The sequence below is a fragment of the Ambystoma mexicanum genome, chromosome 5p (assembly GCF_040938575.1).
Source record: "Ambystoma mexicanum isolate Mex_15411 chromosome 5p, UKY_AmexF1_1, whole genome shotgun sequence".
NCBI classification, from domain to species: domain Eukaryota; kingdom Metazoa; phylum Chordata; class Amphibia; order Caudata; family Ambystomatidae; genus Ambystoma; species Ambystoma mexicanum.
Window position 1 is genome coordinate 852,567,939 of NC_090930.1, and position 576,716 is coordinate 853,144,654.

The window sequence follows — 576,716 nt, forward strand, 5'->3', positions numbered from 1 at the left end:
ACTGACGTTGCCCCTTCCAACATCACACTTCAGCCAATGCCTGCACCAAGACCTATGGTCATTGTGAATTTGCACACTCCCAGTACCCAGTCCACCTGCGCTTCTGCCCCTACTGACCAGAGCGGCGCAAGCCACTCAGGCTCTGCTCCACCTTTGAAGAAGAGGAAGAAGAGGAAGAAGGGTGCTCTGCAACTACAGGCTGAGACCCCAGACACGGCTACACAGTCCGGCACGTCAAGGAAGCCTAGCTTTAATGACCCGAACTTGATGCACTTGTGACCTATGTGTCGGCACATAGCCGTGAAATGTTGGTGACTGCAGGGTGCAAGACCACACCTGGTCAATGTAGAGCACACTGGCAGACCATCGCGGACCGCATAAGTGCCCTTGGATTTGTGAGGCGCACAGCTGATGATTGCTACAAGCGGTGGAATGACCTGAAACGCAGAGAAAAGAACAAGCTGGCCTCAAATCATGCCGCTACTCTGGTGACTGGCGGTGGGTCTCCACAAGAGGACAACAAACTCACTGAACATGAGTCTGTTGCTGGGACCTTCGTCACAGAGGAACAGATCCAAGGTGTGGGAGATCTACCTGATTACGACGCATTGTCCGGTGAGTGCCCATGCGTGTGTGTGTAATCTATGTGTATTTTGTTTGGGTGACGGGTTCTGATTGAGTGCCAGGTGAGGGCGTGTACTCCTGAGTGTTATGGGTCACCCATTTGTTTCCTCCCATACATTCACGTGTCTTGGATTTGGGTATGACTGTATCCCTTCTGCCCACAGTTGCCAATTAGGCCCACATTAGTGCACTTTACCTTGAACTGTCATCTTGCAACTACATTGTTCAGATTTTGTAAGTGTTCATTCAGGCTGATTGTTTCCACTCTCCCATTTTTACTACGCATTTTTCTGCCCTATTGCAACATATGTGATATGCTTCGGTCATTGTTTACAGCCCACACTGGGCCACTATTTTTACCTGGTTATGTTAATGATTACACCATTCATGCCTATCAAGTATTGGGCTGCAGACATTTTTTATTAGGGCCTGTTTGCATGTGGAACATGACAGATGTTTCCTGTAATGTTAAAGTGACCAACCATTGATCAGCCCACAATGACTGTATTATTGGACACTGGATGTGTTTCAGTGTGTGGCACATGCATATTTAGCAACACTATTCAGCATTTATCTTCGCATCATGTCGATGTGACATGGATGCGTGACAGTACTGATTCACTGACATGTTGCTGTAGTTTTGTAATTTAATGTGGCTATGCTACATAACATCTGTGTGGTGGCATGTGTCATGTATGTGTATTGGACATGCCACTCACAGCCTGATGTGTGATGCCAGTGCTACCCAACATGCTGCAAATGTGTTGCTTTTCCATCTTGCTCTCCCCAGTGTCTGCCTTTTTGACTCCACTTCCAACTCTTTGACAGTGCATGCATGGCAGGGTTATAGTCATGTGGGACATGTGTAAATCATGTACTGGATCTCTGGCTTGTCACTCACAGCCTATGTGTGTGCTATGGTGCTCATGCCTGTTTCCATTTGTTGTCTTTCATGTTTTTGCAGGTGATGACGCACTTGATGCTGTTGAGGTTGAGGAGATGGTGCAGACCCAGGAGGAATCTCAGGCACGACCGGGCACTAGTGGGGGACGTGGTGTGGTGGTGGGTGAAAACCCAATGTTACTGCAGACCATACTGTCCAAGGGTGTCTCTGGGTGCACCTCCCCAGACCTCTATTCAGGTGCTGAATCGGATGATGAGACTTATGTGCAGTCGTAGGTAAGTGTTTCTGGCAGGGATTCTGTTCTGTCCAACCCACCTGCACCAGGGGTAGAACCCTCTATGGGGATGTCAGTGTTGGTAGGTCTGCCTTTGGTGGTTACGGATGCAGGGTCACACTCCACACAGCATCTGATCCTGTTCCTGGGCCAGCAGATCAGAGGGGGAATGCAGTCATGCAGCCTCAGGCAGTGCCAGTACAGCAAGGTGCAGATCGCCTTGCCCCAAACAGGTGTGGTGCCCGTTGACGCCAGGCAATACTGTATGGGAAAACTCCATGTACGGTATGGCAACCCAACAGGCAGCATCAGCAGAAATGATGGCTCGGGCAATGGAGAGGGTGGCCACTTCCATCATCCCCCCTGAAAGGCAGATGGAGCAACAACAGCAGGCAACAGACTCCATTTGCCAATCACACAGGGAAGACATGTTGGCGTCCAACAGGGACCGACGGGCGGCACTGGAGACTCTGCGCGAATCCATATCAATAGAGTCCCAGGGCCACAGGGAAGCCCTGAGGGTAGAACTACATAACCTCAGGCAGACTCTGGTTGAACCTGAGGCTTCCGGTAATTTCAGGGCAGAACAGCAGCTGGAGCAACTCACACGTTCGCTCTCAGCTGAGCTGCATGCAACACGTGAGGAGATCCGGGCATCATGCGAGGTCATGCGTGCAGAAATGCAGGCAACCTGTGATGTGCTGCATGGGGATCTCCGCACTTTAATCCTCCAGAATCAGACCTTCCAGACATGCATGCTTGCTGCCATGGAGGACCATACCAGGGCTTTGTGTGGGCTGCCTCCCATAGTGCCACCACCTCCTGATGCAGCAGCAGAGGATAAGCAGAGCGACAGCAGTTCTCCCACAATGGCATAGCCGTGCAGGCCATGAGCCCAAGGAGGTATATTTTTTTTGCAACATCCACGCAGGTGGGTGTTGGTGTGCACCCTGTCCTCGAACCTCCTGGGTGGCCTCCCCCACACCCCTGGCCCTCACATGGCCATTTTTTGATTTTTTTTTTTTTTTTTTACAGTGTGTTGCCTTGGGTGGCTCCCGTGGGCATCGACTGTATTCCGGCTGGGCACATGCAGGCTTAGGGTTAGATGCTTGGGTTCGTGAGACACACACTCCTCCTGCTTCCCGTTTCCATGGGCTTGCAAAGGGTGTGACCAAGTGACAGTGAATTACACAGTGACGTTAGGCTCCCATGAGCTGTGTGGGCAGTCTGTAGTCAATACTGTGTAGACTTCCCTAGTGGATATTGTTGTTGTATTGTACACTGCATGGTGTATTGATATGTGCTTGTGCATCCATGTCTTCCTCCTAATTTGCAGATTCCTTCCTCATGTCTTCACAAGGCCGTCTACTTTGCAGATGCAGTTCATGTTGTATGCAGTACACTGAGACATTTGCGTGGCAGCAACACTCTACAGTTGGAAGGGGTCGATGTGCTGGCATATTCAGGTTGTAAGACTACCACTACTTGAACTTAGTACTGTCATGGTTTTGCATTTTTCCATGGTGTGTTGCAGCAGTGTGTTGGTGGTAAGTATTTCATAATGTGTGCTGTTAGTTATACATTACTGGGAGCATATTGTGTGTGGGCAGTTTCTATTAGGGACAGTGTACTTTGTGACGCTTGTGTCAGGTCTTGTGCATTGCTTTGTTTGCTTTCACATTGCATGACATGCCATGGTGTGTTTGGTGGTGGAGCTGGGGAGGGGTTGGGTGACATGGCGCTGTTCTCATGTTGTATTTAGCAAAGGGGTAATGAATTAAGCAGCATAGATGTATGTCTTTTGATGACACAGCATTGGTGGTGTTTGGGTAGGTAGGGATGCACACAATGTAACACTTCCAGGTGACCAATCTCAGGCTTGTATGGTTGTGACAGTTGACTGTCCCTTATGTCATCATCATTGATTGTCAGCTGGTATATGCCAGGGCTGTGTGCACTCCACAGGTGTGTGATTTTATGTGAAGTAATTAGCCACCAGCTGCATACAGGCTGCCTCACCACGTGCCCTTTCTCCTCCCATGCGCAGCGGGCGTACATGTGGTTGGGGATGTGGGGGCACCACCATGTCCACCGGCATGCCCCGGCGTGTTGCAACGTTGTGCAGGACACATACTGCCACAATGATCCTGCACACTACTGGGGGAGCGTATAATAGCTGCCCACCAGAACGGTCAAGGGAGCGAAAGCGTGACTTCAGCACTCCGAATGTGCGCTCCACTATGCCCCGATATGGGCTGTGTTGTATCTTACCACGGGTGGTGTGGTGGGGTTCCGAATTGGTGTCATCATGTGGGTGCTCAGAGGGTAGGCACTGTCCCCTGGAGAGGTGGTGATGGGTATCATTAGTGGAGTTGTGACATTACTCAGTATCTGGCATGCATGCATGTGCAGTGGCATTTATACTCACCAAGCAGCCATGTATCGCCATGCCGCCCAGCTTCTTGGTCCCGGTTTAGGGTTGACATTCTGTAAATGAAACTGTCATGGGTGGACCCTGGATAGTTGCCATAAACTGAGGTGATGATTCCCTTGGCATCACATACTACCTGCATGTTGATGGAATGCCAGTGCTTGCGGTTTCTATAGATGTGCTTAGATGCCCTGGAGGAGACGTAGAGCCACATGGGTGCAATGAATGACACCTAGCACTTTGGGGAATTGTGCCACCCCGTAGAAATCCTGGAAGGCAGCCTGCCTTTCTGCAGGTGTTCTGGGCAGGTATATGTGCCTGCGGACTGATGGGCGTGCACTCATGATGGCCAACACCCCCCCACTAAAGCACTTGTCCGCTGAAATGATCCAGTGGCCAAGAAGTGCAGTAAATTGAGGACCTTCTCCAGGGGGCTGAGTGCTTAGGAGCACAGGGTGGGTGATGTGAGGTCATCCTCCCACTCACTCACCGGGTCGAGTATTATGTGAGGTAGAAACCTGTACCTCCCATATACCTGGTCATCAGGCATCCCAAAAAGGCTGGTTCTGGGTGTAAAAATGTTGGGCCTGACTATCCTCTTCCTCCTCCTGCGGTATCCCACAACCACTGCTGCTAGGAACGGTATGTTCATCTTGGCATCTGAGCTTCTTTGTTGTTTGCTTGCACTTTTATGCTGCGCGGGTCCACGTACGCCTGCTTCCTGCTGGCGTACGTGTTTCCGGATTAGCGCGTCTTTTTTGGCGCATGCATTAGCCCTGTTCGATTCCATGAATACGTGTTGTAGACGCGCGTGTGGGCGTTCTGCGCATTTGCCTCCTGTACTTCCCCGTGACGCCTACATTTTCACACGTTGTTCCCCATTCCGCGTGTTACGCCCCCTGTTCCGCCTACTTTTGTTGTGTGCGCTGCGCTATGTGCGCTTTCGCTGAGCGCTTAGCGCACGCTGTTTGGAGACGTGTGCGCCAGCATGCGCCACGCAGTATTTTAGCGCACATCCAGGGATTTACACGCGCACGGACTTCCATGAATCGCTGTGCGTGGGTTTCGCCCGGATTTTTGCACTTGCGCTGCGATTCGCACGCTTTCACACGCTTGCGCCGAAAATTTCAGCGCACATTAATTTCATGAATCGGCCTGTAAGACTTCCTGATTTCAACTATAATCTTTCTCTGCAAACGCATATTTTGGTGAGATTTCTATTTCTCAATATAGAGCACCCCTTTAAGGTCTGAATAAATGCAGTGTCTTACCAGACATCATTTGTCTTACAGTGTAAAACCTATCATGCCATAAATCACGTCCAAACCGAGATAATTAAGGACAAATATGGTGAGCATATCATATTAAAACCTTTACGCACGACTTTCCCTGCTACACTAAATTAAAGAGTGATTACAATGAACATTATATATTTTTAAGCAACCACTTGCAACAACTCTATTATTAAAACACCCAAAAACATTAGGAGCTCAATGTGCACCTTATTGTCAGGATTAACACCAACTCCAACTGGTTAATTATAAGACGTAGAAGCTCAGTTTAGAATCTATGTCCATCCTCAAAGTAATGGACAATCAGGCTATTTCTGCCACTTTAGTCACGATATTACAAACAGCATGTTTAAACTATGCCTACTCGTTCAGTCATGGTAGGAACCCGCTGGAACTTTCCCAACACCCAAAGAAGACGCTTATTATCTCTCACTGACACTGTAGAGTGTAGAACGATCCGCAATCAGTTACATGTCTTTATAACAAAACATTTTATGAAGAATGCACTTATAACAAAATTTTTACAACGTCCCCCGCACACACCCATGTCCCACCCCTAAAAACCAACACAAACCGTTTCCCCACAAGATTTAATCCTTTACCCCACCCCCACATGCATTTACGTTATATTTTTGTTATAAAAGATTCAATATATGTGCATTCTTCATAACATTTTTGTTATAAAGACTCTATACCTCTGCAATGTCACCATGAATCAGATAGGCACTTACTCTATGGTGTATTGGCAGCAGGGCGCTGATCGCTTTGGCATATGTTTGTTCATCACAAGTTACACAATTGTGTTGTTTGCCAATAATTCTGTGTACCCATGCAATCTGACTAACCTTACCATGTTTTATTTTCCTCCATTTTATTCCTTTCTTCCCCCATTATGATTTTTTGATATTTACTCAAATGATGTTCTTCAGTTTTGATTGTGATATACCGAACTTTGATTCGAGCACTATTGTTTGAAACCAACAGTTAACTATGCTTTTATTAATGTTAAGCCTTGAAAAAGACTGCTTGGTCGAAACACATGTTGGCTTAATCATGACATTCTATGATTTTGAAAGCACTCGAAAACTGTATTGATACCTAAATATTAAATTCTAAAAAAGCAAATTGGGCTCAGCGCAGTATGATTGGTGTTGATATAAACCTTGCACTATTTCTTTAAGCGGTCGGTGCATTCCCTCTTGAACACCACAATACGTAGCAGCCAACATTACGACTTTAATATCACAATGGCACCTCAGTGCCTAAGACAATTGGTTGCCCTAGAAATTGTTGAATCCTGAAATTTACTAAACTTAGCAATAGGGCCGCCAAACCCTCAGTAGCAACCTCAGAATCCACCAGGTTTGATTTGTTCAGCAGCCACGATCTTGTTATAAACCCAGTGGAATGACAAGTAATATCTACAGGTCTAGTCCTGGCAGCCCCCAAGGGAACATATATTAGGTTAACTTCCAAATCAGGCTTAGCATGGAAGTATGGTTTGGATGTTTTAGCTGGGGTAGTGGACCCTGATTATAGAGGAGATGTTAAGGTCCTTTTACAGAACAACGGGAAACAACCCTTCCACTTTAGGGTAAGTGATAACATTGTGCAAGGGATATTAGAAAAAACGGTATTCCCTGACCTGCTAGAAGTCCCTGAACAAGACCAAACTGATAGAGGTGAGAAAGGCTTTGGAGAAGCCGACATAAGCGAAGAACCCAAAACAGGAATATCCACCCCAAGAGCAGAGGCTGAGAAAATTGAGATCATGGCAGAGTTCACCTTTGCTCAACGCAATGATCCCATCTTAACTGTGACTTTCCAGAAAAATTATGTTAGAGGAAGAGGGGGGAAAAGGAGAGTTTCCCTTCTTTTTCCTCAAACGGGGGTTACTGTATAGAAGAGATACCACACCGGAAGGTGTTATACGCTCACAAATAGTAGTTCCAAAAAGCTATCGTAGAATAGTCTTACAAAATGCACATGCACCTTACCTAGGTAAACCTAGGGCCAGCTAAGACCCAGGCACGGGCAGTGAGTAGGTTCTCCTGGCCAGGAATCTTTGACGAGATAAATAATTTTGTGGTGACATGCGCACTATGTCAGAAAACCACTCAACATCTTCCCGATCCATCCCCTCATTATCCCCTACCCAATATAGAGGTACTCTTTTACCAGATAGGGGTAGGTGTTGTGGATCCTCTTGAATCATCCTGGCTTGTCAATAAATACATACTAGTCATTCTTGACTATGCAACCCACTACCCCAAAGCTTTTTCAATGCAAAACAGCTCAACCCAGCAAATTCTGAAACACCTCATGCCTTTCCTATCACGCATGGGGTTCCCTAAAGAATTTCTCACTGACAGGGGACCAACTTCATGAGTAAACTGATGGCTGAAGTGAAAGAGATCCTTCAAATTAAAATGATTGGTACGTCAGTGTACCTTCCCCAAACATACAGACTTGTTGAACTTTTTAATAAAACCTTCAAGACGTTCCTTAGAAAACCTGCAGAGACTGATGGAAGAGACTGGGATATAATGATTCGCTGGGCTTTCCTCTCTTTGCTGTGAGAAAGATCCCCCAGGCATTCATGGGATTTTCACCTTTTGAACAATTATACGGATGTAAACCCAGAGATATATTGGATATGCTCAGAGAGTCCTGGGAAGAAAGGGAAGACGCTCCTCTAGCTTCATCCCAGACAACTCACAAAATAAAAGAGCAAGAATTGTCAGACACCTAGTACATTCCCAAGAACCCAAGAACATCAAAAAGGGTTACTCTTTCCTATGTCTGAGAATGATATGCTCTCTCAATGGCATGGGCCAAACAAAGTTTTAGCACAGACTGGCCCATCTAATTATAGGATAATACAACCAGATAAAAGACTCAAGCCCCAGATCTACCATATTAACATCTTAAAAGAGTGGAAGGAGGACCCGGTAGAGTCTTCTTCAGTGGTGATGGCCAGTTTGTTAACTGACGAGAGGGAGAGACATTATTTAACACCACCAGATCTACCTGTAGCACAGCAGCATAACATTGAAGATCTATTGCCCCAATTGCCAGATGTCTTCAATGAAGAACCAGGGAGGGTTAAAGGTTTTTATCATTACATCCGTACCCCCCTGGCAAAGGTCGTAAACCTGAAGCCATATATGATCCCAGAAGCTAGAAAAGAGGTAATCCTCCAGGAAGTGGAAAAAATGCTTTTGGCTGACATAATAGAACCCTCTCAGAGGTCCTCGCCAGTTTTCCTGGTGGCAAAACCAGAGAGGTCTTGGAGATTTTGCATTGACTTTCGAAAATTAAACACTGTGTCCCAAATTGACAGTTATCCTATGCCTTAGATAGATTACTTGATTGATCGATTGGCCGCAGCTGCTTATATCTCCACGATCGTTCTTACCAAACACTATTGGCAGGTCCCTCTGAATCCTGATGATAAGGGAAAACTGCATTCTCCACCCCTGGAGGACTATTTCAATTGAAGGTACTCCCCTTTGGCCTTCATGTTGCTCCAGCAACCTTTCAAAGGCTAATGGATCGAGTACTAAGACCTTACCCTAGTTTCTGTGGGGCCTATATAGATGACATCATCATCCATAGTAAAACTTGGGAGGAGCATATGAGCCATCTACAAAAGGTCACTAAAGCCCTGTAGCAGGTCGGACTCGCTGCCAACCCAAAGAAGTATCACCTGGCCCAATCTACAGTAAAGTATTTGGGATTCTTTGCTGGTAGTGGATTGGTCCAACCCCAGGTAGAGAAAGTAAGAGCGGTAAAAGAGACCCCCAAACCAAAGAGAAATATAGACCTAAGGGCTTTCGTGGGGCTGGTAGGGTACTAATGACATTTCATACCTAATTTCTCATCCATCACGGCCTGTTTAACTGATAAACAGAGAAATGCAGAGCCTCAGAAAATCAAGTGGGGAAAAGAAGAACAAAGCTGCTTGGACACCCTCAAAAGTATATTGTGCTACGAACCCATACTTAAAGTCCCTAACTTTAACAAATATTTTCTGCTTCAGACTCACACGTCCAGGGTGGGCCTGGGAGCAGTTATTTCACAGACATGTTCTAGGGAACAAAACAATGCCATGATAGAGCTTGAGGCCCTAGCGATAAGGCGGGCAGTGGGACATTTAAAATATTACCTCACTGAATGAAAATTCATGTTAGTCACAGATTACTCACCCCTCATGTGGTTAAGTTTACGCAAACACGCAAATCCCCAAATCATGCGCTGGTTTCTCAATCTGCAACCTTTTTGCTTTAGGGTACATCAATGCTAAGTTAAAGAACAGAGGAATGTTGATTTCTTATGCCGATTTCCTTTACCAGATTGAGAAGAATCCAACTGCATGAGGGAAAGGGCATGTGACGAATCCCAGGGTATTGTCACTGCTTCCATGGGGATGCACCTTTTCATGGGGGCAGGGAAGGGAGGCCGCTACCCGATATTCCACCTGGGGGTGGTTCTCAGTGGGTGGATCCCATGGGTAGGGAAATCCTTTATGGGACCGGTGGCAATGGCCCTGGGAGAATGCAGTATCCAATTTCCCAATTTGCGTCCCCACTCACCTTATCCCACATTCAGGTCCCCCTGTTCCCCCATACTACTATATGTTATAGTAAAGTAGAGGGTGTTGGAAGAAACTCATGGCGGCAACAGTAAAGATAGACACAAGTGATCACAGTTCAAGGGTTTTTATTAAACTGTATAAATGGGTAGGAAAAACGCCTAATCTAAACCTAAATCTAATATGGGAGAAAGCTACAACCATCAAATAAAATTGAGGCCGCCCTAGTGGCGTCTTGTCAAATAAAAGGGTCTATAACCTGATAAACCTTTTGCCAATCCTTACAACTAAATACAAAAGAGTGTGGGATAGGATTCACAAGAAAGAAACAAGTGTTCACAAATGATAAGTCAGGATGTAGTATCCGGGGGTCTCCCTTCCGCACGTTTTTAGCACGGGACAAGGTGAGACAGGTATCAGGACCTTCTGCGGTTAAGTCTCTTTTCCATAAAAAAGTCTCTGGCCTCTGAGGACCTGCTGCATTCAAAATAATAAACAAAAGTTCCTTCCTGCTTGTTCGTTGGGTGAGGCCTTTTTCACCCCTGGATCGTCCTCTTTCGGGTTTAGATCCACAAACAGTTCCTATCTACAAAAATCATAACCAAAATGTCTTTTCTGATTGCACTTGGATGATGACTCTTCACCCCTGGGTCCCCCTCTTCCGGGCTCAGACCCCTCTCGAATATCAGCCTCCCTCCGTCAGGTTCACTCTGGCTTGTATGCTAAAGATCTATTCCGTTGCATTCATATCTCAGTGGGGTGATGGTTTTTCACCCTTGGATCCCCTTCTTCCAGGCTCAGACCCTTCTTGCATGTGTGCTTCCCTCCGCCGGGTTCACTATGGCTTTCCTCAAATCACCTTCACTTATGGCATTCACAAATCTCAATGGGCCTCATTATGACCCTGCCGGTCCGGAAACAACAGTGCCGGTAAGCTTACCGGCACCGTTGTTTTCGTGCAGCATATTAAAGGTCTGCCTGCTGGAGCCACTCTGCCCGACAGGTCTGACCCTGCCGGGCACAGCGGCCACGGTAAGCAGACCGGCCACAGAAGCACCAGCACTGTTAGCAACGGTGCCGGTGCTTCCGTGTCCCCACTCCCACTCGACTCTATGGGAATGGGGACTTACATTTTACTGGCGCTTGACTTTCCGGGCCACCAGGGTTGTAATCTCCCGGTGGCACCAGGAACTCAGGCACCGGTAAATATTTACGGGTCTGGCGGCAACCCGCCGGTAGCACCGGCACAGTTACCACCAGACCATTAATGAGACTTAATGTCTTTTTGAACAGTACACTGTGGTCATCCCTCTGTTGGGTTCACCTTTGTCAACACACTGTTCATCTGGACTTTAGGCTTCGCCCCTTCCCATCGGCATCCCTCTGTCGGGTTCACTCTTGCCAACTTTTGCCAATCACACAATTTCTTTTTCTTTCTTACGATGCGGGATTCACTTCCCTAAGTTTTCCATTACTTGCTGATCAAACACTTTATATTGTACATTGGATTTTACAAGACCTCTGTATAGCCACTTTGACACTCTTCTCACAGCCCTCGCACAGCCTTCTGATATTGGTAGTTTCACAAAAATGGGGAACCAACTAGTGCGTCTCGCCGTACAACCACGTGGTGCCGGACCCTTTCAGTTGGTTTTCCCCTACGACCGTCACAGTACGTTGAACTTTCTTTACCTCGCAATTTTCATTCAACAAAGTTCGATTTCTTATTGGTTCTGGCTGTGATGCAATGCTTGGCTTTCCTTGTATCTGGAGTCAAGACCGGTGCGACGGTAGCAAGCACCTTCTGTTCTCCTGCTTATCAGCATAGGCGCATTCTATGTACCGTTGACATCTGCTGCAACACATGTTAGCTTTTGTTCGTGGTCTTACGATTTCTTCCACAGAGAAATCACAGGTCTGCGTCAGAAAGGGCAAGGTCGCTTCTCTCCTTCTAACCCCTTCGGTTCTCGCTGCTTTTCTCCACCTCTTGAACTGCCGCCCTGGGATAGCTGTCTCGTCTTGCTGTCTGCCTTGCTCGTATTGTGCTCCACCTTTTATCCCTCTGGGGAAGAGAAAGGGCTATCAGGTATGTGTGATTCTGATTAATTGCCTGACTCTGCCTGATCCTTGTGTCGGGACATTTCAGGTAAATGGCTCTAGGGTTAGACTGTGGTTTTCCACGGTGTGTGAAACTGTTTGTGTCGGATAATGGGGGGAGGGGAGGTGGGTTGTCATGAGGAATTATATTCTTGATCCTAGGTGGATTGGTAAATTCAGAATGGTGAGATTGGTAGGGTTTGTGAAACAAACGTGAATGACCGGGATTATTATCATGAAATGAACAGGGGGATTGTGGGAATGGTAGTGTTTAGTCTGAGCAGATTGGGAGTGCAGGAAATAATAATCAGATAGACGGGGAGGAGAATGACTGGGAGTATTTGGGTAGGACACTGGAAAGCAGGGATTCTGAGATATGTAGTTTCTGAATGCAACAGAGTTTGGGATACTAGGGGATTTGTTATATACAAAGGGGTTGTTGGATTTGGGCAAGAGAGATGTGATGAGAGGAAGGGTGGCAGATGTGGTAAAGCATCAGGGACTCTGTCCTCACCTTCTTCTTCGGTATTATACCACGTCTCACCTGGGGTATTTCCCCAAGCACAACTCCGGGCTCCCCTACCCAGGTGATCCTCCCTCGCTCATCCGTCCCCAGGGTTGAGATATGAGAACACGAGCCCTTCCCTGGCCCCCTGAATAAGTGAGTTGAAATGATGTACTAATGATTACTGACAATGAATGTTTGATACCATTATGATGAATAGTTGTACTTATTAAGAAATGGTTCAAGTACAGAGTAGGATACCAGACGGGAACTAACACAGCAACATTTAATAATAATATTGCTGTCATTATCAGAAACCTAGAACACAAGCCTAGAGAAAGCCATTGGATTGGCGAAACAGAAATGCATGTGCACCAAAGGTTAATGTTGGCTATTGCCCACTAATTGTATGTCACTTTTAAAGAATGTCACACAAGTCACATACTTGAATGTCTTTTTTACACGGTATTATGATGCAAATATTCCTGGCCATAGATAAATAAAAAAGACATTGACAACACACAATCCAAAGTGTAACTAATCCTTGCAGACAAATCCAGGCGCTGAGAGCACAATTGTGGAGGGATTAACTTTCTTGTACATTGGTTCTATCTGACTGGTAAGGTGTTACAGTCCCCCCAAACCTCCACCTGTTGCAGACACTGCAGCCCAAACACTAAGATACTTAGAATTTTTGGAAATTTTACCCCAATAGGGTCGACACAACTACACTTCGCAACACTTACACAAGAAACCCAAATCACTGATAAAAGACTGGAAAGGTTTAGTTTGTTTAAACAAATAGAGGGAAATGATTCCTCCAGAAGATCTGAGGAACTGTATTACGTTCATAAGAGGAAGCAAAATCCAAGAAACGGGTTCCTCCCAGGAGCTTGAGGAACAGTGTTTCTTTTGTTGGATTGAACATGCAGGCAGTCAACATGTAACCATATATTCTTTGTACTCTGCCTTTGAATCTACATCCTGAGTGGGAGGAGCCTCCTTCTGGGTGAATAAGACATCCAGTTTTCGTTAGTTAGTTGAAAGTGTAAGGGACGGAAATAGGTTTAGACACAGGATGGTGGACATTTTACTTTACAGACATCCTGATTTGGTTCTTAGCATTTTTGTTGAGGTAGGGCAACCCCTAATGTCAAGTAGGGCAAGATAGTCTTTTCCTTTCCTTATGGTGTTGTAAATAAAGGTTTATAACAACCAATATTCCACTTCTTTGTCAGACTCATACTTCTGCACCCTTACAGATGCAATGCAAATGTAACAGCTTCCCGTCAGCAAATTGCACATTTTCATAACATGAGCTCCATAGTAATCAGAGGAGACATTTGGATCAAACACAAGAGGCTGAACTAGAAAAGAGACAGGCCTACAATCACTAAGGTCCTGGGAGCAATTAGTGCTAGCACTGTGCTATTGAAGGGGGCTGAACCAAAATATCTTTCTTCGCGGGATGCAGGACAGCATTCCTGAGTAGTGAGGTGTACCGAGTTGGAGGAGAAGACAGTGAGCGGTCTCTTCTGACTTCCATGCGGAACAAGCAATGCTTTCAAAGGGTATTAAAGCAGTCCATACCTGCCTGTGAAGGGGAAAATAAAGAGGATCCTTATTTTACAGAGAGGTATGGCCAATTGTACCAGGCAAAAAACAATGAGAGACAGAACTGGATTACATGATGCCAACTACTAATACCTGCAACATTATAACACACAGTGCTTGAAATAGCCCACTTCCACCTCCTTGCTGCCAGACATTTGTGGATAGCAAGGCCCAACACTATGTTTTATGCTGATTCTATTGACCTGGAATATATACTGATATACTTTTTTGAGAACAGGAATGGCCATAACGGCCCCTTGCATCACTCCCGATTGGGGAGTACCTATATTCTTGTCATTTGCTACCTGGTGTAATGCTACTCAGCAGATCCTTAACATATTGTTGCCTTCTTTACTGGGCCAGGGTTTCCCAAAAAAAGATCCTTACGGTTCAAGGGTTGAGCTTCATGTTAAAGTTCATGGTGGATTTGAGGTCTTACTGCATATCCAATCTATTTCCTCCCCAATAAACAGATCTCAAACATATGGGTTGGGGAACTTTAATAAAACCATGAACGACATCCTAAGAAAATTGGTATCTGAAGGTGGAAATAATTAGTATGAACTACAACCACGGGCACTGTTTGCTGTGAGGAAGACCTACCATGCGTTGACTGGGTTCACCTCCTTCAAATTGGTCTATAGGAGGGAGCCCTGAGACATGCTATGGAAAGGTTTGGAACAGCAGAATGACCAAGTACAGAACACCTTCCAATTTTTCCAAAGAACAAATTACCTAATGACCATTGTCTGTGTACTGGTTAACCTTCAAGTCAAGCAAGACCTACAAGATGCAAAAGAGAATATACAACCAGAAATCCCACTTACAAAAGTTTTGAAAATGAGTCAAGGTGATGGTACCCTTTCCAACCTCCAAAAGCAAACTTCTGGCACAGTGGCACAGACCCTTTCTGTTGAACAAAAGATTTAAGTCACCATATTCACTGAAACAAGCAACCGGATCAGAAAAAAGAAAGATCGTATGTACACCTCATAAACTGGTTAGAGGAATGGAAGGAAGACAGAGATGGGACCCTCGTCACTGTCACTGGGGTCAAGATGGAAGAAGATAGTGTCCAATGGCTAGCCTGATTCCAGATGGATTGGAGGCCACTCAGAAGCAAGACCTAAAGGACTTCTAAGATCATTTCTCTCATATATTTTCGGAGCTAACAGGGCCACTACAAGGCATTTTGCATCATATTCATTGAACGTATGAACTTATCGGGCAATTTGGAATGCTGCCAAATTATGCAGCAAGAAATCCTGAAGGTGCTTGACCTCCAGGTCATTGGGAAGTCTCAATGCCAGTGGCCCAATCATCCTAGTTGGGACAGCGATCTTGGCTTGGAACAAACAATGAGAAATGCACACTGTTTGATCCAGCAGTTTGTGAATCACACAACAGGACAGCTTGTCCAGGCACTCAATAAATAATTTGGCAGCAAGGATGCTACTAACAGTGGCGGGGGCTTGCAGGGAGCCTGGAGCCAGCATGGGCTATGGAGGGAAAGCCATGGTGGGATTAAGTGGCTGCCATAACAGTGGCACCTGATTACAAGTCGGTGGAAGTCCCCTTTATGTATTTGGCCTACAGAGCTGCAGGAATCAAAGGAGAAATTAGGCGGGTCAACTAAATAAACACACACTAACAAAGAGACTGGTATACCAATGATAAGGCCCTGGTAGCAGTTTGCATCTGCTATCTGCTATACAAGGGGACAGGGCCAAACCCGCCTTGAGTACATGAGAATGGTGTTCCAGAGTGATGAGGTGTTTTGAGAGAGAGAAGAGAAGACAGTGAAGGTAGAGGAGGAGAGAGGATTGAGGGACAGCTTGGAGTAGGAGCAGGGACAGTGAAAGGAGGAGAGAGCAGCAAGGGAAATATTTGACGGGGAGAAGAGAAAGGGAGAGGACGATCAGAAGAAGTTTGGAAACGTGGGGTGGAGAGGGAAGTTATTGCTTTTTGGGACTTGCAAGGGAAAGACCTTCCCCACGGCATGTGGGGTCAGTAGCCCAGATGCTTGAATAACCCAGACCCAATTGGGAAATACACATATTGCACCTTCTTGGGGAAGGTGTAGCCCATGAAGCTGGATTTTGGCAGCAGAGCTGTAAAGGGCTCCTGTGATTCTGAACCGCCCTTGCCTGGAGGGCCAGAAGAATTGCTTCTTCCCATGACAGGAGGGTCTGAAAAGCATGTCACCACCTACACCCGTAGGACACAGAAGGTGGCTGTGTTCCCTCTTTAGTTTGCTACACATCCAACCCAAGAGGGTACTTCTACAGTTGTAGCCTTAAAAACATTTGGTGGAACTCTCTAAGCCACCCTGAAATTGTGAGTAAATTACAGGGTCCTAAAAGCTCTAATATAGACGATTAGCGGAGAGAAACCTGGACTCAGTACACCATGTCCTATTTAGAGTAGGACAGAAACAGGATAGGTACAGCGCTCCCAGTTGCATGTTCCTCTTATAACATTGGCAGTGTTGTGTTTAGATGCATCGCTCTTGTTTTCACCCCCATGATTCTCAAAGACCTTTTCCAACCCTTGCATTTGTTACCAGTAGAGAAAGACAAAACATAATTGTTTTGTGTCCCAAGTCTTCCATTGATCCTGTCACACTGTGACAGTCTTGAGGGAACCGAAAATCAGTGACTAGGTGCAGGTTAGTACCATGATTCTATCCGGAGGAAACAGAAAATCAGTAATGGCTTCATAGCGAGGAGTTTCCCGGTCCGGAATCCGTTCATTCTGTGACGGCGCTGACACCATTTCCACGACTGCAAGCATGCGGAAACTACGGCCGATTACGGCCTGTCGGTCGCGCGCACCAGACCGATGCGGAAACGGTGTCACCTCTGGCATGGAAACACACACGGACACGGATATACCTCAAAAAAAAGCAGTGGAATATCTGTGACTGCCCCGCCGTCACGTACACGGAATTTCCGGATCCGGAAACACTGTGATCGCGAAAACCGGAGAGAGAGAGGTGGCCATTATTTAAATCACAATCCACTGCCATCCTCAGTGACCACAGGGCACTTCACCTCCTGGAGCTGAAAAAACCCACCACCACCACCATGGCATCCCTTATCCCAGCCACAAGACAGCACAAGCAAAGTTTCAGTGAGCATGAGCTCACGGTGCTCGTTGAGCACATTGTCCAAAATGCTGCAGTGCTCATCAGCACCGACCAGGGGTGCGGCACCCAGCAGCACCATAAGGAGGTATGGGCAGAAGCTGCACATAAGTGCACTGCCGTTGGGGTGACAGTGCGTACTGTCAAAGACTGCCATAAGAGGTGGGATGAACCGTGGCTGCAAACCTCATTGCTGCACACCAGCAGCACAGCAGTGGCACAGGAGGAGGCCCAGCATAGTCACTAAAGCTCCAGTCATGGGAGGAAATGTGCAGCAGTGTCCTGCACCTCGAGGGGATAGATGGCATCGGCCATTGAGAGACTGGAGTAAGCCCAACTGGTGTTGCTGGTAAGTGCACAGAGTACAAAGCTATGAGTGTGAATCCCCCTGGCAGGGCAGGAGTGACCCAATGCAACCACCAATGACCCAGACAACAAGCAACATGCACATTATACATGCCCCCTTGGACATGCATACAGCGCGTGACTGAGTACAAGCTGAGACACACAAACATGAGTGCATCACCCGTCAAATGTGTGTACATGCAAGTGGGCAGTGATCGTGCAATGTGATGCATGTGAGGTACCCATTCTCATCCCAGCACACAACTAACAGCATGCCCTCTATTCCCCCACAGGCACATCATCTGACAGCGACACAGCACAAGAGCCCACGCCGTGTCCTCCTGCACGTGGCCGATGCCACTGTCCTGCTCAGGATGCCGATGCCAGCACCTTAGGGACACAGCCACCAGCAGCATCAACCTTGGCCTCTGCTGCCATAATCCCTGCGGCCAACCCTGTGCAGCCTGTAGCCACACAGGCAACACCCGTCACCAGCTAGGGCACAGAAGCCAGTGCGCGTCTGCAAGCGCTACGGAGGAGGCCAGTGGGAACAGTGGCCCAGTGGAGGCATCCGGAGATGCAGGACAGAACCATGAGGACTGGGGTGATCTCTTACCACTCCCCCCCTGGAGTTCAGCCCCCCAGGACTACACAGCCCCATGAGGTCACCAACACCCTCAATGGCAGAGTTGAGTGCACTCCTGCAGCGCATGGAGGAACAACAGGCCAGCCTTGCACAGCTGGTGGAAAGGCAGTTGGATGAGGCAAAGCTGCAGCGGGAGGAGGCGAGACTGCAGCGGGAGGAGGCGAGGCTGCAGCGCAAAACCAATGCCACCTCTGTACGCCACCTGTCGTGGTCAATCGGCCGTTTTGCGACCACAAGCGTGACCATGTCACGTCATGTGAGGGAGGGGAACAGTATCATGTCCACGATAGCTGAGTCAATGTTGGTGGCCCAGCATGCCTATTTTGGCGAGCTGCCTCCTGCCACGCCACCAGTGCCGTCCACCAGCACCACCCCCTCAAGTTCCATAGCAAGCAGCCCACAGAGGCGCTCAGGCCGGCTGGCTGCACCCACCGGAAAGGAAGCTACTGCACGCAAGCACGGGCGTAAATAGTGGGAGGCACATGAGACTGTTGCAAAGACATTCTGGATTGTTTGGGTATATGGGGGTGGGTACGTTGGGGAGGTGGGGGAGGTCCATTATGGGGTAATTGGGTTGGGGCCTGGTTGGGGGTGGGTACGTTGGGGTGGTGGGTGGGCATGGGTGTACAGCTTTCCCTTACAAATCCCCTACATCCCTGCATAGTTTAGAATAAATCACTGTTGAACATGAAGTGACGAGTGTACATCCTTGATTTGATTTGATTTTCACCATTTATTGTCGTGCTACATGATTTTATACCATGCTGTGCATGTACAGTCTCTCAGAAGTAAATGCGAATGAGTGCATCCTTGCACGTTGTCCATCCTGTGCACCCCTCCCAGGGAGTGCAGCCATCCCAACCCCATCGTCCTCATCATCATCCTCATCCACTTCATCATCATCCTCTGTGTCTGGGGGCAGAGAAATGTTCCTGCGCATGCACAGATTGTGCAGTATGGCACACACAAGCACTATTTTACCCGTCTTCACTGGCTTGTACAGCAATGATCCACCAGATCTGCTCAAGCAGCGGAACCTGGCCTTGAGTAATCCAAATGTCCTCTCTATCATGACGTGTGCCCTGTTGTAGGCCTCCTCATGCCTGTTCCTTGTCCTTCGTATGGGCGTCATCAGCCATGGTTTGAGTGCATAGCCTGCATCACCTACATGGAATTGGAAGGAAGGGTACATGTCAGTGTTTGTGGTTCCCCTGTCTGGATGAGATGCAGTACAATCATGTTTTGTCAGTGATGCAGTCATATGGGCCATACAATGATCTGCTAGTGGTTGACTCCCATTCCAGGGCCATTGGTGTACACATTGGCACTTTGACATTGGGCAACGACTTGATGTGCACAAGTAGATGGCCATGACCTGATGTGTGGCAGGTAAGTATGGCATTGTGCAGTGATGTTCACACAGATGCAGTCAGTCAATGGCCACAGCAATAACGTTGTGAATTCACTATTCTGAGTATGCACCCGTCATGTGCACTGTGGGGGCACAGGGGCAATGGGCGGATGGGGGACTCGCTCCATCATGTCATCCTTGCTTGTGGTGCTACGACTTGTTTTGGGAGTGCATATCCTTTGGCAGGGTGGGTAGGGGTGCACTGTGGCCAAATGTATTGTGAAGCGATGCAATGTGTGGGGTGTGGTGACTGACCATTCCATTGGCCAGGGGGTCATGCATTGTCAGTTGTACTTACCCAGACACACAGGACATTGCCTTGCCCACCCCCCCACTTGCACAGGGGTCATGCATTGTCGGTTGTACTCATCCAATAGCTATGTGCTTTGACCAGCATAGCGTTCTTTATACCATGGCAATGTCAAATTGCGCAGGACCATTGAGTCATGTGTTGACCCCGGGAAACGTGCACAGCAATGGGTTATCACATGTCCAGCATCACATACCATCTGTACATTCAGTGAGTGGTATAGTTTCCTATTGCGGTACACCAACTCAATTGCGCGTGGTGCTGTCAGCTCTATGTGGGTGCAGTCTAATGCACCAATGCAATTTGGCATGCCAGCGATAGCATGGAAGGCCATCTTGGTGGCAATGACCTGGGCAGGGGTACGGGGGAGGGCGATATGTTCCGACACATGCCGCAGCAGGGCATCCAGTACCTGGTCAAGTATTTTTGAGAGGCAGGGTTGCGACAGCCCGTGCAGCTCACCAAAAGTGTGCTGATACTTTCCAGTTCCAAGGAAATGCAGCACGGAGACCACCTTCAGCAGGGGTGGCATTGCCGTCCGGATGCCGATGTGGCTGCTGATGTCTTCCTCAATCATGGTGACGATGGACATGATTTTTGGACGGTCAAGCCGGTATAATGTGTCCTGGGTCCTGGGGTCAGGTTCCAGGGTGAGTCCCTGATGCAGGGTATTGCAGACTGCCTGCGGGGTCGTGCCGGCTGCACTTTTGGTTTTGGTATGGGTGCTGGGTTCACTATCTGCAAGCTGCGCCTCCTCTGCCTCCTCCTCCTCTGCTGCACTGCTGCCACAATGTGCACTGCTGCCTGTAGGTTCAATAGCCCAAATGCTGCTACAGCGCCTGCCTGCATGGTTGTGTTTGGAGTTGGCCTGGGTGTGGGTGTGGGCCTTTTGTAGGCTCCCTGTTGCCTGCAGGGTGCAGCTGGGCTCATTTGGTGCACCTGTGGCCTGATTCAGCTCACCTGCCACTGTTTAATGCCACGTTGTTCACGGTATTTCCGTTGGTATTTTGGCAGTTATTCCCTGTCCGTGCTACTCGTAATGCGCACAGTGTTACGTATTGCCGGTAACTGGGGGTATGTCGGTGTGTCGAGGCGCTCTTTCTGATGACACAGTTTCTGGGTGCATTGGCTATGCGGGTGTGGCTCTGGGGCGATGGTGTCTCCGGGATCGCAGATCGGAATTTTCCGGCCCGGTAAATGGTGACGGTATGGTTTTACCGGTTACGTTAAATCCGGACCGGCATACTCATAATGAGGACCAGTGTCTTTGTTCAGAGTGACACACATGCGCTGTTTCTGGAGAGCAGAAACTCACAATGACTGGGTTAAAGTGACACAGTTATCTCCCCTGGAGCACAAAACAATCACACTGAGCCGTAAGGGAATAAAAAATCATGGGGTCCTGTTTTGTGATGAGTTAGAGTTAAAGAAAGAAAGAACACCGACAAAACCTTTATACTTTTTTCTTAATTTTGCATCCAGAATTTGATGGAACTCGTTAAATGTTTATAGAAAGAAGTGTCTGTGATTTGTGCGGTAGTGCAGCGAAATAACACATTTGTGTGACTCCAGCTAAAGATATTCTTTATTTTTCCCGAAAATGCTCCAGCTCTCCTCCTTTTTCTGAAAATAAAGAAAATGTACAGAAGATATGTCAGTGCTCCCCCATTTCGACAGTCTAGTAAAAATACATGAGAGCAAAAGCGACAGGCCTCCTTCCTGTGCAGCTCCAGATCTTTCTTCTGTATACATGAAGAAGTGTTCTTAAGCAAACATGTGTCTGTTTTGTAGTAGAAGTGCCGGGGTACTGCCTACTGGCTTGTTCCTGAATAGAGAGAGTTATTTAGTGTGACAAATAACCCTTTGAAGGTGACTCAGGAACCCTGGGGGTCAGTGGATGTCACGAGCTGTGTGATACGACCCACAAGGTGATACACCCTGGATCTCCCTGCCTTCCCCAGTTCTTTCTCTGAAGCATCAGTAGGTTGCAGACAGTCTCCCTTTCAGCATCAGGTCAACAGACTGTCCCCTCTACTATAGTCCTCATGAAAAGGGATGAACGGTGCCCAGTCTTATATCCAGACAAGGATCAATGAGTGGGGAAGGAATCCCCAAGGAAATCAGCCCCAGAAAGCGTTTAATATTCATGTAGCACAAGCAGGCTATTTGCCAAGTGTTTCGGGCCCTGTTCTTGGTTCCATACCCAAAATAGGAATTCATAAACAGTGCACAAGTCCTGGCATGGAACACAAACCGGAGCCCAGTGCGAAACGCATGGCAACAAGGGAAAACACAGACACCTCGCATCCACACTCCAATCATGGACAAGCTCGCCTATGGGTTAACTGACCACCAACCAGCATACTCACTGAGACACTAATTGCCCAACCCTAAGTAAAAAAAGAAGCAAGTGCCTCTTAACTTTGAGGGTGGTGAGGAGGCATTCCTGATTGTCAGGTTTCAGTGAGAGAAGGGACAGAGCTAGAGTGACCGAACTTGCATTGGCCAAACCAAATAGGCCATATAGTGAGGAAATTGCAGAAGAGGCAATAGCTAAGCGAACTGAGCCGCATTGTAGAGCAGACCAGTGTAAGAGAATTTGCTAGACTAGAGACTAAGGGTGGGTGAAATGGCAAAAATGCGCTGTGCAGAGAAGTTGACGAATTATGAGCAAACTCTGCCCACTTTGCCAATTTCACCCACAGAGCCACATTTCCCATTTTGGGCATTTTTTTTGCTGGTTTTGCTGAAAATGAATGGTCCCCTCATTGGCTGGAATTTCAGCCAAAACTGGCCAAAAATGAAAATTTCACGAAATTGGTAAATCAGGCACACAATACCCTCCGCATGCAAAGAGAAATTAGAGTCCAGGCCGAAAGGCCTGTGAGAGCCAGGCCGTGAGAGGAGAAGCTGGAGAATAAATAGCCTGCAGCGGGCAGTAACTCAGAGACTAGCGGTACGTGCAAAGATACAACATCCAAGTGAAGAGGTTTGTATCTTTAGAGTAGCCCTTGTCTGCAGGGGTGGTGGTCATAAATATGGTAGCCTGACAAAAACTTAGGTGTGGAAAGCAAAGAAACAACAATCTAACAATGTGTCAGGCAGGAGCACTCACAAAAACAGATTCTCTTGAACCACTGTTTACAATTTTGAAATTTACGCCCACAACCTATTTGGAAACATGTTGGTTATTCATGTTCCATAAACCATCTGCCTGGATTACAATTGTGGTACCTTGAATTTTTCCGATCTTAACTGTCTCAATAGTGATTGGTTGCTTCAAAAACACATTCTGTATGCACATCACTTACTATTTATTACTTGCTCTTAAAGAAGGCCCCATACTACAAATGGAGTGAGCCCTGTAGGGCTTTTCACACTACACTCAATCTTTACAAGAGTGTTTTTCTAATTTCAACATTTGGTTTGTTACCCAATAGCTACTTGTTTGCATTTTGTGTTTTAGTGGTGTTTTGTCTTATTTTTGGGACCCTAAACATAATATTACCATCATTATTTATTGTGTGGGGATGATTCTTTTCACTATTTTGTGCAATCATATGATTTGTGAGAAATTTGGATGTTTCCTTTCTCATTGCTACATTTTTCACACACAGTCAAAGAGAGTTCCTTGTTGTTCTGATTTTGGCAATTGTTATTGTAGGGTTACCTTCCCAGTTGCTCTTCCAAAAGACAATCCCAGCCAAAAGAGAAGAACCCATACGGCAAGACTAAGAAGTCCTCTATCACTTCTGCAGAAAGTTAAAATTGCATAAACACTTTCTGCATACTACCAAATCCAAACAACCTTCAAGCGCAAATTTGTCATCAGACTTAACAGTCTGACATGTGGAACAAACAGTAGATCTTTTAAATTTACCAGAAATTGAAGTCATCCACTGCATTGAGACATTTGCGGAAGAACAAAATATCCTCGTGGGTCTCTCCAAAGAAACATCACTTAAACCCAAATCAACATTTGTCCCAATCCTGGCACCGGACAACACAAATGACCTTTTTTTTAAAGCAATGCAATCAGATCTTAGAACCATGTACCACAAAGGACCACATAAATGTACCCATCACAATCTTAGTTTACTTCAGTATCAAGCACTTAAAGAACTAAAACCAGACACAGACATTACAGTGAAAGTAGCAGATAAAGGTGGCAATATAGTACTATTACGTACAGAGGACTTTGTCAAAATAGCCACTGAACATCTAGACAACACAAAATGTTCTAAAAAACTTACCCTATACCAACATTACAGGCAGACTGGCACCTAATGAGTAAAACCTGGCTAGAAAACGGACTACGTACTGAGGAAGAATACCAGTATATGAACATTTCATCTCCAATTATCTCCACAATTTACGTCATTCCCAAAATCCATAAACCCTACATAGATTTGCCATCATGTCGGCCAATTATCAATAGCATTGGATCAATGACCGAAAGGATAGCAGAATATATTGATCATCAACTCCAATCCTTCACAGCCAGTCTAGCATCTTTCATAAAAGACACAAAGCACATCATCCAACAATTAAAATATATACAGTGAGAACCCAGCTATTGGTTGTTAACTCTTGATGTCACAGCACTCTACATGAGTATCCTTCATGATAAAGGTTTGGACACAACTAACTATTTCCTGAAAACCCGATCTGTGTCCTATTATCAACAAAACATGATGATCTTGGAAATGCTACATTATACTCTCAATAACAATATCTTCATCTTCAATCAGCAGCTCTTTAAACAGAAACAAGGTACCACAATGGGCGCTAAGTTCGCCCCAACTTACGCAAACCTATATATGGCTCACTTTAAGTTAGAACATGCGTGGTAACACCAAGCCTCCACCCACCACAGTAATGTGGTATTTTGGGGAAGATACATTGACGACATTATCATGATCTGAACGGGTACCCAAGAAGAACTTTTGGAGTACTACAATCACCTAAATCAAAATATGTACAATTTGAAATGAACGATCATATCTAGTCAAACGCAAATCAATTTCTTGGACCTTCAACTATATGTTAAAGACAATACCATCCATACCACATTATACATCAAACCAACATCAGTTAGCAGCATATTGCATACAACAAATAACCATCCAACCCACATCATTCATAATATCCCGTACAGAGAAATGTTACGAGTCAAAAGGAATTGTACTACCAAAGAGGAATTCAAAAAACATGCAACCAATTCCCTTTTGAAGCATTTGAAAAAATCATATGCCAAAAGCACAAACCGTACGAGACAAGACCTTCCACTTGATAAATCACTGGCTCGACAAACCTCAGCTAAACCAAGGTTCATCACTCCATATAGCAGCAATAGTCAACAAATTAAACGCATTCTCAAGAAGAATTGCAATATATTAAAATTGGACCAAGAACTTGACAACATACTGGGTGACCAGCCAACTATCACATTTCACAAGTGCAAAAATCTCAGAGACATACTGAGTCCTTCACATTTCAATCCAAAGAAATGTACACAAATCACAACACCAGCCTCATGGTTACAACCACCGACAACAGGCCATTTCAAATGTGGACAGTGCCAAATGTGCCAGTTTTCAGAAAACGCTAAAAGCTCAATTCTCAAGCCCAATGGCATTGAAGCACCTATCAAACAACTCATTAACTGCAACAGCAAGTTTGTAATCTACCGGATCAAATGCCTATGCAATCGACTTTATATTGGAAGTACCATCAGAGCACTCAAAATACGTATAGGAGAGCACATCAGAAAACCCAACATTATCTAGTAGCAACTTCAAAATAAACATTTTTTTAAAAACGAGGGATGCATCCAGCAAAACATGCTCACATTCACTAAAATTATGAATTGAAATAAAGGCAAATGTAATTTTTTCTTGTAACTAATACAAGCAGCAGCTTTACGAACCAATTCCAAACCAGTCCAAAATGGCGCATTACGTGCGCATGACGTCACAGCATATCGTAATGCGATGACGTCATCACGCACTATTAAAAACAGCAGCGAAATTGCCAAACAAACAAGGCAATCGGACCGCAGCAACCTGCATGGGCAAATCTGCAGAAACTAGGTAAAACTCTTGAATTGTTCTTTCTTCATTAATTAGATACCCCACGATTTTTTGTTAACTAACTATACCTCTGATATTGCAACAGCATGGGGAAGAAATAGAACAAACAAAACCTTATTTTTCCTGACAGGAAGTAAATTCTGAACAAAAAGGTTTGAAGCAAGACACCCTAACATACACAATCCTCATTACCAGAAGCACTGAGAACTACCAAAACCAGTAGACAGCATAAGCATGAGATCATATGAGCATTTCAGGTAAAACTCAAGACCCAGAATGTTACAAGTATGTTTAATAGCATATGAGGATATTTGTAGTTTAATGTGCAAACTTAACCAATGAAATGTTGCCCCACAGGCTAAAGTCTGAAAGTTAAAAAACTGTTCTAGTTATACCCACAACATGATCTGAGGATTATGACAAAAGTCATGCAACAAATGGAAACTTAACTGGAAAATATCTGAAATAATATTCTTTATTGACACACAGCAAGAAAACATACGTAGTAAGTAACAAAACTGATTTTTCTTTTAAAAAAAACATATAGCCTCAAACCTATGTAGCACACACTTGTGACATTTGCATTCCCGTTTTACTTTTCATTTCTTTTCCATTTTTAAGGGCATCACTAAATTATGAACCAAATAACATGCACCTCCTGATGAACCGCCATATCATAAGGCGGGGAAACACGTGTTGAGGAGCAAACCACAAAGGAAACAGGGGGAACTATTATACCCATCAACAAATCACCATTTAGGAATGTCAATCAAAACAAGGAGGGATCTTGATTAAACAAAAACAAAGCTTGCAAAAAAAGAAGAAAAATCATGACAGTATAATCTCAACAACGAAATAGTAAGAGAAAGACCGTAAAGTCAACTAAATCAACAACCAAGGAAATCAGCATTTGCTTCATATCCAATCCAATCATCTACTAAACTAAGGACCTACAAACTTTAAGAACCAAAGAGAAAACGACTAAGGGGGAACTATTATACCCAACAACAAATTGAAGGGAACAATTGAAAGACATTTAGTTCAATTATGTACTGAACCAAAGATCTACAAACCCTATGAACTAAATAAGGGAACAAGACCGACAAGTAGCTCAAATATGAGGAAACACTCCATTATCAACCGATTGAATGACTATTAATTCAATCACCTACCCTACAACAGGATCCATCAAACTTTATAAACGTAATAAAGACAAGGATCTACAAAACTTGGAAGGTAAAAGTGAAACTAAGGAGGAAAACACTATTTTTGATCTAAATCATAATCAAGTAAGGCAGCAATTGAATGATTACCAATTCAATTATCTACCTAACATTGGATCCATCAACCTAATGAACTCAATATAGGATAGGATTCAAACAACTGCCAATGGTATAAGTACAAACAATAAAAGACATCATAATAAAGAAAAAGGCTTGAAGAACTCAAATTGTGAATACTGTCATCATTTATACCTACTATCTAATTAAGGCAATTACATTCAGTGAAAGCGCAACTGGATTCTCAATTTTTGATTTCTCAGTTATCGAGCCCTGGACAGCTTCAGGGCATATGAATCATAGTTTCCAACTGCTCGCTCCTTTCCACTGGAACCACCTCTCTCTCTCCATCCGCTCTACTCCCTCCTTCCCTACCTTCTGCACCTATCTAAAATCTTCTCTTCCATTCACCTCCCAAACACCCTTTGCTTTGTCTCTTACTTCTGCTACCACTTCTACCCACACATCCTACTCCCTTTCCTACTTCTGTACCACCTCACCCTCTCCTTTCACTCTACTCCCTCCTACCCCACTTCCTGCACTTCTCTAATTCTCATCTCTTCCATTCTTCTCCCTTATACCCTCTGCTTCCTCTCTTACTGCTGCTTTCACCACTACTCATACCTCCTATTCCCTCTCACACCGTGGTCCCTCTCTACTATCACCAATCCTCTTCTATACCGTAAATTGTTTTTTGTACTGTCTTTTGGTTTAATTCAGTTTTTATTTAATGCTTGTTGTATCTTGCTTGTTCCTCTTGTAATGCGTTTTGGATTAAAACGCTATATAAATTCAATAAAATACAAATACAAATACAAATAGTTAGCAGCTCACTATCCACACAAACCAATTTTCTAACCTAAGCTCTGCTCTTGAAATTAGTAAGGTGTAGCGCCAAGTGCTGAGGCTAAGCTGGTGTCACGTTAAGACTAAGAAGTGTGCTGGTGCACTTAAAACTACCCTGAGATTACGGCCTCATTACGAGTATGACATTAAGTGGAAAAAGTGGCGTTAATTCAGTTTCCTCCACTTTTATAACTCTGCCGAATTAAGCGTGCCAGCAAATGGGCACTAATTCCGCTGGGGAATTAGCAGCGGCGGAATTACTACCAGCGGAATTACCACTGCAACACAGCAGAAATTCTGTCATTGCTAATTCCTCTGATGGAATTAGCGCCAAAAATAAAAACGATCATTTCATTGCATTACAATGATATGATATGACATTTATAACGCGCCTGTACACAAGAGTTTCTAGGCTCAGCAAGTGCCGGGGAAGGGGAAGTCCAATCAGGACAGCAATGCTCTGAGTGAGTGCAGACAGGGCAGTGCAGCTCTGGGTAAGTGCAAGGAGGCAGGGGGCTGTAGAGGTTACAGTTATAGCCCCTAAGTGCGCATTAGGCCCAGAGGCAGTGCAGCGGACACTGATCACGGTGGAGCCTGGTGCCCAGCGAGACTCTGAGGGTAGCCAAGCAACCAGTCGGCAGAGCAGGGAGTTAGGTTAACAAGCGAGCGTGAGAGAGAAAGCAGAGGAGAAAAGGAAGGTCTTGAGCAGCTTCTGGAACTTCAGGTAGTCCGGCTCAAGTTTGAGAGGGGCATACAAGATGAAATACTGCTGAAATAACATCAAAATGGGCAGTAATTCCGTCAAACGAAGGGCGCAGTTGCCTCCCCCAAAGAAAATGAACCCACCCTCGTTTTGCCCTTGTCTCCTGGCATGATTCCACGAAGTTTGGTAGCTGGATGGCAAAGGGAAATGGTGGATTTCAAATGGATTCTGTTTTAAAAAATGTCCGCTTCTGAGCTTCCCATTTGCGAAATGACGCTATTTCCACTCAGCAGCAGTATTCCCACTGGCGGAAATACCACTCAGTAATTCCACTTTTCCGGCGGTAACGGTAAATCCACTGAAATGTGGCAGATTTACTGTTCGAAGTTGATTTTCCAACGGATGGAATAACTGTTACCGCCAATGGTTTGTGCATGCTCCCGTTAACCTGTACTATGGCGGTAATTCCACCAGACACCATGGCAGTAATGGTAATGGCGTGCTCCCATCAACATGTAATATGGCGGCAATTCCGCAAGACACCATTGCAGTAACCGTAATTCCTTCTGGCAAAATTAACGCTCAACTTGTAATTAGGCCCAATGAGTGAGAACTGAGGCCCAAGGACCTTGTGATTTAGTTTAGAAACTGGTCAAAGGACTGAAGAGATTAGGGGCCTCATCACAAGTTGGGCAGAGCGGTAAGAATGCAGTGGTAATGCTATTACTGCTGCATTACCACTCTGCCCAACTATCAGTTGGGTGGAAAGTCGGCAGCTTGAGCTGGAGGTTAATCTGCCGACTTTCCACCCATTTTCCGGCCAATTACCATGGTGCCACGGTAATTGCGCCGTAAATGCTCCATTGGGTCCAATGGACCCAATATAAATAGGGACTTATCGCTGTATCACAACGCGGGATATGATGTGTTGCAGTAACGCTATTTGCGCTGGGCGGTATCCCAGCGGATTTACCTGTGGGATACCGCCCACTCGTGATAAGGCCGTAGGTCCTTTAGAATAGGTCCTTCACTGGATTTAAATTGAACCTCCATATCTGTCACATTTTTCCTAGCAAAAAACACCCTATTGAGTTGTTTTGCTCTTGTGCTAAGTCTTATGGGATTTTGTCTCCCCTTGCTCTGACCACAGTACTTGTGAGGGAGAACATGAGATTCTGGGGTAATTTTTCATGAGTTACCAATATTCAATGAATGAGAAGTGAGGGTGAAAACTATCCTTTAGAGATGTGAGCTTGGCTCTCCATATCCTAGATACTGAATAGTATGGTCCCTTTGGGTGTGGAGTACCTTCTATTTGTTGACACCCGGGTCGGATTGGCCCCTCGCCCTTTCGGCCAGTGGGTGGGCCGAAATCGTTTCTGGGGTGTGGGGGCCGGTTTCTGGCCATGCGTGGGCCGGTTTGGTAGAAACAAAAATGGAAAAAAAATATCTTTTTATTCCAATTATTATTTTTATTTTTTTAAAAAGCCTTTCATCCTTCTTAGGTCGATAAATGAGTACTAACACAGGTTGGGTGATATTTTATGCATATTTGTTCTATAAAAAAGAGCTTAAGCGTAAGTGCTATACAATAACATATTATCATTTGGCCATGGACGTCTGCTTGGATTCCCAGTAATTTAGTGTACTTAGGAGACAATGCTATTTGATGCCACTTTCTGTTTTGTCAAGGGGTATCATGGTGATGTCATCAGAGGTCAAGGGCCGTGAGGCGAGGGGTGGACCACTTTTTGAGGCGAGGGGGGGCCACTTTTTTTTTGGGTGACCGGGTCTATTTCTTGTCCCAGTCCGACCCTGGCACACTGACACTCAACCCCTGATATAGACCAGTTGTTTTCATATTAAACAATGTTTCCCTGCCACCCTCATCCACTGTTATTTTCCTTCAGAATAAAACTAATTCTGCTCTATTTGTGTACGAGTCTTGTGTTCCTCTCTGCTCTTGACGTTATCATGTGGTGTAATTGAAGATAGCTGCATTGCAGATATTTCCATATACCTTCCCCAAATCTCTACACCAATTGGTGCAATCCTTCATTTGGAAAAGGGTTTATTTGCAACCACAACCCTTTCCATAAAGTAGAAAGCTCCATCTTTATCCAAGCACCACCACCACCCTAAAAACAAAATAACAATCCATTGATAACATAAAATGCCTCCAAAATATGTGTATTAAAGTGTTCACACTCATTATAATCAAAAACAATCTGTTACCTAAGGACCCTTGTCTGTAGAAGTAGATAAAAAGAGACAGTCTGCGTGTCAATGACTGATCTAACCTCGTGGGAAACCACACATTTACTTCGCATTCTTCCTTCATCAAAATCAAACGCAAATAACCAAAACCTCCACAGAACCACACTCAAGACCTTAAAGGCATTGAAGTGAAGAAAAAGTGTTAACTTTCTAGTTTACACAAAATCTGGCTCATAGGGTCACGCGTTTGTTTTTATGAGGTGCCAGATATCCAATCACTGGGCTCAGAGTGACAAATGATTTCATTTGGAGATGCAAAAATCAGTGACAGGCTACATGAGAGAGGAGGAGGCTTCATGAATACACCTGCGTGTTAACACATGTTTATTCGTGAGGGAACAGAAAAGCAAAGTTGTTGGCTTTTAGCGAGACACTTTGCCGATGTGGCAGAAAATAATGTTCAGTGAATTTACATCAACGCAGAGGCAGCAGAAACACACAAGAAATGGTTCAGGAGTGGCTCAAACGATCAGAAAAAAGCTGACTGGATTACGATGGCTCAAATGGTCTGTCTTGGGTTACATTTAAAAGAAAATCAGTGACTTAATTCAGAGTGAAAGGTGAGTTGTATTCCCAGAGATACAGAAAGTTTGTGAATGGTGTCAGTGTGACAAGCATATTTTTACTAGAGGGGAAACAAAATCACTAACTAGATTCCGAGTTGCACACTTGTTCTTTTCCTGAAGAAGATGGAAATCATTAGACTGGTTTCTGAGGGAACAAAAAAAACAACATCCTTCTATTTCAGACAACAGGGGTCCAGTCTCCTTGAACACCACAGTTAATAGCAGAGAGTGACAGAGATGCTTTTTTCTTTAGAGTGCAGACCATGACAGTGATTTGTTTCACAGATTGGTTTCACAGTGACACACGTGATTTGTTTCCGAGGGAGCAATAATAACTTTTCGTAGACTTAATGTTTTTTTTAAGAGGCAGCATAAAATGAAACTGACTGATTTCATATTAATAAAAGTGTTATTTTAATTTGGAAGCAGATAATTATGCTGATTGGTTTCAGAGTACAAAACTGAAGGTTGATGGCTGGAATGTTTCGAGTTAATCAAAAAACCGCTGGCTTTGCTTTGGGCAAACCTCCAAAACATTGTTTTTCAGCCTGCAATGTCATTACAGAAGAGGAAGGGAAATGTGCAACTACGGCGTTGGTCCCACGTCAAGAAAGCCTAACTACCCCAAACTGCTTGCTATGTCCTGTCCCTTCTTCAGAAAAACATAAGCAGCCCAGACATGTTTCAGCCTGAATGGGTGTCATCAGTAAGGTGTAACTTGGAACAACAGGTTCAGCGCATACCTATCTTGCTCAGAGTTATCTTTTAAAAGCTGAAGGTTGATGGATGGAAGGTTTTGATTTAATCATAACCACTGGTGTTGCTGTAGGTAACCTTCCTTCCACAACTTTGCATCCATTGATTAACAGTCTACCTTGCTGTTACAAAGGGGAATAACATATGTAAATCAGGCTTGGTCACACCACAAAGGGAGCAGCCCAGACAAAACTGCTTGGTCACATGCCTTTTGCAGGAGACCACAAGTAGGTCCAGGCATGTTTTGTTCTCATTGGGAATCATCGATGAGGTATAGCTCGGGTCTCTTGGCACAGCAGGCTTGGGACCCATGTCTAGACATACCCCTACCACTTGGGGGTGACATTTGTAAAACGGAATGTTGATGGCGTGGACAGTTTTGAAGCAATTATAACCACTGGCTTTGCTCAGGGCAACCTGCTACACCATTATTGTTCAGCATGTCATGCCGTTATAGAAGGTGAACAACCATATGCAAATCAGGCTTGTTCTCATCCCAAAAAGGAGCAGACCAGGACAACTTGCTAAGTCACAACCCTTCTGCATGAGATCTTAGGTAATACAGGACATGTTTTAATCTCATTTGGCATGTCATAAGGTCCTCTGCCTAACTTTGGTGACTATAAGGAGGTTGGCCAAAAGGCCCAGGTACCACACCATAGCTCAAGCCAACGTCCTTTTCTGTAAACAAAAACACATATGAAAAACTGCTCTGCAGATACAGTATTGCAGATCATCAGCTCCCCAAATGCAGATAGAAAGCTACGGGAAACAAAGTTATTGAGGCCTTGTTCCCTGGACCAAGATGCATACACCGCAGATACAATGCAGCAAGGCTTGACAACCAAACCAAAAGGTAGCATTATGTACTTACTAAAGATTTCCTAGATTTCCGACTTATATTCTGGAGCAACAGGGGACTAATTTTCAGAGCAGGCTGCATCGGGGAGGGTACCTGGGGGGAACATTAAATCCAAGGTGGTAGCAGGCACTAAATTAGAAAAAAACTCTGTCAGCTCACCTGACCTGTGCCACATCAACCAATCCAGCTTAGCCCAAACTAACACAGGTGCAAACCATCACCCAGAGTCCCACCTGGAGAAGGGGAACTCACACTATATAAACCAAGCAGCTCAATCGAACAGTGTGGGCCCCTGGAAAATGAGACAGAGGGTGGGGTTTTGTAGCAGCTGGCCAGTAGAGAGACGTTAGGGAGGAGATTCTGGAGAAATGTGGGGAGAAGACAGGGAGATGGAGACACAGAGAGTTTGAAGGTTGGAGGTCGAACGTCAGGAGTGGAAGCAGGTGATACAGGAGAGAAGGGAGGTGGTGAAGGAATCTTGGCGTATGGAGGGTAAGCATCAGGAGAGGAAGGAGTTGGCGAAGGAGGATTTGGAGATGGAAGTTGAGTATAGGGAGAGGAAGGAGGTGGTGTAGAAGGACTAGCAGTTAGAGAACAAATATCAAGGGGTGAGAAGGATGTACAATAAGATCCAGAGGTGGAGGAGGATGAAAGAGGGAGACCTGCATGTTAGTCCCAAATATAGGCTACTGCAAATAAATGAAGACACACCAGTTACAAACAAATATATAACAACAGTGTATTATCACTTAAGCAGACCCAAATTCATCAATGCATGTGTACAGGCATAGAGAAGGTCAGCAAAGGCATGGGGGAGTGAGCGTGCTTTATACATATCTAACCGCATGATGAATTTGTTCTAGTCTATCATGTGATGACGGTTCATGACCTGTGAACGTGGGTATTTCACTATGGCAACACATGTTGCAGCGCTCTGCGTCATCCCTCAGACAATTTACTGGGAACATAGCAGAGTGGGGTGTAGAAGTATATCTTGTTCCTAACACAAGGAAACATTCCTCGTGCTTCATTATCTGTTATTCCTAGACAAAAAGGTCAGTCTGCATTTCAACTCAGTAGCTCGGTCTTTCAGAAGTACATATGCCATGAACTGTGCTTCCATTATTCAGCTAGACGCACATTCATAATTAACTGCAGAAAGTCAAGAGATCAGGAAGACAGGAAGGCACCTAATTTACAGATTAGCTACTTTCGTGCCAGTTCTTCAAGGCTCTAAGTTAAAGACAAACAACCTACTCCACATATTTAGCATTCCTGTGCAGGGGAATGTTTGAAGAGTTTTCGGAGTGGTGACTTTTACAGCTTTTGGAATGAAAACCCGTGCAAGTGAGCAAAACGACCAAGATGGAGTTCGGGAAGCACGATGGCGAGATTCAATGTGCGCGCGCTTAGGCCAATATGACATAATACAGAATGGATGTATTTTTACACATTGCTAGTATTATGTGACCATGTATCATCGTCATCAGAACAACCAGAGTCATCACTGTCATATACATTGATAGCCATAAACTGTTTGATAGCAACATCTTACATGAGCAAGGCATTAGTCATATTTACAGGACGATGAGGACCAGGTTTTAGTCTCGTCAGAGATCTAGAACAACAATTACTTAATGCAGAACCTAGAACAGGCAAGCATTGTATGCAGCAGCAGCAGAACAAGATTGCCCCAATGATAATAGCGAGTGCTGAGAAGATTTTCCAACCCCAAGTTCTAAGCATGTTCCAAGCCCATGTTTCAATGTCCCAATCCCCTTCAGGGACGTGAACTTCAGAGCTCAGTATATGTAACCTTTTTATTGCTTGGAACACAGTAGGGGAGGAGTCAGGTACGTACACGCAATACAAGGGTTTGGCATTTCTATCAGAACTTTTAGTGGAGGCAGTATTGGTCACACTTTTATTTGCAAAGACAGAACACCCTAGAGGTAACAGAACTAGTTGGTCAAATTCATTGATGTTAGTTCCATCAAAGTTACCAGTGGCACTATTGTTCCATTTCCCAAACAATAGACCTCTAAATGATGCATAACAAGAAGCTGAAAGTGGGAGTGGATAAATGTACCATCCAAGACCTTTCTCATCATGTTGTGATAGGTGAGAACATACCCAACAGTTAGTTTTGTTCAAAATTGCATAAGTGGCGTTCATGATGTGTATGAGTGTATTATTATGATATCCTTCTCTGTGTTTGAGATCAAGTCGACGAAGATTGTGAGAGAGTACATATAGAGGAGATAAAGTGGTGCTGACAGTAGGCAGTAGTACACTATTCCGATGTGAACTCTCCAAGTACCATAGTGCAGGTATCAATGTGATTACAACACATGCTACAATCGATATTATTATTAACTTCTCCCTTGTGGACCATAGCCCTCTAGATAGGAGCTTTCCAGTGGCAAAGCTTTCCATGTCCTTGATTCTACGCGCCCCAAATATAGGCATAGTTTTCAGTGTCCGTTTAGAAGCCTCACTGAAACAGGCTTTATAAGTTCATCCGTAGGTGGCACCTGACCACATGGCCAATCTTGCTTGTAGTCTCCTGCTTACCCTGCCCCCCTCTGGAACTCCTTGAACCATCTGTAGGGAGATTGGAGGGAATGTCGTTGGTTTCTTGTGGGTGCAGTATATATACTACACTTTCCTAGTCTACAGAAATTCCCTTCCCTGACTATTTCCGTGGTCGAAGATTATACCTTGTGACCCCAGGTACACAGTGGTCCATAAACAAGGGATCAAAATCTGAAAAAAAGTGTTGAATTCTCAAGTTGTTTGGGTTCAAAACTATGCTCCGGATCAGAATGGGTGCCCTCATTCAAAGGCACAAACTTGGTTTCAGGATCATCAACCCACTTGTCATAGGGTAAAGGCAAGGGCACTTGTTTCAGGTGTGCTGCATGGATCCAGTGCTTCTTGCCCTCGACGCATACAGCCGTCTGAGTAGCCAGCAGCACCTGGTACGGTCCTTTCCAACAAGCTGCAAGAAAGGACTTTCTTTCGAAGTCCTTAATTAGCACGAAGTCTCCAGGTCGAATGCGATGAGCAGGTCCTTCATATTTCTCAGGCAAAGCTGCTCGAACCTGTTGGTGAATCAAACGCAGGTTTTGAGTGAATAGGTCACAATAATCAGGTAATAACGGGTGCTCTATCTCTGACAGTTTTCTAGGCTTAGGTGTATTCCATATATTAGCAGATCTTCCCATAACAATCTCTTAGTGAGAAAGTCCCGTTCTTGTCTGAGCCGTTGTTCTCATAGACAGCAAGGCTAACGGTAAAGCGTCTGGCCATTTCAGTTTACTATGTGCACACACCTTTGCTAGTTTGTTCTTAAGGATACCGTTATGAGGTTCTGCCAAACCGATACTCTGAGGATGCCTCGCGGAATGAAACAGTCTATCAATTTGTAGCGCCTCGCATACCTGTAGTATGATAGCTCTATAAAGTGTGGTCCATTATCGGACCAAATTACTCTGGTTAACCCAAATCTACGGAAATACTCTTTCAACATTACTTTTGCAGTAGATATGGCAGTGTTATCTCTCAAATGGAAAGCCTCAACCCATTTACTGAAGGCGCATATCACTACTAACACAGACTTGTAGTTTTGGCATCGTTCCATCTCGATGAAGTCAAAATGAATCACTTCAAATAGCATAGAGGGAGGTCCAAAACTACCCTTGGGTGCTGGTGTTCCCTTACCAATGTTGTGTTGTAGACAAATCATACAGTTCTGAACTAATCATTCTGCAATTTTGGGAATGTTGTCATTGTACCATACTGGGTCTAGATGTTTACAAATACTCTTTGCACTGACGTGGGCTGGCCCATGTGCAGGGGAGTTGCTAGGTCTGGAAAAGACCTGGGGCTAGGCTAATGTCGGAACTGTTGGGACTGGGGGCTAGCTAGACTTTTGGCTGTAGCTCCTGAGATTCTATCCGGGGCTACAACCAAAAGATCAGGGGCTATAGCCCCCTTAGCCCCCCCCTAGCAACGCCCCTGCCCATGTGCCATAGTAAATATAGCTGTTAGATATGCATTGGGCAGCATCCACCTCTGTTTCTCATGGTCTACCCAAAATCTCTCATTATCCAACCCTGCATGTCCAGAACCCCACGACTCAATCTCTTCCTTTGTGGCTTCAGCCTGAATCTCCTTTACATTACTAACGCCCTCCTCCATCATCCTAGTTTCTGCAACCCACCTAGCGGAATCTAACACATACATTCTTAAGTGTGGGTCGGTGGCAGTTGGTTTTTCTATTTTGTCTGCAAACGCATTTCCTTTTCCAATGTTGTCAGTCCTCCTCTGGTGTGCTGCATATTTCATTATCGCTAGCTGTTTGGGAAGGGCCAATGTGGATAACAATTGCACTATCAAAGGACCATGCTGAATCATTGTACCATGAGATGTTAAAAATACCCATTCAGCCCATAATCTTCCAAAGTTGTGAGCTAATTCAAAGGCATACTGACTATCAGTATAAACATTTACACTAAGCCCTTGGGATATATCACAAGCTCTAGTCAAGGCAACTATCTCCGCAGCCTGGGCAGAATTGTGCGGAATTCTCTTGCTTTCGATAATGTTGTCTAACGTGGTGATTGCATAGGCAGCAGTGGAAGTGCCATCAGGCAGTTTAAAACAAGAACCATTGCAGAATAGCTCTCCATCAGGAGATATCAATGGTGTATCATTCAAATCGATCCTGCCTTTAGTGTCCTGTTCAGTAATGTACAGGCAGTCATGGGATGCAATATTAGTGCAATCCTCATCCAGAGGAGACAAAAGTTAGCAGGATTCAAAGAACAGCATCTTTTAATTTTGATGTGCGGTGCAAATAGGATCAACTCATACCTAGTGAGTCGGGCAGATATGAGATGCTGAATTTGTGTTCTATTCAATAGAACATCTACAGGGTGAGGTATCATTATGGTTAAGGAGTGATCCAAAAACATACCCTCACTTTGTTTCACTGAGGAGGCAGCTGCAGCCCTCAGACATTTCAGCAAAGCGCATGCAACAGAGTCTAACGTGGAGGAAAAATAGTTGCATGGTCTGATTCTTCCTCCAAGTTCCTGTGTCAAAACAGCCAAAGCGCATCCATTCCTTTCATGCACAAATAAAACACATTATTTTTTATAATTTGGTGTGACCAATACTGGCTCTGAACATAATGCCCTTTTGAGCAGATCAAAAGCCTCTTGACAATCTGTATCCCAAAGTAACGGTAAAGCTACATCCTTCCTTGTCAATGCCAACATTGGCTTAATCAAAAGTGAAAAATTCGGAATCCATTGAGTACAATATGAAGCCATGCCAATAAAGGCCCTAACTACTTTCTGCGTATTTGGAACAGTCATGCCAGAGATGCTTTGCATGCGTTCAGGCGCAAGGCACCTACTCTCTTTCGACAGGAGATAGCCTAGATAGGCGACCTCATGTTGACAATATTGAAACTTTTCCAAAGATGCTTTATGGCCATGCACAGCTAGATGCTTCAATGATAAAACAGTGCCCTCCTTGCAAGCATTCTCTGAATCTGCAGCAATAAGTAGGTCATCAATGTACTGTATTAATGTGCAAGTGGAAGGCAATTCAAGCATATCGAGTTGTTCCTTAAGGACTCTGCTGTAAATGCTGTGACTTTCAGTATATCCTTGTGGTATGCGTGTGATAGTAAAAGAGCGTCTGCCAAGGGAAAATCCAAACCAGTATCTACTGTTCGGGTGAATGGGTATGCTAAAAAATGCATTCTTCAAGTCGATGACAGAAGAATGCGTAGCCATAGCAGGAATCATAGTCAAGATGGTGGTGATGTCAGGGACAATTGGAAACTGTGGTGCTACTACCTTGTTAATTGCGCGAAGATCAATAACAAAATGGTATGGTAATTCATTGTCACCTTTCTTATAAACAGGCAAAACCGGGCTATTGCATGTACTACCAGAAATCTCTTCGATAACACCTTGATGCATTAAATCAGAAACAATACTTTTAAGTGCTTGTTCACCTTCAACAGATACTTTATACTGTGGTATGCGTGGTACCGTAATACCAGACTTTAATACTATTCGTACAGGTTTGACATTCAGTACACCTACATCATTGTCGTTTACTGCCCATAAGTGTGTAGGCACTTGTTGTAATTCTCTCGGTAAGGCCAAAGCCATAAATTGTGAAGTGGAATTCAGCTGGGGTGAAATGGTCAGATACACTCCATCTGGCGAGCAGTAAATCACTGCATGCAATTTCTTTAACAGATTTAATCTCAGTATATGCTCACCACAATTCGTAGTCAGTAAAAATGGACATGAGTCAGTGAATGGACCCAAAGCTATTGGCACGGGTCGAGAGACCAGACTTACTACCGGAGTACCAGAAAACCCTACGGAAACATTATTCTGAACTGACAGTGGGATATCTGGAACCCGCAGATGGTGCTCCTGTGTCCACTAGAAAAATGTGCGCCCTATTCCCGACTTTCATTTCTATGTAGGGTCCTTTCTGATCTACAGGAATAGGAATAGGTTCCAGACTTTGCTTCCTAGCAAAACAAAACATTGTCAGATGTAAAGTCTTCGGTGAAATAGGAATGTGTATTGTTGTCTGAAGTGTTCGTATTCTCAGTGTTTTGTTGCTGTACCCCCTGATTACCTGTATTATTATCATGTTGTTGGTTCTGAGCAAATTGATTCCTATTTGGTCCTGGCATGCCATTGCATGCTCTTGATCTTCTACCGATCGTACCATTCGTACCATTCGCTCTCTGCTGGAGGACCGGACATTGTGCCCTCCAGTGACCTTCTTGCTTACAATATGCACATTGATTCATATGAACAGGCCCTGTTTGCGGTATGAACTGGCCTCTTGGTTGTACATTCCCACCCTGCGATCCTCTCGCAATTTGTTGCAAAAGTACTCGAGTTTTCAAATCTCCCTTTTTTTTCTCGATTTTCTCTTTCTCATTGTTAACTCTGTTCTCGTAATACTGAGGCATATGTAGAACCTCAGATTGCAACTTAGCCTGCCATGCACTTTCAGAGGCAGTGATCTGCGACTGAATGTCAGGCAATAACCCTCACACAAATCTGTCAACAAACAATCTCTTTCCTGGTTCTGTACTCAACTCCTGCCCACTGAAATCTGAAAATACCTGTTCAAACCTGTTGGAAAATTCGGTTCCTACCTCTGTCTTCCCTTGCATGCACGCAGTTTATTTATCCCAAATAATTCTCTTTTGAGGTACTAAAGTTTTGAGTTTAGTTACAATGTGGTTCGTTAACATTAATATGTTCTGATGCAGTTTTTCCCTATCCTTCTTAGACCCACCAGCTAGTTCCAGTGCAACCCAAGTATCGCCCATAGCAGGTTGATCATCTACAGTCCTGATTAGCTTGCATAAGTCTGCTGGCAAAATTACAGGGAATAATAAGTCGATGTCACCTAAAGTGAAAACCGACAAATTCAGAACAGATTCTATTTCTTTGTAGAATCCTGTAGGATTCTTCCGAATGTCTGGAATAGATTGCTTAAGAGTGTTTACTTCCTGCCGTGAGAACGGAACATGAACAAACTGTGAAATATAATGTGCTGGAATAGTGGGGAAAGCTGCTCCATTAACACCAGGTATCCGTACTTTCGGTACAAGAGTCGGAGGAACATCTCTCATAGGCATCTGTACAGTGAGAAATTCTGAACGTTTATTGAGGAGTAAGGCCAAATCGAGTGACAATGAGGTTAGCGTGGTGTCAGCAGAAAATGTGCGTTTGTAAATTACCATAATATCAGCGGGACAACACAATTTTCTCCTCAAGCAATCATCCTGTAAATAATCTACCATAACTTGTAATACCTTTCTTTGCATAGGTGGAGAATATTGGCTAATCGTGTCATGAACCTCGATGGATGAAATGGAGGCATCTGAGATCCATCTAAGAGCGTCTCTCGTGCATATGCTCATTTCTTCACTAACTAGTTTCGGTGGAGGAAAAAACCTTTTCTGTACATACAATGTCTGTCGTGTACCTTGGTCCAATTCTATTTGGTGTAAGAGATCAAGTTCATGTTTAAAGAAAAATAATTTCGATAAATGTTCGCAAACTTTCATTGTGGTATCTCTAGTACAGGACACACATTTTTAATCCTGCAATCCCTGTGGAACATCTGTATCAGTTAAATCACCCCAAACCTCAGCTAGCTATAATCCCATTTGTTCTATCAATATTTTCTGTTCAAGGATACCCCCATGGTCTGCTAGAGAACCCGAAGTGGCTGCTTCGTCACCCCCTTCTATATACCTTTATGTCCAATCCAGCGACTCCCTTTTATGTGCTGGAGGTATCGTGCTACATGTTACAATTCTCTGATCGCTAGCAGTATTGTCAGGTGTCAAAAGTGGAATAGCAGAAGTAGTCAGTAACGAAAGTAGTAGTAAGTCGTGTGCACTAGGCGGCAACGGAAAGTCATCAGAGTGTGTGACTGGCGCAGGTAATGGTGGCTGTGCTTGCTGTGCTTGTGGCAGGACATATGGAGGCGGTGCAGTAGAGGATGTTCCTCTTTCATTTAATAACTTATTTATCAATTCATCAGATGCATGCAATTCTTTCGCTGGGTATATTTTCTGCACTTCTAATCGAAACCCCCTATCCATACTCCTAATGGCTTCTTCTTGTTTTTGCTGATCATGTGCTAAAGCCTTTCCAGCTTGTGTAATGTGTCTACGTGCGTGTTTCTCTCTGCTTTTGAGGCGTTGGGTGGCTTCCTTTCGCCAATCCCCAACGGCATCAAATGCAGCAGGCCTTGCTTTCTTGCGCAACAATACTGACTCTAAATGCTGAATTCTAGCCAACTCAAAACTTCCCAATTCTGGCCATTGAAGTTCTGGTTCATGTCTGGTTTGACGATGCCAAATGCTATTGAACACTATAGCTCCTAAACCAAACTTTACGTACACGTCATATGCCGGCAACCCTGCGGGTGGTGCCCGTTGACTATGTTCCAAACCATTTGGTTGTCTTCTTCTGCAACAAAGTGTTGCCCAACAAAATGATAACTTACTGAAACCAGGCATTTCCAAAAAAGACAGTTTTACCTGGCTAATATGTTACATGTAATATATTTACCAAAACAAAACAAATAGCAAGTACTCTCAGTTTGAAACAAACTCACCTGATTACAAATAAAAGCAAAGTTCCCCCATCAAATCGAACAAACCCCCGTCGTGGCTGGCGGTCTACCCAAAAAGCCTCTAGTCCGGGAATCTCGCAGTGACAACCTCTGGGCGAAGCGTGGCGAACAGAGATTGCAAGTAGCAGTCTGCTGAGGAAGCACGTCTCTAGGTGCAGGGGCCCCCGATACTTACTGATCTCGGTCCGTCAACTCCGTCCTCGCAAATCGCGATGGGTCGTTATCGGGAGAGCCTCACATTGGGTGCCATCTGTAAGTCCCAAATATAGGCTACTGGAAATAAATGAAGACACACCAGTCACAAACAAATATATAACAACAGTTTATTATCGCTTAAGCTGACCCAAATTCATCAATGCATGTGTACAGGCATAGAGAAGGTGAGCAAAGGCATGGGGGAGTGTTAAGAAGGATTTCTGAACTCTGACCTGGTGGGCAGAGGTTCAGAAGGTAAGCCTAGTTTCTTGGAACAGGGTAACCTCTGGACAAGCCAGACCAATCAAGGTAGCTTTGGCAGGCGGTCAAGACTAAGTCTCAGGAGGGGTGAGGGTGACTGAAAGACCTCAATGAGCACACAAAGCAAGGACACTTACAAATTACTCCAGACAGGTGTTATATAAAAAATATAGACACATTTTTTACAAGGCCTTTGTAACATAAACCATAGCAAAAGAATCACAGTATCACTCAGTAAACCAATACATCACATTCAATACAATATATATACAAGAACATTGGGGTCTAAAGGGGTGACTGCATGAAATATGTCGACAACCTAGAGGGGAAGGAAACAGGCAGTGCAGATAGTCTTTAGGCCCAGTTCAACATCAACAATACACCTAACTAAGAGGCAGTCCAAGCCCTACGAAGAGAGGAGCCTTGTGCTCAATAGTTCATGCTATGCAGGTGCACGGGCTTGTGCCAATGGGCAGAATAGGGTTTCTTTAATGGTCTCTAGCCGCTTAGGAAGGGGGATGAGGCGATGCAGAACAAGTTCCCACTATTCAAGAAGGACCTCCACTTGAAGGCAGAGGCAGTTCGAGAGTGCGGGATGGAGTCGCTATTTTGCAATAGCGGTGTAAAGGAAAGGGACCCTCAGGGGCCACTGTATGTAAAAATGGGTTCTTGTGCTAGGGGCCACCAGTTGGGGTATGGAGAACTCACCGGGGTCCGACGCAAGCAGACCCAAACTTCGCCAGTTCAGTCCACTTCACTGGCAGGTTCGAATGCGGCAAAAAGGACGTCTCAGCACTTTTCAGTTCCTGATATACAGCGATGATTCGCAAATGGGACAGAAGTGATTTCTCCGCTCCGGGTGGATGAATCGACCCAGTTTCACTTCAGCAGGCTTCAGGGGCAAGAGGGTCACAAATGCAGCGAACTTGCAACGGACGTTGCCACGGCAGGGCAACACGATAACCGCATTTACTCCGGTCCTGGCACACTCGTCTCATTTCAGACCTGGGAATGCCAAGTGTACGAAATTCAGTGTGAGGGTGCCGGGGACACAGAGCTAGCGGTATACCAAGTTTCAAGGGCCTCCTCAAAACGGCGGCGGTGACAGAGCAAAGCAACTGGGTAACCTGGTCAGTGCACTGGTTGGCCCAGGGACACTTCTGAGAAAGCTTACTTGCAGGGTTTGGTGAAGGTGCCGAGATTAGTTGGTCCCATTATTCCAATGGGTCAAAGCATCTTCGCAGACCTTCTAGGACGACCAGATGCAGAGGAGTCCCACGGGACGACAGTGGGCTCAGGGTGCCAAACCTTCCAGCGGGTCACCAGTGGTTCCTCGACTCGGCTTCGTGCTGCAGGATACTTGGATCCTATCCTTTGTTTGTGGTGAACTCAGGAGATCGACCTGGTAGTGGTGTTTTCAGCCTCCTCTTATCAAAAGTTCCCTTCGCGCCAAAACGGAGAGGACCCAATGGGAGATCTGCTCACAAACACACACTCAATACATGGACCAATCATGGATCACAGTGGTCCCAGTCATTCATGGCACTCCAGACTCTCTGGCACCCAGGATGTGTATTGGAATCAGACATTCCAGCCCACATCCTGGAGGCACGCACACAGGGCATGCAGAAGCCCGCGAAAGCATTGGGATTCGCGGGAAGGTGCATGACCAAATAAGGACTGACCCGGGTCGACTCGACCTGGGAAAAGTCAAGGGGCAAGATGACCAAAGGGCAGGACAAAGAACCTTGTGGCATGGCCATTATGGAGCCAGGCCACCTATCCGTGCCAAGCGCGGTTAACGCGGCTAACATGGCAGGAAAGGGTTAAAAATAATGCGAAAAGACAGCTGCCACCAGTCGTGTCCATGACACATCTGCACAGTTCATAAAAAGTCCAGCGAGAGTATCTAGGGCCTTTGGAAATGACTATAGAACCAAGTGTGCTGTATGGTAAGATACATTGCACACTTGTTACATGTTGCACAAAAGCTGCAACATGAGGAAAGAACTAAGGGAAACAAAGTCTCCCAGTACTGACTGTCTTAAGAGCATGTCAGTTCCCCCATAAAAAGTGAGCGAAAGCCCAGAATGCAGCTGAAGGTTGTGCTTCTCTGGCAAAAGTCAGTCAATGGTGTTTAAACAGCAGCAAAAAGTTTGGGTTTGACGCATGGAGGAAAAATTACATACAATTATGAAATCTTTCCTAACAGGGAGTTAGCGTGCTTTATACATATCTAACAGCATGATGAATTTGTTCTAGTCTATCATTGATGACGGTTCATGACCTGTGAACGTGGGTATTTCATTATGGCAACACATGTTGCAGCGCTCTGCGTCATCCCTCAGACAATTTACTGGCTGGGAACAGAGCAGAGTGGGGGTGTAGGAGTATATCTTGTTCCTAACACAAGGTAACATTCCTCGTGCTTCATTATCTATGTTGTTCCTAGACTAAAAGGTCAGTCTGGATTTCGACTCAGTAGCTCAGTCTTTCAGAACTACATTTGCCATGAACTGTGCTACCTTTATTCAGCTAGACACACATTCATAATTAGCTGCGGAAAATGAAGGGAGCCAGGAAGACAGGAAGTCACCTAATTTACAGATTAGCTAAGTTCGTGCCAGTTCTTCAAGGCTCTAAGTTAAAGACAAACAACATACTCAGCAGATTTAGCATTCCTGTGAAGGGGCACGTTTGAAGAGTTTTCGGAGTGGTGACTTTGTGAATGTTTACCGTGTTCGGAATGAAAACCTGGGCAAGTGAGCAAAATGACCAAGATGGAGTTCGGGAAGCATGATGGCGCGATTCAATATGTGTGCGCTTAGGCCAATATAACATAATGCAGAATGGATGTATTTTTACAAGCAAGTCAACCTAGAAAGGTTCCGGTGGACCACAGTGCTAATAGTTAGGGATTAGAAGGAGGAGGAGGTACGCGTCTGTGTGGTAACATAGGGGGCAAGGAAGATTTCTGCAGGATCCTTAGAGTTACTGAGGGACCAAGAATGAGGACTCTAGAAGCAGGTGAGATCAGGTTTGGAACCTCAGAGAAGAACCTGATGACTAGTGAAGAATGTGTAAGGTTTATAAGAAGCTGAAACTTATCTGTGCCCTGCTAAATGAGATCCACTGTCTGAGAGAGCTACTTGGGACGAGAGCCCCTACCTTGAATTTTGTGCTTCTAGATAGTCGAGGGATGTGGAACCCAGAGCAGCCTGGAAATAGGTGGATTGCCACCAGGAGAAAGATGAAAGGACTGAATCTTGGTGATAGTAACTCTTAATCACTATTTGAAGACAATAAACTACATTTGAGAACTGAAGTCCCATTGTCTGCCCCTTTGTGTCCCACTCACCTTCATGACAGACGTCATCAGTGAAGTGTAGCTTGGCTCTCTAAGCAAAGCAGGCTCATGATCCCAACCCAAAAGGGGCAGTTTAGTAAGGGCTGGTAGGTGTCATCCCTTTTGCAAAAGACCACAAGAAACCCATGCATCCAAATGGCACATGTGTTTTTTCCCTGCAGAAACAGAAAATCAGTGAATTGATTAAAATGGATGCAGGTTAATTTCTGTAGTGAACAGAAAGTCAATGACTAGTCAGTTGAGGCAAGATGAGTCCTAGTGAATAAAACTATTATTACACATGTGAAACAATACAAAATCACAGGCCCTGAATGACACGACGTGTGATTTTTTTCCTAGAGGAAACTTATCATAAAGTTTACTGGTTTTAGTGCAACATCTTTTTTTGAACACTCTTTTTATTAGCACTTTGTGTTAAGAACATGCCGTCAACATATCACTGTGATGGTACAAAAAACAGAACAACACAACAGTGACTCGCAGTACAGTGATTGAAACCATACCCCCACTTCCCCCTCACGTAGTAATGTATCTTTAGGTGTTAATCATGCGCGTGTTGTTGACCTGATTGTTTATGCCATAACTCGGTCTGGTGCAGGGTCAGTTCATGGGTTCGTCTCCGTCGTTTCCCTCGGGTTGATGAGCCTGTTTAATGAGGAACTGCTTATATGGACCCCAGATGTCTTTGGGTTTGGGTTGGTGGTGCGTTAGTCGTAGATATTCCGTGTCCATTTCGTTGCAATACAGATTATCTGCCTGCCATTGCTTTATGCTTGGGACTTGAGTGCTACCCCACACTAGTGCTACCTGTCGTTTGGCCAGCAGTAATAGTAGCCCCAATAGCTTCCTTGTATGCCTTGGGATGTGTCTAGTGTGTCCCAGGAGCGCTATCAGTGGTGTCTGTACTACGTTTACCCCCACTATCTCACTCAGTGTCTCGAAGACTTGCGTCCAGTACTGTCGTACTCTTGGGTGTTTCAAGGAATCCCTTTGTCAAAAATATAAAAGCAGATCTAGTGGTGTAAGTTAACCCATGATTTTTATTTCCTCGGTTGTCAAGAATCACCCACCTCCCCCGGAAAAAGACATCTAACGCAGGATATATGCAGCCGTTTCATAAGGCTTACGTATCCCTTCTCACAGGTCAATGGCACCCTGGGTATATATATGACCGGGAGATTCGGGGAGTAGATGACTTCCCCCTTCGCCTTGTGTTCGAGGCAGGCCCATGATTGGCAGGTCAATTCTACCATGTCTGGCATCATCGGGGTCCTTTTGGTTGATGTCAGTATGGTCGCGCTTAAGAGGTACAGGGCCCCTAGGGCCCTTTCCACCTCTACGTGCCTTCTATCTGCTTGAACCTCAAACCAGTGTAGTAGGAATCCCGCTTGGGCTGCCACATAATATGTTTTGAAGTCGGGTAGTTCCAGGCCCCTCCCCTCTCTAAGGGAATGATTAGTTTCTCCCAGGACACCCATGCCTGCTTCCCGGCCCATATGAACCACAGTATCTCGGAGTGTACATAGCGGAAGTACTCTCTAGGGAGCAAAATCGGCACGTTTAGGAACACGTATAGGAAGCGGAGGAGTAGGACCATTTTAACCAGCGATATCCTTCTATATAGGTTAAGTGGTAGTTCCATCGACTTATTCACTGATGCCTTGGTTTGTTCCAGCACTCTACGATAATTCCAGTTCTATAATTCTTCCGCCCAGCAGCCCATATATATTCCCAAATACCTGGTGTAGGTGTCGTGCCATTGAAATCCATACTTGTCATTAAAACATTTAGTGCCCGCTGTGAGTGGAAACAGTACTGATTTTGTCGGGTTAATCTTCAACCCGGAGTATTCTCCAAAGGTTACTACATCCGTCATTACAGGGCCAAGGTTGTATTACGGGTCCTTTATGTAAAGCACCATATTGTCTGCGTATAGATAGATGACCACTTTGTGTTTGTATAATTGTATCCCCCCGTGAATATGATTTGATATGATATGGCATTTATAACATGCCTATACACAAGCGTTTCAAGGCGCTCCCTGATCTCCTCCGCTAGTAGTTCAATCGCCAGCGCGAATAGTAGCGGCGAGAGCGGACACCCCTGTCGTGTGCCTCTCTCCAAGGGTATGGCCGGCGTCAGTAGACCATTCACCCAAAATTTAGCACTGTGTGAGGTGTAGATAAGTTGGACCAGTGTGATCAATTCTTCCCCCAGACCCAGTCTGTGGCGTACAGTGAACAGAAAGGGCCATTCTATGGAGTCGAAAGCTTTTGTGGCTTCTAATAGTGTCACCACTATAGATTCATCTTGTTGGACAGCTGATATCAAGCCGAACATTCTGCGGAGCCCATAGGAGCTGGATCATCCCGGAATAAACCCTGATTGGTATGCCTTGACACATCTGTGCATCAGCAGGGCTAGCCTGGATGCCAGTATTTTTTCCAGGACTTTATTGTTCATGTTTATGAGGGATATGGGGCGATAGGAGGAGCATTCATCTGCTGCTTTGTGTGGCTTCAGGAGAACCACTACCACTGCTTCTCACAGCGACTCCGGTAATTCAGCTCTCAAATTTTACCGGTACACTTCTAGTAGATGCAGGGCGATTTTGGTGGTGAAACATTTGCGAAGTTCGGCTGTGTAGCCATCTGGGTCCGGAGCGTTCTCGGATGGTAATTATTTAATCGTTGATAAAACCTCTTCCAGAGACAGGGGGCGGCCTAGCCATTCCGTTTCTTCTGTTGTGCACCAGTAAAGTGCCACCCTATTCAGGTATTGACTCAGTCCCTGCTGTGTTATTTGAACGTCTGAGGAATACAGCTGGCTGTGGAAGGTTTCGAATTCTCGGCCGATGTCTGCATCTCCGAACTTTACTTCCCCCTGTGCATTTTTGATAGATAAAACCCATCCCGCCTGCGTTTCTAATTTGGCTGTTCTCGCTAGTACCCTACCTGGGCGTTGTCCCTCCCTGTATTGTCGCACTGCTAGCATGCCCCAGAGATACTTCTCTTTGAGCCAGCTTGTTGAATAATTGCAGTTGTTGCTTGATCTCAGCGTGTGTGTTTGTGCCCGCCATTGCCGTTTCTGCTTGTAATCGCTTAATCAAGTCTCTGTCTCTGCTAGCTGTTGTCTAATTCACTTGAGTATTCCCATCTACCTGGATATACAATCTCCCCTGACTGCACATTTAAAACTTTCCCACAGAATCACATAATATCCCACGGACCCCATAATTAGTCCAAAAAAGTTGTTGATGGTTCTGGATAGTCCCTCCCGAAATATCCCATCCATCAAACTTTTGCTTTTAAATGATCACTTTGTTCACCCCTCATTCTGTCAGGTATTGCCAAAGCAAGAAGTACTGGTGCGTGGGCCGATAATGTGCGTGCAAGAATAGTAACATCCATTACCCAGCCAGCTAGTGTGCGAGAAATCAGAAAATAGTCTAATTGTGACGCTGAGCCGTGAACCGAAGAGTGAAATGTGTATACCCCTCACCAAGGGTGTCTTACTCTCCAGATGTCTTCCACCTCCCATGACCAGCACATGTCCCGCAGCTTACTCATCAATTTAGCCACTGACCCGAGGGTCCCACCCGATATGTTCTCGTCAGGGTTCATAACTGCGTTAAAGATGCCCACCTAAATAATTTCCCTGGGGGGCGGGGGTTGCCTGTAGTTGCTTAGTCATCCACCCCAAGGTTTCTACCGAGTCCTGGTTTGGCCCATAGAAATTGATCAGGGTGTACACCCAGCCATGTATTGTCCCTCATATCATTAAAGCCCACCCCTCCCGATCTCTATTCTGAGCAATCAGTCGGAAACGCACTGTGTTCCACAGCAGTATGCCTACCCCCCTTGAGTACGCGGAGTATGAAGAGAAGTAGTGATGGCAGCCCCATCTTTTCCCAAATTGTGCTTCCTTTCCGGGGGTCAGGTGGGTCTCCTGAAGGAACACTATGTCCACTTGGTGAAGCTGCATAAATAGAATAACCTTGCAGTTCTTAGATAGGCAGTTCAGGGCCCTGACATTCCATGTTATGCTCCTAAGTGAGTTCGTCATTTCGTGGTGATAGAATCTCTGTCATCCCCGCCATTCCCCAGCTCATTGGTTGCACTGGTGAACTGTCCCTGTGACCTAGGAGAGGAGGTAGTCTCAAAAACCAACTAATCCCAGGATACCCCAACCACACCAGCAACCCCCACCTGCCAGTTACCTCCTTCCCTCCTCCCCCTCATAACAAACAGAGGCTCACGCATGAGGTTGCGCTAGGGGACCAGCCACACAGATAGCCCCAGTTGATGTACATAGCTCTGACTGCCAATACTGGGTTACCATCTTGATTGTTAGCCACGGTTGCCACGTGTTATTGTGCCCTAAGGGGGTCTCCACCTCATCCATTGTTCTCCCCTGGGCGTGATACCCTGGGCAGTGACTCCAAAAACATAATCGCCTCCTCTGGGTGTGGAAGAATAGTGCACGACCATTATGCTCCACTCTGAGTTTGGCCAGGAATAAACACCATTGCGTACTTGATGTCCCTTTCTCGCCCGCCATAAAGGTTCTCCTGGATGACTGCATTTTGTCAGAGAAATCCGTGAAGAAACAGATTGATGTGTCTTGGTATGTCAGGATTCTCAATTCCCTAGCCCTGCTAAGGGCCCGGTCCCTTTCTCAATAGTTCAATAAGCGGGCTGTTATGGGCCTGGCTGGAGCTCCTTGCAACGGGCGTTTCCCACTGGGGATACGGTGGGTACTTTCTACAATGAATACTGCAGAGAAGCCATCAGGTTCAAGGGTGTCTCTCAGCAGGTCCTCCACTATCGTCTTCATGTTGCTTTAGTCCCCAGCCTTGGGTACCCCAATGATTCTCAGATAGATCCTACAGGACCGGGATTCAAGGTCATCCTGTTTGTCTGACAGTTCTTTGGAGGCTCTCTTAACCAAAGCCATTTCTCTCATGGTGGTGTGAGATTCATCCTCGACGGTAGACACTCTGTCCTCCACTTCGTCCAAGCGGTCCCCTTGTTTGTCCAGGCGTACCTGCATATGGTCCACTTTGCATGTCAGGGTGTCCAATTTCCCATCCAGGGAGCATATGTTTGTCTGCACTTGCGCCAACATATTCTTGATGTCCATGAGTGCACCCCCTTGGTCAAGTGCCGGGGATTGAGTGGCGCCACCCGGGGATCCTTCTTCAAGGCTCAGTTGTTTGGACGTGGCAGGGTGCTCAAAATGCAGCTTTTATTGTTGTTTGCTGGACATTTGAGATTTCGACATGGTTGTTAGCCGGTCCAGGGGTGTTCTCTCTCAGTGGTCGTCCTACGGTCAATGTCTCAAGGGATACTCGCTGGGCCCTGCTCCGCACTGCTTCTGTTCCTCTGCAGCATTCCCACAAATGCTGCTACAACTGACTGTGTCCCTCTGGGTTGCGGGGGTGCTGGAGAGGGTTGCTTTGTCTCTCCTCTCACCTCTTGTTGGGATCCTGTGCGCCGCACTCCTCGCTGTTCCCTCCTCTCACAGGGTGGGTGTCAGGCAAGAGGGGTCCCAGACCTCTTATGCACACCCACAACTTGTGCCTATTGTCACTGCGCTGATGTAGGGGCCAATGCTCCAGTGGGCCAAAGTGTGGGCTGTTCCGGGGTGCATGCCCCATCTGAATTGGTGCGGTTTGTCCTCTGGTGCGCTTTCCCTTCTTTTTAAATGTGTCCCAAGGGCTGCGCACGTCCCTTCAGGAGTGTGGCTTGTGTTGACCCTATAAGTTGACGCTGATGGCACCGGAGTTCAGACCCCCCCCCCCGGCGTGTGCCCAGGGTTAGATGACTGATGTCTCTCAGGTCTGAGAGCGTGCCCCCTGGGTCCTCACAGTGTCGCATACGGGGGGAAGGGAGAGGGGAGCAGGTGAAGGGCGATGGATGCAGGCCCCTCACAATGGACTTTCCCGGTCTGTCGGTCCCCTAGGGCTTCCACTCGCTGGGGTTTCCCCACTTTCTCCTCACTTCCGGTCTGGATCGTTTCACCAGCGCTGATCTTCCCCGCTGCAGTGGGTGCTGCTCGGGACCTTTGATATTGAGCGCTCGGGCTCATCTGAAAGGTTCTCTTCTCCGGCACACGTTACTTCTTGGTTCTGGATCTTTGGCGGCTTTAACTGATCTCCCGGCCCTCGCCTGGTTTCTCATGGTGGGTGTGGGCTCTGGGTTGTGATACGAGCCTGCACCGGGATCCACGCGCTCTTCTATGTAGGTTAGCGTGCAGGGCCTCCCCCAGCTGTTAAATGTCCGTCCCTCGCCAGGGGTGGTCTTTATACTTGGCGTGCTCCACGGCAGCAGGTCCACTCCCTTCTTGTCTTTGCTGTGGCACCCTTGGCTCTCAGATTTTTTGTGGCTGTTCCCCACGGGATCAGGCGACTCCAAAGGTGTTTTCGGCAGTTGTGGCAGTCCGAGTTCGGCAGGATGTTTCCCGGATGTCTGGAGCTGAACGGCAGCTCACAGGCCTGTGGCCATCTTGGCTGGACTCACTGGGTCCCTCCAAAAATTCATAGTTATTGGCTCTAGAGTGACACACACTTTGTTCCTTATGGTTCTGTGGCGAATCAAGTAAATTTGTCCTTTCTCCACAGGGGGAGAAACACCCACCCTAGGGGTCGAGGCACGTGGGACCTCACTGGGAGAGACACATATGGAAATATCTAATACACCAAATCAGTATTAGTTCCATGGCTGGAATGAAGATAAAGTGAACGTATACCGTTACCAACCAGAAGATGAAACTGTCCCTTTAAATCAAAGTCTCCAATGGTCTGTGCTGAGTTTGTTGAAAAGGGATGACACACCAGAGAGAAGGCGAGAGAGAGTGGGAGACAGCGACAGAAAGGGGAAGCCGCCTGTGAGTAGAATATCTGAAGGAGGCGGAGCTGACATAAGAGCACAGAGCCCACGAAGGTGAGGAAGGCTCCGAGAAGGAGCGGGAAACACTTTAAGTTATGAGGAGCAGAAAGCCCGGAATGCTGGAGCAGAGAGCTCCATGGTGGCATGACCACGGAGGAATTGTGGTGGGACAGACTTGCATCTCAACAATGCCAACACCACCAGAGGGAGGAAGCAACTCCCGACTCGATTACCCGTAATGGTGTTGAAAAACCGAGGAGACAGGAACGCGTATGAAGCAGACATCATGGAAAGCAAACCGAGAAGCAAATGGAAGGAAGAAGCAGGTTCCCAGTACCTGCAGGCACCAAAGACATTCCACTACCACTCAGAAGGCAATAGGGAGAACAGGATTACCAGTAAGCCAAAAGGGAATCGTTATAGCCTCAGAGAAACTCATCCCACTCTCCATGATGAAAATGTAAAAAGCAAGCTGATAACTTCAAACTGTGTTAATGTGTTGAAACGAAGCACAGCGATCACAGAGAGTGAGATGAATAGAATTGGAGTATTACTATCCTGGGAAAAGGAGAAAATCACCCAAACAGCCAAGAAACAAAGAGTGGAACCTAGCAGGGAGAGACGCTTGTGTAGTAAAGCCCAAAGGGGTCTCTAGGATACATCCTGTACAAGAGCATTAAGAGCCTTCTACGAATGAGAGAAGGAGACCTACAAGAGGAAGGAACAACCTATTCAAGAGGAGAGGAAGACTATCAATCCCCTAAGGGAGTTACACAAGTTAATACAGAGGACAAGAAGAAACTATTTACAGATTGTCTATTAATCAGAACTTTCACATATGAGAACATCAGTACAAATGCACAACCACCAGGAGAAGGGAGTCATTCTCCTGAGCTTAATTGATTTTGATAGTGGTAGGGTTGGTTAGGTTAGTTGGACAGCAGACTGATGCTTTTGGACATTGATTCACAACTGACGAGCACCTTAGTTAGTATTCTAGGTGGCACCTCATAGTGACAGGGAGAGATCGGCCTTCTTTTCTCCTTAATAAACATATAGGGCCTCATTACAAGTTTGGAGGTAAGGTAAAAACGAAGCCTGTAAAGTATTACCGGCATCGTCTACCGCTACGGGCTATTCTGACCAACCAGACCGCTATTAACGGCATCGTAAAGTACGATGCCGTAAATAGCAGTCTGGGCGCGCGCACGTGCCACACCATGCCGGCATTAGCGGCATGCCGTAAACCGGAGAAGATCACAAGTGAGGTAGACATGCAAATAACGGCCTCATGAAGGCGGAAAAAGTGCATACCGGCATGGTGTAAATACCGGCATCGCCGACCAGGCGTAAAGAGCCCTGAGCAGTGTTTCCAAGTGCCACAGGTGCACCCAATCAGCACAGGTGTAGGCAATGGAGTCAGGGCCAGTACAAAAGGAGCACACCCACAGACCACACCCCCTCCCACACCAAGATGATACCAATAGTAGTAGCATTACTGGAGCTGGGGGCCCTGCTTGCAATGCCTCAACATCAACAACAACAACAGCCGCCACCACAGAGGAGACGCAGGAGGAGAAGGAGGGTGAGACAGGCCCAGCATGCCCAACCAGTGCAGCCACCTTTACCACCCCATCAGCCCACAATCCCTCGCATCAAAGCCATTCCATTCAATCTAACCCCTGAGCAGAGCCACACCCTGTACCGGCTTGACTGGGACACCATCACCACCATAGTGGACCTGATACACAACGACATAGTGAGCCTCATAGAAATACGTACCGCCATCCCCCCTCTACTGAAGGTAGTGTCTGTGCTCCACTTCCTTGCAACAGGCACCTACCAGCACACAGTGGGGCACATGCATGGCATATCACAACCCTTATTTTCCCGGATTCTGACCAAGTGCTGGATGCCCTCCTCAAGCACACAAAGCACTACATATCCCTACCATGGACTCCCCAGGAGATATTCGATACAAAAGTTGCCTTCCATGCACTGGACTGCACCCACATGGAGTTGGTGGTCCCGCATGCCATGGAGTTGGTGTATCGCAACTGCAAGCAATACCATTCCATCAATGTGCAGATGGTATGCGATGCCAGCAAGATCATCACACATTGCTGTTCCCGATATCCCGGATCAACTCATGACTCTATGGTCCTGTGGAACGTCACGCTACCACGCTTCATGGAGCGACATGCTGGACGACGTGCCTGGATGCTTGGTGAGTTGCCTGACTGGGCCATGGGAGTGCATCAGGGTTGTGAGGTGGGTGGATGCATACTCCACCTGGGTGGGAAGGGGGGGATGCATACTCCACCTGGGTCGGAAGGGAGGGATGCATACTCCACCTGGCTGGGAATGTTGATGTCAGTGCACGATGTGCACATCACCGAACACTGTGCCCCAAAGCATCAGAAACGGTACATGACACCCAAATCCCATAGTGATGAAGTAAGGCCGACACCTATCACTACATGACTAACAGATAACCAGCCCACATCCCACAACACATGCACCACTCATCAACGGCCCTCACACACCGTAGGGACATCCTGCACCATGCAGTGCATATGCATTATGTTGCTGTCTCCAGCATATAACCACACAGGACAATCATCCCTGTGTGTGCAATGAACTGAGCCAACCAGGGATTCAACAGTGTGTCACTGGTTCGGCACACCCATAGGAGTGCTGCATGTCACCATGGAAATTATCAGTGCAGAATGCCCAATATTGTACAGACTACAGCCAACGCTCCCTACTACTAAATCTCACAGAACACAACACATCACTAATTTTACTCCAACACTGCTGTATGCATATACGATGCACGTGCAACAAGATGTCAGTGCACACCATGAATCATCTAGAAGATGCAACCCACACCATTAGTCCATTGCACCGGACACATAGCGGGACCTGAAATGGGGTCAATGCATCCAGGGACATGTGCACGTGGGCACCAATTACCTGCAGCCATGTGAGACTAGTACAGTTGTCCAACATGAATGTGCAAACATTTACCTTAATTCCCCTCTCATGCAGGTGATGGTGGCTATCCCTTGAAGCTGTGGCTCCTGACCCCTGTTCGAAACCCACAGAACAGGCACGAGGAGGACTACAATCGTTCCCATACCCGTACACGTGTGGTAATTGAGCAGACCTTTGGCCTGTTGAAGGCACGATTTTGCTGCCTCCGCCGGTCGGGTAGGGCACTCCTCTACAGACATGAGAAGGTGGCCAAGATCACCATGACATGTGTAATGCTGCACAATATGTACATCCACCGGAACGTGCCCCTGCCCCCTGACATGGAACACCTACCACCTGATGAAGAAGAAGGGGATGATGAAGATGTGGTAGGACCTCATCACGGTGGCGATGCACAGGAGGGATGTGCTGTGCGCCAGTCAGTGATTGCACAATATTTCTGACTTACATGTCAGCAGAGGGTGACATAATGGTAGGACATAGGGCACTGGGTGTGGGGGTACATGTACACTATGCACTGTGCAAGATTAAATGACACATGCGCAATGATAAATGTCCACTCTGGTTCTTTTTTTTAACACAACCGGTGTATTGGAAGTAATTGTATCAACGTGAATAACAAACCCTCCACCACCCTCACCCCCTCCCCATACAACTCCCCCACACAAGTCCCATAGGGTCCACCGAGCCCACATGAGGCTGCCAGTACAGTCACTCTGCACTACCAGTGCCAGGGGGAGGCATGTTCCATCGGCGCAGCGCACGGACCGACCGGCGGAGCGGGCTGGACTGTGTAGAGCTGCTTGTGGACGGTGTGGCCTCATGCTGAGGCTGTTTGGCGGGAAGAGCGGCCTCCATAGCATCAGCGATGCGCCCAAGCACCTCGCAGAGGTGGTTTATGTTGTCAGTGATGGACTCCGCGCGCCACTCCTCCCTGGCCTGCCGGTTGTCCTGCACGAATTCCTGGATTAGGGCAGTGAGGTGGTCAGCCCGCTGTGCTCCTGCGGCTGCGCCAGTGGCCCTGCTGGGGATCTGGCTGGCATGCCCAGCCTGCTCATTTTCCCCGGGACTGAATACGGGACTGATATGTCCCTGGGTCTGTTCTTGCCCAGACTGCTCCGGTGTGTTGGCATCTACAGTGTCACTCATGGATACCTGGGGGGATGACAATTGTGCTGGGGTGTGGACAACATCCACTGAGTCGTCCTCAATTGTGCCCCAGATGTCATTGGGGCTGTCTTCGACTGCGAGGGGGGCCATGGCTGCCACCTCCCCAGCCACACTGAACTCCTCTGAACATGGCGTTGGACAGGTGTCTGCAGGCAGGGCACTCAGGGGTGGGGGTGGTGTGCCCTCCACGGACCTTGGTGTTGCTGGTGGAATGTGTCCCAGTGGTGGCTTCCTTGCTGGCACACGGCAGTCCCTGGCTTGGCCCCCGGATGTGGAGGGATGGTTGCTGTCCTGTGCAGGGGTGGTGTCCTGCTCCTCACTGTGATGCTCACTGCCTGTGGGGTTACCAGTCATTTGGTCGAAAAAAATTGGTCGACTGGACAAATGGTCGAACCAATTTGGTCGAAAACCAAATGGTCGAATTTTTTTTTTTATTTTCACCCTTTTTTTGGAGGGGGGGTCCCCCCAACCCCCTTTTTTTTCCAAAAAACCCTTTTTTTTAAAAACGAAAACCCGAAAAATAAATATATAATTAAAAAAAAAATTCGACCATTTGGTTTTCGACCAAATTGCGTCGACCAAATGTCATTCGACCAGTTTTCAGTCGACCAAATGACTGAACACCGCCTGTGGGGGTGAAAGAGAGGGACTGCATGAGTGATGTTTGGATAGGCATCATACATACATTGGTACGATTGCACATCCACACAATTGTGGGTAATAGGCATTTGGGTTGGGGAAGCACGTCATTCCATACATGGGTGGTAAATGCAGCCATATGTCTGTGTCACTCATGTTGGCCAGGTACTGTGCTGTCTGACATGCGCACAATTTTGGTCATGCACTGTGTGTGCCTCATGGGATTTGTGTGGTATGTGTCATGTGCATTACGGCCTTGCACCAGGCATCGGCATGTGTCTCACTTGCTTCAGCATACTTTACAGGGAGTGTGCGTGTGGCCGACCATGGCGTCACTCTTTGGACAGACATTGGTATTGACTGTCATCAGATTTGGCTTCGCTGTTTTTACTTTGGACACTCACCTCCATCAGCAGAAGACGTGGCGCCACACTCCATCTCTCCTACGCCTTCTATGGATTCTGGGCCAATCATGCTCGCACATGTTTCCTCCCACGGTGTGAGCTTAATTGGAGAACTTGGTCCTCCTCCGGTCGCCAAGGCCTGGGCACGGTTTTCCGAAAGAATGTTCTGCAGCCTCAGCGGCAGGTCATCCCACCTTTTGCGGCAATCCTTGACCATGCGGGGGGTGTTGCCCACTGCACAGACCTTCTGGCCGACTAGTGCCCAAATTTCCTTTTTCTGCAACACTGCCTCCCTTCGCATGCTGCTGTTGAACACAGTCCCTGCATGCTCATGTAGGGTGTCTACGAGCATCTGTAGTTCATCCTGGCTGAAGCGCTCCTTTCGGAGGCGGGCAGATCCATTATTGGGTGCTTCAGGCATTCCTGCGAGGTAGGTTGTGCTTTTCCGTGGATCACCAGTGTCCCAGGGGTCCTGTGTGGTGAGGATGGCAATGGATTGTGTTTTTAAAGCTGGCCGCCGTGCTCCTTCCCGTTCCTGTGCGATGACGCTATTTCCGGTTCCGCTATTTAACGGTGACTGTAAATAGCGGTGACCGCTAATTACAGTCACCGCTATTTACGTTCACCGCTAATGCCGCTTTGGACTATGACGGTAGTGTTATCTACGGTGCGCTTCATGCCGGTAAGGGCTTTTTGGGGCCCTTTTGCGGCATGGTGCTAGGTACCTTACCGACTTGGCGCAAAGCTCGTGCCCGCGAAGTCGTAATACTCCTCTATTAGCAGGCTGTTGCCAGCTCGGACACGCTATTTGCGCCATGGCGGTAAGGGACAGTACTTACCTCCAAACTCGGAATGAGGGCTATAGTCAAAATGTATATGTACAGGGGGGTCTTAAAATATCGACCATTGGTGTCCTGCGCTACAGGGTGAGTGTCGGCTGCCCAGTGGAGTAACGGAGAGAATCCCCCTACTCCGGTAAAATATGAAACGTGTTCAGGGCTCTGAGAACCCTTGTCCACCTAGAATGCAGCGCCAAAAATCAATGATACTCCACACATAGTGATTGTGTAAAATAAGAATATATTCAAAGTGCCCTTTATGAGACACGTGTTTCGGCGAAAGACTCGCCTTTTTCAATCAGGGCTGGAAGAGGTGACCATAAGTATAAATCAAATTTCGAAATACAATAGTGACAAAAGTGACAAAGTTATCACAGAGATTGAACAAACAGTTGGACAAAAATACAAATTGTTCTAACGTACATTGTTTCACATAGAGAGAAGGGAGGGGGTGAGGGAAGGATTGTAATGGGTAAGCAAACAAAAAGGCGGGGGCAAGAAAAGGGAAAAGAAAAATATATTTACATTAGTTGAAAACATCTAGCAAAACTGGGCTTGCTGCGTGGTGCAGTGCCTGGCATTGTCAGTGCATTTTGCCTCATCATTGAGGGTAAGGTCTTACCTACGAGGTAAGCCCTAAGCCCCTCACAGCACTCGCACACTCACCATAGACTGATTCTCACTCACGGCACCCGCCGCACTGTAAACAGCGCCGCGCGAGTAACTATGGCATTTTATTGAAAATCTGGTAAATACGCCCACGAGAGTGTGAGGATACAAACGTATATGGACACTTTGCATGGGACCTTTCTAATATACGCATACTATAGTAACATGAACCACAGATAACTCTGAACCACGGGATGCAGGACAGACGCTCACCCCGTGATTCGGCTTGCCTAGCAATTTGGATTACCGGTTTTACAAACAAAATGTCCCAATGCTCCACTAAGGACGTATGGTTTCTTTCTGATTAATTTATGGCCATTTAAGTTATAGTGAAGGGTTTGCAACCCCCAACACATACTTACATAGACAAACCATGATACCCCTGTCTAGCAACCATTTTCACTGATCTGGGACGCTTTCAGCTAATGCAACCATCCTTTTCACAGGTGGGATTTATCCCTTGAACAGGGCAACCGAGGAATTGCAAATCTGACCAATACTCATTTTTATTAGGTAAGACTTTATCCTCAATGATTAGGCAAAATGCACTGACAATGCCAGGCACTGCACCACGCAGCAAGCCCAGTTTTGCTAGATGTTTTCAAATAATGTAAATATATTTTTCCATAGTCAAAATGTCCTCAGAGTTTCTATGTCCTCCTTCTGATCTGCCACATGTCCAACAATAACCCTGCTTAGTTTCATGGTGGCACAATGTGATTTATTTCTGAGGGAACAGACAATCAGTGACTGGATAGTTGAACTAAAAGGAGGCACAGTGATTAAAGGAATGCACACATGATCTTTTTGAACGGGAACAGAAAACATTATTTTCTGGCTGAAAGCAGCACACATGATTATGTTCCTGAGGAAAAATAAAATAAAAAGGTTTAATTTTCACAGTAGCACATGTGATGGAGCAGAGAATCATACTGATATGTTTTAAAGTTTCATGTGTAACGTTTCTTGCTACTAATTTTCAGTCTAGGTGAGAAATGATTGGGCTCAGTGAATATAAATTACACACCTAATTGGATTGGTGAAGCAACAGAAAAGTACTGTGACTGCAGTGATTTGCACTCATGATTTATCCAGCTGGAGCAAAAAATAAAAGTGACTTGTTTCAGAGCGGTCTCTGGTGCTTCTTACCGTGCCCATATTTCCTCCGTTTTACGTGGTCTTCATTGACTTCCTGTGGCTGCCAGAATTCAATTTAAAACTCTCTGTATTGTCCACCACGCATTCTATGAGCACGGTGCGGAGCTTCTTCGGGATGAATTCCAATCTTATGCTCCTGCCAGACTGCTACGCTCTGCGAATGCCCTATCTATTCAGGTGCCTAGGTTCTATCGCACTAGTGTGGTGGTGGGGGGGGCGTGCCTTAGCTATTGCTGCTTCTACTCTTTGGAACACTCTGCCTTCATCTATTCGTTCCATCAAAAGTCACTGTATGTTCCGACACCAACTTAAAACATTTATTTTCTAGTTCTTCGGCCTGACTTACACTTGCGTTTCTGTGGTTGTCCTTCTGCCAGCACCACAATGCCTTCAGGCGACCAATGCACTATACAAAAGTTGATAACAAAACATAACAAAGTGGCACACAATTATTTTCCTGAGGGAGAAGAAAATCACATTGACGTGAATGACAGATTATGGTCCTCAAGCAATGTGGAATTGCTCTTTTAATTTCCTTTGAAAAGCTCCCAACATTTAGAACTGAGTGATTACTGTTAAAAAGGTGGATCCACAGAACTGTAGACAACCATAGATAGTGTAAAACCTTTATTATCAAAGTCATCAGGTCAGGGTTGGGTGAATGAGGGAATGTCTTCACAAACAGAGCAGAATGGCCAATCTGATTTATATAGTACAGACATTGGCTGTGATAGTATTGCATAATAAGCTATGGTGGTTTATTAGTTATCCTGCATTTCCCTGGTTCACCATGGTTAAATGTTCAATCGCCAAACTAAGCTCCGCCCAGTCCTTACTGCCCCCTGTTTCTTTTGAGTTATGGGATGGGATGAAGTACACAGGGGTGCCAGCTACAACTCAAAAGAAGAACAATATAGTGAAAGTCTCTGGAGGGAACAACTAATCTGGTGTAAATGACAATCTAAAAGAAACAGTGTCCTTATCAGAATTCCCTGAAGGGTCAATGTTTTTATTAGTAACAACAGAACATTTGAGTTAGGTTTAATTTAGTCACTGGGTGTGGTTCTCAAAGCAAACACATCTGGGTCAGGCTCAGTAGGATCATAGACCTCAGTACTTTCCTCTCTCCCCCTGTAAACTGAGGCCCTCCCTGCAGTAAAACAGTTACTCACAATCCCTCTTAATCACTGTTGTTAAAAATGCCCCATACTTCTTTCCTTCTTTATTGGCTTTCATGTTGAGTCTTTTTGGGGTCTCTTGATGGTTCTGCTGTCTTCCACGGTATCTGCCAGCAGCACCCAAGGTGTTCTTGTTGATCTATATGGGAAATGGGCATCAGGCTTGTAAGCAAATGTTCAACTGCAGGTTCTCAAGCTTAACCTCCCATGCAGGTGTTGTTTATGCATTATTAATTGCATTTAATTGCACTGGATTTCAGATGGAAACGGAAAATGCTGCTGTTTCCAGATTCATATTCAATGCACTGTATTGCATTAAAATTGCTTTCATCCCCTTCCTATTGCCTTGATGATTTGTAAAGGTGATAGATTGACCTATTAAAGCACCTGTTACCCACCACTCCATAGTGTACTCCTACACCACCTTATGTGCCTCTCCAACACCTTCAGTGTTTGCCTGGTCTCTCTCTCTCTGATCACTCCTGTTCTCAGATCAATCTCCTTCCTTTCAGCTACTTCACCCTTCCTCCTCTCTGACCTCCCTTGTCATACCCACCTCCTCTCTTCTTTCAACCTCCTTCACTCTCTTAATTCCCTCCTCAATGTTCCACCATTCTCTAAACTATTTTTCCTTGCATCTTTTTTCTTTCTTTCTCACTCACTTCTGCTCTTGATTCTCTCTACCTTCTTCCTCCACTCTTAATTCTACCTCATTCAGTTCTGTACTCTGTTCTCTCTCCTCTTAACTCCCTTGTATGCACCCCTGCTCTCCTTACCCTCTCCTCTGCTCATAACTCACTCTCGTTCACCTCATTGCTTTTTTCCAAAATAAGTTCATCCTTCCTGCTCCTTCACCTCCACTTTCATGTCTTTCCCCTTTTCTGACTTGCAACACCGCCATGCACAAACCTCTGCCTCACTATCCATACTACTAACTCCAATACCATTAGACAGTCCCACTCCCATTTTATCCTTCTCCCAATCCGGGCCTGAATTTAGTAATTGTTTAAGGGAGCTTTGGTATGATGAAAGGCTGGTGATTGGGGGCCAGGGGGTACTTTCCTCGTCTACAGATTTGGAAGATGCCAGTGTTTGGCTGGCATCCTGTATCCTGACCCCACCAGCTCACAGAATAAAACACCCCCTTCTATCTTGATTTAGTTTTAGGGTGTGTGGCACTACTATTGGCAGTGAGGTCCTGACTTCCATACATTCTATTTTCATGTAACAGTTTAGATTTTTGATATAACTGGGGCCACATGGATGCTCGATCAGTGTTCCTGGACAGTTACCTTGTTTTGTATAGTGTGAGGAATTGAGGGACTTAATCCCTTTTCCCCCAGGGGGAGCCCCTTCCTCCGAGGCTAGGGAGGTGAGCTCGCTCTGCAACACTATCCCTAAGGATAGCGACAAGTGGGACCTCACCGGTTCATCTAAAGCTATTCACACTATGGCCTACGTGGGAGGCTCTCAACTATTAGAAACATTTTCACCTCAAGACTCGGACAAAGAAACTCTGCAGAGATGCCATTATCTTACTGAACAAGAATATGTCTCTTTAAATGAGAATAACCAATCCACTGGGACAAGTACTTTGATTAACGTAACCTTGATGAGCCAGAGAGAGAGAGAGGAGAGAGAGGAATGCAGACGTTAGCTGAGGAAGGCCCCAGACAGCGTAACACCTGTAGGGCGCATAAATCAAGAAACCCACGAGTTTTAAACTTACTCAAGATTGCCAGATCAGAGGCCAGTGAACCCGAAGCGTGAGAAGCCAGCAGGGCAGGAGCCCGCAAATAGGTGGTGGTGAGACCACGGAGGAGGATCTGTGGTGGACCATGGGGTCCACAGAGCTTCACCACTACCACTGACAGCATAGAGCCACAGGGTGTACAGTTACTTATCCAAACACACTGTGACACCACCAAGAGATAAGAAGCTACTAGGAGAACAGAGACCTCGAGTAAACAGATGCCAAAGGCGAGAAGGTGCCCGAGGTCCAGGACGAACAAGAAGGATTCAGAGGAACCCGACTCCAGAACACCCCCCACTTCAAAAGCAAAGGTAACCGGGAGGGCAGGAGTCACGGGAGGCCTCGAAGAGGGAATCATTATACCATACAGTCACCTTCTCTCAGTGATAATTATGAGACAAAGTTAACCTTGAAACAAGTTAACTTAAAATGGGATAATACCAAAGAATACCAAAGAATGTGTTATTGAAAAGCAGAATAAAGAGAGAGAAGAACCAGTGAGCACAATACCCTGGGAAAAGGGAAAGGAGACTAAGATCCACTGGAACCTGATCAACTTAGAACATAATAACACAAAAGAGCAAATTATTGAAAAGCTGAGTAAAGAGAGAGAAAATCCAGTGACAGCAATATCCTGGGAAAAGGGAAAAGTAGTACAGCAGATACAGCGTCAAAGAGACCAGAATGAACTCAGGTATAATAAACCAGGGGTATTAGCCACCCCAAACAACAAACGTATTCAAAGGTATACTGAGAACCCTAATCAGAAGTGTAAAACTGGTATGAGATCCATAAGGGAGATTCCTAAAGAAGGCAGAAAATTCACAAGCCCATTTGAAGATTTACAGCAATTGATGAAAGAAGTCATGAGGCGCTATTTAAGTATCCTATACTAATCTACAGACTGATACTAGAAGTGTCCTAAGGAGAAGGGAGACATTCTCCGAACCTAAGTTAGTTAGTTTATACAGTGGTAGGGTCAGTTAGGATAGTTTTGGACAGCAGGCTTCTTTATTTGGATTTCGATGACGGACTGACGAGTATCTTAGTTAGTGAAGTAGGCAGGGTCCACCCTCAGTGATAGGTAAAGTTCTGCCTTGTAATTCTTACTTTAATAAACCATCCATGCCCTTCTTCTGACTCGCCACAATAAGGATCCCTCTGGATAGAAATGTTCGCAGATTCCCAGTCTTTTTCTAGAACCGTGTGATCCTTCTTCAAAACTCTACTGCACTTCTCATGAAAAGTCAAACTCATTTGCCTCCAGGGAGACTGATGTCTAGTAGGGTATGGTACATCACTGTTCTCTCCATGAGGTGACCACTACCTACAAGTCCCAGAAGAGTTAGGGAAACCCACACTTTCTAGGGATGGAATGGAAAGCCAGGGAGATCCACCAGACACCTTCTGTGGGACATGGATCATGGTGTGGCTGGTGGTATACAGTCCCTATGTCACCCCAGTCCTATAGTCTAGCCTCGGACATGGGACTTGGGCACAACAGTCCGAAGGTTACAGCTCCCCAGTTGCTTCTTGATTCTCTCACAGTTTCAGGGCTTTGATGTTATGTTGTTACGATAGTTTATTTATAACGCGCTTAATACCCAGAGATTTCTAAGCACCGACCCGGGGATCGAACCTGTGCTGCTTTGTGTCGCCTTGCTTCCAAGGCGAGCACTTTGCCCCTGAGCTATCCTCCTGAGGATATAGCACCCACCTAGATTCTTTGTTCACTCACCATCTCTGGAATATAATGCTCAGCTCACTTCTATGAATCCTTGTGAGTGTAGAATTTTCCTTGGTGCAGATAGTGCCAACTTCTGGCCATTGGTCACTTTGCTAAGCTTCTTTTTGATTACACCCTTTGCTTGACTGGTATCTTTCTCCACTCTCTGGGGTTTACCTTCCAAGCTGTTTTTTTCTCCCCCCCATGCCAGTGTTCACCTCAGTAGCAAGCATTTTCTACTACTTTGACAGATTTCGCATTATTCACCCTTGTCCAGTGTATTGTCATATGTAGTTCTTCCCACTTGCCAGGGTTGTTGTGAGACCATGTTATCACCAACTAGCATGTGGTCACCTCCTGAGGTTGAGGCCTCAGTAGGCTCTGGCTTTCTCCTTCTGGTCTCTTGTTCCTGGCAGTGTCTGAGATAGAGCCCTCAGTAGGCTTGTAACAATGTGCTCGCCTTTTCCTCTGGCCTCCACCCGTACACTACTGCTTTTCTTCCTTCATTATATTCTGGTTCTCCATAGCAGCAGCATCGTCAGCATGTTTATTTATTCGTCCTCTGCTCATCTGGGGTTAAACTGTCACCTGCTGGAACCACCACCCTAGTTGTGACATCTCCTGCTCTTCCCTGATCTCTTATATAGGGCTTATGAAGAGCTTTAAATTGTTCTGATGAACTAATAATCCCTTAAATTGGTTCAACTCTACCTCTGTTTCACTATAGTGATGCCCATACCTTTTGGTGCTTCGTATGTCAAAGAATCCATGTGGGCAATTGGACTCAAATCATGCACCTCATTCATGTTAGTCCTGTCTAGGCAAGCTGTTATTTTAACTCCCACTACCTTTTTGGTTACAGTTCGTACATTAAAAAAATCCCGAATGGTCTTACCGGCTATAGCACCAGGACAAAGGTGAGGGGACGATCTCCGTCCACGAAACCGTCCCGAGTTCGTTAGTAACACTTTTTTTTTTGGGTCAGTCCCCCGACTTGCCCGTTCTGGCTTTTCCGGTGTTTGGGGTGGTTTTAATGGTAGCTTGGACATGATGTCTTCTGGTGGAAGCTGTTCACTCACTGTCAGACCAGCAGCGGGCAGTTCAAATTGGAGGGCAGCTGTCATCTCTTCTTGCTTTGGTTTCCTTAGCGCACTTCCATTTTTAAGAATATCTGAATCAGTCGGGTTTCCCTCTAAAGTCGAGGTTGTCTCGACTAACACTCCTATTTGGCTGCGTAGTCTGGTCCGCGTCGCCATTTGGTATTCGCAGTGCACTCCAATGAACTCGAAAGCTTGATAGAGTTAACTGTAGATCACCATTTTTTCACTTTTTCAATTTCAAAGGCAAATGTTCCTAGGGGACTCGCCCGCTGCTGCCATATGATTGGGCACGTTTCGCTCACTGCAATTCTTCCAGCACTATGGTACTGTATGCGTCAGGAGACTTCTTTCACGTCAATTGTAGCAGCTAGCCAACACTCTGGTCTTTATACGTCAGGGGGTAGCTGTTGTAACACTCATATCTACAAGTATTAAATTAGAGGCTCAAAGGGCACTGCCCCACAGTCACCTCAATATTCACGATTTTGTTAGGAATGAATATCTTCACAGATGAGAGATTTGAGGCTCAAAAGGCTCAGCCCCGCAGTCGCCTCTATGCGGATGTTACTTAACAATAAAAAGCAACCCCGTGCTGGCGAGCAAGTTGTTCCTTTAAGGATTTTCCCTTAGTGGTGGGTTTTTGTCGCAGGCACAGTTTGGGTCCGCTCCTCCACTGACTCCTACAGACCATGACAGACCACTTTGCCACCACTTAGGCGTGCCACGGTTTCAATGCTGTCATGAGACCTTGCAGGCAGCTTCCCAGGAAACAGCCACGCCTCCAAGGATAGTCGGAAACAAAGTATTGCCACGACAGACCACTTTGCCATCACTTAGGCGTGCCACGGTTTCAATGCTGTCATGAGACCTTGCAGGCAGCTTCGCAGCAAACAGCCACGCCTCCAAGGATAAACAGAAACAAAGTATTGCCACGGCAGACCGCTTTGCCACAACTTAGCCGCTCCACATGCGCAGTCTCAATGCTGTTATGGGTCCTTGCAGGCAGCTTCCCAGCAAACAGCCACGCCTCCAAGGGGTTCCATGTAATAATGTCCCCACAAAAATATCGCCGGGGACACCCCGGTAACCCCCAAACCCTTTTTTTTAATTTTTCTTTTTTTTTTTTTTTTTGGCTGCCCCTATCCCCATATATATGGTCTCCCATATAATATCGCCACAACCTTTTCCCGGCGATATTATGTACTGCGACCAAATATATGGGGATAATATTACCTGATACCCTCCAAGGATAGACATAAACAAAGTATTGCATGACAGTCCACTTTGCCACCACGTAGCCGCTCCATGTGTCACAGTCTCAATATACCTGTATTCTCTACTTGCTCTGGGTTTGTACCTGTGCGAGTTTCCCTACTCTCTCTCAGGTGTAACTCTTAGTATTGAGGTACTTAGTTGTTGGGCCATACTCTCCCCAACTTCCCTACTTCCCTGTACTTTAGCCTCAGAACGAACTGTTTTTATACAATTTTACCAAACAATGCAGTTATGAGAAGACGCTCCATGGATTCCAACTTTATATACTTGTTAAAGAATATGGGGGTTATTACAGGTTCGGCAGTGTGGGAAAAGTGCTGGGAAAAGTGGCAGTAATTTTGTTAACATCACTTTTCCTTCGCTGCCAAACTACAGGTTTGCTGGTGGGGGTAACTTGATTTACCTCCGCCAAGAGGAGTTAAATCAGCCCCCCACTGGCAAAAAACACCTGGGATTACATATTTGACTCCATGGAATGGGGATTTAACACCCTTCCTGCCACCTGTAATAGCCCAGTAATTCTGGGATATCAGACAGCGGGAATGGTAATACCATTGGCCGGTATTCTGTCAAATTTACTGCCGGAATACCGGCAAACTCCTAATAACCCCCTATGTCTATCATCAACGGTACCCATGTCATATATATGAATGCCCAGATGTAGCAAGTAGCTCTATATAAACAGAAGAACAAATCAGAAAAGGAAACATAAACATAATCCATCTACATACAACATTACCCCATAGGCGCTTCTCCTAGGAATGTGACAGGCAAAGAGGGGCGGGGAGTGCAGGGTCAATCTGGGGGTTTGACCACGGCTGTCGTTCAGTGCTGGAGTTGTCTGAAATGTACTACACAATATGTTCTGTGGGGCTTTCTTTCACAGTGGTTTCTCGTCTGTTGCTCTTGTCAATTTTATGAGCACCTCTCAGCAATGCGTCTTGTTAAGTGCGAGAATATCTATGTGCATTCTCTCTCATTATGGTCACCTCAGCTCTAGCCCAACACTGTAAGTCTGTCACCCGCAACTTAGTGGACGGGGGTTTACAGATGTCCAATTGACAAATCCGATTTCCCTGAAGAAGCTACAGGTATGGCACACGTCTAGACATGATGGTGGCTAAATTACCAAGACTAAGAAATATTAGTAACACAAAATGAACTAGTTTCAATATTCTAAGGAATGCCATCATAAGTATAGCACTGCCCTCTTTATACAGGTTGATGTTGACCTTATTATGGTGAATTTATGAACATGATATAGCTGCTGCATAGTGTAGTATTGAACCTCTAATTCCTTGGCCAGTGCAGACTGCATCTCAGAACATCCCAAACAAGTATGATACTGCTGAATCTTTGTTTTTATTTCTTGAAAATTAATATCCTAATTTGTATCCCATGCAATAATGAAGTTAAATAAAAAAGAAAAAATACCCTTCAACAGTGTATTAGGAGAAAACAGACATATTGAAATAATGGGGTGGTTTGCCTAATTCAGGCATATGTTGGAGAAAAGCTTGGCTGCATGTGAGGACCGTAATTATAGAAGAAGTACATATACAGAAACAGAGTCAGGAAGAGAAATTATGAAAGATAACTGTTAGCATCGGCACTCATTAGGAATGAGAAGTTATAAACATTCAACTGATCCTTCTGCAAGATAACATTTAAAACAGAAATGTTGACACATAATCCGTCCACTCCAGACGGTTTCCCATGTCTGCTGAGGGAAGGAGTCTATGATGAGACATGGGTTGAGGCATGACATGATCTCGTTTCAATACGTAGTGGGGGAACCTGGAGTGAGCAGTCCTGTGTAGGCAATCCAAGGGTTCAGGCCAGAAATCCCGGCAGGATAGCTCAGCGGCAACGTGCTCACAAAACAACACAGGTTCGATCCCGGGTCCGCGCTTAGAAACCTCCTGGTATTTAAGCGCGTTATACATATGCAACTAAGACACACAAAAAAAAATTATGCAACTAAACAAAAAAAATCTATTCATGTAACAGCGCCTCGATGCCCATTGTCTGTGTGAGCGCTTTAAAAATGCTAAATGAATAAAATAAATTGAGACCACAGTCTCCTTTCATAAGAAGCAGGTAGCCACAATCAGACCTGGTGCTGTGGCCAAGGGGATGGCGAGAGTTTACTGTGTCCCTCTGCCACCAAACCTCGCTCTTGTATTTTCCCATGCTCATCTGCCCAGATCTTATGTTAATTTAAATACATTTCTCATCGTCAGAGATTGGAGCAAGTCCTCTGCTCATGTTTTATGAATAAAGAAGCAGACTTGAAAGGGGCTGTTCGCATAATTTTCATTGTCCATGACTTGCCGTTCCCATTTTGCATTTAGAAACTGGATCCTATGCCTTTTTGGCCCCTTCATTTCCCACACTCGTGCAAGCATGACACATTTGCACGTCCCACGCTTTTTCATGCACAGCGCGCTCGACATGGGCTTGGTTTTGCTTAAAAAATTATAATGTACTGCTTTAGTCCAAGAAGCTCATACAACGTTTCTCCACTGTATTCCCTTAACAATGCATGTGTAAAACAGCTAAAGCCTTGTAACATCTGTTTTTGTTCTCTTACCAGTCAGCCATTTCATGAAAAGAATTCAATTTTCATCGTCATCATATCACTTTATTTAGATCCGACAGATCATAAAAGTCACATACAGATTTCATCAATTAAAAGGGCCGGTGTTAATAACATAAATAATGTTTACAGATAATCGGTGACACTTAAAATATAGTGATAACAATTCATAAAGGCCAAAATTCAGACAATTAAACATCCAATGCTGGGACGACATTCTTCGGGTGAGCTGCACAGATAGATATTTTTCTCCAGGTCTGGTACACATAGTTCCCCATGCAGTGGGCTGCTACGTCATGCCCCCTCGCCAGACATAAATATATAGAGCCTTATTTACAGTTCTTCTGCATGATTGTTTAAAAAGCAATATCAGACATTTCTGTTATAAGAATACTCCGGACAGAAAAAATAAAGTGCACTGTGCTTTCAATTACATTGGGACAGAATGGGTAATCTACAGGGTTGCTTGAGTTCCACTTGGGCTTCAAACTGGCCAGAGACAAAATGCCAATGCGCAACTTCACATGAAGGGCTCTCATCATTTTAGGGTGCATCCTGTCCAAATACTGTTCAAAGCCAGGATGTACCTTTCTTAACACATATGGCTCCAACCTGGCTGAGTTTGTTATTTTCATGCGGGTTCCACTCTCCCATTTTCTTGCATACCCCCTTTTCAAGTGTGTCTAGAAACTTCTTTGGATTGATTCAGGATCATGCCAATAACTTTCCCACCCCATCATGATCAGCTCTTTTCTTACAGCGGCCAACCAGGGTAAATCTGAGCCTCCAGGCTGGGATAAAATATCTTTGACCACCTTTCTGCAATTGCCCAGGTTGTAATTAGACCTAAGGCGGGCCCAGAGACAGACTTTTCTCGCACCACAAATGAAACCAATGCTCTCCAGCTCAAGATCTCAAAATACCAGGATATTGAGAGTATTAGCAAGCAGGCCCAAAATGGATTTAAAGAATGTTTGTTTCACTACCGGATCATACCAGTATTACACATGCCCCACAACTCAGCCCCATACAGAGCTGCTTGTCTGGCTTGGCTCTTATAAATCTGTAGTGTAACACTCAATGGGCTGGCCCCATGGTCCTGAGTAAATCTGGCCGCAGCCCCACAGTCAATTTAAGTGCCACCCAGTTTACCTGGTTAGTCCATTGGCAGTTGACCTTCAATCTAACCCTGAAGTAATCGTATTGGACGACCTGCTCAATCAAACCGTCTCTCAGTCTGGTTATAAGCCAGTGGTTTTTCTCTGCCCTACTTCTGCTGAACTCCATGGACTGCGTTTTCTGCACATTAATTACCAGACCATTCCCATCACAGACATTTTCCAAAATAGCCAATTGTCTACGAAGACCCTTTGGGGTGAGGGAGAGCAGGACGGCATCATCAGCGAACAAGAGAACTGGAATTCTCTCGCTCGCCATTGATGGTGCATCAGTGGGTTCGCCCAGGAGTGAATAAATAACCACGTTAATAAACAAGCAAAATAGACTGCGTCCAAGGACACAGCCTTGCCTAACTCTAGCTTCAATTTTTACTTTAACTGTCGTTTGACCATCCAATGAATGCCTAATTACTGCTCCATTGTTAGAATTGCTCTTAGAATTCCCAATGGCATGCCCACGTTTGTCAAAGTCTGCCACAATCTTGCTCTGGGAACAGTGTCAAAAGCAGTTTTAAGGTCGATAAAAACTCTGTAGATGTTCATGTTCCTCAGTGTTACGTGTTTTTCCAGAATCAGATGAAGCCTTGTTACTTGATCTATGGTGTATCTTAATTTGCCACTGAACTGGAGGCTTCCAGCCCTTTAAAATGAGTAGCAATACCCTGGAGATGGATGGGGATGCAGATTTTAATCAAACATCAATAATTCAGACGACACAAATAGCTTGGCAAACGTTTGATTGGTCATAGCTGACGTGTTGACCTGCGTCATTATCAACGTCATCCTACTTAGCAACTAACTAAACTTATAAGGAAGCGGGATTGGTTCTAAGTGAATAACTAAGTATAGGTGTTATATCTGTATGAAGTAACGGAAAGAAATAATTGGATACGTAACATAAGGTGGGGAAACTAAGCCCTCCCTTTAAAATGGCCACAATGAACGTCACTAAATATACGACGTCTCATTGGCTACACAAACTATGGGACCCCCTACTACGTGGTCCCCTACAATTGGTTGACTTCTAACCCCCATCAGTAACTTTCCACCTACGTGAGCAGCACGCAGACCGAACAACCAGGTGCGGGTAAGCTTGTCTTGATACCAGCTTCCCACCAATTAAAAATACACTCCATCATCACCTCAATGGTTCAGTGTCAAGTGTTTTGAAGTTGGCCTTGAGTCAGTACTGTTCTCTGGGATTTTTTAAGGAGTATGGGGACTGTCTGGCTTCCGTGCATAGGTGTGATCTTCTCATGCATCCAACTTTCTTCCATCACGTGACTGGACACCACGAATTGAGCCTTTTCGTGTATTTGATTTTATTCTCCAATAGTCCTCTGACGTCTTCTGTTTTCACTTGGCCTTCTTGAATAGGAGCTTCTGTTCTTTCACGTTAATTGTATCTAATGTCAGCCAATTCTAGTTCTGATAAGACCTTGGCTTTCTTGGCTCAGCCAACTCTTTAGCTGTACTATATTCTGTTTAATTCAATTTGCTTTTGTAACTGCGACAATTAATTGAGGCATTCCTCATTGTTCAAGGCTACTTTATACGTAGTGGAAACATTCATTCTTATTTAAACCGTATGTATCTATGAGGTATATATATATATGTATATGTTGGCGCTTGCAGCTGTCTATTTACTATTAAAACAATGTGGCTAGCTTCATGATTGCTTTGCTGCTTGCGTTTCATTGCATCTGTACACGTTTAAACTAAGTATCTTCATTATGCTTATGGCATAAGTCTCTTCATCTTGATCCCAAGACGTCACTTATCCTTGGTGCTTCTTTGTGCTTCATAAATCATCTGCCTCTCTGGTCTGGTTATCTTCTATATGGAGTTGATTCAGCTTTGTATGATGTCACCATTTATCCTGGTCATTCAGTTTCTTTGTTTCATCAGGAATCGCGTTCAAATGGCAATCCTATTGTCTTGGATGTAGGTATGGTTTCCTCAATGGGTGCTTCACTTCCCATATTCTCTTAGGTATAGGTATTCTTATGGGTACTGCACAGAGTTGTTGCTCTTCTTCTTGGTACAGTATACGTCACATACTTTGGTACATACTTTTCAGGTAATGTAGGCGGGGCAGGTGGAGTGGGGTACTTGGCTCCTCCTCCACGCTACGCTTTTTAAACATACCCATAAATGTCTTAGTAAGATATTTGAAGGTATTGCATGGGTTCGACTCGCTGGTATAGTTTTGGGAAAATCTGAAGAATTGCTAATCTGTGTTTAAAATGCCCTTTTGTGAAATTGTCTCCTTAAAAATGTGCTCCTCAATTACACTCCACACACTTAGCAAAATCTATTCTGGATGAGATGAAATATTTGTTCTAATTTCAGTGTTCCATTTCTCAGCATGATTCTGCCTCTAAAATGACCATCAAAACTTTCTCTTTTTTTATACATATCATATTTACAGAGGATGACATTTTAACAAAAAGCCCAGAGTCAATTGTGCCCTCGTCACTTATCAGCAATCTTAGGTAAAACTATTACATAAAAAACACTTTCCTGTAACCGGCAGAAGACAATTGACGTTTGTTGTTCTTGGCGATTTATACTTCGGCTCTTAAAGTAAAAAGCGAAAGGGTTAGCATGACAGTTCAGATCCATTTAAACTGTGTAAAGTCTTTCAGTGTTCTGACCTGGTGCAGATTGTTGACAAAAAGCATCTTCTAGAAGCAAAGACATGAGGTTCGTCATAGGCGTGGCCATTTTAACAGTGGTCGAAGCGGGTGAGAGAAGTTGGGAGACCTGCTCCTCTATATCTACTTTTCTTTATTACTTTTACTTCCTATACTTTCATTTTAAAAATAAGCCATTACGGAATGGTTTCGTTTTAAAATAAAAGTGTAGGAAGAAGTTGAAACTGGCACTTCAGTACATTGCACTGAACGTTCCCTTAAAACAGCAGGCGCATGTGTTTGAGGGTTTGTATTGAGTGTTGGAGGGGGTGTGGCTATGCGGTTTGTTAGGAGTGGAGGCAGGCCAGCAGGGAACATAGTTCCACTACTTCTCTTCATACACTTCGACCACTGCATCTTAAACAAAAGAGTATATTTTCGAGGCTTTGTTTAGGTGCTGAAAATGGCCAAGAGCGTTACCAGGCTTATGGGTTGTCTTTGCCACGATTCACAAACCAAATTCTACACCTGGCATTTATCAGCTCTGGATGGATCCAGTGGCGTAACACAAAATGTGGGGGCCCAACTGCGAGCCATGCTGAGGGTTGCCCCCCAACTCGGCAACAAATCATGGGTCGTGCCACAATCTGGGCCGGCCTAGATTATCATGCTTGTACAATATGCACGAACGTGCTGCTGAAGGGGTATGTCGCACACTGTAATAGGAGAAAGATATAAATATGTGTTTTAATGCAATATACACAGCATGCTTTCTGCGAAAAATTGTCTAAAAAGTCAGAGTGTTTGCAATTGTGTTGTAGGGTAACACCAATCCAATCCAATACATGCAAGTCACCAACAGTGCACAGGAACATTAATGCTTTGCTATTAAAAATGCCACGCCACATTGAAAACATGTCCCACTGGCTGCACAATGTAGACCAGTGTAGACACGTAATAACATTACAGAAAAGCATGCCAGGCCACATTTAGACATACCTAGACTGGTTGCACCAAAATGCTAGTTGAATAACACTCATCAAGAAGAGAGCACACATTCAAACCCGAGTCTCTGCAGCCTCTAACAACAAGGCCAAACTCTTCGGCAAGGAACTGGTCAATCCTGTTGCGGTCTCTACCTCTCCTGTTACCTCTCAGGTCCTCTGTATGGCTCTGGCCTCTCACTTCTCTGCTAAAACTCAGGACATCCTGGCCACTATCTCCTCTTCCTCTCCCCCTTCCTCTCTGGCCCCCCCTTTGGACATCTCTACCTCTCCTCCTTTCTCCTCTTTCTCTCTTACAACACCTGACAAGGTTTCTAGACAAGTCCGATCTATGAAAGTGTCATCCAAACAGGTGCTCCCGTGCTCCTCCAGAACCATCAAGGACCATATTGACACCCTCTCTGTAATCACTCTTTCTCCACTGGAATGTTCCCCTCTCCCCTTAAGCACTCCCTTGTGCACCCACTCCTCAAGAAGCTGCTGCCGATCCTGCCTGCCCGGCAATCTATCGCCCAATCTCCATCACCCCTTTCCTGGGCAAACACTTGGAAAAGCTAGCCATATCCCAGTTTACTCTCCACAATGAATCTGTTGGTTGTCTCCATGACCATCAGTCTGGCTTTATTGCTGCCAGAGGCACGAAAACTGCTCTCCTGAACACCCGTGAAGATCTGCTCTCTAACCTTGATTCCAGCATTCCTTCTGTCCTCATCCTCCTTGATCTTTCCTCTACTTTCAACAGAGTCAACCACGCCATCCTGATGAATCGACTACGTGAGAACCTGGGCATCACGGATCAGGCCCTGGAGTGGCTGACCTCCTTCCTCTTGGACTGCCCCTCCCAGGTCCAACTTGGTCCCTTTCTCCCTGCCACTTCTCTCTCTAACTGTGGCGTTCCCCAGGGCTCTATCCTCTCACCCTGTTTTTCCAACCTCTACTTGGACCCTTTGGCCCATCTGATCTCGACCTTCTCCTCTAAGTTTCAGTGTTATGCGGGTGACACTCAGCTTTCTTTCAGGCTCCTCTCCTCTCTCACTCATTCCTTTCTGTCTATCCGTGATTCAGGATTGGTGCACCTCCAACAATCTCTGCCTTAAGATGTAAGTAAGATGGAGCTCCTTCTCATTGGTACTCTGCCCCTGCTTTCCCTCTCTCACTCTGGCCACCCACCTTGGGCCCTCTTCCTTCGCCTTTCTGCGAAGCAAACAACCTTGGTGTCATCTTTGACTCCACTCTCTCGTTCTTTCCTCACATCTCGGACGTCGCCAAGAGGTTCCACTACCAGCTGCTTTTCCTTCCTCAAAGGGACTCTTCCCTTTCTCACTTTCCCCCAGATGCTCAGTGTCTCCAGAGCCCTGTTTGTCTCTAGGTTGGACTACTGCAACAACCTCTTTCTCAATCTGCCTTCCTCTACTCTCCGCCTTCTGCAACTAATCCAGAACAGTACTGCAAGACTTATCCTTGGCCTCAAGCCCAGGGATCGTATCTCTTCAGCCCTGAAATCTCTCCACTCGCTCCCGGTCGCTGCAAGGACCAAGTTCAAGACCCTTTGCATTGTCCACAAGGCTTTCTGGGGTAGGGCCCACACTACATCCAATGATCTCTTCCAAAATACCTTCCTTCCCGAGCCCTTCCCCCAGCTACCTCCAACTCTCTGAGGGTTAGACACTTCTCATGGCAGAGAGTGGGGGGTAGATCTTTCTCCTCTGCAGGTGCCTCCCTCTGGAATGGCCTCCCTGCCCCTCTCAAACTTGAGCGGACCACCAAAAGTTCCAGAAGCAGCTCACAACTTTCCTCTTCTCCTCTGCTTTCTCTTTCTCCCTCCCCTGCTGACCTACCTGACTGACCTACCTGACTGCTGTACCGACTGGTTGCTTGGCTACCCTCAGAGTCTCACTGAGTCCAGACTCTTTCTTGATCAGTCACCTTTGCACTGCCTCCGGGCCTACCACGCACTTACGGGCTTTAACTCTAACCCCACAGTCCCTTATTCTCCTTGCACTACCAAGAGCCGTGCTGCCCTGGCTGCACTAACTCAGAGCATTACTGCCCTGATTTCCCCTCCCCTTGTACTTCCCCCACCCTTTCCTCTTGCATTTCTCATTCTCGCACTTGCACGATCTGAATGATACTAGTAAGATCGTTTTCTTTGTCCTCCCTCTACCTTCCCTCCTTTTTCTTGTCACGCCTAGAAACACTTGTGTACAGGCGTGTTATAAATGACGTATATCATATCATATAATTTTATCACAGATGCCCAGAAAAATATACAATGCCGCAGGAAGAAATGGCTAGACTGGCAGCACCCAACTGCCAATCTAGGTAATTACACTTAGCAAGACTGCTTTATCAGAAATGTGTAGTTAAAACAAAAATCATACCAAACTGAGGAATGACTAGACTGGCTTCACCAAAATGCCCCTCTAGCCACTAATACCACATATCATGCCTGCTTAGCCTGGACATGGACAACCATTATGATTTATCACACGATCCCACCCCCACACATCCCCTCTCCCTCCCACTCTCTACCCCAACCTCCAAAATCAGCTCCTTGGCCCAGAATTACCTTTACGTCCCTCTTCCTTGTCCCAGAGCTTACGTATGTGGCTCCTTACCTCATAGGTAAGTACTGGAATGAGGAAGAGGGGGACTAGGAGTATTGAAGATTACAGCTAGCTAAATCAGGCATTACCACCATGTAGCTCTACCTCATCCCAGTACTTGTCTATGAGTATGGCCTCATACACAAGTGCAGGGACGAGGAAGAATAGGGCTAGGAGGAATGACAATAACCAATAATTAATCAAGGCATTAAACACAAGTAGTGGGGTAACACAATTGAGTTGACTGGGCTTCAGCACTCCCCCCCTGAAATTTTGAACTATGTTGACTCAACCTGGCTGACCTTCAGAGCAGTTGCCGGACAGAACAGGACACAGATGTTAAATGGCACCTGGGGTTCGCTGTTAACAAGGGCCCAGCAATTACTGATGTAAAGCATTTCATTGTTAGTACCTGCATTCAAATGCCACATTTGTTAGGCAATTTAAATTGCAATGTGGGTTTAGTACTAGCATGTCAGGGGAGTGATTGGAAGGGTAGAGTGGGAACAGCAGACCGCTCATTCTCACAGCAGTCCATAAGTGGGTACTTTCAGACTTAAAGGAGAGAGTTAACGGCTTGTAACATTGAAGCTGCACTGGAATAGTCTTATTAAAATGCGGAAAGAAGTTAGATGCCCCCACACAAATGTGTTTGCCCCTACCCCACCGCCCGTGAAGTCAGCGCCTCGCCCAACATTTGAAGGATTAGCCCCCCGAAGTGTAGGTTTTGTTGAGCCCCTGAACACAGTACACGCACATACTCCACACAGTCACCCATAGATTTCTGTGCACCCTTTCACCATACTCTCACACAGGCAGCCACCTACATATTTAAGTGTACACCCTTTCAAAATAATGTGTTTATGAATGCAGAGTGAATTCAAAAAGTAAAATTAAAAAATACATTTTTTTCATTTTTTTTTCCTCACGTGGTCCCCAGGTCATGTGCTAGCGCAGCCACCGCACCGCAGCGGCTGCGGGGGCACGTTACACCACTGCAAACTATTCCCCTGGCGCATGCGCGGTAGAGCTGCAGTCCTGCTGGGAGCTGGCTCGCGAAACCTACTCTCCCGCCATGGCTCAGGCCCTCTCCATCACCCAGGTGACTTTCCTCACTGCTGTAACTGTCGCACATTGCGACACTCAGAAGCAGGTCGCGCTGCAGTCAGTGCTGCTTGTTCAGGATTGCAATGGTACGAAGGCTGGACCATGATATGATGTGGCATTTATAACGCGCCTGTATCCAAGTGTTTCCAGGCGCCACAAGACAAGGGAGAGAACACGTAGGGAGGACAAGGCAAACGATCCTATTTGGCTGTGTGTCATTCGGTTCGTGCAAGAAGTGCAAGGGGGTTAGAGAGAGGAGTGCAAGTGCAGAGACCCAGAACGAATTACTGCACTACACCAAGACTTTGGGTCCCCGGCCTGTTGCCTGCGCATCAAACAGGGGCCATTGGTTAAAACGTGCTGGATAGAAAAAAAACGGTCAGATTAGTAACTTTCTTTAAAAAAAAAAAATCAAATCAGCAACAAGGGAGTTCATTCTGATTGGTTGCCTTAAAACGTTATCCCTGAAAGTGAGCTACGCGCTGTATCTCTGTAATTGTGCTGGGGATGATACCCCTTGGCAATGCGCTGGCCACTATATTAATGAGAATGTAAAATAAGTAAACTGACCACTTATTACATCAGACTTTACAAAGACTCCAAAAGATTTAAAACTCTGGAGTACGCATTGTCTTTCTGATGAAGCGCTTAGAGCCCACATCCGCAGCTAGGAGGAGTCTCCATTGGCTGCCAGTTTCAGCTAGAATACAATTTAAGCTCCTGACAACCTGCCATAAATGTATTTATGGTGATGCGCCCATATATCTCAAGAATAGGTTGAAGATATACATACCTAGCAGATCTCTTCGCTCAGCTAAAACCTGCTCTCTACACGTAGATCGAGTGAAAAGAGCTTGTGGCAATGGCCGCGCCTTTCATGTACAGGCCGCACAGGCGTGGAATGCCCTTCCGGTGTCTCTCCGTAATACAAACAATCTTATGATGTTTCGGAAACAGTTAAAGACTTTCCTCTTCTCATAATATTCTGAACCAGCTATCTATGTGTATTAGATAGGGCCTACTTTCTTTTCTTCCGGCGCCTCGATGCCTTCGGGCTTTGGCGCCTTACAAATGAAATAACATAACATAACAGAGCTAAGCTTGGGCACTAGATTGCTGAAGGTTTCAAGAAGCATGCTGGACACGATAAACCTGAAACTGTGTTTAAATTATGGAAAAGTCTGCTGGGCCCTCTCAACCTGAGTGTTGGAGGGCTGCTCTGGGTCACCGGGCAGCCCCGTACTCAGGTCGGGGGACACCCGACGGGACACACTGGTGCAGCGCTCATGCCACGGACTCATGGGTGGGGGTCACCTCACCCGCTCCGGATCACCGGAGCTCCTCACGTGGCTGGGGGCACCTGGCGCACAGCGGCCCCGGCTCTGGGGGCACCCAGGCCAGGGCCATCTCACTGGCCATCTTGGGCCCAGCGAACATGGTGCAGCACCAGCATGGTGCTCCCCAAAGAACGACACCAGAGCCTCAGGATGGAGTGACTGACGAGCTGGAAGCGGCTCGCTTCTTTTATTATGTTGGTCACGTGGCTACTGCCACGTGACCCATTACAACATCCTGGGAGCTACCATGCTCCCAGGAGCGGTTACCATGCAACACCACTCCATTTTTTAATAACAACAAAAACGAACTTCCAACCACTACACACCACTACTCCTAGAACCACTCTACTAATTGTTCACCACTTTATTAACCTGGGTGAGTGGTTCAGCTAACACACCAAACACCAGTGCGAGCCACTGGCACCACATAAAGCATTCTAGGCGTGCGGATGTACACCACATAACATTGTCCACCAGCTGGGCCATTTTGAGCGAGGCTGTGTCGGCAGGCTTTCGACCTCATGGGGGCGACGATCATGAAGTCCATCTTCTGCACTGGTGGAGCCGCAGGAGACCAGTTACGGTCTTCACCACCGTTCACCCTAGACACTCACCAAAGTCAAACGAGGGCCGGCAAAGCCACACCTGGGGAGGCCCAGGGGCCACGTCGGCCTAGTCTATAGTCTAGGGGCGTCTGTGATGGCATCCTGGCACCCTGACGACAGGCATCTTGTTTCCCCTCCCTCGTAGGGCCGGTGTGAGGACACTCCCGGTGGCAGGTTATCCGAGCCGCAAGACTGGGAAGGCTCCCAAAACCCCCACAAAAGCAGCCATCCCTCCCTTCTCCGCTAGGGGCTGGTCCCTGGATTCTTCGTCCCGGCCGGATGGTCATTCTGCCCCTTTCCTGGTTGCTTGGGCTGTATTTTCCGCCATCTATCCACACATTATCATGACAAATTCTGCGGGCCCAGTGGGAATTGGGCCCGTGACCGATGGAGGCGCCTCAGCTGCACGGCTTGTAGGTGGGGAGTGACAGCTCACCTCTTCACTGGCTGGGGGACCACTTATGGCAGGATGGCGCTTGCAGCGAGCACACACGCACATATTTTCTCAAGCGGCGACAGCCGCGCTTATCACTGATGTGCAGCGCGTTGTGCTGTTTTCTTTTTCACTGCCGCGGGCTGGGTTGTTTAGGCCACGCCCCTTCCCTTTGTCCTGTTCGGGCCCGACGGGGGTCGCGACGGGGGTCGCAGCGCTGTGGTGCGAGGCCAGCGGGCATGCTGGGGGAGGGGCAGCCCACCTCTCAATGCGGCTGACGCCGCTGGCATTCCCCCTCCACACGGGGGAAAACAGCGGCTCCTCCTTACTGTCTTTGCGGGCCCAGATGGATTTGGGCCTGCATCATTGTTTGTTCCTGTTTCTTTTCCTTGCTCCGCTCCGGAGCACATCTCTCTAGTGGCGGGCCCAGGTGGTGATGGGTCCGCCTCCTTTCAGTTTCGCTGTGGCCCAGAGCTCACCTCTGCCCTCGCCGGCTAAGGTGACGGTGGGCCCACTGCATGTTTGGGGGGAGGGGCAGGTCCACTTCGTGGAGGCGCCGGGCAACATGACGCGGTCGGTGCCGCCTATTCCTCCATTCACTGCAGCCGAAGCTGCAGGGCATTCATCCACCCAGGCGAGAAAGGGGGCAACTCACCCAACACGTATGCGGCCGACGCTGCAGATCATCCACACGGACAGGGAAGCGACTCTCCCCCTCCTTATGTCCATGCGGGCCCAGTTGGAGTTGGGCCCGCCCTTTTCTTTGTCTCGCCGCATGACCGGCTGCTCGGGGCGCACCTCTCTCCCCACCGCGGGTGACACCCGCATTCTCCATGCTGCGGCGGTGGCCGCAGCTTCCTCCTCACAGTGGGGAGTTTGGCGGGGCCCGCATCTTTTCCAATCCGTTGGGGGAGCAGCAGCCCACACGGCCGGCTCCACTTCTTCGTGTTCGTGGCCGATGCCACTTCCTCCTTTGTTGCGGCCAATGCCGCCTGGGGCATCTCCATGCGGCACGGGTCGCCTGAGCCTTCTTTCTTCTGGATGGGGAACCTCCTCCATCATTGCGGCGAGCACGCCACAATAGGTACGGACACGGGGGCTCACATACCTTGTCGCCATTGTTGGGGGGCTGCTCCGAGTCACCGGGCAGCCCCATACTCAGGTCGGGGGACACCCGACAGGACACACTGGTGCGGCGCTCATGCCGTGGACTCATGGGTGGGGGTCCCCTCACCCGCTCCGGATCACCAGAGCTCCTCACGTGGCCGGGGGCACCCGGCACACAGCGGTCCCGGCTCTGGGGGCACCCAGGCTGGGGCCATCTTGCTGGCCATGGTCACATGGCAGGGGGATCATCCCTGGATGGCGTTGCCCGGCAGGGGCGCCATCCGGACGGCGTTGCCCGGCAGGGGTACCGTCCTCGAGCTGGGCCCGTCCTTGGGCCCAGCGAAAACGGTGCAGCACCAGCATGGTGCTCCCCAAAGAACGACACTGGAGCCTCAGGATGGAGTGACTGACGAGCCGGACGTGGTTCGCTTCTTTTATATTGTTGGTCACGTGGCTACTGCCACATGACCCATTACAACATCCTGGGAGCTACCGTGCTCCCAGGAGGGGTTACCATGCAACACAGAGACAGTGCTTATAGACTGTCTAAACGTGGGCTGGGTACAATTACCTTAAGACTGTCAAGCATGTAGTGTGCCGGATACCCTGTAAAAGAGAAAGACAATTAGACAATGAACCAGTATAGGGTTTGTAACATCACTACTCCTTGTGATTAGGTTGCTCAAAGTGAGGAACAGTCTTTACTCTTGTAGAGGGAAACCTAGGTGCGATAGGCATTGATCTTATTATCAGTCCGGATATGAATGAAGTCTTTTTGGAACATAAATGGGCCCTGTGTTATGCTGACCGCCACAGGGCGCTAAAACGGATGCACCCCCATTGGCAAATGAAGCTCTTGGCACCTCCCCCACTCTGTCTCTCGCAATATTGGGGAGCGATCAGAACAGTAGCCCCACTCCAACCTGTGCAGAAGCTGGGAGAGGATGGTGTGAAGGGAGTTATCCGTAGAGATTTTCATAATGGTATATTTGTTCACATTTCGGCTGTACAAAAATGTCATACAGTTGAACATTTCGAACATGTATACCATTCGGTGCCATTTAGTGAACAAGGGAAGCAGTGGTTGCGGGGGTGTCCCCCGCACCTTTGTTCACTATAGTAACTCGGGGTTGCAGGGGTGTCCGCCGCTCCCAATTCGATAAAGTTTTTAAAAAAAGAGGACCTTGCGGTGCCGGTTCACATCCACGTAAGTGAAGGGAACCGGTGTCGCAGAGAGATGGGGGAGTTGGTGGCACACAACGAGTTGTGCCGCCAACAGGTAAATAGGGGGGCTGGTGTGGGATCATGATTTTACTGCGCCGTGCATTTTGAATTCAGCATTTCCGAATTCAGCAATGTCAAATTCGAAATTTCGAGCTTCGATTAAATTACGGATATCTGTGAAGGGAGGCACCCTGTGATAGGCCACTCCCTTCTAAAAAGGGTGGGATTCCAACCCTTCCAAGATGGGGAGGGGCTTAGAGCTATGTATCTGGGCATGTTAGCCCGCCATTATAAAGAGAGCTTTAGTGAGGTAGATACCACTACTAGTGCATGCAGGTAAGTGTATTTATTGGTCATGTGTGAAAGCAGGTACATGTATGTGATACCAGATGTGTGTGCTTGAGAGCGGTTGTATATTTCTGGGAGCAAGTGCATGTGTGTGACAGCAGCTGCATGTGTTTTTGTGTCAGTGTGAGTGAGAGTACATGTGTAGGAGAGTGGGTGGATGGCTTTCAGGGCTGTGGTGTGTGTTCGAGCTGGTGCATTTTTTTATATAGGTTTATGTTTGGAGGGTGTGTCAATATGGTTATGGATGTGTGCGTGAGAGCTATAGGCACCATGAAAATGTGTTTTACTTTGGAAATGCTGGTATATGTTGTGGCAGAGGCACCACAAAAGCACGTTTTACATTGGTAGTGCAGGCATGTACTCTGGGGACCAGCATCATGAAAATGTGCTTTATGTTGTAGTGCTGGCATGTATTGTGGGTACAAGCATTATGAACACAGACATCTTGAGAATCTGCTTTATAGTGGAAATGATGGTGGCCACAGGCATCATGCAAGTGTTCTACATTGGCAAAGCTGGCATATATTGTGGGTATAGGCATCTTCCTCTACCATTGGTGACCTGAAATTCATGAAGTTAACTTGCCATCTTGGTGATTACTCGTGAAAAAGCATTTGAATGTGTGCAGTACTTTGAGTTGTTTTCTTTCATAACAATCCAACATTTTATTTTCTATTCTTTAGGACAAATAGATAATCACACGAGATGACATTATGAAACAATGTATTTGTGTGTTCATTTACTGTAGAAGATCATTTGGTTTATTGTTCGTGCTCTTGATCTCTGTTTGTTATTAAGTAATGCATCATGTATGCCCAGGATACATGCATACGATAATGTGTTATTTGATTTTCATATATCAAATTAAGAAAACATAAGATGGTGAGTTTTGCAGTGAAAAGATGAACGTTTTTGATAATTCAAGTTGTTAGTTGGTAGAAAAATGTATCAATACCAATGAGAAAAGAGTCCAGATTGTTGACTTGAATGCCTTTATTTACATTATACTGTTGATGACCTGGCATCTACTCCATCTGCTTACATCTTAGCTAGAGAACCGAATGAAAATGGCATGGATTCAAACAATGTTTCAGGGGTGGCGAGAGACCCAACCCAAATTGACCGTGGTTAGTTTCAGCTCAATAAGTAGGCCTCGGCCAATTCAAAGAAAACATGTACATCCCTTCACTTCTAAAATTCACCAGCAGCCACTGACAGTCTGTAGGGCATACATCATGATATTATAGATGGACTCATGCATATTTAGACCTACAAGAATGTACAAAGTAAAAAAATGCTTTAGCTTCTGAAAGCAAAACTAATGAAAGAAAAACAGTCGTAAAGAATTTAGCTGGATTTGCCTTTATTAAAAACAGCAGTCCAAACTATACTACAATATAACTTTCCCTTTTAGTTTGTGTAGTTTATGACAGATTGAGCATCATTCCTGGTTTCCTGGTACAGATGGTTATTACAGGACACTTATTTCAGTCCAAGATCTCATTCCCATAAAATAGGAGCACGGCATGAAGAGAGTCAGGCATGAAAATGAATATCTAACAACAACACAGATCTAATGCTCCGAGCTGCGTTCCTTGCATTCTTAAACTAAATCCTGAGGTACTTTACCCGCCATGGGAAGTGAAGTGCTTCCTGGATTTAGCAGACAAATTGCATTCTCCAGAAAATGGGCCTTAGAACATCATTTTCAAGAACATAGATGGGCTATAGAAAGTTATTAGACACGGTTAAGAGCGCACACCCAAGCTTGAATATGTTCTTCTGTATTTGACTGTTATTAAATGTGTATCTTCTGAAGGGAAATACCCATTCATTTTTTGCTCTATTGTTAAAAATGAGTTAAAATGACAAAAATTTACATTTTGTTTAAATACATATGCTTTCTTTAGCATATACGAGCTACCCCTGATCAATATTCACATTCTCATCTCTATGGGGTTGCTTTCCAAAAATGGTTTTGTTGCTTTTTTCAACATGGCATTATCTTATCTGCTTATTAAACCAGTGGCCATTGATGAAGCCAGATGACTTTAGACATAGGGTCAAATTCATCAAGTCTGGAAAAACCCTTTCCATTTTACCCAGATATTGTTTGCACCATTCAAGGGGAAACAGACAACAGTAAAAACAGGGGCGTGTCTTAGTCCTGAATATTGGCGGGTTGGTTCTGCGATATCCTCAAAAAGCCTACGCTCTGCCGATTAAAAACGAGAACGCAATGCCCGACTTTTCCATGATTGATCTGATATACTTAATCACATCCTTTCTTGCCTCAAACCCGGAATTCGGCAAGGCAATGTCCAAGCACCCTTTGCTCATCCGACACACAACATGAATCATTTATTTTACTCTTTTATAAGGAGTGAACATTGTGATGTAACCAGGAGTGAAACAAGAGACAATTCACCCTTTTACATGCACCCCATAAATGGGCAATATAATTATTACTATACATGGATGGAGCACATTTATAGTAACGCTATATCCATTCTGCATTTTGTACACCAAAAAGAATCCTCTCTAGGGGGTAAAAAGTTTGGAAGTGGAGGAAAGTAAACCACAGTCATGTAAAGTGTGTTGTCCAGGTACACATAGCTTGGTTAAATCGAACATGTCAGGTTATAACCCAGATTTTATGGGTCTTCCAATATAATTTAGGCAGTAGAATACATCTCTGCCCAACTTTACACCATCCACCTCTGATCTTCACCCAGTTTTACACCAACGTACAATGCTTTGAGTTTAGCTATACTAGAATGCTCTTCAGTAAAGTTGACTTGCAAAGTACCAAACCACGAGGCAAACTAACCTGACAAAATATAAGCAATCTTAACAGAAACGTGTTAAGCAAAATAAGTATATTTCACTCTAAAAGGCAAAGGATCACACCAAGCGATACATATCTATAAAATATTCTCGGATTTAAAAATGAGGCTATGTCGATTCCACAGTAACATCTCTAATGCAAAGAAGGGGAAAAGTGTGTATGTTATAATCAGTGCATTTTTTTGAATGATCATAATTGAAACATTGACAACCCTGGTGAAAAAAATATGCTTCAACATATCATTTATCCATTGATTAGTATGCCTTCTTGGATATATGCCAACGCATTTAGTTTAACACGGAAAACAACTATGGCAATGTAGCTTAGTGGGTTAAGGAAACACTCCTGAGATGTGTGTGATCTCTAACTCACATGTCTGAACCTTAGTAAGCCCATCATTGTGTTTCATTCTTCCAAGGTCAATAAAACAAATATCATTATTTAAATAATCAAAGGCGGATATTAATAACATTCCTGGTGCCCATTTATAATAGGATCAACTTCCCTCACTATACACTGGCAAAAGGGTTATTTGCCACAAACCAACAGGAACTAGTTCCAATGCAAGGGTAGGTACCATACTACTGCCAGAGGTATATTTTAGCCAGACATTTAACATGAAACTTCCAATGCTGTGTACTTTAAAGCATTTTATTTGATTTGTCATTATGGTTTCAGAGTGTCCCCATACAGTACACATGTCTCTGTAATACATCTTGTCTTCTCTCTGATTTAGTCCCCAGGCAGTTCTTCCCACTGGCTTAGTATCCAGTTGACAGTCCTCTGTAGATTAGTCTCCAGGTGACTCTTCTGGCGAGGTTTCCCCTCTTCCTTGGAGAGGGAGCCCACCCTTTATTTCACTGCCTCCGTCTTGATCTAGGCCTCAGCCATCTATGTATTCACTGTTCCCTATATCAGAATCTTATGGCCTCATTCCGAGTTTGGAGGTAGCCATGGCTCCCGCTTAGGGACCTCGGAATTGGGCAGTAAGGGTTTAACGGCACCGGTCTCCGTACCGGTGACCGTTATCCCTTACCACCCAAGTCGGAATGAGGCCCTTAGTCTTCTCTGGCTTCTCTTCTGGCCTTTTCATGGCCGGGGTATCGACCTCCCCTTTCTGGGTCCTCTTGTTGAACCAAACTGCTGTCTTCTCCTTCTCATGGCCAATGCTTCCAACAACTCTTTTTCAAGCTAAAATACGATGACTTGCCTGAGCTTATACAGAAGAAGCTCATGGCTTAAGTTGATATGAGAAATCTGTAAAGAAATTAGACAAACACTATACAATTAAAGTGAGCACCATTCAACAGAGATACCACTTTGGCAAAAGATCCCAGGGGGAGGGGTAGTCAGTTGAAGAATTCTCAGAGGAATTGCTAGGAAATGTTGGCTAGCAAATTGATGAGAGGTTGAGAGATCAGTTCATGTTGGAATGCAGAAACAGTAAGGTGATGAAAAAATGATGGTCCAGGGGTGATCCAACACTTGATGAACGACTATGAATTTCCGAAGAAGTGGAACACACCTCCAAATGCCTGAAAGCTCTAGCAGGGAAGAAACCAGAAGCACTGGCCCCAATCAGCGAAACTACAAGAGTAGAAACCATATCCTCAGATGTACAACTTGCCAGAGGTCCCCTTACCAGAAATAAAATCCCTGTCTCTGTATCAAAGATGTGGTACAAAACCTAGTGGATATCTCCAGGAGCCTGCAACACAGCGCAGGTGCTACTGGTTTGATGATGTCATGCACCTTACCAACAGCCCTTCATGCACAGCCATACATATAGTCTGCAACCTTTGCAAGCATAGGGGCCATATAGGTAAGTGCTGGAAGACTCCCTCGCATATGAAGCACACATTATGTGAAGATTTGGAAGAGGTCATTGTTGTCAGAGAAAAGAAAGAACAAGATCCTAGATAGGCACTGGGATGTTGCACACAATAACACCAAAGCAGTGGAAATGATGAATGAAGTCAGGTTTGGCTAAAGACCGCTCAATAAAGTATACATCTACAAGGTGGCTCATGCGGGACTGACAATAGACATATTACATTGGTTTCAAGCTGGAATTTAAAGGAAAAATGTATGTCACAAGCAGAGAGTCCACACCCCTCCTCAGCTAGCTCCACCAAAAGAATTAAGATAACAGTAAATCCTTATATGATATGATAAGTCATTTATAACGCACCTGTACACATGTGTTTCTAGGCGGGTCAAGACAAGTGAGGGAGGACAAGACAAACGATCTTGCTAAGCCTTGTGTCATTCAGATCGTGCAAGTACAGGGGGAGGGGATGGGAAATTGCAAGGGGGGGGGAAAGCGGAAGTGCGTTCAGGCAGCATTGCTCTGAGTAATTTCAGCCAGGGAAGTGTGGCTCTGGGTAAGTGCAAGGAGGCTGAGAGTTCTAGGGGTTACAGTTACAGCCCCTAGTGCATGACAGGCCGGGAAGCAGTGTGGGTGGACTGGTCAAAGAGGAGCCTGGTAGCCAGTGAGACTATGAGGGTATCCAAGCAGCCAGTCGGCGTAGAAGGTAGGTAGGCCAGCAGGGGATGGAGGGAGAGAAAGCAGAGGAGAAAATGAATGTCTTGAGCTGCTTCTGAAACATCAGGTGGTCCGGCTCAAGTTTGAGAGGGGCAGGGAGGCCATTCTTGAGGAGGCAACTGCAGAGGAAAGTGATCTAACCCCTACTCTCTGCCTTCAGAAGCGTCTGACCCTCAGAGAGTTGGAGGCTGCAGAGCGAAGGGCTTGAAAAGGAAGGTATTTAGGAAGAGAGTGTCGAATGAAGTGCAGTTCCGGCCCCAGAAAGCCTTGTGGACAATGTAGAGGGTCTTGAATTTAATACATGCAGCCACCGGGAGCCAGTGCAGAGATTTCAGAGCTGGAGAGATACAGTCCCTGGGATTGAAGCCAAGGATAAGTCTCGCAGTCCTGTTCTGGATTAGTTGCAGAGTGCAGAAAGTAGAGGCAGGCCGATTGTGAAAGAGGCTGTTGCAGTAGTCCAACCTAGAATGAACCAGGGCTCTGGAGACAATGGGCCTCATTACGGGTTGGGCGGTCTGGAAATAACAGTGGTGGTAAACCCGCCGCCACTGTTAATTCCGGACCGCCCGATCTCGAGTCCTGCAGGCGGGAGGTGGCGTTCCCATCAGGTCTCACCTGGCGGGTTTAACACCGCCCGCCTGCAGGTGGACGTGGAAACACCAGCACCATCACGAGATCGTGCCGGTGTTTCCACTTCCCCATTCCCATTTATTCCACTTTTATTCTGGTGCACATTCCCTGTGCCTCCAGGTCGGGCGTGGCCATAGGAGTTAATTGGGCTGCATGTGCAGCATCCTCTAGGAGTGGCTGGGTGGGGCCACGAATCAGAACAAATGGGCGTGGCCGGGACCAGGCTATTTAAGCCTGCCCCGCCCACATGCAACCGCTTCGCGTTAGTCTGCTTATAGCAGCGTAATGCTCACCGCCACCTGAAGCGCATCCTTACCTGATTCCAGCAGCAACCGCAGTCAGGGCGCATCCTTACCTGATTCCAGCAGCAACCGCAGTCGGAGCACATCCTTACCTGATTCCAGCAGCAACTGCAGTCAGAGTGCATCCTTACCTGATTCCAGCAGCAACCGCAGTCGGAGCGCATCCATACCTGATTCCGGCTCCCAGCCACAACACTTACTCGGGAGTCCACCTTCGGCCAGCTGTCGGGGTGATTATCCCGCGGTCGGCTGAGCCGTCCGCGGACCTCTGGGCTGGGAGGCCCTAACTCCTCCCGTGTTCCCCACAAATGAGTATGAGACACACACAAGAAGCAAGGCGGTTCTGTGGTTTATTAAAACAACAGCAGGGATGGGTCTAGGATCATACGCGTCCGTCCAGACTCTCAAAATTTGTGGGGCTCGCAGGCCCTTTTTGCCGCAGTATGACGCGCTACTTGCGTCACCTGGGAAAGTTAGCGAAAAACCTATTGCCACTCCGGATTGGTTCCTCGAGTGGTAGGGTTAGTATAGCATACATATAGAGAGCAATATTAGTGGTTGAAGATGAGTCAGGTGGTATACTTGGGTTGTCCCTTCAATTAGATAGTTGAAAATTGTTACACGCAGACCCCTGATGATTGGCTAATGTTAGTGGCGTCAGTGATGAGTGCCCCCATGTTCTGATTGGTCCTCCCGCAAGCCCCCCAGTCTGGGACCATCCTTGTTCCCAGCTCGCGGTGTACCTGTCACTAGCAACAATGTGTAACTATGTATTCGTGCAGACAATGTGCAGATTTGCTCATAGGCTTGAGAGCAGACCATTCCCTTCGCTGTAGGTGTCCATCGGGTCATTTCATTGTTGCAACCTGTGTCCCAGACGTGGGACCCAGGCGACTTCTTCCACGTGGGTGTGGCACCTTGTCAGGTTGGCTTGGTCACGTGTGGAGAGACCATGGCTGGGGCAGAATTCTGCACATTTAAAGTTGTATTTTGCTTCTGTGTGCTTGGCTTTGCTTACAGGTGTGACCTTGGCGCCGGCTGGTAGCATACGAGTTGCAACATCGCCCCCTTGGCTGTGAGCTCTCACTGGGCTCGTTCTGCGTGATCAGCACTTGTACTCTCGCTCATTCAGTGTTCATGGCGGTTCTTGCTTGCGGCCTATTTGGGCCTGGTTCATGGGTGGGGATGTGCAATGCACGGCACCTGTGTTGCGGCTTGACATGGCTTCATAGGCAGCATTACGTCTTCGTTATATTCTCATCACGATGCGAGGGGTGGGAGAAGCGTCAGCAAGCATATACGCGAGTGCTTTATGCGTCTTGCGTTTCTGCATTACGGAAAAACCTATGTGAATAATAATAAAGATGCGCGTCAGTGGGTGTATCCGTCACCTACGTCATAGCACTGAATATATTCTTCGGGTGGGTTGGTGCATGAGTGACCAGTGTGCATGGTGGCACGTGTGTTCTTGGCAGTTGGCTAGGTCGTTATGGCACCTCTAACGATGTGGGTGCTTGTTGTTGAGGTCTTAGTCGAGTTCATCCATGCCGCAGGTGTCGGCTTGAGTAGGGCAGGCTGGTGGGCATATCCTTATGTTCTTGAACCAGGGTATTTGGTCGTCTGGTAGATAGACAAATTCATCTCGTGGTGGGTGTCTGGGCCGCGACCCTCTAGGCCATGGTCGCGAGGAGATTGGGGGGAGCTTTTTCTCCCATTCTCCCACTTCACAGCATAATCGCGGATCCAGGCATCCTTCACCCACCCAGAGATCTTCGGATAACAGCATTCCAGTCCGACATCGCCAGACGATCCCTGCAAGAGAAAAAGACAAAAGAAGGTTAGAAAAGTGATAAAGACATTACACTAAGGTTGCACTTAGACCAATCCTCGCGCTTCACCTTAAAACCAAACTTACCACCTATTGGGACATCGTGCACTCCCTTTTCTTCCATTGGGGCTTGCTTCTTGCAACGCAACTACCGCTGGGCCTCATATCACCTATTGGGAAAAGGAAAAGACATTATATACGGACAATAATCAAGGAAAGACATTACAAAAGGATACAGACAATAATCATTATTGAAAGGATACTTACTTTTGGAGTGGTTCAGCCACAGCTGGTCTGGGCTGCCACGCACATGGACCAGTGAAGAAACTCAGTCTGTCTAAGGCGCCCCTGCAGTGAGAAGCAGGACAGAGAGCTTGCCATTATAATTAAACAGGTGAGACTATATGGGTCGGCGCATGCTCACCACATTCTGGGAAGAAGGGTTCGAGGGGAACCACAGTCATATCACAGCAGTCTCACAGCCTCTCATATTCTCGCAGGGGCAGTGCCAACAACCAGCGCAGTCCACGACACAAAAGCAGGGAAAGAAGCCTGACCAAGGGGAGCCAGTTCCAGGGAGGGCTGCAAAGGTGCCCCATTGTCCCGGCAGAGACCAGGTAAGCATAACAGACATGGGAGGAAACAGGAGAGGTGGAGACTGCAAAAGGATTGGCCAACTCCATGCAGATTTTAAAGAGTTCAGCCGTGTTGTTAGAGAGTGCAGAGACACATGCCTCGGATGTGGGCTCTCTTCTTGGGCAGGACAGAGAGTTTGCATTGCATTTGGAGCAAGTGGGAGGCCAGTTTGTCAGAGGATTCACCCGAAACCCTCCACTTCCTCTCAGCCACCCTGCACTTGTGTTTCATGGCAGCAAGGTCAAAGTCATACCAAGAGTTGCACTTGGAGGTAGGCTTTAGACGGATTCTCATGGCAGGGGCAAGGATGTATTGGAAATGGCAAGATGCAGGTTAGATAGGGCTGTGTCAGGGTGTGACTCAGCTGCAGGAGTAGGAGGAGCAGAGAAAGTATAGGCAAAGGCATCCACTAACACATGCTTCATGGGCCGAATAACCGAGAAGGTACGTGGCAGTGCTAGGGTGGGCTTTGCTTGGGGGACAGAGAGTGTCAGGTGAGTGGAAAGAAAAAAGTGGTCAGTCCAAGAGAGAGGAGTAGTGAGAGGGTTAGGGAGAGGGATGTCTGAGGAGATGAGAACATCCAGGGTGTGTCTGGGACAATATGTTAAACGGTTAGGATGGGCAAGACTGAGAGGTTTCCAGAGAAGAGGTTGATTGCCCAAGAGGGTTTGTTCACCAGATCAGGCTTAGGATAGGATCCAACCCAATTTTTGACACATTTCAGAACATTCCTATATCTCTTAAGAGTGATGTAAAAATAGAACTCGACTTTCTAGAATATTAAGGCATCATTGAAAGGACTGAGGTTCCTGAATGGGTTTTGCCTTTAGTGGTAGTAGTGATACACACCAGCAACCGGCACCCTCTCCCCAATCTTTTGGAACTGCTTCCAACTATAAGGGATATCCAAGTCTTTTTAACACTTGATCAAATAACGGCATATCACCAGCTAAGACTCCACCCAAGTTCATGTAGGCTGATGGCTTTCATTACACCAGAAGGGATGTCATTTGGCCTGGTGTCTGCCACCTAATTCTTTCAACGTGTAATGTGTAATCTGTTGAAATTAGAGGCAGGTGTCCTCTGTTTACAGAATGACATCCTAGTATACATGAGTGCCCTAGTGACCATGATTGGAGGGTGTCAGTCAAGAGTGATATACAAACTAAAAGAGTTTGGCATGCGCCTGATGAAAGAAAAATGAAAATTCAACAGAGACAACATCGAATATTTCAGTCATGTGATATCGGCCAGAGGCATTCAGCCTTGGAAATATTTGATTGATGCAATGTAAAACACTCCCAGACACAGGGACAAAGAAGAAACGTGTTAATTTTTACGAATGGCAGAGTATTCTTTATGCTTTATACCTAATTCTGTGAATGATGCAATCAACATGAGATTCCGATTAAAGAAAGATGCCCTATTCGAATGAACAGACTAATGTGACTCAGAATTCAAAACAATTAAGCAATTAAGCAATTGCTAATTCAATAACAACTGCTTCACTAATAACATTCAAAATAAGAAGTAGAACCATATTGTCAATGGATGCTGGCAAGGTAGGACTAGGAGCCATCCAACCACAAATGGATGGGGGGAGGAATTGATAATTGAATTTGCCTCCCACCTCCTCAAGTGAGCAGAATCTGCATACTCCAATAAAAGAAAAGGAATTCCTGCCAGTCAAGTGGACTACTGGTACATTTAGAACGTTCTTGTGGGACACCGAATTCAAAATCTCTACAGACCACAAACCACTGGAAGACGCTCTTGTGACCAAGGGTGTTAGACAGAGTCATCTCCAGAATCAAGAAATGGGTCAAATCGCTCCAAGAATATACCCAGTGTAGTGTACATCCCGGGAGCGTAAAATTGCCTGTTGGATTGCCTATTACTGCTCTCCTCTAACAATGAAGTCACTGGTTGATGTGATGAGTATGTACTGACAGTGGAACAGGATGCTGTATGTTTGGAAGTCTGGAACAAGAGCATGGAGGAAGAAGAAGGTGCCAGTAATGTCAGAAGGGTATTAAGGGAAAAGGGTTGCTCAACAAAACAAACCTGAAAAGAGAGGGATAGGAGGATCTTACCCAAAAAGAGATTAAATTAATGTCGAAGGAGAATACATTTTTTAAGGGGTGATCACATGAGGCTAGCATGCGTGGGCCAACAGGGCATAAGGAAGAACAAACAACATATTACAATGGACTACTGGTTGCCTAGATGTGCTACCTAATTTGAGAGGGCATTCAGGAGCTATGTTCTATGCGCCAACCGTGAAATGGGGCCTCCACGCCCGCTGGCCTCACATGACAGACATATCTGTTCCAAAACTACCCAGAGAAAGGGTGGAAATGGATCTGCTGGCTCCCATTTAAGCCAGTAGGTGCCACATTAATACACAATTCTAATCAAGCTTTTGACAAGATATCAAGATGAGTGGAGCTCTCCTCTACCAGGGGCATCTCCACCAAATCTTTTATCTAATATTTAGATGAGATCTTTAAGAGAGAAAACGTCTCCAGTACCCTCTTAACAGACAACAGGTTCCATTTAGTTCTGCTGAGATGTGCAAGTATCACATAGAAAATGGTATCGAACACCGTTTTAGCTCAGTGTACCATCCACAAACCGATGGGATGGTTGAGAGTATCCATAAATTAGTCAACGATTGCATATGCTGGGTATGGGCCAACAATAGAGACTGGAAATAGACTGTTACTGAAAGAGGCATTGTTCACTCTTTTCCCCCACATTACACTGCAGCAATGTCCCCCTTTGAGTTAATCAGAGGCAGGAAACCCAAAAGGACACTGTGACCACTCTGGCAGCAGAGGGTGTGCAGGATGTACCTTGACCCAGAATATCTACCATACAGGCACAGGAAGCACCAAAGTTATAATAAAACTTGTTATGATTTTAAGAAGGCTCGGGGGTTCAACAGACCACAAAAGAGTAATCTAGGAAGAGTGTACTTGCCTGTTGCCCTGCATGAAGTGCCGATGCAATTATCCAAAACCTTGAGGTTTGAAAGGGTCTTCCATAACTCTTCCTGGTCAAGTAATGGACTGGTGTGGAATTTAGATTGGGTTGCCCTGGCCACATTTGGGGTGCCCTCATTGGAAGCAAATGCACTGGGAGGTAGGATGTGTAATAGGTTTGAGCTTCCCACCCCTCCACAGAGTCAGTAGATGGTCCCTAAATTGCTATCTTGCAGGGCCCGCAGACCTCCACAACATATTAGAGACTATATTCTTCAAGGCCCTCACTCGCTACCATCTGAAGGTACAGGCAGGGTGACTTCCCGCAGAGGATCTTCTAACAGGTTCTGTAAGAGGATTCAATTCAACACTACAGCTAAGTCAATGCCTAGTCTGGGATACTGAATGGAAACCCTTATTGATATATCTTTATGTCCAGTTCATGAGTTCTGGATGACTACCCCTATATAACACCCCTCTCTTAGAATCCCCCTGACCCCACTGAGCCAAGAAGTAGTTCTGTTTTGCAAGTTTAAAAGGTTTATTTGAGAAATAAAACAAAATATAGATACCACTCTTTTATAATAAATTAATAATCGATATCGCCCTTATAAATATAATGTTAATCAACAATGGGTAATCTGGCACTAGCACACTTCTTTATAATCAATGAGGAGTTAGTATAGGATGGATAAAGTAGCAAAAATACTTTTATGATTTCAAGGGAAAAGCAATGAGGAATAAAATGCAGTACAGAAATACTTGATATGATTTTAGCAAAAGATAAGATAATCACTTTTTCTCTGGCAATTCACCCCCCTCCCCTATGCAATGTAAGAAATGGAAGGAGATGGAAGTAACACACACAGTTCTCAGGAATGCAATCAAATACAATACGGAATTCAATTCCCACCCCAGCAAGCTTAGAGAAAACCGGTATGAGTTTTAAAACACAGGCCCAAGTGCTTTGAATGTGGTGGCAATGAAGTGAGAAATATGCTGAAAATGCTTTTAATTCCCTTTAGGAGGTTCAGGGAGAGTGAGAGATACTTGGGATGAGCTCAGGCTCACTTTAGCAATGATTCAGGGATGGTTATTAAGAGGCAAACAAATTTTTAGCAGAGGAAAGCAAAAAGCTGCTATCTTTTTACAGGTAAAGAAATCAGGCCAAATTGCAAATCGTGGCAATATTCGCGAGTGCGTGAATCGTGATTACGGCAAAAGTATAAGGAGTAGCAAATTTCGTTCCTAGCCCAAACCGTTCCAGAGATACGGACGATTAAATAAAGGTAGTTTTTCAGATTTAAAGTAAACTCAAAATGACAGGTGACAGCTTGCAGCTTCAGAATTGACAGGTGACAGTTGTGCAGCTTTACAAATGACAGATGACACGATTTCTAGGAGGCTGTTCTACTTAGGTTAAAATAGTTTGGATTAGATTATTTTAACTAAGAGATTGGTTCTGCACAGTTCTGCTAGGTACTCACAATATAAATTTGAAATAGGCCTCGCCACAGATCTGGTCAGGTTTTGGACTGGACTCCGGTTCTGGTCTCGGCACTTCACAGTGATCTGGGTCAGCTCTCTGGTTCTGCTCACAGCAGTCTGGGTCAATCTGGATCTCTGGTCTGGTCTCTGGCAATTGTTCTTGGCAAAAGAATTCAAACAGCTCGCCCGGCTGTGGAATAGTTCGCAAATGATTTTAAGGTTGCTGAGGCCTGCTGAGAAGAGTTCTCAGTTTGTGGGTTTAGGCCCTTGCTTTAAGTTCTGAAGTAAAGCTCTGGTCTTTGGAGATTGATGGATTTGAAGTCTGGATCTCTGGATGTGAAGTCGTCGGTCAGCATGCTCCGCAGCAAATGGAATTGAATGTCTCTACCTGTCCCAGCAGTCTCTTTTTATGTGTTTTGAAAATGGGTGTGTGCCTGGGCCTAGCTAAGACTGCCCCTCTCTACTTGTCATTGGCCCAATTCTCCCCTCTCCCATGATTGGGGGAAGGAAATGGATTGTCAGCATGATGAAGTCTGTTTATGGGTCAGAGGATCCTCCCCTGGTCAGTTTGCCCACAAATCTATATTTGATTCAAATACATCCTTCCCAGATATACAATTTGTTGAAATTACATGTGCACATTATATATTCCTTATGGTCCATGCTTGTCCGCCTCTGATCTTCCTGGGAGCTTGCATTCAAAAATGACAACATTTTGCGCTTTTTAACTGGTTTTGCAAATATCGGACATTTACCCAAAATTACACACATGTGCGCAATGAGTATGGACATTAATTGATGAAGTGTCAGATTTTTAACATGCAGACATTTGGAGTGAGACCCTATTTTCCGCTAGCAACCTCCGAGAATACACCACAGGATCCTAACGCCTCTCAAAATGTTCACAGAAAAATCACAAAAATAATGATATTACTTATATAATTCTGACAAGTCTGCACTATGAGTTATCTATCTTTTTAAAATTATGCCCTGGTCAAAAAGGGGTGTGACTTCCCACATCACAGGGTGGAATAACTGGTTTATCCACTTCCCCCAAGCTCAGCTGCTAGCAGAGGCACTGCCCCTCCCAGTTTCCCCTAAGAGGAAGCCACTTTACGGCCCCCCCAATATAACATTTGCCTGAGTCCAGGACAGGCCTTTGTTCAACTCCCTGTAGTCCCCAGCTGCTCCACCCCTAATCTAATCAGAGAGGTGACAACTCCTTTTGGCAAGGGGAGTGGCTGAGCAGTTTTCAACTCCTGTCGGGGTAGTTGTCAGGCAGAATCCAGTTTCATTAAGCCAGGTTTCAGCTAAATGTCACTTTTTGTTCCCAGCTTTCTACATTCAAATCAAACTGACAATTTGTACATATACATTAAATAATTACTTCCTTCAAGTCATTTCAGAATATAGTTTTACATTGTATCCACCTCTTAGCAAGTCTTTCCTTGGTCTGGTTTTGTTTCATTTGTTCAGTTTTCCACAAAAGTCTGGTGGTTTTAAAAAGCCGGCTTTCTCATAGTGGTGAGTACTGGTAATGCAACCATTTTTGGGATTAAGAAAATTAATTCCCCACAGTTCTGAGTTGCTTTTTTGGCAATCAGCATTGCCATTCCCAATGGTTTCAGGCTGCTGTGTGTGTAGCCCACTGGTGGTTTTAGGCAGTGCACTCCTGTGCTCACAACATAGGCAAAAATGGGTGGCAGCCTATTCTTCATGTTTTCCCTGTGCACTCTCTGGGGAGTTCTGGCCATCATGATGTTTTCCATGCCAGTACTGCACAGTTTTATTGTAGGGCTTGGATGCATGGGTAAAAACATCCCACAGCTCATCAAGCGTCAAAGTCATCTCAGAGCCTACGGTAATACCACCAGGATACCGTCAAACAGAATTGCCGTTTCAGGAACTTGGTCTGCCGGAATTACCGGAAGATTACAAGTGCCGGTAAGGTTGTTAAATCCCCATTCCATGTAGTTCCATAGGACTCCATGGGGGGATTTGCCGGTATCACTGGCACCAGTAGTCCCATGCCGGTAATACATCAATGTTTTGCTGGTAGGGTGTAGGATTTTTCTCCAGCTAGTAGCTGGAGGTAAATCCTCCATCCCTACCGGCAAACTTGTAGTTTGCCAGTCCAGTAAAGTGCCAATAAACGTTATTACCTTCACTTTTACCATGTAACAGCCAACTTATCACTCAAGTTTAAGGGGGGAGTGGGTGGCATGGCTCTGGCTCCTGCTGTAAATCCTTAGGTCTGGCAACGCCTCTGGTGGGGGCATGAGCCGCGAGGAGGTTGGCTCCGAGAAGGGAGATCCTTTATGCATGCCTGACAGCAGTCATTGTTCTTGAAATAAAACAGTTACACTTACTGCAGTGTTCCGTTGCATCGCAAGGAGTATAGGTCCCTGTACATTCTGGCATATGGGAGAGTCTATCCGTCGTCAGACATACTTGGCAATTACTGGTGGCGATAACATACTGCCATAGCTCTCAACTCACACGCTTTTGGCGGGTCTCACCCGCCTTGTAAAGGGCTGAGTCACCCGCCAAGCCCCCTGCACGCCCATTAATTCCAATGGGCCTCTCACCCGCCAAAAATAAATCGGGTGATTTCACCCGCCTTTGCAACACAAATGGTTGAGAGCTATGTACTGCACAGAGAATTGAATATTCTGACTGGCTGTATTATCTACTCTGCAGGGTTACCTCTATTGATAAAATGACTCCCTAGATAATTCCCATTAAAGAACAAAATACCACACAGCAATGGTTTACATTACTGCACAAAATAGGATAATTCAATGCTTCTCTTAAAAAGGTCCACTGGCTGCTGCAGTGTCGCATGTAAACAGTACACACCATGATAATAATGGCGGATTAGTTTCAACTGCAGCCACACTGTGCCTGAAGCTAAAACGTTCAGATATTACGAATGGATTTTGTTTGCCTTTGGCATTGATAGTATTACCCCAGATTTATTAATTTAGCTACTTCAAAAGCAGGAAAATATATGCTCCATTGGCTGCAGTTTTACAGGCGTTAATTCCGTACTACTGATGGGACATACTACCAGTAATCTAAGGAATAACTTTTGCCTAACTGGTATTTCCATGTACTATGGAAGCACGTGATATAGTCACGTGATTATGATCACTATTTCGAATAAAATGTATAGTGGCATGTCACATTGTTTAGTGTGTTTATGTAACATTGAGTCTTCTCATGAGGACCAAGTAGAGCTTGATATTACCAATTCCAACTAATGTTAAAATGTGATTACACTGCATTATCACGTGACCGCACTGAGGTCACATGATACTACCAGGAATAAAACTTTGTAACAATGTGACCATGCGATCGTGATTATTAGGCGATTACTAACTCTAATTTTTGTCACAATGTGACCGCACTGCCTCATCAGGTGACTGCATTGAGGTCACATGATACGATTAGAACTGGACCTCGAAACAATGGGACCATGTGGTCTCGCAGCGATCTGCGTGACCCAATTGTGGTCACATGACACTGACAGGAAGCATATTTAACAGGATGCGGGACGGGAGGCTGTTTTCATTCAACCAGTCCCGTTTCCCGCTACTAACTACGAAGGTAAACTGTGGATTATATGTTTATGCAATCTCTAGAGAGCACTGCGAGGGGATCAGAGCCTAACTTGATCCCATCTTTTGGAATTTCTTTGTAGACTGAGATACCACAAGCTATTATGAAGATAGCTTCCAGACTAATGCACTTGAAGAATTAAGTGCACAACTTTGGGCTTTCAAGGTAGGCTATACTGTGGATTTTGGGTCATTAGAATTATATTTTTAGAAACAATATATCATGACATGGCAGCATAATTGCCATAGTTCCCAACCTTTTTTGTCACCAAGGCGGGTGCAAACACCCGATTTTCTTTTTGGCAGGTGAGAGGCCCATAGAAATGAATGGGCATATGAGGGACTTGGCGGGTTATTCGTCTGCTTTCAAGGCGGGTGACACCCGCCAAAAGCGGGTGAGTTGAGAGCTATGAATTGTTGAGGGTGACACTCAATGGGCCTCATTACGAGTTTGCCGGTCCGGATACAACGGTACCGGTAAGCTTACCGGTACCGTTGTATCCGGACCGGCAAACTCTGAGTTGTGCTTGCGGGTGCCTTTCATTCCGTCAGGTCTGACTTGGCGGAATGAAAGGCACCTGCGAGCACAGTATTTCGGATGCACAAGCACCGATGATAACAGTGCCTGTGCATCCGGCTTTCCCATTCCCATTGAGCCCTATGGGGCTCAAATGGGAATGGGGAAATATTTTTTCCGGCGCCCAGGAATGGGCAAATACCAGGTCCGGCAAGGCCGTAATGACCTGGTAATTGCCCATTTCTGGGCGCAGCAAAAAATGCAACTCAGGCGGCAGCCATGTCTGTTTTACAGGCACGGCTACCGCTAGGGTTGTAATGAGGCCTAATGTCTTTCAGCTTTTTAGTGAGAATAACGGATCCATTCAAAATAAAAGGGATATAGTGGGAAAAAGTTAAGACTAAGGTCAGTGTAACTTTCCTCCATATAGTAATTAACGCTGCACAATATTTGATATTATTTAAGATATTCTGATGTAGATGTAATTTTTGCAGGTTACTCAGTGGTAACAGCTACACCTGAAGAAGGGGCAGGTAGCCCCGAAACGCATAGTGAGGGGTCACGCACCAGCATCACACAGAAGGAACTCGGGTCTCATCAGTGTGTTATTACTTGGAGTGTGATACCAAGCTGCAAACAGTACCGAATTGTGGTTATTTATCAACTATGTTGATGTTTTCCTCCTGTGGAGCATGCAATGTTGAGAACTGTTGTCAGATGATGTATTTATTTGAAAGAGAGGGATGTGAAAATTATTTGTGTATTAATATTCATAAAGTATGCAGGTTAATTATCAAAATATATTTTTTATATAATAAAGCATAAAGGAAGAGGTTCCTACCTCGTTTGGAGGGAACAGGTCTTTCATCAATAATTTTTCGTTTGATGAATGTGAGGGCCCTTAACACCCTGAATAAACAAATTCAATTGCTGAGGGAATTGAGGTGAGAGAGGGCCGATGTGGTAGCACTGCAGGAGGCTCATTTGGTAAGTCAGGATCAAGCTAGATTGCGATGTAAGGAAGCGGGCAGGAGTAGCAATCTTAATACATAAGATCTCAGCTGTACAGTGAAGGGGACCACTAAAGATAAAGCGATATGTAATATATGCACCAAACAAGGGACAGGAGCAGTTCCTTTTGAATTATTTACAAAAACTGGAGAGGGTTAGGGATGTAAGTGATTTAAATCTGGCACTTCAGCTAAGTCAATGCCTAGCATGGGATGCACAACTGAAACCCTTAATTATTTATGTGTGTCTATAAGTTCTTTTATTCTGAATGATGTACCACTTATATCACGCCCCTCTCTTTGAATCCCTCCGGTCACACTGACCCAGGAATCAGGCTGGATTGCAAAATTAAAATATTTATTTATATACATTCACAATATAATCACACTATTTTTAATGGTTATGCGATAATCTCCAATGGGGTGATGTCACACTAAGCAATCTCTTTAATCATAAGGAGTAATAATGAGCAAAAACACTGCAGCACAGAAATGATACTTTTGGGTGTATATTCAAAGCAAATAGTGTGGTTACTATTTGTTTACTTGTGAAAGGCTTCTTTTGAGTTGTCCTACTGTCTCGGCTTGTTCTGGACCCCACTCCCACTTGACCCCCCTCTTCAAAAGATGGATCAGGGGTCTTGTGATCTCCACGTAGTCCTCAATGAACTTTCTACTGTAATTGGTTAGTCCAAGGAGGCTCCTTAGTTCCCGCAGAGTTGTGGGGTCTTTTAATTTCTGAAGTGCTTCCACTTTCTTTTCCTGGGGACAGAGACCCTGAGGAGTAATCTCATGCCCCAAGAAATTGACACGGGTTCTGCACCACTGTGCCATTTGAAACGAGAGTTTTGCTCCGGCAGCCCTCAACTGTGTCAGAACATAACGGATCTCCGCTATGTGTTCCTCCACACATTTGAGCTTTTGACTAAAACATCATCTACATAGGCCAGGTTACCCCTTTCACCCAGGTCGGGCATGGCCTTGTGTAGAAAAATGTTGAATTCATTGCCAGAGTTGATGTATCCAAAGGGAGTCCGGGTCCATGTGTACTGCTGCCCCCCCGAAGGTGAAAGCCTGCTTGTATTGGTTCTCCCTACTGACAGGTACAGTCCAGTACTGATTGGTCAGGTCTATTGCAATGAATACTTGTGACTCCTGGATCTGGGCCAGCCCTTGGTCAATGTAGGGAAGAGGCCATCGGGAAATATGGACCCGTTTATTGAGCTCCCTTAGGTCGGCACAGAGTCTCCACTGGCCGTTTGACTTCAAAATCCACAGCACCGGATTATTGAAGGTGCTGTGGACTGGACGAATTATCCCACGGGACTCAAGGTTTTTAATTATTTCAGTAAGGGACTCCATTGATGCGAGAGGCAAGCAGTATTTCTTGACAAACACTGGAGTCATGCCAGGGTCCATGGGAATTGTTGTTGTGTGGATGTCGGTGCGACCACAGTCATATGAGTCCACCGCAAAGAGATCTTGAAATCTAAGAAAACTTTCCCTACGCCGGCCACAATTTCAATTGTTGCTTTTGCTCCATGGCTTCACAGGCATCAGCTAGGTTGACTCTCTCTTCAACCATCTGCCTGAAGCTTGGAAAGACTTCTGGTTTTGCTATCTCAGCGGCCTCCTCCAGCTCGGTGGAGACGTCCCTGGTCAAAGTGCTGATTTGGACTGGTGGCTTCAGGTGGGGAAGGCAGTCCTCATGGACCTGGAGAATCACCTCATCCCTCCTGAAGTCACAGGTCACATCTTCCTTACCATAAGAGCAGGAAGTGTACACCAGTAAATTCCCTCCATGCCGGGTGAAGATCCTGTCTGGTGTTGTCATCGTCACTATCACTGTCAAAACAGTCCTTGGGGATTGGTCCTAACAGTTCATTACTTAAATCTATGGAAAAATGACGGTCATCAACCGCCATTCCAATAATGGTGCCTGCGGCTAGAGTGATACTCTTTAAGTCGCTGTTATCCGCCTCTATTGGGATGGTGTCATGTTCTATGTTGATTAGTGGTGTTGGTTTTAACCCCAACCCTTGCTGTTGGAAATGAGCATTAAGATGAATGTAGGCGTCAGGGTTTTTCAATTTCTGTCCTTTTAACTTTCACTTCCAGTGTGACTTGTCGGGTCCGTTCTGGGATGGTGACTTCCTCTCCAATCTGAATTTCAACTGCATAAAACAGCAGTTGAGCTGACCTAAATGCTTTCTCGGGGTCATCAAAGCCCATGGGATTACCCGCTAATTGGGACCAAGCTTTGAAGTTTATTAGGTCCAAGTAAAATGCGGCAGGGACATCTCGGACAACCCAACAATTATGGACTATGCTCTTGTTGCCTATGGAAATTCTGAGCATACACCTGCTAGGCAGGAGATGTTTGGAATTGGGTGCTTCCAGGTCCATTTCCCATGTGTCTAACAGTTTAAATGTGGGAATGGCTGGATCTTTTGGGAGTTTGCGGAACATCGCTTCGCTGATGAAGCTCTTACCGTTGGTCACACACACTCGGGTGAGAACAGAGTCCTTCCCTTCATTTAACAGAATAGGGATGAACAACTGCTCTCCAATTTTCTGAATATCAGCCAGGCTTTGAGCTGATTTCTCATCTTTCTGGACTATAGGAGTGGGATTTTGTTATTGTGAATTTGTAAAGAATTTCAGAGAAGGTTGATTTTCAGAAATAGAGGACCCCCCCATCACCAGTCTGTTGTCCTACTGCAATTACTGTCACGTCTGGGATTTCATTATTCTGGAAGTGAAATTCTATTTGGTCAGGTTTTTGTTGAACCATGTGGCATGTGCCGTTTAAACTAACATGGTTGACACTGTTTCAATTTTATTGGTCGGCTAGTTTGTGTCCAGAGGACCTTGTTTACACAATCTATGAGGGGTGACAACCTTCGCAGGATGTCATTCCCTAGTAAACAAGGGGTGGCCTCTGGAGTCACAATTATGACCGGGTGCTTCACCTTGTGTCGCCCTATTTTAATGTCCAAATCCGCAGTCCCCTAGATGGGCATTTCCTTCCTGTCGAAGTTCTGAAGTTGTCCAGGAAGAGGGGTGAGAGGAATTTGGTATTTCTCCCCCCTTCCCGCATTCAGTTGATCAAAGACGCTTTTTGACAGAAGGGTAGCTTGGGATCCAGTGTCCAGCAGTGCCAAAATTGTACATTGCACCTGTATTTGGACCGGGGCATAAAATCTTCCCTCTTTTTCCTCAAGGGGGCAAAGATAATGTACATTTTTGGACAACTGGTGGGTTAGTTTCTTGGTTTTGGACACTGACGGGAAGGTGATTTGGGCAGGATTCTGTGTGGAGTCTTGGGAATCTGAAAGAAAAAGGTGACGGCTAGATATGGGGAAGTTTTAGGTTCCCCTGGTTCTGGGCCACCACCCAACCCCCTTTTTGGAGGTAGTCACCAGGATGGGTTTGAACCAGGGGATTTTCCTGCTGATGATTCTGGGGTTTCATGAGGAGCGGTGCTAACTCAGTCCCCACATCTACCCAGTCTGGATATGGATCCTTTGGGACCCATTTTTCTTTGTGAGGATGTCATGGCTAAGTATTCTGTACATCCCATACGTTCACGTAAGCCTGGTTTTGTCAGCAGAAACCCATCTGGTATTTCAAATTACAAACATGGCGCATGAAAGGTATTGCCATTTCATAGACTTTACATAGGTTTTTTCCCGGAAACTGGAGGTTGCCATGGAAGCTCAGTACTCTGTTGCCAAGGTGGAGGATTCAACGTTCAGCACGTCCACAGCAGGGTCATGTGATCACTCCTACTTCGTACCGCCTCTCCTAATGCTCTTTGCTTCTGATTAGCGTTTTGGCTTTCGCTTTTGAAGTTACATACTACCTTGTCTCCTGTCCTCCCTTGGCCTCATTCTTGGATTGCCCTTGTCATTGCGCCTTGTCTTGGTTTTCTTTCTGCCTTTATTTACTTCTGTTCCCCCCATGAACTGATATTCAAGCTACGACTCGGACTGTTACCTGGTTTGCTTCTATCTTTTCCACGGCTATGCTTCCACACTGGCACAGCATCGACTCGGACCGCACATCGGATTGCTTCTGCTTCTTCCATGGTTAGGTCTCTGGAGCTGCACAGCAAGTCGCCTTATTATTGCCTGAACATTTGAACTGCTAGCTCCCTCATCGACATCAGGCGTTTTTGGAATTCACCCATGGACTAGACTTCCTTGCAAGTGTGTGTCTTAGGAGTCCGCGTTTCATCGGGGCAGCCTTTTGAGACTCTTAAGGCGTACGCGTGTCGTCAGGAATAGCCTTGTTGGAATTGTGGTATTTTTCACAAACTTCACGTCAAACTATGGACTTCCTTAACAGCAAAAAACCCTCTTGGTAAGACTAACTCTTTTACTTCTGCATACTTACTTTTGCTATTATTCTTGTTAGTAAATCCTCTCTCATATTTTGTTAGAGTAGTCTCAGTGACTGTGTACTTAGCAGATGTAAGGAAGTATTGGGCTTAACAGATATCAGTGCACAGGTTAGTGGGTTTTCGACTTAGTCCTTGTTTGAGCCTATAGTTATCAATTACACTAACCTGAAATATTTTCTTTACAGCCATCAAAACGTCTCGGAGGTATTCCATATTTCGATTAATTGATCCTTCAGCATTTTATTATTTATATTCAGAGGTTTACATTAGTAGGAAGAATTCTTCTTCACTACGAGGTCAAGTTTTGGAAGGAGATTTCTGACAAAATCAGAAGCCTTACAAAATGGACCCTAATGAGACATTGGCTAGCATATTGAAACTGGTGGCAGACCTCCGTTCTGACATGGCCTCTTCTCATGCCGCTACTCAGCAACAGATAGTTGCTTTACAAAATACAGTGCAAATCCCTGCTGCACAGCCAGTCCCTAGCACTTTGGCTACCGGACCACCCCAAGCTGATGCAGGCCCCATATATGTTGCATCCCAATTTCCACTGGCACCTCCAGAGAGGTTCCATGGGGATCCTAAACATTATAGGACTTTTCTGAATCAATGTCGCCTACACTTCTTGTGTCGACCAGGCTCTTTCCCTGATTCTACTACTAAAGCTGCATTCCTATTTTCCCATCTTGGAGGAACAGCAGCAGCTTGGGCCAACCCTCTACTTGAAGGGGGTAGTCCTTTATTGTTTGACTGCAACACCCTAATTGAGGCTATGAGTAAAGTATTTGATACCCGTTATAAGAGTCAAGCTATGGAACTTGAGTTATTGAACATACACCAGGGCGACTTATCCTTTTTAGCTTATTTGGCTAAATTTAATCAGTTTACTGCTGAAACTCGGTGGCCTGATGATAAGGCCTCTCTCTTCTACAAGGGATTGTCCAATTCATTGAAAGATACCCTGGCTATGCTTCCTGTTGTCCCAAGCACATTTCCAGAATTGTTGGACCTAGTCTTGCAGATATATGCCTGGAAAGCTGCCAGAACGGGAGAGAAGAGAGGATCTCCTCTTACCTCTTCTTTAATACCTGCGCCAGCATTGGGAACCCCGGAACCCATGCAGGTGGGGGCAGCCACATGGGGTCCTTTGTCTCCAGAGGAGCGTGAACACAGAAAAAAGAACAATCTGTGCTTCTATTGTGGTTTCCAAGAACATTTATTGAAAGCTTGTCCAATGAAACCCACTAAGGAGTTGGGAAACTTGAAAGCTCAGCAATAAGAGGAGTCCAATTGCCGGGCTACACTTCTCCCATGGACTCACAGATGGTCTTACCATTCACAGTTGATGTGGCCTTTCTTCTTCCTACTGGAGGTTCCATCTCAGCCATGGCGGTATTAGACTCCGGGGCCACTGGGAACTACATTGATATCACGTATGCTAAAGAACTGTCACTATCTATCATTCAGAAGAAGGAACCCGTGCTGGTTAATGCTGTGGTTGGCACTACTCTAGTATCAGGTTTAGTGACCGAACAGACAATAGACCTGCTCATGGAGTCTATGCAAGGGCACACTGAGACAATCTCTTTCGATCTCATTTCAGCCCCTCACTTTAGACTCATCCTCAGAATTCCATGGCTCAAGTTACACAATCCATTTATTGACTGGCGTTCTGGTAACATCGAGTTTTTGTCCGAATATTGTGAAGGGAATTGTGGTATTGTTTTGAATCAGACCAACAATCCTTGTCGTCCACTATTGGATTCAGCACCCACTATTGGGGCAGTAATTTCGGGTATTCTGCCCAAGGAGTTATCTGAGTATTATGATGTCTTTGACAAAGGGGGAAGTGAGGTTCTTCCTCCTCATCGCCCATTCGATTGTCCCATTGACCTCATTCCTGGAGCCAAGATCCCGTCTGGTAGGATTTATTCTCTTAACCAGAAAGAAGATGGGATTCTTAAGGAATACATTGATAAGGCCTTAGCATCTGGTTTTATTCGCCCATCACGATCTCCAGCAGCCTCTCCATTATTTTTTATCCCTAAAAAAGAAGAGGATCTTCGTCCATGTATCGATTGTAGGGCTCTTAATGCTGTTACTAAATGTGACCAATATCACATACCTCTTGTTTCAGTTTTGCTGGACCAATTGGGGTCTTCTGTTATATTCGCAAAACTCGATTTAAGAGGAGCCTATAATCTGGTTAGGATTCGTGATGGTGATGAATAGAAAACTGCCTTCAAGACTAAATATGGTTTGTTTGAATATTTAGCAATGCCATTCGGTTTATGTAATGCACCTGCGACGTTTCAGTTTTTTATAAACAATGTTTTTCATGATATGATGGATCAATTTTTGGTCGTCTATTTGGATGACATATTGATTTACTCTCCTTCCTATGAATCACATGTGCAGCATGTTTCCCAGGTTTTACAAAGGTTACTAGAAAACAAACTCTTTGCTAAATTAGAAAAGTGTGTCTTTCATACCAGCGAAGTAGAATTTCTTGGATATGATATTACAAGCAAAGGTGTACAAATGAGTCAGTCCAAGGTAAAGGCAGTTTTAGACTGGCCCATAGCCAATTCTTTGAAGTCCCTCCAGTCATTTCTGGGTTTCTCAAACTTTTATAGAAGATTCATTAAAGACTTCTCCGCCATTGTTGCCCCATTGACTGCCCTCACGAGTAACAAAAGAAGCTTTCAATGGGACGAAGAGGCTACTCAGGCGTTTGCCACACTGAAAATCGCTTTTACCTCCGCTCCGGTTCTTCAACACCAGAATCCCTCTCTTCCATTTATTGTGGAAGCTGATGCTTCGGATGTCGCTCTTGGAGCAATTTTGTCAAAGGAATGTCCAGAGGCTAGTGGTCTGCACCAGGTTGCTTTTCATTCTAGGAAACTGACCCCGTATGAAAAGAATTATATAATCACAGAAAAGGAACTGTTAGAAGTTAGGGACGCTTTTAAAACATAGTGTCATCATCTATTAGGTACTGTTCTTCCGGTCCAAGTAATCACAGATCATAGGAACTTGTTGGCGTTGCAATCAGTAAAGTGCACCACAGCACGTCACGCCCGATGGCATGAATTCTTTTCAATGTTAAATTTCACTATCACCTACCGGCCAGGTCCCCTTCACACTAAAGCAGATGCATTATCATGGATACATGGGACTTCACCACCCAAAGACATAGGGGGTCCGCTGTTGTTACCTCATCAGGTGTTTTGCAGCTGTACTTTACAGCCCACTTTAAGATCAGCCTTGCAAAACTGGGTAGCCAAGAATCCACAAGAGATTGAGCAGTTAAGTTTGGAAGTCATACACTCTCTGCCTTATGCTCATGGCTTGCTCTATATACCGGATGGTGCATCACGTCACAAAGCTATGCAGTGGTGCCACGACTCCAGGATAGCAGCACATCCCGGTGTTAAGAAGACTCTGGACCTTCTACATCGCTGGTGTTGGTGGTCTTCCATGCAAAAGGACGTCACTGACTTTATTGCAGCTTGCTCCGTCTGTGCACAATGCAAACACACTCCTGCTAAACCAGTCGGGTTACTTCAGTCTATGCCAATACCAGATCAACCCTGGGATATGATTTCTATGGATTTTGTTGTGGAATTGCCATTTGGTTATGACACCATTTGGGTGGTCATTGACTATCTGACCAAAGTAGCCCTGTTTGTCCCTTGTCAGGGCTTACCTTCTTCTCCCGTTCTGGCGGATTTGTTCTCCAAACATGTGTTTCGCTTTTTTGGTCTCCCCTCTATTATTATGACTGACAGGGGGTTGCAATTTACATCGCGATTCTGGAGATCTCTTACATCTTCGTTTGATATCGATGATAGGTACTCTAGTTCATATCACCCTCAGACTGATGGGCAGACTGAACGCTTAAATGCAACCATGGAACAATATTTGAGGTGTCTGACCCATCAGTATCAAGAAACCTGGCTTTCAGTTTTCAATTTGCCTATAACAACTCCCTTCATTCCTCTACTAAAGTTTCTCTGTTCTTTGCCCTTTACGGACCCATTCCTAAGTCCTTGCCAATTTCCCCAGTATTACCGGCTAGGAGTCCGGCTGCGGCCTCTTGTCTCTCTCGTTTGATGTCCACCCAGAAAGGGGTTAGAGCACATCTGGAGCAGGCTCAAGAACGTGCCAAGCATTATGCTGACGGTCATCGCTCTGCTGCCCTTGCTTACACTGTGGGCATGAAGGCGTGGTTGTCCAATAAGAACCTGCACATTCTTGGTTGGAAAGCTTTGTTGCCTAGAAACATCGGTCATTATGAGATTTCCGCAGTAATCAACCCAGTGGCAGTACGTTTGTTTCTTCCCGTGAAATGGAGAGTGCATCCGGTCTTCTACGTGTCATTGCTCAAACCTTTCCATCCTGACACTAGAATGTCTACACGACCTCTTCCTGTTCAGATTCAAGGAGAGGAAGAGTTTGAAGTACAAGATATTTTGGACACCAAGGTCTCACGGGGGGTACGAATGTATCTGGTGGATTGGAAAGGGTATGGACCCGAGGATCGTACGTGGAGCCTACTGTTAACATACACGCCCCTCGATTGATAGCAGGTTTCTGGGCCTCTTGCAAGGGGAGTCCATCTTTGGGATAGGGTACTGTCATGGCTAAGTATTCAGTACATCCCGTACGTTCATGTAAGCCTGGTTTTGTCAGCAGAAACCCATCTGGTATTTCAAATTACAAACATGGCGCACGAAAGGTATTGCCATTTCATAGACGTACTGTACAATTTAGGGGTTGTCGGAGGAGGTTTTTTCCCGGGAACTGGCGGTTGCCATGGAAGCTCAGTACTCTGTTGCCAAGGGGGAGGATTCAACGTTCAGCACGTCCACAGCAGGGTCATGTGATCACTCCTTAGTACCACCTCTCCTAACGCTCTTTGCTTCTGATTAGCGTTTTGGCTTTTGCTTTTGAAGTTACGTACTACCTTGTCTCCTGTCCACCCTTGCCCTCATTCTTGGATTGCCCTTGTCATTGCGCCTTGCCTTGGTTTCCTTTCTGCCTTTATTTACTTCTGTCCCCCCCCCCATGAACTGATATTCAAGCTACGACTCGGACTGTTACCTGGATTGCTTCTGTTTTTCCACGGCTACATTTCTACACCTGCACGGCATCGACTTGGACCGCACTTGGGATTGCTTTTGTCTTTTCCACGGCTATGTTTCTACACCGGCACGCCATCGACTCGGACTGCACATCGGATTGCTTCTGCTTCTTCCATGGTTACGTCTCTGGAGCTGTACAGCAAGTCGCCTTATTGTTGCCTGAACATTTGAACTGCTAGCTCCATCATCGACATCAGGCGTTTTTGGAATTCACACACGGACTAGAGACTTCTTTGCAAGTGTGTGTCTTAGGTGTCCGCGTTTCGTTGGGGCAGCCTTTTGAGACTCTTAAGGCGTACACGTGTCGTCGGGAATAGCTTTGTTGGGATTGTGCTTTTTTTCAAGAACTTCACGTCAAACTATGGACTTCCTTAACAGCAAAAAACCCTCTTGGTAAGACTAACTCTTTTACTTCTGCATACTTACTTTTGTTATTGTTCTTGTTAGTAAATCCTCTCTCGTATTTTGTTAGAGTAGTCTCAGTGACTGTGTACTTAGCAGATGTAAGGAAGTATTGGGCTTAACAGATATCAGTGCACAGGTTAGTGGGTATCGACTTAGTCCTTGTTTGAGCCTATAGTTATCAATTACAATAACCTGAAGTATTTTCTTTGCAGCCATCAAAACGTCTCGGAGGTATTCCATCTTTCGATTAATTGATCCTTCTGCATGTTATTTACATTCAGAGGGTTACATTAGTAGGAAGAATATTCTTATTCACTACGAGGTCAAGTTTTGGAAGGAGATTTCTGACAGAGGAGTTCCCCCATTCCCCCATCTCCGAAGGAGAAGATCCCTTTCCCAGGATCCTCTGAGGATCCCTCTCCTTCAAACTGGAAGACTTGTACCTCCTCCACAAAATGGGTCTTTTTGTGCTCTTTATTTCTCCTACCCCCCCTCTGCTCCTTGGGTGGCATATTGTCGGGGGCAGGAGATGTTGGTTCCGGTTCCTGGGTTTCCAGGGGCTTTTTACAAGTGGGGAAGGAAGCTTCATCCCAGGCTTTACACCGCCTTCCCGCTGTACCTCCTCCCTGGGAACTGGTGGGTTATCGGGGTTCTTCCCCAGTCATTGCTCTGGAGCACCAGATCCTGGATTTGAGGCATTCTGCGCCGCCATGCTCATCTGAGGGTTCTGTTGAGCCCTCAGCATGCGACCCACATCCTGTGCCATGTTTTGGACCTGGCGCTCTATTTGGGACACCCGCTCTGGCTGGTACGGGGTCCTCATGTCTTCGCTGGGTTGATCCCAGAGAGAGTAGCTATCCCTTCTACCAAAATACCCTGGGTTAGGAAAGTTTGGGTACCCCTCCACCCTTGGCCTCCCCTCTCCCGGATTGGGCTGTCTGTGCTCAGGAAAGTGGGGAAAGAAGGATGGATTGTTTTGGGGGTTAAAGTTTGGCGGGTACAGTGAGAAGAAATTATGTCCAGTATTTGGGGAATTACTGCCATCCTAGGGGAAGTGAGGAGGGAAGTACCCTGGGTTAGCTGCTGTCTGGTTGGATCCCCCCCTTGAGCTGGAGGAGTCCACACATAACCCAGGATGGGTCTATTGCCCTTGTAGCGTGGGCTGATATAGTCAGGGGAGTTAGGGGTCCCATTTGTGGGGTTGCCTGCCTGGCTCCCTGTTTGTGATTGGCCTTCTGGGTTTGGGGTTGTTTTGATTCTGTGCGGGCAGGTTTTTAGGCCCCCCCCATCTCTAAATCTAAAATGGGACAACCTTCACCTCCGCCACTTTAGCAGCAGCAGGGGTGTTGGTTGTTTTAGGGCTTTTGGGATTATTTTTGTTTTCCACTAGCTTTTGCACCTCATAAATGCACGTGGCTTGTTCAATGACCCAGTCTAGTGATCTTTTCTCATGAAAGTCCCTCACTAGCTGGGTCATGATATACTTGGGGAGAGCGTGGAAGAAAGTATTTACAGACTCTTTGCTGTCAGTGCTCACCCTTCTAGTGGTCTGCGCAAAGGCACATTTGAGCTCTTGAACAAATTCTTGTGGGGCCTGATCTTCCCCACATTGCAAGTTGTAGGCTGCCTTGCGAGCCTCCTGAGGATTCCTGTGAATAGAAAAGTGTTTCAAGATGGCCACCCTATAGGTGGACCATCTGGAACGATTCTGATCCTCCAGCCCGCAAAGAAGCTGGAGTACTCGGGAGAAAAGGTCCATTTTACATATCGAATACAGCTTTGGCTGTCCTTCAAATGGAAAGTGCCCATCATTTGTTCAAATAGCTCAATGTGCTCCCAAACCGAATACTTTGCATTCTTATGATAGGGCGTGATGACGCTCCTAATGGCTTTGATTTATTTTAGGGGATCCTTGAGCAAGGCCCTCTTGACCTTGTTGGCTTTTTTGGTTCTGGTGACTCTGGTCCACTCATCCTCTGACTCAGAGGCACTGCTGCCAGAGGTGCCTGTCTGGTCTTCTAGGCTCCCGGATTATGCGAGCTTGGGAATGGCTGGTAGAATGTGGGGGCCTAGTTTCTTGGGTCCTGTGGCGCTCGGAAGAGTCTTCTGATTCTTCCTTGCTCCCAGAATTGGCTGAGTACCCCCCCACCCCCACTGTCCTAGCTGGGAAGAGGTTTTCAGGATGCCCTTAGTGGGCCTACTCTCATGGAGTTCCCCACTAAATGTTTACCGTCTGGTCTCTGGGTGAATTGTGTTTTTGAGGATCCATTTCTCTGACCCTCCCCTCATTGGAGTCTCCCTGATCAGAGAAGTTGGCCCTAGCACTTGGGAACCCACACACAGATGCCCCTCCATCCATTCCTGGGAGGTGCTGGTCTATGAGCCCTATCCTCATTGGATTGAAGTCTGCCATCCCTGTTGTCCTTGGCTCATGTGCGCCAGTGGACATGGGGGTGGCAGAGACAATGGAGTTGAAGAGATGAAAGCCTCTGGTAGTAGGGTTCCTGAGGTTATGCTCGGGTTCTCTTTCCCAGCAGACCTCATCTCCCTCAGCTCCTGCTCCCTGTTGCCATGCAAGAACCTGACCTTTTTGTTCTTCTATCAATGCCTTGCTAGTCTCTATGAGTAGTTCCTGCATTAGCCGGTCAAGTGGCACAATGAGTAGAGTGCTCGCTTTGACATCTGTGCAGAGCCTGCTAAGACAGCTTCGAATCCCGGCAGGGCCAAACTCAGCCTTTCATCCTTCTGAGGTGAATAAATGAGCACCACACACCATGGGTAATAATAAGCAGCGCTCAGATACCTGAGGGTTCCTAGCGCTATATAAATGCCAAATTATTATTATTATTATTATTATTATTATTATAGCTACCTGTCTGTGGAGCCTGTCATTTTTCTCACAGAGAGCCTCATTGTCTCTCTGTGCTTCATGGGTAATTCTAGAATATTGGGCCAATCTTTGCTGCAGGAGGGTTACCCCCTGAGTCCTGTCCTGACTTGTCTGGTCCTTCTTGACTAGAGCATATTCCACCCTCCTGGCGTGCTCTGACAGTTTTCTATGTTTTTTTTTGGAGTTTTGGAGTTCACCTAGTCCCTGAAGGGCCAGGTGATTTTCTTCCATTTTAACTTTTAAATAACTGACCTCCTGGCCTAAGGTGTCCCTTTCCTGAATGAGAGTACCCCTCTGTGCAGCCAGGTCGTCTTTGTTTTTGGAGTGCACCAGCTTTCTGGCACTCTTCATCGAATTCCGTCTGGGTGTCAAGGTCTTTGAGAATTAATTTATTATTTTATTCTTCTTCTTGGTCTAGACGGTTTTGCAGGGTGACTACCTGCTCTGCGCATGCTCTATTAAAATCTATTTGCTGTTAAAGCTTTTGTTGGCTCTGCAGTAGAGAGTCCAAACTTTCTTGGCACTCTTTCTGCATCGCCAGTACTTTGGTATGCTGCTCTACCTTCTCCTGCTGCAGGATATCCATGTCTCCTTTTATTTTTATCAGGTACTGCCTGGTTTCATTTTCTGATTCTAGACTCTTTTGTAGCCTTTGCTCTGCAGAGTCCAGATCAGTTTGGGCCTTTTCTAGTGATTGTACACGCCTATTTGCCAGATCTAGGTTTTCGGCATATTTCTCCTGTATTGCTCCAATGTGGAGGTACAGATGTGCCGCTATTTTGGCAATTTTACTTTGCTCTTCTTTTACCTTAGGGGCCATGTACAATTCACTAAGTGCCATGTGTAATGGACCCTGATCCTTCCATATGTCTAATCCTGTGGCAGTGGCCTGTTCTTTAATTTCCTGCAACCAAACATTCTGATCCTGTTCTGTCCATTCACCCCTGACAAATAATTTGTGCAGTAGGTGTTCCCTTATGCCATATTAATTTCTACTATGGTCGCCATTCCGGAAATATGAATTTCCTTCCTGACTTACAGAAGTTATTTTATTTTTGCAAACAGACCAAATTCCTCATTGTTCGTATATAAGGGTGCTTTTCACAGTGTAACACAGTGTGGTAGCCTAAAAGGGTTTATGTACCCCGTCAGTTAGCACGCTGTATTAGACTGTCACAAGTGGTATGTCTTATTTGGAAATCCCAGCACGAGCCCCCAGTCTTGTAAGTGATTTCAATCCGGCACTTCACTTAAGTCAATGTCTAGCGTGGGATGCACAACTGAAACCCTTAATTATTTATTTGTGTCTAAGTTCTCTTATTCTGAACGATGTACCACTTATATCACACCCCCCTCTTTGAATCCCCCCGGTCACACTGACCCAGGAATCAGGCTGGTTTGCAAAGTTAAAATATTTATTTAATTATATTTACAATATAATCACACTATTTTTAATGGTTATTCAATAATCGCCAATGCAGTGATGTCACACTAAGCAATCTCATTAATCATAAGGAGTAATAATGAGCAAAAACACTCAGCACAGAAATTATACTTTTGGGTGTATATTCAAATCAAATATGAGTGTGGATACTATTTCCCCCTGCACACCCCTCAACCCCCCAATATACAATATAAAGAGATAGGAGGAGAGAGAACAGGTTTCGGGAATGCAGAATTCAAATACAATGGATCAATCCCAAATTCTCCCCTGGAAACAGAACTAATTGGCAAACTGTCTAAATGGTTTTAAAATTGTCTTTGAATGGAATAGGTAAAACACTAAATAAGGGCTAAATCACTGAAATTGTTGAAATACTACTGGGAGCCGATTTGTATGGTTGCAAACACTAGCAATGATTTGAGAGTAAACAGCAATGGAAAAACGTACATTTGAGGTCGGGTGCAATGAAAAGATATTTTACACATTATAGATTTTGCCAAAACGAAAAATTCACGGCAAACATTTCCACGTGCAGTAATCACGATTGCGGGAAAACTATAAGGATTTGGGATGCATTTTTGGGTTCTCTGGAAAGCGTAGGATGTTGGCTACAAGCAGTCACTTTTTTCACGTTTTTAGCATGAAAATTGAAGAAGTTATGGATGTTTTCGTAGAGGTCGTTTTTTCAGATAGAGGCAAATTGTAAAATAAAGATGTGCTTTTAAAAAGACAAACAGGATTCTTTACACTAGGGATGGACTATGAAGATGCAAACTACATGACAGCATAGCCACCAGCCCAGGACGTCTCTGGATGGTTTTTGCCTGCCGAGACGCTTGCCTTCTTCAGATGAAATATATATCAGCACAAAGATCGGTTTAACACTACTAGTACAGAAGATAATGGGGATGAGATGGAGAGTTCAGGCAGTTCAAAAATATTCTAACAATGCAGTTCTGACTATAATAGAGGATGGGTTTGGATAGGGATGACTATGGACAGTACATGGCTAGTGACAGTCCTATACTAAGGATACTTACTACATAGGTTTGGACAGAACCGTCAGGGATTTAGGTCAGTCAAGATTTCTGGACAGGAATTCTGCTGGGCACACCAGACTAGACAGGCTGCTGGGCGCACCAGACTGGACAGCAAGGCGCTCTGGTTTGCAATCAGCAAGGCGCTCTGGTCACCACATGGTAGGACTGGACTGGATCTGCAATGGCTCTGTGGTCACAGCACGGCTCTACTGGGTTGGGTCTTTGGCTTCTGGCAATAATTCTTAGCAGGAAAGCAGTTACAGCACAGCCAGGCTGTTCTTTGGTTCCCCTTAGAAGTCTGGGGTAAATTCTGGTTTCTGGAATTTTTAAGGCCAAGCTGAGAATGGTTCAGCTCTGGAAATGGGCCTTTCTGCTTGCCAAGTTTCTGGAGTCTGGAGCAAGGGAGATGTCATGTCCTCTGGCAGGGTGCTGCACCAGCAATCGGTTGGTCGGTGAATCTGTGTGTGTCTAAGCCCTCAGCTGTCTATATTTATGCATTTAATTAAGGGGCGTGTATGCTGAATGATCCTAAGCGCACCCCCTAGTTAGGCTATTGGCTGGAATCCGCTCTCTCCCATGATTGGAGGGGAAAACAGTGTGTCACCATGATGATGTGGTTTTATGAGGCAAAACCTCCTCCCCTTTTCCCTTTGAACATGAAATCTACTTTTGGTATAATACATCTTCACATGTGTACAATCTTTATACCAATAACCTACATAGATCACATATTTTGTGGAGCAAATATTCTTCCAAGCCCCATTGCTGTGGGATCTTGGATCTGGATTTGACAGACTTTTGCACTTTATGTCCGGAACACAATATCTAGTTTGTCCAAAAATTGGTACATATGTGCGCATTGTCTATGGGCATAAATGTGTGAAATTTCATGCTTCTGACATAAATACATTTGCTGCAAAACCAGAATTTTTACTGTGCCTTCCCAGAACATCGCAGAGTTCTGGCATCTTTTAAAATGTGCACCCAAAAATCACATTTACAATGCTATTCTATAATTTTTACAAATTTGCACAGTCCTTTATCAGTCTTTTTCAAAAATATGCTTTCTGTGCTTTGTGAATCCACAAGTGACTGTCTGTCCCCGCCTCCTTTTCCTGCTGGCAGGTCTGAAGCAATCTGCCCCCTTCCTTCTGGAAGAGGCCACTTTTGACGCTTGACACTTGACATATCCTTTCAGCCAAGGAAGGTCCATTGTTTTTTGCTGGTGTAGCCCAAGATCTCCTCCCCTGATTTAATTCTCACAAAGGTATGACTTCCTGGCCTTGGTGGGAAGCAGGAGAGAGATGCCTTTTGTTGGGGGGAGGCTGTGGAACTTGTTGGTTGGCTTTGAGTCAGCTTAAATTCAGTGTCATTTTCTTACATTTTTCTTGGTTTAAAACAAAACTTGCAATTTTCACACAAGCAGCTAGAACTCTTATTCCAGCTTCTAAACCATGGAAATTAAATAGTTACAACCTAGGTTCCTCATAATAACAGGTTACTTAATTTCCAGACATTTGATTTCAATTGCACAAGTTTAAACTTCTGATGCAAACTAATGGCAGCTGTCATACAGGCGGCCGCTGGTAGTGCACCCATATTTTGACAGATTTATTGTGGATATTTTGATGACTGATTCCACTTTCCATGACATTCTAGGTTCGTAATGATTTCTTAAAGGAGGTGACGGGTAACAGCCAGCAAGCATATTGGATGTTTTGTGGTGTTTTAGACCGGTATTTGTATTTTCAGCAACCAAGAAAAAGGGATTTAAGAAAAATGGCTGGGTTTTCTTCAGTAAATCACTGCCTTTCATGCAGTTTCCATTTTTACTTGGTGGGCAGCCCAGTGGCATGTTTCAGCAGTGAGGTCTCTGTTCCACCACTGACACAGGCAAGGTAGATTTGGCAGCCATCTTTTTGTGTTTGGTAGAGCGCAATTCCCTTAGGTGTTGGCGCGCATGGGGTTTTCACAGCCATTTTGCTGATTCTGGTGCCACCAGCACACAGTGATGCCGCAGGGCAGAGCCGAGTGGGTTAAAACATCCCACAGGGAAGGGCAGTGCCTTGTAGCGTGGGATTGCAATTAATTTATGGATCATCTTCATCCAAGTCCCAAAGATGGGGGAGATAACAGGGAGAGTTAAGGGGGCATTCCGGCAGCTGTGGTTGGTTGATGCATGGTGACTTGAACACCCGAGTGACCGAATTTACACTCCCTACTCTGGACAAACAACAAAGGGCCAAAGGGTTATATATACATTTGATGTCTAGGGGCACCATAGTAGCATGGGACATGGTGCATACAATGATGGCATTTTACATCACCCTTCACACCTATACAAGACAATAATGATTTCAGACCAGTCCATAAGGATGGAAGCTTTGAGGAATGGGAGAGGAATGGCTGTAGGAAGATTGGGGAGCTGGCTAAAGGAGAGGATATAAGTCATTTGATGAGTACAAGGAACCCTTTGGACTTGAGGAGGGAGAAAGGTCCACATACCAACAGCTGAGACACTGGCTGCATGGCCCCATCATGAAAAGGGGGGGCTACAAGCCAACTCACAACTTTCGAGAAAACCCTCATGGAGGCATGTATTATGGAGGTCTAATAGGGAATCTAGTTGGTTGTATTTCAAACCCCCACTGGAATGAGGAATGACCTTATAACCAGGAATGGAAAGAAGAACTAGGGAGGCCCATTAGCCAAAGAATTGGGAAGGGAATTTCCGTAACACTTGGAAAAGCTCCACATACACGCAACACAAAGCGCTGCAGATCATAATTCTACATAGATGGCACTATACCCCCCTTACACTACACAGGTTTAAGCCGGGAACAGAGAAAACATGCTGGATGGAATGTAGCCACGATGGCTCACTGGCACACGTTATGGGAACTTGTCTGAAGCTGGCTGAACTATGGAGCACAATTGAAGATACAATATACCAGGTTGGGGTGTGTGTCAAATGCAAGCTCACTCTGAGGTTCATATTATTCGGGCCTCAGCAGGACGAAGAGTGGGCTACAAATGCAACTCAGTCTGATTACGGCTATGGTGCTGGCTGCAAAGCTGGTGACAACAGAAATGTGGGCGAGAAAGTAGCCTCCTCCTTCACTGGGCTAGTGGCTAAAAAGACTTTGGGAAACCGTGGCTATGACAGGGGCAACGCAATGCAATTTGAAACATTATGTGGCCCCCTAATTCAGTGTCTGAGCTCTGCGTGACTGAACTGTTTCAAACTAAGTACTGCAGGAGATCTTTTTGAGAGGCAACTGGTGGGTCTGAGTGAGGAGTGACTATTGACATACACTACAGGAGGAAAAGGCCCTGGACTCTATCAATCCTGGCTTGGGGGGAGGAGAGGAATGGCAATGGGATGTTTGCAGGAAATAAACACATCCAAGACAAGAGGACATCTTGATAGGCGCAACAATAGTTAAGAGCAGGCCATTCCCCTCCTGTCCGGTCAGAGGCTCGCCAACTTCCTGGACCTAGAACATGTTGAGGGAGAGCCTGGCCCTGCTGCAACAGACACCTCACAAGTAGGAGAAGGAAAGAGGGAAAGGGGGTCAGTGGAGGATAGGAGTCTCGTGCAGATACAGGCAAAGGCATTTATCTATAAACTCTTGAGTTGGGATAGGATGGGATGTGATGGGAGAGTTGCGATTGCAGAATGGAAGAATGAAAATTATATTTATCATAGCTTTTAAATAAATGCTGGGTAGGGGTGCCTCTGAAGCAGTGCAGAAGGCAGCTTTTGAGGTCGCGGCACAAGCAACTCCAGGGGGCATCTGGACTAGAAATCAGAGGAGTTGCTAGGGGAGGGTCGGGAGGGATATAGCCGTGGGTCTTTTGGTTGTACCCCTGGATGCTAGCCCCGAGTCCCAACAGTCCCAACATTAGCTTAGCCCTGGATTTTCTGTAAACCTACCAACACCCCTGCTAGAAACTATTCACAGCCAATCATGGTTGGTGAACATTTCAATTGAAAGGGGTCTAAATATTTCCCAAATTAGCACTAGTTGTTCCCCCTCTCTCCCCAAGAATAGTACATCATTGAATACCAGAAAGTCCTGGAGAAGACAAGCAAGCAGTACACTACACATCATGCCCTCTGCTCAAAACTATTCCTGCGCTAATTTCTTTTTCAATCAACCTACGTTTAAAAATAGTTTGTAAAAGATAATGTGGAACTGAGTGTAGAGGATGGAAGAAAGCAGCGAACAAGGACTGCACTAGTGGACTTTGGGGTACAATAAAGGATTCGCCAAATTTGTATTATTAGGGTATTTATTGAGGGAGTACCTTGGTTCGGGAAGCAACAGAGCACTTTACAATCATAGGGTGAAGAACAAGGTTGGGGAGCAGAGAAACAAAGGAGTGGGGATCTAACAGGGGAGGGAGGGCAATTGTCAGAAATGTATCTACAAGTAATCAGGGGGGACAACATGATCCTCTGCAATTGTCAGTTGGCAGAGTGTGCCAAATGTGGCAGTGTGTCAGACAACCAGAGAACAAAAGTCCACATATAGTTTTGTTTCATCATGCCATGTTTTATTCCACCAATTGAGCACAACCTCGTGCTGAAGGTGTCCCATGTGCAGTGGACATGCAGCTTTGCCCATTCTGAAGTCCCTTCCTGAACGTTCAAATGCACATGGGTCATCCTATATCATTCAGTCTATTTTCCTATGCACAATTCTGTTACATTGCTTGCTCTCTTGCATTTGGTGGTGCTGTGACAACATAACTGCATTGACATCAACATTATACGTTATATTCATTTGTTCAACAATGATGATAGCTGTATCTCTGTCACACAGATTGACATTCAAGTTCCTTTTGTAGTAATCCAATGCAAGCACGTACTGCTCTCATCCACATGTATGACACTTTCAGAGAGTAATACTAGGAAGTATATAAGCAAAGGGTCTGCTCGAGGTTATTGTATTGTCTTCATGTCCAATTCATCATTCAGTGCGCTGGTGTAAAGGTCCCCACTTTTGAGATCTATTTTGCCGTCTGTGTAGCAGTTGCTCTTTGTCTCCTTAATTTCAGATGTCTCAGTTGCCTAGCATCATAGCCCACAACCACATGATTCATAGTTGTCCCAATGTCATAGCATCATCTTCCCATCTGATCTCACTTTTGTGTTCCATGATTCTACTTTTAAAGTTCTGATTTATTTATCGAATAAAGTTCAGGTCCTTTGAGCATTGAAACAAGTTGTTTTGACAGTGCTTCTCAAAAACCCCAACTCTTGACCCGGAGACTGAAATTAATTACAGACCTATTGCTGCCTCCTTTCGATTTCCAAGGTGCTTGAAAAAGGTGGTTCCCACCCTGGGAATGGCATAGAGACAGCTCCTGTCTGTGTTGGATGATATTCTTGCTTAGGCAGATAAAGGTGCAGTTTCACTATTAATAATGATAGGTCTGCAGGCAGCTTTGACACTGTGGCCCAATCCCTCCTTATGTAGTGGTTGGCCACAGTAGCACATGTCCCTGAAAATATCTTCGACTGACATACTTTCTGGCAGTTTGCATACCAAGGGTTACTTTTGGCCCCTATCTCTACACTCCCTGGGGAAGGACTGCAGTGTTCCTTAAGGTTCCCCACTCTCCTCTGCTTTTGAACATTTATGTTCATACCAATATGAGTCTTATACACTCTTTAGACCTGAGCTTTCATTCTTATACAGAAGATGTGCAGATCTATTTGAAGGTCAGAGAACATAATGAGAACCATGCCACTCTCAAAACTGAGGTTCGTCTTCTTGGCCCTCATCTGCTTGAGACTCCCGAATATATTCAGCCCAACATTTTTGTCCTTCATTCTTCTTTCGCCAACAAAGATAAGAACCTAAGTTTATTCGGAGTTCAGGCTTAACAGGGATACTCAGATTGACTCAGTGGTTAAAGACTACTTTTTCAAACTCCCCAGCTATATAGAATTCTCCCCTACATTCCAATGCAACTATATCCCTCAATAGTTTGCTCACTTACCAACTCAAAAGTAGACTGTGCCATTTCTCTTCTTGCAGGGCTTCCAGCCTAACAAATCCAAAGCCTGCAGCAAGTACAAAATGCATTTATTTGAATGATTGTCAGTCTTAGAAAAAGGGATTCCATCTCCTGCCCTTCCTAGGTCACTTAATGGTTGCCAGTACACCAACAGTGTAATTACCTACTGTCCTCCTGGCCCATTCGCTTTTTTTCTCAATGATCTCAATTCACTTCTTAGCCCCTCCTTCCCCCTTCTTTCTTCTGGTTGACTTCACCCTTCACCTGAACTCCACACATGCCTGCTTGCCCTTTCTTTATCTTCTTTTTTTTTGTTTGAAAAGATTTTATTTGAGAAATGTAATACATAGCAATACATAATAACAGTGGATCCAGTAAATGATGATATAACAATTGATACAGATGTGTCCACATAATGGTATTTCTTTCTCTTCTTGACACCTACCATCTCATCCAATATCCCTCCCCTTCCCATCTCCCTGGTTTCTCTCTTAATCTTATTATTTTCTCCATCTCCCCATCCTTCACTGTCATTTCTTTCTTTTACCTCCTCGAACCAACTTCTGCTGTCCTTTGCCTTCCTTCCCCCTTCCTATCGTCCCACTTCTACCTCCCCCATACATTCTCTCAGATCCTTCAACCTTTCTGTTTTCCTTCCTGCCTTATGTTCATCCCTACCTTCTCTCACGGATGTCATACAGCTTCCTATTGACTCTGCTCTTGCTGCTGTCAATTCTGGCATCACTTCTACACTTGATTCTTGGCATGATGTTGTTTTCCTAATATTTATCTCATCCTGTCATATCCCTGTTTTTAGTTACATTCTCCTGTTGCATTGTTAATTTCTTCCAGGATAAGAATAGTTGACATCACTGCCTTCCATTCCTGGAAATGTTGTGCTTTGAGTGGAGAGAATGTTGGGAGAGCAGTTGACAGGGAAAAGTGAAAAGAGTAGCTGCAGCCAATCTTATATGCCATTTTCTTCAAATTAAACCTATCTTACCTTCCACATCTTTACCAGATTTGGCATAATTGTATTGCCGACGCACCAGTCTTGGCTGCAGCAGAGGAGGACGGGGGAGAGGGCCTGCAGATTGGAACAGGTCGTTCTGCATTCTCTCTGCCCACACACCGAGTGCTGGGCAATCCACAGGAAACTGGAGAACAGAAATTGCTTGTGAAATACTCCCACAGTGAGTCCCTGCATTCCTGACCACTTACGGAATGCAGTTGCAGTCCGCTGAAGTATTGGTGCTGGCAGTCCGCTGCCCTGAGGTGAGGAAGACTCTGCAGTGTTTGCAGGGATTGTGCAACCATTGTTGGATATGGGAGTGCCCCTGTGTCCGGCGACTGAGGCAGGAGCCTTGCGTGATGTCCCTGCCAAGGCAGGAGCAAGCCAGAATCTTGCCCGTTATCTTGCATCTCGCTTGGTCGCTGCAGCGAGCAAATCGAATCTAAAGAACCCTATGATGAAGCTCTGCGTGCAGCCATCTTTATGGTTGTCATTGGTTGCTGTGACAATGCCGCTCAGCATCTGCATGCCCATCATACCGGCACTTGGGTGAGGAGGAAAGGACTTCACTCTATCACCCAACGTGCTGCCATCTTCGTATAGTTAGGTTGCAGCAATTGGACAGGAGCCAAAAACACTTTGATTGTTCAAGCGCACAGCACGCCACATCCAGGTACTTTGGGGCAATTGTTTTCAGTGGGGGTTGGAGCTTGATATTTGGTGACAGAGCATATTGAAGTAACCTACATTGAGCATATTGAGCTTATTATAACCTGTTTTACCACCCCACATTGTTGACAGTTGAATTGCTTTTCTGCACTGAGGCAATTGTTTTTTTGGAGCAGAGTTTAGTGTTTGGAGACAATACAATCTATCAGCCTATCTACCAGCTTGCGTTATTGACTGTGGAATTACTCAGGAGACGGTGAATATTCCTGGGCCAGTCCTGTTTTTGGCTTAACCTGGCGAGCCTCTAATTAAATGGAAAGAGTGTTTTCTCAGGTTTGTTTTGGCAGTCTGACACAAATTATGCAGTAGAGAGGAAAGATGCCCTACTCCATGACTGCCTGGGCAATGCCAGGCAGGAAGTGTTCAAAAGACTTCTGGAACCCGTACTACCCCCAGATACCACATCCTGGAACTGCTTTGACGTAAGCATTGTTAAAGCTAGATGGACATTATGAAGTCAGTAAGACAGAGATCCTTCTCATTGGGACGCCTGTTCCTCGTTCCCCCCCACTCTCTGGCCAGACTCCTAGGGTACTCGCCCCTCACCCACCTGTGAGGCAAAAAACCTTGGGATCATCATTGACTCCTCTCTCTTTTTCTCTCCGCACATCACTGACCTTGCCAAGAAGTCACATTTTTAGCTTCATCTCCTTATGTGCATTCTACCTTTCCTCACCATCCCCAGAAGCTCAATGTCTCCAGCGACCTGGTTCTCTCTAGGCTTTACTACTGGAAAAGCTTCTTCCTCAACCTGCCTCTTTCCTCCCTTTGCCCCCTTCAACTAATCCAGAATAGGGCTGCAAGACTTCTCCTTCTCCTTAAGCCCAGGGACCGCATCTCTCTAGCCCTAAAATCTCTTCACTGGTTCCCAGTGACTGGAAGGATCAAATTCAAGACCCTTTGCATCATTCACAAGGCTGTCTGGGGCCTGGGACCTCTCTACATCCATCTTTCTTTCCTGAAATGCCTCCCGGGCAGGGTCCTTCAGTCTTCTGGCTCCAACTCTCTGCAGGTCAAACATTTGTCCAAGCAGAGAGTGGACGGCAGATCCCTTTCCCCAGCTGGCGCCTCCCTCTGTAACAGCCTCTCTTCCCCCTTAGACTTGAGACAGACCTTCTTAGGTTCAGAAACTTCTCAAGATTTTCCTCTTCTCCTCTTCTTCCCTCTCCCTCTGCCATGCTAAACTCTCCATCTCTTGCCGCAACTGGGGCCTGCAAAATTTCCTCCTGTCCCTAAAATTGATGAGTTGATTTCGGACTCTCTGGAGCTTAAGTGTTTTTGTTGCTTGACTTAAATTCTGTGTACCATCAAATTATTTTACATCCCTACTCATGTGAAATGACTGCATTCAATACCCACGTTGGGATGTTCAGGGACGTGTGCATGCCTTTCTGTCTCGTGTTAGCAGCAAGTGTATTTCAAAGGGTAATGCATACACTGCTTGGTGGGGTACCAGGTGTCTAGTTGTACCATGATGACATACTGATATGGGGGTGCGACTTGGCATTTCATGATAACAGATTGTGTCTGGTTCTTGTGAGGATATGTGAGGCTGAACCCACATTGACATTGGAGAAGTGTCACTTCAGGAAGAGAGAAGTTGGATAGCTCAGTTACAATTTGTCAGGTGAAGGGATAAGGCCCAAGGCTAGCGCTGTGAAGGCGATTGTGGATATGCCAGCTCCCGAAATCAAGGTGGAGGTTTAATCATTTCTAGGTCTGGTTAAATATTATGCCTGGTGAGCAGAACCAGTGAGCTCAGGAAACTTACAAGGAAGGGAGTTAAATATCTTTGGTCTCAAGAATGTGACGAGGAGTTCCGGTGCATCAAAAAAATGTATATTGGCGGCACCAGTTATCTGGGCCATTGGAAAGTTCAGGGTGTACATGTATGGGAGAACTTTTGTTGTGAGGACAGATCACAAGCCACATTTTAACATATTTAAGAAAGGAGGATTAGATGGCATCCCCCGGAGCATTATGAAGTGGGTGACGGTGGTTCAAAGATTGAACTTTGTAGTAAAACATATGGAGGGCAAGAGGAATGTGATTGCCGGTGTGCTTTTGTGCAATGCTGTTATGGAAGAGGATTATACTGTGGAGGATGACTTGGAGAATGATGTCAAGGACATTTTTGGTGTGGATCAGTGCTTACCGGAAGAAAAGTGGGTGAAGGATAGTGAAGAAGATCACGTATATTAGTATGTCAAGCGTCATGTTTTGGAACAGTGGTGTGGTGAGGGTGATGATTTACCTGATGGCAAGTTGTCCATGATAAAAAGATTTAGGCTTGTTGAAAATGAGCTGACAGTGCAAGGAGGATGGATACGCAGAGGAGACAGTTTGCTGGTGCTTAGAATGCATGAGAACTGCTGTGATCGAGTTAGGCCACAAAGGTCACAAGGGCATTTCAGGGACCAAGTCGGTCATTAAAACTGATTTCAAGTGGCCGCAGATGCATGTAGACATCGAACAACAGATCAAAGATTGTAGTAGTTGTAAAGAAAGTGACAAGGTTTGGAAACCAAGAGTAACCCCCATGGTAGTGCTGGATGTTCCGCGTGTTCCTTGGGAAGTTATAGACTTGCTGGGGCCTTTTAATGTTCCCAGAATGAGGGACAGCTATGTCATTGTGGTTGTGGACATGCTATTTAAATAGCCTGAAGTTGGAATATTGAAGGAGATCACCACCGCCAATGTTGTGACGTTTCTAGAGTGGGTATTTTTGAGGGAAGGGTTTCCTTCTACGATCATCAGTGACAATGGTCCTCAATTCACGTCCCTAGAGTTTGAGAGTGGTTGAAATCTCTGGTGATTGAACATAGGAAGACCGCTGGATATCATTCCAAAAGCAATGGGTGTGTTGAGAGGTTCAACAGAACGATCATGTATGGTATCAGGATTGCTGTTGCCAATAATGAGAGTTGGAAAGATGCTCTGTTGCAGAGGGTGTTCAAATATCGTGTTACTGCGCATGCCAAGACAGGTGTGTCTCCATTTAAACTCTTCAGGGGATGGAAACACACACATTTTTGATACCTTTTTGGCTGAGGAAGTCAGGTTTGGTGCAGTTTGACTGTGAAAATAAGAGATTGCATTGTCAGGCAAGGAGAGATGGCGAAAGAGAGGTATGACAGGAGGCGTGGTTGTTTGCGTGCAGATTTTGTGAGAGGAGACATGGTGAAAGTGTTGTTGTCAAGGAAGGGAAGGAAGTGTGATGCAAGATTTTCCACAGAGAAGGTGGTGCAGAACTATTACGCCAATGCTGTCAATGAGTGTTCAGAGTGGAGGTGTGGAATAAGGAAAGGGTGGCATCTTTTAAATTATTGTGTTCATTCATATTCTTTTTTTCATTGTTTACTCTTCCTTCTTAATTACATCTTGCTGTTGTGATGTTTGTGAGGGACGTAGGTGTTATGATGTTGTTTTCCTAATGTTATCTCATCCTTTCATATCCCTTTCATAGTGACATCATCTTGCTGCATTGTTAATTTCTTCCAGGATTAGAATAGTTGAAATCACTGCCTTACATCCCTGGAATTGTTTTGGTTTGACTGGAGAGAATGTTGGGAGAGCAGTTTTCAGGTAGAACTGGAAGGAGTAGCTGCAACCAATGCTATGTGCAATTTTTCGTCAAATAAAACTTATTTTACCTTCCATGTCTTTACGGGGGTTGGCACCATTATACTTATCTTCTTCCTTCCTGTCCTTTTTACCGTTCTCACAAACCTCTTCAACCATGGCTTACTCCAGATCTTCTCTCCCGACGCTCGCTATTACGACATGCCGAGACACATTTGTAAAAATCTCACTCTCCTGCTGACCTTCTTATCTTCTTCTTCATTCTACCTATGAATCCAATCTTACAGCCAACAAAAAAACATGCTTTTCTGAACTCATCCTCTCTCACTCCCTTCATCCTTGTCATCTTGTCCAACCTTAAATACTCCCTCCCACCCCATGGCCTTGCCTTATCCTCCTCACTCTTTCCCACTGACTTTGCAAGCTTTTTTTACCAACAAAATTAATCTATTTAGGTCCTCTCTCTCGGCTACTCCCCGCTCCACCTGACTATCCTCGCCCTCTAATTACATCCTCCATTGGCTGCTTCACCCCCCTCTCTGACTCTGATACTGCCTGCTTTCTTGCTAATGCCCAACCTACTGCCTCTGCACTCAATCCTCTTCCATCGCCTCTCATTCCCAAAGTCTTTCCCCATCTTCTTCCCTAGCTCACTACATGCATTAATCTTTCCCTGTCCTCAGCTACCTATCCTTCTAGTTTCAAACATGCTTTTATCCTCCCCATTCTCAAAAAACCTCTCGATCCCTGGCTTACTACCAAGCCCATCTCTTTACTTCCCTTCTTTCTAAAATCCTTCAGTGGGTTGTCTACTCAACATTTCATCCTATCTTGATCATCATTCCCTCTTTCTGAAAAACCCATCAGGCTTTTACCCCTTCACTCTACTGAAACTGCCCTTCTCTCGGTCTCAAACTCACTTCTTTCCACTCGCCATTCTAAAGGATCCTCTATTCTCAACCTGTTAGATATTTCCTCTGCCTTTGACAACGTTGACCACTCTACCCTCATTTGCACCCTCTCCTTGCTTGGTATTTCCTAACTCTTCTAAAATAGTTTGAATCCTATTTGACAAACCGTTCCTTCTCGATCTGTTGGGCTGGAAAATGTTCCTCTATCTTCCCAATTCTTCATGGTGTTCCTCAGTTCTCTGTTCTTGGCTGCCTACTCTTCTCACTCTACACATTTCCTTTAACTACTTTTGTCTCATTCTTTGATCTTTCCTCACATTTTTATTCTGATGACTCACAAATCTTTGTTTTGTACTCCTCTTTCTCTGACACATTTCAGTCTACTATTTCTTCCGGCCTTTTGGCAATTAAATCTTGGATGCAGGCCAACTTCCCTCACCTCAACCCACCTAAAATGGAGATCATTTTCATTCCATTCTTCCCCCCCACTCTCGCTGCTTCCATCTTCTCCCCCTCCCACTTTTCCTTCTCCACTACAGTCTGCAACCTTGGTGTTAATTTGATTTGTCCCTTTCCTTTAAATCTCACATCTCTTACAAAGCCCATTCTTGCCGATTTCATCTCTTTAATATCTGCAAAGCTTGACCCTTTCCCTCATTTCAAGCTACACAATTACAAATTTCCACTTTTGTCTTTTCTTGTCTTGATTACTGTTCAGCTTTGCTTAGTGGTATGCCTTATCAGTTTTCTCCCATCCACGCTATCTTTAACTCTTCCATTCAGACCCTCTGTGCGCTCTCGCTCTTTCTCGCTCTTTCTCGCTCTCCTTCAAATCCCATGGAAAACACCAGGTTACCCCGATTCACCAGGAGAGCAGCGGATGCATTGCTTCTGTCTTTCTGACGCTGTTTAACTTTGTTATTTCCTCCCTGCTCCCTATGTCTTCCCTTTTTGCTGAGTTTTCCAGGTTTCAGCACAATACATTGTCCTTGTTTGATCCATGGCACTGCATTAGCGGGTCTTCGTCTCCGAAGCCCATTCCATTACCTGAAAGCCTCGGTTCTATTCTTTCTTCTCCATTCCCCTCGAGTCACCGACTGGCTGCTCATTGTCCCCATTGCTTATCGCAGCATTGTTTCCTTGAAATGTGACGAATCGGTCTCTCCTGGCCGCCCGTTACCATAGCTCTGCTCCGGCTGGGCTTTTGACTTCCCATTTCCTGTGCTTGCTCCTTCTATTCCATCTTCTTGCTACGGATCCTACAAGCTGAAACTGTTCCTTTGCCTGCCTTGAAGGCTGTGCCACTTTCTACTGAAGCCACTGACTACTCCGATCTGATCCATTCCACCCCATCAGCAACAACTGCAAGAGAGTTTTACTCCCTTCGAGGGTTTTTCCCTTACCAGTGTCCCGGGATTCCCTTGAGTCCCTGTAACATTCAGTAACTCAAGGGTTCCCTGGGCTGCTGGCGCACTCCTCGCACATTGTAAAGAAGACAAGGTCAGTGCGACTTACTTATCTGATAGTAAGCGATGCCCGAAGATATGATGGCACAAGTCCAGCAGCTTACAGCCACGGTACAGTCACTGACCTTGGAAGTGCAAAGTTTAAAGACAGAAAACAACAACTTCAGACATTTATTCATGCAGGGTGCACCCCATACCGATATACCTCCAGGACCGTTAGCGGGAGGGAAGTTCGAAGGAAAACCCAGAAAAGTGAAAGAGTTCATCAACGTATGTGTGGTCCAATTTACATTTAAATCTGCATATTTCCCTACCAATTCGTCCAAAGTCAGTTGCATGATTTTAAATACGTCTGGAAGCTCTTTGGTTTGGGCAACACCACTCGTGACAACTAATAACCCTTATTGGATTCTTTTCCGGGTTTTGTACAGAGTGTTTGGACGATGTTCGCTAGTACTAAAATAGTATTTTCAGCACAAGAAAACTTGCTGGATTTTAAGCAAGGGTCTATGGAACCATTGACGTACATAACACAGTTCAAACAAAGGACAAACGAGACAGTCTGGCCCGATGCTGCTCTAATCACCATAATGCGGAGGATCCTGTCAGAAGAACTAAAATATGAGCTCGCTAGGGTACCACATTCCCCTAATCTGGCAGAGCTAATTGCTCTAGTAATGCAACTCGAATACTGAACCCAAAAGAACGACATAGTGAAAGAAGAAGAGCAAAGACAGGTCGCTTTCTAGAAAATAACAGAGGTGTAACCAGGACAACACATGAAGAGGAACCAATGCAAGTAGGTGCAGCCTGAGGACCTCTATTAACCAAAGAAAGAAACCATAGAAGAGAAAAAGGGCTCTGTATATATTGCTGTTCACACAGCCATTTGGTTCGTGGATGCCCAGTGGCCCCCCTCGCCACCAGGGAAACGCCAGATCCCGACCTTAGAGGGAACAAAGGATCGGGAAGAAAGAAGGTGTTCCCTGACGAATTCCGCCTCCATCCAAGAAACGCTTATGGTAGTAGTAAAGGTGTCCATACACTACCGGGAACTCTCAATTATGGACATACCTGCCCTAGTTGATTGTGGTGCAGCCGGCAATTTCATAGATAATAAACGGGCTCCAACTGATGGGATCGCTAGACAATCGAAAATGCTATATGTTCCTGCAGAATGAGTAGATGGAAGCTCCTATCATCAGGTATGATAGAGGAACAGACAGGTCCTGTTTCCTTATATCTGGCTTCACAACAGGAGAAGATTCAATTTGACCTGATCACGGTGGTACATTTTTACATAATATTGGAATTACCATGGCTCAGACTCCATAACCCTTTCATAAAATGGTCTGCCGTTACCATTTGTCTCGGTTCTGAACATTGTGTGCCAAGGTGTCTCCAAGAAGGATCAGTGGGCATCCATTCCCTGTTAGAAACCAATGAAGACATAACACAGTCTTCCAGAAATTACATGATCCATGTGATACCTTCTTACTATCAGAAATTTCATACAGTATTTGCCAACGAAGAAACCAAAGAACTCCCCCTCAAAGAGGGGGTTATTGCGTGATAGAATTACTCCCAAACCAGGAGGTTCCATTCAGCCATATGTCTGCCCTGTCAGCTCCTGGAAGAGAAGTATTAAAGGAATATCTAGCTTAGATAAAAACAGCAAGGTCTCATCACTGAGTCCAAATCTGCAGCCGGAGCCTCCCTCTTTTTTAATACCCAAGAAAGACTTGAAAGAATTAAGGCCTTGCATAGATTACTGTGGGTTGAATGAAATAACTATCAAGGATAAATATCCCTTACCGTTAATCGCAGACATTCGTGAAGCAGTATAGGGTGCTAAGATCTTTTCTAAACTGGATCTCTGTGGTGCGTATCATCTAGTACGTATCTGCGAGGGGAACGAATGGAAGACAGCTTTCCGTACTCCTCTGGGGGACTTTGAATACAGGGTAATGCCCTTTGGATTGTCTAATGCCCCTGTCATCTTCCGGCACTTCATTGACCATGTGTTTTCGGACATCCTCCTGCACTATGTGATTGTATACCTTGACGATATCCTGGTATTCACTGACACCCTTGAACAGCATATACAGTACGTCTCAGAATTGTATGCAGACTTAAGAAACATCATCTTTACGCCAAAGCAGAAAAGTGTATTTTTCACCAGGTCCATGTCCCATTCTTTGGGTTCATATTATCTGAAAACGGAACGGCAATGGATCCTTCAAAAGTGAAAGCCATCCTGCAGTGGAATAAACCAAGGACTGCAAAAGAAATGCATCCTTTCTAGGCTTTTCAAAGTTTTACAGGAAGTTTATCTCCAACTTTTCATACAGAATAAAACTTATGGAATTACTAAAGAAGGGGAAGAAGTTTGAATGGAAGGATAGACAGCATATAGCTTTCCGTGAGATAAAGGAAGCATTCACATCGCTCCTATACTGAAACTACCGGATCAGAACATGCCATTAAATCTGGAAACTGATGCTTCCATACTGCTATAGGAGAAGTGCTAAAGCCAAAACATGCAGACGGCTTTGAGTACCCTGTAGCTTATTTCTCTAAATCATTAACATCATCAGAAGTCAACTGCACTGTTTTAGAGAAGCAGCTTTTGGCCATAAAACGAGCATGCCAAGTAACTACATCTCTCATAATTAACTCTCTTGACAGCCCAGAGTGAATTTGGCAGACAGTTACAGATCCAGCAGCAGGAAGACTATGAGGAGGGCCCGCTCTGAGGATACCACAAAAGGGCTTCCCACACCAAAATGGGGACAGTCATGGAAAACTCACGCTTCTCTCCAATGTTTTACAAGAAGTGACAGGGAAAAGCACTCTTCTCCCTGGCACAACAATCGGGTTCCCAAAAGTGATGCCCACTTCTTCCCCATATCAAGGAAAGACCTGGAAAGGGGAACGCTTGTGTTTCCCTCACAGCTGCAAGCATAATGAGCAGAGAGAGACCCCTGTAGCCTCTCTCTTCATGGAATCACTGTTTTTCCAGAGGGACTGCAGAGGGAGTTCACAGTACACACACACTGGCCTGCTGACCACAGATAATAGCCATAACGAATCTCAGAGGAGTGGGTCCTCCAGCAAGAGGCAGAGAACAGCCAAACGAAGGGCAGCCACATGCAACACCTCACAGTGAATGGATTCAAAATGGTGTCTGGCCTATTTCAAGACTTTACCCATAGGGCAAGAACTACACAGTATCCCTGCCACTGATCATGCCCATATAGGTTATGTGATTTATCCAGCCATCAGAGAGAAGCTATTCAGTAAACGCTCTATATATGGGCCAGATCTCAGGCAATATGCAGTGTTGGAGCCCTGGAGACCTGGAAAAAGAGGAAAGGACTGCATAAAATAAAAATGCTGATGGCCAGCGAATTGAGGAGGGGCAGTCTGTAAGTTCAGAGGAAGAAGGCAAGTACTCTGGTGAAGAGACAGTGACCACTGCAGGTGAAGTAAGGAGGAAACCCCAGAGACCATTGGAAGTTGAAATTTGAAGGCAGGGGAAAGATGAAATTCGAAGCCAGAAGGAATGTGAAGTGAGGAATAAAACCTAGATACTGGAGGAAGGGGAAATCTAGAGACTATTAGAGGTGTGACATGCAGATACTGGAAGAAGGTGAAAGTAGAGAAAAAACCAGAGAGGAAACAAAGGAGGGAGAAGTAGACATTCCCAAGACTAAGAAGAGGGCAAGAGGGTGGGATCCTGTCCCAAAAGAAGAAGGTGGTCAAGCACATTTTTCCACTTAAAAAGAGACTAAGGCAAGACCATAGAAACAGCCAGGAGTTGTGGCCCCATGCAAGAATACAGAAGTAAAGGCAGAGGGCTGTGAGAGAAAAGACAAAGTCCTGGTCAAAGAGAGAGCAGAGAAATATAAGATAGGTCCCCCGGGCCAATATTGGAGTTTGCAAGGAAGTCCACAAGTCTGAGTCCACAAGAGGATAAAGAAAGTGGAGGCACAAGCGCTGGACCTGGAATAGGCCAGATAAGGAAAGGTCATGCATAAGACAAAGGCCAAGGAAAAGGAAGAGAAAAGGACAGGGCTCTTGAGTAAGGGGAGAAGAGAATCAGAAGAGCTAACTTGAGATAAACCAAGAGAGAAGAATCACAGGGAGATGATTTGCTTGAGGACTAGCTCAGGGAGATCAGTTGCCTAGCTACTAGCTTAGGCAGAACATAAGTCAGAAGTGCAACTTGGGGATGAACCCAGGACAAAGACGAGAGCCATTGTTCAGTGTGGGGGTGGGGGGAGACACTGTAAAAAACACCAACCATACTGAAAAAGGAAATATAACTACTTAAACTATACCTCTGTCTTTGTGTCATATGTAGAATTTGGTAAAGGGTCAACAGTTATGTTTTTCTGCCTTTTAACCTGTTTTGCAGATGTACAGCACATAATTGATTTCCATCCTCAGAATGTGTGTAAAGGTGTATTTAAAAATATGTGCACATTTTCAGAAATACAGCATCCACATCATTAATTGCCAACCAGGCAGATTACTCCTAATTAGGCTGATTCTTAGAATTTAGACAGACAATACCATTTTTATAGATAACGATGAACTCTAATCTTAGTGTCATCTCTGGTCATAGTATGTGTTTCCTCCTTACTGGAGTTTTCCTGTATGTGCTTCAGATTTGTATGCATTGATGCGCTCCATATATATTTTTTGCTCGAACACGTGTGTAGTAATTCTTGAATTGTTAGCTGTTGATTCCAAGTTTAACATTAGCCAAGATTCTGATAGCATTGGATTTATGATTCTACTGGCCAAACATACCATATAAAAAATTCTTCTATGGTCAATTCTGCAGCCATTGCCTATGTGTATGTATTATAAGATTTCTACATTAACAACAAAACTTCAGTAGAACTTTTAAGTTTCAATAAGTACATTTTGTGATGCGTGGAGTAGTTCATGAGAGGCCTCCCAATCATCCTTCATATGATGCTAGCAACTCTCTAAACAGAACCTCTGGTAGGGACTTTGCATCATGATTGTTAGAGAGGAGTGGTGTCATATATGATGATATCAGTGATGTCATCAATGATGCCATTTGTGATGTTATCTTTGATGTCCTGAATGTTAGTCTTAGCTGTGCATGATGGTGGCGCGAGTTATGGTTGTCATAAATGGTCAATTTCTTGGGTTTTTTGATTTTACTGTGCAACCATAACGTCCCTTTAACAAAGTCCTTTTCCAATGAATTTCATAGGTTTTGATTAGTGCAACTTAACCATAACATACCTTTAACAAAGGGTGTTCACTGAATTTCAATGGTTTTATAAATGAAAATGTTTTACCATGTTACAGCACTGCATATACATCATTAATAATTCCTCTTTTAACATAGATAAAAGGACTATAAACCTCCTTTAACAGCCTTATTTTTTGCAGCAAATACTGATGTGTGTTGTAAGTCATGGTTGAATTGCCTAGTGCATAAGGCTCGACCATAACCTCAGCTTCACAAAACTACCCTTGCTATTCACTGCACCTAGCCTGCATCCTGAGCCAGTGTCCACTATACCCCCATAATGTGACCAATGGCTAGTGTTCATGGCTTGCATTCATGGACAGTGTCACGATTCATTGGTCATGGGGCTTTGGCCATGCCACAGGTCACAATAAGCAATCAGAGAACATATTTGTTCTTGCTGGCGGCCCGGCCCACTACCCATGCACCACTGTTATATCACTATTTTTGTATCTACATTTTGACACTTTGGAAAAATAAAACACAGGACAGATTTGCAAAAGCGTGCCTTCAGGTTCTTGCTGCTCCTTGTGCAAGTTTGCTGTAAACCCGTCCAGCACGTCAAGCTGTTGCGACAAGCAGAAGATTGTTTCCCATTGAAGCCTATTCCGACTTTGAAAATGTTACCACATCGCCCTGGTGACGATGCCCACTTTAACCTCATTGCCAGCCCGTGGTGGCCATGGCTAGTGGCCAGTTTTTCTGGGGCATGGCTCAGTCACCAAAGTTATATCACTATTTGTTGCACCTGTCCTTGCTGGGGGCCCGGCCACCTCCCTACTTTCATCACCAGTCCCTGGTGGCCATTCCCACTTTAACCCCATAGAGAGCACTGTGGGACATGGGCAGTGGCCACATTGTCTGGGGCAAGGCCTTTGGCCGTGCCCTGGACAATCTGACCTCTGGCCACGGCCACAGGCTATGCCTCAGGCACCAAAATTATTCCTATTTTTTTTGTACCTACATTTTGATGCTTTTCAAAAAATGAAGCACAGGACAGATTTGCAAAAGCGTGCTTTCAGGTCCTTGCCAATGCTCCTCGCACAAGCTTGCTGGAAATCCATCCAGCACTTCGGGATTTAGGCGCAAGCAGAATTCTGTTCCCATTCAAGTCTATCCCAATTTCTAAATTTGTGGGACCACCTACAATTGTGCCCGTGCTAGACAAGATCCCTTCAAACTTTGCACGATCATTCAAAGTTGGGTGTAAAATATGTCTGCAAGTTTTTGTGCTAATTCATCAAATGGCACCAAAGTTATAACCCATCCAAAAACCTTACGACCCCCTCTATATTTGTCCCCCGCCTTGATGAAATGGCACCAAACTTTGCAACAGCATTGAAAGTTGGGCCTCTATCATAATTGCAAAATTATGTGCAGTTTCGTTGAACGGCACAAATGTTATAAGCCGTTAAATAACTGCTCTTCACCAACCCTGTAATGCACACATGCATGGATGTCCATGGAATTTGTCATGTTCGCGAACATCACAGCTATGTCCCTGGACATCTAAGATGTTCGCGGACATCCGAGAAGGAAAAACATGCATTTTGGCTTTTCTGGACATATCCCATCCCATCCTCATCACTCCACACCTCCCCAGAGATTGTTTTATTAGTTTTGACAAATGTAATGTTGTGTTTTTATATATATATGTTTTACTGCAATGTCTGCAGACTATGGGCGCAGTTCGCAAATCCAACATGGCGTCCATTTCCAACACTTTGACGCACCTCACGTTTCTCAACTGACCAGAGGCAACGTAGGATATCTGTCCATTACGCGGCTCCCTGATTGGTCTAGAGGCGTCCGCGGACACCAAACCAGGAGTTGAGTGCATGGACCGGACGGAGATATCACTCATTTTTGTTTACCTTGTTTTTGGCCATTTAAAAAAAATCTACTGGATGGATTAGCACCAAATTGGCAAGAGCACGTTTTACGGACCTGGCCGCCGCTCATCGCACAAGTTTGTCACAAATCAGTCCAGCGGCTGTAGCGGCAAGCAAAATTGGTTTCCATTCGTGCCTATCTGAATTTCAAAGGTTTTGGGACCAACCCTACAACTTGGCCCCTTCTTGACGAAAGCGCACCAAACTTTGCAAAAGAATTCAGTCAGGTCTACAATTTTTATTTTGCAAAATATTGTGTGGATTCGTCAAACGGTGCCAAATGTATAAGCTGCCCAAAAGCTGCTCTCCTATGGGAATTATTAACTTAATTATAACTACAGGGTTGCTACCGCAGACACTGTAATATATATATATATATATATATACACACACACACACACACACACACACACACACACACACACACACACACACACATACGTATGCGTATCTATCTATATACTTGAGTTTGTATATATGTACAGTATTTGATTTTTATTTTATTTATAAAGTATTTTATTGGTTTTTTCAAGAAAGTGAGAAACATTACAAAGTTACAAGTGTGGTAATAAAAAAAAACGATACAACAAAAAAAAGAAAAAAAAAGTGACGTGAGAACAACCAAAACAACAGCAGTCTACGTGTAGCGTTAATTATGAGATGTTTGGTGGCAAGTAAAAATTATAGTTCCGATGTTACAGGAAGCGAGGGGAACAGATTCAGGTAATTCCATCTCTGTATCAGTATGAAAAATCGGGTGTTGTAGGACGCTACAGTCCCTCAGGGAGGCTTATAGTTTGCCTTGAAGCGCATGTCACTCAGGAGGGCTTTCCAGGAGTCCAGGGTCCCACTTGTGGCTTCTCCGCTGGTTGTGATCCCGTCTTGCCAGGCCCTGGTTTCAGCAGTCGTCCATCTCGCCAGTTCGCTCAGCCACCGAGCATGGCTGGGGCCCGCTGGAGTCTTCCAGGCCATCGCTATTGTTCTCTTGACCAAAATGCATGAGATGTCCATTAGTTTCACCAAATGTTTAAATTTGCCCGGTCTAGGATATATACCTAGTAGGCACTCACCGGGCGTCCAGTCGTATCTTACCATGCCAGCTTCTGCACAGGATTGTTTGGCTTTGGACCAGAGTGATTTCACTTTGATGCAGGACCAGAACATGTGGATCATATCTGCCTTGTCATTTCCGCACCATGGGCACGTCGGGGGTATTTTCGGGTTGAATGTGGCAATCCTGTGGGGAGTCATATATGTCCGGTAAAGGACATTCAGCTGTATTTGTCCGAATCTGGAATTCCGGGACACTTTCTTGGGGTAAATCAGTGCTCTCTCCCATTCCTTGTCAGTAAGTGGTGATTCAAGATCTGCCTCCCATTTCGCCTTCAGTGCCTGACCTTTGGGGTTAGGCTTGTCTATGAGTCTGTTGTAAAGTCTGGAAACTGGTCTCCAACCATCTGAGAGGTCGTGCATTTCCTGTAGCAGTGGGTCTGGGGTGGGCTCTTCCGGCCAACTGTTCCACTGCTTCTTAGCGATCTGTTTGATCCTGTGGTACCAGAGGAACTGGCCCTTGGATAGTCCTTCAATGTTCTGTAACGACTCGAAGTCCCTGAATTCCCCATCTGTGAACATGTCTCCCCATGTATATATGCCTGCTTCCTCCCATCTCCTGGGCGTGGGAAGTTCCGCCTCTGACTTGCACACATCCACCATTATGGGGTTATCTGGTGAGTACGGATGTTTCACTTGCCTTATGTGACAGGCCCTGGCCCATATCTGCCTGCCCAGTTTGACAATCAGCGGAGCTTCGGGAGGTAGCCGAGGGGGAAACCATAGAGTTTCTTTAGGTATTAAGTTTGTGGAAGATTGCCTGAGTAGTTCCAGTTCGGCCGATGTGTCATCAGACAGCCACTTCGTAATGTGACTGAGCTGGGCCGCCAAGTAGTAAAGGTGAAGGTCTGGGAGTTTTATTCCACCTTCCTTATGTGGGAGAGACAGCGTGGCCAGTGTGAGCTTGTGTCTGCGCGGACCCCACAAGAAGTCCTTGATGATGGCCTCTAGTGTCTTGAAGAAAGGCGGGCGAACGTAGTGGCAAATATTGGCAAAGAAGTACAGAAATCGAGGAAGGATTATCATTTTGGCAATCGCCGCTCTACCCACCATTGACAGTGGTAGTTTGGACCAAAATTTGATTGAACGCCGAAGGCCGGTGACTGCTGCTATAGTGTTATGTTCGTGTGTGAGTAGCGGGGTGTGACCCACATTGATTCCCAGGTACCGGAACTTGTCAGGTTGCCACTGTATTCCGATAGGCGGGAGGTCGTCTACTGCAATGCCCCTCAGGCTAGCTAGGGGAATGCAGTTGATTTGTGTCTGCTGAATCGTATCCCTGAGTACTTTGCATAATTGTCGAGAACTTCTAGCGTTGTGGGTGCGTTGAGCTCAGGGTTCCTCAAGTAGAGAAGTACATCATCCGCGTATAATGAGATTATATTGTAAGCGTTGCCCACCTTAATGCCCGCATCAAAAAACTGTTGGCGAAAGTATATGGCTATTGGTTCTAGGCCCAATATATACAGCATGGGCGAGAGTGGGCACCCCTGTCTCGTGCCCCTTTGTATTGCCCAGGATCCCGAGACAATTCTGCCTGTTTTAACCCTTGCCATTGGCGAATTATAAAGTACCTGGATCCATCTGATGAAGCCCGCACCAAAGCCGAAGCCCCTCAAAACCTCCACAAGCCACTCCCAATAGATAGAGTCGAAGGCCTTGATGGCATCAAGTGACAGTATCGCCAGGTCCTCCTCTCGGTCGTGGGTTTCGGCCATGATGTGTTGTAGTCTCCTGAGGTTGGCCGTGGTATTGCGTCCTGGGACGAATCCATTTTGATCTTCGTGAATTATGGATCCTACCACTCTGGCGAGTCTGTTGGCTAATATGGAAGTGAGGATCTTACTGTCGTAATTCAGCATGGCCAAAGGTCGATAAGAATCACATTCGGTGGGTGACTTGTGCGGCTTGAGCATTGGAATAATTATGGTCTCTTTCATGGTGTTGGGCAGGATGCCATTTGTGTAGGCTTCTTGATAAACTTCATGCAGGATGGGGGTGAGTATGGGTTCGTAGGTCTTGTAGAATTCGGGCGGGAGACCATCACTGCCGGGGGCTTTACCATTAGCGAGCGATCTGATGGCCGCTGTCACATCTTCGGAAGTGATTTCTGAGTCCAGTTCCTCCCTCTGCTCGCTGGAGATTTGAGGGAGGCCTATCTCCTCCAATGTTTCGATTAATTCTGCGGCGGGCACCTGGGACTCGTGGGCATACAATTTGGAGTAGAACTTAGCAAAAGTCTCGTTGATCTCCATCTGCGTCTTGTGTGTTACTCCTTTTTCGTCCTTTATCTCCGTTGGCAGGTGTTTAGGGTGTTCCCGCTTGCAGAGCCAGGCAAGCAATCTGCCGGGTTTGTCAGACTCGCTGTGGGATCTGGCGGTATGTGTTGCGAAGTCAAATTTCTCCAGTCTGACCCATGATTCCTGGCATTTTATACGGGCTGTTTTAAGGATCTTCTCGGACTCTGGAGAAATGTCAGGGGCGGACTCTAGTCTTGCGATCTCTAATTCCTGGGCCTCGAGAGAGGACTGTAGTTGTCTGCGGGTTCCGCCCGCTCTTGAAATGATTTCTCCCCTGGTAACTACCTTCATGGCCTCCCACAGTGTGGACCAGGTAGCCACCGATCCCTTATTGATTTCGACATATTCCTCTAGCTTCTCAGCAAGGTCCTCTCTGAACTCCGGATCATCCAACGCTGCTGTAGGCATCCTCCACATGGGAATTGGAGGTTTGGGTCCACGCAGCTGCCAATGCATGGCGAGCGGGGAGTGGTCGGAGATCGATCTCCCCAAATATTCAGTGGATGTGGCCAGTGGAGATTGTTCCTTATCAACAAACAAGTAGTCGATCCTTGTGTGGACGCCATGTGGAGCTGAGTAGTGTGAGTAAATTCTGGCCTCTGGATGTTGCACTCTCCAGATGTCTACCAGGTTGAGCTGGTCGAGTGTTTCCGTCAAGGAGGTGGATGCGGGATTGCTTGGCTGAGGAGGAGGGCGCGATCTGTCCTTAAGTCCATGACGCAGTTGAAGTCTCCCCCCCACACGAAGGTCCTGCCTCGGTGTTGTGCCAGTCTAGCACTCAACGTGCTTAAGTGTGACGGGATTCCGTGCTGCGGAAAGTATGTGTTAATGAAGCACACTGGGGTTTGTTCTATGGTGCCCCACATTGATGTATATCTCCCTTCGTTGTCAGAATCCCAGCCTTCTAGCTGGAAAGGCACATTCGGGTTCACCCATATCAGTACGCCTCTCGCATATTTGGAGTAAGGAGACCCCCTCGTGGTCCCATCCCATCGATCTGTTAACTTAGACATGGAGTCCGCTGTAAGGTGGGTCTCTTGTAATAGCGCAATCGAGACCTTCTTCCTCCTGAGGTAGGACTGTACGCGGTTCCTTCTGAGGTATGAAGCCATTCCCCTCACATTCCATGTCATCACAACAAGTTGCGACGCCATCGGATCGGTGTTCTGAATTCGTCTTGGAGTTCTGGCCCGCTGGCCCGGTGGTACGACGAGCCACAGGAGGCGTTCTGCGGGCGGGGGGCCCCTGGTTCATGAAGTCTTGTGTCGTAACTTGCCACCGTCTTGTACTTTACCAACATTGATGATTCGTAGACTGCAAAACCAACTAAACTAATGATATAACACAAACTGGTGCGCCCAGCGACTACAACACTGTCGCGGTGCTCAGGCGCTCTCGAGCCGTCTGAACCCATCCGGGAATCGGGCGCGAGCTGGGTCGGGCGGTGAACTGGCCCAATTGGATTTTCTGCTGGGGGTAGGGTTGGTGCGAGGCGGCAGGGCCGTGCGAGGGCCGCTTCCGTAAGTTAAACTGTTGTTTGGATTACCTGCTGGGGTCCGGTTACTGGTGGTGCGAGGAGACTCGGGACTTAATCTTCATTCCGAGGGGGATCCTTGCCATCGGCTAGGTTATTATCTTCTAGCCACATATTGGCCGCCTCCGGGTTTTCGAGAAATATCGCTCGCCCATTATGAACAACTCTCAGGCGCGCGGGGTACAGCAGCCTGTATTTAATGTCCAGTTGGCGAAGCTTTGCCTTGATCGGGACGAATGAGTTCCTTTCCCTCTGCACTTTCTGGGTGTAGTCGGGGTAAATAGTAATTTTTGAGTCCCCCCTTTCTATGGGACCTGCTTCCCTGGAGTGCCGTAGGATGGTTTCTCTATCTTGAAAATTCAATATTTTGGCTATTATTGGCCGTGGATGCGAGCCGGGGGGAGGACGTCTCTGGAGGGATCTATGTGCCCTTTCGACCGCAAAGCCTTGGGTTAGTTTTCCGGCCCGATCTCTTGTAGCAGAAGGGTTTCGACATAGGATGTGGTGTTTAGGCCCTCTGTTCCCTCCGGGATACCCAGGATCCTGATGTTCCCCCGTCTGGCCCGTCCTTCGGCTTCCTCCACCCTTCCCTCCAGGAAGGCGACCCTCCTCTTTAGATCGGAGACTTCGGACTTCAGGGTTGTGGTGGCCCTGGACAGCTCCGTCATGGAATTCTCGACGGTCGTTACCCTCTCCGTCAAGTTGCGGGCATCCTGGCGGATGAGTTGTATGTCCATTTTGAACTCATCAATCTTGGAGTCAATGTGGGTTCTCAGTGAGGCAATGGCATCTAATATCTGAGAGCGATTGTCGTTGACCTCCCCTTCGTTCGGATGGGTGTTTTCGGAGAGGCTAGGTCTGGACTGGGTGGAGGTCTTCGCCTTGGTCGAGACAAAGGAGTCCATGGTGGCGGCCCTGCTCTTGTTCTTGGTGGCCATCTTGAAGCCGCTGGACGTAGATCGCCGAACCTGCAGGGGCAAGTGCGTGCCCCGGGCAGCCGAGTCGGGGAGCCAAGTGCAGGCGGCCCGAGGGTGCGGTGGTGGTCAGGGGCCCACCAAAGGGTGTTATGTAGGCTCACGCACCTTGAATTTCAGGGCCCCCGAGTGCTTCAGCTGGAATCAGATCGTTCGGGTGATGGCCGTGGGGCGGGGTGCTGCTTCTCAAAGGTGGCGAGTTTCTCTTTATGTGATGCCATCCACGTGGTTCTAGTTGTAGTCCGCGTTGCATAAATTGGGCCAGCCGAGGGGTAACGGGGTCAGGTGCCTGGGGGCCTGTGTCGATTCAGCGTCGGACAGGGGTCGCCCCCCCCGGCCTTGTTGCCAATCCCCAAAGCGCTCCGTCAGGGGACGCTGGTACAGGGGCTGCGTGAAGCTGTGCCAGGCGCCATCTTGGATCAATGCGCGGCGGAGGGGAGGGTGGGATCCGGAGCCCACCGTTCCTCACGGGGGCACCGAAAATTCCAACACTCGAGTAATTCCCAATGGGGAGCACTTCCCCCACCGATGCGTGCTTTTCCGCTGGCTGCAACCACTCTTGTACCGGAGAAAAAGGATCAGGAAGCAGCGTCTCGGCCGGAGCCCGGCAGATCAGCTTCTGCCCTCCATCGGCTCCAAGCCACGCCCCCCTATGTACAGTATTTGATATTGTTCTTTTTCATTTTAATGATGTTTACGTTTATGTATGATGTATATTTATAAAACCTGAGCATATGCAAATAAAACCAAAAGACTAGCTAAATACTTACAGCTCTTAATGTCTTTAAAGTATGTTTCAGAATGGCATTGCAATATTTCATATCGTTCCTTTTTCTCTAAACATTTTCTAATGAATATCAAAAAAGCATTTATATGTGAACACCAGGATCTTTGAAATGAATTACTTACAAATATTCGTGGATTTCACTGATAATTAAGACTATTGTTATGTATGGGCTTGTTATTAAGATAACATGTGGTGAGAACTCTCTTATGTTGCCTGTACCCTGCTGAGTTATGATGTCAGATGTTTCTAGAACATAGAACCTTAGAGCTCCTGTTGCTGTTCAATTATCAGCAGTTGGTCATGGTCTGTTCTGTTCAATTATCAGCAGTTGGTCATGGTCTGTTGGATTGGTTGGGGGTCTTTTATTGATGTCTTCAAATATGCAATAAACCACTTATGAAACTAACCCTGTGTGGTTCATATCCCAACAATGGCGACGAGGATGGGATAAAGGAAGAGTGGCACCCACCTGGAGTCCATGATATGGAGTGAAGACCCCGACCTGCAGGAAGGAAGAGGCACCGCTGTGCATGAATCCGTTGCCCTGCCAGCTGAGAGCTTGCCTGCTTCCAGCAACAGTACGTGAGGGAGGATCCATCAATTTGGGCCATCCGAGCATTGAGCTGTGAGCCAGCTGCTTCCCTACCAAGCCGGAGTGCTGCTTGGGAGGCGGCAACGCGGGCTACAGCTCTCACGCTTCACCTCATCGAAGGAAAACCATTGTGGAGTGTGAAGGATCGGCACCCCATCCGACAGTGAGGGTGACTTCTAGCGGGCCTAGCTGATCAGCTTCCTCGTTTTTTTTGTTGATCACGTGACCGGAGCAACGTGATGTGTGCGGGGCCCTGATTGGATGTTGTACGAGCCCAGAGCGGCTTTGGAGAAAAAGGAGGAACCACCGCCTCCTCTTCTGTTCACATGACCGGAGTCACGTGACGCCTACAAGTTTTCGATTCCAAAACTCATCGGTGTGGAAATCCGGAGCGAGGACTCACGTCCACGGACCTGCCCAGGGCCAATTTGGGAAGGCAGCGTCTTTACTTGTGTTTGAGCTGCATATTTCTCATAGTTGTGCATATTCCTCGTTATGGCCACTCCAGTGGGCAGTTGTTGTGTGTGCTTTATTTACGTTTGTAACACAGGTGAGACTGATCGAGGCCCTGCTGGATATCACAGTTGTGTTAGTGAAACCTGAGTACTGGGGAAAACAGAGGAGAGAATTCAGCTCCTGTATACGTTCTTTGCTACTAGTTGCCCGCGGCTTGCATCTCACTGATTCTCTTGCTTGAAAAATAGTGTTTTGATACAGAGGAGAACTTGTTTATTAAGCCACAGTTGTGTGTTGTGCGATTGACATGGCCCTGTCTGGAGTTCCTGGCCTGCAGATGTGCGTGCACACACCGGGCCCACCCAGGATTAAGTGGTCCCCTTGGAAGAGGGGGTTCTTGCATTATGTCAAAGCCACATGTGGTAATGGTATGTCAGTGGAACGAAAGGTGGCAATGTTAATGCATTTTCTTGGGTATGAAGGGCAAAGAATTTATGATACCCTCCCTGACACACCGGAGTTGGATTTGGAAGGTGGAGTAAATGATTTTGATGAAGCGCTGGCGAAACTAGATAGACATTTTGAATTGAAAATAAGTACTGTGCTGGAGCGGTATCATTATGGCATGAGATTCCAGCATGAAGGCAAATCTGTAGAAGATTATGTTACAGCATTGAGACATTTGTCATTAAACTGTAAATTTGGTGGGGGGTGAATGGGGGGGGGAATGAACATATAAGGGACCAATTTATGCTACATTGTTCCAATGACAAAATTTGTGAAGAAGTGTGGCTAAAAGATGATCCGAGTTTAGAAGAGGTTATTAAGATTGCTAATAGAATTGAGCATACTTTGCAGTGTGTAGCCAAACTGACTGTAAAAGAAGCCAAAGTGTCACAGTCCACTGAAGTGTTAAAGGTGGGCGACAAAAAAGAAGGATAATGTTAGGGAAAAGAAGAAACATAAGTATAGACCCCCCAAACGTTATGATACCTTCCAGGGCAAAGGTGGGGGGGTAGCCTGGAAATAAACCCATCCAAAAGGATAGCATACAAAGCAATGTAAGGAAGGATGATAGATTGTGCTTCAGATGTGGAAGTGCACGTCATCTATCGACATCTCCATATGTCCTGGAAGACACGCCAACTGCAGCATTTGCAAGAAGTGGGGGCATTTTGAAAATTGTTGTAAGAACTATCGTATTGGTACGGGGAAGACAACCATGTTAGTTGATGAGTGTGAGGTGGTGTCATCAGATGAAGGTGAATGCTCAGAAAATGAGATTGTTACTGTGAATATGGTACATTGTTCTGTGTTGGATGAATGCGAACATCCTTCCTCTTGGGTTGAAGTAAATGGACATCTAGTGAAAATGTTTGCAGATTCGTGCTCAAAAATCACTCTGATGTCGAAAGCAGTTTACGAAAATGTTGTTGGTGGATGTATGGAAGATTTAATCTCCTCAGATAAGAATCCTGGGGGTTATAATGGAAGTAGAAAAGAAGTTCTTGGTTGTTGTAATGCTAAATTTAAAGGTAGGATGACGTATGGTAACATTTATGTCACTGAGAAAGGTGAAACACTACTCGGATGGAGGGAGCAGAGGGGCCTATGCATTAGACTAGATCCCAACAGTAAGGAACAGGTGCTATATGTTTCCAGCTTGTCATAGGGTGATAAATATATCCAAAAAGGAGGTGACATTACCATGAGATATCCAGAAGTGTTCAACAAAGGTGTAGGATGTCTTAAAGGGATGGTGCACAAAATAGTTGTGAAGGAGGGAAGTGTGCCAGTTGCTGCTAAACTCAGGCCTTTGCCATTGTCAATGCGACATGCTGGTCGTGAGAAACTAAATAAGTTGGAAAAAGAGGGGATAATTGAACCTGCTAAAGCTGTGGAGTGGATTTCTCCAGTGATAGTAGTGAAGAAAGGGAATGATGATCTGAGAGTATGCATTGACTTGAGAGAACTTAATCGATGTGTGGTAGCTGACCGACACCCTCTTCCAAATATGGGAGAGCTTTTGAATCACATAGGAAATGCAAAGTACTTTGCTAAATTAGATATGGCAAGTGCTTACCACCAGATCAATTTAGATGCTGAGTCTCACAAGCTTACGGCTTTTATTACGTATGAGGGAATCTATCAATTTTGCCGTATGCCCTTTGGATTGATATCAGCATCCTCTGTTTTTCAAAAAGTTATGGATAAACTGTTAAAAGATGTGAGTGGAGTTTGGTGTTTTCAAGATGATGTGCTAATATGTGGAAAGAGTGAGGAGGAATTGAGACAGAGGATTGAGGTGGTGTTGGAGATTTTCAAAGGAAGAGGTATAACATTGCGAGGGAGAAATGTGTTTTTACAACTCGCACTGTAGAATATTTGGGTCATTACATTTCGGTGGATGGATTGAGGCCGAAAAGAAGTTTGGTGGATGGCATTATGAGAATGCAATCACCAAAGAATAAAGCGCAATTGAGATTGTTTTTGGGAACGATTACATTTTATTATTGCTTTCTGGAGAACTACGCTGACAGTGTCAAAAGTTTAAGGACATTGTTGAAGAAGGGAGTAGAGTTTGAGTGGGACGAGAAATGTGAACAGAGTTTTGTGAGATCAAAAAGAAAATTGATATGGCAAAGCCTCTTGCAATGTATGACACGAGAAGGAGGACAATTCTCTCCGTTGATGCCAGTGATACTGGCATAGGGGTTGTGATGTCACAACCGGGAGTGGATGGTACTCAAGCTGTTGTAATGCATGCTTGTCGCATGTTGAAAGGTGCAGAACTCAATTATTCTGTGCTAGAGAAGGACGCCTTGGCATGCCATTGGGGCATAGAGAAACTCACAAATTTTGTGTGGGGACAAGAATTTACTCTAAGAATGGATCATAAACCCCTTAAGGCTATATTTGAGAACAAAGGTTTGGATAAGGTGTCAAGGAGAGACGCTTGCTGGGTAACAAGATTACAATGTCACAAATTTGACATTGAAGTTGTGTCAGGCAGGGAGAATGTGCAAGCCGATCATGCTTCTAGGGTGAGACTAGAAGAAACTGGTGATGATGAAAATAACAAAATGAGTGAGGTGGAAAATATGGTTTTTACCACTGTAGAGGGAATTATACAGAAAGAGGAATGGATTCGATTGTTGCAATCTGATGAAATGTGGAGACGCATAACAGGTTTCATCAGGGAAGGATGGCCAGAAAAAAGGCTACTGTCTGGAGAAGAGAGAGCACTGTGGGAAATGAGGTTTGAGCTGTCAATGAAGGACGGGTTGTTATATCGGTGGGACAAATTGGTTGTTTCTGGATGCTTGAGGAGAAGGTTAATTAAGACTGTTCATCAAGGACATATAGGTGTATTCAAGACCAAAGAAATAATAAAAGCTGACTACTGGTGGCCAGGGTTTGATCGTGAAATTGAGAGGGTGGTTGGAGAAAGTTTGGATTGTGTTAAATCGGGAAAAAACTTGTTGGCTGTGTCCCAGCCGATGAGAAAGGTTCATGCACCCAATGGAGTGTGGCAGGACCTCACCATGGATGTTCTGGGCCTGGTTGACATAGGAATGGGGCGAGGAAGATTTGTTCTTGTTTTAGTGGACACGTTTTTAAGGTGGACTGAGTTCAGAGTGTTGAGAGAAGTGACATGCCAACAGATTGTGGGATTTTTGGAAAATATATTTGAGAGGGAAGGGTTGCCGAGGAGTGTCCTTACGGATAACGGTCCGCAATGCACAGGAAATTTGTTTGGAGAATATTTGAACAAGTGTGGGATAAAGCAAAAAGGGACTGCACTTTATTATCCACAAGGGAATGGCATGATTGAGAGAGTCAATCGATGTATCCTGGAAGGAATCAGAGGGGTGAGTGCGTGTCGGATAGATAGGAAGGTGGTGGTGAAGGAATGTTTGTATGCATTACGAATGGCGCCTTGTGTGGAGACGGGGTTAGTCCTTTTGAACTTATGAGAGGTAGAAAGGGTAATACTCTATCACCAGCCTGGCTGGGCAGGGCAAGAGGAACTGATATTGTTGTGGATGATGTAAGGAGGAGGATGGATGGTCGTAAAGAGAAGTGGGTGAAGAAAATGAATGAGAGGTTTCCCAAGAAAAGATCCGTGGCTGAAGTAGGGGATCTTATTAGGATAAGGAGAGCTGTTATTTCCAAGAAGGGTGAGCCTCTTTATTCTGATCCTGTGAGAGTTGCTCAAGTGTTTGATAACGCTGTGAGATTAGAAAGTGGACAGGTATGGAATCTGTCTAGAGTTGCAAAATTAAAAAGGTAAAGTGAATGGATATTATTCATTGTATATAATCTGCATTTTAGTGTTTTCTCACTCAATTGGAGTTATGGTGTTATCTTCGGTTTTGTTTCCGATTGCTCAACAGCGATTTAATATAATATTTTGTTTTTTTTGTTAAGATAAGGGGGGGTGTATTATGTATGGGCTTGTTATTAAGATAACATGTGGTGAGAACTCTCTTGTGTTACCTGTACCCTGCTGAGTTATGATGTCAGATGTTTCTAGAACATAGAACCTTAGAGCTCCTGTTGCTGTGCAATTATCAGCAGTTGGTCATGGTCTGTTGGATTGGTTGGGGGTTTTTTACAGCTGTCTTCAAATATGCAATAAACCAGTTATGAAACTAACCCTGTGTGGTTCATATCACAACACCTATTTATTAGTGTCACTGCCTGCACAAACTAATTTTCCTTTGGTTCACATTTCCTTTGTTATCATTGTATGCCAAAGCATGACACACAGTCTACGAGTGTGGCCAATGAGCTTATTCTGAAGAATTCGGGAAGTGCACCATTTCAACAATGAGTTCAAAGTGTACAAATGAACTCAAATAGGGCTATTCGGTTTTGGCCCTTACAACTATTTACAGTGACCTTCAAAGACGTCATATAAAATCATATCATAATTAAAGTCCTACACCAAGAAACAAATTATCTAGCTAAAATGACTAATCATCTATTCAGGGTAGCTTTTAAATATGCACGTGCATCTCAAAGAATAATTACATCATTAGTTTGCAATAACAAAGACAAAGCTTAAACATCATTCCTGGTATTATTTGCAATTGAATGTGGCCCCGACCAATTATTTCACAGATCAATGTATCGATTGCAAATTAAAAGAAAATGACACAGATCTTCAACACCTTAACTGATGGCCGATGATAATAGATTACTACTACTGAAAAGAAAAGTCCTCTTGTGGTTGCTAGTAACAAGAATAAAAGTTGTCTGGTGGTGGCTAATACCAAAAGAAAGGTCCTCCATGGTTGCTATTATGAGATGAAGTCTTCCGATAGTTGCTAATACTGAGAGGAAAAGTCCTCCTGTGGTTGATAGCACCAAGACGAAATGTTTTCCTGTGGTTGCTAGTACCGAGAAGAAAAGTCCTCCCATGGTTGCTAGTACCTAGAAGAAAAGGCTTACGATGTTTGCTAATACCAATACGAAAGGTCCTCCCATGGTTGCTAGTACCGAGAAGAAACATGTGTATAGGCACGTTATAAATGCCATATCATATCATATATCAAAAGTCTTCTGATAGTTGCTAATACTGAGAAGAAAAGCCCTCCTGTGGTTCATAGTACCAAGAAGAAATGGTTTCCTGTGGTTGCTAGTACCGAGAAGAAAAGTCCTTCAATGGTTGTTAGTACCTAGAAGAAAAGTCTTACAATGGTTGCTAATACAGAGAGGAAAACTCTTCCGATGGTTGCTAATACAGAGAGAAAAAGTCCTCCAGTTGTTGCTAGTACAGAGAAAAAAAGTTCTCCTGTGGTTGCTAATACCGAGAAGAAAAGTCCTCCTGTGGTTGCTAGTACCAAGAAGAAATGTTCTCGTGTGGCTGATAGTACTGAGAAGAAAAGTCCTCCCATGGTTGCTAGTACCGAGAAGAAAAGTCTTATGATGGTTGCTAATACTGAGAAAAAAAGTCCTCAGTGGTTGCTAGTATCGAGAAAAAAAAAATCTTCCCGTGGTTGCTAATACCGAGAAGAAAAGTCCTCCTGTGGTTGCTAGTACCAAGAAGAAATGGTTTCCTGTGGTTGCTAGTACCGAGAAGAAAAGTCCTTCCATGGTTGTTAGTACCTAGAAGAAAAGTCTTACAATGGTTGCTAATACAGAGAGGAAAACTCTTCCGATGGTTGCTAATACAGAGAGAAAAAGTCCTCCAGTTGTTGCTAGTACAGAGAAAAAAAGTTCTCCTGTGGTTGCTAATACCGAGAAGAAAAGTCCTCCTGTGGTTGCTAGTACCAAGAAGAAATGTTCTCGTGTGGCTGATAGTACTGAGAAGAAAAGTCCTCCCATGGTTGCTATGATGGTTGCTAATACTGAGAAAAAAAGTCCTCAGTGGTTGCTAGTATCGAGAAAAAAAAAATCTTCCCGTGGTTGCTAATACCGAGAAGATAAGTCCTCCCAAGGTTGCATGTACTGAGAAGAAAGGTCCCCCCTCCATCCTTTTGTTGCTAAAATTAGCAAGTGGTAGACAGCTGTAGCAGCCGAACTTCAGAGTACTGACATGATTTGCTGGTATGATGGCAACAGTGTTTTACTCAAAGAATGGAGGACCATTTACATAAAGTGCCTGATGTGTCACAATAATAAATTGAGGGCCATTGGAGAGATCAGCACGCTGAAGCAGCCGCACTGTATTGAAGGCGAAGTGGTACTCTTCGACCATGCTTGAAGGATGAGTAAATGCGAAGTCCATTAAGTGATGTACCAGGTACTTGACACCGACTGTGCTCCCTGTTTCTGTGAAAAACACTTGCAATCCAAAAATGATCCCCCTTGAATTTTTTAGCATAACACAATCATATGTGCATTTCGGATTTATATGAAACAGAAATTCATAGCTTATTTGCTGAAAGTTAAGCTCTGAAAGTTCCCCCACAGACTGTTGAGCTGAGAACAGCGTGATAAAAACATAATGATTTTTCTATCGCGTCCAATCACCTGCTCCATTTGTATCCAGCAAGGTACACATATAACGGCGAATCGAAACAGCATATCCGTATAAAACCTCACAAATTCAGCCGGAAACGAGCATCACTATTTCACATCTCCCTCCAAAGACAAACGAGGGGGGAAACCAGGAGTTATTCATCCCAAGAAGCCTCCCCAAGCAGCCCTGTGTGCACCAAAGTCCTTCAATTGTATTTGCTGTGAAAATATTCCGAGAGCGAGATATCAATAGTTACATTGTAAAATCTCAAAACGTTTACATTTTTTTATCAATCTCATAAATCAAGGGACGCGGCGATTCCGATAGAGCTCTAAACCTTTCATGGTGATTTATGCCCGGACACGGGCGAAGACTCCAAGAAAATGACACTTTCCTCATAATTCAGCGTGTAGCACAACAAATAAAATGTGCTGTTTGAAAGTAATAATGACCATAAAGCTCGCCTCGCCATTGCCTGCCAGTGCTCTGGCTGCTTGTTTGTTTACTGTTGCTAAAAGACACCTTTTTCATTAAGATGATATTTTCCATAATCAATATTCTTCCCTCTGTCGTCTTATTTCTTGTGGGTGGGTTCCTGGCTGCTAAGTCACGTGACACTGAAGGGGTGGCAGCTCTCTGCTTTTCATGTCTACTCCATCACACCTTCACATATGAATGAATGCATGATGTGGGTTGCTATTCATAAAGACAGGGGGGGGAGCAGCTGCCTTGCAATTTATATTGCTTGCGACCCCCGACTAGGTTTGGCTACTGAGTCTCAACTGTGTTCAAAATAATATTGGTTGCCCTTGTAATGTGTTACTGTTTTATTGACTCTTGCGGTTCTATGTTCCGCATGCTTTTTTTGAAGAAATTGTTTCTGCAAAAGGTACTATGAAAAAACTCACCACTTTTTTTTTTATTTTGTTTTTTAAATAAATGTTGGGGGATCTTCCCGATCCCCCTCATTTCCCTATGCAATTACCCCTACCCCACCTCTTGTAACCCCTTACCAATCCCCCTATACATTTTGCTGAGTTTTTTTTTGTAATTTTTTTCAGGAAAAATTACTTTGAAAAAAATAATGTCGGTAAAACAAGGCAATACCCTTGCGGAACACTATATACACTAAGTGCCTCCATCAGAGAAGATACTACCATCAAAGTGTCATGAGCAAACTTCTGAGATTTTACGGCATGCTGTAATTCTGCATGGGTATTAACTTCATCCAGTAATGGTTGTGTGTGGACTGTGGAGAATATTTCCTGCACACACAAACAGAAAACCAGGCACTGTTGAAGAGTTTCATTTAGGAAACTCATAATTTGGTGACGAGGCCAAAGAGCCAGTATTTGGAAATACTGCATGTTTTACCTCTGCCCTCCAGACACATATGAGGCCCTGAGTAGACTGAGCATTTAGAGTACAATCGGTCTCCCACGGTCTACCCACTTCTGTAACTCTCCCCTGTGCTTCCTCCGTGAGTATCACTGCTTTCTACATCCCATTGCAGTCTTTGCGCTTAACGTGTGCAGCAAAAGAGCCATCACATTTCTGGCAAACCTGATAGTATAAATGTTCTTTTTTTATCAATTCGGTGTGGCACCTTGTTTACTGCAAAGACCTGGCAAATTATCATTCCATCTCAAACTTCTCTGGCAAAGCTCCTTAAATATGTCCTTGTTACACAGCTCCAGGTAATCTCTGACCACAATAATATCTTAGATCAACTACAGAGTGTGTTCTTTCTGGGATGGATAACGCATCAGTGCTGATAGCAGCCTTACACAGAGTACATACCATTACACACAGAGGTGGAATCGGGATATTGTTTCCTATTGCCATTTGGCAAGGGTGTAGGAGACCTGGCTTCTTTGATTTGTATTACATTTATGAAGTGATGCAGGTAATTCATTCTCTGAAAGGGAAATCTGCTGATCGGATTCCCCTTTCATAATCTTCATGCTAAAATCATTGAATGTACCAGTGTCCTGCTGAATCAGTATCCTGATTTGCTGTGCCTGCCCTACCGGAGGCACAGGGCAAGTTCAGAGGTCACAGGTGCCCATTTGACAGCTGCAGTTAGTCAAATCTCTGCATCCCAGGGGCTGCATTTAAGATATGCACCCCTGTTCCAAAACCCTATAATTAGGAGTCTATCTCCTGGTGGCAGAACAATCTTTAAATATAAGCCATACCTGAGTTAGGGTATGATGGACGGTATTCTCATAATTATTACAACCGCATCCAATATCACAATATCACAGATGTTGTTACAGGGATGATGCTGTGCCACGCTAGCAGCTGGATCCACGTTGGAGCCTCTGGCGGCCCATTCCAACATGGCGTTCACACACTGATGCATCCACGTCTCCTACACATTGCACGGCCCATGCCAAGATGGCACACGCGCACCGATGCAGCCGTCGCAAGCACGTAACGCAGACACGTTCAGGAAACATAGTCCCCGGGTCCACGGTAGGTTATGCATCTTAATGCTCCCCTTCTGATCGGACGGTTGACTCAGAGTTCTGTGAGTCTCTTCCTCCTTCTGTTTTTCTCCTGGTCCTTGATTGTCTGGTCTTCCTTCCAGACCCGCCTACCTTCCCTACCTAGTTGCCTTTGTGGGTTCGTATCCAGGCCTTCTCAGCTCTCCTCCTATGTGTTGTTCCTTGTAGCCTCCTCTTCTCCTGGCTAACCACCATCTTGCCTGACAGAGCACAACCTATTCCAGACCGTGTAGGTTGTTGTTGCCTCGTATTCTCCTGGATAACCATGATCATGCCTCACGGAGCTCAAACTACTCCAAATAATGTCTTCATGGAGGTTTTTTCCCCCCTGCTAAGGTTTTTCCTTCCTTGTCTTCTTCCTGAGGGGGGGTGTTATGACACTCCATCGAGAGTGGCTTCTGGGAGGGACATGCCTTACCGCAGCGTCCTGAAGAGGTAAGGCCTGTGCTGTGATGAATGTGTCCGCTCCTGTGAGTCACTTCAGCTGTGGAAGATGATGTGTATTCTGGCCAGAAGGGCTCAGCCTGCCAAATGACAGAACAGAAGCCTGCCTGGCCATGCCTCTTCTTTGATCTCTTTGTGAGGGCAGGTAACACCCTCCCCCAGAAACAGCCACACAACAGGCAGCGGTCCTGGGCCCAGGCATCTAAGGAGCACAACCATTCAAATGGAGTAGCCTCACACCATGGTGCTGCATTTCTAAAGGCCTTTCATTCTAGTGAGAAGGGAAGGAGGTGAGGTTAGAGTAGACAGGAGGGCTCTGTACAGTGTAGGAAGACGTCCACCATCTTGCTCTCTCTTTCCGTCCTGTCCCCTCCACTTCCTCTAAAGCAAAGTACTTTGGATGACAGGTAAAGTCCACTACTTATTTCACAAACAGGGTCTGGACCACTAGGACAGGATAGCATTAGTCAAATCACCTGCAGGCCTTTGCCTTTCAATTAAGGGGCCTCCCTCCATGTCTTTGAATCATCGTGGAATCATCTTTTGGATTCCAACTTTTCAAGAAGATTCCATTAGACCTATGTTGGGGGGTCTGATCTTTACAAAGTCCATCGCCAGTGAGGTGAAGACTGAGGGCCCGATTCTCAAGTTGGCGCAGTGAGCGTGCTAAAGAGCATGAATCACTGCACCAAATCAGGATGCCCAGGCTCCATCACTATTGTCAAGTGGGCCTGGACGTCCTCGTAGTGGACGACGGTGCACAGTGGTCCTTGCGCCTGTTTTTGTGCACAACGGGCGCGATGCAGAACTCTCCACAGCATGTTTGTAAAATAACGACATAATTGTTATTTTACGAAAGTGCTGCCGAGAACAAGGGTGCACATGAGCACTTTCATTACATACTGACATATTCGTTATTTAACAAAAGTTCTGCTGAGAACATACATGCATACATAGCTATTGTGATGTTGCAAGAAAATGCGTTTAATATTTCATGGTGCTTATGATATATGCTTCCTCCAGCCCTACAAGTACACTAAACCAACCAAGCTACTGGAATAATTAAATCCTCACCCTGACAGCAGCTTCAACATTGTATTCTGCCCTGACGCATGCTACAGTGTTGAAGCTGCTTACTTTACTGGTTTGCCCACCCACCTGCACTGCGACCGGCTTCTTGTGGCACTACTCCACAATACCGGCACCAAAATGGTACTGTATATGTGTGCCACTTTAGCGCACATTTAAAATTGGAGGAGTGCCACAAGAATACCTGCCAAAAGTGACAGGTAACGAATGTGGCGGTTGCTAGGTTAGTTTCACACCCATCCTAGCAACCGCCACATATATTTCAAAAGTGGCGCATTCATACTGACTTCGGAAGAATGCGCCACATTCAGAGTACCAAAAAGGTTGTTAACGCTTTTAACAATCTTTTCGGTATTTAACACCCGCTTGAAAATTGGGCCGTGAGTGTCTAAGCCAGAGGGAAGCTCTGTCCCCTACCCATCCCCAGTAGACAGTGGGGGTGAACTGCTGCTGGAACAAATACCTGTCTCTCTTCCAGTTATAGCAGTACCCAGAACCTTAATGTGTTGAAGGACCCTTGCAGTTGTGTAACAGCCTCCCCTTGTTTGGGAGCTTTAGAAAAGGACTCATCTTGTTGCTGACTCCCTGGATTGGGACTCACAGAACCCTGAGCGCCAAGACAGCTGGGATCCTAGTGTTTTTGCCATTGAACTGCTTGGAGCTCAAGAACCGTTCAACACATTTGGCCCACCACGACCCTCCGGTGGTGCCTTTTGCACCCTCCCAATCTTGAAATCACTTGCGCAGTGCCAAGGAGTCTGGTTCAGCACTGCCAATAACTGCAAATAGGTACTGTTGACCATTAACTGCCTCCTTGGTCTCGTTCTGGGGCCTTAGAAACTATTTAAGTCACTAATTCCCTTTTTGCATCCAAGAAACATATACTTTTTAAAGAACATTGTTATTTGAACTTGTCTCACACCCTTGATTCATTACTGCTGCATTGTGCCATCCTTGCTTATTTTCTGTTCTTTCCTCAGGGGTGGGTTTCGTGTAGGGTCTTTCTATACAGTTCATTTGCAGATGGTGTGTTTTATTAAAGTGTATCTATTTTTATAGAACCTTGATTGGGCATTGCCTTTATTTTGGACTGTTATGCTTTGCTGTTTGGGTCGCTAGTGAATCACATTCACACCCCTCTTAAGAGCATAGCCTTCCCTCAGCCCACAATACCACAAAAGGCGAAGGAGGTCTATCTCTTAACTGTGCCTGTTTTACATGAATTATTGTGTTGGCATCTGTTTGGAGCTGTCTGAGGACTGAGCTAGCATTTTAGCCTCTAATCACCCTTGTAATTCTGCAGGGCAGAAACCAATTTGTTACAGATACTTTGGCTGTCATAGCTCTCATCAACCTTCAACAAGCTCATGCACTCACATTTGATGTCGAGACTGAGAGAATATGGCGCTGAAGAGTGGTTTTGAAATAGATCAGAACCTTCCTGTTGAAGCGAGCAAGAATCACAATGAATACCTTCTCATCAAAATGTACAGAAGTTGCCTGTGGAGTACAACAGGGCTGGGCCAAATTCCTCTTACTTTTCAATATCTATCTGTGCCCACTGGAAATCTTTGGTTGTTATATTTTTGCAATGTTGCAACACCCAGATTGTACAGGAGGTGATATTGTCCTCTGTTCATATTGTAGATAGCAGAATGAAAGACTGTATCTTAGTAATGGGCACATGGATAGGACTACATATTCTCAAACCTAATCCTGTAACAGACCTCAATCTATTGTGGCCACCAGCCTGGGCACAAGTCTGACACTGGGGCCTGTGGGGCAATAACTTGGAGTAATTATTAATAATGCTTTTTTGCTTGCTCTCTTGGTCATGCAAGTTGTCAAAGAGGCTTTTTCATTTGAAAATGATTTAAAACGTTTCACTGTGTGGGCCATCCCTATTAATCCCAAGACACTTAAACCAACGTCTAGTCACGTTTCGGACAATGACAATGGGGTGTACCTGAGTATACGGACGGATTTAACTTAGTAAATTCAGAGGCTTCAATATGTCACTGCCTGTGTACTTGCCTTTTTTAAGAGCATTGCACTGTTTATCAGTGAAAAACATAGAATTGTAAGGATCTTTGGATGGCTCATCAAGCCTACTATGAGACCTGCCCAACCTTTCTCACAGCCCACATACACAAATACCATCCAGCCACATGTTTGCAATGCAGTATTGATAGATCTTCTACCACCGCAGGAGTTGGAAGAAATAAGATACCAGGCTATGCGGTTTCTCAATTAGCCCCGACATCATTGCGTGAACTTCTCTCTGGATTAGAGGCATCCACTACAATTCTACAGGCACCTAAAAGCCCAACTGTTTCAGGCGCAATATCCAGCTTTTTCTGATCCGTTGTAAGCCGGGATCATCAATTCCAAGACATCACTTGTGACAAATATGAGGCTTAATAATAATTTTAACATAGCAACACACATATAAATCCCATGCAAAACAAAACTACCTACTGGCTTCTGTCACAGCACATGGATCAAGTGGCAAATCTAGACTTTGATTCTATTGTTCAAAAGGGTTTATTTTACAATAAAAGTCGGTTCCGTATTTGTGGTGGACTGCCTACAAGAATTGAGAACAATCTAAAAAATCAAAGGAAAGCACACAGGTTTAAAAAAAGAATTGAGCAATCCTGTAGGAAAGCTGGTATCACTAGATATGAGTGGGCGCCAAAAGAATGCCTACTAGGTCCATACCCCAGAATCAGCAAATATAAACATGTGCTTAAGTCTATGGACATGGCATGTATACTGGCTAAAAGAGATATAGCAATGGCTTGGAAATCGGCCGGTGGCCCGCAATACACAAGATGGCACAATGAGTTTAAACACTGGGCTCCAGCAGAGACTGCAGTATGGATGGAAGGGTGAGCAGAGCGGGCTCAGACTGGAGCGATAAATGCGACACCTGGAAAGCATTGGTCAATGATATGTTCCACCCGTCAGACGATAAACCACACTGAGATGCAACGTTGGATTACCCGATACTTGAATAATATTGTTTCACAGCCCAGGTTACACCCCCCTGCCCACTCGGAAACCGTTGATAATAGCAGCAGTAAAGATAAATCAGGACCTCGCACTAAAAAGCGCCTTGGAACTGAAAAGGACTCAAGACTTGCTAAGTGAAGAAAGTTGTTTTCTTTTGTTTATACACTGTTGTTAATATTGTATTGTTACCAATGCTGAGATCATATATGATGACTGAAATGTACTGATATTTGTATTTGTATTTATTTGCTTTATATAGCGCTTTACGTCAAAGCGCTTCACATTATAACAACAGGGTACATTTAACGATAACCAATTAACAATAACAGTAGAAGCAAATAACAATGATGACATTTTTGAATCAGACCAACAAAACAGTACTTAGAGCAAAAGAGACAGGGTGAGGGGAGAGTAGTGGAAAGTTCTGGGAGGAAGAGGGAGGGAAGGGAGGAGGAGGAGAAGGGGAACAGGAGGAGTGAAGGGGGGAGTGGAGGGAGTGGGAGGGGGTGTGGTGGGAGGTGAATAAAGAGGGAGAGGGAGGGAGGGGGTGATAAGGGGAGGGAAATCATGGCGGAGAGTGGAGAAGGAGAGATTTGAGGGAGGTGCAGAATGAGGAAAAGGTAGGAATAGAGCAGATTGAGAGAGGTAAGGAGCTCCAGTGGAGGGGAGCTAGGAGTTGGAAGGAGCGGAATCGAGAGAAAGCACAAGGGGAAGGAGGAACTGTGAGAAGAAAGTGGTCAGTGGAGCGAAGGGGGCGAGAGGGAGAGTAGAAAGAGAGAAGGGAAGAGATATAAGGGGGAGCGAGATCATGAAGAGATTTAAAGACTAGACAGAGGAAATGGAATTTAAGTTGGGAGTGAAAGGGAAGCCAACCAAGGGAGGATAGGGAAGCAGAGATAGAGTCTCGGGGGGTGAGGAGGCAGAGGGTACGTATAGCAGAATGGTAAATAGATTTGAAGGGGTGAGATGCGAAGAGGGTAGACCAAAGAGTAAGGAGGAGCAGTAGAAGAGTTGAGAGAAGATGAGGGAGGAGATTAAGAGTTTAGTGGCATGGAAAGTAAGAGAGGGGCGGACCTTGCGGATATTATAGAGGTGGTAGCGAGAGGTGAGAGAGATATGGTGGGAAAAAGTGAGAGAGGAGTCAAAGTGAATGCCTAAGTTGCGGGCGTGAGGGGATAAAGTAAGGTTAGTGGGGGGAAAATGAATAGAGGGAGGAGGAGTGGGAGGAAGGGAGTTGGAGGGGAAGAAAACTACTTCAGTTTTGTCAGAGTTAAGGGAAAGGAAGCGAGAAGACATCCAGTTTTTAATTGCAGTAAGACAGGAGGAGAGTTTAAGGTGGAGGTCGGAAGAGAAGGAAAGAAAGAGCTGCGTGTCATCAGCGTAGAAATGGTGAGAGATGCCAAAAGAGGAGATAACAGGAGCAAAAAGAGAGGTGTAGAGCGTGAATAGGAAAGGGCCAAGCACTGAGCCCTGAGGAACTCTGTATTCCAGAAGCTGGGAAGGAGAGGAGCGGCCTCCCCAGGAAACAGTAAAGGAGCGGGAGGAGAAGTAAGAGGATATGCTTGATAAATGCCAATAAAAACATTTTAAAATAAAATAAAATCAAAGGTGAGCAATTCCTGCTTGCTTAATGATCAGAGTCCATCAGTCCGGTCCTCTTTTGCTTGTGTTTTTCCTCCTTGCAACACATGAAAGTCAGTCAAGCTCTATGGGGTTTCAAATGTCCCCTGCACTTTTTTCTTGTCTTCTTGAGTGATCACTCTGATTTCATATGCTCATGATGAAGGTCTCCCAGGTGGTCTTTTCCACCTGTCAGAGCTTGGTGGGCTCGGGGTCCATTGCTCAGGCTTCCAACATCTGAAGGACGTGCCTTTGGTAGACAAGTGCCACCTGACTGGGCCCCTCTTCCTCCCTGCTACTTCCCACTCTCTGCGGATGTTAGGGAGAATTCTCATAAATGGCTAATTTCCCTTACCTACTGTAGCTTTGCTGGATTTCTGGGGTTTATTTTTTTTCACCTGGTAAGAGTGTGAGCCTTTTTCCCACTCTTACATGTGTTTTGCTGTGTGTGTTTTTACCAATTGTGTGATCTTGGGCTCTGGTGTCTCACCTACTCCATGGGCATCATTTTTTTTTTTTGTGTGCTACACAGCACCTTCAGTGCAGTGACACAGGGTTGTCTTTTAGACTTCCCACTGACTCCATTTTTCTGGGACTGACCACTGTCTCCCAGAAACAAGTAAAGTTGCCATTAACTTTATGTAGTCTCTTTAAATCACAGACCCAGTACACCCCATCTTACATGGAGTATTGGAAAGGGTTAATTCTTACCCCGTTTTGTCTGTTTTGCTCCCTTTTCATCAAGACTTGGCTGGTGGCAGTGGTAACTACCCTATTTTTCCTACCGCGGTTATCTTAAATAACCATGGTATTGTTTTAGGCTATTTTATTAGTCTCGAATATAAACCCGCTTGACCTAATATATTTTCTTTCAGCTCTGGCTGGGTTTATGCACCATTTCTTTTTGTAAAAGTCTTTTTTCGTGTTTTACTCTGCACGCCAAACCAGGTTTGGTTCCTTTATTTGCCGTCTTTTTGCGGGCTTCTGCACAGAAGTCCTCCTTAAGGTGCCTGAAAGTCTGGGTAGGCAGGATGTGAGGGAGGGGTCTTAGGACCCCTGCCATGGGTGCCCTTGGTAACCCAAGTTGCACTTCTGTTTGATTGGCTGGGTGACTGCCCTTGCCAGGACAGCCACCCTGTTGCGTGATTGACAGCCAGGCTGTGTGAATGGGGGAAAACTGCATAAAAAGCAGGTCTCTGGGGCTGGAAAGGCAGAGTTACCACTGGAATGAAAGAACCGATGAGGAGCTGATGGAAGAGGACCCCTACCATGACTGAATCACCCGGTGAAGCCCTGCTCCAGGTCTGAATCCTCGAACTCCAACGACAGAGAAGATACTCCAGGAATCTTCTTCCCCTGAGCTGGTGGGACCAACCACTTTGCTCAAACTTCAAGCCAGGACCCCTCCTCTGGTTCGCAGTACAGAGCTAAAGTGGGCCGGATAGCCAGGAAGATCGGACCCTGCTTGGGTTTTAAGGAGCGCACCTTTTATTTGTTGCTTTGCTCTGCTGCTAGTTTCTTCCCTGGTGGTGCAGGACCCTCCAGTCTTCCTACTTCGTGTCAGACCGACAGTCACTTCAGGAACCGTGAGCCTGCTGGAACTAACAGGAACGTCCGCCTCAGCTACAGCTTCTTCTCCGTTTTAAGGTACTGTCCAAATCCGGTTGTTCGTTTCGTTCAGCCGCGGTGAAAGTGTGTGAAATCTTTCTCCAATCCGAGGGCTTGTCCTTCTCTTCTCTTTGAACTAACTTTTCTGCCGTGGTCCAATTTTGTCCAGAACTCGTGGCACGAACTTTACCGCAAACTACCCTGAACCGTGTGATCTTGAGCAAAAGACTTTTGACCTATTGGCTATTGGCTTTGGCCCTAAGCCTTTTTTCCATGACTCTATCATTGTAGTTCCTCTTGCTCAATTGCCCTGAGTACTTACCTCAATTTCTGTCTAACTTTGTCTTTCCCTCCGTTTCCCTCCCTTTTAAAATTCTGGAGTGCCATTTTGCTCCCACTTCATTTTGTGAGCTAACTTGTCTGGAACTTATTGCGAGTGCTGTGGTGAATTAAGAGTGTGATTTTTTAAAACTGCTTAACTTTAGTGAGATGTTATAGAACTGATTTGTAAATAAATGTATATTCTTTTACTCAGAAACCTTGAGTCCATGTTTGTTTGAATCATAGTAATTGCTGTCCTTTGTGTAACTATTTGATACTGCTCACTTGCTCTTGAGATAAGTCTGGCTGCTCAGCCATCGCTACCACTTTACAGTGTACTACAGGCTTGTACCACAGGTGAATTTATACTGTCACTTGTAGTCTTAATTGTGTGTGATGTTCCCAAAGGGTACTGCATATAACAGCCTAACAGCGGACCTTTAGCTTAGTGCCTCCTCAATGCATCCCGAACAAACGGGCCCTCTTTATCTCCCCTCTTGACTTCGAGTTCTCCCCCTCTTTCCTCAAGTCTAATTCATTTAGTCACAGAGTTTGTGCCATCCTCCTTTCCTCTTTGCACTTCTCTATCTAACTGGTTTCCTCTCTCCTCCAGATGTTGCTCCTCTCACGTGTCTGTAATGTTTATTTTTATGGATTTTATAAAGCACATCCGCTCACCAAAAGGGCATCTTGGCACCGTTGAGTAAACTATAACACAGATATATCATGAGTCAGATTAAGTAAAAGAAAGTAGAGACGCCATGAATTCTCAAATGATGGCATAAAAAAGAAAGGTCTTAAGTTTCTTTTAATACATTAACAGGGTGGACTTAATTCGTTAAGGGTGAGGCAGAGCATTCCAATGTGTAGAAGCTTCAACAGAAAAGCTGCCGCCACCATATGTTTCCTATAACATGGCTCATCAGTAGTGTTGTTGTTTGAGAGCACAGGGCTCGAGAAGGGTAGTACCAATGAATTTTAATCAACACAAAAATTACTTCCCTGATAAAATAAAGTCTTGTGCTATGGGCACAGAGATTTTAAAAAATAAACACTGTTTGCCTGGAAGCCAATGTAGCAGAACCAGACCTGGCGTAATATGATGGAATCTTCCCAATCCAAGGAGGAGTCTTACAACTGCTTTCTGAATACTCTGTAGTCTAGACATGCGCTTATTAGAAATTCCCAAGTAAATGCTGTTTCCGTTTCTAGACCAGCGGAAAAGGAATGCATCACTAAGGAATGTATCATTCACCATTAATTGCTGTGCTAATGACAATAAGGTTTTAGTCTTTTCGAATGAAAACAGCACTTCTTTGAGACAGAGACTGCTTATTGAGAAAGAGGGAGAGAGAGAGACAGAGAGAGCGGGGAGAGGGAGAGAGATCTGAGTTAATGAAGATCTCCAGATTTTGGGCAAATCTCACTCTTTCAGGGTACTTTTGTGCAATCCACAATTTGAAGGAGGAAATAAAGTCCCCTACTGTCTTAGAAGTGAGACCACAGTTGCCTCATAGTTTTTATTACATTTTGAGTATCATCTGTGTAGTTGGAGAGTAAGATACCATTTTAAGATATATAGTCAGCCAACAGTCTAATATCACTCCTTTGCCACTGGTTCCTTCCGCTACACATCAAGCACTCCCTTGTGTATCCTCGCCTCAAAAAGCCCTCTGCAGACCTCTCTTGCCTGGCTAACTACAGCCTTATCTTGATTACCCTCTTCCTAGGCAAACTCTTTGAGAAGATGGCCATCTCGCAATTGATCCAACACACTGAATCTGCTGGTTGTATCCATGACCACCAGTGTGGCTTCAGAGCAGCCAGAAGCATGAAAACCTTTCTTCTGAACACCCGTGAAAACGTGCTCTCAAATCTTGACCTTAACTCTCCATGACCACCAGCCTGGCTTCAGAGCAGCCATAGGCATGGAAACTGCTCTTCTGAACACCCTCAAAGACTTTCTCTCAAATATTAACTTAAACTCTTCATCCGCTCTTATCCTTCTGGATCTTTTCTCTGCCTTTGACACAGTCAATAATGCCACCCTGACATACTGGTTCCATGACACCCTTGGCATCACAGGCCTGGAATTGGAATGGCTGACCTTTTTCCTCTCTGACTGCCCTTCCCAGGTTCAACTGGGCCCCTTTCTCTCCCGTGTCATGCTTTCCACCTGTGGAGTCCCTCAAGGCTCTATCCTCTCGCCATGGCTTTTCAATATCTACCTTGCCCTTCTGGCTCACCTGATCTCATCCTTCTCTCCTCACTACGCAGACGACATGCAGCTCTCGTTCAAGATTGCCTCTTCTTCCCCCTCTTCCTCCTCTCATCCCTGACTATCTGACTGCTATTCTGGTTTTGTGTGCTGTCAATGATATCTGCCTTAATGCCAGTAAGACTGAGATCCTTCTTATTGGGACCCCAGCTCCCTTCTTCCCTCCTACCCTCTGGCTGCCCTCTATAGGCCCCCTCTCCTCACCCTCTTGCAAAGCAAAAAACATTGGTGTCATCTTTTACTCCCCTCCCTCCTTCTCTCCTCACATGGTGAACCTTGCCAAGAAGGCCACTATCAGCTGCTCCTCCTCAGAGGCATTCTCCCATTCCTCACCTTCCCCAAGAAACTCAATGTCTCCAGAGCTCTGGTCTCGTCTAGGCTGGACTAATGCAACAGCTGCTTCCTCAATCTTCCTTTAGCATCCCTTTTCCCCCTTCAACTAATCCAGAATAGGACTTCGAGACTTATCCTTGGCCTCAAACCCAGGGACCGCATCTCCCCAGCCCTAAAATCTCTCCACTGGCTCCCGTTTGCTGCTAGGATCAAATTCAAGACCCTTTGCATCATCCACAAGGCTTTCTGGGGCCTGGGACCCCACTACATCCAGCTCTCTTCCTAGATATCTCCCTGCTAGAGCCCTTGGGTCTTCTAGCTCCAACTCTCTGAAGATCAGACTCTTCTCTAAGCAGAGAGTGGGTGGTAGATCTTTCTCCTCCACAGGAGCCACCCTCTGGAATGGTCTCCCTGCCCCTCTCAGGCTTGAGCCGGATCTCCTTAAATTCCAGAACATCCTCCTGACCCTCCTTTTCTCTTCTTCCTTCCTGCCCACCTCCCCTGCCAACACTCCCCATCTGCCACAGTACTGGCAGTCTGGTTCTACAGGGCACCTGCGCCCCTACCCAGTCCACCTACCCTTCTCGCACTTAGCTTGTGGACCCTCTCCACCTGCACACCATGCAATTCCCTGGCACTTCCCTGGCACTTGCCCTCCTGGCCTCCCCTTAGGACTTGACTAGGCCCTGCCCCCCTCCCTTTTCACTTCACTTCACTCTTCATCTTTACCATGCAAATCCCTTCCCACCCTAGTACTTGACACTCCGTGCAGATCATCACTTCGCCTAATCTCCCTCGTATTTCTTTACTGCAATTGCACAATCAGAATGACACAAGGCCTAGAAGGACCGTTATTGCTATCTTTCTCCCTTGTTCCCCCTCCCTTTTTTTCTTGTGGCGCCTTGAAACACCATTTGTTGTATAGGCACCTTACAAATATCCAATTAAAGAAAACATACAAACAGATTGAAAAAGAGGGGTGGTAATGACGAGCCCAGCACCACACTGCAGAGCAGATATTTTTGATTTGATGCAAAGGGCACCAGCTCCACTGGCTGTGTGCGATCAGTACAACCGTAACACACCCAGTTAAGAGCGGACTGTGAAAGCCCCGTGATTCCAGACATGTTTGCAAAATCTGGTGGTCAACAATGTCAAAGGCTGTAGAAAGATCCAGCGATGTAAGGTCTCTGACACCGCATCCACTCTCTTCCTATCTGAGCTGGTCCACTATGGCTACAGTAGTTATCTTTGTTCTACGGTCAGGGCTATATCCATTTTGTGCCTGATCTTTTGATGGTTGATTGTTGACTTCAAGAAAGGAATGTAGCTGTTGGGGTACAGTTAGTTCCAACCACTGGTCTAAGTATGAGAGGTGGGTAATTGGTCTGAGATTACCTTTTTGTTTGGATATAGAAAGAGCATCTATAGCAAAGGTCTCACTGTAATGTTTTCCCATAATAGGAGAACAATTCCACGGTTCAATTAGGAGTTACATACCAAGACAATATGTTCAAGACATTGGGAGTAGATTGTCTTGGCAAATTTAGGAGGAATAGAATCATGCAGTGAGCAAGATGCTTGGAAGAGGAACGTTCCTCGTCTTCAGATATTTCTTGTGTCTCCTACTACACCCCGGTCTCTCCTTCCTTTCTTTACCCCTTCCCATCCTTTTTGTCTGGTTTCTCTCACTCCTCTGCGCTTGCCTGCTCTCCTTTTTCCCCACACTTCCACCTTCTCATAATCCTCTTTTTTCCCCCTGTTGGTTCTCCCCTCCCTGGGTCTCTATCACCAGGTCTTCCCACACTTTTGCCTCTCACGTTCTCACCTGCTCCTTCTAGCCCTTTCTTCGTCACTTCTTCTCTCTCTGCTTCTCAGCCTTTACACCATTCCTGCTTACTCGCTGCCTTTCTCTCACTACTCTCAAAATTGGAACTGCCTTGTTTCAATGCACACCCTTGCTCAGCATACAACTGTGAGTGCTTTTGTAGCCATGCGGGCACACCCCAGGCGTGTGTGCACATCGAACAGTGCTCAACTGCCAGCGCAGAGATTGTTTTTTCAAACTGAAACTGTTTATTGAAGCTCCCCAGTAATGAACCGTGCACCCTACCACAGATCCATAGACTGAAGCTTAATGGGGGATGTCTGCCATTTTGATGGGCACATCCTCGTCGTATCAGTCACTGCCGGTTCTTCACACAGTGGCTGACAGACTCTGGTTCAATGTGCCTCCCATGCACTCAAACTTCCCCCTTCAATACTCACAGGTTTCAATAGGAAAATGAATCCTTTCATTCTCTCTTACATTAAACCACTGTTGTATACTTGATCTTTCTGGGCTGCAAGACTCCATTTTATTCTGCTCACATGCAAGCCTGGCTGCCCTTGTCTGCCTTTACTTGATGGTGAAACATGTTAATAGATCACGTCTCGCATCAGTTAGAGTTGCTGGCTAGAATGCATGTGTTCAGCAGATGACTACCATTTTAACAAAAGAGCCTGGTAGCATGGATATCTTTCATGGACAAGGGGGCAGCAGCTTAGGGCAAACATAGGGGGTTAGAGAGGTGAGATAATGAGTCAGAGGTGGGTAGACTGGCTGAACCTCCTGAATGCAGTTCGAGGCCGACTCTTTGAAAAAGGGCATACAATCCTTTCATTATGGTAGTTGGGGAGTTCAAGAGACATCTTTATAATTGAACGCGTCCCATAAATTCACAGCACTGTTTCGTTTATACTTCTGTTTATTGTAATTTAACTTTAACAGGAAAAGTGAAATAAGGAGTTTACACAAAATGATCTTAGCTAGTGTCATATACATATCAATTATAAGAAGCATAGGACATCGCCCATCTCTTCGTACCTGTTATAGGTATTAGACCAGCAGTTCATTACGTTTTGATAGGCCATTACACTATCTAAGGGATTACTCGTCGGACTTTTCAAATTGAGCTGGTTTGACAAGATAAGAGAGAAATGCCCCACAGCAGTGTTAGGGGCGGCATATAGTGCTCACTATATTCCTGATTACATTCTCCTGTTACTCCACAAGATGGGTATCCAGCGATAATATTGCAGGAAATAATAACGACTGAATTTACAAAGAAGAAAAAACTATTGCTATAGTTAATAAAGTGGGTAAAACATACCAACCAGCAGAAAAAATATCGAAATAAAGGCAAGAAAGTATAATGCTAGGGGTGTGTTTTAGGTGTAAAAAAACAGACTTAGGTTAAAATTGGGCTAACCCGGAGGGAGACAAGGAGAGTTTAGGAGTAGGAGAGGTCAGGAGGGGAACGGGGGTGTTTCCCCTGAAAAAAAAGTATTTTTACAATGGGCAATGTGTAAAAGGCCTGTCTATATTTTTTGCAATATTTATTGCACTTTATAATTGTACGTCGCTGTTATTTCAGAGATAAAATCAGAGTAAACCCACAAGAGGCCTTTACTTTCAGAATTCCAGGATGGGAGGACACAACCATGCAAAATGTGAGAAAGCGACGCTTATTGAATGATATCGCGGACACTCTCCGCTCTCTAGCCTGTTGGGATGTGTGGTAGTATTGACCCAAATATATGAATTGAATAAGCTTATATGTACCGCATCAAAACCCTACCGACATGCTTCAAGCGTATTTCCTCTGTATGTCATTCAGTTGCCTGACACGTGAGTTTTCCCATTTCCTTCTTGTCATAGATTACAGCTGTCTGGTAGTTAATTCTAATTTGTAGAGTGTAGAGATGGCGTGACTGCCTCCAGAAGATTTCACTAAACGTCAGTGATATGACTATGAGGTGTGTATGCTTTTATACCACAGTGCGTACATGCTACTTGTCCTGCCTCATTTAATTCAAGCAATCATAAGTAATAAAGACCCCCCAGGAAATATATCCTCAAATCGCACCAATCCAAGTGATGCAAACGCATCTCAGAAAAAGCCTTGTCAAATGTTACAGGGATTCCCTTATCCTTTTGTAGAAATATCTGTGAGTACATACTACTACCCAAGGCAAGATATCTGTGCAATCTTCCGCATGCCCAATGTGCCGGGTCTACCTTGTCAATGTCAGATGTGAAGCTGCCAGGGGTTTTGATTGTTGTACTGCATAGAGCATTGAGTTGTCCTAGTGCTCCTTCTTGTTCAACATGCACTGGGTTTGGGGTAGCTGAGTACCAAATAGCATGTGAGTCTTGCACCACCAAATAGCATAGTTCAAAATCAAGGCTTCCCAGGCCACCATCGTCCAGGGGATGCATTAGGAACTCCCATCTCATCCTACACTGATTTGCACCCCAGATCACTTTAGTAACTGGCGTATGTGCTTGAAAACTAGGATGGCATTTTTTGGGGCATTTTCATGAACAAGTCTAACCAACTTGGGTATTATCACCATGCAGATTATGGATGCTTCCTAAACTTTGAAATTGGGAGTTTGCTCCAACTGGCAATTTTTTGCTAAAGCTGTCGTAACAGTGCCGTATGGTGTAGCCTATTTGATGATCAAATCATATTAGTACCCAGCTACCGGACCAACTCAGGACACCAGAGGAGTTGACCAATGTGGATGTCACTCTCAGTGACTGGGAAGGCTTCTAATTTAGTTGGGTTAACCCTTAATCCAAAGATCTCACCAAAGGATTTACCTTCTCTGAGCAAAGGGTTAAAATTGTCCGAAGGGTTTTTAATATATAGCAACAGGTTGTGGGCATATAAAGACACAAGTGTGCGTGTGTGAATGTAAAGTAAAAATGCCTTATGTAAAGTTTTCAGATCATCCCAAGAATACTTGCATTACATGTTCAGTGTTTACACCAATTTGAACTGACTTCAAAAAATGAATCAATTTGGAATCATTGTGTCTGCACGTCTGATCCCAAAATGTGGGTTCACTGGCACACATTCTAGTCCAAAGAACATCAGACCCACATTCTTTGTTCCCTCTTACAGTTTTCTTCTATTGAATAGTTCACATCCTTCTATGCTGCATAGTTCTTTTTGGTAGTTGCCAGATAGTGCCGCCAACAAAGATTTTTCCACAAATAAACTCCAATACATAAACTAATTAAACAAAAAAATGCCTGCCAGTTAATGAAAGTAAAGATTTCTTTGTTTTTATTCCTTTTAATGGAATTATTTTTAGATGATTGTTAGATTATCATACTGTGCATTAGGGACATTTAAACATCCATTTTGGGAGGGATGGTGACCATGCAGCAGTTTGTGGTGGTCTTTATTTAAAAAGATGGGGACTCACTATGAATTCTGTGTTTGCGGATGTTGCTTAATTTGTTGGCTATTTTGTTTTTTCGTGTATTGGCTCGCCTCCTAGCTTTTGCACACATGTTGGGCTTGCCCATTCATCTTCATTAAAAAAAAAACACCTGCTTCTGTGTTAACTCTCATTGTTTCTACCACTCACGCATACACAATCCAATAGATCCACGTTTTGAAGATTGTGCTAACGTGATTTGAATACAGAACATGAGAGGCTAGGACTCAAGATTTCTATATGGCATGGACACCTTTTTGAACATGACTTTATTACCGCTCATGTCGGGAAACTGGTGAATGATAAAATCAAATTGAAAAATCAATTCTCACATTGGAAGTGACCAACAATGCCATCATTAAATTTGCCTTTGCACATGGAAATGGTGCCCTCTTGCCACACGTTAGCATCTTTAATATACAGATGAAGGCAGCTGCAATCTATGGATCTGAAATTTGGCATTTTGCAAATAAAATGAGGATATCAGTCGTTGCAAAAAATTAAATCTTAACAAAAATACTCAATTTGCCCCGATGTACTCGGAATATCATCTTGCATATATAAACCGACCATGATCCCATAACAGATGACGTACTGAAGCGGCTACTATATTGTGGAACGTCTGTGGTCCTCACTGCATCTGGGGAAATGTAGAGACGCGCTGTCTCATCTCCTGGCCCAGAAGGAAGGGCGGGTGTTCTGACTTAATGGTCATGTAGATAGATAGTACCTCCGTCCCCAAGTACCACACGAGTAAGAGCAAAAAGACTACTCGAGCAATCTTTGAGGCCACAGGTGTAGAGTGTCGTCAGCCTGGAACCGGGAATGCCGGAAGAAACCCCTGACCACTGTAAGGCAAGGAAGGGTTATGTTAAATAGTGACAAGTCCAGTGATAACTGGCAACAATGATAGGGACAGTAGTGACAATGTAGCACCAGCAGCTTACCTATAGGGGATAGGTGGGAAGTAGTAGGCGTAGGCAGGTAGTATAGCTGGCAGCAGCAGCAGGCTGAGGTGTTCTGATGGCATTCCGGATACACCTGAGTTAGGTAGGGAACAAGAACGTAATCCATGATCAATCCAAAACACAATCTGAGGTCAGGAGCCAAGAGTCAGAAAGACAGGGAAATCCAAGTGCCAAGTCCAGTATCCAAGCCAGTGGTCCAAGAATCCAGGTAATCAGAGAGCGCACCAAAATCCAGGTAGGAAAATCCAAAGACAGTCCAAGCAAACGTTCCGGTATCAGAATAACAAGAGTAACAAAACGCCAAGCAGTTCTCCGTGAAGAAGCTGTGAAGCAATGTTTCTGCGTTCGCTCGCCCCTTTTCAATACGAGCTTGATCATGTGACGCGATCACGTGACCGCAACTGCGTGTCACGTGGAACGCAACGCAGACAGATTGGTGTTGCGGGCGTCTTCCTGTCATGTGACGCGTGGGTTTCCATATGCCCTTGTCTCGCCGCGGAGCGTGGAGGAGTCGCCATGGCAACCGCCAACGTGGAAAGGGATGCAAAGACACTAGTCCACCAGCCGGGAAACCCCTCCGGCTGTGCCGCTGCCTTTGGAAGTGTATGTGAGAACGGGGAACAGTAGCAGGTGAGTGTGTGTGAGAACGAGGAACAGTAGAAGGGGAATGACTAGACATGACAGCAGGATTTATCCCGATGAAAACACATTACAATCACACTCGTTTTGCTGGGTCTAGAAGACTTCTGATTAATACACAGAGAATTGATGGGAGAGTGAAACAAGTGATGAGAGAAGCACACACTGCTCAATTGAAGGAGCGCGCATTGGCGTACTGTAATCATGCAACACAAACTGCGGTTCCTGGGACAGTAAGCACGATATCGGGTATGAGGGTTATTTACACACGGTCAGTCCACCGTATGCACATTCCTTATACCTAAGGTTTCGCTTAGGCATATTACCTCTAGCATACTTGCAACATGTATGGAATACAACCTCCCTCGATATATGCCCAGTCTGTAACAGAACCAGGGAGAGCATCAAACATTTCCTCTTCATGTATAGGTATTTTAGAGCACACTATTTAAACCCACATTTTGAGAAGGTTTCATGTCTGACATTTGATTGACGCACTATGTTTGTGCAAATCAACTAAATACAATATCCTACTTTTTGCAGTATCTGAATTTATTTTTTGAGCATGACTAACCAGGAAGAAATGATTGCCTGTTTGTTAATTGTTATTTTTGTGGTAAATGCACCCAAATGAGAATGGTGCTAACGGGATCTTATGTTAAGATACACATCCAAATTATGCTGAGAGCTTGCATGATAGCAAGATGTTTTTAAATGCTATCCTACATGCAACATTTTTAACCACGACAATAGAGATATTTGATAGTATTAATTATATCGAATTACCTCCACTACTGTTGTTTGTATTTCAGCTGCATGTTTTCTATTAATTAGTGTTGCTATGTTTGATTTATTATGCGATGAATTGTGTTTTTCTATGCTGGCTGTTTGACACTGGAAAATAAAACTGTAGAGAGAGAGAGTACAGAGCATTAGTTATTTTATCGAAGCACCCTTCTGGTTCCTTTTCCGGTGCAATAGGTTTACTGCAGTCACTGCGACATTATCTTTGGTTTTGCCAATGCACACTGCGTGTTCTGTAGTCTTGGTAAGTCTTTCCTCAGTGTTTTCCAATGGTTGTTAATTTCTTTCTAGTTATTAACTGCGTAGGAGGTGATGTTGCCTCACAAGATGGCTTTAGAACAGTCCCAAAGAATTATGGCATTCTCATATGTGCCATTAAACAATAGGGCTCTTAAATACGTGCCTTTATATGTCATTGAAATAAGTTATCACTTTACAAGGTTTTTGGCATCCCGCTGATATTAACGCATATATTGTATATTACAATATCCCAGGAATAAGGACTTAGAATAGAAATGCAGTGGTAATAATGAAGAGGTAAAAATCTGTCATTTTAAATTGAAAGTAATGTAAACACTGAAAAATAAAGACATTTCAAACGAAGCACGTAAAAATAAGTAAATGTAATACTTTACTTTTTTGGTTAAAAAGATCATATATGTATTAGTTTTCCGTGTGTGTTTTTGATTTCTTTTATTGATTTAGCAGTACTAAGGGTATCCCCCATATCCCTCCGAAGTGACCCCATTGTCTACTTATTTGCACTTACCTATTTCCAGCCTCCAAGCACCGTTTCAACCCTCCCCTACTCTTCTCACCTGCTTGGAACCGTACTAAACCCAGCCAAAGGTTTTTGAGTCTTTTCCATTGTGCTTTGCTCTATTTTATGTTTTTAAATTAAATATTAAAGGCTGGATGATTTTTGCTTTCTTCATTTTCTACCTTAGTTATTTTCGTAAATATTGGTTTGAACTCTTTCAGTATTCTTCCTTTTTTTCAGGATTATTTTTACAGCGCACCAATTGGTTCAACAGTGGATTTTGGGGCAACCATGCTTTTTGGTGATGCCACTACCGGATCTCAGGTGAGTCCCAGCGGTGTCTGCGGGAGTGAAAGTACTTCTACATGCTTCTAGGAGGATTCTCCTCCAAGTATGTTTTGGTCACACCATCCAATGAATTCCTAGCTTTCCCCATGTATATCTTCCCCTGTGGGGGCGGGGGGTTGCATATAGCTCCAATCCATATCTGAATCCAGGGGAATATTGTAACACCTCATCATTATAGGGTGCATGTGAGTTACTAATTCTGTCTCGAAACCTAATAGTACTTCCAGGTCATCTGCAGTTGGTTTATAAAATTTGGTGTGCTATGAGCCATTTACCGTTTTGATCTTGGAACTCCATTATACCTTGCAAAGGACACTTTTTTCTAAAATAATTTCAATCTCCTTTTTGTGCTGAGTTGAAGGTCCCAGTTACTACCTTAATAGATCATCATTTTAGCACTTTTCTTATATTTTCTTAGGATGGGTTTCCAGAAGAAAGTAAATATCATTTTGCAACAGTCAAATTTCTGGAAAACACACTAAAAAGGCTAGACCTTATTGATGAAGGAAATGCATTATAAAATCTGAACTGAATTGGCTAAAAGGACTCACCGTGCAGTGTTGTTGTAAATATTTTATTGAACATTGTATTGTGAATTAATTCAATTTTTTTTAACTTTATGATCTCTGGAGAGCCAAAAACTTATCTTAAGTAACCAATATGAAAGAAAATGGCTTCTTAGATTTAGTCTAGCCTATATAGGATATACTAGCTATTGTAAGTTGATTATGACTTGATATCTGCTTGATGTTGACTGGCTGTGACAGATCTCTTTGTAAGATGAAACGTTTTACTGATGGTGAAAGGTTTGTAATAAACCAAATACACTTAATAAAAAAAAAATATATATCATTTTTAGGCTATGTAAATAAACATCCTCATTCCCTTACCATGGCTGACTAAATCGTTGACATTTCAAAATTGTGATTGACAAAGCTTATAATCAGTTACTCTCGGTATTTCATGACCTTCCTTGTGTTCTCTTTGTAGGCTGTGCTTCTTTCCTCGTGTGTTTTGCTTTCATTTAATTTCTGTTTTTGATTTTACTGTATGTATTATTTTCATCTTGTTTCTTCTCTTTTTTGCTATTTCTGTTTGCTCTTCTCTCTCCCACTTCCTAATTTATTTTGTTAATCTCATGGCATTCTCTAATTTCCCACCTTCTATCATGCCCCCTGTGAGCAGTTCCCCTCCACGTCCCTTGAGAATAATTTTATTTGCACATCCAGCAAACATTATACATTACTGTAAAGATTTGTTAGATGCCAATTATTTTTTTTGTATTCCATTTCTGGTTAATTAAAATTTATTTTTATGAAGTGCATGATTGTAATAAATGTAAACTTTTTGGATGTAAATGTAAAAATGTACATGAAGTAATTCCCTGTGTGAAAAGTATATTATACGATATAATTACAGTTGGTCTAACATGAATCAGGGAGAGTTACTCTGGCTCAAGGCATCCCTAGAGATTCTTTTAACTTTTGTGAGTTCAGGTGCTCCTCCATAGTCTGCCATCTGTTTTTTGGCATTATGTGGCTGTTCCACGGGCAACTCCTGGGGGTAACAGCCTGATTGCCTGAGTTAACGGGTCATGAAAAGTGAGGACAGTTAATGGGGCCCCTGTCCATTGCCCCCCCGGTGTTGCCCGTGGAACAGGTGCATAACGCCATTTGCACCCCGGGTTACCAAATCGGTAACCCGGGGTGCTAAAAAAAGTGTTTTTATTAATTGAACCGGACACCGCGTGTGTCCCGTTCAATGAAGGAAAATCCTTTGCTAAGATGGCCACCATGGTTGTGGGAGGCGGGGCTTCATATGGAAACCCTCTTCCATTTCTATGGTGGTTGGCAAAGCAAAAAGGAGGGAAGCTGCTGGGGCGGCGGCGAGCTCTGCCGCCAGAATAATCATGTAAATTGGGCAGGGGAATGGGATTGGAGAATAGTTTTTAAAAACAGAAACATGATTGCGGGGGGAAGATGGCACTGCAGCCAGTGCAGGAGGCAGTCGGCGTGTTCTGTGGAGTGTGGGCTGAGATCAACTCAACTGCGACCTCTGTGGTCTCCCTTGCGACCTCTGTGGTCTCCCTTGCAACCTCTAAAAAAATGTAAAGAAAAAAATAAAAATAAAGCTTTTATTTTTTTGTAATGCAAGTTCCTGGGCTGTGGCCAGCACCATGTGACTCTTTACTTCTGGAGTGGCTGGCTTTGTTGTTCAGGCCCCTTAAGAAAAATAAGAACAGGAGTGCCACAAGTCTAACACTTTCAGCACTGACCCTAAATAAGAAAGAATAGGAATACCAAATAATGTGTCTTTCAGGAATTCTATACCATAATTGCTAGACTCATTAAAGGTTTATTTCAGGCACACTTCAGGGGGTGAGTCACTGATTTAGTCTGTTCTTAAACGCCTCAACTCAGCCTTTCATCCTTCTGGGGTCGATTAATTAGTACCAACACAGGTTGGGTGATATTGTATGTATATTTCTTCTATATAAAGCGCTTAGGCGGAAGTGCTATATAATAACACATCATCATCATTTGGTCATGGATGTCTGCTTGCATTCACAGTAATTTGGTAGTATGGGCCTGTACACACTGATCTTAACAGATACATATGGTGATCCATTCTTGTATGAAATGTACATCACATTATAGTGATATCGTAACAATATTTTTTTATAGTATAAAATGCTATGTGATGCCACTTCCTGTTTTGTCAATGGGTGAAAGGTTGTGTTCCATCTCTTCCCGAGATATCACTTTGGCGTGGGGTCAAATGACATCACTTCCTGTGATGTCATCTGGGGGGTCAAGGGTGTGTGAAGTCACTTCCACTACCCCTGGAATTTTGGTGAAATGACGTCCCTGACGGTCAACATTCCAATGTTGTAATAAAATAAGTGGCACTACGAAAGTAAAGGACACAAACCATGCATAGACATTTCCTTATACACAGCTGTTATACACACAACACAGTAGGATGCATAGTTCATCTAACAAGCTCACAAATCATTAAGTGCCCTCGCCTATTCGCCTGCAAGCCCTGTAATAGGAAAGGAAATGGCGGGAATTGCTGGACCTGTTGGAACTGGAAAAGCACACCAAGGTATTGTTTCCTCTTTATTTTCCCATTTGCCAGCACTGATGCGATTTCAGCATGAAAGCTGCACTTCATGCTCATAAATCAAATGCAGAGCAGCTGCTGAGAGCATGTCTCGCGTCGTCCCTGCTCGCATGAGCGGCCCCTGTTTCCATATCAGTACACACCGCCTTCCTGCGTGTTACTCATACAACGCTGCGTCACCTTTATTCACTTCTGGGGGAAATTCTACACGTCTTGTGTACACATGAACTCATTTCCGTCAACTTGCCGTTTGGTGTCTTTTTTTATTTCTTGGAAAAGTTCATTTGCAGTTCGATTTGGTTGTATTGTGAACATATATATTTTACTACATTTATCAAAGCATAACGTTTCAGCGATCAAATGTACTTTTTCTGAAAACATGTTGGTATGAAGGTACATCATTTAATGTACCAGTAAGTGAATATGTGGCTGGCTATGATTTATTCTAAGCTTTCCACCCAACTCTTTTTGGTGCTTCTTAGTGAGACACGATAAGTGGGAGGATAGTGACCAGCTGTGGGTCCCTTTCCTCCTGTGCGTAGGTAATCGAGCTGCACCTCACTGATATTAATCAACAAGGCCAATAAGTACTTGTGTTTCCGTGCAGAGTGGGCATGTCCGAAGCGTTTAGGCTGGACACCTCACCCTGCAGGCTGGACAAAGATTGATTTACTTGTAGTTGGCCCTGTGAGGAATTTGACCATCCGCACGGTGGGTGTGCACTCGCCTGGGCTTTTTTTGAAATTTTAAATGAAATTGAATGATGGTAGATCAACCTCCGGAAAATGTATGCAGCTAATCCACACACATTTTCCTGTGCTCACCGCACAACATATGCATATACACATGGACAAAGCCTAAAAGTGCAGTCCCCCTGCCATATTTAGTTGGATGTGACAGGAGGAGTACACAATGTATCTCCAGAAGGGGGAGTGCCAAACCTACCCCCTGCCAGTCACAGTCTAACTAACTAACAAAGGCTCCATGGATCTGCCCCGTCCTTTCGCTGGGCCCTGCAGCTGGTGGCAGCTTTGCATACCATTCACAGGGTAATTGAAACAGGCCCAAATGGGGCCTGGCTGCAGAGGCTAACCAAGGAGACAGCAAACCTCAACACCCTTTCATATGCACTGTGCCAACCTGAAGCCAGCTCCTGCCCTAGTTATCGATTGACAGTGAAATGCCATGTCTGGGACTGTGTGTTTACAGTAGTCATCCCTCTATGGGGACCCCATTCAGAAGTTACGAGTATGTGGTTTGACGGAGGCAGAAAATCTGGTCTCGCTGCAGCTTCAAGGGAGACCTGCCGATTTAATCAGGAACCACAGAGAGTTCCATTAACCAGAGGTATTAATTGATCCACAACAGACAGGAAGATGGGTGGGACTTAGTATTACATGTTTTCACCCCTTTAACTTTTCTGTTAAAAAGCACTCTGGGTATGACCTCACGCATACAGGAGATTGTTGGTGGGGACCCAGGATTGGTTCATTAAGGTAGGCTTAGCCTACAACAATCCCTGCGGTCCATTTGGCTTTAAAATATGGTTGAGACCTCTTTTGGCAGATCATCTGAAGACTTTGCAAGGAGTAGCAAGATTAACTCTTCATTGCAGACTGGCTGAAGGTACAGTCTGCTTCACATCTTTCTCCAGTGAAGGAAGGCCAGGACCTCCAAGTAAGATCCCTCACCTAAACATCTCCCAGGGAACAGAAATACCATATCCAGAGGACCCTCCCGCAGCCCCAGAACTGGTACCCAGCCATCACACAGCGTGCCCTGCTAGGCTCTGCAGCAAGTTTCCTAGGTGGGAAGTGCCAGAGAGTCTCTGAACCCTAAACCAAGGACAAGGCAGCTGCCTGCAACACACTCCTCAGCTTTCGGCTATCCACTTTAAAGGACATTTCTGAGCCACTCAAGTCCCTCGATCTTCAACTGACTGCAACACTGACTGTTGTTACACAGCAGTCGCTTAAAGACTTCTGAGATGCATCAACCAGTGCTTTAGAACCGCCGACCAGCACTGAGACAACAAATACTGATCCTGAGCTGCCGTGTACGCCAGACTGCAGCCATCCGTCCAGCTTTGCTCGCCAAACCGCTTGCCACCTGATACCCTGAACTGTCTCCTGCCTTGAACTCTGTTGCAGAAGCGGCAAAGCGCCCTGAAACCGACTCGACCCTGCCGAGCATCAACACCCCCTACAAGCACAGTGTACATTGTGGTTCTGTCCCCTAGCCCTTCTCCGAAGGCCTCTAGAGACATGTTACAACCCATTGTTCTCTCTGTGCTGGAACCAAATATCCTTGAACTGTTGCATTTATGTACTATACCGACCACACTCCTGTCAGTATCCAGAGTGCTGGCCTTTTCTTTCTTTGAAACCGTCTGTCCTCTGCATTCCTTTACAGGGTGGGTTGTATTTCTTAGTGTTGCTAGAAGTGTCTGTTGGGATAATAATGTAGATATTTGTATACAACCTTGACTGGACAGTCCCTATTTGGTAATAATTGTATTTTCGCTGTGTTGGAACTAACCAATGATCCACAACCTTTCGGAGATAAGCCTGCCGCTCTGTCCACGTTACCAAAATTGGTCAAGAAGGTTTATAATTTGCTTGTGTTTCCAATCTGTTCGGATACTTTCTGGTGTACTAGAGGTGTGGGGCTGATTGATGGTTTAGAAACCAATATTGACCACTGGTGCCCCAGAAGTTGATTTGTCACAGGCCCCTTTCTATGATGCTATAGACAGACTAAAAAACAAAGAAAAAGAACATCTCTTCAGCATGTGCAAAGGATTATCTAAGCAATAATCACCCGTTCCACAAGCTGGAACAGATGATTATTTCTATTAGCACCTCGGGTTGCCAATCCGGTAAGACCAATTTATTTTCTTTCAATGAACGGGTCGCCTCGTGGCATCCCGTTCCGTGAAGGAAAATACTTACACAAGGTGGCCACCACGGAGCTGGAAGACAGGGCTCCAAATGGAGCCCCTCTTCCATTTCCATGGCGGCCTGGCAAGGAGACAGAGCGAAGTGGAGGCGACAGGCGCCACTGCCGCAGTAAGCAGGTATGTGAGCCGGGGATTGGAGGGTCACGGAAATGGATGCGAACGGAGGGTGGGTGGAAGATGGTGGTGCGAGTGGGTGAAGCAGCCCTCAGGTTGCATCTAACAGGGGCTTGGATAGTGGGATTCAGCCCATGATCAAAGAAACGCGATTGGTTGCTCCCCCCACTCCAGGTGCTAATACCAATTCAAAGCTTTTTGTAGTGTCTAGCCGATGGGTGCGTGATGTTACAGCTATGTCACTGAGAGAATGTTGGTGTTATCTTCTGTGAGGAGATTCCACAAGTGACGATTAGAGAGAGAAACGGTTGCCAGCCTGGGTGGTGGGCACCAATTGTCAGAAGAGGTCTCCACCCATACTGGTGAGTGATAACCTGTAACCAGAGACAATAAAGAAGGCTGACCGTCACGTTGACTACCTACTTCCTCACAGGCATCACCTCCAATGCAGACGCTTGGAGACCACAACACTTTTCATCTATAATGTTTTCTTAGTATCTAAAAGGGAATACGGGACCTGGATTGCAGTCTGCAGACTGCAGGGTGGAAGCCTGCAAAAAGAGCGCCACGCCAGCGTCATACTGCAGACTGGCAGGTTGGAGGCCGCAATCGGAAATAGTGGATGCCCCACTCCAAACCCCTCAGAAAATAAACAGTGGCAGACGGGAAACAAAGCGACCTTGCGATGGGCGGACTTTATCCAGAGGCCTTCTGCAATTACACTCTTATGTACGTGTAATTTAGTCATAGGTGCCTGGATATTTGAATGGTTTGAGTTCTGCATTGATAGCGATTGTCTTATTCAACAGCTCGCCATCTTTTATCATTAAGTTAATGTGATTCCTAGATGGGCTGTATAATAACAGAACATATCCAGTAGACAAGATCTGATGTTTAAATGCGGAGGAGAAAAAGGGAAACGAAAGGATACAGAACATCCGAGTCTTAAAATCGGTAGGCGTTCCTGGTAAAGAGCGCACAAGCTACTGAGCTTTAGATGAGGGTTTACATTTAGAGGTGCCATTTTTGGGCAGTGTTATCATTAAAGTTGGTGGTTTTATACTCCTGTGGCAGTTGCCTGCAACACACTCTTCAGCTTTGGGCCGTCCACCTTAAAAGACGACATGAGCCCAGTAATGAAGCTAGGATAAGTGCATCCAAGAGCATCTATTGACATCTGCCTTAAAGGACATTTTCGAGCCAGTCGAGAACCTCGAGCTGCAACCGACTGCAACGCACACTGTAGTTACGCCGCAGTCAGGAATGGAGAAAGTCAGGAATAGAACACATAAAAGATACAATGGATGAAAGGACTATGCTACATTTATTAAGACTGAAAGAGAGAAATCATCCACACACTTGCCAAGGATGTAAATATTTATGATTACCGACAGCCTACTATAGTGCACATGGTATGGTCATGAAAAACCTGGCCTCATACTTGGAAGTGGGGTTTATGAAAAAGGGAAAAATGAGACATTACCCAAAGACCTAGGCTTTGTAACATTAGGTGCGAAAGAATAGCGTAAGTAGGAAAATAGGTGGCAGATGAAGCCATTAATGACTGCCATGCAGATAATATTGCAGGAGTAGAAGTGTGAATCATACCGAACATTGGATAAGTGGTTGAAAGACATGACACGGGTAATGCCTTGCAAAATGGGGATTGTAGGTTTCAAGAACTGTAAAAATATTTCTTAGTAGGTTCGGGAACTTTTCTAGAATCTTTTGTCTTTAGTAAGAATTTGGTGGTATTGCTACTTGTAGTACCACCAAACAGAAAATTGCGGTTGCTGCATGCGGTAAGCATGTAGCAACAGGAAGAGTCCATATGATTTAGAATAATGCAGATGTAGCCCAAGTTATTTTTACCCTTTGCCGCTAGCTGGCCATTGGCACCAGACAAGGGAGAGAAAACTAAACAACCTACCAGCTACAAAGGAAACTATGTTGGGCAACCTGCAACAAAATAAATAACAGGATATGGGTTACCACCCTGAGCTTTAATCACATAGACACGTGACACATGAAAATCATGGTATCCCAACGGGGGTGGGGGGTCTGTAAATGTTCTGCATGAGAAGCATAACATACAACTATCAGAACACAACCAACAGTAGCTATTAGCTCGTACGATTTTCAACCAGGAGTGGCATACCCCACCACAGACTGAACTCCCAAGCTGCATTCAGGAAGAGCACCGAGAGTGGATCCAGGTGAAGGCTTGGCCCCTTGCTTCCCTCCATATGACATTGTTCTTCTCCCCTCACAACTACCATAGCATTTAAGGACTTGGCCTCGGTTACTATCTGCTGTAAGCAACCCAGGCCACATTCCCAACTAAGCCCCTACTCATTGGAGAGGGCACTGGGGCATGGCTAGAGCGGGCTTGAACCTACAGGCTCCCAGTACAGCCACTCATCCAGAATTCCATGTCTCTTAGAAGGCAGCTGCAGGCTGCCTCAACCAACTACTTTAAACAAAATATGAGAACTATTTAACACTGCATGGATGTATTTAGGAAGCCTCTTATGTCCAATTTTACACATAGTCATCTGGTTTACAGATCAGGGCATGTGGTACACCTAACAGGACCTTAAGCAAAACCATACCCAAGCGATCCACCATCATAGCTTTGTCCCGAGTTCTTACTTTGAAGGATGGTGGCCCAATTCACTGCCCAACCCCGCTCTGCCACAGGTGGCGCTAGAGAGGGAATTCCTGTTGCAGTGCTTGCCTCTTCCCCTGCTTTCATGTTCCAAGACTAGACTACGTTTACAGAAGACTTTCGTATACTTTGCAGTTCAAAAAGAGGCATTGGAATTGCTTTCAGAGTCCCTGGTGTGCATTCACCTGGAGAAAATCTGTGGCATGACCCCAAAGCATTGGACATGGCAAGTCTTCCAGTGAAAAATTTCAAGGGAAGAATTTGACAGTGATTGAGTGGTGTACTGCTTTTATTGGGCAACCTGTATTAGGCACATAAAACGTGTGAAAAGGGGACAGGATAGGCTGGGCCAGACTAAGAGGAGATGTGGCAAATGGGGAGTGGGGAGGAGTGGGGCAAAGAGGGCGGAGTATAGACTGGGGAATTAAGGGGCATGGGAAGGGGTAGATGAAGGGGGGAGGAAGTGGCAGGCTTCTGGGGAGTCTCATGGATAATGACACCATGGAGTTCGAGGGGAAATGTCAAGGATTATTTGGGTGTACCCAGAGGGTGAGGTGGTAAATTGACCAATCATTTGGTTATCCCTCCTAAGCCAGGCTACAGCAGACCCTATTTTTAAGGTCTACATTCCACTCACAAGTAGACCAGCCCACCAGTTCTTCGGACAGCAGTCTGCCATCAGATGAACACCACCTTTATGTTTTATAAAAACGTGCGTCTTTTCTGGTGATACTTGAACACCTTAAAACACCAAAGATACATTGTGGACTGTTTGGGCTTAAAAACGGGTGCATTTGAAACACTCACTGCATTTGATGTATTTCCTGAACATGCTTGTGGACTAATATGAAGTAATATTTAGCCAAACTATGCATATGCGAGTTGATACCACCAAACTGTATGTGTTTTTCGGATTTGTCCCCACAGGACATTCTGTTATTTATTTGATTTAAAGTGTCCTGTTCACTGTACTTTTTGACACAATTGTTTATGCACTCTTTTGGATTTATTTTCACAGAACACTTGAGAACCCTGTGACCCACTTGATTTAAAGTGTTTTGTTGAAACTTTCCTTTTGAAAACCTACATGTGTAGCCAAATTAAAAAAAGGCAACAGTAGTTACATTCCAGTGTTTGGATCATTCCTTTTCCAGTAAATACATATTCCTTAATGTCTTACTGTTGATTTCTGGAGGTTTGAAATTATCACTGCAACAAATAATTGCAGCCGTAAATATTTGAGGACAAGACTACCCCCTCGTACACAGTATTCTGTCAGCCTTTTCGTCCTGTCCGACCCTATGCTGTCCCTTATGTTACAAGGTAAGTAGAGGCGGGCAGGGTGGCTACTTAAGGTGCAGGTTCTGCCCCATTTCCTGGATAAAATGTGACCACTAAGTGGTCTGATTAACTTCATCCTCTGTAAGTGAAATACTGAGACGTTCCTCCACCTGGTTTATAAGTCGTTTTACCCACTGATAGCCAAAGGTAAGCTTCTGCAGCTGGAGGACGTTGTCCCCTCTAGAGACATAATCTCAAAAAAAGGTTAGAAACCACTTGGCTTTACTTTGGATGCACAGACTGAGTACACCATGGACATAGAAGGAAAAAAAAACTTTCCATTATGGTACAACCTAGTCACAAAAACATAGGCGGAGTGAAGCAGATAAAACATTTTACTCCCTGCAACTAGTGCCTGGTAAAGAAGGTGCTGTTTCCATTAAAGTCCACTCCTGAAGATTTTCTTCTTTATTTGTGCATCATCCTTCTCCGCCAACACGTGTTTCACACCTAATTACTGCTTTCTCAAGGCTGGAGCTTGAACATATGAAAAACATAAAGCGAATTTACAAGGTAAAAGATAAGTATGTACTTGAGTTTTAATGTTAACACACTGACAGTGTCATGTATCACTTCACAGTGTCACACCGATAGCAATATTTTTCTGTTGTTTCTACTTTCAACTCCCCTATTGACAACACATATTGGTACTCAGTCAATTTACCGAAGCAAATTTCAGAGTGGTACATTTCATCGCGACCACAATAGAGAACATGCTGAAAATATGAAATAAATATATATAGGGTAGAGGGGCAATGGGTTAAAATGGGTGGGGTGGGGTTGGAGTGGCATTATAAGGATAGAAAATTGGGGGGGTTTGGGGATGGCCGGTCCACGTTTAAAAAAAAAAGAATTCAGTATTTTTCTGTATTTTGGTTGCGATGTACCACTCTGAAATTTGCTTCGTTATATCACATTTAACCTGCCTATTCTGTATGTGACACATGATTCTTGAATAATTATTTGCCAGGTGGTATTCCAAATAATAGTTTAGGGATAAACCCCAAACAAGTTTTGCCCAAACACATCAAACCAATCATGGTCTCATCCACATTATCTTTAGTCTCTGTGTGGCTGCCACTTAACTGAGCATCTGAACGTACCGGAGAGCTAACTGATCGTCTTTCTCCTGATTCATTCACTGCTAATATTATCATATTTACCCTTATAAACGTATTTGCTGCCTTCCATGTCATCTTTTGTATCTCAGAAAATGTTTTGGTTCTTGCTCAACTTAAGATCATCAGGGAATTTTCTCAAAATTCTGTCTTAATATCAAAATTATTTTTGGTAGCATCTGGTATTTTTGCTTATACTGTCTGTGCTCATTATTTTGAATTGACAAGATTCCATATAAGAGGGTATGAAACATCTACCAGGAACTAATGACTATAAAATCTTAATAGATGACCCAACCAGAAAATTTAAATTAGAGAGCAGAAATACATTTCACAGTGGGCATAGTGAGGGTCTCATCATTGGCTATGAAGAAAAAATGATTTGATGTAAAATGTCCCATCACACCACACATTTGATTCCTTACCAATGTACACAAAGAAGGGTTCAACCACAGAGACCAATTGCCAGAATATCTCTCTTATTTTGTGGAGAAAACACTTCACCCCATAACACCAACCGTATTTCTTATGGGACAGTATGAATCTGCTCAACAAGATTCAAGAAACTAAATTGCAAACTAGCTACCTCTTAGTCGCATGTGATGTTGTAACTTCATACACCACTATTGAACATGATTTAGGAATCCAAGTTGTGATGCACTATTTTAAGTTACAATCTGTCGTTTATTGTAGCAGAAATAAAATTATACTAGAAATGTTCCAGATTTCCATGGATTGTGAATACTTTCTCTTTGATGCCACTTTGTACAAACCAACATGTGGGCAGACATGGGAGCAACATTTGCTATTTTAATGGCAACTCTATCCATGCTTTCTATCGGAAGCACCATGTTACATTACACCCTTGATCACAAACGAACACAACGAAAATGTCATTTTATGGGCGAGATACAAAGCTGATACAATAGTATTTTAGAAAGGTACAGAAAAGGCATTGGAGGTATTTAATCAAGTTCTTAACAGAAATATCCAGAGAGCGCAATTGGCAATGAATTACTGCACAGACTAAATCAACTTCTGATTGCAAAGTAAAATACACCCCAAAGAATATGAGCCAAAAAGAAATTGTAGGATAAAAGTTGAATGCAACCAAGCAGAGGATTTGATATCTTAACTTTTTGTAGAAAGAGGTTTCACTATGAAAAATATTCTGCAGGGTAAAAATGTATTAGATAGAATGAAAAACGTAGCTGTTTCTTGTTTGGAGTTAGTAATCTACCTCTAGACAGTGACAGGATCAGATTAATTTCTAAATATGCAAGAAACAATTGTGACTTGCAAAAGATTTGATACAGAACTTTGGAAATCTTATACATTGATAAAGACATTGATCAGCAATATCTTAAACACAAACCCAATATAAGGTACAGGGGAGCCAAAATAATGCAGACCCAATTTAGCCCCAGCTATTTAAATCCATTGCCAGGACAGAGGCCTACTGGTTATGACAAATGCATGGATTTAATAAGTGTGTACAATGCAAAACATGTGAATGCATGCTTAGCAAGATGAAAGATTGAATGTTCCCATCAGGTAAAACATATACCATCAAATCCTATATCAACTGTGAAACAGGATTTGTGCTTTACATTATTTTGTGCGTTTAAGGTAAACCATATGTGTGTAGGACATAATCAGAAAACATTTAAGAGGGTAATAAGCAATGGTACTGAGAGTCGCTCAGCAGACACTGGCAAGGAATTCATCAAATGGGAAACCTGGTGATGATCAGAATCATAGAGATAGAACAAGTTAGACCGAATGGCAGGAGTGGACATAGAGAACTACTATTGCAACAGAACAAAGCCGACTGGATGGATACTCTACGCAGCACAGAGCCTAGCCTGAACACGGAACACAAACAACATGCTTTCTCATAGCTACATAGACACTCTAGAGTAGCAATGAAATCTTATGTATTAAAGTGTGAGATGTGCACCACAGATTGGTCAGCTGATTTATACATTTAAGACCAAAGGATTGTGCATTCAACATATGATTGAACACGTTAAATGATGAATACAAAATTAAATTAGTTCGAAAATGTAGAAGAGGTCCAAGATTGTGCACTATCAATTGGGCAGACACGTCATACCACATGTATGAAGTGGTATTGCGCTGAGGGCACCCAACAACATGTGAATCAGAGAAAAAAGCAAAGTATAAAAACATGCCAAATCACCTTTTCGCCTTGCTTTTTGCACTCTGTTTTGCAAAAACACTAAATGCTATTTGCACTCTGGAGATGGAATTTAGAGTAGATTCCTGTTGAATCTGCCTGCAAGGAGACAGATTCCATTCAATGTACCCCTGCAAGAGAATCTCACACTGGCATAATCCCATGTGCAATGTGTTCATATGTGAAAAGTTATTTTTTAATTCATATTCTTCAGTTGTTTCACATATTACATAACTTTGATTCCCACGACTGCCAACTCACCTCCTTTTGCGCCTCAACTGCAACCTCTCACCTTCATCCTGTGACAGTGCCCGGGCCCTCTCTTCCCTTTATTTCTGCCATCACAGTCGCACGCGGGCATGCACACATGCGCGCTTGTGTGTGTGTGTGTGTGTGGACAACTCAACTCTGTGCTCCCAGACTTTCCTTTCATATTTCCACAAAGGGACACTACTGTGAACACCACTGTGACCCCTTTTGGGCTCTCTTCCCTTGCCTCTGGGTTTCAACTCCCTGCCTCTTGCTACATGGACCTGCCCCACTCCCATATAACTCCCTGGCGGCTGCCACAGCAAATATTGTCCATGGAATTCAAGCCACAAAGCCATGGCCTGCTCCCTTCATACAAATATCAGTAAATAGCTCAAACGTCTAAAGGGAAGCGGTTCCCACTCACACCAATGCCATGTGCTCTTTGGACACAGAGGAGTAATGTTGGTGACCATTATATGTCCTCCTTATGACCCTGCTCCACCTTCCAAAGAAATGAAAATCCCTTGGAGTGTAAAGGGGAAGCATAAACCTCTTACGCATTGGTTTTAAACCTCATTCTTGCACACCAGGGTTTACATTATGACCAAATAATCTGGTCTGAACCAAATGGAACAACCCTCATGGAGATGAAGGCATTGACCTACATCATTGGAAAATGACCAAAAGTCTACCGTGACTGCAAGACTTATCTTCTTTTGGGGTGAAAGTAATATCCGCATCAAGGCTGCTTTCCTTCTTCCTTCTTTGTTGACACAATTACAGACAACATGGCAGCTGGGTGTGCTGTGATAGGATTGAACAACGGATGGGACCACAGACCAAAGCCCTTTCCATAGTGCTTCGAGTGGGGCAGGGCCCTTACCTACATCAGGATGTTGAGGAAAATGGAGCTCTATTCATTGTAGGTACTGGAACAGGTTCTGAGTCCAGTGCCAAGTGAACGCCATATAACAGAAGTGGAAACAAGTAGACATCTACTGACAGCATGGGACGTTTTGAAACCACTGTATATTAAAGGTTATTGGGATTTACAAAATCAATTGAGAACATAAGTAGGGACCAATTTTGGACAGCTTTGATAGGGGCAGAATCAGTAGTAGTTAACACTGCAGCATTCTATATATTGCAATTGGGGACTCTTTAGACAACTATCTGGATTGGGCTTTAACAATCATGAGATATGATATATATGGTATGATTAATCAAGATTTGAATTTAGGAATGCAGTTTCTTTTGTGTTGTTTCATTTGTGTATTGACTTGTTCTTTAAAGCAAATATGATGTTTTTATTGTTTTTAAATGTGCAAAAGTTTGTTCTTGATTGAATATAAACTAAAGCATAATACATTTTTAAAAAAAAGCCATATACCACCTCCCCAGATTCCTAATCTTTCCATTAACTGCACGACAGCAGATGAAGGGCATCGCACCATGCTGGCATTGTTTGATATGCTTTTGACCTTTGATATCCAGACCCATGACACTGTGATGAAATAATTATGGTGGGCATCAATTCACACCATCATACATTCCAGAATGGAGAGGAGTCCTTCATCTTCATTGTTTTGACTTTAACAGGTAGACCCCAAAACACCTCTCTGTACCTCTCACTTTTTAATGTACCCCTAAGTGAACATTGTTTGCAAATTCTGCCTGCAACTCGTATCAGCAATCATTGCCATAGGCATGCATGGGTGTCCTAACCACAATCGACGTCTGGAAGAAATCACCTTATTCCAGACAAGCTTTCTATACATTTCTGTCACATTTAAAATATATTTGCGCATTTATCAAACAGTTGTAATTTTAAATCTGATCCCCAGCTCTAAATGCAGAGAAATGAATGTAACTGTATAGTCAATGCGCACGCACTGTACATTAGCTCCAACACTTAGGCATTTAGCCCAAATGATCTGCCCAACTATTCCTATGAGGATGTCTATGCTCAGGTGTGATGCTCTGAGAGCAAGGTGCTGAATCCATGTGCAAGCACTGTAAACGCAGAGCCCTTGGGGTTTCCCATTACTATTAGTTATAACATGATATTGTCATGATGGGTTCTATTGTGGTGTGGTGATGGCCAATGAACATAAGAGGAGGGGTTAAGGGTGAAACTTCCTCTTCTCTGATGCCAACGCCATGCCTATTTGTAATGAACACTAGTGTTTATTATTTTTCTTTATTTTAAGCAGACTTTGAGGGGGTTCTTGTGGCATTGGTACCTGAGTAGGGCTTGTACGATATGCAGTCAACTGTGCATACATCAAGTGCTGTGACAATGATTTTGGGATTGGTTGGGTGCACTGGGTGTAGGCCACAGGGATGCCATGTTTGGGATCGGACAGTACAGTCTGGTAAGGACAACGGAACTCTGTTGCACACAGGAAAAACATCAGAGGGTAGTGGACTAATGCTCCTCGCTTGAGAAGGATGAGCCTGGAAGCCAAGGCAACTACTGAGACGACCCAGAGGAACTATGACACGTGATGATGGAAAGGTAAGAAGAACAGAGGATGAATGCTCACCAGAAACCACAGGTTTCGTTTGTTACAGGGAGGCGGGAACACTATGCTGGAAGCATTATGTCTGTGTCTCAGAGATAAAGGGCCTCATTCCGAGTATGGAGGTAGTCATGCCGCTATTTGCAGCATGGCTACCCCCATACCGGGTGCAGGGTCCGGGTTCCCAGAATGGGGAAATACCGGGTCATTCCGACCTTGGAGGGCCCGGTATTTCCCCATTCAGGGAACCCGGACCCGGTACATCCCCATTCCCATTCGAGCCCCCATAGGGCTCAATGGGAATGGAGAGGATGCAAACAACGGGCCCGTTAATGAGGGGCCCGTTGTTTGCATCCTGGTCTGCTCGCGGGAGCCGCGGGTCCTGCGAGGAGACCTCAAAAGGAGGCGATAGGGGCTTAACGGGGCTGGCAGCTCTACCGGCCCTGTTAACCCTCTTCTGCCAGGGTCGTAATGTCCCCCAAAATGTCAATTGTCACTGGCGGTATTAGAGAAGGCGGTGTAGAGGGCGGGCTGGTTTATATAGGTTTCGGTGCTGGGATGCTGATCTTCTCTTGCAAGGCACAACTTTCAAATAAAACCTTTGTCTGAAGACTAAACGGGGCCATTTTTACTTCCGTTGATTACACTTTGGCTTAAAATGCTGAGCTCAAATTGATCAGCTGATTTCAGTCCTGCAGCTAAATCTACACAAATGCACGTGCAGCGCCAACGTGCCACCTACCAATTTATTTAGTTCTTAATCTGATGAAGGCCTATTTACCTGCCATGTTAAAACTCATGAAATCATTACATTCACAGATGGGAAATGTGAATTAAACTGAAAATGCTTGTTCATGTTTGCTAAAGCTTTAAAATCAATTTTCACACCTTTAAATTAAGGCACCTTCAAAGGTTATTTCTTCTGATGGCATTGCCAAAGTTATATCAACATGATGCAAAGGCGTATGGGTAATTGTGAACATAGACCTTTGCAAAAGGTATTTTTCTGCCCTTCCAAAAGGATTTAATCACTTCACTAAATTCAACATGATCATGTAATCGCGGGTGTTCATTAATTTACAAACCTTTGGTGATCTTTAAAGGTTACAAACATTGTTGGGAGGTCACAAATTGGATTTAACATGAAACTTCACATCCACCTTTTACTAAGTAGCTAGATCTATGCTATGACCATCCAACTTTGGAATGTGAGTACTCACAGACTTCACTTCTTCTGCTACATCTTTCTCAGCATCGTCCCTGCTTCAAATGGTGTTAAAAATGTATTAAAAACCGAATTGTTCACACATTTAGGATACCAAGAGGACTGCATCCTCATGGCGCAATGCACACACAGGGATTTCAGCCCATTACTGTAGAGAAGTTTTGTTTGGTATAAATTACTTTAAATGTGATCAAGTGCAATGTACCCGTAAGCATTGTTATTATTATTATTATTATTATTATTAGGGGATTTACTGCACGCAGAACTTGTTTCGGGAAGCAATGGGCGCTTTACAATCATAAAAGGAATAACATGGCGTGATAAGAAGCGAAACAAGGGAGCGGGCGCTAATAAGGGTAGGGGGAGGGCAGTTTGTTAGCAAGGGATCTACAAGCATTCAGGGGAGGCGACACTGGGGAGCAGATCACCCAATCCCAGGTAAGATTGGGAGGGAGAGGGTGTGTGGATCTAGGTGTTATGGAGGGGCATCTTGTCATTGTGGCAGAGCCCACACTTTGCCTACAATTGAAGTTTGGGGTCAGGATAATTCTGGGGCGAAAAGCTTAATTTTTAGATGTTTCTTAAAAGTGAGTCGCTCATCAGGGTGTGTGAGCTGGAGTGGATGAGAGTTGCAAAGGTTGGAGGCCAGGCACACAAAAACAAATCAGCTACACATTTTTGCGATGAAAGTGTGGCCTGTAAGTAACCTAAGATCTGCAGATCTAAGCTTGAGCGCGAGGATGCACCCAATTCTCCACGCAAACACCATCCTCCCATATCACTATGCTTACTGCCTACTCTACACCATCACACAGAGTGCAGCTACACCCCTCGATCAATTTGGCCTAGCAGCTCACATACGAACATTACCACATGAACACCTCATCATTCTAAAAAACCCAGCTATATCCCATGCAAACGGGCCTAGCTGCATACATAAGCATCATACAGGTCTAACGCAGCCAGAACCCAGTCTTGGTGTCCACCCGCCAGACTGCACACATTCTACTGATATCAATACCACTCCACCTAATGCTACGATGTAGCTACCATCAGGCAATTACATCAGCTGAACACATAACTGGTGCACCCAAGCACACGACACCCTCCTCTCTCAACTGACCTGGACTACGGTCCCTGAGGGCGTTCAACCTACCAGTGCTGTGAGGTCATACCAATGATATATAGAGCGCTATATAAATGCCAAATAACATAACATAACAATGGATTGAAAAGTTTAAAAAGCTTGATGAACAGGGCATAAGTCATGTTCTGTCTGATATTTGCAAAATGCAAACAAATTGATCTTCAGAATGTCGAGGTAGGGAATTGCACGCTTCCCCAAGTAAGTAATGTTGCATTTAATCTTGGGTAGTTTGCTTAGATTACTAGAATATCGAATATAATATGTGATTTCCACTGAATTGTGCTCTAGTGTTCCCTCAATATGCTCTGACTTTTTATTGACATGAATTCAAAAATATTTGAACAGCAGTAGCATATCTTACATTATTTTGTGATTTTTAAACTGTGTTTTGCGCTTGAAGGGAGATCATAAACACACTGGGCTGTTTAATTTCAGGCGAGCCCACTTTTCTAACCAATCACAATATAACGGCATAGTCGAGTTTCAAATGTGAATTATGGATTTGCCCTCAGGTCTTTGCGTCTAGAAATATGTATTTTGTTCTTTAAAGGAAGTGCAAAAAGTTGGCGGCAAGGATGTGGAAGCCCAACAAAAATATGATTTTAAAAACTGTGTTGTGAGGGTAGTGAGAGGGATCAAGGTTGGTGGGGTGAGGGGTGTTTGGTCTAAAAGCATCCGTGAACCTAAAGAATTGTTGATACGTATGTTTTCCCCAATTGCTCCTTCTCAGCTAGCATAGCATTTCCTGGCTTGATGTTGTCCCGTGTGTTATTGAAAGTACGCGTGGGTCTTCTTGGAACATTCCAAATGTCCTACCGATTGATTCACTTCTCAGCTGCCATTAGTAAACTCCTTGTAATAAAACGTTTTCCAGGGATTGTAATAGCGTCTGCAACCTTTGGCTCTCCAGATGTTTCTGACTACAAATACATCCGTACTAGCCAACAGAATCAATGGTGAAGGATCATGGGAATAGTAGTCCAAATCACCTGGAGAGCGCAGGTTGCAGACTCGTCTTAAACTCAATCCTGCTTCTGGAGTTTATCTCCACAGAGAGAGGTCACTTGAGCCTGTTAAGCATCTTATGTTTTAATGGAATCCTGGTGCTTTTTCTCTTATGAGGGGAATTATTTGGTGACCAGGTTTTGATACTGCGTTTGGAGGAGCTGTCTCTACAATATATCTCTTGTACAACTTGGTAATGGCCAAAGCACCATAGCCAGTGTTACATTGGGAGGAGTGATGAGTAACTGACACAGCACAATCCTGCTTTTTTTCAATCTGTTCTTTGCAGAGGTCCTTGTTTGTTCCTTGGCATGTGGACACAGTGCCTTTCCCCAAGTTCAACACAGAGGGTAGGATTGATGGTACCAATGTTTTCAAGGGACAACATTTTGTGGAGTGACCCATTTCCCACAAATAAAACATTCTGGTTCTGGTTGGTATCCAATGGGAAACCTAAACTCCTGCCAGGAAGGATCAAATTCCTCATTGTTATCATCTGAACAGAAGTTCTCTACCTTTGTTTCAATGGTCCCTTGTTACTCATCGGACCTTATCTGCTAAGGGCGTTGTATAGACGTCCAGAGACCAGCGTGGCGAACCAAAGGAGCAGATCCTGTTGTACTTGGCAGCGAGTCTGATTTCACTAAGACCTCCAAGAAATCAGGCCTCCTCAACTTGAGGGAAACTCCTTTTTATGATACATCCCACTGCTGTTCTAGAAAGACAGGCAGAGGGGTTGATCCCACAAAAGAGCAGGGAACATACGCATCGCTTATACCAATGCTGCAAAGAAAGGACAAGGAGCGAGTGACACTGAGCTGAAATCATCAAGCAATAATCTAACAACTAAGATTATAGAATACCTGTATAGTTGTCTTGCTAAGGATAGGGAATCTGAACCTATAGTAAGAACCAAAACAAGCCTTATTCACCTATAGTGACCAGGACTCTAAACAACCTCTGAAGTCAAGAAAGTACCAGAAACAACAAATAAAAATAATTATTATAAAATTAATAATAGGATAAAAAAACAAAAAGGTAAGTTAGTATGGGAAGACTACCCCGGGCAACACGAGGGACACACTGGTAATGGGTTGGTGCACTGGGCAGCAGTGCGTTCGTATGTGCACGTTTCAGTTGAGTCTTCAAAATGGAATGCTGAAGAAGGTGGTGATGATTCAATAGCAAGAAAAGAGTTTTATGAGTATTATCCAAAGTCAGGTGTTGAAATAGAATGCAAAGGTAAGGAAAGATGCACTAGACCCCAAACAAACAAAACCCCTTACAGTAATTCAGGAGGCAGGCAGAGTCGGGAAGCGGTCTGTAGTTGGATTCAGGAAGTAGCGCTGAAACAAAATCAGAAGGCAAAGCAGTCAGTAAGCAGTCCGTAGTCGAAGCCAGGAAGTAGCGCTGGGGCAGAATCGGAAGGCAAAGCAGATTCGGTAAGCAGTCTGTTGTCAAAGCCAGGAAGTAGCCCTGAAGCAGGATCAGAAGACAAAGCCGAGTCAGTAAACAGTCTGTAGTCGAAGCCTGGAAGTAGCGCTGGAGCAGAATCGGAAGGGAAGGCACAGTCCGGTGAGGAGACCGAGGTCGGAAACCATGCAGCAAACTGAAAACAGAATCAAGAAGAAAGAGCTTCAAGGAAGAAGACGGAAAGTAGTCTGTAAACTGTAGCTGGTTCAATAACACGCTGAAAGCAGGATACTGTAATGCTACAATTAGAAGCCCCGTTCTATGGAAGTGCACTGGCTTTATGCCATAGGGCTGGGGCAGGGCTTGAGTGTGAGCATGCTTCTGCAGGATCCGTTGACGTCTCACGTGACATGGGAGGTGTGCCTTTGTTGATAGTCTCCATGGCAACCTCCATTTCTGCCACTTAGAAGTGTTCGTGCACCGTTTGGTAATACGGAACAGCTGTAATTTCAAGGGTGCACGCAGGTGCTGCGAATCAGATGAATGTCCATGTATGACATCCCTTTATCATTGGAGGGAGTTGATAATTTTGAAAACATATTTTCCTTAAATTTTTTTTTTATAATGGTGTTTGCTATTACCTCAGAATGGGCATGCAAGATATTGGTACAGAGTGGGATATGGTTTTCCTGGGAGTTCTGATCTTGGGATGGAGTTAAGAATATGGCATTTCTAGAGGGCTCTCAGTTTTCTGTTGTTAGGAAGAAAGGAATCTCTCTCTCATCAGAGGATGTACATAACATAGAACGTGTATTTTTCTCAGGTGAGACATAGCTATCGTCACTCGAGGTAGAGTATCAAATTATTAGCCTAGGACATTTCACAGTTTTCAATTTCTGAGGAGCATGGAATTTTTTGAGTAGGTGGGGACTCAGCTAAGTTGTTATTTCCTTCATCAAACATCCTAAAAGAAGCCTCTATGGGTTGTTCAGAGATTCTACATTTCTCTAGACATGGTAACAAGGTTATTGTTGTTTCAGGAGTATTACCATATTCAGGTTTCAAGGGAAGAGGGATCTCCCATGACATTGAAGTATTAGAAGCTCTTCTCTCTCCCACTATTGGTTTTGACTTGGTTAGATCGTAACTGGAGTCATGATTTTTCTCTACCTCCCACTTCAAGTCACTTGAATAGATTTCTTGGTTCCACCTCCCATCTGATGGTTTGTCTGATGCTTCCCTATTTCCTTTCCAAGACTTAATTGGAATAGAGTTTCCCATGTTTTATTTCCTCTTCACTAGATAACAGGGGCAATACCATTAATCTCTTCTTCCATCTTGCTTCACCTAGCGGCAAAAAGTATATATAACTGAGTTGGTAGAGGTTTCTGTCCTAAGCTCTAGGGAAATTATTGCCTTGTCCTTACTGGGGATTTGGCATTCATGAGGGAATTAAAGATTATAGTGGTTACCTTCCACATGTTTCCGGGTGGGAAGGATGGCTTGGGAAGTCAAGTGAAAAACACAGATTCCTACATTCTGCCCCATAAGATGAAGGGATCCTCTTGATCTTTCTAAAGGTTTCAACTCACTGGTGTAAATGATAACCAGGTTCAAGGTTAAGAGAATAGGAACCTGTGTTGTTTTTTTGGGTAAAGGATTCATCAATGGGAGAGGTGATGTTACTCCACTCTTCCCCCGATGTCTTAATGATAATAACTTATGGATTTGACGCTCTCTGCTTTATATTTTCCATATTAAGGTTCCCCCAACTTGTAGTGGATGAGCCACATCCCACTTCTGACACCATCTAGGAAGGCATCATGATGTAAGACACAGCCAACAGATTATCTTTGCCACAAGAGATACATCTATCCTATGGGTAAAGAATTTTAATAAGGATCCTTGGACTTGCTATTGGAGTTAGCTTGGTCCTTTTTGGCGGGCCACCCTGTGATAATGAGCTAGTAGTTCACTAAAAAATCAATTTGTGCTGAGTGAGAACACAGGTGTAAACATACATTTGAAACGTTTATCACTTGCTACAGTGCATTTAGTGGAACATAAAACACATAACCACATACCCATGCAAGTCTGACATCATCCTGCCTACTTTCTTCTGGTCTCACCTGTCTGTGTGCTTTGAATCTTACATTTTCTTTGTAAATCAACCAAATGTTTGGTATGGTGTAGGCGACATGCCTTATACGTTATGTGGCATAAAACATGCCCAGAATGCTGTAGCAGTGTGCAAGGTTTGTGGGAGGCATGACATCACAAGTAGAAACTGACACAAGATGCTGCAAGTTTCAAAACCTGTATTGATGGTTTAAAAGGGGTTGGTTACCACATTTCAGTACAGGTTTCCCTCTGCCAGGCTCAAACCTTTCAATGACAATTTGTGGGGTTCCCTTCCGCAAGCTTTAATCACACCTTCATAGGCTTAACTCCATCGAGCTCAAGCCTCCTTTCACTTTCCTTCCGTGTCGAAGATTTTTGAAACTGAAACTGAAAGGCTTTTGCTCTTACCTCAGCATGACCACTTCGACCTTCTTTCCTTAAACGTCACTTTTTCTCTCCTATACCAAGACCTCTTGGTAAATGTAGTTTTGAGCACAGTACTTATTTCGAAGTTCAAAGATATCTCTTACATCCAGGTATCCCTCTGCCAGGATCAAACCTAACGGTTCAAAGACATCTCTCATATCCAGGTTTCCCTCTGCCGGGATAAAACCTAACAGTTCAAATCTTGTCTCTCCGTTTCTTTCTCTTCCCGCCACTTCTACGGCATCAGCCATTTCACAGAGACTTTCAATTGGGCAATCTTTTTTGCCAGACCACTCTGTTACTTTGTATCTTTAATTTACAGTTCTGTGCAAAGCGTTGCTTTCTCTCGCGTCTTATCGGCACACGCGCATCCTTCATTCGTCGGATACTGTTTCATTTAACACAGACCGGACTTTCATTGCTTTCATCAACTCACTGGCTGTGTTAATTCATTTTCACCTTTCGCGGCTTTCATCCTAAAGTCAAGGCTGATACCACAACTGCTGCTTCACCTCCCCAACTCTGCTGCTCACCCTGTAGAGCGGCTGGCATCCTTAAAACACAAACGAGGTTTGTCACTTCTCTTTGGCTGGCTTCCTTGCGCAACCTTCAAGGCACTACGGAGATAACGATCACTCGCTGGGGTGTCCAAGGTTTCTCCGTACCTCGGTTCCATCCTTCTGCCTGTCACTCTGTTCCGCCTGGTTCGCTGTCACCCTGGAAGAACTGCTCCTTTTCGTGCATCGCCTTGCTCAGAGTGTTTCTCAGTGTTCCACCTTTTAACAAAGTGGGGAGAGCTAACAGGTACCAGGTGTATGTAATTAAGATCAAGTGCCTGACCCTGTCTGATCTTATTAGTGGGACATGTCCAATGTATTCCATGGGTGGTACTCCTTTTAGCCTCAGACCTCGTCTTCCTTGGCTCAGTGTTTGTGTAGGAAAGGGAGGGGAATCTGGAAGTTGGAATATCCTGTAAAATAGAATGGGATAGGGGTATTTGGAAAGGAAGGATACCATTTCTCGCCATCAGGAGTTCCTTCCCCACTCCCTGAGGACCCCTCACCCAGGTGATCCTCCTGCACTTGTCCACCCCAGGGTCTGGATCCAAAGGCGATGCTGTGCCCTGGCCACCTGAGTAAGGGATCCCCAGGGTCTAGGAAGTGAAACACCTTCTGATTTTTCACAAAGGGGAGATCTCTGCAAGTAAAGTAAAAAAGGCTTTCTGGGAGAAGGCAGCAAAACAATATGGATGCAAATTGGCATGAAACACACCGAAAAAAGCCATGTCATTGCTGGAATGATGTGGTGCTTGATGATCTAGGCAAAACCAGGCCTGTAGAAGCAGAACATGGTTGTGGCAATTGAGAGCAAATGCTTTGTGTAAACTGCCCATCCTTCCATTTTTTAGGGTACTGTTAAAAACGTTATGAAACTCTGAACTCAAACTGTAAACTCCAAACATCCAAACACCAATGTATACTTTACTATGAAAACTCCAGACTCTATACCTTAGTATATAGGAATCACTCAAAAAGACAGAGAAAAAAACAAACGTATGGCATATTTCACCAAATGTTGGCTATACGAAAATCTTGTATAGCCTAAAAATGCAAACAAATATGCAATGCGAAACATTAATTTGAGTGGGGGTTGCGGAGGTGTCCCCCGCAACCCCGACTCAATAAAGTATTAAAAAAAAGAAAAACAAAAACCGACCCTGCAGCACTGGTTCCCATACACGCAAGTGAAGGGAACCAGCGTTGCAGCGGGTTGTTGGAGACCGTGGCACACAAGGAGATGTGCGGCCCACAGGTAAGTACTGGGGTGGGGGAAAAGGCAAAGATTGAAATGTTCAGTGGAGAGAAGACCAAACGTTTTTAACTTAGACATACCACATGGCACACTACATAGCTTCCATATTGACTAATAGCATGTCTTTCATTTGTATATTTATGTTTATTTTTTCTCTTCCATGCTGTAGCAAGATGTAACATGAAAATTATAAACTCATGTTTCATAATTTTTTTCACGGTCTCATACCATTGCAGAGCATTTTATTCCCACCCAACATTTAATGTGGGGTTACACGTGTATGTGTATATGTATATATATATAAAACATAGCCTGCGGTAGTGGCAGTGTAGTTATGGTTAAGATGCTAAAACCATAGAAAGTGCATTTTTTGGACGGCTTATAACTTTGCCCCCCCTAAACGAATCCTCACGAAACTTTGCAAAATACCCATATGGCCCGTCAGATTGATTCTGCAAAGTCTGGTGAGGTTTTGTGCAGGGTGCAAAGTTATAGGGGGTCCCAAAATGTGTGTTTTTTCCACTCAATGGAAAAAAATGTGCTCATGCCTACAGCCCAAACCGCTGGATGGATTTTCACAAAATTTGTTCCAGGAGCGGCGGCTTGGTCCCAAACGCATGCTATTGTAAGTTTGGTGTAAATCTGTTCAGTAGTTTTTTTTTTTTTTTTACAAAGGCCAAAAAGTAGGTAAAATAAAATTAGAGATATCTGGGTTTGGTCCGTGAACTCACTTCCCTGTGAGGCCTGCAGCGAGGCCTCTGATTGGTCCAGAGGATTGTGTGATGTCCGTGGACATTGGACACACCCACTGATTGGATGGTGAAAAGCCTGAGGTGCGTCATATTTTCTGAAATGCCGGCCATGTTTTATCCGCGGACAGCGGCTGCTGTACACAGACAGTGCAGTGGGGAAAAGTCTGGAAAACACATTTGGGGTTGTTTGGTGGTGGAAATAGGGGCTGGGACGGGGGAGGTGGACAAAAGATATGGGGCTATTTTTATAGGTGGAAAAAGGGCATGCAGGTGTCATGGTAGTCCATGGACACCACAGCAGTCTGCGGATAGCGCCATGAACAGACGGCTTGGGAAACACATTTGGAGTTATTTGGAGGGTGAAAGAGGCTTCGGAAAGGGTACGGTGATATGGAGCCGTTTCTATAGGTGGAAAAAAGGATTTGCAGATATCGCCGAGTCTGCAGTCAATATTGGTGTCCACGGACATAGTTTGCATTCAAAGGGGTGTCCTGGTCGAGTTTGGTTATTTCAATATGTATTGTATGTACTTGTTATATGGTTTCATTATATTGTGGTGGTTGTGGCCAGGGGCACTGCCCACAGACACTATAGTAATATGTGTACAGTAATTATAGGTACTGTAGGAGGAGTATACAGTACTTTTAATATGGTGGCATAATACAATTGAAGTGCAGTATAATAGAGGGTAGTGCTTATCGAATTTGTATTTGTTTGTTTGTAAACCTAACAAATAGGATTACATTTGGTAGGTTTACTTAGTTGCAGATGGTGATGAAGGAGACATCTGTGGTTCTTTATCTGTGAAAAAACACAGTATAATATGATCAGCAGGGTAGTTTGAAATGTTTAATTGCATACAATTTCACATATTCATATACATTTTAGACCTTCATAAACAGTACATTATATGCACTATGTTTGGTACAATGTTAGTGTGTGCTAGACTATTGTTGTATTAACATTAAATAATAATGGGTCATTGGGGAAAAAAATCCATACAGGATTTTTTAAAACTACTACATTTATGTCAGTGTAAGTTTGACAGTATGTTTGTTTGAAGTGTGCTGTACTTAAGGAAATTATTAAAGTGGTTAGATACCTTGCCTTTCTAATTATATTTGATGTTAGAAGAAGTGTTGTAGTAAGATGAATTGTGATGGTGTATTTGAAGTGTAGTGCAATGAAGGGTATTTGTAAAGTAGCTTGATACCTGTTGGCGTATTCTAACTATTTTGACTTTTAAAATTAGTATTGCAGTATTATGGATGCACATAAATATCAGTTGGCATATTCTAACTGTTGATAGTGCTACAGTTCAGTGAATAAATGTGGGTTTAAGGAATATTATGTAGGCATTTGTTAGATTTGCTGGTAACCTATATTTTAGAGTAACGGAAGTTTCGGTACATTCAGACCAACCACTTGTTTTTTTTTTACATATGTAGTTTAGTGGCCTGCAGTGGTGCCTACTGTTGTGAAGGTTTTCTTGCCAAGAGATACTTGGCCGTGTGTGAAGTTAGTAAGTTTACAGTTGTTTTTGGTACCATCTGCACTGTACCGTAAAAGCATAGTATCAGATAATGGCTATGTGAGTTTATTTGTCTGGTGGAACGATTGTCTGAATTGCAAAAAGTGCATAATATGTCATGATTTGCATTTGGCAGAAGCTGGTGAAATGGAATGGATTCACAATTTGGTATGGATGCATACACAAATCATTCATTAGGGATGTTTTCTTGTGAAACAAGGTTGCAGAGATTGCATGTATGTTTCCATGTGTATGAAATCTGGAAGATTTAATTTATAGGTATGTTTTTGGTCTCTAGTAGTGTAGTAAGTACATTCGAAATTCTTGTGGATCTTTCTGTGTGTTTATGTTGAATTTCACCATTCCTATACAAAAGTCCAATTCTTGTCTTATACCTGAGACACTGTATATGTTGTCAGAGTTATTTATTGGAATTTCTATGAAGGACGAGTATTTGCAAACACAACTGGTCTGAGCCGTTTAAGTGAATGTTTTGAACAATTGATGGTAATTGGAAGAGAAGATTAATTGCTACATTTGCATGGCAATTTACTCCTGTAGTGTTGCTAAATTTAAATGCACCATAGAGTTGTGTTTCTGTGTTGTTTGATGGGCCTGCACTTGTTTTTGTAGAAGAAATATTTGTTGTTTTGTCTTCTGATGATTAGCAGTTGTTTTTTGTTTCTTTGGTGGTATTGTTGGGAGATCTCTTATAGGTTCTGTATGTATTACTTTTCTTTTTAAAGGTTTAGTATTCTGAGGTACAGGGTGTTACATCTATAGTAATAATTATAATATGAATACACGGGAGCTTCTTTGTGATATCTTAATCATTTAATAGCCAACCTATAACTGAACTCTCTCATTCCAACGTTCTGGATTTCTCCAATCCATTCTATCTTCTAAAGCAACATTCTCTAGTAATGATGTATAACAGAACACCAAATAACAATACATAACAATCCCCCTTGCTTATCATCTAACTACATACTCACACATTAATAACTTTCAATTACAGGTATTCAAATATCATGTAAATTTGTACTTACAAATTGATGAGCTCAGAACTACATTTGTTCAATTAATCGATCTGCCTTACGAACCACCCTACAAGGACGGCTTCTCAGGATCATGTCTCTCAAAACAGAGTTCTCATGACCAGCTAGCTCAATAGGATTTGAACCAACTGGTACTACAACACCACCACCCGCCAGCTCGGACTGTCCCCCAGGAATTTGAACCGCTTCTGAATCCATAAAGTCATCATCCAAAACAGAACAAGTCGGTGGTCCAACATCAAAGCATTCATCCTTTCCAGAGTCATTGATGGAATCCTCTTGAAACATTCTCCTAAAAAATGAAGCATTTCTTGTGACCTCATACTCATCTTCTCCAGCAGCTGTGACCATTGGTCCTTTTACTTTTATTATTTTTAAAACCAAGGGTTTGTACTTAGAATCCAACTTACTGCATACTCTTTGTTGCACTACTACTGAATCCCCCAGTTTGAGTTGATAATCTCTAGCCTTTCTCTTACGATCAGTCCATTCCTTATTTTTTTACCTTTTTACTCTGTCACGTTCCCTGATCTCATAATCCTCCTCCAAGGTATAATCATCAAGTTGAGGAAGTCTGGTTCGAGGCTTATACTGCATCATCAATTCTGACGGTGAGTATCCTGTTATTTCATGTGGGGTATTCCTATAACTCCGTAGCATCTGTGACAAAGCTTGCGGCAACAACATATTGTCCACAATTGCTCTTTGGGGAGCCCTTTTTAAATTAAACATAAACCTCTCAACCATGCCATTCGCCTGGTGCCAGAGTGGTGTAATTTTTTGATGTTTGAAACATAGATGAGCCGCAGATTTCCCAAAAAGATGTCCTTGAAATGGCAGCCCATTATCAGTCTTTATTACTTTCGGAATTCCCCATTCACTGAATATTTCGTCTAAAACCACAACCACATTGTGAAAAGCAGTGGACGCCACATGTTTCACCAGAAGGAACCGAGAATATTCATCCAGGGCAACCAACAGGTATCCTCTCTCTTCCAGTGGCACATAAAGTCAGGAGGCACTCTACTCCAGGGACCATCAGGTAGCGGTACTATATGAAGAGGAGTTGCTTTACTATTTGCCGCAGTTACTTGACAAGCAAAACAATTTTTCAGAACCTCCTCAATGATCACATGCATGCACGGAAACCACACTTGACTTCTTAATATTTTCTTTGTATTTTCTACACCACGATGACCTTGATGTGCCAACATCACGAGAATTTTCCTTAAACTTTTAGTTGCCACAAGTCTATTACCTCTTAATAAAGTTCCATCCTCTGTTGCTGACAGTTCCCCACTTATTCTTGCCAATCTTTTAAGATCATTCATATCCACCCCACTTTCTAGACCCAGCCATCTCCACTTGCCATCCTGAGTGAGGCGAATTGCCATCTGAATTGTAGGGCCATTCTTGCTTTTCTCCATGAACATTTCCTTAGACACCGCTGGCGGCAAGGCATTAAGTGATAGATACGACACATATTCATCTGCCTCCACTTGCATCTCTGTACCAGATTCCTCTCTCGGATGTCTAGATAAATAATCAGCAGGATTTGCTTATTTTCCTGGTTTCTGTACAATAACATAATCCTGCAATTGTATTCCCCATCTCTCAATGCGCTGAGGAATCTTGATTCTTGGATTCCCAAACAGGGAAACAAGTAACAAGTTTGAATGATCTGCCAACCACAAGCCCACACAGCAGCCAAACTCTTCTTTTCCGCTTGCGAATAAGCCTTTTCAACTTTATTCAGAGCATGACTAGCATATGACACAATGTACCTTGCACATTCTTTCCCTGACTCCACCTGTGCTAGAATTGCCCCGAATCCTAACAGGGCTGGCATCCACTATGATTTCAGTGTCCCATTCAGGATTAAAGTAAGCCAAGTGTTGACTATTAACAAGTTCTCTTTTGATTACCTCAAAACTCTCAATGCACCTTTCATTCCATGCGAATCCCATTTCCTTTTTTAATAACTGTCTGAGCTGATCCGTTATTGTTGCAAAATTAGGTGGATATCGGGCACAATACCCAGTCATTCCCAGAAATGACCTTAATTCAGTCACATCTTTTGGTGGCTCTAGTCCAAGAATAACATTCACTTTCTCTGGATCTGCCTTTATTCCCTGCTCTGAAAATATGTGTCTAAAGAATGTTAGACTTCGTTTGTTTATGTCACATTTCAAACCATTTAACATCTAGCCACTTCTTTGCAAGCACTCACATACCTGTTTCAATGCTTCATCATGCTGTTTCTGATACTACATTTCCATCTGACATGTCATATATTAGCCTCACGTACTTCTTACTGTATCTGTCATATTCTGGGTATTCTTTATTCGTATCCATATCCACGTCGTCTTCTTCTAGTGGTGGTTTTTCATACAGATCTCCATACAGTATCTCTTCTTGACCTTGATTTTGATATGACTGTGAAGTTTGAATTTGATCCGGCTCTACTCGTTGTCTTGCATCCTCCACATGCATACTTTCCAGCGCTCTAACCAGATTCGGTTGTTGAGTGCATTGCACTATATTCGCTCTTTGATTCCCATTTGACTTAATTGACTCTTTCTGGGGGTGTGCCCTCCCGATATATAATTTCTGTATGTCATATCTCCGATTTGGGAATGTTTGTATATTTGATTTATATGGAGGCATTGATGGTATTCTTTCTGTAATCATTGTCTGAAAATGATTTTCTTGACCACAACAGAGACACATTTGACCTAAAGCAGGACACTGACCTTTATGAGGGAACTCAAACCCGCATCTGTAACAGTGTCTTTCTATTTGATTTCTACAACTGTTGTTCCATGCTTCTTGATGGGGTATTAACCCAGGTGACACGTTGGAATATTTTCTTTGCCACTGAGCATTTGGACCTTGATTTATGGCAGCAATGTTATCTAATCTTCTCGGGTTTTGCATATTCGCTGCTTGTGTGTCAACTCTCTTGTAAACTCTTGCCAATTCCAATACCTCTTTCAATGCTTCCTAAACTGAGATGATATACACTCTTGAATGATCCTTAACCTGATCGCTTCATCATTATTAAAATTTGTAAAATCACAGTATGTTGCTTTCCGTTGAAGTCGCAACGCAAATTGCGCAATGGTTCCATGTGGACTTTGCGTGCACTGGTTAAAGATATATTGTTCATAGTCCCGATCTGGCAGAACTACTATCTCACTGTTGATTGCTGTCACTAGAAGTTGATATGTTCCTCTTTCTTCTACAGGAATAGTTTTGATGATGGTTTTCATTTCTTTCCCGACTAAATTTATGAAAATATCCAGTTTATTGACAGCATTTTGGTTTCCCACTGCTCTTAAAAACTCTTCAAATTCATCTAGCCATTCTTGCCATCTTCGTCCCTGATCCTCTTCTGGATCTAGATTAAATGGATTTGGTCGGCGCAAATAACTAATGGGATTTGTGGACACGGCTGTCTCCAAGGCAACTTGATGTGCACTCATGTCTCCACTTGCATTTTCTGACGACATTTTATATGATCCTCTGTGTGTTTAATTGTTGTATTTTATGTATTATTTTTTCACTTATTTCCTTGTCATGTATTTCTTCACTTCACCCCACTTGTTCTCATAACTTAATTTCTTAAACTTATCTGTTTTTAAACATGGTGTTATGTTTTCCTGACGCCTTTAGGTCCTTTCTTCTAATGGATGGCGCCTCCTCCTTCATACACACGGCGATCAAATGCGCTGCTTTATATCCACCTTCCTTGAGCTTGCGCTTCAAGTAAGTCTGTTAACCTTTTAAATAGTGCCGTACTTATCAAGCTTCTATATTTGCATTGTCCATTCCAATTCGTTTAGCATTCACCTCACTTTGCATGCCTTGCCTTACCGTCTCTCTTGGGGGCACACATTTCCTTTTCTTTCAATGTCCGTCTTACTTTGCAGCTTTCTCTTTGCACAATACTTTCCTTGTCACCGTTGCTGCCCGTTTCTTGTTCCGTTCCTCTTTTTCTTTTCTTCACTTTACTGCTTCTGTTCCTTCCTTACACCAAATTCGTTTCCCCTCATCACCATTGTTACATCTATAGTAATAATTATGATATGAATACACGGGAGCTTCTTTGTGATATCTTAATCATTTAAAAGCCAACCAATAACTGAACTCTCTCATTCCAACGTTCTGGATTTCTCCAATCCATTCTATCTTCTAAAGCAACATTCTCTACTAATGATGTATAACAGAACACGTAATAACCATACATCACACAGGGTACCTATCTAGAGAGGGGGTGTACAGTTGAAGTAGCCTGTTGTATTCTAGGATGCAAGTGTAGAGGAGCAGCTGTATGCCTATGCAGGAAACCCTGCCCCCCTTCCTCCCATATGTTGGAGATCTGAGATCGTGCCATGTTTGACACCAGCAGTTGTGCCAATACCGCAGCATCTGTTCGAAAGGAGATACCCATTGAGACAACCCTACCGAATGTATCCCCGAAATGATGACAACCTAAGGGAGGAACTCCGTGAAAGAATATGAGAAAGATCAAAGAAAATAAGTTAGTGACGTCACAAAAGAGTATGTACGATGTCCCGAGATACTGCCTGAAGACGATGTATAGATTCTGAAGAGACTAATGATGAAGTAAGGAATCAAGTGAACTTGTAAATACAAAAAAGAAGATTATATGTGAACAAAGTGCTGTAGAAAATCAACCATTCAATAATTGTACAGATGCTGAAACGCAAGGTAGACTAAATCATCATAGAAGCTGGCTATACGTAGTGAATAGAGCGCAGGCGAAGCCACCACTATCTAGAAGCTGGACATTGGTATCATGAATTTAGTAAGCCAGGACCCATGAAGTGGGAAGAGAAAGCTGTGTCGCAGCAAGAATATGCAGAATCGTGGAGCTGCATGACGAGGTTGTCAGGCCTGAAGTCAAGACTGAAGCAGCCAAGGTCAGCTATCTATTCTGGAAATGGGAGAACGTGCAAAGTATGAATCATCCCTTGTTAAGGTGATATGATATGGTATTTATAACATGCCTGTAAACAAGCATTTCAAGGCGCCACGAGGCAAGGGAAGGGAACAGAGGGAAGACAGAGACAACGACCTTACTAGGCCAGGTGACATTGAGATCATGCAAGTGCAGGGGGGGGAAATTGCGAAGGAAAGTGGGCGGGGAAGTGCAGTACATAGGATACATAGTAATAAATAAAACAAACAATAAATAAGAAGTGCAGCCAGCTGGTGGCAGGTGCAAGGGTGAGTGCAGACATGCTTGTAGGGGGGCTATAGGGATACATAAACAGCCCCAGAGTTCAAGAGTTGCCAAGGGGGCAGTGCAGGAGGGGAGGGGACCTGGGCCCATGAACAGAGGGTAGCCAGGTGACCAGTGCGGTTTCAGATTCAGCCAGGAGTTCAGCAGGGGAGAGGAGGAGGGAAAGCAGAAGCAAAGAGGAAGATTTTGAGGTGCTTCCGGAACCAGAGATGGTTCTCCTAAATTGTCAGAGAGGCAGGGAAGCTGTTCTAGAGGGAGGCCCCATCCGAAGAAAGAGAACTACCACCAACTTGTTGCTTGGAGAAGCGACTGACCCTGACAGAGTTGGTGGTGGTTGAGCGAAGAGCTTGAGAAGGAAGATATTTAGGAAGAGAGAGTTGAAGGTAATGAGTACCAAAGCCCCAGAAGGCCTTGTGGACAATGCAGAGGGTTTTGAACTTAATCCTTGCAGCCACTGGGAAGCAAGTGCAGAGATTTCCAACTGTTGGTAGCCTTGATTCAAATCCAGTTTCGTAAATCTTGTTGCTTGATTCAACCGAATGATTATGTCTTAAATATTGGGACCCGGATGCCTTCCCCTCTGTATTGCTTTGTTTGGAATTCTCATATCTACGCATAAGCGAAGACGCCCGTCCACCTTTGGAACCACTACCAATGGAGATACCCACGGTGTGCGACCTTCTTCCACCCTCTCAATGATGTCATTTTAAACAGGTTCTTTCAGCTCATGGGACACCTTCGCCTGGAGATGAAATCCTATCCTCCTCAGATGTTGAGGAATTGGATTGACTTTAAGATCAATGTGCAGAATATTGGCATCTCCTTTCAATTTTCCCACACCGCTGAATAATCTCAGAAGCTTCTCTTTCAGCTTCTCCAAATTCAATGTCCCTTCTGTTATAGTTAAATAATGTGACAACGAGATGGCATCCCTTTATCATTTCTGACTGGATATAGTTCACATCAATAATCCTTAGCTTAGTGGCAGTCTTACAACTCAGGAGACATCTCCCCTCTACTGGACTGCTTATAACATGTATTTCCACAGTTATGCAATTGTCTTTATGAATCAAGTCACAATTCAACTTTCCTTTTGAAGTTAGCGGCTGTTTTGCTCCTCACTGGAAAATATTAGCGTTTGACGGATGCAGTGAGTAAATATGAGCTATTCTTTCATATACTTTTTCGCTCATCACATTTACTGTCTCACCATTGTCAACCAAGAATGGTAGGTTTTGTTCACCTATGTTCACTGTGACTTTTATGGCTACATTTCCATCTGACATGTCATATATTAGCCTCATGTACTTATTACTGTATCTGTCATATTCTGGGTATTCTTTATTTGTATCCATATCCGCTTCTTCTTCTAGTGGTGGGTTTTCATACGGATCATACAGATCTCCATACAGTATCTCTTCCTGACCTTGATTTTGATATGACTGTGAAGTTTGAATTTGATCCGGCTCTACTCGTTGTCTTGCATCCTCCACATGCATACTGTCCAGCGCTCTAACCAGATCCGGATGTTGAGTGCATTGCACTATATTCGCTCTTTGATTCCCATTTGACTTAATTGACTCTTTCTGGGGGTATGCCCTCTCGATGAAAAATTTCTGTATGTCATATCTTCGATTTGGGAATATTTGTATATTTGATTTTTATGGAGGCATTGATGGTATTCTTTCTGTACACATTGTCTGAAAATTATTTTCTTGACCACAACAGAGACACATTTGACCTAAAGCAGGACACTGACCTTTATGAGGGAACTCAAACCCGCATCTGTAACAGTGTCTTTCTATTTGATTTCTACAACTGTTGTTCCATGCTTCTTGATGGGGTATTAACCCAGGTGACACGTTGGAATATTTTCTTTGCCACTGAGCATTTGGACCTTGATTTATGGCAGCAATGTTATCTAATCTTCTCGGGTTTTGCATATTCGCTGCTTGTGTGTCAACTCTCTTGTAAACTCTTGCCAATTCCAATACCTCTTTCAATGGCAAGGATTTTTTTAATAAATGCTTCCTAAACTGAGATGATATACACCCTTGAATGATCCTTAACCTGATCGCTTCATCATTATTAAAATTTGTAAAATCACAGTATGTTGCTTTCCATTGAAGTCGCAATGCAAATTGCGCAATGGTTTCATGTGGACTTTGCGTGCACTGGTTAAAGATATATTGTTCATAGTCCCGATTTGGCAGAACTACTATCTGACTGTTGATTGCTGTCACTAGAAGTTGATATGTTCCTCTTTCTCTACAGGAATAGTTTTGATGATGGTTTTCATTTCTTTCCCGACTAAATTTATGAAAATATCCAGTTTATTGACAGCATTTTGGTTTCCCACTGCTCTTAAAAACTCTTCAAATTCATCTAGCCATTCTTGCCATCTTTGTCCCTGATCCTCTTCTGGTTCTAGATTAAATGGATTTGGTCGGCGCAAATAACTAATGGGATTTGTGGACACGGCTGTCTCCAAGGCAACTTGTGCACTCATGTCTCCACTTGCATTTTCTGACAACATTTTATATGACCCTCTGTGTGTTTAATGGTTGTATTTTATTTATTATTTTTATTCACTTATTTCCTTGTCATGTATTTCTTCACTTCACCCCACTTGTTCTCATAACTTCATTTCTTAAACTTGTCCGTTTTTAAACATGGCGTCATGTTTTCCTGACGCCTTTAGGTCCTTTCTTCTAATGGACGGCACCTTCTCCTTCCTACACACAGCGAGCATATGCGCTGCTTTATATTCACCTTTCTTGAGCTCGCGCTACAAGTAAGTCTGTTAACCTTTTAAATAATGTACTTACCATGCTTCTATATTTGCATTGTCCATTCCAATTCGTTTCACATTCACCTCACTTTGCGTGCCTTGCCCTTACCGTCCCTCTCGTGGGCACAAATTTCCTTTTCTTTCAATGTCCGTTTTAGTTTGCAGCTTTCTCCCTGCATAATACTTTTGTTGTCACCGTTGCTGCCCGTTTCTTGTTCCGTTCCTCTTTTTTTTTTTCTCACTTTACTGCTTCTGTTCCTTCCTTTCACTAAATTTGTTTCCCCCTCATAGCCATTGTTACATCTATAGTAATAATTATAATATGAATACACGAGAGCTTCTTTGTGATATCTTAATCATTTAATAGCCAACCAATAACTGAACTCTCTCATTCCAACGTTCTGGATTTCTCCAATCCATTCTATCTTCTAAAGCAACATTCTCTAGTAATGATGTATAACAGAACACGTAATAACCATACATCACACTGTCTATCTAGACAGGGGGTGCACAGTTGAAGTAGCCTGTTGTATTCTAGGATGCAAGTGTAGAGCAGCAGCTGCATGCCTATGCAGGAAACTCTGCCCCCCTTCCTCCCATATGTTGGAGACCTGAGATTGTGCCGTGTTTGACACCAGCAGTTGTGCCAATACCGCAGCATCTGTTCGAAAGGAGATACCCATTGAGACAACCCTACCGGATGTATCCCCGAAATGATGACAACCTAAGGGAGGAACTCTGTGAAAGAATATGAGAAAGAGCAAAGAAAAGAAGTTAGTGACCTCACAAAAGAGTATGTACGATGTCCCGAGATACTGCCTGAAGACGATGTATAGATTCTGAAGAGACTAATGATGAAGTAAGGAATCAAGTGAACTTTTAAATACAAAAAAGAAGATTATATGTGAACAAAGTGCTGCAGAAAATCAACCGTTCAATAATTGTACAGATGCTGAAACGCAAGGTAGACTAAATCATCATAGAAGCTGGCTATACGTAGTGAATAGAGCGCAGGCGAAGCCACCATCATCTAGAAGCTGGACATTGGTATCATGAATTTAGTAAGCCAGGACCCATGAAGCGGGAAGAGAAAGCTGTGTCCCAGCAAGAATATGCAGAATCCTGGAGGTTGTCAGGCCTGAAGATAAGACTGAAGCAGCCAAGGTCAGCTATCTATTCTGGAAATGGGAGAATGTGCAAAGGATGAATCATCCCTTGTTAAGGTGATATGATATGAAATGGCATTTATAACGTGCCTATAAACAAGTGTTTCAAGGCGCGACGAGGCAAGGAAAGGGATCAGAGGGAAGACGGAGACAACGATCTTACTCGGCCAGGTGACATTGAGATCATGCAAGTTCAGGGGGGGAGGGGAAAATTGCGAAGGAAAGTGGGCGGGGAAGTTCAGTACATAGGATACATAGTCATAAATAAAACAAACAATAAATAAGAAGTGCGGCCAGCTGGTGGCAGGTGCAAGGGTAAGTGCAGACATGCTTGTAGGGGGCTATAGGGATACATAAACAGCCCCAGAGTTCAAGGGTTGCCAAGGGGGCAGTGCAGGAGGGGAGGGGAGGGGAGGGGACCTGGGCCCATGAACAGAGGGTAGCCAGGTGACCAGTGCGGTTTCAGATTCAGCCAGGAGTTCAGCAGGGGAGAGGAGGAGGGAAAGCAGAAGCAAAGAGGAAGATTTTGAGGTGCTTCCGGAACCGGAGATGGTTCTCCTAAATTTTCAGAGAGGCAGGGAGGCTGTTCCAGAGGGAGGCCCCATCCAAAGAAAGAGATCTACCACCAACTCGTTGCTTGGAGAAGCGACTGACCCTGACACAGTTGGAGGTGGATGAGCGAAGAGCTTGAGAAGGAAGATATTTAGGAAGAGAGAGTTGAAGGTAATGAGGCCCAAAGCCCCAGAAGGCCTTGTGGACAATGCAGAGGGTTTTGAACTTAATCCTTGTAGCCACCTGGAGCCAGTGCAGAGATGTCAGTCCTGGAAAGATATGATCCCTGGCCTTGAAGCCAAGGACAAGTCTTGCAGTCCTGTTTTGAATGAGTTGCAGAGGGAGGTGAGTAGAGGCAGGTGGATTTAGAAAGAGGCTGTTGCAGTAATCCAGCCTAGAGAGAACCCGAGCTCTGGAGACAGTGAGCTTCTAAGAAAAGGAGAGGAAAGGAAGAATACCTCTGATGATGTGCATCTGGAAGTGTAAATTCTTAGGGATGTCCGAGAAGTGAGGAGAGAAAGAGTGTGGAGTCGAAGATGACCCTGAGGTTTTTAGCCACACAGGTGGAAGAGGGCCAAGAGAGGCTGGCCAGAGAGTGAAAGGAGGGAACGGGTGTGCCGATGAGGAGAATCTCAGTCTTACTTGCATTAAGGCAGAGATCATTGATGGCCCACCACTCCTGGAAAGCAGACATACAATCAGAGATGAGAGAAGGAGTAGAGGTGGCTGAAGGGAGCCTGAAAATGAGCTGAGTGTCATCCGCATAGCACTGAAAGTTGGGGCAGAGAGCAGCAATGCGGTGGGCAAGATGTGATAAGTATTGGCTGAAGAGGTTATGACCCCTGGGGAACACCACAGGTAGAGATAGAGATAGAGGAGAGGAAGTGCCCAAGTTGCCCCTGAGAGGGCCGATCAGAGAGGAAAGAAGTCAGCCAAGCCAGGGCCTGATCGGTGATACCCAGGTAAGATGAGGCCAAAGGGGTGTTGGAATCAAGGTTAGCGAGCATGTATTCACGGATGTTTAGGAGAACAGTTTCCCTGCTTCTGGCAGCTCTTATGCTAGACTGATGGTCATGGAGACAACCAACAGATTCAGTGTGAAGATTAAGCTGAGAGATGGCCAGGTTTTCCAGGAGTTTGCCCAGTAAAGGAGTGATGGAAATTGGGCGATAGTTAGCCGGGCAGAACGGGTCGGCAGAGGGTTTCTTAAGAAGTGAGTGCACAAGGGAGTGCTTCAGGGGGGAAGGGAAGACTCCAGTGGCAAAGGAGTGGTTGCATAAGTCAGCTGGAGCAGGCACCACAGTGTCAATGTGGTCCTTGATGGTTTTGGAGGAACAGGGGTGAACCTGCTTTGACGAGACTTTCATAGATCGGACTTGTCTAGAAGCCTCATCTGAGGAGAAAGGCAGAGAAGGAAGGAGGAGAGGTGGCTGAAGAAAGGCCAAAGGGAGAGCAGGGAGTAGAGGGTGGAGGGGGAGAGGAAGAGAGAGGGAGGACAGGGTGTCCTGAGTTTTAGAGCTGAAATGAGAAGCCAGAGCTGTGTAGAGGGCCTGGGAGGGGATAGGAGAAGTAGAAACTGCAGCAGGATTGGCCAGCTACTTGCAGATTTTAAAGAGTTCGGCAGAGTTATTAGATGCCGCAGAGACGCAGGCTTGGATGTGAGCTCTCTTCTTGATGCGGACAGAGAGCCGGTATTGCCTTTGGAGCAGGCAGCAGGCCAGTTTGTAAGTGGATGTACCCGGAAGCACGCCATTTCCTCTCAGCCACCCTGCACTTACGTTTGAGGGTGACGAGGTCTGAGTCGTACCAGGAGTTGCACTTGGCTTTGGGATTCAGGCGTATCCTCATGACAGGGGAAAGAACATCAAGAGTATCAGATATAGCAGAGTGGAGCAAGGAAAGGGCTGAGTCAGGGTGTGAGTCAGCCAAAAGGGGAGGCGGGGGAGAGAAAGCGGCGGCAAAAGCCTCAATTGAAACACGCTTCATGGGTCGGATAACCGAGAAGGTAGGTGGCAGTGCTGGAGGTGGCGTGGCCTGAGGGGTATAGAGGGTGAGCTGGGAGGAAAGGAGAAAGTGATCACTCCAGGAGGGAGAAGTGGTGAGAGGAATAGTAAGAGGAAGGTCTGAGGAGAGAAGAACATCCAGAGTGTGCCCTGCAGTGTGAGAATGGAGGGTGATAGAGAATTGCAGAGGTCACAAAGGAAGAGGAAGCACAGGAAGCGTTGAGGTGGATGTTAAAGTCTCTAAGAAGGAGGAGTTGAGTGGTTGAGACCAGCAGGGAAGAGGAGAGGTCTGCCCACTCAGAGAGGAAGGAGAAGATCTGACCAAGTGGCCGATAGATAGTAGCCACAGTAAGGGAATGGTCAGGAGAAAGAGAGAGAGAGAGATAGAGAGAGAGAGAGAGAGAGAGAGAGAGAGAGTCTGCAGACGAGGCATTCGAAAGAGGAGTAGGCCTGCGTAGGAATGACAGAGGCAGGGATCCACTCAGGGAAGATCAGGGCTACACCCCCTCTGCAGCGGTTGGATCTGGGCGCGGAGGGAATCTTGTAGCTATCAGGGGGGAGAGTGTGAAAGCATGTGACAGAGCTGGTCGTGAACCATGTCTCGGTGAGACCGAGAACATTGAGGTCAAGTTCCTCCAGGAGGCGACAGATGTCAGAGGAATTTTTGACAGCAGAGCGAGAGTTGAGAATTGCAATATGGAGGAGTTTGCCATCCTTGAAAGATTTACGGGGTGGGGTACAAAGCAAGAGGGGGCAGAAGAGGAAGGAGGAGATGGCAGGGTAGCCAAGGAAGAGACAGTAGGGGGAGGCAAGGAAGCCATAGGGGTAAGAAAGGGGAAAGCAGGAGAGGAAAGGAATTGATGAGGCACGAGAAGAGTCTGTCAAAGAGGAGAAGGTAGGACAAAGATAAATGTTAACGATGACCTTAGAGGAGTGGAAGTGGTGCAGGAGGGCCTCCCACCGGGTGTCACCATTAATGGGAGAAGAAGAGAAAGGAGAAAGCACAGAGACCATATGAAGAGCCCATAGGTCTGGTGAGGGAAGGACAAAAAGGATGTCGGTGAGGGTTTGCCTGGAAGAGGCGCTGGTATAGGTGTCAGCTACAGGGTCGCCTGGGTTGGAGAGCAGGCTGTCCTTTTTAAACTTCTTCCTACCAGATTTAGTGAGGAGATCAGGATAGTCGATAGAGAAGCAGTTAGAAAAGATAGGAGAGACAGAGAGCACCATAGAATAGGTAGGGAGAGGAGAGAAGGAGAAAGGAGAAACCTAGGGTATGGCACAGGGCAGGGTGCAGGCAGACGAGACAGAGAGGGGAGACAATAGACAAGACGACAGGAACTCAGATAGAGTAGAAAAGTTCGCTGGATGAATGCTTTGCTAAGAAGGAAAAGCCCACAGAACGGCAATACTTTCACAATACAATTTAAATACAGGAGAAAAACACACCTAAGTCTGAGAGTCCTGTATAGTGGGGAAAAAAGCCTAGGATTCACAGTGCAATTTTAAATACTTTCACAATGCAATTTCAAATACTTTCACAATGCAATTTTAAATACAGGAGAAAAACACACCTAAGTCTGAGAGTCTGCTTAGTGGCACAGTATCCAGGGTAGAGTGAAGGCTCCACTCCTAACCCAGGCCACTCCTACCCTACTTAGTGGCTGCTGGAAGACGGCTGGTCGCTGGCTTCCCCTGCTGACACCTGCAGACACAAGATGGAGCTGCATCTGAGGGAGCCACTCTTTGCCTGGGCCCTTAACCGCAGGAAAGAACACCAAGTGTGCCAAGTTTAATTCATTTAGAGCATTTAAGAACTGCAAAACTGACCAAATCGTGGTCTCCTGTCACATGAGCCAAGGATGAAAATAGAGCTCGAACTTGGAGTCCCAGAACACAATAGTGAGTGCTCTCACTCCCATGCATTCTAAAGCCAAGGATACTTTGCAAGGCCAAGTTCAAAGACAATCTTCTGGCAGAAGGCATGGATGATGAGAGATGCTGGCCTAATTGGATGGGGAGGTAGTGTCATGCCCCATCTCCTTGCACCTAGGTCTGAGTTTACGTGCAGCTAAGTTAACTGAATATTCCACACATAGCACAAGCGTGCCAACCAATTATAGTAGTCCATATATAATGAAGGAGCTTATAGTTTGAGACCCAATGAGAAACTGTGTATCTAATGTTTCTGAAGATCACATGTTTTAGAGGTAGGCATATGTTGTTCATCTGATAGTGGGCAGCCAATCACAATCCTAGTTCTTATAGAAAGTATACTTATATGTTCCCCTTAAACCAATCCCGACCCTTGGTAGGTTTTCATTATTGCCACGTAGTATGACATCATCTCTGATGTATTTTTGATATAAAGGCCTCATTACGACCCTGGCGCTAATGGGTTAACGGCGCCGTGAAAGGCTGCGGCGCCGTTAACCCATTAGCGCCTTACTACGAGGTCCCTTTGCGGGACCCGACCTGAACGGCTGGTCTAGACCAGCCGTTAAAGTAGGGAACCGCAAAGGGACCTTGGGGCAAAAATGGGAATGGGAATGGAGAAGGGCCAATGTTCAATGGGAATTACTGCCTGCCAACCTTGGAATGGGGTGGTAATTCCCCATTGAACATTGGCAGACTCGTTACGATACCGGCACCAATCATGGTGCTAATAGCGCCATGGTTTAGCGCCAGTATCGTAATGAAGACCAAAGTCTATGTTTTGTTAATGTTAAAGGATATTTATACCACGCACTGTCACCACCAGAGTTGTCCCCAGGCACTCTGGTGGATCTGAACAAAAGGGGTTGGTTGGACAAAGTTTGGAGAAAGAGCAAGGGATCTGTGATGTGCTGTTGGCAGCTCCAGTTTGGTTAACACTGTTCGCTGAGCTTTTCGGTGTGGTATCCGGTCGATATCTGTTGTGTGCTGTTGTGTAAGGCTATGTGTGGTGTGTTTTTTGTTGCAGTGCAGTGAGGTGTTTGCAGTTTTCTGTGGTTTTAGAGGCATGGTTGTGTTTAGTTAGAGTGTGAGAGGTGTATGCAGAGGGGTGTGGTTTTAGTAGGGTTGGTTATTGGCATTTTTGTCTGAAAAGACGCATACTCATTTTGTGGGTCCTCTGTCAGTGTGACTCTAAGTAATATTCACAATCCTCTCTGGATGCGACGAAGGCTAATATTCACAGTTCTATCCCAAAGTGGCACAGGCTCACAGTCCTCTTTAGATGTGACTCAAGGCAGTATTCACAATCCCCTCTGGATGCAACTCCGGCCAATATTCACAGCTCTATCCAAACACATAGGCACAGGCCAATATTCACAGTTCTATCTTAGTGTGGCACAGGTCAACAATCGCAGTCCTCTCTGAGTGTGACTCAAGGCAACATTCACAAACCTCTCTGGATGCAGCACATGCCAACACTTGCAGTTCTATTCTATTTTGGCACAGGCTAATATTCACAGCTCTACCCTAGTGTGGCACTGGCAAACAATCACATTCCTCTCCAGTTGTGGCTCAAGGCAATATTCACAATCCTCTCCAGATGCGACGGTGGCCAATATTCACAGCTCTATCCCAGTGTGGCACAGGTCAATAATCACAGTCCTCTCTAGGTGTGACTCAAGGTAATAGTCACAAATCTCTCTGGATGCGACGCAGGCTAATATTTGAAGCTCTATCTTAGCGTGGGACAGGTTGATATTCACAGTTCTACAATAGTGTGGCACAGGCTAATAATCACAGTCCTCTCTGGGTATGCCTCATGGTAATATTCACAATCCTCTGTGGATGTGACGCAGGCCAATATTCACAGTTCTGTCCCAGCGATGCACATGCTAACAGTCATAGTCCTCTCTAGATGTGACTCAAGGCAACATTCACAGTCCTCTCTGATCTTTTCTTTTTGTGAAAAGATTGCTGAGAGAACCTGAGCTTCTGTCCATTGATGTTCGTTGTAAACTCCTTGTTTTAGATAATTACTAATAAAACTGTGCTACATATGCACGTTCCTAAAGGGACCTAAGCTCACAGGGAATGTCATCATTGAATTTGTTTTCATCAAAGTTGACTAGGAATAAACCTACAAGTGTACGTAGATGTGACTGTGTAACGGCACGTGCCACATCTGGGTCTTTTGAGGGTGCCTGGCATGGAAATCAGACTGTGGAGACCGCAGACAGTCATGGTGTTCGAGGACATCGGGGATCAGCCAATTCCTGGGTGTGGTGTACAGCAAGAGAGCGTAGCAGGAGTTTTGCTTGCAGGAGTTTTGAGAGCAGTGAAAATGGCTTTGTCTTTGAGGAGGCAGAGTGTATGGATTTTGGGGGACTCTTGGATCCATTGGCTGAAGGTGTATGCTGAGCACTGTGTAGTGGCTGGAAATCTTGGCTTTTATGAATTTGAAGTGTTTTGGTATGGAGTGCGAGGAATGAAATGGCCTGCCTTGCTCCCGTTTTGTACAAATATGGTTCACTTAAAACATCCAGACATTATTGTTGTTCATTGTGGAGGGAACAGTTTTAGTATGTTTACAGGATTTAATTGCAATTTACAATGAAGGATACATTTGGAAACTTGATGGAAACATTTCCATATTCGAAAATTATGTTTTTGCACATTGCTCAGAGACAAATGTGGATGCGCTCAAATTTATTTTGTCCACAAAAGGAAAAAGCAAGGCGTAATGTCAATAAAGCTGTGCATGCTTTTTACCAGATGTTGGCATGACATCTTTTCATAATGAAAATATTACATTTGGCAGTGCCAACATTTTTCGGAGAGAGTCCATCTAGCTGATGTGGGTAATCGTATTTTTCTGGAAAACATTCAAAATACTTTGAAGCAGTTTTTGGGAACATATAAAGTATGGATTTAAGTACTCTTTAGTAGTTAATTTCAAGAAAATGGAAAAAACAGAACAAATACACACTTTTTGCGAAAGTTCAAAGAAATAATTAAGTTCAGTAAAATGTTCTTTAATTCAGTTTATAAAACTCAAAGTTTTTTTAAAAAATATATAAAAGCCAAAAACACAAAAAAGGTTATTTAAAGAGCCTCAATTTTTTAACATAAAACAATTAAAATGATTTGAATTCTTCCACTCCACACCTGGAATTTTTTCAGATGTCTGTGGACTACCGCGGTGTCTGCGACTATGAAGGCTGCACAGGGGCCTGTGACTTTTTGTCTCACTTCTATTTTTTAACTGTGAAAGGTGGATCCTAAAGGAAATGTTTTTTAGTTTTTTTTGGTTTTATATTTTTCTGTGTGCTTTTATGAGATTTTTTTTTGCAGGAGAGGGAAGGTAAGGTCGGGAAGGGGAGGGAGGGAAAGGTGGGAAGGGGCACCAACCACAGAGACGGAGAGGCAGGTGGACAGGAGATGTTGGGCTAATAATAATGAAATAAATGGTTGTATACGAATTGTTCGTATTACAACTGTTCGAATGACAATTGACCTTTTCACAATTGACCGAATTGTGAAGATCAGTTGTACTATATAACATATATGCGGGGGGAAACCCCCTGCAACCCCCCACCCAACCCAAACCCACCCAAAACCCTATATACGGTCAATTGTGAAAAGGTCAATTGTGACCCTTTAAATTCGCTCAATTGTTCATTCGAACAATTGTAAACAAACAATTTGGGTAATACCAAATAAATATAGTGTACTTACTGTTTGGTGAGAGATTGTTTTAGAATAAGTGCTTGCCGTATGTCAGTCTCGGTTTATAGTCAAAATCTCTAAAATTAAAATCTCGAAAAAAAAGCACGAATTAAAAATCTCGAAAAAAAAATATCGAATTTTTTTTTCAATGTGTTTTTTTTCAAAATGGGGGGTTCCCCCCAATCCCCCTTTTTTCTTTTACCCCTTTTTTTTACTTACCTGACCCCAAAAACACATATAAATAAATAAATAAAAAATTCAATTTTTTTTTTTTTGAGATTTTTAATTCGTGCGTTTTGTAATTCGAGATTTTATTTTCGGTATTTTGACCGACCACCGTCAGTCTCCATGAATAGTTGTATTGAAGTGATAATATGAGGTGTACACTTATGGTTTATGCTTGATGCACTAGCTTATATTGTGTGTCATAAATAAAAAATCATTTGTACATTTTCAAGTAATCATTTCTACAGAAAGGTATATTTGGGTGCAGTAAATATAAGTAACATTGCTTTATATATATGTGTTTGTTGGTTGATATGTAGAACATTTTCCATTCTCCCCTGTGCTTCTGGGCTTTGTGAATGCTGTCTTCTGTCCGCTGACATTCATATTGTCCGCTGACTGTACGGATGCTACATTTGGGGTGAATACAGATTAAGGGTGCACTGGTAACAACCTATGAAATTCAGTGAAAATACTTTAACGGATGTGATGTCATCTTTGATGACTTCACATATGAAATTAATTTTCATGAAAACTCCCTGCAAGGGTTTGCGTTTATAAAGTTGGTAACAAGATGTCAGGGGTGATCGGGAGACCTATCATGAACTACTTAATGTATTACTCCCTTTCTGGGCAAATTCCTGGAAAAGTTGGCCATCTCTCAGCTTAACCTTTATTCCAAATGTGTTGTCTGTCTCCATGACCACCAGTCTGGCTTCAGAGCTGCCAGAAGCACGGAAACTGCATTCCTGAAAATCTGCGAAGATCTGCTCTCCAACCTTGACTCTAACATTCCCTTGGTCCTCATCCTCCTCGATCTCTCTTCTGCCTTCAACACAGTCAACCATACCATCCTGCTCAACCATCTCCGTGATAACCTGGGTATCACAGATCAAGCTCTGGCCTGGCTGACCTCTTTCCTCTCTGATCGACCCCCCCAGTTCCAACTTGGGTCCTTCCTATCATCTATCTTCCTCTCTACCTGTGGTGTTACCTTGGGGTCTAACTTCTTGCCCTGGCTTTTCAACCAATACCTGGCAACTCTTGCCCACTGCATTGCCATTTTCTGCTCAAATATCCAGTGCTACACTGATGACACTCAACTCATTTTCAGGCTGCCCTCGGCCACCTCCTCTCCCTCTCTCATTTCTGATTGCCTAACTGCCATTCAAGATTGGTGTGCCGCCAATGATCTTTGTCTGAATGCCAGCAAAACAGAGATCCTCCTCATTGACACACCTTCACCATCCTTTCCCCTCACTCTCTGGCCAGCCTCCCTTGGCCCTCCTCCTACCCCCACCTGTGAGGCTAAGAACCTCGGGGTCATCTTTGACTCCACACTTTCCGTCTCTGCCCACATTTCTGATGTCTCTAAAAAGTTAAACTTCCTACTGCACCTCCTCAGAGGTACTCTGCCTTTCCTCACCCTCCCCCAGAAGCTCATGGTCTCCCAAGCTCTGGTTCTCTCTAGGTTGGACTATTGTAACAGCCTCTTTCTAAATGTACCTGCCTCTACTCTCTGCCCTCTGCAACTAATCCAGAACAGGACTGCGAGACTTGTGCTTGGCCCCAAGCCATGGGATCGTATCTCCCCAGCTCTGAAATCTTGGCTCCCAGTGGGTGCAAGGATTAAATTCAAAACCCTCTGCATTGCCCACAAGGCTTTCTAGGGCCTGGGTCCAAAATACCTTCAGTTATCCCTCCACAAATACCTCCCCTCTCGAGCTCTTCGCTACTCTACCTCTAACTCCCTCAGGGTCAGTCGTTTTTCAAAGAAACAAGCTGGGGGCAGATCTCTGTCTTCGGCTGGGGCCTCCCTCTGGAACAGCCTCCCTGCCACTCTAAAACTTGAAGAGAACCATCTGTGGTTCGGGAAGCACCTCAAGACCTTCCTCTTTGCTTCTGCCTTCGCCCCCCCCTCCCCTGCTGATTTGTTCTCTCTTGGCACTGTGCACATGGCCACCCTCTATCCTCAGGGCCCAGGTACCTGCTCACCCTGCCACCCTCCCGCACTGCCCCCTGCCCACCCCTTGCACTGGGGTCTGTATCTGTACCCATACAGTCCCCCCCTTTTTTCATCCTGCACTTATCAGAAATTGATGGCTGTACTACCACTGTTTGTTGCCTTTATTATTTATTCATTTATTATTATTTATCTGTTTCTCCTTTGCTCCGCACTTTCCACTTCTCCCCCTTCCATGCACTTTTCCCCTCCCCCTCTCCCATGCACTTGCACGTTCTCAATGTCACTGGGCTTAGTAAGATCGTTGTTTTGTTCTCCCCTGTTCCCCTCCCTTGATTTGGCGCACTCTAAAACACTTGTGTAAGGGTGCGATAGAAATAAAATATCAATATTAATTAAAGACATTATGTTGGAGTGTTGTTGTTAATACAGGAACATAATTATACATACACATAGGCAATGGCAACATCATGTACCATAGAAGTACAATATGTTTTATCTGGTCATTTTGAATAGTAATTTTGGATAGTGAAATAATGAATGCTACCTTATCAGAGTTTTGAGTAATGTTAAACATGTAATGAATAGCTAATAATTGAAGATTTGCTACATACTTGTGTTACTACAAACAATACATATGAAGACCAACAATGCATATAAATCAGAGGCACATACACTGAAACTAAAGTAAGGAAGTAAGAAAATAACATCACCAGAAAATATCAATAACATTCAAGTTCATCATCATGTATACAAGTGAACTGTGTGCTCGAGGCCTGCTTACTGCCCCATATATGTGCACCATGAGCTGAGACCAACCCCTAAGGAAAGTACTTTAAGTACATACAAGATGGTTAATGTCTAGATATATAACACATTTTAAATTTTCATATTCTGACTATCACTGAACAAAACCACTGGGCCTAGATATTTCAGTGAACACAAACAAGTGGCCCAGATATGTGATTTCATCTGTGACATTTGTGATGAATTGCATAGGTTTCTATTAGTACAACTTAACAATAATGTCCCTTTTAACAAGGTTTTTTTCACTGAATATATATATATCGTCGCAGTCATGAGTATATGCATTTTGGGGCTTGATTCACAGATCATTTTTCAATGGGATTACGTCATTGTAAAATGCTTCTGTGAATAAGAACATTAGTGTCATGGTCACATAAATTTCAAGGTTATCCCTGATAACATCGCGCACAATACACTTTATTCCAACAATATTAACTAACACTGCTAAACTTAATATGCACTTTTGGTGCTATGCCCGACAGCCTATGCACGATGCACTTTATTTTTACGACATCAACTAATGCTGCTAAATTTAATGCACCTTCAACAGTCAATTTAACTGCGGGATTTATCCCCGGGCACTATGCACTTTATCATGGGCCAGTCAATGGCTGCCACTATGACAATATTCACTTTACTGTGCAGAAATGAACACATCATTTGAACAATGCGGCATGCACTTTGCCCTAGACTACCAAGCAGCAGTGCAGAAACAATCTCTAGGGATGCTGTCATTCTAACAAATCCCAGTACCTAGTACCCCACTATGGCACATACATTTCCGCAGCTCCTCACGAGAACGGCATTTCAATCAATCCGGTGTAATCACTGTGCATTGCATACATGTCCTCAGCATAGCGCTTACATATATAGTTAACATAGTGCATTTTACAGAAAATGGGTCAGCAGAGCCAATTTCTCCATCTACGTCCACTCGGACCACATCCTAAAAGCATCAGAAAACTTACCAACATATCATGCGAGAAAGGCAGGTACTTACAAAAACACTTTCAGGCCGATTCATGGAACAATTGTGCGCCGAATTCAGTGGCGCAAGCGTGAAAAATCCAGCTCACGTGTGCGATTTGCACGCAAGCGATTCATGGAAGTCTGTGCGTGTGTTTTCCAGGGAGCTGCACCGAAACCGCGCGTGGCGCACACATCATTGCGACATCCCGAACGCTGTGCACGATGCGCACAGCGAAAGCGCACAACGTGTAGTGCACACACCAAAAATGGGGCGGAACACGCGGAATGGGCAACAATGTGTGAAAATGAGGGCGTAACTGAGGAAGTACTGCTGGGAAATACATGGAACGCTCACATGCTCACGAACAACACGTATTCATGGAATCGAATAGGGGAAACCCGTGCATGCCAAAAGACACGCACAGGCGTAAACACGTCCGCCACACGAAGGCAGGCGGAAGCGTCCCCGCGCAGTATAAAAGTGCGCGCAAAAAACAAACGTGTATATACAGCTATGATGAATGTCCCATTTCTCGTAGCACTGATCGTGGGACACAACGCAGGAGGAGGAGAAAAGCCAGGCCCGCATTTTTTTGCCGAGGACCAGCCTTTTTGGGACACCTGATGACCAGGTCTATGGCAGGTATAGGTTCCCACCTCGTATCATCGTAGACCTGGTCACTGAGTGGGAGGATGACCTCACATCACCCACCACCTTGTGCTCCCAAGCACTGAGCGCCTTGGAAAAGGTGCTCAATGTCCTGCATTTTTTGGCCACTGGGTCATTTCAGCAGACAAATGCCATAGTTGGGGGTGTCTCACAGCCCACGCAGTCACGCTGCCTACACCAGGTGTTGGCAATCATGACTGCGCGCCCCTCAGTCCGCAGGGACATATACATGCCCATAACACCCACAGAAAGGTAAGCCGTGGTCCAGGACTTTTACAGGGTGGCATACTTCCCCAAAGTACTTGGTGCCATAGATTGCACCCATGTGGCCCTACATCTACCGCAACCGCAAGTACTGGCATTCCATCAAGGTACAGGTTGAATGCGATGCCCATGGAATCATCACCTCTGTCTATGCAAACTATCCTGGGTCTACCCACGACAGTTTCATATTCAGAATGTCCGCCCTGAGCGGGGACCTGGAAGCTGGGAAGCATGGCGACACATGGCTCATTGGAGAGTAGAAATGTCTGTGCACATGCATGCATGTCACACACAGACAAATACACAAACCCAACTAATGACAACCATCCTCACCTCCCCAGGGAACAGTGCCTACCCTCTGAGCAACCACATGATGACGCCAATACGGAACCCTACCACACCACCCCAGGTAAGATACAACGCAGCCCATATTGCAACCAGGACATAGTGGAGCGCACATTCGGAGTGCTCAAATCATGCTTCCGCTCCCTTGACCGCTCTGGTGGGCAGCTACTATATGCACCCCCAGTAGTGTGCAGGATCATTGTGGCAGCATATGTTCTGCACAATGTTGCAACATGGCAGGGCGTACCGGTGGGCATGGTGGTGCCCCCACATCCCCAACCACAGGCACAGGCGCTGCTCATGCGAGGGGATAGGCCACTTTTTTTTTACCTAAACTCCCACAAAGGCACACAGGCCTGGCACATACCAGGTGACAATCGACGATGACAAAGAGACAGTCAACTGTCACAACCTTACCACCCTGAGAATGTTTCCATGGAAGTGCCACGTTGCGTGCATCCCTAGCTACTTAAACATAACCAATCCTGTGTGACCAAAAGGAACACATGCAAGGCGCATATCACACCACCCCCCTGCAAAACATGCCATGAAAATCCCTGGTATGTCACCCAAACCCTCCCAACCCCCATCACCCTCGTTGGCCATACCATGACATGGCATGCAACAGCAAAAGAGCAAACCAAAAGCACAACACATGACCAATTAGATACGATGTGACACATAATAAATGGAAAGAGGCCTGAGACAATCACACCTGACATGGAATCAGATGAAATGATTGACCAACAACCTCCCACACATACAAAGTCATACACAAATGCATGCCACCAGCGGTACCATCAACAAAAGACAGAATGCCTGTTGGCATGCACATTGGCCAATCCAAATCCGCAAATCCCAAAACCGTGTGCTGTGTGTCTCCTGCAACACACCGCTCAGCACACAGCATAGTGAGCAGCCATTGTGTTGGGGATACACCTTGAGCATCATATAAAAGGGACAAGCAACAAAAATAACCCAGTGACGCATGTACACGATCCCCAAATGGTAAGTGATCATGCGCTGCAGGGACACAGCATGTCAGAGAAGGCAATCTGTGTGCACGTGTGGGCATGCAAGGGTGGTTGTATGTGTGGTGGTGCATTGTGTAAGTGTGTGTCAGTAGGGACATGCACTCAATACATGCATGTGAAATGAAGTGACATTCAGTGTCCTGTACACATCACATGTGAACATTGCCCATGTGGACACCCCAGTATGTCAAACCACACCAATCCCCTGACACCTGAAAAGTAAATCCAACACAGGAACAGCCATTTACCAGCAGAACACATCATGTAAATAGTACCCCACAATGACAATGTCAGAGAGTGCCCAATCGTAGCCCAAGCGTACTGTCCGACAACAAAAGCCCCTCCCTCATTTCCTCATCACCCTGACCTTCAGAAAAACTGTGTCTGGGATCCATCGGCTTCTTCCTTCTAGTCTACCTGGCATCAGGATCCCCCTTCCCATTGGTTTCCTTGTTCTTGCTTTCGTGTAAATAGGGTCCAGCCCCCTCAGAGGCCACCTTGACTGGTAAAAATACCAAATTGCAGAGAACTCCAAGGAGCCAACCCCCAAATCAGGGAGAAAGCCTCTAGGCACCAAAAAACACTGGAACAGTCTCCAGTAGATGACTTGAAGTCGCAGAATATGGCCAAGCACATGTCCAAGCTGAATGACAGAATAACTACCAAGGTAGCACAGTTGAACAATGGTTCAACAGGATGGGTAGCAATTTGAGTACACAATAATCAATGAGGATGCCACAACTGATGGGTAGAGCTGGAACTTGAGTAGAAAATAACCAAGGAGGCTGGCACAACTGGATGGTTGAGCTGAAGCCCAATCAATCCTTGATAGCGTGAACGAAGAAAGGCAGAGACAGCACAAGTCTGGAAAGGCACAGTGAATGCGAGATAGCCGGAAACAGCTGACAGCAAGTTAAGAGCCACAACAGTTCAATAGCATTGGTAAAAGGGCAAAGTCAACATAAAGGTATGGATGTAATAGATGAAAGACAGGAGGAGCGACAAAGAGATGCTGTGGAACAGAAGTGTACTGAGGCAAACCGAGGCAGTGTAAGAGTACGTAGAAATAACTGCCCGAGACAGGACAGATCTGCAGCAAGGACAGTAGCAGGAAGAAAAAAAGGGACTAAAGGCACCAGAGTGTGAAAAACAAGTAAAAGAGCTGTAGCCCAGTAGGAAAACTGCGCCGTCGGGCAACAGCGAAGTCCAAGAGGGAAGACAGATACAACGTGCCGTCCAAACAGAACAGAGCGGAGTAGTAGTATAGGCGGACATATCAGATGAGGACTGGACCGTGAGTTGTGCCTTTTGGGTCACATTCCTAATGCATCCTCCTTTGCCACAATCCCCAGGGGCTGAACTCAACACGTACCAACTTGATATTGACACCACCCGGCCCCCTCCCACCATCATTGTGACTTTGACAGCTAAAGGGTGCAGGCTACCGTCTACAGCATGACGTTCATCAAGCACGTATACAGGCAAGAAATGAAAATACATCACAATCAACTTCAATAAATGGACAGTTCAAAAATGTACTCACCAAAATTGATTGCAGACAGGCCGTGGAGAAAACATCCATAATCCCCACTAGGGGTGTAAACACAAGTAGTACAGCAACAGACAGGCCACAGATATGACGAAAGTCCAATGCCCTTGTGTAAATTGTTGTCACACCAAACCATCCTTGCAAGCCCATGGAAAGGGGAAGCAGGAGCGGCATGTGTGTCTGGACCCCAAGCCACAAACACATACATGAGACAAGCTTGAATGGGCCCAGCTGGAACAGACAGTGGATGCTTTCAACAGCCACAAAGCACCACACCATCACATGAATGCACAATAGACAAACAATATTATACTAATAAAATAAAAAATGGCCACATACGACCCAGAGGGGGGGAGGAGGCACTTAGGAGGGGGGAGGTACAGGGTGCACCTCAAGACCCACATGCGATGATGTTGAGATAAAAAAAAACACCATGGACTCAACGCCTGCACGGCCCGACCCGTGTGGGAGATAAGTCGTCAACCTGCTCACCCTCTGGATGGAAATCAGAAGGTGGAGGTGGCACAATACCCTGAGCACGCCTATGCGCAGCTTGCCCCTCGACGGCAGCAAGTCTGCGGGACTGGTAAGCCCGGTCCTGTGTGGCGATGGCACGCAGGTCAGCATGCAGCACCTCAGGTGATACGCGTGCTTCCTCTTGCAAGGAAGCTTGTGTAACACAGAGTTCTGCCTGCATGGCCTTGCATGACATCTGTAGCAACTCCCGGAATGCACGTAGCTCAGCCGAGACGGTATTCTCAAGCTGCTCCAACCTCTCTTCTGACCGCTGCCTCTGGGACATGTTGAGCACACCCAGAGTAGATCTGAGGGATTTATGGTCATCCCTCAGGGCCTCCCTGTGTGCCTCTGCGTGAGCAGCAAGTGCTTGATGCAGAAACACCATTTCAGCCCGGCGTGCCCTGTCTGAGGCCGCCATGCCCATCCTGAGTAAGTGGGCCGTGGACTGTGCTGCACGCTGCTGGAGCTGCACCTGCCTAGCAGGGGGGAGCACGGATTGGGCCACACGTTCCATGCTCTGAGCGATCTTATCAATAGCTGCCCCCTGTTATTCTGAATTGGCATACATGGATTGCTCCCACTCAGTATACCCCGGTGGTGCACGGCCACCAGGTTGCAGGCATGACACCTGTGGGGCCCAAAGTGCCATGGTCCTCGATGGATTGGCACCGCCCGCGGCTGCAGGACTACATCCCTCCATTGACATGATGCCCCAGGTACATCAGCAACTGGTGTGGAGTGTGACCGTGCGTCCCGATCCACCACAGGCAGAGGTTCCAACACTGTCTGGCCCTCAGTGCAGGTGTCGCGGACAGAAGATTGTCCACATCAGGATCACTCACCGTCGACGAATGGACATGACGCGCATCCAACTTAACATTGTGCTCAGAGCTAGACTGATTGCCAGCCCTGAACACGATGGTCTGGAGCACAAGTGGGTTCTCGTGATCTACCACCCCACGACCCCCACTTGTGCCGGCTTTCTGATGTAATAGCAACCCCGTGTCTGGAATGACATCACCAACCTCTGGCTCCATTGCGTCATCATCTGTAATGTGAAAAAAACAAACATGAGTACACATGTCAGAAGCACATAACCCACACACACACACACATTACATAGACAGCCAAAACATAAAGCAGACATGTCACACACAACTGTGATTCTGGCATGCATCCAGTGGCATTGATATGCTAACACATCCCAAAAGCTGAAATGGATGTGTGTAAATAGCAAAGCCTACACATGTACTGAATGTAGTATCTCACCTCCATCACACACCACCTCTGTCAGGCACATGTCACAGGCAGAAATGACAGATGGCAACAAAGAGATGGCACATACCATAAGCATTTCTGAACCGCCAAATGGCCACATCTGCAAGTGAATCCAAACACACCATGACACACGTAATATGAATGTACCCATGCATCACTAAATCATCATCACCAATATAGCTTCATCCATCTGTAACTCGGTGTTACGCTCACCTGGCTCCCACAGGGGCGTCGATCTGAACTGGACAGCTGCGGCCTCCACCAATGTGAGGCGTAGTGCCGAGATGACGGACTGGACTGGCCCACCTAGCTTTGTTTGCTTGGCACGTAGGAATATTCTTCTGCAAATGGAGAAAGGGAATTAACCACCCGTGGAGTTGAGCGTTAACCCTCCCCCACTCACGCTGTTCTCCCCACTGATCACCTTTGATGTCCCCTCCTATAGTCTCACCTGATGGTTTGGAAAGATGAGCTCTCCATCCTTAATTGAGCGCAGGGGTGCGTTGATGACCAGTTGCTCCACTGGCTCGAAGGAATTGGTGAGTTCCAGAACAATATTAACTCTGAGATTCCCGGCAAGACGCCGTAAGTATGTAGTTCGTAAGAGTTCAAATGTCTGACTTTCACTCTTGTCCGTTTCCTTGCAGGTTGCAGCTTGACCCTAGCGAAGAGTTCCTCGTGGCAACCGGTAATATTTAGGTAAGGATTTGAATTATCCAACACAGTTCGATAAAATAATGTCAATATGTAACCTGTTGCTTTCTCCCTTATTCAGGCGCTGAGAGAAAATATGAAGTCTCGGAGAATAATGCCTCCGGCGGTAAAATCAGGTAAGTCTATTGTGGTGAGGAGGTTTCCCCTTGTTTGTCCCTTTGTTTCACCTTGCTCTCCTTTTGTTTCCCCTTAGGGGCCAGGGTTCGGCGAGGATGCAGTGGAAGCTGCGCCGACCCGTGAAGAGGAATAGTACCCCCAGTGGTAAAATCAGGTAAGTCTATGGGGGGTAACTAATATTGCCTCTGTGTATTCCCTTGGCTCACCTTGCTGTTCTTGTCTTCCCCTTCGGTGCCGCAGTGCGGCGGGAGCATGCAGAAGGATACGGTGGAATGTGAAGATGCTGCGAAGGCCGGTGAGTTCAGCGCGGCGCTGCTGCAGACGAGGCGACGTGCATAAAATAACTTCTTTGCTCTTGTTCTAACCTTTTCTCCTTCTCTCCCCTTTTTCTAGGAGCTCCGGACTCGAGGCGGGCGTGGCAGAAGACTGGATGCAGACTTGCAGGCACGGTGAGCGTTACGCTGCTGGATGCAGAATAATGCGAAGCGTGTGCTGCTCTTCGGGCGTGGTTTAAATAGCCTCCAAAGTAGTCCCAGGTAAGTATTCCTCCCCAGCCCCACCCGAGTAAAAAAATAGTCCCTTAGGTAAAGTAGTCCCTTCCAAGCCTCCTTTGGCTTGGAGCTCTTGCAGCATGGTCTGCATCAAGTGAGTTTGCAGCATGGTCTGCATCAGGTAAGTTTTAATCTATGACTGACTCTCCATATGAGCCTGGCGCCATAGGCGCCATGACTGCACCCAAATAGCCCCTAGCTGGGGTTGTTGGGTTTGCTTAGTATAACTTGATGCCTGCTTCCGGGGTTGCTGGACTTGGTCTGGGGTTTCCAGGGGTAGGCATCATGACACTCGGCCCATACCGGGCGTCATGGGCCATGTAGACATAGTGAATGTCCCGAGCAAAGAGAGGGCCTGCAACCAGGCATGAGGGACCATACCACCCAGTACGGTCCGAGCTGCTGGTCCATGAAGCCTCCAGAACACCCTTCAGGGCCTGATTGAGCACATTGTGCATTTATTGTGCCCTAAAACATTATTCAGTGTGTCAAATCATTACAGCCTGGCCCCACCAGATTAGCTAAGTGGGCCTGGGCATCCAAATACTGCACGACAGTGCACCTTCAGGATTGTGCCAGTTGAACATAACGGGCGCAATGCTGAAATCTCAGCAGCATTAACGTTAATCAACTACATATTAGTCATTCAACAAAAAAGCTGCAGAGAACACATGTGTAAATGAACACTTTCACACACACATAAGTGAGTAGCTGCAATATTGCACTACACAACGTTGAAGCTGCTTGCATATGTACATGTGAAAGTTTTCAAAAACACCCATTTTCATAGACACCCATATGGTGATTATGAACAGCATCCTATTCAGCAAAGGAAGCAGCTACAATGGTGCTTGCTTTGATGCATGTGAAAGTATACACCTACACACGTACAGGCAGCTCCACAGTCATAACAACCCGATTGGCAGGCTATAATCAATCTGCGGACTATACCAGTTAGTATAGGCCGCAGATTGACCAATCAACTTTGCTATATACCCGCTAGGGTGTTCCAATACTGAGTATGTGTCACAGGATGCACCTGTGTCCGTGCCTTTCATGACAGTGAAGTGATGACAATCTGACCATACGTGCCAGGTCACTTTCACATTGCAGCAGTGAGTAGGCATGTAGAACGGTGTAACATGGCTCAGAAGTGGGTTGGTGCAGTGCAGAACATGTGTATGTTACCGACTATCTACATCAACAAGTACATTATGATGTCAATCAATAAACATGAAGGGAGTGTAAGGGCAAGTTCAGGCATCACGTGCAATGTGCATGCAATGGGTTGCATGGCTACAGGCAACCCCCCGACCCCCTAGTGAAAATGCAGGGAGGCATTGCATGGCAGTGAAAGGTTGACCAGAGAACTGTGTATTGCTAGACAGTGTTGAGTAGCGTCAATTGCATCATCTGAGACAACTGACAACACAGCAGATGAGAATGGGACAGTAAGCAGGACACATGATGAACCCTCTGTAGTACACCCATTTGTGCAGAAGGCACTACACCAGTTTAACAGAGACAGGGGGAGGCCTGTGCCCCACACAGCCTATGTCACCCTAAACATGTGCGTGATGCAGGACTGAGCCAGAGTGAGCATGGAATGGATGATCAAATGCCATTAAATGTATGTCATCCTGGACACGTACTACAATGATCATCCTGCCAAGGACACATAGGGGTAGGCATGGAATGCACATGGAGCATGAATGGGCACTCATGTCCCTGCGGAGTATCTGCAATCTGCACAGTCTGAGTGAGACACCCTGCATCAAGGACAAAGCATGTACCACAGAGTATGTGTCTGGCAGGTTGGCAAGGGGAAGTGTGCATGTACATAGGAGCGTTGAATAGGCCATTGCAGTAGTCCAACATGTTATCCACCAGTGCCATGGTGAAATTGGGGTCCAGGGGGGTGGAGGGGCAAGAGAGCATACCTACATGGAGTACCCGCATGCAGGCAGAACACACATGTACGTCAGTCATGCAATGACATAGTCCGAGTGCCGAGTGGAAAGACACCCCAGGCTACATGCAGAAGGGCCAGTGAGCTGGAACATGGACCAGAGGGGCAGCCGGGTGACTAGCATGCGAGTAGGGTGCAAGTGTGGTGATGAGGACAGTCCCTGTCTGTTCTACATGTCCAGCATGCTGCACAGCAGGCACACATTCGTGAAGCATTGCATGACTCGCACATGAGAACCATGTACACATAGCATGTAGTGGCAGTCGAGCACAACATGTTCCCCAAGCAAACCACACATGGGCTTGACAAATATGCAACAACACTAACTGGACGGGGCATACAAATCCAGCATCTCTCCCACTCCTTTGACCAATTCTGCCGGGATGAACTCCGCAGCGATCACCTCGTGCGGAGTGAATTCTTCCTCCTGAGGTGGTGGCCCACTGCCAGTCACCCGAGTCATGGCATAATTGGAGGCACGCTTTAGCTTAGCACAGCATCAGAGGTCATCCCAACGCTTTTTGCACTCCTGAGCTGTGCGCACCTCATGTGCGAATGTACAAACACCCTCCGCAACATGCTTCCCGTGGTCCCAACGCCAGGCAGGTGTAGTGTGACAATTTGGGCACACTAGCATATCACGGTCATGTTCCGACACGTAGCCCACAAGGAAGTCCAGTTCCTGCTTGCTGAAAGGCTTTTTCGTCGACATGCCAGAGGCCGGAACCGTGTCTGGGGTCCCAGCCTCTTGTGCAGGAGCAACCTTCCTCCTCTTGGACAGTGGTCCGGACCCTGACTGGCAAATGCCGCCCTGATCAGTAGGGGCAGTGGCGCTTGTGGACTGGACCAAGGGAGTGGCAGGTGGAACTAGGACCAAAGCCCTGACTTGTGTCAGTGGCTGCTGGGTGCTCTTGACAGGATCCAGCGCAGCAACCGCCGCTGTGCCAAGGTCATTGACCGAGACTGTTATGGCTGGCAGACTGACAGCTGGGGTGGTGTCGGCTGCATCTGCCCATGCAGTTACCAACACCCAGCTGCTCGGGGCAGCAGATGACAACACTGCCCCAGGGACATGTACCTCGGTCAGAGCAGCCCTGCGTGCACTTACCTTGTGCCTCCTGACCACCTGAAATTCTGCCTGGGAATCGCCAGGTGCCAACGCATCATGCGCTGTCCGACCCTGAACCTGGGTGGTGGTCATCACAGCTGCACCTGCAGCTACCATTACCATTGGGCCTGTGGCAGTCGATGAAACGGACTGCCGGGTCACATGGGCGCCAGTGTCAGATGCAAGAGCTGCATCTCTCGGAGCCGCAGGGGGTGGTGGCATGACTGCACCAACACGTGGCAGAACATCCTGCCGAAGTGGCGCACCCCTGCCTCTTCCCCCTCTGCAGCCACCCTGAGCACCCTCGTCTCCCCCTACTCCCTGGTCACCCTGGCCACATCCCTGACCACGCCCACCATGCGGAGGATGCCCAGCTGAGGCGCCCCTCACCTTTCGTGGCCTACCAACCATGGCACAGATGTAGTAGTGCCAATGGGAGGTGTACACGACAATTGTCCTGGCCAATTGGGGTGAAGGGGGTGGGGTACTAGATGTAAACAGCACTCCTTTGCACCTGCAAGGCTGTACGTGACCTCAGTGAGAAGATGACGGGTCACGCAACGCTCAGGCACCCCAAAACTGCAGTAAAACCATGCACGCAACCCCGGTAGTCCATGGTTGTGGAATTAACCTCCCGCAGTACGCGATGACACCCAGGGACACAAACGCGTAGCCGTGGGACACACCGGCTACTATGACCTCAAAACAGGTAAACGATACACAAGGGGACTCGCAGTGGGAAAAATAGCATGCGCGACTCACCATCTGACTAGCGTGGTAATGAAAAACATGCGTAGGCAAGACCCCCGCCAAAAGAAGAGATACGTCCTCGATCCGCTGTGAAGTGAGGGTGCGTGAAACAACAAGAAGTAGCAACACATGCGTCCGGTCTCCACGAAAAGCACATACAGCGAACTGCTGGGCCCCACTCACCTTTAACCCGTGCCGAGGGAAACGCCCGTGAGCATCACGTCACTTACGCGCTTAGGTCCTTTCCTCGAATTAAACGTATTAACACGTGGATGTGCTGTTTTTGCACGTGCGGAATCACTATGCACCCATGCCGAGGGAAACATCGGCGCGATTACATGCTAAGGGCCTTTCCTAGAATTACATGCTGGCATGCTGTTTTTTCACGTGCCGAATCACTCTGCATCAAGCTGGCCATGCAACAACACACGAAAGACCACGCTCCTGCCCAGAAGGCCATTTTCCTGCCCCCCAGAGCCCTGAGCCGCCTCCCACGAGCCATCTGCTGCTGCCTGCCTGCTGGCCATGTGCCCTGCTATTTGGTGCCTGCATGTCAGCCATCTGCAGGGGTCCAGTTGCTGCGACCACCCCTGCTGGAACAGAAGACTCCCGACTGCAGTACCATCGCTCCACAGCCCAGCACCAGAACCCAGTTGCCCACCCACACCAGCCTCGGGGGTTGCCATGTCAGGCCAAAATCCATCTGGGACTAATGGTGACCCCCCGGCTGAGAGGCAGAGGGCTGCCAGCTGCTTCACTGCAGGAGAAGTTGACATCCTGGGGGAGCAAGTCCTGGTGCATTATGATGCCCTCTTCGGACGAACACGCGCCGACAAGGATGGACGGAAGAGGATCTGGATGGACATTATGGTTGCCATCAACACGGAGGGGGTGGCAACCCGCGACCTACCACACGTCCATAAACCCTGGGAGGACTTCTGGTCCAGGACCCTCAGGAAGGCCCGGCGCCTCTTGGATGCAGCGGATGCAGTGGGGTGCTGGTTCCGCCTTACCACTGACCAGATGAGGGTCCTGGAATGCATTCGCCCAGCGCTTCACCTCCAGGTCCTCGAGAGGCAGACCCGTCCGGAGTCAAGCGGTACGTGTCCCTGCGTACTTAATGGACGCAGTGCATGTTGAGGTGTGCCAGGAGTGTGCAGCTTGGACATATGTCTGGAAAGGCCCATGTATGGATGTGTTTGTGCAGGGACATGACCGTGCTGCATGTGAGTCCAGTCATGTGTGATGCACATCAATGGTGTATGTGTTCCAAAGCATGATGCACAACTGCATGTGGAAGACGCACACATCCTAGCATTTCTGTGTATGTACTATGCCATGGTTGGGGTGTGACACATGAATGCTGGTTCCACCTTCATGTACGTGCACGGCGTACATGTGCGTGTGTGACATGTGTGCGACTGTGATATGCCATGGATGCATGTGACACAGACATGTAGGAACCTGATTGGCAGATGTGACAAAGTTGCCAATGATTAGACTGTGACAGGTGGTGGAGATGTACAGATGCATGTCTGTCTGGTGGCATGTGTGCATGTGTTCGGCACACTTGCTTGTGACGTCATGCCAACCTTTGGATGTTCATGCTGTTGTGTGTGTATGGATGCTGCTGCATGCTGCACGATTCCTGTTTATTTGTGCATGTGTATGGGTTCAAATGATATGAGTTTTGGGGAGTGTGATGCCATCTGTGAAGTTTGGCACTGCCACTCATGTGCAACTGTCATGTGTGTATCAGACCATTATACAGTGCCCTGATGCCTGTGTTCTGTCTCTCCCTATCTGCAGCATCGACTGATGAAGAGGGCGGAGACGGTGCTGTGGAGCACAGTGTCAGGGATCCCACCGCCAGCCAGAGATGCAAGGGCCAGCTCCCCTCCCAGGTAGTGATCTCTTCCGAGAGTGAGGAGTCTGGTGTCGCGACAATGGCTGCAGCTGCCGAGGGAAGGTCCAAGAGGCGGAGTTTGGAGGTGGACTCCTCGGCAGCAGTAGGGGCAGCTGAGCCCCCACAGGGGCCTACGGAGTAAGATGGCACGGAGTCATCCAGGTTGGTGGGGGGTTTGGTTGAGGAGGAGGCCGTGGAAGCCCCACGCATGGGGCCTGGAAGGGGGGATTCCACTGGTGCTAGTGGTGCAGTCCAGGGGCAGGGACAGGAGGCAGCACAGGCCGTCGCGGAGGTGCCTGTGTGTAATCCTGTCGCCGATCCTGTGACTGCATGATCCAGCACCAGTAGGGATGCCTCCGTCCAGACACATTTTCAGGGAGGGGATGCGCAAACAACAACTGGCCTTCCTTTCCCTGCGGACGTTGCAATCCGTGACCGGATTGAGCCTGTCCTAGCTGGGTTGGCGTTGCGCCAACGTGTGATTCGGGATGACGTGCAGGATTCTCGTCTGGACAATGCCTGTCATTTCGAATACCTCTTTGTCCGCGTCGACCTACTAGGACAGGTCGTCTGCACTGGGTTCATCCATGTGCTGGATCTTCTTGCGACCCCCCCTCCTCAACTGAACCCCCTATGCGTCAGTCGTCCTCCGTGCCATCTTCTCACCCAAGTATCACCTTGGCCCCCTGTGGAGCTGCCCCAGAGCCACCGGCCAGGCTGGTAGAGGACACATCCCTGCCAGAGTCGGGAGTCGGAGGTCCAGCAGTGGTGGCCACCCCACCAACTGGACCCAAGCAAAAGGAGGACATGCAGGCATCAACAGGCAGGGCACGTGCACGGCAGCAGCAGGCTCAGGGTGGGAGTCATCATGGCTCGGGGCCATCAACATCCCAGGGGCAGGCATCGGCCGGCGGGCAGGAGAACCCAGGATTGGGAGTGTCTTCCGTGTGGCAGTGGTTGGGCCAGAGAATAGATCCGGAGCAGCGGGGGGCGGAGAGGGCACAGCTCACAATGGTCGGGCGGAGAACTCCATGCACCGGGCGTTGAGGCGGGCTGAGTGCCTCGAGGCAACTTGCAGGGAGTTGGAGGAGGCCATGGCTGCATCCCTGCGAGACCTCGAGGCCAGGGAAGAGGCCCGCCTCTGGGACATTGAAGTGGAGTTCGATGATGCCCTGGCCCAGGACATCAATGAGTGAGCCGTCGGACTAGCCCGCCGCCTTTGTATATAGTTATTTAAGTTTAGGTTTCATTTGGTTTTTATTATGATTTGGAGTCCACGGACTTTGCTCCACTTTTTGTATATAGTTGTATTTTAGATAGGGTTTTAGGTAGGTTTCCTTTTGTTTGGGATCATGGACCCTTCAGACTTTCATTGTAAATATACTGGACATGTAAATACTTTTTTTTTGTCATCCCATGGAGTAATGGTTTTTTATGCTTTTCATTTTTGGATTTATTTCTATGGACTTTGGCAAGGACCACTTTTCATTTTTCATGTCTTGGATTTTCATTTTTCCTGGGATTTAACTTTCTTTTTCAGATTGCATTCATTATTTCTTCACTTGCATGTGTGGTTTTCATTTTGTCATTTTTTTTGTTTAATACATTTCATTATTCTACATCATTGGTGTGGTGTACTATGATTTATTTTGCGCATGTCTCCATGAGCATTGGCTCAGTCATGTGTTGCCACTGTGTGGCTCTGTAGGACATTTTTTGATGGGCATGCTGTTTCTGTCATGGAATGGGTAATTTACTAGGGAGTGGGTGCAGTGGATCGTTGGGGGTTTGCACTGGGGGGGTGGGGACGTGGGATTTGGGTTGGCATTAGGGCCATGGGTCTGTATAGTTATGATGTGGTGTTTGGGGGGACATGAGTCGGGGCCTGCTGGCAGGTGCCTGTTAATTGGGGTGGGGGGACATGTGTCGGGACCTGCTGGCAGGTTGACCTTACTGGGGGTGGGGTCGGGGGGACATGAGTCAGGGCCTGCTGGCAGGTGCCTGTTAATTTGGGTGGAGTGGGGGGGACATGAGTCGGGCCTGCTGGCAGGTTGCCCTCACTGAGAGTGGGGTGGGGGGGACATGTGTTGGGGCTCTGTAGGACATTTGTTGATGGGCATGCTGGTTCTGTCATGGAATGGGTAATTTACTAGGGAGTGGGTGCAGTGGATCGTTGGGGGTTTGCACTGGGGAGTGGGGACATGGGATTTGGGTTGGCATTAGGGCCATGGGTCTGTATAGTTATGGTGTGGTGTGTGGGGGGACATGTGTCGGGGCCTGCTGGCAGGTTGCCCTCACTGGGGATGGGGTTGGGGGACATGAGTCGGGGCTTACTGGCAGGTTGCCCTCACTGGGGGTGGGGTGAGGTGGTGGGGACATGAGTCGGGGCCTGCTGTCAGGTTGCCCTCACTGTGGGTGCGGTGGGGGGGCACATGAGTCGGGCCTGCTGGCAGGTTGCCCCCACTGGGGGTGGGGTTGGGGGAACATGTGTTGGGGTTCCGAAGTGCATGGTGCCATGTGGCCTGCCTGCGGGGCATGGTGAGGGTGGATGGGCTGCCTTCGGGGCATGGTCTGGGGTGATGGGCTACCTGCGGGGCATGGGGAGGAGTTTTAGGTGTGTCCCCTGTGGTGTGGGCTGCCTGCGAGGTATGGGGAGGGGGTGAGGGGCACACTGCCAAATCGCGTGCACCCCTGGAATACACGTACCCTGCTCGCGCCAGGCCGATCGCGTGTAAAACTCCCTGCGCATCACCGAAATACGCATACCCTGCTCGCACCAGGCCAATCACGTGTAAAACTCCCTGCGCACCCCGGAATACGCGTACCCCGCTTGCGCCAAGCCGATCGCGTGTAGAATGCCACACGCACCTCCACTGAATACGCGTACCCCGCTCGCGCCAGGATGATCGCATGTAGAACTCCACACGCACCCCCGGAATACGCATACCCTGCTTGCGCCAGGCCGATCGCGTGTAGAACTCCATGCGCACCCCTGGAATACGCGTACCCTGCTCGCGCCAGGCCGATTGCGTGTAGAACTCCACGCGCAACCCCGGAATACATGTACCCCACTCGCGCCAGGCCGATCGCGTGTAAAACTCCCCGCACACCCCGGGAATATGCGTACCCCGCTTGTGCCAGGCCGATCGCGTGTAAAACACCTGTGCACCCCCAGAATATGCATACACCGCTCACGCCAGGCCGATCGCATGTAGAACTCCACGCGCACCCCCAGAATACACGCAAGCAGCCCATCCACCCTCCCCATGCCCCGCAGGCAGCTTTGACTGCCAGCTGTCTTGTTTTTCATACGTATATATATATATATATATATATATATGTAAATAAATATATATATATATTTCTCCAGGACTTGTAGGACCGCCAGTCAGTGAGGAGCACTCTCCTTTCAGTAAAAATGAACACTTAATCCAGTACTCCGAATTCCATGTCAAAATATCTTCTTTATTTCATCATAATAGATCGCACATCATAGCTCCATAGTATATAGCCGCCATCAATACCGGCTCTCACACTGCCAGACAAAACAGTTGACCCGTTTCGCGGCACTTCTTGCCGCTTGATCACAACCGCAATATATATATATATATATATATATATATATATATATATATATATATATATATATATATTTTGAATGTGAATGGCGGGTAAGACGCCATTCCGGGGATGCAGCACTCCTCACTCGTGGATGTAAAATAACTTCCAAATGTCGTAGCGGACAAAACCAACCAAAAAACTGCTCAGCTTGAATAATTGTAACAGCTTTCATTCAGCAAATCGCAGTTTAAAATTGTCACTTTCCAACTGGCTATTTATGTCAAATCAATTATTAACTTAGGATGTTACAAATGCTTGCATATTCTTTGCTTTCTATAGTATTTGTTCTAGCACCACTATCTTGTTGTGTACGTTAGTCTTACACATTATTTGTATATTCCTTGGCACATTATTATTGTTATGATCCAGTTGTGTTATTAGGTTTCACTTTGTCCCATGTTTGTTCCTTATGTATGTAAATTTGCGTAAGGAATTTCATGTTTACTTATGGATTACATCTACACTTTAAGACATTTAAAAAATGTAACTAATGTATGCCTTTCAGTAGAAAGTTGCCAAAGGAAATATTAAGTGTTTTTACCATTTCTGAAATATGAAGACATACAGGGAAATAGAAGGTTACAAAATATATTTGTAGGCATTCCCTTATGGACTATACTATGCTTTGCCATAATATGTTTCTTCTAATTCATACATAAACATTCAAGGAAGATGTGCCAACAGGTTTGCAGTGGATTGCTGCATCATGCTATTGATGAAGCGTAGTAGATTTTTGAGATTTTTGAGGTTCGAAAAATGGTTACCTGCACCAGATGTCTGGTCCCTTGCAGAAAATGCCACCATTTGGCAGTTTGTAGGAAAGTAGGCCACTGGATGGAGGCACTTGGGAGTCTGCCAGTGTTGTGAAAGCACCACACCAAGACCAAGGGCCGATGCATCGGCTACAACTAATACTGCAGGAGCCAGATCAGCAAGTTGGAGCACAAGGACCTTTGCAAATGGATCCTTTAGGTTTTAGAAAGCAGCCTGGTCTTGGGGTGACCAGACATATGGGACAGTTGACTTGGGGAGATGAGTGAGTGGAGCAACCACAAAGGAAAGACCTATAAAAGAAATTCGAAGCCATGGAATCCTGACAAACCCTTTGGGGACATCGGTACAGGCCAATCTAGTAGGGCGCATGCGTTGCTGGGATCCATGAAAACTCCTTCTGGTGAGAGCACAAATCCCATAAATTCCACGGCGGTTACGTCAACGCAACACTTTTCAAAATTTTGCCTACAGGTGAAGGTCACATGGGAGGTGAAGGACTGTCTTAACATGATTGACCTGAGTGTGAACCGAGGGCAAGAACACCAGACTGTCATCAAGGTAAAACATGACATCACTAACCAACCCTTCATGAAAAAGCCATTGATGAAGAGGGGTATTAGACAGCAACAAAGGCAATATTTGGTATTTGTACAATGCATATTTTGTATGAAATTCTGTATTCCACTCATTACCTGGACAGAGCTGTACTAGGTGATAGGCACTTCAGAGGTTCAGCTTACTATATGTGTGCATCTCTGATTTGATAGAAACCATAGGTAATGGATACCACTTCTTCACAGTGATTTCATTAACAGCCCTGTAGTCCATACAGAGCCATAGATTGTATACCTTATTAGAGACAAAAACATAGGGAACGGCCCTGGAGAGCCGGATGGTTAAATAAAGCCAGTACAGAGACTATAATTCTAGTACTATCATGTCTGTGAGTCCTCCTTTACAGTAGGAGCAAACATCCACCCGCATGGAATCCTGGCCCCTGAGATGAAATCAATAGGACATTAATAGTCTAAATGCAGAGGAAGCATTTTGGCTTGTGCTTTACTGAACACATTGTGTAAGAGAAGTATACTTAATATTTAACTTATATTGTAATGGTTCATTTATGACAGTGGGATGGCACTAAACTAATGCACTCCACAACAACAATGTCACTCCATAGTCTTGGACAAGAAACAGGCTGTTTTAATAAAAATGTGTGTTTTATTAAAAAATAAGAACTGGGTGAAAATGAAGGTGGTCCCTACCGCACAATGCTGGAGAAGTCCCATAAGAACACTACAAATTAATTCAGACTACAATGAAAAACAACATACAACTGCAGCCTGACTACGGTTTTCTCACTAATACTTTGTATGTAAATTTAGAACATCACGTTTGCTTTAGTTATTCACAGAAAGATCCATGCACATGTACGTATATAAATGGTTATTCTGTGTAGAAGGCTCAGGTATTTAATTTTACAATGCAATCACCATCAAAAACATTACTTTTCAATGTGTAATTGAATTTATTTAATTCTTTATAAATAGTGTGTTATAGTACAATCGATTTTTTCACAGCAATACAAACAATTTTCTAAAAACAATACAATTTGTTTATAAAACAATACAACATTTCATCCAACTAATTCCCATACGGCTTTCCAACCATACATAATACATCCAATAATCACCTTTAAAATATTAACATTCACTTTGTCTACAGGTCTACTACATACATATTACAACTTTCTGTGTAAAGAGTACATTTCTTAATTACAGTTTGCACAAATCCTAACTCATTTTAGTCCACCATATATTGTACGAGTGTCCTCATAACAATAAATTATGTATTTTAAATCTTTCCATTTTCCCACAATTAGCTGCCAAAATGTAAAGAGATCCATGGATAGCGATATTTGGTTTCCCTGATATATAGCGTTGCCAAAACAAACCAGTGTTTATATAATCCAAGTTATATACAAATTTATTAAAGTGAGTGAAATACTAATTCCCCAGTATACGACATTGGGTTAACACATGTCTGTTGGTTTCCAGTAGGTGCTCTAACTCGCATATCCTGCAAAATCTAACTGATATAGGAATAACCTGATGAGGGCCACAAACTACCAGTGTTGGCAATTGATTAAGCCTTAGTAAAATGATGAATCTCCTGACATATGGTGACAGGCATTGTGCCAAATATTCTGAGGTTGCAAATAATGTAATATCATACCAGCATACTCATTACAGGTTTGTAAAGTGCACATGTGCTAATTGTTTTGGCCAATCCTATAGTTTCAATTTTTTAGCAAATGTGTTTTTGAAATTATAAATATCCAGTTCCCATGAAGGGCTTTATCGGTGTCCAGTCATTTCGTCGAAAATAAAAGATCGAATGACCATTTGGTCGAATACCAATTGGTCGAAAAAAAAAGGTCGAATTTTTTTATTTATTTATATATATTTTTCGTTTCGGTTGGTAAAAAAAAGAAATAATAAAGAAGGGGGGTTGGGGGGGAACCCCCCCATAAAAAACAAAAACAAAAAACAAAAAAAAAAATCGACCATTTTTTCGACCATTTGGCATTCGACTAAATGGCATTCGATCATTTGGTTTTCGACCAAATGACTGGTAACCGCTACATCCAATGCGCATACCTTTTTTTTCATTTGAGTCTTTAAACTCCTGTAAAGCATGTCATGCAGAATTCTTTATGATGTTTCCCAATAATTTGAGCAGAGGGCAGACTGGCTCTTCCATTGCCTTTATGTATAAAAGACCCCTTTTTAAAATGGACATACCCATTAAAGAAGTCAACTCCAGCTCTAGTCTAATTACCTCTACTGGGAGTCTTCTCCGTATAGCCCCTTCCAAAATGACTAAATTTATAAAGAAAAACAATTGTCAGCAAAACATTACACATTATTAAACATTTATCTCTACCACTTAAAATGACACATAATTAAAAACAAATTATTAAAACTGTGAGAGGAATATTCTATTGGATGTGCAAGTGAACAATTATATCAGGGAATAACGGTATTGGAATAAGGAAGGGGTTCTATTCAGAGCACATGAACAGTGCATTTCAAAATATGTTTGTTTCCAAGTTCAGTACGGATGAAAGGGACATTCCTAAATATTTTATTTGCTTTAGGAGTGAGGTCTAATATAAAACGAATTACTTTAAATACACCTTTCTGAATTGGATTTCCGTGAAAGAGCCCCATCCTCTTGATTTACTCTCTCGGGACAACGTTCTATATTTGGCCATTTATCTATAAACACTGCTGCAGAGCACTGAGTCCTTTAATTCATTTGCCAAATATATGAAATTGCATCAAGAAACCAAAGATTTCATGAGGCCCTTGGATTTTTTAAACAATCTCAGAAAATGAATCCGTTATTTTACGTGGAGAGAGAAATACCCCTCCCATTTTTGGATTCAATTGCTAAGGGACTGAATACTCAATGTGGCATAGGATCACTTACATTTTCAGTTGTACAATACAATCTTACATACGTGAATCAGTCTCTGGGATGTCCAATGAATGCTGGGCTGCTTCTCCTCAATCCTTTGGATCCAGGTAATAAAGTGCCCTCCAGCACTGGTCCCCTTTTGGCTTTATTTGGAACTACTTACTGGGTTCAGTGGCTCAACCCCTTTTGCAATTGTATCTGACAATTTCTCAGCCATAGCTTGTGGGTTGGCAGGTAGAAACTAATGATCGAGTTCTAACTTCTCCCATAGTGTTTTGGGATTTTATACTTTCCAAACTCCACCTAGTAGCATACTTTTACTGTACAATTCTGATTGTATGGGTTCCATGATTGGTTTCCCTCCTTATCTCATACCCAAAGGGGCCCTGCTCCTTTCTTCCTTTTTGCCGATGACACCCAAATACTAATCTATATCACAGGCGACTACGACACCGACTCTGAAGAACTAAACGCATTCTACCACACCATTCAAGCCTGGATGGCCCAAAACAAGCTCTGTCTCAACGACCATAAGACAGAGATCCTGATCATAGGCAGCCCAGCGAAACTCAAGGGCCTCCCACCCGCCTCCCAAACCTTTGACGTAGATGGAAACTGTACCACGGTAGCCAAAGAAGTCAAGACGCTATGAATCTACCTTGACTCATCACTGACCCACTCCCGACAAGCCAATGCCATCGCTTCGGCATCATCTTATACTGCCAAACTCATCACTGCATGCAGACCATGGGGGTAATTCATAGATTTCAGCGCAGAGGCAGCGCACGCGAGCAGCGCAGAGAGGGAGCGTGTGCCAGCGTGCGCCAGCCATGTGCGCTAAACAGCATTCTGGCGCACCGCCTATTCATGGAATTTCCAAGCCATTTTGTGCGCTGGCGCACAGAACATCCCGCAGCGCCAGTTACGCCCCCAAGAACGCCCCTTGCACAAGGAAAAGGCATTGAAATCCCCAATGCAGCGCAAAGGGCCGCGCTAACCCTGCACCAGTTTACAGGGCCGGTACACTGTAATCGCGTGAAAATACCATGCATACCCCGCTCACGCCAGTCGAAGTGTGAAAATGTACAGGTGCACCCCTCGGAATACACGTACCCCACTTGCACTAGGCCAATAGCGTGTAAGACTCCCCGAACGCCCCTCAGAATACACGTACCCTGCTCGCGCCAGGCCTATCGTGTGTAAAACTTCACATGCACCCCTCAGAATACACATACCCCGCTTGCGCCAGGCCTATCGCGTGTAAAAATTCACACGCACCCCTCAGAATACACGAACCCCACTCGCGCCAGGCCTATCACGTGTAAAACTTCACACGCACCACTCAGAATACACGTACCCCACTCGCGCCAGGCCTATCGCATGTAAAACTTCACACACACCCCTCAGAAGACACGTACCCCGCTCGCGCCAGGCCTATCACGTGTAAAACTTCACACACACCCCTAGGAATACACGTACCCCACTCGCGCCAGGCCAATAGCGTGTAAAATGTGGAAAAAGTCCCCCCTGTGGAGTGGGCTGCCTGCGGGGCATGCCCAGGGTGGATGGGCTGCCTGTGCATATCACGGGGGTGCATGTGAAGTTTTACACGCTATTGGCCTAGTGCGAGTGGGGTACGTGTATTCTGAGGGGTGGGCGGGGAGTTTTACACGCGATTTGGCAGTGTGGATCCTCCAAGGATGTGCCCCCTACCCCTCCCCAGGCCCTGCAGGCAGCCCATCCACCCTGGGCATGCCCCGCATGCAGCCCATCCACCCTGGACATGCCCCGCAGGCAGCCCACATGGCATAATGCACTTGTGAGCCCCAACATATGTCCCACACACCATTGATGGCCACCTGCCAGCAGGCCCCGACTCATGTCCCCCTGCACCCCCACCCACCATTGACGGGCACCTGCCAGCAGGCCCCGACTCATGTCCCCCTGCACCCCCACCCACCCAGCAGTGATAGGCACCTGACAGCAGGCCCTGACTCATGTCCCCCTGCACCCCCACCCACCGCCATTGACGGGCACCTGCCAGCAGGCCCCAACACATGTCCCCCTGCACAGCCACCCACCCACCATTGACGGGCACCTGCCAGCAGGCTTCGACTCATGTCCCAACAAACATGTCCTACCAAAACATAGCCATGTCCCTAAAGCCAACACTAATCCCCCTTGCCCCCAAGTCCAAGCATGCAACCATCCACATAACCCACATAACCCACTCCCAAATTACACATGCCATGATAGTCTAAATGAGCCACCATGCCCATGCAGGAATGAACAACGGAGCCACACAGTGATGATGACTGAGGAAATGTTCAATGAGACATGCACAAAACCAATGACAGAACACAACACCAATTTAAAAGTTAGAAAAAAGTTATTAAAAACATAATGAACTGACTTGGAGGAATTGTAAAATGAAAATCAATGTACAATGCCAGATTAAGAAAAAAAAATGTAAATCCAATGACGTAAAAAAAAGAAAAATCATGTACAATAAAAAAGTGGTCCATAATAAAATCATAACCCAAATTAAAAAACATTGATCCATGGGAATATAGAAAAAGAAAGTATGTGCAAGTCTGCAACTATATACAATGGAAGTCCAAATGGTCCATGATCCACAAACAAAAGGAAACCTACAAAAAAGTCCTATGAAGAAAAAACTACATACACAAAGTGGAGCAATGTCCATTAACTCCAAAATAAAGGAAACCTAAGACTAATGAACTATATACAATGGCGGCGGTCAAGTCCTACGGCTCACTCAGTGATGTTCCGGGCCAGGGCATCATCGAACTCCACGTCGATGTCCCGGAGGCGGGCCTCTTCCCTGTCCTCGAGGTCTCGCAGGGATGCAGTCATGGCCTGTTCCAACTCCCTGCGAGTCTCCTTGAGGCACTCAGCCCACCTCAATGCCCTGCGCATGGAATTCTCCGCCCCGACCATAGTGAGCCGTGACTCCTTCGCCCGCGCCGCTCCGCATCTATCCGCTGGCCCAACCGCTGCCACACAGAAGACACTCCCATTCCAGGGTCCTCCTGGCCTCCGGCCGATGCCTGCCCCTCTGATGTTGATGGCCCCGAGCCATGATGCCTCCCACGCTGAGCCTGACACTGCCTCCGACGCAACTGCCTCTGCCAGAATGACGGCATCCGGGCTGATGGAATCCACCGGCACCGTCGTGCACGTGCCCTGCGCGTTGATGCCGGCACATCCTCCCTCTGCTTGGGTCCAGTTGCTGGGGTGTCCACCCCTACTGGACCTCCGACTCCTGACTGTTGCAGGGATGGGATCTCCACCGAGCTGGCTGCGTTGGTTGGGGCAGGTCCACAGGGGGCCCTGGTGGCATCTCGGCCGGAAGACGGCATGGAGAACGACTGGCGCATAGTCTGCACAGAGGAGGAGAAGGCTGCCAGAGTGCCCGACACATGTAGGAAACCCCCGACCATGGCCCCTCCCAACTGGGCCACGTCAGCACGCAGCTCTTCGTGATGACTTGCGTGGTCCCCCCAGGAAGCACGCATGTCATCACGAATGTCACGCATGTGCAACGCGACACTAATCAGGACGAACTCCATACGGTCACGGGTCCCCTCGTCCACAGGTAGATAAGTGCCAGATGACATGGACCTCCCCCCTACCTGCAGACATGCCTGGGATGGGGCATCCCTGCTGGTGCATGGTGGTGAAGTCACAATGTCAGGGACAGTGACATGCATAGGCCCCTCCACGGCGACCTGTGCTGCCTCCTGCCCCTGCCCCTGGACTGCGCCACTTGCACCAGTGGTACTACCCCCACCAGGCCCCATGTGCGGCTCAATAGCGGCCTCGTCCTCCTCTGTGCACACCACCAACCTGCATGGCTCCACACCGTCTTCCGCCGCCGCAAGCCCCTGTGGGGGCTCACCCACCCCTTCCGCTGCAGCCATAGTGGCAGACAGGGCACCAGTCTCCTCACTCCCAGATGATGGTAATTCCTGGGAGGGTGACTGGGCCTTGTGTCGCTGGCCGGTGGAGGCATCCTCGCCGCTTTGCTCCACAGGGCCGTCTCTGCCTCTTCTTCACTCGCCACTGTGTAGAGGGAGACATTGAACACAAGCATCAGGGTACTGTACAATAGTACCCTAGACAGGAAGCAATAGCACATGAGTGGCACTGTCAAACGTCAGTTCCATCATGTCTCCCAACAACACATGGGTCAGTGCATGCAACACACATGTAGGAACCGGCATGGCACATGCAACAAAAACTTGCATCCATGTCCACCGCACCGTAGATACATCCAATAGTGGGCTGAAACTCACATGCATCATGGGACTAACTGATCACATGCACACGCATCACCGGAGGGTCATGCATCTGGCCCGTATGCCTACAGACACAGTGAATACAAGGATGAGTAGGCAGTATCAGTGATTCAACACATCGTCACGGAGATGTGTCATGCATCCATGGCGCACACACTACATGCATGTCCATGACAGCAGCACACATCTATCACACCACAAATATGTCAAGGTACAGACACAGGCATGCATACATGTGTGCATTCCGCATGCTGCTCAGCATGATGCATTGTAACACATACACCATCCATGTGGGTCACGCCTGACTAGACTCACATGCAGCACTGTCATTTCCCTGCACACAAACATCCATACATGACCCATGTCACACATGCAGCCGAGTAGCTAACTACCGCCATGCTTCAACATGCACTGTTTCAAACGTGAATGCATGGCCACTTACCGCTCGACTCCAGATGGCCCTGCATCCTGAGGATCTGGTGGTGAAGCACTGGGTGAATGCGCTCCAGGACCCTCATCTGCTGGGTGGTAAGATGGGCCCGGTGCCTCACTGCATCCGCTGCCTCCAAGAGACAACAAGCCTTCTTGAGGGTCCTGGATTTGTAATCCTCCCAGCGCTTCCGGACGTGTTTGATGTCGCGGGGTGCCACCCCCTCCGCGTTGATGGCACCCACTATGTCCTCCCAGATCCTCTCCCGTCCTTCCTTGTCGGCGCGCGATGGTGTGAAGAGGGCATCATAATGCCCCAGAACTTGCTCCACCAGGATACCAGCTTCCTTGTCACTGAAGCTGGTAGCCCTCTGCCTCTCTGGCTGGGGTTCGCCAGTGGTCTCTGATGGTGTTTGCCCCGACATGGCGACCCCTGAGGCAGGTGTGGGTGGGCAACTGGGTCCTGGGGCTGGGCTGTGGAGTCATGGAACACCAGTCGGGAGTCTTCTGTTCCAGCAGGGGTGGTCACAGCAACTGGACCCCTGCAGATGGCAGATGTGCAGGCACCAAATGGCAGGGCACGGTGGCAGCAGGTAGGCAGGCAGCAGCAGTTGGGTCATGGGAGGCTGCTCGGGGCTCTGGGGGGCAGTAAATCGGCTTTCTGGGCAGTAGCGTGGTCTTCTGTGTGTTGTCGCATGGCCAGCTTGATACAGAGTGATTTGGCATGTGAAAAAACTGCATGTCAGCGTGTCATTTGAGGAAAGGGCCTTAGCGCGTATGTGACGTAACACGCGCAGGCGTTTCCCTGCAACGGGTTGAGGGTCCCACGTGGGGGTCCATCGCTCTGTACGTGCTTTTCGTGGAAAGCGGTGTGTGTGTGTTTTCCAGGCGTTGGGGTTCACACGCGATTACTTCACAGCGGGTGGGTGTTGGCTACGTGTTCTTCTTCTACACGCAAGGCAGACGGTGAGTCGCACACACTATTTTTCCCACTGCGGGTGTCCCTGTTTGTCACGTACCCCTTTTTTTCCGCCCATACTAGCCTGCGTGTTGATCACGTACGTATTTTTGGGGTTCCTGGCTGCCACAGCGTATTGCGTGTGTTTTTTAATACGCACGTGGGCTACAGGGTTCGCTTATCTATTTTTCTTGCTTTTATGGGATGCCTGTGCATTGCGTGACACGTCATTTCTCCTAGGGGGCCACAGAATGGGACATTCATCGTAGCTGTAAATACGTGTTTGTTGTTTGCACACACTTTTGTAATGCGCAGGGATGCTACCGCCTGCCTTCGTGTGGCGGACGTGTTAAGGCCTGTGCGCGTCTTTTTTGGCACACGGATTTCCCCTTTTCGATTCCATGAATACGTGTTGTTAGCGCGCGTGTGGGCGTTGCGAGCATTTACCTCCCGTACTTCCTCCGTAATGCCCACATTTTCACACGTTGTTCCCCATTCCGCATGTTACGTCCCGTGTTCCGCCCACTTTTCTTGTGTGCGCTTGGTGACATGTGCGCCCGCGTGCGCCACCCACGGATTTCTCGCACATCCCAGGGTTTACACGTGCAGCACATTCCATGAATCGACGAACGGCTGCGTGCGCGGCTTTAGCACGCATGCGCTGCTTTTTCAAGCTTGCGCTCCCCTTTTTCGGCGCACATTTATTCCATTAATTACCCTGCATATCTTACTGTGGAGAACCGCATTACTCTGGCTAGAGCACTAATCATGTCTAGGATAGACTGCTGTAATGCCATCTTTGCAGGCTCCTCTTCTAAAAACATTAAGAAACTCCACATTGTTTAGGACAATATTATCAGAGCGGCACTCTATATCCCTAAGGCAGAACACATTACCACATTCAAAAGAAACATTCACTGGCTACCAGTTAGAGACCGCATTAAATTTAAAGTACTCTCGCTCACCCACAAATGCCTATTTAAGACTGCTCCTCATTACCTGTCAAGTCTGATCTCTAAAACCCAACCAGCAAGACCCACCTGCTCAGCCTACCTGGGGCAACTGACCACACAGAGATATAAAAGACAAAAAGCTGGGGGCGCCAGTTTCCCCGTCATTGGGGCTAACTATTGGAATGACATGTCCATGGAACTAAGGACGGGCCCCTCATTACTATTCTTTCACAAAAAACTAAAGACCTGACTTTTCACCCAGGATATCAAGCATCACCCCCCCCCCACTACCTGTAGGAGTCCTAGGCTTCACCCTTGGACTGGTAACTTGTTATCCGGCATCTAGTCTTGTTAACCTGTTTTATGACCCTAATTACATTGCATTAAGACTTTATCTACTCTGTAACTGTATTGCGCCACTGAACTGTATAACCAATTAACTGACTTGTAAAGCTAAGTATCACTTGTAACCATATTCTTAAGTTCAAGTGCCCAGATGCCTGAGGGTTACGTGCGTTATATAAACGTAATAAATAAATAAAATGAAATCTGATGTGTCAAAAGAAAGTTGTGTCATTTACAAACTAGCGTCCTCTCTTTGGAGTGGGAAACTCTGCTGGGCCAAAATATTCATGTCTGATATAACTCTTTAGGCAAACATGTGAGAGTGGGCAAAATGACATATTCTGATTTGTGTGAATGTGATGAATTAAATGCTGTAAGGTTAAATTCTCCTTTCTCAAGCATAGTGGTGTTATAAATATATACGAGTGATGCACTACGTATACATTTCAGAATATAATTTTTATATGGATGATCATCCCAAATTCAGAACGGTATCTATGCCCAAGCTAAGAACCAATAGTTTGTCAGTGCGATTTTCCAACATTTCAGATTTGAATTTACCCAAGAATTAGAGAACCATGTGTTAGAGTAAATATGTTTCTTTGATGCCAATATTTGTCAGTGTTTTCAGAGAAAACTAAGTGAATTGTTTTGTTCAAACTTTATTTGAAAACGGTTTACCCTTTTTGAATCAAATGAAACATTAGTGAGACAATAGCATCAGGTTGCGTTTTTCATTCCGGTGGCAAGCTACTTGTATTTATTTGATGTCTTGCGAGTGACTTCCCAGCAGTGAAAGTTAGTGGACCGCCTTGAACTCTTTCATTTATTATTTTAAATAAAATGAAATGTTCATATTAAAACAGCCTATTTGTTTTCCCAGACTGTGGGCTGGAATTTTTGTTCTGGGGGAGCATTCAGTTATGGCCATTCAAGTATAAAAAGAATCCTTAGAAAACGAAATATCTTCCATAGATAGATGTCCTTACAAGTGGAACAAAGAAGCTTGTTGGTGTGTGAGACTCGTGTGATGAGCGTGGCGGGGTAATTAGGTTTGTCCATAACTTGCATGAAATAGGTGTGCACGAAGAGCCATCTGGAACTTTAGGAAATAGTTTCCCACTGTATGCTGAGATAGAAGTTGGCTGCCAAGGAAGAGAACATATATGTTATGGTATGTTACTGTGCTGTTATACTGCACTGAATCACAAGCATACTAGTTTCGATTCACCCGATCCCGGTCCGTGGGAAAACTAGACCTTAGTCTGTTGAAGGGAGCATGGGCGAGAATGAGAGTACCAGATAAGACAAGTGGTAAGAGGTGAGATCAGCAGGGCAATTAGGCAAGGGGAAACTGCTTTTGTGCTACAATAGATTCCTGTTAGTCTGTTTTATATGGGCTGACTTCTGAAGAAAGTTGAGCAAGTGATAGTGTTAAATTAGCATAATCTCTTAGATTCAAAGACCGTTGAATAGTATTGGATGCATGAATGACTTTAGAAAGTGTTTGTACAATCCTGATAGATGTGTGGGCTTAGAATATTTGAAGAATCAGTTTACGTTAACACAGATAATTCCCAAATTGTAGTCCTGGGACTGGCAAGGCAATGTCTAAGAATGGCCAGGTCCAACAGGGTATTACTACAAAATATCACAGACACTCACTGCAAATCCGAAAGTTTCGACCATTTCACTGCACAATATATGTGGGGGATGGGTTCGTTTGATAATAAATAAATAAATAATAATAATAAATTATAAATAAATACATTTCGGATTCGCAGTGTTTTTTTTCTCTCAATATTTTCACATAGATCCATCCAACAGAGGACGAGGCAGAAAAGGGAATGTTGTGTGTAACCAGGAGGGGAGAGTGAGAAATGGCAGACATGAAAGTAGGGATATTTTTTACCTATATGGACAAGATTACATTTGCTACCTTGATGTATGGCTAGATTTTAATTTGATTTGGAATGGTATGAAGGCTTTGGCATTGTTAATTATGATCCCATGCTGTAACTAAGAGGCTCTAGAGACCTAGTGAGCAAGATCTAGTAGTGCCCCAGTTACACCACCCATTCTGATTTGAATAGGTTATCCGTATTGTACCACATTGCCGCATAGACTGGTCTGTGGTTCTACATGGCAGCATGGAACTCTCTATTGTTTACATAGCAGTATAGAACGCTCTGTGATTCTACATGGTAGCATGGAACGGTCTATGGTTCTATATAGCAGCACAGAATGCTTTGTGGTTCTACATGGCAGCCTCAAACACTATGGTTCTACATAGCAGCATAGCATGCTCTATGGTTCTATATAGCAGCATAGAACACACTGTGGCTCTACATGGTAGCATGGAATACTCTATGGTTCTATATAGCAGCATAACACGCTCTGTGGTTCTACATGGTAGCATGGAGTGCTCTACGGTTCTACATAGCAGCATAGAACTCTCTGTGGTTCTACATGGTACCATGGAATGCTCTACGGTTCTACATAGTATCATAGAATGCACTGTGGTTTTACATGGTACCATGGAATGCTCTACGGTTCTACATAGCAGTATAGAACTCTCTGTGGTTCTACATGGGAACGTTCAACGGTTCTACATAGCAGCATAGAACTCTGTATGGTTCTACATGGTACCATGGAACGCTCTACGGTTCCACTTAGCAGCATAGAACACGCTGTGGTTTTACATGGTAGCATGGCATGCTCTATGGTTCTACATAGCAGCATAGAACTCTCTGTGGTTCTACATGTTACCATGGAATGCTCTATGGTTCTACACAGCAGCATAGAACGCGCTGTGGTTCTACATGGTAGCATGGAACACTCTACAGTTCTACTTAGCAGGAAGGTTTGTTTTCGATCATTCTTTTCTTTTCCAGGTTTGTGTCAGTTTGTCCCTTTCTCCGTTCTGTTTTGCTGTACCCCCAAACCAAGTAGGTTGGTTGCTTCAATTCGAAAGGAATGTTGGATAGCGAATGCATGCAATGCCAAAGCTGAGCGTGTAGTTATTGTGGTAAGTGCTCAAAGTCACCAATGCAATTTTAAACACACTTGTATCATACCTTACGCTCACTGTCCAGTGTTGTAACTGCTCAAGAGCTCCATTCACAGAGGCACTTCATCCGTCAGAGACGGCCTCCACTGTGAAGCGTCTGCACCCACAGGAGCATGTCCAAGTGAGACCGCCAGCACCACCTTCCCACAGGACAGAGAGGAGGGAAACAAGGCATGCAAGTGCTGAAAGCATTGCCTGTTCAGCAGCCACTTGCTGTAAAATGCAACCTTATGATGAAAAGAGCGGTTTTGTGAAGTTGGAAATTAACGTTCGGAGTCGGACTTCTAAACCATGACCAGATCAGTCCTTTTCTTTTCTATACTGACTACTTTCCTTGCATTATTGACTCGGTTTTGGGCAATGCTTCAGGGCCGCCCAAAGCGAGGCAGGGTAACTGCTGTTACCATCAGCAATCCTGGAGAGGTGCAGCCCTACCCCCCTCTGGCTGCTCCTCTCCTCCCCCCAGCTGCAGAGACACGCGGTCTCTGCAAACACAAAGCCAAGGAAGGGTGAGGTGTGAACAATCACCTCACCCTTCCTCCAAACAGCAAGGTGCTAAGCACCTAGGAAACCAACAGTCAGGCAGAGCCCAGGTTCAAAGACCTGCCCCCTCGCCAGGGGGCCACACAGTCGGCTATCCGGCTGGTGGCTGGGTCACAGCAGCCCTCACTACTATACATAACAAAGACCCAGGGCTCCCCTGGGTCTTATAAATAAGAGCAGCATGCTCTAAGAAAACACAATGTGTTTGTGGACCCTGAACGGGGACCCAAACAAACAGGAGGTTCACTGTTTACTCAGTGTCCTCCAACCTTTGCTTCTATAGCAATCTTATGAAGTTCATTGTACCCGCAGCGTCTTTATTTTCCCCCTTTGAGCATTGCACTGTTCAAATCAATTACAGTCTGGGAGAGTGAGCGGCGAACAGAATAAACAAAGAGTCCCCAGAGGCGTGCCGTGTGGAAACAAGACTGCAGCCCGACTCGAATGAGGAAAGGAGGAACGAGCAGAGCAGCCCGGTGTAGGCGGTATCAATTTCAGCTTTCCACTTTCAGGTAAGCCCCCATGCCGGGTTTGTGAAGGGGAAAAGAGAATGTTATCTTTTTGAACGTGTGCATTGAGATAAATGTTACGAGCAGCCGCCAAAAGCAGTTTCTCCGGCTAACTCACAATGCGTGCTGCGCGTCAATCACAGAAAGGACGTTCCACTTTGGAATCCCAGGTGGCAGGCTAACCCTTTTTAGAAAGGGGGACTTTCCAAAAGCAGCAACAGCAAAACAGGCCCATTGACAATAATTGCAAAACCCAGATACCGTTTGTTTTCCACGGCACTTGCTAAGATGCATTACTAAAGCCCAGGCCAACAACGGGCACAATTTTGTCACAGCTTGAAGAGATCAGGTCAATAATAAGTAGCGCACAGACACCGAAAGGGCAACAGATGTTGCCAATAGATACAGTGATTTTCAGAGCATAATTTAATACCTTAAATTGAACCCTGGCACATTAAAAAACGGTAGCCCATTAAAGAACAGGGCAGTAAACCCGGGGGGCAGTACAGGGGCAACAGCACAGAGATTCAGATCCGGGGCAACACTTGGGGTAAAGGCAACCGCCTGGGCATAAGCAAGAAAATAGTTGGGGCAACATCCACCAGTTACCCAACACGGGCAACAGCATACCAAGCCCACAAGAAAGCAACAATTATCCAGTCGTTTGTAGTACATTTTCTCTTTTTCTGATCAAACAGGCAAAAAGGGCTATGGGTCCCAAACAGAAATCACCGAAACCTCCAACCCCAGCGATAAAACCCAAATCACCACACCTCCTAGCAGCCATCGAGGCAGCCATCGAGGCGGCAGAGCATTACGGATTGGCATGGGTCAGGGAAAACATGTATGGCCTACCAAAGGAAGGAAAACCCATACCACCCAGCCAAGATGACGACACAACATCAGCTAAGAGAAGAAAGTTAACTGAAGGTGCAAGAAAAGGTAACAAAAAACTGACTAAATTATGCGAAAACATGTCTGCATTACAAAATGTATTGCTCGAAACCAGGGGAAAATAACCACCACCCACAGGGGCTCCAGGGGCCACGAATCCTACCATACCGCTAGAACCCGCTATAACTGTGGCCACCCCCTCACGGGCAACAAACTCAACAACACCGGTCCCCACTGAACCCCTGCCACATGTGCCAGCAACACCAACAGCAGACACCACAATAGCGCCAACAGCTGCAACACCAGACCCAGCAGGTGCTTTAAAAGCATGGGCAACCCCCATTGCAGACAACCTGGGCCAGACAGGGACAAGCAGCAGCAACCCGACCGACATAGTAATGATCTGCAATGCCCAATTAGATTTAAAGATTAAATCCTTTCAGACTGAAATATTAAATAGATACAAAAGATGCCTGGCATGGAACATTGACAACACAATCAAAGAAGCCATTTGGGCAAAAGGGTTCATTGAAATCTTTTCATTAATAGAAGCCCAACGCAAAGGGAAAGATGCTTTTAGGGATCCCAAAAAGATAGAGGAGAAAGCCATAGCCAGAAACGCACAGGTGGAACAAAACTGGGACAACTGGCTGCAGGCGTTTGCCATCCTGGCAACAATATATGAAGAGAAATTCCCCAATGACAGCAGAAAGCTATGGGCATATATGGATAAAATAAGGGAAGTAAAAATCACTCAAAGAGGGAAGACCTGGCTAGCATATGATATTGGATTTAGGAGAAGCATGTCAGAGAGACCAGCCATAGAATGGGACGAGGTCCAGAGTGACTTATACACACTGAACGCAGAGCCTCCATCAGAGGAAGAGGCAACACAAACAACCTCCAAAAATAACAAGAATGCACAGGGCCCCAGATCTAATGACAACGAAAAACACAAAAAAGGGGAACAGCCCTTTCGGAAGAACCAGCCATGAGCGGCTAAGTCTAACACCCACAGGCAGAACAAAAACCATTCCCCAAAGGCCAACATTCCATGCAGGAATTTTGGAAAAAAACAGTGCACATGGGGGAAAGAATGCTGGTACAAACACACTTGCACACACTACAATGGTGACCACGCAGCAAGCAACTGCACCAGACTACCAGCCAAAAACTCAAAATACTAACAACACCCCCCCCCCCTCCCCCACCAAACCAAATCTTAGCAGCGGGCAGAACTCCCATCAACCCAAACAATTTTAGAGAAGCACTCAGTAAGTACCCAGACAGAGAAACCAGTGAGGCAATACGGCAAGGTTTCACTACAGGTTTCATCATCCCTTTCAAGGGCACAGGGTAACAGAAGGTCCCTATGAACCTGAAATCAGTCAGGAACAACCCCCTGATAGTTGGGAGCAAAATCAAGAAGGAACTACTATAAGGGAGGATTGCAGGACCCTGGGACCACATGCCCCTCAAAGAATACATAATATCTCCACTAGGTCTGGTCCCCAAAAAAGAACCCAGCAAAATGAGGCTAATCCACCATCTATCTTATCCCAAAGGCCAATCTCTTAATGACGGCATTCCGCACACAGAATCCGCCATATCCTACACACATTTCCAAGAGGCGGTAAGACTCAAACAGGAATGTGGAAGGTACGCCCTGATGGCCAAACTAGATATCCAATCTGCATTCAGACTTTTACGAGTCCACCCAGAATCGCAGCAATGGCTAGGCTTTACTTTCAATGACACATTTTATGTAGACAGATGCCTCCCCTTGGGGTGCGCTGTATCTTGCGCCCTATTCGAGCAAGATACAGCGCGCCCTCTTTTTTCCAATGGGCTTTTCAAAAACAGAGACCAGGGTCCAAAATAGTGCATTACCTCGATGATTTCATGCTAATGGGACCACCAAATTCTGAAGAATGCGGCAGGGTCCCAGCGTGCCTAGAACAGATGGCCTCACAATGGGGCATCCCCTTGGCAATTGAAAAAACAACCAAATCAGACACAAACATAATTTTCCTGGGGATTGAAATAGATTCTGCAAAGGGCTTATGCAAAATCCCAAAAACGAAAATTACAGAACTCTTGGAAAAAATACAAATTCTGACAAATAAATACAAAAGCACAGTAAAAGAAATTCAATCATTAGCAGGCAGCCTCAACTTCGCATCCAGAATAATACCACAGGAGAGGGTATTTCCAGAAGCTTGGAGCTAAAAATCAAATCATACACCAAACCCCACCTACACATCCGGCTAGGCACGGAGGTGAAACACGACCTGGAAACCTTTGGGAGTTTCCTCAAAGACTTCAATGGGACCTCACTTTGGCGAACGCCATTGAACACCTGGACAAAAAGGGTCCTGTTCACCGATGCAGCCGGGAGCAAGGGATTTGGAGCCATTTTAGACTCAGAATGGGTGGCAGGACACTGGCCCAAATCATGGCAACTGGCAGGGTGGACAAAAAACATCACCCTCCTAGAAATATTTCCCATCTGGCTAACTTTAAACATCTCGGGCAGGCGACTAGCTAACACAGAACTCTTGGTCTGGTGTGACAACATGGCGGTAGTGGGCTCCATAAACAGAAGGTCTACCAAATGCCCTTTAGTGCTGAAAGTCCTACGAGCCATCACAACTGTCTCACTACATGAAAACATTGTGGGCAAAGCTAAACACATCCCGGGGGCGGATAATAACATTGCAGACGCTTTATCTCACTTTCAGTGGCCAAGATTCCGGGAGCTAGAGCCGCACGACCTGGAACAGATGACGCCAATACCGGTGGAATGCTGGGCAATAATGGGAAATCAAGAATAACGGCATCAACGCCAGCACCAAAGAGCCCAGGCCGGGATGCCCAACAAGAACCAGGCACCTCAAAAACGGGTGCCAACAATATAACAGCATCAACGCCAGCGCCAGAGAGCCCGGGCCGGGATGTCCAGCAAGAACCAGGCACCTCAGAAACGGGTTTTCTAACAGAGATGGCACTACCGCAACAAAGTACAGTAAGTGGCAACAAACAGTATTTAGAGTCACAGGTCTAAACCATGTAGAGTTAATAACTATTAAAGACATAGAAATATTTTTAAAATGGGCACATGAACAGGGTTTTAAGGGGGACTGGGCAAAAAGACACCTAGTTGCAATCTCATATTTCTCAAAAATACGGGGCGATTCAGACCCCATCCAGAACACCCTCATTGCCTACGCAATGAAAGGATGGTGCAGAATAGAGGACCCTCAGGTGGACACCCGCCGCCCCCTTGATTTCAACAAACTGGTTCAAATTTCAAGCCAGCTGGAAGCCATATGCTGGCATCCATACGAGATCATATTATTCAAAACAGCCTTTTTCCTGGCATATTTCGGTGCTTTCTGGGTAGGAGAACGTATTGCCTCCAGCGCCGAGGCCACTAATGGTTTAGGTGTCATGGAGGTCAGGGTCAGACAGGAGAGTGTCAGCATAGAAATCCAACAGTCAAAAACTGGGGCCAAAAGGACCATCAATATTTGTTGTATTGATGAGACAACAAACTGCCCAGTATGTATCACCAATCTTTATTACGCATAAAGGCCCAAAGTGGCGGGGAGGTTTCCTAATACACAAGGACACCTCGGCACTAAGCCGCTACCAATTTAAAGGGGTGCTGATGAAAGCAATCAGCAAAGCAGGGTGGGACCCAAAGAGCTTTGGCACCCACTCCTTCAGGATAGGTGCTGCTACCTCAGCATGGCAAGGAGGCTTAGCTCCTCAACAGCTAAAAAACATAGGGGGATGGAAGTCAGATTGCTACAAAAGATACATCAGACCTCAGCTAATATAGCCTCCATCCCTTACTATCTCTTTCTCTTCCCCCCCCTCCCCCTCTCCCTCCCTGCAGAACCGACAGGCGAAGGGAGGCCCCCTCTCTGATCAGCATGGATATTCGGCCATTCATTTATCTTCAGGACGGGCCGATGGGTGGAAGAGACCAGAGAAAGGCCACCCTTCAGAAACACCATTGCTTCATGGTGGGGATACAGAGGCCTAAAATGAAAACAAGAAACACTAGCAGAGCTTGTCGCATACAGAGACCCGCCAGAATTTCTGATTATACACCTTGGAGGCAATGATCTGGTTTCCATTGGAAGGAGAACCTTATTCGAGGACATTTACTCCTCCCTAGCTGGCTTTTCTCACAACTGGAGGGGAACAGAAATATATTTCTTGGCCATCATACCCAGAAAGAAATGGCAAGGGGCCAACTGCTACAAATCAGTGGACATCTCTAGAAGAAAACTGAACAGAGGGCTACAGAAATTCTGTACAACAAGAGGCCTGGGCTTCATAAAGCACCCGGCCATTACACTAGGTGACCCGGACCTTTTTCTCAAGGACGGCACTCATTTAACAAAGCAGGGCATGGAGCATTTCTTTTGAGAAATCACAGCAACACTAGCCTCCAGGGGTTGTCACTAGGAGATACTTTCGGGGGAACATGGTCAGCCGTCAACCTGCCCGCGTGTGGCGGCACGGGCCAGAGGGGGTAACCTCAGGACCTGGTGCCCAAAAGTATGACACTATTATGATATGTGATTATTGTTATCTCCATAACCATATCTGTACAATAAAAATCCTACTGCCTTTTATTGCCAACACTTGACAAAAATTTGTGAGCCTAATTATTCCGGGTGTGGGTAAGGGGTCGGCCAATACTAATGCATGCATATGGGTTCAGCAGTTATGGGCAATGCTGCAGGGCCGCCCAAAGCGAGGCAGGGTAACTGCTGTTAGCATCAGCAAGCCTGGAGAGGGGCAGCCCTACCGCCCTCTGGCTGCTCCTCTCCTCCCCCCAGCTGCAGAGACACGCGGTCTCTGCAAACACAAAGCCAAGGAAGGGTGAGGTATGAACAATCACCTCACCCTTCCTCCAAACAGCAAGGTGCTAAGCACCTAGGAAACCAACAGGCAGGCAGGGCCCAGGTTCAAAGACCTGCCCCCTCCACCCCCCAGGGGGCCACACAGTCGGCTATCCGACCGGGGGCTGTGTCACAGCAGCCCCCACTACTATACATAACAAAGACGCAGGACTCCCCTGGGTCTTATAAATAAGAGCAGCATGCGCTGAGTAAACACAATCTGTTTGTGGACCCTGAACGGGGACCCAAACAAACAGGAGGTTCACTGTGTACTCAGTGTCTTCCAACCTTTGCTTCTTTACCACAGAACCCTTCCACCCTACAAAATAAGGGAGAAGAACAAAGGAAAAGTATGGTGCCCACAACAAGTCGTGGGACGTGAGAAGGCGGCACGGGCCAGAGGGGGTAACCTCAGGACCCGGTGCCCAAAAGTATGATACTATTATGATATGTGAATATTGTTATCTCCATAACCATATCTGTACAATAAAAATCCTATGGCCTTTTATTGCCAACAAATGACAAAAATTTGTGAGCCTAATTATTCCGGGTGTGGGTAAGGGGTTGGCCAATACTAATGCATGCATATGGGTTCAGCAGTTATGCTGTTTGTCAGCGTCATTTCATACTTGCAGAAAACCCCCAGCAGACAGTATACTCTACTGATTTTGACTGAGCATGGTGGTCACATGACTGGTGCATTCTGGAGCAGCAGGACTTTCTTCCTTTTATGTTGGTGATGCTGGCGTGAATGCTGTGGGTGATTGACAGATGCAAGCCCGGAAGCTCCGTTCTCCCGCCGAAACGCACCATATGATGGATTGCCAGCTCTCAGTTGGGGGCGGGGGCAAGCTGCAACTGGTCAGGTATGGAGTCGACCGTCCCTCGTCTCTGTTTTAATTGTTTCTCTCCACGCGTGATACTAACGAATGATACAAATGAATCTGATTTAATTAAGCACCTGGCCCACCCGCGCCTCCAGTTAGGGTATCCCTGATCTCCGAAGGTGGAACCAATGCTTTTTTTTTTTAAAAGTGAACTACTACACACCAATGGATTTTCTTTCTTTCGCGTTTAGTTTGAGTTATATTATCAGTGCATTAATATACCAACCGCATTCCTGTCTGAATTGTGTCACTTCTGCGATTTGTGAAACAACCAACTGCTTTCTTTCCTGCCCACTTGCCTCGCTCTGCAGCCCGCCTGCCATGTTTACGTTCTGACTGTTTTTCGCAGCTGCCTGGATGGCTTTTTTTCATTTTCCTTCTGAGTCCCGATGATGTGTGATCGAGGCCCGGTTCACGGGGAGGGGAAGGGGGGCCTCCTAACGTCTTCTGATCCTGCAGAGGTGTAGCCTGAAAATTAAAAGCAGCTACAATCGGAGAGGTGCAGGTGGCCTGCCCTTGCAATCCGGCCCAGCAGCTTTAATAAACGAGCGTGTTTAGTTCTCCCTCCCGGAAGAGTATCTAGGGAGCTGAACTGGTTGCAGGCCGCCGCTGTGATGAAATGCCAGCAGAATATTTAGTCGGAGGCCTCGCCGCCACCTGCTTTTTCCCCATAGATGTTGTGTCGTCTTGGTCTTCCCGTTGGGTCAGTGAGTCTTTCTTTTCATGGTTGGCATTGTTTTTTTCCGAGCACTGCATTTTGTACGTTTTTGTGTTTTTTTAATGTGCGCCCATATGTATGGGATGCTGAAATCCCCTTTCTTTTTTTCGGTGCCTTCACATGTTATGGAAGCTCGAAGAAGCAGCGATTTCTGCGACACACTCTCATTTGTTGATTTTATGGTTTACCCCTGGAGAGATGCTGAAGGTCCTTTGGCTGAAAAGGATTTCCCGCAGACAGCGAGGGGGCCTTGCTGGCCATTAGCTTAACTCTTTTGCTGCCCTTAAGGTGTATACCTCCACTTCCTAATTCCCATAAGAAATCACTGACGTCCTAGCAGTCACATTTTAAGTGGCGCCAGTTTTCAGAATAGAACAAAGATAGAAATCCTAAAAAAAGTTGTTTTGAATAATTTTTCACTCATTGGAGTCTTTATGTTAAAGAAGTCATATCAATCTTATTGCGAAAACAACGTTATTAGTGTAATGCAGCCCCTTATGTCTTCTGTGTTCATTAATTAACACTAGAAAGTTCTTGCAGCTCCATATTGGCATCTCAGAACCAGGGGTGGACTGGGAACCAAAAGAGGTCCTGCAAATAATTTTCAAAGTGCCTCCATATTACACATTTTCAGCAAGCACAACCATTTTCCTTTGAGAACATTTGAAAATAAAATAGGCTACCACACACAAAAGAGGCCCAGGGTGCAAAGGCCCACCAGGAAATATCCAGAGTTCTCTAAAGGCCAGCCCACCTCTGCTCAGAACCAAGAAGCTAACAATGACTAGTTAATTATGTTATGGACAGCATATTGTACAATTATCACAAGCATTTGTGTTACATTTTTACCTACGCAACAAGGAGAAGAAGAGCGAGAGAGAGTGTATACTCTTTGAATCACTATAAAATCCTTTCCACCTGCCTTGTTCTTGGCCTTTGTTTATTGCAACACCCCAACCATTCCCCACCCACATCTACCTGACAATTGGGATCATGAAACAAATATGCTGCTTTCATAAATACTGAGTTATTTATAAACCATAGGAGAAGGCACCTTTTGAAGTTTTTTTAAGTAATCTCATTTGCATCCCACTGACATTTGTGATGTCCGTCTTTTACCAACAACAGTTTTTTTCAAAGTCATTTCTTTCGAACAAACGACTTAGAAAAAACGAATCGCAAATCTTATGTTTTTCTTTCTATTTGGGGGTTCCACACCCCCCTCTCTTCCCTATATCATTAACCCTACCCCAACCATCTCCCCACCACTTTGCACCCTTTAACCCCCTACATATTTCGTTGAGTTTTTTCCAGTCATTTTTTCATTAAAATTAAGTCGATGAAAGGACGAGAATTCTGTTTGAACATGGAAACAATCTGCTTGTTTGTAAGGCTGTGATTTATTCGTGTTTGTGTGCACATGCACGTTTCTTTCTCAGCATGTTTGAATGCACGCGCACAGCAGAGAGCACAATAACAGACATTTCTGGTCATTTGTAAAGGGTGTCCATTTTCTAGGCTCACCCTGCAGTTCAGCTGAACTTTCTAAACCATGCATGGGGGCTCCAAGGCTCATCTGCAGCTACTGAGTGAGTTCCTGCTCTGGAAAGGCAGGTGCGATCTGGGCAGTGGTCTGGGAGGGCGAGAACACATCGCTCAGAGAATGAACACTGGGACCTGGGCTTCATCACTGTTATTGGGGACTACCCAAAGCAGCAGTGATCGAAGTGAGCGGTGTTCCAATACCTTAATTACTTTCTGTTTGCCATTCCTCTGCTTTATGTGGCCATATTCACCATTGTATACAGAGGATTGTCCATTCATTTCCTTGTGCAAGAGACTATTGCAATGCCCCAGCTGCAACACCTTGTCACATGTTGCACTGTGCGCCCACTTACCCTCTCCACTGCCAAGACCACAGTTCCACTACCTTTTTCGGTACACTTCTGCCACTGCAAAGCAGCTGGAATGGGTGTCACTGTCCGGGCTTGTTTGTGTCAGTTGCAGTGCTTGAAATTATACTGGGGCAAATTACACATGATTAGCCCAAACCTTTACTGTCATCCCGTTTTCTAGTCACAATGCACTGCTTTACTGTCTGCACAATAGCAATTTGTATTTTTGTGAAAAACCATGCATGCTTTAAAAACGTAAAACTGATTACAGTGCAACCCACTGAAATGATCTTTCTTAAGATTGCTAAATTTCAGGACACCTAATGTGATTTGTTGCCTAGCTACACGTAAAGTAAGGGTAGCTATTTCATTAATTCTCCTATCAGTATTCTTCAAAAACACAGTTTATGACCACAAGAAGCTTTGTTCTTCCAGTGAGCCGTGGGGAACAAGTTAACATGGGCAGTTGTTTACCGAAAACGCATGTTGTGGTGTAATGTGCATGCTATTTATAGCATACACATATGTTCTCTAAAAGTGGTTTCCTTGTACGGTTAGTCATGCTAATGTTCTCACAGTGAGAGCAAGAAAGTGTGAATAGAGCTTTGGTGGGTTCACGCTGCATATGTTCACATTACAGCCGTGTTGTACGTCCAGCTTTTTTTAAACCATGAACTATTGTTTTTTAGAATTAAATTGGTGTCTTCGGTGCTCATTTTTAACGAACACAGAGACTTTAATGAGGTCTTCAAAATCACTGTTTAGGAGCACAGTGTCGGAAACTATTGCCATACACGGTGGACGTTTTGGGATGTGGGGGGTGGGGGGCTGAGCACAATCAATGGACCGGATTCACAAAGCGTTTTCACTGGGAAAATCCCACTGAAATACGCTCTGTAAATCAGGAAAGCACAATCACTGACCCCAAGCAAAGCTAGTTGTGTTCAGGAAATTGTAACATATCTCCACTTTCTCCCAGATAAAAAAGGCAGACCCACAGTCCCTATTGAATGCCAGAGGGAGATGGAGGTTTTGCAAATCTAGGGAACATGAATTGTTGTTGATCGGAAAGGTGGGGGGCACATTGATTTTTGCTGGGCACGGGGATTCAAATGGATTGCTTTCTGTTCTGTGCTTGACACGTCCGCCCGCTTCGGTTTCTTCCCAAAAATATTTTTCCTATCCGTCAAAAAGCTTTCCATGAGAAATGTTTGCTGTCTGTGTAAGTGAGGAGATGACAATTTGATATTAGTTGCATCCTACGCAGCAAGTAGACTGCATGAAAAATAAAATCCGGAACAGGAACCTCACTGCGGTCCCCCGCCTCTGAGCAAGCTACTATTTATGAACGCCGCCCCTAGGATTTCAGCCCATGTAGCTATCTGACGTCACTTATTTCTGAAATATGATCTCGCTTGCACCACGCTGTTATTTCCACAAATACCTAATGTTTGCCTCCGTTGCATCAGTGAACTGAGGGAGAGACAGGTGTGACATGCACATCCCACAGGGTGTTAATGTAATCCAGTTGCCCTGACCTGTAATGATCGGCAAAGGATCACACTCCAAGCAAAGAGCGCAACTAAAAATCCAAGAACAGGCTCTCGCTGGCATAAATGTGCCAGGAAAATGCATCCTTCAAAACAAGCCATTATTCAGCTGCAGGCTGTGCTGTCTGTGTGGAGACAATCTTTTCATAGTGTACCTTAACACATATCCCCAATCCACATTGGTCCTTCCCTCCCCAAGCAAGCAATTAACCAGCCAAGTACTTTGAAACACATCCCCATTGCCTGGCGTGCCAGGCTCTGGGGACTCGTATCTCATTGTAGTTTTGATCCATGAGTGGGGTGTGTGGAAGCAAGCACTGATGCTTGACATGCTTGGCTTGTTGCAAGCTTCGCAGCATGCTGAACCATTCAAGAAAGTCTCGTTCGCAGAGCTTTCAGTGGGATAAAACATTGAGGGCGGGGCTCTAATGCGTAATGATGCAATATTTGTGGGCAGGTCCTAAAAAAGGATTTAACGCAGCTTCACTTCCCAAGTAGATAATACATCTTTAAAAGAGGCGGGCCTATATAACTAAAGGTGTAAGCCAACACCGCCAATCAAGTTTTCAAATGTGCATTGAAAAAGGAGTACATTTTACTTTCAAAGAAGTATTCAAATATAATAAATGTGTGTAAAAATATTCACAAAATATATCTAGTCAAATATAAAATAAAACATCAACTCAAAACAGATCAGCAGACCATGCAATCCTGCAGTTCTTTTGAAAGACATCCATTATTCTTACAAATTAAATGATTTGAATGACAATTCTTTAATATGTGCTGTAACTTTATGTTATGGTTCTAAATGGGGCTGAAAGTGATATCTACTGTTGAAGAGCAGTATTGGCACTCATTTTCATTTGCATTACTGCAGGGAATAAATCTGTTTGGGGAAGTCAGTTCGGTCAGCCCTGGCAGAACCCTGGCTCAATGTCAATATTTGGAGACTGCCAGGGACGGAACCCTGGCCACCCCTGGCCCACTTAAAGTCAGTTTATCTGACCTACGGAATTTACTCATTTCATTCAGACGGCTCTGCTGGCCCCTTTATGTGCAGCCCGTAGTGCTTTATGATTTCTGCTTTGCTCCTTTAGTCATTTCAATTAAAGCATCTTGGAATTTATGTGGCACCTCTGAATTTGTAGACTGGTGATTTTGATTGACCTGTTGAGACTTTAGCATTATAACCTTCCTGTTGCTGTCTCATCACCTGTAGAATGCTCTCATGGTCCAGTCAACCCACTACGTATAAGAAGAGAGATAGATACTCTATACTGCAAACACAACTCTTTCATAGAAGGTGATGTCACTCTGTACCCCTCAATACCAATATTCCTGAGAACATGGACATAGTAATCCTAAAACATGCATTTCCAAATTGATTCAATTTATTAGTTCATATATCATGAAAGAAAATGTATTAAAAAAAGTACCCATAGAATCACAAAGTGGCTAATGACTTGATACAGTATCACATCAACAAGATACAAATTAACAACATTAAACAATACAATAGACCCAGATGGCACAAATGTAAACTTTGGCACTCATAAAGTGTCTCTACACTAGACTCCCAACATGTTTCTGTTCCTATCACCACGTTGGTTGACCATTCATCAGGGGATATTCATTAGATTTACATTTTTTTTCAACACTTAGTGCTTTGGGTAATCCGCATCACAAATGCAATGTCAGTTCACAGCGAAACTCCAACTAACGCCCTTCTCCAACGTTAAACTCTGCCACATGTGTATGATATCTTAATTGTGTTCCCGATATTGTTCTGGCTTAATCAGCCATACCTAGAAATACAGATACAGCCTTTTTCTGTCAAAGCGCCACTCATTTACTTTCGTGGTCTCACTGCGTGCCACAACGAACGCTGAGCGACCAAAATGTTTCCATTTGAGCTAATGACTGGGGGGAAAATGGTGCTACCTCAGCATCTGCTCTATACAGCACAAGAGCAGACTGATAAACGCCTACACAACACATGAATATGTTGAGAATCTACAAAAACACCTTCAGCATGTTTTTGTGTACACTCAGCAGAATCTGGAGAAATCGACAGAGGGGATGAAAATTCGATATGATTTAAAAACAACCAACAAGGAATACCAAGTAGGACACAGGGTCTACTTGTACAATTTTCAGACGAACCAGACTAAGGAGAGAACATGTCTCCCCTCCTGGCGCGGTCCTTTTGAAATTACCTATCGCCTACAGAATCCTCATCCCCAAAGAAGAGCTGACAGAAGAGAAATGGGTGTTACACTCACCTGGTATCCACAGGGATGCTACCCAGCCGGGCTACTCGCTGGTATGCTTCTCAGTTTTGCCCAGATGTGGTCTGCGGGGAAGGTTCTGCCTGAAAATACAGGAGGACTGTGTTCAAGACTGGCTGACCGGGGTAAGTATCCTCCCTCCACCCCCATATGATTTCAGCCCCTCAGAGGCCCTCTGCTCACCGTGTGGTAGAGTTAGGCGTGTTCTCCGTCCTGCCTTCTTTGCAGGGGCGCGTTGTCTTTCGTGGGCGTGTGCGGTCCAGTTACTTCACTGACGTGGCCCGTTTGATATCGTTCAGGTAGGTCTTATTGCTGTTCTTTAGTATTGTTGCTATCCTGCATGCCTCTTTGTCTAATAATGTCTCTTTTTCTCCCTTAGGTATGCAGAGCTTCAGCACGGCGAACTGGCTTGGTTGATCCCCGCTGGTAAATGATGGCGCTTTAAGAGCGCTATGATGCGGTAAGTAAGCGCTATGCGCAGCGCTGCGATGGCTTGCCTTTGCTAACCTCTATTAAACAAAGAGAGGCACACCCACTCCCTCCTTCCCTGCAGCTCTCTGGCCGGCCTCCCTTGGCCCTCTTCCTGCGCCTACCTGCAAGGCAAAAAACCTTGGGGTCATCTTCGACTCCACACTCTCTTTCTCTCCTCACATATCTGACGTCTCTAAGAATTCACACTACCACCTACACCTCCTCAGAGGTATCCTTCCTTTCCTCTCCTTCCCCCAGAAGCTCACTGTCTCCAGAGCCCTGGTTCTCTCGAAGCAGCCTCTATCTAAATCTTCCTGCCTCTACTCTCCGCCCTTTGCAACTCATCCAGAACAGGACTGCGAGACTTGTCCTTGGCCTCAAGCCCAGGGACCGTATCTCTCCAGGACTGAAATCACTACACTGGCTCCCAGTGGCTGCGAGGATTAAGTTCAAAACCCTCTGCATTGTCCACAAGGCCTTCTGGGGCCTTGGGCCAAAATACCTTCAACTCTCTCTTCCGAAATATCTTCCTTCTCGAGCTCTTCGCTCATCCACCTCCAACTACCTCAGGGTCAGCCGCTTCTCCAAGCAACGAGCTGGGGGTAGATCTCTCTCTGCAGCAGGTGCCTCCCTCTGGAACAGCCTTCCTGCCTCCCTGAAACTTGAGGAGAACCATCTCTGGTTCCGGAAGCACCTCAAAACCTTCCTCTTTGCCTCCGCTTTCTCTCCCTCTCTCCCCTGCTAAAATCACTGAACCTGCACTGAATCTGCTACTGGGCCACTCACCGATCTCGGTCCTTGGCCCAGCCACTCTTCCCTGCACTGCCTACTTGCACTACGGGACTGTCTCTGTATCCTACAGCCCCTTCTCCCGGCACTTACCTTGCACTTGCCACCAGCTGGCCCTATTATTTATCTTGTATTCTACTAACCATGTACTGCACCTTCATTGCACTTGCCACCAGCTGGCCCTATTATCTATCTTGTGTTTTACTAACCATGTACAGCACTTTCCCCCCTCTCCCCTTGCACTTTTCCCAGTCCCCTCTACCCTTGCACTTGCGCGATCTGAATGACACCTGGCCTAGTAGGATCATTGTCTGTTTCCCCTTGTCCCCCCCTGCCTCGTCGCGCCTTGAAACACTTGTGTATAGGCGCGTTACAAATGCCATATCATATCATAACCTGTTTTGTCTTCATTCCTTGCAGGTCGCAGTGTTCTTCAGCGCGTGTGGAATTTCAGGAGTGGTGCCAGCCGAGAGGCGACCAGCCAAGTAAGCCTTCTGAGCAGTTCGTAATTTGCAATGTCTCTTCTGCTTTCTTAATGTTGCCTCTATCTTCCTCTTTCAGGTCGTGCAGTCCGGGAGGCGTGCAGATCCAAGGAAAGCTGTTCTCAGGAGCTGCGAGTAACTAAAGATGAAGACTGCAGGTAAGATGCTGCTGCTAATGATGGTCCTTTTGTCTCCATGCAGGTTCTGCTTCTCCGAGGTTCGGGGGTATAGCTGGACACGTGAACGTCACGTTGCAAGCTGCAAAGTAACACAAAGCGTGTTGTCTTGCTCAGGTGTGGTTTAAATAGCCCCAACAAAATAGTCCAGGTAAAGTAGTCCCTAGGGTACCACACCCAAAACACTAGACTGCATAGCTTGGTTTTGGGCGAGGGTCGTGACAATGGGTCTACATTAACCAGTTAAAAAGATGTCCCCCCAGACACTTTTTGCAGCTGATTGAGGAGCCCAAGGAAAGTCAAATAGAGGAGACACCTGGAGAATAAGAAGCAAGAAAAAGAAAAAGCAGAAGGGAATAGGTAGGTCCATAGGTATATCTATCTAACAGGAAGTACTTTTCTTCAGTGTTATTGCAAAATATGTAATGAAACTATGGTGTAAAAGTTCAATCCTGTCTTTGCCTTGTTAAGTAATTGTTTGCTGATATTGTTCAAGTACTTTAATAAATGTAAATATATGCTTTGTTCCACTGCTGTCAACCTTCCGGGAAGACAGTCAGTGAAAAATTCTAAAACCTGTCTTTATCTATCTCCTATTAGAGTACTAATTCCATTCCCTCTTAGACTGATGAGGACCTCCCTGGATACCTGGAAAAGCAAGGAAGGAAAGGGGCTGTCGCTCCACACTCCAACGGAAGACCGAAGGAAGATCTTGGCGTGCTGCTCCCAGATGAAAGAAGAACTCCACTAGATGAACCCCACTTTGCCCTTCTCTCCCTCAACAAGAAGTCTTGGGAAAGCAGGAGGGGGAATCTGAGGGGTACATTTACGAGCATTTAAAACGGTGCTTTTGCCAAGCAGGAAAATGACTTTTGAAAGTGAAAATTTTAAATGATGCCCTGTGCTTGCACATAAATGTGATGGAAGATGGGGGTTTGCTCTAAAATGTACATGATATTTATTCCCAAAATGTCATGACCACTGTGAGGGGGCACCAGTTGTGCCACACGCAGGCTCCCACCAGAACCCTGAGGGCCTTAGAACCACTGCAAAAGGGCTCTTGGAGCCAGTCCTAGTGCCTTTGGCACCAGGCTCATATGTAGGAAGGCAGGGCTGTTCAAACTAGGTCCCATTTATGTACATGGGCCTTTAAATCCAACATGGAAGCACCCAAGTAGTTCTAAGAACCAAGCCATGCGTTCTAGTGTTTTGGGTGTGGCAGGCTTGGAACTACTTTCCCTGGTACTACTTTACCTGGGCTATATAAACTACACCCTGATTGCAGAACATGCTTCGTGTTATTCTGCAACCAGCAGCGTGACGCTCACCGTGTCTAGCTCCTGGTCTTCAGCATCTTCCTGTAATCCTGCAAGAACAAGATTATTCTGTTTTACTTGAGAAAACACCATCCAGCACTCAACATCTCAATTGGGCTGCAATCTGTGGAAACCGAGAGAAGAAGAAACGTCACTCACCTCTGAGTACTAGCTGAAGGACTTCCGGCGAACCGCCACCACAGCTGCTGTTAGAACATTGCGACCTGCAATAACGAGAAAGGGAAAAACATTGAATTCAATCAGTCTTACCTGAATTCCATTGCGGAGGACCACAGCAACATCTGTAAAGGAAAAGAGACATATTCAGGTTCGCTTTCAATATTAAAGAACCGCACAGCGCTGTACTACCTTAACGGATTCCAGGGCCTGTTTTTCATCGCGCTCTCATCCACTCGCAGCACCACAGCGGCCTGTGAGGAGAAGAAGAAGAAAACACAGGTAAGCTTCAAAAGACAATAAAGTCGCTGTGCTTTTCGCTTTCTCTTACCTAGAAACGTGCCTCTCCATCCGGCACGCCAGCATCAAGACGTTTGCACCCAAAAAGGAGATAAAGACATTAACAAATTCCCACCATAAACAGTACAAAGACTTACAATTAACATACCTACCTGCCTACCAGCAGATTCAGGGTCACAGCAGTCCTGGGCCCAAGTAAGGCGTACTGCACCAGTGAAGCAACTAGGCAGCTCGCCAACAAACGTCAAGCACCCCTGCACAAGAAATGCAGGACGGATAGCTCACCCTACAAATAACTAAGATTCATTATTCAGCAATGGGCAACAATGCATCCAGGGTTACCGATCTCAGAGCCTTCCAGATGCCCCCGGGAATATCAGGTTAGCATAACACAAAAAGACTTATCTGTTTAAAGAAAGAAGAAAAATAACGTTGAAACCAACACAACAGGTTTGGCAGGCACTGATTTCAAAGGTGCCCTGCCTCCCGTGGGAACAGAATTAACTTCCCCAAGTGGACCAGCCCCCTGGGCACATGAAAGAGGCCAGGATGGAGAATCTAGTGGCTTTGTCAGACTGACTGGCATTTCTTCAGCCAGTAACAATGGATCAGGGGAATTGGCCTTGTCACAGGCAAGTGTAAATTCCTCTGACACCTCTCCTCAGCTTCAACTGCCGAGGATCAAAGGCAAATCCATGGCATCCCTGGGCAAAGCTAACCAGAGCATGACATTTGGCTGCCGGTTTGAAAGGACTGCCTACTTTTGGGAACAAAGCCGGTGCATATGATTGAAAAGACTTTTCATATAAAGACATTTATTTTAGTAATCTAAAGAAGCAGTAATGTCAAATTTTGACAGCTTGAATGTAATTTGTGTGCCATGAAAATGAGACGAGGCGTGTTATCCTAGCATGTGGGGGGCACGGACGACAGTAAAAAGACATTTCTGGAAAAAGCATACATGACACAGTTATGAAACTCAAATGCAAATATGCCCGATGCTGTTAGGCTCATGTGTTTCTATTTGTAGGATTTTGATAAAATAATGTCCATAGAAATTGTGAAAGAATTCCAGGAGAACAAAGCAGTATCACACAAACTTGGCGTTTGGACAGGAATGTTCCTTGTGAAATATGGAATCTGTATATATAATTTTAATGAGACTTCTGGGAATATTTAAGTTTTGTGTCATAACTGATTTTGTCAAAAGTAACTTTGGTAGAATAAAGCACATTGCAAAAAACACCCACACTAAAACTGAGTCACTTCCTTCAGTCCAATCTGTTAACAGGGAGGCGGCGACATCCACAGAGTGACCTATCCCTTCTTAGAGGTAGGTCTAGCTTAGTTCTGCCCACAAAGTACAAATCCTCTGATGTCATCTGGTTTAGAAAAGGAGGAAGCTTGGGGAAAGTCAGTTCATTCAAAAATTCGACATTCAAGAACCCTTCATTCAAAAATCAACATCCAAGGTTTCCCACAATCAACCTGCAATATTCCAGTGCCAGGCTAGAGGTAGCAGATCCAGGCAGAACCACTGATCCAAAATTAAAACCCTACACCATCCCAATAACTCAGGGAGAGCCCAGCTGATGCACTCCACTGTCTACTGTGACCAGATCCCGGTTGCCCCGCTGTTTCCATAGAGGAGAGCCCGGCTGGTTGGTCCAAACTACCCCATTCAAGTGCTTTTATTTTTGTAAGTATTACCCCTCCCCAATATCAAAACGCTGCATCCTTTACTCTGTTACCTTTCCATTTGTCCAACCCTATAAGAAACCTTATAAGAAATTCTATAAGTGTCCTAGTAACTGCTTAACATTGTTAGAATCCTCTGTGTATCATGACCATAGAAAAATCCAAGTAAGTCTCTATGCGTTAGCGCAATTCTTTCCAACTCATTCAGTTATCTGTGTAAGTCCCTAATATTATTTGAAGTAAATCAATTAATTTCCCAGTTGAAAATTCACGTTCAAAATTGTTGCTATCCGAAAACAACAATTTTGTCATAGTCTCAGTAAACTAATCATTTTGCTAACAAAACCGAGTTCGTTTTTCTTTTAAAACCCGATTTTTGTTCCTTTAAAGAATCCCATACTGTTACCCATCAAAAGTCACCCTTTCACTTTCATATCATACCGGTTATGTGCCTTTGTACCTCGGCATTAAAACAGCATTCCGATTTGGTCTGTTTAGCTCATTTTCCAAGCTGTTTTGCTATTTTAAACCCGTGAAATGAAGCAATTGCAATTTCACCACGTGTGATGCTTGCTGCACTGCTTTTCCTTCCAAAGTCGATTTCCGAAACTGTATGCCCGTTGTTTAGTACCTTGACTTGTAGCTTGCAAGTTTTCTTCTTCTTTGATACAGCCCCACACAATCTTGCTTTATCCATTTAACCGCACATGTAAAATCACCATTCAGTAACTCCGAGTGCCATTTTGCTCATTTTTCAAGGGAGCTCAATCCGATTTTTGCCTCCCATTCAGGGGTGGTAGGTCGGATTTTCACTCTGATTTTTGCCTAGTATACCTGACCTTCCTTGCTACTACACTTCACCCACACCAAATTTGGTTAACATGTGTTTAAGGGGGTGTTTCAGGGGGAATGGTTAACTGTGGTGCCATTTAAAAGCACTACCCAAAAGTAATCTTGCTTTCTTTCAATTGTGCATTGTGTATCTTAGGTCAGAAGGTTAAACTAAGTGTATTCTATCATTTTCCTGTGTAATTATCACCACCCTGGTGATTTCTGCCCTATATTGAATGTGTTTGATTTTATTCAAAATTAAAATAAATAAATATTTCATTATTACACAATGGCCTGGTTCATGGTCCATTGCGACACGGGGTGTATTTTAAGGTGGGTGTGAGACGGGTTGGTTACCTTCTCAAAAATGTAATCTGAGTGAAATAAACATAAAAGCATTTTATTGTGCGCCGCGTCCCTGGCCTGTAGCAAGAGTGCTGGTCTGGAGTGTGATGCCTCTTTAAAATCCTTAACATGCCCGCGTACACCATTTTTCTCCAGAATCTCTTGTATTTGAGAAACAGGTGTGTAAATTAGAGAGAATGGAAAGAGAACACCATTGAAATTTCAGTAATGAACAACGTAAATTAATGACCAAACTAGATAAAAGTCAAGAGGTGATTGTGCGACAACAGATAAAGGAGGCACCATTGTGTTGATGAACCGCATATACCAGGTTGTTATCAGATGAAAGGAGCTATTTAAGACTTGCTGGTGACCCTACCCCAGAATTAATTAAGATAATTAAAGAATAAGTATACAGTGCTTTGGACGCTGAAATGATCAGCAAACATACATACAAGTTTGGTAAGTCTGCCTGGCAGACCACTCGTGTCGGGAGTTAGCTCTATCCTAGAACCTCTATCAAAGTATGCTGATTACTATTTGAGACCCTTTGTTCTAAAACGTAGACACCTCAGACGCTATTAACAAATTTGAAGGACTGGAACCAATATGTTGCTTAGTCTGGATATATAGTCATTATACACCATGATACCTCAGAGGGCTACCCTTGAGGTTATTGAGGACGTTTTACATAACAGGAATGATGGTCATCCAGTGAGCAACTGGTTCATTATGTGGTGCACTGATTTCACACTGACCAAGACTTTTTTTCTAATTTCAAGGTGTGTTTTACCAACAAATTGAGGGACCGCCATGGGTGCAGACATGGCGTCTAATTTGGCAAATCTATATGTTGAATTTTTGGAAAAATCTATCATATATGAAGAAAACAACACTTACAAACATCACCTATGTAAATGGCCAAGGTACATTGATTATGTTTATATAATCTGGGATGGCACTAAGGAGGAAGCAGTAAACTTTGTCAATTGGCTTAATTTGCAAAACAGGTTTCTTAAATTAAGAATTTAGGGAACAGGAAATAGATTTTTTGGACATCAGTGTTTCATCATTTAGGGACTCTCAAAGTGAAGCCGTAAAAAATGCTTTACTCCATTTCTCAAGTCATCATGCTAACCACATCAAATCCAACCTGCCGTTTGGCCAACTTTTGAGGCTTAAGAGAAATAGCAGCCTAAAAAAAGGCTAAGAAAACAGTGCAAACAGTTTAGTTTATTTATTTGTAAAGCGCTCCGGGCCCTCTGGCATCCGGGCGCTTGGCTTGAGGTTACATAGTTGCAAATTACAATTTACATTACGAATTACAGAGGTATGTACAGTTGCCACATTCTTGAGGTTGCATATATCCATTTTTGAATTACATAGATACAGTAGCGATTTAAGGTTACATTTAGATTGTATCATATCTGGATATATACACACAGGGTAATTCATAGAATTTTGCACAAAAGTGGCACAAGCGGCTGTCGCACAGTGTGCGCATGCGAATGTCTGCGCCAGCTGCGTGCGCTAAAATCGATTTCCGCGCACAGTGTATTCATGGATTTTCGCCTCCAAAACCAGCCGTGGCGCAGAGTGGCGCAGCGACCCTGCAGCAGCGCTAGTTACGCCCCCAAGAACGCCCCTAGCGCAGGGAAAAGCCATCAAAATCCCCAATCCAAAGCAAAGGGCTGCGCTAACCCTGGACCAGTTTACAGGGCTGCCAAACAGCAAACGCCAAGTGGGGAACGTGTATTCCTGGGGTTCGCGTGAAGTTTCACATGCGAAAGGGCCTGTGCGAGTGGGGTACGCGTATAACTGGGGTTCGCGGGAAGTTTCACACGCAATTTCAGCAGGGTACGTGTATTACGGGGTTTCGCTGGAAGTTTCACACGTGAAAAGGCCTGTGCGAGTGGGGTACGTGTATAAGTGGGGTTTGTGGGAAGTTTCACACGCGATTTCAGCAGGGTATGTGTATTACGGGGTTCGCGTGAAGTTTCACACGCGAAAGGGCTTGCGCGAGTGGGGTACGTGCATAACTGGGGTTCGCGGGAAGTTTCACACGCGATTTCAGCAGGGTACGTGTATTACAGGGTTTTGCAGGAAGTTTCACACGCGAAAGGGCCTGTGCGAGTGGAGTACGTGTATAACTGGGGTTCGCGGGAAGTTTCACACGCAATTTCAGCAGGGTACATGTATTTCTGGGGTTCGCGGGAAGTTTCACACGCGATTTTGCAGTCAGAGCGGGGTACGTGAATTTCAGGGGTGCGTGGTGAGTCCTACACGTGAATTGGCAGTGTGGGACCTCCCAGGTGTTCCCTCTACACACCCCACGGCACCTGCAGGCAGCCCACACCACAGGGGACTACCCCTCACCCCTGGTCATATCCCGCAGGCAGCCCATCCACCATGGGCATGCCCCCCAGCCAAGCCACATGTCAGCTTGCACCCCCACCCCCCAGCAGTCAGGGGCACCTGCCAGCAGGCCCCCACTCATGTCCCACACATGTCCCCCTGCACCCCCACCCCCCAGCAGTCAGGGGCACCTGCCATCAGGCCCCCACACATGTCCCCCTGCACCCCCACTCCCCAGCAGTCAGGGGCACCTGCCAGCAGGCCCCCACTCATGTCCCACACGTCCCCCTGCACCCCCACCCCACAGCAGTCAGCGGCGCCTGCCAGCAGGCCCCCACTCATGTCCCACACGTCCCCCTGCACCCCCACGCACAGCAGTCAGGGGCACCTGCCAGCAGGCCCCCACACATGTCCCCCTGCACCCCCACACCCCATCAGTCAGGAGCACCTGCCAGCAGTCCCTCACTCATGTCCCACACATGTCCCCCTGCACCCCCCAGCAGTCAGGGGCACCTGCCGCAGGCCCCCACTCATGTCTCACACATGTCCCCCTGCACCCCCACCCCCCAGCAGTCAGGGGCACCTGCCAGCAGGCCCCCACACATGTCCCACACATGTCCCCCTGCACCCCCACCCCCCAGCAGTCAGGGGCACCTGCCAGCAGGCCCCCACACATGTCCCCCTGCACCCCCACCCCCCAGCAGTCAGGGGCACCTGCCAGCAGGCCCACACTCATGTCCCACACATGTCCCCCTGCACCCCTACCCCCCAGCAGTCAGGGGCACCTGTCAGCAGGCCCACACTCATGTCCCACACATGTCCCCCTGCACCCCCACCCCCCAGCAGTCAGGGGCACCTGCCAGCAGGCCCCCACTCATGTCCCACACATGTCCCCCTGCACTCCCACCCCACAGCAGTCAGGGGCACCTGCCAGCAGGCCCCCACACATGTCCCCCTTCACTTCCACCCCACAGCAGTCAGGGGCACCTGCCAGCAGGCCTCCATACATGCCCCCCTGCACCCTCACCCTCCAGCAGTCAGGGATACCTGCCAGCAGGCCCCCACTCATGTCCCACACATGTCCCCCTGCGCCCCCACCCCACAGCAGTCAGGGGCACCTGCCAGCAGGCCCCCACACATGTCCCACACATGTCCCCCTGCACCCTCACCCCCCAGCAGTCAGGGGCACCTGCCAGCAGGCCCCCACTCATGTCCCACACATGTCCCCCTGCACTCCCACCCCACAGCAGTCAGGGGCACCTGCTAGCAGGCCCCCACACATGTCCCCCTGCACCCCCACCCCCCAGCAGCCAGGGGCACCTGCCAGCAGGCCCCCACTCATGTCCCCATGTCCCACACATGTCCCCCTGGACCCCCACCCCCCCCAGCAGTCAGGGGTACCTGCCAGCAGGCCCCCACACATGTTGCCCTGCACCCCCAACCCCCAGCAGTCAGGGGCACCTGCCAGCAGGCCCACACTCATGTCCCACACATGTCCCCCTGGACCCCCACCCCCCAGCAGTCAGGGGCACCTGCCAGCAGGCCCCCACACATGCCCCCCTTCACTCCCACCCCCCAGCAGTCAGGGGCACCTGCCAGCAGGCCCACACATGTCCCACACATGTCCTCCTGCCCCTACCCCCCAGCAGTCAGGGGCACCTGCCAGCAGGCCCACACTCATGTCCCACACATGTCCCCCTGCACTCCCACCCCCCAGCAGTCAGGGGCACCTGCCAGCAGGCCCCCACTCATGTCCCACACATGTCCCCCTGCACCCCCACCCCACAGCAGTCAGGGGCACCTGCCAGCAGGCCCCCACACATGTCCCCCTGCACCCCCACCCCCCAGCAGCCAGGGGCACCTGCCAGCAGGCCCCCACTCATGTCCCACACATGTCCCCCTGCACCCTCACCCCCCAGCAGTCAGGGGTACCTGCCAGCAGGCCCCCACACGTCGCCCTGCACCCCCAACCCCCAGCAGTCAGGGGCACCTGCCAGCAGGCCCACACTCATGTCCCACACATTTCCCCCTGCACCCCCACCCCCCAGCAGTCAGGGGCACCTGCCAGCAGGCCCCCACACATGTCTCCCTTCACTCCCACCCCACAGCAGTCAGGGGCACCTGCCAGCAGGCCTCCATACATGTCCCCTTGCACCCCCACCCTCCAGCAGTCAGGGGTACCTGCCAGCAGGCCCCCACTCATGTCCCACACATGTCTCCCTGCACCCCCACCCCACAGCAGTCAGGGGCACCTGCCAGCAGGCCCCCACACATGTCCCCCTGCACCCCCAGCAGTCAGGGGCACCTGCCAGCAGGCCCCCACACGTCCCCCCCGACAGGTCATCACACTCCAGACCCATGCCCATCATGGCCACCCAAATCCCACCCCAATCCAAACACCCACATTGAATTCTCAAAGTCATGATAGAAAATACATAACCAGCATGGCCATGAATCAATGTCCCTCAGACCCACGCAATGGTGACACATGACTGTGAAAAGATCAACATTGTGACATGCACAAAACAAATGAGATAAGACCACATCAGTAAAGTATATAATAAATGTGTATTCAATAATTAACCAAATGAATAAAAAAAAATCACACAATAATGGAAATAATGAAGAAAAAGCTGCATGTCCAAAATATTTAAAAAAAATGTGTGAAAGCAGAATCCAAATCAATCCAAAAGCAAATGGGTCCAAAGAGTCTGTCCGTCCAACCAAATTCAAAGTGTAAAAATAAGACACATCCATTGATCCATGGTAAAAAAGAAACTTAAATGAAGTGAAATCCAGTGTAGAACTATATACAAAATACAAATCCAAGGTCCATGAGCACAACCATTGAAAGGAAACCTACAAAAACCCTACCTATTGAACAACTATATACAAAAAGGTGGGGCATTGTCCAAGCGCCCCAAATGAAATGAAAACCAAAAGGAAACCTAACACTAATTAACTATATAAAATGGCAGCGGGCTAGTCCGACGGCTCACTTCCTGATTTCCCGGGCCAGGGCATCATCGAACTCCTGCGCGATGTCCCGGAGGCGATCCTCGTCTAAGGCCCCGAGGGTTCGCAGGGATGATGACTTCCGGACCACCAGGTCCCTGCGAATTGCCTCGAGGCACTCGGCCCGCCTCAGAGCCCTTTGCATGGAGTCCTCCGCCCTGACCATCGTGAGCCATGCCTCTTCCGCCCGCTGCCGCTCATCATCTTTAGCATGGCCTAACCGCTGCCACACGGAATACACTTCCCGTCCTGGGTCCTCCTGCCCTCCGGGCGATGCCTGCACCTCCGATGTTGAAGGCCCCGAGCCATCATGGCTCCCACCTTGTTGCTGCTGTGCCTGTGCCCGTGCCCTGGCTCCTGCTGCCTGCACATCCTCCTCCGGCTGGGGTGCAGTTGTTGAGGTGGCCACCCCTGCTGGACGTCCGACTCCCGACTGTGGCAGGGATGTGTCCTCCACCAGCCTGGCCGCACGGTCAGAGGCAGCTCCACAGGGTACCCAGGTGATACATGGGTGGGAAGATGGCATGGAGGACGACTGGCGCATAGGGGGTTCAGGTGAGGAGGGGGTCGAAGCAAGGTTCAGCAAACGGAGGAATCCGGCCTGGGTGACCTGTCCCAGTAGGCTGACGTGGTCAACGAGCCATTCGAGATGACATGCAGTCTCTCCATGAAAAGACTGCAGGTCACCTCGCATGTCCCGTTGACACAACGCCACCCCACCCAGGACAGGCTCAACCCGGTCCTGGATAGCCACGTCCGCAGGGAGAGGAAGGCCAGTTGTTGTAAGCAGATCCCCCTCCCTGAAAACGGGTCTGGACGTAGGCATCCCTGCTGGTGCGGGATGATGCAGTCACAGGATCGGGGACAGGATTACACACAGGCTCCTCCGCGGCGGCCTGTGCTGCCTCCTGTCCCTGCCCCTGCACTACACCACTGGCCTCAGTGGAATCCCCACCTCCAGACCCCGTCTCTGTCCATTGCGCGGCCTCCTCCTCCACCAAACCCCCCACCAACCTGGATGACTCCGTGCCATCTTCCTTCGTCGGACCCTGTGGGGTCTCAGCTGCCCCTTCTGCTGCCGAGGAGTCCAACTCCGACCTCCGCCTCTTGGACCTACCCTCGGCAGCTGTGGCCTGGGACGCGGCACCGGACTCCTCACTCCCTGATGAGATCACAACCTGGGAGGGGAGCCGGGCCTTGCGTCTCCTGCTGGTGGTGTGATCCCCGCCGCTGTGCTCCACAGCACCCTCTCCGCCCTCTTCATCAGTTGATGCTGCAGACAGGGAGAGATAGGAGACAGGCATCAGGACACTGTACATTGGACTGATACACACATGCCAGTTGCACATGAGTGGCGGTGTCAAACTTCAGACATGGCATCACAATCCCCAACACACATGGCATGTCAACTCACACACATCAGCAATTCCACAGCCATATGGCAACAGACAGCATCCATACACATATAACAGCATGAGCAGCCAAAGGTGAGCCACACATCACATGAAACACAGGGAGTGCACTAGACATGCACACACGCCACCACACTTACATGCATGTGTAATCCTCCACCAACTGTCACAGTGAGGAGATCGGCATCCATGTCACATCTGGCAATCAGTATTCTACATATCAGTGTCCCAAGCATCCATGTTGCATCACTGTTGCACCCTTGTGAAATACACACACATGCACATGTACACGGTGCAGATACATGCAGCTGGAACCGACATCCATGTGTGACACCACAACCATGCCAATTTACATACACAGTCATTCAAACGTGTGCTCACACATCTGCATTTGGTATGCAAGCTTACACACACATACACCATCCATGTGTCTCACACATGAGAGGACTCACATGTGTTAGCCTCACGGCCCTGTACATACACATCCATACATGGCCCTACAAAACCACATGTGCAACCTCCACACCACTGGCACACCACCACGCGCACAGCTTACAATCAGTATGCATGTACACTTACCGCCGGAGTCCAGACGGGTCTACCTCTCAAGGGCCTGGACGTGGAGCGCTGGGGATATGCGTTCCAGGACCCTCATTTGATGTTCTGACATGTGGCCCCGGCGCCCCTTAGCATCTGCTTCCTTCAAGAGGTGCCGGGCCTTGTTGAGAGTCCTGGACCTGAACTCCTCCCAGCGCTTCTTGGCATGTTTGAATTTTTGGACTGCCACCCCCTCCGCTTTGATGGCAGTCACAATGTCCATCCAGATCCTGGTCCGTCCTTCCTTGTCAGCGCGCAAACTTCCGAAGAGGGCATCATACTGCCCCAAGACTTGCTCCACCAGGACACCAACTTCGGTGGCAGTGAAGCTGGTGGCCCTCTGCCTCTCTGGCTGGGGGTTGCCAGTGGTCTCAGATGGTGTTTGCCCCGACATGGCCACCCCCGAGGCAGGCGTGGGTGGGCAACTGGGTCCTGGGGCTGGGCTGTGGAGGGATGGTATCCCAGTCGGGAGTCTTCAGTTCCAGCAGGGGTGGACACAGCAACTGGACCCCTGCAGATGGCTGATGTGCAGGCACCAAATAGCAGGGCACGTGGGCAGCAGGCAGTCAGGCAGCAGCAGATGGCAGGTGGGAGCGTGCTCAGGGGTCTGGGGGGCAGGAAAATGGCCTTCAGGGCAGGAGCGTGGTCTTCCGTGTGTTTTTGCGTGGCCAGCTTGATACGGAGTGATTTGGCACGTGAAAATCTTGCACGTCAGCGTGTAATTCGAGGAAAGGGCCTTAGCGCGTAACCGCGTCAGCACACGCACGCTATTCCATTGGACCAAAGGCCCTTAGTGCGTAGGCGCGTAAGTTACATTACGCGCGCGGGCGTTTCCCTCATAGCACGTGATGAAAGAGCACACGTGGAAAAACTGCACGTCCGAGTGTCATCGCGTGTAATTGGATAAAAGCGCCCGCGTACACGCGTCTCTGACGTGTACGTGTGGGCTGGTTTAAAAGCTGCGTGTAGGACGCCATTTCCTTGTACGTGCTTTTCTTGGAGAGCGAGTGGGTGAAATCTGTACTTGTCGGTTCACACGCGATTACTTCACAGCGTTTCTACTTCGTACTCCCTGTTACCTCTGACAGCTCCTTTCTGATTTTTTGTTGGGCCTGTTTCCTCAAACAGAGTTCACTTCTCCTTTTGTCCTGTCCCCTCAGACAGCGTACAATTCTTCTTTTGGTGGGGGTGTTGCCAACGCGCACACGCGTGTATTTTTCACATTCTTTTTCCAGGCAGACGGTGAGTTCCGCACGTACTTAGCAACTGTGCTTGCCCCGTGTGTCGAGTTCCCCTTCAGAGGTCATTGTAGGCTGCGTGTATTATGCGTACACTTATTTTTGTGTTTCTGGGTGCCAGAGCGTAGTGCGAGTTCATTTTTTCACGCACGTGGTCTACGAGGGGTTGCATGCACGTTTATTTTTATTTTGGGCTGCCTGTGCGTTGCGTGACCCGTCATCTTCCCCCAGGGGTCACAGACAGCCTTGTTAGAGCACTAGGGTACGATTTCCATCTGGTATCCTACCCCTTTGACCCCCCAATTGGCCAGGACAATAGTTTACTGCAGCTCCCATACGCACAACAACATCAGTGCCATGGCTGGGAGGCGACCAAGCGGTAAGGGAGGCAAAGGTGGCTGACCCTCAAAAGGTGGGCATGGTGGGCGTGGTAGGGGACGTGGCCGGGATTTGCAGGGTGCCCCTATGCCCCCATGTGTGGAAGAACCATCAGGGACACCCATGCCCCCCCCATGGTTGAGGGAAACGTGGCTGACACCATCCAAGCTCAGCCCCTGTTGGACCAGCCCATTGTGGCACCTGACCTGGCACAGGATGACTCCCTGGCTGACTTCCAGGTCAGCAAGTCTAGGCCACGTGTGGCGGTGCAAGTTGTTGTCACCAATTCACGTGGATCTGGGGCAGCTATGCCATCTGCTGCCCCAAGTATGCAGGGTGGGGAGGCTGCAGGAGCAGCTGCAGCTCCATCCGCCCCAGCTCTGACTCTCCCAGCCAGGACAGTGTCAGTCCCAGTCCATCAAACTGACGTTCCCCCTGCCAACATTAGCCTGCAACCAATGCCTGAATCAAGACCTATGGTCATTGTGCATTCCCACACTCCTACTACCCAGTCCACCGGTGATTCTGCCCCTACTGACCAGAGCGGCGTAAGCCACTCTGGCTCTGCTCCACCTTTAAAGAGGAGGAAGAAGGGTGCTCTGGCACGACAGGCTGAGACCCCAGACACGGCTACACACTCCGGTACCTCAAGGAAGCCTTGCTTCAATGAGACGGAACTTGATGCACTTGTGGGCTATGTGTCGGCACATAGCCACGAAATGGTGGTGACTGCAGGGTCCAAGACCACACCTGGGCAACGTAAGGCACACTGGCAGACCATCGCCGACCGCATAAGTGCCCTTGGATTTGTGAGGCGCTCAGCTGATGATTGCTACAAGAGGTGGAATGACCTGAAACGCAGAGCAAAGAACAAGCTGGCCTCAAATTATGCTGCTACTCTGGTGACTGGAGGTGGGTCTCCACAAGAGGACAACAAACTCACGGAATGTGAGTCTGTTGCTGGGGCCTTCGTCACAGAGGAAACGATCCAAGGTGTGGGAGGACTACCTGATTATGAAGCATTGTCCCGTGAGTGCCCATGCATGTGTGTGTAATGCATGTGTATGTTGTTTGGGTGACGGGTTCTGATTGAGTGCCAGGTGAGGGTGTGTGTGCCTGAGTGGTATGGGTCACCCATGTGCATCAGCCAAAACATTCAGCGGCCTTGGATTTGGGTGTGACAGTATCCCTTCTGCCCACATTAGTAATTTGGATCAACATTACGGCAGTTGCCCTTGAAGTGGCATCTTGCAACAACATTGTTTGTATTTTTCAGTGTTCGTTCAGGCTGATTGTTTCAATTCTCCCACTTAGGCTACGCATTCCTCAGCCCTATTGTCACATTTGTGACATGCTTCTGTCATTGATGAACCCCACATTGGACCACATGTGTTACCTTGTTAGATGAATGATTTGACCATTCATGCTAATTGAGTATTGGCCTGATCACAGGAATTTATGGGGCCTGTTTAAATGTGGAACATGATAGTTGTTTCCTGTCATGTTGAAATGACAAACCATTGATGTGTGCATCTGCCTGCATTCACTGTATTTTTGTACACTGGATGTGTTGCAGTGTGTGGCACATGCCTATTTTGTCACACTATGTAGCATTTTTCATCTCATCATGTCCATCTCACATGGATGGCTGACAGTATTCATTCACTGACATGTGGAATTTACCATGGCTATGGTACATGCCGTCTGTGTGATGGCATGTCATGTATGTGTATTGGACATGCCACTCACAGGCCAATGTGTGATGGCAGTGCTACCCAACATGCAGCAAATGTGTTGCTCTTCCATGTAGTTGTCATCAGTGTCTGCCTTTTGGGTCCCCTTCAAACTCAGTGACAGTGCATGCATGGGAGGGTTATAGTCATGTGGGACATGTGTAAATCATGTACTGGTTATGTAGCTTGTCAGGCCTATTTGTGTGCTATGGTGCTAATGCCTGTTTCCATTTTGTGTCTTGCATGGTTTTGCAGGGGATGACGTACTTGATGCTGTTGAGGTTGAGGAGATGGTGCAGACCCAGGAGGAATCTCAGGCACGACTGGGCACCAGTGGGGGACATGGTGTGGTGGTGGGTGAGAACCCAATCTTGCTGCAGAACATTCTGTCGAGGGGTGCCTCTGGGTGCACCTCCCCAGACCTCTATTCAGGTGCTGATTCGGATGATGAGACCTATGTGCCGTCGCAGGTAAGTGTTTTTGGCATGGATTCTGTTCTGTCCAATCCACCTGTACCAGGGGTAGAAACCTCTATGGGGATGTCAGTGTTGGTAAGTTCGCCTTTGGCAGTTACGGATGCAGGGTCACACTCCACATGATCTGATTCTGTTCCTGGGCCAGCAGATCAGAGGGGGAATGCAGTCCTGCAGCCTCAGGCAGTGCCGGCACAGCAAGGCGCAGATCGCCTTGCTCCAAACAGGTGTGGTGCCCGCCGACACGGTGGCCGTACGCCACCAGGCAATACCGCATGGGAACAATCCATTTACGGTATGGCAACCCAACAGGCAGCATCAGTTGAGATGATGGCTCAAGCAATGGAGAGGGTGGCCACTTCCATTGTCCCCCCTGAAAGGCAGATGGAGCTACTACAGCAGGCAACAGACTCCATTTGCCAATCACACAGGGAGGACATGTTGGCATCCAACAGGTACAGACGGGCGGCACTGGAGACTCTACGCCAATCGATATCAATAGAGTCCAGGGCCACAGGGAAGCCCTGAGGGTAGAACTCCATCACCTCAGGGAGACTCTTGTTGACCTTGAGGCTTCCACTAACTTGAGGACAGAACAGCAGCTGGAGCTGTCCACTAACTTGAGGACAGAACAGCAGCTGGAGCGGCTCACACGTTCACTCTCAGCTGAGATGCAGGCAACTCGGGAGGAGATCCGTGCATCACGTCAGGTGCTGCATGGGGATCTCCGCACTATAATCCTCCAAAACGAGACCTTCCGCACCTGCATGCTTGCTGCCATGGAGGACCATACCAGGGCTTTGCGTGGGCTGCCTCCCATTGCACCACCACCTCCTGTGGCAGCACCACTTCCTGTGGCGGCAGCAGTCGGTGATGATAGCGACAGCAGCAGTTCTCCCACATTGGCATAGCCGTGCAGGCCATGAGCCCATGGAGGTGTTTTTTTTCCCAACATCCACACAGGTGGGTGTTGGTGCGCACCTTGTCCTCGGACCTCCTGGGTGGCCTCCCCCCCCTGGCCCCCACATGGCCATTTTTGATTTTTGATTATTTTTTTGCAGTGTGTTGCCTTGTGTGGCTCCCGTGGGCATCCACTGTATTCCGGCTGAGCACATGCAGGCTTGTCCTGAGTTTGAGTTAGATGCTTGGATTCGTGAGACACACACCCCTCCTGCTTCCTGTTTCCATGAGCTTGCAAAGGGTGTGCCCAAGTGACATTGACTTACACGGTGACGTAGGACTCCCATGAGCTGTGTGGGCAGTCTGTAGTCAATACTGTGTATAAATTCCTAGTGGATATTGTTGTTGAATTGTACACTGCATGGTGTATTGCTATGTGCTTGTGCATCCATGTCTTTCCCCTAATTTGCAGGTTAATTCCTCATGTCTTCACAAGGCCGTCTACTTTGGAGATGGAGTTCATGTTGTAAGCAGTGCACTTGGACATTTGCGTGGCAGCAGCACTGTACAGTTGGAAGTGGCCGATGTGCTGGCATGATCAGGTTGTAAGACTACCACTACTTTAACTTAGTACTGTCATGTTTATGCTATGTTTGAGGTTGTGTAGCTGCATTGTATTGTTGGTAAGTATTTGGTCATGTGTGTTAGTTCTACATTACTGGAAGCATATTGTGTGTGGGCAGTTTCCATTGAGGACACTGCACTTTGACACGTGTGTGATGTTTTGGGGATTGCTCTGTTTGCTCTCACATAGCATGACATGCCGTGGTGTGTTGGGTGGCAGTGCTGTGGAGGGGTTGGGTGACATGGCACTGTTGTCATGTTGTATTCTGCAAGGGGGTAATGATTTTTGCAGCATAGAAGTGTGTCTTTTGATGACAGAGCATTGGTGGTGTTTGTGTAGGTAGGGCACACAATGTAACACTTCCAGGTGACCAATCTCAGGCTGGTATGGTTGTGACAGTTGACTGTCCCTTATGTCATCATTGATTGTCAGCTTGTATGTGCCAGGGCTGTGTGCACTCCACAGGGGTGTGATTTTAGGTGATGTAATTATCCACCAGCTGTGTACGGGCTGCCTCACCCCGTGCCCTTTCCCCTCCCATGCGTAGCGGCCGTACTTGTGGTTGGGGATGTGGGGGCCCCACCATGTCCACGGGCAGGCCCCGGCATGTTGCAACGTTGTGCAGGACACATGCTGCCACTATGATCCTGCACACTACTGGGGGAGCGTATAACAGCTGCCCGCCAGAACGGTCAAGGGAGCGAAAGCGTGACTTGAGCACTCCGAATGTGCGCTCCACTATGCCCCGGGTTGCAATGTGGGCTGTGTTGTATCTTACCTCGTGTGGCGTGGTGGGGTTCCGAATTGGCGTCATCATGTGGGTGCTCAGAGGGTAGGCACTGTCCCCTGGGGAGGTGGTGATGGGTATCATTAGTGGGGTTGTGACATTGCTCAGTATCTGACATGCATGCATGTGCTGTGGCATTTATACTCACCGAGCAGCCATGTATCGCCATGCCGCCCAGCTTCTAGGTCCCGGTTTAGGGTAGACGTTCTGTAAATAAAACTGTCGTGGGTGGACCCTGGATAGTTGGCATATACTGAGGTGATGATTCCCTTGGCATCACATACTACCTGGACGTTGATGGAATTCCAGTGCTTGCGGTTTCTGTAGATGTGCTCTGATGCCCTGGGGGGACGTAGAGCCACATGGGTGCAGTCAATGGCACTTAGTACTTTGGGGAAGTGTGCCACCCCGTAAAAATCCTGGATGACAGCCTGCCTTTCTGCAGGTGTTCTGGGCAGGTATATGTGCCTGCGGACTGATGGGCGTGCAGTCATGATGGCCAGGACCTGGTGTAGGCAGCGTGGCTGCGTGGCCTGTGACACCGCCCCACTATAGCAGTTGTCCATTGAAATGATCCAGTGGCCAAGAATTGCAGTACATTGAGGACCTTATGCAGGGGGCTGAGTGCTTGGGAGCACAGGGTGGGTGATGTGAGGTCATCCTCCCACTCACTGACCAGGTCGAGTATTATGTGAGGTGGAAATCTGTACCTCCCATACACCTAGTCATCAGGCATCCCAAAAAGGCTGTTTCCGGGTGTAAAAATTCTGGGCCTGACTATCCTCCTCCTCCTCCTGCGGTATCCCATGACCACTGCTGCTAGGAACGGTATATTCATCCAGGCGCCTGTGCTTGTTTGTTGTTTGTGCGCACTTTTATGCTGCGCAGGTCCACGTACGCCTGCTTCCTGCTGGCGTACATGTTTCCGGATTAGCATGTCATTTTTGGCGCATGCGTTAGCCCCGTTCGATTCCATGAATACGTGTTTTGAACGTGCGTGTGGGCGTTCCTGTGCTTCCCCTGTGACGCCCACATTTTCACGAGTTGTTCCCCATTCCGCGTGTCACGCCACCTGCTCCTCCTACTTTTGTTGTGTGTGCCGCACTATGTGCGATTTCGCTGTGGGCTTAGCGCACGCTGTTCGGAGACGTGTGCGCCAGCATGCGCCACACAGAATTTTGGCGCACATCCTGGAATTTTCTCGCGCACCGACTACCATGAATCGCTGTGCGCGGGTTTCGGTGCGATTTTCACACTGGCACTGCGTTTCGCACGTTTTCGCACGCTTGCGCTGAAAATTTCAGCGCACATTAATTCCATGAATCGGCCTGACAGTGTTAGATCATAATTGCAATATAATATAATTACCTATCTAAAATATACAGTGTTAGGTACTTTTTACAATGGCCTAAGATACTAAGTAGGTGTGGTGAGATGAGGTGTTAAAAGTTTTCTTGCTCTAATAGCCAGAGCTTGATGTTCCTTCTGAATAGGTGATATGAAGGTTCTGCTCTTAAGCTGGTGGGTAGTGCATTCCAGTTTTTGACTGCCAGGACATGGAAGCTCGAGCCTCCTGCTGTTTGGAGGGTGTAACGAGGAACCTTGATACAGTTGGATTGGGCCGATCTGATTGGTCTGGACGGTAAGTTAAGTTGGAAACTGTTGGTTAAGTATTGAGGGGCGTGATTGGATTGACATTTGTAGGTAAGTGATAATGTTTTGAAGGTGATCCTTTGTTTAATTGAGAGCCAATTCAGTTTGTCTGGTTTCTGAGATGTGTTGTGTCTTAGGGATGTTTAGGGCTGACCGGATGGCATTATTTTGGATCACTTGCATTTTGTTCAGGTTTGGTTGAGAGGTTCCTAGGTATAACGTGTTGCAATAATCAAGCTTTGATAAGACTAATGCTCTAACTAAGGTTATGCAGTTTTCAGTTGTCAAAAATGGTCTGCAAGCTGAGGTAAGTTTACAGGTATAGGCAGTTGAAGATACAATGGCATTGGTTTGTCTTTTTAGTGAGAGGGCCGAGTCTAAGTAAATTCCTAGAGTTTTAACGTCTTTGGATATTTTAATTATGTTTCCATCGATATTAAAGGAATTAAATTGTCATTAAGTTTGATCAGTTCAGCAGGTGTGCCTAAGAGGAGGAGCTCTGTTTTCTCGTTGTTGAGGCAGAGTCCGTGCCTTGCCATCCAGGCTTGTATAGGTGTTTGGCTATCCATGGCATGGTCACCTGTGATGTGGATGACTGTGAGTTTCGTCAGTGTAGTTGCTGTAGACGACACCCAGATAGTCAAGGTCATCAAATAAAGGTTTAGTAAAAACATTATATAATGTTGGTGATACGCAGGAGCCTTGAGGCACTCTGCATGTGACTGGAGATGGATCTGCAGAGACTGAGGAAGCAAAGATTCTCATGGATCTATTGCTAAGGAATGACTTGATCCAGGCGTTAGCTTAATGAGAGAAATGTGCTGCGGTAGTGAGGTGGTTGCAGAGGACCTTGTGATTCACAAGGTCAATGCCGCCGACAAGTCTAGGAGGAAGAGTAGGGCTAACTCACCTTTATCTTTAATGATTTGGATCTGGGTCTTGAGATCCAGCAATGCAGTTTATGGGTCTGAACCCAGATTGTCTGAGACCGAGAAGATTGTTGTATTGAGGGTGATGTTGAATTTGCAGGTATGCTGCACAATCCAGTATTTTAAGCAGAAACGGGACTGTCTTGATGGGTCTATAGTTGGAGGGCTTGCTGGGGTCTAGTGTACGCTTTTTTAATAGCAGTGGTACCCAGGCATCTTTTAAGTTATTTGGAACGGTGCTGGTTTTGAATGAGGCATTGATAAAGGAGGTGATAAAGGGAGCAAGTTCCTTGGCCACCTTCTCCTTGGCCGCTTCTTTAATAATGGGGGCAGGGCAGATGTCTCCCTGGAATTTTGATGTCTTAAGTTTCGGAATTATGTTCTCGACCTCTTTGATAGAGAGAGGGGTGAAGTTAAATTGTTTGAGTAAGATCTTGTCTGGTGAGGAGGGGGCAGGTGTGGGTATAGGGCTGGAGATGAGGAGTTTTTTTTTTATTCGATTTTGCTTTGGAGCATGGTGATTTTATCCTGCAAAACGTTTGGGATGTCTGTGCATCAGGTAGTGTCTTTGGTGCATGTGTCAGGCGGTGGGCCAGGGGATTCTAGTTCTCTAAGGATATTGAATAATTCCTTAGTGTTTGATTTTGTATTAATGATGCAGTCATTATAGCTCTTTGTTTTTTCGCCTGGAAGGTGGCTTCTTTGTAGTCGCGAGATGCTAATGAGAAGTTTTCTTTGTTAATTATGGTAGGGGTACATTTCCAGAGTGTTTCTTTTCAGTTTTCGTAGTGACCTCAGGTGAGGGGCGTACCATGAATTGAAGTGGGGCTAAGGTTTGGGTTTTCGTAATTTGAGAGGTGCTATTTTGTTAATGGCTGAGAGTAGAGTGCGGTTGTAGAGGTCTACTAGGGCAGTGGGGTCTGTGATGTGTGTAGTTGGGTTGGTGATGGGCCTGAGTAAGGGCAGGATGATTTCTGAAGTGATGTTGTGTTTGTTTCTAGTTTTGGATGGGGGGGCTGGGGGCAGATTGTTGGAAAGGATGCTTTCCTTGATGGTGAAGGAGATTATATTGTTGTCTGACCAAGCGCAAGGTGTATTGGCTGAGATGTTGATGTTACAGTTGTGATCCACTAACCAGTCGAGAGTTCTGCCTTTGCAGTGCATTGGTTCAGTTATTCTATGTTGGAATCCAAGCTCCAAGGCTTTTTTATCATTTGGGTCCTGATAGCCCAAGTTGAGATCGCCCAATGGTATGAATTGGTATTTGGGTTTGATGTTAGTCAATGAGAGAAGGGAGATGTCGTCCTCGAATGAGGTGATAGGGCCAGGAGGCCTATCAATGAGATGCATTGTGATGGTGCTGGATGGTGAGGTTGATAGTTTGACTGATAATAGTTCTGCCGCTGGTAAGGCGACGCTGGTGATGGTTCGTAGTTCCAATGTTGTTTTGTGGATTAATGCAATGCCCTCCCTTTGGAAAGGTTGAGTCTCTATCCTGTCTAATAATAGAATAATTGGGAGGGATAGCGAGAGCAAGAGTGGGTCCTGAGGCTGGGTGTAGCCAGGTCTCGGTGATTGCCATGATATCTAGTCATGAGAGGTTATGTAGTCTGAAATATCAAGTGCATGGGCCGGCAGTGATCCCGCATTGATAAGAGCTGAATTGATGTTGGACAAGGTGCTCTTGGGCGTATTGGTAGAGTGAGTGTTATTTATGGTATTGGAGGCTATAGAATCATTAGGCAGGTTGTTTTTGTGAGTAGTATGTTTGGTGAAGGGTGATGATTGAAAGGTGGTGAGTCTAGAGTGAAGGCGACGATTCCTGTCATTAAGTAAGCAGAGAGTGGTGGAGGAGGATGTTGTTGTACTAGGCAGATTAGGCTTGCAAGTGGGTGGGATCTGCTTGGATGGGTATTGTATTGTGGTAGTGACTCAATGGGCAGTGGCGCTATAGTTGGTTTGTGGTTGCACGATAAGTGTGCTCTTATGTGTAGGGTATTGGTCACGGGCCAGGATACTGAGTAGGTGCCGTAGGGGTTAATGTGAGGATCAGAAGAACGGAGGCCTGTTGGAGTGTTTTCTTTACCTGCTGGTAGGCAGGGTGGTAAAAAGGGGGATGGTGGAACTAGAGTTGATGGCGGTAGGTTGGGGGCCATGTGTAGATTAGATGTTGGGAGGCCTATTCGGGTGTATTCTTTGCCTGTTGGTAAGCCGGGTGGTAAGAAGAAGGATGATGGGACTAGTCTAATAGACAAACTGTTTGTAAGACGCTACCCGGCTAAATTAGTAAAGGACTCGTCCAAACGAGCTTACAATAATAACCGGGAAGCAAAAAGAACAAAGAAGCTAACAACAAAAAAACTGGCACAGTGTTTGTTAACACTTTTTCCAACCTGTCATATAAGATCAAATCGTTGGTTAACAAGGTGTGGAAAAAAGTATATAATGATAAAGACAAACTCTCCATTAGTGGCTTTTAAAAAAAGCCAAAACCTTAGGAATATCATTTGGAGGAATGACATTTCCAAAAAACTTAGACATGCCAAACTACATTATGGGGTATGTCCCCTGTCAAAGGACATTTTCCCTGTGGCCAATGCATCATGTGCAAACATACCAAACAAACAATGGAAGTAGTTATAGGCCTTGATTCGAATTGGATGTTAGAAGGGATGACCAACTGTAACACCGATAATGTAGTTTACATGATTACTTGCCCATGTGGGCTGTATTATGTGGGTAAAACCAATAGGAAATGCAAAATGAGGATGATGGAACATTGCACCTTTATCAAGAACAAGGTCCTGTGGGCCCCTATGGTTAAGCATTTTGTGGAGAAAGGACACACCCATGAGGAAGTTGAATGGGTGATACTTAAGAAGGTACATTGGGCTCGTAAAGAGGATACCAACTGTAAACTTGCCAATTTCGAACAAAAGATGATTTTTAAAGTCCAAAGACTCATTATCGGGCTGAATGAAGGGATTGATTGGCGTAAATTTCCCTGGGATAAAACGGGTTCACCCCTCTCCTGCATATCCTATGAGGTCTTATACAGCTGCCGTGTTCATTGTCCAGTTGATCAATATGCATGTTAGAATTGTATAATAAGGCACAAATTAGCCATCTATGAATGTATCAATTTATATGCGCTGATGTATAGTATATCTGTAAGTCTCGTAATTGCTTGAATGTAAAAGACAATTGTGATGATAAAATGATGATGAGTTCATGTGTAAATCTCTATCCTTGTAAATGAGGTTGAATTTGACGGACTACGAATGTGCCACTTTTCACAAGCCTAGAGATGTTTCAATGTCAAAGATTATGGGTTTCTTCAACACTGATTTTCACCATTAGGAGGCGCATATTTCACCTTTTGAGTCTGAACGCTTTGTTGTAGCCCGTAACCTATGGGGATTGTTGCTCAAGTTTCTGAGAAAGCCTTCTAGCATTTGTGTGCATCCTGGCTCCTTTGCGGTTGTTGGATGGATACTAGTAACGCATTAACAAGCTTTTTGGAAATATTGGAATTACAGTTGCCTGCATTTGAATCCACACTGCATTTGCATGTGAGATTTTCCAATATGGCGCTATACCACGACTAGTGCGGTGTAAGTGCATTTTTTATGTTTACCAGCACATCTTTATACAATGCAGTGGTCAGTGGCTTCCGCGTTTGAGATCCAGCATTCGTTGTGGCAAGCAGTGAGACTGCAAAGGTAAATGAGTGACGCTTTGACAAAAAAAGGCTGTCTCTGTATTTCTAGTTATTGCTGATTAAGCCAGCCCAATATCGGGAACACAATGAAGATATCATGCACATGTGGCCGAGTTTAACGTTGGAGAAGGGCGTTAGTTGGAGTTTCCCGGTGAACTTTCAGGTCCATAGGTGGGGGTTATTTATAAACGTTACCCTCTTTCCTAGGCTCTCATACTACTCTATGGTGAACTTTCATGGTTTTTATGATAGCCCTTTAACGTTACGGTTTAGGCTTGCGTCGGAGGACAGCATGTACTGAAGGGAGTGACTGATGCATAGATGTGATTCCATAATCGAGTAAACTTGATGGGAGCTATTTACAGTCCATAGGTAACAGGATTGTGTGCCTATGTCCGTTTTAGAGACAACAGTGAGATCTGGAGTTATTGAGCCTCCTCTATTATTGTGATTTTCTGAACAGAGAGTAAGAGTTTTCTTACTAGCCGTTCCGTTTGGATCGAAGTGTACCGCATGCAAGCCCTCTGATTTGGCTACATAAGGTATGATGCAGTTTGATACATGTAAGAGATACTGTTACAGTGGGCAGTGGACATGGGGTGATGGTGCTTGTGTCCAGGGAACCTACCACAATATTGATGGGTGTTCCATATGTCTGATGTCATTGTAGTAACCGAAGAGCTTACATGCTACGCAAGAGCAACTCAGAGTGAACAGTCCCTATTTATTTGGAACTAGGCGAATAAACTAATTAGTGGAACGCCGTGGAAGAAGTGCCAGTTGCAGGTACTTGTGGCAGAATATTATGGAGTATGACATAGGGGCATACTCCAGGTATCCCCTACACTGTATATTTACAGGTGGTTGGGTACCACATGCACTTGGAGCGTCACTCTTAAGTGGGTGATCAAGGTGTTCTTTGTCCCTCTTTTTCAAGTTTTAACTGGCATTGCATTTGTGATGTGGATTACTCAAAGCACAAAGTATTGAGAACATTTAAATCTAATGAATATCCCCTGATGAATGTTCAACAAACGTGGTGGTAGAAACAGAGACATGTTGGGAGTCCAGTGTAGTGACACTTTATGAGTGCCAAAGTTTACCTTTGTGTCATCTGTGTCTATTGTATTGTTTTATGTTGTTGTTTTTTATCTTGTTGATGTGATACTGTATTAAGTCATTATCCGTTTGTGATTCTATGGGTGCTTTTTAATTCTTTTTCATGATATATGAACTAATGAATTGAATCAATTTAGAAATGTATATGTTTTATGAGTACTATGTCCAGAATCACATCACCTTCTTTGAGAGAGTTGTGTTTGGAGTATAAAGTATCTATCTCTCTTCTTATGCGTAGATTTAGGTCTACCCCAGACCGTAGAGATAGGTTGACCCTATGTAGGAGTCAAATTATGGGGTTGCAGATTTACCAGTCTTAGGTGCACACCAGTCAACCGACTAGCAGTGCTTTCCAAAGCTGATCCATGGGCAGCCGTCATCCTTATACTCTCACCTGGACACTATGCTCTCACCTGGACACTGCTCCTTTATGTACTTAGTCCATTGTTCAGGTATGACAAGAACAGAGGGTAGTTGTGTGAGTAGACTAAAGAAGTACATCTGCCGGCCTCTATAATACACGGCCTTCGTCATTTCCAACATGCATCTACATCTTACAGCCAGATTTATTGCCCCTGATTCCAATGGCTCTTATTTATCCGATTTCAACACAACTCCACCCTGCAGCCCTGATTGGGACCACACTGCACACATGCCATGGCCCACTCCCTAGATATTTTACAACCAGGGTGTCTAGTAGAAGAGTGGTTGGAAAAGGGTCTCATCTGTTTTCTTAGTTCGTCCTTCTCACATCAAATATGGCTACAACCACCATCGTCCAGATTCTTGGAATCTGTCTGCCACAACAATGCTTCCTAACCACCACCACCCAGACCTCTTATCTATTAACTATGCTCAATATTTACCCTTCCACTGCTCAGTATGACCCTACTATGTTTTAATATTCTGTTCACTAACGGCCTTCAATTTAATATTTTTATTTTTGTTATTTGTGCTCTGATTTAATATACAAACCCTACACAATTCATTTAGAAAAAAAATACAAATCACAAGCAACATCATTTAAAAACCAGGTACACCATTTAATTCATAATCTGTCCTTCTCATAATAGATTCAAACGTACAATCTACATTTCTCATTCCCTGCCACCCTCCGTCTTGAGCCTGATATTCTTAAATTCTGAAAAACTTCTCAAGACCTTCCTCTTCTCCTCTTCCTTCTCTCACCCTACTCTGCTAAACCAGCTCTCCGCTCTTCCTTCTCTCCCTCCTTCCACACCGCTTACTGATTGGCCTCCTGGTGTATCTCGGAGTCTCACAGGTCCCAGACACCCCTGCCAGTCCTTTCGCCACTTGCCTTACGGCCCTCCACCCCCACGGCACTTGTAATAAAACCATGAGAGCTTCTCTGTCAGCACTTCACCCGTCTCTACCGACTGGGTGCACTTGGTCCCCTGACCCTCCCTTGCCCTTCCCCGACTTGCACAATCTGTATACAGCCCAGCCTGAAGGTCGTTCTATCTGTTCTCCCTTGCCTTCACCCCTTAATGTGCACTTGAAAAAACTGCAGAATCGCTGTCGGGCCTATTTTCTGTATCTAAACTGTTAAATGTATCATATTCACTTAATCTACTTGTGCAGACCTTTATCCCCCTCCCCCCTGCTGAAGTCCTGGCTGGTAATGAGACTGCACGTGTTACCTGGCCACCCATCTGATCTCTGGCTTGCGCTGTCTCCCTGGCAACCCCTGCACATGGGGACTGTTTTCTGTATCCCTACAGTCCCCAAACCAGCACTTATGTCTGCACTCGCCATGCACTTGCCACCAGCTGGCTATTCTTTATTTATTTTATGTTATTATTTATTATCCCATGTACTGCACTTTCCCCTCCCCCCCTGCACTTTTCTTTTTTCCCCCTTCCCTTACACTTGCGTGATCTGAATGACACCTGGCCTAGTAAGATCGTTGTCTGTCTTCCCTCTGCTCCCCCTCCCTTGCCTCGTTGCGCCTTGAAACACTTTTGTATAGGAGCGTTATAAATGTCATATATCATATCATATCGTCTCAGAAATTCAAGGTCTCTGAGCGACTGTTGTTTTTTCCCGTGTTCCCATCCTCCTTGAGCGCTTTGAAACACTTGCCTGTGAATAGGCGCTAGATAAATAAACACTACCATTACCATGTATGTCTATCTATGAACTTCCAGTCTCATCCTGCAAATTTGCTCCCAGGAGGATTTCATTAATACATCTCAAAGCTGCCAGAATGAGGGAAATTTGGTTTCTAACCAAGATCCTTGTCCAGAAATGCAAAGGTGTAAGTGCCTTTTTATCGTTTAAAAACTCTTTAAAATACTTATATCTGTAAAAATATCTTTTTGGGCCTTCTATGATCAGGTGTTGCAATGTCTCAGTACAGTGCTTGTCCTCACGTTTCCATGTGATAATGTCCCTGCAAAAATGTCACCATGCAAGAATGGCGCTGTTTTTTGTGTCAACATTATCATAAGGAACATGGGGGGGACACCCCTGCAACCCTCACTCCCATCTACCCCATACATTGTCCCCATATATAATGTTGCCTTTGCCGTTTCCCATCGACTATATATAGGGCAACATTATATATGGGGACAATATTACCTGATACCGTCCTCACATGATCGACTGATACGTTCCTCTCAGGATATGTTTTGCCTAGCTCCTATAACTTCCAATTTGTTAATTTATTAGTCTCTATGCGATCATACCAGAATAACAAAGGAAATAATTCTGAGGCCGAAAATGTTGAATGTTAAGGTATGCATTTCGCTGCATATATATGTGGCGGGAGTGGGTAAGGGTAATAAAAATGTGCGTGGTATGGGGGACTGCGGGTGGTATGCAGTGAAATGCATTTAAAAATGAATTACGCATTTTCGGCATCAGATTCTTTCCCCTTCTTTATCAGTCTGTGCTTTTTTATCTGTTGCTACCAGCTTGTGATGTATTCTGTTGTTCGCCCCTATATACATTCTTTGCTACTACCCTTGACAATCTGGCAACCACCCTCTGGGTTGCCAACCCAGCTTATAATCATCCTCTGGTGCCATTTACCCCCTCCACCCATAATCTACACTCTGTCTTACTCCCTGGGTCTCCCCTGCTTGATACACAATTGTGACTGTTCTACCCATGCTGAAAACAAAGTCTGCTGAAACATACAACCATGCTAACTACCAACCTGTTTCTCCCCGCACATGCTCCTCCAAAATTCTGAAAGGGGTCGGTGTTTAGCCATTTTGCTACTTACCTAGGCCCCAATGGACTCTGTAACTCCTCCCAATCTCAGTAGGTTCTTCAGTAGACACTCCATGGAAACGGCATCACTAATGTCTGCAACCTTCTCACCACTGCTGAACAACCCTCTTTCCTACTCACCCTCTCTAACATTGGCATTAGTAACTCTGCCCATGCCTCGATAGACCCGTACCTATTGGAATAATCCTTCTCCATCTCTAGGAACACAGGCCTCTCCACTTTCACCGCCGCTCAGTGAGGTCTGATTTGGGCCCTCTTCCACTTCTTTGGTAAACTAATTTCTTCCTTTTGGCTTCTGCTACAAACATTTCTCCAAACACACCCACATCTTGTTCTCCTTCTCATCCTTCACCCCTGAATTATCCTCGCACACATCTCTAGCTCTCTCTCTACCATTCATCAATGGATGGCAATTCAGTCCCTAATGGGCATCCCACATCCCACTTTTGCCCCATCCCTCGTCTCATGTATCCTTTCTCGCTGGCTTCCCCACCCGATAGCTCAGGTATTGCAAGTTTGGGGACCTGTTTGACAGTGATCGAAAACTTCAAAAATGAATTGTGGCTGAAAAGATATACCTAATGAATATACACAAGACCAAACCTCAACTATCACGGTGCTGAAAGATTGAATTCTACTATTTATCTTATCTGTCTTTATTGCTCTAGCCACCCTCTCGACCCTTCTCGCTTCTCCTCTGTCCACCCTAACAAAATAATCTGCAACTTATACACTCTACAAATTCCCATGTTCATCAGCCACCTCTGCCCACGCCGTGATGTGGAATGGCTTTCCCTGCTGCACCAGTTTTTCTTCACTCATCCTCCTTGTATCCACATCTATTTGTGGGCTGGATCATGCTTTTCACCTGCTTTCTTTCAGAGGTTTCCCTCATGGTGGGTCCATAGTTCCCTACCCATGGGGTTTCACACTAAACACCAAAGTTTCGAGAATCTCAGTTAGGATTGTAAATAATCACATTTTAGAATCTTTAGGGGGAAGGGACGTCTGTGTACCTACCATTTTTAATTTGCTGTTATAAATTCATTTCTAAGAGCAATACAATTTTCAGCTGCAATGCTCCATACAGATTATGCACTCCCCAATGGACCATTGAAATGCTACTTGGTAATATATATATGTTCCTTCCAGCCTGGCTAACTCTTTCTCTCTTTATGCCCCACCGCTCACTCTACAATCTCAAGTCGTGATCAATTGATCACTTTGCTGTCCCTTACCTGTGCCTCGGCCCACTTCCGTTCCTTTAACCTCATGGCACCCCACTACTGGAACGTTCTTCCCACTGATGACCAGACCATTGCCACAATAATGGCCTTGAAGGCAATGGCCATTGTCAAACCATATTCGCATGATACCGTCTGATAATGAATATTGGCCTAACCTCCTTCGCATTTGTACTGAAAACCGCATTTAAACAGACTTAAATAGAGTTGACTTCGCCGCCATCTTAGAATCATCCACCATTTTGATTCTAACTCCTGCTTTCTGTCCTAAAGTGTTAAACTGTGTTTTTGGCTGCAGCAGAGCTAAATGAACTTTGAACTATGTCAACCTGCTGAGGCTGCCTAAAGCAGAATGTTTGTCCTGTGCAAAGAAACCTTGTAGCCAAAATGAACTGCAATTTAAGTGTTGTCTGCACCCACAATTTCACCTCATTCAAACAACGCAACAGAATGCTAAGTAACTAAAATTGTGTACCTTTGCAGAAATCCATTGTGGCTGTTCTTGAAACTGGACTTACATTAAGCTCAAGACACAAGTGAAGCTCGACATGGCCGAGCTAAACAAAGTTGTTACTATTGTATTCTGTCTGTAGGAAAAACATGTCTTAAGCCTGAAAACAACATTGCTGTATTTGTCATGTGAAATGGGCATTAACTCCAGCAACTAAGTAACTTGGAGAGGGGCTGGGCAATGTAACCGGGACTGGGGAAAAGAGTATAAATAAAGCATGCTTTGTGATGTCCACCACTCTCTTCCCTCACGGTGTCTGCTGGTACACACTGTGAGGCGCTTGAGAGCCAGATAGCTATCTGTACTTTGATTAAAAAGTATACTTGTGACTCTGAACTTGTGATTGGCGCATGTCAATTTGGTGGTACGAAGCCTCGATATTTTCCTTTGGTCTTTCAGATGGCGCCCAAATAGGGACCCTCAAGATTGATGTCACCTCGCTGAACAGGAGACACGGCTATCGGACCGGGATCGGAGAGTGAAGGGGCCCTTTGTATGAGACGCGACACCTCAACAGTACTGCTCGATCTGATCCCTGGGCGGTGAGCAAGCGGTTCGAGAGGACATCTTGACAAGGTTCCCCATATCGAGGCAGACTCCTTGCTGAAATCCCCAACCACAACGCTCCTTTGTAATTCGATCGGACTTCCTTTGAATTTGAAGTCAGGTGAGTCGTGCCCCGATTCCTAAGAATCCTGATATTGGGTGCAGTTTTGTTCTCATGAGTACAAACAATGCCAGGTAACACCAGTGATCTGACATGCCTGGGAAATTGTCATCCTGTTTCAGGGGATTATTCCGCAGAGATAGACAATCTTTGGGCCAAGGCCAACAGGCGCCACCCATTGGGTCGCCAGCTTGTTTAATGTACTGTAAGTACAGCCTAAATAGTATCGTATTTAATGATATTTGGCACAGACAAACTAGACATGCTTCCGAACTTCAGTGGCCAGTTCATGGCAGTTTTGAAATTGCTCGTTTAGAGTATATTGTTGAAGAAAAAGGCTAGGCCTGCAGCATTTGGTGTAATTAAAGATTGGAGAAAGGAAGCTATGCAGCAACTCAGAAGTTGTATCTTCTGTACATCAGGTGAAAAAGCCCTTTCCAGACTTCTAATAGAATCTATTAGAAGTCTGGAAAGGGCTTTTTCACCTGATGTACAGAAGATATATCCCCTCTCAGGATTGTCATGCATCATATGAACTAATTAACAAATTGTTGAATGAACGTAGAACTGTTGCAACTGCACCTCCTCCCTATATGCCTCTCCCTGTTGTTTTGCCTCTTCCCGCTGTTGCACCTCCTCCTGTTGTTGTTCTTCTTCCTTCCATTGCTCTTCCTCTTCCTGCTGTTTTTCCTATTCCTATTGTTGTTCCTCTTCCTGTATCTCCACCCTTACCGACAATTGCCGTTCCCTTAATTTGTCTCCACCGCCAGCAGTAGTGTCTCTGCTACCTATTGAACACGATTTGTCTGAACTTTCTTTTCCAAGTGGTTCTGCTCCACTTGAAGAGGTTGAAGGGGCAGGAGCTGATTCAAGAATAGTGACTCGTGGGACAGTATCTAAAGCTAGAAAAAGAGAATTGTATACCTGAGCTAAAAAATATATAGAAGAGGGTGAAGAATCGGCTGTTTTAGTTGCGATCTCTGTCCAAGAAAGTATTCCCGAACAGACTATTTTGATAGAGGGGATGGGAACGCATTTGGCTGATATTTGGAGTGAGTTGATGGATGTGAGTGTCCCACAGGGGTTGAGGGATTTGAATGTCCTTGCCCGCTCAAGGGACACTGCAGAGAAATTATATGAGCATGTTGAGAAGGTATTTGAGTTTAATAGGGAGCTAGATCGGTTACAGAAAGATGAGTTGGATGGTAATAGACTGGAAGCCTCATATGTGCAGAAGTGATTTCTTCCTTCATTGAAACCAATGAGTGAAGAAATGCGCATTTGCACAAGAGACGCTCTTAGGTGGATTTCGGATGTTTCAATCCCTCCCATTGAAGTGCATGACACGTTTAGTCAGTATGCTCCGGCAATGCAATGCAAAGGAAAGTGTTACAGGTGATGGTAGAGTACCTACAAGATGAATTTTTGAAGAAAAAGGTTTGCTATCCCACAGATTTGATAGTCATTTACAGGAGAGCATTTTCGCCCGATACTGCCTTGACTACTTTGTCACTTTATTTAGCCTTGTTGCTTAATAAACGTTCAGATTTGCCTACTTCACAATTGCCGATGAGGGAGGTTTCTCCGACATTTGTTCCGAAAGTAGAAATTCCAGCTAATGCTGCAGCAGGAATGCCTGCTACTACTGTTGAAGCACATTATGCTTCTCAGTTTGTTCATGTCCCATTTTCTAGACAGGAAGTGAATACCATTAGGCAAACAATTCCAGATATTATGAAGAATCCACCAGGATTTTATAAAGAAATGGAATCTGTCTTGCATTCGTCACTTTTCACGCTGTTTGATATAGATTTATTGTTTCCCGTGATCCTTCCTGCCGATTTATGGAAACAGATTAGAACAGTAGACGACCAGGCAGGGTTGGGTGATACATGGGTTAACTTGGTACAGATAGATGGGGAAAGGAATGCTGGTGAGAAACCGCCACAGGTGATATTGACGTTGCCAGACAGAATAGTAGCTAAATTGAAAACTGGTTCCTGAGAGAAGAATAGTTTGGGACAAGGTTACAGCTTGCATCCAAGGGAAGTCTGAAGGTGCCACTGAATTTTTTTAATCGATTTGCACAAGTGTTTTCAGATTTTAGTGGTCAAGACTTCAGTACAGAGTCAGGGAAAAGGCTGTTTGTAGACAAGTTTGTCCGCAGATTGTTCCCTGAAATCCAATCACAAATTATGACTTCTGAAAGTGCTTGGCAAGCGAAATCACAATCTGAAGTATTACATATGCCTCAGTACTATGAAAATAGAGTTAATTCAGAGAAGGAAAGAGTGGAAAAGAAGAAGGGAGACTTGAAAACTAGAGTACTGTTGCAGCATATCGCTAGAGGAGCCAGAGGTGGGAATACACAGTTTAGAGGCCAATTTACACCACAGAGTAATGGGCAACTGAGTCCTGTACACATGAACCAATATGCCTATTGCAGATAAGAAGGTAATTGGCGACCACAATGTCCGATCCTTCAGCAGAGATTGAATAGCACATATGGTGTCATGGCTAGATGATCCAGAGGCTGTCTTGGGTTAGGGGGGGTCCTGGTAGAAGTCAGTTCGCTCAGAATCAACAGTCATCTTCACAGGATAGTCAGCAGCATAGTATTAATAGTGGGAACATTTTCAATAATCCTTCGACTGTATTTTTCTGAGGATCTTGCATTTGATGATATACTGTTCCGCTAGGGCAGCCCGAAGCAGAGTCTGGAACCAGTACCTATTCCCGTCGATCAGAAAGGGCCCTACATTGAAATGAAGGTGGGGAATAGGGAGCATCTATTTTTCATAGATACAGGAGCACAGAAGTGTTCTATCGATCATTTGCGGGTTCTGGATATTCCCCTGTCAGGGCAGAACAAAATTTCTGTAGGGTTCTCTGGTACACCAGTGGTTAGTCCAGTCTCTCAGCCGGTACTGATTTCACTGGGACCATTTACTGATGCATCTCCATTTCTTTTGATGACAAATTGTGGCGAGAATTTGTTGGGATTGAATTTGTTGAAAGAATTGAATGCTGTAATTTACTGTTCTCTGTATGGAGTGCATTTAACGGTTTTGCCTCAAACTTCCTTTCCACAATTTTTGTCTAGACCGTTACCACCTGAATTGAATAAGGTTCCGACATGTCTACGGGCAGTCAATGACAATAATGTAGGTATTTTGCAAATTGAACCAGTTAAAATTGTATTGAAACCAGGTGTTAAATTACCGCGTATTCCGCAATATGAGATTTCGGTTGAAGGTGAGCAGGCTTTGAAAAGTATTATTTCTGATTTTGTACACATAGGTGTGATTGAAGAAATTGCAGGGAGCGTGTGTAATAGTCCGATTCTACCTGTGTATAAGAAAGGGGATAATGTGATTCCTTTTCGCTTCATTATTGACTTACGCGCTATTAATAAGGTTGTTGCCCCACAGTTTCCGATTGTACCTGATGTTACTACAATATTGACCATGATTCCAGCCTCAGCTACTCATTTTAGTGTTGTGGATTTAAAGAATGCCCTTTTCAGTATCGCTGTACATGTTGACAGTAGATATCTGTTCGCGTTCACCCTAGGGGTACGCTCGTTTACATTTACTCGTGTGCCACAAGGGTACACTGAGAGTCCAAGCATTTATAGTAGAGCATAGAAGGAACAGCTTGATACACTTGAGTTACCTTCTATTTGCACGTTGCTACAGTATGTAGATTATTTGCTTTTAGCTTCTGACTCTGAGGTTGCTTGCAAAGGAGGGCACCGTGTTGCTGCTTATTCATTTAGCAGAACATGGTCGTAAGGCTTCATTAAAAAAGTTTCAGTATTGTCAAAAGGAAGTCGCCTATCTAGGCTACCTCCTGTCGAAGGAGGGCAGAAGACTGACACCTGAACAGATACAAAGCATCTCTAGCATGTCTGTCCCAAATACACAGAAAGAGGTCAGAACCTTGATAGGTATGGCCTCATACTGTAGACAGTGGATCCCAAACTTTTCATGAATGATAAAACCTATGTTGGCATTGACAAAGAAGGGGCATTTCTTTGCCCTTACCGTGGAACATGGATTGCCAGAAAGCTTTTGATCTGCTCAAGGCTGGGTGTGTGCAGCGCCAGTTTTGGGCACACCAAATTACGAAAAGGCCTTTGTGTTGTATGTACATGAATATGATGGATGCGCTTTGGCTGTTTTGACACAGGAACATGGGGGGTAAAAATAGACTATGCGGTTATTTTTTACTCCATGTTAGACCCTGTTGTGTGCGCTTTGCCGAGATGTTTGAGAGCTGTTGCTGCTGCATCTGTAAAACAAAGTGAGGGTATGGTTCTGGGTCACTCTTTAACCATGATGGTACCTCTCTCAGTAGATGTTCTATTAAACAGAACACAGAGGCAACATCTCACATCAGCACGACTAACAAGGTACGAGCTGATTCCATTTGCACCGCATATCCAAATTAAGAGATGTTGCTCATTAAATCTGGCCAAACTATTGCCTCTTCCGCAAGAAATTGATTGCAGTGACAAATGTCACATGACTGCCTCTATACCACAGAACAAGAGACTAAGGGCAGAATTGACTTAGTGATACACCTTTAAAAAATCCACAAGGGGAGCTGTTTTGCAATGGCTCCTTCTTCAAACTTCCGGATGGTACATCCACTGCTGCTTACGCAATCACTACATTAAGCACTATAGTGGAGACCAAACGAATTCCGCATAATTCTGCTCAGGCCACAGAGATTATTGCATTGATTAGAGCTTGTGAACTTTCTGAAGGGCTTAGTTTGAGCATATATACGGACAGCCCGTATGCCCTTGGGGTAGTTCACAACTTTGGTCGACTATGGGCTGAGAGAAGTTTCTTGACCTCGCATGGAACTAAGATACAACATGGCACTCTAATAGTTTGGCTACTTTCAGTACTTGCGCTTCCTACTCAGTTAGCAATAATGAAGTGCGCAGTTCACCAGAAAGTAACAGACGATGTGGGAAAAGGAAACGCTTTTGCTGACAGAATAGCCAAACAGACTGTCACCGATTTTCATTCCAAAATGTATGTGATAAAAGAGGTCACTAAAACTTGTGTGATAGATGTAGGAATTGGTTGTATAAAAGAAATTCAGGCTGACGCCACTCCAGATGAAATTAAACAGTGGGCTGAGGGTCCAGCAAGTTTAGATGATGAGGGTTGTTGGGTAGATAATGAAAAGAACAAATGGATGCTACCCAATGCTCATGTCACTGCTATGGTTACGAAGGCTCACGGTCCAACTCAAATATGTGCCAAAAAGATTTGCAAACTATTAGAACCTATTTGGGTTAATGTGAATATTCCAAAGACTGCTGAGTGTTTTTCCAAAGTTGCATGGTATGCTTACAGTATAATGTTGGTAAAGGAACACCAACACCAAAGGGTAGTTTTGGTCCCCCCTCGATGCCGTTTGGGGTCATACACTTTGGCTTTATTGAAATGCAGCGTTGTCAGAATTATAAATATGTATTGTTAGTCATCTGTGCCTTTAGTAAATGGGTTGAAGCTTTCCCTCTAAGAGATGTCACTGCAATGTCAACGGCAAAAGTCATGGTTAAGGAATATTTTCCTAGGTTTGGCTTGCAGAGAGTCATATGGTCTGATAATGGTCCACATTTGATCGCTGCTGTCATCCTGCAAGTTGCACGGGATTACAGATCGATAAACGGTTCCATTTGGCCAGGCATGCTCAGAGTGCCGGACTTATAGAACACCATAACGGCATGTTAAAGAAAAAGATTGCAAAAGTTTGCGCTCAAAGCAACTTGAAATGGCCTGATGCCTTACCAATAGCTTTATTATCAATGGGAATGACCACACAATCAAAAACAGGACTCTCCCTATGAGACAGCCAACATCTGGAACTTACCAATCGAGCATTTGTTTCTTTCCGACTAATGTGACCAATTAACTCAAAACTTGTATTTGATTCATCAACAGGTGCGAGAAGCACTCCCAGTATAATACGAGGGTCCAGGTCATCGTCTCCGACCTGGTGACTGGGTGGTCGTTATCATGATGCCTACCCCCGGGCATCAGGACCAAGGCCCTCAGCTCCGGGAGCAGGCATCCAGACATTTGTTTAAACCTCAGCAGCCCCGGCTAGGAGCTGTCTGGGTTCAGTCCTGCCGCCTTAGGCGCCAGGCTCATCATAGAAATCAGTCCTGGCGCCATAGGCGCCAGGCTCATAGACTTTACTTACCTGATGCAGACCATGCTGCAAAAGAGTCCAAGCCTACATGAGGCTTGATGGGACTGTTTTGTTACAGGGACTATTTTTTACTCGGGCGTGGCTCTAGGGAACTTCTTACCTGGAACTACTTTGGAGGCTATTTAAACCACACCCGAACAGCAGCACATGCTTCGCGTTATTCTGCATCAAGCAGCGCAACGCTCACCATGCCTGCAGCCAGCATCCAGTCTTCTGCCACGCCCGCGTGCCTGCAGCCAGCATCCAGTCTTCTGCCACGCCCGCCTCGAATCCGGAGCTCGTAGAATAAAGAAGAAGAAAAGGACAAGGTTAGAAAACAAACTTATTTCAAATTCCTCACCTAATTCCAGAACCATTTCATCTCCGGACCTGGAAAGTACATCAGTCCTGCATGCGTCGCTTCGCCAGCTACAGCACGGCGCCATACTCGCCAGTTCTCACAGCATCTTTCGATCCGGCACTGTCTCCATTTCTTCGCCGTAATCTGGCACCTAGGGGACACAAGAAAAAACAAGGTGAGCCAAGGGAATCAACAAATACAACCTCTTACCACCATAGACTTACCACCGGCGGTATTATTCCATAACTCTCCACATTTTCATATGCCGCATCTGTAAAGAAGGAGAAAAACAACACGTTAACGCATGCAATAGTTACCAGACAGCGTTGGGTAACACAGACTCTTACCTGAACGCTAGCAGCAGCTACAAGACCTTCTTCTCACGAACTCAGTTGCAACTTAAGGAAGGAAGGGGACAAGAGTGAACATCGGGCACATTGAACTCTTTGAACTTGATACTTACCAATCCCACCAGGGACTTCAGAGTCAATACTTACCGGAACTCTCCCAATGCCTTCAAACCAGTGAAGTAACTGGTCTACGCGCCCCTGCAAGACACGCAGGATGGAGAGCTCATCTTTTACGAACATAAGGAAAATACTTCTTCGGGTCCAGCAGACAAGACTAGGCGGGCCAGTCCAGACAGTCATCTCTGCACTACGCATCACGTTGAAGGAGACCGCAGCTGTCCGGGTCCGATCGACACCCCTGTGGGGTCCAGTTGAGCGTAACACTCGTAAAAGCATTTGAAAGAGCCTTCTGTCTCGCACCTCTCTGGAGAGGACCACACCAAGTCCTCTTGGCCACACAGACCGCCGTACCAGTGGCAGGCAAGAAACATTTGATTCATGCAACACATGTCAAGAAGATTAATTTTCCTCTGCCCCACGACAAAGGACAGGAGACAGAGATTGTTCACTCTGATTCTCACAACGAGCCTGCCTTGTCTACAGAAATCTTTCCTGAGCCCGTGGGGCCTGGGGAGACTGCTGCTTTGTCTTCAAGTTCTTCTTTGAATTTCTCTTCACCGTTGAGCAATCTTGCTTTCGCTTCATCATTTCCTTCAGGAAACAACGACACTCTGTTTGCAGAACACACCGTAACTGGAGTCTTGAGATACGATCTGCGACCGCAAAACTGAATTTACAGCACAGCATCGGCTGTGCCTACAAGAGACCATTGTTGAGTCAGTCCCCTGTCATTCCTCTGCAGCATCAAATAAGAGGAAGGGACCGACAAAGCCGCCTACAATCATCATAAGCTACGTGGCCAGTGGCCAGGGACGGATAAACTAAAAGAGCCTAACCGAGAGGCTTCTAAACAGACTCTGAGAAACAATGCACATTCCTGAACCCACTAGTACTGAAAAAGATACTGGTCACTTATCTAATGATGAATCTGTTCATCGAAGGTCACTGTCCCTGAGGACCCACTGTTTGCTGGTCACAATAGTAATTTGTTTATTAATTATATTTGCACTTGGTATTTGGTACCTGGAAAAAGTGCATCTGCTTGATATTCTGCTACCCACTGAAAAAATCACCCACTGTCTTTCCACCCTTCGTTGATATGCACACTCTTCCTCGTCGAGACTTCCAACATAGAAAGGGTTACCATAATAAAACTCTCTTAATGATTATGAACGGTACCCATGCAATTCTGAACAAAACAAATTGTTGGGTGTGTTCACATTCGCCGCAACATGGGTAAAAGGGATTGGGCTAGTATATTCATTCTCTTCCTTTAACCACTGCCTGTGATGCCTCACTTAGGCGGGACAAAGACTGATATGCAAATTGATATTTCCCATCTGTGAAAAGTACAGTGAGCAAAAAGCATGTGCTGCAAACTCTCACCTAAGAACAGGCTATCATGCCATGTTATTTCTGGAGAGGAGTGCCTAAAACCTTTTTTTTAAATATATGCCTCACTTAGAGCATTATTCTTTGGCCGTTTCGAACGACAGGATTACTGGGAATTTTGATGGGACTAATCTTAATGAATTTGAAAAACACCTTTAGGATGTTCTCTCTTTGCAAATGGGAGCAAGCTCAATGTTTCTTCTGTTAGGCCTTCTGATAAACTCTCTAGACTTTTTCAATCATTGATTTCCTTCAAAATGGCTCCCCTAGGCAACCGGGATGCCATGCCTCGGTCCTATACTATCAATCATAGTCCCAACTCTGTTCCTTTCTGCATACAAAGAGAAGGTTCTCAGCCAATGGGTACATTTCAGGGTTGTACTAGCATTGCAAATACCAGTGGGGGCAGACCTTTGTATGTAGGAGACCCTGTTTACTTTGTTTGCAGCAATGAGGTATATCCATGGTTACCCAAAGATTGGCAGGGTATTTGCTACTTAGGTATATTGTTGCCAGGAGTATATGTTGCTACCACCTTTGAAATCTCTAAAGCTCATCCCAGGCGGGATGAGAATTGTGATACTCCTTCACAAGTCTTAGGTGATGTTGCAAAATTCTTTGTGCCATTCTGGGGACAGATAATGAATTCTGAGGATATCAGAAGATTAGCAAGGGTACAGGAAAAAACATCAATAAGACCACAGACCACAGTTTTTTACAACGTGACGCTATAGCAAAAGGCAATTAGATTAGTAGCCCTCCAAAAAAAGATGGTGTTAGACATCATTGTATTTGAGTGTGGTGGGGTATTGTGCAAAATGGTGGGATCTGCATGTTGTGTTTTTGTCCCCGACTCCTCCCCTACTATATTCAAGGCAATTCAAAATCTACATACCTTGAGTACTGAAGTACATGTGCCAGAGGGAAACTGGAATCTTAGTACTTGGTTCTGGGACTTGTTGCGATCATGGGGTTGTAAAACCTTTGCAGTCCTTATGATAATTCTTGGTATTATATTGTTTTGTTGTTGTTGCATACAATGTCTCCCCATCATATGTTCTATGATAGGAGGATGTTGTGCACAAGTAATAGGTACACTGGGACCTGAGATACAAATTCCTGAAAAAGCGACCAATGCCTTATTAATGCAGGAAATTGCTATCAAAGAGTTAATGGCGATTGATGTCTTAGAAACCAGAGAGTCAGGGTGTTCTAATAGCGACACGTGGTCTTTGTACAGTACAGTAAAAATGATTGAGTAATGCTCTTGGTTTAGGCCAAAAGCATGGTTTGTCAAACCATATTCACATAATACCGTCTGATAATGACTATTGGCCTAAGCTCCTTCACATTTGTAGTGAAAACCGTGTTTAAACAGACCTAAATAGAGTTGACTTTGCTGTCATCTTAGAATTATCCACCATTTTGATTCTAACTCCTGCTTTCTGTCCTAAAATGTTAAACTGTGTTTTTGGCTGCAGCAGAGATACATGAACTTTGAACTATGTCAACATGCTGGGGCTGCCTAAAGCAGAATGTTTGTTCTGTGCAAAGAAACCTTGTAGCCAAAATGAACTGCAATTTAAGTGTTGCCTACACCCACCGCTTCATCCTCATTCAAGCAACGCAACAGTATGCTAAGTAACTAAAATCGTGTACCTTTGCAGAAATCCATTGTGGTTGTTCTTGAAACTGGACTTACATTACGCTCAAGACACTAGTGAAGATCAACATGGCCGATTTAAACCAAGTTGTTACTATTGTATTCTGTCTATAGGAAAAACATGTTTTAATGAAAACAGCATTTCTGTATTTGTCATGTGAACTGGGCATGAACTTTAGCAACTAAGTAAGTTGGAGAGTGGCTGGACAATGTAACCGGGACTGGAAAAAGAGTATAAATAAAGTATGCTTTGTGATGTTCAGCACTCTCTTCCCTCACAGTGTCTGCTGGTACACACATCGAGGCACTTGAGTGCCAGATAGCTATCTGTACTTTGATTAAAAAGTATAATTGTAACTCTGAACTCGTGATTGCCATATTTCATTTTGGTGGTACTAAGCCTCGATATTTTCCTTTGATCTTTCACCTTGATAGTCTTCTCTCAAATGCAGGGCACCAGAGCGCTACAGTGAAATCCCCCTAATTTTTAGCCTCCAGCCTCCATGGCACAGAAAAATAAATAACTGCAAGGTTTGTTTTGCATATATACAGTTTTTCGGCAGAAGCATTTCCCTTTCTCTTCAATAGGTACAATGAATAAATACAATAAATAAATGGACGAGTGAAAAAAATATAAAGTAGCTTAATTAAGCACTCAGGGCTTCCAAATATCCCTGTTACTTTTTTTCAGATCACAATGCTCTATGTGCATATATGTTGGCACACTAAGAAAACTACAGCCTTATATCAAGAATACACATTTGCTGCATTCCCTCCATGAGTGACAATTAAAAAGGTACATTTATTTTCTGCCGTTTTCCCTTTAATCTTCATACTTTCTATTCTTCAGTGTTCCTTTCGTATCATTGGGTAAAAATGGGATTTGACCTCATTACTTGACATAAAATCCAACAAATAACAAAGTGATTGAACAAATGAAATGTAAAAAATCCTATCAGTGAATGGGGTCTTACAAATTTCATTTAGGAGCATATCTGTGGTCCGCAGGTTGATTATTTTTGGTGAACAAAAGCATTGAAGCGTCCTATATTGAGCTGATATGCCCTAAGTCAGCAGGCTGTCGCTGTAGGTTACGTCCCACCACCGAACTTAATGGCCTGAGCGCAGCGAGAGTCCCTTAACAAGGGTGGTGGTGCCGTTACAAGGGTAGGCTCGCCTCTGAGGGACATATCACTACACGGGTGCTAATGGTGTCTTAAAAAATAAAAAATAAAACAAATAACTGTACCTTTCTGGCTCGGCCTGGTGCCTCGCTATGCTGTTGTTACCAAGTCCATTTTCCATGTTGATGTCTGTGACGTCATCGATAGGATAACGGCCTAAACTGACAGCTGCAATGCAAGGAAGGAAGGTACCTGTATTTTCTTTTTTAAAAAGACCCCATTAGCACCCATGTAGAAAACTACGTGGGTGGTGAAGGGTCAGCGTGGAAGGGAAGGGAAGTGGGTGCTGGTCAGCCAGGATACTCGGAATGCAGGCTTGTTTTAAATAATAAAGAATAATGCTTGCATTATGAGCATCCAGATTGGACAGCGCCCCCTCCAAGGGTGCTAATGGTTATTCTAAGCAAAACCACACTGTTGTGAAAGGACTTGGCGAACAAGGTGAACTCGGGCATCGTTGAGTAACAGTTATGGATTTCTTAAAGAGAACTGACAATCATGCTCAGTATACACATTGATGGACTGTGTCCTGCCTAAATTTGTATCATTTCTGAAAGACAGAAAATATAAAATGCAGATGCTTGGGAACCACATGAAAATGATCATTGCACTAGTTCACTCTATTGTCATGTATGACCGCTTGGGGGAAGATTGGGATTTTTTATTTATAAATATGGTAGTTATGAAGAGTTTTAGATCAAGTGTTTTAAAATGAAATGTTGATTTTTTTTGTATATTGCATGATTCTTTTTTACTTTGTATGATGTATAAAGGTTTGTAAATGAGCAGAAATGCAATATATATTATATATATTTCTTTCACCAGGAGTCAAGAAAAACGGATCAAAAACAATTTACAATAAAAGCATACATGAGAGAGGATGAGAAAGTCTGATCACTCTTGAGCCTTAAATCATTATTTTTAGGAGCCCTTTAAATTATTTTACATATATGGTGCAGTATTTGCATTCACAATTGCAGTTGTTGTGCACTGCTTTTTGTTGATAGATATTAAAATTAAAGGAGATTTGATTGTAGGTAATGCATGGGTGTGGGGACGGGGAAATATCAGTGGGGTAAGTGGCATTTCCCCATTTATAATTTTCATGAAGCATGGCAGTTGTTCACATTTTCCATCAATTAGATATTAAAAACAAGGTTTTAAGGATCCCCAGCCCAGAGAGAGAGAGATTTTTACAATAATTTGTTTCATCGCTTCGCTCCTGCTATTTATTGCTCGGCCGTCAATAAAAGAAGCAGCCAGTGCTGACAGAGGAAGCCCGAAGAAATAGAAGAAACACCACCCTCATTTTATGTAAAAAATTCGAAGCCATGGAACACCATTCAATACTTAACGGGCTGGACCGGAAACTGACATTCCCCTGTCAAGATGCTGATCGTGTGGTAATGGATTTATGTTGGATCACTTAACTGCACTACACGATTTAGTCCGGGAAAAAAAACACATTGGGGTACCTTTCAAATTCATGTGTAAGTCAATGTGCTCCACCTCTTATCTCACGCTGACCTACAATTGTGCAAGACCAGTTTTTATCCACTTCTCTAAACAGGTTTCAGCCTCTGTTACAAAGTGGTGGCTGCTTCAAACTTTGGGGCTCCTTTTCAAGTCCCCCGTATTATGGCAGACCTGTTATGTTTGCATTTTTGCATGAACTGGTCCCAGCCGCTGAATTTTCCTCATTTGCACGCCGAACTGCGAAAGGGGAGTGGATAAAGACAGCTTACCCGCTTGTACGACACCCTTTTGCACTAAACCGTGCACATGAAGTAAACACTGCTTGCTATGCACGTATGCCAAGCAGTGTTTACAATTGTTTCTTTGGAGTCAGCCTGCTTTTAGCTGGTGTAAAAAGCAAGCAGAATCCATAGGAATCCACAGCATTTGCACCAGCATGAAAATCCATGCTAGCGCAAATGCTGTAGTTTTTGTATGGCGTACAGGAAGGTGGTGGCAGAATCGTGAGTTATGATACAGCAATGCATATGAATGAAAATGTGCCATGACATGAATGAAAGGCATAAAAGTTTTACGCAAGGCTTTTATGCTTTTCATTTACGCTAGACTACGGAGCGGAATGAGCTCCTTCGTTTCCTATTTATTTGATATGCACTTTACAATGAAAGGTAGGACAAGGTATGGTATGGTATTGTTTATATATAAAGTGCCTATACATAGGCAAGTGTTTCAAAGCGCTCAAGGAGGGTGAGAACATGGTGGGGGAAACAGTCGCTGAGAGCCTTTGAAATTCTGAGACTATAGTAGTCTGCACAGGCAGAGTAAGTGAATAAAATACATTTAACTGTTAAGACACAGCAAATAGGCCTGACAGCGATTCTGCAGTTTTACCAGTGCGATTAAGGGGTGAAGACAAGGGAGAACAGACAGACGATCTTCAGACACAGTGCATTCGGTCAGTGGAGAAAGAAACAGTAAAACAGACAGAAATAAACAGTAAAACACGTGTTTATATGTTACGATTGTTGGCACTTTACCTGTTGCAATTCACTGGTTAACAGATGTTAACTTCACCCACCACTATGGTGCTCATTTCCTTGACTTTCCGAAAGCTGAGTTGGCCATATCAGGGTTGGAACCTTCAAGCTGGAGTGTATGTACAAACAGTTCTCATCACAAAATCATTTGCAGGTGTCTTCATTTTTAATTCTAGAAGAGGGTCATACAAAAGGCAGCTAATGATAACTCATTTGCAATGTGATAACATACTGCAAATTGTTGCCTGGCACTTGAATTTATAAACTTATCTTTATGTGTATCATTGAAAACACACTGCTCCCTAGTTCTGTTAGCATTTTCATGTTTCCTGTTGGTATGTTATGACTTTCCCAAATGCGCCCGCTTCACTTTTCTTGCACATTGCATAGATTGTAGGTGAGGCTGCCATTAATTAAAAATAAGGACATGAGATATCCTATGGCAATTCACTTCAATCAAGAACATAAAATAACTGATATCAAGAAAATTAAGTTTCTAGGCATTGAAAAAATTGAAAGTATGGAGAGAGGAGGTAACAGAGAGCTACAACTAAGGAGAAAAGAAGCTAAATGGATTTGTATCTTGGACACTTGTAATTCGGGGCTAAATTCAGATAATGAGATGAGTTACTGGTTATAATGAAATTTTCTAGAAACTTTGTTTGTAACTTGACACTTCAGAAAAATATTTAAGGTTAAAGGTAATTTAATTTTTGAGACTGTGAGCCTGTGAAAGTGAAAAAATGAAAAAATGAATTGTTAATTAGCTATTGGAGAATTTAAGGGAAATACAGCTTAAGAGAGTGCATTTATTTAAATGTGTGCAAGCTAGAGAAATTTAGTTTATGTATGTTTGTAAGGCAACAATATTGGCTATAATTAAAACTTTTTTTATTTAATTAACATTCAAGGTATAGAGGATAGGGCAAAAATCTAGCTAAATCTTAGAAAAATCAATCTCCACCTAAAATATGGACAGCTAACACTGTCGCTGTTGTCTGCACATATTTAAACCTAATTTGATTAAGCCCTATGACCTCTAAATAGTGCTTTTAGAATATAGGAAACATACGGCATAAATAAAAGTTAAGATGGCTGCCGGACGTTCAGGAAAAACGCGTGACGTCATAGCACAACACATTGCATGACGTCATCACGTGGCGCGGCGTGATGACGTCACACGTAGCGGGCCCGCGAGTACAAATAGGAGGAAGTAACTCATTTTCTCAGTAGCACAGATTAAGAAGGACTGGAGGCAATTGTACCGGGATGGCAAGGTAATTCATTCTTTTTCAAAAGAAGGGAGCAGAATAAGGGACACTCTGTAATACCCAAACTAGAGGGATTACATAAATTTAACCTAAGTTTAAAACCTTGTTTATTATACTTCTGTTTTTTTACAGAAACCCTATATATACTTTACTTAGAAGATAAAAAAGGATAAATGTCCTTTTAAGAATGAAAGAAACAATTCACAACTGGATTTAAAAGTTGGGAACATTACCTAATTCATAAAATTGGTGAGTATGCTAGATATATATTTTGCAAGGTTGCTTTTATACAACCACTGTTTGCTGTACAAAAATAGTTCATTTGGGTTTATTTTGTGAAAAAAACTTTTTCTTTTTGTATTAGAAACTCTCCTGATGAACCACGTGCGTTAGACGTGGAGAAACGCGTGTTGAGAGGTAATAAGGATATGGTTAAATATATGAAGAAGAAATCTTATGTTTGGGAGGAAATAATAATTGAAGAAGAAATCTTATGTTTGAGAGGAAATAATAAACAAAGATGTGTATCAACAGTTAAAGAAATTTTGTTGTATGATTTGAAAGTCAGGAAAAGGAATACCGGAAGCGCACTCCAAGGAAGTGTGTAGCTAAAAAGAATTGTTTGTTTAATATTGCAGCAGCCGCAATATTCACTTCAAGGTGCAGCATCTAGGTAATAGAGATACTTTTCATTTTTGCACAGTAAGAAATCGCCAAATACAGGAAACCAAAGCTGCAAAGGACTGCAAAACTTCATACAAAAAAGGCTGCCATTCTTTAACTGGGTGCACATGGGCTCACTTTCATGCTAAAGTGTGGCCGATTTTCAATTAGGTTGTCAAATACAGATATGGAGGTGAGCTTACGTAAATGGATACAAAACGCCATGTTTGGTCTGGTTTTGCTACCAAAATAGTGGGGGAGTATCAAGCACTTTCAGATAGCGCAGATACTTACGGATGATATTATTGAACTATCTCTTTTTCAATTATTTTTCTCCTAGCTTCTTGGATTGTGTATGACTTTCCTCAGTGGGGTCCTAATAGAATAAAAAAAATAAATATGCTACCTGGTTGTTCTACAAAACCACTTGGAGATCATCTTAGTCTCAGAGATGGGCAGTAGGACCATTACTGATTGCCAGACTGAGAAGGTACGGGGACTGCATGTTTGTTATAATTAGCCTGCTGATAATTTTGGGCTTGTCCCAGATGTTTCCTTACCATTTTGCCTACTGTTGCCATATGAGAACACCATTTCTGGGTGGTTTGAGAAATTGGTAGGTTGACCACTTCTCTCTCTTGGCTCGTTTTGCTCAACATATCTAATACGTCTTGTGGTTCTCTCCCATAGAGTACTTCAAAGGGGGTATATCCCAGATAAGCTTGTGGGGTTTTCCTTACTGCAAATAAAGCCCATCATTGCATCCCAGTTTTCTTTCTCGGTACGCCAAGGTTCTTAGTGTTTTAATATTAAGCATTTCCTTGACCTCCTGCATTAACCGGGACAGCAAGGTCTTACCCTGGTCTGTGAGGATCTCTTTTGGGAACACAAATCTTGAGTGAAAAGGTAGTAAATTCTTAATATTTTTTGCATGGTGTTATTCAGCAGAGGGAAGACTGAATAATGAGTGGCATAGACCACTAGTAGTAGGATGAAAACATTTCCCAACTTGGATGTTTCAGTAGGCCCACGATATCCATGACTATGCTTGGGAATGGTACATCATTAATGAGGAATGGTTGAAAGCTGGCAACGGGAGCAGGGGTGGAGGTGGTGTTCTGACATATCTCACTTGTCAGTACAAAGTTCTTTATCCCTGCAAAGATCCCGGGCCATTAGAATGTAGGTGTTATATGGCTTTGGGTTTTTCCACTCCTGATGGACTGCAGTCAAATGAGTGGGCTAATTCTAAGACAATCCTTCTGTGATTTCTGAGTGAAACTAGTTAGGTACGATGTATTCCTGCTGAGTTGGTATCACCCCAATATAACAATCCTTTTTTAAGAACGAGAACGGACCATCTAATTTATTCCCTCTTTTTCTGCAACTACGTTTGAAAAAGTTTCCATAAGGATGAGGTCCTTTCTTTGGGAAAATGCTAAGCCAGTAAGGAGGTGGACCTCTTCTACTTCCTGGGGCCGTTTCACCTTTCTGGGGAGATCTGCTTACCCAAATCCTTGTGAACCTCTGTCTGTCTCATCCTGAGTCATTACCTTGTGGGCGTATTGGGAATAAGGCTTTTTCTAATATCCCTTGAGCTACCTTTTCACCTTCTTTTACGGTACACGGGTTGGTCCCATGGTTGTGCAGGAGGATTTTAACATCGTCTCGATAGGATCAATGACACCTGCTATAACATTTGGACCGTGTCTCCAAGTTAACCCTGATTTAGAGGTCAGTCTTATGTGGGTCCCTTTTGCAGGGGCTAGGGTTAAACTTGTGGGGAATAGATGCCTTTCACCTGGTGATATTACACTTTTGGTGGTGCCTTGCGGATCAAAGCCTATGCACTCTGTGGTTGCTACTGTAGGGGCTTTGGCTTTCAGACTTAACTTGGTAAATAATAAGGGACTCCGGCCATTATCAGCTGTAACTGATCTCACTCCAGACACCATATATGGTGGGTCAAATGATGGATGTAGACTCTGGCAAGACATTATTAAATATGATTTGAAGATAACACCTAGCTTTCCCTACTTATATGGGGTTTTCCCTACCTAACAGTATAACTAAGGTGCTTGTCAGTCGACAATGAATATCTTAAAGTAATCTTTAAGTAATCTGTCCACTGTCCAAACTAACCCTGGCTGATCCCACCACTATCCTAACAACTAAAGGCTGGAAAATTACTCCCTTCTGCTGTGTTCTTACTTCTTGCACGTTTGCTGTTCAATAGTTGATTTTCAATTAGTCTCTTGTGACTTGTTTAATAAGTTCATACAGTGCTTTTAATACTTTGCTACTCTGTTCTTCCTTTTCAACGTGGGGTTTCCTTGGTTTTACACTGATATCCTTTTCCATGTCAGTGACTTCTGTTAGTTTGTGACTTTGCTCTTTAATTCTCTTTTCAAAAGTTATTCTTCCGTTTTCCCAGGGTAAGGTTATCCAACCTTTCTGAGTTTCTCTATTGAGGTTTATTTCTGTTCTATTTAGTTCCAGGGACGTCATTTGGGGGTCGCCAGAGGTCGCTACCGCGACCTTTGGGTCTGTGGGCTGCAACGTCTGTGGTTCCCTTTTTTTTTTTTTTTTTTTTTTTTACGGACCGAAGCTCCAACTGAAAAACGTTATATTTCAATGATCACGGGCCATGGCGAAGGCAGGCCGCCCTTTCTCATCGAGGGGGAAAAAGGAAGGAAAATGCTTATTCTTCCGCGTGGTCGTTCTTGTTTTTCCAATTTCACAAAAGCTGTGTCTACAAGTGTCGGACTGCGGCTGCCGGGCTGGCGCCACTGATTGAGTAAACATCCCTGCCCTTCCATGACCCTGCAACAATTAAAACTCCTGGGAGGGGAGATGTGAATCCTGGTCTGTGCGCGGCTCATTAAGTTCCTCTGAGTATGTAGCAAGTTAGATATTCACAAAAGGTCCATTTAATTAAGCACGGACAGGATGGACTTGCAATGAATTTCCTTTCCATTAACAGAGTACATGTGCACATAATGTCCAGGCAGAGAGAGGACACACGGCATGCTGCAGCAGGCAACTTGCAGTGCTTCAGTAAGTACGCTATCTTTTAATACTATTAAATCAATATGTGAACTGATGCAAGGTTGTCACATCCAATGCAATTGGAGGTTCTTGCGTTGGCACGGACATTGGGAAAATTACACTGTGTGTATTCATACCCCACTTGTGTATAGGCGCGTTATAAATACCATATCATACCCAACATACACATGTCCTTTACTATCCCCCATCCCGCCGCTTAACGTCACACCACACATTCGAGCAGCAGGCATGGTTTGTGAGCGGGCTATTAACAGCTTTTCATAATTGCACAGAAAGACCCTTGATAGCCCAGACAGTCGTCATCTGCTCCCACTGCGTGGGGCCGGGCGAGACCCACGGCAACAACGGTATGCCTGCCCAAGTGGGCCTTGGCCCATTGGAAAGCGATGTTGTTTAAAGTGCCCTGTTAAAATAGTCGGGTTTGCACCAGAACTGTGACGAGTGGCATGTGCGTGGCCGCGTTAATGCGCTAAAGGTCACTGTCACCAAACAAGAGAGGTGTGGCTTAAAGACATGGGCGCAGCGGCTGCATTGCATTTTAATGCATTTATTTTGCAATGTGTATAGTGCACCTAACCGGAAGGCATCTAGGCACTGTTCTTACAGAGGATGGCAATAAACACCAGTTGTTTTTCATTTCTGTAAAAGATGGTAGAATGACAATTTATTGCAAAACAATCACTTTATAATTTATCCGATTTAAAAATGCACCAAAACTCCACTTTCTTAGGCGCTTTCAGTTCAAAAAGCATAAAGTGCTGTGACTATTTCTCCGTTTTTGTCTTATTTTGTATGTAAAGTGGGCATGTGTGCGTTCGATATCTGCGGTGCTCCTGGCTATGCGGGGATGTGGGTCTTGCCTTCATCTCGGAGTGGGTGTAGTGCCTTGAGGGTGGGATAGTGACAGTGCCCAGGGGATGCCAGTGGAGGGCAGCTCCTCTGACACGTGGACCACGGGTGGGGAAGGGTGCCAGAGTCTCACCCTTAGCCCCTTGCTGTCTGCCAGGGTATTAAGTGTTAAGCTCCCTGTCTGCCCCTCCCGGAGCCCCGCCAGAAACTCTAGCGTGGCAGCTGCAAGCCCCGACTTGCCCGCAGCACATGGCACACCGACATCCCTTACACTTCTTCTGCGATTGCGCAACCTCGGGGTGGGGGCGGCTGGCGGGGAATGGAGGGCAGGAATGCCAGGCACGCTGCTGGGTGCTAGAACGGGGGCAAGCAGGGTGAGTTTGCTGAGCACGGGGTGTAGGGTGCAGAGATGTGCACAGGGAGTGGCTCTTTACTGTGCAAGCGTTCACGCAGTGAGGTGGACTAGCACCTTGAATCCGGGGGATTCAGCTCGCAGAGCTGCTTTTAATCACCATTCAATAATGCATGCCCGCAAAATGGTTATTCAATGTAAAGGTGTGCACAGAGAGTGGGGGTGCACACAGAGGGGAGTAAGTTGCTATCTCCAGCCCAGGGAGGCAGGGAACAGAGCCACTTATCCACAATTCAATCATTCATCCACTCCCTTAGCAGCTAGTTTTTGTAAGTCTGCCTGGTGGGAGGATGGCACAGTGCACCCAGGTCTTTTAATTTTGCAAGGAGCTGGGCTAGGGCATGGTGAACGGCAGCAGGGGGATATGCCCGGGCATATCCCACGATTACTGAGAGGGGCGGGGGGAACTCTCAGCAACGCGCGCAATCCAGGCTCGAATCCCGATCCTGCGCTTAGAAGCCTATCTCCGGTATTAAGCGCGTTATAAAAGAATAATTATAATAATCCATGCGGCCTCCCCTGTGGGTTTATCCCACCAGAAAGCCCAGTGCTGTGAAAGGCTGTCATATCACACAGAAGCACAGCGGCATGCCCCCAGCTTACCCGCTGTTGGCACTGTCTTATTTGGTTTGCTTATCTCCTACCATCAGGCAATACGAATGGCTTTGAAGGGCGCTGAGGGTGTGATAGTGTTAAAGGGGATACCTCCGTGGTCGATGCTGAAGTCAGCTCGGCGTGCGTTGTGCAGGGATCCCCCGGCTTCTCTGTGCTTTCTTCCCTGGGAGCCTGCGCTGAGCCACACGCAGACAAATGCTTCAAAAATGTATGATATGATATGGCATTTATAAAATGCCTATACACAAGTGTTTCAAGGTGCGTTAGAAATATATTTATATGGAAATATAAACACATTGGTGAAATGCCAGTGGCACCAAAGTGGAAGTTAGAGGTAGCAGAAGCTACCCCTATATAGAGTCGCTGGTTAGCAATGCCCAAAGGGTTTGCAGTGAGTTGCGTGGGAATTTTTATAGGGGTACAACGGTGCATTTTTCGAGTTTTATGGAAGGGGTCCCTGCTGGTTAGGTGCAGCGATGTTACTGGTTTGATGGTGTTTGGCTCCGCGTTGGCTGAGCACAAGATAGGGTGGTTGGGGGAACTTGCATTTTTAGGTTAGTGTGCTGGCCGCCACACCTTAGGTTAAACAGCTTTCCAATGGAGCTTGCCAACTAGTTAAATCCTTGAACCGACGCCGGCATTGTTCCACTCACCTGACTGCCACGGTGCTGCAGGGCCAAGCTAGTGTTTGCAAGGTTATGCACAATGTCCGCGTAGGATGTAAGACTATGTCGTTGTTTTTAATGTTGGTGTGTAAGCTAATGGGGCCTGTAGAGAGCATTCCTGCTGGAACCAGTACAGTGGGCGCTCGGTGCTAGATTACATGTAGGTTTTTTAATGATGGTTCCCGTGATGTCACTTTTTTGGGGGGAGGGGTCAAATGACATCACTTCCTGTGATGTCTTCAGAGGTCAAATGTAGTGTGATGTCACTTCCGCGACCCCTGGCATTTTGGTGAAATGACATCCCTGTTTAGTTCTCAACATTTAGAGGCCGATTCATGGAATAATTAGCGCGGCGCAAGTGGGCAAAAACGTGCGAATCGCAGTGGAATAGCGAAAATCGCAGTGCAAGTGCGAAAATCGCACGAAAAGCAGCGCACGTCGATTCATGGAAGGCCGTGCGCGAGAAAACCAGCGGATGTGCGATAAAAAGTGCGCGGCGCATGTTGGCGCACAGGCCATCTAACAGCGTGCGCCAGGTCACTGCGAAAATCGCACAGGCCACAGCGAAAATCGCACATAGCGCGGCGCACGCAACAAAAGTAGGCGGAACACGGGCGTAACACTCGGAATGGGGAACAACTTGCCAAAACGTGGGCGTCACGGGGGAAGTACAGGGCACAAGTGCGCGGAACGCCCACACGCTCGCCTACAACACGTATTCATGGAATAGAATAGGGGAAAAAAGCGCACGCTCAAACCAGCGCACAGGCACAAACACGACCGCCACAAGAAAGCAGGCGGTAGCGTCTCTGCGGCTGTAAGAAATGTGCGCCAAAAGGTGCGCCAACTAATCGCACCTATATACTGCCATGATGAATGTCCCATACTGTGGGCCTCCAGGAACAAAGACGTGCAAAGGGGTACCCACAAACACGGACACCCGCTGACAAAAAATACGTGTGCGTGTATACCGGGGTGCGCGGGAAGTCTAACACGCGATTTCAGCAGGGTACGTGCATCACAGGGGTTCGCGTGAAGTTTCACACGCGAATAGGCTGGGCGCGTGTATTCCAGGGGTGCGCGGGAAGTTCCACACGCGAATAGGCTGGGCGCGTGTATTTCAGGGGTGCGCGGGAAGTTCCACACGCGAATAGGCTGGGCGCGTGTATTCCAGGGGTGCGCGGGAAGTTCCACACGCGAATAGCCTGGGCGCGTGTATTTCAGGGGTGCGCGGGAAGTTCCACACGCGAATAGGCTGGGCGCGTGTATTCCAGGGGTGCGCGGGAAGTTCCACACGCGAATAGCCTGGGCGCGTGTATTTCAGGGGTGCGCGGGAAGTTCCACACGCGAATAGCCTGGGCGCGTGTATTTCAGGGGTGCGCGGGAAGTTCCACACGCCAACAGACTGGGCGCGTGTATTTCAGGGGTGCGCGGGAAGTTCCACACGCGAATAGCCTGGGCGCGTGTATTTCAGGGGTGCGCGGGAAGTTCCACACGCGAACAGCCTGGGCGCGTGTATTTCAGGGGTGCGCGGGAAGTTCCACACGCGAACAGACTGGGCGCGTGTATTTCAGGGGTGCGCGGGAAGTTCCACACGCGAACAGCCTGGGCGCGTGTATTTCAGGGGTGCGCGGGAAGTTCCACACGCGAACAGACTGGGCGCGTGTATTTCAGGGGTGCGCGGGAAGTTCCACACGCGAACAGACTGGGCGCGTGTATTTCAGGGGTGCGCGGGAAGTTCCACACACGAACAGCCTGGGCGCGTGTATTTCAGGGGTGCGCGGGAAGTTCCACACGCGAACAGCCTGGGCGCGTGTATTTCAGGGGTGCGCGGGAAGTTCCACAGTGTGGGTCCTCCCAGGTGTACCCTGTACACCCTCCACGGCCCCTGCAGGCAGCCCACACCACAGGGGACTACCCTGCATCCCTGGTCATGTCCCGCAGGCAGCCCACCCACCATGGGCATGCCCCCCAGCAAAGGCACATGTCTCCTTGAACTAATGAACACCAACTCATGACCCCTTGCACCCCCACCCCCCAGCACTGTGGGGCACCTGCCAGCAGGCCCCCACCCATGTCCAACTCATGTCCCCTTGCACCCCCACCCCCCAGCACTGTGGGGCACCTGCCAGCAGGCCCCCACCCATGTCCAACTCATGTCTCCCACCACCCCCACACCCCAGCCACCAGGGGCACCCTCCACCAGGCCCCCACTCATATCACCCACCACCCCCACCCCCCAGCAGTGCAGGGTCACCCTCCACCAGGCCCCCACTCATGTCTCCCACCCCCCCCACCTCCCAGCAGTGCAGGGTCACCCTCCACCAGGCCCCCACTCATGTCTCCCACCACCCCCACCCCCCAGCACTGTGGGGCACCTGCCAGCAGGCCCCCACCCATGTCCAACTCATGTCTCCCACCACCCCCACACCCCAGCCACCAGGGGCACCCTCCACCAGGCCCCCACTCATGTCACCCACCACCCCCACCCCCCCAGCCACCAGGGGCACCCTCCACCAGGCCCCCACTCATGTCACCCACCACCCCCCAGCAGTGCAGGGTCACCCTCCACCAGGCCCCCACTCATGTCTCCCACCACCCCCACCCCCCAGCAGTGCAGGGTCACCCTCCACCAGGCCCCCACTCATGTCTCCCACCACCCCCACCCCCCAGCAGTGCAGGGTCACCCTCCACCAGGCCCCCACTCATGTCTCCCACCACCCCCACCCCCCAGCACTGTGGGGCACCTGCCAGCAGGCCCCCACCCATGTCCAATCCATGCCCCCCTGCACCTGGGTCCCAACATTCCCCAATCATGTCTGTAATGCCCATCCTCCCCTGCCAAAAGGCCCAACCAACTATCACACCCACCCACATATCAAAGGCAATTACATGTTACACCCCCAATGTAAATAATGCAATTTAACACATGTCTGTCACACACAATGGCTGCAAGTGAATGACAAAACACCCAACATGACATGCCTGAAAGCAATGAGATGATACGACACATTGAAGAATAAAAAAATATCATGTATTGAACAGCAAACAAGAAAAAACACAAAGCAAATCAAACTAAACAAGATGAATGTCCAAGAAAAAAATTCAGAATTATTAAAATAAGGAAATTAAGAAGATCATCCTGGGTCCATGAGCCCTACCAAATAAAACCTAACTGACTACTAACTAAAAAGTGAACTATATACAAAAAAGTGGTGCATTGTCCAATCGCAACCAAAAAAAAATCAAAAAAACAAAGGAAACCTAACCCTAACTATACAACTATATACAAAGGCAGCGGGCTATTCGGACGGCTCACTGGTTGTTGTCATGGGCCAGGGCATCATCGAACTCCTGGTCAATGGCTTGGAGGCGGGCATGTTCCCTGGCCCCGAGGTCCCGCAGGGATAACGCAGTGTCCAGCTCTAACTCCCTGCGAAGACCCTCGAGGCACTCAGCCCGCCTCAGCGCCCTCCGCATGGAGTCCTCCGCCCTGACCATCGTGAGCCGTTCCTCCTCTGCCCGCTGCCGCTCCGCACCAATCCGCTGGCACAACCTCTCCCACACGGAAGCCACTCCCATTCCAGGGTTCTCCTGCCCTCCGGCCGATGCTTGCACCCCCGATGTTGATGGCCCCGAGCCATGATGCCTCCCACGTTGAGCCTGCTGCTGCCTCCGACGCAACTGCCTGTGCCAGCACGACGGCATCCAGGCTGATGGAAACCACCGACGCCGTCGTGCACGTGCCCTGCCCGATGATGCCGTCACATCCTCCATCTGCTGGGGTCCAGTTGCTCTGGTGTCCACCCCTGCTGGATCTCTGACTCCCGACTGTGGCAGGGATGGGATCCCCACCGAGCTGGCTGCATTGGTCGGGGCAGGTCCACAGGGGGCCCTGGTGGCATCTGGGCTGGAAGACGGCAAGGAGAACGACTGGTGGATAGCCTGCACAGAGGAGGAGAGGGCCGCCACATTGGCCAACACATGCAGGAAACCCCCGAACATGGCCGATCCCAATTGGGCCACGTCGGCACGGTGCACTTCGTGATGACGTGCGTGCTCCTCCCGGGAAGCACGCACGGCATCACGAATCACAGCCGTGCGCATCGCGACCCCAATCAGGACCTTCTCCGCACGGCCAGGGGTTCCCACGTCCGCAGGTGGAGGGGAGTCAGGTGACATGGACATCCCCTCTACCTGCAGACGGGCCTGGGACGGGGCATCCCTGCTGGTGCATGGTGGTGCACTCACAGGGTCAGGGACAGCGACATGCACAGGCCCCTCCACGGTGACCTGTGCTGCCTCCTGCCCCTGGCCCTGGACTGCACCACTTGCACCAGCAGGGATGCCGCCACCAGGCCCCATGTGTGCCCCAGTGGCGGCCTCCTCCTCCTCCTCTGTGCAAACCACCAACCTGGATGGCTCCTCACCGTCTCCCACCGTAGCAGGCCCCTGTGGGGGCTCACCCACCCCTTCCGCTGCAGCCGTGGGGGCATCCACCCCGCCTTGCTCCACAGCGCCGTCTCCGCCCTCTTCTTCACTAGCCGCTGCGTAGAGGGAGACAAAGAACACAAGCATCAGGGCACTGTACAATGGTCCCCTAGACAGGAAGCAATAGCAGATGAGCACCACTGTCCAAGTACACTTCCATCATGTCCCTCCACAACACATGGGTCAGTCCAGGCAAAACACACACAGTAACAGGCATGGTGCATGCCATGGACATTTCCATGCATGTCCAATGGACTCTTGAAACATTCAATGATATGTAACTCACATGCATCATGCCTCATGCCCATCACATGCACACACTTCACCTCAGTCACATCCATCTGGCCCCAAACACACCAAACAGCGGTTACAAGGGTAATTTGGCTGCTTTACTGAATCTCTGCATTGTCACACACATGTGTCATGCATCCATGGCATGCACAAGTCACAGACACGCAGGTCAGGCACACAGACATGGCTACCATATATGTACCTGGCATCAGCACCCATCCCTCACCCCCACCCATGTCCACGTACAGAGACTGGCATGCTCTCATGTTCAAAATCTGAATAGGGCTCCCCATGCGGCATTTCAACACATGCAACCATGTGCATCACACATCACTGGTCGCACATGCATTACCATGATGTCCCTGCACACATACATGCATACATGGCCTATGGCACACATACAGGCAAGTATCATAGAACCAGCACACCGCAACATGCCCTGTCTCACACAGTAATGCATGGACACTTACCGCTCAACTCCAGACGGGCCTCCCTCTCAAGGATCTGGGCGTGGAGCGCTGGGCGTACGCGTTCCAGGACCCTCATCTGGATGGAACTCATGCGGCCCCGGCCCCCCTCCACGAGGCGCCGGGCCTTCACAAGGGTCCTGGACCTCAAGTCCTCCCAGCGCTTCTTGATCTTCAGGACGTCGCGGGTTGCCACCCCCTCCGCGTTGATGGCAACCACACAGTCGGCCCAGATCCTCTGCCGTCCTTCCTTGCTGGCGCGGGACGATCCAAAGAGGGCATCATACTGCCCCAGGACATGCTCCACCAGGACACCAACTTCGGTGACAGTGAAGCTGGTGCCCCTCTGCCCCTCTGGCCTGGGGTTGCCACTGGTGCCAGATGTTGAAGTGCCCGACATGGCAACCCCAGAGGCAGGTGTGGGTGGGCAACTGGGTCCTGGGGCTGGGCTGTGGAGCGATGTAATACCAGTCGGGAGTCTTCTGTTCCAGCAGGGGTGCACACAGCAACTGGACCCCTGCAGATGGCTGATGTGCAGGCACCAAATGGCAGGGCACGGTGGCAGCAGGCAGGCAGGCAGGCAGCAGCAGATGGCACGTGGGAGGCTGCTCGGGGCACTGGGGGGCAGTAACTCGGCCTTCTGGGCAGGAGCGTGGGCTTCCGTGTGTTTTCGCGTGGCCAGCTTGATACGGAGTGATTTGGCACGTGAAAATCCTGCACGTCAGCGTGAAATCCGAGGAAAGGCCCTTAGCGCGTAAGCGCGTCAGCACGCATACGCGATTCTATTGGACCAGAGTCCCTCAGCGCGTAAGCGCGTCTGTGACGTGACCCGCACGGGTGTTCCCCACTCAGCACGTGATGACGGGGCACACGTGGAGATACTGCACGTCAGAGTGTCATCGCGTGTAATTGGACAAAAGTGCGCGTACACGCGATTGGCCTATGTACGTGTATTTAATGGGTGCGCGGCCACTTACACACGCAAGTACGTCAGCGAACCTGTATCACGTGGTGCGTGTGAATTTCCGCACGCTATTGGACTGGGAACTGGATTCCAGGGGTGCGCGGGTCACACGCTCGCCTAGAACACGCGCTAAGCATAAATTGCGGACTTTAACAATAACAAGCTCAGACGCCAGGATGAACATACCGTTCCTAGCAGCAGTGGCAGTGGGCTACCAAAGGAGGAGGAGGAGGATAGTCAGGGCCAGAATATTCACACCCAGAACCAGCCTTTTCGGGATGCCTGATGACCAGGTGTATGGGAGGTACAGGTTTCCACCACACATCATACTGGACCTGGTGAGTGAGTGGGAGGATGACCTCACATCACCCACCCTGTGCTCCCAAGCACTCAGCCCCCTGGAGAAGGTCCTCAATGTACTGCACTTCTTAGCCACTGGATCATTTCAGCGGACAAGTGCCATAGTGGGTGGGGTGTCACAGGCCACCCAGTCACGCTGCCTACACCAGGTCTTGAACATCATGACTGCACGCCCATCAGTCCGCAGGCACATATACCTGCCCAGAACACCTGCAGAAAGGCATGCTGCCGCCCTGGATTTTTACACAGTGGCACGATTCCCCAAAGTGCTAGGTGCCATCGACTGCACCCATGTGGCTCTACGTCCCCCCAGGGCATCTGAGCACATCTATAGGAACCGCAAGCACTGGCATTCCATCAACGTGCAGGTAGCATGTAATGCCAAGGGAATCATCACCTCAGTATATGCCAACTATCCCGGCTCCACCCACGACGGCTTCATTTACCGAATGTCCACCCTAAGCCGGGACCTAGAAGCTGGGCGGCATGGCGATACATGGCTGCTTGGTGAGTATGTATGCCACTGCACATGCATGCATGTTGGATACTGAGCAAGGTCACAACCTCACCAATGATACCAATCCCCACCTCCACAGGGGACAGTGCCTACCCTCTCAGCCCCCACATGATGACGCCAATTCGGAACCCCACCACGCCACCCCAGGTAAGATTTAACACAGCCCACATTACAACCAGGGGCATAGTGGAGCGCACATTCGGAGTGCTGAAGTCACGCTTTCGCTCCCTTGACCGTTCTGGCGGGGAGCTGTTATACGCTCCCCCAGTAGTGTGCAGGATCATAGTGGCAGCATGTGTCCTGCACAACGTTGCAACACGCCGGGGCCTGGCCGTGGACATGGTGGTGGCCCCACATCCCCAACCACATGCACAGCCGCTGCGCATGGGAGGGGAAAGGGCACGGGGATAGGCAGCCCGTACACAGCTAGTGGCTAATTACTTCACATAGAAATCACACCCCTGTGGAGTGCACACTGCCCTGGCACATTCCATCTGACAATCAATGATGACTCAACCTGACACTGATCCTGAATGTGTGGAGAATGAACCGGGAATTCCATGTCAGCCTGAGATTGTTCACCTGGAAGTGTCACAATGTGTGCATCCCTACCCACACAGACACCACCAATGCAGTTTTGTGAAGTTACACATTGAAGCAGCTAAAATGAATACCCACTTGCAAAATGCAACAAGAGGACAGTGCCATGTCAGCCAACCCAACCCCAGCACTGCCACACGACACACCGTGCCATGTCATGCTAATTGCAGGTAAACAAAGTAATCCCCACAACATGACATCACTCTCACTATGTACAGTGAGACTATTAGAAACCTGCAACACCTGAAATGCTCACAGCAATGCCGGACCAACAACATACTTGAGCACGTAGTACCATTAACATGACATCAAAAAGGTTACATATTAGTAGTCTCACCACCTGGAAATGCCTGCACTCCCACCACTACCAACTGTGCAGTGTTGGCGCCATGTAGAGTTGTAGGTGCACTGCTGCCAACATGGTCCCCGTCGCCAGACTAGAGGTCCTTGTGTGGACTTGAGGAAGGGACCTGCAAATTGGGAGGTAGACACAGAAGAAGAGTTACACATCAATGCAGCATGCAGTGTACAACACAACAGCAATATGCACTATGAATGTATACACAGTATTGACTACAGACTGGCCACACAGCTCATGGGAGTCCAACGTCACTGTGTAATTCACTGTCACTTGGGCACACCCTTTGCAAGCCCATGGAAACGGGAAGCAGGAGGGGTGTGTGTGACTCAAACCCAAGCATCTGAACCAAATACATTACAAGCCTGCATGTGCCCAGCCACAATGCAGCGTATGCCCACAGGAACCACGGAAGCCAACAGATCGGAGCCAACAGATCGGAGCCAACAGATCGGAGCCAACAGATCGGAGCCAACAGATCCTCCCAAAAAAATTGGGAATAAAATAAATCAAAATAAAAATAAAAATAAGAAACAATCAAAAATGGCCATTGATGGGCCCGGGGGGGTTGGGGAGGCCACCCAGGAGGTCCGAGGACAGGATGCACACCAGAACCCACCTGCGTGGATCCTGGGAAAATAAAACACCTCCATGGGCTCATGGCCCACACGGCTACCCTATTGTGGGAGTGTCACTGCTGTCGCTATTATCACCCTGTGCAGCTGCATCCGGAGGTGGTTGCACTATGGGAGGCAGCCCACGCAAGGCCCTAGTCTGCTCCTCCATGGCTGCAAGCATGCGGGTGTGGTAGGTCTGGTTCTGGAGGATGAGTGTGCGGAGGTCCCCATGCAACAACTCACGGGATGCCCGGACCTCCGCCCTCGTTGCCTGCATCTCAGCTGAGAGCGTACGGGTGAGACGCTCCAGCTGCTGTTCTGTCCTTTGGTGTGTTGAAGCCTCAAGCTCAACAAGAGTCGTCCTGAGGTGTAGGAGCTCCTGCCTCAGGGCTTCCCTGTGGCCCTGGGACTCAATGGAGATGGCCTCCTGCAGAGTCGCCAGTGCCGCCCGCCTGTCCCTGTTGGACCCCAACATGTCCTCCCTGTGTGACTGGCAGATGGAGTCGGTTGCCTGCGCTAGTCGCTCCATCAGCCTTTCTGGGGGGACAATGGAAGTGGCCACCCTATCCATGGCCTGAGCCATCATCTCGGATGATGCAGCCTGTTGGGTAGCCATACCGTAAATGGATTGCTCCCATGCGGTATTGCCGGGTGGCGTACGGCCACCACGTCGGCGGGCACCACACCTGTCTGGGGCAAGGCGAACTGCGCCTTGCTGTGCCGGCACTGCCTGAGGCTGCAGGACTGCATTCCCCCTCTGATCTGCTGGCCCAGGAACAGGATCAGATGTCGCAGAGTGTGACCCTGCATCCGTAACCACCGAAGGCGTAGCTGCCAACACTGACATCCCCATGGAGGGTACTGACCCTGGTGCAGGTGGGTGAGACAGAACAGAATCCCTCCCTGGAACACTCACCAGCGACGGCACGTAGGTCTCATCCGAATCAACACCTGAGTACAGCTCGGGGGAGGTGCAGCCAGAGACACCCCTTGAGAGCACGACCTGCAGCACTTGTGGGTTCTCCCCCACCACCACACCACGTCCCTCACTGGTGGTTGGTCGCCCCTGGGACACCTCCTGGGTCTGCACCATCTCCACAACCCCAGCAGTATCAGGTGCGTCTTCCCCTGCAAAGACATGAAAACAAAGTAATGGAAACAGGCATTAGCACCATGGCACACATTGAGGGCTGAGAAGCAAGAGAACCAGTACTTGATTGACATGTCCCACATGACTAAAACCCTCCCATGCATGCACCCTCACTGCGTATGAAGTGCAGGCAAACGGCACACACTGATGACACCAAGATGGAAGAAGAACAAATTTTCTGCATGCTGCCTGGCAGTGGCATCACACATTGGCCTGTGATTGGCAGGTGAAACACACATGCCATCACACAGATGGCATGTACCATTGCTATTGAGTGAAGATGGAGAGGAGGGCAGCACCTATTCATTCAGTCCAGTTCCCGCATGTAATAGCTTTTCTGATTCTAACAGGTCAGATTTTTCACCTGGAGCTGCCAGTCTGTAATGGTCAAATTGCACAGGGACATGTGTGTACAAATTATATCCAGGTAACAAAGTCACTCCCCTTTACCATACCCATGTCAGACATGTGACTAGTGGACAGCGACATGCCTAGTGAAAGTGGTGGAATGCAAACAAACTGACTGAATGAACAGTGAAAAATTAGCAAATCTGTTGTGTCAAGGTGAAACTTCAAGGGCAACTGGCGTGCAGTTGTGCTAGATGCCTACTGTTGGCAGAAGGGATACTGCTATGGCCAAATGCAGCTGCGCAGGAAGTATTGCATGAAGCACATGGCTGACCCATACGACTGAGGCGCACACACTCTCACCTGGCACCCAAACAGAAGCCCTCACACACACACCATGCACATGTATGACACACACATGCATGTGCACTCACCGGACAATGCCTCGTAATCAGCCAGATCTCCCACGCCTTGGATCTGTTCCTCCGTGACGTAGGTCCCAGCGACTGACTCATGTGGAGTGAGTTCCATGTCTACTACTGGAGACCCACCTCCAGTCACTAGAGTTGCGGCATGACTTGAGGCCAGCTTACTCTTTGCCCTGCGCTTTAGGTCATTCCAGCGCTTATAGCAATCATTGGCTGTGCGCCTCACGATTCCAAGGGCACTTACGATGTCCGCAACGGTCTGCCAGTGTGCCTGGCGTTGTGCAGGTGTGGTCTTGGATCCTGCAACAATGACCATCTCGTTGTCATGTCCGGACACATACTCGACAAGTGCATTCAGTTCGTCATCCGTGAAGCTGGGCTTCCTGGACGGGCCGGACTGTGTAGCCGTGTCTGGGGCATCAGCCTGTGCCGGACGAGCACTCTTCCTCTTCCGCTTGGAAGGTGGTGGTGATCCTGAGTGTCCTGCGTCGCTCTGGACACTAGGGGCAGGAGCCCTGGTGGACTCTGTATCAGGAGTGTGGGATTGCACACTCAGCATGGGAGTTGGTGCAGGCATTGGCTCTAGTGTTATGGTGTCAGGGGGAATGTCAGCAGCATGGACTAGGACCGACACTGTCCTGGCTGGGTGTGTGAGGGCTGGGGTGGATGGAGCCGCAGCTGCCCCTGCAGCCACTCCGCCCTGCCTCCTTGGTGCAGCAGATGACCTTGCTGCCCCAGATCCACGTGGCATGATGGCATCAACGTGCACCAGCGCACGTGTCGTAGCCCTGCTGACCTGGAAGTCAGCCATGGAGTCAGCCAGGTCTGGTGCCACAATGGGCTGGTCCAACAAGGGCTGAGCAGGGATGGTGTCAGCCACTTCAGCCTCAACGGGAGGGGGGGGGGGGGGATGATGGGTGCCCTTGACTGGTCCTCCACACATGGGGGGACAGGCTCACCCTGCAAGTTACGACCACGTCCCCTACCGGATCCACCACGGCCACCACTTGTGGCTCTTCCACCTTTGCCACCCTTACGGAATCCTCGCCTCCCAGCCATGGCACTGATATTAATGTGCGTATGGGAGTGGCTGTAGACAATTGTCCTGGGTAATTGGGGGTCAAAGGGGTTGGGTACCAGATGGTAATTGTACCCTAGTGCTCTAGCACGGCTGATTGTAACCCCTGGGGAAAGATGACGGGTCACGCAACGCACAGGAGGCCCAAAAAAGGGAGATGACGTGCACGCAACCCCTCCTAGACCACGTGTGCAGAAAGAAAAACCTGCACTACGCTGTGGCACCCAGTAACACAAGAATGAACGTATGCGTGTCACACGCAGCCTAGAATGACCTCTGAAGGGGTAGGCTACACACGGGGCAAGCACAGAAGTTGGATACGTGCGTGACTCACCGTCTGCCAGGTAAAAGAGCGTGAAGAATGAGCGTGTTTGGCTGGCTAAACCCCCGCCAAAAGAAGATGTGTACGCTGTCTGAGAAGACAGGACAACAGTAGAAGGGGACACTGTTTGAGGGAACAGGCCCAGGTAAACCAGTAAAAGAGAAAAAAGAGAAAAAGCTGTCAGAGGTAACAGGGAATACGAACTGGAAACGCCGTGAAGTAAATCGCGTGTGAAACGACAAGAAGTACAGATTTCACCCACTCGCTCTCCACGAAAAGCAAGTACAAGGAAATGGTGTTCTACATGTACCTTATATACAGGCCCACACGTACAGCGTCACTTACGCGGCGTGTACGTTCACCAATCACACGCTTTGTCACTCCTGCGTGTAGATCCATTTTCACCAATCACACGCTTTGTCACTTCTGCGTGTAGATCCATTTTCACCATTCACATGCTTTGTCACTTCTGCGTGTAGATCCATTTTCACCAATCACACGCTTTGTCATTTCTATGTGTACATCCATTTTCACCAATCACACGCTTTGTCAATTCTACGTGTACATCCATTTTCACCAATCACACGCTTTGACACTGGGACGTGTCACGCAACAATTTGCTGCACGTGCAGGTGACTATAGGCGCGCATATGCTGGTGACTATAGGCGCGCATATGCTGTTGACGGGTTTACGCGCTAAGGGCCTTTGCTGACGTGTGGGATTTCACTACCTATCAGGCTGTCCACGCGTTCACACACGAGAGACCACGCTCCTGGCCAGGAGGCGAAATTACTGCCCCCCAGAGCCCTGAGCACGCTCCCACCTGCCATCTGCTGCTGCCTGACTGCCTGCTGGCCACGTGCCCCACAGTGCTGGTGGGTGGGGGTGTTGGGAGACATGGGTGGGGGCCAGGTGGAGGGTGCCCCTGCACTGGTGGGGGTGGTGGGAGACATGGGTGGGGGCTTGGTGGAGAGTGCCCCTGGTGGCGGGGGGTGGGGGTGGTGGGAGACATGGGTGGGGGCCTGGTGGAGGCTGCCCCTGGTGGCGGGAGGGTGGGGGTGGTGGGAGACATGAGTGGGGGCCTGGTGGAGGCTGCCCCTGCACTGCTGGGGGGTGGGGGTGCAGGGGGACATGAGCAGGTGTGCAGGGTAGTCCCCTGTTTTGTAGGCTGCCTGCAGGGGCCGTGGAGGGTGTACAGGGAACACCTGTGAGGACCCACCCAGCCTAATCGCGTGTGATGATTCCCACGCACCCCTGTAATACACGTACCCTGGCCAATCGCGTGTTAAACTTCCCGCGTACCCCTGTAATACACGTACCCTGGCTAATCGCGTGTTAAACTTCCCGCGTACCCCTGTAATACACGTACCCTGGCTAATCGCGTGTTAAACTTCCCGCGTACCCCTGTAATACACTTACCCTGGCTAATCGCGTGTTAAACTTCCCGCGTACCCCTGTAATACACGTACCCTGGCCAATCGCGTGTTAAACTTCCCGCGTACCCCTGTAATACATGTACCCTGGCTAATCGCGTGTATAACTTCACGCGTACCCCTGTAATACACGTACCCTGGCCAATCGCGTGTTGAACTTCCCGCGTACCCCTGTAATACACGTACCCTGGCCAATCGCGTGTTGAACTTCACGCGTACCCCTGTAATACACGTACCCTGGCCAATCGCGTGTTAAACTTCCCGCGTACCCCTGTAATACACGTACCCTGGCTAATCGCGTGTATAACTTCACGCGTACCCCTGTAATACACGTACCCTGGCCAATCGCGTGTTAAACTTCCCGCGTACCCCTGTGATACACGTACCCTGGCTAATCGCGTGTTAAACTTCCCGCGTACCCCTGTAATACACGTACCCTGGCCAATCGCGTGTTAAACTTCCCACGTACCCCTGTGATACACTTACCCTGGCTAATCGCGTGTTAAACTTCCCGCGTACCCCTGTAATACACGTACCCTGGCCAATCGCGTGTTAAACTTCCCGCGTACCCCTGTAATACACGTACCCTGGCCAATCGCGTGTTGAACTTCCCGCGTACCCCTGTAATACACGTACCCTGGCCAATCGCGTGTTAAACTTCCCGCGTACCCCTGTAATACACGTACCCTGGCTAATCGCGTGTATAACTTCACGCGTACCCCTGTAATACACGTACCCTGGCCAATCGCGTGTTAAACTTCCCGCGTACCCCTGTAATACACGTACCCTGGCCAATCGCGTGTTAAACTTCCCGCGTACCCCTGTAATACACGTACCCTGGCTAATCGCGTGTTAAACTTCCCGCGTACCCCTGTAATACACGTACCCTGGCCAATCGCGTGTTAAACTTCCCGCGTACCCCTGTGATACACTTACCCTGGCTAATCGCGTGTTAAACTTCCCGCGTACCCCTGTAATACACGTACCCTGGCCAATCGCGTGTTAAACTTCCCGCGTACCCCTGTAATACACGTACCCTGGCTAATCGCGTGTATAACTTCACGCGTACCCCTGTAATACACGTACCCTGGCCAATCGCGTGTTAAACTTCCCGCGTACCCCTGTAATACACGTACCCTGGCCAATCACGTGTTAAACTTCCCGCGTACCCCTGTAATACACGTACCCTGGCTAATCGCGTGTTAAACTTCCCGCGTACCCCTGTGATACACTTACCCTGGCTAATCGCGTGTTAAACTTCCCGCGTACCCCTGTAATACACGTACCCTGGCCAATCGCGTGTTAAACTTCCCGCGTACCCCTGTGATACACTTACCCTGGCTAATCGCGTGTTAAACTTCCCGCGTACCCCTGTAATACACGTACCCTGGCCAATCGCGTGTTAAACTTCCCGCGTACCCCTGTGATACACTTACCCTGGCTAATCGCGTGTTAAACTTCCCGCGTACCCCTGTAATACACGTACCCTGGCCAATCGCGTGTTAAACTTCCCGCGTACCCCTGTAATACACGTACCCTGGCTAATCGCGTGTATAACTTCACGCGTACCCCTGTAATACACGTACCCTGGCCAATCGCGTGTTAAACTTCCCGCGTACCCCTGTAATACACGTACCCTGGCCAATCGCGTGTTAAACTTCCCGCGTACCCCTGTAATACACGTACCCTGGCTAATCGCGTGTTAAACTTCCCGCGTACCCCTGTGATACACTTACCCTGGCTAATCGCGTGTTAAACTTCCCGCGTACCCCTGTAATACACGTACCCTGGCCAATCGCGTGTTAAACTTCCCGCGTACCCCTGTAATACACGTACCCTGGCTAATCGCGTGTATGACTTCACGTGTACCCCTGATATGCACGTTACCCGCTTTGCGTTCCTTGTTTGGCTGCCCTGTATACTGGTCCAGGGTTAGCGCAGCCCTTTGCGATGATTTAGCGATTTTGATGGCTTTTCCTTGCGCGAGGGTCGTTCTTGGGGGCGTTACTGGCGCTGCTGCAGGGTCGCTGCGATACTCTGCGCCACGGCTGGTTTGGGAGCATGAAATCCATGAATACGCTGTGCGCGGAAATCGGTTTTAGCGCACGTGCCTGGCGCAGTCAATCGCACGCGGACACTCTGCGCCAGCCGCTTGCGACACTTTTCTGCGAAATTCTATGAATTACCCTGTTAGTCTCTTTATTGTATATCTCCCTTGATATATATCTTGGTGTGTAGTCAAATGGTCGACAGACAAATGGTCGACACAATTTGGCCGACAGGTCAAATGGTTGAATTTTTTTGAAATTTATATATATATATATATATATATATATATATATATATATATATATATATTAGGTTTTTGTTTAGTGAAAAAAGGGGTTTTTAGCAAAAAAAGGGGGTTAGGGGGACCCCCCCAAAAAAAAAATGTGAAAAAACAAAAAATTCGACCATTTGACCTGTCGACCATTTGTCCTGTCGACCATTTAGATTCGACCAAATGACCTAGAACCATATATCTTCTTTTATCCTTATCTTCAGGATTTTCTTTTACACTTTCACTCTCTGTCAATTATATTTTCTTTATGTTGACTGCAAGGAGTAGGAGTGCTTTTATAACGATTTTAATTTCGTTCTCTGGTGCTCCCTGTTATATTCTCATTATCTTGACTGTGAAGAGAATAAATGCTTGTATAACGATTCTCATTCACTTCTCTGGTTCTAACTGTTATATTCACATTATCTTCACTTTGACGAATATGAGCACGTTTATAATGGTTCTCATTCACGTCTCTCATCCTCACTGTTATATTCTTGTTATTTTGACTGGGACGAGTATGAGCACTTTTATAATGCTCCTCATTCACTCTATGGGACACTCTTGGGGATAACGTCACCAGGATTCTGCTTCGTTCGTCTTCGGTTCTCTCCTTTGATCATTTGATTGCTTTTCCTCTCTCAGTATCTCATACTCCAAGCCTCCCTCTCAAATTGCCTTCTAGTATGCCAGGGACTGATATGTTACACTGTCCCAGTTATAGAAAGGCCTCTGTATGGTTACCAGGATCACCGGTACACCACTGGCTCTCTGTGGTTTCATCCGCACTGTCTGTTTCTCTCTTTCTTCAGCTGACACAACCCTGCACGTCTGAACCTCTATCTTCGGCTTGGCAGCCGTTTTGCATTTCGCAGGTCACTCTGATTTTCCATTCTCCTACCCCTTCGGAGGTTGTGTAGTCATGGGTCTTCCCCGACATATCTCTGCATCTCTCTTTTTCTGCCTGTTGGGGTCTTTCGTCTTTTGTTTTTCTTCATCCTCGTCACGCCTCTTCATTTAAAGAGGTATTCATATTTTCTTGTGTACAGTAACACATACTTGTTCTTTCTTCTTACAAGTCCTTGTGGGTTATGGTTGAAGAGGTAATGTAAATAGGGCCTTTAGGGAGTTCCTCACAGGAACAGGAATACTTGTCCCCACAGGGGGAAGTCTCTCCCAGTGAGATGCTGTTTGCATCTACCCCTATGGAGGGCTTTGCGAAGCGGCCTCACATCCCTAGCCTCAGAGAGAGGGTTACCTCCAAGGGGAGAAGGGTGAAATTCCTGCAATTCGTCACAGTATGCATATTATGAGTAACAGTGCTGCAGCTATATGCAACCTGGCTCACATATAGGTAATATGTCTAATACTTATTTAGCTAGGAAAAACAGAATTATAACCTATAAATAAAAGTAACATGTATGAGTCGGAACAGTTAGGAGGAGCCAGGTTATTGGGGGTGAAGAAACCATTATAAATGGCACAATGTATAGGAGCCTAGTGTGCCCAACACACAATTAGTTTAATGTATTATGATAGCCTTCTAGACTGAGGGAGGGGTAATTATTGCAGGATAATGACCCACCACCAAGTTATGGTCTGAGCAAAAGCAGAGGCCCATTGATTTAGGAAGCGTCTTTAACCCTAGCGATAATTAGCCCTCCCTTGGTGCTGTTAAAATGTTACTTTAATAGTGAGTAAAGTAAATAGACAAACTGAGCTAGTAAATTAAATGTGGTTTTATTTTATAATATTTAAATAAGAATGTCTTCAAAAGTTAATCATTCACATTGCAAACATGGTTGTAATATAGCAGGTTTAACATTAGGTGGAAAAGTCAACGATTTCATTATAAGAAGGTAAACACATGTTCCCATGTTTAATAGGATGCTGCAGCAAAATAAAGCTCCTTCCAGAGATTTTCTTGACAAATCTTGCCTGGAAATTGCATTGTCGTTTCCTTGGTTGCTTTTCAATAAAGAATGTCCAGAAGTCAGTCATTACCAGTAGTTATTGACAGCACTTTGAACATTCTGTTTGGATCTATGTGATCACTGCAAACACATATAATTGCGACGGCTGAAAATGCCGACTTTTTAAAATGTATTTTTTTAATTAAACTCCCTTTACACCACATTGATATGTGGGGGGACCCCCGTACCTCACCCATATTACTATAATATCTCACACACCCCCACACACACATATATATTTATATTTATATTCACTACAAAAAAAACTTTGTTGAGGGGATGTTATGGTTAAGTTGCCCTACCAAAAACCTTTGCAGTTCACAAAAAAATTATTCCAACCTCCGCTTTCTGGTTCAAATTAAAACCGAAAAACCCCTGAAATTCGACAGTTATGGTAAACTTAGCCCTCAAGCCTGCCACCGCCCCTGTGCACTGCTACCACTAACACCCAGCACATGTTTAGTCACTTTGTTTTCATTCCCTGCCATATATATATATATATATATATATATATATATATATATATATATATATATACAGATATATGTATGTACATTCAGTAAACAAACTTTGTTAAACGAATGTTATACTTCACAGCGAAACCAAAATACACTGCTCATTCCCCCATTATGGTAAGCTAAGCAACCATAACTCGCACCATCTACGCGCATTGCTACGACTAACTCCCAGGACATCAAAGATGACATCACTCATGACATCACATGTCTGCCTCACTTATTTTGTGCATTGAAAAATGTAACCCTGGTGGTTTTATTCACAGGTTTATTACAGGTTTTTGGGAGGGCAACTTAACCATAACGTCCCCTCAACAAAGCTTTTTTCTAGTGAATTTTACAGGTTTTTGGGAGGGCAACTTAACCATAACGTCCCCTCAACAATGTTTTTTTTTGCAGTGAATTTTACAGGTTTTTGGGAGGGCAACTTAACCATAACGTCCCCTCAACAATGTTTTTTTTTGCAGTGAATTTTACAGGTTTTTGGGAGAGCAACTTAACCATAACGTCCCCTCAACAAAGTTTTTTTTTGTAGTGAATTATACAGGATTTTGGAATGGGAACTTAATCATGACAGTGTGTCAAAGAAGGTGTTGTGTGGAATGTACACTGTGATGATGTGATTTTGGGAGATATGTAGTATAATGTACGTACCTGATATACATTTAACATAGAACATACAGAACCCCCTCCCTATTGATAATAGAAAGGGACGGACTGAGCGCCTATTTGCGGACGGGGGCGGACAGGATCAACATTACCCATGAGGCGGGGGTATCTAAAAATGTACTATTGTCTTACACAAAAAGTGTACAACGTAGAAGAAGGACATAAAGATATTGTAAGTAGTAATAAGTAAATATGGAAACCCGAAGATGTGAAAAGAAAAGGACACATTTAATAAGCATGTAGAATGAAATGTATGGTACCATTTAAAAAAAAAAAAAGGATGCCTCCATCGTAATCACTTCACAGAAAGTCGGCAGCCTGGAATGACAGAGGACGGACGCAGTAGGAAGAAGGGACATTACATCAAAAGAGTGAGTGAAGGCCATTTTATTGTATGTGTGTGTTTTTTTTGGTATGTGGTGCAGAAATAATAATTTCTTTCTGTTCTTTTAACTCAGAAATGGCTAGTACTTTGAAGTGGCTGGAGGAGTATTTTCCGCATGAGGAAATGTCTGAAGTAGCGACAATAATGGTATACATTGCTCTGCATATGCAAAATAATGAACAGTATTTTATAGGCATTTAACATATGTATATTTTTTTGGAACATACCAGGAAATAAAAGAAGAAAGGGCAACAAATGAAATAGAAGAAGATAGGATAAAAAGGATTGAGCAGAAAATGGACATATTGAACGAGAATTTTAAAAGTTTACGGGAGTTTGTGGAGGACTGTGTGAGGAAAAGTTTGTTACCATTGCCCCACCTGTACCTGCCCCGCTTCTCCATTCCCTAGTGAACCATCCCCAAATCTTGAAGATGAAAATAGACGTTTTGACGAAATATCCATCCCTTCTTCCCCTCACAAATCTTCTCATAACCAGCCCGTGTTGAATCCTAATTCCCCCATATTTGTGTCAGTGTCCGCTTCCCCCGCTATTTCTTTGGACTGAAGTGTGTGTTTGTGTGTTTGGAATGTTTTTCTACAGTAGTTTTAGTGAAAGAGAGTGAGAAAACATTTTTTTTTAAAAAAGAGGTAAAATGTTCACGAACAGCACGCCTGTTCGACCTATCCATAAGGAATGGAATGTGGGTGCTGTAAAGGCAGTACACCTACTCTTACTAATGTTAAGTAAGATGGACTTGAAGTTTGACCGCACCATCTGTTGAAGTTGTGCGTACATAAACAGAAAGGGGCTTTTAAGGACATTATACCTCACCGTACCGCTTGTAAACGAGATGAAACATGTTCGTAGAACACACCAGATGTCCGGGATGGCTGTAAATAAGCAAAATGGGAGTGTGTGAAGGACAGTATACCTGTACTTATCGGGCGCAGCCAAAATGGTGCCGTCCGTAGAACGGGCGCGGTGACCGGCAAGTTCGTAGGCAAACAAAATGGAGTTGTCCTAAGGACACTGGAACTGTCCGTACAGTGAAAATATCATGTATGCACATGCGCAGTACAACCGTAAGTATAGCAAACATCGCGCCTGTCCCTAACTGACCGTCTTACTTGTGTTGCACTTTGAAATTGTTTGAGAACCCGAACATAGGACACTTGCGCGCATCCATACGTTTGGTGCTCTGCATTTGCTATCCAGCGGACTCCCATTTCTGGTGCAGATGTGTTCAGGACGTCATCATGTGACCGGACCCACGCTGAGCGTGTGGACTAATTTGCGCAGTTTGTGTGCTTCCGCAACAGTCCAAAAGAAATTATAGACACAAGGCAAAGTATTGTAGAGTGTAAAAATATAATTTCACATATCCCAGACAATAGCTGACCTGAGGACTTGATGTGTAAAAGTTTTGTACTGCTTTGCAGTGATGAAGACGGTCACGAGGTACACCCCTCCACCCCTACAAATGGCCACAACCCGAGCGCATCTTCATTCTCCTTCTAGCTATAGCAGATCGAGGTGTACTGCCTTTACTGCTGTAGTGACCAAAAGGAAACTAATCAGTATGGTTTCCATGGCTGCTGTGGTTTCATTAGCCTCTGCACCACCTCCAAACCCGCCACCACCACCCCCCCAAGAGCCTGCAGAGAGATATATGGGTGAGGATGTAGAGAGTGAGGAAGAAGAAGAGGAACAGAATGAAGTGGAGGAACTCAGCAGTAGGAGCACTTGCCGGGAGTCGTGGGTGTGGCAGTTGTTTTCCGTTTATGGGAACGTACCAAAAGCATGTGCGAACCCAGTGAAGTGTAACCAGTGCAAGGTGGTGCTGAGTCGCGGGAGAGTTGGTTCTTACAGCCATGAAGCGACACCTCACTTCGTTCCACACTGCGGACATTCGCAAGGTGGTGCCATGTGAAGAGCGTAGTCGCTTGAGTTCCTCCACAGCATCCTCCGTGTCCGATCCCCCCACCACAAGAGACACTTCTGTGGGGGAGCGCCTCCCTCCAGCTGCCTCACAAGCCATTCGCAATGCTGCTGACCCTTACCTTTCAAAGGTGACAATAGTGTGTAATTATTGTGACGCAGTACTCTGCAGGGGGGAGAGTTTTCGAAGTGCTTTTGAGGCTACGGTCGGAGAGCACCAAAAGATCTGCTCCTTACGTAAATAAAGCTCACCCTATATGTTTCTCTGTTCACTTGCCCTTTCTTACCCCCGTGGCTGGTGTCCCTTCCTTACCCTCCTTTGGCCTCTTCTCCTAGTGTGTTGTGTGCTGTGAAGCAATAAACGTGAAAACAACAAAAATTACCACAAAGGCTCTTTTCAGAGCCGCCTTTCTCAGTTTAAAGATAAACCTATGAAGTGACGGTCGTAGACCCCCGCGGAGTGGTGGAAAAGTTTGCGGACAGTCATAGGGGAAAAAAGGGAGGGTGCAAGCGGAGCAAACACAATGAAGTGGCCGCTGGGAGTAAGTGGTGGCTCTGAAAAAAGCCTTTGGTGGTGTGTTGTGTGGGTCAAAAGCTGTGGATTGGATAAAACGGATTGTCAGATAGGTTAGTGTGAATACAAAAGAGGTCGCAATGCATTTTGTACATTGCAAAGAAAAATCTGATTGCCAGCATATGTGAGGTGGACTCCATCTCTGCGGAAAATGAAAGAGCTGCGAAACAAAATGTTTTCATTGTGGAAGGAGGACATGCCAACATCTCTTAAAAAGGCACAAACAGCCTTATTCACGTTGTATCTCGCTTTCTCCGTTTGTGGACCAAAAGCAGAAGAATGCAGCCGTATTTGTCTTTGTGCAATACGGGAAAAAAGTATGTGACAATTTTGAAACATGTCCATGAGCTTTGCAAGTTCTTCCTTCATTGCAAATTGCAAAGAAATTCCAGAGACATGGCCCAAACTGTTTCCTCCGCAGTGAATGATAAGTATATCTGGAGGACGCTCAGTCAGTAAAGTAACACAGAGAGGTACCAAGTCCAGCCACCTCATGCCACGCACGCCATGCCAGTGCACCTCCACATGAGGAAATTGGAGATCTGCAGATAAACTGCAGCTTTCTGCATGCACCTTCAACCAATGTATCCATGAGTCTCCCAAAATCCAGATAATCTGTTTTCGAGCATGGAAAGCGATGTCTGTGTGGTGTCCTGTCAGGGAGAAGATGGTCTTACTAAAGTGCGCCGTTCAGAACACACCTACTGAACTTTATGAACCAATCCCTAGCTCCGCTCATTCTTATTTGCATGCGTCTCCACCCCTGAATCCCTGTTAGTGATATGCGCTGGCTGGGAAGTACCGCCATGTTCGCGGACATGTATAGTATCAGAGCGTAACAATGGTACATTAAAGTGTCATTCCCTTTTTCCCCTTTAAGATGGGCTCTGAAAAAAGGCGTTTCTTTTATTTTTGGCCAGATAACGTACAGACATCTGTTATTTATCTTTTTATTTTTGTATTTCTTGTCCTTGCTTTAATCCTACAACCATTACAGAACCTTCTCTAAAGCAAGCCTTACGGTCCAAAAGAACATCGCATTTCCCAAGGAAGATAGTGTAAAACCATCTGCTTCAAAATAATCCGTATTGCTTATAGCAATGTTATCGTGGCTGCAGAAAACTATACCAGCCCGTATCATGAATGCACGCATGCCGCGATTGATGATACACCTGCCAATACTTTGGTCTGGACAGAAAACAGAATTGTTGTCCAATTTTATTCTAGGCAGCAAAGCAGAACAAATTACTTTCGTTGTTGGGTCATGAGTGCTTCAACCAACTGTTCCAAATTGGCCAACAAAGTACGTGAACTCACGTTTCCCAAATGGGAAGCACCGTAGTGCAAAATTACCACATGAGGAGTGGTCATTGTACGCATGCCTCTGCAAACTTGCAGAATTGCCGCAGCATTGCCATTAGTGTCAGCGCTCCACACCACCTCTACTCCTCTGACATCGAAATGGTGTGCCACATGCCTACTCTCGGGATAGTGTTGTAATCCAGGCACAAAAATGTCTCCAATCACCAAAACCCTGACCCTCTGCACCTCTGCCATCTTCACTGTATGCACCGTCTTTCCACACAAAAGAGTAATGTGAACATCTGATTGGCTGATGCCTACAGTCCCCTTTCCATGCAGGGTTTGCTGTAGAAACCCGTATGTGACACGCCCTACCTGCGGACAAGCGTTGCTTACGTGCGGCACGTAACTCTTACCCAGTCCTTCCACCCTTTCAACAGCAGTAGCAAGTCGAGTCCCTCATTGGACACAATTAAGCAGTCACACAATAATCCACCAATCACATTGAACATCGCTAATTCTAACTCCGTCATCAACATTGCGCACTTCAAAATTACTGTCGATGATTGTGAATGGAAGTCGCATATCATTGCAAAGCACGTACTTCATAAGCTACTGTGCAAGTATTGCGAATTTCTACGTACAGCTCCATGCATGTGCACAAGCATGAGTATAGAATACAGGTATGTATATTGTAATCGGAGAACATGTGCAACCCTTATGATTTAATTTAGACAAATTAATGGCGCTAAATGTGCATAGGCAATACATACCAACGTTCCCCCTTTTAAGTGCAAGATGTCTGATTTATCATTGACAAACCACACGACTGCTTACTGTCTTCCGCATAACCTATACATACATTGTAAGCATGCCTATTTAGGGCAGAACTCAATTTTGTATGTGAAAATGTCGGAGTCGTGTACTGTGTACGGGCTACAGTAATGCTACTTGCAATGTAATGGTATGAGAAAAGTAAGCGCTCCCGATTGCTGTGGTGACATCTCCCTCTGAGGGTCTCCCGATTTTTCGGCATCATGCTTTTAATTTGCAAGTAGAACATTTTTCCCCATCTACTACTGTCCCCTATCGCTTACAAACCTCTCTCCTATACATTGTACACTGTGTAAAAACAAGGCATTTCCATAAACTTAAAATTGTTAGCAATTTTGAAGGACTTTCAAGTCCCATATTGCAAATCCCATGGAAAGACTGCACAGAGTGAAGTGAAATGCACACATACACTGGGTTGAAATATGAAAGTAGAATGCTGTGATGAAAGAAGAACAATTAATGTGTGCAGTATCATCACTGCTGTAAACACACTAAGTAATTGATTTTGTTTTTTTGTACCGCAGTGAAGACTACTCTCCTGAGAATCAACAACATCTACACTGCAGACGACATACCCGAAGAAACCTGGTTATTTTGCGAAGAAAAGTCAGTGCAGTACTACCTTTATATTGTAACTACTCCTCAAAGAGGCTGTGTGGGTTATTTGTTTGTTTTAGGCGCCAAAGCAAAGATTGATTTCTAAACCATTCTACCTACAAATATCCATTTAATGAACAAAGAATAACAGGCAGAATGGCTCACAAGTCCCTGTGTGTTTGGAACTCAAATAACATACGTAATCCTTAGAAGTTTAGATTTAGAAAAGAAGTTGCTGTTGCAAGTTTATGGCATTTCAATCATTAATAATGGTTTTCATCACAAGTAGGCCACTTTGTACTCTCATCTGAAGCACATTGTAGTGTGTCCTTCAGAACCTACTAAGAAGAGGACAGAAATCATCCTCACCCCTTAAAACCTACCGTAGAAAGTTAATCCTACAAGGTCTCAAAAGGAAGTTGTTTATATTAGTGTTAAATAGGATGAAAGCACTAACAAAACTAAGTACTAACTACAAAAGAAACTGAGCAAAAAAATGAATGTGAACAAAAATAATTTCTTACATGTTTCTGGTGGTGAATGGAGTCACACAACAACCACAGAACCATATTTTAATGAAGAAGCATACAAACAAAATCAAACAAACACAATTGCCATCCATAGCAGTGGACGAGGGTATGAGAAAATCAATACTACCATCATGGAACAAGAAACACTGCTTACAAATGTATTCCGTGAAAACTCAGAATTACCTCTCGATTCAGCAGAACCACACCATGCAGTGTACAAATGGCCGTACACATCAATGTGTACCATTCCAAACAAAGCGTTCAAATCTTTACGTCAGTTCCTTAATGAATATGTAAAAGGTAAAGAGAAAAGTAAAATGAAAGTGCTGCAAAATATGGATATTTGTCCAGTGCGGAAATACACAGGACTAAAAGGACATTCATTAGCCTGCATTTCTGGGCCTATTTGCTAAAGCACCTTCCATGATATCAAAAGAATATCAGTACATCATTCCAAAGTAAGAAATCTAGTGTATAAAATATACTATGCAAAAAGTCCAGCTTCAGAATTAGGCAACTTAAATACCACTCTTCTGCATGGTACACCCAAATACTTACAAGATGAAATTGACCGTATTCAGAGAAAGTATTTTGGAAGTGAGAGCCACTTACAAAATGCAACAGTATTAGAACATCGTAGCAACAATTCTGCACATAGCAACCTTCTATTACACACATACAGAAAATAAATAGTAAAATTTAAAAGGTCATCGGCTGAAGTACCAAATCATGTGTGTGTGTTGCCGCAGAACGTTTTACAAAAGGAACACAAAAAATGTGGACATAGCATACAAAATAGAAGACAATGAAGATTCTAAATGGTTCAAATGAGCTCTCTACCTTTTAGCAGAAAACAAATATGAACTAACTCAACGCCTAATGTGTTGCAGTTACTGTACTACAAAATTAGACAACAACCACACTCCTTCACGTGCTATTACAACTAATTTGGAATTGTTTCCATTACCAAAAATCCAGCAGCAGCTCAAATTGTATGAGAGCATAATAATTCAAACAGTTCACCAATTTCAAGCAATTATACGCCTTCCTCCAAAAACAGCAAAATTACCTTCCTCTGAATTGGTGAAAGGCAATCGTGGCAAAGTAGTTTATTTGCCATTAGATCTAATGGAAAATGTACACACTCTAGGAGTGGAACGTTCAATAGAGCATTCTTTAATAGTCTTGGTAAATGGAGTACCAACAAAGGACACAAAAAATTGGCAACAATTAGTGGATTTACACAGAGTTAGACAAGCATTGCAATATCTAAAAGACAATAATGAATACTACAAGGAAATAAATATTGATGAAAGCTTAAGGGAAACAACTGAAATAATTCAAGAGCCATCAGAAACTGCACAATTCAAACTTCTGGATCCTGCTACAGTATCCACTCTTTTGGACCATTACGCAATTCATCCATTGCATTCCAATGAAAGCATAGATGATGCACTAGAAACTTACCAAATGTGGCAAACCAAAGGGTCACCAATGAGTGTATGGGAAGAAAGTATAGAAGCACGTGCTTTTCCGCTGCTATTTCCTACTGGCAAAGGTGGAAGATACAATGATAGACCCACTCAGATTGGGGCATCAGAATACCGTTCATTACAGATGTATTCGCAAGATCCCAGATTTAGACAAAATGTGGAATACATATTCCACCTACTCTATGAAAGTGAATTAGCAACACTATGGGTGTCATTACAACCCAGGCGTTAACCATGGCGCTATTAGCACCATGGTTGACGCCGGAATCTGCCATGGTGAATGGCGGAATTACCACCCCATCACAAGGTTGGCGGGGCTGTAATTCCACATTCACCATTCGCCCTTCCCCATTCCCATTTTTGCCCCATAGGGCTCCATGGGAATGGGGAAGGCGGTAATTACGGTACCACAAATTGCGGTACCGTAATTGCCTCCAAGGTCCCTTTGCGGGCCCGTTCCTTAACGGCTGGTAACACCAGCCGTTACGATAGGGACCCGCAAAGGGACCTCGTAATCAGGCGGTAAGCGGTTAACGGCGCCGCAGCCTTTTACAGTGCCGTTAACCCCTTACGGCCTGGGTCGTAATGAGGCCCTATGTTACAGAGTTGCACACATTCTTAAATCTGGTACCCACCTTCAAAATATGTCAGCTAGGCAGTTAATACAAAAAGTACAGGAAAAAGATGAGGTTTTACAATCAAGTATAACATATTTGTTTGCAAACATGCGTGGTACAAAGGAATACTGGTTCCGACGGCATGGAGACGTGCGTTGTATGATCAGAAACCTAGGACCACTGACTTGGTTTGTTACGCTAAGTTGTGCCGAATATGCATGTGAAGATTTACATGAGTTCCTACGCATAGCAAACAGCAACAAAAACAACATAGATTTATTAACACCTGGAGAACTTGATTCAGTTAATATGTCAAGATATTTCCATCATCGTTTCATTGCCATACTACACTTTATTTGCAATAAAACTGTTCCTCCCCTTGGAGAAGTGCAGCATTTCTTTTGGAGAAAAGAATATCAAGCGAGAGGAGCACCACATATTCACACGCTTTTAAGGATCAAAGGTGCACCGAAATTTGGTCACGACAGTGACAGCACTGTTTTGCAGTTTATCCAAAAATATGTCACATGTAAAATCCCTTCACAACAGACACATAGTGAGCTGCATGGGCAGATTTTACAATTTCAAAGACACAAATGTGGCAAATATTGTCGCCGCAAATACAAAAACAAAGCTAAATACTACACCAAATGCCGCTTTGGTTCCCCTAGACCATTTACAGAAACAGGTGAAGTAAACAACTTCATGTCTGCAGTTCGACATAGTGTTAAAGGTAAATCACCTAAGAAAACGTATTACATAAAAAGAAGGGAAGAATCAAAATATATCAATGATTACAATGCAATCATTGCCCTCTTTTGGAATGCAAACATAAATGTACAGTACATTGCAGACAATTCCACTGCTGTTGCACGATTTGTTACAGCCTACTTAACAAAAGCAGAAAAAACAGAGCTTCAAGACCTCTGGGATGAGCTAGCATCAGACAAAACATTATCACAGAAATTGTACATTCTAGGGATAAAATGCTCTCTCATAGAGAATGTGGCGCCTATGAAGCAGCAGATCGTTTAACCGGTACTGCTTTGTATGGACAACCAGACAACATAGTATGGCTCAGTCTTGGTCCTGCAAAATCTAGAAAAAGAGTGCTAAAATCATATGAGGACATAGAAACAGTTGCCAGAAATGATCTCAACAGCCAAGACATTCTGAAAAACTATTTACTGGACACATAATATCCAAACAGGAGTAGCACTCTGGAAAGCATGTGTCTATACCACATAGCTCAAAAATTTGCATACAAAAATAATGTAAAACCCGATGAAAGTAAACGTAGATATAGAGTGACTGATTGTGAAGGGAGCTTAGTGAAACTAACCAAACAAAGCTTAATTAATCATGTAAAATTTTCATTAAAAAGTCCTCAATAGAAAGAACTATATTACATGTCTCTGTTCCAACTTTTCAAACCATGGAGAAAAGCCATGGAGAAAAGAGGAAGATAACTATGATAACTAGATAACTATGACTGCTATGAAGATGCTTTCGAAGCAAATAAAAACGCTATCACTGATGTGAACTTTACGCAGTACAACACAATGAGCAGCAACAGGAAGAAGAACTTCAGGCCCAACTAGATAAGGAATCTTCCGACAGTAGTCAACCTTCTGTAACAGGAAGTCAAGAACCACTAGGACAACCACTAATAGCAAATGAGACTGAAGTAGCTATGGCAGAAGTAGAAAACACCATGTATCAGTATCAAGAAGATACAGAAGACTTAACTGTACAACAAGCAAAACTTAACAATGATCAGTGCACCATTTTTGAAGAGTTAACAAAACAAATTGTACATGCCAAAATTACAAACCTATACTGCTGTACGTCAGTGGTGAAGCTGGATCAGGGAAAACATTCTTAATCAAAATCATCAGCAAGTTCCTTCAACAATTGACAAACAACAAACTGTCAGCTGTTGTAACGGCCCCCACAGGTCTAGCTGCTTACAACATTGGCAGTGTCACTTTACACCGATTACTACTGCTTCCAGTAGAGCATCAACATAAATTAGACTACTACAAACTTTCTGCAGAAGCTGCAATGGAATTACGCAGAGTATTGAAACAAATGAAAATACTACAAATAGATGAAGTGAGCATAGTCTCCAACCTAATGTTGGCTTTGATTCATCTCAGATTGCAAGAAGTACTTAAAAGTAACAACGAAGAACTCTTTGCAGGGAAACACATTATTGTTTTCGGAGATCTTCTACATTTGACACCAGTGAAAAGTGAACCGATTTTTAAAACCTTAGGCACAAACACTGCCGGAAAACTGTTAGTAGCATAGGCAATGTTAACCTTTGGCAACATTTCCAATATAGAGAATTAACTGAGAACATGCAGCAATCTGCAGATCTCACTTATGCCAACATCTTAAAGTATTAGAGTTGGTGTATTATTGCAAGAAGCACAAGTTGTATTGAAAAACTGGCACATACATGCACTTTATGGCGACAATGCATGTGCAACTGATGTTATGGAACAAATAGCGCACACAAATGTCAATTGTATGGCCTTAATGCCAACTCTTGCAAGCTGTTTCAAATTCAATGAAACAATGTTAAGTAAAGAAATGCAGCCAGTACTGGAAATTAGCCTCACAGACAAACTAGATGTACATGGCATGACAGTACCCATGTGTGAGCAAGCCACAACAAGACTAAATAGTTTAGAAAATTCAATCTCCAACACAGCTGGGTTGGAAAAAATATTGAAATTATCCTTAAATTGTAGAGTAATGCTTAAATGTAATCTTGACGTAGAGCAAGGGCTAGTTAATGGATCACTGGGCACAGTTGTTGGCTTTCAGTCATACCCACGTGATAGCAACATTCAGTTTGTCAATATTCGCTTTGATAAAGTTTCAGAAGTGAAAAGGATAGGCTGCTCAATTGCTCGATTCCTTCTCTTCAAAGACATGTATGTACGTAGAGAGCAATTTTCTCTAACTCTTTTATATGCAGTTACCATTCAAAAATCCCAAGGTCTTACCCTAGATAAAGCATTGATAGATATAGGAAACACAGTCTTTAAGGAAGGCATGAGCTACGTAGCATTATCACGCTTACGTACACTTGACTGTCTATTGCTAATGAACTTTGATGCAAGTAAAGTCAAAGCTGATATTCCTTGCATTCTAGAATACAATATATTGCGTTCACTGTACACCCCTCATCTGAAACAATACCCTGTTCCAGATAAAGTAAAACGTGGTAAAAGAAAACTAAATGAAACAGAAATGCAATAGAATCCAACAGCAAATTCTGGAAAGAAAAGAAAAGAAGCTAAAGTTTCATCAATTACCGCAAACATAGAAGAACCTATTAGGGAATGTAAACCAGGGATGTCGGCAAAGAAGCAACAAATTCCGAAAAATGCACTCAGATACAGAACTTGCTGAACCATTCAAATTTGCAAATGAAATTGATGTAAGTTGCTATGCAAATGTAGCAATGAATATTTTATTTAAATTGCCACCAATTGTTAACAATATTTACCTCCACAGTACAGACCAATTGTGTTTGCAAAGGTTAGTGCTGCATAGAGATGCAACAAGCAATCCTGACAATACATGCAGTGTTCATGGAGTAAGGCAACAATTGGACGACTGTGCTGGAATGGTGAGATTCACTATGAACTCACAAGAAGATCCACAAGAATTTCTAATGTATATGCTTTTAGTATTGGAAAACAAAAGCATACATGTAAATGAAATCTTCCAGATTTCGTACATGTGGAAACATACATGCACTCTCTGTAGCAATGTGATACAGGAAGAAATCCCAAATGAGTGATTTGTGGATGTTTCCATACCAAACTGCGAGAGCATTGCATTTCAGCAACTTGTACAAAATACAAACCATGGCAGATTATGTACTATTTGCAATTCAGACAATCGCTCCACCTTACTGATACAATTACATAGTGCCTACATAATACTTATGCTTCTACGTTATAATGCAGATGGCACCAAAAACAACTGCAAACTGACTGGATTCACACACGGTCAAGTGTCACTTGGAAAGAAAACCTTTACAACAGTAGGTATAATCTACCATGCAGGAGGTACAACCAATGCAGATCACTACACTGCATACATTAAAAAGAATTGTGGATGGTTCGTATGTAATGATAGCACCATTACTCTAAAGCAGAGATTGCCAGCTAATCTGACAAATGCGTATTTAATGTTCTTAAAGCCAAAATTTATGAAATAATGTGTACTTCAAGATTAAAAAAAAAATATGTGAAACACTACAAACAGTTAGAATACACCAACAGGTATCTAACTACCCAAGAGGATGTAAGAATGACACAAAGAAATGAATATCACAGATCATTCGGAACAAATGCACAGGTAGAATACGCCTACAGGTATCTAACAGTTGTTAAAAATCGTCAGGAAGGCAACAAACATAACATTCATGGAAAAGATGAAGGAAACAGGATATAACGACACAAATGAATGAATATCTCAAAGCTGTAGGAACAAATGCACAGTTAGAATACGCCTACCGGTACCTAACTGTTGGTAAAAATCAGCAGGAAGGCAACAAACATAACATTAATCAGAAAGATGAATGAAACACTCAAAGGAAACAAGGAAGTAATTAGTACCATAGTAAATGAAGGTTTTTTTTAATCCAACAATGATTTTTTTTTCCCAGGCCCATGGATTAGAAAAGCAAACACAGAAACTGAGCACAATGCACAGTACACTGCTTTGTAAACTAAATATGAGGGTAAAAAAAAGGTAAACCGTCTATTAAGCAATGTAGTACATTTTCAAAAAATTCAAAGACTAACATACCTGTTTCTTTTATCACAGAAATGAAAAAGGGATAATTCCGGCAAGTACGATAACCGTTAAAAGAATTGCATGTTGATTCTGAACAAAGTAAGGAGTAAGTATATTGGCAGTCATGTTCTACACATGCAAATCTGCACGTCTAATCTATAGTAATAATATGCTGCAGTGCCTGTAGGCTGGCCCTTGCATCTTCGGTGTGTAACCTACAATGTACGCCTTACGACCAAGGTACAAGGAGTATAGGTCCTAGCCACAACCATCGCTGCATATCAAAACCATGGTCCTTGTAAATTAGCTACTTATAAATTTACTTTTCTGACCATCGTCTGCAGCCATGCAGGCAAAACACTAGGGCGTCCACACAACAAGCGCATTACACCACACCCATAGACCTGTAACTCCACTGCTTATGACTTCAGTTTTGGGTGCATGGCCTTTGGGCATGCAATCAAGAGTCTGAGTCCTGGCTAGAAATAACACAGCATATTGGAACCATTGTGCCTTGTCATTGTACTATGTACAAACTTGGTTTCTGGAGCCTGGCCTTTGGCCAGGCTCCCAAAACGCCACAACCATCTTAATGATGTTGCATAGTACAAGTGTACCAATAGCTGTGATATGGTGCAGTAGTTTGTAGCCACAGGCTACAGAGGTGAGGTTGAGGCCATAGCATTATGAATGTATGGGTAGACAGTATTTAAAATCCATAGTTACTTACAATTGCAGTGCTTATTACTTTGTTCAAATACTCTGCATCCTGGCCACTACTACCACACCATATGAACTCCATTGTGGCATATAAGTACACTAAGAACAAATGTACTTTTGGGGGCATGGCCTTTGGCCATGCACCCATGATTGCAGCCCTTCCCCACAGCCGCCAGAGTGATGCACTACCACACCATATTGTACCCATTGTGCCTTGTAAGTACACTACATATAACTGTGCTGTTGGGTGCATGGCCTGCGCCCATGCACTCATGACTGCAGACTCCCCACAGCCACCTGACTGATGTTCAATACCAGGGGTGTCTCTGTAGCTCTGAAATGCTGCACTGTTTGTGCGCAGGGCCTAAAATTGTAGGTGTATGGCCATACATTTCAATATATGGTTGTGAAGTGTCTTATAACTGCAGTGCTTACACGTTTCCTGTTGGGTGCAAGCTTGGGTGTATGGCATACAGCCTGCAACCATGCACCCAAAAGTACACATCTTGTCCACAACCACCGCACTACATGAAACCCATGTGGGCTTGTAAGTGAAGAGGTAATAGCTTTGTTGTTGGGGGCATGGCCTTCAGCCTTGCACCCAAGAGTACACACACTCCCCACAACCAGGCAATCGATACGCATTAATAAGGGGGTATCCATGGGTATGACATGCTGAAGTATTGGTGGCCAGGGCCTAGAGTTTTGGAAGTAAGGCCTTTGGCCGACGGCATGCATCCAAGACTCTAGGCCCTGGCCACAACCACTGTAGCATGTGCCACCCAAGGCGGTGTACTGATGAATACAATAACCATAGGAAAAAGTATTGCAATTATGGCATGGTGTCAATTTCAATGTTCCCTAACACCACACGTGTCCTTAGAACTGTTACATGTTCCCCGTGCACTGCACGGACTGAAATACTGCCCTTATTGGACGTACAAGGAAGCCATAGAAAATACATCATGAAGAAGGTATAAGTGTGTTATTGGGCGCATGGCCTTCGGCCATGCACCCAACACTGCAGAGTTTCCCCACATCCACCTCAGTGATGTGTGGTAGTGGTTTTTATTCTATAGGTGTGGTATCCTTCAGTGCTTCTAGCCAGAGGCTTCACTCCTAGCTGTATGTCCATAGATCTTACATGCGATGGGTGTGCAGTGGCTTCCACGTCTAGTACTTATAACTTTGTTCTTGGGTGCATGGCCTTTGGCCTTTGGCCATGCACCCAAGACTGCACACACTCCCCACAACTTGCCAATCGAAGCGCAATACTACGGGTGTATCCATTGGTGTGACATGCTGCGGTGGTTGTGGGCAGGGCCTACAGTCTTGGAAGGAAGGCCTTCGGCTGATGGCCATGCATCCAAGACTCTAGGCCCTGGCCACAACCACTGTAGCATGTGACACTCATGGCGGCGCACTAATGAATATAATAACAGGCATCGGGAAAAGTAATGCAATCACGGCATGTTGTCAATTTCAATGTTGACTACCACTACGCATGTGCTTTCAACAGTTAGAAGTTTCCTGTCCACTGCATGGACTGAAATGCTATCGTTATTACAGCCCTCATTTTCTGTGCGTACAAGCTGTCCATGGAAAGTACATCATGAAGACCATCCCCAGAACAAATGCATTGATCACCCATGTCTAACTGTCTGAACCTTTCCCAACGGTCTGTGACACAGCAAAACAGTTTCATAAATAGAGCATATGTATGCTGGTTCTTGCTCTGCTTTCGGCGGATCCAAGATGTCGGCCGCGTCCAAACAATCTGACGCAGAACACGTCTTGTAGCAGCCAATGGGCAGAGATGTCGCGTGTCTGCAGTCATGATCGCAGCCCCTTAGCCAATCGGTATCTTGTCCGTGGACCGAACAGGGAAGTGTGACCACGAAGCGGACATAGATATCACACATTTTTTCAGACCTACTTTTTGATAATTTTAAAGAAAAGTACTGCACGGAAGGTCACCAAAGTTACAAAAGCACGCTTTATGGTCCAAGACCCTGTACCTGCCACAGATTTCGTTAAAATCCATCCAGCGGTTTGAACTGTAGCCGTGCGCAAAGTTTTTCCCCCATTCAGTCTATGGGAAAAAAAGACGTTTTGGGACCCGCTATAACTTTTGCCCCCCTGGACCAAATATCTCCAAACTTTGCAAAAAAAATCCAGAGTGGCCCATATACTTTTTTTGCAAAGTTTGGTGAGGATTCGTCCAGGGGGAGCAAAGTTATAAGCCACCCAAAAAGTGCTCTTCCTATGGAAAGAGCAACTTAACCATATTTACACGGCCACTACTGTGACCGTGTAATATATGCCCTAACAAAAACCTGTACACTTCACTAAAGAAAAACTTTCCACCTCCCCTTTATGCTTCAACTTAAAACCGAAAAACCCCTGAAATTCGACAGTTATGGTAAACTAAGCCCCAACCCTGCCACCACCCCTGGTCACTGCTAACACTAACACCCAAACCATGAAAAATGTCATCTCAAGTGTCAATGATGACATCAATGATGACATCACTTGTTTAGCCCCTTTCTTTTCCTTCCCTGCCATACATATATATGTACATTCAGTAAATAAATGTCACTAAAGGAATGTTATACTTCACAGTGCAACAAAACACCACTGCACATTCCCCCATTAGAGTAAGCTAAGCAACCATAACCCGCACCATCTACGTGCATTGCTAACACTAACACCCAGGACATCAAAGATGACATCACAAATATCATTGATGACATCACTCATGACATCACGTGTGCCTCAACTATTTTGGTGCATTGAAAAATGTAGGGTGGGTGGTTTTATTAACTGACCGCACAATATGAAAATTGAAAAGGTGCAGTGTAGCAAAACGTTACCCTTGTCGTGTGTTCTTAAACTACTTTCCTTAGGGTCCGGTGGCAGCTCATGATGCACATGCATGGGGCAATAGCAGGCCTCAAACACACAATTAATTTGTATACAGGAAGATAAACTGTGGGATTCTGCTAGTTCTTTCTACCCTACTTCAGTTTCCCTGTATGTGCCGCTCAGTTATATGCATTGGGTCGTCATATGTATTGTTTGTTGTAGCACAAGTCTGTATTAAGTGTAGATTTGTGAGCTACTTATTACATGTGTAACATTACACAATCACCCCTGACATCTTGTTACCAACATAATAGATAGAACCCCTTTTAGGTAGGGATTTGTTAGGAGTATTATTTTCACATGTGATGTCATGAGTGATGTCATCAATGATATTTGTGATGTCATCTTTGATGTCCTGGGTGTTTGTGTTAGCAATCCACGTAGATGGTGCGAGTTATGGTTGCTTAGCTTACTATAATGGGGGAATGTGCAGTGGTGTTTCGTTGCACTGTGAAGTATAACATTACTTTAGTGAATTTTTTTTACTGAATGTACATATATATGTATGGCAGGGAAGGAAAATAAAGGGGCCAAACAAGTGATGTCATCATTGATGTCATGATTGACATGTGAGATGACATTTTTCATGGTCTGGGTGTTAGTGTTAGCAGTGCACAGGGGTGGTGGCAGGGTTGGGGGCTTAGTTTACCATAACTGTCGAATTTCAGGGGTTTTTCGGTTTTAATTTGAAGCATAAAGGGGAGGTGGAAAGTTTTTTTTTTAGTGAAGTGTACAGGTTTTTGTTAGGGCAACTTAACCATAACGTTCCCTCCACAAAGTTTGTTTTGTAGTGAATTTCACTGGTTTTTGGGAGGGCAATTTAACCATAACGTCCCCTAAACAAAGTTTTTTTTATAGTGAATTTAACTGGTTTTTGGGAGGGCAACTTAACCATAACATCCCCATAACAAAGTTTTTTTTTTAGGGAATTGCATAGGCTTTTGGAACGTGGAATTTAAGCATGAAATTGTGGCAATGAAGTCGTTCAGCAGAATATACACTGTAATCAAATGATTTTGAAAGATATGTAGTATAATGTATGTACTTGACATACATTTAACAAAGAACATACAGAACCCCCTCCTTAATGATATTGGAAAGGGACGGACTGAGCGCCTGTTTGCGGACGGGGTTGGACAGCATCAACATTACCCAAAGAGGCAGGGGATAGCTGAAAATGTACTATTGTCTTACACAAAAAATGTGCAACGTAGAAGGAGGACATAAATATATTATAAGTATTAATAAGTAAACATGGAAACCTGAAGTTAGGAAAAGAAAACCACACATTTAATAACCATGTAGAATAAAGTGGATGGTACCATAAAAAAGAAAGGATGCCTCCAGCGTAATCACTTCACAGAAACTCGGCAGCCTTGAACGACAGTGGATGGACGCAGTAGGACGAAGGGACATTACAGCAAAAGAGTGAGTACAGGTCATGTTTTTATATGGGTGATTTTTTTGTGGTATGTAGTGCAGAAATAGTAATTTCTTTCTGTTGTTTTGACTCAGAAATGGCTAGTACTTTGGAGTGGCTGGAGGAGCATTTCCCACATGAGGAAATGTCTGAAGACAGCGACAATAATGGTACAGAGTGCTCCGCATATGCAAAATAGTGACCAGTATTTTAGAGGCATTCAACCTATGTATTTTGTTTTTTAACAGACCATGAAAGAAAAGAAGAAAGGGCCACAAACGAGACAGAAGAAGACACGATAAAAAGGATAGAGCAGAAAATGGACACATTGAACGACAATTTTCAAAGTTTACAGGAGTTTGTGGAGGACTGTGTGAGAGGAAAAGTTTGTTATCATTGTCCCACCTGCACCTGCCCTGCCTTCTCCATTCCCTGGTGAACCATCCCCAAACCTTGAACAGGAAAATAGACGTTTTGACGAAATATCCATCACTTCTTCCCCTCACAAATCTTCTCCTCATAACCAGCCCGTGTTGAATCCTAATTACTCCATATTTGTTTCCGTGTCCGCTTCCCCCGCTATTTCTTTAGATTGATGTGTGTGTGTGTGTGTGTTTGAAATGTGTTTGTGCAGTAGTTGTAGAGAAAGAGTGTGTGTGTAGATTTTATTTTTAAAAAGACGTAAAATGTTTGAGAACAGCACCCCTGTTCGACCTATCCGCAAGCAATGGAATGTGGGTGCTGCCTAATGTGAACTAAGACGGATGTGATGTGTGACTGCACCATCTTTTGAAAATGTGCGTACATAAACTGAAAGGGGTGTCCAAAGGATATACTACCTCGGTGTACTGCTTGGAAACGAGATAATACATGGTCGTAGAACACACAAGATGTCCAGAATGGGTGTAAATGAGTAAAAAGGGAGTGTGTGAAGGACAGTATAGCGATCCGTATTGGGCGCAGTCAAAATGGTGCTGTCCGTAGAACAGGCACGGTGGCCGGCAAGTTCGTAGGCAAAAAAAATGGAGTGGTCCTTAGGACACTGGAACTGTCCGTACAGTGAACATAGCATGCCTACACATGCGCATTACAAACGTAAGTATTGCGAACATCGCGCCAGTTCCTGTCTGTCTCACTTGTGTCGCACTTTGAAGTATTTTGTGAACCCGAACACTGTCCGTAGGACACTTGTGCGCATGTTTAATTCTTTGCATTTGCTGTCCAGGGGACTTTCATTACGGGGGCGGATGTGTTGAGGACGTCATCTTGTGACCGCACCTATGCTGAGCGTGAGGACTAGTTTCTGCGGTTTGTGTGCTTCCGCAACAATAAAAATTACCTTGTAGACACAAGGCAAAGTATTGTGGAGTGTAAAAATGTAATTTCACACATCCCAAACAATAGGGCACCTCAGGAGTTGCTGTGTAAAATGTGTGTACCGCTTTGTAGGGATGAAGACAGTCACGAGGCACACCCCTGCATCCCTACAAAAGGACACACACTTCGGAGTGCATCTTCATTGTCCTTGGGTTATTAGCCTCTGCATCCCCCCCAAACCCGCCACCATCACCACCTCACCAACGGCCTGCAGAGAGATATATGGGTGAGGATGTAGAGATTGAGGAAGAAGAGGAGGAAGAGAATGAAGTGGAGGAACTCCGCACTCGGCGGAAGTCGTGGGTGTGGCGGTTGTTTTCCGTTTATGGGAACGTACCAAAAGCATGTGCGAACCTGGTGAAGTGTAACCAGTGTGATGTGGTGTTGAGTCGCTGGAGATTTGGAGCATACAGTTTTGGTATGGCAACCATGAAGCAACACCTCACTTTGTTCCACACTGCGGACATTCGCAAGGTGGTGCCATATGAAGAGCGTAGTCGTTTGAGTTCCTCCACCGCATCCTCGGAATCCGATCCTCCCACCACAAGAGACACTCTGTGGGGGAGCGCCTCCCTGCAGCTGCTTCACAAGCCATTCGCAGTAGTGTGGACCCTTAACTTTCAAAGGTGACAGTAGTGTGCACGTATTGTGATGCAGAACTCTGCAGGGGGGAGAGTTCTCGAAGTGCTTTTGAGGCTGCAATCACTGAGCACCAGAAGATTTGCTCCTTACCTAAATAAAGATCACCCTTAATATTTGTCTGTTCAGTTGCCCTTTCTTATCCCCGTGGCTGGTGTCCCTTCCTTACCCTCCTTTCGCCTCCTCTCCTAGTGTGTCGAGTGCTGTTAATCAATGAACGTAAAAACAACAAAAATGACAAAAAAGGCTCTTTTCAGAGCCGCCTTTCTCAGTGTAACAATAGAACTATGAAGTGAAGGCCGTAGACCCCTGCGGAGTTCAGCAAAAGTTCCCAGACAGTCGTAGAGGGGAAAAAGGGAGGGTGCAAGCAGAGCAAATGCAATAAAGTGTACGTTGGGAGTAAGTGGCGGCTCTGAAAAGAGCCTTTTGGTGGTGTGTTGTGTGGGTCAAAAACAGTGGATTGAGGAAAACGGATTGTCAGATAGGTTAGTGTGATTGCAAAAGACGGTGCAATGCATTTTGTAAATTGTGAAGAAACCTCTGATTGCCAGCATATGTGAGGCGGACTCCATCTCTGCGGAAAATGAAACTGCTACGAAACTAAATGTTTTCATTGTGGAAAGAGGACATGCCGACATCTCTTAAAAAGGCACACACAGCCTTATTCACATTGCGTCTCGCTTTCTCCATATGTGGACCAAATGCAGAAGAACGCAACCATATTTGTCTTTGGGCAATACGGGAAAAAAGTAATTGACAATTTGGAAACATGTCCATGAGCTTTGCGAGTCCTTCCTTCATGGCAAATTGCAAAGAAATTCCAGATACATGGCCTAAACTGTTTCCTCCACAATGAATGATGAGTATATCTGGGGAACGCTCTGTCTGTAAAGTGACACAAAGAGGTACCAAGTCCAGCCATCTCATGCCACGCACGCCATGCCAGTGCACTTCCGCATGTGGAAATCAGAGATTTGTAGATAAACTGCAACTTTCGGCATGCACCTTCAACCAATGTATCTGTGAGTATCCCACAATCCAGATAATCTGTTTTCGAGCATGGAAAGCCATGGCTGCGTGGTGTCCTGTGAGGGAGAAGATGGTCTTACTAAAGTACGTCGGTCAGAACACACCTACTGAACTTTATGGACCAATCCCTACCTCTGCTCATTCTCATTTACATGCGGCTCCACCCTTCAGTCCCCGGTGGTTATATGTGCTGGCTGCGAACTACCTCATATTATACAAAAAGAAGTTTAACAATTCGAAAGTGCCTATCTGAAAGGATATCCTAACTAGCAAACAATAACATACCATATTATTTCATTAACATATACTTAAATTTTATTACTCACATGTAGTGAAAATTCTCAATAAAAACGATCATAAAAATGATCATATCACATAAAACAATTACAAAAGTAAAAAAGCAACACAAGTATATCTGTATAAGTGGGTCCTAATGGTACGATTTTTCTAAGGTCAATAACGGTGTCGACAATTCACACTCAGATCCTTAAGCCACAGAAGAATCTGGCTGTTTCATATTCTTTGATGTATTCAATAGGTTCCCAACTTGCACAAGTTTCTGTCCCTTAGACACACAGAATGTAGGACATTCTTCAGGGGTATAAAATGTCTTGTGTTGATTGTATTCAAAAAAGCTTCTAACATTGAGGGGATACCTTGCAGGTCAAAAAACTAATTAGTACTGCATCTCTCTATATAGGTCATTTTAATTTAACCATTTTATAACCCTAACCCCCAAGGGTGCACTGTATGTTATTAATCACATACCTCTCTGTCTCGTGGGAAAATTGTCCCGGAGTTTCTTAAACCTTTAACTTGGTTTATAAATGGCAGGTTCCAATTGATTGCGGAAATATTGCCTTTGTTTTCCTCTAGCTCCCAACCTAGTGTATAATAGATAATCAGACTTAGAAGTTTCTAATGTCAAAAATGTCATCCTAACTTACTTAATAGAAAACATGAGAAAGGGAGAAGTCTTACACAATATTGGCTGGGTCTTCAATTGTCCGTTTATTGTAAAACACCTACTGGGTGTTGCTGGTCTAAAAACACCCAAAATAGTTCAGGAATAATGTTTGTTTTTATCCGCAAATAGAACAAACAAGCCACAACATTTTTCAGCTATGAAGGTATATAGAGGTTCCCCATTCCTATCGTAGATGTCCAGAATCCCACTTACTTCATATGAAAATGGTTTTCTCCACTCTATTCTTCTAATCCTCCCAGCGGAGTAGTATGCAGTACAGGCAAAACCACTCTTCTTAAGCTCTATCCAGCCTGATACAAATTGAAGTCCCAAGTGTATAATAACCCTGAGGGACATCGGAAAATGGCAAATATCCTCCCAAGTGTCTAGATGCTTTTTTGAAATAAGCCTGCTTCATTTTATTTAGTTACATATAATGTTAGATGCCGGAGAATCCTAGTCTACTATTCACATGCAATATTCATAATAGCCTCAATTCCAAATCAATCTACCCAAATTGTAGTGGTCTCAGAAATCCTTCCACGTTTTGTGCTCACTCTAGTACTTATTCCCCTAAATCTTTGGTCTTTGAGAGAAAAGTAATGGAGGAGGTAAACATTTTAGAATTCAAAGGGATTCCACATCACTCAAACCTCAGTAAATCAGAACAAATTATTTTGCAAAATCTAGGCACCAATGAAAAGATCATTATTCGCCAAGCTGATAAAGGCGGTGTCATAAAATACTAAACAGAACTGATTATATTGAGGAAATGTGTGAACCTCCTATCTGATGGATCCCACTATCAGGAAATAGACAAACACCCCAGTAACGACTTAATCCTCATAATCAAGGAGAAAGTGACTAGAGCAGTTGACCTCAATATGATTAGTAAACAAGAAGGAGAGTACTTGATCAGAGAGAATGGTAGAATACTTGTATTCTACATTCTCCCTAAGATACACAAGAACCTGACGAAACCCCCTGGGAGGCCCATTGTCTCTGGTGTTAACTCTATGTTGGAGCCACTTTCCAAATTTGTGGATTACTACTTGAGGCCCTTTATTCCCAACATGAAAAGTTACATAAAAGATACCATGGATGCCATCAATAAGATTGAAGGCAATGCATTCAACCCAAATGAAAATCTATTGATGTGCTTAGATATCCAAGCCCTCTATACCAATATACCCCAACTAGCAACGTTAGAGGTTGTGGAGGAGACTCTACTTATGAGAGAAGATCAGCATCCTGTATCTAATTCCTTCATAAAATGGTGCACTGAAATGGCACATACCAATATCTTTTTTCAGTTCATGGGTCAATTCTATAAACAGAATCAGGGTACAGCAATGGGGGCAGCCATAGCTACCAATGTGGCCAATATATATGTCAATATGTTCGAGGAAACAGTAGTGTACACCAATTTTAACCCATTTCAACACAATATAGTCTGTTGGCTATGCTATATAGATGACGTTTTCGTCATCTGGAAAGGGAATAAGGAAGAAGCACAAGCTTTTGTCAAGTGGTTGAACCAACAAAATAATTATTTGAAATTTACTAGCGACACCAGTAATGAACAAGTACACTATTTAGATATTTGTATATATCATGACCAAGTAAGTTTGTTGGTAAGGCCATATACTAAAGATACCGACAAGAATGCATTACTGCACTTTAGCAGCAATCATGCTCAGCATGTGAAAAATAACTTGCCATTTGGGCAATTTTTGCGCTTGAAAAAGAACAGCAGTACCAACAAATCCTATGAAAGAGGAGCGAATAATCTTATTGATAAATTGGTACATCGAGGGTACCCTGTACCCATGGTCAAGTGAGCAGCTAAAAGAGCATTTAATCATAATCGCGAAGCTTTACTAGACAAACAAACACAAGGAGACGATAAGACATAAGAGACACCTCTTGTGTTTGTGAACACATTTAGTAATCTATCATACAAAATCAAAAGCATCATCAATAGAAATTGGAAAAAAAACATGACAAAAGAAGCAGGTAGACCACTTGTAGCATTCAAGAAGAGTACCACTGTACGAAATCTAGTCATGAGAAATGATATAGTCAACAAAAAGAGCAAACAACAACAGACTAACCTAAGGGGTCTTCCCCCGGTTTTCGGTCACTATCCGTGTGGCAATTGTGTAATGTGCACCCAAACGACTAAAACTCAGAATGTAGATTTGGGTCCGGATAAAATGTGGAAACTCGGTGAACAGACAAACTGTAATACCAGTAATGTAATTTATATGTAACTAAATAAAATTAGGCAGGCTTATTTCTAAAAAGCATCTAGACACTTGGGAGGATATTTGCCATTTTCCAATGTCCCTCAGGGTTATTATACACTTGGGACTTCAATTCCCAGGATAAAAAAAAAATAATAATAATGATTTTTACGCATACGCGATGATGTCATGACACATACGCGATGACGTAATTAAGCGATGATGCAGTGACGTCATAAAAAAGTGCTGAATTTACATTCGCAGCATTTTCGTGCTGGGAAACAGGAGTTCCATTTAAAGAAAATGTGGCTTACAACTAAAGGAAAGCCCATGTGAATATTCAGAGACCCTTTTTTTTTAAATAGGGGCCATAAAACAGAGTGAATACTTATTCAATTGTTTAACCTAGAGGTGGGGGCTCTTTGTCTTTTTGTCTTTTTGGGTTTTGTATCAGGCTGGATAGACCTTAAGAAGAGTGGTTTTGCCTGTACTGCATACTACTCCACCTGGAGGATTAGAAGAATAGAGTGGAGCAAACCATTTTCATATGCAAGTAAGTGGGATTCTGGACATCTACGTTAGGAATGGGGTAACTCTATATACCTCCATAGCTGACAAATGTTGTGGCTTGTTTGTTTTATTTGCAGACAACAACAAGCATTATTCATGAACTATTTTGGGTGTCTTTAGACCAGCAACACCCAGTAGGTGTTTTACAATAAGCAGACAATTGAAGACCCAGCCATATTGGGTAATACTTCCCCCTTTCTCATGTTATCTATAAAGTGAGTTAGGGTGACATTTTTGACATTAGAAACTTCTATGTCTGATTATCTATTATGCACTAGATTGGGAGCTAGAGGAAAACAAAGGCAATATTTCCGCAATCAATTGGAACCTGCCATTTATAAAACAAGTTAAAGGTTTAAGAGACTCCGGGACAATTATCCCACAAGACAGAGAGGTATGTGATTAATAACATACTGTGCACCCTTGGGGGTTAGGGTTATTGAATGGTTAAATTAAAATGACCTATATAGAGAGATGCAGTAGTAATTAGTGGCTTCTTTTTCGACCTGCAGGGTATCCCCTCAATGTTAGAAGCATTTTTTAATACAATCGACACAAGACATTTTATACCCCTGAAGAATGTCCTACATTCTGTGTGTCTAAGGGACAGAAACTTGTGCAAGTTGGGAACCTATTGAATACATCAAAGAATATGAAACAGCCAGATTCTTCTGTGGCTTAAGGATCTGAGTGTGAATTGTCGACACTGTTATTGACCTTAGAAAAATCATACCATTAGGACCCACTTATACAGATATAATTGTGTTGCTTTTTTACTTTTGTAATTGTTTTATGTGATATGATCATTTTTTATGATTTTTTTTATTGGGAATTTTCACTACATGTGAGTAATAAAATGTAAGTATATGTTAATTAAATAATATGCTATGTTATTGTTTGCTAGTTAGGATATCCTTTCAGATAGGCACTTTTTCGAATTGTTAAACCTCTTTTTGTATAATATAAGTACTTCTCCATGGATTAAGAAGTTGTGAACCTCCCAGTGTGGATCAAGCCATTTTGAGAATAGGGCTGCCAACTACGGCCATGTTCGCGGACATGTACAGGATCAGAGCGTGACGACGTGTCACGTCTCCCGCACCGAGTGCATCCCCTACAGGTGCTCTTTCCCCACCCTCGGCCTCCATCCCTCCCACTACCCCACACACGTACCTTGGCTCACGTACTCCCTTGCATCCCTTCGCCCATCATGGTAGATTGCAGCATGGCAGACCTGGCGTCTATCGCCCCTCCCGTTCTTGGCAGCTGAACTGGAGGATGCCGTCTCGTCGTAGCGCCTTGCGCTGCCCATGGAGACCCGCGTGTCACGGATCACGTGAGTTTCCATCACGCAGCAACGCTTCCGTGTCACGTATCACGTGACTTCTGACATTGTTTAAAGGCTTCTGGAAACTAGGAGCGTTGCTTCACAGCTGTTTTCCTCCTGGATCATGTGACGTTTAGTTCTTCGGTTTGACTTACGGATTGTTTCCTCGACCACGCTTTGTTCCACGGATTGCCTTGCCTCATCCTTCTACTGTTCGAACTTTGGACCTCCTGTTGCCTGACCACGCTTTTGCTCCACGGACTGCTCTGCCTCACCCTTCTACTGTTCGAACTTTGGACCTCCTGTTGCCTGACTATGCTTTACTCCATGGATTGCTCTACCTCACCCTTCTACTGTTCGAACTTTGGTCCTCTTGTTGCCTGACCACGGTATTGTCCCTGGATACTCTACGGATCACGTCTCTTTATCTTGAAACCTGGCCTCAGGCCCCACGCTAGGTGTTTACCTGTCTATACTCCTGACCTCATACAGCTCCTGCCCTGGGGTCCAGTCCTTCCTCACGTCTCTTGGCAACCTTTCAGTACACATAGGTAAGCAGTGTCAAGTTACCTGTGTTCTTGTGTTTATTCTTCCTGCTCTGTGCATAACCTCATAATCCATTGCCTTACAGCGTTCAAGGGGTTCTTCTGGCTGTTCCTGAATCCAGGCCCGACGGACTACCACACCTGTGGCCTCAAAGACCGCACAGGCAGTGTTTCTGGTGTTGTATGTGTGGTACTTGGGGACGGAGGTATTCATACTCTGCACGACCATCAAGTCCATAACACGATGGTACATTAAAGTACTATTCCCCTTTTTCCCATTTAAGGTAGGCTCTGAAAAGAGCTGTTTTTTTTATTTTTGGCCACATATCGTACAGACATGTCGTATTTTATGTTTTTTTTGTATTTCTTGTCCTTGCTTTACTCTTGCAAACATTACAGAACCTTCTCTAAAGCAAGCCTTATGTTCCAAAAGAACATCACATTTCCCAAAGAGGATAGCGCAACACCATCTCCTTCAAAGTAATGCGCATTGCTTGGAGCAATGTTATCGTGGCTACAAAAAAACATACCAACTCGTAGCATGAATGCACGCATGCCGCGATTGATGATGCACCTCCCGATGCTTTGATCTGGACAGAAAACAGAAGTGTTGTTCCATTGTACTCTTGGGAGTAAAGCAGAAAAATTACTTTCGATGTTGGGAAGATGGTCATGAGTGCTTCAACCAACTGTGCCAAATCTGCCAACAAAGTACATGAAGCCAGGTATCCCAAGTGGCAAGCACCGTAGTGCAAAATTACCACATGAGGAGTGGTCATTCTATGCATGTCTCTGCAAACTTGCAGAATTGCTGCAGCATTGGCATCAATGTCAGCGCTCCACACCCCCTCCACTCCTCGCACATCGAAATGGTGTGCCACATGCCTATTCTCGGCATAGTGTTGAAAGCCTTGCACAAAAATGTCTCCAAGCAGCCAAACCCTGACCCTCTCCACATCTGCCATTTTCAGTGTGGGCACCGTCTTTCAACACAAAAGAGTATGTGAATATCTGATGCCTATAGTCGTCTTTCCATTCAGGATTTGCTGTAGAAACCCGTATGTGAAACGCCCTACCAGCGGTCAAGCATTGCCTACGTGCGGCACATAACTCTTACCCAATCCTTCCACCCTTTCTACAGCGGTACCAAAGCGAGACCCTCATTGGACACAACTAAGCGGGCGCACAATCAACCACCAATCACATAGAACATCGCTAATTTTAACTCCGTCATCAACATTGCGCACTTCAAAATTACTGTCGATGATTCTTCATGGAAATTGCATACCATTGCAAAGCACCTATTTCACAAGCTACTGTGCAAGAATTTCTACGTACATCTCCATGCATGTCCACATGCATCAGTATAGAGTATAGGTATGTACATTTTAATCAGAGTACATGTGGAAGCCTTATGATTTAAAATAGACAAAATAATGCCAGTAAATTTCCATAGGGAACATATAACAACGCTCCCCCTTTTAAAGTGCAAGATTGCCGAGTTGTCATTAACAAATCGCACGACTGCTTACTGTCTTCTGCATAACCTGTACATACGTTGCAAGCATGCCTATTTAGGCAGGGCTCTCAACCATTTTTGTCTTAAAGGCGGGTGAAATCAGCCGATTTTGTTTTTGGCGGGTGAGACGCCCATTGGAATGAATGGCCGCGCAGGAGGCTTGGCGGGTGTGTCTGCCCTTTACAAGGCGGGTGACACCGCCAAAAGCGTATGAGTTGAGAAGTATAATTTAGGGCAGACCTCAATTTTGTATGTGAAAATGTCGGAGTTCTGTACTGCCTACAGTAATGCTATTTGCAATGTGATCGTATGAGAATAGTAAGCGCTCCCGATTGTGGTGCTGACATGTCCTTCGGAGGGTCTCCCGATTTTTGGACATCGTGCTTTTCATTAACAAGTACAAAATGTTTGCCCATCCAGTACTTTGCCCTATCGCTTACAAACCTCTCTCCGCATCGCATTTACCCTTTGTAAAGAACAAGGCATTTGCAAACCCTTTAAAAATGTAGTTATTTTGAAGGACTTTCAAGAACCATATTGAAAGTAGTATGCAAAGACTGCACAGAGAGAAGTGAAATGTGCACGTGGACTGGGTAGAAATATGAGAGTTGAAACCTCTGACGAAAGAAGTACAAGTAAAGTCTGCAGTATCATGACCGCTGCAAACACACAAAGTAATTGATATTGTTTTTTTAATTCACAGTGAAGACTACTCTCCTGACAATCAACAGCATCTACACTGCAGACGACATATCCGAAGAAACCTGGTCATCTTGCACAAAAAAGTAAGTACAGTACAACCTTCATATTGTAACTACTCCTTAACATCACTGCGTGGGTTATTTGTTTATTTGGGGCACCAAAGCAAGCATTTATTTGTAAGCCATTCTACCTACAAATATCCATTTATTGAACAAAGAATAACAGGTGGAATGGCTGACAAATCCCTGTGTGTTTGGTACTGAAATAACATAGGAAATCCTTAGAAGGTTAGATTGTGAAAATAAGTTGCGGTAGCAAGTTTTTGGCATTTTGGTTTTTAATAATGGTTCTCGTCACAAGTAGGGCACTTTGTACTCTCATCTAAAGCACATTGTACTAGTATACTAACAGTAAAGTAGCCTTACCAAATGATAGTTAGAGGTCACTGTACGTCGACACACCATGCCAAAGAGCTTCGCCATCACACTTATGCACACATGCACCATACATTGGACAACAGACCAAAGTATACTTTTTTTTCTCAACAGACACCAAATAATGCCTACCACAAAGCAGCTCCGTAGAAAGGAAAGCAGAATTAGAGCAAATATAAATAAAGGTGCCCAATGTAAGCATCCACCTGTTGTAGAGTTAGTGGAGAATCTTGGTACAAACCACCTAATGCAGTTGGGTAACATAATAAAAGAAGTGTCAACTACCGAAACTGTACCTTCTCCATCAAAAAGTGCCACAAAACACAGAAATGTTGTAAAAAAATGGCTGCCAGTACAGCTAACAATGTTCCTAATAATCCTGATAGTGTAAGAAGAACCCATAGTAAAAAAAGTATTTTAGCAAAAATGTTTCATCACAGAGTCCTTCAGAATCTACTAAGAAGAGGACCAAAATCATCCTCACCCCTTGAAACGTACCGTAGAAAGTTAATTCTACAAGCACTCGTGAACAGTGCCATCCTTCTCAAAAGGAAGTTGTTCATATTAGTGTTAAATAGGATGAATGCACTAAGAAAACTAAGTACCAAACTACAAATGAAACTCAGCAATAAATGGAATGTGAATAAAAATAATTTTTTGCATGTTTGTGGTTGTGAATGGAGTCACACAACAACCACAGAGCCATATTTCAATGAAGAAGCATAAAACAAAATAAAAAAAACACAATTGCCATCCATAGCAGTGGACGAGGGTATGAGAAAATCAATACTACCATCATGGAACAAGAAACACTGCCTACAAAACTATCTTCTGAAAACTCAGAATTACCTCTCGATTCAGCAGAACCACACCATCCAGTATACAAATGGCCTTGCACATCAATGTGTGCCATTCCAAACAAAGCTTTCAAATCTTTACGTCAGTTCCTCAATCAATATGTAAAAGGTAAAGACAAAAGTAAAATGAAAGTGCTGCAAAATATGGATATTTGTGTAGTGCGGAAAGACACAGGACTAAAAGGACATTCATTAGCCTGCATTTCTTGGCCTATTTGCAAAAGTACCTTCCACGATATCAAAAGAATATCAGTACATCATTCCAAAGTAAGAAATTTAGTGTATAAAATATACTATGCAAAAAGTCCAGCTTCAGAATTAGGCAATTTAAATATCACTCTTCTGCATGGTACACCCAAATACTTACAAGAAGAAATGGACCGTGTTCAGAAAAAGTATTTTGGAAGTGAGAGCCACGTAGAAAATGCAACAGTTTTAGAGCATAGTAGCGACAATTCTGCGCATAGCAACTTTCTATTACACACATACAGAAAAGAAATACTAACATTTAAAAGGTCATCGGCTGAAGTATCAAACCATGTGTGTGTATGTTGCCGCAGAACATTTTACAAAAGGAACACAAAAAATGTGGACATAGCATACAAAATAGAAAAGAATGAAGATTCTAAATGGTTTGAATTAGCTTTGTACCTTTTAGCTGGAAGCTAATATGAAATAACTGAACGCCTAATATGTTGCAGTTAGTGTACTGCAAAATTAGACAACAACCACACTCCTTCACGTGCAATTACAAATAATTTGGAATTGTTTCCATTACCAAAAATCAGCTCAATTTGTATGAGAGCATAATAATTCAAACAGTTCACCCATTTCAAGCAATTATACGCCTTCATCCAAAAACAGCAAATTTACCTTCCTCTGAATTGGTGAGAGGCATTTGTGGCAAAGTAGTTTACTTGCCATTAGATCTAACGGAAAATGTGCACACTCTAGGAGTGGAACGTTCAATAGAGCATTCTTTAATAGTCTTAGCAAATGGAGTACCAACAAAGGATAAAAAAATTTGGCAACAATTTGTGGACTTACACAAAGTTAGACAAGCATTGCAATATCTAAAAGACAACAATGAGTACTACAAGGAAATAAATATTGATGAAAGCTTAAGGGAAACAACTGAAATAATTCAAGAGCCATCAGAAACTGAACAATTCGAACTTCTGGATCCAGCTACAGTATCCACTCTTTGGGACCATTACACAATTCATCCATTGCATTCCAATGAAAGCATAGATGATGCACTAGAAACTTACCAAATGCGACAAACCAAAGGGTCACCAATGAGTATTTGGAAAAAAAGTATAGAAGCATGTGCTTTTCCACTGCTATTTCCAACTGGCAAAGGTGGGAGATACGATGATAGACCCACTCAGATTAATACCGCTCATTACGAATGTATTCACAAGATCCCAGATTTAGACAAAATGTGGAATACATATTTCACCTACTCTATGAAAGTGAATTAGCAACACTATGTTATGGAGTTGCACACATTCTTAAATCTGGAACACACTTTCAAAATATGTCAGCTACGCAGTTAATACAAAAGTACAAGAAAAAGATGAGGTTTTACAATCAAGTATAACAAATTTGTTTGCAAACATGCGTGGTACAAAGGAATACTGGTTTAGACGGCACAGAGATGTGCATTGCATGATCACAAACCTTGGACCACCAACTTGGTTTGTTACGCTAAGTTGTGCAGAATATGCATGGGAAGAGTTCCGGCGCATAGCAAACAGCAACAAAAACAACATACATATATTGACACCTGGAGAACTTTGCTCTCTAGATCCAGTTGATGTCTCAAGATAGTTCCACCATCGTTTCATTGCAATGCTACACTTTATTTGCAATAAAACTGGTCCTCCCCTTGTAGAAGTGCAACACTTCTTTTAGAGAAAAGAATATCAAGCGAGAGGAGCACCACATATTCACATGCTGTTATGGATCAAAGGTGCACCGAAATTTGGGCACGACAGTGATAGCACTGTTTTGCAGTTTATCCAAAAATATGTCACATGTAAAATCCCTTCACAACAGACACATAGTGAGCTGCATGGGCAGATTTTACAATTTCAAAGACACAAATGTGGCAAATATTGTCGCCGTAAATACAAAAACAGAGATAAATACTACACCAAATGCCGCTTTGTTTTCCCTAGACCAGTTACAGAAACAGGTGAAGTAAACAACTTCATGTCTTGAGTTCTACATAGTGTTAAAGGTAAATCACCTAAGAACACGTATTACATAAAAAGAAGGGAAGAATCAAAATATATCAAAGATTACAATGCAATCATTGCACTATTATGGAATGCAAACATAGATCTGCAGTACATTGCAGACAATTCAACTGCTGTTGCACGATATGTTATACCCTACTTAACAAAAGCAGAAAAGACAGAGCTTCAAGACCTCTGGGATGACCCAGCATAAGACAAAACATTATCACACAAATTGTACAGCTTAGGCATAAAAATGCTCTCTCATAGAGAATGTGGGGCCTATGAAGCAGCAGATCATTTAACCGGCACTGCTTTGTATGGAAAATCAGACAACATAGTATGGCTCGGTCTTGGACCTGCAAAATCTAGAAAAAGAGTGCTAAAATCATATGAGGACATAGAAACAATTGCCAGAAATGATTCCAACAGCCAAGACATTCTAAAACACAATTTACTGGACACATACTATCCAAACAGGAGTACCACTCAGGAAAGCATGTGTCTATACCACATAGCTCAAAACTTTGCATACAAAAATAATGTAAAACCTGATGAAAGCAAACGTAGATATAGAGTGACCGATTGTGAAGGGAGCTTAGTGAAACTTAACAAACGAAGAATTAATCATGTGAAATTGTCATTAAAAAATCCTCAACAGAAATAACTATATTACATGTCTCTGTTCCAACTTTTCAAACCATGGAGAAAAGAGGAAGATAACTATGATAACTAGATAACTATGACTGCTATGAAGATGCTTTCGAAGCAAATAAAAACGCTATCACTGATGTGAACTTTACGCAGTACAACACAATGAGCAGCAACAGGAAGAAGAACTTCAGGCCCAACTAGATAAGGAATCTTCCGACAGTAGTCAAACTTCTGTAACAGGAAGTCAAGAACCACTAGGACAACCACTAATAGCAAATGAGGCTGAAGTAGCTATGGCAGAAGTAGAAAACACCATGTATCAGTATCAAGAAGATACAGAAGACTTAACTGTACAGCTTCCCCCGCTATTTCTTTGGACTGAAGTGTGTGTTTGTGTGTTTGGAATGTTTTTGTACAGTAGTTGTAGTGAAAGAGAGTGAGAAAACATTTTTTTTTAAAAAAGAGGTAAAATGTTCGTAAACAGCGCGCCTGTTCGACCTATCCATAAGGAACGGAATGTGGGTGCTGTAAAGGCAGTACACCTACTCTTACTAATGTCAAGTAAGATGGACTTGAAGTTTGACTGCACCATCTGTTGAAGTTGTGCGTACATAAACAGAAAGGGGCTTTTAAGGACATTATACCTCGCCGTACCGCTTGTAAACGAGATGAAACATGTTCGTAGAACACACCAGATGTCCGGGATGGCTGTAAATAAGCAAAATGGGAGTGTGTGAAGGACAGTATACCTGTACTTATCGGGCGCAGCCAAAATGGTGCCGTCCGTAGAACAGGCGCGGTGACCGGCAAGTTCGTAGGCAAACAAAATGGAGTTGTCCTAAGGACACTGGAACTGTCCGTACAGTGAAAATATCATGTATGCACATGCGCAGTACAACCGTAAGTATAGCGAACATCGCGCCTGTCCCTAACTGACCATCTTACTTGTGTTGCACTTTGAAATTGTTTGAGAACCCGAACGTAGGACACTTGCGCGCATCCGTACGTTTGGTGCTCTGCATTTGCTATCCAGCGGACTCCCATTTCTGGTGCAGATGTGTTCAGGACGTCATCATGTGACCGGACCCACGCTGAGCGTGTGGACTAATTTGCGCAGTTTGTGTGCTTCCGCAACAGTCCAAAAGAAATTATAGACACAAGGCAAAGTATTGTAGAGTGTACAAATATAATTTCACATATCCCAGACAATAGCTGACCTGAGGACTTGATGTGTAAAGGTTTTGTATTGCTTTGCAGTGATGAAGACGGTCACGAGGTACACCCCTCCACCCCTACAAATGGCCACAACCCCGAGCGCATCTTCATTCTCCTTCTAGCTATAGCAGATTGAGGTGTACTGCCTTTACTGATGTAGTGACCAAAAGGAAACTAATCGGTATGGTTTCCATGGCTGCTGTTGTTTCATTAGCCTCTGCACCACCTCCAAACCCGCCACCACCACCGCCTCCCCAAGAGCCTGCAGAGAGATATATGGGTGAGGATGTAGAGAGTGAGGAAGAAGAAGAGGAACAGAACGAAGTGGAGGAACTCAGCAGTAGGAGCACTTGCCGGGAGTCGTGGGTGTGGCGGTTGTTTTCCGTTTATGGGAACGTACCAAAAGCATGTGCGAACCCAGTGAAGTGTAACCAGTGCAAGGTGGTGCTGAGCCGCGGGAGAGTTGGTTCGTACAGCCATGAAGCGACACCTCACTCCGTTCCACACTGCGGACATTCGCAAGGTGGTGCCATGTGAAGAGCGTAGTCGCTTGAGTTCCTCCACAGCATCCTCCGTGTCCGATCCCCCCACTACAAGAGACACTTCTGTGGGGGAACGCCTCCCTCCAGCTGCCTGACAATACATTTGCAATGCTGCTGACCCTTACCTTTCAAAGGTGACAATAGTGTGTAATTATTGTGACGCAGTACTCTGCAGGGGGGAGAGTTTTCGAAGTGCTTTTGAGGCTACGGTCGCAGAGCACCAAAAGATCTGCTCCTTACGTAAATAAAGCTCACCCTATATGTTTCTCTGTTCACTTGCCCTTTCTTACCCCCGTGGCTGGTGTCCCTTCCTTACCCTCCTTTGGCCTCTTCTCCTAGTGTGTTGTGTGCTGTGAAGCAATAAACGTGAAAATAACAAAAATTACCACAAAGGCTCTTTTCAGAGCCGCCTTTCTCAGTTTTAAGATAAACCTATGAAGTGACGGTCGTAGACCCCCGCAGAGTGGTGGAAAAGTTTGCGGACAGTCATAGAGGAAAAAAGGGAGGGTGCAAGCGGAGCAAACACAATGAAGTGGCCGCTGGGAGTAAGTGGTGGCTCTGAAAAAAGCCTTTCGGTGGTGTGTTGTGTGGGTAAAAAACTGTGGATTGGATAAAACGGATTGTCAGATAGGTTAATGTGAATACAAAAGAGGTGGCAATGCATTTTGTACATTGCGAAGAAAAATCTGATTGCCAGCATATGTGAGGTGGACTCCATCTCTGCGGAAAATGAAAGAGCTGCGAAACAAAATGTTTTCATTGTGGAACATCTCTTAAAAAGGCACAAACAGCCTTATTCACGTTGAGTCTCGCTTTCTCCGTTTGTGGACCAAAAGCAGAAGAATGCAGCCATATTTGTCTTTGTGCAATACGGGAAAAAGTATGTGACAATTTTGAAACATGTCCATGAGCTTTGCAAGTCCTTCCTTCATTGCAAATTGCAAAGAAATTCCAGAGACATGGCCCAAACTGTTTCCTCCGCAGTAAATGATAAGTATATCTGGAGGACGCTCTGTCAGTAAAGTAACACAGAGAGGTACCAAGTCCAGCCACCTCATGCCACGCACGCCATGCCAGTGCACCTCCACATGAGGAAATTCGAGATCTGCAGATAAACTGCAGCTTTCTGCATGCACCTTCAACCAATGTATCCATGAGTCTCCCAAAATCCAGATAATCTGTTTTCGAGCATGGAAAGCGATGTCTGTGTGGTGTCCTGTCAGGGAGAAGATGGTCTTTCTAAAGTGCGCCGTTCAGAACACACCTACTGAACTTTATGGACCAATCCCTAGCTCCGCTCATTCTTATTTGCATGCGTCTCTACCCCTGAATCCCTGTTAGTGATACGCGCTGGCTGGGAAGTACCGCCATGTTTGCGGACATGTATAGTATCAGAGCATAACAACGGTACATTTAAGTTTCATTCCCTTTTTCACCTTTAAGATGGGCTCAGAAAAAAGGCGTTTCTTTTATTTTTGGCCAGATACCGTACAGACATCTGTTATTTATTTATTTTTTTTGTATTTTTTTGTCCTTGCTTTAATCCTACAACCATTACAGAACCTTCTCTAAAGCAAGCCTTACGTTCCAAAAGAACATCGCATTTCCCAAGGAAGATAGCGTAAAACCATCTGCTTCAAAATAATCCGTATTGCTTATAGCAATGTTATCGTGGCTGCAGAAAACTATACCAGCCTGTATCATGAATGCATGCATGCCGCGATTGATGATACGCCTGCCAATACTTTGGTCTGGACAGAAAACAGAATTGTTGTCCAATTTTATTCTAGGCAGCAAAGCAGAAAAAATTACTTTCGTTGTTGGGAAGATGGTCATGAGTGCTTCAACCAACTGTGCCAAATTGGCCAACAAAGTATGTGAACTCACGTTTCCCAAATGGGAAGCACCGTAGTGCAAAATTACCACATGAGGAGTGGTCATTGTACGCATGCCTCTGCAAACTTGCAGAATTGCCGCAGCATTGCCATTAGTGTCAGCGCTCCACACCACCTCTACTCCTCTGACATCGAAATGGTGTGCCACATGCCTACTCTCGGGATAGTGTTGTAATCCATGCACAAAAATGTCTCCAATCACCAAAACCCTGACCCTCTGCACCTCTGCCATCTTCACTGTATGCACCGTCTTTCCACACAAAAGAGTAATGTGAACATCTGATTGGCTGATGCCTACAGTCCCCTTTCCATGCAGGATTTGCTGTAGAAACCCGTATGTGACACGCCCTACCTGCGGACAAGCGTTGCTTACGTGCGGCACATAACTCTTACCCAGTCCTTCCACCCTTTCAACAGCAGTAGCAAGTCGAGTCCCTCATTGGACACAATTAAGCAGTCACGCAATAATCCACCAATCACATTGAACATCGCTAATTCTAACTCCGTCATCAACATTGCGCACTTCAAAATTACTGTCGATGATTGTGAATGGAAGTCGCATATCATTGCAAAGCACGTACTTCATAAGCTACTGTGCAAGTATTGCGAATTTCTACGTACAGCTCCTTGCATGTGCACAAGCATGAGTATAGAATACAGGTATGTATATTGTAATCAGAGAACATGTGCAACCCTTATGATTTAATTTAGACAAATTAATGGCGCTAAATGTGCATAGGCAATACATACCAACGTTCCCCCTTTTAAGTGCAAGATGTCTGATTTATCATTGACAAACCACACGACTGCTTACTGTCTTCCGCATAACCTATACATACATTGTAAGCATGCCTATTTAGGGCAGAACTCAATTTTGTATGTGAAAATGTCGGAGTCGTGTACTGTGTACGGGCTACAGTAATGCTACTTGCAATGTAATGGTATGAGAAAAGTAAGCGCTCCCGATTGCTGTGGTGACATCTCCCTCTGAGGGTCTCCCGATTTTTCTGAATCTTTCCCCATCTACTACTGTCCCCTATCGCTTACAAACCTCTCTCCTATACATTGTACATCGTGTAAAAACAAGGCATTTCCATAAACTTCAAATTGTTAGCAATTTTGAAGGACTTTCAAGTCCCATATTGCAAATACCATGGAAAGACTGCACAGAGTGAAGTGAAATGCACACATACACTGGGTTGTAATATGAAAGTAGAATGCTGTGATGAAAGAAGAACAATTAATGTGTGCAGTATCATCACTGCTGTAAACACACTAAGTAATTGATTTTGTTTTTTGTACCGCAGTGAAGACTACTCTCCTGAGAATCAACAGCATCTACACTGCAGACGACATACCCGAAGAAACCTGGTTATTTTGTGAAGAAAAGTCAGTGCAGTACTACCTTTATATTGTAACTACTCCTCAAAGAGGCTGTGTGGGTTATTTGTTTATTTTAGGCGCCAAAGCAAACATTGATTTCTAAACCATTCTACCTACGAATATCCATTTATTGAACAAAGAATAACAGGCAGAATGGCTCACAAGTCCCTGTGTGTTTGGAACACAAATAACATACGTAATCCTTAGAAGTTTAGATTTAGAAAAGAAGTTGCTGTCGCAAGTTTATGGCATTTCAATTATTAATAATGGTTTTCGTCACAAGTAGGCCACTTTGTACTCTCATCTGAAGCACATTGTAGTGTGTCCTTCAGAATCTACTAAGAAGAGGACAGAAATCATCCTCACCCCTTAAAACCTACTGTAGAAAGTTAATCCTACAAGGTCTCAAAAGGAAGTTGTTTATATTAGTGTTAAATAGGATGAAAGCACTAACAAAACTAAGTACTAACTACAAAAGAAACTGAGCAAAAAAAGGAATGTGAACAAAAATAATTTCTTACATGTTTGTGGTGGTGAATGGAGTCACACAACAACCACAGAACCATATTTTAATGAAGAAGCATACAAACAAAATCAAACAAACACAATTGCCATCCATAGCAGTGGACGAGGGTATGAGAAAATCAATACTACCATCATGGAACAAGAAACACTGCTTACAAATGTATTCCGTGAAAACTCAGAATTACCTCTCGATTCAGCAGAACCACACCATGCAGTATACAAATGGCCGTGCACATCAATGTGTACCATTCCAAACAAAGCGTTCAAATCTTTACGTCAGTTCCTTAATGAATATGTAAAAGGTAAACAGAAAAGTAAAATGAAAGTGCTGCAAAATATGGATATTTGTCCAGTGCGGAAATACACAGGACTAAAAGGACATTCATTAGCCTGCATTTCTGGGCCTATTTGCTAAAGCACCTTCCATGATATCAAAAGAATATCAGTACATCATTCCAAAGTAAGAAATCTAGTGTATAAAATATACTATGCAAAAAGTCCAGCTTCAGAATTAGGCAACTTAAATACCACTCTTCTGCATGGTACACCCAAATACTTACAAGATGAAATTGACCGTATTCAGAGAAAGTATTTTGGAAGTGAGAGCCACTTACAAAATGCAACAGTATTAGAACATCGTAGCAACAATTCTGCACATAGCAACCTTCTATCACACACATACAGAAAATAAATAGTAAAATTTAAAAGGTCATCGGCTGAAGTACCAAACCATGTGTGTGTGTTGCCGCAGAACGTTTTACAAAAGGAACACAAAACATGTGGACATAGCATACAAAATAGAAGACAATGAAGATTCTAAATGGTTTGAATTAGCTCTCTATCTTTTAGCAGAAAACAAATATGAACTAACTCAACGCCTAATGTGTTGCAGTTACTGTACTACAAAATTAGACAACAACCACACTCCTTCACGTGCTATTACAACTAATTTGGAATTGTTTCCATTACCAAAAATCCAGCAGCAGCTCAAATTGTATGAGAGCATAATAATTCAAATAGTTCACCAATTTCAAGCAATTATACGCCTTCATCCAAAAACAGCAAAATTACCTTCCTCTGAATTGGTGAAAGGCAATCGTGGCAAAGTAGTTTATTTGCCAGTAGATGTAATGGAAAATGTACACACTCTAGGAGTGGAACGTTCAATAGAGCATTCTTTAATAGTCTTGGTAAATGGAGTACCAACAAAGGACACAAAAAATGGCAACAATTAGTGGATTTACACAAAGTTAGACAAGCATTGCAATATCTAAAAGACAATAATGAATACTACAAGGAAATAAATATTGATGAAAGCTTAAGGGAAACAACTGAAATAATTCAAGAGCCATCGGAAACTGCACAATTCAAACTTCTGGATCCTGCTACAGTATCCACTCTTTTGGACCATTACGCAATTCATCCATTGCATTCCAATGAAAGCATAGATGATGCACTAGAAACTTACCAAATGTGGCAAACCAAAGGGTCACCAATGAGTGTATGGGAAGAAAGTATAGAAGCACGTGCTTTTCCACTGCTATTTCCTACTGGCAAAGGTGGAAGATACAATGATAGACCCACTCAGATTGGGGCATCAGAATACCGTTCATTACGGATGTATTCGAAAGATCCCAGATTTAGACAAAATGTGGAATACATGATCCACCTACTCTATGAAAGTGAATTAGCAACACTATGGGTGTCATTACAACCCAGGCGTTAACCATGGCGCTATTAGCACCATGGTTGACGCCGGAATCCGCCATGGTGAATGGCGGAATTACCACCCCATCACAAGGTTGGCGGGGCGGTAATTCCACATTCACCATTCGCCCTTCCCCATTCCCATTTTTGCCCCATAGGGCTCCATGGGAATGGGGAAGGCGGTAATTACGGTACCACAAATTGCGGTACCGTAATTGCCTCCAAGGTCCCTTTGCGGGCCCGTTCCTTAACGGCTGGTAACACCAGCCGTTAACATAGGGACCCGCAAAGGGACCTCGTAATCAGGCGGTAAGCGGTTAACGGTGCCGCAACCTTTTACAGTGCCGTTAACCCCTTACGGCCTGGGTCGTAATGAGGCCCTATGTTACAGAGTTGCACACATTCTTAAATCTGGTACCCACCTTCAAAATATGTCAGCTAGGCAGTTAATACAAAAAGTACAGCAAAAAGATGAGGTTTTACAATCAAGTATAACACATTTGTTTGCAAACATGCGTGGTACAAAGGAATACTGGTTCCGACGGCATGGAGACGTGCGTTGTAGGATCAGAAACCTAGGACCACTGACTTGGTTTGTTACGCTAAGTTGTGCCGAATATGCATGTGAAGATTTACATGAGTTCCTACGCATAGCAAACAGCAACAAAAACAACATAGATATATTAACACCTGGAGAACTTGATCCAGTTAATATGTCAAGATATTTCCATCATCGTTTCATTGCCATACTACACTTTATTTGCAATAAAACTGTTCCTCCCCTTGGAGAAGTGCAGCATTTCTTTTGGAGAAAAGAATATCAAGCGAGAGGAGCACCACAGACACATAGTGAGCTGCATGGGCAGATTTTACAATTTCAAAGACACAAATGTGGCAAATATTGTCGCCGCAAATACAAAAACAAAGCTAAATACTACACCAAATGCCGCTTTGGTTCCCCTAGACCATTTACAGAAACAGGTGAAGTAAACAACTTCATGTCTGTAGTTCGACATAGTGTTAAAGGTAAATCACCTAAGAACACGTATTACATAAAAAGAAGGGAATAATCAAAATATATCAATGATCACAATGCAATCATTGCCCTCTTTTGGAATGCAAACATAAATGTACAGTACATTGCAGACAATTCCACTGCTGTTGCACGATATGTTACAGCCTACTTAACAAAAGCAGAAAAAACAGAGCTTCAAGACCTCTGGGATGAGCTAGCATCAGACAAAACATTATCACAGAAATTGTACATCCTAGGGATAAAATGCTCTCTCATAGAGAATATGGTGCCTATGAAGCAGCAGATCGTTTAACCGGTACTGCTTTGTATGGACAACCAGACAACATAGTATGGCTCAGTCTTGGTCCTGCAAAATCTAGAAAAAGAGTGCTAAAATCATATTAGGACATAGAAACAGTTGCCAGAAATTATCCCAACAGCCAAGACATTCTGAAAAACTATTTACTGGACACATAATATCCAAACAGGAGTAGCACTCTGGAAAGCATGTGTCTATACCACATAGCTCAAAACTTTGCATACAAAAATAATGTAAAACCCAATGAAAGTAAACGCAGATATAGAGTGACTGATTGTGAAGGGAGCTTAGTGAAACTAACCAAACAAAGCTTAATTAATCATGTAAAATTTTCATTCAAAAGTCCTCAATGGAAAGAACTATATTACATGTCTCTGTTACAACTTTTCAAACCATGGAGAAAAGAGGAAGACACACTAGATAATTATGGGTGCTATGAGGATGCTTTCAAAGCAAATGAAAGCACTATCACCGATGTTAACTTTACGCAATACAAAACAATGTTACACAATGAGCAGCAACAGGAAGAAGAAATTCAGGCCCAACTAGATAAAGACGCTTCCGACAGTAGTCAACCTTCTGTAACAGGAAGTGAAAAACCATTAGGACAACCACTAATAGCAAATGAGGCTGAAGTTGCTATGGCAGAAGTAGAAAACATCATGTATCAGTATCAGGAAGATACAGAAGACTTAACTGTACAACAAGCAAAACTTAACAACGATCAGTGCACCATTTTTGAAGAGGTAACAAAACAAATTGTGTATGGCGTACACCACGAAAATAAAGAATATACCTGCCAAAATTACAAACCTATACTGCTGTACATCAGCGGTGAAGCTGGATCAGGGACAACATTCTTAAACAAAATCATCAGTAAATTCCTTCAACAATTGACAAACAACACTCCTGACAGTAGTCAACCTTCTGTAACAGGAAGCCAAGAACAACTGGGAGAGCCACTAAAAACAAATGAGGCAGAATTAGCTATGACAGAAGTAGAAAACACCATGTGTCAGTATGAAGATAAAGAAGACTTAACTATACTACAATCAAAACTAAACAATGAGCAACGTAGCATTTTTGAAGAAGTAACAAAAGAAATTGTACATGGTGTACAACATGAAAACAAAGAATGCACCGGCCAAAATTACAAACCTATACTACTGTACGTCAGTGGTGAAGCTGGTTCTGGCAAAACATTCTTAATCAAAATCATCAGTAAATTCCTTCAACAATTGACAAACAACAAACTGTCATCTGTTGTCACTGCCCCCACAGGTTTATCTGCCTACAACATAGGAGGTGTGACTTTACACCGATTACTACTGCTTCCAATAGACCATCAAAATAAATTAGACTACTACAAACTTTCTACAGAAGCTGCAATGGAATTACATAGAGTATTGAAACAAATGAAAATGCTACTAATAGATGAAGTGAGCATGGTCTCCAATCTAATGGTGGCTTTGATTCATCTCAGATTGCAAGAAGTACTTAAAAGTAGTAACGAAGAACTCTTTGCAGGGAAACACATTATCGTTTTCGGAGATCTACAATTGACACCAGTAAAAGGTGAACCGATTTTTAAAACCTTAGGCCACAAACTCTGCCAGAAAACTGTTGGTAGCATTGGTAATCTTAACCTTTGGCAACATTTCCTATACAGAGAATTAACTGAGAACATGCGGCAATCTGCAGATCTCACTTATGCCAACATCTTAAAAAGTATTAGAGTTGGTGTATTATCGCAAGAAGCACAAGCTGTATTGAAAAAGCGGCATATACATGCACTTTAAGGCGATAATGCATGTGCAACTGATGTTATGGAACAAATAGCGCACAAAAATGTCAATTGTATGGCCTTAATGCGAACTCTTGCAAGCTGTCTCAAATTCAATGAAACAATGTTAAAGAAAGAAATGCAAGCAATAATAGAAATTAGCGCCACAGACAAACTAGACGTACATGGTTTGACAGTACCCATGTGTGAGCAAGCCACAACAAGACTAAATAGTTTAGAAAATTGAATCTCCAACACAGCTGGGGTGGAAAAAGTATTGAAATTATCATTAAATTGTAGAGTAATGTTTAAACGTAACCTTGACGTAGAACAAGGTCTAGTTAACGGAGCACTGGGCACAGTTGTTGGCTTTCAATCATACCCACGTGATAGCAGCATCCAGTTTGTAAATATTCGCTTTGATAAAGTTTCAGAAGTGAAAAGGATAGGGCGCTCAGTGGCTCGATTTCTTCTCTTCAAAGACATGTATGTACGTAGAGAGCAATTTTCTCTAACTCTTGCATATGAAGTTACCATTCATAAATCCCAAGGTCTTACCCTAGAGAAAGCATTGATAGATACAGGAAAGACAGTGTTTAAGGAAGGCATTAGCAATGTAGCATTATCACGCTTATGTACACTTGATGGTCTATTGCTAATAAACTTTGATTCAAGTAATGTCAAAGCTGATATTCCTTGCGTTCTAGAATACAATAGATTGTGTTCACTGTACACCCCTCATCTGAAACAATACCCTGTTCCAGATAAAGTGAAACGTTGTAAAAGTAAAGTAAATGAAACAGAAATACAATAGAATGCAACAGGAAATTCCGCAAAAAAAAGAAAAGAAGCTAAAGTTTCATCGATTGCCGCAAACATAGAAGAACCTATTAGGGAATGTAAACCAGGCACGTCGGCAAAGAAGCATCAGAAAAACCAAAAAATGCACTCAGATACAGAACTTGCTGGCCCATTCAAATTTACAAATGAAAGTGGGGTAAGTTGCTATGCAAATGTAGCAATGAATATTCTATTTCAATTGCCACCAATTGTTAACAATATTTACCTGCACAGCACAGACCAATTGTGTTTGCAAATGTTAGTACTGCATAGAAATGCAACAAGCAATCCTGACAACACATACAGCGTTCATTGAGTAAGGCAACAATTGGACGACTGTTCTGGAATGGTGAGATTCACTATGAACTCACAAGAAGATCCACAAGAATTTCTAATGTACATACTATTAGTATTGGAAAACAAAAGCATACCTGTAAATGAAATCTTCCAAATTTCGTACATGTGGAAACATACATGCACTCTCTGTAACAAAGTGATACAGGAAGAAATCCCAAATGAGCGATTTGTGTATATTTCCATACCAAAATTGTGAGAGCATTACATTTCAGCAACTTGTACAAAAGGCAAACCATGGCAGATTATGTAGTATTTGCAATTCAGACAATCGCTCTACCTTACTGATACAATTACATAGTGCCTACATAATACTTATGCTTCTACGTTATAATGCAGATGGCACCAAAAACAACTGCAAACGGACTGGATTTACACACGGTCAAGGGTCACTTGGAAAGAAAACCTTTACAACAGCAAGAATAATCTACCATGCAGGAGCCACAACCAATGCAGGTCACTACACTGCATACATTAAAAATAATTCTGGATGGTTTGAATGTAATGATAGCACCATTACTCTAAAGCAGCGGTTGCCCGCTAACCTAACAAATGCGTATTTAATGTTCTTGAAGCCAAAATTTACGAAATAATATGTACTTCAAAATTGTCAACAAAGTATGTGAAAGACTACAAACAGTTAGAATACGCCCACAGGTATCTAACTACCCACCAGGTTGGAAGAATGACACATATAAATGATTATCACAGATCGTTGGAAACAAATGCACAGGTAGAATATGCCTATATGTATCTAAGTGTTGTTAAAAATCGGCAGGAAGGCAACAAAGAAAACATTAATGGGAAAGATAAAGGAAATAGGATATGTCAACGACACAAATGAATGAGTATCACAAATCTGTAGGAACAAATGCACAGTTAGAATACTCCTACGAGTATCTAACTGTTGTTAAAAATGGGCAGGAAGGCAATAAACATAACATTGATCAGAAAAATGAAGAAAACACTGTAAGGAAAAAATGAAGTACTTAGTTGCATAAGAAATGAAGGTTTTTTTTTAATCCAACAAGGATTTTTTTACCCAGACCCAAGGATTAGAAAAGCAAACACAGAAACTGAGCGCAATGCACAGTACACTGGTTTGTAAACTAAATATGAGGGTCTAAAAAAAAAAGTTAACTGTCTATTATGCAATGTAGTACATTTTCAAAAAATTCAAAGACTAACATACCTGTTTCTTTTATCACAGTGGTAAATGTGAAAAAACTGCAAACATTAACACACCTTTTTCTTTCATCACAGAAATGGAAAAAGTGATACTTCTGCCAAGTACGATAACCAATTTAAAAAAAGTTTATGGATTCTGAACAAAGGATTAAGTATATTGGCAGGCATTTTCTACACATGGGAATCTACTCGTCTAATCTATGGTAGTAATATGCTGCAGTGCCTGTAGGCTGGCCTTTCATTTGCGGTGAGTAACCTACCACCTATGCCTTACAACCAAGTTTCAAGGAGTACAGTTCCTATCCATAACCATCGCTGCATATGTAAAACATGGTCCTTGTAAATTAGCTGCTCATAAATTTACTTTACGGACCATCGTCTGCAGCCATGAATTGAAGAAACTAGGGCATCAACACAACAACCACAATCTACCACACCCATATTAACTTGTAACTCCACTGCTTATGACTTCAGTCTTGCATGCATGGGCTTTAGCCATGCACCCAAGACTGCAGGGTCTCCCCACAACCACCTCGGTGATGTGTGGTAGTGGGGATTATTCTATAGGTGTGCTATCTTTCAGTACCTCTGCCCAGAGGCTTCCCTCCTAGGTGTATTTCTGTAGATCTTACATGGGATGGGTGTGCAGTGTCTTCCAAGTCTAGTACTCACCACTTTGTTCTTGGTTGCATGGCCTTCGGCCATGCACCCAAGATTGCACGCACTCCCCATAACTTGCCAATCAAAACGCAACACTACGGGTGTGTGCATGGGTGGCACATGTGGTGGTGGTTGTGGCCAGGGCCTACATTCTTGTAGGAAAGGCCTTCGCCGATGGCAATGCATCCAAGACTCTAGGCCCTGGCCACAACCACTGTAGCATGTGCGGCGTACTAATGAATATAATGATAACCATTACAAAAAATAATGCATTCATGGCATGTTGTCAATTTCAATGTTCCCGAACACCACACGTGTCCTCGCAAATCTAACAACTCCCCCGCGCACTGCATGGGCTGAAATACTGGCCTTATTGGACCCCTCATTTTCTGTGCGTACAAGGAGGCCACAGGACATACGTCATAAAGTAGGTATAAGTGTACTATTGGGTACAAGGCCTTCGGCCCTGCACCCAAGAGTGCAGAATCTCCCCACAACCACCTCTTTGTTCTTGGGTGCATGGCCTTTGGCCATGCACCCAACACTGCACGCACTCCCCACAACTTGCCAATGAAAATACAACATAAGGGGTGTATGCATGGGTGCCACATGCGGAGGTGGTTGTGGCCAGGGCCTACAGTCTTGGAAGTAAGGCCTTCGGCCGACGGCCATGCATCCAAGACTCTAGACCCTGGCCACAACCACCATAGCATGTGCCAACCATGGCAGCGTACTAATGAATATAATAATAGCCATTGGAAACAGTAATGTATTCACAGCATGTTGGCAATTTCAATGTTCCCTAACACCACACGTGTTCTTACAAATGTAACAGCTCCCCCATGCAGTGCACGGGCTCATATACTGGCCTAATTGGACCCCTCCTTTTCTGTGCGTACAAGGAGGCCATAGAACATACGTCATTAAGTAGGTATAAGTTTACTGTGCGCACAAGATGTCCAAACACATTACATCATGATGACCGACCCCCAGAACAAGTGCATTAATCACCCATATGTTAAGACTGTAGCCCCTGGCCACAACCACCATAGCATGTGCCACCCATGGCGGCGTACTAATGAATATAATAATAGCCATTGGGAAAAATAATGCATTCACGGCATGTTGTCAATTTCAATGTTGCCTACCTATACCCTTGTGCTTTCAAGAGTTACAAATTTACTGTCCACTACATGGACTGAAGTGTTACAAATTTCCTGCCCACTACATGGACTGAAGTGCTATCGTTATTACCCCCCACATTTACTGTACGTACAAGGTGTCCATAGGAATTACATCATGACAGCCAAAGAACAAATGCATAGATCACCCATTTCTTACTGTGTGAACCTTTCCCAATGCTATGTGACACTGCAGAATAGGGTAATGAAAAAAGCATGTGTACGCTGGTTGTTGCTCCGCTTTCCGTGGATTCAAGATCTTGGGCGCATCCAAACCATCTGACGCAGAACACGTCTCCCAGCAGCAAATGGGCAGAGACGTTGCGTGTATGTGGTCATGACGGAAGCCCCTTAGCCAATCGGTTTCTTGTACATCGACCGAACAGGGAAGTGTGACCGCAGACACATTTCCCTGTTTGCTCTGTGGACACATTTCCCTGTTCGCTCCGCGGACAGTGTCCTGATTGGCCATGTGCGCGGAAATGTAACGTGTTTGCTGATTGGACGGCGAAGAGCGTGAAGCGCGTCAGATTTTTGGGAACGTCCGCTATCTTGGATTCACAGTGAAACTTGGTGGAAAAAATACTATTTAGTAGAGTGTGTTGGTGTGTAAAAGTGTTTGGGGAGGGTGGGGGAGTAAGAGATGGGTTAAATGTTGTATTTATTTAGGTGGTAGACCCCCCTGCTGTGTCCGCGGACAAAGCGGATGTTCTGAAATGTTCGAAAATAAACAAAATGGGTGTGTTCTGAGGACGGTAAGCCTGTCCGTTTTGTTCGCAGGCAAGTTCAAATTGTTCTAAGAACACATGTTCGCAAGCACGTTCAAAGTGTTCTTAGAACACATTATGTGTTCTGGGATGTTCGTAAATAAACGAAATGAGGGTGTCCTATGGACACTATGTCTGTCCGTACTGTTCGTAGGCAAGTTGAAACTGTTCTAAGAACACTCATCATGTCCGCGGACATTAAAAGTGCCAATATGGCATAGTTAAAATGTTTCACTCTATGGGTGTGATATGCTGCAGTGGTTGTGGCCAGGGCATAGAGTCTTGGGAGCATGGCCCAAGACTCTATGCCCTGGCCACAACCACCGCAGCATATCACACCCATAGTGGCTTATAACTTTGGGATCCAAGAACAAATTTATAAGCAACAAAGTTATAAGCCACTATGGGTGTGATATGCTGTGGTGGTTGTGGGCAGGGCCTATAGTCTTGGGTGCATGGACAAGATCAAATTTATAGGCAGCCAAATTATAAGTCACTATGGGTGTGATTTGCTGTGATGGTTGTACTTAATATAATATACTTACTGTCTGGTTTAGTAACTGGAGTACATGTATTTCTTGTTTATTTCTGTGATAAAAGAAAAGATCATGTTAGTATTGGTAGTTTGTAACAACTTATAACATTGAATAATCAACTTTTTTTTTACCCTCATATTTAGTAGATTACAAACCAGTGTACTGTGCAATTTGCTCAGTTTCTGTGTTTGTTGCTAAAATCATTGGTTCTGTGGGAGAAAAGAAAATCCATGTTGGATTAAAAAAAACCTTGTTTTGTTATGCTACAGTCTATTTGTTTGTTTGTTTTCAGTGTTCACTTGTTGTTTCTGTCTAATGCCCTATATATTGTCTTGTTGCAGATTTTCGGAGCAGTTAGATACCTGTTGACATATTCTAACAGTCTATTTTTTGTTATAATGAAGTGGTATAGATTTATCTATTTGGTTATTGAAAATCTTGGGGTAGTTAGATAGCAGTTGGTGTATTCTAACTGTTTATTGATTGATATAATTTAGTGGTATTCATTTATCTGTTTAGTTGTTGTAGAATCTTGGGGCAGTTATATAGCTGTTGGCATACTGTAACAGTTTATAGTTTTTTAATAGAAGTTTAGTTAATGTTTAAGCAGAGGTTAGTTAATACATTTTGGTTTTTTAAGAACATTAAATAAGCGTTTGTAAGATTTGCAGGTAATCTCTGCTTTAGAGTAATGGTACTATCATTACATTCGAACCATCCACATTTTTTTGTTGATATATGCAGTATAGTGACCTGCATTGGTTGTGGCTCCTGTGTGGTAGATTATACCTATTGTTGTGAAGGTTTTTTTACCAAGTGATACTTGACCATGTGTGGATCCAGTCAGCCTGCAGTTGTTTTTGGTACCATCTGCATTGTAACGTAGAAGCATTAGTATTACGTATTTACTATGTGTTTGTATTAGTAAGGTGGAGCGATTATCCGAATCGCAGGTAATACATAATCTACCATGGTTTGCATTTTGTACAAGTTGCTGAAATGGAACGGATTCACAATTAAGTATTGATACATACACAAAGCGCTCATTGGGGATTTATTCTTGTGTCACATTGTTGCAGAGAGTGCATGTATGTTTCCACATGTATGAAATCTGGAAGATTTCATTTATAGGTATGTTTTTGTTTTCCAGTACTTGTAGTAAGTAGATTAGAAATTCGTGTGGATCTTCCTGAGAGTTCATAGTGAATTTCACCATTCCAGCACAGTAGTCCAATTCTTCTCTTATTCCATGAACACTGAACGTGTTGTCGGGATTGTTTGCTGCGTTCTATGAAGTAAAAACATTTGCAAACACAATTGGTCTGTACTGTGTAAGTAAATGTTGTCAACTATTGGTGGTAATTGAAATAGAATATTCATAGCTACATTTGCATAGAAACTTACACCAATTACATTTGAAAGTTTAAATAGACCAGGTAGTTCTGTATCTGAGTGCTTTTTTGGAGTTTGTCTTCCTTCTTTGCAGAAGTACCTGGTTTACTTTCTCTAATAGGTTCTTTTTTGATTGTGGTACTTGATGAAGTATTAGTTTCTTTTAATGTCTTTGGAGGATTTGCAGTGACATCCTGTTGCATTTCTGTTTGATTTAGATTTCTTTTAGAACATTTTACTTTTTGTGGAATAGGATATGTTTTTAGATGGGGGTGTATAGTGAATGAAGTCTATTGTATTCTGAAATGCAAGGAATATCAGCGTTTACTTTACTTGCACCAAAGTTGATTAGAAATACACCGTCAAGTGTACGTAAGCGTGATAGTGCTACGTAGCTCATGCCTTCTTTAAAGACTGTGTTACCAATGTCTATAAATGCTTTGTCTAGGGTAAGACCTTGTGATTTATGAATGGTGACTGCATATGTAAGAGTTAGAGAAAATTGTTCTCTTCGTACATACATGTCTTTGAAGAGAAGTAATCGCGCTGTTGAGCATCCTATCCTTTTCACTTCTGAAAGTTTGTCAAAGAGAATATTGACAAACTGAATGTTGTTGTCACGTGGGTATGTTTGAAAGCCAACAACTGTACCCAGTGCTCCATTAACTAGTCCTTGATCCATGTCAAGGTTACGTTTAAGTATTACTCTGCAATTTAAGGATAATTTTAATATTTTTCCAATCCAGCTGTGTTGGAGATTGAATTTTCTAAACTATTTAGTCTCGTTGTGGCTTGTTCACACATGGGTAGTGTCATACCATGTATGTCTAGTTTGTCTGTGGCACTAATTTCAATTATTGGTTGCATTTCTTTTTTCAACATTGTTTCATTGAATTTGAAACAGCTTGCAAGAGTTGTCATTAAGGCCATACAATTGACATTTTTGTGGGCTAATTGTTCCATAACATCCGTAGCACATGCATAATCGCCATAACGTGCATGAATGTGCCGGGTTTTCAATATTGCTTTTGCTTCTTGAGATAATGTACCAACTCTAATACTTTTTAAGATGTTGGCACAAGTGAGATCTGCAGATTGCTGCATGTTTTCTGTTAATTCTCTGTATTGGAAATGTTGCCAAAGGTTGACATTTCCAATGCTGCCAACAGTTTTACAGCAGAGTTTGTGTCCTAAGATTTTAAAAATAGGCTCACCTTTCACTGGTGTCAATTGAAGACGATCTCTGAAAACAATAATGGGCCTCATTACGACCCAGGCGGTAAGTTACCGCCTGGGTCGTACCTTTACCACCATGGCGTAAACTACGTTTACGCCATGGTGGTTGGCGGACTTACCGCCCCATTCCGAGGTTGGCGGGGCGGTAAGTCCCCAATCCCCATTTACCCTTCCCCATTCCCATTTATGCCCCATAGGGCATAATGGGAGTGGGGAAGGCGTTAATTATGCCACCGTAAATTACGGTGGGGTAATTAACAACAAGGTCCCTTAGCGCCATGGATTTTAACACCTGCTAAAAGCAGGTGTTAAATCCTCCATGGCGCTAAGGGACCTCGGAATCAGGCGGTAAGGGTCGGCGCTGTTTACGCCGCCGTAAACCCCTTACCGCCTGGGTCCTAATGAGGCCCAATGTGTTTTCCACCAAAGAGCTCTTCGTAGTTTGTTTTGAGTACTCCTTGTAATCTGAGGAGAATCAAGGCCAACATTAGGTTGGAGACCATGCTCACTTCATCTATTAGTAGCATTTTCATTTGTTTTAATACTCTGCGTAGTTCCATTGCAGCTTCTGTAGAAAGTTTGTGATAGTCTAATTTATTTTGATGCTCTACTGGAAGCAGTAGTAATCGGTGTAAAGTCACACCGCCTATGTTGTAGGCAGCTAAACCTGTGGGGGCAGTGAAAACAGCTGACAGTTTGTTGTTTGTCAATTGTTGAAGGAATTTACTGATGATTTTGATTAAGAATGTTTTGCCAGAACCAGCTTCACCACTGACGTACAGTAGTATAGGTTTGTAATTTTGGCCGGTGCATTCTTTGTTTTCATGTTGTACACCATGTGCAATTTCTTTTGTTACTTCTTCAAAAATGCTACGTTGCTCATTGTTTAGTTTTGATTGTAGTATAGTTAAGTCTTCTTTATCTTCATACTGACACATGGTGTTTTCTACTTCTGTCATAGCTAATTCTGCCTCATTTGTTATTAGTGGCTCTCCCAGTGGTTCTTGGCTTCCTGTTACAGAAGGTTGACTACTGTCAGGAGTGTCCTTATCTAGTTGGGTTCGGAGTTCTTCTTCGTGTTGCTGTTCATTGTGCAACATTGTTCTGTACTGTGTAAAGTTTACATTAGTTATAATGCTTTCATTTGCTTTGAAAGCGTCTTCATAGGAGTCATAGTTATTTAGTATTTCTTCTTCTTTTCTCCATGGTTTAAAGAGTTGTAGCAGGGACATGTAATATAGTTCTTTATGTTGAGGAGTCTTTAATGACAATCTGATATGATTAATTAAATTTGGTTTCATGAGTTTTACTAAGCTGCCTTCACAATTTGTCACCCTGTAATTACCTTTTTTTTCATCGGGTTTTATATTATTTTTGTATGTGAAGTTTTGGGCTATGTGGTATAGACACATAGTTTCCAAAGTGGTACTTCTGTTTGGGTAGTATGTGTCCAGTAAATTGTTTTTTTAAATGTCTTGGCTGTTGGGATCATGTTTGGCTATTGTTTCTATATCTTCGTATGATTTTAGAACTCTTTTTCTAGATTTAGCAGGACCAAGACTTAGCCATACTATATTTTCAGATTTTCCATACAAAGCAGCACCATTTAAACAATCTGCTGCTTCATAGGAGCCACATTCTCTATGGGAGAGCATTTTTATGCCCAAGCTGTATCATTTCTGAGACAGTGTTTTGTCTGATGACAGGTCATTCCAGAGGTCTTTGAGCTCTGTTTTTTCTGCTTTGGTTAAGTATGCTGTAACATATCGTGCAACTGCAGTGGAATTGCCTGCAATGTACTGCACATCTATGTTTGCATTCCATAAGTGGGCAATGATTGCATTGTAATAATTGATATATTTTTCTTCTTCTGTTCTTTTTATGTAATATGTATTTTTAGGTGATTTATCTTTAACACTATGTCTAACTGAAGACATAAAGTTATTCACTTGACCTGTTTTTGTAACCGGTCTAGGGAAACCAAAGCGGCATTTGGTGTAGTATTTCCCTTTGTTTTTGTATTTGCGAGGACCATATTTGCGACATTTGTGTCTTTGAAATTGTAAAATTTGTGCATGAACATCACTATTTGTTGCTTCTGATGGAATTTCACAAGTGACACATTTTTCAATGAACTGTAAAACAGTTGCGTCACTGTCTTGACCAAATTTAGGAGCATCTTTAATCCATAAATGCATGTGTATATGTGGTGCTCTGCACTTCTCCGGGGGGAGGAGCAGTTTTATTATAAATAAAGTGTAGCATAGCAATGAAGCGATGGTGAAAATATATCGAAACATTAACAGGATCTAGAGAACAAAGTTCTCCAGGAGTTAATATATCTATGTTTGTTTTGTTTTTGTTTGATATGTGTAGGAAATCATGTAAATCTTCTCATGCATATTCTGCACAACTTAATGTAACAAACCAAGTGGGTGGGCCAAGGTTTCTTATCATACAACGTACATCTCCATGACGTCAAAACCAGTACTCTTTTGTACCACGCATATTTGCTAATAGATTTGTAATATTTGATTGTAAAACCTCATATTTTTGTTGCACTTTTTGTAATAATTGTGTAGCTGACATATTTTGAAAGTGGGATCCTGATTTTAATGTGTGTGCAACTCCGTAACATAAAGTTGCTAGTTCACTTTCAAAGAGTAGGCGGAATATGTTTTCCACATTTTGTCTAAATCTGGGATCTTCAGAATGCATCCGTAATGAGTGGTATTCTGATGCTGTTATTTGTACAGGTCTATCATCGTACCTTCCTCCTTTGCCAGTAGGAAAAGGTAGAGGAAAAGCATGTGCTTCTATACTTTTTTCCCATATGCTGATTGGTGATCCTTTTGTTTGACTCATTTTGTACGTTTCTAGTGCATCTTCTACGGTGTCATCAGAGTGCAATGGGTGAATTGTATAATGGTCTAAAGTATTGGATATTGTAGCAGGATCTAGGACCTCAAATTGACCAGCTTTTTGTGTCTCTTGAAATATTTCAGTGGTATCCTTCAAGTTTTCTTCAATATTAATTTCTTTGTAGTATTCATTATTGTCTTTTAGATATTGCAAGGCATGTCTAACTTTATGTAAATCTACCAGTTGTTGCCAAATATTTTTGTCTTTTGTAGGTACACCATTTACTAAGATAATTAAAGATTGCTCCATTGGATGTTGCACTCCTAGAGTGTGCACATTTTCTTTTAGATCTAATGGTAAATACACTACTTTAACCCGAATACCTTTCACCAATTCAGAGGGAGGTAATTTTGCTGTTTTTGGTTGAAGGCGTATTATTGCTTGAAATGGGTGCACTGTTTGAATTATGATGCAATCATATAAATATCAGTTGTTGTAGGGGTTTTGGTAGTGGAAATAATTCCAAATTATTTGTGATAGCTCATGTTGGTTGTTGTCAAGTTTTGTAGTGCAGTAACTGCAAACAATTAAGGGGTCAGTTATTTTGTATTTGTTTTCTGCTATAAGGTAGAGAGCTAATTAGAACCATTTAGAATCTTCATTGTCTTCTATTTTGTATGTTAGGTCTACAGTTTTTGTGTTACTTTTATAAAAAGTTCTACGGCAACATACACACACATGGTTTGGTATTTCAGCAGATGTACTTTTAAATTTCAGTATTTCTTTTTTGTATGTGTGTAGTAGAAGTTTGCCATGCATAAAATTGTTGCTAATTTGCTTTAAAGCTATTTCATTCTGTAAGTGGCTGTCACTTCCAAAATATTTGTTCTGGATATCGTCGATTTCATCAAGTAGGTCTTTTGCTGTACCATGTAGAAGAATGTTATTTAAATTGGCTAGTGCTAAAGCAGGACTTTTAGCATAGTATAGTTTATAGACTAGATTTCTTATAGTTGAATGATGTGTTGATATCATTTTGATATAGTGGAAGGTTGTCGGGGGGGAATTCTCCAGGGGTTGGCTGGGCCAACTCCTGCCGTATATCCCAAAAGAGATAGAGTATGAGACACACGCAAGAAGCAAGGTGATTCTGCTGTTTATTAAACAAAACGGCAGGGATGGGTCAAGGATCGTACGCGTCCGTCCTGACACTCTCTCAACATCGTGGGGCTCGCAGGCCCTTTTTACCTTAGTATGACGCGCTACTTGCGTCACCTGAGAAAGTTAACAAAAAACCTATCGCCACTCTGGATTGGTTCCCTGAGTGGTAGGGTTAGTATAGCATACGTATAGAGAACGTTGTTATTGGTTAAGGGTCAGTCAGGTGGTATACTTGGGTTGTCCCTTCCGTTTGATACATAAAAACTGTTACATGAAGACCCCTGAGGATTGGTTAATGTTAATGGCGTCAGTGATAAGGGCCCCATGTTCTGATTGGTTCTCCCGCGAGCCCCCCAGTCTGGGACCATCGCTGTTCCCAGCTCGCGGTGCACCTGTCATTTGCAACAATGTTTCACTATGGGTATGTGCAGACAATGTGAGGATTTATTCATAAGCAGGAAGGCCGACTACTCCCACCGCCGCAGATGTCCATTGAGTCGCTTAATTGTATCTGCTTGTGTCTTGAGACGGGGGATCCAGGCGCCTTCTTCTTCCTGGGCTTGGCACCCTATCAAGTTCGGCTTGGTCACGTGAGGTGGGACCGTGGTTGAGGCAGAATTCTGCACAATTAATATTGCATTTCTCACTGTGTGTCTGGCTTATCTTGCAGGTGCGACCTTGGTGTCGGCTTGCGGTATGAGAGTTTGCAACGTTGTGCCCTTGACTGTCTGCTTTCGCGGGGCTCATTCTGCAAGGTCAGCAACCGAACTCTTGCTCATTCAATGTTCATGGAAGCTTTTGCTTGCGGCCTACTTGGGCCTGGTGCATAGGTGGAACCGTTTGATACAGAGTGCTTTAGGTTATGGTGGTATATTGCTCTATCCCCAGTATCGTGTCTTCGTTATATTTCTCATTATGGTACAAGGGTTTAGAAGAAGCGTGAGCAAGCCTTTTTAGATGAGTCCATTATGCGTCTTGCGTTTCTGCATTTTGAAAAGCCTATGTGGAAAATAATAAAGATGCACGTCCGTGGGTGTGTCCGTCGCCTACGTCGTAGCACTGAGTATGTTCTTCGTGTGGATTGGTGTGGCAGTGTCCGGTGTGTATGTTTGCACGAGTGTGCTGACCGTTGGCTAGGTCATCATGGCATCTCTAACGATGTGTTGATTTGGTGCTGGATGATTCAGTCGAGTCCATCCATGCCGCAGGTGTCGGCATGTGCAGGGCAGGCTGGTGGGCAGGCGGGTGGGCACATCCGTATGTTCTTGTACCAGGGTATTTGGTCGTCTGGGAGATGGGCAAACTCCTCTCGTGGCGGGTGTCTGGGCTGTGATCCTCTAGGCCAGGGTTGAGAGGGGATTGGTGGGAGCCTTTTGTTCACTTTTCCCACTTCAGTCCCCCCTCTGGTCGACTTGTCGACCACAAACATATCCTTTTCCTTATCTCCTCTCACTCTCCATATTTTAGTCACTCCTCTCAAATGACCAGTACATATATACACAGGTTCCTCCAGGTGTGCAGTATACCCATTTCCCTATGTAGCTCCTTGGGTTTCTTGGGTTTTCGAGCTTCACAGATGGTGGGTCCAGGTGGTTAGTGATGATCTGGTTGCGCAACCTCTCTCTCTCTTTTATTATTGTGCCTGCATGTTGGCCGTCATCTGCTGGCATCAAGGGGTGCATACCGACCATTTCGATCATCTCGTCTGTGGTGCGTGCCTTGCAGGCCTTCCAAAATCTTATTATGATAAGTTCAGCTCCAGCCAAAATAATGCATCCAACTATGATCTTCAGTCCATCTGACAGCCAAGATGGCATCCATGACCATAGCGTCGAAAACCAGCTCTCATCCTTTTTTACACCTTTGCTTTCATCCATCATTTTGGAGTGCATCTGGGCCAATTGTGATACTGCTTCTGTCAGTGTACCATTGTCAGCATCGTTAGCAAGAATGAATGTGCAGCATGATTGTCCTATCTTTGCGCAAACTCCTCCTTCCATTGCTGTGAGGAGGTCCAGTACATATCTGTTCTGTAGTGCTACCATCCTCACTGCTCGCAATTCCTCTTTTATTGCGTTCAATCCATTTACTGTAGAGTTAATTGTCATCATTAGTTCCCATCTAGTTATCTGGAGTCATTTTGCATTTGCGTAAGCCTGTAGTCCCGGATGTATTATTGATGAGAAGAACATTGCTGCTCTGCTGAATAGTCTGTGTTCTGGCGGAATTGAAGTGAGTGCTGTTTCCGACCTTCCCCATAGGTAATTTCCTGTCAGGGGTTCTCCTTGTCTTTTCTTTCTATTCAGGACAGCGTTGTTGCCGTTGTTTTGGTTTTTTGGCTCCTTCTGAAGCTGTGCAGATCTCTTCTTCCTCTTGTTTCCTTCATCCATTTTGGGGAAGTTCACCACATTAACATGTTTCTGGGGAACCACTAGTGATGGTACATTAACGTGTACCATTGTGCATACACCATTCCACAGAGGGGGCAGTGTGTGGTATGCCTTGTCTCCACAGGCCCAGTAATGGTCCATTACTACTGCTGTTCCTGCTCCCCCCTCAGGTAGCTCTGTCACGCTTGCACAGTTGGTGTTGTATCCTATGTCCACTTCTCCTTTGTGTTGGTAGCATACCTTAGGTGCAGTCATCGGCAGTATTGTTATTGGGTCTTCATCCTTTTCTATCCACGTTAGCATGGGTACGTACTTGATCCAAGTCGTCCAACATCTGTTGTTGTGTTCAGCAATAGTTGTAGTATCTTCTCTCATTACCATGTTGCTGCCAACCACTCCTGTGTCCCATTTGTCACCCAGGTACACCTTTCCTGTTATTATTCCCAACGGTCTTTCCCAACATCCTTGTTCACCAGGAAATTCAGTGGCGTACCAATCACATGGTAGGTACTGTAGTGTAACTTTCTTCGTTTCTCCTTTTTCAGGGCCACTTGTTATGTATTTGAATGCTTCAACATGTAAACTGGACTTGTGGTAACTCAAATAACTCTTAAGGAAGTTATTTTCGTACGGGTATGTGTCTCGTGTTTTCCATACCAGGTGCACCGTGTTCCCTTGAAATCTCCCTTTCGTTTGGAACAGTGCCAGGTATATTATACACCGTGCTGTTTTTTCATCTATTTCAGTGGCAACGAAAGTTCGGGAGGCACTCATGGCGGATGGGATCAATGAGCAGACGTAGCAGCTGTCTTCTGTTGTTTGTTTACCTATTTGAGTCATGTGCTGGTACCACATGTTGTTTGAGACGTGTGCTGAATTTTGTATGTAGTTGTCAATATCTTTATTGTCTGAGTATGTGCTGCGTTTAACTCTTATTTTCCTTATGTGGAATTTTGCTAGTACCACATGACGTAACACCTGTTGCAGCTGGGGGTGGGGGTATATTAGGTTTGGGTACAGCACAAATATTGATAGCATAACTGTTCCGCCATACAGAGGCAGCCACGAGCCCGGTGATCATCAAAATCCCTATCATCTTTATTACAGAGGCTAGTCTCACCGGCATTTTGCTCTTACCTTGCTGCAGTCCGGCAGCTAATTCTTGCGACGTTAAAGTTGCCCGCCTGAAAATTCTCAATATGCTTGTTATTAGTGTTAGTTGTTGTTTTCAAGCTCTCCCTATCAAGTAGTTGTTCAGTACCCAGGCGAAGAGCTGTTCCCACGCCAATCTAAGCGATCTATCTTTTAGGACAGGCAAGTATGGGTGGAGGTGGGGCATTGATTGTTCTATGGCCAAGAGAAGTGCTGTGTAGTAGACACGTACCCTCCTCCTTTTCAGGTATTTTGGCCTTTTTATGTAATAGACAAATTGGTGCGATAATTCTTCAGGGTGGTTATTGTCTGAGGGTATCATCTACTCCTGGGCAGTGAACTTTGTTAGTTATCTGTTTTCTTAGCAGTACAATAATACACTGTACCTGCATGTGCGAGAGAAAAAAGAACATTCAAGTGTTTACATGTGTATGTGCAAAACAATGTCCTTCAGTTGGGTTATTACTGCAGTGGGTAGGGGGTCGATGGGCAGAGGGTTGGGGCTCAACTGGTAGAGGTTTGTTTACTCTTTGATCGTGTGACCATGGGGTGGGCGGTATGGTAATTACCCCTTTCTATTTCAGTAGTTGTCTCTGGGTAATCAGGGGGGTGGCAGGGTATGGGGACACTTTGGCCGTTAGTTGCGGTAGAAGTCCCTTCCTCCGTTGGCGACGCTGTTGCTGTTCTTCCAATGGCCCTGTCGGTGACGCTAGGGCGGGTCTGGAGTTTGCAGATCTTTACGTCGTGTAGGTGATTCCAGGCACGTTTGTCCTGTAACTTTACTGCTCTTGTTGATACTTCCTCTACCAGGTGGGGGCCAGTGAAGCGTGGACTGTTCCACTTTCTGTTGAAATTGCGGAGTAGTACGTGGTCACCTTTGGCAATTTTGCACAGTTTTCCCTTTTCCAATTCTTCATCCGCGTCTTCTTGTTGATCACTCTTAGACCCGCCCCGCGTGCGCTCGAGCTGTTGAGACACAAACACTACACTAGTAATCAAAGAAGACACATATTGGTACATTTCATCACCAAGTACTCTCATGGTCGGTGAATGCTCTTGATGTTGGCGTCAGAGGAAGGCACATTTGGCGTCCGGTCACCACCTCATGAGGGGTGAGGTGGTGGTCGGATCCTGGTCTATTCCTTAGCTCAAATAGGGCTAGCGGAAGGCAATACAATCAACTCTTCTTTGTTGTTTGCTGTATCTTTGCAATTGCCTCTTTTAATAGGCCATTCAGGCGTTCGCATATACCGTTGGCCTGCGGGTGATATGCACATGCAAATTTATGCTTGATGTTCAGTAAGGATGTGATATGCTGGAACATTTCATTGGTGAAATGCGGCCCATTGTCTGACCGCAGTATTTTGCACACCCCCCACCTGGGGAAGACCTCCCTCACTAGGAATTTAGCTGCTCGGAAGGGGTGTGAGCAGGGCCCTGCCTCAATCCACCTCGAAAATGGGCACACAACTACAATCATATACCTATTTCCTTGACATACGTTGATCATATCAACATAGTCAATATGGATGTGTCGGAAAGGTCCCTCTGGCCGGGGTATAGTACCTTTTATCACCTTCAGCGTGTGACCGGCCGTAAACTGCTGACATGTGAGACAATTGCTGATAAAATTTGACACGTGGGAATTTAACTCGGGGCAGAACCAATCTTCCCTAATTCGTGCTGCGATGACTTCCTTGCCTGTGTGGGCGGGGTGGTGTAGCTGGCTCAGGGCGGTGTTCAATAGTGCCAGTGGCATTACCATCTTTCCAGTGCTACCCTGGCGCCATAGTGCGTCAGTTGGAGACATTGTACATCCTCTTTTTACCCATATTTCTTTTTCTGCCATTGGTGCAGCCGCTTGTAGTTCCATTATCTGTGTGGCTGGGAGATGGGTGTACCCTTCTCTTATTAACATCTCCTTAGCTATTCCCCTCCCTCTCCCTCTCTCTGACTCTGGGGGGTTCCATATCTCGCCAAAATATGCAGCATACTTTGCGTGTGCATCTGCTGCTGCATTCCCTTTTGAAATATGGTCTTCTCCATTAGTGTGTGCGGTGCATTTGACCAAGGCTAATTCTTGGGGGTCATTTATTACTTCAATTAGTTCAGCCAATAAGAGGGCATGTTGCACTGGAGTGCCGTCAGCTCTCCTAAACACTCTTCTCCTCCATTTGGACAACCCTGAGTGGACAGTAGACGTGACATATGCACTGTCGGAATATATGGTCACTCGTTTGTCAAAGCTTTCCTTCAACGCCAAGATCAGTGCAACTAGTTCCGCCGCTTGAGCAGAGTAATGCTGTGGTAATTGTATGCATTTCATCGCCACATACACCGGTACCTCAGTCATTTTTACCACTGCTGCCCCAGTTCTCCTAATCCCGTCACTTTGGTCAATTGTTGATGACCCATCAATGAACAAGAGCTCACCTCCGTCTAGTGCATTCTCTTCAACCCTTCTACTGCATGAATACATTTCAGTAATCTTTGTACAATCGTGTGCATAGTCTCCTTCCTCAATTGCTTCTGCTATAAACCTTGCAGGGTTGACCGTGCTGCATCTAACAATTGATAGTTCAGCTCTAGATAATATTATTTCATAACTTGACGGCTTCTGCGTTGTTAGCGTGGACTTAGGCTTGTTCAATATTGCAAATAGTGCATGTTCCACAAATAGTGTGGTCGGGCACCCCATGGTGATTGCTGATGCTTTCTCTACCGCGAAGGCAGCTGCAGCGAGACCTTGTTCGCAAGGGAAATGACCTAGCATCACAGGATCCAAGTGGCCGCTGTAAAATGCTACTGGTTTGTAGCCCATGCTTGTTTTTTGAGCCAACACTGCTTTCATCACTGTTGAGTCGCAATGTGAAAATATAAAAAATGGTCGTTCATAATCTGGGGTGGCCAGTACCGGAGCTGTTGATATTGCATCTTTCAGTTCATCAAAAGCCTCTTTCATTTCCATTGTCCACCCCAACTTTTTCTCCCCTTTGTTAGCTTCCTTTAACCCCTCAAGTAGGGGCCCTATGTATGAGCTGTAATCAAATACCCATGCTCTGCAATAGTTGCACAGGCCCAGGAACTGCTGTAATTCTCTCACTGTTTGTGGCAATGGCGTTTTTGAAATGGCCTGTGCTCTTTGTGGTGCAATCTGTCTTCCATATTGGGATATGAGCTGTCCAATGTAAAGTACTTGTTCCTGAAAGTATTGTACCTTTTCCTTGTCTACCTTGTAACCTTTTTCAGCCAATATTGTCAGCATCTTTAATGAGTCCTCTCTGCATCTTTTTTCGTTTGTGCTGCAAATTATTATGTCGTCAACATACTGCAACACTGTGCTGTCTACTTCAATGTTACCCAAATCCATCTGTATTACTCTGTTGAATATTGAGGGTGACTCACAGTACCCCTGTGGCAATCTGGTGTGTTTCCACTTTGTGTTTCTGTAAGTGAAGCTTGTCAGATCTTGTGAGTCTGGGTGCAGTGGTAATGAGAAAAAGGCATTTTTAAGGTCAATCACTGTAAACCGTGATGCCTCTGCTGGAATGCCACACAATATTGTGGTATTCTGCTTCCACCATGTTGTTCAAAGGCCTGAGGTCCTGTATGAAGCGCCAAGACCCACCTTTAGCCTTGCGCACTGGGTATACAGCTGTGTTACATGGTGATTCTGATGGGACCAATATGCCATTATTTATAAGGGCCGTTATTGTTTCATATATACCCTCATCTGCCTCTTTTGATAGTGGGTACTGTTTCACTCTGGGGAGTATTGCACCCTTTTCCAATTTTATTCTTACTCCCCCTATGCTTTTTATGCACCCCACATCATAGGGGCTAGTAGTCCATAATGATGTGGGTACTTTTGCCATATCCTCCTCAAAGAAGGGAACTGGGGTGGACGTGGGTGCCTCAAGTGCCATTGCAATTTTCTGTGCCACTTGTTTGTATGTCACCCTAAGCCATATTTCCACACTCATCATAAATACCATTTCACCTTCTTCCTTTTCTCCTGAGAAGAGCTCCTCATCTGACACCTGGGTGAGTCTACATCCCTCTGCCAGTGCTATCACTGCCCTCCATGCTCTTCCTTCTCTGTCTTGGGCATGCACTGCAATGTAATCAGCGGTTGCTATAATGCTCTCTATGTCCACTGAAATCACCTTTCCTTCTGGTTCGTTGGCTGGTGTTTCTGGTCTAAACAAGTAGGCTGCTGGCCTCCTCCAGGTCTTTCCCTCTATCCCTGGCATCCATGCAAATGCCATGTCCGTCCCGTACTGGAACAGTTCACCATCTACTGGCTCAGCCCTAATCACTGTCTGTCCACAGTATGCCTGCATAATCTGTCGTGCAGTGAGCATGTTAATTCCTGGAGTGGAGCAAATTATGCCGTCCTCCGTAAAGGAGATCGTCATATTCAACCTGCTCATTATGTCTCTCCCCATTATATTTACTGGTGAGGCCCTAGAATATAAAAGTGGGACTGACATGTCATAATCCCCTATTGTTAAGGGAATGTTATCAGTAAAGGGAACCAACCCCCTACCCCCGGAGAATCCTTGGGTGTTCATGGCTTCACCTGACATCTTAAATTTACCTTCCCTTATGCAAGACCGGGTCGCCCCGGTGTCAACAAGGAATGATAATTTTTTGTCACCTATCGTCACCTCTATGCGTGGTTCCTCCGCACTATTAGGTGTTACCGACAGGATGGGACACACCAAGGCCGTCTGTGGGCTGTCCTATTGGGGGTATAATGATTGACCACTTCCCGTGTAAGGGTTGTGTCCCAGGACTGTCACCCTACCCAGTTGTGTTTGCTGTAGTTGGGTATTGGTTGAGGTAATGTTATGGTCTTGGACTTGTGCAGGTGGCTGTTGTTGTGTTACGAGTTGTTGCTGTCCATTTCCCTGTTGAAATGTCTGCTGTTGCTGGAGGCCCTGCTGTTCCTGTGTGAGCTCTTGTTGTCCCTGTTCACTCCACAACAGTGTGCCTGGTCTCACTCTACACGTACGTGACATGTGTCCTACCAATCCACAAATCCAACACACCAGTGGTTCCCTGTTCTGCCATGGAAAGCTTCCTGTGTTGTCCTGGTATACTGGGTGCCCGGTCGGGTAGGAATTTCTAAGTCCCCCCACCTGTTGTTGTGTGTTATATCCGTATCCTCTCCCTCTCATTATTCCTCCTCTTCCCCAGTTGTAATTATAATACCCAGCTCCTGGCGTTGAGTATCCTCCTCCCATGTTAGTCGTGTATGGTTGGAGTGGCGGCATCTGTTGTGTTACAGTCTGCGATGATTGTATTTGGGAGGGGTCTTGTGCAGCCACTACTTGTGTGGGGCTTTGAGTTATTGTGGCAGGTGTAGTTATTAGTGCGCATTCCATCGTGTATTTAGTGAGTTTCCTCTGTACTAGTTTAGCCTCTTCCGTTTTCCTATCCTCTTCCTTTTTTTTCATTTTTTCTTGCCATGTCCTGCAATGATGTACTATAGTCAGTTGTATTTCTGGCCATGCTTTTGCTTCCATCCCCACTACTTTCTTTAGTTGCTTCTGGACTGCTTCTGGGAGCCCCTGTACTAGTATATGATAGAATATTGCTGGTGTTTTGTCCCATTGTTCTCTAGTTTCCATACGCCACTTCTCTTGAATTTCCTGGATATAATCAACAGGATCTTCGTTCTCACGCATCTTGCGCGAGGTAATTGCTCCTATGTCTGATGTGTCTGAATACTGTACCCTCAGCGCCTGCCATAATGCATGTCTGCAGTTTGCGAATGGTGCCCCATCGTGCGATGTGTTTGTTGTGACCCCTGGGAAGCCCGCTCTCTTCCAGATGTCATCCGCAGCATCCCCTAATATTGATATTAGAAGGCCCTTTACATCTCCCACTGCCAACTTCTGTCCTGCGGTGTGTTTTTCCATTTCATATATCCATTTACCCACACCTCCGCTTAATGATGGGAGTCTGCACTTTATATTTTCCTTGTCTGTATGCTTCCAAGGCACGTATTGTGGTCTAACCCCTCCCCTCTCTAGAAGAGGCATTAAGTTGTGTCCCGTTTTACCCCCTGGGTTCCACAAAATCGAGTCCTCACACCCCTCCTCTTCTTCCGTCTCTTCTACATCGTCAGTTTCGTCCATATTTCTCCTGCTCTTCACCCTTTCTCCTCCACCACTTCCCCTTCTTTCATCGTTTCCTTTGTTTATTGTGGGCATGTGTATTAGTTGTCCCTGCCTGCATCCAGGGAGGTCTCTAAGCCTTCCTGCATAGGGTGTCAGTTCGCTTGTGAAGGGCGCTAGTTTAGATGGGCATGTTGCACGTAATGAGCGTGAGGTGGTGGAGCATGTAGGACGGGATGGTGACGGCGTAGCTTCATGTGTCTGCCTTTCCGCTATTCCATGCTCTTCCTCCTCACTTCTCTGCAGTTCTTCCTTTCTCCTGCAGATCCATGGTGAGTCTCTATTTGTCCGGGTGGTGTATAGTTTATCTAGGCTTTCCCTTTCACTATTTCTTCCTTCCTTCTCCATTCCTTCTTCTTCCTCATTACAAAAGTCATTCATAAATGACAACCCCCAAATTGTCTTTTTCCCCCCAATCGTTACTGTTCTTAAGTCTATTAGGTCCGTTCCTCCCTTTTCTTCTTTACTACTCGCTCCCCTTTGTGCCGATGTTGTTGCTACTTCTCTACCTCTATATACATTCCTCCTTACTTCACTCTCCCCCCTCCTATCTTCTCTTTCCCCTTCATTTCTCTCCGCTACTTCTCTACCAATTTCCTCTTTTCTTTTTTAATTCTTCCATTACTTCACAACTCATTTTTTCCAATATCTTTTCACCTTCTTTCTTCCTTTCCCATCTCTCCCTCTCCCTTTCTAATATACTCTCTATCATCCTCCCTTCTTCCTATTTCCTTGTCGTTTCTGACAGTAATCTCTTCTTCCATATTGCCATTTCTTTTTCTTTCTCCTCTTCCTCTTTTTTCCTGTCGCGCAGTGCTGCTCTTGATACCCTTTCTGCTGCTGCCTTTATCCTTTCGGCTTCTCTCCTTTGCTCCTCAGTTCGTTCTCTCATTTTTTCCAACTCATTCTTACCTTCTTTCCTTTCCCGTGCTCTCTCTCTTTCCCCCTTCTCGAGCTGCTTGATCAGTTCATTCTGCTCATCCCTCAATTCTGCTAATCTTTCCTCCAAAGTCTCTTCCTTTTGTCTTAACAGATCTTCCCCCTTTCCTTTCCCCTCTTCCCCTTCCATTTCACTCTCCCTGGTATTATCCTCGTCCATTTTCCTTACCATCTCCTTCTCTTCTCCTGTTAATGAACCTCGTAATTTTAATAGTATCTGCGCAGCTACCCACTCATCATTTCCTACGTCCGTAGTCTGCTCTTCTTCAGCCCTCCCCACCCCTGCTAGCATCTTCCTATGGGCTGATCCCGTTGTACTAGTCCGCTCCCCTCCCGTGTGGTCACCTGTAGCTGTATATGGAGGCGGGCTGTATGCCGGGTTCGAGTACCCCTCAGCCGCTCTTAATTGTTCTCTTGCTATTTCTCCTAGTTCTCTTAAAGGATACAACCCCCCTCCCTCTGTTTTCACTACCTTCGCTAGAGGTATATCATCGCTCTGTTCCTTTTTTATTTCATTTTCGGTTGAGTTGTCACTCTTTTCTCCTCCCTCTTGTCCTTTCCCCGTGTTCTGTGTGCCTTCACTCTCCTTTTCCCCATTCTCTCCCTCCTCCTTAATCTCCTTATCTCCCGTTTTTTCTCCTATAATGAACATTCCGTTTGGTCCTGGTCGAGACCCTTGGAACATCCTCCATAAGTTGAACACCTCCACGTGGTGTGCCAACTTCTTCCCCTTGTATGTATTATGCAGATGGTTTAATAGTGAGTGTTGGGTATATGGATCAAAGCTACCATTTGGTGGCCATGGTGCCGCCATTTTGTTGTCCGTCCCCTGTGTCCATTTTATGCTGTACTTGATCAATTTCTCCCTATGGGGTGATAGTGTTTTACATATGTGTTGCAGCGGGGTAGTGAGGGTGTTCCCCCACCCCCCTGATCCAGTCCCGTATGACATAGTAGCGCTCCACTTGTTACCCTTACCCTATTTGGTAGCGGTTATCTCACTAGCAGTTTACAATATACAGCCTTATATCTTTACCTGGCCCCGTAAGTTTGGGGACTTGCGATAGTCCGCTAAGGAATAATTAGTAAAATATAGTATTTGCATTTGTATATTCTTTTCTTTCGTTTCTTCCTCTATACAACACCCTTACTGCCCCCTGCGGCCGAGGCGCACGTAGCCCCCTGCGGCTGCGTGCCCCTTGTGATGTTCTTATACTGCCGTCCTACTTTCACTTGCTCCTCCTCCCTCTTGTACACTTGCCGTGGCCGGCGTTCTCCGTGCGCAGCCACGTCCCCCTTTTCGCCTTCCCCCGATCAACTCATTACCGTGTACCTCCGTTTCCACGCCCTCAACACAGCTCTCCTCCCCGCTAAAGATGCCTGGTTCTCGAGATGTCCTATGAAAGCCCTGCTGGTGACGTCACCGATCTCTTCGAACTACTAGTAAGTTCTTCATATATTCTTTAAGTCCAAAATACACTTGCAATCTACCCCCGTTAACCCCACAGCTGTCTTCCTGTCACTCCTGGAACAAGGTAGTCAATAATATAATCGGACTGCGCAAGCTGCGTCGCCTCGCGTGTGATACGCCCCTCGACAGGAGGGCTTAACCAGCCAATTATCTTCCGTATTGGGCAACTAGCTAGCTACCGCCTACAGGGAAACGTCATCTATCTATCGAGTTTCCTGCTCGAACAATAGGGATCCTCATCTACTCATTGATCAATATTTGCCAAATCGTAGGAAACCACGCACACACACCCTTACACATGGTCGCGACCTAGGCCAATCAGTGTCTACGAGCGGCCGCACGTGATGTTTTCGTGCTCCGCCCCCTTCTCTCCCGTAACATAGCGGACTGCTCTCGCACTCGTCCGGCTACCATTCATTTCATTGCCAACACTAAATTATCAAACCTTCGCCGCGCACCCGTGCAATACCTCCCGCATTCAATTCCTCCCCCCTCCCTCACAATTTCACATTGCTTGTTGGGCGTGGCATACTCACCAAGTTCTCTTGATGCGGGGCCGCTCGACTGTCCCTTCAGTTTGATACATAAAAATTGTTACATGAAGACCCCTGAGGATTGGTTAATGTTAATGGCGTCAGTGATAAGGGCCCCATGTTCTGATTGGTTCTCCCGCGAGCCCCACAGTCTGGGACCATCGCTGTTCCCAGCTCGCGGTGCACCTGTCATTTGCAACAATGTTTCACTATGGGTATGTGCAGACGATGTGAGGATTTATTCATAAGCAGGAAGGCCGACTACTCCCACCGCCGCAGATGTCCATTGAGTCGCTTAATTGTATCTGCTTGTGTCTTGAGACGGGGGATCCAGGCGCCTTCTTCTTCTTCCTGGGCTTGGCACCCTATCAAGTTTGCTTGGTCACGTGAGGTGGGACCGTGGTTAAGGCAGAATTCTGCACAATTAATATTGCATTTCTCACTGTGTGCCTGGCTTATCTTGCAGGTGCGACCTTGGCGTCGGCTTGCGGTATGAGAGTTTGCAACGTTGTGCCCTTGACTGTCTGCTTTCGCTGGGCTCATTCTGCAAGGTCAGCAACCAAACTCTTGCTCATTCAATGTTCATGGAAGCTTTTGCTTGCGGCCTACTTGGGCCTGGTGCATAGGTGGAACCGTTTGATACAGAGCGCTTTAGGTTATGGTATCATATTGCTCTATCCCCAGTATCATGTCTTCGTTATATTTCTCATTATGGTACAAGGGTTTAGAAGAAGCGTGAGCAAGCCTTTTTAGATGAGTCCATTATGCGTCTTGCGTTTCTGCATTTTGAAAAGCCTATGTGGAAAATAATAAAGATGCACGTCCGTGGGTGTGTCCGTCGCCTACGTCGTAGCACTGAGTATGTTCTTCGTGTGGATTGGTGTGGGAGTGTCCGGTGTGTATGTTTGCAAAAGTGTGCTGACCGTTGGCTAGGTCGTCATGGTATCTCTAACGATGTGTTGATTTGGTGCTGGATGATTCAGTCGAGTCCATCCATGCCACAGGTGTCAGCATGTGCAGGGCAGGCGGGTGGGCACATCCGTATGTTCTTGTACCAGGGTATTTGGTCATCTGGGAGATGGGCAAACTCCTCTCGTGGCGGGTGTCTGGGCCGTGATCCTCTAGGCCAGGGTTGAGAGGGGATTGGTGGGAGCCTTTTGTTCACTTTTCCCACTTCAAGGTGGTTTTGCAAGTAGGTCCTGAAATGCAGGCCAATGAATATCCTTGTAGCCCTGTGTACTTGCGCACTGGACAGGTATCCATTTTTTGCAGTAGTTTAATTTTGATTTTGTCTTTGCCTTTCACATATTGATTGAGGAATTGGCATAAAGACTTGAAAGATTCTTTGGGAATGTTACACATTGACATGTATGGCCATTTGTATACTAGACGTTCTGATTCAGTTGAATGGAGAGGTAAGTCTAAGTTTTCTGGGGATATTTTTGTAAGCAGTATTTCTTGTTCCATTATGGTATTATTAACTTTTTCATAACCTCGTCCACTGCTATGTATGGCAATTGTATTTCTTTGCTTGTGTTTGTATGGTTCTTCATTAAAGTATGGTTCTGTGCTTGTAGTGTGACTCCATTCACCTCCACAGATACTTAAGAAGTTATTTCTGTTGACATTTCCTTTATTGAGGTCTTTTTTCAATTTAGTCATTAGTTTTGTTAGTAGTTTCACTAAAATAAATAACTTTCTTTTGAGAAGGATTGCACTGTCTATCAACGCTTCTAAGATTAATTTCCTACGATAGGTTTTAAGGGTTGAGAGTGATTTCTCTCCTGTTTTTATAAGATTTTGAAGGACTCTGTGACGGAACATTTTTGCTAAAATACTTTTTTTGGTATGCTTACTTTGCACTATATCAAGATTTATAGGAGCAGTTTTATCTGTATTGGTAGCTGATTTTTTGTTAATTGTTTTGTGGTTCGTTTTACATTTTGATAGAGGAGGCAAAGTTTCTGTACTTGAAGCTTGTTTTATTTCGCTAAATGACTGTATTAGCTGTTTTGTTTTAACTTTTTTTTTTCCAAATTCTGCTAGAGATGGATGCTTGTTTTGTAAATGCTTGTAAATCTAATGGTATACAATTAAAACAGTTGTTTGTTCTATAATATCAAAATTCTAGTGTTTGAGCTGGGTTATTTGTGTGTCTAAAAATAAGAAATTGTGCGTCATTCTGCCTGTAAATCTCTGTTTAAGAAATGGGGATTTGTAGACAGAATGGTGCACAATCTCTATTTTTAGGCATAGAAATAGCATGAATTAACCTTACAGTGTGTTTGAATAATAGTACAAATAATATGGTGGTATTTAACTTGCTTTTCTTCTGAAATGAGCAGGTTTCTTCTTAGTTGTTCTTTGTTCTTCAAATTCGGCTGCTTCTTTTCAGGAGAATGGTCTTCACTGCAATTGTAAAGGAAACAAATAAGTAATTTTGTTTGTATATAGCATTGTTTTTAAATTAGACATTGATTTTTTTAATTGACATTGACCCTCAGCGCCTTTCTCAAAATCATGAAAACTATCTTATTCACATAAGATGCGTCGCACCAGTTGAATACATATCATATGTTCTTAATGCATAAACTGTATTGTAATGACTAACTGTACCAACCAAAATATCATTTGTATGCCTTGTGGAATTCATAATGTACCACTGAATACCACTATTTCTGTAACTAAGCTCTTGTAAGTAACAGCGCCTCAATGCCATGGGCTGCTTGCGCAGTATATAAATATAAGTAAATAAATGTTTATGTTTTTGTACAAGTATTGTTGTTTGATTTTTGAACATACTCTGTGCATGCAATTTTGTTTGAGTATGTTAACTCTTCATATTATACTTTAAATATGTTAGTTCAACATGCTTTGAAAATGTGTGTGTAAAAAGAAATTAAATAGCAGATAGGTTTGGAAGTGACAGTTGATTTTAGGAGAAGGAAAACATAACGGTAAATTCATTTTATAGATTATACAAGCTAAAAGTCAGTTAATCTTTTTATATGAATCTATAAAAATTGTACATGTACTATATAGAAAATATGCATATGTGTAGTTTGTGTTCATGCATATGGATATGCATGCAGCTGCAAGTAGAAATCTTGGAGACTTGTACAGTATTTCTGGTAGAAGGTGCTTTCCAATGATATGACACTTGTACTCAGAGGGATTAACAGTACATTTAAAGTGCTGATCTATGATGATGCAGTTAGATGTAGAGGTCTTGATGTGATTGGTGGCTGTTCATGTGACTTCTTAGCTATATCCAATGAGGGAATGGCATAGAAAGTGAAAAGGAAATGGTAGAAGGACTGTCCATGTTACGATATGTCCGCGGACATGGCGTTAGTCCGCGGACATCGGGTGTTACATCTGGGGATGTTTGGGTTGGTGAGCCATGCAAATGAGAATGAGCAGAGAAAGGGATTGGTCAGTAAAGTTTAGTGGGTGTGTTGTGCCAGGAGAGAGTTTCTCAGATACTCTTTTTGCTGAGAGAAGAACAGATAGCTATGGCTCTGTGTTTCAGAAACAGATTGTTTGGATTTTGGGAGACTCGTGGATACATTGGTTGAAGGTGCATGCAGAAAGCTGTGGAGTAGCTGTAGATCTTGGATTCCCACATGTGGAAGTGCACTGGCATGGAGTACGTGGAATGAAGTAGTTGGACTTGCTACCTCTCTATGCTACTTTGAAGACAGAGCAGCATCCACACATAATTTTAATTCATTGTGGAGTGAACAGTTTAGGACATGTGTCTGGAATTTCTTTGCAATTTGCAATGAAAGAAGGACTTGGGAAGGTCATGGACATGTTTCCAAATTCTCAAGTAATTTTTTCACGGATTGCGTAGAGACAAATGTGGCTTCGTTCTTCTTCATTTGGTCCAAAAATGGAGAAAGCAAGGCGCAATGCATTTTTCGCAGAGATGGAGTCCATTTTACTTATGCTGGCAATCAGATTTTTTTGAGAAATGTACAAAAGGCATTGCAACCTTTGTTGGAATTACAGCATCCATTTTATAGTAGGTGTTGAGCATTTCAAATTTTTCAAACACAAACAAACACTACCAAAAGGCTCTTTTCAGAGCCACCACTTCCTCCCAGATAAAACTGCAATGGTTATGATAGGGTAGCAACCCACCATTTTAGATGTCCGCGGACTGTCCGCGAACTTCTAAAAAATTCACAGTGACCTGCTTCATTTATTTTCCCTTCTATTTTTTAACTGTGAAAGGCGGCTCTGAAAAGAGCCTTTTTTTGTTGTTTTATATTTATTTTGTTTTTTATATACAAGACACACTAGGAGAGGAGGGGAAGGGAGGGTAAGGGGGGACACCAACCACGATGATAAGAAAGGGGGCGAGCTGAGAGAGGAAGATGTAGAGTGGGTTTTACTTGGGTAGTGTGCAGACCTTCTTGTGCTCTGAGATGATAGCCTCAAAAGCACTACGAAGTCTCTCCCCCTGCACAGTACTGCGTCGCAGTACATACACACAACTGTGACCCTCGAAAGGTAAGGGTCATCAGTATTGCATATGGCCTGTGAGGCAGCTTGAGGAATACGCTGTCCCACAGGCGTGTTCCTTGTGTAGACAGGATCGGAAACGGAGGATGAAGTAGAGGAAGTCAACCTGCTACGCTCCTCGCAAGGTACAACCTTGTGAATGGCCCCAGAGTGGAATGACTTTAGGTGTCGCTTCATGGTAGTTGTCCCAAAGCTGTATGAACCATGCCTCCTGCGACTGAGTACCATTTTGCACTCGTTGCAGGTGACTTGGTTCGCACGCGCCTTGGGAACATTACCACGAATGGTAAATAACCGCCACGCCCAAGACTCACACTGAGTGCTGGTAGTAGGGACTTCCACTACCTCATTCTCGTCATCCTCTTCATCCTCCTGTGCATCCTCACTCCTGTTCCCCTCTTCAGGCCCTTGGGGAGGTGGTGGTGGTGGGGGTGGGGACGGGGGTGGTGCTGAGGCAGATGCAGCACCAGGTGGCATGAGTGGAGCCATGGAGGCCATCAGCTTGGCATCGAAAATCTGCAAATTGGCAGCAAAATTTGCTGTGCTCTGTAGGATAGCCAGAAACACAATGAGAATGAGCTTTAGGGCGTGATCTTTTATAGGGGTGCTTGTGCGTAGTTCGCGGACATGCGTGATGTCCGCGGACAGATCGAACAGAAAAAAGGGTTAAAAAGTCACAAAAAGTATGTAGAAACTCAGGATTAGTATGTGGGACTTGTTCTATGGTGAGTTTTTATTGGAAAATATTGTAGATTACTTGAAAATGTAGTTTTAAATTGTTTGGGAACACAAACAGTGTTTGCAATCAGAACATACGCTGATCGTAGGCACGGTCACATGATAGGTTTGCGAACATGTTCGCAAAGGGATTAGGTGTCTGCAGGACACAAATGCACTAAAACTGTTTTGCGCATGCGCGTTGGTGTTCTACGGACACTGTTTGGGTCCTGAAGTGATTAAAAGTGCGTCACAAGTGAAACAAACAGTTACGGACAGGCGTTTGTTTTTAAAACAGTTTCAACTTGCCTGCGAACAATACGGACAGGCATAGAGTCCTCAGGACACCCCCATTTTATTTATTTACGAACATCCCGGGACACTTGATGTGTTCTTAGAACAGTTTCAACTTGCCTGCAAACAATACGGACAGGCATTGCGTCCTCAGGACACTCCCATTTTGTTTTTTTTTTTTTTACGAACATTTTAGGACAGAGCCTGTGTTCTTAGAACAGTTTCAACCTGCCTGCGAACAATACGGAAAGGCATAGCATCCTCAGGACACCCCCATTTTGTTTATTTACGAACATCCCCGGACACCGCGTGTGTTCTTAGAACAGTTTCAACTTGCTAGCGAACAGTACGGACAGATATAGTGTTCTTAGGACACCTCCATTTTCGTTTCTTCACGGATATCCCAGGACACATAATGTGTTCTAAGAACACTTTCATCTTGCCAGCGAACAATACGGACAGCATCCTCAGGACACCCCCATTTCGTCCATTGACGAACATTTCAGGACACAGCTTGTGTTCTTAGAACAGTTTCAACTTGCCTGCGAACAATACGGTCAGGCATAGCATCCTCAGGACAACCCCCATTTTGTTTCTTTACGAACATTTCAGGACACCGTGTGAGTTCTTAGAACAGTTTCAACTTGCTAGCGAACAGTACGGACAGGTATAGTGCTCTTAGAACACCTCCATTTTCATTTCTTCACGGACATCCTGGACACCCGCGCTGTCCGCGGACACCTCAACTGCTTTTTAAAAAAAAAAAAAATGAATTAGGACACAATATAATAATTTTACTTCATTTTACATGCATGTTAAATTTATGACAGAGAAGGTGAGGCAGAAACTGAAACAAAAACAGGAGAATCGGGAGTTTCAATAGGATTTATATGAGGTGAAGAAGGGATGGAAGTCTCATCAAAACGTTTTGGTTCATGGAGAGGGTTTGGGGATAATTGACTGGGATATGGTGAGGGGGGTCAGGTACATGTGGGACAATGGTATGTAGTTCTTTGTTTGAAGTGATCCTCCATAACGTTTTTTAAATTATTAAAATTTGCCAAGAGTAGGTCAATTTTTTCTTCTATGTGCCGAAGAGTCTTATCCAATACTGCTTTTTCTTTAGTATTTTCAATTTTTGTATGGTCTGTACAAAAAAAATATATATGTTAAATGTATATAAAATAATATTAATTAATTGGTTTATATAGTAAAGTGTCTACCATTAGATTCACTATCTTCTGACATTTCCTCACGTGGGAAATGCTCCTCTAGCCACTGCAGAGTACTAGACATTTCTGTGAGAAAAAAAAAAACATAATATCATTTTTTTTGTATGTAGTACAGAAAGTTTACAAATATATGAGTAAAATGCAGTACACTTACTATTTCAGGTAAGGTGTGTTCTGAGTGGTCTGTAGATCTGCTGTTGCTTTTAGTTGTGGAGTTTCTGTGAGATAATCATGTTGGAAGCCAATCTTTCTTATTTTGGTATATTCCATTTTAGAACATATTGTATTTAAATGAATGGTCAATGTGTTACATATATATGGGTTACAATTCTTATTTATTACTACATGTAATCTGCATGTTTGCTGGTTTGTGAATTTGTAAAATGTTCATATGTTATGATATAACAATTAAACATACCCCCCAGACTTTTTGGGTAGTGGTGCTGTTGTCCGAACATGTTCGCTGACAGTAAAAGAGTTTGCGGACATCAAATTCAGTAGAGGGGGTTCAGTATGTTCTATGTTACTTGTACATAAAGTCAGAGATATTATTGTTAAATTGTGCTACTAAAAACCTATGAAATTCAGTGAAAAAACTTTGTTAAAGGGACGTAATGGTTAAGTTGTGCTACTAAAACCTATGAAATTCAGTGAAAAAACTTTGTTAAAGGGACGTTATGGCTCCAAGTAAAACCGAAAACCCCTTGAAATTCGCCAGTTATGGTAAGCTAAGCAACCATAACTCGCGCCACCACCGTGCACTGCTAAGACTAACACCCATGACATCAAAGATGACATCACAAATGGCCATCGCAATTGTGAGGGCGACATTTTGGGCCATTTTCTTCTGATTGGTAAGAGGAGATCAGTAATGATCATCATGTGCTGAATGACATTATGTAACACAAGGTGTATTTTTATTATGGATGATTTGATGGTAAACTATAACTATCTATTTGGAACTTTGCTCCCATTTTTTTTATTACAGTGTTTATATTTTGACAAAGAATAAAACGGTTTATATTTTGAATTCTTGTTTGGGGGTCCCCATTTCTGCACACTACAACGTAGATCCAGGCTTAATTTTTGTTTTTGCTCCATGTGCTAATCACATTAATATACACAAGTCAGAGGTTTCACATGAACCTAAGCGTTGCTTTGTATCAAAGGTACATATGTATGCAGGGGCATTGAACAAAGTACACTTCAGTGATTGATCTACATTTATCATTCGTTTCACAGTATAAAATATTTCCTAGACCAATGATAAACTTCCCATGCTCTCCAAAACATCACAAGATTATACTTTCAAAATATGCTGTGATAAAAGGCATTCACAAACAAAATAGAAAACACTGGCTCTCGGGGAAGCAGTGATTATAAAACTCACAGGCCTTTAAGATAAGTTCAGAATAATACACGTATGTGAAAAGAAGAACGGAGTAAGTTGTTGGGTTTTGCAATGATGGGCCTTGAATCGAAGCAGTATTCAGAAGAAAAGCTATCCCTGGCCTTAAATGTATGGTCTAGCTGTCAGTTTTCCTCCCAATGTCATCAGCCGTCACGGCCATTGCCATAATTGGCGGTTGTATCCGCGTTGGAGCTGGAGACACAGAGGTAGAGTGTTTTAGTCCTTTCTCTGTGTTCTTGTCACCAGTCCCAGTTACGTGACGCAGCGCCGCTGGAAGTATTTAAACTCCCCGCCTCCGGGTAGTCGCTGCGTTGCAACCCACTTTGGACACTTCCTGTTTCCGGGTTTCCTCGCTCCGATCCTCTGCCGGATCTGCCAGAGGGTTTCCTGTTTTATTCCTGTGTTTCCTGTTTCCTTCCTCGGAACGCCTCCATTTCCTTCCGCTACTCCGGCGGTACTCCGGTGTGCCTATTTTCTATCTCTCTCTCTCTTCTGATTTACGGGAATTCTTCCCGTTTCTCTATTTCTGTTGGCTCCTCCGAGCTGGCTAGCTACGCAACTATTTTTCCTCTTTCTGGAACCATTGCCATTTATTCTAAGTGCCACAAGGAGCCCCGGTCTCTCCTGACTCGACGATTGGACTTCTACTCAACAATCTGCCTCGCTCCATTGCTCTCTTCAGCGACTATTCTGGGATTGAAGAGTCAACACTGCTCCGCAGGGTTTTTTCCCTTTTGGGTTTTTCCCTGATTCCGTCTTGGTTCCGGAAGGGGAGTCACAGGACAGCTGTTTATCCAGCGGTCACTGTGGCTTCTCTCCTTGACAAGCACATTCATCACAAGAAGGAAAGAGACTACCTTGCACGACGACGTCTACAAGAAACCGTCAACTCGGACAGCTCAGGTGAGGAGAGTGTGCTTGTGGGGTAGAAAGAGCTTGAATTGCACCACTCATCACACCCAAGGTTAAGACATGAGTTGGGCTGTATTCTGGCAGAAAATCCACCAGAATACCACCCAAAGGAGTTACCATTACCTCCATTTGGTCTAGCGGATTTAACACCGGATTACAAGCGGTTGTGGTGGTGTTAGTCCCCATTAATTTTTAGTCCATTGGGGATTTTCGGCAGAATTACCACCAGTGGACTTGCCGATTTGTATTTATTTTTATTTATTTTATTTATTTTTTTGCAGATTTGTCAGCAGAAAGTGGGAGGATTTACCTCCTGCACTCCTGAGCCAAACTCGTATTATGGTGGTGCGGGAAACACAGTGGTAATTCTGTTACCCTCACTTTTTTCCTGCACCATCATATTCTTAATGAGCCCCAAAGAGGCTTCCCTGTTGTAAGAGAAATGGCACACAGACCAGTTTGAGGCATGACTCTCAATTCGACATGAAAAACCAGAAGAAGGAAGTGCGCTAAGACTTCTGACATGCAAGCTAACCATGTAAGAGACTGATACGTATGTATAGGCACATTAACGACTGAGGTAATGGACATGGGGATGAATATACATTATTTAGCTTTTATTTCATATTAGTAGCATGTACCCATATTAAGATATTATTGCAAGATAAGACACATTGTAGCAGTGCGCTAATTCAGTTACTGCTCAGTTAACTTTTGAAGCAAAGAATTAGGAGAGAATAACAGTATTGAGTTTATTTTGATGCTGATTATTGAAGTGACGAAACACTACAGGGATGTTTGTTCTGACGACATTACACCTCATTACTGGGGTCTCATGTCCCTGTTGTTACCTTCATATATAATATCACACAAAACAACAAACATATATGGCTTACTTTGTGCCGAAGAAAACTTTTTCACACTGTTATTGTGTACCCTCAACGCTTGTCCTTATCGGAAGCACACCCTTTCCCTTCGTGTTGTGGTCTAGCCCTAGGTAGCGCTGTCGCTCCGCCAGTCTAAAAGGGATAGGTAGGAGAGACTTGCCCTCTGGCTACAATTAGTCAACTTCTAAAATTGGTTATCATTAGCTATGCCTATGCATAGCACAGTTTACTAAAAAAAAGTTGTGAAGACAGACAGTCCACGTGGGTCTATATGCTCATACAGCTATTTATTAGCCCTACGTGGGGTGTGTCTGCTCACCGCAGTGGCGTTTTAGATAATACTATGTGGTAAGTGAGAGTTGTAATTAATTACATCATCTCACTGTTATCTGCATGACTTCTTTTGTCACCACTAAAAAGAGGGTCTCTTTTGCAGACAAAGAGCCTATATTAAAATTATGAACCACACTTCAGCGTCCCGAATAGCCTGTAGTGATTGGCAGTTCTTTTCGGTCTTTTGAAATCTGTGTCCCCCTTATTTTTCGGACATCTAGGTCTGTGGTCGACTGGTTTCAATGATCTGTCTTTTCATGCATAATCTTCTTTAGGACCTGTTAATTTCATTCAGATATTCTGAATCTGCTCATCCAATGAGTCTGGCTCAGCATGTTCTGATTCGTACGCTGTGAGCACACGATATATGGATGGAGTCTTAATCTGTACTTGGCGTGGGTGTTTCCGGGCCACTGTGGCTGTACTTGGTGTTTTCCTGGTAGCTTTATATACTCGGCCTGGGATTGGTCAAGTATTCACACAGAGAGTTCTTTCGAGGTGAGTAGATCTCAGGGTTGCCCATTTACTCAGCGATGCTTGGTAACACGGGGCAATGCTGTTTCACCTCCATTTCCTCCTAAAACCGTGCAGCGAGGCTCCAAATTATGAATCTCGCGCTGCTCTGGTTTTCGATTTGTGGAGGATTGAAGTGAGACATATATTTTTGTATTGTGTGATGATGCAACTGTAGAGCTGTAGAGAATAACTCCAACTAGCTGTCAAGGACTTCCACTTAGATCACCATCATTTTCATCCAATCCTATTTGGGCCCAAATGTTTCTCAAGGGCTCTGCGGTTTAACCAAATTGGGTGGCCGAATCTGCTTTCACAGAAGACAGAGCAGGATATGGATGTTGGTGTTAGAATAGGGGTAACTATGGGGTTAGTGAAGGAGGAAGAGGTATGGACATGTAAAAGGTAAGTAAGAAGAAGGGCCACATATACATTCCATAGGAAACCCATTGACGCTGAGGACAGTCTAATAGCAGTAGAATTGGGGACCGTGCCACGAGGCTGAACATCTGAGAACTGGAATGACATCCCAGGGCTCAGAGCTTTTTTAGCAAGGTGCAGATGGAAATTGAAAAGGTGTCCAGACTTTTATCTTTCTATACAGCTCGAGGGTTGCTCGGTGAGGGTTTATAATATAGAGACACATTCAGGACTCTCTGGGGTCTTCCAAGTCCTAGAAGTGATACTCTTTCGCTTGGGATCCGAAATAGGGGTAGTCAACTACATGTCTACATTTGGTAAATTATGTCCAACCTGCAATAGTTCATTTCAAATGATCTCAGAACCTTTGATGCAGAGCTTCTTGGCAAACCAGAGGTGCTGTTTGCAACATTAGGCTTGCGACTGGAGCAGTGCCAGAGCCCCAGAGTTCAAGCTCTTAAGCGCCAGAGGTTCTGATGTGTATTGAATCACTTGTAACACAACAAGTTGCTCAAATTGTTGCTGGCTGATTTGCAATTAGGATAAAAACTTGCAGTTATCCACCCTACAAAAAAAGAACACGGCTTGGTTCATTTGAAGGATTAAAACAATATAATTTAAAATGCTGCTGTGTCTTAAATCAGCTGTAAGAAATCACCAATCTGCTCTGATGCACGGCTAGTCAGTCCACTTGGCTAGTTAACAACTAAAACAGATGCTCTGATTTCAACACAGTACTAAGCTTTGGGGTAGCAAATCTACTTTAAATTGCAATGTTGGCGTGTTTCTATCAAACTAGTGTAAAACTAGTGTATGGGGGTTTTAGTGCATATTTTGTTCAATGACCCCCATTGATTTACGGTGCACTCTTACTACATAACAAATAGTCATAAAGTCGTATGAACGCATTATCCACTCTGCTGAGTACCAGGGCAAACCTATCACTTGAATGCACTGTAGTGCATACAAATAATGACGCCATATTCACATTAATTAAAGGTAGTCCCTTTAAAAATAAGGTTAAATAAATACATCTCTGTGCTAATGTTCACCCTTGTGTGATATTGATGTTCTATAGTTTCACAGATTGTCCCCTATCCTCATATGTAACCGAGTCCCTTATAAGGAGTCCACCATGAATGCGTTCAGAAGAATGTGCAAATAATGACATGTTCTGATGAGCGTATGCTGGACTACATAACATTGAATTTTCAGAGGACATCAAAAAAGTATTACATCTTCTTTTAACCACGGTCTACTGCATCCTTGTCTTAAGAGAGAATACTATGTGTATTGCAGTGTCTATAGGACAATTTAAGATGAAAGGGGAAGAGATTAGACATTAAGGAATGCTGCTATCCCTGCGTATTGTCCCTATTAGATGCTGAACTTGCTGTTAATAGCTAGAAAGGTGCCTGGAGGAAATCAAGCTCAGGTTTAAAGGTGGCGATAGTGCAAGGTATAAATATCCTTTAGCATAATAGCCCAGCTAGTGGTCTACTATAAGCATAGATGAGCAAGACCTATGCCGAGATTCCGCAGAAGCAAATAGCCGCTCTCTGGACCAGCACCAGTAGCTTATTTGGGATTATTGGCAGCTTTTCCAGACTTCAAGACATACTACCTCCTCTGGAAGTAGCAGTTCCCCTCTCACGTGAAGTGTGGACATCTCTGGGCAGATGAGCCCTGATTGTGTTGCTAGTCCGGTGTGGTGGGGCCATGTGATAGAGGGCCCACTATCCTCGAGTGCCGCACTGCAAGGGTGTCTGTAGCTGTTACCGCTGTGGTATGATTAATGCATCAGTGGTGGAAAAAGAAGAGATGACAAGAATAAAAATTTGTCGCAAACTACAAGTTGTTCTGCACTACTTTTTTGTTAACCTAAAATAGTAGAGCAGGACTGAAAGTTTAATACACACATTTAAGTACGATTAGAAAGCAATTTCACCGGGACAAACAAATAAGTCATGCCACAATTATGACATTTCCAAACCAGTCCCCATGAAACAGATGCTCCAGTCCTCCAAGTTCTAAAGTACACCTGGGCCAGATTTAGAAAACGTTGCACTGGTGCAAGTGCAATTTTGCATATTAGCACTAGGGCAAAAGCACATGCTTTACCATTCCATTTTAGCCATAATTTTGCTTAATACTAACCAAACTAGACTATGCAAACAGCCTCTATCTCGGACTCCCAGATTACCTAATGAGGAAACTTCAAAGAGTTAAAAATGCAATGGCAAGACTGCTTCTCTAAATGAAGCGAATTCAACAAATCATGCCAGCATTACGTATTCTCTACTGGCTCGATCATCGTTCATTATATAGAGGGGGCCCCTTCAGATGTAAGTTGTGACATTACGCTTCTTCCAGAACACTTAGGTCCAGCAATGCTGCACTAGTACTAGATCTCAACTGACCCAGAAATGGTGAGGAACCTCTTTTTTCAGTTTGGCCACTCTGGAAGACCCTAATCAAACCTCACCACCTGGAAGAGGACCGCCTGACTTTCAGGAAACAGCTCAAGACTTGGCTTTTTAACCAATTAATTTGAAAGAAATAAAAAATAATAAAAAATAGCAACCAACAAACAAATGTGCACCAGAAGCGTGGGCTAATTTGTGACAATTTTTGAAACTCTTGGCACTACCATCTTGGTGAAACCAATTTGACACATGGAACCTCTGCTTTGTGACACTGGTCTGCAACTTAATCTCAGTCAAATCTACTTCCAACAAGCAGGAAGTGACAATACCCTCACCCCTTCATCCCTCAACTAACTTGTCACTATTAAAATCTTGCACCTTTACACCTCCCATACTCCTTCAGACGACCTATTTCTGCTGTAACAGATTCAGATCCTATCCATCTTCAGCAAACATGCTGTTCATTTTTGCACTCCACGATCTGGATGCTGTCTACATGACTAACCTTCCTGGTCGGTATCAACCACAAACATAGATATTTTCATATCGGCACACAGGTAACTGTTACTTCCAACCTGAATCCATCAACAGCAAAGTTTTCTGCCACTGCCTTCTCGCTATCTGACTAATAAATCCTGCCCTCCTTTCTTACAGAGCCATACACAGACAAACATTATTGCCAGAATAGTGCTATATAAAACCACTTTACATTACAAATAATGCTTTGAAAAATGTATTTTTGCCCTTGTGCTAATACCGTGCAAAATTGCACTTTTCCTGGTGCATTGTTTCTGTAATCTGGCTGGCTCCTGGAGGGAACTGTGAACCACATCACAGTATTGTGTAAATGGCACAGCTGCGCTATACAAATCCAACATAACATAACAAAAAGAGTTTTCTAACTGGTCCATCTTTTGGGACATCCTATCCCACACAGCCTCATGTAAATAATCCCACCGTTACTTATTTATCAGTGGAGGTACACGTTTAATACAAGGTTAGTGAGACGTGACTCATTTATAGTTAATCATTTTGTTCATTTGAATATTTTAACTTCATTTCACGTGTTTTCCTAGCCAGTCTTTATTGTGTTTCCTGATTGTTGTGACAAGGTCCCCTGAATGGCTTTGTGTACATCTAATGGCGTGACCAAGGAGCCCAGTGTCTAACCAAGTTTGTGGGTGGAAAGGGGCAGGTGACAGCCATGTGGGGCCAGTTAAGCATGTGATCATTTTAAGCCAAACAGCTCCCAACTCTGAGAACTAGAATGTATATGGCACTATTAACAGAAGACTCTCCTCATGTCCAAAGGGAACATTTTCTGTTTTCCCGCCTTTACAGATTTCAGGGACACTGTCCATTTAAAAGGGTGGAACACTGGCCTTTCTCTACAGCGTTCAATCCGTGAATGTGCATGATATGAGAGGAATATTTTATTCTCCTTCAGCATTCGCATGACGTACCCGTGTAGACATCAGGGGCCTGTTATGCTTACCAGGAGCCAACCGACTGTGAAAGTCGATGCCCTAATTGGTTCCCAGCCATGCAGCTGAACATCTAAAAATGCATGCACTGTGCTGATTTTCCAATAAAACATCTGTGGAGTGGGGGGCACAACATCAAATACCCAAACCACACTCAGCTTAAACAATAAACCTCTGCCAGTCAGATTTCCACACTCCTCTCCTTCCACGGGTACAGGTGAATCCCAACCCCAGGGGAATGATAGGACCAGGCTTTTAGTCAAGTAGTGTGAGTGTTCGATGCCAGAGCAGTAATTTGAATGGAGTTGGAGAGGTGACTGAACATGGAGGAGGCACTTGCAAAGTAGAGATGGAGATAAGGCAGGCAGAGGTGGTGTAGCAATATCAGGAGGAGGTGGAGAGAGACTTGGAGGAGGTTTCAAAAATACATCAGGTGGACATGGGGAGACATTTGGAAGTGGTGTAAGGGAACACCAGGAGGGGTGGATAAAGATTTGGAGGTGGTGCATCAGGAAGAGGAAGAGAGAAGTTTGGAAGAGGTGGAACGTGGGACTAGGAGTAATTTGTAAAAAAACTATCACCTCACTATCAAAGTCTTAGTAAGATCAGGAAGGAATGAGAGCGCATGCTTGGCCTGAGTCAGAGGGTGGAGAGGATAGGAACCAGGCCCTGAACTGAAGCATCCAAACCCATGGTGGGTGGAGGAGCGAGCTTGTGACATGACATCTATAAGAGGCAGGAACAGAGGGATGGAGAGGGGGAAAACCAGGACCCTAGGAAGAGGAAGTGTCAAGGCCCCCACCAGTCTTCTTGTAGAAACTGGGTAAGATCAACCCAGTTGGCCCTTTCTCTGGTAAAGAAGGTCATGTACTACTTGCAACTTTAGGTCCAGACTCAACGATGTCTACATGACACTATGGAGGTGGTCATATTCCACTGACAATACAAGCCAAGAGGGAAGATGGTAAAGGAGTACATCTTAATACTGTGTGTGACAGGAAAAACCTGAACTTTCTTTTAAAGCTTTCGTGGACCTGCTGAAGTTTCATAATATATACTTTTTTACGCTTGAATTATGTTCTATTTTGAGTTTGTATGTTGAAAATGTTGACCTCAGAAGTTGTTCATGGTCTTTGTGAACCCCACTCAGCTATATGACAGATGGTGCTAGATGTGGGATCTGCAAAGGTCATTCCAGGTGCCTACCAAGGACCCCCAGTCCCTAGATTCCTAGTGATCTGAGCACATGGAATGATACAGCTACCTACAAAGACCGCCTTGGACTCAAGTAGGATGAATTTGTATTCTATGGACCAAGCAGACTTTGCAGCAAGGGGATAAAATCCAGCCTAGTGGTAAACTATGGTGTTGGCTTAACGTGCGGAGTGGTGAGCAGGGATTATAATGGAGTGGTCAAGGGGCTTCTGTTTAATCACAGCAGTGAGACATTTGTAGACCAGGAGGGCAACCTTATAGCAGAGGTCTTTTCTGAAGTGTCCCATCCCGCAAAGCCCAAAGAATTGAAAGTGTCGGCATTCCTCTTGCTCGGTGTGGATTTGTTTCTCTGATTTTTCAGAGAAAGGTACAGCGACTATAACGCAGGAATACATATGAACTCTTCATCGTTGAATTTGTAAACTGAAGGGCGTAAGGTGTTTGGCGCATTGCAACTCGGTATTGGGGTGGGGGATGGGCCTCATTTGTTTTTATTCTCCGCTCTTTTCTCATAAGGTATTTTATTCTAAGATTTTCAACCTTATTAAGTGAATAATAGTGATTCTATGGTGGTTGTCAGGTCTTATCTCTTTAACTCTTTTTATAATTGTTGCAATTTCATTGTTTTGTAATTGTGATTCAGGAATCTGTGTGTTTAACACACTTTAATGTGCTTTAATGATCATTTTGGGTCTCTGCCTGATAGAGGCCTTTTTTGTTCATTTGAGTAGACATACATTTTTGTGTATAGTCTAGTCATATTCTACTGCCTACAAAAGCAGACTCATGCTTACACTTTTATTCATACTCACAATTTCATACGTATTCACTACTTAGTCTTTTTCTTATTTTAGTGAGGTTAAATAATTTATTTTTTAACATAGACAGTGGGGAAAATGTAACTCCAACCTTTTATAATATCTTTTATTGGAGTTTTCCTGTTGTGATATTATGGTTTTTGGATACCTTGTCTCTGCATTCATTTTATCCTTGGGGTGTGGAGGGTGCAAGTGCAATGGGTAAATGTAAGGCCAAGGAAGGCTACGAATGGGCCCATTAGAACAAATAAAAAAAGGTTAAACTGAAAGGGAAAGATCACTTTTTGACTCCTACCTGAGAGAAATGAGAGTTAAAATAGGAGAGAATATTGGTGGCAAACAAGCCCCAAAGCAGTAAAAATAAATACTAATAAGCCGTGCATAGCATCCTTCGGGTGTCCTTTAACTGGGAATCAAACATCAACTGAGGCGCTGGAAACCGCTCTGAGTAGTAGCACTACTGACCAGGTAGATGATACCAATTCTAATACCTCAAATTGTAGTAATGATTTGATGACAAATCAGAAGTCACAATCAATGACGATTGATAGCTTATATGCCAATCTTTCTCCATTGATTACAACTCTTGCTGCGACTCTGGACAACGGCACAGAACACTTAATTTGTAAATACTAGAATGGAAAACCAAAATCTGGCATCACCCACTGTTTCTATTTTACCTCAAGTAACTAAGCAGCTAACTGAGGCTCTTGAAGAAGAAAAAACAATTATGGAGTTTGTTGTAATTTTTAATCAAACCATTCTTAACTCTTTTGATAATGGATGACGTGATAAGGGGTATGAAAAAGGGCTTTTGGACATCAGTAATAGATTGCAATCGAATCCCCAACAGGACCTTGCCCAAGATACTGCCTCTGTTATGAGAAAGACCACAAATCTAGTGTCTCAGTCTAATAAAGGAAAGGAGAGTGTAACGCTCTGTGTTCGGGCAGATATTTTCTTGAGAGTTCATCGCACTTAACCCCTGCTAGCTCCATCTCCATCTACGGAAGTGACTAATGCTAAGGGAAGATATGGTGGTATTAAGACATTTAATTTACCCCCTGCAGCGGCACCCTTAGAAGGAATAATCATTGATACTTTTGTTCTTACTCAGGGTACTAATAACCCACTGTTTCTTAGACCAATAATGCTGCACATTGAATCAATAGTAGGTTACAAGGACCAGCCATCGACCCACAAGGGATTCTGATGGCCAGAAGGTTTGGCTGGCTGGGTAAGACGCTTAAAACTAGCAAGGGGCATTGTATAGTGATTACATTCTCTAAGTCGAATTTAATATTTTATTTGACAAACTCTAATATGGATAGTTGTTTCCAAAACAGTTATTTGAATAGCCAGGCACAAATCGTTCCGCATTTGGTCTTCTCTACACCCACCTGTATGCCCTCAAGGGTCCCTGCTAATAGAATCCAATCCCAACCTCCTCTTACGAAGACATCTTGTGAAATTATAGAGAACAGTTTTCCCCATTCTCTTCAGAGCTACCCGATATTTCTAAATCCCGAGATCAGAGGCAGGTGAACATAAGGCGGCTGGGTGGACAAGTGGTCATGGATAATATAGTTGAAATCTTGTCCACCTTAAATGAGGTTGAATGACAAACAGAGATTATGCACCATGTTTTATCCGATATATGATCCGTTGATCGTTTTATCCAATTCACCACCTGCTCCGACTATTACTTTGGGTAATCCTAAAAGGGCCAGACATCCTCTTTCAATTGCTCTACTTTCATGGAACATCGCAGGTGCATGTTCCAAATTCTTAGATAGAGATGTATGGCTTTTTTAATGACTCATGATCTGATTTTACTGCAGGAAACATTGGCCCTGGAAGATTTGGTGTTTGATTGATTTTCTACTTTTCTATGCAATTCATGCCTCAAAAAATCCACAGGTCGATGATTAGCATCGAATGGAAAAGCCTAGAAATAAAATGCATTGAAAAAATGCATTTAAAAAAAAAATTAATGGGGGGTCCCCCAACCCCTGTTTATTTTACCCCTTAAAACCCATTTTAATTTAAAAAAAACTTTACCTACAAAAAAATGCATTTTTTCGAAGCTTTTGCATTCAATGCTTTGTATTCGAGGGAATCACTGGATACCCTTCTTTGAACTTCTTTGTTAAGAATTTTGACACTAACCTGAATTTCCTTTAGATGTTACTTCTCACCACTCGCTCTGTTGAAAGCTTGACAATTGTGAACTTTTATAATGTCCCCCCAAAACACATAGAAGCTTCTAGTTTTGCTATTTATGACTGAAATAGCAGTGAAGGAGCTGAAGCCAAATAGTTTTGGATAATAGGGGCGATTTCAATGTTAAAATTGGGAATGGACCACCTTTTGGAGCTATTTGATGAATATGAAGATTTAAACCTGGGGATATTGGAATCAGTAATGCTAGACCCTTGGTCCTCTGCTAACGGCTTACTTTTTTACACTTGGTTAATTGAGCGGGACATTCACTCCATAAATGGCAGTGTCCCTTTGGATATTCCTGGGCAGCATACTATAGATTTGCTTTTGTATTTCTGCAAATAAGTGGCATACCATTGAAGAATTCAGGGTGGTTAAAGATGTCTACAGTGACCATCATCCCATTTGTCTTCGTATTAAATGGCAACCTAGTCTGCTAAACTCAAACGAGAAAATACATCTAGAGGGGTAGGAATTGATTCGAACTGCAAAAGAAGAATCAAATGGGGCAATTACTGATAACAGCTGTTCATTGGGATATCATAGAGCAAAATCTTGGCCACTTTGTGAGGATATATAAATGCCATTTTATCATTTAACACAGTCTTGACAAAGACCACAGGAATCTTTCAAAAGAATATGGCTATGCAAAAATTAGCAACCACAGGGATTGTTTAATGATGAGTGCAGAACAGCAAAAGACAACCTACTTACCGTACAAAAAAATGTAGTGTCTTTGAGGGTAGGGATAATCAAGGCAAGAACAACATACAAGAAAACCCTGGCAAAATGAAAACTGTAACTGGAGCAAATAGCCAGGGAGGATATAGTGGTGGCATTTATTAACAATAACTAAAATAATTCTGGCATTTAATGGCAAATGGACCATTGTATAAACATAAACAAAAGGGTACTGAGACAAATGTAATGGATAGAGAATGGATGGAGCATTTTTCGACTCTCTATGAAGGTGTTGGAGAGCAAGAGGCTAATACCCAATCCCATGCCTTGTTGGAATTTTCGGCAAAAGATGTGACAGAAGCAATCCTCCGTTATGTCCACAATCGTTCCCCTGACCCTGATGGAATAACAAAGACCCTTTTTCAAGATTTGATTGAGGATTGGGCCTCTCTGCTCACTATTTCATGCAATACCATTTTGAAGACAAGTAGAATTCCTGCATCTTGGAAATTGGTGATTATTTTCCCAATCTTTAAGAAAGGTAACAGAGCTAATCCGTCTGCCGATAGGCCCATATCACTTCTTGATACAAGCTTCAAGATATTTGGGAGGGCACTACAAGCAAGAACAGAACAGTGGGTACATTCTCAAACTATACTGACTGATATACAATTGGCTTTTGGCCGGTACTAGCAATGGGAGAACAAGCCCTGAACTTGTATTTTATGTCTGCATTTTCCACCTTCATCAGAAAGGAGCCAATCTATTTGGCATTTATGAATTGGAGCATAGCTTTCGAATAGGAGAAAACTCTGGAAAGTGCTCAGGTCTTTAGACTGCTCTGTGGATCTTAGAAATGTGCTGATGGTGATACATCTTAATAATTATGCTTGTGTTAGAAGTAGTGATCGGGGCCATTGTACTTCAACACTTTCCCATAGTTTCTGGAGTACACCAGGGTTGCCTGTTAGCCACATTCTCTATATAATGAATTATATGATGCTTTTGTGAAAAAAATTCTGACTTCATTAGGCTTGGGGCTAGAGCATTGCCTATACTGGCCTATGCAGACGATACGTTCAAAAGAATTACAAAGAACCAAAATATACAACCTATATAATACAAAGTTCAAAATCCGAAAAATTAAACAACAGTTTTGAAAAACAGCCACCAATAAAAACATCATTTCAAGTATTTTCATAATGGGTGGGAAGGGAAAAGAGAAAAAAAGAGGGAAAGGAAGAACAAAAAGAGGGGTGCTAGGGGGCAAGGGAAGAAAGAGTGAAAAGGCAAAAACCAGAGTTAAAGTTACACAAAAATTAAAAGACACAAATCATATGAAACAATACAACAATGACAATATTTTCGCTAAAAAGTCAGAAGTTACTCATATTTCGGAACAAGTTCTTGCAAGAGCGAATGACTAAATTGGATCCAAGCTCAGGAATGGACCCCAAATCTTCCGGAATTGTGAATTCTTCTGTTGCATCGAAAATACTACCCTTTCGATATTGCAAATACTATACATCTCCTCCAACTGACATTCCCATTTCAAAGATTTTTCTGTTTTCCAGTCACGTAAAAATAATTTCTTTGCCACTGCTGCCCCTCTCAAGGCCCAGGTAACTTGATGTGCATTCAAATCTCCATATATGTTGGTTTCCCCTAAGATGAGGGTCACAAAGTCAAATTGTAGATCTTTTCTTAATACTCAGTTCATCACCAAAGCAATCCCTCTCAAAGTCTTTCAATCTCGGACAAACCCCAAAGCATGTGTTCCATGTGTTCCAGAGAACCTTGATCGTTGCCACACCTCCAACAATTGTCTGACTCTATTAGGCCACGCTGGAATAAGCAAACTGGCGTCCGACTCATACTGAAGGTGGAGAGAATTGCCCAAGCATCCAATGGTCCTGCTCTGCTGTCACCCATTCATCCTTCAGATCCGATAGAAATGGGAAGATATGTCTAAGGGTGAACGCATGGTGGTATCTCTTGAAGTTCCATAGATTTAAACCTCCCTTATAAGAATTGAACTGCAATTTCCAAAGTCTCATTCTTTGTACCTTTTTATTCCAGATGAAAGTCTGGATCAAGCAATCCAAGCTCTTCCAAACAGACTTCCTCACCGGGAGTGGAACCATACGATACGGTTTTAATTGCCCCTATGCCAAGGACTCCGCAAGAGCAGATCAACGCGTACACTCGATTCATGAACAGTTTCGATTTTAAGGTTAATATGGGTCAGTCTGCCGTTATGGTGTCTATAGAGACAAGAAATCGCAAGATATCAAGTAATTGGTTCATTATACCAAAAGTCTCGGAAATTGACTGCTAGGGGGTCTGCTTTAGCTCAGATGTAACAAGGGATGGCAATATCAAGAAACCGGTTTTAAGAATGAAACAACTGTTAGGAGGAGTCACTCGCTTTATGGCCATGTGTAAATGTCAGTCAATTAATTTGATTCTTATGTCAGTCTAGAAAAATGGATACCTCTACTGTGTGACCGCAAACGTATTTTGATGTCTGTGGGCCAACCGTCTCATGCACGATATGACAGAATATAGGTTTCCGAGTTTGCCAATGAACGGCCATTTTGATGTAACAAGAATCGCCATTTTGTTTTCTAACCATTGATCATTGCTTTCTGTTCTTATTGCTTCGCAGTACATTTTCCGCTTACACTGCTCGACTGTAAAACATTGTTGTCTGCATGTAAAAGGACAAGGCCGCAGGGCCGCGAGGATAACAAGAGTTCGTTGAAACACAACATAGGCAGCGCCAGGAAGAATGCCCCGCTCCCTCCCGAATGTAGCCTTGAAGCAGAGCTGCAGGGCATTTAATCATTTTGCAGCTGCCAGCCAGTCTCATTATATGGTAGAATATGTTAGAATAAAGCAGCTAAAGGCTTGAATTATGCTCTTCTTACGGCCCCCCTTTGCTGAGCCCCGTTAGAGCATGTCGTCTCCCAGGACACGAATAGCACCTCACAGATAGCAAGGTCTGGAATGTAACTCCCCCCTCACCCGTATGTAGCTCACTTCCAACAACAGAAGCGCTGTGTTCTGTTCAACAACTGAAAGATGCCTCCGCACTCACAAATTGCAAATTGTTACTAGAATAGATGTTTGAAGGTGTCATAGTTGTCGAAAATGTCCATTATCACACCAAGTTCAAAGAAACCCAATAAAGGGGGGGTGTTAAACATGTCATAGCTGATTGTTTGATATGCATTTTGTATATATGTAACTGATGTACGTAATTCACTCTCTTGCGTCCCTTGAGGTCTAGAGATAAATGTCGCGGGGCGTGAGACCGAGTTGGCCAACTGAGACTTTCGCTTTGCAATAAAACCCTAGCTTTGGGAATACAACCTTGTGTCTGGCGTATCTATCGTGTGTGGTGACTCGCTGCCTTGTTTCCATAGACGTAAGGGACCCCTGTGGGCCCCTTTCAAGATGGCGCCGGAAAAGGGACCCTCCCCCACTTGTTCCATCGCATAACGTTGTAATTGAGTAAGGCGGAGAACGGCGAGGACTGGACGATCGAACCAGGATCAAGAGGTGTCCGGGGCGCCCTGTAGAAGTGATGAGAGACTCCTTTGTAGATCTGCACACATCTGATCCCTGATTGACGTGCCTGGATAGAGAACAAGGAGGCGAGGGTCCAGAAACGAGGCAGAATCCAAGAAACGCAGACACAATGTCATTTGGTGCGTCAATATACAGACAACTTGATTTATCAGGTGAGTCATTCCCCGGTTCAAAGTAATCCTGATATTGTTTGAGAGTTGACTTTGCAAAATCAAACACCCTAGGTAAGGTTGATTAACCAGGGGGAAGGTTGAAACATGCCTGGGGTATTGTCCACCCTGGCGGGGATTTTCCGCTGTGGTTGACAATCTTTGGAAGATGGACAAATTGTACCACCTGGGGGAACGCCGGCGTATGAGATGTATTTGAAGTATGGAGTGGGTGCGATATTATTCTGTGAGACTTGGCATAGGCAAACCAGAAAGCAACAAGACCATCAGTGGCCGAATAATGGTAGTTTTGAGATAGCGAGAATAGATAACTTGGAAAGAGTGTTGATAAGAAAGAAAGCGCGTCCTGCAGCATTTGAGACTATTAAAGACTGGAGAAGGGAAGCAATGCTCCGATTTAGAAGTAGAGCAAAGTATGCGCGCAGGCATACATCGAAAGGTGAAGTAGCGGAAAAGAAAGAAGAGGAGGAGTGGACTGAGAGTCTAAGAAGGGCAGGTAGGCGTGACCAGTTGAATATAGAAAAAATATACCCACAACGAGAATTACACATAGCAAATGAATTGATAGAAAACATATTAACCCATACAAAACAACGCCCAAGACCAGAAGTGAGACCAGACACGTCAGTAACTATTGCCCAAACCCCGGCCGTAGCCCAAGCTCTCCCTCCCGTAGCTCAAGCCCTCCCCCAGCCACAGACCGCGCACGTAACACTTTCTATTAGCCAACCAGGCCCACAACAGACACTCCCTGTTCCCATTGTCTCATCCGCACCTCCCGCCTCAGACACAGACTCGGTACCGTCCGTTCCTCCCGGGGTTGAAGTTGAAACCACGGGGGTGAGAGGTGGGACTGAACAACGGGGATGCACGAGGGTAACTCGCAGCGAGATCAGCAAAGAAAGGAAGGTGGAATTGCAGCAACAGGCAGAGATGTATATAGACGGGAATGATGGGACGGCAGCTGAAGAAGCAACGAAAGACAGGTAGTGTTGGAATGCATGGGTGAATATTTGGTGGACAAATGGAAACAGTTAATTGGGAAATTACCACCACAGCGATTGTTAGATTTGAATGCATTAGCACGCTGTAGGGAGAGGGATGAAGAAATGAGAGAACATGTATATGGACTTTTTGAACTTAAAGATGAATTAGATAATGATTATGCCGAAATGTTTACTATACCTGGGTACAGTAGTAGGGATATCGGGAGACATCGGAAGTGGAAAAAGGGGTCACATAATGAACGGCAGCAGTTACCATCACCGGGGCAGAAGGAAATGGTGGACGAATTATCGTCGCTAAAACAGATGGGGGCAGACTTGAAAGCATGTCTATTGAAAACGCAGGTACTACTACAGCAAGTAGTAGGACACAATAGAGGGAGAGGGAATGCACAAGGAAGGAGTAGTTCGAATATGCATGGGGGAACAGTGGGACCGAATCAGTGTGCGTATTGTAAGGAGGAAGGACACTGGCGGGCGCAATGTCCGCATCTGCAGAATAGAAATGGGTCTGGTCAGAGGAGACAGCACAGAGGACACCAAGGAGCGAATGGACCAAATAGGAATAGTATGCAGCAGCACCACAATAACGGAGGTAATCAAAACCAAGCCCAAAACCAAAATGCCCCTAACCAGAGCCAGGGACAGCAAAACCAACAGTATGGAAACCAGAGTGGGGGAAATAGAGGAAAGAGTGGGAACATTTTTGATACACAGCCAAACACGTATTACAGTAATAGTAATGATTACACATCGGACGATGTGTTATTTCCCCAATAGGGCAGCCCAGGACAGGGGTCGGAACCAGTGTCTATTCCCGTGAATCAGAGAGGAACCTACATAGCTTTCTTGTAGACACAGGAGCGCAAAAGTGTTCAATAGACCACCACTTGGTTCCGGATATACCACTGTCAGGGTAAAAAAATGTTTCCATAGCGTTTGCAGGTACACCAGTCATAAACCCGGTGTCCAAACCAGTCCCAGTTACTATAGGGCCATTCACTGAACATTGTCCTTTCCATTTAACAGAAAATTGTGGGGAGAACCTGTTGGGATTAAATTTGTTGAAAAAATTAGGTTCTGTCATACATTGCACAGCAGACGGGGTGTTCCTAACGATTTGACCACACGATGCCCCTGTGTCAGAATTCATGTCCGAAACTTTTCCAGGAGAACTAAGTAAAGTGCCAACCTGTATATAGGCAATGCATGACAACGATGTAGGATGCTTGAAGATAGAGCCAGTAAAGATCATTTTGAAAGAAGGTGTTTCCCCAATACAGAATTTCGGCTGAAGGTGAGAAAGAATTGAAGAGTATTGTTACAGATTTGGTGAAATTAGGGGTAATTGAAGAAATTACAGGCAGTACATGCAACAGCCCGATTCATCCAGTTTACCATACCGTTTTATATTTGATTTGCGCGCATTAAACAAGGTAGTAGATCCACAATTTCCCCTAGTGCCAGATGTCACTACAATATTGACAATGATACCTGTTTCAGCAGAATATTTTAGTGTAGTTGATCTGAAAAACGCGTTCTTCAGCATTCCAGTGGACAAGGACAGCAGATATTTGTTTGCGTTCACATTAGGAGGACGATCATTTACATTCACGCGGATTCCACGGAAAGTCCAAGTATTTACAGTAGAGCATTAAAAGAGCAGCTAGACATGCTAGAATTACCAGTGGGTTGTGTACTCTTGCAATACATAGACAATCTATTGTTAGCTGCTGACACAGAGGAAATTTGTAAATAAAGCACTGTATTACTACTGTCACACCTAGCGGCACATGGCCATAAAGCTAGTTTGAAGAAATGTCAATATAATCGAAAGGAGGTGGCCTATTTGGGCTACCTACTTTCGAATGAAGGGAGAAGGCTAACGCCAGAACGCATAGAAAGTATTTCTTGTGTGCCTATTCCAAAGACACAAAAAGGAGTCAGAGCCATAATAGGCATGGCTTCATATTGCCGACAATGGATTGGTAATTTTGCGTTAATTGTGAAACCGATGGTGAATTTGACTAAAAAAGATGCGGTTATGCCGTTACAGTGGGGTGAGGAATGTCAGAAAGCATTTGATCAATTGAAAACTGCATTATGCTCGGCTCCAGTTTTGGGCACGCCGAATTATGAGAACGTTTTTAGACTGTTGTGTGTGAAAGTGAAGGATGTGCATTGGCGGTTTTTACACAGGAACAAGGTGGAAGAAATACGCCATGCGGCTATTTTTCTTCTGCGCTGGACCCTGTAGCGCGTGCACTACCACGATGTTTGCGATCTGTCACAGCGGCTGCTGTGTCAGTAAAACAAATGGAAGGGATGGTATTGGGGCACACTTTAATTCTGATGGTGCCACATGCCATAGATGTTCTATTAAATAGGACACAGACGCAACACAACACCTCTGCTAGATTGATAAGATATGGGATTGTCTTGTTCGCGTCCCATATCCAAATTAGGAGGTGTAGCGCTTTGAATCCTGCAGAATTAATGCCATTACCCATAAAAGAAATTGGGGAGAGTGAATCACCCCCCCCCACAATTGCTTAATGGTCACTGAGGAAGAAACCAAGGGGAGAGTTGATTTAAGTGATACCCCACAGAAAGAGCCAGATGGAGAGTTATTTTGTGACGGCTCATGTTTTAAATTACCAGATGGCACGACAACTGCCGCATATGCTATCGCTACACTAGAGACCGTTGTAGAAAGCAAAAGTATCCCCTACAATTCGGCACAAGCCGCAGAGATAATAGGATTAACCAGAGCCTGCGAGATTTCTGAAAATTCGAATGTAAATATATATACTAATAGTCAGTATGCTTTTGGGGTGGTTCATAACTTTGGTCGACTCTGGGCTGAGAGAGGTTTCTTGACATCACATGGTGCCAGAATTCAACATGGCCCTTTGATTGTACGATTGCTGTCTGCACTCACGCTTCCAAAACGCCTAGCAATAGTGAAATGCGAGGCACACAAAAAGGTAACATGCAAAGTAGGAGAGGGAAACGTGTTTGCAGACAGAATTGCGAAACAAACTGCCACTGATTTAAATACCAAAATGATGACGGTTCAGACTGAGGAAGTACCCCGTATGATAGAAAATGGAGTTGCCACTGTCAAAGAAATGTAGGCCGAAGCTACGGCCGATGAAATACAAGGGTGGGCAGAGGGCTCTGCCGAGTTAGATCTGGAAGGTTGTTGGGTGGACAAGGGAACTAGAAACTGGATGTTGCCAAATTCCTATGTGACTGCAATGGTCACAATGGCCCACAGCCCTACCCACATCTGTGCGAAAAAGATAATACAGCACCTATCTACAGTATGGCAGAATGTAAACATAAAGAAGAATGCAGAGAGGTTGATGCAGAACTGTATCACGTGTTTACAACACAATGTAGGAAAGGAAACAGTGACTCCAACAGGCAGTTTTGGCCCGCCCTCTATGCTGTTTGAGGTGATCCATTTTGATTTCATAGAGATGGAGGGATGCCAAAACTTAAAATACGTCTTAGTGGTGATCTGTGCATTCAGTAAGTGGGTGGAGGCATATCCCTTGAAGGACTGCACAGCAATGAGCACGGCAAAAGTAATGCTTAAGGAATACTTTTCCCGATTTGGCTTGCCCCGTGTCTTATGGTCCGATAATGGCCCACATTTTGTGGGTGCAGTGTTATTACAGATATGTGCAGGTCTTCAGATCGATAAGAGATTCCATAGTTCAAGGCATCTGAGTTCAGCCGGTCTTGTGGAGAGGCACAACGGGATTCTCAAGTCAAAAATCAGTAAAATATGTGCGGGAAGCAAGTTGAGTTGGGTGGATGCATTACCAATAGCGCTATTATGCATGCGTACGTCTGTACAGGCTAAAACAGGGCTCTCCCCGTACAAAATCGTAATGGGAAGGCCGGCAAATGTTTAGTGCGCACCTCAGCCAAAACGACTTAGAGAGGTAGAACATCCTGTGCTTAGTACTTATTGTGGCCTTTTAATGCAGAAATTGCGTTTGATTCATCAGCAGGTGCAGGAGGCATTACCAGTGAGATACACCAGTCCGGGGCACGCGCTGGAGCCAGGAGACTGGGTACTGCTAAAAATTTTGAAAGTAAGTCATTGTTAGCACCCAGGTGGCGCAGCCCCTATCAAGTACTCTTGGCAACGCAGACGGCGATACGGGTGGATGGACGGAAGTCGTGGATCCATGCCAAAAAGATTCCAACTTCACTGAAAGATGCCTGACCCAGATGACCGGAAAGAGACAGCGGTCCCAGAAACGGAAGAAACTTTTGCCAGTAAGCAGCCACCAAATCTGCCCAAATGAGAAGTGAAACTCGAAACAAAGCCTGAGACGATTGCCAAAATGGGGGAAAGGGCAAAGAGTGCCCCAATGTTGCCCAGCAGAATCGACATCACTGTTGGCCGACACGAAATCTGCCTTGCAAATACCAGCAGAAACGAAACGTGTACCCCTTTGGCGCCCACCAGCACTTGCCAGCACGCCAAAGACCGAATCTGCATCACTGGCGCAGTGCACACCAGCACCTGCATTAGCGCCACAGGCTGCCGTTGAGCCTGAATCTGGAAGTGCACCGGCACTGTTCACGGATCACACGATTCCAGGAGTGAGGCAATACAATTTGCAGCCTCGAAAGACAAAGTGATCCACAGTTCTTTGGTGTTCATGTCAACCTCTGGTTTTTCTCATGGATGGAGAAGAAACTAGAGGTGTAGACGAGAGAAGCGCAAGAATTGTGCAAGTCGGACAATTCAAGGCTCCTCGGTGCGATTATAAAAAGTACATGTGTCTGGAACAAGAGCGGACAAGCTGGGCACACATGGTACTAAGGCAAAAAGATAACTGATCAAAGGTCCTCTCAGCAGTATGAGAAAGGACAAGTAATCTTGCCTAAAAACAAGTAAACAAATCCAGGCTATAAAGGACTGGCAGAACTGAACTGTGACAATTCCGTTGAACTTATTGACATCAGAGCAAGTGCAACAAAGAGAGATATCCACGACAAACTGTAATAAGGAAAAAGAAGGACGATGAGAAACATGTCGGGACCGGCTCCAGCCTCCTCCTGCACCACTGCTGAGAATGGGTCAATTATAAAGACTGTAAGCTTAAGAAAAACGCATGGTAAAACGAATTGTATGCTGGCGCTGACAATACTTATGTGCTTTAAGAGGGGGTAGCACCAATAACGACAGCCCTAATTTTATGGCATGTGGAATCGATACACCCATTAGAAATGTTTTTACCAATAGTTAATATATCCACTACTGAAAGCCCGGTTCAGGTGATTACTTATACCCTGCCCCCAATGGAAGAAAGACACAGGGAAGGTTTCGGGAATAACACGTTGTTATTAATAATGAACATGACACATGCAATTCTGAAGAAAACAAATTGCTGGGTATGTGCCCATTTACCACAGCATGCTGGGTAGGGAATAGGGTGGTATGTACAGCCTTTACCAGTAAGTTCTGCATGTAGTGCATCTTTAGGTGCAATGTTCTATGGGAAATGGAATGAGAGTAGTATGGGCCAATTAGACAGAACCAACATGAATGAGTTTGAGGAAATAATAATGAAGCCTGTGGGTTGTTCCATATTCCATAAAGCACAAGTAATGGCCCCAGAGCCCACGAGGAAAAGTACGCGAAAGATAACACGACAAAATAGACGAGATAGATTGTCCCCACCAGAAAAAAACATCTGTAATGACGTTTTGTGTAAGAACCGAAGGGGACAAAGATGCAATCCCCCCATCTTACACGGTGAATTATAGCCCAAGAACTGTCCCTTTTTGTCTAAAAAAGAAAGGTTCTTTTTCAGTCGGAACATATACTGGATGCATGAATACAGTGGTATTGAAATGGGAAATAGAACCAGTATATGTGGGAGATCCAGTTTATTTTATATGTGGAGAGAAAGCATATCCTTGGTTGCCCAGAAACTGGGGAGGTACAGGTTACCTAGGTCTGCTGTTCCCAGGAGTATTCCTCTTAGAAACAGCAGACATGGCCAGACTATCCAGAACTAGAGTCAAAAGGACTGACAAGGGTGTTTTGATAGCAACTGATGTAGCAAAATCATTCATTCCATTCTTAGGACAGATAGTGAACTCCTATAATATAAGGCAGCTGTCCAGAATACTAAAAAATACCATAAACACAACGAAAGATATACTATTTAACATGACGTTGGAAGAAAGAGGAATCAGGTTAATGACGCTGAAAAATAGAATGGCTCTCGATGTAATCCTGGTTGATCGTGGGGGAATTTGCAAAATAGTGGGATCAGCGTGTTGTGTATATGTCGATGACTATTCCCCTACGATCTTTGAAGCGATAAAGAAAATGCATGCCCTAAGCTCCGAACTCCCTACTGAAGAAGGAAGCTGGGGAATAGGGTCTTGGTTTTGGGGAATACTGCGTTCTTGGGGATGGAAGTTGATTTTTATATTAGTAGTGGTGTTTGGAATATTCATAACATGCTGTTGTTGCATATACTGCCTACCAATAGTTTGCGCTGAAATAACTGAGGGATGTACGGAGGGATGTATGCATATGATGACAAGAAAAAAACAAACTCATGGTGTGGGATGTTTTTATCCATGCATCCGAGCCCTACCTCAAAACTGTGCAGTACTGACATGGAAAACATCATGATGGCCAGAGCTTCCCAGAAAATGCCCAGGGAAATGCATGAAGAATAGGCTGCCACCCATTTTTGCCGATGTTATGGGCACAGAACGACACTGCCTAAAACCACCATTGGACTACCCACACAGTAGTCTGAAACCATTGGGAATGGCAATGCTGATTGCCAAAAGCAAACCCATAACTGTTGGGAATTCATTTTCTTAAATCCCAAAAAGGGGTGTAGTACCAGTACTCACCACTATCCAAAAGCCGGCGTTTTAAAACCACCAGATTTTGTAGAAAACTGAATAAATGAACCCAAAGCAAGCCAAAGAAAGACTTACTGAGAGGTGGATCCAATGTAAAGTTATATACTGAAGTGACTTGAAGGTGTATAACAAGACTGGTTGAGCTGTGGATTTCAGCAGTTTAAGTAAATTTGGACTGAAAGACACTACAAATCTAAATGTTCAAATTGACTGAGTGACCTACTTTTGAGTGTCACATAGGTTGAAATTGTTTAAATGTCATAGTTTTAAACTTAGAATCAGCATTCTAGCTGCATATGTAAAAATGTTTAGTTTTATTTGAATGCAGAAACTGGGGAACAAAAAGTGACATTTTATCTGAAACTTGGCTTAAGGAACTGGATTCTGCCCACCAGCCACCCCCATCAGGAGTGAAACTTGAGTCACAGCTGTGTTCCCAGGCCTATCTGCCTTTTGCTGGCCACTAAGGATATGCCATCTCTCTGATAATTGAATTAAGGGGAGCCCCACAGAATACAGGAGCTCTGAACAAAGCCCTGTCCTGACTCAGGCAAATGTTTTATTGCAGATGTCGTAAAACAGCTTCCTCTTGGCAGAAGCTGGGAGTGGCAGGGTCTCTGAGCTTGGCAGAAACTGGAAAGACTGGTTTCTGTACCATGTGACCTGAAAAGACACACCTCTATAGCCAGAATATGGTTTTAGAAAAAGATGAATAACTCATAGTACGGACTTGTGAAAATTATTTAAATGATACCATAATTCTTGTGATTTTTCTGCCCACATTTTAAGAGGTTTTTCGAACCGGTGGCATGTTCAGGGGGGTTTTAGCGGAAAAGAGGATATTACTCAAAATGTGTGCATGTGAAAAATCTGACACTTCATGAATTAATGTCCATACTCCTTGCGTACATGTGTGTAAATTTGGAGTAATGTCCGGAATTGCAAACCAGTTAAAAAGTGCAAAATATTGCCATTTCTGAATGCAAGCTCCCAGGAAGAGCAGAGTTTGAACAGGAGATACCTCCTGTGATATGCGAGGGGTGCATATGATTTTAAAACAATATGTACCTCTGCAAATATGTATTTGGTTCAAATCTAGATTTGTTTGTAAGTTGACAGGAGGAGTGGACTTTCTGCAGGCTGTAAAATGACATCACTCTGACACAACTTAGCTCCCCCAATCAGGGGAGAAATGAAAGCTTGGCCAATGATAAGTGGAGAGGGGCTGGCTAGCGATGCTGCTCACACACACCCATTTTGAAAACACATAAAAGCAGACAGACAGGACAGATAGGGACCTTCAAATCCATTTGCTGCGGGACGCTCTGCCGGGAAAATCCATACTTTACCTCCATCAATCTCCAGAGAAAGCTGTGCAGAAAGACCCAGAGAAAGCAAAGCAGTATCCAAAACCAGAGAGAGCTGAACCGGAGTGCAGTCCAAAACCTGACCAGATCCGTGGCAAGGCATATTTCTAAATATAGTGTGAGTACCTAGCAAAACTGTGCAGAACCAATCTCTTAGTTAAAATAATATAATTCAATCCTATTTTAACCTAAGTAGAACTGTCTCCTAACTGTCACCTGTCATTTGTAAAGCTGTCACTTGTCATTTCCTAGTTGCAAGCTGCACTTGTCTTTTGAACTTTAAAATTTCAAATCTGAAAAACGACCTTTATTTAATCGCTCATATCTCCGTGACCGTTTGTGCTAGAGACTTGCAGTAACTTTCATCTGGAAGCTGAGATCCTAGGCTTTCCTAGGACCCCAGAACGATAGTGATATTCCTTGAAGTTCCTCTGTAATCGCGCTCGGCGCATTCGCAAATTTAGCCGCGATTTGATATTTTACCGAGATTTGCAAATTTCTTCACGTGTAAAAATCTGCTGCTGCTTGCCTTTCACTTGCCAAAAATTCGTTTAACCTGCTAGTTACACCCTAGATCCTTGCTAAAGTGAGCCTGGACTAATATTAACTTGATTTCACTCACCCTGAACCTCCTAGAGGGAATTAAAAGCATTTTAGCATATTTTTCCTTCATTGCCAGCACCTTTAAAAGCATTTGGGCCTGTGTTTTCAACGTCTGTAGTCTAGGTTGCTGGGTGAACTGAATCACATTTGATTGCATTTCTGAGAACTGTGTGCTTCCCTTCCATTTCCTTGCATTGCATAAAGGGGGGAGGGGATTGCCAGAGAAAAGTGATTACATTGTCTTTGCTGAAATCCTATCAAGTTATTTTCTTTACTGCATTTCATTCCACATTGCATCCATTTGAAACCATAAAAGTATTGTTGCTATCTTATCCATTTCATGTCAACTCCTTAGTGATTATCAAGAAGTGTGCTAGTGCCAGATTCTCCGTTGTTAATCTTTATCATATCAGATTAAGTGTGATATTCAATTATTAATTTATTATAAAGCGTGATATAATATATATTGTTTAAGTTATCAAATAAAACTTTAAACTTGCAAAACAGAACTACTTCTTGGCTCAGTGGGGTCAGGGGGATTCCAAGGGAGGGGTGTTATATAGGGGTAGTCATCCAGAACGCATGAACTGGACATAAAGATATATCAATAAGGGTTTTCATTCAGTATTCTAGACTAGGCGTTGACTTGGCTGTAGTGCTGAATTGAATCCTCTTACAAATTGGGGGCTCGTGCCGGACGTTCGGGTTAGATCTACCATTTGTGCAGATTAATACAGCGTGCCAGCTGACCAGATACACATATCCGGTCGGATCACCACGCTGTGTTACGCTGTAAAGCACTCCTCATAGGAACGCTCTAAGAGAAAGGTCTGTTTTGCAAAAATAAAATACTAATTTCTGTAAGTCAGGACAGAGACCAATCTCTAGAATGACGACCTTAGTAGACATGAAAATAGCCAGAGAGCACCTCTTACATAAACTATTTGTGAGAGGTGAATGGACTGAACAGGGCCAGGATGCCTGGTTGCAGGCCATCGCGCGACAGGTCACTGAAACAGGGTCAGACCTATGGAGAGATCAGGGTCCATTACATGTGGCCCTGAGTGAACTATATATGGCTCCTAAAGCCAAAGATGAACACAATAAGATTGCCAGGGTAGCGGCATATTTATATTTACATATGGGAGCCATGCAGGACAAATGTGCTGAAGGCCAAGATCTGGCGAGTAGGCAACTGCTGGCATTACAGAAGGCCCAATCTGAGCTGGACTCTTCTGAGCAGAGGCTGCTCAGGAGCCAGGAGTCAGAAAATGATAGTAGGCAATATATCATTAAAATAAAAGAGGATATGGGCATCCTACAACAGGAAAAGACAGACCAGGATACCAGATTTCTGGCCCTGCAGAAGGAGCACCAAGACAGTTTGGACTCCTTACTGCAGAACCAGAAAAAGTTGGAGCAACAGATCAATTTCAACAGGGCATGCGCAGAGCAGGTAGCCACCCTGCAAAGTCATCTAGATAGAGTGAAGGTAGAGAGCAACAAGCTGATTTCGAAAGACCTGGATACCCAGGCAGAGTTGGATGAAGAACGCCAGAAAGCGGGTGCCTTTCAAAGGCAGAGGGACGACCTGGCGGCACAAATGCAGGCTCTTAGTCAGGAAAGAGACGCCTTAGGGCAGGAAGTCTGCCATTTAAAAAGAAAAATGGAAGAAAATCACCTGGCCCACCAGGGACTGGGTGACCTCCAAAAAGAACACCAGAACTTGTTAGAGCACACCAGGAGGGTGGAGGATGCTCTAGCAAGAAAGGAGCAGGCCAATAGGGACACAGCTCAGGAGGTAACCCTCCTGCAGCAAAGACTGGCCCAGTGCTCCAGGACCAATCAGGAAACGCAGAGAGAGAATGAGGCTCTCTGCCAGCACAATGATAGGCTCCAACAACAGGTAGCGATGCAGGAGAGACTGATAGAGTCTAGTAAGGCCTTAACTGAGGAACTGAAGGTGCAGGCTCTTGCATTGCAACAGGGAGCAGGGGCGGATAGAGATGAGGTTCGCTGGGAAAGAGAAACTCCTGAGCATAACCCCAGGAGCCCTAGTACCAGAGGCCTTTATTTCTCTCAGTCCCTGGACTCTGCCACCCCCATGTCCCCTGGCGCACATGAGCACAGGGCCACAGGGATGGCAGATTACTATCCAGCTAAAAGTATGGGGCTCATAGGCCAGTACCACTCAGGAATGGAGGGGTGGGCATCCGGGTATGGGCACCCAAGTACAGTACAGTTCAGTGGGGAACCCCAGGAGAGTAGGCCCCTGAAGGGCATCCTGAAAACCTCTGCCCAGTTAGGTCAGTGGGGGGGGTACCCATCAAATCCTGGCAGCAAGGAGGGATCTGAAGACTCCTCTGAGCGGTACAGGAAACAGGAGACCAGGTCCCCACATTCTGCCAGCCATTCCCAGGCTCGCAGAATCCGGGAAAACCTGGAAGATCTGACGGGAACCTCTGGGAGCAGTGCCTCTGAGTCAGAGGATGAATGGACAAGGGTTACCCGAACCAAAAAGGCCAATAAGGCAAAAAGGGCCTTGCTTAAGGACCCCTTAAAGCAGATTAAGGCGATCAGGAGCGTCATCACGCCTTACCATAAGAACGCTAAGTATTCTGTTTGGGAGCACTTAGAGTTGTTTGAGCAAATGATGGAGACTTTCCATTTGAAGGACAGCCAAAGCTGTATTCAATATGTAAAGTGGACCTTCTCCCCGGAATACTCCAGTTTCTTTGCGGGGCTGGAGGACCAAAATCATTTAAGATGGTCCACCTATAAGGCGGCCATCTTGAAACATTTTTCCATTCATAGAAATCCTCAAGAGGCTCGCAAGGCAGCCTACAATTTGCAATGTGGGGAGGATCAGGCCCCACAAGAATTTGTGCAAGAACTGAAACGTGCTTTTGCGCAGACCACCAGAAGGGTGCGCACAGACAGTAGAGAATTCATTAATACATTTTTTCATGCCTTGCCCAAATACATAATGACCCAGCTCGTGAGGGATTTTCACGAGAAAATATCTTTAGACTGGGTCATTGAACAGGCTACCCGGATCTATGAGGTGCAGAAACCGGTAGATAGCAAAAATAATGCCCAGAAAAACCCCAAAGCCAACAGCACCCCTGCTGATGCCAAGGTGGCAGAGGTAAAGGTCACCCCCGTTTTAGAGTTGGAGATGGGGGGGCCTAAAAACCTACCTGCACCTAATAATGCTAGGCCCAGAAGGTCCTCGGGCCAGTCACAGACAGGGAGCCAGGGAGGCAGCCCCACAAATGGGGTCCCTCGCTCTCCTGATTATGTAAGCCCCCGTTACAAGGGAAACAGACCCATCCTGGGTTATGTGTGGACTCCTCCAGCCCAAGGGGGGAGATCCAGCCAAGAACCTAACCCAGGGAACTTTCCTCCTAACTTCCCACCGGAGGGCAGAAATTCTCAGAATCCTGGGCAGAACTTTTTCCCCAGGTATCCACCCAATTTCCAGCCCCAAAACCATCCATCCTTCTTTCCCCAATTCCCTGAGCCCAGACCACTGAATCCGGGAGAGGGGAGGCCAAGGGTGGAGGGGTACCCAAATCTTCCCAACCCGGGGTATTACCAGAGGAGGGACAGCTACCCTTCCCGGGATCAGCCCAGGGGAGAAAACAGGGCCCCGTATCAGCCTGAGCGGGTTTCCCAGTTAGAGCGCCAGGTTCAAAACATGGCGCAGGATCTGGGTCACATACTGAGGGCTCAGCAGAACCCTCAGATCGGCATGCCGGCGCAGAACGCACCCAACTCTGGACCTGGTGCCCCAGAACAATGACGGGGGCAGCACCCCGATAACACACCGGTTCCTAGGGAGGAGGCACAAAGGGAAGGGGGGTGTAAAGCCTTGGAGGAAGCTTCCTTCCTCACTTGTAAACAGCCCCTGGAAACCCAGGAACCGGAAACAAAATCTCTTGCCCCTGAAAGTCTGCCTCCTAAGGAGCAGAGGGGGGGTAGGAGAAACAAAAGACCCAAACAGACTCAGTTTAAGGAGGAGGAACAGATCTTCCAATTTGAGGGAGAGGGATCCTCAGAAGATCCTGGGAAAAGGATCTTCTCCTTCAGAGATGGGGGAACTCCTCCCAAAGAAAAATGGGTCCCTAGGGATGCAAATCCAGATTGGGGAGATGTGGAGAATGAGCTACCGCCGCCCACCATCTCATCCCAGAACCAACAGCAAGAAAATCCCCTGGTTCAAACCCATCCTGGTGACTGCCTCCAAAAAGGGGGGGGGCGGCCCGGAGCCAGGGGAACCCACAATGGCTCTGATCTCCAGTTGCCAACTTTTTCTTTCAGATTCCCAAGGCTCTCCACAGAATTCTGCCCAAATTTCTTCTCTTGCAATGTCCAAAACCAGAAAATTAGCCCACCAGTTGTCCAAAAATGTGCATTATCTGTGCCCCCTTGAGGAGAAGGAGGGAAGATACTATGCCCCGGTACAAGTACAGGGGCAGGGTACAATTTTGGCACTGGTGGACACTGGATCTCAAGCTACCCTTCTGTCCAGAAGGGCCTTTGACGAACTGAATGCAGGAAGGGGAGAGAATTACCAAATTCCTCTCACCTCTCTTCTTGGACAACTCCAGAACTTTGACGGGAAGGAAATTCCTGTCGAGGGGACTGCAGACGTGGACATTAAAATTGGGCGACACAAGTTGAAACACCCGGTCATAGTTGTGACCCCAGAGGGCACCCCTTGTTTACTAGGGAATGACCTCCTGAGAAGGTTGTCACCCCTAATAGATTGCGTAAACAAGGTCCTCTGGACCCAGACTAGCCGACCAATAAAATTAAAACAGAGTGTCAACCATGTTAGTTTAAACGGCACCTGCCACATGGTTGAACAAAAACCTGACCAAGTAGAATTTCACTTCCAGAATAGCCAAATTCCAGACGTGACAGTAATAGCAGTAGGACAACAGACTGGTGATGGAGGGTCCTCTCTTTTTCTGAAAATCAACCTCCCTTCCAGTTTAAAGTGGTATTCCACGCTGTAAGGAAACACTCTGAAATTCTATACTAATCCACAATCAGAAACTCCCACTCCTATAGTCCAGAAAGATGTGAAATCAGCTCATAGCCTGGCTGATATTCAGCAAATTGGAGAGCAGTTGTTCATCCCTGTTCAGTTAAATGATGGGAAGGACTCTGTTCTCGCTCGAGTGTGTGTGAACAACGGTAAGAGCTTCATCAGCGAAGCCATGTTCCACCAACTCCCAAAAGATCCAGCCATTCCCACCTTCAAACTGATAGACAAATGGGAAATGGACCTGGAAGCACCTAATTCCAAACATCTCCTGCCAAGCAGGTGTATGCTCAAAATCTCCATTGGCAACAAGAGCATAGTCCATAATTGTTGGGTCGTGCGAGAGGTCACTGCCGCCTTTTACTTAGGCAGTGACATTCTCAATCGCTTTGCCATTAGTTTGGACCTAATAAACTTCAAAGCTTGGTCCCGATTAGCGGATAATCCCATGGGCTTTGATGATCCAGAGAAAGCATTTAGGTCAGCTCAATTGCTACCTTATGCAGTTGAAATTCAGATCAAAGAGGAAGTCACCATCCCAGAAAGGACCCGACAATTCTCCCTGGAAGTGAAAGTTAAAAGAGGACAATATTTGCAAAACCCTGATGCTTACATACATCTAAATGCTTCTCTCCAACAGCAAGGGTTGGGGGTAAACCCAACTCCATTAGTCAACATAGAACATGACACCATTCTAATAGAGGTGGATAACAGCGACTTAAAGAGTATGACTCTAGCCGCCGGCACCATTATTGGAATGGCGGTTGATGACCGACATTTTTCCATCGACTTAGTAAATGAACTGTTAGGACCAATCCCCAAGGACTGCATTGACAGTGACAGTGAGGACCATACAACACCAGACAGGATTTTTACCCGGCATGGGGGGAACTTCCTGGTGTACACTTCCTGCCCCTATGGTAAGGAAGATGTGACTTGTGACTTCAGGAGGGATGAGGTGATTTTCCAGGTCCATGAGGGCTGCCTTTCCCACCTGAAGCCTCCAGTCCAAATCAGCACTCTGACCAGGGACTTCTCCACCCAGTTGGAGGAGGCCGCGGAGATAGCCAAACCAGAAGTCTTTCCGGGCTTCAGGCAGATGGTGGAAGAGAGAGTCAACCTAGCCGATGCCTGTGTGACTCTGGAACAAAAGCAAAAGTTGAAACAAGTTTTCTTGGATTTCCAAGATCTCTTTGCGGTAGACTCATATGACTGTGGTCGCACTGACATCCACACAACAACAATCCCCACGGACCCTGGCATGACTCCTGTGTTTGTGAAGCAATATCGCTTGCCTCTCGCATCAATGGAGTCCCTTACTGAAATAATTAAGAACCTTGAGTCCAGGGGAATAATCTGTCCAGTCCACAGCACCTTCAATAATCCGGTGCTGGGAATATTGAAGCCAAACGGCCAGTGGAGACTCTGTGCTGACCTCAGGGAGCTCAACAAACGGGTCCATACTTCCCGATGGCCTCTGCCCTACATTGACCAAGGGCTGGCCCAGATCCAGGGGTCACAGGTATTCACAGCAATAGACCTGACCAATGGATACTGGACCGTGCCTGTCAGTAGGGAGGACCAATACAAGCTGGCTATTACCTTTGGGGGCCAGCAGTACACCTGGACCCGGACTCCCTTCGGATACCTCAACTCCGGCAATGAATTCAACATTTTTCTACACAAGGCCTTGCCCGACTTGGGTGCAAGGGGTAACCTGGCTTATGTAGATGATGTCCTCATTAAAAGTTCATCTGTGGAGGAACACATAGCGGAGATCCGTTATGTTCTGACGCAGTTGAGGGCCGCCGGAGCAAAACTTTCCTTTCAGAAAGCACAGTGGTGTAGAACCCGTGTTAATTTCTTGGGGCATGAGATTACTCCTCAGGGTCTCTGTCCCCAGGAAAAGAAAGTGGAAGCACTTCAGAAACTGAAAGACCCCACAACTCTGCGGGAACTAAGGAGCCTCCTTGGACTGACCAATTACAGCAGAAAGTTCATTGAGGGCTACGCAGAGATCACCAGACCCCTGATTCATCTCCTGAAAGGGGGGGTCAAGTGGGAATGGGGTCCAGAACAAGCCGAGGCAGTAAGACAACTCAAGAGAAGCCTCTCACAAGCGCCTTGCCTAGCTTACCCTGTCAGAAACAAGGAGTTCTTCCTGGAGACAGGGTTCTCTAATACGTGCTTGACGGCAGTATTATACCAAAAGCATGACAAGGTCAATAAAGTAATCTCCTATGCGAGCAAAACTTTATCCTCTGTGGAGGAAAAATTCAACGATTGTGAGAAGGCACTCCTGGCAACGGTGTGGGCATTGAAGAATTACCGCCCGTTTATCCAGGGGGAACACATCATAGTGGAGACTCCACACCAGCCTCTGCAATATCTCCAAAGTGACAGAATCTGGGCCGGAAATGTGAGTAATTCCCGAATTACTTCCTGGATTCTGTCAATGCAAGGCTTTCCTGTGGAGGTCAGATATGGCCAAAACAAGAAGAGTCCCCTCGCGCAAGGTCTGGCTGACTTGCATGATTGTGCCAGAGAAAACTGTCTCGAGGACGAAAGTCTGAAAATCAAGGACAACATGGAGGCATACCTTAATTCCCCCCACAAAGTCTTTGAAGAGGACAAGTGTGAGGGAATGCCCACTGTCTATGTGGATGGATGCTCGTACCATGTTGACAACAACGGGGAGAAAGAACTGGTGGCCGGCGTAGGGAATGCATGGGTGAATGAGTCCCCAGAACCCTCCGCTGGATACAAAATTGGTCCCCGAAGTAGTCAGGTGGCAGAATTGATGGCTGTGCATCAGGCCATCCTCACTGCTGTCCAGCATCAACTCCACAAACTGGTCATAATCACCGATTCGGATTATGTACGGAACGGGTTGTGGGGCACCTGGTTAATTGGAAAAACAGAGTCATGTTATGTGCTAACAACAAACCCTTGAAACATGGGAAGTTGATCCAAAAAATTGATGATCTGGTCACCTCGAATGAGATGACCATCTATTAGAAAAAGATCAAGGGTCATTCCAAAGTAGAGGGACCAGACAAAACTGGAAATGACTTAGCTGATCAGCTGGCCAAAACCGGGGCCATCCAAGGGGATCTAATTGAGATTGAGACCCTGTTGGGGGAAATCCAGGTCACTGCTATCACTAGGTACCAGACAAATGCTCACAACGACCTTTCAATTGCACAATGGAGTAAGGAGACCCCTGATGCTGATTTAATTACAGCTCAGAAGGGGGATCCAATAATTGGTAAATTTTACCAGCACCTTGAGGACCCTGAGAACTTTCCCCTGACGGATACCGATTACATTGGGAAAGAGGACCTAAGAGTGTTGATGAAGTGTCCAAAAATGTTCCGGATCCAAGACGGTTTGTTGGTAAGGAAATCCAAAGCTGGCCACGATCAGTGGGTGGTTCCTACCTCATTCCGAAGCCTGATGTTAAGTCACGCCCATGATGGGGCTACAGCCGGTCATAGGGGGTTTCATACAACACTTGAGATCTTAAGAGAGGTTGCCTACTGGCCACACATGGGGCAGGACCTTGACCAATACTTGAAGGGGTGTCTCGTGTGTGCACAATTTCAGCCATCATCCCTCACGCACCGTGCGCCTCTCCAAAAGAGGGGGATGACACTGCCATGGTCAGATTTACAAATCGACTTTGTAGGCCCCGTGATTCGCTCTGCTAGGGGGAATAAGTACATGTTGACTGTGACATGCTTGTTTACCAAGTGGGTGGAATGTCTCCCAGCCCCAAATTGCAAGGCAGAAACTGCAGCTGCCCTGATGATTAACCACATCTTTTCCCGTTTTGGTCTACCTCAAAGGATTGAGTCAGACAGAGGTAGCCACTTCACCAGTGAAGTAATGACAAAGATGTGGGAGATACTGGGGGTCAAGAGAAAGCTACACATTGCTTACAGGCCAGCTTCTTCTGGGGCAGTAGAGAGATATAACCGAACCATTGTGAGCATGTTAAAGAAGTTTGTGGCAGATTCTGGGCCAAGTTGGGATATCCGATTACCTCTGGTCCTAATGGCCATCAGATCTACCCCTTCATCTGCAACCAAAATGTCACCATTTGAGTTGATGACTGGGCGCAAGATGGTGCTTCCTCAGCATTTGCTCTACAGGACCCAAGAGCAGACCCTAATAAATGCCTCCACAACTCACGAGTATGTGGAGAATTTAAGGAAACACCTTCAACATGCTTTTGCTTATGCTCAGCGGAATCTAGAAAGATCAGCTGATAGCATGAAGACCCACTATGACCTGAAGACTTCCAGGAAGGAATATCAGGTGGGGGACCGGGTCTATCTATACAACTTCCAAAGAAACCAGGCAAAACAGCGGAAATTTTTGCCTACGTGGAAGGGACCCTTTGAGATCATCGACAAGATCTCCCCTGTGGCCTACAAAATCCACATCCCCAAAGGCGGTTTGGCAGAGGGGGAAGACAAGTGGGTCCACATAAACCAGTTGAAATGTTGCCATCCCAGGCACGCTCTGCAACAACTGGAGGAATCCTCTGGAATCCTAGCGAGTACTGTCTCAGACTAATTCAGTTCCAACCATAAAACATACCACATCTAGTCTCTAAAATATTGTGATTTGCATGAAACTGTCTCTTAGTTATACTGTTTTTTTTTTTTCTCAAAATAAGAATGTAATGTTTCGTTATGATGAAATGCATATGCTGCCCCACTATCTCAACAGTGGTGGAAACACGTCTATGAGTAGGTATTGCCGCTCTTCCTTTGTCGTCCTAGGAGAAAGAAAACCTGGAGACGGGCCAAGGAGGACGATCCGGAGACCGGGAGCAGAGACGCAATGGGCCCGGGGTACCGCCCAATATTCCCATCAGGACCGGCGAGGAGAACCGATCGATCCGACCGGATGGAGAAAAAGATGCTGAACTGTGCCATCTATTGGAAGAAGATGAGGAAACATCCCAGGTCTTGCGAGTCCCATTAGTGAAATAGAATGGCCATCGCAAGAGGGGGGCTTGTGGGATGTTTTTATCCATGCATCCGAGCCCTACCTCAAAACTGTGCAGTACTGACATGGAAAACATCATGATGGCCAGAGCTTCCCAGAAAATGCCCAGGGAAATGCATGAAGAATAGGCTGCCACCCATTTTTGCCGATGTTATGGGCACAGAAGGACACTGCCTAAAACCACCATTGGACTACCCACACAGTAGTCTGAAACCATTGGGAATGGCAATGCTAATTGCCAAAAGCAAACCCATAACTGTTGGGAATTCATTTTCTTAAATCCCAAAAAGGGGTGTAGTACCAGTACTCACCACTATCCAAAAGCCGGCGTTTTAAAACCACCAGATTTTGTAGAAAACTGAATAAATGAACCCAAAGCAAGCCAAAGAAAGACTTACTGAGAGGTGGATCCAATGTAAAGTTATATACTGAAGTGACTTGAAGGTGTATAACAAGACTGGCTGAGCTGTGGATTTCAGCAGTTTAAGTAAATTTGGACTGAAAGACACTACAAATCTAAATGTTCAAATTGACTGAGTGACCTACTTTTGAGTGTCACATAGGTTGAAATTGTTTAAATGTCATAGTTTTAAACTTAGAATCAGCATTCTAGCTGCATATGTAAAAATGTTTAGTTTTATTTGAATGCAGAAACTGGGGAACAAAAAGTGACATTTTATCTGAAACTTGGCTTAAGGAACTGGATTCTGCCCACCAGCCACCCCCATCAGGAGTGAAACTTGAGTCACAGCTGTGTTCCCAGGCCTATCTGCCTTTTGCTGGCCACACTAAGGATATGCCATCTCTCTGATAATTGAATTAAGGGGAGCCCCACAGAATACAGGAGCTCTGAACAAAGCCCTGTCCTGACTCAGGCAAATGTTTTATTGCAGATGTCGTAAAACAGCTTCCTCTTGGCAGAAGCTGGGAGTGGCAGGGTCTCTGAGCTTGGCAGAAACTGGAAAGACTGGTTTCTGTACCATGTGACCTGAAAAGACACACCTCTATAGCCAGAATATGGTTTTAGAAAAAGATGAATAACTCATAGTACGGACTTGTGAAAATTATTTAAATGATACCATAATTCTTGTGATTTTTCTGCCCACATTTTAAGAGGTTTTTCGAACCGGTGGCATGTTCAGGGGGGTTTTAGCGGAAAAGAGGATATTACTCAAAATGTGTGCATGTGAAAAATCTGACACTTCATCAATTAATGTCCATACTCCTTGCGCACATGTGTGTAAATTTGGAGTAATGTCCGGAATTGCAAACCAGTTAAAAAGTGCAAAATATTGCCATTTCTGAATGCAAGCTCCCAGGAAGAGCAGAGTTTGAACAGGAGATACCTCCTGTGATATGTGAGGGGTGCATATGATTTTAAAACAATATGTACCTCTGCAAATATGTATTTGGTTCAAATCTAGATTTGTGTGTAAGTTGACAGGAGGAGTGGACTTTCTGCAGGCTGTAAAATGACATCTCTCTGACACAACTTAGCTCCCCCAATCAGGGGAGAAATGAAAGCTTGGCCAATGATAAGTGGAGAGGGGCTGGCTAGCGATGCTGCTCACACACACCCATTTTGAAAACACATTAAAGCAGACACTCAGGACAGATAGGGACCTTCAAATCCATTTGCTGCGGGATGCTCTGCCGGGAAAATCCATACTTTACCTCCATCAATCTCCAGAGAAAGCTGTGCAGAAAGACCCAGAGAAAGCAGAGCAGTATCCAAAACCAGAGAGAGCTGAACCGGAGTGCAGTCCAAAACCTGACCAGATCCGTGGCAAGGCATATTTCTAAATATAGTGTGAGTACCTAGCAAAACTGTGCAGAACCAATCTCTTAGTTAAAATAATATAATTCAATCCTATTTTAACCTAAGTAGAACTGTCTCCTAACTGTCACCTGTCATTTGTAAAGCTGTCACTTGTCATTTCCTAGTTGCAAGCTGCACTTGTCTTTTGAACTTTAAAATTTCAAATCTGAAAAACGACCTTTATTTAATCGCTCATATCTCCGTGACCGTTTGTGCTAGAGACTTGCAGTAACTTTCATCTGGAAGCTGAGATCCTAGGCTTTCGTAAGACCCCAAATTGATAGAGGTAGTTCCTCTGTAATCGCGCTCGGCGCATTCACAAATTTAGCCGCGATTTGATATTTTACCGCGATTTGCAAATTTCTTCACGTGTAAAAATCTGCTGCTGCTTGCCTTTCACTTGCCAAAAATTCGTTTAACCTGCTAGTTACACCCTAGATCCTTGCTAAAGTGAGCCTGGACTAATATTAACTTGATTTCACTCACCCCGAACCTCCTAGAGGGAATTAAAAGCATTTTAGCATATTTTTCCTTCATTGCCAGCACCTTTAAAAGCATTTGGGCCTGTGTTTTCAACGTCTGTAGTCTAAGTTGCTGGGTGAACTGAATCACATTTGATTGCATTTCTGAGAACTGTGTGCTTTCCTTCCATTTCCTTGCATTGCATAAAGGGGGGAGGGGATTGCCAGAGAAAAGTGATTACATTGTCTTTGCTGAAATCCTATCAAGTTATTTTCTTTACTGCATTTCATTCCACATTGCATCCATTTGAAACCATAAAAGTATTGTTGCTATCTTATCCATTTCATGTCAACTCCTTAGTGATTATCAAGAAGTGTGCTAGTGCCAGATTCTCCGTTGTTAATCTTTATCATATCAGATTAAGTGTGATATTCAATTATTAATTTATTATAAAGCGTGATATAATATATATTGTTTAAGTTATCAAATAAACCTTTAAACTTGCAAAACAGAACTACTTCTTGGCTCAGTGGGGTCAGGGGGATTCCAAGGGAGGGGTGTTATATAGGGGTAGTCATCCAGAACGCATGAACTGGACATAAAGATATATCAATAAGGGTTTTCATTCAGTATTCTAGACTAGGCGTTGACTTGGCTGTAGTGCTGAATTGAATCCTCTTACAATGGACGAGCCGACCAAGGCACAAATGAGATGAAAACAGTAAAAGAGTTGATGGCTATAGATATTGATGAAGACGATGATGTTTACGATAGCATTCAAAATTCAGACATAAGTACTTCAGACTCATCATCACTAGAGGAGGTTTCAATAAGTAGATGAGATGTTTGGCATACGGCCAAAGGAGGGTTTGTCAGTCTAGAAAAATGGATACCTCTACTGTGTGACCGCAAACGTATTTTGATGGCCATATCTCATGCACGATATGACAGAATATAGGTTTCCGAGTTTGCCAATGCACGCCCATTTTGATGTAACAAGAATCGCCATTTTGTTTTCTAACCATTGATCATTGCTTTCTGTTCTTATTGCTTCGCAGTACATTTTCCGCTTAAACTGCTCGACTGTAAAACATTGTTGTCTGCACGTAAAAGGACAAGGCCGCAGGGCCAAGAGGATAACAAGAGTTTGTTGAAACACAATGTAGGCAGCGCCAGGAAGAATGCCCGGCTCCCTCCCGAATGTAGCCTTGAAGCAGAGCTGCAGGGCATTTAATCATTACGCAGCTGCCAGCCAGTCTCGTTATATGGTAGAATGTGTTAGAATAAAGCAGCTAGAGGCTTGAATTATGCTCTTCTTACGGCCCCCCTTTGCCGAGCCCTGTTAGAGCGTGTCAGCTCCCAGGACACGAATAGCACCTCATAAATAGCAAGGTATGGAATGTAACTCCCCCCGTATGTAGCTCGCTTCCAAGAACAGAAGCGCTGTGTTCTGTTCAACAACTGAAAGATGCCTCTGCACTCACAAATTGCAAATTGTTACTAGAATAGATGTTTGAAGGTTTCATAGTTGTCGAAAATGTCCATCATCACACCAAGTTCAAAGAAACCCAATAAAGGGGGGGTGTTAAACATGTCATAGCTGATTGTTTGATATGCATTTTGTATATATGTAACTGATGTACGTAATTCACTCTCTTGCGTCCCTCGAGGTCTAGAGATACGCGTTGCGGGGCGTGAGACTGAGTTGGCCAACTGAGACTTTCGCTTTGCAATAAACCCTAGCTTTGGGAATACAATCTCGTGTCTGGCGTATCTATCGTGTGTGGTGACTCGTCTTGTTTCCATAGACGTAAGGGACCCCTAGGGGCCCCTTTCACTTAGGAGTATTGAAGCAGCTATTAAATATGGCGTATCACTATGGGGATTTTGTAATACTGCCAATCTCCAAATAATGGACAAATACTTTCCCATGAAGCACTTGTATCTCCCGAGATCAGCCTCAAATTATGCTGTACACGCTGAGCTAGGTCTCAGCTTCTTGGCGGATCAGCTGTGTCTAGAATCAGCTCTACATTGCCCATGGATATAGTCCAACCCCAGGGCAACATTAACACAGGTAATTATTAAAGAGCTTCTAATTAGAATTAGCACATGGAAATCATTATTGACATCCTCTTACTCATCAGAATGTTTAGAGTGCAGCCAATAACTACTGGTATTGACTGCATTCTAAACATGCTGACCTCAGAAGCAGACAGGGAAACAACAATGCAATTTCCAGGCTTGATTTTGTTTCAGCAAGACAATTCCTCGCTGGGAGGAACTTTTTTGTTACAGCATGCTATTTAGCACACGAAAGAGAATGATAAAAAAATGGAAAATGCGTTCACTTACTCTCAGAAAAAACATTTACTTTTACATGACAACTAATGCACTGCCATGTAAAACAGTTTCAGTTTAACTAAGTGACTAAACTATGTTATTTAAATACTACAAAATAAAATAACATTTAATTTGCTAACTCCCTCTTAATGAACATTGTGTAACTTCACAAACCCCAAAACAGGAATTGCTAATAGCCTTTTAGAGCTTGGGAGGGGTAATTATCTCTTGGGATAATGACCCTTCCCCAACTGATGGCCCGAGGTGAAAGGTGGTGGCGGGTCATTATCCCGTGGTAACGACCACTCCCTCAGTCTATAAGGCTATCATGGCACCATTAATCCTTGCTTTCAACATATCAAAAAATGCCTAGAAGGAATTAAGGCACAAGCACTTTTGTCTTCACCTTGTTAGATGGACAAGACACGGCAGATGAACTACAATACTTTTAACTTCTCACATTAAACATGTACATGAGCCTCCACATTTCTTAATCAATTTTAATTGCAGATTTGTTGTTTATTCCACTCCAGATACTTTGCAAGATTATCTCACCTGGAGTGACAAGACCCATGGTCGATGGCTCATTACTAGAGCAAGGTCAGTCAAGTGGCACCAGTTGCCCGTTATGCAATGGACCTATTGAAGATTTGTTACCTTTTGATATGCTTTGTCCTGCATATATGCACATTAGAAAGAGAACTATTTTATTGCTTTTAAAGCATATGCATTTTTCCAATGTTGTCGTGCATTATGTTATCTTCATGCGGCCAACTCACCCTGCACTCCATGGGCTTTTTTGCAGTACCTTAGACAGGTGATCAAGATTAGAAACAATCACAATTGTAGTGTATAATTATAAATGGTTCTTTTTTTATTTCCTGATATTAATTGTATAATGCATTTTATAATGTGTATTGTTTTTATGGAAGATTTTATTTTCGCAATGTATGCATTCGTTGATGGATATCCAGGGAGGAAACCCTAAGACTATGTATAATTGGAAGACCACAAACCTTGTGAACTTTCTTTTCAAAGTCTTCCTGACCCTGGTGGAACTTTTATAAAAGAGACGTTCCTACTTTTTGAGTACATCTCTGTTTTGAGTTGTGTCCAGAAGGGAAACTAAGTTGTGTTGTCTAAAATCCCCTTTGACCTCAGGAGTAGTGTTCAGCGTCTTTGGGAGCCCCACTTGGCTTTATAACACTTTGCTTAATCATGTTGTATATTGAATCATGCTTACCCATCAAGATGCGAAGCTTTATACCTGGTCAGCAACAAAATTGAGAACATGAAGGATTTCAGTGAGAAAGTGTTCCCTCTTTGTGATGGACTACAGTCAGCCTGATTTAGAAGTCAAGTTCATACAGAGCAGAATTGTCACATCATTGAATTATGATTATTTGTATATTGTCACATCATTGTATTATAATTTGTATATTTAGATAGTGACTAAGGCTACCAGTCATGTTTATAAATGAATCGGTCATGATTAATACATGAATACATTTCCACCTAGGATGTTTCAAACCAAACTACTCACCTTGGATACTGCAAACGTAAAATCGTCTGTGTAAAATGAGACATAATACAACAGAAATGCATGCGTCAATAATATGATATCGAATATGATGAAGATTCAGAACTGGCAGCATTACTACAAAGGAATCAACATCACAAGTGACACATTTGAAAAAAGAAATTGGAAGCTTTGATCCGGAAGTTGACTGAGCAGATTCCATTGGCAGAATTCCTATATTGTTTACTCCACTTTTTTTTTTTTTTTTTTTTTTTTTTTTTAGTTCACCTTTTTTTATTTGGTTTCTAATATTGGTGGATTGGCAATGTGCTGATTAAAGCAGAAAGGTGCCTGGCACAGACGGCATGACTTCTGCAGTATTGAATCTGAAGAGAGGCTTCTAGACAGCTGGATGTAACACGGTTCTGGAAAGCACTATGACCTTCACTGATGCCCAAACATCTGACTGATTGACATAGTGAAAGATCTTACCTTCACTAAGGTTCGCACACATGTGGGTCCAAAGAAAAGCCAGTCTCTCTTGAACTAAAGAGATCATAGTGGAGTGCGCAGTATTATCTTTGCTGATAACACCAGAGAAAAGGGGGGACGTGGCAATCTGTATCAGTTGTAAGTGGATAGTGTGGTATATGGACAACCGATCGTTTTTGGCATTGAATAGTGTGGTTTCAAGTCATCTTTGCTTCATGCTCATTCATTCTGCACTCTCACCAGGTAGAAACACTTCGAAGAAATTTCAGAAGGGCAACACTTATTTGGGCCATGTGGTTTGCCACAGTATTCATTGATATAGACATTTAGAAGAATTGGAAAATTGCCAGATGCAGTCAGTTCCTGTATGGAAGTGTTGTGAACCTGAATTTAAGAGGGATGGAGATGGCTCTTGGTGTTGGGGGCACAGAGCATGTGTTCATGTATTTGGGTTGGGCTGCTATGTATTTAAGCAGGTTGGTGTGCCAAGTCTTTTTGACTTGGTGCGGGACGAGATTTTTTTATGTTTAGGCATATCCTTTGTAGGAGTGTGCATGGTAGGGATTCCCCGTCCTGATCTCCAGCCCCCATTCCCGTGGGCATACTCCTTGCTCACTTTTCTTAGAGAGGCACAGATCCACCCTACTGATGAGGTCCAACCAGACTGAAACACATGTCTGGGGTTTCTGTTGGTACTCTTGTTCAGAGGAGAATTGCCTAGCATTTCGGTGCTGGACTGCCCCAGGGCAGGACAAAGACTGATATGTTTGGGATATTTCTTCTTTGTGAAAGATAGTGAGCTAAAGACTCTGGGTAAGTCTCTCGTAACCAGGACTAATGTCTGGCAGAGGGACTCCCAGGACCCCCCTTGTTAATCTGCATATTTAAGTAACTTTGGGTCTCACCCTAAGTTACTAGGGGAATCCAGACGTGGACCCCTTGCTCACTTTTCTTAGAGAGGCACAGATCCACCCTACTGATGAGGTCCAACCAGACTGAAACACGTGTCTGGGGTTTCTGTTGGTACTCTTGTTCAGAGGAGAATTGCCTAGCATTTCGGTGCTGGACTGCCCCAGGGCAGGACAAAGACTGATATGTTTGGGATATTTCTTCTTTGTGAAAGATAGTGAGCTAAACACTCTGGGTAAGTCTCTCGTAACCAGGACTAATGTCTGGCAGAGGGACTCCCAGGACCCCCCTTGTTAATCTGCATATTTAAGTAACTTTGGGTCTCACCCTAAGTTACTAGGGGAATCCAGACGTGGACCCCTTGCTCACTTTTCTTAGAGAGGCACAGATCCAACCTACTGATGAGGTCCAACCAGACTGAAACACGTGTCTGGGGTTTCTGTTGGTACTCTTGTTCAGAGGAGAATTGCCTAGCATTTCGGTGCTGGACTGCCCCAGGGCAGGACAAAGACTGATATGTTTGGGATATTTCTTCTTTGTGAAAGATAGTGAGCTAAAGACTCTGGGTAAGTCTCTCGTAACCAGGACTAATGTCTGGCAGAGGGACTCCCAGGACCCCCCTTGTTAATCTACAAGGAGATGTTTAAACATTCAAATTGAACAATGTTTATTTCCTTAGACATGTCCTGATTATTCAGAGATTTCATGTGGGAATACATTCCATATCCTGACATTGGCACCCTTGTTTCCGGGCGCAGCCGCCCCGGCACCTACACTCATCACAGAAGCATTGGCAACATTAGTAACGGTGCCGATGCTTCCGTTATCACGATACTGAAGCCTGTTGTCCTTTCTGCTTCCAAATACATACCGGCTGCCCCAAATGCTCAGGTGCTATCCCATTTCCAGTATGCAACACGCCCCCAGTTCAGGGCTTGGACGGCGTCCGGACAGATGCCATGGTCACGGTACGCTTCCTATCCGCATGGCTAGCCTTCCTTGCGAGTGGTTAAAACTTGTGGTTTCATGATGCGGGCTTCGGGCTTACAATGCAAATGCACCATTCCGTTGGGCCAATAAAAGACGCTCCAACTTCTGTGTTGGCGCTTTTGATCATTTCAGGATTTTCTCCGCCTTTGTTGTGATTTTGTTGTGTCACTCTGTTGGCTGCCTTCATTTGAACTCTGTGATTCTGACCCTGCTTTGTACTCCTGACTACGCCTCTGCCTACTGAATTTGTTCTTACCGTCATTGCTGCTGCCGACCACTGCCTGTTACCTGGATTGTCTTCTGATTACGTTCTGCTCTGTTTCTGCCCGCACGGATACTTGACTCGGCTTGCTGTCTGGAGTGCTTCTGTTTGTCTCTGTTCCGGCCTGATTGTGTACCGACCAGGACTGTTTTGGATTCCCTGACAGAGGTTGGTCTGTCTCTCCCTCCCATCCCTGTGCATTTACTTTCCCATTCCACAAGAAGTACACTTTCTGCACGCATACCCTGTGTTTTACTTGACCACTTGCCTCTTTCCAGGACCCCTACTCCTCTCTCAGCACGGAAACACTGGCACAAGAACTTTGGATGCTACCCTACCTTTGGATGCTACCCTGTGTACATTATGCTACAACCTGACTCTACTACGTCCCTCGTGCCACCCGGGGTAGCCCCCTTACTAACTTCCCTTCTTTAATTTTTCCCTCTTTTCCTCCTGGATTTTGGACTGCCTTGGTTCCACGCTACACCATCATCTGGTAAGCGCAACTCACTACCTCTCACTAGACCTTCTTTGTGTTGCACTTCCTCCCTTTGGGTGTTCTTTTTGGCTAAGATTTGGGTAGTGTGCTTTTCTCCAGCACCAGATCATGTGGGAGTACGTGCAGGTGCTACTTTCTTTCCTCACGTTAGTGGCTTGTCTCCCACTTCTTCTTGTACTGCCTCAGAGATATTCTGCTATACTCTCCTAATTGGATTTCCACTTGCTTCCTTAGCTTGCTGTGGGAACGCAGGGAATCAGGGTCTGAGGCCTTTCAAGCAATCAACACATCTGATCTGGTTGCTTAGTTGGGCAGTAGGGTATACTGCTGGGAAGGTCTCCCTCGAGTTGATGGGGTCCAGACCGTCATGTGAGAATAAGGTATTACCAGTGGGGTGTTTGGCTAAGTGTCCGTGAGGGTCTCCCAGTGAGTATTCAAAGGTCTCCTGGTGAGTATCAAATATTGTTACCGCCTATTGTTCCTTGTTGGCCCATAATCTGATATCCGTGAACCCATTCCCATGGAGTTCTATTGGACTCCATGGGAATGGGGACTAACATTTCCCTGCACCAAGCTTCCCGGTCTGCTAGGTGCCAGAAAAATGTTAGGAGTCCAGCTGCAACCCACCGGTAGCACCGACAGGGGTTCCGCTGGACTCGTAATGCGGCCCACTGTATTGTTCTTTTTGGTTGCTCTAATAAAGAGATTTTGAACAAATTGAAAAAATCAGGATATACTCCTAGTTTAGGCATTCCTAATCCTTCCACATCCAGTCCTTCACTAACCAAAATAGAATGCCAGAGAACAATTCTCTTCGTCATCTGAAGCGAGAATGGGATATGGTTAATATTAATGAGGGATCTCTTGAACCAGTTGAATGGGAACACAAACAAGCAAATGCCATTTGCATTCCCCAAGAGAAGGAGAGAACGTATTTCAGCAACACTCTTCCTTAGTCTCTCGATGAACAAATATTCAGACAGAAATGAAAGTTCCGGCAATCCTAATACTCTTTGAAGGAGCATTGTGCTGTCAGAGGTGTCAAAGGCTATACATGGTTCAGGGAGCAACCACAGACCTCGGTTACCCCTTTCAAGCACATATGGAATAATCAACGTAGCCATGAGAGCAGACTTAGGACAAAATGAAAGCAATGATCCTCTTGTGATGGGATCTAATATAATGGCATATGTTAAATGCTTCCACTGAAGGTTGACAAGCACCATCATAATACAAGGTTACATAGAGGACAGATACTTACTCTTACAGAAAAGTCAGTTTAATTAAGCCTGTCACTAAGGCTTCATCAGAAACATTGGTGACATTACAAACCCAACAGGACCATTGCACAAGGATTTTCATCTCTCACTTGGCTGGTGATTATACCCTCGTTTCCAATGTAATTAGCACAACTCTGGCACACCTAAAGAGCATTGCAGTGTACTTAGCACAACTCTGGCACACCTAAAGAGCATTGCATTCAAATAGATAAAATAAATAAAAATGTTCTAGCTCATTGATGTAATTTAAGATTACAGAAGTCTGACACGCAGGTAAGTAATGTATGGTACGTTTATTACTTGTTACAGCGCCATCCTCAATCACGTTAGATGGTAAGCAAGCGAGCGACACCGGCACATCCCACCCGGCCAGGGCTGGACTGGGATCAAAAAGTGGCCCTGGAAATTATTTTCAAAGTGGCCCCATATTTCTCTGAAGGAGCGAGCACAGCAACCCTTCTATGAGGGGATTGCGAGTATCCCCCAAGAAGATGTTGAATCAAATTAGTCCAAATTAGTGCATTTAAACCATGTTTGAATCATATATGGATTTAAAAAATGTATGTTTTAAATAAGTTCATGATCTCGCAAAGTATATCTTCAATGACATACTCACCAATTCGCTCTGTAACACCTATGCGTGCTCTCGCAATTCACTAATGTACTATGCACTTTCTGTAACTAGCACCTAGATGCCCAAGGGTTTGGTGCACTGAAATAAATGCAAAAATAAATAAACAGATGCAACCATACCTGAATTCCAATGAATTCTTCATTTAAAGGGGACAACTCAGCCCTTTCCCAAAGTCATTGACCCCAGAAGGTAGATCCAACCCGCAGCCAGGATCTTGTTGTTGCGCATTTTTGCGAGTGTTTGCTATCCTATGGAAAATATGGGAAATAATACAAATGCCTTATCCAGGAGTCCGTCTATGGTGTCATCAGATGTGGACCATGTAGACTTTTCCCTCTGCAGATTCACATAGCCCTCCTCCATAGCACTTTCCAGCGCTCAAAGGAGATGTATATTACAGGAACACCACACACTTTTATCACCCTTTCCTACTCACTTGCTAGGAACTAGCATCCCCTCCCCATGGGCCCACTTAGCCTGAGCAAGCACGACATACGGGCAGGGCAACAGAATATCGGCAACTCTGAGATCAATCGCAGACAGGGAGAGTAAAAGCTCACTATACAGGTGTCTGGGACACAGGATTGGGGGGGTGCAGCGAGTGGGGGAAGGAAGGAAGGAAGGAAGGAAGGAAGGAAGGAAGGAAGGAAGGAAGGAAGGAAGGAAGGAAGGAAGGAAGGAAGGAAGGAAGGAAGGAAGGAAGGAAGGAAGGAAGGAAGGAAGGAAGGAAGGAAGGAAGGAAGGAAGGAAGGAAGGAAGGAAGGAAGGAAGGAAGGAAGGAAGGAAGGAAGGAAGGAAGGAAGGAAGGAAGGAAGGAAGGAAGGAAGTGCATGCTGATTAAGACCATTCAAGGACAACGACGTTGATATGTTGTCAATCTGGTGAAAACATAACACAATGGCACAGCTGTAAAACACTCGAGCAATAGGAGCTAGTGCTGATTAAACGATCTATTACTGCAATATTATACTATTGCAGAGTTAGCAACACTATGAATTCTCGGACAATAACGAAATAAAGCCAAGGCACTTAAAGGATTCCTGCTCAGGTACTGATGAAGTGAACGCTCAGGCAATGATGGGTGGTAGCTGGTTGCAAGTTATAGAAGGATGTAGTTATTCTAAGAGCCCTGTGGGGTGGGGTGTGATGCAGAGGCATTACTAAGTGTTCCCATTACCAACCACACGTTATCGTCCAGGGATTGAAGAATTGATGATTAGGCCCTACTGGGATTCTTGCCTTCACTGCAAACCCTGTGTCCGGTGCTATCCCACTGCTGATATGCAGAGCGAGGTCAGAATCGAAAATCTCTGAACGCAAAACATTGCGAAAAGGAAGGGACGCGGAATAGGATTGAGAAATCAATAATCCTAGTTCATATTATGAGGGTTGAGAGGGGAGGTTGCTATGAGAATAACAGACCCCTCACTGAATGAGAAATGACTGCATTGAACAGCACCCCAGAATAAATGGCAGGGGAAAGATTTGCAGGTCTACTACAAACAGGGGGACCATTAGAGCCGAGTCAGTGTAGCACAGCTAGAAACCATGCAGAAGATGTGTCAAGAGTAGGCGGCTCGACGGTCAGATAACATGAGCCAGCAGTGCGCATAGACAGTTTGCGACAATCCGGTACCTTTGGCCACTGAAAATCAGGTAAGGATGGATCAGGTTCTCTCAGTGATCTCTGAATTTCAGGACTAGTCAAGATGAGGCCGTTCCACCAGCTACTGTATTAATACCCCCAGAGATCTGTGGCAGGAAGGGTCTTCCGTCCTATTACCTCAGCTCCCATGTGGCAGAAATGGCACATGACCCCTAGCCCCCTCTAGGCAGCGACATCTTAGGAGACAGTGGATGTAATGACCTGGAACCCTTGTGTGCCCAAGACCCTGTCATTGCCATGTTAATTCTTAATGGTAATGGGTGTAAGTAAGCTGTGGGAATCCGGGCAGTCAAGGCTTTTCATACCTTTTGCACCCATTACCAGAAACAGTGTAAAATGCCACACAGTAGGTGTCCATGGCAGGCAGCATTAATATGGACTACACACGATTGTTGTAAGTCTAAAAAAACAGGTGGAATCCATAGGGATTCAAGTGTCTCCACACAGATGAACATCGGTGCATTTGCAGTAATGAGCTGCTGTGGGAAGTGCGACTTGGAGCAGACTTCACACTGACCCTATACCGCAGTGCCCTTCTACAGATGCAGGAAAAGGGCACATAACTACGACCCGGGCACTCCTCCTCCACGTCGCAAAATGCCATCAAAGAAAGAAGTGAAAAAGCTGAGGGAGAGAAGGAGTGAAATAAGACAGATAACGGGAGAGAAAAAGGTGAGGCAAAGATGGAAAGAAATTCATAGGCAAGAGATGGGGTAAGAGGCGAGATGGGGTGCAAGAGAAGTCTCAGAAGCACGCAGCTGAGGGAGGGACTATAGAGAGTCACAGAAAATTAAAAAAAGACACTGAAATAGTCAGGGCTAAATCCTCAGGAGAAATTGAAGAGGGCAATTGGAGGGCAATTGGGGGGCAAGGGCGATGCAAAACTAAAACAGAACCATACATAGAAGAAGGAAAGGGAAAGTGATAGTAAGGGATACAAATACATTGGAGAATGGTAGACTATTAAAAAAAAAAATCAGGAAATGGAAGCAGAAAATATGAACGGCTTCCGTCATCTGAGTATATATCAACAGGCTTTAAGTCTGAATATCAAGGCACGTCACACGGAAACTGGATGCACAAAGAAGTCTTGATGGAGACAGTCAACCTCGAATGCTTCTGCGAGACAGCCTTGGAGTGAAAAGTAGGCAGGAGCTTTTCTTGGGGCTGGGATTACTCACGGCAACAGGGAGCAGCAAGACCTCTCCCTTGTCATTATGCTGCACGGTCGGGGGGATATCAGCGTTGCCAGAGCCAACATTTAGGGAGTGAGCAGGAGCTAAGAAATTCTAGCAGCACAAAGGCGTCCACGATTCGGTAGAAGAGGTGCTGCCACCCTTGTGCAGCCGGGGTATTGGGCAGGGGGTGTGTAAAAGACCAGTCGTGTTGGTTAGGTGAACGAGCTGCAGTCTTGGTAGTGCTTTTGCATTATTGTGCCCGACAGGGTCTTGGTTTGCTCTTATGACTAGAATGCCGGGAGTCATGTAAATGTCCAAGGACCTGAATGCGGGCGGGCCTAAGTATATAAATGGGACGCCTTTGCATCTCATGCCAGCAATACTGTGTGTGCATGTTTATTGCATACAAGGTGCAAGCGGGCCCAACTCACTTTTACAGCCCCCTCTCCACAACAACTGGCAACAAGATCATGTGGCACAGCCTCCTCACCCACTGGGTTCTGCATGGCCCAGGTGATGCTGTGTAGTGCCTCAGTTCACCTACTTGCACTCCTAACAGTGGCAGAGCCAGGGTAGGGCAAGAGCAGAGGGTTGGGGGTGCCATGCTTACCTTTTTAGTTGACAATCCACCTCGATCTTCTTGCGGCTTGCCAAGGCCTCATGCAGCCCGGGCCACCTGCCTGCAGTCTGCTGACCTGCCTGCCTGCTTGCACTTCCAATGTGTGCACTGTGCACAGCCTGGGCTGCAGCAGGAGCACGTGCGGTTACAATCCAGTGCCCAGGCCATGAGGCCCTAATGCGCAGGCGCGGGGCCCTGCTGCTGGGAAGAAAAAAGAATTACAGCGCCTGCGCCTGCTTCGGTCTGTGGTGGCAGCCAATTCAAGGCAAACCACCCAGACGGAGCCGAGGCGAAATCCCGCGATGTGCTTAATTTATGTGCATGTATACTTTCACTCGAAAAAGAGGCCCTACCAGCCAGAGGCCTACCGGGGGATGTCCCAGTTTCCCGGTGGGGCAGTCCAGACCTGCACCCACCCGCAATAGATAGCCCCAACTGTCAAATACAGAACATAGCGCTGAACTCATACACTGCACGTTCTAAGCCATGCTCAGCAACATTCACGCGCACCTCATACCCAACACGTAATATGCATTACGACACTCATCTTGTCAAAGGATGGAGGAAATATGACCATATAACTCTAATCCTAAAGGTGAAACACACTGGCTTCGTTTCCAACCCCCAAATCACCTTCATGGCAGCCTGATCACTTACGAAGCACTAATAACAAATATTGCTCTTAGCCCACTACCAAACCTGTCATCACTGGAAACTAACATAATACCAGAAGCACGAAAATCATCAGATTGGAGCCAAGAACTGCAAAAAGGAAAGGGCATATTGCAAGCGTTCTCCAACTAAACTCAGAGCGTATGGAACATGCTGTATTGCATCAGACAGGCCTTTTATCTCATTTAATTCAGAAGCGACAGAATGGGGAGGAAGGGGGAATGCGCAAGCGTTTACCCCTGGGGTGTTTTTGGGCGCTGCACAGGCCAGCGAGCTAGCCTGCCCATAGAGCGCTGAGAGGGGTATTTAAGTGGTCTGGGAAGCAGGTGACGTCTAGGACGTAGCGTTTGTCCTGGATGCGGCTCCCGAGCCTTCCCTGCTTTGGGCCTTGGTTGGTGGCGGCATTTAGAGGTAGGGTTAAGTGTGTTAGGGGAGGATAGAGGTGTTCCTTTGGGCAGGCGGAATATATTAAAAAAAACAAAAAAAGGATATTGAGGGATAACGTGAACTTAGGGGGTGCTGTAAATGATCGGCCTCCTGGAACGCTGTGGGCCCGTTTCGCATCCCTACGGTGTTCTGCGGTGAAAGGGGATGTTTTGTGGTCTGTGCTGCTCAGGTTCCTCCTGTTTGGTTTGTGTGCTGTGGAGAGGTGTGAGGGTGAGCAGCGGCCAGTGATGGGGGAGTTTGTGGTGGAGCGTGCCTGTTTCGGGGGTTCGCCTCAGCTCTGTGTGCAGGCCAGTAGAGTGCGGTGCTGGAGCCTCGCATCTATGGAGCAGTGCGGCGCTCTTAAAGGGGCAGCACTTTTAAGCCAACACATTTGTGTAGGCTCTTCCCCAAAGGTAGCCTACGGCTAGCAGGTACGGGCTGCAGCCACATGGGGGCAGTGTGGTGCAGAACCTTGTTAAGGCTCGCACCGTTATATGACAGCTGTTTTGTCTTTTGTCATGCACACAGCTGCTCCTTGTCGCCAGGGGAAGAGTATATATTAAACAAAACAAAACAAACATGTTGTATTCAGAACTTTATTGGTATATATTGCTGGCGACACGTTTTGCCCTGCAGCAGGTTGGTTGTCAGGAGAATTGTCTTCCTTACGTGGGGGGCAGCCCCTGCATGCTATTAGGGGGGGACATCCGAATAAGGGGGAATTTAGCAGGTTATATTTAGGAAGTCGGGCTACTTCCAGTAACTATATTATGGATAAGGACCCGCAGGGAGTTATATATTACAGGCCATCTATTTTGGTGGCATGGGGGGGTGTTGGTATTGTATTGCATTAATTTTCATTAGTAGGATGGCAGGACCGGGCTCTGGGACTAGGGGCCTGGTGGACGCCCAGGCATTGAGAGAGGTCCTGATTATTATTAGCAGGGCAACTAAAGCCCAGCTGGAGGGGGCAGTAATGGAAGTCACCGGGAGGGGGGAGGTATGGGACAGAGGGACCAGGAAGGGCAGGAGGGAGGTGCCTAGGAGAGAAACCAGGAGTGGGGGAGCAGACGGTGAAGGGTCTAGTAGTGGGACAGGAGCTTAAGGACTGGGGGAGGCCACTAGCGGAGCAGGAATGGGGGTAGAGGTGGGCACCGGACAGGGTTGAGGTGATGTTCGGGTCAGCTCGGACCCTAGAGGGGCGACGGTGCAGAGGAGGGAAATACCTGCAAAAGAGTGCAGGTGAGAGGAGGAGGGCTCTATCCCCGTCGGTTAGCGAGGAAAGGGGAAGGAGCGGAACAACCTCTCCGCCTAATAGGGTGGTATGCGGAGGGCGTAGTACGCCCCTGTGTTTCCAGAGGTGGTCGAAGGAGAGGGCTTTAGGGCGACCCCTCTGGCAAACAGTAAAGGACAGACTGGAGGGTGCAGTATGGCCTGTAGCCCGGCTGAGCACATGGTGGATGAGAGAACCCCTCGCCGACAGGAGAAGAACAGGAAGGGGTTGGCGCGATCCCGCCAAGAAGACTTCACGGGAGCGGCGGGACGGATGCCCCAGGGTCACCTGAGGAAGAGCAGCCAGCCCGAACGTGCACTCGCAACAACAATGGTGTTTCACTGGGGAGGATGACTGGGAGGAGGAGAATTATGTGCGCTGGGGGGATGAGGAGAAAGGTGGCTTGAGGGAAAGGGTGTGGGGGGGTCTAAGGATTGAAGGGGATGTTGGGGCTGGTGGGAGCAGGAGCACAAGAGGAAGATGGGGAAATTGGCTGGGCGACTCTGCTGATGTCTTTTGTCCCTGCAGCAGGAGCCCGGTGAGAAAAGAGAGGAGGAGTGTTGGAGTGGAGGCCAGGATGCAGCGGCTAGGTGACTGTGGGGCAAAAAGAGGTGAGCGGGAACGGGAGTGGTCGGCGGTATGGGTCAGGTTGGGTACGAGGTGGGGAACACACAGGGAGGGAGCTGGGGCTCAGGGGGCAGGCGGGGAGATGGAGAGGTTGACCACATGGGCATTGGTGAGGGCGAGTGGAAGAAGTGTCTCCTCTGTGTAAGTACAAAACTGACAAGGTGGTGCAGCCTGTGGCCAAAGGGGTCGTAGATGTTTCTAAGGAAAGGATTGCAGTGGGTGCAGTGAAGGACAAGAGAATGCCTTAAATATGGGCATTACAAATCCACTGGGTGCGCATTTGATTGGGGCGACAATGGAAAATATATGGCCAGGCGAGTTTGTGGATGTTTCTAAACTCCTGCACAGGGAGGTGAGAGCGAAAGAAGGGTTCAAAGAGGAAAAGCAGGAGTTGGCTGGAAGACCAAAGGTGCTGGTGACAATTGACAATTGGACATCAGCATTTATTTTATATGCAAGTGTTTATTGCGAGATGTTTCTGCGAGAGTTGTGTAGCGTTACTGAAATACATGGATGTAATAAGGAAAGTGTTTACAAGCTTCGGGGGTTTTGCATGGGCATCCAGCATCAACGTTGCATACGGTAAGTGGTTTACCGTGCCTTACCAGACCTTTCATGGTCGCTGCGACTTGGAGGGGTCAGCCATCAGCAGCATGTTGGGCTTTCAATAAAGAAAGTTGCATGAGAAAAGTGTTCAAATTTAGGCCTGAGTGTAGCAGATGTGCTGGACGTCATCCAGTTACGATATGTTTTCAAACATGTGCCAGAGGGAGGGGGCGGGGAGCAGGGCTAGGCGTTGTGGGGAAAGGCCTATACTCCAGTTAAGATGCGGTTATGGAAGAGTGGCTCAGTTTTTACACAGGGGGAAAAAATATGTATGGGCGAAAAACCCTCTTTTTTCGGGGGCCTGACTCTTGAGGGTAGAAATAATCACAAAATTATAGAGAGGGTAGAGTCAAAAGGCTTCCCTAGCCAGTTGCGTGATAGGGGGTCAGCAGGACCTTGCAGAAGAACTATATCATTGATAGTTCTAAAAAACGAAATTCACCATAGAATACATGAAAAAGCGATAAACATTTATTTTTAGCAAAAAAGGTTTTGTCTGAAGAAATGTTTTTGTGCCGTGGCACAACACAGATACATATACAGACACTGTTTGATGTATTGTGATTTTGAACAATATATATAATAGATTGTCACCAACTTGATAATGATTACTGTGTAATGGCAATACACGGAATCAACTGTAAACATATTTTACTAACCCACCACTGTGCAGATTATACATGCACTTTTATATGTATCTGTGTTGTGCCACGGCACAAAATAATTTCTTCAGACAAAACCTTTTTTGCTAAAAATAAATGTTTATCGCTTTTTCATGTATTCTATGGTGAATTTCGTTTTTTAGAACTATCAATGATATAGTTCTTCTGCAAGGTCCTGCTGACCCCCTATCACGCAACTGGCTAGAGTAGCCTTTTGACTCTATCCTCTCTATAATTCATTTTTTACCCAGACAGGGAAGGGGCCAAGATTTTGGGGGAAGGTTTTTGCAAGGGTTTTAGGTTGGGTTATCTGGGTCCAAGGATGCGGCGATGGGCCGAAAATGTGAAGTCGGCGTGGGAGAATGTGGAAGTGGTGAGGGTGAAGCTGCACAAGGAGGTGGCAGCGGGGAGAGTGGTAGGGCCATTTACGGATTTGCCGGGGGACTTGGTGGTGTCCCCATTTGGGGTTGTGCCTAAGAAGGTTGCGGGAGAATTCAGACTAATTCACCATTTGCCATGGCCAGAGAACATGTTGGTGAATTATTATATTTCGCCAGAGGATTGTGGGGTGTCCTATGCCAGTGTGGATCGGGCAGTGGGTTTGGTGAGGAAGGAAGGTTGTGGAGCTTTCATGGCCAAGTGCGACATTAAGATCAAGAAACCAAGAGAGATAGTCATACAGGAACAATATTTTTCAATTTAGAATGTAAATACGACTCAGGTGGGTGGAAAAAGGGGATATGCTCAGTCAGTAGTCATAATTATATATTCATATTTTATTAAGATAGTAAACACAGCTGTATAAAAATTGACAATCTTAATACATATGAATATATAACAATGGAGTTGTGGGGTGGAGAGTTGCGGAATCGGAAAGTAAATTTCAACATTGATAATGAGGCAGTGGTCAATGTTGTGAACAGGCAGTCGGCTAAGGAACAAAGGTTAGCCAGGCTAATGAGAGAATTTGTATTGCAATGTATGAAGTTGAATGTGGTGTTTAGAGCAACGCACGTGCCAGGGAAGGATAATGGCATCGCTGATGCATTATCTTGTTATCAGTGGCAGTGATTCTGTGGAATGGCACCGGAAGCGGACGTGAGCGGGCATCGGATCCCGGAGGAGCTGTGGCGGCTAGGATGCTGAGAGCGCTGTGCTTAGTGGAGGGTTTGCTAGCCCCAGGGTCTAGGACTGCATACAAGAGGGCATGGTTGGAGTGTATAAAGGGGAGTGCGCAGCTGGAAGGGCATGGAGGATGCAGAGGAGAGAAGAAGGGAGGATGTGGTAGATTTTTATACTGGAGTGTATGGATAAGGGTTGGTCAAGGGCACCGATAGCGGGGAAACTGGCGGGCATCATATTTCACAGGAAATGGTTTTGGGGCTTTCAGCCCAGTGGCGGGGAGATGGCATTTAGAATGTTGGGCGAGGAAAAACAGGAGGGGCAAGGATAGCAGGAGACCAGTCTCAACTGCCCTGTTGGTGAGGTTGTGCAAGGCTTTGAGGGGGGTGTGCTGGTCATCATGGGAGAGGGATATGTTTTTGACCGGCTTCATTAGGTTGTTCTTTGGGGCATTTAGTGTGTCTGAGCTGGTGGGGTGGGTGGAGAGGAGAAGGAGGTCTACGGTGGGGAGATGTTCATTTATCAGAAATAGGAGTGGATATAAAGATCGGCAGATCAAAGATGGACCAGAAGGGAAAGGGCTGTTGGGTGCTGCTGGATACAGCTAGTAATGAGTTTTGTCCAGTGAGTGCAGGAGTATCTTGGTGGGAGAAATATAGGGGAAGAGAGGGTTTGATCGGCGGTGACAGCAGCGCAAGTTCTGGGGCTCATGAGGAGGGCTTTGTTGGATTTGGGGGAGAAAGCGGAGGATTTTGGAACATATTCCAGGATGGGGCAGCATCGGAAGGTAGCAGAATGGGTCTTTCGGAGGAGGAAGTCATGAGGCTGGGGTGTTGGAAATCAGAAAAATACAAGGGTACATCAGAGAGTTGTGGAAGGGGGCTGGTTAGGACAGGAATGAGAGCGGGCGGGAGAAAATGGCAGTGGTGGAGAGAAAAAAACGAATAAAAAAATGTCTCTTGCAGATGTGGCACAGAGGAATGGTGAGTTGCCGCAGATATGGATATGTGGACATTCAATTGTAAAATGGGCAGGGAAAGATGTGGCTAAAAGTATTTTGGGGAATTTTCTGCACAATTGGGATGGAGCTATTACATTGCTTTAGGAAGATGGTTGGTATAGGGGGGTTTAGGTGGGACCAATTGCTGCCCATGATAACGGGTTTGAGGGAGCGCCATGGGGTTCTGGTGGCAATAAGTTTGCATGTAGGGGAGAAAGATCTAGTTAGAGATACAGGGGTGTCACTGCTAAAGAAGATGAAAAGGGAGCTGAGCTGGTTAAAGGAGATATGGCCCATGGTGGGACTGGTTTGGATCATGTTACTGCCAAGAGAGAATGGAGGGGGCGGTGAATGAGGGGCAGTGGAAAGGACAAGAAAGAAGATTAACAGGGAGATGGCGAAGCTTTGTGGATCATGGGAGTTGCAAGTGCTGGAGCACCAGGAAATAATTTACGAGGATTTTTCATTGTTTCGGGAGGATGGAGTACAGTTATTGGGGAACATGTATTACCTGGGGGATGTTAGGTTGGCAGTGGAGAACATTGTAAAGAGTTGAGGTAGATGCCAATCTGGAATAGGAAGGGGTGGGGGCAGAAAGAACACCTCAGGGGCGGGTTTTTCTGGTGCCGGGGACCTGGCCCTTCAGAGGAGGGGTGGGGGAAACACAATGGGGCACAATGGGGTACTAGCGCGGTAAAGGAGGCTGGTGCTGTTTGCACGAACGGGCTACCCTGGGGATACAAAGAGGGGGAAGAGGTATTGAAGGGGGGCGTGGCCTCGGGGAGAAGATGGGAGAAAGTGGGAATGAAGGTTGAGAGGAATTTAAGGGATGGGAGGGAACAAGGAACAGGAAGGGAGGAATTTTAAATGGTTTATTTATTTGTGGGGGAATTGAAATTGTTTAATTATTTAATTGTTCGGCAATTTGTTAAAATGTATATATTAGTCTGGAAGGCCAGGGAGCCAGGTTAGCGTTTTTTGGGTAATTTTGTGTAGTATGCCCAAAGACTCATCTCTTCAAACAAGACTGCACAGACAGATATTTAGTGGAACCTGCTTGCTTGTAACCCTTTGTATCCCCTCTCTCCATATCCTTCCAACTCAAACCTTAATATTGTATTCTTGCAATTGTATACAGATCATTCTGTCCCATTACTGATTCCCTTTCATGAGTATTTCGTTGCTTGGGAGCTAGATGTGTTCGTGCTAAAACCCAGCACACAAATGCATGCAATGACAAGACCCAGAAATGTGTCTACAACGTAAATAACAATTCAGTGAATTAAAGAGGGGAGCTCCTCATTACGGTGGACAGACATGAATGGGTAATCTTTGTGCACAATTGGGTGCCACACTCCTTCAATAATGTGACTAGACAAGAGCAGGATTGACCATGAGACGGTAACCACAAGAACTTGACCATTCCTTCAATGGAGGCCTGTTCTTGCTTACCGGTCTCCAATGGTAGCACAATCCGCACTATTGGTGGAAGGCGTGCATCTAATTAAAGAAGTTTAATAAGTACAAAATGGAGAATTATAGACTGGTAACTGTTAACAATGGGAATACGTTCCACTGAAGGTATACAAATGGCGGTAGATAGATAAAAAGCCCTTTGTAGTACATAAGTATCAAAATATTGAACATAAAAGCACCTTAAATAAAAAACACACATGTACTCAGAGTCTCGAGATGTATTCTGCACTCACATAGTTCCTCATAAAGCATCACTTCTTCTGGCTGTGCATCATAAAGAGGTAAGTGTTTGTCATATAGTCAAATGGCTCTCAATAAATTATATTTTTTACATGTTTGATACATACTTAACATATATATAAATGAGGCGGTATAGCCCTATTGATGACTAGAAGTAGTGATGGCTGCACATTTAGAATTATTATTATTGGGCTGTCATTCATTTTGTAAGTGGAGGTTAAGACCCAGCCAGCCTTTGTATAGATGTATACAGTTATGTAAGGTGTTTTTCTGCTAGACACCTGTGTATTAAGTTGCATAGAATGTTTAGTAGTAATAAAGGCATTGTTATCTAAAGGGCATGAGTGAGTGACTGGGCCCTTAACTAAATTGAAGGGAAAACCTATGCATTTGGTTGTATCGTTTTGTTGTTGATTGTTACGTGTTTTTAATACTATAGATTATCTTCAGCTTGTTAATAGTTTGAAATTGCAAGTCTTGACATGGATCACTGGCCTGGGCAGATTACTTGATAGTGGATTAAGCAGCTGTTGCTTTTCCCCTAAAGTAATCACTCCCATTTTAGATCATGATGGGTGGGCCAATGTTGGCTGTGAATAACGCAACGCCACATTATGTAACGGCATAACTGTTATTTGTGTTTATTTCATTAGTGATTTATACAACACCAGCATGCAAAAAGGTTTGGTGTTTGAGGAAGATGGGGGCGGAGGGCAGGGAGGACACAGGTAGTTAAGGTGCAATACATAAATCTCGTTCACATCTAAGGACACATTTACATTCCAGGAAATCCGAGTACAAAGCATGTGTAAATGCCAGAAGGCGAGAAAGGAGTGTTGGCGAGCAGGAGCGCCAGATTAGCAACTTGTGACGTACGTTAATTGACATTTTCCCTTAGAGGAGAAGCTGTTCCATACGTTTCTTTTAATGCGTTAATATTTACACCAGACCACAACCATTTTAAAATACATGCCAACCGACTACGTTTTACCTGAGGCACTAATATTAGCAATGCTTTTGAACCCCTCAAACTTCCGAATTCGAAAACATACTTAACTCGGTTCCCCATATAAACTCTGGAAATTAGGCTGTGGTAGATCTATGACGACACAATTCTGGAGCGCTACTGTAAACATGGGATGGCACTTCGACATTTTCCATCATAGGCATGCAGTGGCTTAATACCAAGAGAGCGGAAACATGTCTCTTAGGCTCACAAGTAATCCAGTTCTTTTGCTCTGTCATTGGGACTTGTATACATTTTCACATGAATGGATTTTTAAATGAGGAGAAACAAACCTGTGCAAATGGTATTTATTGAACAACCGTACCAAATTATGTTCAAATATCGATACTGATGGCAAAAAATGATTCCTTGGCAGTCATTGTGCATAGCTATGCACTAGGATGGGCTAAATGTTTTCAACTGGACAGCTGTCTGAACGGGCAGCCTCCGCACGCTTGGTGCATGCATACACTCCAGAATGTTCAACATGATGTTGTGATATGTTATGCTACATTGTGTTATGTCAGTAGGATGTAATACTTTTCAAAATCAGCACTGTAGAAGAAGCAGTTTATGTCCTGAAACTTGCTTGAATTGACACTTCATAGGCAACTGCTCAACAGCTACTGGGATATTAAATTGGACCCCCTCTGGAGCAGCTATGTCTGTGTCATTTAACTGGACCATACCTCCAGATCTCAGTGGGGCGTGCAGTCATAATGTCGACATCAATAATGTCGACAGTCAAAATGTCGACAAATTAATGTCGAAAATCTATAATATCGACATACAAAAATGTCAACATTATTTTTTTCGACATTAATTTTTCAACACATAAATAAATACATAAATACATTCATTCAATACATGTAATAATTAATAAAATAGGCAACTCAGAAGGTAATTTAGTTTCATGTTTATTAAATAGTAAAAATTAATTATAGATAATATTTAAAGCAAACATAACTGTGCAACGTATTTTTTTAAATAAATAAATAAATGTAACAATGCATTTTTTTCAGATAAATAAATAAATAAATGCAACATTTGTTTATAATTTAGTTCAACATGTAATATACTAAATAACCAGTTGATGGCGCTAGCGCGTTAAAAATGTATGTTTATCATTACTAACATATCTTTGTTTTGGTTTCCTACGCACGATACGTAGTACAACGTAAACGTGAGCGCCATTTTTAAAGCTCACTATCGATTAGTTTCTACAGCGGTCGCGTCTCCGTCCGTTCGGTCCTCGGATTGTTTTTTTTTTTTTGGTTTTTCACCATTTTCTTCTGGTTTTTCATCGGATGGACCGGGTCTACTTGGATTCCTTGGATTTTGCCTTCTGGATGTTGGACTTTGCATTCCTGGATGTTTCCATTTTTTTTGGATTATGGTTTTTTTGGTAGTCGTTTTTTCCTGGAGTATCGAGTTTACCTGGAACAGATATTTGGATCGTGGATTAATGCGGATTACGGATACTTTACATGGACTTTGGACAGTTTTTTTACTCAAGCTGTGTATTTTAGCCTGGAATCGGCACTTTTTCATGTTCAATGCAATTTCGTTTTGCACCAGGATTTATGGGGTTTTTTTTCGGAGTTTTCACCTGTTTCAACACGGATTCCTGAGGACCATAAACTGTAAGTGTTTTTCTTAACATTTTAAGTTAAATGCAATAGAATCTAAGTAACTGTCCTTGTTCTCTATGCTGAATGCGTGTACTAGTTGCATTAATTTATTGTCATAATCTCTGTATTTTTTTGTTTTTGGCGCTTGATTTGCCAATGAAATTGTTTGTGAAATTCACAATTCCTGGTGCTGTTCCTCTAATTTTAAGTCTCGTAAGAAATGCCATAAATTTGGATGTAGGGTGTTGAAATTTTTATTTATGCGGCTATGCCAGCCTTCTAACGCGTTATTTGTTCTTGGTTTGTTGTCCATGGTAGACTGGTAGCAGTTCCACAAATCAATTGGGTATTTCGGTCTGCGTCTGTTGCCACTCCTAGTTAATTGGCCTATCCAGGTATTTTCGAAGTAGTCCAGTAAATTTGTACATTCATCCTCATGATTTTTATTGTATTGACTTTCAATTAAATGTTCGTAATAAGTAATAACATGATTTTCCGGTACAAAAGCCAAAGCAAAAAGTTTCTTAACGTTAATTTGAAAGTAACTGTCCTCCGTATATTTTGATCCCAAACCTAATTTTTGTATTTTTCTCCAAACACTTTGTGTGAAATGAAAAAAACATCCTTTTATTTTAGTTTCTCTGTACACGCTAGAAAATCCCTTGATTTGAGCTGTTTCATAATCCATGATTATTGTCTCTGGTTTTGAATCTGGTGTTGTTTCCTTAATTTTATTGTATATGATTTTGTATGCGTCCTCTGTTTTTTTTGGCATCAAAAAGTAAATTAGTGGTATTATTTTGTCATTGATTGTTCCATGTACGGTGTAAAATTGAAAAAACGGGTGAGGGCATACCTTAAAAGTGGCGTCACTCTTCCAATTTTTGCTTTGACTCAGATGTTGAAAGTTTTTTGCGGTAGCGAACACCAAGATTTTGTCATTGTTTATTCCAATTGAGTCACAGTAAAAATTTTCTCCTCGTGCAGTAACTTTAAAAATGTCCGGAATAGTTATATTTTCATAGGATGTAGGTGGAGGGGGTAGGTTTTCATTAGTATGTTTGGCTCGGTTAATAGTGCGCTGCATTAATTTTTCAGCCGGTAATTGCGCTGTTACATGTGTTGGTAATTGGCCACAAACTTCTCTGAGTACAGATCCACTAGCTTCCCCCTCATGTTCAATTGCTTTTCTTTTTAGTTCCGTTAAGGTTTTCCTGATTATTATATTCGTCTGATCAGGCATATGATTGTGTTCAGCTTTTCCCTTTACCTCTGTTCCGACTGTTACTGCGCGTGCTGTACATTTATTTTTTGCATATTCTGTGCAGCGCCAGTAAATCCTCTCTTTTCGCTGAAGCTCCTTATAGAATATGTAACCATTCCAAATTAACTGCTTTCCTCCTTTTTGGCTTTCTATAAATTCTACTTTGTTTTCCATTTTATCACCTGAAACGATACATAAAATTAGTTTTTTGTGGTATTTTATACTATGTCTTTTATAGTACACTTTATTTTTTATAATGGTAGTGTGTCTTACCTTTTCTCCTGTTATAAGTATGAATGAAGTGTAATCAATTGCCCGAAGTACCCTCTCAAGAGATGTTCTGTCAGGTAATGACGGTTTTCCACAGCCGTTACTGGTTTCCTGCTACCAAATCAAGGTGCTTTACTCAGGAATGTCATCTACTGTGTTAACCATTTTGTAACCTATCTTTATCTAGTGTAACAGACAAGTGGGTGATGAAGGACGAAGGGAAGGGGAGAGGGTGCTGGGATGGTTCGTGATGTAGGTTGAGGTTGGGGGATTGGGGGGGGGGGACCCCCCCCAATAATTACTTCGGGTTATTGTCTATGTTAATCGATCATTTTTTTGTCGACATTTTTTTTTCGAAAAATTGACTTTCTCCATTATATGTATGGGATGTCGACATTACTGTTTTCGACATTTTTTTTTCGACTTTTTTGCTTGTCAACATTTTTTTTTTCGACATTATGACTATAAACCCTCAGTGGTCAGTAAAGGTGTAGCTTGCATGTGAGAAAGCTGCACAGTAAAACGCTCCAAAACCATGTGATACAAAGCCATTGCACTGCATTTGTAAGTACATGATTTGGATTTTTCAGACTGCTTAGATAATTTATTTTCTTGGCTGGAGTGTTCAAGAATCTTGGGTACTAAGATGGCAGCAACAGAATACCTGTTTCTATCTATCTATAAATAATGAATGCAATTCCATTTGCAATACTGCGACAAATCTGGACTATTCGTCCCTCCTATCCAGAGCAGAGCGACCCCCTTTGAGGCTAGAGGTGAGCCAGCTCAGCAAGACCCTCCCTAAGGGTCTGGGCAAGTGGGGACCTCGCTGGGTGTGACTCACCTCTCAGGGACAAGGACACCCATTCTGGTAAGGAACTCCCTGACCAGAATACATTGTCTGCCTACATGGGAATCAGAAAGTGTGTTGTCAACCCTGTATTGGGTTCACCAAATAGTGATATTTCTTCAATCTCTTTGCAGAGAAGAGGCTCTGAATGAAGGACGTCCTGGAGGGGCAGAGCCACACTAGACCGTAGAGCCGGCGATAGTGTGGAGAGCGAGCTGATCGCGAGCAAGATGCTGGAAGGCTGGAGTCCTGAGCAGCAAAGAAGCCAAGCCTCGAGAGAGACAGACAGTAAGGAGACCATCTCGCCTGGTGGCATGACCACATGGAAGTGGTGGTGGAGTTCTGAGGGTTAGCTGATGCTGAGGCCAGAGAAAGGGAAGCAACCTCTCTCGAAGAGGTAATGCTGCTGCGGTGCGCGAACGATTGTGTCCAAAGCTGCATAAGCCTAGTCTTGGGCCAAAGGGCTTTGGAGAGCCCAGGAGAATCAAAAGACTTTGAAGCCAAGAAAACCTGAATTCGGGATACAGGCAGATACCCAACCGAGGCCCTGCTAAAGCAAGCCTAGTCAAGGGTCAACAGGCTTTGGAGAGTCTGTGAGAGTCAAAAGACATCGATAGAGGCTGGGAAAGCTAACAAGGTTATGGCAGCCATGAAAACCCAAATGCTGGATGTGGGCAAATACCTAACTGAGGCAACGCTAAAGCAAGCCCAGCTGAGGAGAGCCTAGGAAAGTCAAGCGACATTGACGTTAGAGGCTGGGAAAGCCACCGGGGCTATGGAAGATAGGAAAATCTGAATGTTGGATATGGGCAGACTCCTCACTGAGACCACACTAAAGTAAGCCGACCATTGGGCAAAAAGGCTTTGGAGACCTGTAGAAAAGCAAGAGACAGTAATATCCAAGGCTGCAGGCTGCAGAAGCCGAGAGGGTTACGGGAGCCTGAGAAACCCAAACATTGATGTGGGCAGGCGCAAAACCAAGACTCTGCCGGCGTATATATATGAAAGGGAAAGAGGACTTAGAAGGAAGTCCTAGAAATCCAAAACATTCTGAGAACTATAGTGTGAGAAATTGAAGAACTGTAAAAACCTTCTTTTGGAAAGAGATCCAGAACTTGAAAACCTTTAAATGCTTCTTTTGGAAGGAAATGCAGGACTTGATGAACTTTTAATTTCTTCTTTCAGAGAGTGATCCAAACAATTGTGCCAGACGACAGCCAATGAAAGAGGCTGTTGCTACAGCCTCCTTCATTTTGCTATTTAATTCCAAGTGGTACGTAGGATTTTGGACTAAGGGCTATTTTCATTTAGACTTTGACGAGGACCATTAGTTTATGTTTTTCTAGGTGGGTAGTTACCCCTATAGTTGCAGAGATAGATAGGCGTTTTATTATTTTGAATAAACACCCTTCAAAATGGCACATCTTAATCTGACTCCTTCTGGTTCGCCACAATACTTAATCAAAACAAACACACATCCTTCTACGAAGGGGTGGACAATCATTCATAATAAGACTGCTTAACATGACATGTGAAAAAATAAATAACAGCTTTCTTTTAATCTATTTATGTTTTAAAATGTTTTGCAAAATATAAGGTACATCACTTTTGAAATGTAAGCAGAGCATTTTTCTGATGTCATATGGGATTCAACCCTGCAGAGCAATATTAAATCTGCTCAACCCAATAATCAATGTCTGTAATTATTTTTAAAAAGAAGTAGTTCCTCAATTGCATCCTGCCCCAGGAGTTTAAGAATGCCCACTTCCATTAAGTAACATGATAGGGCGATAGTCTTCTCCCTATCGTTACGGTGAAACCTCATTGCATTGACCATTTGCAAAAATCTGTTTTAAAACATTTGAACTGTCTTACTCAGGCCTCCAGATAAGGTGTGTAAGAGGCCTTTTTACACATGAAAATCTTGTAAATACGACCCCTTTATTATTTTCCTGTGTACATTTACACACAAGTGTAGAGCAGAGGGCAGTTCAAAAGTCAGGTTACTTGACAGAAACCAGAAGGCTTCTTTTGATTTTTATCTACATGGTTTTAATTGCAAGCCAGGGGTAAAAGCCTCTGAAACAGAATGTATTTCTCTGAAGCGTTTCAAAAAAGGAAACTGCACACTGTGACAAATGGAAATGTTTCTTTCCATTCAGCTTCTGCTCATGGAGCAAACCTAAACACTGTGCATATTTATTTTCCTAGCATTTTAGGACTGTAAAACGAATAAGATGGAAAACTAAGTTGCAATTGAGAATTAATAGTTTGTAACAAATTTTGCTTTTTTCCAGGGAAAGCAAACCAGTATTGCACAAATGTAACAGTGTAAAATGATGGCTATGCACGGTCTAGTTTACATCCATTCAACCTTGCAGTCAATTGGGGACATTACTATAAATGGTCAGTGGCAGCAGAGATTTTGTTCAAGGGTGAGTGATTGTCATTACACCAATCACAGGTGTTCTAGCCTCTCAAATCTTCAAGACTACAATGAAAACATCAAAAACCTGACTCTCCAGGAAGTGCAAGCACTGTTCAAAAACAAACAAATCAAAGTTACATTTGTAATTGAAATAGAAACACAGCAAAACATGTCCCTGTGATAATACAGATAGGTATTTAACTTTATGTAGCGCTTCATACATGGTTCGTCCAATATCTAGGTACCGTGATTATTGTACCTCAGTCGATACTGAGGTAACCGACCTCTGAAGGATGTTGGCCAATAAGATAGCTCAGCCAGTTGAGCACTCATTGCTGCAATCTATGCATGATCTGTATGTTGTAGGTTCAAATCCCGGGAAGGCCAACTCAGCTTTTCATCCTTACAAGGTCGATAAAGGAGTACCGACTTTGGATTGGTGATAATTGTGATAAATATGTACCATGTACAGAGCTTTGCCTAAAACGCTATATAAATAACCATTTGACCTTGAAATTAGATATAGAATTTAGCATGGAGCCCTTGCCTCTCTGCACTGTTGTATCATAACATTGGCAGACGATTAGGCAGTAATCGCTCCAGGAAATGAGGACTGTCATTGAACATCAAAAGACAATTCTGCTATTGAACATCAAAACACAAAATACAATTCATGCTTGCTTTACTATGTAATTGGCTAGGTTTTTATGTTTTCAATATTTAAATATATAATGGAGCCAGTTCTCCAAGCTGAGATTTGGAGGGAGATCCTTTTCCTCAGCAGGTGTGTCCCGCTGGAACAGCCTCCCTGCCACCCTCCGTCTTGAGCCTGAAATTCTTAAGTTCCGGAAACTCCTCAAGACCTTCCTCTTCTCCTCTTCCTTCTCTCTTACACTACCCTGCTAACTTAGCTCTCTGCTCTTCCTTCTCTCCCTCCTTCCACACAGCTTATTGGTTGGCTGCTTGGTGTACCGCAGAGTCTCACCCTGCCAGTCCTTCTGCACTTGCTGCAAGGCCCTGCACCCAATGCACGTGTAATAAAAACCTTGAACTTCTCTCTCCGCACTTCACCAGTCTCTACTGACTGGGCGCACTTGGTCCCCTGCCCCTCCTTTACCCTTCCGCACTTGCACAATCTGTATACAGCCCTGCCTGAGGATCGTTCTGTCTGTTCTCCCTTGTCTTACCCCTTAATGTGCACTTGGGAAAAACTCCAGAATCGCTGTCAGGCCTATTTGCTGTATCTAAATTGTTAAATTTATCATATTCACTTAATTTGCCTGTGCAGACTTTTATTGTCTCAGAAATTCCAGGGCTCTGTTGTTTTTCCCTGTGTTCCTTACCTCCTTGAGCGCTTTGAAACACGTGCCTGTGTATACGTGCCTATAAATAAACATTACCATTACCAGAGATAGAATGGCCAGACCTTAGCGAAATAATGAAAGTTGTATTCTGTCACAATGCAGAAAGCTGCAGCATAGTAATGATTTCCATATGGTCTTTGCACACATCGGCTGGATGTCGCATACATTGTACTCTCTTGCAAAGGAGAAAAGTCATTTTTACTCTCTTAAAATAAATCACATTTACTACTCAAAGTTTAAAAATAGGGAGTAAAATACTCCCACCTCAAAATCTTATTTGGATCACTGGTCTTACTGCATGAAAATAACAGACCAGTAGCAAATATCTACAAAGTTTGGCACAGATCTGTCTAATGGTTCACAGATTATGCATGAATTGATTTTACTTTGAGGGAAAACGCAGTTTTTGCTCACATGCACAGCCTGAACGACTAAAATATCTTCACAAAAATGATACCATTTGTCATGTTATCTGTGATGTCATGTGTGTGGACAAGTGAAGTGCATAGTGGGGGGCGTGATTTAGGGTTGCGTTGCTGGCAAACATCTATGGCTTTTAGAAGGTGTGTGCAAAACAAGGTCTCCTTAACAAAGTTTTTCCACTTAATTTTACAGGTTTTATTGGGGCAGCTTAAACATAACATCCCTTTAACAACATTTTTACACTAATATTTCATAGGTTTTTGTATAGGCAACTTTAACAAAGTGACTACTGCACAGTCAACAGATATATACCGCCTTCACCTTTTGTAGTAACATTGGTCGAGGGAAGGCTAGGATATTTAGCAGGGAGGAAAAGGCAATACATAACTATACTGTTGTCAGAAAAGGATATGGCTTTGGGAAAAGGTACACAAGGGGGGTTTAACCAGTCTCTATGATCCCAGCAACTGGACATGGGGTGCTGGGGCATTTCAGTTGTTTGTGGTTTGACATCATCGAACCTTAACGTTCTGTGAGCAGATGAAACCAGGTTTGAATGCGGAAAGTCGCAGTGATCCAGACAGGGAGCGGTCCGCAGGTCGGTCACAAGATGAAGCTCGCTGTGGATCAATGTGATATTCAAAAAAATGTATGTCGAGGAGGACCCCATGGTTGATTTGATGGTCAAGCTTTGAGTCGATTATGAAGATGCTGGCATTTCAAGATGCTGTTCAAGATGTGACAGTTCGAAGATGTTTGCGGCAGTGAGCTTCTTGTTCGAGCCAGCACAATCGATGCACTCAGCTGGCGCAGTGCAATGGCAAACTGGTTCGAGGAGCAGCAACAGTAGTTTGAAGAGGGTCCAAGAAATTCCAAAGGCAGCACAGCAAGTCCTGTTGGCTTGAATGCATTTAAACGCGGTCAATGATGGTTTGGCAGGTGTCCGAGGCCATAGAAAGCTGGTGGAAACAAGCTGCTTTGCATCGTCTAATGCTTTAAGTCCAACTCCAGGGGCTTAGGGACAAGATGAGCCCTTGTTCTCATTCTCCCAACCTGGTGAAGGATGGCTATCACCTGTAGGAGTCCTTTACCTCCAGTGAGGTTCTTGGGTACTAGTGTAGCTAACAGTCTTGCTCCAGCAGCAGTTCACCCCGCAATGTAACATAGGGCTAGGTAAGGAGCAGAGGGTGCCTCTGCCCCAGAGAAATACTTCACCTCACCTCAATGGCTGAGGACTTAAATAAAGGTAAACTCTCCCAAAAGAGATCCAAATGAATTCTTCTTGCAGTCCAGGAATGAAACAAATAAAGAGGGGGTGACCCATTCCATATAAAGGCAACAAGCCACAGTGGATTGTTTAAAAGCAATCCTGCTGCATGAGATCCCATCCTTGTTCATATAGCAAGTGACTTTTGCCTTGTTGCCTCATACCCAAAGTGCTTTGCTTGTTTAGGAAGTGTATGAGACAAGAAGGAAAGAACAGCCCGCAGAAAAACTAGATGGAAAACCATTCCTCCCTTTGGTGCTGCTCTGCCTGCCTGTCTAAACCCACCCCTTCTCTAGCCCAGTACTTCAAAGGCCATTTGATGTGCAACCTCCTATTTTGAGGCAGGGCTTTTTTTAAATATAAATTGCCTTTTTCAAGAGTCCCAGGAGATTTCCTGTTGTGGTCTTTTTGGACAGGCAGGGAGTTACCCAACCTACCAGAATTTCAGAGTCGGGCATCTTGCCTTTTGTCCTATTCGCTGGAATGCAGACAGTCTGTTGCCTGAAAGCCAAATCACCTCTCATTGCTGGTCTGAGCTCACAGGGTAGTCAAAGGTATGCTATAAATCACATGTGGCTTTAATAATTATGTGGACTACCAGCAACCATATAAAAACCCGGGTATGTCTTATATTTCCACTTCATCCTGTCACCAGGCTAATAGTTTATCATAATTACTATGGCGTTGTAGCCTTCAAAACCAGATGGAGGAGCATCTTCCCTTCTCTCTCTCAGATAATCTCTCTGCAAAGCTGTGTGATGCGGGAAGAAACCCACATATATATTGATCTAAGCAATCTATGATCTGTCCTATAACCTTTTACTTCTTAGTGCCAAAAAATATTATTTTTTATCTCTTACATTTTCTCTTTCCCAATTCTTTCTCCTCCCGCTACTCATCCCTTTTATCTCCTCCAATCTCTCCTAACTTTGCTGATTGCTTCACTGCTAAAGTTTATTCTCTTTTCTCCTCTTTCTCACTCTACCTCTCTGTCAAATTCTTCCAATACTAAATCACCCCTTCAACTCTTCTAACTGATTTTGGCACTCTCATTCCTCTCTTGTCCCTACCCCACTGGTTCCCCCCTCGATTCTATCCCTTCATCCCTTAACCCACTGATCTATCCATGCATTATTACCTATTACACCTACCTTTGTAACTGCTATTTCCCTTTCTCTTTCTAAACATGCAACTATTATCCCCATCTAAAATAAACCTTCTTTTGACACCTCACCCTCTAGCTTTTGTCCTATTTCTCTTTTTCTCTTTCTTTCTAAACTGCTGTAAATAATTGTCTTTTTCCAGGTTTCGTCTTATCCCAACTCCCACTCACTGCTCCTATTGGTTCAATCTGGATTTTGTTGTGTGCATTCTGCTGAAACTGCTCTTCTCTCACCTCAGCATATTAAGCCCTTCTTAATCCTCATTCTCTTGGTCCTTTTGTAGCATTTAATACCCTACACTACATCTCTGCTCTCTCATCTCTTGGCATCCCTGGCTCAGTCTCTCCAAGGTTTCAATCCTATCTTTCTAAGCACACTCGCTCTGTCTCCTCGGCTGCTCACACCTCTTCCCCTTGATGACTCACGTTTTTGGCCCTCTACTTTTCTCTATCAGTACTATCATTTAACCTCACTTATTGAATCCTTTAACCTTTCCTGTCACTTTTACACAGACTTTTCCCAGATCTTTTCATCTCCTTCTTCCTTATCCGACTTTTCTTCACTCAGCTGTTTCTGCCTGCTTTCTGCCGTTCAATCCTGGGTGTCTTGTCATCTTCTACATCTTAATTCTTCTCAAAGTGAAGCTCTTTTCATCCCTGCATCTACCCTGTCCTCTCCTGTCCAACCTATGTACTTTATTTTCCTCCCTCGTCTCCTTCCTTCTCAGCACACAATCCTGGGGTCATTTTCAGCCCAGATGTATCTTTTCTTCTTCATAGCCCCTCTACCACTCGTACCTGCCATACCATCTTTATAATATTCATCACTTATGTCCTTTACTACCCTTCTGAGCTACTAAACGTCTCATCACTTCCTCCATCTTCTCTTATCTGGACTACTGCTCAGATCTACTTGTCTCCCCCCCCTCTCATCTCATTCCTCTTCAGTAGTCTTTAATTCTGCTGTGCGCCTTTTTCTCTACCCCCATCCTTGATCTCTACATCACTCTCTCCATCTTACTTCTCCCCTTTGTCTCGCCTTTTATTTTTTAAATGTTATTTTCCCACCTCTCTACACTTGTCTCTCGCTTCTTCCCTCCATGACCCCTTCAGTCACAATATCTTCTACACTTGTCTCTCGCTTCTTCCCTCCATGACCCCTTCAGTCACAATATCTTCACCTCATTTTGGTCCCTAAATCTCCCTACACTCCTTCCTGTTTTCCATTGTGTACACTCCTTGCCCTAAACTCTGGAATTCTCTCCCACCCGATCATCACACCTCTTCCTCTCTTTGTATTTTCTGAAATGGAGATAAAGCTCACCTTCACTCTTCCATTGTAACTAAAATATTTTCCTATTTTGCTGAACTAAGATTTATTTTTAACAGTTTTGTATTATGTACCGGTTTCTGTAATACATGTACTGCGCTTTGGGGAAAGATCTTTTTAAAAACCAATAAAATACACAAATACAAAGGGAGACCAACTCATTCATTATAAAGGCATTATGAAGGCAACAAGCCACAGGGGGGGTGGTTAAAAGCAAGCCTGCTGTAATGGGTCCAATCCTTGTTAAGAAGATTAGTGACATGTGCCTTTTTGCATCACACCCAAAGTGTTTGCTTGTGTATCAGACAGGAAGGAAAGAGAATCCCACAGAAAACCAAGATGGAGGAATCTATCCTCTCTTTGATACTGCTATGCCAGCCTGTGTAAACCCACCCCATCGCTAGTCTGGCTCTTCAAAGACCATTTGGTGGACAACCCTATTTTTAGAGGCAAGCCTCTGTTATGGGATTGCCTCTTTGATGTTAGGGTCACAGGAATTCTCCTTTGGTGAGCTACTAGGCCTGGCAAGGATGAGTTACCCAACCTCCAAGAATGTTAACAGAGGCAAGCATCCTGTCTTTTGCAATGGAGACAGTCATGTTCATGTTCATGGAAGCCTCGTCATCTCTCATAGCTGGCTGGAGCTCACAGGGTTGACACTGGTATGCAGAGCAAGGCCACCAATATTGTTAGACAGGAGTTATACAAGACCACTTACTTTACATTACATTACATGCTTCTTCAAATCATGTGTGGCTTTAATATTCATGTGAACTAGCATTACCATAACAAAACGTAGGTATGCCTGATAGTTCCAGATTATCCTGCCACCAGGCTGATAGTTATCATAGGTACTATGGTTTTGGAAGAGGGATGCAGATTTAAATGCCACCTGTGCAGTGCAGTGACTTTGCTGTCACAGCAGCTGTCAAATAGGGCACCCGTGACCTCTGAAAACTGCTGTGTGCCAACGGTGAGCAGGAGCAGCAGATCTGGATAATGATGCAGCTGCGCAGCCTTGTACACTATTCTTGAAGTTTGATGAAAAGGGGGGTCTGTTTTGCAGACCATCCTTTATGAGATGGATTACCCACATCATTTTATTATTATTTCAAATCAAAGAAATGATGGGTTTCCTACCTTTGCCAGATGGAAATCCTTCACAGCAACTTAACTATAATGATCCTTTAACAGACAACTTAACTATAATGATCCTTTAACAGACATGCTTCAATGAATTTCACAGATTTTTATTAGGGCTACGTAACCATAACATTCCTTTCACAATGTTTTTCACTGAATTTCAATAGTGTTGATCAATTAATATGTTTCATAATGTTCCAGCACTGTATATAAGTTATTTGAAAGTCCTCTTTTAACAAATAAGTGCACAATGCTGTGTGTCACTTTGATCAGCGCATGCTGGGGGAGCAAGTTATGACTCAGTTGACTGTGGCATGAGTTTTGGCCATGCCCCAGGCCCTGGCAGGCCACCCACAATAGCCACTGTTCCTGACCTGCAGCCCATCCATTGGTGGCCACTATGCCACCATATTGGGACCATGTACCACTGGTCATGACCACATCCCCCTGGGCATGGCCATCAGCCATGTTACAGACCTCGCCAAACAACTGGTAGCCGGTCCATGGTGAACATGGCAAAAGGCCACAATGCCTGAGCAATCTTGGCACTGGCCATGGCCAAAGGCCATGTCTCGAGCACCAGTTATAAAACAAGCTGCCCCTGATGCACATTTGCCAAAATTCCATCCAGTGGTTTAGGCTGTAAGCAGGCCAGAATTGTCTTTCAATGCAAGTCCATTCGAATTTCACATTTTTTGGGAACCCTTATTACTCTGCCCCCTGTTGAAACTGCATGCAAATTTCCCCAAAATATCAGAGTTGAAGCTCTCTTTTATTATGGAAAGTTTCATCGTTGAATGGAACCAAAGTTATAAGACCCTATAAAACAGTCATGGCTCTATGGTAAAGGTTACATTGCATGTTCTGTTAAAATGAAACATACTTTTCACTATAACTTTTAAATCTGTAGATGCATGGTTACCAAATTTCGAAGGCTACTGCTCCTTGCCTGTCTGGTTGGGAATGCCAAGCCTGGTAAGAATGTATGGACTCAATCAGAAGAAGTGCGAAATATGTTTTTTTTCACTTTCTTACTATTGATATCTCCATAAGGTAACAGAAAGTATAGAACCAAAATTGGACACTTTGATTTTAATTATTTTTGCACACTTATACTTGTTTTTGCTTCATAGATTTAAAAAACCAATTCCGGCAAACATTTGAAAATACAAACAAGATTTATCGCTATTTTTAGCTGGCACACACACTCGTAATGTTTAAAATTAAGATCAATGTGAGATACCTGACAGTGTTCTCCCACCTACTCCCCCGGGATCTTCCATTCAGGTGGCTAGGGAAGGGCCATCACTTTTGGATACCGACCCTTGGGGTGGACTAGCGAGGGAGGATGTCATGAGGGATTGGGAGGAGAATACCTGAGGGCGAGACATGGTATTCCTCCCCTCCCCATTTTACATGAGAAACCCCTTCCTCAGCCTTCATGGGATATTTTCAATCCCATTCCATCTCCCCCTCCCCAGTTCCAACTAAGACTAGGAAAAGGAAAAGGCAACCAGGAGTAGTGAGGATTACCTGCAAGAAACACCTTGAGAAACAGAAGGAAGACTGCCGCCTACTAACATTAGGTTGCCCCAATAATCTAGTCAGGCAAGGTCAGGAATTCAACTCTGACTACCCAAACTTGATTCCACTTGACTCCCGTTTTAAGTATAAAGGGTGTGGTTTTGCACAATCAGGAGAGCGAGCTGTGAATGGAGCCGAGAAGCCAAGGAGCAGGGAGCTGCAGTGAGAGAAGCCTGGAGGACCCGGGAAGAGCAGCATGACGAGACACAGGCCCAGTGTTTGAGAGGGGCTGCAGCATGGCTAAGGAGCGATGTCTCCGGGTGCTGGAGAGAGGCAGCCTGTGTCCTCCTGGCGGTCTGCAGAAAAGTACTTGTTCCTTTGGGACGTGTGCTGGTCCCAAGGGGGTCTGAGGGGCAGGTGGTGAGACCCTGGCTTCGATCCCATATGCTTGGAGAGACTGCTCTCCAGTGCAATGTTCCCTGGTGAGTTTCAAGTCAGTAAGCGGGAGAAACTCGGAAGGGTGTGGCTCGCTGGAGCAGTAAGGGAGAAAGACAGTTTTTGCAAAGTGGCACATAGCGGAAAGCATGAGATAAAGCAGAAAGTGAATGGAAAGTGAGAGAAAGGCGCTAAGAGATCAGAGTGAACCCAAAAGGCTTGAAAGTGAATAAGAAGGTTGCAAGTGACCGGCAAGTAAAGGAAGGGTACCACTGAGCACCGAATAGTGAAATAAGTGTGAAAGAGGCCCCAGAAGGAAATGGACAGGTGCAAGGGTGTACAAAAGTAAAGAAGTGAATGTTCAAGAGGCACAGTGGAGAGAAAGTGAATCAAAGGAAGGCAGCAGGGGCACAACGTGAACGAAGAGAAAGCCAAAGAAGGTGCAAGTGTTCCACAGCAAAGTGGAAGATAACAAAGGGGTACAGGACGCACCTGAATATGAAAGGATAGAAGGAAAAACAAGTACAGGAAATACAGAAAGGTGGCCAAATATCAGAGCGGTCATGCTTGGAAGGAGCAAAGAACCTGGCATTTTCTAAAGTCTCTGATTTTACCCCATGAGAAGTTTGTGTGTGAAAAGAACTGTAAATAAGTAAAACGTACATCCTGACAAGTTGAATTTTGTGTTTGGAACTAAAGGGGCCTAATCTTGGGGAAGGGAACCCTAAGATGCCTAACAAAGGTGAATACTTATTTGGTGAAACAGCAATGCATAAGCTTGGGGAAGGGAACCCTGAGAAGCCTGAGAGAAACTGTTATATCTTTGCTTTGTCTGAAACTTCGAAGGATTGAAGCTTGGGGAAGGGTATCCCCAGCAACTACAGACATTGGACGTTGTTTGAACAGAGTGCAAGACCTTTGTGGAGGAGAGTTAATTAACAACCTCTTTTTGATTGTGCTGAACTTTGATGATACTGACAGAGAAATATCTGATGAGAAGACCACTGGAAAACCAGCCTTGGTATACATTTCTTTCTGAATCACTATTTTTCTTTAAAGAGACTTCCTACCAAATGTTATCAAAGAGTGAGGGTAAGCATAAGTTTAGACACAGACAGATTTTGGTTTTGGACTTTCGGACATAGACGGCCCTTAGAAAGATCAGTTGCGGGAACTATCCCTTTAGAGTTAGGGCCAGGAACTATCCCTCTAGAGTTAGGGCCAGTTAGGTATTACACCAACTCCAGCATTGTAGTAAATAAAGGTTTTGAAACTGTAACATGTGAGTATGTGTCTCTCTTGATACCATGCCTGTCTCACAACAAGCAGAAGCATATGAATAAGCTAAACACACACAATGTTACAAGCAGAAGTATATGAGTAAGCAGAACAATGATGCACTGTACTTATATGACCAATCATAAACATACGAATAAGCAGAAAACCCATAATGTAGAACACAAGAACTCAGTGAGACACATACGAATTAGCTAAACACTCCTACTGTTACAAGCAGAAGCATAAGAAAAAGCTGATTAATAGTAATGTTTAATATTACGAACAATAAGAAGCATACGAATAAGCAGAAAGCTTGGAATGCAGAACAGGAGAAGACTTAGCGAATATGCGTGAAGTGTAATGACATTGTTACAAATCACCACAAGCAATTGATTAAGCCAAAGCTTATGAAAAAGCAGAAGAATGGTAATGTGTAATATTACAAATAATCAGAAGGTACAAATAAGTAGATAATCTGTAATGCAGAAAAGCAGTACTCTTATAATGAGAAGCACACACAGTAAATGCTTGTGAAATTGCAAGCAGAAGCCTATGAATAAGCAGAACAATGATAATGTATAATATTGCAAAAAATCAGAAACATCCAAATAAGCCGAAACCTCTTAATGCAGAACAGAAGAAATCTCAGCGTGAATATGGGTAAAGTGCAATTTCACGAAGTGCCATGAGCATGTGAATAAGCAGAACACTTGTAATGTGTATGTAACATTTTAATCAAGCATAAGCATACGAAAATGCATGAAGTTTAGTATTACCAAGATAATTAGGCAAACAAAAAGCAGAACACTCCTACTATTGCTATCTGTCCTTTGGTAGCGGGGGTACAGGGTTGGCAGTGGCCCACCTGTCGGAGCCTATGTGAGCCAGAGGGAAGAGGGGGCTTTGGCGGGAACTCGGGGCCATTCTGCCCCTGAACGAGGGGGTGATAGCTATTCACACCTCAGGGCTCCCTCCAATGTGATAACATTCTAAAAAGTGCTTTCTTTTACTGGAGATGAGCTGCATGCTTCTTGCACAATGCATCTAGTTGAGAGAGTCTTTGGCTGATTCCGGCGCTCTTCAAAATGTCTATATGAAATAGATGCAAATCAGCGAAACTAAAGTCTATTACCCCTAGACTGTAAGGGGAAATGAGTATACGTATTTGCTTGTTTTAGACCTTAGGGAGTTTTGCGCTCTGCAGAAAGCAAGACTGTGTTCCCAGTCAGCAAAAGAAAATATATATATTTCAAATGATAATTACAAGATCTTTCGCAGAAATAAAATGAGCCAAACGCTAATTCTGTGGTTTTAGCCTTGATTTTATTCCAAACAGGAAATGGTGTAAATTATAAATTGTAGGCAAAGTAAACACTGTTGCTTCACAGGATTTAGCTATGCCAAAAAGGTGCTAATCCGTTTATAGTATAGGTTGTTGTTGCTTCACAGTTTTGGTATTGGTTCCATCCAAGTTCAATATAGTTGCTAAACACTGTTGCATCACAGAATTTAGTTAGTCTCAAAAAAAAGGAAAAAATTGCAAAATTGAATACCCAACACATGTTTCGCCGTCTGGTGTATGGCGGATCTTCAGGGGTTTTAAATATATTGAAAGTGGTTCGAAAAGAAAATCAGTTGAACTGATGGTATTTGTTAAGTTCTACAAGGTTGCTTGAGCAGCCTGTTTCACTTGACTAGTGTGAATGGATCTGGTTGTCATATATCGTAGTTGAGAGTGGCCGCTTGCAAAAGAAACCCTTAGTGAAAAGTATGAAAATTTCCAATGCTAGCAGTTCAAATTTGATCTCCGGTTCGATTGCCGAGCGTTCGTGCTGTGGACACCGCTTCTTGCACATGCCCAATCTTTCATCTAGTGAAGCAAAATAAAATAATGGCTGTGAATCCCACCATAAGAAAAATAAAAGGGACATGGTCCCGTTTCAATTTCTATGATGGCGCAGAAGGTGAGGCAGTGCTGCAGGGAGGAAGAGGACACTTGGTGAGCAGGAGTGTTGAAAGGTTAGGGTGTGGGTGCAGGTTGCTGATGGGTGAGGAGGATGGTATGTGTTGGGAGGAGGGTAAGGCGCAGCCAGCACCGGGGAGCACAAAAAGAAGGTAGTACCTGTGTAAGGGGTGCAAGTGGCTGTGAGAAAGTGGGCAGAGGCTTACAGTGTGCACACGCCTGTCCAGTCACCTGGTTGGTGGAGCCCTTTGCCATCGTTACAACTATGTAATATAACAAGCATATTGTGTTATATTTTAATAATATCATTCATATAAGCAAAACACTTGTAATGTGTAATATATATGAACATACAGCATCTTTATTCCTCATCACAGTCCCTCATTACTCTTGCCTCAGCATCCTTCACCCTCAGCACAGTCCCTCATTAACCTTCTCCTGACATCCCTTATCGTTTTCACAGTCCCAAATTACTCTTACCTGAGCATCACTCATCCTTGTCACAGGTCCTCATTACCCACTTACCTCAGCGTCATGCATCCAAGTCACAGTCCCTCATTACTGTGACCCTGGCCTACTTCATACTCTACACAGTGACTTATTGCGTCCTGCAGCCCCCATCCTCATCACGGTCCTTCATTACACGCACGTCCTTCAGCCCCCCCCCCCATTAGCTCTGCATCTCTCATCCTCATCACAGTCCCTCATTATCCCAGCTATCCTCATTCTTGTCACAGTGCCTCATCATCCCTGCAGCCCTCATCCTTACCTTAGTCCGTCATTACCCCCACAGCCCTCGTCCTCGCCACAGCCCCTCATTTTCCCTGCAACCCTCATCCTTTTCATAATGCCTCATTACCCACAAGTCCCTCATCCTTGCCACAGTGCTGTATTACCAGTTCCGAATGGATCCTTATCCCGGTTCCTTATTATCATGACCAGGCGCATTCTCTTTCTGGTCTCTATTTACTTTCACTGCCTGAATCCTCATCCCAGTCCCTCATTACCAGTACTTTGTGTTTACTTGTCCCATTTCCTCATTATCGTGTACATCTCATCTGTCCCTCCCCCCACTAACACACATTTTCTCATTCTAGCCCATAGATAGCTTGATTTGACTTTCAAGATTTCTGGCAGCCATGTACACTTTTTATGTTTATGATTACACAGTTTTATAAAAATGCATCACTCAAGCTCAAAGAGGTAAAGTTGTAGAAAAACTGTGATTTATATATAATTTTTTACACGTGAAGTACATTTGTAATGTGTAAAGTCTCAAAAAATCACTAGCATATGAATAAGCAGAAAACTTGTAATGTATAAACTTGTAATGTATAATATTATTAATAATAATAATTTTGCATTTATAGAGCACTACGAACCCTCAGGTATCTGAGTGCTGCTTATTATTACCCACAGTGTGTGGTGCTCATTTATCGACCTTGGAAGGATGAAAGGCTGAGTTTCGCCCTGCCGGGATTCGAACCTGCATCAGCAGGCTCTGCACAGATGTCAAAGTGAGCGCTCTACTTGCTATACTATCGGACTGGTATATTATGAACAAGAATAAGCAGACAAAAAAGTAGGACTCCTAATGTGTTAGATAACAAACAAAAATAAGTAAACATATAAGCAAAACACTTGTAATGAATACTATAATGATCAAGCACACGCGTGCCATAGAAAGACAGATAGATACATCCAAAGCTGGATAGATCTTTTTAGGGAACATTTATGGTCATGTGATGGAAATTATCACATCCTTACACCCCCTCCCCACCCCGATATGACATAAGGACCAATACCTGTGATGGAACATTAATGGTCGTGTTATGGATACAAAGGACTAGGTGGGGCTTCAAAGTACCTCCGTGATACCTAGTCCGGAAAGTGGCTGGGTCATGTTTCAACTTCTGTGCAATCAGCACAAAGGCACTACCTCAGAGAAAACGGAGGTAGTAAGACCCGGTAACTAATTATTACCTCTGTAAGAAAAGCACCCATGAGTTTGGTGCGCTACGCAAATGACTAAATAAATAAATAAGACACATTTTCCATTTTTTTTTAAAAAACAAAGAAATACAATTGAAAACAAAATGAAAAAAATGTTAAGGTTACAATCCGAAAAAGCTAAAAACCTACAAACATTCTGAGTCGCTGATGTCTCAGAGTTCCTTACAATGGTTTGATTGGTTTTTATCTGAGAGGACCCAACAAGTTGAACCTTACTACTCCAGCTCAATTCCAGTTTCCTGTGTGGTCCCTCGGGTCTCCTGTTGGTCCCATTTATTGTTTTACATCCACATCAAATTGATCAAACATGTTTTCAACTTTTTCTTTTCACTATGAGCATGACACACAGATTTACATGCGCGTGAATAACTCTTTTGACTTTCTTCAGCGCATTGTGGACTGCGCAGCAGAAGTTAGAAGCTAGATGGAGTCTAACAAATTGCAATTTAACCCTTCAAAAACAGGGGTTATTGTTTTTGGCCCCAAAAATATTCTGAGTAATCCATTAAAATGACCCCCTGCCCTACATCGTTTGCTCACGAGGTAATGAAATAACTTGGGTTGCATTTGGCAATCCAATCTGGATGGTGATTACCAGAGGGGAAATAGAGAAATCTATTTACTTCCGCCTCCGACTTTTATCACTGATTCTTTCTTTTATTCCGCAGGCAGACCAACCAGTAGTGGTCGGTTCACTGATAAATTATCCAGACAGGGATTCTGGCAAAGGAGCTTGCACGGTTACAAAAGGCCCACAATGCAGCTGTGAGACTTGTATTCCATGTCAGTAAATTCTCATCTAGGTCACATCATCCGAAGGCCCTATACTGGTTGCCGGTACAACAGAGAATCTTCTTTTAAAGTCCTCTGTGTTGTTTTTAAATGTTTAAACTGGCTCACTCCTACATATCTTTACGATCAACACCTTTTAGTAGTACCGGTCTCCCATTTAGTTCATAGAGCGTTTCTCGTTTCTGGACCCTCGTTTATGACACTCACTTTCCATTGATCTCAGAACAAAGGACTCTTATCTGTCATTTCGAAAAAATTAAAAAACCTATCTTTTCCAATAATCCTGTATTTTATTTCTGCAGAATATCGCTCTTTCTGTAAGATTGACGCACCGATGCAGTTTTGTCTGCTAGATTTGTTCATCGCTGGATGAGAATATGCGCTTGTGAAATAAATTCAAATTCTAGATAGAATTTTATTTTAAAACCACCATTGATATAACATTGATATACCATATAAAAAGTGCCCCAAAATACAGATTAGAAACAACTAAGCTTCCCCCGTCTGTATGATATATCTGATAACTGTTGCTATCATTCACATTAAACACCCTCCATTACAAACAATCAGGCATGTAAAATGAAGTTAACATTTACCTAAGAAAGGCACAGGAATTGTATACTCTGTCCTTTTAGTTGAACATCTCTGCAGTTTTGAACATTACAACCCTCACTAAAATAAAACAAAACTCGAATTGTCACACCATCAAAATATATAGTTTTTCAAAATATAATACATTCAGTGATAAGTTACATTATAATAGCGGTTAATTATACCTAAACATACAAAAACGTCATCCACACACAAAATAAAAATATAAAATAATAAGCAAATAATATAACACACTTCAAAACAAAAAGTAGAATTAAAAAAACACCAATTAAATGTAGGGTGAGTTAATGTTACATCATTTTTAGGCAGCTCTAACAAATACTCTTATCTGCAAATGTTCACAGGAGCGCAGGTGTACGGTAGATAGAAAAATGATGTATTAATGTTTTTAAGGCACGGACCCTTGCCCCTCAAATGTATTTCATGGCATAGAGGCACTGCCATTCTTTTTTTTTTCTTTCCATCTTATTTTCTTTTCCCTTCTTTGCATCAGTGTTTTGTTTTTTTCCTTCCCCTTCTTTCCTTCTCTTTTCTGCTTCTTTTTCTGTATAGAAGGAAGGAAAACAAATAGATTGTGAACGGATGGCATGCAGGCTTTTTGCGCATTATAAATCCATAACTACAATGTCTTCTAATCCGCAGTGGTCCCTCTGTGCCTCCTCTGCCACCTATGACCCAGCGGGAGGATGATGGGGTGCTTACATGAACCTCATATGAAATAACCGATGCATAAGTAAATCCTGTGCAAAATAGGAGCAGTGAAACATACATGTGATGTGAAACGGTGCTTCTTCCCCTCCATAAGCAATGACAGCAGCATCAATGTTTTCTGTGATGCTGCACTTAGAGAGCATAGCAGCAAGAGTTGGTATTCAACTGAATTGGAAGAATTAATGCTATGCCTATGCTCATCCCCTGCCAGTGCCCCTCACTGCCTCTGGAGCAATGATTGTTTTCGATGGCGCCATCCCTTACGTCACTTGTTGCCAACGTGTCGGAGGAAGAGCCGAAGCTACCTCGAGTGGCAAATAATGAGCACCAAATCCTGTTTGATTACATGTGGATCGATTCCGGGTTTCATGCAGCGCTGTCGGAAATCAGGACTTGTAGACAGATGTATCCTGAGGTTGAGACAGCCCTCTGCCACATTCGAGCTATCCCTGCTGCGGTTTGAAGGCCCTCTCTGTAATGTCTTCCTTCCCTGACGGCTGTCTCTCTTCCAGGCATGTTGCCTCTCTTCATTATTTGTGGTTTCCCTAAGTACAGCACAGCTGGGAAACGTCTAATAACATGCTTTTCCAAAGCCATACCCAATATCTGAACCGCGAGCCTCCCACGCCAGGTCTTGTTTGTGTGCGGATGGCAAAAGGCCATACTCAATTTGAGTTAGATTAAAGCTCAAACAAATTCCTAATCCTTTTCTTCTCAAAAAACCAAGAATTCCTTGCAGACTTCGTATTTAAAATAATTGACGAATCGTGCAACATTTGTCAGCAAGGCTTGCTGACTTTTGGTAAATGACAGCCATTTCTACTTACTATGCTAACCCCATCTTTAGTTGTGCAAATCGGTGTTAACAATGTATTTGCTCAGTTTATCCTCTATATCTCATTCGCATTGATCTAAATGTCCCAAAATAATATGCATCACGCTAATTTCAAAAAAAGCCCAGCAAATAATAAGTGCGTCATTGCTGACACAGTGGAAACACGAACAGTCAGCAGCTCCAGAATGTTTTGTACATAAATGAAAGTTTAAGGAACCCACCAGGCCGCCAAAGAAGCGAATGCATGGCTTAAGTGCAGGCATGCTAAAAGACAGCAGTACCTCCAGAAGGGCACCCGTACATGAACATATATCCCCGGCTCTCCCAGTAGGCGCCCTTCCAGGGCGGTAACACAAAATGTGGGCCCCCCGCCCGATGCGAGCCAAGCTGAGGGGGCCATCCCATGCTCCACGACAAAGCAGGGACCGTGACATACTCCGGCCCGTCCTTGACCACCACGCATATGTAATGCCCATGTTGATCATGTTTCTCCAGGAGCTCGCTGCGCACTGCACAAGGGGTAAGTATGTTCTAAAAAAAAGCTTAATGCCTGGCCCCTGGCACCGAAATGTACAAGCCACTTGTGGTGGTTGGTGAATTGTTTAATTGGAGGGGTGTAAATATGTGTCACAAATATGTGACATCAATGGAGCGTAGCCATATAGCCTGAACCCATATAATATACATTCCCATATAAGAACATACTCATGTTTGCTTTGCACATAAGGCCAGTAATGAAACTACCAGTAAACATCTCCAAGTTGGCTCCGACAATATACACCAGTACCCCTACGTAAGAGCATACTCCTGTTGTCTTTGCCATGCCAGTATAAGATAACATGTCCTAACTGGCCGCACCAAAACGCCAGACTATTCTTGTAATAACACTTACCTTTGTTTTTTTATTTTTATTTTTTAGTGGATTGGTTTATCACAAACCTTTCACTTTTTTATTACAAATTCATAATAAAAGCACAGATTAACAATGGAGAAAAGGAAGAGGGAGGAAAAGTTTAGGTCAGGCATACAAGTGATCTTCGTCCGAGCACGGGGGCCATTAATTAGTTCTAATTTGTTCCAAAGCAGTCCCAGCAAACAAAGGCATCAGTAGGTTCTTCCAGCAGCTTTCCCCGTAGCCAAGATTACTTGAAGGCAAAGGGGGGGCTAGTTCGCAAGCATGACCTGGTATTTGTGATGGGCAATTATTTCATTCCAGAATAGCAGTATTGTAAAGATGAAGTTCTTTTGTTCACCCAATAGAAGCAGATTCCACCGTTCCTCCGGGTTAAGGGTTAATGGGTCACATACCAGGGTTTCCTGATATTTATTTCTTAGACTGGACAAGGCCCTACATTCAGTCAGAATATGTCTCAGGGTTTCTACCTGGGCATTATCCTCACAAAAGCGACAAGTCCTTGGCTGTCCTTTCAGTTGTTTCCGTTGTGATAAGACCTCGCTTGTAGGAAGGAGGTTAAGTCTGAATCACAGAAAGAGATCTCTGAATTTCAGACAGGGAAATGTCCTCTGGTATGGTGCAAGCTGGTTCATTGAGCATCTTTCTGCCAAACTGTTGATATATATTTTGTATTGCACTTTTGTTTCTTGTGTTTCTGTGCAGTCTGTCCATTGAATTTTTTTTGGGATCTGCATAGGAGTTGTCTTCAAATTTTCCATTGAGCATCCGAGAACTTTGAACCATTCTTTGCATTTATTTTTCCATCCATTGAGCAGCCCATTCTGTTGGACTGTTTTGTGGTATAGATCCAGAGATTTTCACAACACCATTGACTGCAGTGACTGGAGAGCGGGCTTGTATCTTATATGGTGCTACAGGGGACAATTTCGGAAGACAATGCACTTTCCTTCAGAAAGTAGCTTCCAGGAAGTCCCAGATTGACCAAGTAAAATTGAGAGCCATTTCCGCTCCATAAGTAAGAATTGGCGATACTTTCTGACGATAAAAGGTGATTACTGGTAGCATGGAGAACTTCCCATACTTTTTATGTAGTACCAGAGCTTGGCGCGCCAGACTCTGCACCTTAGTTCTTAGCACAGCATCCCAGTCGTGTTCACTAATGCTTAAATTTGTCCAAACATTTATAACAATTTTAGTTCAACCATTACACAGAATTTACATTTCGTAACCATGATAGTACATATTCCACCAACAATTACCCAATTCACATTGATACATTACCACTATTTGAGAAAGAGTTCCACCCGCACCAGCCCGTATCATCCATTTCACAAGTTCTGGAGGAGAAAAACAAAAATACACGGGCGACTTGGTATCCACAAACTCCTATGTAGATGCGTCCTACCAGTCACCTTAATAATTACCAAATCCATTGAACCCACACAAAGCATGTCTGATAATCACAAAAGCAAAAACAAAGGTGGGGACCCCTACATGGGCATCTGGGGTGAGTTCAGTATGTACTAAACAGAGAGGATGCCCTATGTGCTGAAAAATTCAATAAATGTGTTTCAGAAAGCACATGATGAGGACCAGAGAGTGTGTTCTTGTTAAAAATATATTATTTTATTCTGTTACAATTTCATAAAATACTTCATTTTTTAACAATTATAAGACAACAGTTCATTTCCAATCAACATATATTTTTGTGAACCAAAGTTTTTTGTGCAAATAGCGCATTTTTTTATAAACATTTCTCCTATGTGTATATCACTAACACCCCATTCTACCATTCATCTTCACAATCAAATCTAGTTTGTATAGAGACATTCTAAATAACTTTTACAGTAGTAATATTCCTACTTTGACAGTCCACCATTATGTATCAACTATAAGTATCCAAGATTATTCTAGTAGTATTCCTCTTATCATTGGATTTCCTTTTGTATAGTTTCGACTTGACATCAATTGGCCAGATGTTACAGAACCATTGGTCAACGTCTTCTTCAGGATAAGTAGACTTATTCAAAGGCTTTATCAGTGCTACAACATATAAAACAACACCACCACCATGATTTAAAACATTAAATAATGCTTAAAAACATAGACAAACAACATTGCAGGTTTCTCAACTGATTGTGTGAACGAAAGGCATAGTTCCTTTTTCAAAGTTGGTGCTCTCGTAAAAACCACATCTAGTCTCTTCGAAACATACCCTTGCAACTCTGTGTCCAACAATAATATTCCCCAACGCTTCTGCAAAACTTTAAACAGTTTACCATTCTCACATGAATACTGGGTCACCATCCTCACTGGGCTAGGATCTGTAGTCCCAATCCTCTTTGGTTGCAACAGATCCTTTCTGTTCATTAGCAAACACTGTTTCTTGGCTTGAGCCAAACTGGCATTCGAATAGCCCCTTTCTCAAAATCACATGTTCAATATTTCACATTCCTTTTCAAACTCAGACATCTCTTTACAATTGTGCCATGCCTGGACAAACTCTCACACTGGTATGCTTTGTATAACACTGGACTTGTGCGAACTTGTAGCCAGGAGTACTGAATTCACCTGTGTTGGTTTATGGAATGTTCTTATCAGGATTCTATTACCTTTAGCATAACAATATAAATCCAAACAATCAATCTCATATATATGGGAGTGCATTACAAACTCAATAACAAATGTGTTGTTATTTAGGTTATCGGCAAACCCATTGAGACTGCTCGAATTACCCCGCCAAGCTATGAAAACATCATCAATATACCTGACCCAGAGTTTAATCCTGGGTCTAAATTCCATCTCAGAATACACATACATATCTTCAAAGTACCCCATAAACAAATTAGCTTGGGATGGAGCATAGTTCGCCCCATTGCCACTCTCCTAATTTGCTTGTACAAGTTGTTATTGAAAAAATATATATTATTGCGTAAAGTAAAAGCTAAACATTCATTTAACATCATTGTATGCAGAAAATAGTAATATGATCTATTTGAATTTACATATTCAATGGTCTTAATGGCCAGATATGCTTAATCGATGTATATCGTGACTCAACATCTAAAACCAAAATACAATCATCCATCCTTTCCAAATTCTAAATATTTTTTAAAAGTTGCATTTTATCTCTCAAATATGCCAACAGTTTTGGTACTTCCTTACTGATAATACGGTCTATATATTTAGAATACTTTTCAGTTACCCACCCAATTCCACTTAAAATTGGTCTCCCTTCTGGTATTGTGTCAAAGACCTTATGTACTTTTGGCAGGAAATAGATCGTAGGTGTTCTTGGTTTAGTTGTTGTAAGGAATTTCTTATCTCCCTATGTAACGATCTCAAGCAATCCGAGTGGGGGTGACAGGGAGAGAGAATTAAGGCAAGCTGAAGCATGGTTAATTTGTAAGCATAGAACGGTTTTGCATGGGCTCAACACCAAGCATGAGATGGGGCATTTATGTAAAGAAGCATTAATATATATTAATTATAGTGATTTACAAACATATCCCAGTATGGGGATGTATGGGCCTAGAAGTTGATACACTCCAGCAATCCAGTAGACGACTTTTGAAAATGATGCTTGTCTGATCACCACAACGGGCTTATGATATACGAGCGCGTGGTGTGTAATTGTCCCATGGGGGTATAGAGTTGGACTAGACTCTAAAACTATGATTTGTCTGAGAGGAAGTAGAAAGTGATGGGTTACCAGACCCGCAGTGTGGGGAATTTAAGGCACATCACATCCTGGTTGTCAGGGCAATGAGGAAGGAGTTTATGGTGAATGATTTCAGCCAACTGAATGCGAGGACGTCATGACGTAAGCTTTACGGTTGTAAAGGTAATGTGGTACGTGAAGGAGGTTCTGGTTGTCGGGGTAATGAGGAAGTAGTTTATGGTAATTGGTTCTAGACAACAGACTGAGAGGACGTCATGTCATGAGCATCATGGTTGTCAAGGTAATGCGGCATGCTAAGCAGGTTTCCGGAAGTGAATACAATATTTTCTAATTGGGTATTTTTTGATTTGTGCAGAGCTCCGCAATCCTGGCCAAAAGGCCACCATGATTGCAACGGGGCACGGAGAAAGGTAAGAGTTGGGGCCTTGATGGGTTTTAGTGAACAACAAGCTCGAATATTTAAACCTAAATGGTTGTTCGGATGATTTGGTTTGTAGATGTGAGAGCGCGTTCCAGGAAGTTAAGAATCTAAAAGCAAACATACAGGATGAGCGACACCACGCAATAGGCACTACTTGTGAGGTAAACAGGCTTGAGTAAACGTGTTGGTATGGCCTGGCAAGGGTATATAATGGTTACTGGCTTTTTTTTTTGTTTTAATAAACCTGTTGTTTATGCTGTTTTTCTGTTTGTTTCTCAAGAATACAATGCTAAAGTGATAGCTCCATCACTAGTGCAAGTTTAATACAATAACGGTATTGACATTAGTTGTGGGTATTGTGTATTTAAAGGTGTAGTGTTTTGGTCTGCAGTAGGGCACAGTGATGGGTTGTTAGCATGAAGGCACATGGCTATGAGAATTATGCGAATGCATATAATGTGTAGGCCCTTTGGGATTATCAGACGTGCTTTGTGTGGGTTCATGGGATTTTGTAATGTTTAAGGAGACTGGGAGGGTGCATCTACTTAGGAGTTTGTGGATGCTGTCTCCTCCCGTATTTTTGTTTTTCTCCTCCATTACTTGTGAAATGGATGATGCGCGCTGGTGCGGGTGGAACTCTTTCTCAAATGGTGTTAATGTATCAATGTGAATTGGGTAATTGTTGGTGGAATATGTACTATCATGGTTACAAAATGTAAATTATGTGAAATGGTTGAACTAAAAGTGTTATGTATGTGTATGGGTATCAAAATGTATATCATTGCAACTGTTGTAATGTAATGGCAATCAAATTGTTTCGTCTTGGTAGCCCTGAAGAGGACCTAGGAGTAGGGTCTAAACACGTGTTGGCACATGACCATTTGATGACAATAAACATCATAAGTCTACAAATCAATAACTTATGGACTGTTTGTTTACTATTGTCCATTGACATAGAAGGGATTCTAACTTTGAATATGTATATTGGGGTTTATGCGCAGGAGGCAGTAGAACACCAATGTACTTTTTGTGTATTTGTGCCTGAGGGCTCCGGTCACGATCCTCTGACCGCTGTAGCTCCTCTATAGGTTTAGGCTCGAGGGGGGTGAGCCAAGTTTATTTAACAATCTAATTTAGTGTAGCCTAGGAAGATGGAGAACTTTCCTTTTTTGTTTCTTTGTTTTTTTAAATAACTTTATTGATTCAATGGTCATGTTTAGGCACATTCATTTACCATTACATATTCTTGGTGCATAACACAATTACAATAAGTCATCAGAAGTTATATTTACAAGAGAGCACTGTCGGGAACCCCAGTATCTTTTGTTTCAGAATTCGTCTCACTCAAATAGTCTGAATGGGGCCAAGGTGTCTTTAGCATGGCATGTGGGAGATACTGATAAAACACATTTCTCTTCACATTCATTGACATATGTTAATTTGTACAGCCAGTCCTCGAAGGTAGGTGCATTCTTTGACTTCCAACATTTTAACATCCACTTTTTCACTACTGCACAAGCTACATTGAAAATCTCCTCGTAGTCTCTGCGGCTTTTTCAATATCGACAAATAGGGTTTTAAGTGGGGCGGGTGAAGATGGGATATTCACTATGTCTTCTATGGCCTCAGCTACCCTGCCCCAGAATGTCAAGACCGGGGGGCACAACCACTACATGTGGAAGGAATTTGCTGGCGGGCTCCCGCACTTTGGGCATTCGCCCATACAATCTGGAGTGAACTTGGCCATTCTGGTGGGGGTGTAATGTAATGGGTATGGAACCTTATATTGGATTAGTCACAGCCCAGCATCCAGGGATATTGACTTGGTCAATTGGCAAAACTTCTCCATTTCTCAACCCCTATTGAAAGACCCACTTGTTTTCCCCACACTTCTTTAATGGTGTTATGCGAGGACAGATGTGATTGTATAAATGTATATAACCGCGACACTCCGCATCTCGTGCCATCATTTGATATCAAGGGCTTGATGCAGCTATGCATCTCAGGCTCTACCGGGAAAGATGTCCATCGCTTACGGAAGGCAGCTCGTATTTGATGATATTGAAACACTCTTAGCTGGCCTCCCCCCAGTGTATCCATAAATTCGTTTTGCGATACAAATCGCCATTCTGGGTACATGTCACCAATCTTCATCTGCCCCAATGGGTCCCAAGACCTCTGTAGCATGATATCAAATGTGGGTTGGATGCCTGGATAATCCCACAGTGGGATATCCCAGCTGCAGGGAACCACCAACCCTATCTTTCTGAAGTCTCTTGTCGAAGCGTTAACGGTTGTACTAACAAGGTCGAAAGTGCAAGAGTCTTTGTACCTTTAACTAAATATAACTGAACGAATCTCCATTTGGGACGCCCCATATTTCTCCAGGGGTATATGTACCGCTATGTCCCCACTACCGTACCAATATCTTGCAAATTGGGCCTGTGCTGTCAGACAACATAATTTAAAATCAGGTGCTGTTAAGCCTCCATACTCATATGGTTCAGACAGCTTTTGCCATCAGAACTTTGCCACCCCGGTAGCCCAGACAAACGGGAAGCTAAGGATTATAATTTAGTGAAAAATGCTCGTCTTGGCCAGAGGAGAATGTTGCCAAATAACTTGCTGACAGTAACTTCGGGAGAACCATCATCTTCACTAGGGCTATCCGACCATACAATGAGACTGGGAGCCAAGCCCACAACTGTAGCTTAGTAGTCAATTGTTGCAAGTACGAATCATAATTGTCTGCATACAGCATTTGTCGGTCGCCCGAAACCATGATGCCCAGGTACCAAAGTGTATTGGTGACCATTTGAACCCCCAGAGTTAGGTGGCTGAAAAGTGGACGGTGTAATGGGAAACAATTCGGATTTAGAATAATTTATTCTGTATCCATAGTAGCAGTAACATATATGGATATCCTCCCTTATTGGGGCAAGATTGAGCTCGGGGTCTCACACATACAGGAGATTATCGTCTGCATACAAAGAAATATTCTGGGGAGGTCCATTTATTCTTATTCCACTGTCTGTGTATCTTCCTGACCAGTGCTGCCATTAGCTCGATAGTGAGGGCAAACAATAAGGGGGGAGAAGCGGCAGCCTTGTCTGGTTCCTCTTCCAAGAGAGAATAGTGCAGACTGGGTTTGGTTAGTTTGGACTCTTGCCCCAGGGTAGAGTACAGCAGCCCCACAGAATTCAAAAAGTATGGGCACAACCCAAAATACTACAACACCGAAAATAGGGAGCTCCATGAAACAGAAACAAAGGCCTTCTCAGCATCCAATGCGGCCACCACCGCTCTCATTTGGGGATCTACCTGTTCCATTACACGGAACAGGTGGCATAAATTCAGAGCCGTAGACCTCATGGGTATGAAGCCCGAATGATCGGGGTGCACCAGTTGGGGCATAAACGGGAGAAGTCTAGTAGCAAGAATTTTCACTAAAATCTTAGCGTCTGTATTGATCGAGGACAATGGTCTATAAGAGGCCACGTCATGGGGAGGTCTATGTGGTTTGAGCAACACCATGATGATGGCTTCTCGCATAGGTTGTGGAAGTTTTCCCTGTTCCATAGACTCATCCCAAACCTTCAGTAATCTCGGAGCCTGCTCCCGACAGAACTCCTCATATAGTTCTACCCCCAGCCCATCAGACCTCAGTGCCTTCCCCGTTGCCAATGACTTTTTATGCTTCCTCTATCTCTGCTAACGTTAAGGGTTGTTCCAGAGTGAGCATAGCCTCAGTCAGCAGTGTCGGTAGGGCCATTGTTTCTAAATATCGGAAAAGCTCCCCCTCGGTCACCTCGTCATGATTAGAATATAGTGTAGAGTAAAAGTTAGCGAATGTTTAGTTAATACCTTTTTCACTTGGCTCCACAGTGCTATCTGGCCCCTGAATACTGGTTATAGGTTGTCTATGATTCTCGTTTTTCACCAGATTAGCCAACTGTCGGATGGCCTTATTCCCCTCACCATATTTCTTCCCCCTAGGGGGACAGCCATATATATAGTATCTCCCTGTCTGCCAGTGTATGGAATTCACTCATTAATACCTGTATCTGCGCCAACGTCTCCTCCCTGTGTGATCTGCTGTATCTATTTTCCAGTTCACAAAGTTGATTTTCCACCTTGCCTAACTCGGATCTAATAATTCTGAGGGACCCAGAGTTTTGGGCCGTAATGATGCCCCTGGCCCATACCTTAAATGTCTCCCAAAGCACTCAGTGGGCACGCACCAAGCCCTCATTGATAGTAAACAATTCAGTAATTTCGGCATGTAGGAAGTCAGCCACACTGGGGTCTCTGAGAATAGAGGAGGGCATTCTCCAACGTGGAGTCCGTACCAGGTAGTCTGAGATCTCCAGGGTCATGTAAACTGGTGGAATGGTCGGCCAAGGTACGTGGGAGAATAGTGCAAGTCTGAACCATGGTGGCCAATTGTGAGGTGACCAACCAGACGTCAATGCGAGACTCTGAGTTATGAATTGAGGAGTAATATGTAAATTTCCCGCTACATGTGTGAAATGCCCACCAAATATCAGTGAGAGAGAGGTGTAATAATATTTGATGTAATGTTTTCACAGCTCTGGTGAGCCTGCGTGAAGTGCATAAAGAGCTTTCAATTTTTGTGTCAAGAATGGTATTAAGGTCCCCTCTGTATCACAATATAGACAGAAGATTTCTGATTAATTAGTTATTCCTGTGGCTAAGTCCCTATAGCTTAATTGTTCACCCTGTGTGTTCGTACCTTGTTCACCAATGGTTTGGTCTGTCCAGCCCTAGTGTACGCTGGTTTGACGCCTACAACCAAGATGTTGAGGTCCTTGCCCTATCCTCTCTCACTACTTTTCTATCTCTAGAAATACAAGTGCACACTCAATGATGGGCGGTATTTGACTTTATTTAATTATTCGGCCACTTAGGTCGGATAATGTTTAAAAATATAGTTATCACAGTTGTGTGTATTTTCTACTGACTCTATAAAAATGATGTCTCTTTATCAATCCCTCCTGTTAAGTTATGGTGGGTATTGGAGTTTGGGCAAAGCTAGGGCCCATAATCACCCCCAGACATCTGCAAGACCCAAAGGACTTATTAACCTTTTCCATGGCGTGTGTCTCTTGAAACATTAATATGTTGGGCCCATGTCGTGAAATATATGAATAGACTTTCCTTGCCTTCGCAGGATTGTTGAGTCCCTGCACATTCCAGGTCAACAATTTGATTTTTAACCCCCAACCCCTGGTTCCGTCCACTGCCATATCCCGTAAACTCCATAACCAGATATGTTGCGTTTGCACCCATCATCCTTATTATTGCTTTCAACATGACCAATACATTTCCACCCGTTAACTTCCCCAACCAATTCTGCCACCTCCTCACCCCCTCGTTCCCCAACATTAAATGACTGTTATCTGAAGCATTTGCATCTCATTGTCCTACTTCCACCCAACGTGATTTACCAAACCTTTCCCCCATATTGCACTTTTACTCATGCATTTAGCCCCTCCCGCCGCCTGCACCATCTGCCCCAACTAGATGATGTACCCCAAAATAACACATGGAACTTTCCTGAGCCACGTTACCTGCAGCTGCCATAAGAGGCCGCCAGCCACATGCTACCTCCCAGGATACTTTTTAACTTATTCACTTGTGCCTGTCTGTTTCTTCTCATTACGAATCAGAACAGTAAGGTTAACTTGTGTTTCATGTTTTCAATCACCAGGATCCCCCTGTCATTCTCGGGTCTCCGGTTTCTGTTCTGATCAGAGTCTTGAAGTTGTGGTGGGATTGGGATAGAAGACTCCACATAGTTTATGGCCGCGGCAGGATTCTTGAAAAAGTGTGCCCCGTGTTGAATCCAAAGTTTTTCCAGAAACATCAATACGTGTGGAACTCGTCGCAGTCTCAACAGTCACTAAACCGGATCATATGTTCGTCTCTGAGCCTGTATGCCCGCTGCAAAGTCTGGATAGATGTGTATATTACTTGCCTCATACCGTAGTGTTCCTTGCTCTCTCGAAAGCCTCAGGATGAGGTCCCTCTCCCTGTAATTCAATAGTCTTGCTATAATGGTATGGGGGAGACCCAGGTCTTGGGATTGGGGCCTGGGTCCAATGAGCTCTTTCAACCAGAAATTGCTCTGAGAATGAGGCTGTAGCAAACAGGGATTTAAGAGGTGACTCCACAAATGTTTCCATTTGGCCCTTACAGGCAGATTCCGGGATTCCAATGATACGCACGTTGTTTCTCCTAGATCTTGACTCCAAATCATTGCATTCACCCTTTAACTTGGACAGTTCTAGTTTCAGATGAGTTATGTCCTGATCATGTTGATCCACATTGTCTTCTGTTACACTGATTTGGGCTTCAGCCTCATTTATTCATCCACTCTCCTTCTCCAATTTGGATTTGAGCGACCCGATTGTAGCCACTATATCGTCCAATTTAACATTTATAGGCATAAAGCCAGCCTGTACTGTCATCGGGAGTTGGTCTTCCCTGGCTTTATCTGCTGGGGGTGGTGGTGCATCAACATCAGGGTGCGGCGATGTGCTCGTGGCTGGGGATTGCAAGCTAGGGAAGGGATCCATAGGACCTTTATTCTTTCCCCCTGCACCTTTCATCATTTCTCTAAATCTTGCAAGAGATGTTCTTCACCTTCATCTGGGTATATTTGCTGTCACCCACTCACAGGGCTGGTGCTTCGTGGGAGTAGGCTGTTCTGTTACAGCACTATCATCGGTGGTATAGAAACAGTGTCAACACACCACTTGATTATAACATTGACAATGCTCCCAACGCTGTCCAAGTAGCTCCCACGTACAAGTCTATGGTGGGACAGTGTGCCGTAGATGTGATTGCTTCCCAGGTCTTGTGTGGTACCAGCCACCAGGCAATGGGTGGAGATGAGGAACGCTCCCCTTTATTTTGTTTTGAACTGTGCTTTTTTGGCAGAGCATGCATACTCCACCACAGCACTATGGGGGTGCTTCGTGTCCATCTCTGTGTCCTTGCAGGATCTATTAATTTATCCCAGGATTCGGGACCAGCACTGCACTTGTCCCTGCAGTGGCTTGGAGGAGCCCACAAGGTTAGGTAACTGTATCAAACCCCATGCAAATCTTCCATTGCACATCTAGTACTTCCCAGGGCAGACACTCGTAATTGCATCAATGTGTAATTCCTTTCAAAGAGAGCCTATATATATGGCATCCGTCAGTGTGCATTGTCTTTATTAGTTAGTTTTATGCAGGGAGTGATGTCTCAGCTACCTTGTTGAATACATACAAGTGTTCTTCTTTGGACACTCTTGAATCACCCCCACCCGGTCCTATGTTTGGAAGCTGTCTGCTCGAAGAGCCCTAGAGCATTGGGGGCGGAGTGTCACAAACCCGGGTTGGGGGGACCAAGAGTCTCCCCAGGCTACACGCAAGGGCACAAAGGCACGCACTGTATATTGTTTCAGCCATTGTGCGAGCATGGTCTCCTTCTCACGCTATCCCACGGAACCCACCACTGGATTCCGGACATACGCAGTCACAGTCGAAATTGGCTTACAGAGTGCTGCGGTGGTCGGATCAGGTCCAGGCCCACTCCTCGCGCACCTGCGTAGTCCTTAAAGCTGTTACCACTTTCTGTAATTCGCCAGCCGCTTAAATGGTCACAAAGGGGATCGGATTGCACAGGTCGACCAATACAGCGGCCTCGCCGGTCCGTCTCATATGCTAGGGTTTATTAAAGCAGTTTACGACAATGTAGGAATACGCATGGCCCTGAGGTTTCTGCCCCTCAGCAGGCTGCATAAGCCTCGTACTTGCGGTTAACTCCAGCACCCTCAGCATGGAAGTCCGTTGCGGGCCGTGGCCACCCACCCAACATTCTGCTTTTTTCAAGGCTTTCTGCGGCGAGGATGCATCTCAGGTCTTCAAAGCTTGCCAGCTGCCCCAGCCACCTTTGCCCACCTTCAGAATACCTGTGTATCGAGGGCACAGAAAGGGATATATTGATGTCAGGATTTCACCTTGGACGGAGCCTTACAGCTAGACAGCCATTTCAACTGCTGCTCAACAGCGTCCCCTTCTTTTTTGTTTCCATGTTGATTGCAGAAGGACATCATTTGACTTTTCTTTACATTGATCTTTAACCCATTTTCCAGGATATAGGCCTCCAGAGATTTTAATCTTCTTTGCAGCCCTGTCGGTGTCTTGTCAAGAAGGATCAGGTCATCCATGTAGATCATCTAAGGTGTAAGTACTGCATTCAGGATCGGAGGATGGGCTCTCATTTCTTTTTGGCTTGCGCCCAAGTCTGAAATATAGATTGAAAAAAATTGCCACCAAAGGGCATCCTTGTTTGAGGCCATTTCAGGTTTCAATTTTCTCCGAGACGGCGCCGGTGCCCGAGAGCCTCACCTGAACAGAGGTACCACAGTAGAGCCTGTATTGCATCTACTAGGTCAGAGGGGCAGTTCCATCTCAGTAGTTTTTGCCACAGTTTTCCTTGGTCCACACTGTCAAAAGCCTGTTTCAGATCTATAAAGGCCATATAGATTTTGGTTTTAGATCTTATTGCTTCCAATTTTAACAGGTTAAGGAGCAGGAGATTCACATTGGTACCCACTCCCTTGACGAAGCCAGTCTGTCTTTGACCCATCCTATTGTTTTCTTTGGCCCAGATGGTTAGGCGACAGAGAAGGATGGAGGCGAACAATTTCCCCAATGGGTTCAGTAGAGCAATCGGGCGGTAGTTTGTCAGGAGTGATCTTCCCCCAGCTTGAAGATTGGGACTATCACAGCATTTTTCCATGGTGCAAAAATCTGCAGAGGCTTCAGGATTTGATTTTAATATATTATTGGTTAGGCCGTCTGGTGCTGGCGCTCGTGAAGTTTTCAATTTTTTAATTAATGCTAGGATTTGATCTCTGTCCCAGTCTATTTGCCATATTCCTGGTTGGATGTCGTTAATCCTCTCCACCGCGGTGGATCCTTTGGCATAGAGGGCAGAGAAGTGAGTCCATGCCTCTTCTGGGACTGCTGACATTAGTAGTTTTCCCGTTTAGTAGCGCCCATAGGTCTCAAGTGTTTTGTTTGGCCAGGATCCTGAGCATTGTTTCAGTGTCCCGTTGGACTTAGAATTGCGCAGCCAGTTTTTATATTTTTGCTTCCTTTTTTTAATTAGTGTAGTCTGCTCATTTAGTGGAAAGGCCTGCACAATATATTTCCCTCTTGGCAACCAGTTCTTTGTTAGACCAGTGGTCGTGCTTGCAGGTTTCTTTAGATCTTTTCTGGTTCGAAATTCTACATGGCACCAGCACCCAGTCGTACTCCTGCGTCTGAGGTCGGCGATCCTTCCATGACATATACTTTGCTGCTAGCACAGCAACATCAGGCGGTCGTATTCGGAGCACTTATCATGCTTGCTTTATCATAGATGCCTAGTAAAAAAATGTCATGCCTGCCCCTGGGCCCTGCATAATTTCAGGCCATTAGTTCAGGGCAGGACATTACCACTGTTAGTATCAAGATAAACGTATGAAGGAGGGTCAGGGAATGTGAGTAGTAGTTTTAAGTAATGGACGGCATATTTGCGGTTGGTATTGACTTACCTTAAAAAGAACATGCCCTTTTCAAGGCTAAGCACTTTCTGTGTGAATCAAAATAAAAATGTCACTCGCACAAATACACCTAGCAATATTCACATGATCTGCCCACCCAAAAACACAATGCAATCTAATATGCGTATTCACTCACTGAGGTGTGGAACCACAGTCTGAAGCGGGCTCGATTTTCACTGAGAGGAGAGGAGGTGCGGCTTGACACGACTCTTTCCTGGAAGTGCTCACACAGTAAGGTGCTTTCCCCTGTGGCGTGGTGTTTTCTGCCACAGAAGCGCAGGAAGCGACTGCAGGGGACTGGTGACCGTGGCGAGTTAAGCGCAGTGCTGCTTGGGGGAAAGGGCTGCTGCTGGCTCTAGTGGTGGCCCTAGGACAGTGTTGACGTTGAAGGTGCTGGAGCTGAAACGGGAAGTATTATCTTCTCCTACGCTCTGCTGTAGCGCTTATTTTATAGCGCAGACCTGAGAAAAGCATTGGAATGTTGGGTGAATTTTAGGCTCACGCTGCCTTATTGAATTGCATATTAGTGTTACACAACCTACAACAGCATGTTGCTTGTATGTTAGTAACTCACCATTTAGGCACATGGTGAGACAACAGAGTGAACATGACACTTATTGTGCACCTACAGAAAGCTTTTGGTGTTTGGGCGAAAGGTGGTTGAGCATTATTACACCATGGTCCTGGTGCACGCTGTTTAGTGGGCTAAGATCCACGAATGGGGCATAGGACCTGTGTGACTGGCTAACTGATCTTCGGAGCAGTTACTTGGAATTGTATTTGTTTTGTGCAGATATCGCATGTTACCCCCATGTACATATTCATTGGGCAGTCAAGGAGAACGCCACTGGACTGTTGACGAAAGAAATCAGGCCATGCCCAAAGCACGTCCTGTGCACGGGGTCATGGACCTTAGCATTGAAAGGATGAACATTAACATCATTGAACAAATACTTTGCAAAGAGAGAGGAGACAGCCCTTCGGTTCCAATGACAGTGGTCCCTGAGCACATTAATAAAGCAGATAGTCTTCAGGGTACCAGGGCAGCGTGGTCAGCAGATGGGCTATGGCGGGAGCAAGAGAAGATAACACATTTCTTAACCACCCTTTTTATGTGTGGACCCAGAGGCCCTCCTGGAGTAGCGACTCACCCAATTCCATGGCAAACATCGACAACAATAACTCCTTGCTAAGTATGTGTTTGAATTTAAGACTAGTCTCTTTATCAGGAAATGTGGTGCCCAATATTGAACTTTGTGCATCATTTCCTCCAACTAATTTGCTGCTAACCCCGGATCTTGAAAAAATAGAGAATACACACAAGAGGCTGATTCGAGCTTAAATACCTCTAAAAGTACTATACATGACAATGCTAATTTTAATGATTCTACATTCATGCCAAGCTTCAATACAATTGACGTACGTTGGATGCAATTTTTGGCCTATGCTCGACTCTAGCAAACAGCACCATAAAGGGGATCTTGGCAAGGGTAGTGGATGTGATTTTGACCAATAGTGTACTGGACAGGGGACATCCACGAGAAACATTAGAGTTGGACTTTGCAGAACAGTTGATTGCAGAGACAACAATGGAGTCAAGTATGATAAGCACACAGCTTTCAATTTCTGACCATTCAGTGTCATTTGTGGAGGCAAATCCTCCGAGGTCATGCAGGAATTGCCAGCTGCAAAATCTTCTACTGTTTTCCTGCCACTGAACAACCATTTGGAAATGTAACGGAAATGCAGAAAGAGAAATAAACCGAAAAAAAGTGCCTAAACAAAAAACAAGTACCGCTGGAAGCGCCTAACAACCCATCAGCACTGGCAACTATCCCAAATATAAATAAGAGTGTTACATTAGCAAAGCTCAAGGGAGACAATTCCTGGAAACCGCTGGAGAAAATGCACACCTCAAGCGACCATCCGGCACTCTAGATAAATGGCTACAGTTTCCTGAGGAGAGTGCCTTACATAGGCCAGTAATAAAAGATGCAAATACACCTGAACAAAGAGACAAAGCCCAAGTCATGACGGGCAACTGACTAAAATGGATATAGGTGCACAGTGTACACTGTCTACGGCTAGCTAGTCTTCCAAGATGACAGTTGAAATTGTAGACCCTAGGGCAGCAGTATTCAAACTGTGGGGCGCGCACGCGCAGTGGGCCGTGAGAGCCCAGCATGAAATGTTTAAAAAAATATTTTTTTTTTACATTTCTTTTTTTTAGATTGGAAAAAATGGGCTGGGGCAGCTCACATGATCGGGCTGATGCATGAAACTGTCTCAGGCACCAATGAAAAAGTGGCCCGCAGTTGTAAATGTATATTCATTCCTTTAGTCATAGACTGTTTCAATAGTACCCAAGGGGGTGCTTTGTGTTAAAATGTAAGTACATTGTAAATTGTGATAGTTAAAGAATATTTATTCAGCAACAATGGTCCAAATTACTAACTGCATAGTGATGTAAGTCATCAAACTGGCCCACATTGGCCAAAAAGGTGGCCCATTTTGACCGGCCCCCACTAGCATTTTGCATTTTTGGTACCGGCATTGCCCTATTGCCCTATTGGCCAGTCTGAGCCTGACAACTCATCCATAATGGCGAGGGGGCGCCCACCCAGTGGCCCCCTCACCCATTATGAAGGAGATAAAGAGCCAGCCCAGTGAAACAGTGAGCACTCCCTCAGCTGCTTTTTTCAGCTGAGGGAGTGCTCCTGGGCTGGCTGGACTGTGAAAGGGAAACACTATTTCCCTTTGTCAGTTCAGTTCAGTTCCCCAGCCGCACATGCTCACTGAGCCATGCAAGGCTGGGACGTTGTGCTTCGCCAGCATTGCATAGCTCATTGGAAATGCTGGTTGGGGCACTGTATGTCTGTATGTGCGAGGGGGAACACCTGCGCCCCCCTCGTACATATGGACAGAGCATCCTGGAGCAGGGCGTTTTAGCACCCACACACAGGCCAATGCAGAAGGTACGTTTGTGTTATGAATGAGTGTATGGTGATGGATGCTCGTGTGAATGATATAGTGATTGCTGTATGAATGTGTTTGTGTGTGTGTGTTAGTTTGTTTTGATCCGTTGAGCTGATTTTGGCAAGTGGTGGATAGAGGGGGGAAGGAGGGTTGTACAACAAAGACATTTTAAAAATGTCTTAATGTCTTTGTTGCACAATCCCCCTACCTACCTGCCAAAATCAGCTCTCCTTCTGAAGCGCTGTAGAGCCTAGTGGAAAGGAATTGTATTTTTTTTACTGGATTTCTATCATAGATGTCCATTAAAAAATACCATGCTCTCCCCCTTGGCACCCCCGCGCCTTGCATACACACATAATCATGTTGATTTTGTTGGGCCCAGTGGGGCCCAGGGGACAAGAATGGTATCTTTTTACTGGACATCTATCATGGATGTCCAGTAAAAAATGTCATGCCTGCCCCCTGTGACCTCCAGCACCAATTGCAAACTGTTTGGCTATTTACCCATTTTATTTTTAAGTATGCTCTACAATGCAACATTTTAACCCATTATTGATATAAAAAATCACCGGGGGAAAATCCCACTGAACCCCCTTGATTGGTTGGGGCTCCCTCACTGCGCTCGGTCGCTATGGCATTTTTGGGGGATATAGTTATGCCCCTCCACTTAAAAATTGTATCGGCCGCCACTTGCCCTCCGGCTGTGTTGGGAACAGGATGTGGGAGCCCAGGGACTGTGGTGAGAGCAGGATGGCCGGGAACCATGGGATAGTGGTGGGAGCAGGGTGGGGAGATCCCAGGGTGTGTGATGGGGTGGGGATAGCCCAGGGATTCGGTAGGAGTGGGATGAGGGGGTGCAGCGACTAATGGGGGCAGGTGACGGCATGCAAAACATACTGTCCATTTGGTATTTTTTGGGGGGCCCAGCCTGCCCACATTTTTGCTCAGGGGGGCCTAGGCCAAAAAAGTTTGAAGACCACTGCCTTAGGGTAACGCTTATGCCCATTTTTGCCAATGGACTGATTTATGAATCTTCGCGCATCCCGGCGAAAGCCAAGGATCCAGCAGGCCCCACACAAGTTTTGCATGAAGATAGACAATTTGTTCATGCCCATTCATGTAAACAGCATTATGTTTAACCATCTAAAACTCCAGCATATTACCCACAATGCATTTGTATTGAGTAAATTGAGCCTACCAGCTATAGCCCATTCTTAAACAGAGGAAATCTGCTGCTATTGTTCCAACAAATGGAAGAGTTGAACGCCATGTCGCCACAATATATAGAAAGGGTGGAACTATTCATTCTTTATAGTCAATCCAATTGGGCGGTAATACAGTTTCAGTGGTATGGTTGTGAAAAGAATTATGCAGTTCACAGAGGAATTGGACGCCATGGGCTTTTGCATGCAACTAAACTATGTACCTCTTAAGAAGGATCAGTTTATCATCTCAGTGTATGTCATGGAGGGTAGAGAAGCAACTAAATCTGCTTGGCCCAATAAGAGGTTGGGGCAGCAAGGTCAACAAGCCATATTGATACAGCACACTTTGTCCAACAAGCCCTGGGCCTATACGGCTGAAGAGCCTCAGTATTGACCACTGGCCCATCCTGAATTGGGCCTCGCCCTATCCTGGAACACAAGGGATTTAGATTATTTACCACACAGCTAATCGGCTATGCTGCTCTTGCCACAACCAATATATTCATGCTACAAATTACGTGCTTCAAGTCGACTTTATCAATGGATGGCTATCAAACTTTCTTTTCAACCTGCAATCAGAGCTATGAAGGGGAGACATAAGGGTGGCCTATGTATAGGCCTTATACAATGTTACGAGACAGTAGGGTATATGACTGGAAATTAAGAATTTGTGATGTCATCTTTGATGTCGTGGGTGTTAACCTTAGCAGTGCACAGTGGGTTACTTAGTCTACCATAACCGGGAAATTTCTGGGGGTGGTTGGTTTTACTTGTAACCATAACGTCCCTTCAACAAAATGTTTTCACTGAATTTAATAAGTTTTTATTAGTTCAATTTAACCATAACGTCTCTTCAACAGTTTTTCACTGAATTTCAGAGGTTTTTGCCAGTGCACCCTTAATTTGCTACAAGTTCCTTATATTATACTCACCCCCAATGTAGCAGCTGTAGAGTCTGCGGACAGTACGAATGCCCATGGATGTCGGGTAGCATTCACAAAGCCCAGAAGCACAGATGACAACGTAAAATGTTGTAGCCTTCAACCAACAAACACATATACATAAAGCAACATTACAAATATTTACTACACCCACATATACCTTTTTGTACAAATCATCATTTTTTTTATTTTTTTAAAACTTTTATTTATTTAGCTTGACAGCACAAAAAGAAGCGAGCAACATTCGAGGCAGGTAAAAATCATGTACATTGCATGTAGTACAGGTACAGAGTGTCAATATACGTCCTGATTGTGAACTGGGGAATATTCACAGTGCAGGTGAGGAGCTGGAGAACCGGTGATTCAAGAGGCGGTTAGGGGGCGAGGGGGCTGGAGATTCAACATCTGGAAAAGAACATGTGGGGGCCATATAGGACCGAAACTTCGACCAAATGTCTCTGGGCCTTGAATGAGTTGACTGTTGAATAGCCCAGGATTCTTCAGTATCTTAGGCCCATGTGGCCGCCCTGAGCCACTGCGGTATGGGCCGGATCCAGCAAAGTAGGATGCAGCGTACTGCAAGTAGCATGCAGAGGCCAGCCAGTTTTTTGGAATCACGGTGCAGCTCAGGGAAATCATGGAAGAGACACTGCATTGGAGACGGAGTGATGGGGTGATCAGGGATAGTTGACATGGTGGAACATATTGCACTCCAAAACTGCACAAGGCAAGGACAGGACCAGATCATGTGGATGTAGACAGCATTGTCAGAGCCACACCTGGGGCATCTTGGGGAGTGGTCATTCGACATATGGTGTAGTCTGCTCGGGGTGTAGTGGTATCTGTGAAGTACCTTGAACTGAATTAACTTGAAGCAGGAATTGAAGGATACTTTATGAGTGCGTGCACACATAAGGGCCCAACGCTCATCGGTCACTTCCACCCCCAGGTCATCCTCCCATTCGTGCCTCAGTTTAGTGAATGCAGGGGTAGATCTGGCCTGTACCAGGGCATATAGGGCCTCATCACAAGTTTGGCGGTAACCCTTAAATACGGCTGTAGCGCTGTTACCGCCGGATTTAAGGGTCCGCCAAATCAGGGCTTCGGCGGATTTCTCCCCTGCTCTGAGCTGGGGGGAAATCCACCAAAAATTCACGCTCATACCGCCGGCGGAAAATCCGCTGGAGGTATGAGTGTGAAATTTCCCCATTAAGCCCAATGGGGAATGGGGGATTCCCGAATGGGCTCAATGGGGAATGGGGATTTCCAAATCCGCCAAACCTGTGACCCGGCGCTAATAGCGCCGGTGGGTTTGGCGGTAGGGCAGATAGCGCCAGCACTATTAGCGCCGGCGTTACCGGCCAACTCGTGAGGAGGCCCATAGTCTAGATACCTTACCCCTCGAGGAAGTGGAGGCAAAAAGCTCCGCAACTACATCAGGTGGTATCGTTGGAAAATTGGGGTATTTAAATTTAAGAGTTTTCCGGAGGGATGAGTATTGAAGCCATGCGGATGGTTTCCATCTCAGGGACAGTGGGAGGTCCGGCCATTCAATAAAGTTGCCCTGTTCAAAAATGTCCCAGAACCATTCATAGCCTGCTTCGGCCCACCGGCGCACAATGAGTGGTGTTACATGCGGGACCTCCGGGAGGAAGTTCCAAAGTGGTAGGTCACCATGAAAAGGGTGGGGCGTGGCTAATAGTTTTCAGGTTTTAGATAGGGCAAGGGATGTGCAAGCTACAGGATCAAGTGAGTCTAGGACTACTGGCATGGGTGTGAGAACTAGGGAGTGGGTATCGCGATCGCTGACCGCCAGTCTCTAGAGCCTGACGTGGGGAGGAGGATCCGATGTATTGAACCAGTGTGAGGCAAATTGGGCTTGTGCCACAAGCCAGTATCTGAGGAAGTCAGGAGCGCCAAAGCCACCATACTCCATAGGGGTGGCTAAGGTCCCAAGTTTAAGTCGAACCGCACCTGAATGCCACAAAAAGGTGTTGAGAGTATGAGTTAACGTCTGGAAAAAAGCCCTCACCTGGCCACTGGGGGATGTTGGTGAACCTATACAGGAGCTGGGGTAGTACCACCATCTTTAGTATCCCTATCCTGCCCGCAAGGGAGATTGGGAGTCTCATCCAGCCCAGCGTCTTTACTGCAAGGTTCGTGGGGTATTTCTGGTAATTTTCTTCAAAGACTGACTCAGACTGGCGAGCCACTTCTATACCGAGATAAGTGAACTTCGATTGGGCCCATGTGAACCCCATGGTGTCAGTGGGGGACGTGTGCAGTCAGTGAGTGGGAAAAGGGTGGATTTGGAGCAGTTAACTTTGAGTCCGGAGATGCACCCAAAGTAGACAACATCTTCCAATATCGGAGCTAAGTTGGTGGCGGGGGAACGAATGAAGAGCAGGGCATCATCAGCATCTAGAGAAAAGATGTTTGATTGGCCAGCAGTTCGTAAGCCTCTGTGTGCATGGGATTGACGCATCATGTCCGCAAACAGTTCCATCGCTATGGCGAAGACTAAGGGAGATAAGGGGCAGCCCTGTCTCGTCCCTCTAGCAATTCGAAAAAGGGAGGAGCATCTGTCCTCAGTGCGGACCCTGGCCACTGGGTCGGAATATAACAGCCTAACCCAGGAGAGGAAGCTGGGACCAAATTTGCATTTTTCCAGGACCTAGCAGAGGTACTTCCACGACACAGAGTTGAATACTTTTTGCATATCGAGCGTGGCCGCTACTGCATGAACATTTGGGTTGATCCTACTTATTATGTTAAAGAGCCGTCTCAAGTTCAGGGAGGTGGAGCGTCCCGGGATAAAACCTGCTTGGTCTGGGTGAATAATGTGCGGCATGAAGGGGGCCAGGCGTAGAGCTAATAGTTTGGCGTAGATTTTAACGTCACAGTTAATAAGTGAGCGGGGGCAGTACGGAGCAGTACGAGCCACATTGGGTAGGGGGTTTGCCGGGCTTGAGTGAGACCGTTATTATGGCCTCACAGAGAAAAGGGGGAAGCTTGCCCACTTCCACTGATTCTTCCCAAAGGGCCATCAGATGAGGGAGTAGGAGCAATTTGAAGTGTTTGTAAAATTCAATTGGGATGCCATCTGATGATAGTGAATCTATGGCTTCTGAGAACTCCTCGGGGTGAACGTTCTCTCGAGAGAACTAATGGTTTTGTGGGAGAGGATCGAGAGGGGGAGGCTGTCTAGGTAGGAATCAGTCTCCGCTGTCAGGACACTCTCAGCATTTGCATAAAGGGATTCGTAAAAGGCCAGAAATCAGGAGTTGATGTCTTGCGGTAATGTGGCCAAGGTGCCATCGGGTCTTTCCACTCCTGGGATGTGTGGGGAGCCGAACTCACGGCTGAGAAGCCTGGCAAGGATGCGACCCGGACGTTCGCCCTCACTGTATTTTCTAGCGAGGCCAGGGTTGTCTACAAATTTCAGCTCATGGTCCATGAGAGAGCGAAACATGTTGAGTTCTGTGCCTAGGGATGCTAGGATTTCAGGGGTTTGATGTAGTGCGTATTGGGATTCAAGGGTGGCAAGTGTAGCTTCACTTTTTACGATATCCCCCCAGATTACTTTCAGGATGCCATTTTCTTTGGATAGGGCAATACCCCTGATGTAGGCTTTAAATGATTCCCAGAGGGTAGCCTGTGACGACACCAAATTAGTATTGATTTCGAAGAAATCTTCAATGGCATTCTCCAGTTTGGAGCTAAAGACAATGTCGAGAAGAGAGTGAGGTTTCATTTTCCATTGCCTAATGTGGTCACGGTCTGGACCCCAGCAAAGGGAGATGGTCACCGGCGAGTGGTCGGAGAGGGTCCTAGGGAGAATCGTTAAGCGTGACACGTTCCTTATCAGTATGTCAGATACTAGCCATCTGTCAATTCTTGAGTGTGAGTCGTGTACTGAGGAGTAAAAGGAGTAGGAGCGGGAATCAGGGTAGATAAGCCTCCATAAATCTACGATTGCAAGTTGGGGATGAGATGTTAATATAGAGTAGGCTGCTTTGGAGAGTTGACGGGGTCTGGAACCGGATCTATCGAGGTCCACATCTAATATTGTATTAAAATCGCCATCCCATAGGATCGGTATCAGAGGGAAGCTATCTAAAAGGGAAGCTAGGTGTAGGTAAAATTCGGGGTCATCGATGTTGGGACCGTAGATATTTAACAGAACCACCTCCTTATTTTGCAAGGTGCCATGGAGCAACACATATCTGCCCAGGGGGTCAATCTGTGAGAACTTGCAACTGAACTTAAGGCTTCTGTGAATTAGGATCATAACTCCCCGGCTTTGGGTAGAGTAGTTAGTAAAGTACCTTTGAGGGCCCCACATTTTGGCAAACTTTTCACATTGTTCAGTACAAGAGTGCGTTTCTTGTAGGAAAAGGATTTTGACCCTGTGACGCTCAGCTTGAAGTTGTAATTGTCTCATTTTCTTATAGTTACCCAATCCCCGCACATTCCAGCTCATGAACGTTACGTTATCCTCGATCAACAGTGTAGAGGTACTCATTAGTCATTAACACATATCGGAGTGGTGGCTCCCGAGCCAAGGTAGCGGTCAAACACCAACCCGAGTAAAACTGACCTGGAACTGGCTAATGCTCTACCCATTCCGTGGACGTCAAGCCTTTTTTAACATAACACCCAACTCCTCCCACTCACATCCCACCCCTAAACAGAGGAATGATAACCCCATACCCTACTAACCAAATCCAAAGCAATGGCATCAACGCCGGGGGGCCTGTGAACTGGCCTGGCGGCGATGCACCGGGATGGGGCAATTAAGGATGAACATGGTGCCTGAAGAGAAGGTCGTGCGTAACTTAGGTAGGACCTTAAGCAGATGGGAACAGCACAGCCCCGCAGTAGTTAAACAATTTACTCATAGCTGGGAGAGAAGATCTCCCAGGCTTCTGGGACAGGAAGGTATCCCGACCCATAAACATTTGACAGAGTGACATAACAGTAATGAATAGGCACTGCAGGAGGGGGTCAGCCGGGGAAGTGCTCATCAATGAACCTGGATGCCTCCTGGATTGTAAAAAAGAGCACCTGGTTGGAGTGTTCAATTCTCAACTTGGCGGCGTATAGTATTGAGTATTTGACTCCCAGGTCTCTTAGTCTCTTCTTTACCGCCAGGAAGGTCTTGCACTCCTGTTGAACGGCCTTAGAAAAGTCAGGGTACAGATGAACCTTGGCGGACCCTAGGAGCAGTTCGCCTTTGGCTCTTGCTGCCCTGAGGAGGGCGTCCCGATCGTGGATATTTAGGACCCTGGCTATGATGGGGCGTAGAGGTGCGCCTGGCTTCGAGGTCCTCGTTCTTTTTCTCAACCTCAAGGACTCGGCTAGAGAGCGAGGAGACTTCCGCCCGAAGGGAGCCCAGGTCATCCTCGGTGGCGCTCACCCTTGTCTCGATCTCAGCCATCGGTCCTCTCGATGTGAGCTTTGATGGAGGATATGGTGCCATTCATGTCATCAAGTTTGGAGTGGAGCGTAGTGAAGCCCTTGCGGATATATTCCATCATTTTCTGGGAGTCTATGGGATCCGAGGGCGTTGAAGTGGTTGGCTCCTGCTCTGGCGCCCCCTCAGCTGATCTCGACTGTGTTTTTGCGAACATGTTGATGGAGCACTGTTTTTTCCCTGCTCCTTTAGTCATGGTGCCAACCAGGGGTGACCCTATAGGCCTGGGCTGGCAGGGGGGGACCAAGGCAAGCCAAGCGGGAGGAAGATCTCAGGCGGCAGTCCGAGAGGTCAGTAGGGGTGTTCAGGGTGCCCCGCGGCTCTTGAATGTGTTGTAGAGGTTCAACTCACTGGTAAGTAGTGGGGCCACAGGACCTCAGGTGATTATCCACCAACCAGGGCTGGTAGGGCAATCCAAGCCGGTAGTTAAGTAGATGTGACTGGTGCTCGGTGAGTAGATCCTCTGATGAAAACTGACAATAACGGGCCTGATCGGTGACTGAGAGCAGGTGGACAATGTTTAGCCGGGGGGTCAAGCCCACGTTGTAGGCTCAAGGGCGCCTGAGTTGGAGGGCAGGTAGACTCCTGATGTCCAGAAGCAGGGTAGCTGGGTATCACAGGAGAGAGTTGGGGGTGAGGTAGTGAGTGCCAGAGCACCAGCAGAGAGGTGACCGCAACAGACACCAGCAAAGCACACCAGCGTCTGCTTCCCAAGCCACAGACCAGCCAGGTGATTCAAGATGTTCAGGTGCTGTGCACTGAGTGGGGGCACTGATGCACGATGTGGAATCACCCCCACTGCACCGGGCTTTGAGTTCTAGGCTCCCGACAAGTGCCTGAAGAAGGGGGGTTCCAGAAAGCTCAGATGCACAGCAATGACTCTCACACGTTTGCCACAGTTCGGGGCCCACATGCCCAGGTAGAGAGCATTGGGCAGTACAGTCGCTCAGAACAAATCTGGGGTCGTGGTAGGCCAAAGAGACCCCCGATTATCACCAAAGGGCGCTATTGGAACACCTGCGTATTAGTTGGGCATGGACCGCTCGGGGTCCCCGTGTCCTCCAGGCAGCTGAAGGCTAGGGGAAGGGACGGCCCCCATCACACAGCATGTGGGAGGCTGATGAGGATTGTTGTACCCCCGGCAGAGACGGACAAGACTGATGAGGGTATCACTGTGGGGGAGGAGAGCTAGGGCTCCTGGGGGCTTGGGGACTCACCGCGGCTGGCGGAGTATTGGCGTGCTATCCGGCAGGGAACGCAGCCTCAGGCCACCCAGAGGCCCAGATGTAGCAGAGACTCCGCGTCGCAGCACGCCACCCAGGAGGGGCGACGGAGCAGGTAGCTCAGCGTCAGGGACTGGCTGCACAGTCCAGATGCAGGAGCTGGTGGAAATGTAGCTGCAACGGCTGGCGCTCCCCCGCAGGGCTCGGTGGATGCCAGCGGCAAAGGGAGGAGGTCACAGCAGAGCAGGCGCAGCACCCCTCCCCCACGCCAGGCCACAGATCCTCGGGTTCGGCAGCAAGCACCGCTTGAAGGGAGGAGCGGATCGGGCGGTGCAGCCCCACGGTCCGAATTCAATGGGCCGTAACTCAGCGCAGGAGCAGATTTCCGTCCTGATGTTCGGCCAGAACCACGCTCAGGTTTCCAGCCGCAGGCTCCCAGCCGCAGGCTGCGACAGTTGGTGGAGAATTTCATAGCACACCATAGCAGGATACTAGAAGGAAGGTGCCTCCAGCTCGGAGCTCTCGATTAGGCGGCCATCTTCAGCAAGTGCAACAGTGCCCCGTATAAATCATCATTTCAATATGTACACATTTTTTCATTTAGCACACAATATAATGGAATGCACCAAGTACAAACCATAACTGTACACCTCATATTATCAGTTCAGTACAACTCTTCCTAAAGACTCACATACACCAGACGCTAATTCCAAAACAACCTCTCACCAAATGGTATGTACACTGTATTTATTTCTCTATTAACACCATTCATTATATAAACATTTCTTATAAGCAAAAAGCACTATTTTTTCATTCTAACCAAAATGGCAAACACACTTGCGTGGTTGGAAGAAAACTTGCCAAAAGAAGAAATGAGGGATGATAATGAGTGATGATAACATCTCTAATGGTAAACAATACATCTTTCAATATAAACAAATAATGTAATTTATACAGAGCTTAGTGAAATAATGTCTCCTTTTCTTATAGTAAATACTTCACATGAAGAAACAACAACCCAATTTATTTATGGAGCATTCCAACAATCACAAAGACAATCTCTATCCCCAACTGTATGTAATGAAATCGTAATCTTGTCTGCAAAATTGAATGAACTTAGTAATGACTTCAAGGAACTTTTACATTATGTTAAAAATCATGTTATTAGAATTGTTGATAATCACTGTCCTTCTTGTACCTGTTCCGTTTGCCCCAGCAATCACCCACATCAAATTCCCAAAATATAAATGAAAGACGCTTTGATGAAACTTCACTCCCTCCCCTGATGATCATTGTATAGAAATGTCTAATTCTCCCATTTATGTTTCCCATTCTGATAGCCCATCCCTTTCATAAATAAATGTATTTTCTATACTATAAATATCTTGTATATTGTTCTGTCAGAATTTTTTTTTTTAAACCCCAATTAAATTTCTGCTGACCATACGACTGTATGGGGTGTCCGTTTATGCAATAGAGTTTCCGCAGACATTGCGCTGTGTCTGGACATGTCTGTTCTCGCATGATGCACTTTAAATTAGTCTGTGGACAGTGTGCCAGTTTGCAGACATCCATGCGCCCAGCGATCTCCCACTTGATGCTGTCTGCGGACAGCCGCCCCCTCGGCAGACACCCAGGGACATCATCAAGTGACTGCAACCGTGTCACGTGACGGTGTGTCCGCGGATGGTGTCGGTCACCACGGACAGTTTGATGTTTCAAGTTGAAAGTTTATCCTTGCAGAGCTTCTAGACAAATTCTCAGATGATCTGTAAATTTTTTACAACTTTCCAAGGGCTATTTTTGACTTGATAGTCTGCAGACAATTGCAATGTCTGCTCACAGTTCCTCTGAAGGGACCCACCCATTACTTTTAGTCATTCTCAATCTGGCTATCCAGGAGATATCCTAAAACATGCTCCAATGGTATCTGTCTTGGCCATTCCTCCTCCCCAGCCTCCTCCACCACCACAACAACCATCCCGAGTACCTGGACAGGGGAACAGGTGCAGAGACGCAGAAGAGGATGAAGAAGAACAAGATGAGGTAAAGGAAGTGCCTACCTCCAACGCCTGCTGTCAGTCATGGGTGTGGCAGTTCTTTACCACCATTGGGGGTTTACCAAAGGCTCAGGCAGCCAAGGTGAGATGCACTGAGGGCCACAGTCATGGAAAACCTGGGCTGTACTCCACCAGATTCAGCCACCCGGGTGCTCTGAGAAAGGTTGTCAAGCTCCACCCAATCTTCCTTGACCGCTCCTGCCACCACAGAGGATCCCGTCGGATGCCTCACAAGGCATACAGGACGCTGTTGACCCTTACCTTTTGAGGCGCACAGTAGTCTGTTTGTAATGCGAAACAACGATCTGCAGTGGCGAGCAATTCCGAAGTGCTTTTGAGGCCGGGGTCAAGGAGCACAAGAAACACTGTGACCTACCTTAAATTGAAGGCCGGCCCAACATTTCCTCTGTCCACCTGCCTCTCCATCTCTGCGGTTGGTGTCCAATCCCTTCCCCACCTTAACTTGCCTCTCCTGTCAAAAACAAAAAAAGCCCCCAAAAAAAAGTAAAAAAACACAAAACTAGGGATCCTTTAGTTAAAAAATATAACTAAGAATCCAATTCACAGGAGTTTTTGCAGTCTGCATAGTCTGCAGACAGTATGAATGTCTGAGGACATCTGGAAAACTCCAGGAATGGGGCCAATGAATACAAATCAATTAACTTGTTTTTTGGTAATGGTCACTCTTATAAAAACATTTTTTTTAATTTTGTGGTGTTTTTTATATTTCTTTGTTTTTCCTTTTTGTTTACTTCAACTACTAAAGAATACTTGAATCCATATTTGATGTGTTCACAGAAACTGCTTCAATGCATTTTGAACATTTTCAAGAAAAAACGGATTGCCAACATCATTCAGATGCACTCTGTCGCTTTGAAAAATGTGACAATATCAAATTTGATATTTTCATCAAGATGTCATGCCAACAAAAAAGCGCACACAACTTTGTTCACATTGTGCCTTGCTTTCTCAGTTTAAACACATCCACATTTTTCTCTGAGCTATCTGAAAAAAAATAATTTTCAAATGTGTAAGGAACTCTCTCACTATAAAACGAAGTGACATGAGTGATCATAATCAAATGTGCCGCTCTTGGTCTTGGACATTGCATAATGAGATAGGAAGGAGAAATTGTATTAAAGGGCATCTAATGGCAAATAATGGGAAGAATCATTTAAGATGGTCTGTGGAATCTTTGCTAAATTTTGACGAAAGATTACCAAATCAGAAAACAAAGTGCTTTGTTGCATCAATGCAGAAGTATGTGTAAGTACAATCGAAAAAGCCTACTTATGGTAATAAACATCTACATGCATTTGTTCCTATTATAAAAAATAAGAAATCCATATTAAGACAGAACATAGGAGCACTAAAGGAAGTACCAATAATGGAAAGATTACGAGACTAAAAAGCCTGAAATTGTCCTATGAAAATTGGATGCGTGGGAGGCAATCCCTTCAATATCAGAATGATAGTGAACACATAATAAAAAAAATAGCATCTAAGTCATCGGCGGGCATATGGGCTTTGTTAAATTCAGCCACTTGTACCTCACAAGTATCAGTACAAATAAACCTAATTGCGGAAAGAAGTTGGGATGACTATTATCGTTCTATTTATCAAACTCCACTACAATCTTGATCAATAAATTTAAAAGTGGCTAAGTGGGATCACCTAGTACATTTTGATAAATCTGATATATTGTATTTTATATCTAAGTTGAGTTGCTCCCGTGCCCCGGGGCTTGATGACCTTGATAATAATATGCTAATAATATGCTTAAAAGTCACCCTAAAATATGGGCTTCAATTCTGGAAAAAAATGTCAATCAAATAATGTGTATTGGACACATTCTACTATTCTGGAAAAGGTCAATAATCATTCCATTATTTAAGAAGGGTGACAGAACAGAACCATCCTCTTATAGACCAATAGCCCTTCTGTATTGTCCTGGAAAGATTTTTGCACATTTAATACTTAGAGACTTTAATCTATGGTTAACAGAAAATAACTTAAGTACCCCTATCAAACAGGGGTTTTTTGTTAGTCTCGGGACTAGCATTCGTTTAATCATCCTGAATGAAATCATAGCCTGAAATTATTAGAAAAGGCAGCCCATTTATATGGCATTCGTGGATTTCAGGACCAAGTTTGATTTGGTTCCAAGAGAAATACTCTTTAAAAAATGAATGGACCATGAATGTTCTTGGTCCATATTAAATTGGTTCATTCAATTCCACGACCAGAATACAATACAAGTTAGATTGGATCTTGATGGCTTGTTGTCTGCACCAATACCAACAACAAGAGGGCTGAAGCAAGGATGCATGCTTGCCTCAGCCCTCTTTAACTTTTTTATTCACAATGTTGGCTTGAGTTTCACAGGCACTGTAACAGATGCTCGTAAAGTAGCAAATCATGTTGTGAAATGGCTCCTTTACGCAGACGATCTCGTCTTGTTTCAAAAACACCTGCAGGTTTTGCGAAACATGTTAAACATTTTGGGAGATTATGCACGTAATAATATTCTAATGATAAATACGAAATAGACACAAATAGTTCAATTCGGATCCTTGAAACAATGTAAAAAAAATTAAATGGCAACTAGACAATGCAAATATGCAGGTGGTTTCAAGCTATCTTTATTTAGGTGTCAATATAAATAATCAACATTCTGATTTGCCCTATGAGGTTAGTCTGAAAATTAAATTGGACGTAACATTATCACATGCTCGTATTATTCATGCCAGGTACTGCACATTTTCAATTTGCCCAATTCTGACCTATTATAGGCAGAAAATTATGCCAATTATATTGTATGGCTCTGAAACAAAAAAATGGAAATCTGATTTGTATTGGGACAGTATGGAAAGTAAATTTTGGAAGATACTACTAAATCGTCCGCTAGCCATCCCTATTGCGGTCATAAGGCATGAATTGGGACTAATTTCGCTACATGCTAATTACAAATGGAAAATGTGCACTTTATTTCGGAAATGTATAGCAAGAGACAATAGTAATGGATTATGGTTCATTTTATCTGATTATGTAAAAAGCTCAAATGACAATTTTATAAGATCATGGAAACTAAAAGTTCATAAATACCTCCAGGAGGCGAACATTTCTCAGGAATTACTTTTATCAAACCCCATGAGAACCAAAACTAAATCATGGGAAAATGACTGGATAAAAACCAGAGAATAATGTTTTAAATACAAAGATTTTAGTAAAAATCCATGTGGCTCGACCGAGTCCTATTTGATGAAGTCACCTAATGTTCAGCATCGTGGAGATCTCATGCGCTTTAGGTTCAATATATGGCGCACCATTAAAATTGGATAATGAATTGTGTCAATATTGCCAAACAACAAATGAAACACTGAAACATATCATGATTGACTGTACTTCCTTAACAGCAACAGAGGACTAAGAACTTCAAACAACATTTTTAACCATATACTAATCTAGATGATGAAAGGTCCTGGGAAATAATTTTTCATTTGAGCTCAAATCACAAATTTCTTAGATGAAGTTATCTTGGCAAAAGAGGAACTAATTGAATTATCTTGAAAGTGAGATGAGCACACGTGATATTTTAAATGACAGTTTTAAATGAGAATTTTGTATAGAACATTTTTTGGGTTATTTGATTTAGTTATATTTTCTTTTTCCTTTTCTTTTATTTACAATAGGTTATGAAAAGTTTAACTGATTTATATGAAGAATTATATTTAAAAAAATGTTATTTCCTTTTTCTAAATTGTCATTATAGTAATAATTGTAAACTATGTAATTGTATTGAAAGGTTGATTTTATCAGCCAAATCAAATAAAATAAAAAAATAAAAAAGTAAATAGTTCTATCAACTTTGCAAATGTTTCCTTCATGGCAAACTGTAATGAAATTCCAGTAACATAGCCCAAACCGTTGCCTCAACAGTGAACTACAAAGATGTACGGATGCTTCAAATTAACCATATTATTACAAAACGGGACAAATTCTGCCCACTTCATTTATTTATTGTTTGCTTGTTAGGTGCTTATACAGGAAGCACATACCATTTCAAGTGCCCACAGGGCAACAGGGAGGGGACATGGGATAATAGACAATTAAAATTACAATTCATAAAAATAATACATTTTTAAAAAAAACAATAGGGAGGGGAAGACTAACCTACTATGCCTTGTGAGTGTTCAGAATGTGCAAGTGCAGAAGGGAGAGGGAATGGGATAGATGCTGTGGTGCTCGTGGGTGAGCAGCAGGTGAAGTGCAATGAAAAGTAAGTGCAAGCCTCCAGTGGGGGCAAGGCGAGCCAACGCAAGTGCTTAGGATAGACAGCAGCTGGTGTGATACAATGTTTGAGGTCACAGCCCAGAAGATGCATAAGGGCCCTGCACACCAATCAAGCTACTGTGCAATTAGCAGGAGAGAGAGGGAGGGAGGGAAGGAAGAGGTAAAGAGGAAAGTCTTGAGGCTCTTCTGGAATTTAATAAGGTTCTGCTCAAGATGAAGAGGTAGGCTGTTCCAAAGAAGGGAGCCTGCTGAGGAAAGCGATCGACTACATCCCCTCTGTTTAGTGAACTGGTTTACACACAAGGAATTGGTGCTAGAGGAGCGGGGAGACCTAGAGGGGGAATATTTAGTAATTAAGAGTTGCAGATAGTGTGGTCCCCGGGTCCAGGCAGCCTTGTGGATGATACAAAGGGATTTGAATTTAATCCATGCATCAACTGTGAGCCAGTGCAGACTTTGTAGGGCAGGAGAGATGCGGTCCCTGGTCTTGAGGCCAAGGATAAGTCTTGCTTCTCTATTCTGGATTAGCCGGAGGGGTCAGAGAATGGACGAAGGTTGATTCAGGAGGAGGCTATTGCAATAGTCAAGCCTAGAGAGAACCAGACCCTGTGTAACATTGAGCCTCTGGGGGAAGGTGAGAAAAGGTAGAATTCCTTTGAGAAGGAAGAGCTGAAAGTGGGACTTCTTGGCAATGTCCTGAGTGTGAGGGAGGAAGGAGGAGAGGAGTCGAAGATGGCTCTGAGGTTTCTGGCTTCGGAAGAGGGAGCAGGGGGAGAGCCCATGTAAGAAGGCCAGAGTGCAGGGAAGAAGGAGGGTGAAGGGGTCCCAGCAGGAAGGATCTCTGTTTTGCTAGCATTGAGGCAGAGATCATTGAAAGTGCACCAGGCCTGGATGGCAGAGAGCAGTCAGGGATGATGGAAGGTGCAAGGGCATCCACAGGAAGTTTGAAGAAGAGTTTTGTGTCATCAGCATAGCACTGGAAGTTGGGGGAGAAGGAGGAGATGAGGTGTGCCAGCCGAGTAAGATAGATGTTAAAGAGTGAAGGCGAGAGAATGGATCCCTGGGAGATGCCACAGGTGGAGAATGAAGTAGGCGAGGAGAAGGTGCCCAGGATGACTTGTGCCGAGCGGTCATTTAGGATTGAAGTCAGCCAGACCGGTGCCCGCTCTGAGATACCAAGGATGTCATGGAGCCTTTTTATGAGGATGGAGTGGTGGACCGTCTCATGCAGAGGAGAGATCAGGAAGGAGAAGTACAGCATGGGAGTTGGAAACAAGGGATGCAAGCATTTCTTCGCGGGTGTTCAGAAGATCAGTTTTCGTGCCCCTGGATTCTTGTAATCTAGTTGATGGTCGTGGAGATCACCAACAAGCTCAGTGTGAGAGTTAAGTTATGGCAGGGCCAACCTCTCAAGCAGTTTCCCCAGGAAGGGGGTGATAGCTGGCTGGACAGGACGAGTCTGCTGGCATTTGTTTGAAGTAGGGGGCGTACAAGGGAGTGCTTGAGGGAGGATGGAAAAGAACCGGTAGCAAAGGAGTGGTTACAGAGATCAGCGAGTGCAGGGGTGAGAGAGAAAATGTTGTTGATGGTTCGGGATGAGCAAGGGACAACCTGTTTGGAAGAGACCTTCATGAAGTTGACAACTCTGGTGACTTCTTCCGGTGAGACAAGGGCGACGGAGGAGAAGGTGGAAGGAAGTTGGTGAGTAGCCAAGGGAGGCAAGGGGGAAAGGGTTGAGTTGCGGGAGTGCGTGACAAGGCAGTTCAGGATGTCCTGAGTTTTGGTGGTGAAGTGGGTGGGAAGTGTGTTCCAGAGGGCCTGAGAAAGAATAGGGGAGGAGGATACTGCAGAAGGGTTGGCAAGTTCCCTGAATATTTTGAAAAGTTCAGCTGTGTTTTTAGAAGCGCCAGATATCCTGCCTGAATGTGGGCCCTTTTCTTGGCATGGATAAAGAGTCTGTAATGCCTTTGGAGCAGGTGGCAGGCCAGTTTGTTAGAGGGTGAACCTGAGGTTTCCCACTTCTGTTCTGCAGCTCTGCACTTACGTTTCAGGTCTGCAAGTTCGGAGTCATACCAAGTGTTATGCTTAGAGGCAGGTTTCATGATTGGGGCAAGAATGTTAAGAGTGTTGGTGATGGACAGGTGGAGGTTGCTGAGAGCAGAGTCAGTGGTAGAGTCTGAATTGGGCGGGCAAGGAGTGATAAAGGTGGAAGTGAAGCCAGCAGCTGACACTCGTTTCATCGGACAGATGTTCGTGAATGAGGTTGGCAGGGCCTTTGGAGGAGTTGTCACAAGGCCATAGGCACCCAGGTGGGCGGAGAGAACAGTGGTCAGACCAAAAGAGAGGAGTGACCAGAGGAGATGAGAGAGGGAGGTCGGAGTGGATGAGGGCGTCCCGAGTGTGTCTGGTAGAGTGGGTTGGACCAGAAGGGAGAATGGAGAGGGATAGAGAGTTGCAGAGGTCAATGAAGAGAGTGGATGATTTGGCCGGGGAGTCCAATTGGATGTTAATGTCACCCAGGAGTAACAGGTTGGAAGTGGTTGAGAGTAAGGGGGAACACATCTGCCCAGTCAGAGAGGAACAGGGAGGTAACACCAGGAGGCCGATAAATGGTAGCAATGGTCAGGGTGGAGGAGGGAGAGATAATCAATTTGCATAACAGGCCCTCAAAGGACGAATATAGCTTAGTGGGTAAGATGAAAGAAGGAACCCACTCAGAGGAGATTAAGGCAACTCCACCACCAGCACGGTGGGGGTCGAGGCTTGGAAATGATCTTCAAGCAGTCAGTTAAGAGAGAGTCAAAAGCAGTGACTGAGCTGGCATTGAACCAAGTCTCAGTAAGTGCGAGAATATCAAGATCTGTGTCTTCAAGAAGGAGGCAGATGTCAGCAGAGTGTTTGTTGGCTGAACGGGCATTGAGGGTTGCCAGGTGGAGAGAATCTCTGCCCTTGAAGGTTTTCTGAGGTGGAGTACAGGGGTGTGGTACTTCAGTCAGAGGTGGTGGAGCAGGGAGGGGAGTAGGGGGAAAGCAGAAGAAGAAAGGAAGTTAATGAGAGACAGCAGGATCCGGTCAAAGAGAAGGTCAGCCTGAGGACCCTGAACCAGGATGGTGCCAGTGTGTTAGACATTAATGCAGCAGCGAGGTGAGAAGAAGTCCGCCAAGAGGACTTCCCACTTGGTGCCACCATTAATGGGAGAGGACAAGAAAGGGGGGAGAGTAGAGATGAGAAGGCCATAGGTCTGGAGATGGGACAGAAAAGAGGGTGTCAGTGAAGATGTATCTGGAGGATGCACTGACATAGGTGTCTGTGATTGGGAGGGCAGGGTTTGCACCTAGGATGTCTTTTTGTGCTTTTTCTGTCAGGAATATGTGAAGGAGGGTGGATAGGTGATAGTGTAGCTGTTAGAAAAGATTGCAGAGATGGCGAGTGCCATCTCAGGGACTGAGCATAGATGAGAGAAAGAAAAATGAGGGGTTGGGGGTTTGCAATGCACAGTCCTGATCCTAACTCACAGGCAATATAGCAGTGGGAACAATGCAGGAATCCATTTTTTTAAAACAGAAAAGCAATGCAAAATGTTAGCACACCCACATATATTCGATTTTCAAAAACAGGAATATAAGCACTGCAGCACAAAGTGGAACAAGATGTGAGCTCAACCATCTAGATTCGATTTTGAAAAACAGGAATATAAACTGAAGCATAAAGTGAATGCAAGATGTGCTAACATTGTGCACAGGGATGCGAATGTTAAGGATGCAAACATAAAGACAGATGTAATGACCAGGTAGCACAAAGGAAGCAGTGTCATAGAGAAATAGTTAAAGGAGAGATAGTCAGGAGTGGCACAGATAAAGTTTGAGGGATAGCTGGAGGAGGCAATCACTCACGTTTTTGCAGAGGAGGGAGTCCATAGTACAAGGTTGGTTGATAGATGTGCCCAGGAGCTTCCTGCATTGTTTGTGGGCCTGCAGTAAGGTGGGGGGCCCATCCAAGCGCAATACTGCTCAGAGAGGGCCTTTTGTAGACTGCTGGCTTCCGATTGGCTGCTAAGTTGTAGCAACAAGCCAATCACAGCCTGTGCGTTTCATGTTGTCTGTGACCAATCTAAGAGGGCCTCTGGCAGTCAAGTTCCAGATAGAAACTGAAGCCAAAAACCAAAAGGAATGACACACGCTTTTGTCACCTGATCGCCTAGTCCATCAGTGGTTGCCATCTCTGATATTGTCGCTACTGTTTCTTGGTTGAGGCGATTTCTTCCTGATTGGTGTTGCAAGAGGAACTTCCTGTGGCTTTCGGATGGAGATGGATTTTGGTCTAAAATGGCTGCAGGAAGTGATGTCAAGGATACAAGATGGCCGTTGGAAGTGATGTCCGTGCCCAATCCAAGATGGCCACTTGCAGTGAAGTTCCAGACAGAAAGTGAAGCCAAAAACCAGAAGGAATGACACACGCTCTTGTCACATGATCGCCTAGTCCATCAGTGGTTGCTCTCTCTTATATTGTCCCTGCTGTTTCTTGGATGAGGTGTTTTCTTCCTGATTGGTGTTGCAAGAGGAGCCACTTGTGGCTTTCAGCTGGAGATGGATTTTCGTCCAAAATGGTTGTAGAAAATGCAGTTCCCTCGAACTCCATATCATGACACTTGAAATTCTTCTAATCCAAGATTCTCAGACAAGCCACACTTCTCAGAATAAACCTTTAGCCAATGGACCCAAGAATCACCCACAATCCAGACACTCACAGCCATAGCCATAGCTATCCCCAGTCTTCCTGCATACTACACACCACAACCAGGAAACCTGATTGGCTGCTCACCCAGTGTCCATGGACGTCCATGACTGTCCGGTTTCCGCAGTCCCCTTTCCATGCCAGGCATCCTTAAAAACCTCGGCTGGACATGTGGTGTCTGCGGACTATCGCAGTGTCCGTTGACACCATAGCATAGGGCAGCCCTTTTACCCTTTTTACTTTTATGTTTGTAACACTCCCTCATTGACTGCTTTCAAACAGTTTGTCATGCATGCGCCATGGGCACATCCATTTTTGCTCCATTTGGACTTTGCTAATTAATGATTATTGTCATCTAACTACGCATACCATAATGCACCTGGCCGCAAGCATTGTTTCCTGGCCGTTCCTATTGGATTTCTATGGAACTACACCCCCCAGAAGCCTTAGAGTCTGGTCCTGCTTCCACCAGCCCAGGAACAGAAAGGGAGGTGGCCGATTGCCTGCAGGTGTGATTCGCCAGGTGAAACCAATTGGCCTGCCTCTGTGCTGGGCTAGGGAGTATATAAGGCTGCTGTCTGCAGTGGCTCAGCCTCTTGCATTGAGAGTCCTTCCTCCACCTTTCGCGAGTGTCTTCGGATCCTTGTATGCTGTTTATCCTCACTCCTGCTTGGACCCTGCCTTACAGCTTGTTACACCCTGCTGCCTACAGCCTTAGCCTTTTGGGCTCCCTGCCTTGTTGCTTGCTCCACCCTGCTGCCTCCAGTCATTGCCTTCCAGGCTCCCAGCCTCTCAGCCCTGCTCCTCTGGGCTCTCCTCACGGCAGCTGATCACGCTCTGCTGCCTTCCAGTCTCCGCCCTTGCCCTGCCGGGCTCTCCACATTGCAGCGGATCACGCTCTGCTGCCTTCCAGTCTCCGCCCTTGCCCTGCCGGGCTCTCCACATTGCAGCGGATCACTCTCTGCTGTCTTCCAGTCTCCGCCCTTGCCCTGCCGGGCTCTCCACATTGCAGCGGATCACTCTCTGCTGTCTTCCAGTCTGTGCCCTTGCCCTGCCGGGCTCTCCACATTGCAGCGGATCACTCTCTGCTGTTTTCCAGTCTGCGACCTTGCCCTGCCGGGCTCTCCACATTGCAGCGGATCACTCTCTGCTGTCTTCCAGTCTTCGCCCTTGCCCTGCCGGGCTCTCCACATTGCAGCGTATCACGCTCTGCTGTTTTCCTGCCTTTGCCCTTGTCCTCTGGACTCCCTGCTCTGCAGCCTCCTCTCTCCGGCTGCCTTTGCCCTTGTCCTCTGGGCTCCCTGCTTGCAGCCTATCTCACACCGGCTGCCTTAGCCCTTGTCCTCAGGGCTCCCTGCTCTGCAGTCTTCCTCACTCCGGCTGCCGTAGCCCTTTTCCTCTGATATTTCTACCTTACCGTCCCACTCTTGTGGGCTTACTCCTTGCCTTCCTGCTCCTCTGAACGCTCCACCTACCTTTCTGTCCTCTGCTATCATATCCTGTTACTCGACTTTCCCTTCCTATCCTTCTGCTAGTTTGCTATCATCTCCTTTCCTGGATTTGTCTGTTGTATCTTCTCTTGTACTGTTTGTAGACCCTTTGTACAGAGCTTGTCTGCTGGTTCCCATCAGTCAACCTCTGCCCCTTCCCTTGTCTCGTTTCTATATCACAGACACCCATAGCTGCTGTTCCAAGTTATGAGCAAACAGCGTGGGACTCTGTTATAGCAAACTGTGCAGAAGGCTAGAGTATTTCCAAGGTTCGTGGAATACTCTTTTCCTATTCTGCATACACCCCAAGAGGGTATTCACTCTATACCTTTTCCCTTGCTACTCTTCCCTACTCTTCACTCCCTTTCCTTTCCGCGGTGTGTGTTCCTATCTGTCCACTTTATTTCAATACCCAAACTCGTCTGGGTGTCTTGTGCCACTCGTATTCGAGTGCCATCCCTGACAGAATGCAAGAGCCAAAAATTTCCTATTCCATTGGCCGGAAGGGCACACACAGACCAAAGATGCTTCCCTTTCGAGTTAAGAAACCTTTGCATAAACCTATGGTTTCCCTAAGGACAGCAAACAAGAAACTTAGTCTAAAGGACAGTCTTGCCTTAGAAAACAAAGATTTACAAGCACGGTACTATACCCACTGGCTAGCTGACCCTTCTTCCATGTACAATTATTATGACATTTGCGACTATGATCCGCAGTCCTTATCTGTTGCAGAGCTACAGCAAGATAATGATTTCTTACAGATCTTATTAGACCAAACAGTGGAAAACTCTCCTGCGTCTTCTGACAAGCCTTCTAACACCGTAACAGCTAAGGACATATCACTCATTGTGAGAGAATCTAAACCAGAATACGCTGTTGCCAGTGTAATATGCGCAAGATCAGCTTGGCAAGCTCCCCAGAATGCTGGAAAACCTTATTCGACAGGACAAGGCAGTTATTATCCTGAGGTTTGTGCATCTGGTTCCGGGTACAAAAGACCTATACTAACCATCGGTTGTCCTAATACTTCCACAGTATCTATTAACCACAATAACCCTAAGGTCAGTCTTCCCATTGCTACAACCACATTTTCTGCCACACCCGCTTCTGAAGCTGTAGATCAAACTAATGATACTTACCTGCTACACAAACAACTCCTACGACTTAAAAGAAAGACCGAAGACCTTTATGATGACTTTGTTTATTTGTATCACAAGAATCTTATGAAGGGACACAAGTCACCAGACCTTATGACACTATGTCCAACACCTGACATCTTATCTTTAGAGATCGACATGATAAGGCCTGGAGTTGCCATACAGAAAAGTATACAGACATTTACCAAGCAGATGGAAGACCTAAACATATCATATGTATCCCTTCTAGAGATTGACACAGCTCTTTCACCTTCCAGCCGCAGAAGCTCAGGTTGTTGTACTGATAGAAAAGAATTAACTCCTCCGGTGGGTCATATCACGCACACAGTCATTACATCGCAAGACAAGAGTGGTCCACTGATTGAAAATCCTTCTGAGTCAAAGGATGATTCCGCCCTCACCCTTGCTTATCGTCCAGTACCCACACCTACAACCTCCTCTGCAATGACAATGGCAGCTGAAGAGACTGGCACAGTTCACACCGAGCATGCGGAAGTGGCAAGCGGGGCTTGCCAAAGTGTGGCTGTGCTATCAGAAATCACTCTTGAGCAATTAACATCTTCTGTTTCTTCGATACCCCCTGAATCGCCAGTGGTTGTGGTACCCGATCTACCAGTAGTTGCAACACCTGATTTGTCTGTAGCTGCTATATCACTCGAACTTCCAACTGCTATTCATGATCTGCCTACTGCTGTGGTTCCAAAACCCCCGGACACATTTGAGACTCCTGAAGTCCCTACTACAGATCTTGAGGTCGCTATAGCTATTATGAATCCTGAAACTACTACTCCAGTTGTTCCTGCTGGTATATCTATAGCACTAAGACTGCCAGACTTTACTCTACCAGTCTCAGGTGTTTTCCAGCCCGCTGGCTCTCTCATGGCTCCCTCACACCTAGTTGTTACAGCCTCGATACCCCCTACAGCCATCCAAGATCTCACCGCTGCTGTATCCTCTGAACTCTCTATGGCAAACCCTAATGTTGTCATTACTACTTCGGATGTCTTGGAAAACCTTCCTAAAGATACCAACTCTGCTGTACCTATGGCTCCACTTTCCAGCATCATACTGTTGCCCATCAAGGAAAAATCTATCTTGGAGCCTGCAGCAGTTTTTCACAGTTCCTCTCTTCATGCACACACAGTTGGGGTCTGTGTTCCAAAGACTTCATCTTTTCTGAATTCTACATCCAAGGTTCAGAACATTGGTACCGGCTCCGTCATTCAAGACTCTCACCTTACTACTTGTTTCTGGTGCCTCATGATGTGTCTTTTTGGAGTAAGACTCTTGTACTGTGGAACAGACACTCTTCCTACAGGTCGGTCTTCAGGGAGCCTGGAGAGGGGCCTGGAGAGGGGCATACTGTCATGCATGCGCCATGGGCACATCCATTTTTGCTCCATTTGGACTTTGCTAATTAATGATTATTGTCATCTAACTACGCATACCATAATGCACCTGGCCGCAAGCATTGTTTCCTGGCCGTTCCTATTGGATTTCTATGGAACTACACCCCCCAGAAGCCTTAGAGTCTGGTCCTGCTTCCACCAGCCCAGGAACAGAAAGGGAGGTGGCCGATTGCCTGCAGGTGTGATTCGCCAGATGAAACCAATTGGCCTGCCTCTGTGCTGGGCTAGGGAGTATATAAGGCTGCTGTCTGCAGTGGCTCAGCCTCTTGCATTGAGAGTCCTTCCTCCACCTTTCGCGAGTGTCTTCGGATCCTTGTATGTTGTTTATCCTCACTCCTGCTTGGACCCTGCCTTACAGCTTGTTACACCCTGCTGCCTACAGCCTTAGCCTTTTGGGCTCCCTGCCTTGTTGCTTGCTCCACCCTGCTGCCTCCAGTCATTGCCTTCCAGGCTCCCAGCCTCTCAGCCCTGCTCCTCTGGGCTCTCCTCACGGCAGCTGATCACGCTCTGCTGCCTTCCAGTCTCCGCCCTTGCCCTGCCGGGCTCTCCACATTGCAGCGGATCACGCTCTGCTGCCTTCCAGTCTCCGCCCTTGCCCTGCCGGGCTCTCCACATTGCAGCGGATCACTCTCTGCTGTCTTCCAGTCTCCGCCCTTGCCCTGCCGGGCTCTCCACATTGCAGCGGATCACTCTCTGCTGTCTTCCAGTCTGTGCCCTTGCCCTGCCGGGCTCTCCACATTGCAGCGGATCACTCTCTGCTGTTTTCCAGTCTCCGACCTTGCCCTGCCGGGCTCTCCACATTGCAGCGGATCACTCTCTGCTGTCTTCCAGTCTTCGCCCTTGCCCTGCCGGGCTCTCCACATTGCAGCGTATCACGCTCTGCTGTTTTCCTGCCTTTGCCCTTGTCCTCTGGACTCCCTGCTCTGCAGCCTCCTCTCTCCGGCTGCCTTTGCCCTTGTCCTCTGGGCTCCCTGCTTGCAGCCTATCTCACACCGGCTGCCTTAGCCCTTGTCCTCAGGGCTCCCTGCTCTGCAGTCTTCCTCACTCCGGCTGCCGTAGTCCTTTTCCTCTGATATTTCTACCTTACCGTCCCACTCTTGTGGGCTTACTCCTTGCCTTCCTGCTCCTCTGAACGCTCCACCTACCTTTCTGTCCTCTGCTATCATATCCTGTTACTTGACTTTCCCTTCCTATCCTTCTGCTAGTTTGCTATCATCTCCTTTCCTGGATTTGTCTGTTGTATCTTCTCTTGTACTGTTTGTAGACCCTTTGTACAGAGCTTGTCTGCTGGTTCCCATCAGTCAACCTCTGCCCCTTCCCTTGTCTCGTTTCTATATCACAGACACCCATAGCTGCTGTTCCAAGTTATGAGCAAACAGCGTGGGACTCTGTTATAGCAAACTGTGCAGAAGGCTAGAGTATTTCCAAGGTTCGTGGAATACTCTTTTCCTATTCTGCATACACCCCAAGAGGGTATTCACTCTATACCTTTTCCCTTGCTACTCTTCCCTACTCTTCACTCCCTTTCCTTTCCGCGGTGTGTGTTCCTATCTGTCCACTTTATTTCAACACCCAAACTCGTCTGGGTGTCTTGTGCCACTCGTATTCGAGTGCCATCCCTGACACAGTTACACATCCATCCACCAGTCACACCCAAACCCTCTATATGTTACCCTGTTATCTCAGTTCAACACTTCAAATATACTCTGAACTCTCATAGTACATGTCTTCTGTTACTCACAGCCACGCATATCTGAAACTACTGTAAAACTCTCCAAGATTTCTATTTGAAGATTAATGCAACATCTGCATCTAACAAGACATAGTACAGGTATGTTTATATTGCTTAAAGTATTTTTTCAACTCTTTTACCAATGTATATATACAGGGTTTCTGCAACGTACCCTGTAATAAGCCTCTCAATAAGCATATTCTCTTTTTTAACCACTCTATCAAATGCCATGAATTGCAGCATTCAGCAGCTCACATCAAGTGGCAGTTACTTACAATGCTGCGCGTTTAAAAAAATATATTTTTAGGAGCAATTTCATGAAAGTTAAAAAATGCATATGTGCATTTATAGCAGCACTTTGTGTAACTTTTTTCTAAAAGAAAGTAAAAGCAGATTGAAAAGATTTGTACAACATTTTCAAATGGCACTTGGTTTGTGGAAGTGTAATATGTTGTAATATGTTGGCAGTACATGCATACTTGCCAACATGATGCACCTCCTGTTCGAAAGTGAACTAGCAACTCTGTTATGGAGTTACACACACATTAAAAACAGGCTATAATTTTTTTTTAACATTTCCGCTATACAACTGCTTCAAAAGAAAAAAGACAAAAATGAGGTTTTGCAGTCAAGTATCACAAATCTCTTGGCAAACATCTGTGGTAGAAAAGAATACTGGTTCAGAGGTCACCCTGATGTACGTTGTATGTTAAGGAACCTGGTCCACCCACATGGTGTGCTACTTTAAGTTGTGCAGAATGCACATGGGATGACTTGCATGACTTTTTACACTCTGCAATCCAAAATAAGGAGGGAATAGGTATACAAACACCAGTAGAACTCTGTTCTCTTGACCCTGTCAATGTATCAAGGTACTTTCACCATTGCTTCATTGCCATGCTGCACTTCATCTGCAATAAAAACACCCCTCCATTCAGAGATGTTGAACACTTATTTTGGAGAAAGGAATATCAATCCAGAGGAGCACCACACATCCACATGCTTTTGTGGATAAAAGACGCTCCCAAATTTGGCCATTACTGTGAAGCCACTTTTTTAGTTTATTGAAAAATATATTACCTGTGACATCCCTTCAGAAACCACGCATAGTGACGTACGTACACAAATCTTATGCTTCCAAAAACATAACGGTGGCAAATACTGCCGACGTAGATATGCTATACCAAATGTCGGTTTGGCTTCCGTAGACCAGTTTCCGCAAAAGGACAAGTAAATAGCTTGATGTCTTCTGTTAGACACAGTATAAAGGCAAATCCTCTAAAAACAAATAAGCATTAAAAGGGATGACACATCCAAGTACATTAATGATTGCCATTGCCCTCTTGTGGAATGCAAATACAGACATATTATAGATTGCAGACAATTCCACTGCAGTTGCAAGATATGTCACCAAAGCTGAGAAAACAGAGCTAAAAGACCTCTCGGATGACAAATCATCTGACAAAACACTATCACAAAAATTGTGCAGCTTCGGTATAAAAATGCTCTCCCATAGAGAATGCGGGTACTACGAAGCTGCAGACCATTTATTTAACAAGTACAGCCTTATATGGCAAATCAGAACACATTGTCTGGATAAATCTTGGTCCAGCTTTATCCTTAGCCACACAGAAGTACTGCTTTGGAAAACATGTGCCTGTACGACATAGCCCAAATCTACTCCTACAAAAACAATGTCACACCAGATGAGACAACTGGCAAATATTCAGTCTCAAATTGTGAAGGAAGCCTAGCAAAACTTACCAAACCCAGCCTAATTAATCACATAAAGTTATCATTTAAATCTCAGCAAAATAAAGAACTTAATTACATGGCCCTACTGCAACTTTTTAAACCTTGGAGAAAAGAAGAATTATTAGGTAACCATGACCCATTTGAAGCTGCATTCAAAGCAAATGAAAGCAGTATAACAAATGTCAATTCCAAACAATATAAAGAAATGTTGGACAATGAACGCCAACAAGAGGACAACATTGAAGCTCTACTAGATAAAGACACTCCTGAGGGCAGTCAACCTTCCCTTACAGGAAGCCAAGAACCACTTGGAGAACCACCTATTCTAAATGAAGCAGAAATAGCCATGGCTGGGGTAGAATATACCATGTATCAATTTAAACAATCTGAAGAAGACTTGTCAGTCCTCAAGTCACAGTTAAAATATGAAAAAACCACCATTTATCTAGAAGTCAATGAAGAACTTGAACATGGGTTTAAACATGAAATTTGAACTTCTAGCTGTAAAAATGATATAAATCTCTGCTCCGGTACGTATGTGGTTCGGCACATTTCTACAAAACCTAGCAAACAACCTTTCATCTTTTGTAACAGCCCCCACAAGTTTAGCTGCCTACAACATAGGAGGTGTAACTTTACACAGACTACTGTTCCTCCCAGTACAACACGATAACAAATTAGAATACTACAAATTATCAGCAGAAGCTGCTACTGAAGTGTGCAGAATTCTGAAACAAATGAAAGTGCTCCTGATAGATGTAGTAAGCATTGTTTCCAACCTCATGTTGGCTTTAATTCATCTCACAATGCAAGAAGTCCTAAAAACCAACTACCAATTACTGTTTGGAGGAAAACACGTTATTGTTTTCAGATACCTCCTACAGTTAACTCCAGTAAAAGGTCAACCTATTTTCAACACATTAGGACACAAACAATGCTGTTACACACTTGGCAGCATTGGAAGTGTAAATCTCTTGCAACATGTTCGCTGCAGAGAACTAACTCAAAACATGTCAGTGTGCAGATCTCACCTATGGTAACGTTTTAAAAAGCATTTGAACTGGGATGCTTACTAAAGCTGCAACATTCATCTTAAATTCTAGACTACTCCATGAGCTACATGGGCCAAACACATCTGCTCCTGATGTCATGGAACAATTAACTCAACAAAATATAAAATGCATGTCCTGTAGTGCTGTAGTCAAGGCAATGATACAATGTTGAAAAAAGAAATGCAACCCATACTGCATATCAGCTCCAAAGACAAACTAGAAGTACACAGCATGACACTCCCTACGTGTCAACAAGCAACAGCATGACTAAATAGCTTAGAAAAATGTATCTACAACACAGCTGGATTAGAAAAAGTATTAACTCTGTGTCTAAACCTCAGAGTACTTCTAAAACATAACCTTCACATAGACCAATGTTTAGTCAATGTAGCAATATGTACAGTTATTGGATTCCAAACATATCCACATGACAACCACATTCAGTTTGTCTACATTCACTTTGACAAAACCTGCAGAAGTTAAACAAATAGGCTGCACAATCGCATATTTCATTCTTTTCAAATACATGCACGTACGCAGAGAACAATTCTCTCAATCTCTTGCATACACTGTCACTATTCACAAATCGCAAGGTCTAACCGTACATTATGCTTTGATTGACATTGGCAGCACAGTGTCTAAAGAAGATATGTGTTACGTAGCACTTTCGTGTCTTTGTACACTCAATGGTCTATTCCTAGTTAACTTTGATGCAAACAAAGTAAACCATGACATTCCTTGCATCCTAGAATACAACAGGCTATGTGCACTGTAAAGCCCCATCTAGATATGTACCCTGTACCTCAAAAAAGAAAACTTTAAAAAAGAAAATGAATACTAACAGAACCTATAACAGATCACCCAACAATACCACTAAAGATACAAAGAACAACTGCTGCTCCATCAAATAATACAACCACAAAACTGCACATTCATCTGAAGACAAAGAGACAAAGACAAAGAGACAAATGTCTCTTCTCAAAAAACAACTGCAGGCCCATCAAAGGATACAGAGGCACACCACTCCGGTCCATTTTTAAATTCAGCAGCACAACCGGAGTAAATTACTATGCAAATGTAGCAATCAATCTTCTCCAATCGTTCACAACATTTACCTAAACGGCTTGGACAAGTTGTGTTTGCAAATGCTTGTCCTTCATAGAAATGCCACAAATAATTTTGACAGCACTTAGTGGGCCTCATTACAAGAATGGAGGTAATGAAAAAAGGAAGGCAGAATGGTAATAGCGGCATCATTAACGGGTCCAGGGCGTTCCGACCCGACAACCCGCTAATACCGGCACCGCCTCTACCGTGCTCCCTCATACCAGCATGTGCACGTACACGTGCACCTTCGGAGAGCAAATACCGGCATGCCGGTAATAGGAGGATATCACAACCCACGCGGACATGCAAATACAGGCATCCCGAAGGCGGGTAATCAGGGGCTGCACAATGCCGGCCATACAGGTATCGCGGACCACCCGCAAACAGCAATCAGCAATCAAGCCAACTGGCACAGGTGCACACAATCACCACAGGTGGACTCAATGGAGTCAGGGCCTGTATAAAAGGAGTACACCCACACAACACACCCCTTCCTACACCAAAATGCTACCACTAGCTGTTGCAATCAAGGCGCTAGAGGACATGCCTATACTGCTACAACTACAGCAACAACAGGCAGCACAGAGGAGACGCAGGAGGAGAAGGAGGATGAGACAGGCCCAGCAATTACCACCAGTGCAGCCAGTAGTCCCTCGTAGGCAGCCGCCAATCCCTCGCATCAGACCCAGTCCATTCATCTAACCCCTGAGCAGATCCACACCCTGTACCGGTTGGACCAGGACACCATCACCACCATAGTGGACATGATAGGAAACGACATTGCCAGCCTCATAGAAATAGACACTGCCATCCCCCGCTACTAAAGGTGGTGCCTGTGCTCCACTTCCTGGCCACAGGCACCTACCAGCACACAGTGGGCCAGCTGCATGGCATTTCCCAACCACTATTTTCACGCATGCTGACCCAAGTGCTGGATGCCCTCCTGAAGCACACTACCACACACATATCCCTACCACGGACTGCCCAGGAGATAGAAGACACCAAAGTAGGCTTCCATGCACTGGCAAGCATGCCCAATTGTGTTGGTGCCCTGGACTGCACCCATGTCCAATTGGTTGTCCCCATCCCGTAGAGGCGGTGTACCAGAATCGCAAGCAATACCACTCCATCAATGTGCAGATGGTATGTGACTCCAGCAAGATCATCACACATTGCTGCGTCTGATTTCCTGGATCAACACAGGATGCCATGGTGCTGCGGAACTCCACGCTACCCTGTCACATGGAGCGACATGCTGGACCACGTGCCTGGCTGCTTGGTGAGTTCCGTGAGTGGGCCATGGCAGTGCATTGGGGTAGGGATGTGTTGCGATGCATACTCCACCCGGGTGGGATGGGGGGGATGCATACCCCACCTGGGTGGGAATGGACGGTGAGTGGAGAATGCACGCAGAACTAATGACACCTGACCTGAACCCCCCAACACCAACAGGACACATCATTGGCACACATCTGATCATTAACGCATATCATTGACCACATGTAAGACGCACAACCTGACCACCATGTGTATGTCAAGCAATGCATGACTAAACAGGATTGCAACTGTGCCAATGTGGCTACTGTGTCCATGCACAGTGTAGTATACACAGCATAAATGGGAGGATAAACATTGTCGTACAACCATAGTACATCCCCCTCAGCATGCATCATTTCACCCTGCATCATCTAATGAACGCCATCCAGACTACCACACCTCATAGCAGTATAGTATGCATCTAGTTGACATTCGCGCATACGTACAGGGACATGTGCATGTCCACACCAAATCGCTGCGGCCATGACTGTGATTCCTGAAGGTGGCAGCTCAGAGTGACACACACCTATTTGTATTTGCTTGCAGGTGATGGAGGATATCCCTTGAGGCCGTGGCTACTTACCCCTGTGCGGAACCCGCAGAACAGCCATGAAGAGGAGTACAATCGGGTACACACCCGTACCCGTGTTGTGATTGAGCAGACCTTTGGCCTGTTGAAGGCGCGGTTCCGCTGCCTAAGCAGGTCTGGTGGCGCACTCCTTTATAGGCCTGAGAAGGTGGCAAAGATCACCATGGCCTGTGTCATGCTGCACAACATGTGCGTCCGGAGAAATGTACCACTGCCACCTGACATTGACATGCATGCACTGGGTGAGGATGATGAGGATGGAGACAGAGGTGAAGCAGCACCCCTGCCAGTACGTGATGCACAGGATGGCCATGCAGTACGCCAATCACTGATTCGCAAATACTTCTGAACCACAGGGACTTTGACAGGCATGTGTCAGTGACACATGGGGTCCATGTGGACATGCACACAGGGAATGTTGGGATTTGGGCACTGACCACTGTCATACAATAAATGGATACACACCAAATCACCAATGTCCAGACATTATGTTTTTTATCACAACGTGTGTATTGGATCAAAGTGCAAAAATGTGAACTCCCCAACCCCCCAATAAACTCCCCAACCCCACCAGTGAACTCCCCAACCCCCCAATACACTGTAGGTGGGTGAGGACTGAGTTTGGGGGTGGACACGGGGCTTGGGGGCGTGGGCATGTCACTTCCATGACTCCCTCCTGGTCCCCAGTCTCCTCCAAGTCATCTTCTGTGGTGGCCAGTGCTTGTAGGGACTCCCCTTACACAGGTGTGGGTGTGGGCTGCTGGGTCTCGAGTGTGTCAGGCACACTGGCAGTATGTGTTGTCAGCTGTGTCTCTGCTGTGTCAGGCACACTCGCTGTAGGTGTGGCCTGCTTGGCTGCCCCGGAGGTGGTGGTGGTGGTAGCCCTTTTCTGTGTGCGGGGTGTGGATGCCCTCGCGGTGGTGTCTTGGCTGGCATCTTCTCCATCGGTGCCTGGGGGGGTAGAAGAGATGCAGGACCTCAGTGATGGTGTTACATGCCAGAAGCATACTATGGTGCTGTTCATTATTCATTAAATCATGCATTCATGTCTTACAGGGGTGTCACACAGGGTAGTCTGAAAGGGCATTTTGGCATTTGCATTGATTTGGGGTTTGTGTGATGTATTACATGGGCACGGTCCATGTGTGTTGGCTGTGTGTTGGTAATGGGATTGGCACTCAACATGCATTTCTGTCTGGCAGGGTTTGGCCCACCATCTGGACTTGTATGTGTTCATGTGGGTGTTGGGACATGCATTGCCTTGCCTAGACTCTCTTTCACATCACTTGTGCTACGTCAAGGTTTCCCCTACAGGGATCTGCAGGGTCACTCACCTCCTGGTGATGATGCCGCACCCGTCTCCATCTCCCCAAATCCTTCAATGGTCTCTGGATTAATGAAGCTGCTTGCGGTCTCCTCACAGGTGGTCATTTTGGCAGGAGAGTGGGGACCCCCGCCTGTGGCCATGGCCTCCCTCCTGTTGCTTGCCATGATGCTACGGACCCTCAAGCGGAGGTCGTCCCACCTCTTCCTGCAGTCCTTGACACTACGTGGGGTGGTTCCTACAGCCGACACCTTGCGGGCTACCTCCTGCCAGATGACCTTCTTCTGCTGCTGCACCTCACGCTTGAGGTTCTGGGATTTTATGACATCTGCATGTGCAGCAAGGGTGTCCGCTAGCATATTTAATTCAGCGTCGGAAAAGCGCTGTTTCCGCAGCCGGGGGGTGGTCTTCCGTGTTGACTTGGACATTATGGTAGTATTGGCACAGAGCTCTCCAGGAAACAACTGGTGGTTTGGGAGGATTGCAATGGATTGTGTTTTCAAAGATGTCCGCCGGCCCATTTCCCGTTCCGACGCGATGACGTTATTTCCGGGTCCGGTATTACGAGCCCGGTATTAGCATGTTGGTATTACCGGGTCGGTATTTAGCGGTTCCTCATAGGCAGTGGCGGTATCGGCGGGTCCCGTGATGGCGCTATTGGGGGATTGAAGGGCCTTTTGCGGCATGCCGGTATGACCATTACCGGCATGGGGCTTCGCGCGTGCTCACGCACTCATAATCACCAGCTATTAGCGGCGTCATACGAGCACGGACCCGCTCGTTCCGCCATGCCGGTAATGACCCCGTTTTTACCTTGCTACTCGTAATGAGGCCCAGTGCCCACAGGAATACATAATGTACTTACTACAAGGGCTGGAAACCAAAAACATCCATATTAATGGTATTTTCCACTTTTCATACATGTGGAACTCTCTGCAACGATGTTTCACAAGAGCACATACCTAATGAATGATTTGTGTATGTATCCATACCAAATTCTGAATCCATTTCATTTCACCAGTCGTTCCAACATACAAATAAACTCACATCGCCAAATGTGATACTAATGCTTCTAAAGTACAATGTAGATGGTACCAAAAACACCAGGTCCTTGCCTGTCCAATTGCACCTTGCACTGCCTCTTGGCTCCCCAGTGCTTGTGGTCTATATATGTAACCCTATAGTCCCCTGTCTCTGCACTTATGAGCCACCTGCTGGCTGCACTTTTGATTACCTGCACTTCTCCACCCCCTGTTTGCACTTCTCCTCACCCCCCTCCCCACGCTTCAGCGATCAGAATGACAAAAGACCTAGTAAGATCATTGTTTTGTCCTCCCTCTTTTCCCCCCTTGTCTTGTCGCGCTTAGAAACACTTGTGCATAGGTGCGTTATAAATGCCATACCATATCGTAACTGTACGCCGAGGCAACCGGTGAGGTGGACAGATGGCAAAGAGAACAGAGTACTACGTTCTCCTCACCCAGTCTGGGGCGATCAAGATCATGGTTGCTTGGAACCTCTTCATCCTCCTGTGAAGCCATGGAGTGACGGAAATCTGGGGATAAGGCATAGTGGATAGGGAAGGTCCAATCCACCAGAAAGGCATCCCCCAGTGCACCGTAAACTGGGGATTTCCTCAAGCAAAACTGTCCACACTTCCTGTTGTACTCTGTGGCAAATAGATCCACTGCTGGGGTACCCCAGACAGAGAAGACCTCTTCCAGGACTTCCTGGCACACTTCCTACTCATGTGAGACTGTGCCCTGCCTGCTTAGAGTATCCCCCAAACCGTTCTCTGACCGCGTCAGATGAACTGCCAAGACCGAGATCCAGTTCTCCAGCAACCAGAACCACAGCTGCATTGCCTCTGTCTAGAGGGGAAGGGATTGTACGCCACCCTCCTTGCTCAGGTAGTGCATGGCCACCGTGTTGTTGGTCAGAATCAGAGACGGGGCAAAAGTCTGTTGATGTACCACCTGGCTTCTGTTGCTTACCAAAGGCCACTCACCTGCAAATGTTCGCAGTGAGTGCCCCCAACCCTTCAGATATGCATCCGTGACCACCCGGGCCTGAGGCCAAGGAGCCCAGAAAGGTTCCCCAGTCAACAGATTGCTGCGGTTGGCCCTCCAGTTAAGGTTGTTGATCACTTGGCTCGACACCTTGAGAGGATCAATGAGTGCGTTGTCTCAGTCGAAGTCATGCAGCATGGATTGCCTCTCTAAGGGCAGACCTTCTGCAAGAAACGACAGGAAGAAGCACCACCGCAAAAGGTCTTCTTACTCTGTTGGTCCTTCACATCACCAGTCTTCTTTGTTCTTTTGTTCTCGAGGTAGAAGAGTGCTCGTTCCAGAGACTCTCTGGAAGCAGCACTGCAGATACCATTTCCCACCCAAAGGAAGGATAGAGGCCTTCCACTTGAACATGCCTGACATCTTTGCCAAGGCCCTGATAAGGACTGGTTGGGCCTCCATGCTGGGGCTACAACAGGACCCATAGCATTGCTCCAAACTGACAGGAGAACACTCCTGCATGCCTACGAGCTCCAGACAGTTCCCAGAGGGTGACAATATCGCCTCTACACTACTCTTCTCCTCTTGTTACTACTCTTCACACCATACTACCGACCTTCTGCACTACCACACTCCTTCCACTACTACTCACCTCCTTCCACTGCACCCTGCCTCCTACCAATGATACTCCCCTCCTTCCACTGCACCCCACCTCCTACCACTGCTACTACCCTCCTGCCACCCCACTAGTCAAACACCCTCCTTTCGCCCTTTATCGTTCAATTCACAATCACTCCTTACACTGACTTCTCTTGTGTGTTAGTCTTAGCAGTGCACAGTGTTGGCGCGAGTTATGGTTGCTTAACTTACCATAACTGGCACATTTCTGGGGTTTTTAGGTTTTACTTGTAAACATAACATCCCTTTAACATCGTTTTTTCACTGAATTTCATAGGTTTTTACCAGTGCACCCTTAATTTGCTACAAGTTCATGATATTGTAATCGACTCCAATGTAGCAGCTCTAAAGTCCAAGGACAGTGTGATTGTCCGTGGACAGAAGGCAGCATTCACAAAGCTCAGAAGCACAAGGGAGAGCACAAAATGTTCTACCCATCAACCAACAGATATACATAAAACAACATTAATTATATTTCCAACACTCAAATATATCTTTTTGTAGAAATGATTACTTCAAAATGTAGAAACCAAGCATAAACCATAACTGTACACCTCATATTATCACTTAAGTACAACTGTTCATAGAGACTCACATATACCAAGCGCTTATTCCAAAACATTCTCTCACCAAACTGTAAGTACAATGTATTTATTTCTTTATTATTACCATTCATTATGTAAACATTTCTTATAAGCAAATATTACTATTTTTTTTATTTTAACAGAAATGGCAAACATACTTGAGTGGTTGGAAGAAAACTTTCTAATGGAAGAAATTAGTGTTGATAACATCTCTAATGGTAAACAATACACATTTTATTATAAACAAATAATGTAATTTCTACAAACGTCAGTAAAATAATAATTTCTTTTATCTTATAGTACATAATTTACATGAAGAAACACCACCCCAATTTAATTATGCAGAACCCAAGAAGCACAAAGACAATCTTTATCGCCAACTGTAGATGATGAAATCATGATGGTGTCTGCAAAATTGGATAAACTTAGTAATGACTTTAAGGAACTTTTAAATTATGTTAAAAATAATGCAATTAAAAATGTTGATTATCACTGTCCATCTTGCACCTGTCGCCCTTGTCCGCAACAATCATCCCCATCAAATTCCCAAAATATAAATGAAAGATGCAATGATGAAACTTCACTCCCTTCTTCCCCTGATCATTATTGTACAGAAATTCCAAATTCTCCTGTTTGTTTTCCATTTCGATACCCCACCCCTTTCATTTATTGCTTATACTATAGATATCTTGCATATTGTTCTGACATTTTTTTTAAAAACCCCAATAAATAGTCTGCAGACTATATGACTGTCCACGGGGTCCATTCTCAAAATGGGAGTGTCTGTCCCCAAACAGCACGTAGCGTCTGTGCGTGTCTGTATTTGCATGACGTACTTTTAATTAGTCCGAGATATCGCGTCACTTCTACGGACAGTCACGCACATGTGTTCTACGTCTTCCGCCTGATGGGTGTCCACGGACGGCTGCCAGCGCCCGGATGTCCCCGGACGTCGTCATGTGACCACACCCATGCAGCGTGATGGGTTGTCTGTCCGTGACCGCGGGCAGTTTGAAACTTCATTTTTGGCCAATCTTGTGTGATTTAAGTTGGAAGTGTACCTTTCCCGAGTTCCTGGACCGAATTTTAGTTGATTCGGCAACTTTTTACAACTTTACAAGGCCTATTTTCAACTCTGCAGTCCGCAGACAGTCGCGATGTCCGCTGATGGTTCCTCTGAAGGGACCCAATCTGGCAGTCCAGGAGAGAACACCTGCTTTGAAGAGCTATTTAGGAGACCTTTTTGGAGACCTTATCTGCCATCAATGGCATCTTCTATGGCCATCCATCCTCCCCAGCCACCACCACCACAACAACCTGGAGGGCCTGGAGAGGGGAACAGGCACGGAGATGCAGATGAGGATCAAGGGGAAGATGAAGATGAGCTGGAGGAAGTCCCTATCTCAGCGCCCAGAGGGAGTCCTGGATGTGGTGGTTTTTCACCACTTTGGGGTGTACCAATGGCTGGGGCAGCCACAGTGAAATGCAGGGAGTGCTTACTCCAGCACAGACAACCTGCGCTGTACTCCTAGTAGCCACCTCCATGTGCCGCCACACCAAATCTAACCACCTGGGGGCTCTGAGAAAGGCAATTCCTTTCTTAGGGAAAAGTAGGTTGACTCTACCTCATCTTCCTTGACCGCTCCTGTCACCACAAAGAATACTCCTTTGGGGCAGAGGATCCCAGCGGACACTTCGCAGGCCATACAGAATGCTGTTGACCCTTACCTTTCGAGGGTCACAGTGCTATGTTTGTACTGCGAAGCACCGATTTGTAGGGTGGAGCAGTTTCGTAGTGCTTTCGAGGTCGCGGCCAATGAACACGAGAAACACTGCCCCCCCACCTTAAATTTTCCCCTGGCCACCTGCCCCTCGGTCTCTTTGGTTGGTGCCCCTACCCTCCTTTCCCTCCCTCACCTTACCTTGCCTCTCCTGAAAAAACAAAAAAGCCCCAAAAAATACAAAATGAAAAAAAAGGTTCCTTTAGGAGCCACCTTTCACAGTAAAATAAATTGACCTGAAAACAGGATTCACAGGAGACTTTGCAGCCTGCAAGTGTCTAGGTAGACGCCTAGAAAACTCCAGGCATGGGGTGGGAGAAAATCATTTGAATTGTTTTTCATTAAAAAATGGTGGCACTTAAAAGAAACTTTTTTTCTCTTTTTGGTTTTCATATATTTGTTTTAATTCTTTGGTTATATGTACTCAACTAAAAATTATTCTACTGAACTTCATTATTTTTTCGAACTTTCACTAAAAGTGCTTCTAATTATTTTTTCTGTTTTTCCTCTTCACCTACTAAATAATGCTTCAATCCATATTCTGCATGTTCACAAAAACTGCTTCAATACATTTTGAATGTTTTCAAGAAAAATCTGATTGCCCACATCAGTAAGATGCACTCCATTTCTTAGAAAAATGTTGACAATGTCACATTTAATATTTTCATCATGGAAAGTTGTCATGCCAACATCTCGCAAAAAAGCACATACAACTTTATTCACATTGCGCCGTGCTTTCTCAATTTGTACACAAAATAAATTCTAACACATCCACATTTGTCTCTTAGCTATCCGTGAAAAAAATATTTTTGAATGTGGAAACAATTCCATCAAATTTCCAAATGTTAACTACATTGCAAATTTTAATGACATTCCGGTAACATAGTGCAAACTGTTGCCTCCACAGTGCACTACAATTATGTCCGGATGCTTTAATTTAACCTTATTCTCACAAAACCGTAGGAATCCCGCCCACTTCATTCCTTGACCTCTGTCTGATGACACTAGAAATTCATTAAATCCAAGATTGTCAGACAATCTACAGTGCTCAGGATAAGAAACATGGGAGCCAGACAGAATTAGAGTTTATAAAGGCAGCTTACGATGTGTCCGCTGCAATATGCCTTAACCTCCCCACCCACAATAGCCTCATCCTGGTAGCTTCCTCTCTCTTTCACCTGGTGAGGAGCTCCAGAATATGTTTTCAATTTCCTGTAATTTGTTTAATCTCTTCCTCCCAGTCTCATTTTAAATTTCTCTCTCTAAATCTTTCTCTGTAAAATCCTCCTTTCTAAATCTCTTTACTGTTGATCTGGAAATGTATTTTTCTTTCTGGAATGGTCTATAAATGTTTCTTTCACTCTACCTCACATTTCCCAAATCCCCCTCACTTTCTCTCCAAATGGCTCTGCAACTCTTTTTTTTCGAAATCTCAATTCTCCTCTCTAATTCCCTTTCTAAATCTCTGTAGATCTCACTGCAAATCCCTTCCCCACGTTCTCCCCTGTACCTCTGCTTTCTCCCTCGATCATACCTCTTAAAGTTAAAAACACCACAATGCCTTGTGCCAGATTTTTAAAACTTTTTCTGGTGCAAGTGATGAAATGCACAAGAGCAACTCCTTACTTATGCCAAAAAAAGAGCAGCCAAATCCATAAAAGTAATTTGAATATGTGCCTCTCGGGAGGATAGCTCAGGGGCAAGGTGCTCGCCTTGGAAGCAAGACGACACAGAGCAACACAGGTCTGATACCTGGGTCCGTGCTTAGAGACCTCTGGGTATTAAGCGTGTTATAAATAAGATATCATCTCAGATGTGCACATTCCAAACCTTTTTTCACTTCATTTGAGAACTTGGGCAAATAAGCGATACTTTTGCACAATTCAATGTGCATCCCACATCGAAAAATTGGAATGCACATCGAAAGGCCAAAAATCCATGGCATTTCTCTGCACCTGTTTGGACTAGGCACAGAGGAATGCGCAATGCATGATAGGTTAATTTCTGTGGGAAAGCAGTGGTACTAACCAAAGGTCTCCCACTTGGGTAGAAATGCATTGATTCATAGCATTTTACAGTCACGGGCTCTTTAAGGAACTGTCCTGTAAAAATGTACTCCAGCAAATGACCCTGTAATACATGAGTGTCGAGAGCACGATCCCAGCAGTAATGTATGCAAGGAGGCTGGACACCGCATCTTTTGCATTGCTACCCTGCTCCCTGAAATGAGAATAAGGTGACTACACGTTTCTGCTATGAACGCAAATGTAAAAGGAGCACCCCTTCTGCTTTTTTCATTTGCATTAATTTTTGTGAATCTGGCCATTCTCTACATTTAACACTTTTAAATCAATACTACTGCCGCACCTGCTCTCATAACTAAGGTCAAGCACCCCAAATTGTGCTACAGACAAACCTGCAGTGCATGTCGATCAGTCAAATGGTTCCACATCCCCTGTTACGCATATTCTAAACCCATTCTCTCCCTAATTTCCACGCCCAAGGCTATGCATGTAGTAGCCTATGTTCATCAGCGGCAGCTTCCCACATTCAACACTAGCCCCACACCCTGAGTCCCTCATTGGGAGTTTGGTGGTAACAGTAAAACCAGGCATTATTTGAAACATTGCTACTTATTAGTAACCTCCTACTTATGGGACGTAGATTAATTACTGAGGGCCTCATCACGAGTTGGGAGGTATCCAGACTGGGATACCGCCCAACTTTATTTACCTTACCCTCCACCCGTCTGGGGTAATTACCTGCAGATCACGGGTTGGGCAGTAAACGTTATTACCCAATGGGGAATTTATGGCACAATTACGTGGTAATTGCCCTGAAAATCAGAATTTTTCTGTTGTGTTTACCCCCCAGCTTTGAGCTGGGAGTAAATACGCCATACTCATGATTGGGCGGACCCTTAAATGTGGCAGTAACCTCGTTACCACTGCATTTAAGGGCTGCCGCCCAACTTGTGATGAGGCCGTGAGTGCGGTATTCCAGACATACTCACAATTAGGCGTTTGAAATCCATATTGGAATTATGCTTTTTTTCATGGTCACCCAAAAGGTGGTGTTAAAAATATTTTCGCCACAGCACGTGCACCAGTTTTTTGTCCTTTAACAGAAGGGATGCACATGGGCCATTACTGAACGTTAAGTGCATTCTGCTTTCTGCAAGAGCGGCGGTGTGGGCCATTACTGTCCCGTATCAACCCAGTAATGATTGGTTGCCAATCTATAGTAGAATACTGCAAAACTCCCAAAGAAGGCCTTTTGTCAACATCTTTAACGGGGAAGAAGGCTGCATGTAATCACCAGAAGTATCTAGTGGTACAATTATTATCTTCAGCGCTGGTGTTTGGTTTATTTTATAATTAAACTGGGACGAGTAATTCTCAAGCTCACATTACGATTTTGAATACATAGGGCCTCATTACGACCCTGGCGGAACGGGTTAAACGGCGCCGTAAAAGGCTGCGGCGCCGTTCAACCCGTTCCGCCACATTACGAGGTCCCCTCGCGGGACACGTTAAGCACGTCTGGGAAAACCAGGCGTGCATACCGGGTCCCGCGAGGGAGCAAACAACGGGCCATCTCGTTATCGCAACACGACTCTCGCAACTCCTCCTAATTGCTCATATTTTTCCTCAAATCTTTCTCTTAAATGTAGTCCCAGTGTCTAAACTTGATACTTTCCTTGTAATACCTTCACAATGGCTGAAACTGAAACTGCACTGGTCACCTGGCTACCCTGTGATCTCGGGCCCAGGTCCCCTCCCCCGCCAGGTGCACACCTACACTGCCTCCCTGGCAACCCCCACACTTGGACTGTTTTCTGTATCCCTACAGTCCCCTACCAGCACTTGACCTGATGTCTGCACTTACCCATGCACTTGCCACCAGCTGGCTGCACTTTTTACTAATTGATTTTATTTATTCTATTTATTTTTACTGTCAATCCCATGTACTGCACTGCTCCGTCCCCTCCCCTCCCGCGCTTTAACCCTTCTCCTGCACTTGCGCTATCTCAATGTCACCTGGCCTAGTAAGATCGTTGTCTCTGTCTTCCCTCTGTTCCCCCTCCCTTGATTCATCGCGCCTTGAAACATTTGTGTATAGGCGCGCTATAAATGCTATATCATATCACACCACAATGCTTGATGTATTGCAACATGGCTTACCACCAAGTATTCTTCACTAGTTCTCCATAAATTTACTCACTTTATGTCCTCTCCGAGTGTATCTCCAATGACTTTGTAATTCCACCCCGGCAACATGCAACTTCAACAACCCACCTACTAGTAAACCCTCGACACTTCAGCAGTGCACTTCTCCAATCAGCCTTGAGTTGTACCCCAATGTCTCTCACTTGAACACACGCTTCGACACTTGAAAACCAAACGTATAACATTTTTTATTAAAGAACTCAATGCAGAGAAGAGCAGATCATTGAAATGCCCCCCTTATAATTATTGAACAATCCCAGTGTGCCTAAAAACATTTCAGAGCCTGTGATGATCTGAATCAGAGCCAGTAGCTCTAGGCATCTTTCAGAGATATAGTCCCTTTCAGGTGGATGTGTTGTAGCCCCAGGCCTTTTGTTTTATCATTAGCTTTGAAACATTTATGACTTGTGCGCAGAGATCTTCAAAAGGTAGATTAGCCTCTGATAGCAGTAACCGCTGCTCTGTTAGACTCGGTTGCTTTTCTTTGGAAGATTTTTTTTAACATGAATACAAGTTCAAAAGAAAATGTGAGAATCAAGAATGCGCTCTATTTGCTACTTGTTTTGGTCAAAGGAAGTGAACACCTGAAAGGACAAAACTAAGGTCAACATGTTGTATTCAAGTGACTTGATTGGTATACAGTTTCTAGAATCAAACCCATGGGTAAGGGCTATCTAGTAAGGACGCCATTTCACGCCCATGCTCAGGCACCCTTATGTTCATGTACCCTGCCGAGCGAATCTGGGCCTCATTTAGAGTCTGGCGGATTGCAGATCTGCTGGTTTACCGCTCGCAGAACTGACTGTATTTAAAGTTTGCACCGTCTTGGCCTTAAACTGGGAATCCACCAGGGGAAAGCTGTCTGAAAATCTACTAGACCCATGCATGAAAATTGGGACTGGCACACCAGCTTTCCATCGGTAGATTGCCGCTGTCAAGCCAAGATGGTGCAGACTTAAGTATAGTCATATCTGGAGGGGAAAAACATCAGAAAACGGGCGGATCTTCAATCTGGCAAACTCTGCGTATGACCCATTATGTATAAAAGATATTGGATTGGATAGCTGGACCTGCGGTTCTCGTCTGTCATCGAATTTCCAGTTGCAGTGCCCCTTCTGTGGGGACTTAGAATCCACATACATTTCAAAATAGAATCACGCATACCCAGATTGCTGACATCATGCAGGTCCTTGCAGTATAACTGAGTTTCGGATATGTGCCACTAATCCCAAGGACACTAACCATAAGTGTGTTAATGGATGTTCGTTCTCCCCAGATCACAGCTTGCATACACCTCAGTGGAGTCTAGTGCAACATCATGTCACTGGGCCTCATTCCGAGTAGGACAGTAAGGGTTAACGGTCGCCGGTAACGAGACTGGTGCCGTTAAACCCTTACCGCCCTACTACGAGTTCCCTTTGCAGGTCCTCCCTTAACGCCTGCTTTTAGGACGGGACCCGCAACAGGACTTTAGCGCTAATAACGGTACCGTTATTAGAGCCTTCCCCATTCCCATTGAGCCCTATGGGGGCTCAATGTAAATGGGGAGGGGCCCTGGTGAATGGGGAATTACCGGTCCCTCCAACCTTGGAATGGACCGGTAATTACTCCATTCACCAGGGCGGAATCGGAACGATTTTGGAGGCAGCCATGCCGCAAATATCAGCGTGGTTCCCTTCAGTGAAGATTCACTTGACAGCCACATTCGTAAACTCAGTTTTGCTCAGCCACAGAGTGCCAGCTTTATGCTTTTCTATGGAATATGGCTTAACCTCTACTGAGTGGTTGTATACAATTCCATCAAATGTAATTCATCCCAAATTCACTGATATCATGGAGGTGATCATAGTATGTGGATCCGGCTAGGCACGCCTCATCCGCTGACACATTTGATGTATCTCTAGATCCTCATAATGCAAGCATATACTGGCTGCCCTGCAGAGAAGGGGTGTATTGCCCACTTTTACTTCCTACAAATAGGCAAATAATCTCAAAAATGAAAATAAGAAGTAAAAATACCACCGACAAAAGTCGGAAACCGACAAATAGGAGCCTGTCCCCCTGCTTTTTTTCATCCACACAGCTCGATGGATACATGTTTGCACCAGTGATACATGTAGTGCCACAGCAGGAAACTAATATTACTGGCTGATGTGAAGCGGTAAAAGGATATCTTTCAATATGCAAGAATAACTAGGTGAAAATAATTATTTATTACAAAACATTTCTGTTTCAAGGGTGAAACTTATTTTTACCCATGCATTAAATTCCCCCATTTGCAATGTGACTTACTTTTTTACTTGCTAAAACATACATTTACTCCAGCAATGCCAACAGTTTGGGCGTTTATGTAGGAATGGGAAAGGAATTTGCCAGGCACTGAAGTAGTGGTAATATCTGGCCCTTGATGGTAGCAGGTGCAACATGGTGTGAGTACCTAGGCATCTAATAGAAGTGCCTGGTAAATGCCTAATACGTATGCACAAGCCAACGCTTGTTTTTAACAGGACTTCAGTGAAGGACATATAGTGCTTATAAATCGAGTGGATGAAGACAGACTTGGGTAAGACATTTTTATTACACAAGTAGCATGGTTCCAACACCAATTTAGCCATTAACTCTCAAAAGACTGCTTTGAAAAGACACTGGCAGTTGAAGTGCAAAGTATAATGATAAGTATGATTAAAGAGCACTCAAAGTGCCCCCGTGAGGAGGTGTTTTAGGTGGAGACGGGCAGGAACTGGGTGGGAATTGCCATAGGGTTTAGTATGGCCATGGGTGGTCAACGGGTGGCCAAATAACCAAACAACATCTACAGGCTGTGTGTGTAACTCCTCATATGCCATTTCTACCTATCTGTACTCTAATGCCATGATTTCCACTTTTAGGTGGTGCAAGTACCACCTAGTAGCCCAAACTAAAAATAGAGAGTAAGTTACTCTCACTTCAGTATCTTACGTGGAGCACTGCATACAGGATAGTGACGGATAAAGTCGAACTGATTACATTTACTGACCCGAAATACACAGATGAACTAAATCGACATACCCAAACCCGTACCAATATTAATGAAGTTACCAGTTTCGCGTCATGAAATATGACCACACAAATCACTTAATTGTGAAGGCAATTGCACTCACTTAAAATCTCAAAGTCAGTTAATTAAATAAAATGTTCAAAAATGGACATTGGTAAAAAATGATCACACTTGTGACGTGATTGAAAAAGGGCTGAGTCTGTTCAGAAAAATAGCCACACATGGCACAACATAGATATGAGACCACTTTAAATTAAATGCCACTCCCCACCTAACCTGGGACTGGGCATTTGGCTCATCCCCTGTTTCCTCCCCCGTTGCTTGTAGAGCCCTTGCGCCCAAATTGCCTGTCGTCCTCTTCCCTGTTAGCTCCCTGCTCCCCTGTATTGATCCCTTGCAGCCTGCTTCCCTCACTGTGTACTTCCCCCTAGGACTTGTAAAGTGCTCAGTTGCTTCCCAAAGCTAGGTCTGTGCTCAATAAATACCATAATAACAATAACAATGATGCGTCTTGCATGGATAAGATTCAAAGCTGTTTCTGGTACACGGGTGTTCCAGAGCTAATTATTTCAATATGGAGATTAACCGTCTTTGCACAGTCCTGTGTTCCATGCATTGCTGGTAGTTCCAGCTTAGCATGATGCATCAATTGTGGAACATGCTCTGGAATGTTCACCACTGGTGGGACGCACCAAAGGGGGACCACCCACAAAAGGGTCTACATTTTGTCCTTCTTTAACTGGGGGCTTGGCTAGGAGGCAGTGAGAGTTAAGGAGTGCAGCTTTAACAGGAAAATCCAGTTCCCCTTGGGGCAGGGCTCCCTCAGCACAGAGCTAAGGGGGGCATTGGACTTGTTTCCCCTCTTTGGCTCTGTGCCAGGAACCCCTGCATGCAGACGTTGAGGAGTCATGTGAACCCTTTTGAACATGAATGCAGTAGGGTACTTAGGATCCACATTCATGAGTGTGTCTTCTGCTGAGCACAGTGACAGATTTAGAGGTGGGACCATTGACTACTGTAATCATGTACACTGTGGGACCTACAATACATATTGCAGCATGTAGTCATCGAAGATGCATATGCAGGCAATGCAATCCTAACCCTGGTGTGTGTGGGACACATGTGTGGTATTGGTCAATGTCAGTGGGATGGAAAGTGATTGAGAAACAGCTGAACAGCAATCAGAGGACAGGTCCACACATCATGAAAGACGTATCATGCAACATGCTAGGATGCAAAGTTCATTACAGTAAATCGTGACTCAAGGGAATGCCCATGCAGTATGCCTGATACCTCAGAAATAATAACATGCAAACAAATGTAAGAAGAGCAGAAACCAGTTGCAATGCTGAAACCAGTTGCAATGCTTAGATATCTAAGTTACACACACACACACACACACACACACACACACACACACACACACACACACACACACACACACACACACACACACACACACACACACACACACACACACACACACACACACACACACACACACACACACACACACACACACACACACACACACACACACACACACACACACACACACACACACACACACACACACACACACACACACACACACACACACACACACACACACACACACACACACACACACACACACAAATATTTGACAGTAAAAAAACAAATAGAGACCTTGCACACTTTATGTACATATGTGAAACAAAGAGCCTGATATGATGTTGACATCACAACTGGGCACTGCAAAACCAGAGTTGAAAAACAGAAGGCACAACCACCAACCCCCATACTCTTTTGCCTGTGGTCTACAAGGCACTTCCTCTCTCAAATAAAATCACACGAGATATACATCAATGGTGCCCCATCACAAATGTTCTCACAGATGTGTGCACTTTTGCGGAATGCGGTCGCGATTTGTAAGCAAATTGCAGTTGGGGGCTTACTCATGTGGGGTTAGGCATGTTATGAATATGGGCCCAAATGCCTTTCTCCGCATGCCGGAACTTACCTTATTGAGCAGTTAGGGTGGAGGCCAGGGAATCCTTAGTTGGCAACTAGACTCAGAGGTTGAAGTGGGTCCAGGCATTGACTGTGTAACCATTAGACTCCTATTCAACTATTGTATATTCAAAGGTTCTAAGCTTAAGGGCCGATGGCCTGCAGGAGCCAGGAGCCCACGGTTCCTAATTTTCTGAGGTCAATTTCAATTGGCCGATCCTAATAAACTCCTCCCACATAAATCCTCCTCTTTGCCTCAATTGGCCCAATGAACGTTGGCATGTTATGAGAGGATCTATTTAACTGTGGACTCACTTCTTGAATTATGATCAAAATAGAGTGAAATTTGTCTTTTGCTTTTAAATTCTTTTATGGACCTAGTCCTTTACTGAGGCCTACATTGTCAGAATCGCATTACACTTCTGATTTCAGCAACATATTTCAGGTTTCTGTAGTTGCAGGTGTAAATGAGTTATTAAAATATGTGAATTTATTAATTATTCATGCATATTAGTATATCCTTTTTATATGCACATGTTCGGGATAGCTTTGCTGAATCCTAATCTAGTGTTGGATTTGAAATCGAGTAAAGGGTTCAAAGGTTAGGCCTGATAGTGTATTATAGTATTTTGTCACTTTAAATTGATTTAATCTCTATGGTTGTATCTTACATGGTTAGAGGTTTGAAATTAACAAATAATATGCACTAAACAGACATCTTCGAAATAAACATTTTATTTTAATAGGTTGCTCTTTATAAAATAAAACAGACGCATAGTGGATGAGGCCTTATTGCTCTGTTTAGGTTCAGGTTTTATGTGGGACCTTGCATCCTGACTTCTGACCTTGCATTCCCCATAAAATCTACAGGCTCACTGATTTGAGCAAGTTTCAATATCTGGCTCATATTTAGCGTTATTTTCTTGGTATTTTGAAACAAGTCCTTTTGTTCTGAGTGCAGCAAGCTCTGTCCATTCTTCTGTTTGAATGGCTTATTCACTGATTAATGGTGAGTTATGTTTTACAGAACGCTGACCTCTGAATTCCCTATCTTAAGAGCTGGGCCCTGGTTAAACACATCCCAGGCTAAGAGTTACGTAAGTCGACCATTTAAAAGTTTCATGTAAAAAGGGAAAATCTCCTTTGTGTAATTCTTAATGTTAATGACAATGTAATCGATATAGGCCACATAAACACATGTAACTCAATCTATATAAACAATATATTTCACTGTAACTTCTGCTCACAACATATTTTAATAGTTTTTCATTCAATGTGGCTACACAAAGAGAAATTCTCCTTGCATCAAGTGATTAGGCTTTTTAATCAATACAATCCCTGTTATATTTGACATTGTATAGAGTTGTAAAGTCATGCACCTTGTTTAATAAAATGCATTACATATATTCAAATAGTCTCTACATTTAGGTCTTTGTTACACCCAACAATGCACAGTCTACTTTCTCTAGAGGACCTTATTATAAATGTGGAACTGTAAACTCTCAACATCTGTTGTATGTTGGTTCTACATTAAGGAGAAGCGTACTAGCTTGCATGTGCTCTGGAACTGTAAAAAGGCTAACCTCATTTACAAACAATTGATGTTGCTTTGTCTACCAAGACTTTCTCTAATATACGTTTTGGGCTGGTTAACCTTAAGTGTGTTTCCTCAACAGCAAAGAAAATGTTCGCCAGAGTTTTGATCATAGCTAAGGAACAAATATGAAAGAACTGGAACAATGGTGTTAGCCCCAAAATTGAACACTGGATTCAAGATATCGGAACCTATTGTTCAGAGAGAAGCTTTCCTACTGTGCACGTAATATCTTAGACTAACTGTACCCAGGGTATAATGCTCCAATCTAGCGCCCTGTCTGTGCACTCAACCTCTGGGTTCTCTATGTGCAATCTATCTTCTCTCATTCTCGCTCTGCCAGTGTCAATCTGTGCCATTCTCGCCCCGTCAGTCAGTCTCTGCCAGCGACAGTTCCTCTGTGTCACTCTCAGTCAGTGGGATTCTTGTCAGTCTCTCTCATTTTCAGTCTCTCTAAGTGTTCATCTCTGGCATCGTTAGTCACTGTTCAGGGTCAGTCTTTCTCAGTATCGGTCTCTGTCCACCTCCATTTCTTTCTCTCTCTCGTCAGTGTCTCAGTTTCAATATTTGTATCCCGATAAGTGTCTCTTTCCCTAGCCATATCTCTGTCCCTTGCTCCTGTCTGAGCTCTGGATGCAAGATGGGATGGAGCCTCAGGAAATTGTGCCTGAAATATGCACTGCTGTTTATTCCTGCTTTGTATTTTCTACTGGGGGAGCCAGCTGGCAGTTCCTGCATTGTGTGAAGGACATGCATCGGAACTGCCTGCTTGTGTGTGTGCGTGTGTATGTGCGTGCTCTCCCTTGTGGAAATGCCCAGTCCCAAATGCAAAGACATCCTTTGCATATAATATATATACATATGGATCGTTTTGAAATGTTATAATGTGTACTTAAGGATTTGTATGAATAAGTGGATAATACACAGGTTGCGTTTGTCTTGCTTGTTTGTCTTGTGATGTTCTGTGCTGTCTGCTACTTAACTAGCTTCATTTTGATTGTTCTGTTAGCTCAAATCCTTTTAAATTCAGGGCAAGAAGGAGAAATTAGCTAGATCATTAACATTCAAAGACTAAGGGTCTCATCACGAGTTGGGCGGTATCCTGTCTGGGATACCCCCAACTTTATTTGACCGGCCACCTGTCTAGCGGTATTACCACCAAATGACGGGTTGGCCGATAAACATTATTCCCCATTCCCCATTGGGTTCTGCACGGTAATTGCACCGAAAATCGGCATTTATCTGGCGTGTTTACCCCCAGCTGCAAGCTGGGGGTAAACACGACATACTCATGATTGAGCGGACCCTTAAATGCAGCGGTAATCCCATTGACACTGAATTTAAGGGCTACCGCCCAACTCGTGATGAGGCCCTGAGTATTTTATCAAGTAATCTAGCTTAGACTTGCTTCGTCTTTGTTTATTTTCCGAAAATAGTCTGTTAAAATGTAATATTAGATCATAATTGTCCCTTCATTAAATCTCTTTGAAAATAAAGACTTATATCATGCCTGCTGAAAGGGGCATGTACTAGCACAAGAAATGTATAGCTGCAGCAATGACAAATGCTGGTACTAAAAGGATAGCAGCACAATGGGTTCCAAAAGTAGAGTTTATAAAGGCAGCTAACCATGTGTCCGCTCAAATATCCCTTAACCTCCCCTCCCACAATAGCCTCATGATGGTATCTTCCATCTTCTTTCACCTGGTGAAGAGCTTCAGAATATGTTTTTCTTTAGCTTTATTTAAACAGTTGTGGCACACATCATTGTGTCAATGGTGGATCATAGTAATGACTTGATCACTTGGCAGTAAGAAGCTTGACTCCTTGCAGGGGGGACCAGGGGGATCGGAGGGGGGATTGAGGGGATTAGTTAGTCTCAGAATATGTTTTTCAATTTCCTGTAATTTATTTTATCTCTTGCTCCCGGTCTCATTTTAAATCTCTCCCTCTAAATCTGTAAACTCCTCCTTTCTAAATCTCTCTTTACTGTTTATCTGGAAATTTATTTTTCTCTTTGGAATGGTATATAAATGTTTTTTTCTCTTTTCCTCCTATTTTCTAAATCCCCCTCACTTTCTCTCCAAATGGCTCTGCAACGCTTTTTTTTCTCGAAATCTCACTTCTCTCTAATTCACTTTCTAAATATCTGTAGATCTCATTGCAAATCCCTCCCCCTGCTTTCTCCCTTACTCATACCTGTTAAAGTTAAAAACAACAAAATGCCTTGTGCCAGTTTTTTTATAACCTTTTCCGGTGCAAGTGATGAAATGCACGAGAGCAACACATTACATGTCCCAAAAAATGGAGCAGCCCAATCCATAGAAGGCATCTGAATATGTGCATCTCAGATATGCACATTCAGATGCTTTTTCACTTCCTTTGAGAATTTGTGCAAATAAGGGATGCCTTTTGCACATTTCGATGTGCATCCCAATTTGAAAAATGGGATGTGCATCGAAATGGCCAAAAATCCATGGCATTCCCTGAACATGTTTGGACTAGGCACAAAGGAATGTGCAATGCATGAGAGGTGAATTTCTGTTGGAAGGCAGTGGTGCAACCAAAGTTCTCCCACTTGTGCAGGACTGCATTTTTTTATAGCATTTTACAGTGACAGGCTCTTTAAGGAACTGTCCTGTGAAAAGTGCTCCCAGCGCTAGGACCCTGTAATACATTAGTGTCGAGAGCACGCTCCCAGCAGTAATGTATGCAAGGGGGCTGGACACCACATATTTTGCATTGCTACCCTGCTCCCTGAATTGTACAGGTAACCTTTGAGAATAAGATGACTTACACATTTCTGCAATGAACGCAAATGTAAACTGAGCACCCCTTTCGCTTTTTTCATTTGCATTCATTCTTGTGAATCTGGCCCTTCTATTAATTTTACCACTACTAATTCAATACTACTGACACACCTGCTCACATAACTAAGGTCAAGCACCCCAAATTGTGTTAGACAAACCTGCAGTGCATATGGTTCAGGCAAATGTATCCACATCCCCTGTTGCCCATATTCTAAACCCATTCTCTCCCTAATTTCCACGGCCAAAGCTATGCATGTAGTAGCCTATGTTTATCAGCTGCAACGGGTCCCACATTCAACACTAGATAAAGAACGTTGTAGGGTATAATAATACTTACGAGACGTACAATGTGTCCTTTGATAGATAATTAAGTAAATTAAAAGAATTGGGGATAAAATCAAACACCAGCGCTGAAGATGAGAATAATTGTACCAAGAAGTATCTAGTGGTACAATTATTCTCATCTTCAGCGCTGGTGTTTACCAAGTGCCTTATACCCAGAGCTTACAGTCTGCAAAGGCTGAAGTCGATACTCGAGATGACCGTAGTTCCAGGGCAAAGTTCCCAGATGAGCTGGTCAGTTCTGTGGGCGGTCCAAGAACTCTCCCGAAAAGGCACGCTTACAGGTTAAGCAGGAGGTGCCGGTAATAGTTGGTCCCACTATTCCAATGGGTCGAAGCGCCCTTGCAGGCCTACTGGGTTCAATCAGAAACAGGGGGTACGACAGGACAACAGAGGGGTCAGGGTGCCAAACCTTCCAGCAGGTCACTAGCGGTTCCACGTAGCTGCTTCTTTGTTTCAGGATACTTGGCTCCTTTACTAGTTTGGTGTGAACTCAGAAGATCGACCTGGAATGGTTGTAAGATGCCTTCTCTTATCCAACAACTCCTTTGCGCCAAAACGAAGAGAAACCAATAGGAGATCTGCTCAAATACAGCCATCCCAGACATGGACCAATCACAGACCACAGTGGTCCCAGTCATTCCAGTACGCCAGACATCCTGGCACCCATGATGTGTATTGGAACTACATCCTGGGCGCATGCTCACAGGGAATGCAGAAGCCCACAAAAGCTTTGGTTTGCGCGCGGCTGCTGACCAAGTAAGGAATTTCCCGGGTCTGCTTGACCTGGGGAAGGTAAAGGGACAAGATGACCAAATGACAGAACAAAGGACATTGTGGCATGGCCATTTTAGACACTGGCCATTGTCCTGGGCCAAACGTGGTAAACGCGGTATGGCCCATAGAAAATAGTTAAAAACCCATCAAAGTAACAGCTGCCACCAGCTCTGTCCAGGGCCCACTTTTACATTCACCAAAAATCCTTTGAGCGTGTCTAGGGCCTTAAAATTGAAAAAGGGACCCCAGCGCACTGTACTGTAAGGTACTTTGTGCACTGATAAAATGTTACTAAAGAATAGCAACAAAGCGAAAAACTAAGGGAAACAAAGTCACCCAGTACTGAGAGTCTTAAACGCATGCCAGTTTCCCGATAACAAAATGAGCAAAAGCCCAGCAGAGTACAGCAGAAGGCTGGGCTCCACTGGCAAAAGTCAGGCACGGATGGTCAAACAACAGCAAAAAGTTGGGGGGTTCACACTGGAGGGAAAATCACACATAAACGGAAATCTTTCCTAAAAATACCCAATCTAAATTGCCAGAAAATCTTTCCTCAATATCACCATCTACCAGCTCCTCAATAAATCACCTCATAACTCCCCTTAAGTTCCTCCTCACTGCTTCTCCTGAATGGCACATGAATGACACACTTAATTCTCTGGACCAATATCTAACCCCCTAACAGTCTCAAATCTTACTACTCAGTGTAACCCTTGATTGTCCCTCCAGAATCAATTGCTTGCTGCTATTCATCAATAACTCCACAAATCCACCACCCGTTCCTGCAGCACACTTCCCAAAAAACTTGCAAATGCATGCTGTTTCTGCTCTTGAACTGAACTGCCCCTCACGTTATCGCTCCACAGTAATATATACTCTCAACACGACTCTCGCAACTTTAGCAAAACTCCTACCCTATACTTTCTCGATTCCTCTTCATTGCCCGTTTCTCCTCAAATATTTCTTTTAAATGTAGTCCCTGTGTCTAAACTTCATACTTTCCTTGTAATACCTCCACAATGCTTGATGTATTGCAACATGGCTTTCCACCAAGCATCCTCCACTAGCTCTTCATAAATGCACTCACTTTATGTCCTCTCCGGTGTATCTCCAATGACTTTGTAATCCCACCCCGGCAACATCCAACCTCAACAACCCACCTACTAGTAAACCCTCGACACTTCAGCAATGCACTTCTCCAATCTGCTTTGAGTCGCACCCCAATGTCTCTCACTTGAACACACGCTTCGACACTTGAAAACCAAACGTATACCATTTTTTATTAAAGACCTCAATGCAGAGAAGAGCAGATCATTGAAATGCCCCTCTTATAATTATTGAACAATCCCAGTGTGCCTAAAAACATTTCAGAGCCTGTGATGATCTGAATCAGAGCCAGTAGCTCTAGGCATCTTTCAGAGATATGGTCCATTCAGGTGGATGTGTTGTAGCCCCAGGCCTTTTGTTTTATCATTAGCTTTGAAACATTTATGACTTGTGCTTAGAGATCTTCAAAAGGTAGTTTAGCCTCTGATAGCTGTAACCGCTGCTCTGTTAGACTCGGTTGCTTTTCTTTGTAAGATTTTTTTTAACATGATTACAAGTTCAAAAGAAAATCTGAGAATCAAGAATGTGCTCTATTTGCTACTTGTTTTGGTCAAAGGAAGTGAAAACCTTAAAGGACATCACTAAGGCCAACATGTTGTATCTAAGCATTGGTATCTAGAATCAAGCCCATGGGGAAAGACGGTATTTAATGTTTGCAAAGTGTTGGCCTTAAACTGGTAATCCACCAGGGGAAAGCTGTCGGAAAATCTACTAGCCCCATGCATGTACATTGGGACTGGCACACCAGCTTTCCATTGTTGGATTGCCGCTGTCAAGCCAAGATGGTGCAAACTTAAGTATAGTCATATCTGGATGGGAAAAACATCAGAAAGCAGATGGATCTTCAATATGCCAAACTCTGAGTAGGACCGATTATGTATAACACAGATTGGATTGGATAGCTGGACCTGCAGTTCCCGTCTGCCATCGGATTTGCAGTTGCAGTGCCCCTCCTGTGGGGTCTTACAAGCCACATACATTTCAACGGAGAATCACGCATACCCAGATTGCTGACATCATGCAGGACCTTGGAGTATAACTGACTTTCTGTGATGTGCCACTCATCCCAAAAACACTAACGTGGCTCCCCAGATCACAGCTTGCATACACCACAGTGGAGTCTAGTGCAAAAGTATGTCATTGTCTCTTCATTGTTTTTTTCTCATATCATTTTAGGGAATCAATTCACTCCAAATGATTGGCCAGATTCACTTCAGTGCAGGGTCCGACTGGGACAAGAAATAGGCCCGGACACCCAAAAAAGAGTGGCCCACCCTTTGCCTCAAAACAGTGGCTGAAACCATCATCCGTGCATTGCGTCAATTCACGATTTTAC

At 44.9% G+C, this 576,716-nt stretch overlaps 1 long non-coding RNA gene across 1 annotated transcript; it reads left to right on the top strand.

Moving 5' to 3' along the window:
• Positions 1-101,375: 101,375 nt before the first annotated feature.
• On the top strand, positions 101,376-462,107 carry LOC138481247 (uncharacterized). Its single transcript, XR_011274208.1, has 3 exons — positions 101,376-101,459; positions 175,876-175,959; positions 462,040-462,107. It is a non-coding gene; the product is annotated as an uncharacterized lncRNA (long non-coding RNA).
• The last annotated feature ends 114,609 nt before the right edge of the window (positions 462,108-576,716 follow it).